At 38.1% G+C, this 471,961-nt stretch overlaps 11 protein-coding genes and 2 long non-coding RNA genes across 48 annotated transcripts; 8 read left to right on the forward strand and 5 right to left on the reverse strand.

Annotated features, from left to right (window-relative positions):
* Window positions 1-1,518: 1,518 nt before the first annotated feature.
* LOC129730090 (splicing factor 3B subunit 6) lies at window positions 1,519-2,204 on the forward strand. Its single transcript, XM_055689124.1, has 3 exons — window positions 1,519-1,724; window positions 1,784-1,902; window positions 1,961-2,204. The coding sequence occupies exons 1-3, from the start codon at window positions 1,695-1,697 to the stop codon at window positions 2,181-2,183; spliced, it is 372 nt and encodes a 123-aa protein (XP_055545099.1). The 5' UTR covers window positions 1,519-1,694; the 3' UTR covers window positions 2,184-2,204.
* A 22,877-nt stretch (window positions 2,205-25,081) lies between these two features.
* On the forward strand, window positions 25,082-46,728 carry LOC129727290 (protein NASP homolog). Of its 4 annotated transcripts, none has more exons than XM_055684981.1 (5): window positions 25,085-25,161; window positions 25,221-25,283; window positions 45,089-45,820; window positions 45,885-46,159; window positions 46,282-46,728. In XM_055684981.1, the coding sequence occupies exons 3-5, from the start codon at window positions 45,118-45,120 to the stop codon at window positions 46,534-46,536; spliced, it is 1,233 nt and encodes a 410-aa protein (XP_055540956.1). In that variant the 5' UTR covers window positions 25,085-25,161; window positions 25,221-25,283; window positions 45,089-45,117; the 3' UTR covers window positions 46,537-46,728. The 4 variants fall into 4 exon arrangements, with proteins under 4 accessions (XP_055540953.1, XP_055540956.1, XP_055540954.1 ...); XM_055684980.1 differs by lacking the exons at window positions 25,085-25,161; window positions 25,221-25,283 and adding exons at window positions 42,394-42,549; window positions 42,625-42,768; XM_055684978.1 differs by having other exon boundaries at window positions 25,082-25,283.
* LOC129727291 (uncharacterized) lies at window positions 29,863-42,330 on the reverse strand. Of its 4 annotated transcripts, XM_055684982.1 has the most exons (5): window positions 41,624-42,330; window positions 39,620-40,691; window positions 39,267-39,548; window positions 31,816-31,953; window positions 29,863-30,821 (listed from the first exon to the last, which is right to left on the reverse strand). In XM_055684982.1, the coding sequence occupies exons 2-5, from the start codon at window positions 39,960-39,962 to the stop codon at window positions 30,547-30,549; spliced, it is 1,038 nt and encodes a 345-aa protein (XP_055540957.1). In that variant the 5' UTR covers window positions 39,963-40,691; window positions 41,624-42,330; the 3' UTR covers window positions 29,863-30,546. The 4 variants fall into 4 exon arrangements, with proteins under 4 accessions (XP_055540957.1, XP_055540958.1, XP_055540960.1 ...); XM_055684983.1 differs by lacking the exon at window positions 41,624-42,330 and having other exon boundaries at window positions 39,300-39,548; window positions 39,620-40,575; XM_055684984.1 differs by lacking the exon at window positions 41,624-42,330 and having other exon boundaries at window positions 30,804-31,759; window positions 39,620-40,575.
* Window positions 46,729-51,997: 5,269 nt separating the features above from the next.
* LOC129732071 (uncharacterized) lies at window positions 51,998-75,670 on the reverse strand. The gene is made up of 3 exons (XR_008729158.1): window positions 75,585-75,670; window positions 52,527-52,838; window positions 51,998-52,256 (listed from the first exon to the last, which is right to left on the reverse strand). It is a non-coding gene; the product is annotated as an uncharacterized LOC129732071 (long non-coding RNA).
* Window positions 75,671-81,058: 5,388 nt separating this feature from the next.
* On the forward strand, window positions 81,059-366,943 carry LOC129732686 (serine proteinase stubble). Of its 5 annotated transcripts, XM_055693783.1 has the most exons (14): window positions 81,060-81,597; window positions 92,478-93,024; window positions 134,176-134,214; window positions 197,020-197,098; window positions 240,448-240,471; window positions 285,207-285,263; window positions 336,936-337,275; window positions 337,499-337,761; window positions 337,853-337,992; window positions 338,235-338,523; window positions 346,807-346,996; window positions 347,144-347,441; window positions 366,057-366,206; window positions 366,295-366,943. In XM_055693783.1, exons 6-14 carry the CDS (start codon window positions 285,251-285,253, stop codon window positions 366,427-366,429), a joined length of 1,818 nt encoding a protein of 605 aa, XP_055549758.1. In that variant the 5' UTR covers window positions 81,060-81,597; window positions 92,478-93,024; window positions 134,176-134,214; window positions 197,020-197,098; window positions 240,448-240,471; window positions 285,207-285,250; the 3' UTR covers window positions 366,430-366,943. The 5 variants fall into 5 exon arrangements, with proteins under 5 accessions (XP_055549760.1, XP_055549758.1, XP_055549759.1 ...); XM_055693785.1 differs by lacking the exon at window positions 285,207-285,263 and having other exon boundaries at window positions 81,059-81,597; XM_055693784.1 differs by lacking the exon at window positions 92,478-93,024.
* Window positions 249,944-252,413, forward strand: LOC129732689 (protein croquemort-like). The gene is made up of 5 exons (XM_055693804.1): window positions 249,944-250,616; window positions 250,675-250,980; window positions 251,039-251,880; window positions 251,945-252,035; window positions 252,099-252,413. The coding sequence occupies exons 1-5, from the start codon at window positions 250,485-250,487 to the stop codon at window positions 252,210-252,212; spliced, it is 1,485 nt and encodes a 494-aa protein (XP_055549779.1). The 5' UTR covers window positions 249,944-250,484; the 3' UTR covers window positions 252,213-252,413.
* On the forward strand, window positions 256,063-258,017 carry LOC129732690 (protein croquemort-like). Its single transcript, XM_055693805.1, has 5 exons — window positions 256,063-256,234; window positions 256,293-256,598; window positions 256,657-257,498; window positions 257,563-257,653; window positions 257,717-258,017. Exons 1-5 carry the CDS (start codon window positions 256,103-256,105, stop codon window positions 257,828-257,830), a joined length of 1,485 nt encoding a protein of 494 aa, XP_055549780.1. The 5' UTR covers window positions 256,063-256,102; the 3' UTR covers window positions 257,831-258,017.
* Window positions 305,595-326,796, reverse strand: LOC129732688 (UDP-glycosyltransferase UGT5-like). Of its 13 annotated transcripts, none has more exons than XM_055693794.1 (7): window positions 326,534-326,796; window positions 325,386-325,440; window positions 324,744-324,779; window positions 323,845-324,665; window positions 318,084-318,508; window positions 310,073-310,292; window positions 305,595-306,148 (listed from the first exon to the last, which is right to left on the reverse strand). In XM_055693794.1, the coding sequence occupies exons 4-7, from the start codon at window positions 324,471-324,473 to the stop codon at window positions 305,851-305,853; spliced, it is 1,572 nt and encodes a 523-aa protein (XP_055549769.1). In that variant the 5' UTR covers window positions 324,474-324,665; window positions 324,744-324,779; window positions 325,386-325,440; window positions 326,534-326,796; the 3' UTR covers window positions 305,595-305,850. The 13 variants fall into 13 exon arrangements, with proteins under 13 accessions (XP_055549769.1, XP_055549775.1, XP_055549772.1 ...); XM_055693800.1 differs by having other exon boundaries at window positions 323,845-324,662; window positions 324,744-324,825; XM_055693797.1 differs by having other exon boundaries at window positions 324,744-324,825.
* On the reverse strand, window positions 366,698-369,239 carry LOC129732691 (uncharacterized). Of its 3 annotated transcripts, XM_055693806.1 has the most exons (7): window positions 369,101-369,239; window positions 368,905-368,981; window positions 368,686-368,839; window positions 367,538-368,204; window positions 367,395-367,474; window positions 367,184-367,331; window positions 366,698-367,126 (listed from the first exon to the last, which is right to left on the reverse strand). In XM_055693806.1, the coding sequence occupies exons 4-7, from the start codon at window positions 367,755-367,757 to the stop codon at window positions 367,041-367,043; spliced, it is 534 nt and encodes a 177-aa protein (XP_055549781.1). In that variant the 5' UTR covers window positions 367,758-368,204; window positions 368,686-368,839; window positions 368,905-368,981; window positions 369,101-369,239; the 3' UTR covers window positions 366,698-367,040. The 3 variants fall into 3 exon arrangements, with proteins under 3 accessions (XP_055549781.1, XP_055549782.1, XP_055549783.1); XM_055693807.1 differs by having other exon boundaries at window positions 368,686-368,981; XM_055693808.1 differs by lacking the exon at window positions 368,905-368,981 and having other exon boundaries at window positions 369,101-369,128.
* Window positions 369,240-380,122: 10,883 nt separating this feature from the next.
* LOC129727084 (uncharacterized) lies at window positions 380,123-417,570 on the forward strand. Of its 11 annotated transcripts, none has more exons than XM_055684517.1 (8): window positions 380,123-380,783; window positions 397,475-398,227; window positions 408,149-408,648; window positions 409,096-409,791; window positions 411,826-411,956; window positions 413,309-413,526; window positions 413,700-413,817; window positions 413,904-417,570. In XM_055684517.1, the coding sequence occupies exons 2-8, from the start codon at window positions 397,725-397,727 to the stop codon at window positions 414,033-414,035; spliced, it is 2,298 nt and encodes a 765-aa protein (XP_055540492.1). In that variant the 5' UTR covers window positions 380,123-380,783; window positions 397,475-397,724; the 3' UTR covers window positions 414,036-417,570. The 11 variants fall into 11 exon arrangements, with proteins under 11 accessions (XP_055540492.1, XP_055540502.1, XP_055540493.1 ...); XM_055684527.1 differs by having other exon boundaries at window positions 408,149-408,609; XM_055684518.1 differs by having other exon boundaries at window positions 397,564-398,227.
* A 14,050-nt stretch (window positions 417,571-431,620) lies between these two features.
* LOC129727798 (MICOS complex subunit MIC27) lies at window positions 431,621-432,661 on the forward strand. 2 transcript variants are annotated; one of them, XM_055685981.1, is made up of 3 exons: window positions 431,621-431,772; window positions 431,833-432,165; window positions 432,222-432,661. In XM_055685981.1, coding segments are annotated over exons 1-3 (702 nt in total). In that variant the 5' UTR covers window positions 431,621-431,771; the 3' UTR covers window positions 432,590-432,661. The 2 variants fall into 2 exon arrangements, with proteins under 2 accessions (XP_055541956.1, XP_055541957.1); XM_055685982.1 differs by having other exon boundaries at window positions 431,649-431,720; window positions 431,794-432,165.
* A 3,963-nt stretch (window positions 432,662-436,624) lies between these two features.
* On the reverse strand, window positions 436,625-440,024 carry LOC129728865 (uncharacterized protein K02A2.6-like). Its single transcript, XM_055687331.1, has 2 exons — window positions 439,854-440,024; window positions 436,625-439,792 (listed from the first exon to the last, which is right to left on the reverse strand). Exons 1-2 carry the CDS (start codon window positions 440,022-440,024, stop codon window positions 436,625-436,627), a joined length of 3,339 nt encoding a protein of 1,112 aa, XP_055543306.1.
* A 2,192-nt stretch (window positions 440,025-442,216) lies between these two features.
* On the forward strand, window positions 442,217-442,838 carry LOC129731580 (uncharacterized). The gene is made up of 3 exons (XR_008729042.1): window positions 442,217-442,323; window positions 442,409-442,460; window positions 442,533-442,838. It is a non-coding gene; the product is annotated as an uncharacterized LOC129731580 (long non-coding RNA).
* The last annotated feature ends 29,123 nt before the right edge of the window (window positions 442,839-471,961 follow it).

Raw genomic sequence — 471,961 nt, forward strand, 5'->3', positions numbered from 1 at the left:
TAACGAACGAAATAGAGATGTCCATCTTCTTCTGTCTTGAGCAGCCGTTCTCCAGTCTCCCCGTACACCAGCAGATCGTGCATCTTCTTCCACCGCGCACATCCACCGCGTGCGAGGCCTACCACGGAGTCGACGGCCTCTTCCTGGTTCTCTACTGAAGATAGTTTTGGCAAATGGCTGGACACGTGTAACTTGAGACCCTAATGTGGCCATTCACCTCTGTCCAGCAACTCCATCCCAACCTCCACGTGGTGCCGACCGGAATACGAGTAACCTTAGCCGAAGTTCATGAAAATTCTACCGAAAACTTGTAAAACAGTTCGCTGAATTTATCAGCTGTTGATTTCTCGGCAATAAAATCTAAGTGTGTACACACTTAGATTTTATTGCCGAATACGGTAAAATAAATTACCGAGTATTCAACAGCTGAGATCTCGGTAAAAATCTCGGTAATACATCAAAACACCGAGATTCTGTAAAAGCAACAATCAAAAACCTGTCAACTTTAACGAGATTCTCGGTAATGTTCAATTGTCAAAGTATTACGAGAACTTCGGTAAAATTTACAAAGGTACGCATTTTGCGATATTTGTTCGTCAGATAACCCAGAATATGATTGAAACGATCAAATGAACAAATTAATTTATCAATTACTAAGTCAACTGACTCAACTTAACACAGCTTTGGTAAAAACTGGAGTGTTATATTGCTTCCAGGAAATAAAGTAACATCTATCACTTTTCAACTTCCATCCTACGAGCGAGTTGGTAACCTACAAAATTGATTGGAGAAAGAATAAATCGTTTTCTTCAAACATTCTTTGTAGCAAAAAAACGAGATCTGAGGAAAAATAGGGTATACTCACTTAATATTTTAGTTAATCTGAACTTTGCAGATTTCTCCATAATAATAATAGCCGCAAAACCTGCTCCTTTTCTTCCTACACCGAAACACGAAAAAAAAAACCGTTAGTGAAGCACTCGTTATTTTGACAGTTCATTTTTTCGGAATCTCGGTAACAGTTTTTTTTTGTTCAACGAAATCTCAGTTAAATGATGTCAGGGTTCCGAGATTCGGTATTTTAGTTCAATGAACTCGGAATTTTTCGGTTTCACGATTTTTTTCGGTAAAAAAATTTACGGTATTCCGGTAAACACTTACAGTTACCGATTTCTCAGTAATTTTCTTACTGAACAACGGTAAACTAAAATGTTTTCAGGTAGTTCGGTATTTTACTTTACCGAGAGAACATTACGCAGTTAAGTGTGTAATGAATTAATGATTGGTAGGAAAAATGTTGACGTTTATAGTCCCCTGGATAAGACAACATTGGAAACGGTACACGATACCTGACAATTACTCTCAAAACCGTATTTTAAAAAAAGTTCTGCTGGCTGAAAAATAAATTAAATTTTCAACAGATCGAATCAAATCGAAAAATAAACGATCTTTTAGATTTTTTGAAGGCGAAAGAATCGTTCTAAAAAATTGAGATTCGGGCTGGAAAAGATCGATCCTGTGCAGATCGATTTAAGATCGACCAATCCTAAATCTGTCACTAATTTGACAAAAAAGCTAAAGCAAAGTATTTCAATTTATCGGGGTCGGAAATATCAACAAAACAAACCGCGTTCAACAAATTATTGTTTTCAAGCAGTTTATATCACACATTCAATAAAAGACATCGCATCAGAATGGCATTGGCAATGCAAAAAAGAAATAACGTTCGTACATATTGGTAAGCATAATATCGTACAATGCCAATAATTTCATTTTGTTTTAGGTGCGGCTTCCTCCAGAAGTCAATCGTGTGCTGTATGTGCGAAATCTGCCCTATAAAATTACTTCCGATGAAATGTACGATATTTTTGGGAAATATGGTGCTATTCGCCAAATACGGGTGTAAGTGTAAGATTTATTATTAATTATAAAATTATTAATTGGTTTGAAATATTTATAGTGGCAATACTCCTGAGACTCGTGGAACTGCTTTCGTCGTTTACGAAGATATTTTCGATGCAAAAAATGCGTGTGATCACCTTTCTGGCTTTAATGTGTGTAATCGGTATCTAGTGGTTTTGTACTATCAGTCTACGAAAGCATTTAAGAGGTTAGACGTAGATAAAAAACAAGAAGAGTTAGATCAAATGAAGGCGAAATATAACATAAATTTTGATGAGTAGATTGTTCCATCATTTTGTCAATTTTGATTATTGTAAGGCAGAATTGATGTCCTGCACTGAACGCATCTGCAAGACTGGGTATATCCTTGAAGGTTATCTTCTAATCGTAAACTTGGTCTGATCTGCAGAATCGAAAAGTAGCTTGATGATTTTGACCCCATACGCGCAAACTAGGGTGCCAATGTAAATCGATTTTTCGAATTACGTTCAGTAGTAGCGCTCGAATGTTTCAATAACACTAGATCTCGAGGTTTCATGCATTTCTGAGACATTTGACGTAAATATAATTCAATATCGACAAATTCATGATCCACTAACTGTGCATTTTTTATCGATCAACAAGTTGAAACAAACCGCTTCCTGCATAAGCAATAAATATGAATGGATAATAATTAGGGATACCATCTGGTCAAAGTTAGAAATCAGGACACCTTTTCTCGGCACAAATTTGACTAAGCCATTCTATTCTTTGAAGTATGAGCAGATATAACACATAATATGTGATTTACCCTTTAAAATACAATATAACACTCTTTTATTTACTTAATATACACTCAGTTTTTATTTACGCGGAGATATGTACCTCGTGGAAAAACGCGTAATTCAAAAATCCTTCCATTTAAAAATCCGCGTGAAAAAACCGTTAATTCGAAAATCCGTGTGGAAAAATATCTATTAAAAAAATGAGTACATCTCCACTTTTATCAAACCACTTCGAATTGTTACGCATTAGTAGATGCTTTAAAAATTCAACACACGTAAACTGTTTCAACTTAAACTTAACAAATGCCAGATGCTTAATGGTAACAGTCAACGCGTTAACGGATCTTCTTATTACTATACTGAGTTTTAACCAATGGAAAAAAATCGATTGCAGTGAGCGTTGCGACATGGAATCGAAAACACTTATTAAGCAATTTTCAAAAATTCTGCTTATTAGCTTACAACAAAGTTAGATATCTTCTAAGTTAGTTAGAAAATCAGGACAAATGCTATAAAATAAAAAATAAATCAGGACGCCCAAATAGGACTCATAAATCAGGACGGATGGTATCCCTAATAATAATGCATATGGTAGAAATAAAAAATACAGTTGTGACCAGCGTTGCCAGGTCATTTTTTTTAAAATCTGGAAAAGGCAAAATAAAAATCTGGAAAAAATCTGGCAGTCATTTCGTGGAGTGAAAGGTTAATTTTTCGGATAAAAGTCTTGGGGTACGCAAAACTTAAGGTGACAAAATTGCAAAATTTCGCGCCAAAATTGAAGTGATGACCTTTTTGCGGAACAGAGAAAATAAAATCTGGATCATCCATGAAAAATCTGGATAATTGGACATCAAAGCTGTTTACCTGGATACATGTTCAAAAATCTGGATAATTCAGCTAAATCTGGATACCTGGCAACGCTGCGTGTAACCAAAGTTTGACTGAGCTGATATTTTTCATAGGGACTTTTCTCGATGAAGACGACACTTTTGAGCCTTACCGCCAAACGTTATTCGAACTTCGAAGGTCAACTTTTACCCATGCATCTCGTTGGCACTCTAGCGCATACTATACTGATCAGCGTTGCCAACCCCCCAGTTTTTCCTGGATATCTCCAGTTTTTTTTTGAAGATCGCCAGCGAAACAGCTGAAGGTTGAATATTTCCAGTTTTTTGAAAATTGTTTTATTTTTATTTAGTTTTCTGTTCATCACCACATTTTTTGAACTCATTTCCATTACATCTATGGTCTGTTCAGTATTTTGTGCATTCATGCCCCACGGTTGTAAGATTTTAATCGAAATCTACTCAATTTCAAGTACGCCAGTGACTATAATCTCCATCAGTAAAAAATTTTCTTTCAGCCTTTTTGGTTACATGCAATAATACGTTGCAGCATTTTTGAACCGAAAATCAAATAAATTTATGTAAAAGCTTTCAATTTATATATCCAGTTTTCTACAGTGTTTTATTTTGAATTCTTCCAGCTTTTTATAAAAAAAAAGTAGGAGGGTGGTATTCAAGACACGACCGCATGACGTTGACTACCGTATTCTTAAAAAAAAAAAATATTTCATTGAAGCAAATAGTAGAGGGAATTGCAACGCTTCTTTTACAAAACTTCTGTAACAAAATTTCGAGGCTCCAAAAGGTACCAGTTTCCGATTATTCTCGTCCAGAATTCCAGCCATTTTAGTATTTTGCAGTAGCCATTTATTACTAACAGCCACCAGCATAACGGGTGAAACCGGCACGAGATGACCGGTACTATTTTGTCTTTCCTCCTTTCAGCTGCTAACACCTAGAGCTGTCGTGAAATTAACATCAACATAAACATGCATTTTTGCAAGGTTTTTTTCCGCTAGCAACAGCAATTGTAAAACATAAAATTCAACTAACCGCTTCTATTATAAAACTGCGAGGCACCAAAAGGTGCCAGTTGCCGATTTCTTGTTTACTGGTTTCCGTCCAGAATTCCAGCCATTTTAGTATTTTGCAGTAGCCACCAGCATCACGGGTCAAACCGGCAAGAGATGACCGGTACTATTTTGTTTTTCCTCCTTCTAGCTGCTAACACCGAGCGTCCGTATGTATCCGGTACGGTTTAATAATGAAACTGATGGGTGAAATGTTCGAACGATACGTTTTATACCAAGGCTTCGTCAGATAATTAGAAAGAGGGAGGGGCTACATAGATGATGGAATGGTAGAGACAAATGTTTCTTGAAAGCTGCGCCGGCCGCTGTCATAATATTAACACCAACACAAACATGCATTTTTGCAAGGTTTTTTCCGCTAGCAGCAGCATTTGGTAAAACAGAAAATTCAATTTGCCGCTTCTGTAACAAAATTTAGAGGCACCAAAAGGTGCCAGTTGCCGATTACATTGTTGTTTTCTGGTTAATCTACTAAAAGCCACCAGCATTACGGGTGAAACCGGCACGAGATGACCGGTACTATTTTGTCTTTCCTCCTTTCAGCTGCTAACACCTAGCGCTGTCGTGAAATTAACATCAACATAAACATGCATTTTTGCAAGGTTTTTTTTCCGCTAGCAACAGCAATTGTAAAACATAAAATTCAACTAACCGCTTCTATTATAAAACTGCGAGGCACCAAAAGGTGCCAGTTGCCGATTTCTTGTTTACTGGTTTCCGTCCAGAATTCCAGCCATTTCAGTACTTTGCAGTAGCCACCAGCATCACGGGTCAAACCGGCACGAGATGACCGGTACTATTTTGTTTTTCCTCCTTTTAGCTGCTAACACCGAGCGTCCGTATGTATCCGGTACGGTTTAATAATGAAACTGATGGGGTGAAATGTTCGAACGATACGTTTTATACCAAGGCTTCGTCAGATAAATAGAAAGAGGGAGGAGCTACATAGATGATGGAATGGTAGAGACAAATGTTTCTTGAAAGCTGCGCCGGCCGCTGTCATAATATTAACACCAACACAAACATGCATTTTTGCAAGGTTTTTTCCGCTAGCAGCAGCATTTGGTAAAACAGAAAATTCAATTAGCCGCTTCTGTACCAAAATTTCGAGGCACCAAAAGGTGCCAGTTGCCGATTATAGTTTCCTGGTTAGTCCGTCCAGAATTCCAGCCATTTAAGTGTTTTGCAGTAGCCATTTACTACTAAAGCCACCAGCATTACGGGTGAAACCGGCACGAGATGACCGGTACTATTTTGTATTTCCTCCTTTCAGCTGCTATCACCTAGCGTCCGCATGTCACTGGTGCGGTTTTGGAATCAGAATGATGGGGCGCCGGCCGCTGTCGTAAAATTAACACCAACAAAAAGATGCATATTTGCAAGGTTTTTTCCGCTAGCAGCAGCATAAACATCGGAAACAGAAAGTGACAACAACAATAACAACAAAGTCAGATCGATTGTATCCGTTAGTGTCGACTGTGCTTGGGAAGAGAGGTAGTGATTGGCTGCGCGGTATGATTTGGACAATCGATATTAATTACCAATTTTTCAATAGTGTATCTCAAACAATAGTTTGTTTTTGTTACATAAATTTACCCGTAAAAGAATTTCTGATCGATTGATGCCAAAACCTCGAAAACCTGATTATAGATTACTGCAAAATAAGCGCTCAAAACCTGACCACTTTTCTCTGGTTTTCCCTGGTTGAATTACTAGATTTTCAAATTCAGGGGCCTAACTTCGATATAGACGTTAGTCAACGTCAAAAAGGTTGGCATCGCTGATACTGATCTTTGGTGCGCTCAATTTTGTAAACGTCTTTTGTTGTATAGACCATTTTACGAGACGTTTCTGAACTCAATTCATGAATAAAATTGATAGAAACACGTCTAGTTTGTAGCAACTATTAGAGTGAAGTGAAGTTTATTAAAAAATCAAATTCATAGCTTACTACTAACATTCCCCCTTAAGCATGAATTTTAGTAACTCCTAAAGCTTTCATGGCATCCAGAAACTTTTGTCCAGTAATCGGTTTTGTCAGAACATCAGCCTTCTGTTGCTTCGATTCTACGTGCAGCAGCTTAATAGTTTTTAACTCGACCTGTTCCCTTACAAAATGGTGTCGCAAGTCGATGTGTTTGCTGCGGGCTGAATGCTCAATTTCCTTTTCAGCTAGGCATATTGCACTGCGATTGTCGCAGTTTATTTGAACAGGTTGATGATCTCCGAATATTTCGCTCCGGAATCCTCGCCACCACAACGCTTCTTGTGCTGCAGCAGACATTGCCATATATTCTGCTTCAGTCGTAGAGAGCGCAACGGTTGGTTGTTTGCGACAGCTCCACGACACCGATCCACCAGCAAACTGGAATACATAACCAGTGATCGATCGTCTTGATTCGGGGTTGTTGCCCCAATCCGCATCGCTGAACCCTTCGAATTCTCTGTCATTTTGCTTCACGTAAACCAGTTTCATCAGCTTCGTTCCTTTCAGATAACGCAAGATTCTCTTTGCTGCCGTCCAGTGCGCTTCCCCCGGATTACTGCTGAAGCTACTCACGGAGTTTACAGCATAAGCGATGTCGGGACGAGTGCACTGTGCCAGGAACTGCAGGCCACCCACTAATTCACGGAACGGAACCAATGCCATACGCTGCTTCTCACATTCGTCCTTCGGGCTCATTTCCTTCGACAATCGTTGATTGCCGTCCACGGGCGTCGCCACTGGGTTGCAGTCAATCATTTTAAAACGTTTGAGTAGTTCATCAATGTAACGCTGTTGATCCAGCATTACTGCATCTTCAGCACGTGTGATCCGCATGCCCAAAATTTGTTCCGCTTCCCCAAGATCCTTCATGTGAAACTTCGCCATCAATTGTCTTTCCACGAATTCTACCCATCTCGGTTGGTTGGAGAACACCAGAAAATCGTCAACGTAAACAGCAACAATAACAATGCCATCATCACCGACTTTGTAGTACACGCACGGATCGAAACTCGAGCGTTTCAAGCCAATCCGCTGCAATTTCGCATCAAGCTTGGCATTCCAGACCCGACTGGCCTGCTTTAGACCGTAAAGCGCCTTTCGTAAACGACAAACCTTTTTGGAATCCTTTTTGTCCACAAAACCTTCGGGTTGTTCCATATAAATTTCCTCGTCTGTCAAGTTGCCCTGAAGAAAAGCCGTCACTGCATCCATTTGGTAGATGCTAAGGTTCATTCGTGCAGCTAGGGCCAGCAGATAACGAATACTGGCATATCTGACGACTGGAGAATACGTCTCATTGTAGTCGACACCCTTTATCTGACAGAAGCCCTTAATTACAAGCCGAGATTTATAGCGCTGCACCGATCCGTCGGCATTTGTCTTCAACTTGTAAACCCATTTGCATTTCAGCGCCTTTCGTCCCGGAGGAAGTTTAGTTAGCTCCCAGGTTTTGTTGCTCTTCAAGGACTCGAACTCTTCTACCATCGCTTTCTGCCACGACTGTCCGTCGCCGCAGCCTATTGCCTCTTTAAATGACTGGGGTTCGTCGATTTCCTGTGGGCACGGAATGTTTTGAGGAAGAATACTGCAAGTCATCTCATAATCGGTATACTTGCCTGGAAGTGTGCGCTCCCTGCCACTGCGCCTGACCACATTGTGTGGATCCTCTTTTTGCGGAGGGAGCGCTGGTGCTGGAGAAGACATCGTTACCACAGTATCGTTTGCGCTGCCATAGTCGGTTTCACATTCGGTATCACCATACGTGCTGTCGAGATCCGACTCGTCGTCGGTTTCGTGGTTGTTACTGTTTGGTGTATCGGACGGAGGATTAATCACTTTTTGATCGACTGGACCACAGCTCTCTAACTGTATCCAATCCTCAACCAACTCGGCTGATTCGTTCAGAATCGGTGTTTCTGCTACCTCACTCAGGAAAACGACATCTCGGCTTACAATAACCTTCTTGGTCCTTGGAACATAAACTCGAAATCCTTTCGCTTTAACCGTATATCCAACAAAAATCCCTGATTCGGATTTTACATCCCATTTCTGCCTTTTGACTTTAGGCACATGACACATTACCTTTGCGCCAAATACTCGCAGCTCAGAAAGATCTGGTTGCTTGCCACCGAATGCTTCTTCTGGAGTCACAGTTAACCCCTTCGTCGGAGATCGGTTGATCAAAAATACAGCAGTCGCAACAGCTTCCGCCCAAAAAGCTTTGTCCATCTTAGCATCGAATAGCAGGCATCGCGCTTTTTCAACCACGGTTCGATTCATTCGCTCAGCGAGACCGTTTTGCTCCGGGTTGTAAGGAACCGTCATTTCGTGATGAATTCCTGAACTTCGCAAAAACCGTTCCATTTCTTGGTTCACGTATTCTAAGCCGTTGTCCGTCCGTAGTCGCTTGATATGTTTTTCGGTTTGATTCTCAGCATAAGCTTTGAAATCCTCAAAACAATCCAGCACCTGCTTCTTTGATTTGAGGAAGTAGACAAACACCTTCCTACTAGCATCGTCGATGAACGTCAAAAAATATCTGCTTCCGCCTATCGATACGTTCTCCATCGGCCCACATAAATCCGAATGCACTAATTCAAGGATTTCACTTGCTCTAGTGCCCTTATTCTTAAATGGCTGACGATTCTGCTTCCCTTTTAGACATACAGTACACGTGGGAATGACTGCATCCCGGAATCGAATGCCACTAGCCATTTCACGTAGCTGCTTTAGGCTCTGTTGGTGCAGATGACCCATTCGCCGGTGCCAAAGAACCATGTCGTCTGCTTCCTTTGCCGCACACGAAACTTGCTGATTGGCCAAGCACAACTTGTAGAGGCCACCTTCCTCCCTGCCAACAGCGACTAGTTCGTTGAATTTCGATCGAACTTCACAAGCGCCCTTCATGAAGACTACACGATATCCACTGTTACAAATTTTGCTCACCGACATTAAATTGAGCGCTAAGTCTGGAATGCATAGGACATTAGCCATCATCAAATCGCACGAACAACCTTGCACATCTGCTACGAGGTTCACTGTTCCGGTTGCAACAACCAAAGATTCCGCATTGTTCGCTACGTTGATATGCTGCACTACCTCTTTGGCACAATTCAAAATGGCCTTGTTGTGGCACATGTGAGACGTTGCCCCCGAGTCAAAAATCCATTCCTCGTTCGCGCCAGACGACGCTTCACGGGCACTGAATGCAGCATGCTTGCCTGATGATTTCTTCTCCTTTTTGTCATTGGCTTCTCGCTTCTGACACTCCGACGCAAAATGCCCCAAACGCTCACATTTGAAGCACTTTATTGCGGCTTTCTCTTTCTGCTTTGTCTTAGGATGACTGTAGAATGCACCGTCACCGGAACTGGACTTTGTTACACTACTCATCTTCACGTCCTGGAGGATTTCAGCCTTAACTGCATCCGCGGTAATCTTGATCCCAGACGCCTCGAGGCCCATAATCATAGGCTCGTACATATCCGGTAGGCCCATCAGAAGAAGACTCGCCAACCACGTATCGTCGACCTTGAAGCCAACTTCAGAGAGCTTATGACTGGTCGACATCAGCTGACTTACGTACTCCTCCACAGAACTGCATTCTGACAGCCGGATACTGGTCAGTTTTCGCAACAAACCAATCCGTCTGGTCATCCCGTCATCCTGGAATGCGTTTTTCAAATTCTTCCGTGACACTTTTGCCGTTTCTGCACTTTGAACCAGACTGTAGTTTACTGGCTCGATGCTGAGACAGATGGTGGCAAGTGCTCGAAGGGAACTACCATCCGCCGGATCGTCTTCATCCCGTGTAACAGCGTCCCAAGTTCCTTCTCGAATCAGGAGCATCTTGGTTGCAAACGCCCACGAGGTGTAATTTTCCCGTCCACGAAGACGTTCCGTCGATGGTAACGTAATTCCACCCGCCGCAGGAAACCTGGAACCAGACCTTCCTCTGTCCTGTCCTCGATTAGCATTTCTGTTATTACCAACATCATCTTCAATTCCATTCAGCGACATTTTTGAAAATTATCTTGAGTTTCTTCAACTTCTCACAGCGAATAAGAAAAAATTTTTCGCTCTTGTTACTTCAGTTGCTACCCAGATATAGGTCACTATGGAGCTAGCGTTGCTATGCCCATAATCTGATAGAAACACGTCTAGTTTGTAGCAACTATTAGAGTGAAGTGAAGTTTATTAAAAAATCAATCCGTGACACCTGTCAGTTCGTAAAATGGTCTATTGGCCCTGACTAGAGATCCTCAGAGGGAGAGATAAGCGATGAAAAAAACCGCTGATTTGGCAACTAGGTTTCACATATCATAGGCGCCAGATCTCTTCTCAAAGCGCAATCACAGACAGACGTCCAAGTAACAATAACATTTATCAAAATTTCCGTGTAAATTTTCAAAGTAAACTGCGTTAAAAATCACTTGTACACTAGCACCGCCCGGTGACCTTATCGCTACAATACATTTTTTTTCGCTGGTGTACGAGGCCGGCGGTACTGGTAGCGCTATCTGGTTACGGATCGCTACTACAAAAAACTTTACACAAGTTTGGAACTCAGCTTGGACGTCTTTTTGCGGCGCAATGTTCACTAACTTTTTTATTCGGCTCGTATAACTGATGGTGACGGTGGAAGTCCTGGGGAAAAATAAAGTGCATCACAAAAACCGTGAAGGTGTTAAATTTTATGTTTATGTTTAATTTTATATACTTTCATCATTATTCTGTAGACCATACAAAGGGTTTGTGAACCACCAGTTAAAAATCACTGTGATGAAGCAACTTTGGAGCATTCTCAATTCATGTTTAAGCAATAAAACATGGAAAACGTGTAAAAATAAATATATTCTTTATTTAACCTTTTTGCAATACCTTTCAATGTGTTACCTTTCTTGTTCGTTTGGCTCGAATTTTGACATGTTCGTTTGGCTCACAACACTCTCTTCGCATATCTCTCCCTCTGAGTATTGCTAGCCCTGACCACTCTGTTGATATTGGTTTGGTTTTTACTTGCGAAAGTAGAGGAGAGGAATATTTTTGCTTTTGTTTTCACACATAAATTGACAATTGCATATGAAAACTCGCGTAGGCACCTTAAAAATCTCTTTTACTTGTGTCAGGGCCAATAGGATCTATGTCGAATACGGAGAATTAGGTGCGTTCTAAAGCACTCTTATGGTGCACAGTGCAACGTTCCATAGACAAAAATCAAAAGAGTGGATTTCTTATTGAATTAATTCTATACGCTGGTATGTTTCATACATGTTTGAGACATACTGTAATGATATTATTAACCTCCCAAGTTCACTCATACGATTATGGCACGCATCTACTGCGAAGTGGTTTCACCTTCAACTATTCAAGTGACACGTTATTTAAAAAAATCTTGGTTTTTAAATTAATATTTTAATATACTCTATATTTTGTCATGTTAAAACCAAAATGGCAACGGTAGAGGCATGTAACTACTACATTTCACATGTTACTATTGAGACATAACGTAGCGCATTTGGAAGTTAAAGGCTTCTTAGTCATGCTTATTTATGCTTAAAGAAAAAAGACACTTTCGATTTAAAATCGATTGTCAAAAAAAGTACCTCAACGTACCTCTCTGAATTTCACTTTTTCCTCTTATTTGGAATATCTTTCAAACTTTGGAAGTAATTGCCATTGCTCAAGTTTGCTCTTTCAACCGAAATTCGCGTTTTCGTTTGATACCTCTGGAACCAAGAGCAAGCAATTTGTCTTACATCTGCCCCTTATTTTTATGTATAACACGTAATTTATGTGCAAAACACATAAAAGATTCCTGGATTAACAATGTCTAGATGTTTTGCAACAGTAAACCGTAAATAAACACAATTAAAAGAGATTCTAATAGAAATAATCATAAAATCATCATCTAATATAAATAATCATAAAATCATGGCGTTTAGGTCACTTTTTCATCACCTAGAAATTATTTTAATATGCTTTTCAAGCCTTTTATCTCGAAATGGATAGTATTCTTGGAAAATTATCATTTTATGCTTCTGTACAAAAAAACGGCGTTTGAGACATTTTTGCGATGACGTTTTTGACATTCATCAATTGTACCAAAAGTAGCTCTCATCGGTACTAAACATTTTTTTTTATTCTCGCTTATTTTCCGTCGGTCTAGTTCCGCCACTGTTGTGGCCAATCACCGACGCCCAGGGAGGCGACTCCACACCCAGGACCCTAACTCACGACCCGTTTATTAACGGGCCGGCGCCAACGGCTTTACTTCCACATGCGATGGAAGGCGTGATCCCAGAGATTTTTCGCCTCAGAAAATCTCCCGGTGTCGGCTAGGATTGAATCTAGACCAGTTGGGTTGGTGTGAGTGGATGGTACTAAACATTTTTCGTGTCACAACAATTTAAAACAAAAATACTAGAATGGCTGTTTTGATTTTTGTCCCGCATTCCCATATACATTCAACGCACTGTGGCGTCATCCACAAATTGAATAAGGCATATTTTCGATTTTTTTTTTTAATTTTTAACTCTCCAAGTTTCAGAGATCTATATGAGTTTTTTTAGATTTGGGGCTGTCCACATACCACGTGGACAGCTTGAGGAGGGGGGGTTGTGTGATGTCCACGGTCCTTACAAAATTTTTATAATTTATATGAGCATTTGTCCACGGGAGGAGGGAGGGGGGACAAAATCGTTAAAAATCTGTCCACGTGGTATGTGAACAGCCCCTTTGTCTGATTTCATGTTTTCTCGTGATAATTTAAAGAGTTCAATTTTTTTCTCGATCGAAATTGACTAATTACGTCATTTCATTCCATGTACAAAAGTTTTTGAAGTACATTGATTGGAAATATGACATAAAATTTGAAAACAATACACGATTTTTTATTTGATCTCATCGGTTAGCAAATATTAGCAAATCATGATCTTTTTTAAAAGTTGTCCATTTAAAAATTTCTATTTTCTGAAATTTTGAAAGATGTTTCTCTTTTGTGATATCCCGCATAATCAATAACCGTAAACGGATGCCAATGATAATGTTTGATAATTACCCATACAGTCCAACCAAATCCGACCTAGTTGTTAAGCACAATTTATGGTTATTGTTACAGACGGTGTTATGAACAGATACGCGAAGAGTGAGGTCGAAAAATCCAAGTGAACCGTCAAATCGAGGCTCCAAGTGTGCAAAGTAAACAAACTCAGGAGTGTTACTTTTCGTACAGAATGTGTATTGTAATCAGTATAATTGTTGTGAACCACGTGCAATTATGGTTTGAACGGAAAATGTGTTTGTTATGCTTGTATTATGAGTGATGCATTGAAAATTAAAAAATGTATAAACAAGCTTCGAAACTCAATTATATATCCTTACAAAGTTTCGGAATTTCATTACACTTTCTAGTGCGTATGAAAAGTCATGCAAAAATAAATGTGGTTGCCAGAATTGTTTGGAATAGAATATTAGCAAAGGGTTGCCATATTACCGCTTACTCAATTTAGAGTAAAAACGGCCGAGCGTGTAGGTTTCATGTTTGAATCTAAAGCCTGTAGTACACTCTTTGTCTAATGGTCAAATATTTGACTTTCTGACATAATGGTCAAATTTATTTGGCATCATGGTTGTTGTTTGCCCGTGCTTGCCCCATGTTGAATTGGAATACAGGCTTAAAGCCTGTAGTACACTCTTTGACCGAGCGTCAAATATTTGTCACTTTTTGACAGATAAAAATTTGGTCAAAGATAATTATTTGTCACTCTCCAATTTTAACATGGGGCAAACACGGGCAAACAACAACCATGATGTCAAATAAATTTGACCATTATGTCAGAAGGTCAAATATTTGACCATTAGACAAAGAGTGTACCACAGGCTTAAGAGAAGAGTGGCCAAGATGGTACCCCGGTTTGCTCCAGGTTTTTTGCTCCAAACGTGATTGGCTGATTTTGACAGCACGCGTGTGTGACAATATTCAAAAGGGGTTCAGCTTGCCGTGTTGCTAAACAGCTGGTGTTTGACCCAATCATTGAGTAAGAGAAAGTGAGATATCGTGGACACAATTTTGTTTTGGTAGCGGCAAACAAAAGCAAAAACGAATTTGAATGAAGTGCCAAGCGTTTGGTTGTAAAAACTACTGTGGTTCCGGTCTGGGCATTAAATTTTATCGATTTCCCAAGGATGCAGAAGTCTATCGACAGTGGCCAAAAAATGCGTGGAATCTGAAAAAGATACTCCAAATTTGAAAATCGCACGCAATAGTCGAATATGCAGTGTAGGTATCTCTTTCCATTATCATGTTTATTTAGTTGTTTGAAATCAATCTTTTCATCACTAACAAACGACTTGATTTTGCAACACGATTTGAGTGTTTTGCCGAGTATTTTTCGTTGTGTTCTTTTATTTTTTCGATTTAAGTCCGGAAAAGTGAGAAAAACAAGAAAAAAAGTTTTACAGTAGAAGTATGATGATATAAATGTAGACGAAATTTGGTTGTATTGTTTTATATGTTGTTTGTAATTTAATTTTTATTGTTGTTTATTTTTTGTTAAATAAAAATATCAAATAAATAAATTTCTCTGGTTGCACTGGATTTGCGTAAGGCAGGCTAATAGCCAAGTATGATGACAGTTCTACAAGGTATGCTATTCACGTCGATGCATTAGTATTAGTGATCGTTATGAACTTTTTCCAATTTTGTATGGAATTTGAAATGATTTTGCATTTTAAACTAAACTTATAAAACATACTTTCCTGAAAAGTTATAGAAATGATGTTGAAACATGTTTTATTTGTGGGGAATACATAAACTTGCTGCGGTTTAGGTAAAATATGCTATTTTTCATCAATTTGCCGGTAACCTTTTTGCACTTTTCGTTTTTTTATTGTAGTCTAATAGCGCTCCTAAATTGAGTCGCTTATGCTTCATACAGTAACAAAAGTCATGAGCTATGACAATGACTGAGATTATGCTCCAACTATTAGAAATATAGCATTTTTATATATTTTATTTCGACATATTGTCGCAATTTTTCACACTAAATCTAAATTAATATCAATTTCTAGTGTGTTTCAACTGGAGATTCACTCTCCAATTAAAAAAATCAAATATAAAACAACACAAAACGAGAAATTTCCGAAAATGTTCCGAATTCCATACAAAAAACGAAAATTTTCATAACGAGATTTGTTTGTGTGCGTGGATAGATAAAAATGTGGCATACCTTGTATAACTGTCATCATACTTGGGGCTAATAGCGACTTTCTTTATTCCACCAGCTCACCTCGTTTTGACCTGGAAGCGCACTAACTGCTGTCAAAACCCTTCTTTATTCGCTCGATTTTGACCCAGTTTTGACCTTCCGTGCTGCCCGAAGCGCACTGTAAAATTTGTCAGCTTTAACCCACCACCGCACGTGCTAAGTTCGTAAACAATTATCTGGCATCTCTTTCTTACTTGCGTCTTGAATGGCGATGACGTTTTATTATTTCTCGGCAGTTTTGCCCGCACACAGTGGAATAAAGAAATTCGCTATAAATAATGTTCAACTGGATATATGCTTCATAGAAGAAGAGAAAGAAGCCACTTGGTCACTCTTCTCTTACACTGAGAGAAAAGCACTGAAGAATTTCGTAAGTTATAACTTACACATAAAACACGAGCAATAAATATAGCGATATGACTATTTACATATTAAAAAGTTAGCGATTAGCGAAAGTTCCGCCAATGTGGGTTTAGCGTTTAGCGGTTATCGAGCTAAATTTTCCGGTTAGCGACTTAGCGATTAGCGTCGCTAAATTTTCGGTTAGCGGTGCCCACCACTGACAGCCTGTAATATTGCTGGTTCAGACACAGCCACCCACCGGAAATATTTTGCCAGCTCCAATGGCGGTGAACTGCACTGTTTCAGCTGCTCTTTCTCGTGTGCTGGTGCTGAATTGATGATGTTCGCCCAGAGCAACCATGAGCTGTAGTGGCCCTCAATGTCTGAATGATTGGAACGCAATTCTTCTGCTAATGCTGCATCGTCACGTGTTGAATGTGCTCCGGATCTATCAGGATTTTGAGGAGAAATCAGTGTTCGTTGCAACTTTTGGTACTGCAAATTTGACTCAACATTTAGTGAGTACACGTAGATAAAAACATTTATATTTCGTCCTCGCCACGAGCGGAGCAATCTGGGTTTGATGCTTGTCACCGAGTAGAGCTTTTTCTTAGTTTGATCCTGCAGCATTAAAGCTGATCGATGTCTTCAAATCCAGATTGTTGCTCTTCACTCCAGGCAGGTGTTTCATCGATAAAGATTACCTTCCTATTGATCTGATATTTTGCCGTGTTCCAGATGCAGCGGAGAACACTTTCCACCGAATTTCCAGCGACATCTTCTGAAGTGATCTGTTTCGGGCGTAATTGACTTCGAAAGAATTTCCGACAAAAATCCGCTTTAAGCCAAAACAGACTTTTGGTCAAATAAGCAGCGAGAGACTCGTCGTCAGGAGTATTGTTAAGAGCTGATGCGTCCGGGATCATTTCGTTCATACCGAGGTTCATATCAATTTGGTTTTGGTTTAGATCGAATCGGCTACTTTCAAGCTCCAAAGGATCAGCCAAAAGGCTGAAATTTATTTTAAAGCGTATTACTTCTATCCGTGGTGTTTACACAGTTTAAAGTTTAATACTTACCTACTCATTGTGCAGAAAATGCTCAACAGCAAGATAGTTGCGAGAATTTTCAAAAATAATTTTGATAATTTTGAAACAGTAAACAATTTTTTTGTCTATGGAGCCGTGACGATCGGAAACAACAACAACAGCACGAAAAGGCAACATGATCAATGAGAACACCTCAATTTGTCTACTTTTATGAAACTTTTATTTGTTAATTTGCTCGTTTCTTAAGTTGTAATCTATATATATTTTAATGTATTGGTATACACGTATAAAATATATATTTATTATAAGCAATGTGAAACACACGAACATGACTTGAAATATTTCAATAAAATGGAGTAAGATGAGTATAACATTAAATGCGTAAATTTTTTAGCAAATCGGGTAATATTTTTTAAGCGTTTCAAGTAAGTCGCTATATATAGTCAAATGTCATTGGAATCGACTTGCGATCGCATTTTGATTTTAATCTCAAATGGCAATATTTGTAATATTTACGAGTAAAGAATAAGCACAGAGAACAGACATTCATGTTCATATAAAGAAATTTGAAAATCGTGTGTAAAAATTTGAATCAAAATACGTTAATACACTAACGACATCTGTCTTGTGGTGCCCCAGTTGCACTGTATAAATATTGCTGTATAGATATTTTATCGATATCAGCGCTTGGTTTGTAAGTGACAAAAGCGCCACATAGCGGGAGCATTACCACTTAGTGGTAAATGACGGTTGCAAGTTTTTACACATCTTTTGAAAAGAAGATGAACGTCTGTTCTCTGTGGAATAAGTAAGAACTAGTGTAAAACTTTTTTTTAACAAAACACGTTAACATACCCTAGTATTATGAATTTCATAGCAGCAATTATAAGCTTTATAACATTAAACTAATGATATTCATATCAATCTGTTTATGAAATTCATATTGGAAAGCTATGATTTTGATAAGTCTGTTCTTATAACATGCATACCTACGACCAATAAATTTTATAAGTTTGACTTATGAAAATCGTTAGCAGTCGAGAACAAAATTTCCCCTCCAATTCATAAGCCAAACTTATGACTTTTATAAGGAATCCTTGAAGCGCAAAATCATAAGAGGTTCTTATGGAACTCAATAGTTATTTTCTCTGCGTGTAGGTTCAAATAAATTAGGATTGGTCGGTCTTGAATCGAACTACAGAGAATCGATTTTTCCATCAGAATTCTTGATTATTAGATCGATTCTCTTGCTTTGAAAAAAGCTGAAAAGATCAATTATTTTTCGATTTGATTTTCTCGATTCGAGCCCCATAATATCATTATGAATTTAAATGATTATTTCATAAATGATAGATTATTCATTCTCACGAACACTGGTGTTAATACCTAAGGGGCCGTTCAATAATTACGGAAGCATATTTTTCCAATTTTACAACCCCCCTTCCCCCCCTTGTAAGACATCGTAAGATTTTTTGATACCCCCCTTCCCGCTAGTAAAATCTTACTATATATACTATATATAGATTTTTTTTAAAGTTTTATCCGAGGGGTAAACTGCCGTTCCAAGCATAGTTGTCCCAGCGTGCATAAGGTTTGTGTAGAACATGGGACAACTATGCTTGGAACGGCAGTAAAACAGTGAGTAAATTTGAGGTTTTGCGAGTTTTTCTGAGGAAACCTGAAAAATGAAGAGCAAATCTGAGTAACTCTTGTGTCTCTGAATATCCATCCTTAAACTTTTTTCCCATCGCAAATATACTCATGAATGTTGCTCGGTCCCATCGTTCATATATATTTCTTGCTTCAAAGTAATCAAAGATGTGAATCATCTGAGAATTTCGGAGTAATATTGAGTAAATTAGAGTTACTCCCAAGCATAAGAGTAACTCAGATAAAAGCTGTCTCGCCCCTCGGTTTTATCATCCTGAAGCAAGCACAATATTTCGTTTTCTCTTCTGTCTTCAATTCGAGTTAATCGTCCTTCCGTAATTTTCTTTTTATGAATTTAACCGTATACACTTTCATGAACATGGTTTTTTGAATAGCTACATTAACGATGTTTTTTTTACGTAAGATAATCAATCCACCCCCTCGCTTCCCTGTAAGATAGCGTAAGGAAATTGCACACCCCCCTCCACCCCTACAGCGCCGCAAAAAAGTGCTTTAAATGATTGATTCAACAGAGATCGATCATGCCGATCCCATTTTTCAGATGGATCGATCCTGGGACCGTCCAGTTCAATCGATCCTGAAAATCGATCTTTCTCTGGAGATCGCCCAATCCTAAAGTAAATCCAGGTTTTTACGCGCCATAATGGCGGACGCTATAATGCAAAGTTCGTAATAAATTACCCATCCTTTTAACAACTCTGCTTACGTCAGTTTGAAGTCTGCATATATTTTATCAAAAGAAAAGTATATCTGGCGACATTTGTGTTGTTAATTTTTCAGAAATCGCAAATCTGACGTAAGCAGAGAGGTTCGCATATTACGAACACGCATAATAGCGACCGCCATTATGGTGCGTAAAAAGCTGGATAATGCGTGTTCGTAACATACGAATCTCTCTGCTAGCGTCAGATTTGTGATTTCTGAAAAATTGGCAACACAAATGTATTATTTGAATGATCCCTAAAAAATTGCGAATACCTAATTTTGGGTAAAAATTTGTCTGGAGTTTTTGATATTGATATTGATTATTCGAGGTATTCAATTTTACCTAGATGATGACTTCCGTGCAGGTACTCAGAAGTGGGTGAATCATTTCTACCTAAAAGTACCTTCCCGCACATAAAGGCTGATTTGCGTCAAAAATACGCATATTTGGGTAGTTTTATTTCTCTGCGTAAGTAACAATTACACTATATATGAGTAATCTTTCATGCACGTATAATAGTATCTTGACTAGTGATGGGAAATATTGCCCAAAACGGACATCGATAACAATCGATAATTCCGGAGCTTTTATCGATATTATCGATAAGTATCGATAATTTGACAGCTAACGTTTGCAGTAAAAAAAAATTTCAGATAGCGATGAAAAAAAACTATTTCAATGGATGGAAGGTCATCATTTTAGCTTCCTTACAAAAAAAAATATTACGTCCTTGCGTGCAGCCAACCGGAACATTCGCCATGGCGGACAAAAACATGCGTGTAGCCATGTTTTTAAGCTCTTTCTTCGTTTTTTTATTAATTCCTCCTCCGTTTTCGCGACATATTGTTGGAATAGGTCTTGCGCTTCAAGTTTGTCCAGAAATTCTCGATGGGAAGCAGGTGGGGGACATTGGGCGGATTCGCCGACTTCGGTACCACATCGATATTCAGCCGCTCCATCTCCTCCAACGATCGCTTCGAGTAGTTGACCGACGTCAAATCTGGCCAGAACACCGTGTCTTCGCGCTTATGGTGTTTCTTGATGAACGTCGCAACTTCTGTCAGGCACTTCGTACTATAAATTTCCCCGTTCACGGCCAGCCCGGAGCGAAAGAAGAGCAACTTTAAAATCCCTTTCTCGCTGATTGTCAGTCACAGCCGCACCTTCTTTGGGAACTTGGTCTGTGAAATAAACTTTACCTCGGTGCTCACTTCCTTTGTGGGGGAGGTAAAATACGAAAAGCCCTGCTAGTCGTTGCCATCCAGGGTGAGATAGGTCTAGTCGTCCAATACCACTGCCGCGTTGCGATTCGCCGGGAAAATCGACTTGATCATCTTAGTCAACCGCTGTCGCTGCGTCATTGCCTGCAGCTCCAAGACCAGTGGACGGGACTGCCGCTTCCTGTATGTATGCCCATGTTCCCTAGATGCTTTTTCACTGTTTTAGAGCACACACCAACCTCTCGGCCAAGTGCACGCAGCGATTTAGCCACTTTTCCCTCGGTCTTCCTCTTCAACATCCTTTGAAGCTTCTTGTCGCTGTCCAATAGTGTCAAGATGTTGTAGATGCCAGAACCGGCATACACGGCGTCCACAAAGTGCCGCACGATGTCCGTTTTTGACGCGGCGGGGTACCGTTCTTTGAACGCGCACACTTCTGAACGGAGTAGCTTGACTTTTTTCGCCATCACAGTTAGAGTTTGACTGATAGAGCTGTCAATTTTTTTTTGCTAACTCATGGGTTACTATGATTGATGATGCATGAGTAGTTTCGTCAGTGCGATTGAAGGTGGACCCATGAAAAATCGGCAATTTTCGTCAATTTTTTTACCGCAAACGTTATTCGACAAATGCAATTTTGCTATATAAATTTGTTAAAAACAGAGACAGTGATGGCCCAAACAGAATGGATACGTTTGCGTTGCGTTGACGTCAATGTGACAGTAAATGTATGGGCTAACTGTCAAATTGCCGCAAACGCAACCGCAACGTATCCATTGTGTTAAGGCCTTGAAAGACAAATTTTACGATACTGCGAATGAAAATTCAAACAACCGGACGAGTTTAACAGCTTGTTTTGGAAAGTCTTCGGGTTTTACGCCGGGAGTGCTTTCCACGGAGTAGTTTCAAGCCGAAGTTCATTTTGAAGGTTGTATAATTAGGGAAATAATTGAAGCAGGCAAAATTCTGTCAATTTTTAAATGGCCAAAACTTCACGAAAAATGAATCAATTCTGACAAAACAGGTTTCATTTCACTGGAAAACTGTCCTAGTTTCCTACACTCAAAATAATTTTCACATTATTGTTACGTGTAATTTCCTGTACTTATTCATTTTCTGTCATTTTGCATGATTTATGTGACAAACATAACATCTACGTGAAAGTCACATGCATACTATATTTTATCACGTAGTATCTACGTGAACTTGGCAACGTCAAACAGAATGTCATAGAAGAAGTATCGCGTGAACTCTCTATGTGAAAATACACAGAAATCAAAATGGCGAAGCTGTTGTCTAACTCAGTCTCTGACAATAAAATAGAATTTCTCGACGGCTTGCCAATAAGTGAGCTTTCGAAAAACCGTACGAATTTGACATCGAGCCTTGAGCTTACAGGTTTCACACATATTTAGTTCGTAATTCGAGGAGTTTCCTATACATAAACAATTGCAGCTTTACAATAGTAATCGCCGGCAAACGTCGTAATACTTGTCCGTTTTTATGTCGTTTGATTTATTTACGAATCGGCGATTTTTCATGGCCGTGCGATTTATCAAGCAACATATTTCTATGATTTCTGAAAACTATTTGCCGTCTTTTAAGAATTTGGGAGACAGAATTTGGAAATTTTACGTTTTATCAAACGTAGTAGCTAGCAGATAATCGAATGCTTTCCATTTTACCGGTAGTTGAATTCTACGTGAAATTCACATAAAATGCATATGTCTGCTGTATAAGATTCATAGGATAAATCATCCCACCAGATCATGATGAACTCAGATGACAATCACGTAGAATCTACGTGAAAATGACAGTGGAAAATATTCACATAACTTTTCCGGTAATTATGACGTGAAAATTATTTTGAGTGTAGTATTACTTGAGAACTGGACGTGACCAAGGGTCACTGGAAATGTTTCGGATTTCTGGAGTGTGCGCCAAAGTGTACAGAGCGTTGCAAATCGAGCGAGAAGTAAAACCTTTCTTCTCCTTTCTGCTTGAGAACGAAACATATGTTACGCTTCTCGAGTCTTTTGCACACACGCTTTGGAGATACTTTTTCTTCTTCATGCATTCCTTGAGTAGCAGCAAGCACGCACCGACACGAACAAACTCTTTCGTATTGCTACTCAGCTACCGTAAAAGAGTACGCGAGTTCCTGCTAGTGAGTAGGAGTACTCGACTAAATTTGCTCGACTAGGAGTGCTTGAAAAACTGTGCTCGAAAACGAAAATGCTTTCTTCCCGGTTTAGCTTCATGCACCGACAGTGGGGTAACGTGTAGGGTATCGGACTGCTTCGGTAAGTTTTTTACAGCAGTCTAATGCAAAACCAGTCGAAGCGAACCGCTGCCGAAGTAGTCCGATACCCTATCATTGTTTTTCCCTATGCAACCATCGCAAAGCATCTTGAAACAATTGTCTTCGGCTAGTAGTTCTCGCGAGTTGGGGAATAGGTACACACGAGTACACACGAGGAGAGTAGACGGGAGTGTGTGCATATGATCTCGGGAGTGAATGCGAGCAAGAAAGAACGAGAAATAGCTTGAATAGAGAATTCTCTACTGTGTGAAAGCGGCATCACCGAGAACCTCACATGGGGTGTTGCATGCCGCTTACGAGCGAGACTAACAACACTGAGTGTACATTTTTGCAACGCGTAGAACTTTTTCTGACATTCTGTTTCACTTAGGTTTATATGTTGTCAATAAATCAGAATTTATTTCGGGTTCATTGGTAGCCAAAGATTGAAAATCCGCCAAGGAATCACCGAGGTATTTATCAAGTATGGGTGTTGATTTTGGCGGTTTTTTCCCTGTTGGGTACTAATTTTCTTTGAGCTTGCAGCACTCTAACAGAATTCAATCGAACATTGTGGGTGTGTAGGTCTTGTTAAACCAAGCAACTTTGCAAACTTGCGTTTGAAAATTTATCTGGATTAACATTTAAAAACGTCAGATTATTTTCACGCAGATTTTCTCTAAAAGGTTATTTAGGCAGATTTTCAAATTAACGTGGTTTTTTACGCGAATTTTTGAATTAAAGCAGTTTATCAAGCGGATTTCTGAATTAACATGTTTTTTCACGAGGCATGTATCCCCCGCGTAAGAAAACCCAACTGTATTTGAACCTTTTTAATGAATAAATATATTTTAGTAAAAATTATCTGAACTTTCCTTCAAAAATATAAAAAATTGAGTTGAAGATCCTACTCTGAAAAAAATATAATCATAAAAACAAAAAATAATTTTTATAAAATATCGGTGATCTCAGATTTTTTTAAATGAAGTATTTTAGATAGACAATTTAGTTGCCTAAAACGTTCTATGTGTTGCAAAAATGTACACTTTGACACACACTCTTGAAATCACAAATATTTTCGGTGTAGGTTGGTCACACCAAGTTCCCAAGTAATACTAATATATTACTGTTTTCTAGTGAAATGAAACCGGTTATCAAAAATGATTCATTTTTCGTAAAGTTCTGGTCATTTAAAATTCGAGAGAACTTTATTTATCTCAATTATTTTGTCTACCCCAGGATATTTTTTGGCGCAACAATTTCGTTGATTTGGATTTTTAGTGGAACTAAAAATTGTTTGTTGGGTAACAGATACTTTAAACTTGAACAGTTCCAAGTTAAACTAAACAATTACCAGAGAATTACGAATAGACTGCCGCTATGCATGTCCATCATATTATAAGAGTTGGCAAGCCAAAGAAAATGCATTTTATTACAATTTCGTATCATTGCTTTTTATGAGATGGTGCAAAAAGTTTGGATATTTTTTTAAAGTTCTCCAGTACTAAGTTGTCAAATTCATCTGTTCTTAGGAAACTAAAATCTATAAATACCTTATTAGTTACCATTATTTCCCAGAAACTCAGTGACACCCGGGGCTAAAGGTTCGCCCGCACCACCCCCAACAATGCTAAATCTTTTCGAATAGCAGCACCCAACAAATACCTAGCGGCAGAAGCAACTCCTGGGGTAGGTGAGGTCTCCTTCTTTTGGGTCTCCTCCAGTAACCAGCCGCACTGACTTGTGCTCACCCTTATAATATCGATAATTATCGCTAACGTCAAAAAATTAACGATAATATCGATGACCATCATGACCATCATTTACCGATATTATCGATAAGTATCGATAAGTTTCCCATCACTAATCTTGACATTCAACGTCAATTTCAAAGAAATGACAATTATTGGCGTTACGCCTCTTTTAGGAAGGCGCCATTTGTCATTTTTATTGTTGGTTCGCGGTGTCGGCGTCTTGTCTTGTTCTACAGGTTCTACAATAAAAGAATAGGTTGACGTTGGTTAATTGTTGTGCAAGTATAGTGCTTGTGTTAATTATATTGTTTTCAGAAATACTATTATTCCAGTGGGATATTGTGTATTTTCGTCTAGCTAAAAGTTCCGTTTCCTCGGGTAAGTTGTGTTTGTACCAGAAAATGCCGGCAGTAGAAAGTGCAATATGATAGTTAAATTTCTGTTTTATTATTTCAATGAACTGCTTTCGGAGTAAAATGTTTATAATTAAATAATTAAATAAATAGTTATAGTTAAGCATTATATGTTAACAAGAGTATACCAACCATAAATTTGAGCCAGGTGCATCACTAAATATTAATAGGAGACAGACTTTTTAGTAAATATTTGAAATAGATAATTGCGGTTTTCTGTGAGTTGCCGAATAATCATAGATTACTTTTAATTGAAGGTGAAAGTTGAAAAGTAATAAAGTATACCGTGCGGCGCCCTAATTTCGTGCGCTTCGTATCAAAATGTCAAAAAAATATCCAAGATGTTTTAAAGAGTACGTACCGTACTGGATCGAAAGCCGTACAGTATCGAAATCCGTACACCTTGATGTTTTTCTCCAGTTTTAAGCATTATAAAAGTGAAAATTTATATGATAGTTACATGTACATGTCCGTTGTGTTGTTGGCCTTTTGTTGAATTAAACTATGCGCCAGTAGTCCATGAAATAAAAATATTAAAAATGAAAAGTCAATCGTGTATCGGTTTCAGTTGTAATTTCGTTGTATCGTTAGAGAATTTACTAAGGAAACGTTCTTCAGATAAAAACGATTATCAAGTGGGATATAAGTGTTTTACTCTGTGAATCTTTTTAAAATTGATGGAAAAGGTAAGTCTTTGTCATTTTCGACCTGTATATTGTCTAATAAATAGTGTAAGTTGTAGTTATTCAACAAAAACTCTGCCGTACGGATTTTGATTCTTGTTATTTGCTTGAATTGAAATCCGTACAGCGTGTGTATCATGCATATATTGTTGAACTTTCTTCTTGTTTTCAGCATATTATGGAAGAAAACAAGTATAAATATACGGCAAACAATTTTAAACGAGCTGTGACTGAGGTGCGCAAGGGAAAGTCGTACCGGGAAGCTTCGAGAGGTTCCGGCGTTCCGGTTACTACGAAACGCTACGAAAATTGCACTATTTCAGCTGATATCAAAAATTAGAAAACCGTGTGAAACTTTAGGAGCCAGTTGATCCTCAAAATATACTTATTCGGTAATTTAAAGATAAATTATAAATAAAAGATGTTCATTTTTGTACTTCTTCATCTATAGGGAGTTTGATTTATTGTTGTATGGACTTTGATCCAGTCTATATCGCGTGTGTGCGGATTTCGATTCAAAAGTGTACGGGTTTTGATTCAGACAAAAAACTGTGTACGGATTTCGATTCAAAACATGTTCTATTTAAACATGATTTTTTCGAGTTTCGGAGTGATTTCAATCATTTTGCTGGAAAATAGTGATAAAATATAAATAGACCTATAACTAAACATGTCAGTTTAAAGCAATATGTGATTTCTTGATTTTATATTGACCGTCGAAGATTATCATGTGCTTAGGTGTACGGATTCCGATCCAGCACGGTATAAAGGTGATTTTCCGTTCAAATTGAAACATACTTTTTGAAACATCTTGTAGGTATTTGTTTTTTTCCCAATTTGATACAAAGTGCATGGAATCAAGAGTCGCACGGAATTAGGGCGCCGCACGGTATCAATATATATCAACGGTATCACTTTAGATTTTAAAAAAGAATTAATGTAATCAAGAACTCACCGGCACCACTAATCCTAAAAGATGACCATTTTAAAACTTGGTGGTTATTAGGGATGGGCGAACGGCTCACGAGCCGTTCATATGAACAAACGGCTCACGAAAAAGAACCACGGTTCTTTGAGCGCACCAAAACTGTTTGGTTCGCGCAAACCCTAAGTTTACCGAGACAACACGAACTGCCAACGTTCGTGAATCATTGTGAACCATGAGCCGTTCATATGAGTCGGTTCAGAACCGTGAGTGAGCGGTTCAGAGCCGCTCTTGCAAAAGAGCCGTTTCGCCCACCCCTAGTGGTTATGCTTTGAAGACTACACCATCTAATAAAGGTACTCTAACGTGCTTCCGCTTTTTATACGTGAAATACCTACTTGTGCGCAAAAATCGTGTAAATTCCGGAATGCGTGTAAAAAAATACGTGAATTAAATAATCCGCGTATAAAAATGCCCCAATTTTGAAATTCGTGTATATTTTGAAATCCACGCAAAATAATTCCACTTGTAAAAAGTTTTTAATAAGGTCTTCTAAATACTGCCTGTGGTCCCCGTGGCTCTGTGGTTAGCGATGTCGGTCGGCTAGCTCTCCCACACGGTTGTGATATCGGGTTCGATTCCCGATCGAGTCGAGGATCTTTTCGAGCTGGAAATTTTCTCGACTCAGCACTGGGGTACGGTGTATCGTTGTACTTATCCTACACATACAAAATGTGCCAAAAACAATATCGATAACGAATTCTCTCAACTAATCTAGTTGATCGAGACCGCTATTAGCCCCAAGGCTAAGCGTGCGATATTGTTAAATACTGCCGAAGAAGACTAAAGAATACTGTTAACCCTAGAGAGCTAGTATGTGTCATTCCTATCTTTTTTTTTAAATAGTGCGAATCCGTGCTCATTTGTTCTAAAACTAAATTTTGGTATTTGTTATTTATCGATGTGTTAACACCGTAATGACTACTTATTGAAAATTTGTAAACAAAAACTTGCATTTTCAGTAATTTGAATGTTCTGCGTCAATTTTACATCGAAATATCTTTCCAGAAATAATTCCATCCTCAAAGTAAGATGAAAAACAAAGATTAAAAAGAGCAAGGTAAAATCAGTAAATTTTCTGGAATTGGATTAGAAAAACAACGTAAGAGCCAACTTTTTGGGGAGTTCGCGTAAATAAATGTTTTTTTTCTTCTTCAGAAAATTACAGTAAAGTATTTTTTACACGATTCTACGTACCGTGCAAAGAAAAAAACCGTGTAACAAACGCGTTATTTGGAAAAACGACGTAAAAAACCGCGTTATTTGGAAAATCGTCGTAAAAACGTGTAAAATAAAACCGTGTAAAAAAGACTTTACTGTATAACTCAATTAGTTTTGACGTTGGATTAACGTGTATATCGAAGTTAGTATCTGTATCTAGTAACTCAACCATGAAAACAGTGGTCAGGGTTTTGAGCGTCTATACAACAGTAATTTCTCATCGGATTTTCGAGGTTTTGGCATCAACTGATTAAAAATTCTTTTACGGTTAGGTTTTTGTAACAAAAATAACCAGTTGGTTGAGATACACTATTGAAAAATTGGTAAATAACATGGGTTGTCTAAATCATACCGACATCATCAAAGGTATTGTCGTAAGAAGCAGGAATAACAGATTAACATCTATCGTCACATTAACTGGAAGTACTATACCCGGCAGCGCTGGAAATTTTAACTGTCATGAAAGGATTTCTAGTTGAAAATGAAATCTTCGAACTCCAATTTTCATCGAACAAGCTCAGATAAGAGGTTTTCAACTCCAATCAGTTGACAGTGATTGTTGGCTAGAAGCATTTCTGTGATTTCGCACACGCTGTGTTGCTTTAGCGATGTTTATGTAGATGCTTATTCAGTTCATCGATTTCATGCAATGAATTGGCTCAAATCAAATAATTTTGGTATTAAATCAGACATCTCATTTCTTTTAATGACCGGACTTTCATTGAAAAATTGACACCGGTGGCACTGAAGGTCGTTTCAACTTGAGACAGTAAAAATGCAGTTTTTGTCATTTTCGTTTGCACTGTCGAAAATTTGCAGCCCTGACCCGGCTTACGGCAGCTTACCGAGTTAGTTCAAAACATCAACGAACCTTTGTGTGATCGAATGAAATGTAAAATGTTTTTCTGAATTAAATAATTTTTTCCATCCATTCTTGCCCAAGGGAGGAAATCTCTTGTTTTCTCTGCAGATCCCGTGCCAAATTATCAATTTTTCAACGTAATTTATGCAATATTTTTCCGCCTTTCGCGTTCAATTCGCTGCTTTTGTCTGGCTTCAATCAATCTTGCTGATTTTTTTACTGCTGTATAAAACCATATGAATCAAAACGCTGTCAACAGCATCGTACCTCGGGACCAGTTGGGAGGTTAGGCTCTTTCGACATTCGACAACATCATAAAATGTTTTAATAAATAAAGTTTTTTTCATCTTTTCATACTTTCTATACAATATTTCAACATTAGGTTTGATTGTAATAAAATTTAATGGCAACCTAAGAGGTAACTAAATATTTTCACACATAGATAGCGCTATACAAACCCATTGCTTGTCAGTCCCCGTCTTAGGCAAATTCAATATTGAAATTGTGTGTACCTACTATTTTTATTTGCGCTGCTCTCGGTAAAAATGGTCTCAGCATCATAAATGTTTTATTACTAACCATTCTTCCAAGTGAATTAGAATAATTATGTTGAAATTTGAACTCCAATTACGAATAGCTATGCTTATTGAGACGGTTGTTTGCTCACGAACAATACCTGTGTTTACGCCGTGATTTCCGACCCAACCCATTTAGTGTTACCGTTTGTGTTAACCGTGATACTTGTATTTTTATTTGTAATCGATAAACTAAAATAAATGAAACAACAAAGCAGTTATTGTGACTTCTATTTATTTTTTATATGTATAAGGTGAATGCATATGTTTTTGTCGGTTTTTCAAGGCAAAGCATTAAGATTAATTTTTTCACTAATGATTTTGGTATGTTTATTTTTGCGATAGAAGTTGCTACTGTTGTTTTCGAAGGTTTGAAGTTTTTTATTCCTATTACAGCTTTTCCGTGCAATTGTTTGCATGACAAGCTGAATAATTGGTTTTAGATTTAGGTGGTCTTGAGTTTATTTTCAAGACAGGAAAGTAAAGTTTTGAATAAAAAAGTTTAGCAATAAAAGCATTGCAAAAAGTCGTACTTTATGTTTCATTGGTTGTTATTTGTTTTTCAATTTTAATGTATGTCACACGAAGATAGCATTCAAAAAGCTAAAATTTATGTAGAATGACAATAGCTGTCTCTAAAATATGCATGGAATAATGTGTGATTTTTAAACAGTTGACTCCCGTTTAAAAAAGTCTTTTGGTTTTGTTTTTCGCAAGCTAATCAAATCTGGAGCGATTCTTGTAGATGTGTATCTGCAACTAAGAACAAGTTGCTAGCTTTTTTGTGAGCACTAACGCTGGTAAAGCTAAACATTTGTGTTTCTAGAAAGAAGTAATTTAAAGTGCTCTGTATTTTATGTAACATTGTAAACGGAGACTTTATTAAATCGGATTTTAAATCATCAAATCATTGCCGAGAGTGGATTGAATCTCATTATCTTAGATAGTAATATCCACAGGAACGAAGTAAATGTACACAGTACTACACCTACCCATCCCAGGTCCAGGCTCCAAGCGGTTACGATAACTCGAGCATCTAACAATGGCTGAGCATATAGAAAGTCGGGCTTCACGGCAACTACTCCATCGATGGAGACACTGTAATCAATTTCTGATAGTGGACGTCCTTGCTGGCGTTTGAAGTGTATTATCATCAGTGTGAATAGTGCGAAAAGAGCTGAAAAAAATAATGAAGGGGAAATAAAAAAAAAAAAAACAAAATTATTTTTCGGTGGTCCCCGTGGCTCTGTGGTTAGCGATGTCGGCCGGCTAGCTCTCCCACACGGTTGTGATATCGAGTTCGATTCCCGATCGAGTCGAGGATCTTTTCGAGCTGGAATTTTTCTCGACTCAGCACTGGGGCACGGTGTATCGTTATACTTATCCTACACATACAAAATGTGTCAAAAACAATATCGATAACGAATTCTCTCAACTAATCTAGTTGATCGAGACCGCTACTAGCCCTAAGGCTAAGCGTGCGATATTGTTTTATTTTTCGGTTAGTAACAAGTTTAATTAAAGCTCTGTTGTTTTGTTATAAAGAGTAACGAAAGGATTAATCTCACTACTTTCATCAGTTTTGTTATATCGTTGTACGTTGTACGTTGTACGTTGTTAATATCGACAATTCCAATGACGAGAACAAAATCATGTTCAACTAGCTGTCTTACGAATATATAAGTTTATCTCAGAAAAATCAAGCAAAATTGTAGCCATTTTGTGGGTGCTGAAGAAAACCTGCAAAGCAGATTTTATTTTCGACTTGAAATTTTACTCGAATGTTCTCTTTATAGATTATTTATTTTTGAGTTTATCATTTAACAAGTTGGTGATACTTGTAAAAAAGCATTACGGATACGCAATGAAAAGCGCCAATGTACTTTAATACGTTTCGTGTTAGTCGGTCATGCTACTTTGCTTCATGTCTATCAATTATTCCTAAAGCATTTTCATGTCTCATATTGCTAAAGTTTTCTAGTCTCACTGGCATATGCCACACGCATCACTTGTCATTCAAAACTGTGCTTCTGTTACTTCGCATGTTTCCAGATCATACTAAACTTTACGGTAACATTAACGGATAGTATGTATATATGCGAGACTATTTGTAGACTGTTAAGGAAATGAATGAATTAGCCGTCCGTGCTGTGATTGCTATTTATACTTACCGGCCAACAGATACATCACGCCAGTGACTAACACTGCACTAATTTGCCGTTGACATACACCGAAGGCTCCAACTAGAGCAGCACTGCCTAGTATTATAAGGCACACCAGTGAGCAAGAGATCGATAGATTTTGCATTCCTTGAAGTTGCACAAAAACAACGAAAGTTAGATTTTATGCGGTAGAATTTTGATTTGTATTTTATAGCAAAAGAAATAATATCTATCGCATAGTGCAAGTTATAGTGCATAGAGCAAAGTTTTAGTGAGATGTGTGTGTGCATTTTTCTATTAGATTAAATTCACAATTTTTAAATTTTGTGAGATAAAACGAATTGGCGAAAAATAATCTTGAGCTTTTTTTTAAAGAAATTTTATCTTCTGAAAGTTTGATAATGAATGTTATATTTGCTATAACATATGACGGACAATTCATTGTGTAAAATTGATTTTGAAGTACACTAAGGTCGCTTTTCACGCGGTTTTTTTTTGCGCGGGTTTTTTTACGCGGTTTTTTTATGCGGATTCCGGAATTTACGCGTTTTTTTTTTTACGCGGATTCGAGAATTTACGCGGTTTTTTTATGCGGATTCCGGAATTTTCGCGGATTCCGGAATGTACGCGGTTTTTTACGCGGATTCCGGAATTTACGCGGTATTTTTTTTGCCCGGATTTCAGTTTCCCTTCACTCGGAATGCAAAATTAACGATATTTTTTTTTACGCGGATTCCGGAATTTACGCGGTTTTTTAACGCGGATTCCGGAATTTACGCTTTTTTTTACGCAGATTCCGGAATTTACGCGGTTTTTTTACGCGGATTCCGGAATTTACGCGGTTTTTTTTTACGCGGCACGTATCTCCCGCGTAAAAAGCGACTTTAGTGTATTCAAAACACATGCATTCGATAAAAAATGTGCACTTTACAAGCTTCTTCAATGACAAAAACTAGATCTAGACTACAATTAACCTTTTTTCAAAAATGGTTTAAATAAGACACTAAAATATAGTTTGTATATATGATTAATTAAACTAAGAATAATGATAAAATGAGAGTTGGTCTATTATTTTGAAACAATGATCGAATTATTTGTAAATCCACTGATTCTTGTGATCCGCCATATTCCCTAAAGTTTTGCTATCCAATAAAACTTAAATCGCTTGGAAAGATGAATGATACACTCCTTTTTGTAATCCCTCCAGTACCATAAGGTTTTGAGCGGTATTATTCTATATGTTCGCAAATACCATTTGTAACCGCAACAGCCAATAGTCTACGTTTTATTAGGCGTATATTTACCAAGGCAACCACCGAGTATAGAGGATATCTGTTGTTGCACCCACGCATATGCGTGTGCTACACGAGCGCAGCCACTAAATTTATGCTCCAGCGATTCAACTGTCGCTTACAGTGAAGACAGTTCTCACCGCCAGCCCGTTGGATGATTCGCATCAAATCTTGGACATCGCAAAAGTATTCAGCAGTTTTACTTTCTGATGAAGATTTAGGCTCCTCAGCGAAAGCAACCACAAAGCTTGGCAAATTGTGACACGAGCACGCCCCAATTTATTTTGACTATCGCTTGAATCGAATTAGTGAAATATACGCCGAGTATTATAATAGTCTCAGCGGTTTGTAGCCATGGAGCATTCAGTGGATTTTCATCAACAAGCCCGACGTTTATTGCGACAGTTTTTTGTCTGTTGAGTTTTGCTCCGGCTGCTCGTTCGAAGCGGTCGAAGAGTTCATGGATGGCTTCAATCGCATACATGCTGGTGACTACCACAGATATATCGTCTGCATAGGCCACCACGAGATCGGGGTCGACCTGTTGCTCCAGCTGGTTGAACATGGACATCGGGTCTCCCTGCAGAACCGAACGTTCGATGGCGAAACGTTGCGAAGGATGCCCGTTCACTAGCAGCTAGGGTTTGCAATATTCCCGTAAATAGATTTCCCGGGAAACGGGAATGAAAAATCTCATTTCCCGGGAATTCCCGGGAACCGGGAAAGGAAAAAATCCTTAGCAAAAATGAGATTTCAAATAAAGTTTATTAGTAAAAAGTTTCAAACAATCGATTACAATTAAATTATCAATTGAAGAACAAAATTTATTCAAGTTCACTCCAGAAATTCATGAACAATCGTCTATCAATCGCCTCAGTTCCGCTGACAATTTTTCGTTAGGCCCAAATAATGTAGTTCCCTGCTGTAAAACTTTGCTTAAGATCGCTGAATCACCGCTGGTGTCTGATTTCTAAAATACTTCTAAATCACCGATTCCAGCTCTTGCTACATTTCATTAGAAACTGAAGAGTCCAATACTTTTAGTTTGTTGAAGATAAAGCTGAGTGTTTGGCAGCCAGATTTTGGAACATTTGAATGCCTTCGTATTTAATGTGAAATGGCGGCCACGTCCCAAGTTACACTGACTGAGTTTTATTAATTTATTTATTTCTGGTCGAATTGATTTACGGGTTTCAATTTCTTTTATCAATTAACAGGTTTCAAAATTTTTTGTTATAAACAAAGAAAAAATCAAGCAACTATCCGCGTAGAAGTAAACTCACTAGCGAAAAAAAGTCATGAGACGAAGAAAATATTTCATAATTTATCGTTTACTGAATAAGACAGCATATATTTTTGACAAATAAATTAAGCAAATAATTTGATATTACACGGCAAGCAAATATTGATCGTCGTTTCAAGCAAATATTTGCTTCGTATAATGCACACTATGGAGCTGCTCTACACTTATACGACGTAAGTTTCGTGTTTTGATACGATATTTAATTTTATTGCAATATTGTATGGCAAATTTTTCGAGGAGCTCGGGAATCCCGGGATCCCGGGAATCAATATTCCTATTCCCGGGATCCGGGAATCCCGGGAAAAGGCAATTCCCGGGAAATCGTTCCCGGGATTGCAAACCCTACTAGCAGCCGAGAGAAAGATTTTTCGGCAAGACGTTCTAGCAGGCCGACGAAGGCTGGGTTTATTCCCAGCTGCAGCATGGTTTCGTAGAGGAAAGGATGAGACACCCGATCGAAGGCATGATCGAGATCATAGCTTATCAGCTTCCCTTTTTGCTTCGTCGCTTTTAGCTCTACAATGCGGTCTTTTAGAGAAAGAGTGGCTTCGAAGATTGAGTGTCCGTCGTTTGCAAACTTCAACACACGGTTAGTTTTTACCACGAGCTCGAGACGTGCTTTCAATATTCTCCCGAGAATTTTAAAGTCCGCGTTCAGAAGACTGATAGGACGATATCCTCGTGCAGTGTTCGCCGTTCCTCTCTTTCGGAGTAGCAGGATAACCCTGTTGGCAAAATCGGCTGGTATTTCCGAAGTTGGGGCCTCGTTCAAAACGAGGTTCAGCTCTCGATGGATGACATCAAATGTTAGTTGGTAGAATTCAACGGTAGCCCGTCGCTTCCCGCTGCTTTCCTTTTCGCCGATGTGCGTATAGCTATCTTAGCTGTTGTTACCTCTTGCCGGTCGTCTTCAGGGATAATTCTACCGCATTGGAAATAGGTCCGCGCTGCTTCGTTTTCGTTTGTCGCTGGGTATAGTTGCCTGAAATACCCAAGCAGGTGGTTTTCGATGGCTACGGAGGTGGTTTTTTTAAAGGGGGGGATTTGTTAGTAGCTTAAGTATTTATGATAAATATTAGTAAGTAATGAGTATGTGTGTCCAATCACAAATGGTAACTTCTCAACACTGTTTTTTGTAAGATTTGGACCACTGCGACCATTATTTTGATCTTTTGTGGTATCTCAACACTGTTAGAAATTGTTAATTTTAATTGTTAGGATTTGTTTGCTTTCGCAATTAGGACTTATCATTCGTAGGGATTTGAACCTACTTGTCAGAAAAGGGGAAGTAAACTTACAACTAATTTAACTGCTAACTTATTGGCTATAAAGAGAGCTTATCGTAGCAATTGAGGATTGCAACGACCAGTAAGTCTCTACGGAGGTGATTAAAGATTCGTTGTCTTCGCCAAGCAATTCGGTGATGGTGGTTGGTGGTCACGTTAACATGGAACAACATGGTGCATATGTATAAAACCAGAGTCATAGTTATACGCAAAAGGTTTTGAACGAAACTAATGTCTTTTCAATTGCTAATGATTCAATGACACTTTTAAATGACTGGATTCATGAAAGTGAATCGATCAGTGAATATTTTCATCAATTTATTAGAAAAATTATCGGTTGCTGGATGTACTACTCCAACGAAACATGTCTTCTGAAAAACATTACCATTACCAGTACACATCTCGACGCTATCAACAATGGTTAGTGCTAGGTAAGTTTAATGACTTGGCGCCGTCTAGTACATTGAAAATATTCTAGAGCATTAATTGCATTATGCTCAACACACATTCGTTATCCAGGTTTGTATCATAATCAAAAGTTACGCCAATTTCGCGCAATATTGAAGTGGTTCCGCACCATTTAACTTTTGCGTGCAGATATGTTGGCACACAACAAAAAACAAATATTAAATCACTTGTTAATTATGATATTCTGTAAAGCAATTCCTATTGACAAAGATTGAGAAGCAAAGATGAGTACATAGCACATTTATTGAACGTTCTATTTCCTCATTCATTCGACAGTTCAATTATTTTTTAAACTTGTTTTTTATTATATATTTGTGTGTGCAGCACACGTTTTATTTGTCACTTCATATGAAAACTACACGAAATTTGGGAAGCCCGGTTCCCTAGGTCCTAATGGGGTAAATGTGAGGATGCAATGAATGAAGTAGAGTTCTTTTATTGCAATAAAACCAGACTCAGCAGAACTTGCAACTCATGGCTCATACACAGCGTTGTTGGGGTAAGGACCTCACAATTCGCATTTACAATTCAATTCGCTGTTGAATTGGTCACGGTCTGCTTGAAGTAGATATCGATTGACACTGAAAAGTCGACTAACGCTAACAATTAGGATAGTACATTTACCAGAGCTGTGCAAAATCAAATTCCAGATCAAGGTTTATGAGAAATAGACCAAGTTCCAAAAACGTCTCGTTTACGAATGTTAGCTACAGTTGCATAACTTGCAGTGTTTGACTGCAATAGCTAGTTACAATTCACTAACAAAGCTTACAATTCACTAACAAAGCTCAAAAAAGCTAAAATCAACGTTGTGAATGTTCAGTGTGGAATTAACAGATTAAAATAGGTTGCTTTCAAAATATGTGAATAGAATAACGCATTAATCCAACAAAAGCAAAAAAAAAAAGAAAACAAAGCAGTAACTGTAATGACTTGTTTAAAAACAACAGGAACTGAAGCAAAGCCTTGGTGATACATTTCGCTATTGGAACTTTTGTTCATTATGTACAGACTTCGCGGCCGGAATTCGAACAAACGACAACTGGCTTGTTAGGCCAGCATCGTACAGGGGATAGATAAAATGATTTAGACATGCGAAATTTTGTCATTTTTGAAATGACATTAACTTTACGCAAAATGCATCAATTTTTTCGCAACAGGTTTCTTTTCGCTGGAGAAGTTTACTAAATCCCTAACATTTCTTGCAACTAGACGTAATAAACGGACAACGGAATTGTTCGGTTTTTCGGAGTGTTTTAAAATTTACATTTTTGCAATGCATGGAAATTTTTCTGACATCTTGTTTTATTGAGGTTCATATGTTGTCAATTAGCTAGTATTCATTCTGATTGTAGTGGTATGCAAAAATCGTAAATCTGTCAAGGAACTGGCGAGATATGAAATATTTAAGTATAAGTGTTGTTTCCAGCAGATTTTTTCCCTATTGGGTACATATTCCACTGCGACCAGTTAGTAGTTATGTGCGGTATCTATAGGTAAGACCCTGAATATTGTGAATGTACTGGTAAGAGCGGCAAACCTACTGAGTGGTAATGTGAAATCATGTACACTAAAGTCGCTTTTTACGCGGGGGATACGTGTCGCGTAAAAGGAAACCGCGTGAAAAAAAACAGCGTAAATTTCGGAATCCGCGGTAAAAAATCGCGTAATTTCTGGAATCCGCGTAAAAGAAACAGCGTAAATCCCGAAATTCGCCTAAAAATAGCCGCGTAAAAAACCCCGCGTGAAAAACGTGTAAAAAGCGACCTTAGTGTACGTGGCACCGTCTGGGTGATAAGTGGTCTGAAGCAGTGCGGCCGGCAAGGGTGCCTAAAATCAACTTAAATTTGTTCCCAGATATCTCTGTGCAAGCTGATTATTATCACTTGCGTATTAAGCCCAAGACGTGAAATAAATCAGACTTGGAGGACGATATTAGACTGAAAAACGCAGTATCGAATTGCAAAACCTGTATCTAAATTTCTTATGCTAGTGCTTCGCTAAGGGGGCCGCGGAGCTTTTTGTGTTTAGCGAAAGGGGCCGCGGAGCCAAAAAGTTTGAGAACCACTGGTCCTTTTTCTTCTAAATCAATACATCTAAATAATGACGAGAGATAGAGAAAGGTTGTCAATGGACAACTTGTAGAGAATTGTTTAAACTTTCATGTAAAAATAATAAAAAACTTAATGTAAAATTCTGCACTGAAAAAAAAATATTGAAAAATGTAAAGTAATTTACAAAAAACGATCATCTTAGATATTTTCTAAACACGTTCTTTCAATAGATTTTGGTGGCGAACCAGCCTGTGGCCGAAAGCCACCTTAATAAAGTAATAAAAAAAATCTTTTAATAGACAATTTAAAATTTATATTTAATTTAATTTAATTTATTTACAGACCAGTTTTTCTAACAAAAACTTTTTCGTGTGCTATGTACCCAACATGAAAAAAAAACCTGACAAAACAACACCCATATTTTAATAATTCATATCTCGATGTTTCCTTAACGAATTATCGAACATTGAGTACCAATGAACTCGGAATGAATACTAGTTTATTGGCTACATAAACACTCCGGAACATTTCCGGCGTCTGTTTATCACGTATAGTTTGTAGGTAATGCTAAAAAACTAGGAAACTTTTTCAGTAAAACGAAAACTATTGCGTCGAAATTAATCCATTTTTCCTAAAATTATGCTCATTTTAAAATTGACAATAATTGGCTGTCTCAATCATTTGTCTATCCCCTGTACTTCGAGACCAGCTAGGGGTTCATCGGGAACTAAAAAATTAAAATATCGAAAGGCGTCTTGAAGCAAAGTCTTCTACAATGATTATCAAAATGCCAAAGCATACTCGAAAATAAACAAAAAACTATAACGTTAAAAATACAAACACTATGTTACTCAGATACATAGTTTCTTTCAGAATTTTTATGTTGAAACATTGAAATTGTCTCATAATCTTGAAGCTTTGACACACTATAGTAAAGTTCTCGAGAGATTTACGGGCTTCAGAATCTGAAGCTTGTAGAAGTTAGCAACACCAGGGAAATAGGTTATACGAACAGAAACGGAAATGGGATAAAATGTTATAAAGCCATAATACCTACTTAAATGCGGATGTAGAGAGGGCTGGAACTCACTGTGTTGCCACTCGGCCCGGGTGTTTTCTTCGTTGGTCGGTGGGTTACCATCATCATTGCCGGCAAGATAATTAACGCACTGTTCGACCTGTGGAAACCCGTCTATCGACATTGAACGTATTTCTTGGGGTGTGAGATCGACACAAAGCGTCCAAATGCCGCCGTTCATTGGCACCAGAAACACATTGGCTCGACTGTCTACAGCTGGTTTGTTGAATTTGGTCCCGTATCGTCGAGGCAGCTCAGGTTCTGTAGCGAATGATAAAAATATCGATATATTTATATATGAAATACCTACAAACTGACAATAGCTTGTTTACCTCTGCCTTTCGTTTCCCATGATCTTCGGTGCACTTCAGACACTGAGAACTTGGCAGCCCGTCCATCCAAGTACCATTCTAGATCGATTGAAGATTTGTTGCTCAGTCGTTCTAGCTGGTCTCGATTCCAGGACACATGTTCCCAGTGATCGGTCATGATGGCTGCACATAGCATCGCTGTTGCGCTAGATGTCATTAGCAGAGTAAAGAAAAGGAAAAGAACTGGTGGAGGCATCAGACAGCATGTAGTGTTGGGCTGAGTTTGGTGTTGTGTGGTGGAAGTAATGGTAGCGCCGCCTTGCCCTGTAGTTGTGGTCATTGTCGTCGCCGTCATCCGTTGCATACTAGGCTTGTAGTGCGAATAATAATAGTTATCAATGCTTGGAGATATATCGTAACTGCTACCGACTAGATAATCTTCGTTTGAGTTATAGTTGATGTTATTATTGGTATCATTTGATGAACAATTTCCACTGTTTAGGGCGTCATAATCGTACTGGTAGTACTGGTGAGATTGTTGCCGTCGGTGACTTTGCGTCGTCGGTTGCAAGTGATATCGGTTGGAGTTGTTTCTATGTATTACCGGCCAACTGCGGGTTGTGGATTTGTTTTTAACGTAATCTGTAGATTGGGAATCCACGGTGGCTGCTGTATCGGGTTTTGTGGCTGGGTTAATGTTGACGCCGGGGTCCTTAATTGTTATATGATTTTCTATGTTGTGGTGATGGAAACTGTCACTGTTGTCGAGTGTGGATGTAGTTTCAAAAAGATTTGGTTTATTGTTTGCACTGTTATTTCCAGCTTCTGCACCCAGCTCGAACGCGACCGTGTTTCTGATATATGGTATTTGTGGGCAGGCGGGCAGGATATTCGGTAACGGCAGAGTGTATGTTGTGACGGTCGAAGCAGCTGGCAGAGAACGGGTAGTCACTTTTATTTTACAGCCACCCGATTTGGCTTTTTCGAGTCATAAATCCGTGTCACGTTTCTTCATTTTGTCAGTGGTGTTATCTATATTTATTTTCGACTTTGTTCTGTTAATCTTCGATCTTATTTTGTCGGTAATGCCTGGCTGAAATATGAGATAAATTCAAATATGTATACATAATATATGTCAAAAAGGTGGCGAGAGAAAACTAATTTTGAGTTTTTGATTTGGATAGAAATGGATTTTCATAATAGGAACTTTAAAGTCATTTTAGATCATTACTATTTTGAAAGAAAGCTTAAGTTTTTTTAATCAGAGTCACTCAATCATATTCCTCCGTTCCAACAAATCAACCAACGTTTTTTGAACCAAGATGACATAACGTCTTGGATGTAAAGCGTGTTTGGAAGTTACTTAGTTTATTTCAAATTGTAGTCTTTTGAGAAAACTTTCAAACAGAAAGGTACCATCTTTCATCAACAGGTTGGCGATGGCCTCTTCGATGGGAAACAGGGTGGCAATTCTTTTGTATTTTTTTGTGAAACTATTGATAAATTAAGAACTGTTACAGTTGAGCTGTTATTTTTTGATACTCAATAAACCAATAACGGTTTAACCAAAGTGTAATCACTATTATTCAGTGACTTTTTAGTTTTTTTGGTACATACACCGATAGTCTTAACGGTCGGAAGGAGTAAAACAACCCGCAAACGTTTCATAGTTTTGAATCATAAACTTGTTATTCAGAAAAATCTTTGTTATGAAAAATTATATCAATTGCAAAGACATTCAATAATTTGTCTACACGCTTGAAAGGTTATAGTGTTTAAAAAATGTTTATAAAAGATTTGTTTTGATGCAGATTGACTTTGTAGATTATTTTTTCTTTCAGGTACTTGAAAAGTTTTCTATGAAACAGTTGAATAAATAACGTGAGAATTGCTCATCTCCGCGACAATGGTACCAGGACGAAAATGATAAAATAATAAATTCATGTAGAAAATTTTCCGCTATTATTAATTATGTTTAGACAACCATACATAACACAGTTTTTATCTGATAAATTGTGGATTTACCTGTTATTGTAATGAGTCAGAGCCTTTGTGGTGTACTCTGCGGACTCCAAGGTTTTACCTTGCTCTCTGGTGGTATATCCTTTCGTAGAAATCGGACAATATTTGTGCAGTTTCTACAAGTGTAATCCGGTTTTCACCGCTGCACAATACTGTAGCGAACGAAAGCACTATGAACTACTTTCTCTGAACATCCTCAAATATTTTTTTTCAGTTTCGTAGAACACTTTTAGTAATAGTACATATCAAAATGTTTTTGGTGAGATATAGCGTATTGATTTCGTGTGATAAATGATGAAAACATCCAATAGTTTCCTTTTATCAAGGAAAAAAAATATTTACTTTGAACCTATTCTCGAAGGACACTAGCACACTTTTCCCGCAGTTCTCACGAAATGTCAGTTTCTTTAATTAAGCAAAATATGATCATGAACCAATAAAAACATTCAAAAGATAGACTATACCGAAGAAGATTTTGGAAAGAAAAGTAACCGTTTCGATGAACTATATTCGATTTTAATTTTTCAAAACTGTTTTCTTTTTTTTTCAATTTATGGTAACGAACGGACGGGATTAGATATAGGTCCTTTCGTGCCAAGCTCTCGCGGTACTGTAGTTCTTTCTGGGCGAACTACATCTGCTATAGACTTATCGCAGCAGTAAAATTCTTTGGGAAGAAATCGTTTTCGCCCAATGTTTACTATGCTTTAAGCACGCATACACCCCCAAATCGGAACTGGTGGTCCAAAGCGTGCGCACTGTCGGTTTAGGAACGGAAAATCAATACGGGATAAACTGTGTGCCAGTTGTTTTTTCTCCTTACAATGTTTACTGGCGTTTAAACGAGTTGTGTGAGTAAGTCTAGTACGGATTTGATGTGAGCTAGGAACAAGACATTTAGACACGTGATAGTATCCTTATTTTAAATCGTGAGTATAGTTTTTTGTTTTCGGCTGAAAATTGATGCAATTCGGTGCAATTACTATTCGCATACACTTTATCAGATGTCTGTTCTTTTCATGTCACCAAACTGAAGCTTTGTTTCGCGAACAAAGAAGTGCCAACTTGTATATAATAGACCTACCGGTGTATACTGTGTGTGTGCATATAAATAACAATTAGATTTCGTGGTGTGTACTTATGATAAGGTAAAATAAGCGAATACAGCGTAAAATAAATTTGTTTCTTGAAATCTTCTTATCTTAATGAGCAGTTTTGTTTATTTTTAAGTTGAGAACTGCATTTTTGTTCTAAAAAAATATCTCTGAGTTAGTGCTCACTGTCGAATATTGATTATATCGCAAATATTGAATTGGATGTTTGGATTGGATGTTTTTTTAAACATTATATTCTAACTAGCCTATTAGTGTATATTTTATTTCAGATGAGCAGTTCATAAAAAATATGTTGAAGCTATTTAATTCACAAAAGAATGTTTTATGAACAGTCATCGATGGTACTAGTGTTACAATCGTACAGTACTGGTATCATTCGAACGACGATTTTATTGAAAAATTTATTCAAATCGTTTTAAGTACATTTTTGAGTAACTTTTGAAAGTCGTAGGTACAAAAAGCGATATGAAAACGATGATAATTGTCTTTATAAAGCAGATTTTTTACCCACCGTTTCATAAATAACACTAATCGACAAAAGTTCTCCCAAAGCTCAAAACAGATGCACTAAAAAGATTATAGCTTTTAACCATTCCTGTGATTTTTGATGCCCATAGTGTATGCAGAAGTGCGTCAAAATGCCACAGAGTAATTGCTCGCCGGGTTCGTCGCTTCTACGTTGGCTTATGGGAAAACTCATTCGAGTCTCGGAAAAAGTCATCTTTGCTAGGGGCACCAAAATTCGTGAGAATGGTTAAAAGCTATAATCTTACATTTTTTCCTAGTTGTGTTGCATCTGTGTTAACCTCTGTAATTCACAAACAAAAATTCAATTCTTTCTGTAAAACCAATAATTTGCAGATTAAACTTTCACGCTATTACTTCGTAATCGTGGGAGGCGGTAAAGTTTTTCTGTATTTTTGTTGGTAGAAGGAAATGCTTGCTAACACAGGGAATTTATTCTCAAGAAGATTGATATTTTTATGGCGGATGGTTGAATCGCGTTTACTCTGAATCAAGTTTACTCTCATTGTGACCAGTTTTTAAGAGACTTCACGCGCGTAACCACTATGATTTTTTTAATACATCACCGAATAACGAACATTTTCATTGTAATTGCATTAGTTCTTGTATTTTTTTGCTATGGCATTTACTTCCTTGGCGTGTGGAAGCAATTGAGTTTAAGAACTCCTTCAAGTTTTTTCAACCATTATTGAACCATTATTGACCATTATTGAATTTAGAAGGATTTCCTTGACATTAGACACTAGATATACGAGGTAATAAGACCTCAGTGTTTGAATAAATTGGTTGCAAACAACGAACATCGAACTATATCCGAAAAATCGTATCAGATTACCTTAGCGTGGGTCCTTTCTCACTGCTCGATACCGGGCAATGAGAAAGCGGACTCTTTGGCTAAGATGGGCGCAACAAACGGTGGAATTTATGAAAGACCAATTGCTTTTAATGAATTTTTCTCATTTGTACGTCAGAATACGATCATCAGTTGGCAAAATGCTTGGACCAGAGGGGAACTGGGAAGGTGGTTACATTCCATAATCCCCAAGGTGTCGACGAACCCGTGGTTCAAGGGGTTGGATGTAGGTCGGGATTTCATTTGCGTGATGTCCCGGCTTATGTCCAATCACTATAGATTTGACGCGCATCTCCGTCGTGTTGGGCTCGGGGTAAGTGGTATCTGTGCCTGTGGTGAAGGTTATCACGACATAGAGCACGTTGTTTGGTCATGCCCTGTACACCGTGACGCCAGGTCTAAATTAATAGCTTCCCTGCAGGCCGAAAGTAGGCAGCCGGCTGTTCCTGTTCGTGATGTCTTGGCGAGCCGTGACCTATCCTACATGTCCCTTATATACGTTTTCCTGAAATCCATCCACGCCCCAGTTTAATCCTATTCCCTTCCGCCTACATCCAACCAAACGACAAGAACACGTTAAGACCCCGGATCCGGAAACAGCAACTAGACCCGCACGATACTCTCAGGTCCCGAGGGAGACAACCCAATATGCCAGTCCGTAATATCTTGGCCTAGCAGCGGAACGTGTGCTTACCTATGGCAATGAAAACCATCATACAGTAAACCAGTGCTTTTAATGCAAAATATTATAGCCTTAAGTTACATTTAGTTTCAGCTCGTAGTCGGCAGCGAGGATAAAAAATTTGCTTTTAGTTATTAAGATACTTTAGAAAGTAAGCTACCAGATATAATTGGCGCCGTTAAACATTAAATTGTATTTGTGCCGTGTCAAATAAATTATAGATGAACAAAAAAAAAAAAAAACGAACATCGAAAAATTTATATTTTCTACAAACATTTTTTTTCTTTTTTCAGTAAATTAAACTCATCCAACAGTAAACACCATGGCAGAAAAGTCGGAATCTCTGGTGACAAAAGAGGAAAAACTAACAGAAGCTAAGGAACTGTTTGGTCGTGGAAGCCGAAACTATTGTATGAAACAATATTCGGAAGCCGCCGATGATCTCAGTGCATGTTGCGCTATTTATTCAGAATTGTATGGGCCAACTGCCGAAGAGTGCGGTGATCCGTATCTGGTGTACGCCAAGTCGCTGATTGCATTATCTAAGGAAGAAAATAATCTCCTTGTTCCGGAAGAGGGCGCAGATGGAGAAGATGATGGTGAAGATGGTAACGAAGAAGGTGATGATGAAGGTGATGATGGGGAGGGTGATGGGGATGAAGCAGATGCTGATGCTGGTGATGAAAATACCGAAGGAGAAGTGAAATCTTCTGAAGAAAGTGCGGATAAGGCTAAAGAAAGTGACAAGAAAGCATTAGACCAGCAACCAAGTTCGTCAGCTCAAATCGAGCCACAACCGGGACCATCTTCATCTAACGGTACCGAACAAGCTGAGGAAACTGAAGAAGGAGATGACGAAAAAGGAGGAGGAAGTTTGGAAGTAGCATGGGAAATACTGGAGTTGGCAGTCAAAATATTCAGTGGACAGGGCGATAAATCTGCTAGTAATTTGTCGGAATGCTACCTTGAACTTGCTAATATATCTTTTGAAAATAGTAATTATTCTTTTGCTATCAATGATTACAGTAAGTTTCAATGACAATCATTAATATCATTTCACTAAAACATATTATATCTTCCTACATTCAGAAAAATCACTCGAAGTGTACGCGAAAATCACTGAGCCAGACAGTCGTCTAATCGCCGAAATTGATTACAAAATTGGGCTTTGTCACATGATGTTGAATGAGTTTCCGGACTCAGTACGATATTTCCAAGAGGCTTGTTCAGAACTTGGCAAGGTTATTGTTCAGGAGAAAGCTAAAGAACAGACTGACGAAACTAAGGAAACTATTAAAGATCTTGAGGAAACCACACAGGAAATCGTTGAAAGAATCCGAGAGGTAGAGGAAACTACCAAAACGGTAAGAGTTTTGAATTTTAAGTTATCTATTACATCCAATATATTAGCGAAATAATTATAATTTGGTGTTAGTATACCGACATTTGAAAAAAAAAATTGAAGTTTACTCATTTTCTATTTCAGTCGATTGAAGAATTGAAACGCGAACTATCAAAAATTATCGTGAAAAGCGGAACTACGAATGGAACAGATAGTGATGCCGGAGAATTTGCATCATCATCCTCAGTGAGTAATGGGACCGCTAAAACGGCCGAAAAACCTAAGGACATTTCCCACCTGATCAAGCGAAAGAAGCCTGATACTATTGAACCAGATGTCGGTGGATCCCCCGCAAAGAAAACTGCCGTTGAACCGGAACCTCGAAGTGATAGCAACTAAATTTTACACTGTTTTTTTTCTGTTTATGTTTTCGGTTACTTATTATCTATTCATTGCCTTTCTCGGGGTCTGTTTTCTGTCTCCAATTTTTTCACATTATTTCAATGTTTTCTGTCTCTTAATAGACAGCATATCGATTCTCGGAAATGTTCACGAACCAGAAAGTGAAAAATAAACCATAATTATCTTGTACATCGAAGTTTTATTTGAAATTACCAGAAGGTCGACACCGTCGCTTTTAACATTTATTTTGGCAATAAATTCTATTTAGGAACTTGATAGAATCAGGATTTGCCAATGACAGTTGTTCTTTTTTTTCTGTGTGGACTCATCACTGCGGCTAGAGATTAGATCTATTGAGCAATTCTCGCTGAAACCCGGTCGCTAGGTGCACAGGGTCTTTCGAATTTGATATAATTGCACATATTAGTTAGGAATAGAGAAGAAATGATTATGCCATTTTTGTTTGATTGAATTTGTTGACCCCTCGGTCACCAAGGGGTGAAATAATTTCTAGAAAAGTGGAACATTTAACAATTCTTGATGTTTTATTTGAGCTATATCTCTGAAATTCGTTCTGGAACCTACTACAAGTAGCACTTTTCTGTAAAGTGGAACGATAGGGCTTTCATTTGGAGCAATCAGAATTTCGGCCGCCATCTTGGATTATATCAGAAAAATGCAATTTTTACCATGTTCGCAACTACCGATTTTCGATCTGATACCAGTATTGGAAAGCCGAGAAAAAATGCTATAAGATACAAGAAAACTAGTTAACTTACCAATTGAACGAATTTTCCGAACGAAGATTCAAAATATCCAATGCATTCCGTGCAATCAACGTAGTAGTCATATGTAGAAACTTTTCCCTCCAGTGTTATTTTTTGAAAGGCGGCAAATTTCCGGATATTTTTGAGTTCAGTAATAAATTGCTGAACAAAACAAGTCCAGGTTAAGAATCAGTATCAATTAGTTCGGAAGAACTGTTCATTTGAAGAGTACGTAGACACTTCCAGTAGTTCATTGAAACAATGCTTAGCTCATTTTCTGTCCCTAAGGTTAATTAGCATAGGTAAAATGTAACTTATTAAGACTATATCGTATTTCACTTTTAAATCCACAAAATTACCAATCTTAAACCATTGTGTAAGCAGATTTTGCTGAAAGTTATAGGGTGACGATTCAAAATGAGAATCTCTCTATTATACATAGCAAATTGTCATTATTCATCCGATCTACTACTATGCCGAACGGGTTTAACATCACGAAACATTGATCCTCCTTTTTGGACCATAATTCTGTACGTCTTTCGTTGCTTCACCATATTGTTTTATGTACTAAGATAAATCTTTTCCCACTCGCAGCCTCACACATGCTGAAGCTAGAGAGGATACAATACCGTTGTTTGCGTATCGCTCTAGGCTGCATGCAATCGACACATACCATGTCTCTAGAGGTCATTGCGGGAGTACTACCACTCAAAGAGAGGCTATTCGAGTTGGCTCTTCGTTTCCTCATCAGATCGGAGATAGCAAACCCAATGATAATCGAGAACTATGAGAGGTGTTTGGAAGTTGTTCAGAAACCCTGTATGTCAGTATACCAGCGGTTCATGACCATGGAGATAAACCCTTCGGTTGTTGCTCCATCCCGTGAGATTTCAACATCGCTCAACAATTCTTCTGTTGTATTTGATTTGACGATGAAACTAGAAATCCATGGAATTCCCGAACACCTTAAACCAACAGTTGTGCCATTAATATTTTCGGCAAAATTCGGCCACCTCCCAGAACAGAACTCCTTTTTCACGGACGGATCTGTGATGGATGGACAATCCGGATATGGCGTTTTTAACACAGATCATCACATATCCCTCAAACTGGCACAGCCTTGCTCCATATATGTAGCTGAATTAGCTGCCATACACAATTCGCTGCGAATTATCGAGCTCAAGACACCAGGCAATTATTTCATCTTCTCGGACAGCCTCAGTTCTATCGAAGCTCTCCGATCGATTAAACCGGTCAAGCACCCGTCCTGTTTCCTTCCGGCAATTAGACGGATATTAGAAGTGCTGGTTGATCGGTCTTTCATTATCTGCTTTGTGTGGGCCCCCCTCATTGCTCAATCCCAGGCAATGAAGAAGCTGATTTATTAGCGAAAAGGGGTGCCATAGAAGGAGATATATTTGATAGACCGATCATCTATACCGAGTATTTTCACCTGCCTCGACAACTGGCCCTGACAAACTGGTAGGAAAAATGGGATAAAGACGATCTTGGGCGATGGATGCACTCGATTTCGCCCAAAGTGTCTTCAAAAGCTTGGTTCAAAGGGTTAGATTTAACTCGAGATTTCATTCGAGTTATTTCGCGCCTAATGTCCAATCACTATGTTGCAAACGCACACCTTTATCGAATAAACTTAGTCGATAGTAATCTGTGCGAATGTGGAGGGTACGAAGATATAGATCATATAGTCTTCGTATGCCCTAAGTACCACAGAGCAAGGACCAAGCTTATTGATTCTCTCCGAAAACAGAAAGTGACATTTACAATGCAAGTACGGGATGCGCTTGCTAGCCGCAACCCAGCGCTTGTAATACCTATTTATGACTTTTTAAGAGATATAAAGTATCGAATTTGATTATCTCCTTGCTTTTTCTTCTCATTTTTCCAACACAACCCCCATCAAAAAGTTTCACACTAATTCTGTTCCTTTTTTTTTCTTTTATTGATCTTTTTCGCTTCTTTCTGAGAGACATGATCCACCAAACATAGATATAAGTTTTGATTTCTAAAGATATAAGGAACCATCACACCTTAACGAATAGTATTAAGAATTGATATTTACTCATACAGAGAAGAACTTTATTTATTATTGTTATTGTTAGCCGTAGGTTTAAATGATATGTATTTTTAAATTGTATTTATGAAAGAGAAAAGATGAGAGGGTTTTTATGCCTGTTTGAGGAGGAGCAGTCGGGATACAGGCTCTACTCAAGCTGGCTTTTCCCTACTCCAAAAGATATTCGGCCCCGTTATGCTTTGCGGTTGGGCCTAAATAAATATTAGAGTTTAAAAAAAAAATCTTTTCCCACATATCAAAAAAGTACGTTCACACTGACGGAAAAGGATGTAAGTCCAAAAATAAATATAACGTTACCCACAACCCGTTTATGAAAAACGACTTTCACATGTACGCAGAATGAAACATTCATGCCGTAATCAATATTAAACAATATTCAATTTGCTCCGAAAATTAAAATAACCCACGAAAAAGAGCAGAAATAAATATTAATAAAAAAATTAATATCTAACATGCTCGTGTTGCATATATTATTCTCACTAATCTCAATGCAAATAGTATGGGCGTACTAGTTGCATAATTAACTGATTACGATATATATTGTTATAGTAGGTTTATAACATGCGCATCCATTTGGTCTCAGCATATGGCTACTACGTTGATTGCACGGAATGCATTGGATATTTTGAAACTTCGTTCGGAAAATTCGTTCAATTGGTATGTTAACACTGATGCTCACCTAATTTTTTCTTGTATCTTATAGCATTTTTTCTCAGCTTTCCAATGCTGGTATCAGATCGAAAATCGGTAGTTGCGAACATGGTCAAAATTGCATTTTTCTGATATAATCCAAGATGGCGGCCAATTTAAAGATGGCGGCCAAAGTTCTGATTGCTCCAAATGGAAGCCCTATCATTCCTCTTTACAGAAAAGTGCTACTTGTAGTAGGTTCCATAACGAATTTCAGAGATATAGCTCAAATAAAACATCAAGAATTGTTAAGTTTTCCACTTTTCTAGAAACTATTTCACCCCTTGGTGACCGAGGGGTCAACAAATTCAATCAAACAAAAATTGCATAATCATTTTTTCTCTATTCCTAACTAATATGTGCATTTATCACTATTGTAAGTGTTACGCTTATCATTCATATCCGTGCATGTGTGTAAGTTTTACCTCTCCGTTTCAAGCTTACTGCTCTACTATACAGAGCCTCTGTCCATCCTAACAATATCGCCTAAATACAGTTTCCTGGAGAGAATTTACATACGTTACTCACACCAGTTTTTATTATAATAGGGACTTTTGTTTGTTAGAAGCAGAGTCAACAGGGGTATTATAGAATTCAGATTAAAGGAAGGGTGCATGGTGGAGAGCCTAAGAATAAACCCATAAAAAATTCTTTGAAAAATCAAATGGCCTAATTCTACTAAGATTCGAACCCACCACCACCCGCATACAAAAGCGAAGTCTGTAACCTTTATTGTTGTTTACAGCCGTATCACATTCATACGAAAGTACAGAAGTCTTTTTTACGCGAATTTCCCGGAAAAGTCGTTATTATACGCGGCATGTTTCTAATGGTTGTTAATTTTAAAATCGTTTATTTAGAGTGTCCGATAAGTTTAATAAATCCAATTACTGAATATTCACTGATTGCGCCCAAATTTAATATCATTTAATACCAAAAAATCCGTCACCACGGTGACAAAGTACCTACCGTCACAGTTGTTAGAGATGCAGAGGTAAGCTCGGTCCCTGGCAACAACGATTGTACTCACTTCCTCCTCATCGACCGTAAGGACGTAGTCGGGGCCGTTATCGATCTTTGCAAAAAAGCAGAAGCTACTGAATTGTTGTATATTGAAAGTGGTGAATCAATCTCAAATATCTATCTGTATGTGGTTATTTGTGCACTTTCACTAGCTCAGACCAATCACGTAGGAGCAATAATGTGCGGTAGTCAAGCTCAAGCTCAAGCTCAAGCTGAATACTATTTATAATTTTGCTTTTACAGTTACACAATTAATTGCAAAACTGCGTAAATTTTCTATCTAATAACTAATAAGAATGTTACGTTGTTGATTATAATATGTGTGAAATTGATAAATTTTAATAATTAAATTTTTTAAATAACCAGTAGAGATTACCGCCTCAAAGAAATTATCGTCGTACTAATTTCAACAAACTTTTCAATCGAGGAGTGCTAAAAAGATTGACTTTTGACGGAACGATGTTGATCACTGTTTAGTGTTTACTAACGAGAACGGAGGGGTGTGGGAAATCCGAATGACCATGACATGTATATTTTATTTATGCTCGCATATGAACTGCAGATTCAATAGTGCCGCAGCAAATCCAATTTATTTTAATGATTTCCAATTTTAAAGATATATCTAGGCAAAGGATATGACATAGCGGTTGCGATCGATATGTGAACTTGAAAACAGTAATGCGAGCAATGCGTTGAAAGTTCGGATGGAGTTTTCGAACATAAGCTTGTTGGCAAGATGCACAATAACATTATTCCTGTGTGGTAGATATACTGAATGTATCAGAGAGCGAAACTGATCCATTTATGACTTCTGTGATGTTATCGGACAGAGCAATCAAGATTGATCAATATGAAACCTTAAGTTGAGTGAGATGGGAAATCCACGTGAGATGGTTTTTTAAATTTTTCTACGTTCAATGTTTTTACTTTACTTTTCCGAAACGATCCCAATAGTAGTGATGCATTCTCACATTTGTTTGAATATTTTATTCATAATTTTTTGTTGTGCGCTGTCGAAGGTTAGGTATATCTGCAAATACCGTTATTCACAAAGAAATCTGTGAACAATCACCAATTGAAACAAATCGACCTATGTTGCAGCCATTCAGGAGCCACTTCGGGTGCTGAAAAAAAAACGCCTGCAAAACATATGGAAACTGCTTAAAATAGGTTCGGGGTGATTGGAACAGTGTTCCTCGATTGGTAACATTAATTGATTATTGTTGAAGTTTGCTAACTTAGTTTTACAATCTGAAAACAAGTTTCAACAGAGAAAAAGATAGAGAACAGATTGATATACTTTTGCTTGAATTTCACCCAACACAGTTCGAGTATTTCGTTTCAATACACAGGCGGTTCCTAAAGCTGCTTAAAATATGTTTCCTACCCTAAGTCATTTCAGAACATACCTACATGATGATGGAAATATGTCCTTCAAATAGCATCAGTGGCTACATCACTACTGTGAAAACAATGCGGAATAGAATTGGTGCTCATCATCGTGGTTTCTCCGCTTAACATATTGAGCAAATTATATAATAATAGACTTTAACTTCCCCATGGTAATTGCATCATTTTTATTGTTTTGCAACGCATCGCTCATGAATTGTGGTTCGGCGGCCAATTTTAGGTACATTGGGATTGTTGGCGTTTTCCTAAGCCTAAGTATAAGGCTTTGACTGCTTGAGTGAATGTCACTTTCCATTATGTTTGGGCGTTCGCTGGAAAGGAAAACAGAATAACACATTGTACGTAGTGGTAGCACAGCAATACTTTACATACGTCTCTTATGATTAGATAATTTTGCAGCTCTTTGTCTTAGATCGCCCTCGATTGGATACTTAAATAATCAGTCATCGCAAAAGGACCCGAATATTAGTTTTTCGAATAAGGTTGGAAACCATTTATAATTGTTACATTATCACTATCATCAAACCAATCATTGGGTCGGTTTCTAAAACATCATGTATTTCATTTCGGGAGTTTTAACTAAATATCACCCCAAATTACTTTTCTAAAATCATATGATCTAAGATCATATGTTTTATATGTTACGAAATTACTGAACGATATTCTTTTGTATCTATATTTTTTTAAAATGAACAGATTTGGTTCAAATCCAAAGAATTAAATCAAGTGTAAATCTAGAAAACGGAATAGCATTTATAATTCAACTGGTAAAATTCATCATTCACAGTGTTTGGTTTCGCACAGTTACAAGAATAGGTGTGCAGACGCGGCTAATGTTTTGCACACCTCACAATGCTAATAGATAAATATGAAACATTTCTATCGTGTCTAGAACAATCACGCAACTTATACCCATCGTATAAAAGAAGCGTATTGTGGCCGATCAATCGCGATTTGCCGGTCTTGGTTAACTGTAAACTGTTCAGTATGAAAAGATGCGTTATTTTATATTAATTAGTAAATAGCACCAGCTTCATTTTGATGCATAGCAACTTTTAATCGGAAAATAATAAATCAGTCAAAAAAAAAAAAGGACTTATAGTTTTTCATGTACATCGTACAATGTGAACTAAACGGCAGTCATACAAATAGAATGATTTGTTTCGTAGCGAGACTACCCGTTGGACGTTTGCGGTGGTTTATTGAAATACAAATAGAACCATTCTATGCCAAATAACCTTTCGTCCAATGTCAATTTTTTTTTCATTTTAATGAAACTTAGCTTAGAAAACTGAGTATTTTTCACGAGTAAAGGAATTTTTTAGACTCAAGAAAGTCAGATTGTGAATCAATCAATGCACCGTTGAGGCAATATGCACCCCCTCCGATTTACAATGGAGAATCATTTTAATATTAAAATAATGAAATTATTATTTGAATCTATGTTTTCCATAGTCACCCTGTCATATGTATTATTATTTTTACATTCCTACGCATAAAGATCACTTTATAAATCAAATAGATATAGCAATCAGGTTTAATTCAAACATTTTTCGCTGTAAATTCGGAAGCACTGTACGCACTGCGCGAATCTTTCGGCCCTCCTTGTTCTCACACAGTAAACGACAACATGTATCAAACCTTCGACAATCGTTTATAGAAAGGCACATCTAACATATCTACAAAAATAGTATTACAGGCCTTGTTCGATTTTGGCAACACGACCAAATTTAATTTTTTTATGATGCCTACCGTACCGGACTGAAGAAAAAATTCAATAGTAAATTATATAACCAATCCGAAAAGTGTTGTGCGATGCCTACCGGACTGAAGCGAAAATTCAATTCAACGCTTGGATGGTTGCTGGTGGTAACACGTCCAAAGTTTTTTATGTTGCTAAAATAGAACCGTGCCAAGAACGAAACGTGCCAAAATCGAACGAGGTCTGTAGTTTGCTTGGGAGCACGCCGAACTGATGGTGTCTGGATTCTGTTTTGAGCTGCTGAGTAATAGAGTACATTTACATACAATTACGTTTAATGAAACTAGGGTAGGGAACATATTTTAAGCAGCTTCAGGAACCGTCTGTGTATTCAGACGAAATACTCGAAATGTGTTGGGTGAAACTCAAACAGTAGTTTATCAATCTGTTCGCTATCGTTTTCTCTATCAGATCTTAATTTCAGATTGTAAAACTAAGTTAGCAAACTTTGACAATCGTCAATCAAAGTTACGAATCGAGGGACACTATTCCAATCACCCCGAACCTATTTTAAGCAGTTTCCATCTGTTTTGCAGGCGTTTTTTTTTCAGCACCCGAAGTGGCTCCTGAATGGCTGCAATATAGGTCGATTTGTTTCAATTGCAATTATTCACAGATTCATTTGTGATCAACGGTATAACTTATATTCGTAAGGCAGGTGGACAATCAAAGTTTTCGTTTCCATCATTGAAATTGTCGATATTGATCAAAATGCAGGAGTTTGAGGCCTGTTTCCTTCGACTGATTAAAATAGGCGCTACTGCTTAAGCCGTTCCTTACCCTACATAGAAAAAAAGAGTATGGTTTGGTTTCACAAATATGCTGTCCCTCTTGGCTTTTCGCATTATTTTTTCTGCTGCACACCGTAAATTCATAGAGATGTATGATTAATAAAACAGAATTCATTTTTCGACAGAAAAAAGATCGGATGAGTCCAGATTCTTCACCAGCCTACCGATTACTCGCTTTTCCTGTGCTCCAACTATATCCCACCAGACGAGACACGTTGCGCTTATTAACACACATTTTAATTCGTTACCCACGATCTGTGAGCAAGCTCTCCCCAATGACAAGGTAGTCGTAACCAATTCAGTAAAAATTGTCTAAATTGTATTATATTTTTATTGTTAATCTTTATTTAGCTGGAACTTTGCCCAGTTGTTTCTATGGGCTAAACTAGACATGTCGTGTTGTGCTATTACCCTTTTTTGTCCTTTAGCCAGTGATGTATTAACTCTTTACCATATCAATTAGCATGCTAAACTTAGAAATTTAAATTTTTTTCTACGAAAATCACAAAATGTTAGCTAGATATTAATAGTTTACTAAACATAGCGAAATATAAAAAAAAAATCTTTCAACAAAAAAATTTCAAGTTTTTTTTTAACAGAAAATCTTTTTTACGCGGGAGGTAGGTAGCGCGTAAAAAATCTGTTGAAAAAACTGCGTGAATTCCGAAATCCGCGTAAAAACATCATTTGCTGAACATTTTTAATCATTTCTGCCAAATTCTTTCGGAAAAAAATTAATAGTAGTGTTATTTCCGTATGTGAATCGAGCTGAAAATCAAGGAAAAATATAAAAACGTTAGGCCAAATCAGTGAATATTCAGTAATTGGATTAAGTAACCTCATCGGACACTCCGAATGAATCTGATAATGAAAAACCATAAAAACACATCGCGTAGAAAACGACTTTTCTCAAATATCCGTGTAAATTCCGAAATCTGCGTAGAAAAAAAGCGTTAATTTCGAAATCCGCGCAAAGAAGACCATAGTGTTTGTTTCTTTGGAAGAACAAAATAATTGTTAATAACTTTGCCGGAGACACTATACCAATCAAACAAACCGTTTTGACTATAAAAATATTTTCATCATTCACAGGCACTCAGCTGAGGAAAAACTCCCAAAGTTAGATCACTTTAATTACGTAGACTTACTGATGTTGAAACATTAGAAGCTATGTCAAATAAAATTAATAACAATTTTCGACAAAAATCATTGCAATCCTCAATTGCTACGATAAGCTTTCTTTATAGCCAATAAGTTAGCAATTAAGTTAGTTGTAAGTTTACTTTTCTTTTTTGACAAGTGGGTTTAAATCCCTACGAATGATAAGTCCTGATTGCGCAAGCAGACAAATCTTAACAATTAAAATTACAATCTTTCTAACAGTGTGGAGAAGTCACCATTTGTGATTGGACACTTATTATATACTAATATTTATCATAAACACTCAAGCTACTAACAACCCCCCCTTATTTAAAAATAATCCTAACGTTAGATTTCCTGTTAGCACAAAAAACTTATGAATCGGAGTGCTTATTAACGTTAAAAATATTTTAGAGCCTAAACGGTTCGTTTGATTGGCATAGTGTCTTTGGCAAAGTTGTATATAATAATTTTGTTCTTCCAAAATATATATACATCACTGTATAAAAAAAATTGGATTTTTTTAATTTGAATCTAACAATTAACAAAAAAATTTAAATCTAACGAAAACTACATCGTAGGAAAAAGTAAGTTTTAAAAATATTTTTAATTCATTATTATATTTTTTCTTATTTTTTTACTCACGGTGTATCTTCTTTTCTGGGAGAATGAAACCTTTGGCTTTGGCGAAAAAACTGCAACAATCGAACGGTATCATGTTTTTTTCTTATTTTGGAAAATTTTACCTCCTTTTCATTTATCCATGATCAAACAGCAAATAATGCACAATGGTCGGAAAATTAAGATTTGCTGCCAAAATTATTTTTAAGTGAAAAATTGATGGTTTTCAACTGTAGATAGTTTTGTCATAAGAGAAAAGTGATGTAATGTAATTTAACTAATTGTTTTGTTGATAAGTCACTAAAAAATTCAAAACTTGCAAAAAATGGAAATTTTTCAATTAACTTTTTCTACAAAAACGCAAACTTTTTTCATAGATTTTCGAATGGTACGAATGGTAACTGTAATCATCCAAACCCCTTATTACATTTCCCCTTTACACAAACTATTAATGATTAAAACATACTACTAATAGTACAATATGACATCTTTAGCTCATAGCACCCCACATCTGTACAAATTTTCAACCAGATTAAAAATGGTCGATTAAAATGGTTGTTCGTTTTTTTTGTGAAATTTCATTGAAGTTTTATTTTAACTATTTTGTAGGTTTTCCGTTTAGCCTTTTGGTTAGTCTCGAGTTTCGATACTGTACCTAATGAGCCAATCTCGAGTTGGAAGAAACTGCTAGTGTCAATGGAATCGTAGTGCTAGCCGCGCAATTGTAAATAAGAAGTTCAAATTTTTAGATTTTGTCGGTAATGTACACATAGCTAATTATGTTTGATTCAAGCTCACTACTGATCGAAACAGGACCTTCGATAAGTTTCACTACAATATCTAAACTCAAAAATGCAAAATGGGTTTTTAATAATGATAATATTTTGAAAAGGATCAAAGTTCAATGAGTTTTACAATTGGGTATAAAAATAATCTGATACATAAAATAGATTCAAAAAAGATTTATTTATTCCGCATTCGTAACACGAATTTTTTCAGGCAATGCTAGTCAAATATTGTATGAGTCGTTTTTATTATTAGTGATTTGTATTCGTTTGAGTTAGATTTTGATTACTGGTTTCTGTGAATCTAATTTATCTATGTTATGTTTTCAACTTTTTCTGTAATTTTCCTCAACTGTAATTATTTTAGTTATGATTTGTTAGCACACACAATGTAGGTTATTTAATATTCATGCTACTGAACAATAAAAAAATGCTAATATTGTCCACATTACTGATCATTAGTGTACAAAATCATCCAATAAAATGCTGAACGATATACAATTACGTATCGTGCAAACGAAATCACTAGACGATGTAACGCAAAAATAAATTCTTGCGAGGATTACCTACATTTTTTCTATGTGTCTATGCGGTTCACTATGCGATCGGTCGGTATATCTGCAACGGTATATGAAGGATCAGCGGAACAATCAGAATGCACCGGCCTGAATAAAATCTCGTGTCCATAAAGTAATTCTGACAAGATGCGATTGCGGAATCCGACGCGTTTGCGCCACATACATTCTGCAACATACTCGGCGTGTGGATCCTTCTGCCTTTTCATAGCAAATCCAGAACACACATCATGCAGTAAGGTTTCAAATCGCGTCGCAAGTTCTTCAATATACCCTACCGTCTTACTTCATATGCTCATCATTCAGGAGTAATTAATCATTCTACCACAGCCTATGAAAGAGATAGCGATGCTCAATATGCTAACAATTAGCATATGTTTGTTTTCAAAATAACTGAAATTTGAGGCTAATACCTATCAAAGGTTAGCCCCTGTGGTAGAAGGAAATTCATAGGTTTGGTAGAAAATTCCTACTCCGGTAGTAGCAACTGAACATCCCGAACGCTCCATTTCTTTACAAAAATGCACCGGACAGACAGACTAGTCGAATGGTCGAACACATTAGCACGTGATGGTTTAAAATTCAAATTGTATATGTATACTCCAACGCGCAAACATTTTCCAGAATTTTGCAAATGATGAAGCCAAAGAAGAACGAAGAATCTAAGCTAGGAAAATCGAATAACTGGTTCTATCGTCTTCAGCTCATTCCATCAGTTTTTCCATTAGCACGTGTTCGCGTGGTTCGCGCCAAATAAACACGAACCACTCAGGTAGATCCCTGCAGCATGGTCTGCGCAGACTATAGACTGCTGGGTTTCAGTTATGCACGATCATAAGTTATCACGAAAGCCCATTCATTGGAAATTGGATTTTGTTGATTTTGTAAATTAAAATTCTATATGATTTAATTTACTACTCGTATATTAATCATTAGTTGTAAGCGATGCATTTATGCAATTTACCACCATCGGATACAAAGGAAATTGCGGAATGACTGATTTCGCTGTGGTAACAGTGTGCAATAACTGTTAAGAAAAGACTCATGACTGTTCCAGAGTGTAAAAGTGCAAACCGCATGACTAAGGTGCTACGAACCGATGTATTGACTATTTTTGATTGCAACAATCACGTAGTATTAAATGATATATTATTTCCGTCGCTCGAGAATAAGTGCCACAATAAACCACTTTAGTCCTCTATTTACAGTTTTTAATGGCCTCAACTCATTCAGCTCTTTTTCTTATCAGCTCAAAACCTTCATGAAGATGAAGGCTACCGGTATCAACATAAAGGTGAAATGTTAAACTAATTTATACAGCACAACACGTCCTCAAGTAGTGGTACCAATGTAAAATATGAACTATGAAGGAAAAAACTCTTTTTATTTGTATTTATCGCATGAGATAATATTTTTATTTTGCAAAGTATTTTTACTTGATGGTAGAGAGGTGTTAATGTTTGCTTGATTTGTAAGCAGTTTTCTTGCGCTCTCCGGAAATAAAAGTGTTAATATTGCATTAAGAAAGTTTTGTTGAATGATACCGAAAATGGTCAAGTGGTGGTTACTGTAGATGGATTTCGCGTCAGTTTTCAAGGCTGTCCGAGTGTATCAATTATTGTGGAAGGAGAGAAATTGGTTTATCAAAAAGTGTCATTAAATTCAACTTTTACGAGATTCATGTACGTGTCACAATTTTTGAATTTACTTGAAGTGAACTGGGTAAATTACATTTTTAGCTTAGTAAAGCGGGCGATGTATGTAGTTTCGCGGGAATGCGAAGATGAACGGGAATAGAAGGTGTGACTAGACTTAAGCAGGTATTACACGAAGCAAATATTTGCTATTTTTGGTACGGATTTTATTTTGTGCAAATAAAAATCGTACCAAAAATAGCAAATATTCGCTTCGTCTAATACCTGCTTTAGAAAAAAAAATTCTAAGTCTAGTCACACCTTCTATTCCCGTTCATCTACGCATTCCCGCGAAACTACATACATTGCCCGCTTTACTAAACTTAAAATGTATGTCAATTATGACAAAAAATGAAATTTGTTCGTAAAGTGGGTAAATTACGTTAAGCTTGGAGAACTAAGAAAAGTTTGATAATAACTGAAAAATATAATTTACAACGATTATTGGATTATACCATTGATGTGATACTGCATTCATGGATTTCATTGGCATGCAACAGTTTGGGCTTGAGCAATTATTGTGTTATTTCAATTCGTAAATGTGTTGATCAGATTAAATAGCCTTATGCAATGGTTATCCAACGATTACAGTAAAAAAACCTTGAAACAGATTTGACAGTTTTTTTTTAAATGTGTCATCAATACATATACAAACATAAAAAAAATGACTCAATTACTGGTAACCAAAATACAAGAAAAGCATATGATTATACGAAGGATGTGACATAGATGAGACTCATTGCAGCACCCTTACACGTTTTTTCGATGATCAATATAATAATATTTTTCGTTAACCCCGTCGCCGTGATATAGTAAAAACCTTACACTGGTAAACACCGGTTTTGCTCTTGCGCACTACTGCATCGTTTTAGGGCAATTTATAAGAGCATTGGAGCAGCTCTTTTTTGGCTTTTGTCGACCAGTGTTATCAGAGATTAGAGGACTAACATTGACCAAAATTTGCCAAAGTATCGATACCCGAGTATCGATTTGATTCGTATGTTGGTTCAGTAAATATCGCGTGAAAAGATGGCTTATTGAAACGTTTCATTTTTTATATCATTTCACCATGTTATTATGATTTCTTACGTGCCACTCGTGCGTATCTGCAAGTTTATCTGTGTGCAACATGGTTGATCAATTTATTGCCTTTTCTACTTTATGATAAAACTAATCTGGGTCCATAATGTAGGTACATGTGCAATTGAAAAAGAAATCATTTCGTTGTTGACTTCCAGTCAGGCTATGAACATAATTAAGTAATTTCCATTGATTTCGTAAATTTTTTTTTCGTAATAACTGCAATTACAAATCGATATAATCTTTGGGCGGGTTAAAAAGTAAAACTCTTCTTCCCTATAATCACGAATTAAAAATTGGATGCAGGGTGTATATTTTTGAAGAGAAACAGGTAGTAATAAGGCACAAAACGGGGACAAAAAGTCGCAGCACAACAAACGACAACAAAAGCCGCAAACAAATAATTTAATTCCCGCGGCAGTGAAAGTGGTGGCATGTGGACGGTTACGGCAGCATACATGGTTCGGCATGTCGTAGCGCGATTAATTCTGTACATGTTTCGAATTTTGCCAAAACATCTTATCAGTTGGCTGACCATCGGAAGAAAAGAAATTGTCGGATTACTACTTGCTCTCAACACACCGTCGTTCCACTGGACAAGCAACGAGATTTGGCTGTTGCTTTATATGATAAGCATATTTTTGTCGGATGTGGCCCTCGTCAATGTTGCATCGTGTCTACACTGACGGAACAGACCAGATCTTTAGGGTGAATGAGATATGACGCGTGTGAGATGTTCAGTAATAAGCAACGAGAAAATGGCAAACATGGCGAAGTAGCTGCTACGCGATTGAATAAAGAGTTTGACCGTTCCAAGATGATGATGATGATGATGGAGCAGCTCGAGGACCGCCATTGGCCATCATCTGACTTTGGTGTTGAGCAAGATGCGGAAAGAAAGCAGTTCACGCCATGTGACAAGTTTATGCGACCCTTAAGTAGAATAAAATATTTTCACCAGCGCCGACGACCGATTCCACTGGAGGAACACGTGATTTAGTAGACAGCTGCACCGGTTTCGGAGGAAGGGCACTTCCTTGCCCAGTGCGTGTTTTGGCTCGATCAGATCAATAAATTTTCTGCGCTGTTTTCTCTGATATTACCGGTAGGGTGGACAAGGGTGTGCTTATATATTTGGAAGTTCACAAAACTCGCCTTGATGAATCGTATCAAGGTATAGGTTTCAAAACAAATGTTTGCTGCTTGTGATTTAGAGATTTTATGATATTTTAAATTTAATTCAAACAATTGTTATTTAAATCTACTAAACAACGTGAAAAATAAATATTGCAAATAGATGAAAACAACAAAACTCTCAAAAATAATGGATCCCTTCTGAATTTAACCACACTTGTGCGAATTAATGATTTTTGCTTTATAATGGCCGCTGTAGGGAGAAATTTTGGTGTATAGATTGAATTAATAGAGTTGATAAAAACAGTGCAAATGTTAATCGATTATTACGTCTCGCTTGTTTATAAACATGCTACAAATCAAATGAAAAGGTTAACAGAACGAGTTGATTTATTATTCAGTGAAAGCGAATTTATACTGCTGTCAGCTTTTCTGTTCTTTTCAATATCGCAGAAATTTTGTCATGCCTGTAATTTAGCGTAAGGATGAATAACAATAACAAGAAGAAAATGATGATGATGAGCAAATCCAAGGAACATAGGACAATGATTTTAATAGAGTATTTCTGATTTGGCTGAAACTTTGCACAGATTCTCCTATAGACCATCTCACCGAATTTCTATAACCTCAGTTTTCTGACAGTTAGTGGTAACTTTGTTTATATCTTGGACTTTGTGCTTTTTTCTGCTGCACAGTAAAAAAATTTACATGTCTTTGAATGCACATAAATGGAGCATTGGAAACCATGTAATATTCCGTGTGGCATTATATTCCCATGCAATGTAATTGAATATATTGTTAATTTGCATGCATATTTAAAATCAAAGCTTTAAGTTTATATCACTTAACGTACAAATTTACATGGTTTAAAACGATTCTGTATTGTGCATTATTAGGGGTGTGAAATTATATATGTTTTTCACTTTATGTGCTAGAAACCGTTATTTTTTGGTACTGTGTGGAGCAATCGTGTGCGTAGTGGAAATGCTGTTCGATTAATAGTTGTTCTTAATGTATCTGTTATAATTGAGACCAAAACCGCATCGTCCGAAGGTAAACAAAGTTACCAGTAGCTGTCAAACACAGCTGCGTAACGTCACCGTGCGATGGTCTATAAGCTGAAGATGTTATTTTGTGCTATTTTTTTTGACTGAGAAAAGAATCTTTGGTTTCAAGGAGGATGTAGCGATAAAGATCATCTCTTCATCGACTTCAAAGCCGCTTATGACACAATTAATCGTGAAGAGCTATGGAGAGTTCTCGACTAAAACGGTTTCCCCGGGAAAGCTCACAGCAAAGCAAAGCCTTGGTGCTACATTCCGATTCGGAACTTGACCTTCTGTTTTAGTGTACAAGACAATTGCGGGGCTAGCGCTTCGATCCTACTGATACTAACAGTTCCCGAGACGAGACTCGAACCTACGATCACTGGATTGTTAGGCCAGTATCGTACCTCGAGACCATCTGGGAGATAACGGAAAGCTCACCAGACTGATAAAGGTTACGATGGAGAATGTGCAGTGTTGTGTGAGGATTTCGGGTGGTCTATCCGATCCATTCGGATCCCGCAAGGGACTTCGACAAGGTGATGGTCTTTCCTGCCTGCTGTTTAATATTGCGCTAGAAGGTGTTGTGAGACACGCGGGGCTCGATTTTCGTTAAATCCGGTCAGTTAATCTGCTTTGCGGATGACGTGGACACTGTCGGCAGAACATTTGAGGCGGTGGCGGATCAGTACACCAGATTAAAATGTGTAGCAGAGAAGATTGGACTAAAGATAAATTCGTCCAAAACGAAGTACATGCTAGCGGGTGGTGCTGAACGTGACAGGGCACGTCTAGATAGTGTTGTGATAATCGACAGTGATGAGTTTGAGGTAGTTGACGAGTTTGTGTACCTTGGCTCAATTGTAACTGAGAACGACGATACCAGCCGTGAGATTAGGAGGCGAATCATCAGCGGGAGTCGTGCCTACTATGGGCTCCACAAAAAATTACGGTCGAAACGTCTAGTTCCCGCGTAAAGTGCAACTTGCACAAAACGCTTATTAGACCGGTTGTTCTCTACGGGTATGAGACGTGGACAATGCTTGAAGAGGACCTGCGAGCGCTCGGAGTTTTCGAACGACAGGTGCTAAGAACCATCTTTGGCGGTGTACAGGAGAACGGAGAATGAACCATGAGCTCGCGCAACTCTACGGTGAACCCAGCTTCCAGAAAGTGGCCAAATCAGGACGGATACGTTGGGCAGGGCACGTGGCGAGAACAACGGACAATTCCTTGTGAAATTGGTTCTCACCTCGAAGCACAAAGAGCAAGATGGTTACACCAGGTGGAGCATGATCTGGCAAGTACGGAGTGCCCGCGGGATTGGAGGCGGGCAGCCATGGACCGATCAAGTTGGTGGAATTATGTTGTGCAGGCCATGTCTTAGGACGTACGGCCATTTAAGTAAGTGAGCGATGAAGATAGAAAATTAAAATAAACTGGAAAATATGATAGTAGAAAGTACGAAAAATATAGTTCAGCAGGTAGGTTAGTGCAATAAACATAGTTCAGCCCAACTGCTGAGTTTCTACTATCCAAGTTTCGAAAAGTCGTCAATGTTGAATGTTGTATAACATTTCGCAGCTTTCTAAGAAAAAAAGGTTCTCAAAAAGTGGGCTTTTTGCGATATTTAATTTATAATTATTTGTTGTGATTTTTATCATAGATTTTTTTTACAGTTTTACAGCTGTTTACGCATCATAATGGTGGACGCTATAATGGAAAATTCGTAATAAATTACCCACTCTTTCGACAGCCCTGTTCACGAAAATTTCGAGTCTTCATGTAGTTTATCAAGAAAAAAATATATCTGGCAACATTTAGGTTGACAATTCAGCAGAAATCCCAAAACTGACGTAAGCAGAGAGGTTCACATATTACGAACACGCATTATAGCGATCGCCACTATGGTGTTGTACTTTTTATTTTTTTAAATGACGATGATGATGCATCATCAGATTATAATTATAATTATTGTTTTACTTCAAATTGGAAAGCGAATTGCAAAAAATGTATTGTTGTTAACAAAACAAGCGCTCTTAGCAATTCTATAGAATTGCAAACTGTCACAATTTCTTCTTAATTAAATACGAACGAAAACTATAACACAGCTGGTATATGTTAATCATTCATTTTATTTTTGGCGCGCTCTCATTTTTGTAACGCAGCGTGCAGTAGCATTTAGTGTGGCTTCAAAATAACTGCGTGATGTACGGATTTTAGCCCGAGACACGTATTGGAAAAATCAACAAACAAAATAAATTGCGAATCGCTCAGAGATTTTGAAAGAAAAAGTTACAGCCAGCTGTATACCTAACTGAAATCGAAATCTCTCTTTCGTTTCGTGCTATTTAGACATTGAATAGAATTTCGAATACTTATGATGTTCCTTCGCTCAAAATGAAAATGGTTTTTTCTCATGAATTTGAAAGGTTTAACATCTTGGTTATTGTTTAATCTTGTTGTTACAAAGAAATGTTACTTAAAATATCGTACATGTTTTGTACATTAAAATACGAAAGTAAATTCCGATGCTGCGTTTTGAACTCCAAACATTCATTCAATTTTTCGAAAATCTTTTACGTTTCGGATAAAACCAACATTTTTACAACAAAACTTTATGTGCCTGCTATTGTTATTGTTATGCCTATATTTCACAATTAAACAATATTTGTTTTTAAATAAAAACAACCGTTGAAAAATCTTTCCAATAATATTCCACAAAGTTGAAGTAGTCATTGTGCAGCATGTCAAATCATCTTTGTCTGTTCATGACCCTGTGTGAAATGTAGCTCGACTCCTAAACAACATGTTATACCTTTAATTTCCGATGAATTGTTTTCTCAAATTCATAACTTGTTGATGTTTAGACATCTTCCTTGCTTACTTTGTTGCCCAACGGACCATTTACCGGTCTAAGGCCGAACGGGATGGAGATGTCCAGCGTCCTCTGTCTTAGGCAGCCGTTCTCCAGTCATTTCGTACACCAGTTGATCGTGAATCTTCTTCCACCGCGCACATCCACCGTGTGCGAGGCCTACTACAGAGTCGACGGCCTCTTCTTGGTTCTCTGCTGAATATAGTTTTGGCAGCTCTCTCGTCAGGCATTCTGACCACATGTCCAGCCTACTGAAGCCTGCCTCGCTGTATTACCTTCACTCTATCAGCATGTTTGTATACCTCATACAACTCGTGATTCATGCGTCTGCATCACACTCCATTTTCGCGTACCGCCAAGATCGCAGAACTTTACGCTCTAATACTCCGAGTACTCGTCGATCAGACTCGTTCAGGGTCCATGCCTCATGTCCGTAAAGGGCAACTGGGAGGATCAGCGTCCAATACAGCGCTAGTTTAGTGCGAGTATGCAAACTATGGGATCTTAGCTGGTTAGTCTGTAAGTAGTCTGTAATCGTAAGGTCGATAACGATGATATTAATGTCGTCCGCAAAACATTCTCTTAACATGGGGATACAGTCGCGTGCGACCCTTCTCCCCTGTCAGCATACGACCAAAGTTTCCACTGGTGGTTGGTTATCCGATCTCCGCTAAGGTTACTCGTATCGTGGTCGGCACCTTGTAGAGGTTGGGATAGGAGTTGCTAGACAGAGGTGGGAGACCACATTAGGGTCTCAAGTTACAAGTGTTTTGCCATTTGCCAACCGATGCACACTGTTTCCAAAGCTGCAAAAGCGTCATCGAAATTATTTTGACCCAAAAAACTTGATTTTAGAGCCACAGTGTCTTCAGTAAAGTGGCTCCATCAATTATTCTCCATGTTATAGAAGTTATAGTTTTGGGAGTAATCCTCTTAACAGTGAAAAGCGAGTTTTACTTTTTTCATTTTTGCATATAAATATTTATCGTGTTCAGCAAAGTTGTAGCACATTTCATAAGAAATAACTTTGTCAAAGACACCATACTTCTATCTGCCTTATAAATGGACTTATGTGAAGTTTTCTACAGATTGCCACCAAAAATCAGTTTTTTCAATATAACTTTTAGTGGTGATTTTCTACAATTTTTCAATATCCTACTAAACAAATAATGTCTGCGAAGAAAGTTTATTTTTATCTCACATATTTCTCTGGTTATTGACGATTATTATGTTAATACTTGTTCTAAACTACTAGCTTGTTTGTTGATGAAACTTTTAGATTGCGAGATCGCGTTCATTGTTTCGTTACTGAGCCTGTTACAAAGTTCAGTCCAATCTTTTCTAGCCTTTTAAAAAATCGGTATTTATTTGTACTTTTTCACAAAAATCTGTAAACTGTACACGTGCTAACGACGACCAGAAATGAAGTTTTAAAAACTTTTGTAAAATATGTAAAGTTAGTAAATGAAAATGAAAATGAAAGAATTGATGTGACTGCGCGACTTTTCCAGAAAAATTTGTACAATTAGCAATTAAATATACGTGCAATTTATAACGATGAGCGAGATGTTATTTACTTTTTTTTGTTAAGTTTTGTTTGGGACATTAGGTAAAGTATTAAAATTCGTAATTTGACCTAATGTTTGTTTTATACAAACTTCGCAGCTAACTGTGTTAACGTACAAGACAATTGTGGGGCTAGCACTACGATCCTACTGACACTAACAGTTTCTCTCGACCTGGGATTTCAACTCACAACGATTAACTTGTTAGGTCAATATCGAACCTCGAGGCCTACTGGCAGGCACTTTGAGGCAGGACACTCACGGTTGAATTTTTTTTAATAGGGGAGGGGAGTTACTGAAAGGTAAGTTTCAATGAGAATCACTGTTATGCAACCAGAAACATTTTTCTATTACGTTCGGGGCATAACGCTTTCCGTAGCTCGGGGCTAAAGGATTCTTTTTAAATAAATTTTTTGCCTACATTTCATCTCGTTTTCACACGCAAAAGTGCAAGCTTACATCAACCGATGTGTCCTCTCAAAACGCACATTGAATGCTCTGGCTTTGAACAACAAATGTGTCAAAAGGATAACGCAACAGTTGCGTAGTGAATACATTGACAGAGATCGAAAACAGAATATGTAGGGGAACTGCTCCATTATTCGTCTCATTAAGCCGATATTCACGAAGAATGCACGGATTAAACGCCAAATTTTCACGAAATCATTGAACAAATAAACTAAATATGCTTACGTGCTCTTATGGAATCGTTCAGCATTGTATATTAAGTAAAATTAGCTAGATTTATCCTGAATTTCGTAAAACAATCCATTTTTCACAACGCTTCCATATCCATCTCAAAACTTGAATCACTGCTCAATTATTCATCTCACGACGTCCCCATATTCATCACACTGTTAATCATGAAAGAAACACATTATCATGAATGAACGTAGCCGCAGCCCGTCGTAGTAGGTTACATAGATATTCGCTGCAGTTGTTTACGTGCAAAACTGGTAACCTAGGTAACCACAATAGTGCTGTAAATTTATGTCAATTATGTCGGAATAATTCAACATTTTCAGTATGATTTTTTCGTAATCACAGAAAGTGATTTGGCAACTTTTGATTTTATTCAACGCAGTGAAAACAGATGAAAAAACATACAGTTGAAATTAAGGGATTGTAGAAATTCATTTCATATATTTCTGCTAATTCAAGCTTGTTTTAGGAAATTTGAGGTGAACATTTCAAAGATTATAGTATTCTTAGCGAAGTGAGTGATTTGGTTAGTGATTAAAATAAAAAGTGGTCCGCTAGTGATGAGAAAAACTTTGTTTGGCTGCTGAACGACTCCCGTTGTATCCGTATAGAACAATGCGCGGATTTTGTTTTCTGAGGTAGGTGATTAAATTAAATGAGTTTTCGAGTGCAGATGCCCGACTATAATATCAAATTTGGTGCTTTTAAGTGAGTTTCTGAGGATTATACTTTATGATGAATCTAAAGTGAACTAAGAAGAATCCATTCCATGGATTAGCAGATTGGTTTAAGAAGAAAATATGCGTTTTTCCTGTTCTGAATTGTGTTTTCGAGTTGTATGAGATGAATATACGGGCTGAGATGAATAATGGAGCAGTTCCCCTATAATACACACAAAATCGTAGTGTTTCGGTAGATTTCGGCTTTATGCAAACGATCAGTTTTGAGGCGCTCAAAAAACCGCTGGTTACTTTCGCGAGTCGGTGCGTAACGAAGGCTCGTGCAACCCTAATCACCGTTAGCAAGCGAAACAGCCATTAGCGAGCCTCGTTGCAACAGAATTTAATGACGCTGGTGCCAGTTACGTGGAACCGAATGCATATGAATAAAACCAGAGCCGTCGTTAAATGTAAAATGTTTCAAACAAATCCAATGTCTTTTGATTTGTTTAAGATTCGATGATGTTTTTGAATGACCGGGGTCATGATAGTGAATCGATCAGTTCATATTTGCATTATGGTGTAATATCCACCAAATGCTAAAAAAAACAAGGCTTTTTTCATGTTTTTTGAAGGACATTTGAGATGTAAGATATATAAATAATATATCATTGGATTAAGTAACTCTTGCATAGTAGAAAAAAAATTATTGCTATTTTTTTTGCAAAATGGCGGCTGTGCAGCGATTGCCGTGAATCGCTTTTTAAAAGTTGTTCCACCGCGAGCAGTAGAAGTCGTGTCCAACTCCACCTATCACCAAAACAATTTTTTTTAATATCTACATAAGTGTCGCTAGTGAAGTTCACATGATATTTCTAGAATTTTTCCTGGCAAAGTGGCAACGGTTTGGAAGAAAAAATTCTTTTTCGACAAATAAAATCGACTTTAATTGTTTATAACTTTTGTTGTTAATCAATCGCTAAAATCGTGTGTACTTCACTAGGTAATCTAATGAAGAAGCTACAGTTATAATTTCAAGTCAATCGGATGTAAACTTTTTCAGTTCTACTGCTCGCCGATTTTGAAAACATGGTTTTGAGAAAAACGCGTTTAAAGTTTCAAAATGCTTAAAATCTTAAGAATCGCAATAATAAAGCCCCTAATATTTTTTTACTATCTGACAGCTATCCCTGCGCCGTAAAGTTGTCCTTCCTGGGCCTTATCTACCTCTTCTTCCTTTTTTATGTCTGATGTTAGGCTGCGCCTAGACTCTTTCGCGATATCGGACATGCGATGCTCAGCGACTTTGACGCGGTTGGCGTCCGATCCCACGCGAAACTCGTACATGTTCGGTCCAACGGTTAACCCAAAGGCATGATTATGTATTAGAGGACAGTTAAAGATATCGGCATCACCGCAGTTCGAACAAAACACAAGAATCTTGAAGCCTAGTCCACGTTTGCTCGACTGTGAAAACCACACACCACTATTACATTTTTTACACACTCTTAATTCGAAAAGGGTAGTAAATACAGCGAAATATGTATGAAACAGGAGCCGAAATCCGATCACGGTTCAAATCAGAAATTTTAAATTTTTTCGCCGAGGTTCTAACGTACTTCGAAGGCGGGTATCGGTTACAAATTTTGCTCCGGGTTGTTCTGGTACTTCTTTTTTTACTGCCTTTGTCGCCACTGTACATCTTGTCACTCATATTTAAGTACTTTTGAATATGACTTACAGTTAAAAAGTATAGAAAAACTCAAACAGAGAACGTACACAACGAGAACGGCTGACCGACTAAACAAAGGGTAATTGTGAGTAAACACGTGCTGTAGAGACGCAGTAGCGGTCGAAACTTGATGTAGCGACCTCTATACTTTAAATTTGAAACACGATATCGATCGTAGGTAACTTTTACTAACTTACAAAGCCGAGCTTCGCCAAATTAAACGAAAAATGTGATTTTGGAGCATAAAAGTAGTTCGGTAAAAATTGATTTAAACGAACTTTAGATCTGTACTTGGGCGATGTAGGTTTTGATTCAAGGATAGTTTCAGCATGATTTAGGCTAATTAAAAGTAACTGCAAAAAAAATTATTTTTGGTGGATATGACCCCTTAACTTAGTTTACCAAGTACCAAGATCATCAGTATTGATTACTGCTTGCACTGCTTTAACGATAGCAGCATTCTGAAAAATATTAACATTACCAGTACAAATCATCATGGCAATACTCCAAGTATAATGACAGTTCTACAAGGTATGCTATTCACGTCGATGCATTAGTATTAGTGAGCGTTATGAACTTTTTTAGATTTTGTATGAAATTTGAAATAATTATGAACTTTAAACTAAACTTATAAAACATACTTTCCTGAAAAGTTATAGAAATGATGTTGAAACATGTTTTATTTGTGAGAAATACATAAACATGCTGGGGTTTAGGTAAAATATGCTGTTTTTCATCATTTTGCCGGTAACCTTTTTGCACTTTGTGTTTTTTCTTGTACTCTAATAGCGCTTCTAAATAGAGATAGAGTCGCTTATGTTTCATACAGTAACAAAAGTCATGAGCTATGACAATGATTAAGATTATGCTCCAACTATTAGAAATATAGCATTTTTGTATATTTTATTTCGACATATTGTCGCAATTTTTCACACTAAATCTAAATTAATATCAATTTCTAGTGTGTTCAACTGGAGATTCACTCTCTAACCAAAAAAAAATCAAATATGAATTAACATAAAACGAGAAATTTCCAGAAATGTTCCGAATTCCATACAAAACGCGAAATTTTTCATAACGAGATTTGTTTGTGTGCGTGGATAGACAAAAATGTAGCATACCTTGTAGAACTGTCATCTATACTTGGGGCAATACTAGCACCGGTTAATACTTCAAAAGTGTTTTGATTTTTAGCCGTCCAATACATTGAACATTCGCTATAGCACCGAATGCATTATGAACTACACACATTCGTTGTACTAGTTTCAAAACAGTACAAAAGATGCTCTGAAAAGACGCAATATTGATGTGGTTACGCACAGTCCAACTTTTGCGTGCAGCATTGTCCGGAAGTCCAATCGGTGATTATGGACCGTAAAACAGCTACGATCGGTGCTAGAGGCAATCAGAAACGGTGTTTCCAAAAACCATGCCGCTCGAGTGTATGGAATTCCAAAGAAAACCATTTTGCCATTATTCATTAGATGGCAAAATGCCCCAATATTGTGGTGCATTCTGCCTCGTGAACTAGGTGCATTTTGCCTCACTTGCATGGTGATTCTTGTCCTTATTTTGCGGTGCATTTCACCCCAGCAAGGGTGCATTTTGCCTCGATTGACGACTTTTATAAATTATTGCACTCACTTAAAAAATATGTGTTATGCATTTTTTATAATGTTTTAGCATCAGATGCGAGTTTGAAGGAATAAATAAGGGTTTTTATGTTTTGATCAATTTATAACATTGGTTTTATCTCTCAGCTTTAACAAGAATATACTCTGCTTTCGTCAACTGATGCGTTTTACCCCAGGAACCCCTATTTGGAGTACAGATGGAATCGAGTGGTTGTTTAGAAACGTTTGTGTTTTTTTAACGTACTGTGATGATATTTTTTCTGGCCTACTTTTCATCTGTGTGGTGTTCTGGAAGAATCATAATGTTGCTCAAACATTCGTTGTGGTATATATTTTGATTGTTGGCCAAATCACTAAGCTTGAGCTATGATTTGACCAAAAGGAAAAAGTCCTTTTCTGTCCACTACTCTGGCTGGTCTTCCATTACCTTTCTGGCGGATTATAGTTGAGGTTTGCAGGAAACCATACACAATAGAAACCAGAAGATTTTCGCTTTTAAAATGGTTTACCATGAACTTTTTGTTGTCAACTTTGTTGTGCAGTTCATAGCGATCTGTACAATGCGCTTGCGGAAAGCTCCTTGTTTCGACGCCATTTGAACACAACTGGTCATGCATAAGCAAACAAAACAAAAAATAATGGCATAAAGAAGAAAGAGAGAGCTTTCATACGCATATTCTCATTTCTCTCTGAGCATGTTTGTTGTGGAGTAAGAGAGCCTAAAAAAAATCCAAATTTTTAGTTCTCACCCGTTAGACAGCTAATTTTTCGCCAACTTCAACTGTTTTAGCTTTATTACAAGTACTTAATTATTTCTTACCAATGACGTTTCTATTGAAAATCAATTTAAACGTTACGTCTTTTAGTAACATACGTTTGTGTGTGGGTAAATCATCCACTCAATGTTAGAACTAGATAATTCGAAATTTGTCGATTTTGAGTCAAGTATGCCATCATACTCTATAACATATCTGAAACTCGTTGTACCACGATAACAAAAAAAAAATATTATTCATCAATTACAAAACTAAATATCTCAACTTAGAACAAGTGTGTTTTGTGCTAAAACTAGGTTACTCGGCTCTTTGTTGACATGTTCGTTGCTATAACAGGATCTTTCAACAAAAAGCTCGAAATGCGAAGAAAGGATAACGAATCTTACTTGGTGGTCTTGACTGAACACATTTTGTTGGTTTTGTGCAGCACTGGTACAACTCAAAATTCATAGTCTCGAGAAAAACGCATCTGAAAATTAGCGTCGAAAATTTTTTAATTTCTCATTTTTTTTTCGTTAAACATGTTATTTTTGCTACTTTTATAGCGAAGTTTGGCGCCGGTCCGTTAATAAACGGGTCGTGAGTTAGGGTCCTGGGTGTGGAGTCGCCTCCCTGGGCGTCGGTGATTGGCCACAACAGTAGCGGAACTAGACCGACGGAAAATAAGCGAGAATAAAAAAAAAAAATGGCATATGGGTCATTCCATACGAAGTGACCACGAAAAAGCACAAACTTGGACACGACCATCCCAGACTTTGCTCAAAGTTGGGAGAATTATTCATCTACTGTCACTTTGGAAAAATCCGTTTCATCGTGTTCCTTGGAAAATTTCACATAAGAAACAACTATCATCCCGAGGGAATATGAGCCAATCTCGAGATATAACATTTTTACGAGAAAAGTTGAAAACTTCGTGATTATTTTTTTTTACAATTTATAGACGTAAGACACCCAGAAAATAGTGATAGGTGAATTTTGAATAAAATAAACCAAGAAATCCAGAAAAAATATTATTTTTGACCAGAAGTGTTGCCAGATAGATTACTTTTGTATTTTTAAACCAAATTTGCATTTCTCGGCAAATGCAGCTAATTTTATTTTAAATTCGATGGTTTCATCGTATGTCTTGGAAAATTTTACGTAAGAAACACTTATCATCCCGGGATAATATGAGCCAATCTCGAGATATGGCATTTTTACGAAAATAGTTCTGAATTCCGTAATTAATTTTTCGTAAAAATGTTATATCTCAAGATTGGCTCATATTACCACGGGGTGGTAAGTGCTTCTTACGTAAAATTTTCTGAGAAATACGATGAAACCATTAAATTTAAAATAAAATTAGCTGCATTGGCCGACAAATGCAAATTTAATTTTAAAATACAAAAATAATCTATCTGGCAACACTTCCGGACAAAAACAATTTTTTTCTGGATTCCTTGGTTTATTTTCTTCTAAACTCACCAATCACTATTTTTCGGGTGTCTTACGTCTATAAATTATAAAATAAAATAATTACGAAGTTTACAACTTTTCTCGTAAAAATGTTATATCTCGAGATTGGCTCATATTACCTCGGGATGATAGTTGTTTATTATGTGAAATTTTTCAAGGAATACGATGAAATTATCAAATTCAAAATCAAAATGGCTGCATTTGCCGAAAAATGTATATTTAGTTTTCAAATACAAAAATAATTTATCTGGCAAAACTTTCGGTCAAAATTTATACTTTTTCTGGATTCCTTGGTTTATTTTCTTCAAAAATCATCTATCAGTATTTTTCGAACATTTTACGTCTATGAATTGTAAGAAAAAAGAAAAAGAGATTTTTGACAAAAAGTGTGCGACTTTGCAATCAAGAGGGAGGTCCTAGAGAGCGGGGGGTATTCCAATCGACAAAAAATTGGGATTTTTCCAAAGAGACCGTAGATGAATAATTCCCCCAACTTTGAAAAAAATCTGTGATGGTCGTGTCCAAGTGGCATGTACACTTCGTATGGAATGACCCATATAACACTTCGTACCAAGAAGAAATTTGTCGCGGTGATTTCAACAAGAAATAGAACAGAAAAATATATTGACCTCAAGTTTCTCTTTGATTTAACCTCCAGCTCTCGAAGATTGTTTTAAAAACCGAATTAACAGTATAACTTTTATTGTTAACACGTGACCTGATTGTTTACACTAACACAAGAGCAACAGAGACTGTTTAGATAAATAAAACTAATAAAAATGCTTTAATTTTGAGTATTTTTTCCGGTTCCTTTCAGTGCCAGGTATTGAAAAAGGCTGCCAATTATGACCACAGTAATTGCAATTTTATACGGGTTTATAGTGTTATTGTAAAGGAATTAAAACACTTTCACATTTATTTTAAATTTCCTTCTTATTCTGAAATTCTGAAGCTTGTCAACAAGGTTTGATTTGTTACTACAAGTAATGTAGTATACTCATAAAGTGAAGTGTTGCGCAATGTATTACCCGTCGCTTGACTGCTTTATTCCAATAAAGTTGAATATATAAAATAAGCAAACTGCAAACTCGGAAACTTGACCATACTCAACGAATACACAAATGCGACTGTCTTGCATTGTCATTGAGGATGTTGAGTCACTTGACACCAAAAACGATTTCACAGGCTAGTTAATTATGCAACCGAATCGTTTGGTCAGCAGTGGTACGGGTGAATGGGCAAAATGAATCACTTTCGTTCGCGGATCTTCGATGATTAATATTCTGAAGGACACTTTCTTCAGCTTGGTTTCGTCGTGGTGGTCACTGGTTGTCTTCAAGTGGCGCAACAGTGATGAATAATTCAATTGATTGTTTACGTTCGGATGAATGTTTACAAATGATTGACTAGCAACTGTAGATCGTCCGGTTTTGAGATGAAATAGGTTCACAAAAATATTCTTAAACTGTTACCTTAATTACAAGTATTATATTTTTCATAATAACACATGAAATCGTTACAATTACTCATTACTTTATATTATGCTCTATTCTGCTTTATTATGTTCTTACTTTTGCATAACAATTGTGCTTGTTTGTGCGAAGCAACTTTGTGTTTTCTCTTAATTCAATTATTTTGAGCATAAAAGATGGTCCGCATTTACAATTTGGAACAATGCACTTACTTGGTAAAGTATATAATTTTTACGACATTTGCAACTACTTATTTCTTCTATGGTAATATACGAAGCTAAACACCTTGCACCAATGTTTAGTTCGGTTATGTTTCTAAATTGTTATGTCTAAAGATCTTCGAACTCGATACTGTGGCTACGAGTGTGATGTAAACCGTGAAACGAAGAAACATATATTATCGCGGAGATATTTTAGCGTAATTTTCCTGGTGAATTAGCAACAGCTATTTCGATTTCGTTTAAATTTTCTACGCACGTATAATGTAAAGCAAATAAGGGGATATTGATGCGCAGTGCCCATGTTTCCGGAATCTGTAGAGGCTGTGCTAGGCGGTAACATCAAATATTTTTTTTTTGCTGAAGCACTTAATGCACATAATGAACTATTTTGAAAAAAAAAAGTTACTCAACACGGCTATTTAAATGTTACCAAATTTGTACTTTCAAGCTACACAAAAACACAATGCTGTTCTGTTTCAAAACAGGTAACTGATAAAAAATACTTGTTTTAGTTTGTCGAATCATAAAGCCAGAATGATGGAAATTTGTCGCATTGCAGTCTGTGCCTTATACTACCGAAATGAAAAACTAGGGAGAAAAATTAATGAGAGAACTTTTTTTCAGGTTAATAAACCAAACGAGTAATCTGACGTTAATTTTCTCCAGTAGTTTAAATTCGATTACCACGGTTTTTTTTATTATATTGCGCGCTATTGGTATTATATTTGAAATGTTTTGAATATACTAATAAAAAAGACTCTTTAATAATAACTCAGTAATCATAATTTTAAATATTGCCAATGAGTTGTTGTGAGGGAAAAGGAAAATGTTCAAATTCGAAAAGTCAAAGCTGCATTCAAGAAATAAATATTCTCGTAAATCATGACCGAGGAGCCACATCATTCAATTTCAACCTAGCGGTCAACTCTCCATTAGGTGGGTAATTGAGAATAATAAAAAAATATTTTGTGAAAACGACTCTTGTGTTCATAGCAAATAAACACTACAGTATATGAAGGATGGTGAGGTAAGTGCCCCAAACAATAGTGAAATTTTAACGAACAGTAGTAATGAGTCTATAAACGTTTTGATTACCTGCGAGAAAGAAAGCGAGTTTGTCTGAGGTCATTATCGATTAAAAGTTACAGCGTTGGCTAATGAATATTGTTGGTTGGGGTACAGAGTGAAAACCCGTAAACTTTGGAAATTCTCCGAAATTTCTGGTGTAAAATACTGTTAGAATACTGTGCACAGTATTTAGGAACACTTCAGTAGTCTTTATTTGCATATAATAATTTGAATAAAACAATATACGCCGATTGTACAACAATACAAACGTGTTATTATGTTAAACTATGAATTAATTGAGTGACTGATATGAGTCTACTCACTGATTAAGTAAATACATACGTAATTGCGTAATATGTCAAAAACGTTCCATGGAAACTGCATCCGAACGTTCACCTTTCATCGATACGCAGAACTGGAAATGGAATCGTTTTCCATAAAACGACTTTAATGATGGGAAACAACGAACCCTTCAGTGGACGGCCACTAACCTGAACGACTGGAACAAACAAAGCAATTCACTCTCGATTTCAATTAGTGATGGCAATGGCAAGTGGCAATCTTGTTTGCAGTTCAGAATAACCAACTAAAGATTTTCAGCCTTTAAACGGTATCATCGCCATAAACCATCCAGTTTGAACGTGTCGATTACCGTTTTGACAAGCTTCACTACACTGATGTTTTCCACTTGATTTTAATGACATTTTTCCATTCGCTTTCTTCCAGCTTCAGGGCCCAACCAGAAGTGTTTTGCAAGATTGAAAAGAAAAGTGCAAGTATTAACTCATTATTGTTTTCAAATTAGTAATGTGATAGGGTAGTTCATTTGGAAAAAAAAACTTTCGCTTATGCGTACTGGTGGTTCCAACCACGTCTGAGTGTGCAAAATACTGTAGCTAAAACATGTATTTAAATACATCTCAATCAAAGCAGTAGCGGTTCAGGTGTATTGAAAAGAAAATTTCAGAGCCGCTCTTGAATCGACAACAACAAACAATTGTAATGTTTTGCTGCACTTAATTGGAAAATTAACAAAGCCATAGATCACTCTTGCGCAGCAAGCTAATCGGCAGTAGCAGCGGGACCAGCTAGTAACAATGGGAAAATTTGAAAACAAATCGGCGAAAGGGGAAATTAAAGTTAGCTAGTGGTCATTCGCCTATTTATCTCGATTGGAGAGGTTTAAAGTGGAACGCAGTGCTTGACATGGGTTGTATCAGATGTACAATGTTCTATTTATCTATTGGCTTTGGTTACACTTATCTGAAATAAATACACAATTAATTATATAAAAATATATAAGTGCAACGCGCATTTATTTCACAATGTCCCGACAATTGGTTGAATAAGTTTACTATTATTATTCAAGTGCTTCAAATCTACAGAGGTCAAGAAATTCTAAAAATAGTCATACATAAATATATGTGGAATATGAGGTTCTTCTGATTATTTTAACCATAGACTACAACGTCGTCTGAATTTAAAAAAAGAATATTATTTTACCATGGCTACTATCAATTGTTGGCCTCCGATAAGTGAAAATTCGACGGACAGATACTAAAAATGCACGTATTCCGTATGACTGAACAGAGTAAAACTAAATCCCAATTGAGTTGAACGCAACCGATAGTGGATACCCGAGCGAGCGAATGGAAAGTGAAAATTGGCAGTGGTTTTGATTATTTACCGAGAGCCCAGAAAACGGAAAGCATCTCCAACTTCGAACGCAATCTTAAGTAGCAATTGTGGTAGATACGGATGGAAGAATTCAGGTCCGAAAAAATGTCAATAAGTTTCTCCCAATGGTCTCTGAGAAAAGAGTAATTATTATTTTTCTACTCCATCAATACACTCATTTTGTAAAGCCGGTTTAACTCGCACGCACTCAGCCGGCAAAATATTTTTTTCTTTGAATGTTTATACACCAAAGAGTGGCAACGACAGAGGCCTAGCAAGCAAAATAGACATGTGCAGAACACCCTTGGAGTAACAAATATATGAATTACCTTTTAAAGTGTAATTGCTTTGAAACGGCGCGCCAGTTTTGGTTATATTGAAAAGAGTTTTATATTTAATAAAGTCGTTCTGCAATTTTTTTATTTAAGACTTTGCCGAAACCGCAATGTAATTCAAACACATCATTTTTAACCTTAATTTTAGTTTTCGTACTATTTTTTTATTTTAAATTTCTGCTTCTAGAGTGATTATTGTAAATATTGTATATTGAATATTGTAAAATCATATAAAAACACACAACTGTGCAAAGCTGCCGCCACATTTTGAACTATGGTAAAAGGAAAAAAAATGACTGATAAAACACAGACTTTCTAAAACCATTATTGTTGTTTTATTTTCAATTAGAAGATAATATATTTTTGCGCAATGAGATGATTTTTCCAATACCTCTTAGTTTTTAATCATTTTTGAATAATATTAAATTCGATCTTTACAAAATCATACAATAACCAATCTACACGAAACACATCAACATATATTCATACCCTATTTTTTGTTAGTCCATGCATATTGAATGATATAAATATTTATGATATTTATATATTCATAATCAAAATATTTAATAGTATATTTACTCTTCAACTCTTCAATTCACTAGAATACAATCTAGTAAAGATGTGTGCAAATTAATTATGTAAAAAATATTACCGCTTCTAATGCATAAAAAATATTTTTTTTTTCTGTCCAGCATAAGAAAACTATTAATTTCCACATTCCGTTACTGGATATATTGAAGAATAATAAAATATTCATATCGTCGTAATATGTAAAACACCAAGTATTCTAGATAAGTAAAACGTCAAAAAACGTCAGCAGTATGCAATAAAATTCTACCTGTGGCCACCCATTAAAATCAGTACTAGTCATAGACAGTGCAACAAACGCATCCGCCGCCTTCTGCTCTTCCTCCCTTTTTCTTCTTTTCCTAATGGAAAGCACAGTTCTTTGCGCAAGCTAAGATCAAGATCCAAATCAATTAGATACCGTTTCGAACACACATAGCTTTGCGCCGCCAATGGGAAAGTGGGAGAAAATTTTCCTTCTCATTATCAGCTTCGGTAGCGGCTGTTAGCTGCTAATGTTGTTGCGACTTGTCGAGTCGTAACAGAGTTTGGGTGGTATCTCCGACCAGAAGAACATCAACGGTAGAGAGAAAAATTCACGGCTGTACATCAAGTCGGAGACGAACTGATTTTTCTTATTCGATTACCGTGTTCAACACCCGAGGAGAGCTCATAGAAGAATGGTTTGGTCGATGATAGGAGCATAAAAAACTGCCACCCAATTTGGGCTCCCAACAATGGAAGGGGCAGTAGAAAATTCTCTCTATTCTCTTTTTTGAAAGCTCCTCTTTTAATTCTCTTCCGATCTTTATTCCATCGTTATTTGCTTATTAGCCTTTCATATTTCTTCTTCGCCGGTATGGATATCGTTATTATCTTTTTTTTCTCATTCATTCTTCGTCGAGTCGTTACTCCGGTTTAATTCAAGTTTTTCTTGTTCGAAGAGGGCAATCCTCTCTCATTCTCACTGTCGCGGCTACCTTTTACCTTGAAATCGTTAAGCCGCTGCCGTCGAGTGGCCGCCTCTAGTGCTCCGTAACAGCCGCCCAAATTGGCCGCTGTCGGGCTTTGAGCGGTCGTCTTGATATCGTGTTGCAAAATAAAACCCACTATAAGCTTGTTCCGCTCTTGGCTCGCCTGTCTGCTCACTGTTTGTTGCGATGAAGTTCGATAACGTTACCAACAGCTTGAACTCTCTGTCAGTGGTCTTTCGACTGCGAATCGGTGTAGTCACGTTGTAGATTCTTCTTGCTTATTTCGGGCGACACGATTGCGGTTTCTGCGCTGGATAGGTCGAGGATTCTTTCGGCATGCCGGTACTCTGAATAAGGACTAATGGGTTAAATAGGTGTTGTTTTTGCCACCGTGCTGTTAAACTTTCGTTTCGTCGGGTTGTTGGTGTATCGTGTTTGTTATCAAGTGTATTGGATTGTGATTTGTAAATCTTCCTCTGATAACAGCATTGTAAGGAGTAAACTCAGAGGGTCGATAGAACGATGTGATGCAAGTGAGATCTTCGTGGGATGAGTTAGTGCTAACAGAGGATGAACCAATAATTTGAGTGATTCGTTTTATTCATGGCTGACGGTTTCCCAAGATAAGTGATTTTTACACAGTTGTGCGATTCTGGTTTGGAATATGTATTATTGGAAGAAAGTGGATGGTGCTATTGAAATATTGGAACATAGCTGTTAAAAACTGGTAAGCCTTATTTTTGTTAGCTTAGTAATGGATGATAAAATCGTGCTGGTAAAATGTAGTTTCGCCTCAACTCGCGTTGCATTTAAAATGTAGAGTAATAAAAGGATAATTGATAATGAGAAGTCTTAACATACAGTACATCCCAATAGTTGGTTGGCAGCAATTTCGCTTCATATAGCTACTAATGTTTCAACACCAGCATGTCTCTGTAATTCTAGTGTTCCAAACAAAGGAGGACACTTCAAAATCGTTTTCAGCATTTTATTCTGAATCCTTAGCAGCGTTTACTTCCTTGTTAAACAATAGCCTGACCAGATCAAAATTAAGAATTTCTGTTGATGAGAGAATATAAACATCTCATATATTTAATGGACTTTGCTTGCATACATTACTTCATACTTCATACATTCATCATACTTCTAGCCAAGCACAAAAACCATCAAGGTAATAACTGAAAATTCTAACTAAAATACTAGGGCGCTACTCATGTTGCCGGTACCCATCTAAAATATTCAATTGAGGTTTATCATTTACTGAAATTCAACCCTACTTGGGAAGGGGATTCATCATATAACTTATTTAAAAAAAAAATTCTCGCTTGTTAACAACAACAACAACAGCAGCACAACAGCCTAAAAACAAGCTGGTTAAAAATAAATTGTAAATCGAAATCCTGTCAACGGGAGAATTTAACATCCTTAAGGTGAACTACGTACATGAAACTTTGATCAATTTTTTCACAACTGTTGCATGCCTGAAGTAGCAATTTGAGTGCTGTTTATTTAGTGGAAGCCGGATTTTTTACGATCAAAATACAGAAGTAAAAAGAACTCTAACCTCAAAATTGTATAGGAAAACGCCACAATCCCGTTTAACCTTAATATTTAATGCCCTTTGTTTGTAGATGTGCTTTTTGGAAATACGTTTCTATCGTTAATTAGTCCATGGTACATGACCATGTCAAACTATTTTAAACCCCATTCATCTTAACTACGTGATTATTTTTTGGTTTGAGAGAGGAAGCTCTAGACTTAATTGGAAATTTTGGTACTGCGAAACCTGAACCGTTTGGCCCTTTTTTGTAGGGATGCGAGGCGATAATTTAACGATCGATGTTTTTCAACTATAGTTCATGTATTGATATTTTTTGACTAGTTGAGTTAAGTGAATTGGATACAAGGAACATTTCAGGGGGTCCTGTCTGCTTTCATCCATGTTTTGGTCGAGCACTTTCATTCAATCACCACAACTTATTAATCACCTTTTATGACACGTTATTTGCACGAGTTGACAGCGGATGGATCACTCTAGCCTTCTGAACGAGGATCACGCTTGGGAGAGTTGCTAAAGCTGAACCATTGCCAAAGTGAAGGAATGCTCCGTAAGAGCAGTGAAGGCAGATAGGACCTTTTGAGGTGTTTATCTAGTATTATTTCTTTGATTTTTTGTATATTTTGTTCTAGCTTTTGAGTAACATTATATAGACAGTTTTCGATAATTTCAATTAGGTTTTAAGTCGAAGTAGCATGAAACCGCAATAATTGTGTTCTAATTATGATTACGGCGCTTTGATAACAAATTTGAGACTGTGTGTTGGTTCATATGTGCGTTTGCACTTTTTTGGATTCTTGTGGCTTTGGATGCATGGAGCTTTGCCGGTTTCTACAATTAATAGGTAGGCTTTGGTCGACAATACGAGTGCTCAAACAGTTAAACACATCAGCAGGCTTGACAACACTTGCGTTTTAAAATATTTCTTCAAACGCGATTCTAGATAATTAACAACCGAGTAGCGCGTAGTTTTCAGTTCAAATAACGACATCGAGCTCTTTTGTGATTGTTCGCAGTATGATAACGTAATTGTGAGGAATACGCGAAAGACATATACGAATTCATACTCTTTTCCCTAATGAGGCCGGTGTTTTATCCTTAAACTTTTTGAATGTCGCGAGTTGATAATTACGTATGTGATTAAGCTTGAAACCATCAATCGAATATTCCGTTTTACTTGTATATCTTATATGTACTACACTTCTGATTTGCCATAAATGTCATCAGATCATTAAAGGTGTCTGAATATTTCAATATGTATAAATCGAGCCATAGGTCCGTTATCCTCGCGTTAGCTTTTTTTTGCAGTGTTACATTATCAAATAGAATGAGTTCGGATCGCGTTATGATTTCCGTGAAAGACAATATGAACTCGTTCGCACGATACTTGTTATTATGAACCGGTGCTCGAATTCAGCGCATCGTTTACCAAAACGAACCCTGCTGCGAACCCTACCCCTTTTTTCCAACATCCCAGTGATTTCTCGTGGAAGTGCAGAGGTGTTCTCGGCTTCCAATAAAGCGAGTATCACGTCAACATATTCCTATACAAACTCCTCCTTTGACCTGCATTCGGATGCGGCCGGCGCTGGTATTGCCTGATATAAAGATTAAGGTCATCAGTTGTTACACATTGAGGGTGAATGTTAGTCCCAAGCATCATCCGTTGGTTCTCTGTGTAATTACAGCTGATCTGGCAATAACGGAGTAGCAACCGCGGGCGGTCAATCATGCTCATGCTCATGCTCATGAGAGAGGAAGCTCTAGACTTATGAGGGAAAATAGTCAATTGAGTTTTAGAAGTATTGAGAATTTTTTTTCAGTCGAACTTGTAGACAACCTGCAAAGTTCGATCAGGTCAATATTTTTTTTTCAATTTTAAATTTATTAAAACTAATTAAAATTATGGATACCGGTTTAAATACTCAATGTGACATCTTTAAAAAATGTTAAGAAACTGAAAGTATATTCTTATAAGTTGAAAAGATGAGATTATTAAAATACATTTTATATATTATATAAAAAAATATTTCAAAACTGTGTAAAATGTATATTTAAAAAAACTCACGATCAAAATACTGAAATAGCTGTAGCAGTTGAAATACCGTAGAATTTAGTTTTTTTTAAATTTTTCTGATCAGTCGGTAACAGTAATAGTGAGGGGAGTTGTATAGTCGCAAGGTTACAGAGTCCGTTTTGTCATCAAGGAAGAGTATCACATTACACACAAGCACTGATAAACAATAATAATAAGCATGCCATTTCTCAATAGCTAGTATTGCTAATAATAGAAGTGCGGGATACAGCAGACACCCGGGCATATCTCTACGTCGCAGTGAGGGAGTCCATACAGGAAAAAACACTAATAGTGACGTGATGAAATTATTTCTTCTGATTTATCTTTGAGTACTTTGAAGATATTTATATGAATAAACTCTCCTTGGAACAAACATGCTGAATGATAATCAAAAATGCGTTGGTTCATGGTGTTTCATGGAAACATCAATAAATATGTCGAGAATTGCAATTTGCATAGTTTCACTTTCATCGCCTTCCGGCGTTTTCATCGTCAAATTTAATGTATCAACAAAGTAGAAATTCGCTGTCAAATTACTTCAAGTTTTAGTGTAATTTACTCTCTAACCAGTGAATCACAGGATACAAAAATTGTTGAGATAGATGAATCAATTCAACTCACACACATTTCGTAAAAAGTTTTGTATAGATGAGGATTTTATTTTTTCGTTCAAGATTGTGCAGACCAGCGGAGAGGTTTTCCATGAATGGTGTTCCCAGTAAGTGCATCAATCGGCGAATGAAAAAGTTTTAACTGTACCAAGAACCGGGAATTTGCAAGTCGTTAGATTTTAGGATAATTTCTCTTATTTTTCCGCTTGAAGTTACCACTTTATTAAATTTTTTTCCACTTATCAGCCATAATTGCAGCTTGCAATTGTAAAGAAATCTACAATTTTATGAATGCCACGAAAGCCAACAACGGACTAAACTGTTTTAATGTCAATTCTACATGTCCTCTTAAAAACTTTATAGTCTCTCGATACTACCCTATATCTTGATATTTTTTTACGAACTTTTTGTATCAAATTGTGTTCTTAACTTGGTTTCGTTAATAGTTAAAATATCAAAATACCTATCAAAATTACTTACTTATTATTACAAATTAAAATTATAGCAAGTTTTGTGAGGTTTTTGGCAGAAAAAATGAGAATTAGTTAGAATGTACAATATTTTGTAAATTGAATAACAACTTTTGTTATTAATATGCTTTAAAAAACAGCCTCCCCAGTTGGTCTCGAGGTACGATGCTGGCCTAACAAGCCATTCGTCGTAAGTTCGAGTCTTGACTCGGGAGAGACTGTTAGTGTTAGTAGGATCGTAGCGCTAGCCCCGCAATTGTCCTGTACACTCAACGGTTGGCTGCGAAGTCTGTGTATAGTAAACAGAAGATCAAGTTCCGGATCGGAATGTAGCACCAGGGCTTTGCTTTTTTTATGCTTTAAAAAACACACTTTTGAACATTCAAGTGTATGGTAACGGAATTTGATATAATTCTGTACTTTTTATCATACTGACATATCAAGAATATTACAGGCTTTGTTATTTCTATCAATCTCAGATATATTTGTGCTACCCGTTTGTTATAATCGTTTGATCGGGTATCTTAAGACAAAGAAAATCCTTCGACACAAGTTTTAATGTAGTCGTAAGGAATAGTTTCCCATTTATAAACAGCGAATAATGCATTGAAGTTAAACATGAATCTTATGAGCCATCTGAAAAACTTTCCAAGGCGATTTTAATTTAAACTAAGGTCATTTTCTACGCGGGTTGCTTTCCTTTATAACTCAAAAACGTACAAGATATCGACCTCATTTCAATCACGTTTTCCGTTTTCTGCCAAAGGTAATCAAATATCCCTTTTTCAAAAAAAGAAAAAATTCACAATTTTTGGTTTCAATACTAAAATTTTATATGTTGAATTTTGGTCTTTAGATTGACTACTATCATATTCAAACAAGGTTTAAACTTTTTCTTTGTGTTATTTGCAGCTCTTTTTCTGCGTTGTCTTATACAAATTTGGTACGCGTAAGAAAAGACCTTAGTGTACTCCAATGCAATGTGTTGCTGTGTAAAAAGGTTTCGGTACGACTCTATCAAAACTTTCTTAAAATATGTTCACGGCTTTGAAGCATAGAAATTGTTATTTGGGAAAAAAAATCCAAAATAGAAAATATATCTCTGTGAAAATTTGATATTTTATGTAAAATTTCTTGAGAAATCTAAAAGATTCAAAATCAGTTAAGGGGTAATATCCACCAAATGCTAAAAAAACAAGACTTTTTTCATGATTTTTTTAAAGGACATTTGAGATGTAAGGTATATAAATAATATATCATTGGATTAAGCAACTCATGGAAAATAGAAAAAAATTATTATTGCTATTTAAAAAGTTCTTACGCGGCGAGCAGTAGAACTCGTGCCCAACGCCACCTATAACCAAAACAATTTTTTTTTCATTTTCTACATAAGTGTCGCTAGTGTAGTACACATGATTATATTTTTAGAATTTTTCTTCGCAAAATGGCAACGGTTTGAAAAAAAATTCTTTTTCGACAAAAAAATCGATTTTAATTGTTATAACTTTTGCTGTTGTTAATAAATCGCCAAAACCGTGTGTACTTCACTAGATAATCTAATGAAGAAGCTCAAGTTAAAATTTCAAGTCAATTGGATGTAAACTTTTTCAGTTCTACTGCTAGCCGATTTTGAAAACATGGTTTTGAGAAAAACGCGTTTGAAGTTTCAAAATGCTATAAATCTCAACAATCGCTATAATAAAGCCCCCAATATTTTTTTTTACCTTCAGTCAGCTATCCCTTCGCCGTAAAGTTGTCCTACCTGGGCTTTATTTTCCTCTTCTTCCTTTTTGTTATCTGATGTATGGCTGCGCCTAGTCTCTTTTGCGATATCAGACATGCGATGCTCAGTGACTTTGATGCGGTTGGCGTCCGATCCCACGCAAAACTCAAACTTTTCACTCATATTTAAGTACTTTTGAATATGACGAATTTTGAGTTTAGATCAGTACTTTGGCGATGTATATTTTGATTCTAGGATAGTTTCAGCATGATTTAAGCCAATAAAAAAAATTGACAAGAAAAAAGTTTTTTGGTGGATATTTCCCCTTAAACGGTTGAAAAGTTAAAGATTTTAAAAATTGTAGATTTTGAAAAATGTCGATTTTTTAAGCCACCCTATTTTAGGAAGTGTTTATCTAAGGGCCCAACAAAATAAGGTACCTTTTGCACAAATAGTGTGGGTGTAGATTTGCATGAAATTTAGAAATTGACTTTCAATTTCATGAACACTTCAACTTCTATCACATTGAATTTAGGACAATATGAATATTTGATATGTAAAATGCATCAGAGTATATTTGATAAGATATAAAAAAAACCTCGAAGATCCCAAATTTGAAAATCATCTGCCTGTTTACTTCAAAAATTGACCGAATTTACCGATGAACAGCACGACATTCAGCAAATATATTATATCTTTGTGATATAAAATTAGTGAAAAGTAAAGTTGAAAATCAGCTTTCTACCAATCGAAAGCTCATGTTTTGTACCACAGGTACAGGAGTTGTTTCATCATTTTCGAGTGTTTATTACCACTGAATGTATTTCACACACCGACATCTTGAACGACTCGTAAAAAATTACTTAACCCTCTAGTGCCCAATGCCGCCTTTTGGCGGGCTTCTGTCACACTTCTAAAAAGCTTCAATAAATACTTAAAAAGTGTTTATAATGATTCATGGTTATTTTATTGAAGCCCGTCTAGAAATTAACTCGGGCACTAGAGGGTTAAGCTTGTGGTATAATAATTTAAATAGCTTTGCAATACGCTTTGAAAATTGAATTGGAGATCCTGCATAATACTGAACATGAAAAAATATAGGGTTTTAGCCATTTCTGTGAATTTTGGCACCAAGATTTTTTCAGATACTTGAATGAGTTTTCTCGTAAACATAACGTTGAAGCGACGAACCCGTCAAGCAAATACTATGCGTCACTCTTACGTAAGTTGACGTGTTTTAGTAATGACTAGGGGCACCAAAATTCACAGGAATGATAAAATAATAAATCTTTCAAGGGCAGCTATTTCGAGCTTTGGGGCAGCATTTTTTGGCTTTTGCCGATCAGTGTAATCAACAATCACAAACTCACCATTATCTGTTTTTTGAATTATGACTAATTTGTGCAGGGTGTACGTATGATTATAAATATTTTCAGAGCCAGAATGGCTTGTTTGATCGATATGACATATTCGGCAAAGCTGTAGATAGTAATTTTGTCTTTCTGGAAAATGTGTATCGTAAAAAATTATACTAAAAAGCTCAGTTGTTAAAATTTTTATTCTGTTTTTTTTTTAAAAAAAATAACTGCAAAAAGGTTACTGAAAAGTGATGGCAGTCCAATCATGGAGAAAAAAAGGAACGAAAAAAGTTATTATTTACTAGCAAAAATTAAAACCAGAACCAGATTTGATTTGTATGACGTTTTCGGGCATCAAGTTAGGTTGCAAATTTCACTATAAGTGATAGATTTTAAGTTGAAACAGAAAAATATAAATATCAGTTTCACCCAGCACTATTTTAATCAGCTCTTATCAGTTGACAGTAATAATGCTAACGGGCAGCAATACTGTGATTTCGCTCACGCTGTGTTACTTTAGTGATGTTTATGTTGTGGAGGATGAAGATGCTTATACTTACTTCATCGACTTTATGGAATAGATTGGCTCAGATCAAATAATTTCGATATTAATTAAGACATATCATTCATTTCACTGACATTTTCATTGATAAGTGACACAGTGACACGGGTGACACTCAATATCAGTTTGAAGGGAGGGAGAATGAAATTGCTCTTGTATCATTTTCATTTTGCAGTTTTGAAATTTTGCAACTCTGAAAGGCACTCGGCTCAGTGAACTTGATTTCTTTGTTCTTCGTGCTGATGGGAAAACTTACTTGAGGATTTTTTTCTGAGCCGAGTGCCTATTGAAAATGAAACATATTTTGAGAGCTCAAATAGTTTGTTTGATCGGTATAGAGTCCTCGGTGAAGTTGTAGATAGTAATTTTGTCTTTCAAAATAAAAAAAATAAAAAAACACTAGGTATTAATATTTTTTTGTTATTGATTTTTTTTTCTAAGTTCTCTAAGTTCAAGCAACTATAAATATTAAGCTGCCATTGCGTAATTTTCGTAAAAAATCTCATATTAAAAAAGTTGGCTTTTTGGGATGCTTAGTTTATAATAATATTTTAATGGTTTTTCCTAAAAATATTTTTGTCTTGCGGTGTATATTTTTCGTGAAAGTACAAATTTACTGGCCACAACTTTACCAGAAACATCATACCAATAACACAAACCGTTTTGGTCTCAAACGTTTTTTTTAAGAAAATGCAATTTTTGCTTCTGTTTCTTTGAGATCGGACAACCATTAATGTTTAGGGCCTTTTGTAGTTAAAATAAAAAAAAAGAAAATTTTAAAATATATGAGCTTTTGAAGATAATCAAATTTTATTTGGTTTTTGATTTCTTTGTTGGAAACCATTTTTTCGCAAAACTAAAATTATTACCTGAAACTTTGCCGAAGATGTGACACTGACGTTCGAATCTTAGTAGAATCACACCGTTCGATGTCAGAGGGACTTTTTTATATAGAGTTTATATATAGGCTGTTGCTGATCATGGTTAATAATAAAAGTTGTTAGAGATGTAGAGGTAAACTCGGTGTCTGGCAACAGCGATTGTGTAAATTATTCTCAAATTAATAATCTTATGGTGGTTCTTTGTGCAGCTCAGCTCCATCACGGAGGAGCAACTACAAAATGCGCGGTCGTTGAAGCTCAAAATCGAGCAATTGTACTCCTACACGCAAAAGTTCAAGCTTTAATCATCCAATGTGTCCTGTCAAAACGCACATTCATTGCTCTGCAATTAGCACAACAAATGTATTGAATCCATAACGCAACAGTTGTGCAATGAATACATCGACAGAGATCGAAATCAGAATATGTATAATACACACAAAATCGTGGTGTTTCAGTAGACTTCGGTTTCGGGCGAACGACCAGTTTTGGAGCGCTCAAAAAACCGCTGGTTACTCTCGCGAGTCGGTGCGTATCAAAGGCTCCCTAGTCACCGTCAGCAACTGAAACAACCAATGGCAAGCCTTGTTGCAACAGAATTTACTGACACTGGTGCCAGTAACGAGGAACCGAATGCATACGAATAAAACCAGAGTCGTCGTTAAATGCAAAATGTTGCAAACAAACCCAATGTCTTTTTAATTGCTATTGATACGATGGTGTTATTGAATGACCGGATTCATGATAGTGGATCGATCAGTTATTATTTGTATTAATCTAGTCAGTACCAAAATCATCAGTATTGATTACTGGTTACACTGCTTTAACGATAGCAGCATTCTGAAAAATATTTCCAATACCAGTAGTACTGGTCCAGTACAAATTATCATGGCAATACTAGCACCGATTAATACTTCATGGTGTAATGCTTTTGAGCTGTCCAATGCATTGAACATTCGCTAGAGCACCAAATGCGTTATGAACAACACACATTCACCGTACTGGTTTCAGAACTACACAGGAGATGCTCTAACTTTACACAATATTGATGTGGTTCCGCACCATCCTACTTTTCAGAGCCGTAGCTACTCCGTTTTGCGTGTTAAGGCAGAGAAATTTTTCTGCCGTGTTTTTGTGAAGGAAATGATTTAAAAATAATACATTTAGCTCAAATATACAGAAGATAATTTGAAAAGTATGAATAGTTAAAGAATTCGCTTTATTCATATGAATTTGGAAAATTTCGTTAGGGGCAATGGAAACGCATGGAGGGGCTAAGCCCCCCTTGCCCATTAGGTAGCTACGGGTCTGCTACTTTTGCGTGTACTTTAAAACAACATTCTTCTATATAGAGTGTATTGAGGTGAAAAAGTGAAACCTAGTGGATGTTAAGTTTCGTGCGTATAAAGCATATATAAAGGAGTCAAGCAAAAACATGCTTTAAGGTCTTTCATTTATCTTTTAATCGAACTTTGTGTATTATTCACAAGATATTTCAGATATCATTATGTCACTCTGTCAATCAATGTATACTGTTCTTTTTGAAACTAAGACAACAAGCGTTATACTTCTTCTTCTTATTTTAGAGCCGAGGAGGCTTTCGCTATTATTTGTTTTTATGGACTATAAAAACTGACGCTACTAATAGTCTTCTCGCCGGCACTCGAACATAGGACGACTGGCTTGTTAGACCAGCATCGTACCTCGAAATCAGCTTGGATGTACTATATTGCTCAGATATATATTATTGTATTCCCACGACACAAAAAGTATAGAATAGTCGAATCTCAACATTTCAGTTGGTTAAAGAAACGAAAAATTATACATAAACACATTTAAAAGAATTATATCTATTATCATCAAGATCGTTTATCATATACCTACACAACATTGACCTTGGTAAAGAACATGATGAAGCTAGTCCCTTGAGACTGACTGCGCTTGGGGTCTGTTCTGATAATACGCTCAATAATACTACTTCGGATCTATTTTGACAGTGATCCATCATTCAGTTGACACATAACTAAACGAGCTGCACTGTTTCTTTCCCTTGTCCAGCTGAAACCCTTTGAAGCAGGCCGTCACAACACAAAACTCCGCACATGTTCTGATGCAGCTGGCCTTAGACGACTGCTTATGTAGGCTTGTTCGCCACACGACCTAACGGATCATCGCTATCGTCGAATGTTGATTTGTTTAGATTTGGTGCTCGCATAGTAAATAAATTAACATGATATTTCTAAATGCATTATTGATGACTCAAGGTGTGGATATCTTTTTATACTACAAATAGGAAAACACACATTTACTAGACATTTCTTTGTTGATAGTTGCGGTACTTATTCCCAAATTCATTTATCTTTTCAGCTTTTCTAAATCGGTCGATAGAACAAAATCAACCTCTTTGCAATCGAATCGTTTCCGGTTTTCTTTTTTCTTTTGTGTGCTGGTGTGAATGATTAATGTGGAAAACATTGACAATCTGGGTGGACAAGAAAAATTTGCCGGAATTTCATGTGGCCGGCAGAACAGCGAGAAATAAAAGAGAATCCATCCGACAACCGTAAAAATACCCGAACCGTGTGCTAAAAAGTGCGATTGAGAGCGTTATTCGACATTAACAGACCAGTGCAGCTGACCTAGAAGAGCAGTTTGCATAGATTGAGCGTAAATTTAACACGGTGGAAATTTGCTTACCGAGTGGTCTTTCGTCACCTACTGAGTCGTTGAAATTTCTCAGAGGGTAAAAGAAGCAGAAAACAGAGAGAACAGTAAAACGAAAACACCGCCCAGCATTGCACTATCGCGCACAGCATGGATCCGGCGGGTAGAGAACGGTTTCCTGTGAACCAAGAGTGTTGCATGTAGAATTGATCGATCCGAGGAAGAGCTAAACAACGGACAACTAATTAAGGTAAATATCTGTTGTTGCTTTTTTACTGTTTCATTCACCTTGGTTTCGGCTTATTCGGAATGGAGCCAGACCGAATATCGGTGGTTTTATTGCCTTTTGGCGGTCGTCGTTTATTGACTTTAGGAACCGATGAATCGCGCAGTGCGCTAATGCACGTATGTATGCTGGCGAGTTAAGATTCTAGACCCGGTTTTACTTTCATCTGATTAGAGTTCATTGTTCGAAGTAGTCTGGTGTCGCCTTTGACAGTGAGTAGTAAACGAGTAGAATTTTCACGAAAATTTCCCTCGATTTTGGTTGGATTTTACATCTCGCTGGGTTTGACAAGGAGAGTTGAGTTTACCTTTCGAAGCAGATCGCGATAAGTGCCTTTGCGTGCACATGTTTATGTTTCTATTTGATCTTTTTGGTACGCGAGCATGGTACATTGGCTCATTACGATTTATTTGAAGTGACTCTGGGTCACAGCAAAACTGTAATGTATCAGCATCCGCCAGTTGATTTCAATAATGACGTCAAATTACTTGAACTATTAGGTGGTAGTTCTGGGTTCCTTCAAAGAAGTCATGCGAGTGTGAAATAATCAAGCTTTCATCGGTAGTAAACCATGGGTAATGTCAATTTGAGTCACTTTTATTTGTGTGTTCGGACTCTACTGAATCCTGGTTCTATACCATTCCATGTTTGCAGATAAATTTAGCAAAGTACATTGACCCGCATCGTGATGACCGTTGTAATATGTTTATAAGTATGCTATACCATTGGACTCTGTAATGTTCTCAGAGTGAGTGGATTGGATTCGGGTTTTCGCCTTTGACTGATTCTAGATATTCGATGATTATCTGTTTTTAATTTTAAGGGAAGTCTAAAAGGTCACACCATTCACTAGGTGTATTGAAACAAGCTTTCTCGTAAATGCTATGGAATATTAGCTAACTACGCTGGTCTCCCTGGGTTTGCAGACATATTTTTTCAGTCTTTAGTTACCGTGAGAGGAATTTTCTTCCGAGTAAATGGTAGGTTATCAAGTGTTCCGCGCATCCTAATTAAAGCTGTTTGTCTGCGCATGGTCTGCTGATTACGGTATGTATTGTGTTAGGTTGTTAATTGATGCTGTTCAAGAGTGAGATTTTTTTTATATTGTTAGATGTGTACAAGCAGTATTGCTAAATGACATTCACTGCTATCCTATAGCAATCAAGAAACTGCCGACGAAATTTCGAATGCGGATTTGCACATAAGCTGCGTTTTTATTTTATTTGGACGTGTTTTACGGTGGTGTCGAATTTTGTGCTGTACCTTAATTAACAGTTACTTAGTTTACTGGAGTTTACGGAAATTACATAAGATCGATTCATCCTAAAAAGTGAACATATTTCGATTATTTCATGAAAGTGTGCGCATTGATTTGATCCATGTGATATCTTGAAATTATCAAAACTATGCTGCTATAACTGATATAAATATATTATCCGAATATCAATAGTTTTATGAAGATACACAACCCTTACACTATTTGAATGCTTTTGAAGTGTCATTTCTGTGACACCCACGCCATTGTTCTTTTCAAATAAATCGATACCAGCTAGTCATAGTAATAAAACAAATGGCAGTTTAATGATGCACGTGTTGCTTCCAATTTGAATCAATTCACCTTTTGATTTTTGATTGCTTCCTTTATGACCCTCTAATGTTATAGTAAAATACCAAAATAATAATAATAATAATAATAATAATGATAATAATAATACAGCATACGATATACATATTATGCACATCGATTCCAATGAACAGTTCTATTTGTATTGCCTGCACTGACTGAGTCCGTGCGCCATTCACGGTAATCCCACGCCATAGACGTTGGAGGTGCATGCCTGCATTGCTGACCATCGTCATCGTCGTAGTTTGTTAGCTCACTGGCTGGGAAATGTTAACCGTGTATAGATAATGTCCGTTGGTTCTGCGCGGTTCGTCCTCATTGCTATTCCTCGCAGGGGAACAAAAAATCGTGCTACATAACACGAGACCGAGGCCGGTTGGTATTGATACGTGTGTGGTACAATTTTGTGGAGACTGAACTTAAAGAGCTAATTTTTAGTTTATTTGTTTTCCCTTTTACGAGAAAGAAGATATGGGATCGAACATTGCCGGCATACAGAGAGATGGTAGACGGTGCGATGTGAGGTGTTTTAGTTGCTTTCTTTTAAGGCATTAAGCGGGAAGACCATCCAGTATTGCTTTACATATAGTAAGGGTTGCCACTAGATTTCATATAAATCCTGAGTAATACACATTGAAAGTCTGGCAATAAACCGGTTGTAATTTCGTGTGACAAAAGATTCATTCTTTTTCAAAAAAATCTATAGATATGTAACGATTCATGTGACAAACGAAGACTGGCTCATTGTCGAATATCTAGAAGGTTTTAAGGTTTGTCCGGCGCGTAATCAGAAATATGACAAAATCCAGATTTGTTTGTTCTGTTGGCAACCTTGCTTTCAATTGATCTGGCCAATCTACCAAGTTAAGGTATGCTTACTACGGACCATGAGATGGTCAGGGTCGAAAGATGGGTTCTTTGTTGACTTTGGTACGTCTACGAGTTGTCTACTATCGAAGGAGTTGGGTTGCGAATGTACGTCACTGATTTCCATAATTTATTTTGAACATGAATCGATTTAATGATCGGATAGTCTCTTTTGGAGTTCAATTTCGACGAAAATTACCGGTGGCGTTGAATCGAAAAGCTTATAATAATTCGTTAAGTTAACGCACCCCAAATGATACATTAAACTAAAGAAGGATCCATACCTCTATTTTCAAGTTATTTCGAATTTGACATTAATATTAGCTAGAATCCATATTGATCCACAAAGCACTTTTCCGACAGATACAGCACGCATATCATCTTTTTTTTCTAATGTGTTTATATCCAGCAATTTACTCCTGAATGTATATGGAAAAGCTCCATATGATCTGTCCGACTGAGGTTCGAAGTGCGTATCTGATTAACCTTCTCTCAGTCCAAAGCCTAGTATAAGGACTTCCAACAACTGCCGCCGTTTCAAGAGTAGAGCGTGTATGTGCATAGTACAATGCTCTCAAGCAGTACGGGTCACGGAACTAATTAGCAATTTTCATTATAAACACGAGGTTCTTGTTTGTTTGAAAATGGTACTGCTGTAATGAACGTCGAATGTGAGATTGGTATCCAGTAGAACACCAAGATCTTTTCAAACCGTTTATCGTTTAATATCCTGATCGTTAATGGAGTAGCTGTACTCGAATTTTGTCGGTTGTAACTGATCATGGAGCACTTGGCAACACTGATACTGAGCCGGTTACAAACACACCTTTTACCGAGAGATAGCGGTTTCCAAGATATGATTTCAATCACCGAACGAAAGTAGCGAAGCATCAAGATGCTTTAAGGCATGTACTCGAATAAAATGCACCATTTTCATTCGTGTGTAACTTTTTTGTCCGCGGGTAAAAATTGTTGAAAATCTGTGCTGGATATAATTAGTTTGGAGTGTATTATTTACATGTGTAAAATTTCATAACGATCGGTTCAGTGATTATTGAGATGTCATCGAAACAAGAAGTAAATCGGCAGAGAATTTTGCGCGCCGTCATGCAAAATCCGACTGCGATCATAAGATGGATCGGAAGACAACCGGGAATCACCCATACGACTGTGTCTCGGGTGGTAAATCGTTCAAGGAGTCCCAGACGACCGAGCGGCGAGCTGGAAATGGAAGAAAATCGAAGATTCGATTCGCAACGGGGATCTGAAGGCAACAAGTTCCGCCCGATTTGTTCAGCAAACCAAATCAGCGTGATTAACAAAACACGGCGGCCAAATCCCACCGAGGAAGCTGTATCGAGAGTGGTTAACGAAACCTATATGTGTGGTTATGGATGACGAAACCTGCATCAAGGCAGACGCAAGGGCTTGAGTTCTACGTTGCCAAATCACGGTTTGATGTTCCGGAATGATGTCGGGTTCGATTCCCGATCAGGTCGAGAATTTTTTCGAGCTTAATAAATTATCTCGACTCAGCACGAATACTGTTCGGCAGTGTGGATCCTTCATACCACAATGCACAGTGGTCCAATATGGCAAAAAGTGGAACTCAATTCCATAGCGCCTTTTACCTTCATCCTAGCTTAAAAGTGTCTTCGGAACAATTGCTGGTATAAATGACCCGCATAATCGCAAATTGTCAAAAAGTATGAAAAGTTTACTATACTTATAATAAAAAAATTAACTTTTTTGTGTTAAGAGATAGAAGAAAAGTTTGTTCAGCAAAGTTGTAGAAGATTCAAAAATATGAAACTTTCTTGATGAAATGAAAATCCTATCTTCTTTCGGTACAAATTTATAAAATATATTACATGGAACTTACTTAAAAGTTAGTTTTTTGTACTTAACTTTTGTTAGTTGCAATTTACACGAAAGTATTGTTCGGAGGAATTGTTAGGGCACACAAAACACACATTTTTGCTAAAAGTCATATATCTCCAGGACTTTTCCTTACAAAGTTATATCATATTTTAGATTTTTTTTCGATAACTTCAAGAATGTATAAGTTAAAAAGGAGCAAGTGGAATCATGATGTCAATACTTTTCTTTGAAGTTAGGCTGAAGTACTATAAACTCCATTATAGTACTAGGTCCATGTAATATACTTTATAACTTTGTACCGAAAGAAGATAAGTTTTCATTTGTTCAACAATGTTTCATATTTTTGAATCTTCTACAACTTTGCTGAACAAACTGTTCTTCTATCTCTTAACACAGAAAAGTAATTTTTTTTATTTTTAGTATAGTAAACTTTTCATACTTTTTGACAGTTTGCGATTATAAGGGTCATTCATACCAACAATTGTTCCGAAGACACTTTTTAGCTAGGATGAAGGTAAAACGCTCTATGGAATTGAGTTCCACTTTTTGCCTTATTGGACCACTGTGCAATGGTGTTTATAGAATCGAGGCAATTCAACGAAGATACGATAGTCGCGCAGCTCATCGGTCTCGACTTTTTGCAAGTAAGACGTGATCTTCCACGCGCTATGGTCATTGCCGACACCCACATGTGAACTGATTGTGCTGTACTTCTGGGTAATATCGACATAAACGTGACTTCCCGAATCGTTCGGAACAACCCTTTTCTGCGAGTTCCTTTTCGTCGCACAACTACGGGGCTATCGAACTATAGCGTGTTTTCAACAGTTTGTCACCGAATTTGACTATCTCCTTTTTCGCACCAGGATTAGTAGAATTTTTTTAAGTATATTAGGACACAATCATTAGGACCAGATAGAGTCTGTTGATTTTTTGATGTAAATAAGAAAGTGGACAAATACGCCAAAATAATACTTGTTCTATCAGGCCATATGTGAATACGATAAACTGAGTAAGTAAACCGTACATCACAACGGGTACCATCAACAGCGAAATTTACCGCTCCAAGCGCCTCCAGAAGCGTCTGTTGCCCTCCTTGCGGTCCCACGGAGGCGAGACATTATTTTGGAATAGATTCTTCCGGTGGAAAAATTTCGGGCCATAATAAAGGCCAAAGTTTGAAAATCGCCCAAGGTATTTAAGAACGAATTGGAGTTGGAGAAAGAATGGATGAAAGTGACCAAAAAGGTCGGCACCACCATTGCACAAATTGTAATGAGGGGTCTTAAGGGAAAGGTGCGAGCTTTCAGCGATGGACTGGAAATTGAAGAAAGCAATTATGCCGAAACATAATCAATACGTATTAGTTCATTCCCTGAAAGTTTCAAGAAAATCCGATTTTTTTTTAATTTTTGGTGAATACATTTGTTTGGTGCGTTTCACGGTCGAACGCTGCTTTGATGTCATTATACACCGTGTCAATTTGTGCTCATAAATATTGCAGACAAAAAGAATTGAACTCAACTAGATTTGTGCTAATTTGACGACCAGAACAAAAATCATGTAGATTCGTTGAAATTAGGGTGGTTTACCGGTAAAACAAAAACCTGTAAAACCGGTAAAACCGATATTTTTTTCAATACCGAAATACCGGTATTGGAGAGGCAAAAATACCGGTATTTTCGGTATTTTCTTTAAATTTAAAAAAATCACCAAAATAATTGTAAGGCTAATGAATGCCACCCACTTAGATAGGCATTACAAATCACATGACGATGTATATAATAAATACATTTAGACAGAAGCAACATTGAATATGAATTTACCCTCACCTATTTATCAATTTTTGTTATCTTTTTGCTTGTTCTGCATGGATTCAGACGATGTGTTCATGTGTATCGATAATATGTCACAAAACTTCATATTAATAAAGCAAAACATTTATTTTTTTAGTAGAACGGATAATCTCTTCACACTCTCATACTCACAGAGGCAACTCGTAGGTATTGAACCTACCAGTTTAACTACAAATTATAAAAATCAAACTAGGCAGCAGTAATCACAATCATGTCAGCGAAAATACATAAGTCATTATTCATTTTGTGCTATTTAAAAATAAAACTAAAAAAATAATAAATAATTATAAATTTGGATTGGGAATTTTTTTTTGTTGATACAAAGTGTTTACAGGATGAAATAATCAACCAATAAAGAATTCATCCTAAAAACTACTGTTTCTTGAGAAAATGAGATATTTGAATAGATGTAACATGGTCAATGCTTCGTCACCCATACCGCAGCGGGCTTTTATTAGCAACTAGCTGAATGTTCCCGGATTTGCTCGTGTTAAAATTTCTGCTTTTTCTATAGTTTCCTATATTTTTATATATTTTTGGCCAACCTCTCATTTCAAATATTTATTTCTATTTCAGTTACAAACTTGTGCATATGCCACATTTTTCGTTTCTCCATCAGGAGCTGAAGTTAATCAAATAATTCTAATAATATATAATGTTGACGAACTGCTCGAAGGGCATCGAACAGAATATAGAAGCATTTACCTTCGATTCCTTCGCAAATAGTAAATTCTTGTCTGATCATCATTTCTTTTTATTCCTTTTTTTTCTTCATTCATATACTCTTCTCAACAGTTTCAAATATTGTTTTTCTAAGAATTTTCAAGTTATTCTCTAATTTGAAACTAAGTTTTGCGATGTGAATGAAAATTGAAACATAAATCTGCATGTTATTTTTGTTGTTTTTGAGTTTCGAAATTATGTTCTTCGTAATTTTTTTTTTTCTTCATCTATAATTCATTTGACACGGCACAAATACAATTTAATGTTTAACGGCGCCAATTATATCTGGTAGCTTACTTTCTAAAGTATCTTAATAACTAAAAGCAAATTTTTTATCCTCGCTGCCGACTACGAGCTGAAACTAAATCTAACTTAAAGCTAGAATGTTTTGCATTAAAAGCACTGATTTGTTGTTTGATGGTTTTCCATCGCCATAGGTAAGCAGCATATTGAATATGTTCCGCTGCTGGGCCAAGATATTACGGACTGGCATATTGGGTTGTCTCCCTCGGGACCTGAGAGTATCGTGCGGGTCTAGTTGCTGTTTCCGGATCCGGGGTCTTAACGTGTTCTTGTCGTTTGGTTGGATGTAGGCGGAAGGGAATAGGATTAAACTGGGGCGTGGATGGATTTCAGGAAAACGTATATAAGGGACATGTAGGATAGGTCACGGCTCGCCAAGACATCACGAACAGGAACAGCCGGCTGCCTACTTTCGGCCTGCAGGGAAGCTATTAATTTAGACCTGGCGTCACGGTGTACAGGGCATGACCAAACCACATGCTCTATGTCGTGATAACCCTCACCACAGGCACAGATACCACTTTCCCCGAGCCCAACACGACGGAGATGCGCGTCAAATCTATAGTGATTGGACATAAGCCGGGACATCACGCAAATGAAATCCCGACCTACATCCAACCCCTTGAACCACGGGTTCGTCGATACTTTGGGGATTATGGAATGTAACCACCTTCCCAATTCCCCTCTGGTCCAAGCATTTTGCCAACTGATGATCGTATTCTGACGTACAAGCGCGAAAAATTCATTAAAAGCAATTGGTCTTTCATAAATATCACCGTTTGTTGCGCCCACCTTAGCCAAAGAGTCCGCTTTCTCATTGCCCGGTATCGAGCAGTGAGAAGGGACCCACGCTAAGGTAATCTGAAACGATTTTTCGGATAAAGCACTCAGATGTTCCCGTATTTACCCCAGGAAATACGGAGAGTGCTTAACATCTTTCATCGATCGGAGAGCCTCAATGGAACTGAGACTGTCCGTAAAGATGAAATAATGGTCCGTGGGCATTTTTTCGATAATCCCTAATGTTCTTCGTAATCATATCACTAGATTCATTCATTGAAGTTTTTCAAACACTGTTAAATTTTTCCAGTGTTGTATGTGGAACTTATACCACAAGAGATCAAAACAATGGTCGCAGAGGTCCAAATCTTACAAAAAAACTGGACCGTGATGAAGTATAGGTACTCATAAATGCAAAAACATAATTATGCAGCGACACGTCCATACATAGATGCAGATGCAACCTGAGACGCTAAGCAAAAAATAAATTTCAAATCCAAATTAGTGTAGGTAACGTCTTCGGCAGTTTTACTTCGGCAGGTTTTTCCATAAAACTGCGGCAGAAAACCGGCAGAAGAAAACCACTCGACACCCTATATCTTTGATTATTTTTCAGTTTTATTTTTAAATAGTACAGAGAGAATGACTTGCGTTTTTTCGCGGACAATCATCATTACTTCACCAAGATATGATTTTAAGAATTTTGTGGTTGGAAAAGTAGGTTCAAAGTCCACGAGTCACCACTGGTTTGTATTAATCTGAAAAACAAATAAAAATACCGGTTTTACCGGTTTTTATTTTTATGAATACCGAAATACCGGTTTTTCAAAAAGTCGGTAATACCGACCACCCTAGTTGAAATGTAATGTGTAACACTCCTGTGCAACGAGCCAAGATTTTAACTGCTTAAGAGCTCCTGCAAATTAATTTTGTGTGAAACAAGTTATGTTTATATCGCATACGTTTACAAGAACGTACTTCAGAGTAATTTGTATACCATGGATTGAAGCATTGCCGGTAGTGAAAACACCCGAAAACTGCTGAGTAAAAAGGTTACAGATGTCTTCAGTATTACTGAAAAATTGATCGCAAAGTGTCATTTGAGCAAAAAGTCCAGTTTCCTAGCGTTTTTCGTTATTGAATGACCAAAAACGTTTGGAATTTTGTTTGAGATCATGTTGCTTTTGCTTTACCGTATCTTGAGTAAAGATATTGATTATAAGTTCGGTATTGACGACTGGTTCCATCAAATTCTCGTTTAGTGAAGGCATCTCGAAAACGGGAGTACTTTTTCAGCGCAGTGGATCTCCTACGGTTGGATTCGACCAGGCTGGTTTCAGCTTTGGCCTGGGTCGAAGAACAAATTCACGAAAGAGTGACAAGAACCGGTGCTTGAAAAGTGTAACAGTCATATTTATATCATTTGTATCCAGAAACGAACAACAAAGGCCGGGTTGATTGTAGTCGCCAAACACTAAATACGTGAAAGTCCTGCGGTTCTAGTTTCTCAGGTACTTTAAATGTACAATCGATATGGCGCTCAACACTTTTCGAGGATGTAGAAAAATGTGGTGGTTTGTAAACAACGCCAAGATAAATATTTAGTTCCATTCACGTTAACCCAAAGTTGTTCAGTATCACTTTCTTGTTACTGATTCGGTTAAATTGTAACGTACGGCTATAAGTACACCTCCTCTCCTTGTTAACGGGATTACGGTCATTGTGGTAAACATTATACAGTAGGGCCTTTTTTACGCAGTTTTTTACGTGGGTTGCTTTCCCGCTACAAGATACCGACCTCATTTCAATCACGTTTTCCGTTTTGGGCCAAAAGTAATCATATATCCAGGAAGCTCCGTAGCCGCAAGGTTACAGAATCCGCTCTGATAAGCGGGTGGTCGTGGGTTCGAATCTAAGTAGAATCAAGCCCGCTAAAGGACTTTAGCAGGATCCCCAACACATACCCTTCCTTCCCTGTTGGCTCCCCTCCTAACAAAAAGAAGTCCCTATTGTAATAAAACTGGTCTGAGTAACGTATGAAAGTTTTCGCCAGGGAATTGTAATTGGGCGAAATTGTTGGATTGACAGAGGCTCAGTATAGTAGAGCAGTTAAAAAAAAAAACAAAAAAAAAAAATAAAAAAAAATAAAAAAAAAGTAAATATATGTGAGTAGTGTTGTAATTTTCTAACTTTCTAAGCCGAAATTCGAAATAGCTTCAAAACAGATATATGTAGGAAGTTAGTTATTATAAGCTTTTACAATGAAAATATTATTAAAATTTTTGAAAATTAACCTTCAACGAAAAATTTATCTTTCATTTATTGACCGTGGACTTTTTACCAAAAGTTTTGTTATCACTAAACCTGAAGTCAAAAAATAGTAGGAAATTTAACACTTTTATTTTGTATTTTCAAATTCAGTGCTTATTTATTTTTATGATTCCTAAACAATTTTTTTTACGGTGTAAATATTTTTTGTAAAGCTTATTGACTCCCCACAATTCAGCTTCTTGTACATCTGAAGGTTTCTGTGTCGCTTTAAAAAAAAAGGTTACTTTTGTGTCTGAAAAGTTCGTCCACCCGCAGAAAATACTCAGTGTGCTACATTAAATACGTGTGCAAAGTTCCATATGAACAAAAACTGGTCGAATAAAATTTTGCGTACTTTTAGATCACTCGGCATGGAAACGCAAGAGAAACGTAACGAATACGTTAAACTATTTAAAAATAATAACAGAGGCAGGACGCAAAGCACGGGTTTTATAGTATAATTCGTGATAGTTATTAAAAGTATTATCAATTTAACTTAAAGTAATTTTAATGTATTATGTAATTTGTCACTCAGTTGTTGTTGTTTTATATCCTTTTTTGCTTTACTTCATCTCAAACAATACCCTCCGCCCTTCTAGATCCATGTCTTGGCAACTTCACGGTTTACCTCGGGCATATAGTGAAACTCAATCTTTTAATCTTTTATCGAATATCTCAAATCAATCAAAACTATTGTCCTCAATGACATTGACTTTTCCTGACTTTTTGGTGCGACGCTTCGGCAAAAACTACTATAGTTTGATATTTATTTCGTAAAAAATATCATTTGGGATATATTTTAACAACAGTATAATTTTGGTAATAGTATCATACTAGTTTTATTTGTTCGTTCGAAGGGTGTGATTTGACCAGCTACTTTCAAAGGGTAAAAAATGCCCAGCAGTTCCCGACGCAACAAGATGTTAATTTATGTCATGAAATTACATAACAAGCAGCTTACAAACAACAATAAAAATGTCGTTTGACATCGTGTTCGTAGCAAGCTAACGCAAAGTTCAAAAAGCAGACCCGGGTGTCAATCCTAAAGTATCTGCAGAACCTGCTAATTATCATTATTGTCAATTAGCCCGTCCTGTATATTTAATTTAATTGTGTTTCAACAAGTGTATGCCTTTTAAGAAGTGTAATTGGTAGTGTATGTTCTTTATCATCGTTAACGCGGTGCCATCATTGTCAGCAACGCAGCGCGAACTCAAAGGGTATTTAAGCATCCGTTGCGCAATTCATACTCTCTTTATACAGCTTTGCGATTACATAAATGCATTCAACTTCATTCTTGCCGAAGAAGTACAAAAAACATTGTTTTCTTCGCAGTTTCTCAGTGCATAAGGGATGCGTGTTTCCAGCTGGCTGCAAACGAACCTGGTTTCTCCAACCAAACACGTTTCACGGATTGCACCTGACAATGGTAGGCCAAACTCTAGACGGAACTAGACGGAAACTCCATAGCTATTATAACAATTATACTGGATTACTTTATGGATTCTTCATTTTTTTTCTATGCTCAGCACTTCGTCGCAGTGTTATCCACACAATATTGTTATTCACGAAACTTTGTTTTATGAGCTCTCATTGTATAGTAAAATCAACCGTCCGAAATACAAAGATATTTTTCTTATCAGATTCCCAGACTTCTAACCAATTCGAATAATATATGTATACCATACCATCAACAATTTATTTCAAATTAAAATATCAGAATATCATAATGATCTGAGGTATCGCCGGTGTAGCAGAAGATTGCGATTGTGGTGAAAGATGTGACAGCTAAGACGGCATCGGTTTTTATCAAAAGCCCAGGGATTTTCGCTGGGGATAGACAAACTGACTGGCTGCCAAGGTGTAACGGGAGGAAAGGCTGAACACGCTCGATGCAGACATACCCCGAAGATAAGTGTGTTGTTTCCTCAAATCACAGAGCCATTATGCCATCAGGTAGCAACGTACTGCCTAGAATGAAACTACACCGCATAACTGCCTTGTTGACCTTAAATAGACGATAGAATAAATATGCGCATATTATTCAATTTATACCACATTCATCGCTTAAAGGATGGTGAGAGGAGGAGGAAGCCTGAGCAAATAAGATTATGGTGCTTAAGGAAATGCCACGCTACCAGCTGCTGCAGGTACAAGTCGGACAAGTTTCCATTTAGCGTTCGTCACTTGATCACACTGGCACCCAGTGGGAATGGTCATGGTCAGCACGCTATTATCAGCCATCGGGAATGGTGTAACAATAAACCATTTAACATCGCGAATAGACTCCCAGTAAAACTGTTGTGCGCAGATACGCAGGTTGAACCGCAAACATTTCAATAATGTTTTTGTGTAGAGAATGCTAACCTACCGGGCGATTTGCTCACGAAGAGTCCTATTTGCACTGCGTGCGTATAATGGATTTTGCGGGCAACGGAAAGCAATAAAATCGAGTACCATACTGGGAGTGAAATTACTTCTGGAAGGCTTGTGCCCAACCATATGGTTTAACTTCTTTCGTCTGGGCAATCAAATTACGTAACAGGTATTGATGCACGGGAGGAAAACAGATTATCTCGCTGTTGGCATCATCTGTTGACTCCGTAATTGTTTTATACTCAGTAACATTTCTTCACTGGTTGTACTTCCATGCAGTTGTATCTGTAGCTGGTTAGCAACGCGGACGATAAACATAATCATTCAATTTTTGTGATGTAGGAAGTTAGTCTCCATAGTCCACTGGTTACCTAATTTATTGAATGAAAAGTTTTTTTTAATTTACCCAACTGCGAATGTATTGCCTTGGGTATGTTCACTAGAATAAATATTATGACGGCTTTGAAGAAATTTCTGGTCGATAGAAGGCTCAAACAACTTTATTTTATTTTTCCTCACACTCTAAATAATCAGAGTGCAATCAAAAAAAATTGTAATCGCAAATACAAAGCGAGAAATAAAAGTTTTTTTTATTAGTTCAAAACAGAAATTTAAGTAAATTTAAAAACTTTCAACTAAAGCTTCAACAATTTTTTCATTTTTATGTAAAATTGATATCATTTAGATTTTTATGTGAAATTGATGTCATTTAGAAACTTTTGAATTCAAACAAAATTTGTATGGGACAACTTCCTTTTTTGCCTTCCTAGAAAGAAATTGCAATCACTGGCAAAACCAAAGGTAGAAAAGCGATCCAAATGGCTGAAAATCAAATACCACTCGACTCAGTTCGATGAACTGAGAATTTTCTGTATGTATGTATGTATGTGTTTGTGAAACTTTTTAGTCTCACTCACTTTTCTCACATATGATTGGATCAATCATACAATATTAGTGTCAAATGAAAGTTCTAGTTGCTCCATAGGTTGCTATTGAATTTCATTGTAATCGGACTTTTGGTTTAGGCATTTTGTATCAAAATGTACAAATCACGAAATTTTATTTTCTCAGAAACTACACAACCTATTTGAACAAAACTGGTGTCAAATGAACGGGTTGACTTGAAAACCCTCAAGTGATCTTTTTTAAGTAATTTATAGGAATTTTAACTGCCGAGGCAGTCATTCATCCCTGTAGTGATCATTAATTAATGATTCTACATGTGGTTCAGAAGTTATGAACTGAAATGTGTACCAAAGACTTTTAAACTCACTTTTTTTTCTCAGAGATGGCTGGATTGATTTTCACAAAACTAGTGTCCGTTTTTTACAAAATTAGTATCGAATGAAAGATCCAGTTGACCCACAGTTTTCTATTGAAATTAATTGTCATCGGACTGTTACTTTGTCTGATTTGTGTCAAATGTAAAAATTACGAAACTTTATTCTCTCTGAAACTACACAACCGTGCCGAACAAAATTGGTGTCGAATGAAACCCTTAACCAATAAAGATTACAATGATTGTACATGTGGTTCAAAAGTTATGAAAATAAATGTCCCCTGAAATCTCTTGACCTCAATCATTTTTCTCAAAGATGGTTCAACGTTCTTAGAGTCCACCCAGTATCGATATTTAAAGAACCAGAATGATGCATAGATGCCTAAAATCAATCAATTTTATGATGGCGACTTCCGGTTTCTGGAAAATAGTAAAAAATGGTCGAATACCACCCAATATGGTATGGGTATTTCCAGAACCAGGATGATGCAAAACAATATCGCACGCTAGCCTGGGGGCTAATGCGGTCTCGATCAACTAGATTAGTTGAGAGAATTCGTTATCGATATTGTTTTCGGCACATTTTGCATGTTGTAGGATAAGTACAACGATGCACCGTGCCCCAGTGCTGAGTCGAGAAAATTTCTAGCTTGAAAAGTTCCTCAACCTGATCGGAAATCGAACCCGATATCACAACCGTGTGGGAGAGCTAGCCGACCGACATCGCTAACCACAGAACCACGGGGACCAGGATGATGATGCCCAGACGTCGAAAATTTGCTCCACATGTCGTTTTGAAATCTAAGACGACGACTTCCGGGGTAAAAGAGCTGAGAAAGACCGAATACCACCAAATATGGATGTTTCCGTAATCGAGATGATGCACATAAGCTCAAAATTGAACCTAAACACCATCTTGAATTCTACGATGGCGACTTCCTAGAAACCTAGAGAACAACCGAAAATGATCGAACACTACCTTTACCTTACTTACCAGTCAGCTCCAGGCTGAAAGGTTGCTGTTCGAAGAAGTCTTCTTCATTCAATTCAGTCCATGGCTACAGCTTGCCGACCATGTCGTCTGCGGAGGCCCAAAAGGTCGCCTTCCACTTGATTGAGCAAACTTGATCGCTGCGCGTTCTGTCGCCTCGTTCCAGTCGGGTTGTTATCAAGAACCATTTTCACCGGGTTGTCGTCCGATATCCTAAGGAGATGCCCAACCCACCGTTTTTCCAGATTTTCGCTGTTTGAACGATGAGTGGTTCTCTCAGCAGCTGATGGCTCATCCACCTCCGCAATGAAACATCTTCCATCTGCACTCCACCATAGATGGTACGCAGCACCTTCCGTTCGAAGACTCCAAGGGTGCCTTGGTCCTCCACGAGCATGGTCCAGGCTTCGTGGCCGCAGAGTCAATTTCGTTCGACGGCGGATTTTATTCGAGCAGAGCGTCCTCAAGAGTCCAAAGTAGACAAGATTTCCTGTCATAAAGCGTCGACGAATCTCTGCTGGTGTAGTTGTCAGCAGTCATCAGTGAGCCCAGGTACACGAACTCGTCTACCACCTCGATTTCACCACCGCTAATATGAATTCGTGGTTGGAGGTTGAAATGAAACTGTCTTCTCTAAAACCTCTTCCTCCCATGTACTTAGTCTTCGAGCTGAGCAGACCTCTTTAATATGCCACTTGTGTCGATACCAGCCCTACATATTACACATTCCAAAGCGATGTTAAATAGCATAACGATAATCCATCACCTTGCCGTAACCCTCTTCGAGATTCGAAGGGACTCAAGAGTGAACACCACCCAGTATGGATATTTTCGAAACCTGAATTATGCTTATATGCCAGGAATTGACTCCACATGTTATTTCGAATTCTAAGATGGCAACTTCCGCTCTCTGGAAAACGCCCTTAAATGGCCGAATACCGCCCAATATCGGTATGTCTGATATTAGAATGATACACAGAAGCCATAATTCAACCCCAGACACCATCTCAAATTCTAAGATGGCGACTGGTTTCCGGAAAATTGTTCAAAATGGCCGAATACCACCCAATATGGATATTTCTCGAAGCAAATACATCTAGTTCATGAAAGATTTAAAGAATTGGGTAATGAACATGAACGCAGTTTTGACTAGAAGAAAAATCATCAAACAAAGAAATGGCACATACAGATACATTGAACATTGAAGACAATAAATGACATTATATACGATTTAAGGCGTTCAACAGTACTAGATAAAATTCGTTGACTCGCAGTATCGTAAAATGACTCTGAGGATAGAGAATAGGAGCAGTGATCGGAACGTTGGGGGTTCGAGGCTGAACACAGCCTTGTCAAATATAATAATAAAGATAAATGCCGCATCCAACCATAATAAATTAATACACATACCACTGTACTGTACTTAGGTACTCATGTACTTATTGAAAAAAAAAAATACAAATGAAATTGTTGCTACTCAATTTTATGTTTTTTAATATTTGGAAAATTTAGTTTGTATGTAATGCAATATTTATTCGCAGTTCATGTTACACGCTTCTGCGTTTTAGTTCGTAGAGCATCGTAGTAGAATCATAATACGGGTGACACGGAATTGTATGTGTGCCTAAAATATGGCAACAGAAAATTGTAATAAGCAGCAAACAGAGTTGGTAAGGTAATTGTTATAAAATTGTAAAAAATGAAATGAAAAGTTGTTTGTCTTTAACTGCTCGAACCATTTTGGTACGTATATTGCCTCCACTTTGGTACTTATAAGCTCATGTAGAACGTTATATACAACTTTATCAGATTGGGTGCTTATCGGCCTATTGTCGGCTAGGTGTTTTACATTCAAAGAGTTATTTTAGAAGTGTTAGATGAAAGTTTGTGACATAAACACATCGATACAAAATAGTCTATCGTAATATGTACTATGATTCAAAGAAGTAATGAAAAAGAGAAGTTTGTTTTCAACTTGTCGTTTGTGATCACTAACGAATACAACAATGTATTTAATATAATAAACAGCCTTATGTAGTTATACTTTAAACTTCCGGTCTGGCTTTGCACACAACTCTTTCTGATACCTAAATTTATACCTGACAACAAGATTGCGTAGAAGTATTGTTTGTCTTTTAATTGAGGAACAAACAGAAAAATCTTTTTCAAAAAATCTTTCAAGGTAGCATTCCCCTTTTGCAAAAATATTTCAATTGCCACACAGCTACTGGATTTCGCTGTTTCAGCACCCGATCACAGAAATTTTCTCGACTATATCAGATTTTTCAGTTCGCTTAATTTTCACTTTCCCAACTGAAGAGTGTTACGGTCAAAAATTGACCAAACTAAAATGTGTGTAAATCGGTGTGCATATGTGCATATTACTCCATGGCCTTTTTCCGTAATGGCAAGATGCCAAATCCGACCAAAACTGAACTGATGTTGCTTGAGGAAAGGCAACAGACGTTTTTCTAGCACTCCTGCACATAAATTTTCTTGTTGACGGAACCTTTAGCGATGAAAATGATGCTGTTTAAACCGCAGGGACAGATGGCCTGCCACACGAGATATTTCTTTGCAAACATCGACAGCTTAATGTGTTTGAAAATCTCTGCCACTTTTTTTCAGGAAGTTTTTTAAGTCCGCCTTAACGTAAGCTTCATCCTCCTGTATCACGCAATCAAACTTCGTCCGCATCTTCACGTACAACTTTCGCCATCGTTGACTGGCCGACTTGTTTTGCTTATCGTCACGATTTGGAGTCACCACTTTTCCGTAAGTCTGTAAGTTGTAACTTTTGTAAGTTTTGTAAGTGATTCACAGTTGTAGACGACACTCACAGCTTGCTTGCGACATCTCGGACGAAAAGATTGGGATTCCGCTTGAAAGCGCTGGCCACTTCACTTCCCCAACTACATAGACTGTCTACCTTAACGTCTTGACGCCTTAACGTGATCTTGAAGGAGAAGTACCAGTTGAGAATTTCGTTCGATTGATTTCATTCCTGCAATACTTGTGCCGATTAATATCGACAAAAGAGAAATTCACTAGAATATGTTTCCGAATATATTTCAGAATCATATGAACTATGATTGAGTGCACTTGGAGTTCTGGCAGAGAAACCCGAAGTTGTCGAGTATTTGAATTTCCTCTTTTAAAACGAAATTGGAAATCAACATACTGTTTGAATAAATGAGTAGATTGTAAGAATTACACTGGTCGACAAAAGCGAAAAAAGTGCTACCCTAAAACTCGAAATAGCTGCCTCAGAAAGATTGTAGCTTTTGAACCATTTTTGTGAATTTTGGTGCCCCTAGCCAACGCGTCAACTTACGTGAGAGTTGGCATAGTATTTGCTCGCCGGTTTCGTCGCTTCAACGTTGTTTTCGAGAAAACTCGTTTAAGTCTCTGAAAACATGTTAGTGGCTGAGGGCATCAAAATTCACAGGAATGGCTAAAAATCTATAATATTCTTTTGTTTTTTTTTTTAGTTTAAGCTTTAAGGCCACACCTGTGTTGACCAGTGTAATCATCACGAAGGAATAACCAATTATCCAACGGGTCATGCTAAGAAACCTGAACCAATTATAGTTATGCAGTGGGATAAAATTGAACAAGCAAAAACATTTTAAGCAAAATTCAAGGCGAAGATGTCCTCATTCCGATAAAACCAATGATTTTGAATGATTTACCTTTTGAGATTAAACCTATCTGACTCATCATGCATTTACAGACTATACACAAATCGTATGGTCAATCTTTGGAAGTATCAATTAAGAATTTTCATGCCTTCAAAGTTTAACATAAATTAGAAAAAGAGAAAAAAATGGGTGGGACGAAGTTTGCTGGGTCAGCTAGCAGCTAATAAAACTGTGTATCCATGACATTACTTAAATTTGTCTCCAGCAATGTCCAACGACAAAATAGTCTGAACCTGAGATAAAATGTGTCCAAACCGTTTTGTTTGCCGTTCTCAACATTTGTTTGTCCGTTTACTGAACTAGTTGATGATCTGCTGATGATTGGTGCCTCATGGTGAATGCAATTCGGACAATCGTTTGCTGAGGTAGGCATTGTGTGTTCCATCATCGATTTAATTGGCCTAGTAAAATCTTATCTGCCGAACCGTTCTTGGCTATGGAATTCCAAATTGTATAGTAGAGTGGCAACCTATTAACGGATCCGTTGCGGACTCCCGTTGTATCTGTTGTTTCCCTGTGCAATGCGTTTATATTTGACACCTTTTTGTGTGCTTCTAAAAAAGTTTAGATAATGTCTGCATGTAATTAATGTTGCTCATTAGATACAAATTATTATTGACAGTTATCTATTAGCTCCATTATGCAGATGAGTCTTTCTAAGAGCATCAAATTATTCCTAAAATTGATGCTTTTTATTTCCATTAAATGTTTTTGAAAGTTACGTTTTGATTGCTTCGATTTGATTTCACTCAGAACGAGTCGAATGTGTTCTAAATATTAATTTGTTATCTTCGTTTTGGGTGCAACTCTGCGCCCAGTTTTATGGTTTTGACGGGTGAAGAACAAATTTTACTCGATTATTTACGGGTCAAACAACATATTTTACTAGAGCAAAATCCCAAAAAGGGCCATATTTTACCATAAGCTTTCCGGGAAGTGGAAAATATTTGTTTTTTTTTCTTTAGCGTAAGTGCGTGCGAAGTTTCTTCGAATGGTGGTTGAGTTTGGTTCACGTTTTTGAACATGCCTTGGAAAACCTTGCGGTGGAAAAATACCTCTAGGTTGCTCATCAATATAGAGGTCTAACGTTGACGCACGGCAATGACCATTAATCATAAAAGTAGAAATACTGCTGTTTGTATTGATCTGCATGTTTACCGAAACAAATTGCCAACAGTACCTGGAAGGCAATAGTGATGTGCGGAGTTCACTCCACGATTGCCGTTGCTCCAGGGTACTTGACTTGTGCATTTAATGTTATTTTTTATTGACTGCGAAGTCAGACAGTTTTAGGTGATACATACTGTGGAAATGATGGCCGTAAATGAATTGAAAGCGCTACCCTTTTAACGTTGAACCTCTTCAACAACGTATATTCCCGTTAGCACTTCCTTATTGGAAAACCAAGGCTGTGTTCATAAGCAGATGTACTGCAAAATAGTTTCATTTGATATTGGAGCAACTTCGATATCTAGTTGATGCTCACACTCTAGTTTGGGTTTGCCCATTTTTTGGCTAATAGTAAGTTGTGTTTTTGTGAGCAATAAATTCGGGCTGGCTTTTAGTAAGCAGAGTGTTTTTAATAGCTTTTGAAACGATGTTATTCTATCCCAACCGAGTGCAATTCAGGCTTTTATATTACGAGCAAAAAGCTAAAATTATGTAAGATGTTCCCATTTTTCGCAGCTAAAAGATGCTCTATAGCCTTTTTAAGTTATTTGTGAATTGTTACTTTTCGCGCGGTTATACTAGAAGGTGTGTGAAATAAAATGAAAAGCAACGGATTGAAGGAAGCAAGCGAATACGTTCAGTTGCCGGGGTAATGCGTTTACATAATCAGACCAAATTTTGCTGTCATAATCTGCTCTAAAACGTTGTCGGAATTGAAATGGAAAGTGTTTCGCATAATGTTTTGATAGGTGTTCATAATTTCACCAAATAGAAAATGCTTGATTGCCATCGCAAATTGTTTATTATGCATGCATTTGCAATAGCAACCTTCGCAGTTTGAGCTTCAAACGTTAATCGAATTGCTTTCTTTTTGTCTGTTGCACCTGTAGATTTTTAGTAATCTACGAGGCTTTTGCCATGATGATCAAATTAAGAGGAACAATAGGTCATGCTTTTGCTTTTGATATTTTCATTGGAAGCCTCTCAACTTAATCAAACAGAGGAATTAGTTGATATTTCGGTTTTGCGACCATAAAAATTCCCGCGCTGTATCCGTTTATCAGTCTTAACCAATGATCCCAGATGCACTTGTCGACAAAAGCGGAAAAAATGTTGCTTCAAAGTTTCAAATAGTTGCCCAAAAAAGATTAAAGTTTTTTAACCATTTTTGTGAATTTAAGGGCCCCTAGTGCCTGCATAAGTGCGTCAAAATGCCGCACAGTAAGTGCTTGCCGGGTTCGTCGCTTCTACGTTGGCTTACGGTAAAACTCATATAAGTCTTTGAAAAAGTTCTCGTTGTTAGGGGCCACAAAATTGACGGAATGCTGGTAAAAGCTAAAACTTTTGATTTTTCCAATTTGAGCTCTAGGATAAAATTTGTGTTTACCAGTATAATCAATGACGTTTAAACACATGGAGCAACTAAGACAAGACAGGTTGGGAGAGATGAACCTATGCTTGTTTAGTTATATGGTTAACTGCTAGGAGGGAGAAACGAATACTACACTCATAACAGAGGACACGCACATGCGTCGTTTTTTGATAGCGTGTAACTATCTTCGTGCTGTAACGCATGCATGACTCATGAATACTGAATGTGCAAATTTGTCTGTAAATCACAAATTGTTCGAGTCTGTGTTTTTTTTTTCAATTTGCCGTTCTATGAAAGTTTCTTCCTAGTTTTGAGTATAGATATATATGTGCAGACTTCAGTTTTTTTTGGAACGAAGGTTTTTAGATAATATAATTGCCCCCCTTCCCCCCGTGGACAACTGCCCATGTAAATTTCAAAACTTTTGTATGAACCGTGAATATCATACCCCTAAAGCTGTCCAGATGGAATGTGGATGGCCCCCAAACGGATTCAATACAATACATTGTACTGGGTATGACATGTGGTGAGAATGCCTAAAGACTATGAATTATAAAAGAAGCCATTAAGTACTAAGCAGATCACAACTTTCAAGACTATGTGCTGTATACCAAAACCCTGCTTAGCAAGTATTAAATACAATTATACGGTAACAATCCATTTGCATTGTTACAGCCGAGTATTGGGAGTCGTGTACTAGATTCCGATATGTATCGATAATCTTTCTTGCGATAAAATACTTACCCTGCTACTTCGGACTAAAAAATGTCATCAGGGGTCTATTTTTGGCCTAAATGCATCATTTCAATTACGAAAATACCCGGAAGCCGTAAGTTATCATCTTGGATTTGAAAATGGTTTGTGGAGTCGATTTTCGGCCGCTGAGAATTTCAAAATGGCACCTGGGGACGATATTTTGATCTATGTGCATTATCTCGTTACAGAAATGCCATCTTGAATTTCAAAATGGTGTCTGGAGTCGATTTTCGGCCTCTGGGTATCATTTTGGTTCCAAGAATAACATGGTATTGATAATTTTCTGAACCTGGAAATATTTATATTGATTGGCATTGGCAAATAAAAATGATGATAGGAATTAATGATCTCTACTCTTCAATACTAAAAATTCAGTATCACCCACCACCCCTCCTCTTGCGCACGCTTGTGGAATAAAAAGACACTAATATTTTAAAAACATGTCAAATATGCGAAAACTCCTAGATACAAATTTTTAAAATGAGCTGCACGGTTCAAAAATATTAAACGTTGTTGTATCTTCCCCCTCCCTTTAGCTACGCTTTCAAGATACAGAACAAGCAATATTACGGGAATATCCCTCATATGCGAGAACCCACGTATACCAAATGATACGGTGATCGTGTTTGAAATAGTAGTTCACAAATACCAAATTCGCTATTGCTAACCTCCATCCTGGCCACGCTGATAAGAAAATAAAACTTAATTTTATTGAAGCAAATACGCTGCTATAGGACTTTTGTGTACCGAATTATATGATATCCGGTTGAGCGGTTTCAAAATGAATAAAGATTCCCCTCCTCTTATCTACGTTACTGGGATATTGCAAAGTGCTAAACAGGCTTGTAAACGGTCAAAACTTCATTTGATTTCGCTTCCTTAGCGTGCGTTCCCATCCCTGCTATGGCGGGGAAATCTGCAAACAGACACCTGAGAAGAGAACTCAGGGTGTGGGGATGAGACTAGGGGAGAGATGCTGGGGTAGTTACACTCCCCCAGGCACCTACTGGTCCCTGTCCCGACCCACTAAAACCTCTCCAGTCTCCAGCCCTGGTCTTCCCGGAACGACGGTTAAGTATTACGTCGGGGAGTGGCTTTTGTGCGTGATGCACCCTCTTTACTCTTATAATCTCCTAGCTAACTACCTGAAGACAATTAGCTACCACTGGCGTGTTGGTGGTTGACCCGCCACACACGTTGCAACTCCAGGACAATCTGAGAGGCGGCCGCACAGACTGCGTTCCAGATGTCCGGGTCATCGCACATCCTCCGGACTAGATTGTCCGGAGTAGTGCCAGGCCCGCTCACAGCCATCATGTCGCTCGTCGGTCTTACGAAACGGGGGCATACGAAGAAGACATGCTCAGAAGTCTCCTCATCCTCCACGCACTCGGGACACATGGGGGACCCCGCGTGTCCGAACCTGTGCAGATATTGCCTGAAACAACCATGGCCTGACAGGATTTGTGTCAGGTGGAAGTTCACTTCACCATGTCGTCTCCCGACCCAGCCGAATATCTCCGGTATGAGTCGGTGCGTCCATCTGCCCTTTGTGGAGTTGGACCATTCCCGCTGCCAGCAGAGCATCGAGAATGACCTTCTGGTACCTCATATGCCCCTTGTGTCACGTTGGTCGAAACACTCTCTGTCCTCCTCGATGGCGATGCTGATAGGCATCATGCCGGACAAGACACAGATTGCATCGTATGACTCCGTACGATACGCACTCGCAACTCTCAGGCACATGAGTCTGTAGGTACTTTCCAGTTTACCATGGTAACTGTTAGTACTTAGCGCTCTAGACCACACTGGCCCACCATACCTAAGTATGGACGAAACCACGCTGGCAAGAAGTCTTCGCTTGCTGCCATAAACCGCTGAGGTATTGGACATCATACGAGATAGTGCTGCAATAGCCGATGAGGCCCTCCTACAGGCATAGTCGACGTGACTCCCGAACGTGAGCTTGTCGTCCACCATAGCCCCCAAGAGCTTCAGGGATCGCTTCGAGGTGATGGCGCAGTCTCCGACTCTGACCACCGCCTGTTGCTCCGATTTACGGTTGTTCACAACCGTGACCTCCGTCTTATGATGCGCGAGCTCCAGTTTCCTGGAGCGCATTCAGTCCTCGACCTTGCGTATACAGTGCGCGGTCGTCAACTCGACCTCCTCGATAGACTCGCCCTAAACCTCCAGCGTTATGTCGTCTGCAAAGCCGACGATCACATCCCCTACAGGGAACTTAAGTTTCAACACTCCGTCATACATAACATTCCACAACACCGGACCCAGGATAGAACCTTGCGGAACTCCTGCGGTAATTGGGACTCACTTCTGACCCTCCTCCGTGTCGTAAACAAGTACTAGATTCAGGAAATAATTTTCCAGAATCTTGTACAGCGACACCGGTACATGGATGCTCCTGAGCGCGAGCGCTATGGAGTCCCAACTGGCACTATTGAACGCATTATTCGCGTCGAGCGTGACGATTGCGCAGTAGCGTATTCCCCTTCTCTTGCGCTGGATTGCTTCCTCCGCCGTCTTGATGACGGAAGAGATTGCATCCAGCGTGGACCTGCCCTTCCGGAAGCTGAACTGGTTACTTGCCAGACCGTGTACACCCTCCGTGTACCTCACCAGTCTGTTGAGGATGATCCTCTCAAGCACCTTGCCCGCTGTGTCCAGCAGGCAGATAGGCCTATATGCCGATGGGTCCCCTGGCGGTTTCCCAGCTTTCGGCAATAAGACCAGTCTCTGCCGCTTCCACCTGTCCGGAAAGAGACAGTCATCCAGGCACTTCTGCATGACTGCCCTGAACAGCCCGGGGGCCGTTTTTATCGCCAGTCTGATCGCCAGGTTAGGGATACCATCCGGTCCCGGTGCCTTGCTCACCTTTAGGAAATTGGAGATCACGATGAGTTGCTCATTCGTAACCCTTGCCTCTTCCCCTGCCTCGACACGGCTGTCGTCGCTGACGGATTGGATGCTCGGCAGGTTGGCCAACCATCCCTGGTCTATGTCTGAGATACTGGAACGTCGGACGTGAGACTCGACCGCCGGAGGCCAAGGACTTGGCTCGTGGCGCGGAAAGAGTCCCTCGATGATACGCTCCAGCGTCGTTGGTGATCGCCCTGCAGGCGCCAGCGCGCCTTTAGTCTTGGCCATTACGATCCTGTAGGCGTCACCCCACGGATTTGTATTGGCACTCGCACATAGCCTATCGAAGCAGGCCCTCTTGCTGGCCTTTATCGCACTCTTTAGCATCGATCTTGCCGAACTGAATGCTGCGCGGCGCTCTGTCCTCTCTTCTTCGTTTCGCGCACGCTGCGTCCTCCGTCTTGCACGAAGGCACGCACTGCGAAGGTCGGCTATCGCGTCCGTCCACCAGTAAACCGGTGGCTTCCCATTCCTAGGTTAGCGAGTCCTAGGCATGGTGGCGTCGCACGCCCGCGATAGCATAACAACTAGTTGGTCAGCAGTCGGGCGGAGCCAACTGCTATAGATATATGAGATATGTACTCATACAATAAAGATATAAGAGATGTACCAATTTGTCACACCGGAACATTCTCCCGAAAATCCTTTTGACTGGCCAAGACCTAAAATCGCTCAAGAAATGAAAAAGCAAGAAGCATTTCATTTTGTGGGGTAAGTACTCGGCAGGGTAAGTACTTATGGGATAAAAAACGAAGCACCCCCCTCTGGCGATAAACAGTCTGATGATGGAAAATGATTTATTTTTCCCACTAGTTAGGAGCATTTCATAGGTTTCAGCTGGTTGAGTTGAGATTATCCTTGTTTTCTCAAAGCAATAAAGTCAGAAAAGTTACCCGGGCCGAGTGTATAACGCTTTAAAATACACTTTGCTCTATCTCAGTAATGTAATAGCAATTAAAAACATTACATTCTGTAATAGTCAGTAGTATATCAGCAAACTTATATTCAAATCGGAGAGAATACGTACGAAAATGACAGTTTTGGGCTGCTCTTGTTATCTTAGTCGTTGTTTTTTTGCAAGATTACTTCAATTAGTGCCACACACGACGGACGCGTAAGCACCCGACCGATGCAAACAGACCATCACGTCAACCAATCACCTTATAGCCAGTAGCTAGTGGAAAACAGCACGCTAGTTACACGTAATCACACGCTTTCGCTCCTAAATCTCATACAAAATACCTTTATTAGACTTAATTCATTTATCACGTTTTGAGTGCGACTGACAGTTATAGTTTCTCCCGTTCGAAAAATATCTCTTATTTCCCTACCACAGAAACACAAATCTAAACAACGGCATTGAATAGTGAAGAAAGGCGTCCGATATCTTTCTTTTCGTGTGGTTGCTGCCAGCAAATATTGGCAATCAGCTGATAGTGTTGCGGCTGCCGTCGACGAGGATGATGATCATAATGATGAAAATGATTGTAATGCTAGTGGAGTCTACCTGTGCTATGGATGGCGATGTGCCACTCCCGCTCTCAGCAGAGGAAGTGAAAAGAATTCATTCACAAATAGCGATCCTATCGTTTCTATCTATCATCCTCCAGACACTGCATAGATGTTGCAGTAAAATCCGCAGATCTGCGAAGCATCGAGACGTTCATATTCAATTGAATACGTGAACCGTTTTATTTAACCACCGACAATAATCATTATTATCATCTACTGAGTTTCCTTCTTCACTTCAGACAATTTCAATGACTACGATTGCCACACTAGACTGCCCAAATTCATGCGATTGCTGGTGACAAAAAAAACATTAAGTATATTCTTCGAAAGATATAATTTTTTGTCATAGTATCGAACAGCCAGTCGGTCTTATTCGAAAGGTAGCGTATCCCAGTGTTCTACGAAAAACCTTGATAATTATGGTTTCTGCAATTTACTAATTAAATAAAACAGAAAAATTTGGCCATAAGTAACCCACCGTGCTATTTCTACTGTGGGTAAATGCAGCTGCATTCAGCTTGGCCACGTCGGACACCGTGCTAGTCTACCCGATTTCTTACTCCGTGCCATATCTGGGGAGAATCATTTAAATTCAATTGTTTCAGCTCACTGGTGTTACTGTTCGGTCTATCGCGCCGGGAAGCAGGTAGAGTTTTGTGGTAGTGAGGTGAGGAGACGAAAAAGCTGGCAGCAATTGAATCTGCATACCATTTCCAATAGTCTCAGTCTATGAAGACGATTGTAAGAGGGGTGGTGGGTTGGAGTGAACTATGGTATACATTAGCTATTGTATTTCAATTATGATTGCTCTAGAAAGATTTATAACCGCAGGGAGCCTATAACTTGCGCCATTACGAATGTAGCGCTTTCCATTTATGCACAATCAACTCTTTTTTTATTGCAGCAGGCGGCGGGGAGAATGTATTTTTAGTGAAATATAAGCCGATTCCACTGCGAACTACGGACTCCAGGACGACGAGACATGAGTTCGTGGCGGATCTTAATTGTGCACGTTCCATCCAGATGATGTGTGACGATTATATAACGGCCAATACGCCACCCGTCGGTGTTCAGTAGTAGTGACCGTTGGAAAAGCTGGGTGTGAACGTTGATGATAGAAGAATTTCTCAAATCGAGTTTGATCATATGTGCACTAGGTGTTGTATTTAAGGAGGGGTGACCAGACTGGCATATGTTTGGATATTTTTTAAATGCTGGATTCGGGGAGCTGCGTAGCCGCAAGGTTAAAGAGTCCGCTTTGTCAAGCGGATGGTCGTGGGTTCGAATCTTAGTAGAATCAGGCCATTCGATGTCAAAAAGGAGCATGGGTTTAATCTCAGACACCCCAGCACTTACCCTTCCTTTACGCTGAATTCTATAATACCTTTGCATGACCTATGTAACGATAGGTAACGTCCGATATAACCCCCCCTCCCCCCCAAAATTTCATAACGCTGAATATCCTGACCCCCATCCGAAATTTTCAATTTCAAGCAAACATCACAGTTACGTAACTGTCTGTACTACCCCCTCTCCCCCCTACGTAACCCCCCTAAGTAACGCAGACGCAACCTTCCTCCCTCCTTCATGCGTTACGTAATTTGTGTATGACGCCTAATATATAGTGATTGAAATTAGCAGTATTTTTTCTTATAACGTATTTAAACTACTCTATCAGATACATCGGATGAAATTTTTACGAGAACCACGGTGGCCGAAGCGATGAGATCCTCTAACCCCTTCAAATCTGCATGTGTAGATTGAATATCCTCAGTATTGCTACTATTGTTATTGAATTTTCAAGGCCAGTTGAATGCTGAACTCAAAATGGAGAGTCATACCTAAAATAGAGAAACGTGATAGGACGTACCCAAAATCATTCGGTTTTCTTCGGTTTTGATTATGAAAAGTGTGTGGAATGATTTAACTGATTCAACTTACATGCAAACATAATCGCTTTCCAAGTTTCAGTTTGCCTATCTGGAAAATCCACGTCAACTGAAAAGAAAAGAACAAAGAAGGAATCACTTCCGAGCTTGGAGGCTCGTCTATTATGGTAATGGCAACGAAAGGATGTCCACAAGGAGGAGTTCTTTCGCCACTTATGGGGTTTTTGGTGAAACTTAGAAACGACTGGTATCGAGGTTGTATGTTTTACAGACAACATAGTTATCTTGATAAGAGAGAAGTTTGACAACACATTTCGGAAGGAATGTATAGAGGAGGATATTAGCGTTGAGTCTATTAAAATTACCGTACGTTCACTAAAAAGAGGAAATTTATTTTGTAAAATCTCACATTTGGGAGAGTAACAATTCCATTCAGTGAACTGAATACTGAGAGCTCTTCTTTTTTTTTTTTTTTCTTCATATAACATTTATTTGACACGGCACAAATACAATTTAATGTTTAACGGCGCCAATTATATCTGATGACTTAAAAACTAAAGCAAATTTTTTATCCTCGCTGCCGACTACGAGCTGAAATTAAGTCTAACTTAAAACTAGCATGGGATTTCCAATCAGTGTTTTGTTGTTCAATGGTCGTCTGATAATCGTCGAATGGCATGTATGGATTCGTTCTGCTGAGCCACGATGTCGTGAGTTGGGACAGAGGCTCGTAGTCCTTGGGTCCTGGTTCTATTGTGCGGGGTCTGGTTGCTGGTTTTGTGCTTAAGGTTCAAACGTGTTCTTGTCGTTTTGTTGGGTGTAGACGGAGGGGAACGGGACTAGACTGGGGCATGGATGGATTTCAGGAAAACGTATATAAGGGACATGTAGGATAGGTCACGGCTCGCCAAGACATCACGAACAGGAACAGCCGGCTGTCTACCCTCGGCCTGCAGGGAAGCTATCAATTTAGACCTGGCGTCACGGTGTACAGGGCATGACCAAACCACATGCTCTATGTCGTGATAACCTTCACCACAGGCACAGATACCACTTTCCCCGAGCCCAACACGACGGAGGAGCGCGTCAAATCTATAGTGATTGGACATAAGCCGGGACATCACGCAAATGAAATCCCGACCTACATCCAACCCCTTGAACCACGGGTTCGTCGATACTTTGGGGATTATGGAATGTAACCACCTTCCCAATTCCCCTCTGGTCCAAGCATTTTGCCAACTGATGATCGTATTCTGACGTACAAGTGCGAAAAATTCATTAAAGGCAATTGGTCTTTCATAAATATCACCGTTTGTTGCGCCCACCTTAGCCAAAGAGTCCGCTTTCTCATTACCCGGTATCGAGCAGTGAGAAGGGACCCACGCTAAGGTAATCTGAGTAGATTTTTCGGATAAAGCACTCAGATGTTCCCGTATTTTCCCCAGGAAATACGGAGAGTGCTTAACATCTTTCATCGATCGGAGAGCCTCAATGGAACTGAGACTGTCCGTAAAGATGAAATAATGGTCCGTGGGCATTTTTTCGATAATCCCTAGGGTGTACTGAATTGCAGCTAATTCTGCGACGTAAACAGAAGCAGGATTATCGAGCTTATGGGAGACGGTTAAATTGTTATTGAAGATACCGAAGCCAGTGGACCCATCAAGAAGTGATCCGTCAGTGTAGTACATATTGTCGCAGTTGATGTTTCGATATTTATTGGAAAAAATTTTAGGGATCTGCTGCACGCGTAAATGATCCGGGATTCCACGAGTTTCTTCTATCATGGATGTATCGAAAAACACAGTAGAATCAGAAGTATTTGATAAGTCGACACGATTTGGAATATTCGAAGAAGGGTTAATATTTTGGGACATGTGATTGAAATACAATGTCATAAAACGGGTTTGAGAATTAAGTTCGATTAACCTTTCAAAATTTTCAATCACGGGACGGTTCAAGACCTCACATTTGATTAGAATACGAGAAGACAGGCTCCAGAAGCGGTTTTTCAATGGTAGTACTCCAGCTAAAACCTCCAAACTCATCGTATGGGTCGACTGCATGCATCCTAAGGCGATACGCAAACAACGATATTGTATTCGCTCCAGTTTGATCAAATGTGTGTTTGCTGCGGAGCGGAAGCAGAAACACCCGTATTCAATAACAGACAATATCGTTGTTTGGTAAAGCCTTATAAGGTCTCCTGGATGGGCTCCCCACCATTGTCCGGTTATTGTACGAAGAAAATTCACTCTTTGTTGACATTTTTTCATCAGATACCTCACGTGACAACCCCAGGTGCCTTTAGAGTCGAACCAGACACCAAGATATTTGTGTACCAAAACCTGAGAAATCGTTTTACCCATTAATTGTGTTTGAAGCTGAGCAGGTTCATGCTTCCTAGAAAAAACTACTATCTCAGTCTTCTCCGGAGAGAATTCGATACCTAGCTGTAAAGCCCAAGCAGACAAATTGTCCAAGGTATCTTGCAATGGTCCTTGCAAATCGGCAGCTTTGGCTCCTGTAACAGAGATTACACTGTCGTCTGCAAGTTGTCTTATCGTGCATGAATTTGCCAGACATTCGTCGATGTCATTTACATAAAAGTTGTAAAGAAGGGGGCTTAAACATGAGCCCTGGGGAAGACCCATGTAGCTAATGCGAAAAGTTGCCAAATCGCCATGCGTAAAATGCATGTGCTTTTCGGACAACAAATTGTGCAAAAAATTGTTCAAAATTGGAGAAAATCCTTGTCGGTGAAGTTTACCCGAAAGAATGTCAATAGAAACGGAGTCAAAAGCCCCCTTAATGTCCAAGAACGCAGACGCCATTTGTTCTTTACGAGCATACGCCAGCTGAATATCTGTTGAAAGCAACGCAAGACAATCATTCGTCCCTTTGGCACGGCGGAAGCCAAATTGAGTTTCTGATAGTAGACCATTTGATTCGACCCAGTGGTCTAAACGACGGAGTATCATTTTTTCCATCAATTTCCGGATACAGGATAGCATTGCAATCGGCCTATAAGAGTTGTGATTAGAAGCTGGTTTCCCTGGTTTTTGGATGGCGATCACCTTCACTTGCCTCCAATCCTGCGGTACAATGTTTTGCTCCAGGAACTTATTGAACAAGTTCAACAAGCGCCTCTTGGCATTGCCGGGTAGATTCTTCAACAAGTTGAATTTGATTCTATCTAATCCAGGCGCGTTATTGTTACAGGACAGGAGGGCAACTGAAAATTCTGCCATCGTAAAAGGTGATTCTATCGCGTCGTGGCCCGGAGACGCATCGCGAACAATGTTTTGCTCAGGAACAGAGTCCGGACATACTTTCCTGGCAAAATCAAATATCCACCTACTTGAAGACTCCTCGCTTTCGTTGACCGTTACGCGATTCCGCATTCTTCGGGCTGTGTTCCAAAGAGTGCTCATCGATGTCTCCCTCGACGTCTCGTTCACGAACCGACGCCAATATCCACGTTTCTTTGCTTTAGCCAAGCTTTTAAGCTTGGTATCAAGCTCCGAATACCGTAAATAGTCGCCAGGTATACCTCCCGTCTGGTAGGCCTTAAACGCGTCGGATCTTTGCGTGTAGACATCGGAGCACTCTTGGTCCCACCACGGAGTGGGAGGCCGTTCTTTGATCGTTACGCCGGGATATTTCTTCGTTTGGGCTTGCAACGCGGCGTCGAGAATCAAGCCCGCGAGGAGGTTGTATTCTTCAAGTGGTGAATGATGTTGAATCGACTCGACCGCTTTTGAAATCATTTCCTCGTATAACTTCCAATCGACATTTCGTGTGAGGTCATACGGAATGTCAATTGGTCGCATGCGAGTTGACCCGTTAGTAAATGAAATAAGAATAGGCAGATGGTCGCTACCGTGAGGATCGAGGATTACCTTCCATGTGCAATCCAACCGTAGCGACGTCGAACATAAGGATAGATCCAAAGCGCTTGGGCGCGCTGGAGGTTTCGGGATACGTGTCATTTCACCGTTGTTTAAAATAGTCATGTCGAAGTCATCGCAAAGGTTATAGATTAAAGAGGAGCGGTTATCATTGTATGGGGAACCCCAAGCCACGCCATGAGAGTTGAAGTCTCCCAAAATCAAACGTGGCGAGGGAAGAAGTTCTATTAAATCAAAGAGCAGCCGTTGCCCAACCTGTGCTCTGGGGGGAATATATATTGAGGCAATACAAAGCTCTTTACCTTGTATTGTCATTTGACATGCGACAACTTCGATGCCTGGAATCGAGGGGAGGTTAATACGATAGAAAGAATAGCACTTTTTAATCCCTAAAAGTACTCCTCCATATGGGGTGTCTCGATCAAGGCGAATAATATTAAAATCATGGAAGTTGAGATCAATATTTGAAGTAAGCCAAGTTTCACAAAGGGAAAATGCATCGCATTTGTTTTTATTTATCAAAACTTTAAACGAATCAATTTTTGGTAAAATACTTCTACAATTCCACTGTAAGACAGAGATAGAATCCTTCATATACGCAGTTGAATTAGGCATCGAAGGATACAATCGCTGCAAGGAGAGGCCATTGGGCAGTCAACTGCTTCAAAAATGATCTAACTGTTGGGAGGAATGCTGTAAGAAAAATTTTAATTGGATCGGGTACATTGAAAGTTTCAAAAATCCAGTCCACAATGTCAGAAAATTTCACTAATCCAGAGTTTGTTTCATCAACTGGGAGTGTAAAAGGAGCAACTGGGGTTTTAGATGTTCCTGGCAGTGCTGGGAACTCCTTCTGGGACTTTAAATTTGCCAGCCCAGGAGGAGTTTGCTTCGGTTTTTCCGCAGCACTGTTTGGTTTGTTTGTAACTTTCATTTCACTTTGAGAAATCTTAGGACCTTTTCTGGGAAGTTTAGGAGAGGAAATATTTTTCCTCTTTCTAGACTCCCCAGGATTGGCGTAAGACGCTCCCGCTGGTGAATCGTCAGAATCGGTTTCATCAGAGGACAACAGATCGAAGGGGTTCGAAGTAACGGGAGAAGTGGTAACGGTCTTCTTCAGCATGTCAGCGTAGGAACGCTTTGAACGCTCTTTGAGAGACCGTTTTATTTTATCCCTGCGCTGCATGTACACCGCACATGTCGAGAGCTCATGCAGATTTTCTCCGCAGTGAATACACTTTTCAGCGTTAACACTGCAAGAATCTTCCGCATGAGACTCCCCACACTTGCCACAACGTGCCTTATTGCAGCAGTAGGCGGCTGTATGGCCTAACTGCTTGCAATTCAGGCAGTTCATGACGCGGGGCACGTAGAGCCTCACAGGGAGACGAACCCGGTGGATCGAGACGTGGCTTGGTAGTGCAGACCCGGCGAACGTAACTCGAAACGAGTCTGACGGAGTGTATACTGTTTTGCCACCGATGATCGATGCTGACCGCAATTGCTTGCAGTCGAGCACCTTTACTTCGGGACACGTTTTGTTCTTAAAGCACCCTTTGGCACTTTGCAGTATACACTCGACGGACAGACTCGAATCGGTTATGACACCGTCGATCTCCACGTCTCGTGCGGGTATGTAAACGCGATACTCGCGTGTGAAGAGCTCAGAGCAAGCTATATCGTTGGCCTCTTTCAGGTTACCGACCACGACACGGAGCTTGTTAGGCCGGACCTTGGAAATTTCGGTCACGCCCTTGTACTCCTTCGTCAGGTCTTTAGAAATCTGCAAGAGGTTCAACTTTTTCGATTTCGGTCCTGCCTTTGGCCGAAAATAAACAGTATAGCTGCCCTGGGCTCCGTCTGGGTAAAGCCTGGGGCGAGGGGGGACTGAAGAATGAACAGGGGAGGGGGTAACAGAAGGGTCAGGGTCAGAGGGGTTCGGGGATGGTGGCGCGGGAGGCGAGGGATCTACATCCATTGCGCTAAGTCTAGCGCACTAGCGCTGACAAGAACACGTACCTTTTTATTTCTCCCTTCCAGTAAGGTTGGTTGTCCGATCGTTCGAAGTAGCAGCCGTTACAGCCAGCAGCACCAATACAGCAGCACCAAACAGCCACCAGCAGCGAGCCAGGTGTGAGATCACTCCACACAGCGATACAACTCGCTGACACTGATGGCTTCTTCTTTTTCCTCGTTTGTGTCTCGTCCACTGCTGTAGCACAATCCAGCCAGCAGCCAAATCGGCTTGCGCACCAGCTGGCAGTCACGATGCGAAACAGTTGCACAAAGGCACGACCTTGAACCCGGATTTATTTCACTCGACCAGGCAAACAATGCCAACACTTGTTCACACGTCTTTTGTTTTATACTCTATCGGACCGATCACCAAACACGTCCAGTACTGATGCGTGTTCGGCACAGAATGAGAGAGCTCTTCTTGATGCTAAGCTGACATGGAATGCATATCTTCATTATGCGAGTAACAAAACAAACAGCAACTACAAACGGAGAAGAGAGCTCTGAGGCTCGAAAGCACTAAAACTATTTTGTCAGCTGATTTTGTGAGACACCTGAGTTTATTGAACTACATTCACAGTAGCTCAGTTATGTGTACGAACGATAGTTGTTTGTGACATTTTTTTACAAGGTATATGAAGCCTCGTGTACAGACTAGGAAGTCGGACAGACGTGCAAATATTTTATTTATATTAAATTAAAAGTCATTTTCAATTGACAAATATCAGGTTATAGTGACGCTTTGACCCGTCGCTTTCAATTGAAAAGCTTTTGTATCATTCTAAAGTTCTTCGTGAGTCCCACAAAAATTACTCGGAAGCTCTTGCTTTTATTTTGACAACTGAAGGGCTAGAAACTGATACAAAAGCGTTTCAATTGAAAGAAAAGATTACACAGTGCAACAAAAATTGACTTTTTTTCTGCCTTGGTTTCTATATAAATTTTTTGTGTGTATTTTGATGCAAAACCTAATTTCCCCGAGTTTGATCATATTTCATCATATATTATAGGTTTTTTCGACGCCATTTTGTTTCAAAGCCAAATATCAAAATTCTTAAAGTTTGTCCACATCTAAGCATCTTCTTACTCATTTAAAAAAAAACAGGTTCTAAATCGGACAAAAACTGAGCTCAAAACGGTGATTCTACGAAACCGGGTTTGGCATGGTTTCAGTATATTTCACAAAGCAAAATAATATCGAGTATGTCTGAGCACATGAACCAATTTCGTAGAATCACCGGTTTGAGCTTAGTTTTTGTCCGATTTAAGATCTGTTTTTTTAAAGGTGGGTAAGAAGATGCTTAAAGGTGGACAAACTCTTAGAGTTTTGATATTTGGCTTTAAAACAAAATGGCGTCGAAAAAACATGAAAAATTTCCGATTTGTCAAAAATTCAAAATGGTGCCATTGTTGCCCCTTAAGTTAAAATATGTTCAAACTCGGAGAAATTTAGTTTTGCATCAAACTTCATCAAAAAATCATACATAGAAGCCAAGGCAAAAAAATTGTTGCACTGTGTTATCACCGTCACTCTCACATGACGATTCTCAATCGAAAATGACAATGAGCGCTAAGGGAGACACTTCGCGCAAATATATGGACGAGGGAAAAATAGACCAGGTTCACAATCCGAAGTGGTTACGCAGCGCCAGTGATCAAAAGCGAAAAAAAAATCCGAAATTTTGATCGGATTTTATTGGATGCCGTTGCCGTTCTAACTGCGGCTTGCGGTTTAAGAAAACTATCATCAAACGGTGCTAGTTTCAATTGAGACGCTGAAGGAAAGGAAAGAGTCTCTCTCTTCGTCACTCTCTCCGTCAATTGAAATTGTCATCAGTTTCATTTGAAAGGATCCGATGAACAACAGACGGTAAAGAGAGAAAGAAGTGATTCCATGACTGCAGCAGGAAGGAATCAAGTGGAAATAAAACTGTTCGAATCGAAGTGACAGCACGGAATAATCAATTTCATTGTTTTGTTTCGAAAATGTTGGGCCCTGGTTATCAATCCGATGATTTAAAATCGCTGCGGATTGGTAAAAAAAGTACAAATGTCTTCGATTCTTGTTGCTCGGTGCACGGTTGAAATTGAAGTGCTTGAGTTATATTAAATTTAGCCAGTCATCTCTTTCGCTGTACTAAATTCGTCGTTTCTTGATGATGATGATGATGATGGTCCCGCCACATACCCCTACAAAGTTTTGAGCTGGACGATTTATCTATAGATAATTAATGTGGTCACATTTTAATCAGTTATACAAAACAAAAAAAAACGAACTGATTTTACCTCCAGATATAAACTATTTCAAAAACTGTATACTTGATTCATAGAGCACATACAACTAGTACAGGGTTTTCATGACCTTCAGCCAGACCAACCACAACTATTTCATGATTTTCTCTAAGCATTCAAATAACAATTTTAATTTGCTAAAAGAAATCATTTATATCTGAAAACCGCGCGCGAGGCTCAAGCTTTCTTGTTTATTTTCTTATTAGGTATAATTATTTTTTACTTCAACTGATGTTGGTAGCCGGCGAGATAATGGTAGCAGTCCTATTTTGTATTTATTGTGTAGTGTAACATTAGCTTATGTGTATTTTAACAATTTTATTTATTATTAATATATTGTAGCAAGTATAAAATTTTTATGGTCAGGAAGTCATATTGCCAATACTCGAACAAGACTGGGATCATGACTTGAAAACGATTTCATCGGTTATAATCTGTCGAAGGTTTTTGGGAAACCTTCAGAACTTACTTAATTAAAGATGGACCATTTTCTTGCAATCAATGAACAAAATCCTCATAGGTCAGCAGTTTAAGAGTGTTCATAATTCTAACTTAAATTTTGTAAGTCCATCTGAAGATGAAGTCTCTCGTCGATATAATTAAATTTCTTGCCTGGAATTTTTACTTCTGAAGTAATTGGAATTAAACTAAATGTGATTCATTACCACTTTAACCGAGCATGTCCCTAAGAGCACAATGAAATTCTTAGCAAATGTTTTCAATGATTGTATCAAAATAGCATATTTTCCTAAATTATGGAAAATCTAAGAGCTTATATATTTTCTCTTCCTACTTGCAAAAGTGTAAAATTTCTTCCAATGCTTCTAACATTCAATTGATCATCTTTCCACATAAGCCAGAGCCCCCAAACCAAACAAACGGGATTATTTCAAATTGGTCTGACAAGGTCCGCCACTTGGAACTAATTTGCGATCAAAATCTTACTTTCAAAGAACACGCGCGAAGTGCATTAAATATATGAGATGTTTATTGGAAATGGTCGGGTTTCGGGTTTTCAAACCAGAAACCCGAACTCGACACGTACCCGTCGGGTTCGGGTTTGAAATTTTTTGAAAGTGCAGGATTCGGGTCGGGTACGGGTTTGAAAACTTTTGAATGTGTCTGGTTCGGGTTTGGTGTAAAAAAAAAATTCGGGTTCGGGTTCGAAAATGCCGGGTTTGGGTTTTAAAGCCCAAAACCCGACTATATCAAATAATCATATTGATAAGATAATGATGTCTAATATCATGCAAATGTAAAAATCAATACCAAATGTAAAAATCAATACCATTCGAGGCTCAAAGCTTCAGGGTAGCCTCAAATTGGTTAAAAAAATCGACCCCCAAAAAAAAATCTCGGGGTTAGGTCGGGTTTGGGTTCCACAAAAATAAAATTTTCGGGTTCAGGTTTGATCGAAAAAAAAAGTTTCGGGTTCGGGCCGGGTTCAAGCTTCAACCGAAAAGAAAATTCTAGTACGGGTTTGAAAAATGCCAAACCCGACCATCTCTAATGTTTATGTCCTATGTCCTCTCACTAACAAAAATTCCAAATATTGTTTAAAGAATATTCTTCACTGCTTCAAAAAATTCGAAATAAAATTCTCAGAAGGATTTTTGGTACACTGGAACTACCTAGTACATATTACTAGTATCGAAACATTAAAAGCTATGTCTATTAAAATTATTGCAGTTCTAAATTCTTATGATAAACTTTTTTTGGGAGATCAAATAAATCCTTGCAATTCCAATTACACTTCTCTAGTAGAGTTTTGATTAGCTTCCACATAACAAAATATGGCACAACTATAGCGAATTTTGGGAAAGTACCCTCTTTTAGTAACCAGGTGATCAAGAGTTATGTAGACACGTTTTCAGATAAATAGAAAACATAGTGTCCTGGTATCAGTTGATAAAATTTTAGCTTGAAACATACTGACTGAGTTTGGAAGCAGCTGTGACACTTTGATCTTATTTTGTTCTTAGTGAGTAAAACAATAAGTAATTTCCGCTGTTAGAAGATTGTGTTGACACAGTATCACCGGTCTTTGCATAACAGTAAGGTGAAGTAGAAATTCCATTCGGCAGGCTACAACCTAGCCTCAGCGTGCACATCATCGTAGCAAAGGAAACCCAACGTAATAGATATTCAATGATCAGGCAAAGATTACTGCACGACGTGTCCGAGCTAACGGTTTTCGTTAACTGGTTCCACGCGCAGCACTTGCAAACGAAGCAAAAACAAAATCTGCGCTGCCGGTGGCGTGGATAGTGTGGTGAATGGTGTGATGGTCGCGAGGTGACTGCGTCCTACGGAACTGCCCTGCATACGATGTAACCACCACTGACCGATAAAAACTATAATAGACGCAAATATACGAAAAACATGCTAGGCCGCGACGATTTACGATGAAGGTTCCCTAGCAGAGGAAGCGAGCGAACACATGGGTTGAGCTTGAACTTTCGCTTTCGTTCCCAGTGTACGAGTAATTGAAGTTTCCTCCGCGCGCCACATAAACTATATGAATAGAGCATGTACTACCACCGTCGTCGCGTCATCATTGTGCCGTCCGGTATCTTCGGCACAAAAGCAGGTCTTTGGAACAGCGACAACAGCCTCTTGGTATGTTTCTGACCTGTCTCTACGTAAATTGGGTAAGCAATGCGCCCTGGTGGTTCCCTGGAATAGGGAAGGTTTATATAATAAACTGTGTCTGTGGCTTATCTCGAGGCGAAGAGCACATGAAAGGCGCTTTGTACTGGAACAAACGAATAAGCGAACATTACCGGCTGCCCCGTACAGAAAATTTCCAATTCTTGACCATCTGTGTGCGCCGGTCTTAGACGGTATTGTTTTTCTAATTACAATGTTGGCATGTGGTCGGCTTCCGCAGCAGGGTTTCAAAGCAGAACTGGTCACTGGCTTCTACCTAGTTTACCTAGTTTCGCTCATATGCTGCCGGATTTTGTGGGACGTGCCGGTGAATTCTGCATTCTGCAAAGCGGCGATTCAATCCTATTCGTTTGCGGGATACGCCGCCAGTAATAGGTTGGAAAGCGGCGACCAGCAGATAAATAATGGCCAATTGGATAAACCTGTTTTGAAATCAATTGTATAATCGCCAGGTCGCTTATCCCAGTTTTATTTTCCCCGGGTTCGGATCGTTCGCTTTCTTGTCGGTAGGAAACCGCGACTAAAGGGGAGCCCAAGTGCGGTTCGGTAACTTGCCGTGTCGGAATCAATTATCGAACTGTGTGAGCCTTATAACTTAAGCATTATTTTTAATTTTGTCACGATTTGCTTCGCACAATTTGATCAGATGTGTGCACCACATGTGCCGATGACTTTTCATACTAACAGTATTTAATAATTAAAAAAAAAAAACCATTTTTCGTCAGCCATTAGTCGATTGCGTATCTGTTATGTGCCCCAATCTATAATAAAGTAGTTTTTTGTAGGTTTTGTTTGTAGTGTTATGTACTTATAATTACCGAGGAATTGTACATAAATAATTATGTTGAATATCTTTATAGGCGACATCCATAAATTACCTAACACAAATACCCAATATTTTGTCCTTCAGAGTTATTTTGTCCTTCAGAGTTTCAGAAAAACGTTAGACTATACGAATCATGAAATACTAGCTCCATATATTCGCCAATTATGATTACCGAAAACAAGTTATTCATCCTTTTTTACCCAGATAGTCTGTATTAAAGTCTTCATGAGTCCGGATTACCTCTTGGTTCTCAATGGTCAAAACCTCCTGTTAACGTTTGTTGATCGCTTTTTTTTAAGTTCCTCGACGCATTTTCACGGTCGTTCCTTTGTTTTTTTTCACATTATTGTAGTAAAGCCTCCCCAGCTGGTCTCGAGGTACGATGCTGGCCTAACAAGCCAGTCGTCGTAGGTTCGAGTCTTGACTCGGGAGAGACTGTTAGTGTCAGTAGGATCGAAGCGCTACACACGCCCATGCCTCTACTCTGCGTTGCTTAATATAAATGCTTGTTTTTGGATTAAAATGAAAGCCTACCCGGAAAGAAAGCAACGCTCCCCTGTGCAACAATTCGTAACGCTCGAGAATACGAGTGTAGTTGGTCGGAATTTGTATAGTATGAGTACAACAAAGTATGATACGATATTAGGCATAGATGGGTAAAACTTTTCAGTAGTTCATTTGGATAAAACACCGTCGAAACGCGGATTGTGGGCTCGAATGCCGTCCGGGTAAGATACATTTTTCCAAGTCTATATCACATTTTTCAGTTTGCTCATTTTCGTATTTATTTTTGTTTTGTTGATAATTGGTACTTTCGAGAAACCTCGTTCGGTAATCTCTATTTTTGAAAAGTGGGTAACCCAATAGATTCGGCAATTAGCATTTTTCTGAGGTTAAGACTCTTGCAGTCATAAACATAACCTATTCTCAATATTCGATTCCATTCTACTTAGACACTCAATAAGAAATTTATCTAGGGGTTCATGTATCGTTTAGTTTGCGAAAATGCATATGTTAATGTACACAACCTAACCGACTTGACTGAGGATTTGTTTTCTTTTTTTTTTTTTCAGATATGCTTCCAGAAGATAGAGTTGTTATTACACTAACAGGTAATTAATTTGAGATTTTTTAACATTTGCTCTAGTATATTTATTTGATGCATATTAAGCATATACCCAAATGTATAGTCAGGCTGTATAGGCTTGTATAGTCACATATTCATCATTGGTTTGTCATCATTCATCCTTTACTTGTCTCATGCATTAATCCAAGACGACATGGGATTAAAACGAATCGTCATTTGACAATGTAACTATTTGTCGTTATTTGACACCGTCGGCTTGGTTCGGCGTCTTTATTGAATGATACAAGATTAATTACCTGCGCAACTTTGGTCTCCATCATATATGGGAGCAAATATGTGCCACTTAGTCCATACTGATTCGCGGTGATGGCTTACAGGCCACAGTATAGACCTTGATTCGCGAAGTTTCACGTAGCAGCAACATAGTGCAGGCAAGTGTGGTAGGCTTTCACGTCACGTTTGATAATGACTCATAACTCAAATTCTTGCATCTGACAGTGGATGGTGTGTGTACCTGTGTAGAAGAAAGCATGATTGATTGGATTAATTTCTTCAAACGTCAACGTATCTTGCCATTCCTGTAGATGAACTCGTCGTTGACCATGTGTTGCTGCGGATGTTGATCCAAAAGGCTTTTCTTGGTTTTTTTTTGCGCAAATGCAGTGCTACGACGTGGCACTGCAATGTGATGTTGCAAATATTCCGCCCTAGAGTTGTGAAATCTATACACAGTATGCATGCGAATGAAAATGTCGTTTGAACTGAACGAAGATCGGGATGCTGTAAGAGCAAAAACCAGAGACAGAAATAGCGTTGAGTATCATTACGAGCGATATTTCACGGATCTTTTGCTACACGTTTGTGAACAAGTTAGGTCGGAAAGTAAACTACGGATCAATAAATTGTTTAGTTTGGAAAAAAAAAAATAAACCGAGAAAGTGTTCGCAGCGACATTTTCTGAGAAATCTTTAAAAGACGCCGCGACTTGGCAATAAAAAGTTTGAATATCATGCTGGTTGAAACATAATAGAGCTACAACTATCAATTTGTCAAATATTGTAAAATAAATTAACCGTTTCTATTCATTGCGCTAGGGTGTATATTTTCATGTTTATTATATAACAACTACAAAAATAAATCGGATAACTAGGTTAATAAACAAAATGAAAGTTTTCCCTCATGTTGCAATTCACCACAACTTGAACTATTATCCTCCTTGAGTTGTTTACGTTTCGAGTGTAAGTTTGTGTGAATCTTTCAACTAATAGTTTATAAAGGCACACTAAGTAAACCAGTTGGAAAAAATTCCAATTATGCGTGGAATGTTCCAGATATTATCCGCATCAAACGCGGGTTTGGCCAGCTAGTGGCGGAAGTTCGATGGTTACCGTGCAGTTGCAGTGAACTCTTCTGTAGGCAGGCGAAAACTAGTTCTGTGTTTAAATGCTATGAAATCGTTAAACAGCACAACGTCTCCGAAGCCATGGAAGAAAATAATGTTTGTGATAAAAACACTTTAATCCCATGCCATGGCGTGTTCTTCATGCCGCAGCGTTCAGGAACGGTGGTAAAGGTTTTTTGTTAATTATTTTCAGCGTTTCTCAGCGCTAAGAAATATCTCTGCTGTGCATACTGGTGAAAGGTGGCAAATGTGCAAAATTAGCCTTTCGAAAGGACGATGTTTCCAGTGCGTTGTTAAAAGCTTAAATTGCCGTACATCGGTTCGATGATTTTGTTTACTTACTTGATAATCGAAAATGACATCGTTGATGCTTCGTAGGTGGTCCGGAGTAAAGTTCGAGTAATCTGAAACGTTCTTACTGTTAGATCCCGACTTGTGGTTAAGCAGTCGACTGTTAATTTTTAATTTACCACTTACTGAATGCGCCTTTTGATTTGATGTGCACTTTCACAGAAGGTTTACCGGTGCGGCTATAAAACATGTGATGTTGATTCACTGAAAATATTGAGATCATGGTGGATCTCATAGCTTACGTTAGGAAAATGCAAGGTTGATTCTATCTTACGTACAAATGATCAGATGTCGAAAACATTGATGATGATGATGGTTCCACCTAATACCCCACCCTACATCAGTTTGAGCTGGTTGATTAATCTATGTAATCAGTTGGCAAACCAATTACGGATTAAAACAGACAGGTTATTTAAACAGGCATAAGTAACCCTTAAAAAGTATTCCAATTATTTGAAAATAAATAATGAACTTTCCAATAACATCATTATTTCAAGGCTCATCCAGAACGTTTTCAACCCGAAAATGGACTTGGTTAGGAATTGAACCTAACATTCAGGAGTGTTAATTGATCAGAATTGGTTCTGGATAACGATCCAGAACTACGAGAGCGATCGTATATGATAGGGTAACGACCTCAGAATTCGCCCACTTCATCCGAGTACCCAAAATTCGCCCACCTATTTTTTATTGTTCGCAATATAGCGTCAACTCTTAGAACCGTGTTTAAACATAAAAAAGAAATAGCTGAGATTGAAAATAAATTATTATTTGGCATAATTCAATAACAAACCCCGAAAACAATTAGTTGATTGGTGAGTGGGCGGATTGTGGGGTCAGGGCGAAGTGTGGGGTCCTTACCCTACCATAATTCACGATATCGATCGTAGAGATCCAAAGGCAAATACAAATTTTTTCATTTTTTTTTTCTCCCAACCCTTTTTCCTAAATCGTAAAAATAATAAATAAATATAATCAAAATACAACGAATACACTATTACAAACTAAAAAGCAACTTGGCAACCCGGGAAACTTGTTTCAATTTCCGGGGTTAAATCCTGATATACCAAATATCCAGATTATCTCTGTTAGTCTACTTGCGCGTGGCTCTTACATGTGTCGATTCTACTAATTTTGCTCTGTTACTTAACGTTATTAGTCACACACTTCAAATTTACTGCCAAGTCTTGGTAATTTATCGCTGAAAACGGCACCACTGAGGGCTCGGGTAAAAAAGATAGCTGTCACATTTTTTCGTAAATCTCGGTTCACTTAACCGAAATTTTGGGTTGAAACATACGAAACCTCGGTAGTGATAGCGCGGTAATATTTTGTGCCGGAACTTTAGTTGGGTTGAAGCGAGATTTACGAAAATTATGACAGATGAAAACGGCAACTGGGCTTGGTCACTATTTTGAGGTTGGTCACTGAAATGACCCTATTTACGACGCAATTTAACTGAAGTTACCTTTTCTTTCATTTAGTCACTATTTTCAATTGTTTTGAACGTAAAGTTAATGCTCACGAAATAACAAGTAGGATGCTCAGGTGGACCTCATCTAAGGAATAGTCGTACACGATAGTCAAACGGGACCGCGCTTTGGAGACTTGGATGATAAATGAAAGCGGGGAAGGAAGTGTCCCCGAATCGGAATCTTTTTTTATTTTCATTGTTCATATTAAAACTGATTTTATTCTGAAAAATTATGTATGAATGAATGATTGTAATGAATGATTTAATGTTTTAAAATATGTAAGTCCTATTGAAGGTGGAATGGATATGTGCTTCACGGTAGTTTATTGGAGATTGATTTTCTTTATGTTTTACGCAGTTAAAAATTATTTATTTTCATGTTAGAAATTTCATTATACTAGAATGTCAAGAATATGATTTTTACATCAAGTGTTAAAACCTTTATTTCGTTCACTCTTCTAATAATTATTTACTTATTTGGTCACTTTTTTCCGATTTTTATTACTAATTGGTTGCGTTTTGCATTAACTCAGACACTTAAATCACTATTTTTGACATCATTGACTAATTTAAGAGTTTTTTTTCAAGCTTCTTGTGGTTAAAAATGATATGTTATACTTTGTAAGCATTTGAAAACGGTTTTGGGAAACGGGAATCGGTTTCAGTCATCCGAAATCTGTTTATCAGTCCAACTTTTTCAATATAATATACATGGTTTGTAGGAATCGATTTCAATCATTCGAAATCTGTTTATCAGTCCAACTTTTTCAATCTAATGTACATGCTTTGTAGGTATCTGGTACTAAATCAGATTTCAGCGAAAAAATGCATGGATCATAGAAGTCTACCACTAAGAAAAACTCAGTGTGCTACCCTTCTGAGCAAACATCACTTTTATTCCTTAAAAAAGGCAGAATTTATCTTTTGGATCGCAATTTGTTTGATTGCGTACGGTTATCTTCACAACTATGACCATCAGTTTTCTGCTTATTCGTTTAATCTGCCAAATGTTGGCCATTGGTAAGTTTCTACATGTGTTCACAGTTTTTGAGCAGCGTTCGATCGGAAAACGTAGATCATATGGCAGAATGACGCCACTACGGAGAACGGATGGCCGAGGAAGAAGGAAACACTTACCATTTGTTCCGTGGGGCTGTTTGCTGCGATGATGAATCGTTTTCCCATGACCGATGTTGAATCAAAATGATACCTTGGTTGGAGTAACCAAAATTGGCCTTAGAACACTGAACTTTGGCAGACTTACCAAGAGGTTTCGACTTGTGTGCAGACAATTGAGCATGTGTTGATAGCTGTCGAAATTACTGTGCAAGAATGAAAACCGGGAGCATAAATGCTCATATAGACATTTCCAACTGTCGGGAAGATGGGCAAAGAAGTGGTAGCAAGGAGCCGCACCGGAAGGCACAGGTACACCGTCATAATAACAGTGCAGCCTTGCGGAGGGTAATTTTGCGGATCAGCGGTAAGAGAACATTTGATAGACAAATAAGCACGGCTTCAATTATAAATCTTGGCATTAGAGTACAAGTTTTTGCTTTAGTCTGAAAAAGAGCACAATCCTACTTGTGCAGGTGCGCCAGGCCTATAAGCGGCATTCTTGGTTTCTGTACTTTCTCTATCCTTTCTTGGGATCCGTAAGACAACTACTGATTCATTTTACAAATTATGAATAACTGAACAGAAACCATAAGGAAAGTACCGGTGTCACAGAATTGAAAGGCTCGTTTCCTTTCTGATTTTTCAGGGAGGTTTCGCAGCCTTCATCCATTTTGTCCCGCTCGGCACTTCACGAGTGATTATATTATTATTGGGGCTTTCTGTGTACATGCTGAATTGAATATTAGCTTGGGGGCCATCCACATACCACATGGACAGATTTTAAACGATTTTGATTAACAAAAGTTGGTTAGAAATTTTTAAAACATTTTTTCTCGATGAAATTTTTTTCGCAATATTGTACTCGCAACATAAACATGCCAAATTAGATTGCCTTTGATTACACAGTGTAACGAAAACTGACTTTTTTCTGCCTTGGCTTCTATATATAATTTTTTGTGTATTTTTATGCAAAACTAAATTTCCCGAGTTTGAACATATTTTAACTTAAAGGGCAACAATGGCGTCATTTTGAATTTTTGAGAAACCGGTAATTTTTGATGTTTTTTCGACACCATTTTGTTTTAAGACCAAATATCAAAATTCTAAGAGTTTGTCCACATATTAGTATCTTTTTACCTATCTTTTGAAAAAAAAAAAAACAGATCTTAAATCGGACAAAAACTGAGCTCAAAACGGTGATTCCACGAAACCGGTTTTGCCATAGTTTTAGTGTATTTCACAAAGCAAAATAATATCGATTATTTCTGAGCACGAATGGTAATTCGCTGATATCTTAAAGTGGTAGTCAAATTATACCTTATTTTGAGTAAAAAAGTCTCAGAAATCGAATGGTAGGTGTCTGATCTACGTAAAATGTCAGCAGATAAACCTATTTTTGTATTGTAGGGGAATTGGGGCAAAATCGACATTCAGCACCTTAGACGGTATCGATTAACTTACAATAAACTCAAATTACACTGAAATCACATAATCAATAGCCTAAGCTCACTTCTGATAGTTAAAATTATTGCTTGCTATATCTTCTCGTTTTACTTTTTTGTGTAAACAATACCAATATCATCCTTATAGTTGAATATCAGGGAGTATTCGAATATTTTTCTTCTTGAATTCGAAAATAGCGTTGAACGCCCGTTGTCATGTTCTGAACATAGTTCTCTTTCTAGAAATATTGACATCATTTAACCATTTTACTCAGTTATACAAAGCTTGACAGAAAGTAGAAATCGCGGAATTGATTTCAAAACAACGTTTCAATATTACGTCCAAGCCTTCTTCTGTATTCTAGTAACCTTTAAACTTTCCAGAAAATGTAATCCGCCATGTACGATTTAAAAATTTGCGCCGGACATGAATATTTGGATTCTGGACGTCATTTTGATATCGAAAATATACATATTGCAGAGCATATATTCGTTTTTCACAAAATTATGAAACCGGAAATCGCCATATTGAATTTAAAAAATGTCGTTGGACTTTTATTTCTGGTTTCTAAAGGTCATTCTGGTTCCGAAAATACCAATGTTTGGAGGTTTGTAAACGTTTTCTACAGTTGTATACAGCTTCCCAGAAACCAAAAGTCGGAATCTTTGTTTTAGAAAAACATCGGACATCATATTCCGGTTCCTAGACATCAACTTCTGGCCATGACTGACCGAGGGCATGAAAGTTATCGTATCTTTTCAAAAAGTTCCCATAGGGTACTAAAAGACCTGACTTTCTTATAAATTAAGACCCCCTCCCTCTTTGATAGCTGCCCCTTTCTCTTTTCGACATTATGTTCCGGTCTCTGGAAATCAATTTCCGATTTCCAGACTTGACCAAAGGCCTAAAAACTATCGTAGTCATTCTGAAAGTTCCCATAATGCATGAAAAACTTGATTTTCTGACCAATTAGGACCCCCTTCTCCTTTGAGGGTTGCTCCTTCCACTTCCCAATATTTCTATGATCACTTCCTCTGTACAAAAAACACGTATGCCAAGTTTGGTTGACATCGGTACAGTCATTCGAGAGTTATACATACATACATACAAAACTTTGTTTTAAATAAATAGCTGGATTTTAGAAGCTTTTATCTTATTTGATCGATGCTTTTAACCAAATTTTAATTCGGTAATAGTTGAGCTTCAGCATCTTTACCGAACATATTTTTTATCCAAAACGCTAGATTGGACTCTCCGTTATCAAATTATGTAAGAAATATGTCAAGAAATCGTTCCGAAAGCCGATTTTCGGCTGCAAACAGACGTCACTACATTTAATTAGTTAATTAATTCCATGGAAGTCGGTAACCCAAGTTTCAAAGTATCGTCAGACACCGATAACCGGTTCTTAAGAGTCATTTTTGCTCCGAAAATACCAACATTGGGGGGCTTGTGAGCATTTTCCACAGTTTTGAATGGCTTCCCAGAAACCGGAAGTCGCCATCTTGGATTGGAAATGACATCGAACATAATGTTTCGGTCTCTGGACATCAGCTTCCGGCCTCCAAATATGACCAAGAACCCAAAAATCATCAAATTTAAATGGGAGGTTTCCATTATGTATGAAAATTTATTACTTTTGAACCCCTCCTTCTTTAAGGGTGACCCCTCCCCCTATCCAATGTTTCTCTGACCACTTCCTTTGTACAAAAAACACGTATGCCAAGATTGGTTGAAATCGGTTCAGGCCTTTGAGAGTTATGTTGGAACATACATACTTACATACATACATACAAAACTTCTCTTTTATATAACTAGAAGAAGATCTATCTTCTTCTATCTTCTATCTTCTATACCTATAAAAACGCAGTCCGGTATGTCTGTCTGTCTGATCCATATAGGCTCGGAAACTACCGAACCGATCGACGTGAAAATTTGTATGTAGGGGTTTTAGGGGCCGAGAAAGGTTCCTATGATGGTTTGAGACCCCTCGCTCTTCTGGAAGTGAGGGGTCCCATACAAACGAAACACAAATTTCTGCACATCTCAAAAACTAAATAAGCAAATGGAACCAAATTTGGCATGGAGATGTTTTTAGGAGTAAAAAATATGTCATATTGGTTCGACACCCCTCCCTCTTCTGAAAGGGAGGGGTTCCATACAAATGAAACACAAATTTCTGCACATCTCGAGAACTAACCAAGTAAATAGAACCAAATTTGGTAGGTAGATGTTTTTGGGGGTAACAAATATATCCATAATGGTTTGGCACCCCTCCCTCTTCTACAAAGGAGGGGTCCCACACAAATGAAACACGAATTTCGCACAGCTCGAGAACCAATCAACCTAATACAACCAAATTTGGTATGTGAATGTTTTTAGAGGTAACAAATATGTCCATAATGGTTCGACTCCCCTCCCTCTTCTGTGAGGGAGGGGTTCCATACAAATGAACGACTTGTCCCCTAATGCCAAATCCAAGATGGCTACTTCCGGTTTCTGAAAAACAGCGGCAAATGGTCAAATACCACCCAATGTGGGTATTTCCGGAATTATTATGACGCACTGAAGCCACAAATCGACCTCAAACAACATTTTGAATTGTAAGATGGCGACTTCCGGTGTCTGGAAAACAGCCGAAAATGACCAAATAACACCCAATATGAGTGTTTCTTTAACCAGAATGACGCTCGGGGGCCAAATACTGTCCCCTAATGCTATTTTTGAAATCCAAGATGGCGACTTCCGGTTTCTGAAAAACTGCGGCAAATGACCAGATACCACCCAATATGGGTATTTCCGGAATTGTTATGATGCACTGAAGCCACAAATCGACCTATCGACCTCAGACAACATTTTGAATTGTAAGATGGCGACTTTCGGTGTTTGGAAATCAGCCGAAAATGACTAAATACCACCCAATATGAGTGTTTCTTAAACCAGGTTGACGCTCAGAGGCCAAAAATTGTCTCCAAATGCCATTTTGAAATCCAAGATGGCGACTTCCGGTTTCCGAAAAACAGCGGCAAACGACTAAATACCACCCAATAGGGATATTTCCGGGATTGTTATGATGCACTGAAGCCACAAATCGACCTCAGACAACATTTTGAATTGTAAGATGGCGACTTCCGGTGTCTGGAAAACAACCGAAAATGACCAAATACCACCCAATATGAATGTTTCTTTAACCAGGTTGACGCTCAGAGGCCAAAAATTGTCTCCAAATGCCATTTCATTTTGAAATTCAAGATGGTGACTTCCGGTTTCTGAAAAACAGCAGCAAATGAAATACCCAATATGGGTATTTTCGGGATTGTTATGATGCACTGAAGCCACAAATCGACCTCAGACAACATTTTGAATTGTAAGATGGCGACTTCCGGTGTCTGGAAAACAGCCAAAAATGACCAAATACCACCCAATATGAGTATCACCGGAACCAGAATGATGCAAGGAGCTACAAATTGACCTCAGACACCATTTTGAATTGTAAAATGGCAACTTCTGAGAAACAGCCGAAAATAACCGAATACTACTACATATGGATATTTCCGTAATCGAAATGATGTATAGAAGCCAAGCATTGACCCTGGACACCATTTTGAATTCGAAGATGACCACTTTCAGTTTCTGGAAAGCAACGAAAATAACTGAAATGCATTCAATATATTTCCGGAATAGAGGTGATGTACAAAATCCAAAAGTCGAGGATGTTGTCGTTCCGATAAAATCAATAATTTCAAACGATATAAACAAATCGCAAGGAATCAATGAATTTGAAATGTTTAAAATTATTAAACTAAACATTAAAATAGGCGGGTCGAAGTTTGCCGGGTCAGCTACAGTTGGGACTGTAGCAATTAAGCTGTGGGCTAGATTGGGTGTTTATGTCAATAACTTTCACTAATCATTGGCTGTTATCCAGAAACCAGAAATCGCCATCTTGGATTTGGCCTCTAGAGTCAATCTCCGACTTTTGGGTATAGTTTTGGTTTCAAAAACAATCAATAAATAGCACCCAAGTATTCGGCTGTATTTAAAGAATTAAATAATAGTCGGTTTAACAAATAAAGGTCGACAATATTCATATACTCCCCCCCCCCTCTTCATTTACCTTAACTACGCCTCTGAGATATAGCAAAGTCCGGCAATGGACTAGTTTTCGGAAGTCGTTAGAGGTGTCGTTAGGGTTTTGGTTCAATATTCCGGGAATATATGGAATCGGAACAGATTCGCATGTGCCTATGACCTACACGATTAATATGACCACTCGAGTTATTACAGGTACAGTACTGTGCAATTCATTACTTTGATTATTGCGGTCTTATATCCGGAACTCATCGGTAACATAACCTTTCTTTCAATGGTCTTTGGGCTTAACAAAAGACGAAATAGTTGAAAAATATATTTTAGAGACACCGTTCGTTTTTCGCATGTGTTCCAAAATCGAGCCGCGCCAAAATCGAACGAGGTTTTTTTTGAATATTTAGAATAGGTTATGTTTCTATTTAATTTTACTACAAAAATTTTGTTGTAGAATTAAATGGAAACATAACCTATTCTCAATATTCAATTCCATTCTACTAAGACGCTTAAAAAAGAAATTTGTTTGTTTTTTTTCGCAAACGGGAATGTTTTATTCTCCACAAAATCGATGTTTTGGATGCTAAAAATAGTATTTTTTTGGAGAAGCAAAACATTGTTCATTAAAAACATTGTTCCAGGAATTTGTTGTTCAAACTAGAATCGTTGGCTCGTACTGTTCTGATAGTTTAACTCAGACTTCGCAGCCAACTATTAACTGTACAGAACAATTGCGTGGATAGCACAAAGGTATGTAACTCCTTAACACAATTTTTGTCTGCAGCTTAAGTTTGACCATAATGATCTTATAAAACTAAAATGATTACTTTTCCGCAGGATAGAGTAGTCAGGTTTTTGAAAGAGCCGTAAAGATATCAGAAGGCTGTCACGCTTTCGAAAAGTACAATAAGTCAATAGACTGTCACGCATTTTTAAATTAACATTAAAACTAGCAGAACGATTCTGCGTTCTCGATGAGGCAAAGGAAAAGTGAGAAAATGCACAGTAGCTTCTGTAGAACCTAAGTTAGAGTGTATTCCATCAAATAACATCCCGTAGATTGCGAAGATGATGATAAACTGACGTGCCTCCTCCCTCCAATGGTTCGACGGAGGAGAGCAGTTTGAAGCTGGACGTAAAGGTAATTCTGCAAAGCAGTTTGAGAGTGGGTTGAATGGTCGGATTGTCGATTGTTGGTGCAAATTATGCAACTAGGTAAAGAAACATCGAGTGTTGAGGTAAACACTAGGCACAGTTTTAAAATGCAAAGATTGCAACCTTTACCCTACATCTCATCCGAATGTTGCTTAACAAGACACCGGTGGCAAGTGGAGATCATTTGTCTGCACTGTAAATTGAATCTTTGTTTTGTTTGCCATGAATATTTTGCCCGCAAACAGCTCCGTAGAAACATCCCAGAGGGTACGATTAACGAGAATGCACTGAGACTAAGCAAAAAAAAGTTTCTCGTGCACTGCGGTGGTAGATGTTCCTGCATATGATATTGGCAGTAGAGTTAGTTTACTGTATTTGTTCATTCGTATGATGATTGATACGTAAATTGAATGCTTTTACCGGCAGCACCAACACGCGACAACGTTTTTTTCTCGCCAGTCACATTCGATTCTTAAGGTTTGGATAATGCAACCGGGATGCTTCAGAAGTGAGCAGCTCGTCAACTAGGTAATCAATTTAAAACTCATGAATAATATCAGTGATCAGAAGGCAAACGTGTCAAATGCGTTGTATTTTGGCTTCTAATGCTGGCGAGGCGTACTGTACACATACTGATTCTCAAAGATGATGGGCTCGTTTTTCTCACGAAAAATTTTGAGAAACAACTTTTAATAATAATAGAAGGTCAAAAACAGAACTAACGCTACTTGATAAAACACACGCGACAAGTTTAAGATGAACACATCAAAGTTTGGAGATTACAAGACTCTGGATACCCGTAAATAGTCACCCATTGGTACACGAGGTATGATGCTGGTCTAACAAGTCAGTCATCATTTGTTCAAATCCCGCCTTGGCAGAGACTGTCATGGTCAGTAGAGTTGTAGTCCCGTAGCTATTCTGTACACATTCGAATAGTTTACTGTGAAGCTTGCGGGAAAATAACTGAATAGTATAAACCACCTCTTAATTTTGGGTTAGAAAAATATGAAGAATGCTTATTCGTTACAGAGACTGTAAGAGCAAATGATTAAAAATTCCTAAAAATTTAATCAGCGATTACTAATTCTTTTGATTCGAATGATGCTCGTGTATTTGACTCAGTAAACTGAATGTTTTTTTTTTTTTTTATTCAAGAGTAATTTAGCGAAAGGGCGTATGCTTCAGATCATTTGGCATGGAGTTGCTCGTCAACCACAAAGACGACAAGGTGCTCGCCGTTGGTGTCAATGTCATACCGAAATGAAGAGTTTCTATAGGCTCTGAAAGAGATCCTCCCATTCTGGCGTAACATGCACTCTGTTGTACTCATTTTCTCTATTGTTCGTGCATGGTACAGAGATTGTTAAAGTGCTCAGCGTTGTTGTCATTACCCAGTCAAACCTTTCCTAGCCGGTTTGACTCCTAACTTACTGAGTAGTGTCTGAAGTTTATAGTGAATTAGATATCTAAAGTTTATTGCTTGGATTTTCGGCTCATCAGTCTTTAAGCTGAACTAAACGAAGTACTGCTTCTTTTCCTTCAACGTTTCGACAATATATTTTGTCTTTATCAAGAAGTTAAAGCTTTTCGTTTTGTTTTCATTTGTAACTTACCTCAACAAAACGAAAAGCTTTAACTTCTTGATAAAGACAAAATATATTGTCGAAACGTTGAAGGAAAAGAAGCAGTACTTCGTTTAGTTCAGCTTCAAGACTGATGAGCCGAAAATCCAAGCAATAATAGATACACGTCACAGTCGATAGCGTTCACATTATCTAAAGTTTATTTACATACTTTGCAGCAACGTTTAACGATGTTTATTTTTTCAGAATAACAATTAATATTGAAAGTATGGTTCACTGAAAAAGAAATAATAATAAAAATTCAATGTCCTAGAAAGGATATTTCAGAAAATACTAAATCAGGATTTATCGTAAATCGATCAGCTCACGATCTCTGTCCGTCTGCCGTTTCAACAAGGCAACCACAGCACTACGTTTTTGTTCGAATCCATTTTTACGGACAGCACTCGATTACCGAAGTAACACATAAAATCACTGACAGCTGAGACACAATGTAAACAAAGCAACCAGGGGTCGTCCGAGGCAGTTTCGTGTGCGACAATGAGTGTTGAATAGATATAACATTTAAACTGCCGGACGATGATATGAACGGATTAGAATGCAGCGAAGAAATGATAAGAAGACCTAAACATAAAAATCTTATATTTTATTAGCTTCTACGCAATTAAAATGAAAAAGACATCAAATTCTACTTCTACCTAAAGTCGTGCAATTTTTCAATTGTTTACATTGCCAAGGCTGCTCCATGTTTAGGGTATTCATTATGCTGAACGGGGGCGTGAAACGTGGAAGCCCAAGGTGGTCACGCTAACGATGATTCGGTTCCATTCAGTTCTCGAGACGATCCTGCGTTTGTAACATTTTATAGAGTTACTGTAGAAACAACACACTAGAAATGAGGTCACTAACTGTGATGCACCAGCCATACCATATAGCACCTCAATGCATCATGGGTACCGCAATAGACGATTTGTGCGCGATTATTTTTATCCGGTGGGGATAATCTTTTCTTTTTAGCCCGATACTAACGGATTGCTATTGCTACTCGCAAGTGTGAAAAGTTCTGTTTCACGATGCGTTCTGATCAATTGCAGTTCATTAAATCATTATACATCAAACAGCTTCAACAGATGAACCGTTCCAGCTGCGACTGGTAGTCAGTCCACAGGAAGCAATGCATCAGCACAGTGCGTGAAGTATCGATAACATAAATTGTGCAAATGTTTTGCGGAATAGAAGTAAAAAAAACAAGGGGGAAGCATATCATGAGAATGCAACCGAACAGCGTTGCGTGATGTACGAGTGTAACGGTAATACGAAAGGAAAATCTTTTATTTATGTCTGTCGGCTCGTTGAGGAAGATGCAGTCAGCCAGCAGCACTATGAGCTTGAGGAGCATTACCTTTTCGCGCACAGCGAAAGTTATTCTCAGCGTAGCAGGACAAACAACAGGAATTGTTTCAGCTAAATTGTTTCCAAATAGCAACATTGTCTGTTAGGTATGCACAGTACATTAAACAGAATTAAATTTTCCAATATCACGAACCTAAAATCGAATTGTTAGAATCAAAATCAAACCAACTTTCAAACTGTTTTCTCTACACAGTGCATAGTGCAGCGACGCAATCGGTCTAGTTGCAACGTTGCACAGTGGGGAATCGCTGGCCATCAGCCAAAATAATTTTTTTTCGTTAGCTGGTTCATAATATTTTTCCTTTATTGATATATCATTCAAGTGTCTAAATCCAAAATTTGGGCGCAATACCATGAAATCTGAATTTTTTATGACTTTTCAAAGCTTGGCGAACTGACGTTTTCTGTCTTTTTTATGAGAAAAAGGACATTACTTTGAAACGCCCTGTAGCTTCAATGATAGCTTGGATTTTTTTGACGTCAAAGGAAAAGTTGTTCTAAATATTATGCAAAACTAATACTTTTCATCAGATATTGTAAAATTTGGTTATAGTAGGCCTGACACTTAAAAAAATTAAAAAAAAACGTGATTTTTTGTAGAAAAGTAGCTTGAAAGTTTAGTTGCCGCAGTTTGCCACGGTTGTGACTACATTCAAAATTTGGGTAAAAACGTAAGCTTTCAAATGCATACTGTCCGCTGTAGCGCAAAGCTGCGCGAATTGTCACTTTAGTGAAAAAAGCGATAGCAGATTTTTTAAGTTTTTATTTTTGAAGTTGAAATTTCATCCAGGATTAATTTTAATCATAACCATTATGCCCCATTAATGAAAATTTATGATATCGTACTCAATCCGTAAGGATAAAATGTAAATTTGGGCAAAAGTCACAAAATTCATCAATGAAAAGTTATAAAACAAGTGTTAAACAAGAAAACAGTAAACAAATCTTTATGAAATTTTAATTATGTCAAACTTTATCACTTTCTGCCAATTTAAAGCAATATTAAAAACATTCAGCCCTTTTCAATTTATGATCATGAAATTCGCTAAACTGATTGAAGTGTCAAATACTAGCAGCAAATTCATACCATCAAACTCCGGCTAACAATAGCCCGTTTGAAGATAGCTTTTGCTTCGCACTCGTTTGCATACCAAAGTAAAGCACACATTTTGCTTTATGAGAAAAAAACAAAGAACAGCCGTCGCCCTCCGCATCTTTTCGTATTCATTTAGGACGTTGAGTCATTCCAGTGTCTTGGTTTTCAAATTCATAAATCCGTTGAATTTTATTATGGAGCCTTCAACTTCAGCGGCACCATCTAATTCAATGTCTAGTTAGTTGTCAGTTCATGGTGTTATACATGTATTTCAATGTCCTTTTTCAACCATAGAAACCGGATTAGGAAGATAACATATATATGAAACATTGAAATATCGAAAATCACTAGAAGAAATGAAAATTGCAGGGAAAGACATTTTCCCTGCTGATAAGTATAATGAACTTCAAATTTTCTGGACACAACTCAACACAAGATTCAAGCGATCACTGCGGAAGATGATGATGGTGATGATGACTTTTCCAATTTGTAATTAGTTTGTATTACTTATGTTGTTTTAGGTTATTTAAAAAAATATATAGATTCAGGCAAAATTTGTTTAGTTAGAGGGGTCGTCCATAAATTACGTTTTTTTTCAATGGGGAGGATGCCCATGGTGGCACTACTTGTGGTCAAAGATCATATAATTCTATAAAACAGGAAAAAAGTGCCAAAAAATATTAAAAATTGGGTTTCGTGCTTTATGGACGGCCCCAAACAAAAAATGGATGCCAAATTCGTGTTCAGCGCCCCAAAATTATGTTAATACCAAGTTTTTGTCGCATTTATCGACACTTTTTGCTTGGCCAGCCTTTGTATGGAGTCGCCCCACTGTGCGTTGGTGAGTAAAATCTTCCCCATTCTGCGCCTTCCTAGCATTTCCGTATTGTGATAATATGTTTGTTTAGTCTGTGGTGCACCTATCTCGCATCGATGCCACTATTTTCCGTTATATTTCCCGCAGCCCCTTATGTGTGTATCGATCTAGTGGATGTCGACTTAGTGAACCATTTCATGAATCTAAAAGGCTAGCAAAAGCGACCTGTTGGTGTGAGGCTTTTACAACAAGTGGCATCGCTGCTACGTTAGAATTCTTTTGATTAATCTTTGAGATTCAATTTCGACATTGGTGGTATCTGGATTTGGGTCTTGGCGATTTGCTGTGGTCTGATATTGCGCTACTGAGTGAACGGGAATGGTAGCGAAAAACTGGCATACGATGAATCGGTTGAGGGATCTGACGGCCCTCAGTCGTGGAGTAGATCGGAATATGTGCAAAAAATTGCGCCGTTAGATGGTGAAGTAAAAAAAAACAACGCACGGCTACTGCTACAGTCTCCGGCAGATCTGGTCCAGTTGGAAATAATCAGATCAAAGGGAAATATATATGGAAATTATTTTAATATAACCACGATTAATTTTTCTGATCGGCATTTTGCGGTGGGTTTACGGTGTTTCGCGGTGTAGGGAGGGATTTTAAAAAGGTATACTAGATTTAACAACAATGAAGACAATAGTAATCTTCACAATATCTAAGGACCAATCTAATCCAATCAATTCAAAGTGGTCATAGTCATTTCGGTCATGAAAAAAAAACTAATTATTTCAGAACTATGACCTTAAGCGAAATGTAATGTTACTAAAACGAAGCCGATTTGAAGAACAAAATTTTTGTCGGGATTGTGTGTTTTAGACGAAACAAAATAAATATTATTATGTTTAGTCAGCAGTAGGAAGACGCCCAGGGGCGCAGCGAGCAAGGTGCGTAGACAAGGTGGAGCGAGATCTGGCGGAGAGTACACGGTGTCCCAGGAATTGGAGAGCAGCACACAATAACCGAGTGAATTGGAGAAACTTTGTTTATCAGTCTGTGTCATGACGGAATGCCAAACAAATAAATAATAATGTATCGTATTAATTGATATTTTTCGGTGAACAATTACAAAACATTTCTTACTTTGCGTGACGTTTCGGCCTACTGTTGCTTTTTAGCCATCTTCTGACGCCTGCAATTTTATTTAAAAGACAAACATTTCTTAAAAATACATAAAAAACACATAAAAACGTTTTGTCATAATTGTCGCTTTTTTCCTTCACAACTCACAATTCGATCGCCGCAGCTTTTCGTCACCTCTTTCAGCGCCGCACGATCAGGTATCACTGTCTGGCGGGTGTGCTGTGATGCTGTGTCGATCGTCGCATTTGTTTCCTCTCCACCGTCCGCTGTTTGTACCTTGCCGTAGCTTTACCACAAGCGCATTGTAGTTGGTGTTGAACGTTCCGCACTCACGCTGGAGGTTCACCGCGTTGCGTTCGCCAACCAACTTGATGTGGAATGTCTCTGCTGTGATTCTGCTTTCCTGGTCAACAATACGTTCTAGGATCGTCACTTTTTCGAAATCAAACACATGTCCGTCACCTAGCTGAAACGCAGCCAGGCTGAAACGCAACAGTAGGCCGAAACGTCACGCAAAGTAAGAAATGTTTTGTAATTGTTCACCGAAAAATATCAATTAATACGATACATATGAAGTAACGGTGATTATACCAACAAAAATAAATAATAATGTTTAGTCAGCATTTTCCTAAAACAAATATAATTTTTGTTAATTTAATTTGAGTCCCGAGCTAACTAATAAATTCAAGGTGTTTCGTAGTTTTCTAAAATATTATTTCTGTTTTCTGGGTTTTCTGAAAAAAAAAATGGACAAATAGGATGAAATTAACTAATAATATCTCACGCCTTTTTCTAAAATTATTGAAAATATAAATCCGCCCAATGCGCAAAAATATATGATACATGAACATAAAATGTTTACTGCGAAGCTTTCAAAAAATTATTGAACTTTATTTAACTTCATAAAACAATACACTTATCCCATAGGTCTGTTGAATTATGACTTGTATGCTTACTGTTTAAATTCAAATCAATATTTGATGCATAAAGGCCCCTCGTAACTGTTTTTTATAAACTAAACCATGCTTTGATTTATTTTTCAAGATGGGCGAATATTTGGGCACTGAAGGGTGACATGCTGTACGCTGAACAAAGGTGGCCATATTTTAATAACGACAGAATATATTTTTTAATAGCTAAAAATCTTTATGTATTTTGATAACCTTCCAGTTGGTCTCCAAGCACGATGCTGGCCTAACAAACTAGTTGTTGGGAATAAAAACTTCTCTGTAGCGATTTTGTGGAAATACGCTCAAAGCTAGAATATATTACGAAATAAAGGTTTCTTAATCTAGATGACATTTTTAAGGTTATATGAAATGGAACTAAAATTGTATAGTTTCCTCCCAATAATTCAGCTTTCGCTGGTACAATAAATTTTCGCGTTAACTGTTTGCGTATGGCAACGTATTTCTTGCTCCTAATCCTAACAATTGATAGAATATAATTCGAGTTTTATTTTAATAAAGATTTACCATACCGTTAGTTTGCTACCTATAACTAATCGTCACGTTTGCCAATGAGATGATGAGTCATCGTTTAACTGACATCTACTTATAATAAGTGACATAATATTTAATTAGAGGGCCTGTCAGTTGACCGTTTACGAGTTACGTCGGTTGGATGCAGGGGGTAGTCAAGTGGAGTTTCTTGGCGGATCGAACACTCCCCAGCCCGTAAACTCTCATCTTCCTGTTGTTCAGTAGCAGGATAAGATTTACCTTCCAATTCGAGAACCGCCAATTTTGCTACCGGCCGTCGAAATACACCTTTATTTGTTTTGACCATTACTTGGCGCACGCGACCATCTGATCCAGGAAAAATTTCCTCTATCCTACCTCGTACGCCGTTATCCCCATCACCATCGTCCATTACTATGACCAAATCTCCAACTTTTATAATTTTGTTTTCTTCGTGCCACTTGCTTCTAGTATTTAATGTTGGAAAGTACTCTCTACACCATCTGTTCCAAATTTCAGTCGCCAGGTTTTGGGACCGTTTATAACTGCTTCTCAGCTGCTCTGCATACGTTGCATAGATTATACGTTGTTCTAAACGGCTGGTGTTCTCCAGCTGAGTTTCCATGCAGAAAATGATTTGGGGTTATAGCCTCCAAATCGGCTGGCTCGGTACCGGAATATGTCAATGGTCGAGAATTTATGATATTTTCTGCTTCTGCTAGCGTCGTTACTAAAATTTCGTCATTGAATTTACGTCCATGGTTCAATGTCTTAAGGGCCTCCTTGACCGAGCGAACCATTCTCTCCCAAACGCCACCCATATGTGGGGCGGAAGGAGGGTTGAAGGACCACTTGGTTCTCGCGTCTGTAAAGACATCTGCACATTTCTCGTTTATGCTTTTGATCTGATCCTCAATACTCGCTCAGCGCCCTGAAAGTTGGTTCCATTGTCCGAAAATATTCCTACGGGAGAACCACGCTTTCCGACAAATCTGCGTATTGCCATTATACACGATTCTGTCGATGAAGTGTACGCAACTTCACAATGCACTGCCCGAACTACAAGGCACGTAAATAGCCCGATCCACCGTTTCTCCACGCGCCTACCTACTGACACCTCAATAGGACCAAAATAATCCAATCCCACATAGCTAAATGGTTTCACGTATGGTTGAAGACGTTGAATCGGTAGCGGTGTCATTCTCGGAATCTGAGGTTTGCTTCGATGCAGTTTGCACCACGCACAGTCTCGAACAACTTTCTGCACCGTTGCTCTTAAACGGAATATATAAAATTTCTGACGTATCTCATTCACGATTGTCTCTTTCGATCCATGACCATATCGTCTATGATAGTCTTCTATGAGCTTGATCGGATTGGTGATCTTTGGGTAATATTATTGGATAGCGGGCATCAAATTCGGCAAATACCGCGTTAGCCGTTCTTCCTTCCACTCTCAGAACATCAGATTCATCAAGTATCGGCGAATATTTGTATAACTCACTCGATTTCTCCAGATCAATATAAATCCCCTTGGTACATTCTTTGTTGCGTTTCAGGATTTTTACCTCGTCTGCAAATGCCTCTCCTTGGGCATACGCCACAACAGATTCTCTGCTTGCAGATATTCATTTTGCTGTATCGGAACTTGAACAGTTTCAAACGCACTCGGACGAGCCTTTGCCCAGTATACCGTATGTAGTGGGACACCCTGTATTAATCTCTTACAATTCGATATGAAGCGATACACGAGTGCAGCTGTACGTAGTAGGATTTTCCATTTTGAAAAGCGCTCAACTTTAATTAGCGGTTGTTGTGTTGTTATATGTACGAATAAATAACAAGCTCGTAACTTTTCTGCAGTATTCGATTTTAACGTTGGCTCGATTTTAACGTTGGTCGATTTTAACGTTGGCCAATCGTTCTTTGATTTCCGCAAAAACTCGGGTCCTTGGAACCAACGACTATTCATGTCTAATGTCGTTCCTTTGCCCCATTTCGTCATATCATCGGCCACGTTCAATTTTGTCGGAACCCATTTCAAACACTCAACACTTGACGTACTAATGATTTCGCCGATTCTATGAGCTACAAATGTTTGTATTTTCTCTGATCCGACCGTATCCACGAAAGCACAGTCGTAGAATCGGTTCATAAATATCGTTCCCCTATAGGCAATGAATGATTGGCGCATATTGTATTCAACAATCGAGCTCCTAGAACTGCAGCCCGTAATTCTAATTTAGGCACAGTAGCTTCTTTCAGTGGGGCGACCTTCGATTTCGACGTCACCAGAGTGCACGTAGATTTCCCATCCATTTCAAAGCGGAAATATGCCACACATCCGTAGGTGACCTCACTGGCATCTGTGAAAATGTGCAATTGCAGTGTTCGAATGTCTCTACTGGAACGGGTACCAAAATAGCAGCGAGGAATTTCTACCACTTCAATCATCGGTAGGGCTGCTTGAGTCCACCTTCTCCAGCTACTGAAAATTTCATCATTAACCGCCTGATCCGAATCTGTGCCACTTCTCCGAACGTCTTGCATAAGTATTTTACCATGCACAAGAAAAGGTGCAAGAAATCCCATCGGATCAAAAAAACTCATAGTGCATCTGAGGATGATGCGTTTAGTAGGCCGAGCGTTCTCCGTGAGGTACGGAATTAGCTCCGCACGTATTCCTGTGGAAAATGTGAACACGTCTTCCGTGGGCTTCCAAAGAATTCCCAAAACACGTTCTGCTTCTATCTTAACATTGCCACATATTGACTTCGATTTGGGGCGAGCATCTTCACCCAGTTGTTTAAGCACATCCACAGAGCTACTCACCCAGTTTCGAATTTTAAAACCTGCCAACGAGTGCACATGGCGAACTTCAGCCGCGCGTTGTACTGCTTCCTCCAACGAATCGGCGCTATCAAAATAGTCGTCTACATAGTGCCGTTTAATTATGGCTTCTGCTGCCTGTGGGTATTTCAGGGACTGCTGCTGGGCGTTCATATTTTTAACAAAATGCGCTGAGCAAGGCGAACACGCTGCTCCGAAAATGACGACATCCATCACATAGATTTCAGGAGACTCTTCTGGTCGCGTACGAAAAAGGAAACGTTGGGCTTGTTTATCTTCATCTCGTACTTTTATTTGATGGAACATTTCCATTATATCGCCCCCGAATCCAACACGTCCCTCGCGAAATCTGCTTATCACTGCTGGTAAGGACATCAGCATATCTGGCCCTTTCAATAACATATCGTTGAATGAAATGCCTCCAGCCTTTGCCGCAGCATCTAACGTTAGTCGAACCTTGTCCGGTTTTTTAGCGTTTACTACCACATTCAGTGGTAGGTACCACGTCCGTGAAGTAGGAGTTATTTCAATTTCTCTCTGAGTAGCTTTATGAGCATAACCCTTCTCGATATATTTGCACACTTGATCTGCTAGCTTGACTGAAAGTTCCGGGTTATTTTTCAGCCGTTTTTCCAACGAAAGCAGACGTCTCATCGCCATCGGGAAACTATTTGAGAACTTGACATCGTCATTTTTCCATAACAACCCTGTCTCAAATCTATCACCTACCCGTTTTGTCGTACGCTTCAACATTTCACGGGCACGCCGGTCTTCATCGGACTCAAACACGTACGGAGAATTTACACCAGTATCTTCCACTGCAAAGAAGTTTTGTAAGGTTTTATTTAGCTCTAGATCACATTGGTGTATGCCACAGAAAATATCTGTCTGTAAAGGTCTTGGACCGCAAATTGTCCACCCTAATGCACCACGCAATGCAACAGGCTCACCAGCCTTGCCTATTTTTAATTCAATCGGTGCTAGTAACTCCATACTGTCCAACCCTATTAAGATGGTTGGCTCTGCGTCGGTTTGATCGTCTATAGATAGACCAGACAGGTGTGGAAAGGAAGCGGTTAGCTCTCGCATCTGGTAACTTTGTCTTGGTAGATTTAGTCTCTCTATCGTTTGCACCTCATTCAGAAGATGCTTCCTAGTCCCACCTCTCGCTGAAATCGCTAAACTGACGCAGCCGTTTATTTTGCATCTAAATTTGTTACGACATAATGTGCATAAGCTCAACCGCTTCACTAGGTTAACCCGTTCATTCAGAGAAAGTTTGCTGAAATAATCACAATTCCTAGCGCGATGTCCCGACTTACGGCAGACTGCGCAAGGTTTATCGTCAGTTTTTGCTTTCGACAACGTATGAGTGGTAACTGCTTTCACCGACTCTTCATCATAGTGCGTATTCAGAAATCCCCTCTGTTTAGTAAACACCTTCTCTCGTCTAGAATCTGTTCCCTTCTTTTCACCAATCGGGATCAACTCACTAGCATCATCAACTAGTGATTCCATAAAATCACCATATTCGCAAGGTGACGTGAGATGCACTTCTTTTATACCGTACCCACTGCATTTGATAATCAGCGGGAATCTTTTCTACCATCTCCTGCAAAAGCACTGGATTGCTCAGATGGTCTAAAAAGTTTGCGGCTTCGATGTGATCGCATAGCTGTTGCGTCACTAACCCGAAATTTATCAAACTCTCCAAATGGTCCGATTTAGGAGAATCGGCTTTCTTCGCCTCGGAGATCAATTTCCGAATCAAAAGCTCTGGTCTGCCGAAAACTTTAGCTAAAGTGTCAATTATCTTCGGAACATTTTTTGGCAACAACAGTCTACTGCGCACTGCCTCGAGAGCAGGTCCCTTTAAACTCTCCTGTAGCCGTATCAAATTTTCTACATCAGAAAATCCACACGCGTCATTAGCGTTTTCGAAAGAACTAATAAAAAGCGGCCAATCGATAGGATCACCTGAAAATATTGGCAGCTTTCTTGGCCATACCTGCCGAGCGGCGATTTGATTTTGTGTCGGCCCCAGCCCGTGTGTAACTACATGATTTGAGTGCGTCGCGACGGTTCCATCGATAGATTGTTTGTTACTCGCAATAGAAAAGTGGGAATGAGGTTTAGAATCATGTGCAGCACTTGTTTCTTCGGGTTTTTCGATAACCGGAGAGAGATGTTGATTATGCAGTGCTGTTCCACCGATATGCCTTTCCGTACCCGGGGGCGGATGAGAACGGTTTTCGTTAGATGATCGATTATTCGAGACATTCGGGTGCCGTAGTGGTGTGCTTGTGAATGGTCTTTGGTTTTCGAAACCTGTTTTGCCATCGGGAACGAGACAGCTTCCAGGAATAACCTTAGGGACCGCGCCGAGACTATTCATGTTAGAAAGCTTCTCTCTTTTCGCTTTTAACAATTCTCGCTGTTGCTCGATCCATAATTGCGTTCTACTGGCTTTACTGACGGCGCTCTTCACACTGTCGGTATCCTCATGTATTCTTGTTGCAAAACCCATTCCTCATCTAGACGCAACAGTTCCAACTCAACTGTGGTACGTCGTAACGAAGTTGAGATCGATCCTCCAGACTTTACCGACGCTACTCGATTGGAGGCGGGCTTAATTATATTCGCGCACGAATCATAGAACCAGGCTCTGTTTGCAACAGAATCATCCACTCCTACGCATTGGTAATGGTACCAAATACTACACTTGTCGCAAGCAACCATTCCGCGGTCTACTGATGGGAATAACCCACATCTACCAGTGCGTCTTGAACTGTCCTACAGGTCAGACGTTTTTTCGGTTGCTTGTGGACTGGTCTTTGACTGCCTATAGCTTCAAAGTTTGTGTTTTGTCAGTGTGTCTTTTAAAGACTACCTGAAAGTTATTTCCCATCAGTCTTTCTCAAGACTTCCTACTTTTGAATTTAACATTTGTTTTAACTTTTTTCGTATCACCTGAAATGGCTGGACGGAAAAAGAAACCTCGCATCGCTGCGGGGAGGAAAAGAGAGGCATCTCTTTCTGACACTTCGAGTGTCTGTAGTGACAATCCTTTTGATATTTTGCCTGAGCAAGAAGCTGGTGAAATGGAAGTTGTTAATAATGAAACTATACAAAATATAAAATCTTTAAAAAAGGAGAAAGTTCCACCTATTGTGGTAACTATTTCTTCTGAATTTAATATATTCAAAAAGGAACTTTCAACGTTTGTTTCTGACGTTAAAGTTACCTATCAAATTGGCCGTAGAGGTGAATGCCGCTTATTAGCCGACTCAGTAAAGGGTCGTGATCGTCTTGTCCAGTATTTAACTGACAAGATGTACAAATTTTTTACATATGACACCAAGAACGCCAAGCCGTTCAAGGTTGTCTTGAAAGGTCTCACCAACGATCAAACCGTTGATGAGATCAAACTTACTTTAACAGAATTACTTGGCATAGCCCCTACCCAAGTAATTCTAATGAAACAAAAATCACGAGGCGAAAACAGTCAGAGAACTGGAATTTCCCTTGTTAATTATTTAATTCATTTTAACCGCAATGAGGTTAACAACTTAAAATTTTTTGAAAAAGCACATGCTTTGTATAATGTGCGTGTAAAGTGGGAAACTTATAGGAAGTATGGCGGAGGTGAAAAGCATATCACCCAATGCCGTACTTGCCAACGTTATGGCCATGGTTCCAAATTCTGTAACATGGACCAAAAATGTCTTAATTGTGGAGACTCTTCTCACAAAAAGGACACATGTCCTGTGAAAGAGAGTAAAAATTTTCGCTGTGCGAATTGTAACGGCAACCATATGTCAAATTTTTATCAATGCCCAGTCCGGTTAGCAATTGTTAAGGCAAGGCAAGGTAAACAAAATTCAATTTCTCAATTAAAACCAACTTCAAAACAAAATTCTCCAAGCGTACCAGTGACGCATAGTTTACCTACTCCTTTGCATACCCGTTTAACTTATGCACAGGTTACAGGTAGTTCGAACATTATACCGCCTAGTGTTGGTAGTTCGAAAATGACCGTTAATATGGGTAAGCAAAACACGCTAGAAAATAATTGTACACCTATCACTCCAGCTAATATTGCTACCGAAAATATTTTTTCTAATGTCAACTGCCTGGGGCCTATTACGGCAGGTAAACTTTCTTTTTTGCAACAGGCAATGTTCGATCTTATGAACGCCATGTTGCAGGCAAAATCAATGTTTGAAGCCATTCAAATAGGCACAAATTTTACTATTAAAATTGTTTCTAATTTAAAATTTAGCAATGATTTTAAATAAAACAATTAAAATATTAAATTGGAATGCTCGCTCATTGAAGGCCAATGAGAATGAGCTTTTTAATTTTTTAACAGTAAATAATGTGCATATTGCAATTATTACTGAAACATTTTTGAAACCTAACATAAAATTAAAATATGATCCCAATTACGTGGTTCATAGATATGATAGGATTCAGGGTTCCGGCGGTGGAGTTGCAATTGTTATTCATCGCCGAATCAAACATCGTGCTCTTCCCCATCTTGAGACGAAAGTTATTGAAACTTTGGGAATTGAAGTTCAAACTGAACTTGGTATTTTATTCATTGCCGCAGCATATTTACTATTTCAATGCATACGCGAGCTCAAAAATTATTTTAAAGGTGATTTACAAAAACTCACCAGAAATCGTTCGAAATTTTTCATAATCGGCGATTTTAACGCTAAACATCGTTCATGGAATAATTCTCAAAGTAATTCCAATGGAAAAATTTTATTCAATGATTGTTCTTCAGGATACTATTCTATTTTGTCTCCGAATAGTCCTACATGCTTTTCTTCTGTAAGAAACCCTTCAACAATTGATTTGGTGCTAACAGATCAAAGTCATGTGTGTAGTGATTTGATCACACATGCTGACTTTGATTCTGACCATCTTCCAATAACTTTTTCTTTATCACATGAATCAGTTTTAAACCCTATGAGCTCTGTTTTTAATTATAACAAGGCTAATTGGGAAAGATACAAAACTCATATTGAGAGAAATTTCAATAATGAGCTTGATTTGCAAAACGAAGTGAATATTGATTCCGCTTTGGAAGCATTAAAATGTGCAATTGTTGATGCCAGGAATTATTCTGTTCCAAAGGCTCAAGTGAAATTTGATTCATCAATAATTGACGAAAATCTTCAACTTCTAATTCGTTTGAAAAATGTCCGCAGACGTCAATATCAACGTTCTCGTGACCCTGTTTTTAAAACTATTTATAAAGATTTACAGAAAGAGATTAAACATAGATTTACTCTTCTGAGAAATCAAAATTTTGAGACTAAAGTTGAAAAATTGAAACCATATTCAAAACCATTTTGGAAGCTGTCGAAGATTCTTAAGAAACCTTCAAAGCCTATTCCAGTTTTAAAAGATGGTGAACGTTTTCTTGTATCCAATGAACAAAAGGCTCAAAGACTTGCTCAGCAGTTTGAGAGTGTTCATAACTCAAATTTGAATTTTGTGAGTCCAATTGAAAATGAAGTCACACGTCAATTTGATTTAATTTCTTCCCAGAATTTTTTACCTGCAGAAATAATTGAAACTAACTTGAATGAGATTAAATCAATTATTAAAAATTTCAAAAATATGAAAGCACCTGGTGACGATGGAATCTTTAATATACTAATCAAACATCTCCCTGAGAGCACAATGGAATTTTTAGTGAAAATTTTCAATTGCTGCTTCAAAATTGCATATTTTCCCAAATTATGGAAAAATGCAAAAATTACTCCAATTTTAAAGCCGGATAAGAATCCAGCTGAAGTTTCAAGTTACCGACCAATCAGTTTGCTTTCTTCAATAAGTAAACTGTTTGAGAGAATTATTCTTAACAGAATGATGTCACACATCAACGAAAATTCAATTTTTGCAAATGAACAGTTTGGATTTCGCCATGGGCATTCCACTACTCATCAATTGCTCAGAGTTACTAATATGATACGAGCTAACAAATCTGAAGGTTATTCCACTGGAGCTGCTCTTTTAGACATAGAAAAAGCATTCGACAGTGTTTGGCATAAAGGTTTGGTTGCGAAATTGCAAACTTTTAATTTTCCGATTTTCCTTATCAAAATTTTAAAAAATTATCTTACTGATCGAACTCTGCAGGTTGTCTATCAGAATTCAAAATCTGATAGATTTCCTGTCAGAGCAGGTGTACCTCAAGGTTCAGTCATGGGGTCAGTCCTGTACAACATATTCACTTCAGATCTTCCTGATTTGCCTCCAGGATGCACAAAGTCATTGTTCTGCGATGACACAAGCATTTCCGTAAAAGGAAAAAGCCTTCGTGTCATATGCAGTCGATTGCAGAAAAGTTTAGATATTTTTTCTTCCTACTTGCAAAAGTGGAAAATCTCTCCCAATGCTTCTAAAACTCAAATGATAATTTTTCCGCATAAGCCTAGGGCGTCTTTCCTCAAGCCAAACAATAATCACGTTGTCAAGATGAATGGGGTTATTTTAAGTTGGTCCGACAAGGTTAAGTACTTGGGACTAATTTATGATAAAAAACTTATTTTCAAAGAGCACATTGAGAGTATACAAGCCAAGTGCATCAAATATACGAGATGTTTATATCCTCTCATTAACAGGAATTCTAAACTTTGTTTAAAGAACAAACTTTTGATTTACAAACAAATTTTTAGACCAGCAATGCTTTATGCTGTACCGATCTGGTCAAGTTGCTGTTCAACAAGGAAGAAAACGCTCCAAAGAATTCAGAATAAAATTCTGAAAATGATTTTGAAGCGTCCTCCTTGGTTTGGTACACTCGAATTACATAGACTTACTGGTGTTGAACCATTAGAAGCTATGTCAAATAAAATTATTAACAATTTTCGACAAAAATCGTTGCAATCCTCAATTGCTACGATAAGCTCTCTTTATAGCCAATAAGTTAGCAATTAAGTTAGTTGTAAGTTTACTTCCCCTTTTCTGACAAGTAGGTTTAAATCCCTACGAATGATAAGTCCTAATTGCGAAAGCAAACAAATCCTAACAATTAAAATTTCAAATTTCTAACAGTGTTGAGAAGTCACCATTTGTGATTGGACACACATACTCATTATTTACTAATATTTATCATAAATACTTAAGCTACTAACAAATCCCCCCTTAAAAAAAAAAAAAAAAAACCCACATCTACCACATGTGCAAAATGTTTCATTATCATTCTCCGACGTTGCCATATCGTTGAGCGATAAAATTCTTTGAGATTGTTGGGAATAAAAACTTCTCTGCAGCGATTTTGTGGAAATACGCTCAAAGCTAGAATATATTAAGAAATAAAGGTTTCTTAATCTAGATGACATTTTTAAGGTTATATGAAATGGGACTTACAATTTTAGTTTCCTCCCAATAATTCAGCTTCCGCTGGTACAATAAATTTTCGCGATAACTGTTTGCGTATGGCAACGTATTTCTTGCTCCTAATCCTAACAATTGATAGAATATAATTCGAGTTTAATTTTAATAAAGATTTACTATACCGTTAGTTTGCTACCTATTACTAATCGTCACGTTTGCCAATGAGATGATGAGTCATCGTTTAACTGACATCTACTTAATAAGTGACATAATATTTAATTAGAGGGCCTGTCAGTTGACCGTTTACGAGTTACGTCGGTTGGATGCAGGGGGTAGTCAAGTGGAGTTTCTTGGCGGATCGAACACTAGTCGTCGTAGATTCGAATCTCGGCACGAAAGAAACTGTTAGCGTCAGCAGGATCGTAGTGCCAGCCCCGCAATTGTCCTGTAGATTAAACAGTTGGCTGCGAAGTCTGAGTATAATAATAAACTGAAGGTCAGGTTCCGGATCGGAATACAGCACCAAGGATTCGCTTTATCTTTCCTGAAATTCTTTTATTTGCTTTACGAGCTAATGACATTTTTTTTGTTTTACGTTTACATTTTATGTTCTTGTATAGCAGGCCGTAACTGTAATTTGTAATTTGAAGGGAATACGAAAAATGCAACGGTTTGAGTCCTGTCTGGAATGGGTATATTTTTTCTAATGCTGACAACTCAAATTTGGATTCTTGTCGAGGCTCTTTTAGTCAACAACAAACTCAGAGAGAAATGGGGGTATGTACAATAAGGTTTTACGCGGAAGATGCGTTCCAAACTATCTCAAAATATTCGAACATTTTTTGACTATGATAGTGGTCGATCCAAAGGCCGAAATAGAATGTTTCAAATTTTCAGTATTTATACCAAAAATTATGTTTTTTAAACGGATATAAGATTATTTTTGGCCAAAACTGGAAAACGAGATTGAAATGAGAATGATATCTTGTACCTATCGTTTTCGAGTAAAGCAGAAAAGCAAGCCACGTAAAAAAGGCCTTAGTTAGCGTATATGTAAGCTCTCTCTCTACTATTCATGTTTTTTTTGTTATGCATGCACAGTTCTGTTGAAAATGGCATCGAAACAAGGAGCCTTGTGCAAGTAAATTATACAGTTTTAACTGAGCTGTACAGAAATTTTGTCCAAAAGTTCACGACAAACCTATTCGAAAGCGAAAATCTTCCGGTTTCGACTATGCATAATTTTCTGAAACCTCTACAACATTTCGCCAGGTAGTGGAAGATCGGTCAAAGTAATGTACAAAAAAAGACTTCATTCTTCTTGTCTAAATCATGGTTCAAGTCCAGTGGCTTGACTTTCAATCAAGATGTGTACCAGAACGAACGTTTGAAGAAAATCTGGATTCCCTTTTTTCACAAACACCTTGTCGATAAAAGGTACATGATGAAGTATTGTTACATTATGGCAAAAACACAAACGTTTCAGAATAACCTCTCGACCTCTATACCCAATATTCGCAACCCAACGAATCTGCATCCGTATCATCCAATCGTAGATTTTTTGGGATCCCTTTGTAACGTCACTCATCATAGGTATGTACGTAAAAGAACAGGAATCTATAAGATATAATTAGCCCGCCCGCGAGTGCTCTAGAATTAAAGCGTAAGATTAGTACGGCTAATTTAAACAGTTCAGGGCCGAAGACAGCACAGCTCGAGGTCGACTTTCAACACTTGTGATGACTAGGCGAAGGCAACTCAGCCACAACTTCAACGTAATGACGAACGGTATCAATCGAAAACGATTGTGCCAATACTTCAAAAGTGTTATGATTTCGAGCCGTCCAACACATTGAACATACGCTAGTTTATGATAAATATTAGTAAATAATAAGTATGTGTGTCCAATCACAAATGGTGATTTCTCAACACTGTTAGAAAAACTGTAATTTTAATTGTTAAGAATTGTTTGCTTTCGCAGTTAGGACTTATCATTCGTAGGGATTTAAACCTACTTGTCAAGAAAGGGAATTAAACTTACAACTAACTTAATTGCGAACTTATTGGCTATAAAGAGAGCTTATCCCATTCATCTTGACAACGTGATTATTGTTTGGTTTGAGGAAAGAAGCCCGAGTCTTATAGGGAAAAATTATCATTTGAGTTTTACAAGCATTGGGAGAGATTTTCATTTTGCGAGTAGGAAAAAAAATCTTAACTTTTCTGCAATCGACTACATATAACACGAAGATTTTTTCCATTTACGGAAATGCTTGTGTCATGAACCTTTGGTTCATTGCATACAAAAAAACGTTCACCATCTTTTAAAACTGGAATAGGCTTTGAAGGTTTCTTAAGAATCTTCGACAGCTTCCAAGAGGGTTTTGAATATGGTTTCAATTTTTTACCTTTAGTCTCGAAATTTTGATTCCTCAGAAGAGTAAATCTGTGTTATTTATTATTAGAAGACTTAAGAGAGGTCTCCAGGGTCTACATGGAACGCCACGACTTTGATTCTGTTCTTTTTTATCGCATCACGAACATGCGAAGTAATGGAAGCGGGTCTTTAGAAACTCTGCACGGTCGGTGAAGGGCAACGAGCCAACCAAATTTATTATACAACGACCAGGCGTCCATCGAATCTTTTGCTCGGTGTTCATAAGGACGAAACCAAAATCCAGGTGCGCAGGTGATGGAATCCTCCGATGGCCAGACACGCCCATCCCGTCTTACTTCGCCCAGCAGCAACTGATGAAGGGAGGAGGAATTTCTCCCATTAACCTCACGTAACACGTCAACACTTCAAATAACAGAATTGTAACAATAAAATAGTAAGAGCATAAGGCATAGTTAATGGCCAGGGTGGCAGCGAAAATGGTCATGTCACCGACCTAAATTGTCCAAAAAAAATGCTTTGTGTAAAATTTCAGCTCAGTCGGACATGATTTAAGGGTGCCTCAAAGTGTTCAAAGTTTTGGTATTTTGACCCTCGAAAATCACCAATAAATAATCTAGTTTAAGATGCCTAATAAACATTAAAATGATTCACCAAACCACATGTAAATCATTTTAATGTTTATTAGGCATCTCAAACATAATTGTCTATTAGGAAAGTTGATGTTGTGGGTTAAAACACTGAAAGTGCTTTGAGGCACTCCTAAATCATGTCTGATTAAGCTGAAATATTGTACAGGTTATTATTTTGTGCAAATAAACAAAATGTACATGGTCGGTTTTTTAAATTCGATAATGATGTTTGTTTTATACATCGCATTGCCACCCTAATGTAAGCAAACGATAAAAAATAGGTCAGTTGTTATGATCACGCGCGCGATGTCGCGAGTGACCTAGGTGAGTTCACAGATCGATTGTATCAATTAGTAGTCTCTTTAGCTCTTCTAGTCACTGGAGCTTTCGCTCACATAGAACAAAATGGCCATAGAATGGCTTAAGAATCAACAGGATAGGAGATAGAAGTCAGGCTAGCGGTAAGTTAATTGTAATTAATAAAATAATCTATTTTTAGAGGTAATTCCGCACGGTCGGGTGACCGTGCGTGCGGGAGCTTCGCGTTTTCCTTTTCGGTATTTTATCACAAGTTCCCGCTAGGGGGTCCCGAACGTCCTATACCTTGGTGTACAAAAATAACTTGAGAGCAACAAACGGCAAACAGTTCATTTGTAGAATCAAGAGATGCATTCGGAAAGTCGACGTTAGGGCCGTACAACTCTTTGTTTCGGCATCATTGCAAAGCTTTGTAAGAAAGCCGGTTATGGACCTTTCTCAAATGTGTATTAATTTTTTTCGTTGATAATGAATGTATTTTAATGGAAAATAAATCGGTTTTTTTTTCTAAAGTAGATACATCTGTTTCTTTTGACTACAGCAAAAAAAATCCAAAATTTTTGTTGTCACCTGTTGCACTGCCTGCTCCTGTATTTATTTTAAAGCTGCTGTATAGTATAGTATACAGAGTTTTTGGTTTCTTGTTGGGAATATTTCAGGGGATTACAGAGAGCCACATTTGAAAAAAAAATCTTTTCTACGCATAGGTATGTCCTAACGTTATTCTACTCACAATTATTCAACTAGAAGTTTCCTGAATACTAGCAGTTTTATTGGATCTTGACGCTGACAGAATTTTCTACTAGATGCAGCTTTTATTTGTCACAATAAACGTGAAAAAATTACATTTTGGAAGTGAAAATGTTCAAAAGTAGTACAGTTTTAAACGTATTTTGATGTTTTTTCACAAAAAAACGTGGTGAATATTATTGTTTTATCAGCTCAAGTTGAACGTTTAAAACCGCTCTACGGTTCGTTTTTTGACACTTACTCTCTATCTACTTTGTTTTCGCGAAATCACGGTTAGCCACTTCGAAGAACAGTGTTCAAGAAATTTAAAAGTTAAATAACTCTGAGTATATTAATTTTAGGGCATATGGGTAGAAGAGTTTTTAATAATTTTATTACTCCAAATAGGGAACCAATCGCATTTCGTTTATATTTTCTGTTATCTTTTTTCATTCTTATTTTTTTTGATTTGAGTAATTTGCGTCTGCATTGTTTCAAAGGAAGCTTCCACTGCATTTTAGATAAAAAAAATGATGTTGTGTTAGACTGCTAAATCGGGCATTAACTCGACGCTGCTAAAGAAAATTTTTAATTGTTTTATTTATTCCATAGTGTAAGTTACGTGTCTGTCGATTGTTCGATACATTTTGTCGTTTGCAATGTGATAACAAAAAGGGTATAAAATTCGCGCACGAATAGCTTTTCCATATCTGGCACAAAATATGTCTGGCCTCTAAATTTGATTACTTTATCTATTGAATTTTTATAACGTGATATATTTGTGTAGGAATATACAGTAGCTCCGGCAAGGCCGGATTCAAGAGGGGCGAAATGGGTAAATGCCCCGGACCTCCCGACACAAGGGGCCCCCAAGTCCTGAGGCAGACGTGAAGACAGAGTGGTGACCTTTTTTTTTGCTCGTCACCTTCCAGCGAAGCGTTAAGTCATTTCAAAATTTAAAATTCTCTTACTCTATTTTTTTTTTAAGAATAGAGGGCCCCACGAAAATATATGCCCCGGGCCCCCCACCATCTAAATCCGGCCCTGGAGCTAGGCAAACATTTTTGCGAATTAAGGACTGAGATGTGTTCAGCTGAATATATGTGAAAACATTTTGCAGGTTAATCATCGATTTAATTTTTTTTTTTATTCTAATTGCATGTTTTGACTAGATAAATGATGTAAAACGAAATATAAATATGTTTTTTTTTAAATAAACTTTTGAGTCGGTGGTCCCCGTGGTTCTGTGGTTAGCGATGTCGGTCGGCTAGCTCTTCCACACGGTTGTGATATCGGGTTAGACTCCCGATCAGGTCGACGATCTTTTCGAGCTGAAAATTTCGACTCAGTACTGGGGCACGGTGTATCGTTATACTTATCCTACAACATGCGAAATGTGCCGAAAACAATATCGATAACGAATTCTGTTAACTAATCTAGTTGATCGAAACCGCATTAGCCCTCCAGGCCTGCGTGCGATATTGTTGTTATATTGAGCCGATAAGGATGAAATTTTGAAGGTTTTGATTTTAGGCATTACAGGTACGTAACACTCATCGACAAAATCGAAAAAAATCTTCATGAACTAATTACATTTTTTGTCCTTCGACGGACATTTAAAGTTATAAAGTAGGCAATGTATGTGATTTTTTCGAGGATGCGAATAATGAACAAGGGCTGAGGATGTTCCACACACACTGCCTTGTGGAAGTTATTTTTGTTATTCATGTCCCGTCTAGACAAGGGAAATTTTTTCTAAGTCTAAATCACATCCATTACATACATTGCCTACTTTATAACTTCAAGAAAAAAAGTTGCCCTAAGACCATAGCTGTTGCAACATTTTTGTGAATTTCGGCCCCATAGCAGATGTAGAAGTACGTCAAAAATTCGGGTTCGTCGCTTCTACGTTTGCTTACGGTAAATTTATGTAAGTCTCTGAAAAAGGTATCTTTGCTAGGTTCACCAGAAATCAAAAAGAATGGTTAAAAAGTTTTAACCTTTTTTTCCAGTTTGAGCTCTAAAGCATGACTTGTATTTACCAGTGTAATTGATACACTGTTATGGTATTATTTAGTTTTTTCAAATGCATATGTAACGCCTTCGTTTATTTTCGTATCAATTTTTGATTGATTACTGATTGCGCTTTTCATTATTGCTTTTTCACATTTTGCCTACAACTTCACATTTAATCCCAAACGATGTGCAATTTAGTCCTAAGCCTTAGGTGAAGAAAGGAACCGACAACTTTTCAAAAGTAACCGAGAAAATTACCCCGTAAGAAAACGAATTTTTACCGAAACGCTCTTTCATTTAAAATTTTGCGTGCCACCTGGCTGTTTCAGTACCTACTGTTTTCGTTTTTTTTTGTTTTTACGTTGATCGGTCATACCTCAAAGGGTACTGTATAATTACTCACTTGCTCCAATCATCATTTTTCGGCTCCAAGCAATTTCGGCCAAGGTATGCTCCTTGATGCTTTACATTTATTCAAATTTCAAAGTGCGGCTGGAAGTACACTGCTTTCTTTGTCCGCTGATTTGTCTGCCGACATATGCGGGTTGGTTGATTGACTGAATCAATTAGTAGCGCACAGGGAAACGACAGCTCATTGGCCAACTGGAGCAACTGCTGCAATTGACCTTTGGCGCACCCCTCGGGGGAAAATGATTGTTGAAACGTGATTTACAGATTATGCAGGCGGCGAACGATGAACGAATGGACTTTTACTTTTCGGCGTCGATCGATCTCCTGTTTCAACTATTCAGACTATGATGGCTATCACGGCCGGATACAATGATGATAGGGAGCGCAGATAGGAATTCGGGTGGACCTCCTCTGAGGAAGAGTGCGATTTTCGTTTGATTCTGTTCGCTCGCTTCAAACTTGAAGGAACTTGAGCTCTGACTGATTTCTTTGGTGGTATCGAAAATGAAAGTGAAATTTGCTGAAGCGGGCGTACTGTCTGTTTTGATAAAAATAGCTTTGATGGCGTGCCTTGTTTTAATTATATACTTTCCAAATTTTGCTCACTGAGTCACTTGCTTGCCGGTGGATGCCTTGGGCAAATTACACACATTCCAATGTTGATATAGACAGATACGAAGTGAAGATAAAGCTTGAACTTCTATCGTAAGTTTTTTCGAGCACTAGGAGCATCTAGTCGTTTTAAATATAGTCGTTTTAAAATATATAACATGAACAATGCAATCGAACTTGTGATAAATATTCGCTTTATGTACTGCTCCGTATAGCTTAAAACCAAATGCAAAAAAAATAAATTTGGGGGCCTGCGCGTGGAAAGTCATACCATCAAGCCATGAGGCCAGAGGAAATTGAAAATGGTACAGCAACAAAAAATATGGGTCATAATTATCCGAAACCAGTACATTAAATTATATCACACGTATTGATGTCTTTGACTAAACATAGCGCGGAATCCTCAATTTTCAAGATGGATTTGCTATATGAAACTGAGCAACAGTATTTTGAAATAATGATAAAATGAAAAGACCATCTTCAATTTGCATACAGGGACTCTGCATTATAGGCATACTCTTTAACTGGAAATGAGTTTTTGTTTTAATGAGGCTATTTATATCGTAAAATAGTGCGTTGAATGGGACTGGTTTATTCTAAATTTTGTATGAAGATATACACAAATCATAAACAGCACCACGTCTTCCTCACCTAGTTTTATTTACTAGAATATGTCAAAAACTTTTGAGCCAATCGATTTGTGAACTTGCGGGAAAATCGCGCTCTATAATAATTATTAAGAGTGTTTTCCAAAACACAAGTGTTTTGGAAAACACTCCTAATAATCATTATGAAGCAGCAGGTTAGGTTGGGATGATATTTTTCAAACCCGTATCCGACCACCTCTACGTATTAGGGCGGCCAAGTAGTATGCCCTCTTTGTCACGTCTTGTCAATGACCTCACAGGAGCACGTCAATTCACGGTAACGTCCCCCTCACATTTATATGCAATAAAAAATCCTTTTTTTAGAACATTGTAAAGCAATTCCATAAGAATGACTCAATTTTAATTTCTCTTTTCGAGTTGTCGTTTTTTATCTGGTTGAAATTTTTTACAATAGTTCTTGTGAAGTAAAGATGTCGTTTTGTTTTGTTAGATTTTTTTGAATCACGACTAATTTGTAAAAAGGGTTTATGTGAATAGGGTATTTATGGTTACAAACATTTTTAGAGAAAGAACGATTTATTTGATCGGTGTGACGTCTTTAGCAAAGTTGTATATAAATTATTATACACACTTAAAAAATTTCGCCGAATCTCGGCATTGTTTGTGCCGAGATTTGGACAGCCGAGTGCTCGGCAACCATCTCGGCTGAATCTCTTTTACCGAGAATCTTGGAAAACCAATATTTGACAGATGTCATTTTATGCCGAGAATCGCGGTACACAGTTGACTGTGTCTCGGCAAATCCAGCCGAAAAGCGGCAAACCAGTCTAACGACCTTTCGGTTATATAAGCTGAATGTTCGGCACAGTAAAGAGCCGTTTTTCAGTGGAATCCAATCGCAGAAAATAGTTTTGCTGTGAATCAGGTAGTTTTCTTTCAAAAGATAAATTATAAGCTCGATGAGTTTTAGTAAGTAAAGAAATTTATTCATACTAAATCTTGAATACTTATCTTTATCTTGCTCGCCAGTAGGGCATTGAGCTAAACATCTAATCTAAAATTACGTCTAATGCCTATCCCTAAAACAAATAAAATATTGTATTCACACGATTTGAAACTACACTTTTTAAGTTCCAGCCACTTCCCCCCAAACTGTACTACATTTTTTTCTGCTACCGGATTGTAAACACTTGTAATTGCACAAATTTCAGCCAAACTTGTATCCGATTCCTGTTTGCTCACCCGTAACACGCATAAATTTGCACTAAGAAAAATGGCGGCAGTAATGTTTTTGCTGACCTCGGCATCAACAATGTTTAACGATAAATTCGGCAAGAAATAGAGACGACATTCGTCAAGCTTAGTTTTTTGGACGAAGTCTCGGCAAAATGATCTGACAACTGTCGGCAACCGGCATTTTTTTGCTGAAATACCGGTTGAATCCAAAGTTGCCGAGTGAACTCGGATGTTTTTTTGCCGAGCTCGAGATCCAGTTTTAAGTGTGTATATTATTATATTGTCTTTCCGAAAGAAATATTCACTGTGAGAAAAAAAAACAAAAAAAGATAAACAATAAAGAACCAAGTCAAAAATTTTCAACTTTGCCGAAAGTACTATGTCAATCAAAAATAAAAATCAAAAATTTTAAAATAAGCTTGTTGAGATAATAAATTTTGAGCTCTATAATTAAATTATTATTTATTACTTTGCGAAGTTGTCACACCGATCAAACAAGCCGTTCTAGCTCTAAAAATATTTGTAATCATCAACACCTTATTCGTATGAACCCTTTTCTATTCATTCACAAACTAGTCGTAATGAAAAAATACAACTAGCACAAAATGGGATCTTTAGTCTAACGTTTGTGCAAATTTTCAGCCAGAACAAAAATGGTCTATTGAAATGGTAGTTTATTGTTTATGGAATTGCATTATAGTGTCTAGCTCTTATTTTTACCATCTACCTTTTCAATGATGATTACCACACCGCTTAAAACATTTATTGGCAACACTCCTGTCAGTATGACGAACATTTGATACATAGAGTTGAATTTTTTTTATATATAGTCGTATTAGATTATATAATTTTCCTTATACTCATTAAACTCGTTCATACGGCAATGATGAAACACTGAATAGGGCAAACAAAAGACATCAAATTAGTCATATTTTATTTAAGTCACGGAGCGGTGGTTCATCGGTATTATTTCTATTTTTGAATTATATACTTCCGTTTAGTGTCATGCAAAGTCAGGGTCGAATATAGATACGAACGAAAACGTTTTTCATTAACGTGTTTCATAGTATTTAAGCAAATTAAGACATAAAAATTTATGGTGTTACGATTAAATTGTTCATATTCATTGACTAACCGCTTTATTTATTACAATTCAATTTTCACTAGACACATTGTTTATCGATGTCTGAAATCACCCTTTGTTTATGACTGCTCGTGGACGGAAGCTTGGAAGCAAATAAATTATCATCATTAATGGTAGCCCCCTTTCTCTGCAGCCATCGTTCCAAATAAATCTTGTCTTATTCGATGCTGTGTTAAGGAGACCCGAACGTAGAGTACTTTTTACCTATCAGCTGTTGAGACAACCGCGATAAATAATCCACCACATCCGCTCTTGTGGGTACAGGTATTGGTTCGCTCTATTTATTCACTAGCACTGGAGATCAGAGCTCAATACTAGTTTTAATTACGAGGGTAATTAGTTATGTGTTACTCTAAAAGTGACAACTTTACTGCACACCAGCAGCACTGACAAGTGATAAATTTTATGCTTCGGGCATAAGTGGGTATCCAATTACTTTTCGAACGAAGCTCTACACATAGACGAATCAAGCACATGTGTAAAGCCATTTAATTCATGCAAATAAAAAATAAACAAATAAACAAATTTGGTAACAATTCTAAGTCGTGTATTCAACTGACCAACAATCTTCAGTTAATTCACTAGAAATCTAGAAAACTCAAGCGGAAGTGTATAACAAAAAACTGCACTTGAAAGATCATTACGTTGTAAATTAGCTGGTTCAAGTGTAGTCTAATTGAATCATACTACATATATTGTAATAATTGGATATGAGCGATCACGAACCATTTTTGTAGTTTGAACTGGCGTTGTTAGGGAAATATTCCAATCGATATAACGGATGATTTCAATCATTAGGAAATCTCTTTTCATTTAGCGTTGCTGAATGAAAAACACATGGGGTTATGGAAATATATGTTTCTATTAACTTTCCATTTTGACTCAAAATTACTCTAATACTTACTTGGGTTGAGTTGAAACATTGAACGACGTTGCTTCTGAGCTCTGAACCATTCTAACGCTTTTATCTGTCTATATAGTCGGATCCGTGAGGCTTTCCTTCTTCGGCACGTTTTCCGAGTAATTAGCGAAGAATAAATATTTATTCAAGCAGCTTATTGCTTGCGCATCCTTTTACGTGAGATTCGATATGTTCTGCTTGACCTATCCACTTACATACTCTGCAACACAAAAAAGAATGAAAGTGTTTACAACTGAGCCTTTATCTTCGCTAATAAAGTACAATCAGATACACCTCAATATTGAAACGTGAAGACTTACGCCGACCGCCGGAAGCCTTAGCTCGATTAGAATTCCTCTGGCCATGAACGAAGTGATGCAACAATGGAGATTGCGATCGAGAGCGAAAATAAAAGTGTGGCGAAATAGATGCTAGCTATTTTTGATTACATGGATGGATTTTAGACTATTTTGTAGACCTGCATTGTACTTTAAGATCATCTGGGATGTTTATAGGGATTAGCTGGGAGGAGTCATAATCCTGATGACTGGCGCATAGCGAAATGTTGTAATTTTAATGTTTTCTCTTTTTTGTAATCTTAAATTTGAAGCAAATTGAATTAAAAATGGGAAATAAAAAAATTTTCGCTTTTAAGATTCTCTGTTCTACTCACAGTTTTGATCTATTATAAATTCAATTTGAACGATTAGAAGTAAACAATTTAAGGTATTGTGTTTGATAAATACGCTCTTCACGAAAAATTATTCTTCGTAATTTTTCTTCTAAATATGTCGATGGCCTGTGTATATAAAAATGTGTTTCTATCGACACCTGCTCTGTGAAAGAATCGCGGTTGCTAACAGTCGTTTCTGGTATTGCAATATCATCAGCAACAAAAAGCAAGTGCAAAGCAACGGTTCTGGTGCGTTAAAAGGAAACCGCACTACTCAAAATGACTGCAATCAGCACGAACTGTGCATCAGCGGTTGCGACCAGTAACAGCGACAGTCAGCCGCCCCGGTTCCTGCCTGCATCGATAAATATGCGGTCCAGTGTCGATGGTCTTCAATATCTGCTCTATCGTAGGTGCCAGGTAGCCGCAAAAATTGTATCATAGGAGTATCTGTTCCCGACATCAGTGTCTGGTTTGCGGTACCGATCACGAGAGAGCCGGTTTAACGATCGTAAATTGTTTTGATGTTACGTGAATGTTAGTGAAGCGTAATTGCACGTGGGCAGAGTAGAATGGTGGTTATGCAGTTTGTGCTGGGTTTGGGCGCGCAGTTATAGTGAAGAGTTTTCCTATGGGATATCGTTCGGATGGTCTTCGTAATCGATGAGAGTGGCTTAAACAGAACCAACATTGTCTGATTCATGACGATAATGGTGAAACAACAGTATTCTTCATAAACGGTTGAAGCTTTTCAGATATAAACACTGGTAGCCTGAACATTCTCCTAATGGTGGTAACCGCTTTGTGCTTGTTTCATATAAATATTTATATACTATTATTAGATTAAATATAGAGTGTAAATTCTCTATTGGCAAGTCGTCATCATTCGTCAATAATTATTGGTGAATGTGGAGTCTACGTCTGTGGCTTCTGAACTTCATCAACAAACTAAGCTCCATTATATTACAACATCATAACAACATAACACATCAAACAAACAAAAAATCTTGATCGGATATTCGGATCAGAAATAGGAAAGCTAAGTATCTGTTAACTGATCATTCTCACTGAAATTTGTCGCTAATTTCAATTGAAAGGCTGAAGGAAACGAAAGAGTCATTAATTTCGTCAATTGAAATAGTCTTCACTTGAAATGAATCGATGAACACCAGAAGGGACCCATAAGCGAAACATGTTTGACAGCGTAAATGTTCATCGTGATTCGATGACAGTAACCAAAAACAAATGAAAATTTGTGGGAGGACGTATTACGAAAAAAAAACGAAACCTTCGAGCACTACCGTAGCTCGAAGGTCGAATTTTTCTCAAAGGTTCCGTTGGCGACAGCTCAAAAATTTTTAGGTTCCAAAAAGTTTTTTTTTTAATTTCTTTTCAGCTGAGCAGATTTTGACTTTCTGAAACATTTGGCATAAAACTAATCTATATAGATAATTTCATCATCTATTACTGCATTTTTCATCGGTCATAAAGTGAAACTTTGACCGCTTTTTAGACACGTGTTCCGCCCCGAAGCCCGATTGTGCTGAAATTTTGCTCGGGAACTTTTTTTGAGAAGACGACACTTTTGAGCCCTACCGCTAAACAAAATTCGAAAAGTCGATTTTCATTGGCATCCAAAAGCCAACAAATTAAGTTGGCCTAAACTTGATCCAAATCTTTTGGCTTTTTGTGCATTATTTCCGTGCGGTTTTTTATGCGGTTTTTAACAGTAACAGTTTTCAAATACCACGGAATAGTTTTACGCGGTTTGGAAGATTATTTTTAAGCGGTATTAAATAAACTCAGTAAGTAAATATAAAGAAGTATAAGTAAATAAGTGAAGTAAAGTAAAAAAGTAAGTTGATAAGTACAATTGAATTCCTCTAAAACGACATTTTTATAACGACAAATCTCGCTATAGCAACATTCTGAAAGGCCCCTTAGTTTAATACTAAAATTCTTCGTTTTATTGCGACATTTCGCTATTACGACCTTCCTCTATAACCCATTCATAATTGTATACCCATACGAGTCAAAGTCGTTGCGGATAATTTTCGATTGATGAACGAAAGCCAAAGCTATTTTTAAAATTTTTGCCTTGAATTTGCCTTGAATGATAATTTTTTGTTTACGCGATTCTTTCAAACTACACGATTTTTACGCGGATTTTTCCAACGCGGTACAATTAACCGCGTAAAACAAGACCCTAGTGTAATCTGTTGTTTATCTTCTAGCTGTTATGGACAACTCAGTAGCCAATAAAGTTCTGACAATGGTAGAAAACGCTACCGAGGTAACAACAGAAGGAGAGTTATGCTACACGTCATGCTAATGCAATGCAATGAAACAATGAAGAGAAATTCGTTTCTTAGCGTTCCAAAAACATTTGATTGTGCGTGCAGTAGGTAAAAGTTTTCTGTCACTCACCAAAACATTGCGGATAGTGGTAAGACTCAATTTTATCCACGTTACTACAAACTACACCTTGCCAGTCGGTCTCGAGGTACGATGCTGGCTAAACAAGTCAGTCGTCGTAGGTTCGAGTCTCGGCTCGAGAGAGACTGTTAGTGTTAGTAGGATCGTAGCGCTAGCCCCGCAATTGTCCTGTACACTAAACAATTGGCTACGAAGTCTGTGTCTAATAAACAGAAGGTCGAGTTCCGAATTGGAATGTACCACCAATACTTTGCTTTGCTTTACTACAAAAGTATATTATTTTTTCGCATGTATTGAAATTTGATTTAATCTACTTACTGCAAGATTCATGGTTTCAAATGGTGAGCTGGCAACTTGGAAGGAACGTCAAACTTAGCTCCGATCCGCACAAGTTCCTATCTCACGCCTCCACGAGTCATATGATATAATAGACTACCAGTTGAAACATGGACACAATGTTGTCATCCGACAATAGCTACGTGAGAAGGTGCGATGCGATCATTGACACGTTAACCATACTCCGGCGGCAGAAATGCTGCGTCAACCTGAGCGTCTGTTCACAAAGATGGTGCAGCTCAAAACAACGACTGATCTCCATGATCAACGTCCTGGTATCAGCGTGGTACTTTGAACAAAGCTGACACGATGGTCCCTCGGCGAGACGGGGGGTTGGAGAAGGCTCAACTAGCCGCCCTGCAAAACACCATTACGGATCGGAACAATCGGCACAGACCTAGGCGATGAAATAAGGACTTCGATTGGAAACTCTGTAGATCGTTAGGCTTTCACGACTGTGACAGGATTTTATATGATGAACTTAATCCGAAACTTTGAAATCGTAGCGCTGCAGGAACTTTGCTGGAAGGAACTGAAGGTATGGAAAAGCAGACATCGAGAGGCTACCTTTTATCAAAGCTGTGGCACCACCAACGAGCTGGGGACTGGTTTTAAAGTGCTGAGAAGGATGCACCAACGCGTGATCAGTGCCATCAGAGGGTGTGTAAGTTGATTAAAGGCCGGTTCTTCAATTACAGCATCATCAACATGCACTCCGCACATGCACATAGCAGTTCGCAACTGGACGTTAAAATCGTCATAGATGATATGAACGCTCAGAAGGGACGGAAGGCAACGTACAGACCGGTGATCGGGCCGAATAGCCTGCACGCCGCATCAAATGATTACGGCCAACGATTGGTGATCTTTGCGGCCTCCCGCGGTATAGTAGTCAGAAGTACCTCCTTATTCGCAAAGACATCTACAAAGCCGCCTGGAGATCCCCTTACCTACAAGTGGAGAACCAAATCGACCACGTTCTAATCGACGGTAAATTCTTCTCAGACGTCATCAACGTTTCCACCTACCTCAGTGTGAATAAAGATTCGGACCATTACCTCGTTGCAGTATGCATGCGTTCAAAATTTTCGTCGGTGCTAAATATGCGTCAAAGTCACCCACCGGGACCAAACATCGGGCAACTACGTACGCGCAGCAGCTGGAAGCAGCATTGCCGATGGAAGAGCAGCTTGGCCCAGCTACTCTTGAAGATGGCTGGAGCGACATTCGATCAGCCATAGGTAGTATTGCTGTGGTACAACGGCTCTGAATAGGAGAAACGACTGGTTTGACAACGAGTGCAAATAGTTAGTGGAAGAGAAGATTGCAGCACGAGCGAGAATGCTGCAATGCAACACTGGATGAGGGCGAACGAGGAGCGCTACCGACGCGCACGGAACAGGCCAAATTCGGAAGGAGAAGTGCCAGCAGGAAGATCGAGATCGCGAGGCGATGGGGGAACTGTATCGTGCAAATGACACACGAAAGCTTTACGAGAAGCTGAACAGTTCCCCCAAAGGCTAGGTGCCACAAACCGACATGTGTAGGAACATGGGCTGCAACCTTCTCACGAACAACTGTGAGGTGATGGAAAGGTGGAAGCAGTACTACGACGAGCACCTTAACGGCGATGTAGCTTATGTAGGCGACGACGAAGTGGTAGTATATCCCGGTGTACGCGCAGATGACGACAAAGTTTGAGCCCCTAACCTCCAGGAGATCATAGAGGAGATCGGCCAGCTGAAAACAACAAAGTAGCTGAAGCTGACTAACTCCGCAACGAGTTGTTAAAACACGGTGGCGGTACTGGCTAAGGTGCTACACTGGGTTATTGCCAACATTCGGGAGGAGGTAGTACCGTAGTAGTGGATGGAGGGTACAGTGTGCCCCATTTACAAAAAGGTGACAAATTGGATTGCTGCAACTACCGTGCAATCACGCTGCTGAACGCCACCTACAAGGTACTCTCTCAAATTCTGTGTCGTCGACTATCACCGTTTGCGAGGGAGTTTGTGGGGTAATACCAACCAGGATTTGTGGGTGCCCGCGCCACCATGAAATAAATATTCGCGGTAGGGCAGGTCCTACTGTGCCGTGAATATAATGTGCCCACACATCATTTAATAATCGATTTTAAATCGGAATACGACGCAATCGATCGAGATCAGCTACGACAGATTATGCACGGTTATGGTTTCCCGGATAAACTGACATGGTTGGTCAAGTCGACGATGGATAGAATGATGTGCGTAATTCGAGTTTCGAGAACACTCTCGAGTCCCTTCGAATCTCGAAGAGGGTTACGGTAAGGTGATGGAATATTGGTTTGCTATTCAACATCGCTTTGACAGGTGTGATACGTAGGGCTGGTATCGACACGAGTGGCACGATGTTTAGGAGGCCTGTTCAGCTCTTTGGCCTGGCCATAAACGCATCGAAGACTAAGTACATGAGAAGAAGACGTTCCAGAGAAGACAGTATCCATCTCCTATCACGAATTCATATTATCGGTGATGAATTCGAGACGGTAGACGAGTTCGTGTTCCAGTGCTCACTGATGACTGCTGACAACGACACCAGCAGAGAAATTCGTCGACGCCTTATGGCAGGAAATCGAGCCTACTTTGAACTTCGGAGGACGCTCCGCTCGAATAATGTACGCCGCCGCACGAAGGGTACCATCTACAAAGCACTGATCAGAACGGTAGTTCTCAACGGCCACGAAACTTGGACAATGCACGAGTAGGACTAACGCGCCCTTGGGGTTTTCGAGTGGAAGGTGCTGCGTACCATCTGTGGTGGAGTGCAGATGGAAGACGGATCATGACGGAGGCGGACAAACCGCGAGTTGCATCAGCTGCTGGGAGAACCACTCATCGTTTAAACGGCGAAAATCGGAAGACTACGGCGGGCTGCCATATCGTTATTTTTTTGTTTTTTTTTTTCATGTAGGTATTTATCAACTCAATAGAAATTATACAAAACACGGAACCATATGACTTCACAGTGCACGGCCGTCCGTACAGTTCTTAGTTCTCAAATTTGTTCCTCATTGTGTGCACCAGGTACATGCGACATGTATCGTAGCGAAATTTATCTTTTATTTATTTTTTTCTGAACAATAACAAAGCTAATAATCTCATCACCATCAAAATCACGTCATATCTTTCTCTTTCCGTAGATCTACGAAGGTTGATAGTAACACAGTCATAAGTCATGTTGAACGTCATTATTGTGGGTCGTGGTTAGTAGTTTTGTGCGCGCCCGCATATATCGCCTAGCTTTCGGTTTTGTTTTGTTTTCTTACAACTGAATGAATTTTGCTGCCACGGCACAAGTCACATCGGGTGAAAAGTGCATCATTTTCATTTCTTTCTTCCTTTTCCACAAACGGCGCCTATCGTCACTGGCGGAGAGTTGTTTTCTTCCATTAGCGAGCCCTCTTATTCATTAGTTTCCGAGAAATAGACGCGTGGCAGTTCGATAGCACACCTTCCGTCCAGCCGGCTAACTCAATTAAGGGAAGGGAAGTGATTTACATTCATCAGTGGTAAAATACATTTGTTAGAAAGCTGAAATTAACTTTCCATATAGAATTTCCGAAGGTGTATCCAGCGTTAATCCAAAGAGACATGTTGCCATATTAAAAGGGGGTAATTTTCTCACATTTACCAGCGGATGGAGCTGAAACCAATGTCGACCTAACACGGTGCAGGTAAAGTGGTGCACTGACTATGGCGTTTCCTTTTCTTTTAAATCACGAGATTCTCATAACCTGAGATAAATGCTAGCCTCTATCCTAGTCCGATATGTAATAAGTCCATACGATACGAAACAAAACCTTAAATGAAGCATGGTTTTAGTTACGCAGTTTATCTTGTCACGAGGAGCCCAACAGTCAATCACTTAGGCTAAGACAAGAAAAAAAAAATACGTTTCACAATGACTTGTCCAATAAATATGCTTCATAGTGAAAACTTTCGCGAACATTCAGCAATATTTGAAGGGAAGTTCATATGTTCTGAGTGTTTAGGTTCATATATGACATATGAGCGGAATGAAAAAAGCATTTTTTTCGTGACGAGTGTAATCCAATGAAGGGAGTTAAATACCTGTGCTATTTTGTATAAATGTGACCGTCACGTAATTTAAGTAGTTTCCCTTTTCATTGAGATGCGCATTGGTTGTGATAGGCACTCTGTCTGTTGAAAATGATCAAACTGCCAAACATGAAAAGTAGTTTGATTTTGTATCCTCTCTTTAAAAGGAACCGGAATGCCTACTAGTGTTCCACCGTAGAAAGTGAAACAGAGGCCATAAGTCCCGGTAAAAATCGGTAAATGGCATTAGTCTTTTCTTTATTCGGCTTCGCGGCAGCCACATTTGAATAAAATGTGTACTAACATATTCGTTGTCAGCGACGGTCGTTGATTGTCGGTTTGTGAGCTTTTGTGCATTGAAGCCAATAAGCGGATCCGCTGGCCATCCGTTGGCGATGCAAGTTGACCATAAATCAGCTATTCTATTAGTCGCCCTTCGTAAGTGCACGTACGTACGCGCATCGCGCAACTTGAGACGATGCATTTCCCGCTGGCGAGTGCCTACAGACTGCTACACTGTGATGCTGGCGTTGACTTTGGGTTCAAAAAGGAAACCGATATACGGTTGAAAAATGAAATATTTATGGAGCAGTAAAATTTATGTTAAAAGGTCCGTGCTTTGTTCTCTACAGTGTGCTTCAGCTGGTAAGGATGGCCTTATGGCTTACAGTCAATGCAATGGTTGGGTCTTTGGCTTCGGTTTCTGTGCCAATGGGCTCTTTTCCCTTTTTATATCGCTTTCTGGAAAACACGAATATCTGGGTCAGTACGAAATAGCCACAGGTACGATATGCGTAAATAATTGACACATTTTCGCATGGTCCTATCAGCGGGATAAGACATAATCCAGCATGAAGCCTGTATCTGATGGTTTGTTACCAGTCTCGTGTGATGTACTATTTTTTCTGTAAAGACTACTAGTCCCCCAAATCCACTTTTTTGCACATACGCCTGCAGGGGCGACTCGTGGCTTTCGACCCTAACTATTCTACTACAAATTCTGAAAGTCGCAATTTAAAGAAGTAATCACATCCATGTCCGCAAAAAAAACGCAAGTTATTCTCTTCGTTACTATTTAAAAGTGAAACTATAAACTAATAAAATGTAGATATAATTTATTTTGAAATTTATTATTTGCTTGGCGTCTCCGTGTGCAAGGCACAGCTTGCACCTATGGACGAGTCGCCCCTATACGCTTGTATGATATGCTACTTTATTTCTGGTAGCTTCTAACTAGACTTATAACACAGTGCAACAAATTTTTTGCCTTGGCTTCTATACATGATTTTTTGATGAAGTTGGATGCGAAAATAAATTTCCCCGAGTTTGAACATATTTCAACTTAAGGGGCAACAATTGCGCCATTTTGAATTTTTGAGAAATCGGAAATTTTCGATGTTTTTTCGACGCCATTTTGTTTGAAGACCAAATTTCAAAATTCTAAGAGTTTGACCACATATTAGCATCTTCTTACCAATCATTAAAAAACAGATCTTAAATCGGACAAAAACTGAGTTCAAAACGGTGATTCTACGAAAACGGTTTTGGAGGTCTGACCCACCCATGCTAGTGTTACCCCCCTGGGACCCCCCTAGGGGGTCTCCCATACAAAAATATCAAAAAATCACCACTTTTGGCACTTTATATGACAAAAATCAGTGAAATGGCTATTATTTTTTCAGACAAATGAAGTTTCTAGGAAAAAAAATGTTTTTTTTGTTTTTGGATTTTTGTTTTCTCTTTAAAAATTTATTCGATCAGAACATAGGAAAGAAACTAAAAAATTATTGTTCGAAGTCTTTTTTGGTTTCAACACTGGGCAATTTCGCACGGCTCTCTAATGTCGCCTCTATAACAGCCTCTACATTTTCCGATATTACTCGTTTGGAAACGCTAGCTAGCAGTTGAACGTGTTGTTCCGTTCCTTGTATATGTAATGGAATATGCGGATCAGTAAATGGTGAATCATCTTAATTTAAATATGCTATCAATGTTTCATACGGAATGATTCGCGTGAATGGTGGTTCAAATACGTTATTTTTATCAGTCAAATCGATCATTTTCGTGTAATCGAAGCAATGGAAGTTTATATCTGGTTTTTTATATTCTCTAAGTTCCGATGAGTCTTCAACATTGTCTCGATATCGTAAAATTTTCTTGATAGCAGAGTCGCGCACCTCTTTCCTATCATCAAACAACATTGATAGCCAGATATTTTCCGAATGTGCAAAATATGGATTATTTTTAATTACATGATTGACAACAGTGCGTAAATTTGGCTCCAGAAATTGTGCCCAAGTAATGTACTTGAAAAATAATACACTACCGTACACGATAGAACTGTAATACTTGATATTAAAATACATTGGCACATAAACCTTAATTATAAATTCAACCAGAATTCTTAAATTTTTAGGTGGTTTTTTCATTGTCACATATAATCGTAATAATCTAGCGGCCTTGGTAAGCCAGCGAGAATGTACAATTTTCCCTGGTTTTATGTTAGCCAGATCCACAGAAACCACGCCATTAGAAATTGCATGTGCCATGTCGTATAAGTACTGCGAATCGGTGGAATATTCGTGCTGTTCTGCAACAGGAGGCATATTTTCCAACGCAATTCTCTGAAAGTCGCTCACCACCTAAAAATATATAATAATTAAATAAATTTATTATGATTTCACCATTCAAAATGTTAGAAAATTATAATAAATGAGTGATAGTAATGACTTACCGGAAGAGCTTTAGAATTTTCAATTTGCTTGCTCAGTTTCCCGGTTGTTGATGTTGGTCCGGTGGTGGATGATTTATCCAAAACCCCAAACAAATGTTGAAACGGAAGTTCGTTGAAGTGTAGAAGGCAAACAAACCAATGCAATGGTCTTTTTAGCAGCAATTCGAATCTTCGTATAATTCCACCGTGTGTGCCAGTGTTTGTTGGCTCACCGTCAGTGCATATGCCAATCAATGCATCCAGAGATATGTTTTTATCGTTGAAAATTCATTCAATTTTGTTGTTTTGTATTCAGCACTTTCCTCTACCAGTCTTGCGTAACCAATCAATCGAGAATTCGGTTCTCTCAAAATAACAAGGTGAGGTTCTTTAACCATCCTACTATGATACTTACCATCAATTTTTTCTCTCGTATAAGTATCATCTTTTCTGCCGTCGAATGAAAACTCTATTAAACTGGAATCATCAAACTATTTGCGGAGCACTATTCGTCTGCATTTCTCTCTTTCTCTACGAACTTTCGATTTATCCATGATGAGAGGTTCGCCATGCTGATCTTTCATTTCAAAATCTTTGAGAAGACTGGTTACCAATGCTGATGCTACTCTATCAGACACACCAAATCTGTCACACATCAAGGCAAAGTTAAAACAATCGTATCTTTCTGTGTATTGTGAACTTGTGCTTCTATTCATAACATCTTCATCAACCGTCATCGGTACGTCTACGTATGTTGTATCATCGGGATCTTCGTATGTTGGCACTGTTGGCATTGATGACGATGTCCCTTGCTCTTCAATTTCCATCAGAAATGCATCAATTGTTAGTCTTCTCTGTTTATGTTGATCGTGCATAAACTCTTTGAGGCGTTCTGGAACTAAACCGCAGTTACATTGAGCTGCCGTCAAATCGCATTTACATGCTCCAATATAAAAAATTTCGTTCAGAGTACCGGTAAACACTAAAAGGTCTCTATTCGTCTTCTTAATTTCGGCTTGGTATTTGTCAACCAATCTATTCAATTTAACAGCAACATATTTTTTTGAAATTATTTCCATACCAAGTTTTTCCCAAATTCCAAGAATTGTTTATAAGAAAACTTTTTTTGTTCTGTTTTTGCACGTTCGCTTAAGTAAAAATAATATCTCAAGATATCCAGATCGGTTGGTAAATTAATATCATTCAAATAAGAAGACACACCAAAAACAGCAACATCATGCTTGGGTATATGACTCATTGGGTTTTCGATAGCTGATGATGTTGTTGCTATTTCATCTTGCGGGTTCATTGTAAACTAAAAAAAATATATTTTGACTTTAACAATTTTCACTTTCACTTTCAGGTTTTTATTTTAGGTGTTGACTCTTTGGCGGACGATGTAGAATGACTTATGTTGACGTTTCTATCCTATACGAAACCTACACTAGTTCTACACAGAGTGAATAGATAGAGTGACGCAGAGAGAAATTCAGTCAAAACAGCAACACGGTTTTTTTATGTATCCACCAAAATATTTTTCTGGCAGCCCCTTTTTGCTCAAGTTCCAGTTGACTTCAACGGAGTGTTGTTATTGTCAGAGTGAAAAGATAGTTATTGTATTTAAATTTAAAACAAGTTCGTTTGATAAAGTTTGATAGAGATAGATAAAATGAAGTGCGTTTTGAGTAATAACAAAAAACAGTAAGGAATGTGAGTTTTTTTCGGTTCTCGAAGAATCCGATTGTGAGGAAACAGTGGATGGATTTTTGTTGCCTCCCAGCAGACTATTTCATTGACGAAAACACCCGACTTTGCAGTGTTCGTTTGGTTTTTCTGGTTTCAGACTCTGCGTCACTCTATTTATTCACTCTGGTTCTACAGTTTGCGTGGGAACAGTGGAAACGGAGCGTCCGTGCGTGGTAGCCGTTGTGGTAGCATACCAGCGGTGCTCGCCTGACTGGTCGAAATAAAAATATTACATATGATGTAACAGAGTGATATACGATTTTATGTTCAAAAGGACGCCAACTGCAAACGCCATCTGCAATGAGAATGGCTCAGAAATATGTGTAATTGTGTATGTATGCGCTGAAGACTCAGGACCGAATCCCATGCGAAGCAGGAGAAAACAAAAATCCAAAAACAAAAATAAAAACTTTTTTTTCCTAGAAACTTCATTTGTGCGGAAAAATAATAGCCATTCCACTGATTTTTGTCATATAAAGTGCCAAAAATGGTGATTTTTTGATTTTTTTTGATATTTTTGTATGGGGGGTAACACTAGCATGGGTGGGTCGGCCCTCCAAAGTTAGTGGGGGTCGGTCATACATTTGAACTCGATTGGGGCACTCTAAATGGGTCAAAACAGGATTTTTTGAAATTTGACCTTTTGGGTACCTACACGTTAGTACAAGGGACATCAGAATTCATTTTAGAGGTATGGTTTCTTGAGCAAAGTATCTTATTTTGATCCCTAGAATCCGAAAATCATATGTGCCTAAGCGATTTTTTGATCCCCTACAAATCGAACCGCCCTAAATATATATATATATATATATATATATATATATATATATATATATATATATATATATATATATATATATATATATATATATATATATATATATATATATATATATATATATATATATATATATATATATATATATATATATATATATATAGAAACCAAGCCAGAAAAAATATCAACTTTTGTTGCACTTTATCAAGCAAACAGGTATCTGTATGAAGAGCGAACTAGCTGATCTTATTTTTTAAATACTATGCTCTACAGTATAACGCTTATTGCTTTTAAATACCATTGCATCAAATTAATCAACCTAGCGGTGTGTGTGCCACGTTTGTCTTTCAAAATCTTTTTTCTTGAATAGACAGCACAAAAAACCAATTGTCAAAAGAAGAAAAAAACATATGCGACAAATAACACACAGCGCAATTGCATCAAATATCACTTGTCTTTTTTTGAGCTTTCGACGACTCACGATTTATTGTAATGCGCATAGATGTGAAAATTAGTATCGATAAGGACTTAACTCTGAGCTAATTTTGTTTGCGTTTTGCATTTGCAACTTTAATACTTTTCTAATAATAGCAGATATTATACTGTCATTTTCGGGTCGATTTACATATGTTGAAAAATATTTCTAAAATGTTGTGGAACCGCTAGTTTGATCTCCATCAATTTTGACGTAGGACTACTTCTTTGTTTTCTATACTAGAGTACATTTTGCAAAATTGAAAATGAAACTGGCAAATGTTGCGTTACATTTCAAACGATCATAGCAAGCAAACGACTTAGTGCATCTTAGTCATCTATATGTCGGTGAATAGAAAAAATGTGTAACAATTGTTTGATATAATGTTTGACATTGTTGTTCCACTGCATAATTGTGAAAATAGGTGAAAAGTTCCAAGTTCACACGAGGATACACTTTCCTCGCTATTGCCTTGCTGTCCGAGCACGGAAAACAAGAACATGGACGAAATAAATTCCACTGCCTACATATCTTGACTCAGCCAAGTGTTTTGTTTCGTTTCTCATTTTCGAGTGTGCGTAGCTCCGCCTATGTTGCAGAAATCTACGCTCAACTCGATACAAAAGACTGCGTACTGCGGAACACCGCACCTTTATTCTCCATGCGGCAGCAAGAGGTACCATCGTATGCAGCAGGATGTTTTGCTGGCACAGCTACCGGAGGGCAAAACGGAGAGAAAATTCATTATGTGCGGCCAAGGGTGTGCACAGGCGTTTTGTAGCACGCATTTTTAGTTGGAAATTATGGAATCGTTTTTTTTCAGTACTATGAATGGTTGAAGATAAGAGCTACTACTACTACTAGTGTAACATTTTCATGTATTTCTCAATAATTTTTACAATAACGACCGGGCCACCAAAAGAAAACGGCAGTGTTGCCTATGAACAGTAGAGATTTTTTACCCGTACCCGACTCTTCGAGAATTTTCAAACAAGGACCCGACCCGAACCCGAAGTCTGGTATGTTCAAAATACCCGTACCCGACCCGAACCCGAAAAATATCTATTCCAACTACCCGTACCCCACTAGTACTCGAAAGAAAAAACGCCGAAATTGCCGGTACCAGACCCGTCATAAATTTTATTTTATTTTTTATTTTTTCAAAACACCTGGGTACCTTGCACAGTTTAATGCACTGATTGTCATATGTGGCCTAGAATCGAGTGTGCATGTGAACGAATGTTAATGAACCCAGAGTTCTTTCAGATGTTTCATATTATTTTTCCTTTATTACTATAACATTCAAGTGCATTAATCCAAAATTTGGGTTTTCAAACCTGTACCCGACCCGAGCCCGAAGCCTTGGATTTCAAATAACCCGTACCCGACCCGAACCCGTAAAATATTTATTGGCGTTACCCGAAACACGACCCGAACCCGTCGGGTACGGCTTTCGGGTAAAAATACATCCCACAGTGCACAGTGGTCTAAAGTCTAAGAATCGTGATTGTTTTAGGTTTGACCGTGGAAAATTGATTTTTTGTACTCTTCAGCAAAATTGTCACATAGAACAAGGCCTTCCTTTGGTATTTTCGGTTTTTCGATCAATCCACCAAACAGTTGGGTAGAAAACATATTTTTTGTAATTATCAATGTACCAAATTGCTGTCTTCAGCAAAGTTGTGGAAAATTCAAAATAAAAATAATTGCTGAATACTGCGATGTCCTATCTATACATTGGACATGACAAAATAGAGTTTTTTTTGTGGAAGACCCCTTCTTAAAATCAGTTTTTTGTCTATAACTTTTTTCTGTGATTATAAAACAAAAAATTTAACAAAGCCTTGAAGGAAGCTTAGTTGAATAAAATCTTAGAACATTTTGAATTGTTTTGACCATTACAGACTAAATTATAGACCAAAACCTGATTTGAAGGAGGAATGTTACACAAAAAAAACTCTATTTTGTCATGTCCAACATACACATAGTAAATCGCAATATTCAGCAATTGTTTTTATTTTGAAACCACAACTTCGCTGAAGGAAGCAATCTGGTCTATTGAAAATTAGACTTTTTTTGTTTTTTCTTAACTGTTAGGTGGATTGATCGAAAAACGTAAAACGCCAAAATTAAGGCCTTGTTCTAGGAAACAATTTTGCTGAAGACGTTGAGTACATAAAATCAATTTTTCACAGTCAAATCTAAAACGATCACGATGTCTCGAATTTGGTCCACTGTGCACTGTGAGATTTACAAATACATCAAATACAATTGTAAATGTCTTGAAATATAATACTCGGAATGTGTAGAAACTGTTTTGGAAGTAAGTTTTTCATAAAATGGTGGTGAAAAACGTGCTTTACATTAAGTATTTCGTCGTTAAGTATTTCGTCGTCATTACTCAAAAATGTACCGTATGATAATTTTGATATTTTGACCAGAGATTCAGGACGTCATAACGAATCGAATAGTGTACTCAGTTAATTTGGTGCATTTTTTTATAATAACGGTCTGTGGGAGCACCGTGCCTCATTTTAAGAATTTTCACTGCGGTATTGATTTCAATTGTTCCTTTGTGCCCAGTCGAGCATCGTTATTGGTCCAATATCGATAACGCAAATTAGCATATCTTTGAATCAGGGTAGTTTTCGCATCAAGAAACCACAAATTTTCTTTTGATGCTCATGACTATGACTCAGTAATATCGAAGGTGTTTTGTTTCGTTTCTCATTCTCGAGTCTGCGTCGCACCGCCTTACATTGCAAAAATCTACGCTTAACAAAAGATTGCGTGAAGAAAATTCAACTTCATTCTTGTTCTTAACACGATTGTAAGTGGAGCCCTTATAACTTTATCGTATATATCGTCAGTTGAATTCAATACTGGCACAGCACAAAATTTTGCAGTTTTGAGTTTTTACTATGTATTATGTTTTAGCTCACAAAGACCCGTTGCAAATTTCACAAAAACTCCAGAGTTATAAGTAGATGTGCCTGTATTGCACAAATCTAAAATATCCCTAAATGACGAAAAAATAAGATTACAACCCATCAATCTTGGTTATTATATCGCCAGTTGAATTGAATATTGGCATAACTCAAAATTCATAGTTTCGAGAAAAACGTGTTTGAAAATAAGCGTCAAAAATTTATTTCGGTTTCGTAATCTTGGAGAGTTTTTTGCATTGCTTAAGCTATGAAGCCCGATTACAATGAATTTCAATAACTATCTATTTAGCACAAAGATTGTTAGAATCGGTCGCGTCATCTCTAAGAAAAGTACATACATGTACAAAAAATGCTCAGTTCGTCGAACTGACACCAGTGATACAGTCACTCCATATTATTCGTCACTTTTTCGAAAAAAGTCTATTCTCACGAAACTGAAAAATTTTCATTAGCCGTGGTATTGTTGTAAACTCAATAATATTATACGGTGCACAATTGTGGGTCAGTCTATATTTCGATGTTTTTTGTCACTTTGCACAATAATTCATCAAGACTAAATAAAACAGCTATTTTTCAAGCTGCTACAACAATACTACCACTTTTGTGAATTTTGGCGATTTTATAGACTAAATGATCTTGAATGTCGAAGTTTTGTCTAAATGATCTTGACTGCCAAAACTGTGGCTGTAGTGGAACAATTTTATCGGAAGTACACATCAGAACACAGAAACAGACAGTGAAACATTCGTAGTTGGTTATACTAGTGGACAAAAGCGAAAAAGGCGGCCCTGAAGCTCAAAGTAGTTGCCTAACAACTTAGAAACATTAAAGCTTTTCAATCATTTCTGTGAAACTTGGTTCCTCTAGCCAGTATAGAAATGCGTAATGCGTCGCATAGTAATTGTTCACCGGGTTTGTCGCTTCAACGTTATTTTTACGTGAAAACTCATTCAAGTTTTTAAGGAAATGTTGATGGTCAGGGCACCAAAATTTATGGTTAAAAAGCAGTAATCTTTCATTTTTTCCAGTTTCAGATTTGTACACCTGTGTTGACCAGTGTTATGTTTCCTATTTATTACTCATGTTTGAACATTCAGGCAACACGTTGACTGACCAATCCACATTTAGATCTTCGGTTTTGCTACTGGTTGCTACACTTTTCTAGGAGAAAAGCAAAAAACCGATGAGTAAATTTTAAATTTGTTCACATTTGGCATTTGGGAACTTTTCACATGTGAAACATTAGTGTTTAGGTTCCAAACTTCATCACACATGAAATCTCACCACATCGAGTAGGTGCCTTTTTCAATGGAGGCGCGTGGCTACTGTAATGCTCGATGGAGACGCATTTGATTCGTCAAAGTTTGATATTGTGTGTAAAATGCTGAGCTGAGGAATTTATACAAATGTAAAACTCTGGGGTCTTCTGAGTTTTGAACCCTCAAAATTGGCAAAATACGATTTTTATCTTATTTTCAGCATGGTTATGCTATTCGAAGTATAGCTTCATATTACCTTTAATTTGACGACAAAAAATGGATCGAACGGTTCAAAAGTAACAATTTTTTAAAAACGAGAAGAATTAACCAATTTTAACGGTTTGTTTTCAGGTGCGCAGATCTGGGCATTATGCAAATTTAACTATGAATTGATATATCTTCGAAAATGTAATATTTGTGTCAAAAGATGTGAACCCTCAGAAATATTTAGAAATTCACTTCAGCGAGCGTTTTGTACTGTGTTATTCCTGAGATTGATTTTTATATCATTATTGAATAAAAAAAATATGCGTATGATGACAACATTTGAGCAAAAAGCCTTACTTCCTATACAGTATCCAGTGTTTAGGTAAATCAAAGTGGTACTCTTCCTTATCATTTATTTCAATATTTCCCAAATAATTCACTGGTATTTGCCAAAGAAACCCTCAATGACCAAGAGTGGAATTTCTATTGTTTCCTATGTGATATAAATCCGACAACTCTCTAAGATTGAAAGACAAAATTGATCCATGCATTTTATTAGGAAGGTGATATTATTTAATTTGCACAAGGTAAACAGCTACTTATATTTCAGGTAAATCTATTCATTGTGGCTCACGAGATGTAATTTATCAATTCTGCTCTCATCTTATTATTATTCAAAAGATTTCAATTCGGTTTTGTTGCACAAGTTCAAAAATTAGCTCTTAAATTAAACTTTTTGTATTTTTTGTAGTTAGAGAGTTTTTACGTAAATATTTTAACCCGTAAAGACCCGGGACGGAACTTGTTTTTTGAAAATGCTCGTTCTCAGCACTGGAACGGCCGCTTTGGGAAAACTTGGAATTTTATTCAAGGGGAATAGTTGCTCTAAGTTTTGGTAAAGGTGCCACCCCCCTGGACCCCTTCCCGTTTTCGTGTGACGCAAAAATGTCTGTGTTTTTTTCTAATTTTTTAAACAGATTGAGCAAACACTGGGAATTTTCATACGTATCAATTGCTCCATGTATCAAATCATGTCAGGTAGATGAAATATGGTATGTAAGAGTGAATTTTGGAGTTTCTAAATTATTTCAGTACAAAATCACAAAATTACGTATCTTCATAAAAATTCAAACAACAAAACCGTTTTTCAAATTTTGAGCTCTACATTTTTGCGGCAAGGTCTCCGCGATGAAATATTTATTTTAGGATGCAAACATTTTGAGAAAAACCAGTTTAAATTCACCAAAGTATGTGTTTTCATGGAAACCTGATTTTCCCAGTCTCCCACGGTAGGATTCAACATAGTTCTTCAATTTTCAAGCTATATATTTTTAGAGTAACGTCTTCCGAATCCATAGATGGTGAAAGATTTTTTGTAGCATGCACAGCTTTGGAGAAAATCAAGTTTTCATAAAAACTCGTACTTTAGTGAATTCAAACTCGTTTTTCAAAAAAAAAAAAAAACGTATTGATACGTATGAAAATTCCCAGTGTTTGCTCAATCTGTTTGAAAAATTAGAAAAAAAAAACACAGAGACATTTTTGCGTCTCACGAAAACGGGGAGGGGTCCAGAGGGGTGAAACCTTTACCAAAACTTAGAGCAACTATTCCCCTTGAATAAAATTCCAAGTTTGCCCAAATCGGCCGTTCCAGTGCTGAGAACGAGCATTTTCAAAAAACAAGTTCCGTCCCGGGTCTTTACGGGTTAATGTAATTGAGAGCATGAGATCTAGCAAAGCTTTTGCAGGCTTCGTCAGGTCCCTAAGTGAATTAATAACCTATCCATAGTTTTCCCGTTATCAACAGCAATTCGCGAAAAAAGTATAATAAGGCCATATGAAGTACTCCGAAAAACAAAACTGACCTCATCCTACAAATCGATAAAGCGACGTCGGTATAATAACTATAATCTAACGCTTATGGAACCAGCCTCTAATCCACAGCATCTTTTAAGGTCCCAATGTTACGAAACAGAAAACACATTTGCTCATTGGGTTAATTGAGAAATTTTCAACGCCATACGTGATTCAACAAAGGAATCAACATCGATTAACGGCAATAACTAATAATCATGCTACTGTTATCGGCTAACGTAGCATCTTTCTTCACACCTTGGTGCCGGTCAAACGTGTGTATACATACAAAGAGCCAACCTCAGTTCGAAGGAAGGCACGGCCAGATCAGGTTTCCCTGGGCAGCAACAAAAAACGATATAACAAAATTTTGATGCTTCTCGGTTGGCACTAATGAGTCCGGAGAAGATGAGGGCTCTTCTATGTTGGAACTGACCTGACTCGGTCAAAGCGGAACGCTGCATGGAAGATAGATCGCATCATTACGCCACTCAAGCCCGCCGGGTAATGCGCCGTTGCGGGATCATGAGTGTTGATATTAAAGTGTTTGGTTAAGTTTTCGGACAAATTTCGCAACACTATATTTCGGTAGATCATTCGTGCAAATCAAGCGGTGGAAGCGTAGATGGCAATCTAATCTTTTGTGCGGTAGTGGTAAGCTTATTAAGCTCCATCATGTTTCATCGTGTTTCGATTGACCATCAGATGCACATTGTGCGATTAATGTAATTTTTATAATATTCATTGTTAATTTTTTCAAAAGAACATATTGGCAAACATTTTTCTATAGAATTAAAGCTTTTTGAGTCTATGAAATATTTTCAACGTGGAACAATGTGTTGATCGAAATTTTTTTTCTTAAGAGTGCTCGTTTGAAATGTTCTCCAACATTCATCTTTTTATTATTGAAACTTAAGCGTCGATATTGTTTCGATCTTTAAAAAAATTGATTGTAGTTTTATGACCTGAATGCTGGATGCTGATACACTATCAATATATTAACAATTCAATTGCGCTGCCTTAGATAACATTTTTCCCATGAGTATGTGCGGTCGGTGTATTAAGTCATAAAATTCCTTTTTATGTGAAAATTGTGCCCTGGGGAAGAAATATGCCGCCCTCTTTTTACTGCCCTACTACACAAATGATAATAATTGCTGTTTTCTTAATACGAACAAATTGTATTATCAAAATTAAATTAGTACCCTTGAATGTTCCCCGTTATAGTTACTATTAGCCTAGAAATCGCCAATACAATTTTTACGTTGGCTCGCCTGGCGTTTAGCACCGAATCCACATTTCCTTCAGGACGCCCAAACCAGCAGCTAATCAGGTCTCACAAGAAACTGCCAAATCGATAAAACTCCCACTAAACTTCCTTCATATTACAACATTAGCTTTATACTGCACCTCATAATTAAGGCAAGTGTGGAAGCCAAAGTAAAGCGGTCATTCGAGCGTTCTTCAAACGAGTTGATCAAGTTCACACCTTCTCCTGGTTGGTTGAATGAGGTTTAAGAGGTGAGGAAGGATAGCAGCTTGCTGTGTTTTTGAAGCCGCTCTCAGGGAAGTTCTCACATTTCTTGCCTAGTAATTAGCATTGAAGTTGCTAGTAAGTGCTGTCACTGGCAAACAAGCAATACTCTTATGTTAAAGGGGGGGTACCTCGTCTGTTCACAATCTCCAAGATGCGGTATCCAACTTGCAAGGTGACGAAAGATCACCGATTATCGATCCTTATACGTGTACGATCGAGCTTCCCAATCTTTTACCGTTCTACCGTAATAACCGCATAATATGGTTTACCTCTTTTGCGCCCATCAACCATCATCATGTTAGTAGCTGGGTTCGTAAAGTTCGCCCAGGTGTTTTGCGCTGGTGGTGTGAGTATGTCGATCGCTCAGCGGGATCATCAGAGGGAACTCGCCGCCTTCGTGGAACTTGGTCAGCGAAAACCGCCGATGTTGGACCGAAAGCCCGCATGAAAGCGGACAAGGTGCGAAATCATCTTTTTTTCTTCATCATAGTTTTTCTTCTCTTTTTGTACTCTGTGTACGCTTTTCCACCGTTTTTTGTTTGCAGATTTACACCTTTTGATACAGTTATTTCAAGTGATGGTGCAGATTTGCCCCTATTTCTTCTTGTCCCCTACTGGTTTTTGACGTTATCCATGTTGTATAGTGGGATGATATTACTTTTTCCACAGTATTGTTCATCACATATTTATTTTGAAGTATATTGAATCGAGGGAAATGTGAGCTTGCCGAAGTATTTCCACAATGTGGACATGTTCTCGCCGTAAGTCTCTACTGTGATTGGCAACACGGTTTTTTGTTTGCTGTACAAACATGTGTTCTTTTTAAAATGACAGAAAATATTAACCAATTTGACCTTTGAGGGCAGGACGGCTCATTTAACAGTTGGTTTCAATAGATGAGTTGAACAGACGGGATCGGTTTTTCAAAGTTTTAATTGACTTCAAAACTTCGTTTGATTCAGAGTTACCAAATACCGGTACGTTACCCAAAAAATCGGTTTGCAGAATAGCTTTGCTGTATGATTCTCGTGAAGATCATGAATGAGGCTTTACGTTGTTCGAAGTATGTTGGTCAACAGGGTAAAGAAAATCTTGTGATTCAAGCATTGCATTGCGTGATGATGTTTTGCTGGATGGAGTTGATAATAGCAATTACAATTGAACTTTCGCTAACATTAACGCCATGTAATGTCTTTTCTCCATAGTCCTCACATACCAAATGAATTGAAGGCCTGAAAGATATATTGAATGTTTCATAATTAAAAGATTTCGCGCCCATTCGACCAAATATTGGCAGAAAACTCACAGAGTTCAATAAAAATTTGTGTGTATGAAGGCCTTACTACCCTAAGTAACTTTCCATTTCTCTGTACTAATAATCGAAAAGGCTGAAGTTTTTTTTTTATAAATCGATAATCTGAACAATTACAAGAGATAGAGAAAAGTGGTCAAAAGATAACTTTTGGAAAAGGGTTCGAACTTTTAGAGAAAATTATTGACGAAATTCAATTACTTAAACTAAAGAAAAATTCATTTAAAAAAGGTGATTTAAAAAAAACCAATCTCACGTTTTTTGCGCTACGATCCTACTGACACTAACAGTCTATCCCGAGCCTAGTCTCGAACCTACGACGACTGGCTTGTGAGGCCAGCATCGTACCTCAAGACCTGAGACTCAAGACCAGCTTAGAGATTACAATACAATAGTAAACATTATAAAATCACAACTTTTGGCCGTTAGGTATACACGTAACTAATTCTCCAATCGATCACTACAAAAATGAAAAAAAAACGCCATTAAAAACTGGCTCAGTATAAGCATTTGAAATTGGACGATTTTCGTGACACTCTCTTTGTTTTCGGTATTCGAATACATTGGTTTTGAAACATGCATCCCTATTCTAAAATGTTGCTGCAAAAAATGTTGTCAAAAATGGAAATGTTAACATAAGTTTTACATACACTAGTCGACTATGACCAATCGTTATTAATTTTATATTATTTCTCTTCTCTTCCAGAATCCATTTTTTGAAATGCAGTGAATCAATCAATCCAAACGAAAACTGCTGAATGGAGCCGAACTCTGGAGGTTACAGGGTGAGTTGCATGATTTAATGAACGCGCAACTAACAGTCTCGTTCAGCCCTCTGTGGCGTCCTTTATCGGATATTATAAGAATCGTTTGTGGTAACTCATTAATTCATTGACGAAAAAAGAAATACTTTTCACTTGTGTTTAGTAGTGCATTCGCGGGCATTAGGTTTGATTTTTAAAATTGCTTTTTCTACCATTTTCAAGTGGTGCGTACGTTTCAAAACACCCAACTTAGGATACGAGAGTTGGAAGAGTGCAAAACATATATTTACAATACGGCTAATCCATAAAAAAGAGATTGAATAAGCTCAAAATGCTCGAAGTTTAAAAAAGTACGCGGACTGAGGAGCGGTGTTTTTTTGTGTTTTTTTTTTGCTTTCTCTGTCTTTTTTAAAAGGAAGTACACGAGACTTCACTTCCTGCATTTGTATTGATGCAACGATCAGGTTTATTTCTTTCTCCCTTGTTCACACATAATCAGAATCTCAACCGTCAACCTCAAATGTCTAATTAGAAACACTTTCGATTCGTTCCCCATGAACCAATGAGTGTGTGTTTTAGATAGCTTGCAAAAAAAGCGAATGTTTGTGTTTTTCTCAAGCGCAGTTTACAGATTGTGATGTGACTTCAAGACGCATTTGAAGTTTTTGAAATCATCAACGTTTGCATATTGTATGATGGGGAAAAATGATGCTAGGCAGCTCTTGTCATATTTTTTCTCCGTATGCATACAACGAGCGAACTAATACAGGCACACCGGATGAATTGGAGATAGCGAAAACTATAAAGGCCTGAAACATGTTGAACGCCTACGCTAGCGATCGGGCGAGATTCTTGCCGTAGATTAATGAGCAGCTCTACTTACGGCTGTTGATTAACCTACGGCAAGAATCTAGCCCGATCGCTAGCGTTGGTGTTCAACATGTTTCAGGCCTAACAAGTGCAATACATGCGATGGTGTGATTTTTCATGACTGGAGATGGAAGGGGAGCATTTTTCGACAGAGAAAATTTTACATGTGGTATAAACGACCACTATTAGATAGTCGTATTCCCGTAACATGTAACATGCAAAATTCATGGCACCATGTGTTGTTACTTGATTGGGGCAGAACTTTATTGCATATTCAGTAACAGATTTGTTACCCAAAGAGCAATTTTGCGCTGTTGTTTTTAAAGTTATAAGGAAAAGTTTTGCGTGTATGAGAATCAATATTGCGAAAACTCTACGAAGTACCAGCGACACTTTCATTTTATATATTATGAATCTACTGCTATTTGTGTTACCCTGCGGTGTAACGTACCTTTGTTATATCAGCAGTGCACTGCCGTGATACAACATTATGACGTACATCCATTTTATACTTGTCACTTTTGTATTGAAATGGTGCATACGTCATTTTGTTTTCTTGATTTTATGCAACGTGCGAATAAGTAACAACTAAAAGAAAGATACCAAAATATGGGTCTTCAAATAACGAACAAATTGGCATAAGAACCCCATTTTTGAAAAAATGGTGCTTACGTCAGTCTGCGAGATTACGGCAGTACACTCCTATGTTTAGTTACTGTAATGAATTGGAGCGTAGCTATATTCTAAATAGGTAATTATTATTAATTTGCGATATAAAATACTAGCTAATACCCGGCTCGCGTCGTTGCGCCTGCTAGCTTACAATGTCGGCCACGAATTTCGAAAATGTGTCAAAACTCTAAAATAATAATAGCCATGTTGAATATATTCTACTTAAATTAGGGTTTTCCAAATGAAAGTACCAATTAACAGCCAAACACTAATAGATACGTTGCTGCATATATTAAAAATGACATAGATATCCCAGTTGGACCTCGCAGCTTGTAATCACAAAGCAACATAATTAAGCTCGCCACCTGTTGGCCGTGGGGTGAACTGAAGCATGTCGTATACTCCGTAAAACCCAGAACGCAGTGTAGAGAAAAGGTGGTAAAACTAACACCCCTTGTTATTAATCTAAGGTTGAAGAAAATATCAATAGGCAGAAAAAAAAGACATGATAGTTTGAGCGAACCCTTCATATTTATTTTAACAACACGTGCAAATAGGACCCAAGAGCCGAATGTAAACCAAACAATTTTAATGATCTTGCATCAAAAATAATTCGATGTTCATCTATTATTTATTTCGAGAAACCCTATACAAAATGTTCACCTGCCCGAAAAAATACCCTGTGCAAAATTTCAGCTCAACCGGACCTAAAATGGGGTGGCGCGAAGCGATTGAATTTTGGCCCTTAAAAATTTTGGGTGCATGAAATTTCGTTTTGCGAAATATTTTTGTTGGTGCCAGTTGGCTTAAAAATGCATGAACCGTCAATATCAGGTATCATCTAAAGAAAAAATTCACGATTTTGGTGATTTGTCGAATTTCACAAGGTCAAACTTCAATCGTTTTGCGCCATCCCGTTTTGAGTCGGGTAGGTGAACATTTTGTGAAGGTTTTTTAGATTTTCCAGTTACTTTTCCCTCTTATAAGTGATTGGCACCCTTGGGATGAATCCTGTTTTTATTATTCTGAAGTAAACTTTGAACGCATCATCTCCAAAGCTTAAAGTTGTGGGGTCCATATTCCGGATTCAGCAAGAGCCGTTATGTGGTAGGGGAAAAATTTAACTTAATTTTTCTCTTTATGTTAATGGTTATCGACAACATCAAGTTAAGCATTAATTTTTTCATATTAACTAAGAATTGGACCACTGAGATTCAACTATTAGGAGCTAATTTTTCTTTTCACATATCGAAGATAGAGTTAAACCGTAAGCTCTCGTGTACCAATTTTCACGATGATAGGTAACGTTTATGAACCTATGAAGATCAACTTTCCTCTTAGCCTAACCGATACCAAAGTATTAGGGTTACAAGACCGCTACTTCAATTTCAATTTTGATGCGGCATAATTTGTGGTTTGATTTTCAGTTTTACCTTGAGGTTGCCTCTGCACCAAACATGCTGCATTGAAATGATAATTTTTCGAAAACTAACCCAGATAGAGAATTGGTGTCAAAGAACGAACTACAGAGCGGTTTAAAGCGTTTAATTTAAGCTAAAGGAACAATAATGTTAACCAAGTTTTTTGTGAGAAAACATCAAAATACGTTTAAAATACTAGTACTACCGTCTGTCGGGATGCGATTGTGCCAAAACAGCATACGTTTTTGTTCTCAAGCTTGTAATGCACATATTTGAGCAATAAATTTGATCCAAAGCACGTAAGTGCATGCTTGAATGTTTAGTTAACAACTGCTACAAATATGGTCAAGTTATAATAAACTATAATTTTGCTAAAAATACATGAACATTGGCTCAATCTCATCCCTTCTATGGGGTGACATTGTGCCAAAAACAAAATGTTCTATGAGTAACACACATGAATGACATTATTAAATAGTGAATATAGGGTCGACCATAAACCACGTGGTCTATTAAGGGGCTCGAGTGGGTCGACCAGAAACTGTGTTTCATACTAATTACTAATCGTGATGTTTCGGTAGACTTCGGTTTCGGGCAAACGATCAGTTTTGGGGCGCTCAAAAAACCGCTGGGTTCTTTCGCGGGTCGGTGCGTACCAAAGGCTCGTGCTTCCCTAATCACCGTCAGTAACCGAAACAGCCAATAGCAAGCCTTGTTGCAACAGAATTTACTGACGCTAGTGCCAGTAACGTGGAACTGTATGCATATGAACAAAACCAGAGTCGTCGTTAAATGTAAAATGTTTTGAACAAACCCAACGTCTTTTTAATTTTTATTGGTTTGATGATGCTTTTGAATGACCGGTTTCATGATAGTGAATCGATCAGTTCATATTTACATTACCCTGTTCAGTACCAACATCATCAGTATTGATTACTGCTTGCACTGCTTTAACGATAGCTGAAGTCTGAAAAAGATTCCCTATACCAGTACAAATATTTAGACCAGCACTGGTTCGAATGTGCGAACGGCTCCCGTAAATGAACCACGGTTCTTTGAGCGCACTAAAACTGATGCCAAACGAAACCGAAATTTACCGAAACATCACAACCAGGCACCTTCATAAACCATGAATCGTTCATATGAGCCGATTTGGGTAATGTTGCGATGTTGAGTGAGCGGATCAGGCCCGTTCTTCAAAAAGAGCCTATTTACCTGTTCTATATTATGTCAGTCAATTACCAGAAAGCCAACCAACAATGAATTCCCGGAAAATATGTAGTATTAAACAGTCAGGGCAGTCCAGTTCCTTAACCAAAACAAAGAAAAACATTAGAAGCTATGTTAAAGAAAATTATTACCAATTTTCGACAAAAATCGTTGCAATCCTCAATATAGTCTTTATAGTCAATAAGTTAGGAATTAAGTTAGTTGTAAGTTTATCTCTTTTATTTGACAAGTAGGTTTAAATTTCTACATATGATAAGTCCTAATTGCGAAAGCAAAAAAATCCTAATAATTAGAATTTCAAATTTCTAACAGTGTTGAGAAGCCACCATTTGTGATTGGCCACTCAAACTCATTATTTACTAATATTAATCATAATATTTTATGTTTTTAATCTATGTCTCTTGATGATTCTTCGTATGCCTAGCAGGATGCTGCATAAAATAAGTGAGCAACGTTCTAAAAAGGTTTGTTTTCCAGTACATCTCTTCAGAATGAAAATCCGAACAACTTTTGAATTGGTCTACGATTTCGAAGTGCTGCACGAATCAAAAAATCCTTTTCCACAAAATGAAGATCCACTTTTATATAATTGGTAACACGACCAGTCGATTCGCTTAGTTGAGAAAAAGGCGTTGTCGAGAGAAGACCGTCGTAAATGGATTTTCAATTATTGTGAGCAAAATAAAAAAGAATCTAAAAGTCTTCACTTCCACTATTCTCAAGATCTTGGATATAAAAAAAAAACATTCATATACATTATTGTCAAACTCTTCGAGAATGGAAAAACCTTTAAAAGAAAATCTGGTTCCGGGTGAGATCAAGAGAGCAATGTTCGAGCGAAATTGAGGGCGGAAACGCCTGGTCGGTCGGCGGAATCATATCGTGAGCTGGGCAATAAATATCAGATTGATCCAAAAACGGTGAAAAAGTATCTGCATGAAATGGGTTTAAAACTTACACACCAAAATTTCTCTTTATAGTTCAGCAAAGTAAATTGCTGAAGGTTTATCAGCAAATCACTTGTTTACTGAATCACAGCATTTTTTTCAAAAGTTTACTGTAATTCAGTTCTACAATTTACTGAATTTCGTTCAGCAATTTTATTTTTGCTGTAAACCAGTATTTCATCGATAAATTTACTGAAAACCAGTAATCGATTCAGTGATTCGCGAAAATACAGCAAATCTATTTGCTGAACAGAAAACAGTAAATGAATGTTCGCTGGAATCCAGCGAAAGAATTGATATGTCAAAATATTTTACGTCAAGCTGTCATAAGTAAAACGCGCCAAATCGCTGTGCCGCTGGTACGGGATCATTGCTAAGCTCCTTATAGCGGATATGGGACCATAGCTAAGTCACTGTTGGGCTAGATGAACTCAAAGGTTGAAATGATAATCATACATCTCTAGTGCAACAGTAATTTGGAAATGATCCGATGGGCGGATGGAAGGTGCCTGAGGGAAACATGGTTCCCTTGAACTAACTGGTTAACCAGTAAATTTTTTTTTTTTTTTAATTAAGGGGGGATTTGTTAGTAGCTTAAGTATTTATGATAAATATTAGTAAATAATGAGTATGTGTGTCCAATCACAAATGGTGACTTCTCAACACTGTTAGAAATTTGTAATTTTAATTGTTAGGATTTGTTTGCTTTCGCAATTAGGACTTATCATTCGTAGGGATTTAAACCTACTTGTCAGAAAAGGGGAAGTAAACTTACAACTAACTTAATTGCTAACTTATTGGCTATAAAGAGAGCTTATCGTAGCAATTGAGGATTGCAACGATTTTTGTCGAAAATTGTTAATAATTTTATTTGACATAGCTTCTAATGGTTCAACACCAGTAAGTCTATGTAATTCGAGTGTACCAAACCAAGGAGGACGCTTCAAAATCATTTTCAGAATTTTATTCTGAATCCTTTGGAGCGTTTTCTTCCTTGTTGAACAGCAACTTGACCAGATCGGTACAGCATAAAGCATTGCTGGTCTAAAAATTTGTTTGTAAATCAAAAGTTTGTTCTTTAAACAAAGTTTAGAATTCCTGTTAATGAGAGGATATAAACATCTCGTATATTTGATGCACTTGGCTTGTATACTCTCAATGTGCTCTTTGAAAATAAGTTTTTTATCATAAATTAGTCCCAAGTACTTAACCTTGTCGGACCAACTTAAAATAACCCCATTCATCTTGACAACGTGATTATTGTTTGGCTTGAGGAAAGACGCCCTAGGCTTATGCGGAAAAATTATCATTTGAGTTTTAGAAGCATTGGGAGAGATTTTCCACTTTTGCAAGTAGGAAGAAAAAATATCTAAACTTTTCTGCAATCGACTGCATATGACACGAAGGCTTTTTCCTTTTACGGAAATGCTTGTGTCATCGCAGAACAATGACTTTGTGCATCCTGGAGGCAAATCAGGAAGATCTGAAGTGAATATGTTGTACAGGACTGGCCCCAAGACTGAACCTTGAGGTACACCTGCTCTGACAGGAAATCTATCAGATTTAGAATTCTGATAGACAACCTGCAGAGTTCGATCAGTAAGATAATTTTTTAAAATTTTGATAAGGAAAATCGGAAAATTAAAAGTTTGCAATTTCGCAATCAAACCTTTATGCCAAACACTGTCGAATGCTTTTTCTATGTCTAAAAGAGCAGCTCCAGTGGAATAACCTTCAGATTTGTTAGCTCGTATCATATTAGTAACTCTGAGCAATTGATGAGTTGTGGAATGCCCATGGCGAAATCCAAACTGTTCATTTGCAAAAATTGAATTTTCGTTGATGTGTGACATCATTCTGTTAAGAATAATTCTCTCAAACAGTTTACTTATTGAAGAAAGCAAACTGATTGGTCGGTAACTTGAAACTTCAGCTGGATTCTTATCCGGCTTTAAAATTGGAGTAATTTTTGCATTTTTCCATAATTTGGGAAAATATGCAATTTTGAAGCAGCAATTGAAAATTTTCACTAAAAATTCCATTGTGCTCTCAGGGAGATGTTTGATTAGTATATTAAAGATTCCATCGTCACCAGGTGCTTTCATATTTTTGAAATTTTTAATAATTGATTTAATCTCATTCAAGTTAGTTTCAATTATTTCTGCAGGTAAAAAATTCTGGGAAGAAATTAAATCAAATTGACGTGTGACTTCATTTTCAATTGGACTCACAAAATTCAAATTTGAGTTATGAACACTCTCAAACTGCTGAGCAAGTCTTTGAGCCTTTTGTTCATTGGATACAAGAAAACGTTCACCATCTTTTAAAACTGGAATAGGCTTTGAAGGTTTCTTAAGAATCTTCGACAGCTTCCAAAATGGTTTTGAATATGGTTTCAATTTTTCAACTTTAGTCTCAAAATTTTGATTTCTCAGAAGAGTAAATCTATGTTTAATCTCTTTTTGTAAATCTTTATAAATAGTTTTAAAAACAGGGTCACGAGAACGTTGATATTGACGTCTGCGGACATTTTTCAAACGAATTAGAAGTTGAAGATTTTCGTCAATTATTGATGAATCAAATTTCACTTGAGCCTTTGGAACAGAATAATTCCTGGCATCAACAATTGCACATTTTAATGCTTCCAAAGCGGAATCAATATTCACTTCGTTTTGCAAATCAAGCTCATTATTGAAATTTCTCTCAATATGAGTTTTGTATCTTTCCCAATTAGCCTTGTTATAATTAAAAACAGAGCTCATAGGGTTTAAAACTGATTCATGTGATAAAGAAAAAGTTATTGGAAGATGGTCAGAATCAAAGTCAGCATGTGTGATCAAATCACTACACACATGACTTTGATCTGTTAGCACCAAATCAATTGTTGAAGGGTTTCTTACAGAAGAAAAGCATGTAGGACTATTCGGAGACAAAATAGAATAGTATCCTGAAGAACAATCATTGAATAAAATTTTTCCATTGGAATTACTTTGAGAATTATTCCATGAACGATGTTTAGCGTTAAAATCGCCGATTATGAAAAATTTCGAACGATTTCTGGTGAGTTTTTGTAAATCACCTTTAAAATAATTTTTGAGCTCGCGTGTGCATTGAAATGGTAAATATGCTGCGGCAATAAATAAAATCCCAAGTTCAGTTTGAACTTCAATTCCCAAAGTTTCAATAACTTTCGTCTCAAGATGGGGAAGAGCACGATGTTTGATTCGGCGATGAATAACAATTGCAACTCCACCGCCGGAACCCTGAATCCTATCATATCTATGAACCACGTAATTGGGATCATATTTTAATTTTATGTTAGGTTTCAAAAATGTTTCAGTAATAATTGCAATATGCACATTATTTACTGTTAAAAAATTAAAAAGCTCATTCTCATTGGCCTTCATTGAGCGAGCATTCCAATTTAATATTTTAATTGTTTTATTTAAAATCATTGCTAAATTTTAAATTAGAAACAATTTTAATAGTAAAATTTGTGCCTATTTGAATGGCTTCAAACATTGATTTTGCCTGCAACATGGCGTTCATAAGATCGAACATTGCCTGTTGCAAAAAAGAAAGTTTACCTGCCGTAGTAGGCCCCAGGCAGTTGACATTAGAAAAAATATTTTCGGTAGCAATATTAGCTGGAGTGATAGGTGTACAATTATTATCTAGCGTGTTTTGCTTACCCATATTAACGGTCATTTTCGAACTACCAACACTAGGCGGTATAATGTTCGAACTACCTGTAACCTGTGCATAAGTTAAACGGGTATGCAAAGGAGTAGGTAAACTATGCGTCACTGGTACGCTTGGAGAATTTTGTTTTGAAGTTGGTTTTAATTGAGAAATTGAATTTTGTTTACCTTGCCTTGCCTTAACAATTGCTAACCGGACTGGGCATTGATAAAAATTTGACATATGGTTGCCGTTACAATTCGCACAGCGAAAATTTTTACTCTCTTTCACAGGACATGTGTCCTTTTTGTGAGAAGAGTCTCCACAATTAAGACATTTTTGGTCCATGTTACAGAATTTGGAACCATGGCCATAACGTTGGCAAGTACGGCATTGGGTGATATGCTTTTCACCTCCGCCATACTTCCTATAAATTTCCCACTTTACACGCACATTATACAAAGCATGTGCTTTTTCAAAAAATTTTAAGTTGTTAACCTCATTGCGGTTAAAATGAATTAAATAATTAACAAGGGAAATTCCAGTTCTCTGACTGTTTTCGCCTCGTGATTTTTGTTTCATTAGAATTACTTGGGTAGGGGCTATGCCAAGTAATTCTGTTAAAGTAAGTTTGATCTCATCAACGGTTTGATCGTTGGTGAGACCTTTCAAGACAACCTTGAACGGCTTGGCGTTCTTGGTGTCATATGTAAAAAATTTGTACATCTTGTCAGTTAAATACTGGACAAGACGATCACGACCCTTTACTGAGTCGGCTAATAAGCGGCATTCACCTCTACGGCCAATTTGATAGGTAACTTTAACGTCAGAAACAAACGTTGAAAGTTCCTTTTTGAATATATTAAATTCAGAAGAAATAGTTACCACAATAGGTGGAACTTTCTCCTTTTTTAAAGATTTTATATTTTGTATAGTTTCATTATTAACAACTTCCATTTCACCAGCTTCTTGCTCAGGCAAAATATCAAAAGGATTGTCACTACAGACACTCGAAGTATCAGAAAGAGATGCCTCTCTTTTCCTCCCCGCAGCGATGCGAGGTTTCTTTTTCCGTCCAGCCATTTCAGGTGGTACGAAAAAAGTTAAAACAAATGTTAAATTCAAAAGTAGGTAGTCTTGAGAAAGACTGATGGGAAATAACTTTCAGGTAGTCTTTAAAAGACACACTGACAAAACACAAACTTTGAAGCTATAGGCAGTCAAAGACCAGTCCACAAGCAACCGAAAAAACGTCTGACCTGTAGGACAGTTCAAGACGCACTGTGACCAGTAAATTGATTCATGCTTTGCTGAATGTACAGCAAATTGTCATAGCTGACAACCAGCAAGTTGTATTTTGTTTTACTGAACATGCAGCAAACGATCTGTCACTTTTATGCAATTGAGCATTACTGAATAATCAGCAAATTTCATTTTGCTGAACAGATTGCTGGAAACACAGCACACCAAAAATCAGCAAAATTTTGCTGGTTTCCAGCAATAAAAATTTGGTGTGTAGAATATAAGTACCATAAAAATGACAAAGTAGTGTTTTTGCCAGACCTTGCATTGTCACACTATGCTTATGCAACTTTAGCGGATTTGCAGCAATATCGGGTTTATTCCGGAGAGATACAATCCTCGAAATGGGCCACAGTGCAGTCTATTGAAACTTTCTGAGCAAATTTGAAGCGAATGGTCTACCATAAAGGTTACAAAGCAAAAACGTCGATTGTTTGATACAAAAATCAAGAAGAAGCTCGAAACAGTTGAAACATCCGGGATTCAGTAAGCTATAAACCAAGCACCCCAGAAGATCAGGAAATCAGCGCGATGTGGAGCAGAGTTTTTCCTATGTGGTTTGTTATAGACTTACATGAACAAACCTTATAGAAAAAACTCTGAATAAATAAACAAGTATAGAAAAATAGGTTGCGCAAAATTTTAATTTGGAATTGAAAGTTTGTTCGGATATTTTTCCTCTTACGTTAACGCAAATCTTACCTCTTGTAACAAATAGTAACGCTCAAGGATACCCTTCTCCCCCATATGGGCGTTACGTAATTTATGGATGCCGCCTAAGTGTAAACATGAAAAAGTTACTCTTGCAGAAAATTTTATTACAAGCTTCATGAGGTTCCAGAACAGTACTGTTAAAATATAAATATCTGTGACTGAACTGGAAAGAAGGAAGTTGAATGAAGAGAAATAACATCAACCATAAATCCAGTCATCACTCTCGCTACTAAAGGTCAACCAGACCTTGTCGATTTGCACAATTTAACTTCACGTCCGGGAAACACTATCACTTTCGTGCAGCAGCCACCTTCCAGCCATCGACGCCGGCCAATTCGGCTGTATCATTCATGGCTCAAGCTTGCCCGCCGGGCAGCCACTTAATGTCCATTCCGCCGAATCGAAAGGGAAATCTGGCGATATAAAAATGGCACGTCGTAAATAAACACAATCACATCACGGTGGTTAATCATAATCCCGTGACCCAACGGCCGGCATAATTCCAAAATACACTGAGGATTTCTTTCATGTCCACGAGATCAGCCTAACTTTTTTGTGCATGCGAAAGATCTTATCGAGACAGACACGAAGTGTTCACAAACACCCGCCATCCCGCGACTCCGCTCGAATGGGAAATCAAATTTGCTCTTGATTGAATTGGTTGTACCGAAAAAAAAGTTGCACGTTGGTTTTCAATCTGTCTCAAACGAATTGATCTCGGCCTACATTCAAACACACCGCGCCTGCAGCGAAGAAGGTAAACAGCTCGATACATTGCCGCTTACGCTTAGGCTGACACTGGAAAAACAAACCTTTTCTATTGCGATGGCTTCGATTGGCATGTGCAAACATTGCTTTTGGACATTGGTCCATCAGAGGCGAGATTAGGTGTGAAGGGTAGACGAATGATCCGCTGGCGCGTCATGCAAATATCAATTAAAATTTCGCTTTTACGGGCATGGTTGGTAGGTTAACAGAGGTTTTCTCGCTTCAAAATACGTAGAAGCGGTAGACCATGGACATTTATGTCCATCAGATAGCCGCGGCCGGTGCTCGTGCCAACGGCGATGCCAATGGCACAGGAAAGACTACCGTCGTTGGATCGACATACGTACATTGGCTTCGAATAGACAAAAAATCGCTCAAGTATTATGGAAAATATCGAGAAAAATCTCTTCTTTCACGCGTATCGAATATTGGTGGTTGTTTTGTCACGATGAATGCATCTGCAGCTGAACCAACTAAACAAACGAAATGGAAAGTCAGCATCATATTTAACGTTCATGTGAGAAATACTGTGCACTACAGTGTTGCTCACACCCATTTTATTTTCTCCAGTGAGAAGATTGCTAGCAGAGATCCCGAAAAGCATAAACATAAACAAAGCATAAATCAACTCAACACTGTGCCAGTCACTCCTCATGGGCTACTCATAAAGCGTGTTGATCTGCACTCCTATGCTGAATCTCTAATGCTTATGTTTATGAGTAGCTGGGCTGAACGAAGATGAATAATGAAGCGGCAGCAATTGATGCGGCACCCAGCGACGACGGCAAATGTTCAACATAAAGCGTATTCAACGCGAGAATACGCGACGAACTTCAACTAGGGCGGCAATGTTTGTCATGGATTTCTATGATGCGGTGATTTTCTTGGCAATATTTGAATGTGTGTGCGTGCTTGTTTGTTTTCGAATATGTTGAACAGCTCATAATAGATCCGAAGAGGTGGGAACGATTCCTATTTTTGTTCGGCACGGGCGCGGGTCCTGAGACTACATTGAAAGAAACTACAGCGGAAAAGGAATTAGTAATGATGATGATGCGATTAACAACAATGAATGACAATGATCAATAGACACTGATGACGTACCGCGCGTCGTCAATGACAGGGAGTCTGAACCGCGTAGGAAGTTGCAGTCGTTGGGGAACAGTGCGCTGACAGCAGTGGATTTAGCATAATAATGATTGAAAGTGAGTGTATCCATCATTTGCCGATTGCTGTGAGTGAAAGTGAATATCAATGGCCTTAAAGTTAGCTAAGCATGGTGAATTAGAGTGAAATGCTTCGTGATTGCAGATGATTACATATATAAGATGTTATGTTGTTACAATTACGTGATAGGATCATATTGGTTAGCTGTCTGAGCAATGGTAATCGTTTCATCATACCGGAAAACCGATTTTTGTGGATTTACAATAGGTAGGATATAATTGTTTATTTTGTTATTAAAATAAAATTTTAGTTTGAAAAATTTTTTGAAATTATTTCGTTGATCGTTTAAACAGTAGTTTCCGATATTGGTGGTCCCCGTGGTTCTGTGGTTAGCGATGTCGGTCGGCTAGCTCTCCCACACGGTTGTGATATCGGGTTCGATTCCCGATCAGGTCGAGGATCTTTTTGAGCTAGAAATTTTCTCGACTCAGCACTGGGTTACAGTGTATCGTTGTACTTATCCTACACATGCAAAATGTGCCAAAAACAATATCGATAACGAATTCTCTCAACTAATCTAGCTGATCAAGATCGCTATTAGCCCCAAGACTAAGCGTACGATATTGTTTTGTTTCTGTATATTGGTATCGCTTGTAAAACGTTGAAAATAATGTTTTGTTTAAATACTATCACTTATAATAGTATATAAATATAATAAGCTGAAGATACCAGGTGTGAATAAATTCTATCCCAACTTCAAGACCTGTCTACGAGGCAGATAATTTTTATTAGAAGTCTGTAAAATAACTATTACTAAATATTTTTTTGATTGAAACGAATCAAATTTTTTCGTGTTTGAACTGCATGCTTACCTATATCAAATAACTATTATTGATTAATATCCATGAATGAAAAAAAAAATCTTTTCCTATTAGTGCGATTTTGCTATTGCAGAAAGTATCACAGAGTGCAGCAAACAGTAATAACTAAATACTTATTTTTATACCTTTGTTCTTCTGTTTATCCCATTAAACACCAGACAACCCACTGACCAAGTCTCGCTTTCGCTTTCTGGTTTGAAGTTTCATTCCCACGAAAATCCAAGCAGGCAGCAGAACAAGTTCTCAGAATGGCTGTCCGGTGCATGTTCGTCTGTCTTGAGTTTAAGCAGAATTGTCCAGGTTAAAGTATGCTTCATTAACCTTTGAAGTGGTGTCAAGTCAAGCAACCATCGTGCGAGGCAATTACGATTTAATGCTCGAACTCTCTTTTAACGGGTGACATCATTATATTGCGAACGTGTTTGGCACAAAACAATACGGAATTTGTACATGGCATTTAGAGACAATTTTCAGAGAAAACTCCACGTGATGGGAGAATGGTCGCGGTTCAAGATGTAAGCAGAGTCGGGTGATACGATGTTATGTGGTTAGAAAGAAATTCGTTCTCCAGCTATCCTTTTATCTAAAAATGTACATTGCATCACTTATAAGGGATTAGGGCTATTTTTTTCATATCTGTAAATTTCTGCTGAATATTCTATACCTATAAAAATGCAGTCCAGTCTGTCTGTCTGTCTGTCTGATCCATATAGGCTCGGAAACTACCGAAGCGATCTACGTGAAAATTTGTATGTAGAGGTTTTAGGGGCCGAGAAAGGTTCCTGTGATGGTTTCAGACCCTCCCTCTTCTGGAAGGGAGGGGTCCCATACAAATGAAACACAAATTTCTGCACATCTCAAGAACTAACCAAGTAAATAGAACCAAATTTGGTAGCTGGATGTTTTTAGGGGTGATAAATATATCCATAATGGTTTGACACTCCTCCCTCTTTTACAAGGGAGGGGTCCCATAAAAATGAAACACGAATTTCGCACAGCTCGAGAACCAATCAACAAAATACAACCGAATTTGGTATGTGAATGTTTTTAGAGGCAACATGTCCATAACGATTCGACTCCCCTCCCTCTTCTGTGAGGGAGGGGTTCCAAACAAATGAAACTCAAATTTCGCACAGCTCGAGAACCAATCAAGCAAATATAACCAAATTTGGCAAGTGGATGTTTTTAGGTGTAACAAACATGTCCATAATGTTTCGACACCCTTCCTTCTTCTGGCATGTCTCCAAATACCATTTCTAAATCCAAGATGGCGACTTCCGGTTTCTGGGAAACAGCGGCAAATGACCAAATACCACCCAACATGGCTATTTCCGGAATTGTTATGATGCACTGAAGCCACAAATCGACCTCAGACAACATTTTGAATTGTAAGATGGCGACTTCCGGTGTCCGGAACAGTCCAAAGTGACTTAATACCACCCAATATGAGTATCTTCGGAACCAAAATGATGCAAGGAGCTAAAAATTGACATCAGACACCATTATGAATTGTAAGATGGCAACTTCTGGTTTCAAAAAAAAACGGCCAAAAATGGCCGATTTCCATGCAATATGAGTATCTTCGGAACCAGAATGATACACAGGAGCTAGAATCGACCACAGACACCATTTTGAATTCTAAGATGGTGACATCCGGTTTCTGAAAAAACAGCCGAAAATGACCAAATAACACCCAATATGGGTGTTTCTCAAGCCAGAATGACACTCAGGGGCTAGAGATTGTCTCCAACTGAAATCCAAGATGGCGACTCACGGTTTCTGATAAACAGCCTGAAGGGACCAAATACCACCCAATATGAGTATCACCGGATCCAGAATGATGCAAGGAGCTAAAAATTAACCTCAGACACCAGTTTGAATTGTAAAATGGCAATTTCTGGGAAACAGCCGAAAATAACCGAATACTACTACATATGGATATGTCCGTTATCGAAATGATGCAAAGAAGCCAAGCATTGACCCTGGACACCATTTTGAATTCGAAGATGACCACTTTCAGAAAACAACGAAAATAACTGAAATGCACCCAATATATTTCCGGAATAGAGGTGATGTACAAAAGCTAAAAGTTGAGGATGTTGCATTCCGATAAAACCAATCATTTCAAACGATATAAACAAATCGTAAGGAATCAATGAATTTGAAATGTTTAAAAAATATTAAATTGAACAGTAAAATAGGCAGGACGAAGTTTGCCGGGTCAGCTAGTATATCAATAAAAAAATAGATATCCCTCGTCAGAGTGTGTGTAGTCATTGTCAGTACATATTCAGTTTTTTTTCACTTTCTCATAAATTTCTGCTGGTCCTTCGTATATCCTTTGGTCATGCGAAGTTCGCGATTCATCATATCTCAATTGGTTTTGATCGAATAAAGTTCAGGGCAGTTTGGTGGGTTTTGCACAATGTACATTTCAAATCTAAATCTTTCATACCCTCTGGGCGAAACTTTGCGAAACAACAAGTTTCTTAATCGCATGTGCATGTGTTTTGTGCATTGTGATTGATTTTTATCCCGCTCTGAGGTCCAATGCCAATCGTTACTAACACCTTTGGAAATTCACTAAAACAGTCTTATTATGTATGTAGGATTTTTCATGAGAGGTATAAATAACAATATGAAGAGAAACTGAGCATTTGGTTAATTTCAGTCAAGTATGAAAAAAAGTTATCCAGGTTTGAAAGTGTCGCAATAAATACCATTGAATTATTGGAGTGCATTATTTTACTCATTTTTTCAATAGTATCCAACAAAAAGATACTGACTTTCATTATTTCTTTAAATTCTCGGCAATTTTTTTTTAACGTGATGAGTAGGGACAGTGGCAAATCGCGATTTCGCGGAAGCCGCGAAAATCCAGCATCGGCCGCGAAATTAGCAAAGATCCACGAAATGCCGCGAAATCCAGCAACATGGACAACACTAAAGATTAATGGGCACCTCGATGGCAACGGGAGGCCTTTTCCTACGCAACCAATAAGATGGAATAGTACTACTGCTCTCAACGAGATTTCGTTAGCCTGGGCTGAATTGTTTTCGGACGGTTCGGTTACTAGATCCTCTTCGAGCAAAGATTTTAGCGATTGGGGACCTGCATGATAGAATCCTGTAGTGTGCAAAATCGAAGTTGCAAAATGTATTTACCTACTTAGTTAGTTCAAGTAGCGACGACAGTGGGATTTGATATTATAATTACGGTAAGTATTCGAAACGCGGACGGTTTCTCGGACTTTTCCGGTTGGCAAATAAACATTTATCGATTCCCGGAAACTCGGTAGATGTGGAATGCAGTGTGAGTAAGAATATTTGAATAATACGTGCATGCCGACACCAAAATATGATTGAAGACAATTTGACACAGTAGTCCGTACTGCAAAGAAATCCTGAATCGTACGATTAAATTACTGTATATTAAATTAAATAAAACAGTTTTTATTGTTTTTACCAAAAAAGCACTATATTAAATATTTATTCATCAAAGAAAAAGTTATTGTGAAATCACCCCGAATTTTGATTATTATTTATTTTGCCACCCGCTAATTTTTAACTTTTTTGCCGCGAATTACCACTCTCTAGTGATGAGGTAGTAACAGCACTGTATGTGTGTCTCTACTGGATTACAAAGGGAACATTCATAAATGACGTAGCATTTGAGGGGGGGGGGGGTTTGCAGTTTTCTGACGAAATGTGACGAGGGGGAGGGTGGGGGTTCAAGCCAAGCTACGTAGCAAACATGAAACTAAGAAAAAAATTTGAATTTTTTCTAATTGTTCTTTTTTATCACTGTTTTGTCTGCTAAGGGTCATTTTTATTCCTTTCTTGTCTTTTCTTGTTCATTAATGACTCAAGGTATGTTTTGGATAACAAAATTTGCAAAAAAAAATTATAGGGGAGGGGGGAATAGAAGGGTAGTGTAACAACATTCAAACTGTTATTTATCGCTTAAAATAAATAGAAGAGTAGTTTAGTCAATAGTCGATTTGAAAACAACATTCAAACTGTTATTCATCGCTTGAAATAAATAGAAGGGTTCCAAATCAACCTTTCAAATTTCGGAGGTCTCAAAAGTTTCGTCTTCTCGAAAAAAGTATCCATGCCATATTTCAGCTCAATCGTGCCGTATCCTCATACATACAGGTCGGACTCGATTATCCGGAGTTTCGAAAATTATTTCACTCCAGATAACTGAATTCTCCAGATAATCAAGTCGACTTTTAATGTATATTTTTTTATTTTTTTTTATCGAAAACAATCAGTTTGTTAATAAAAAGAATATAGTAGGTACTCGGTGAATATTCCGACATAAAATATAAAAATTAATGACTGTATGCCGATGTTCGTCAAATAAGGAAAATAAAATCATGATGAGATGAATCAATCGTTTCACATTGAGTGAACTACGCAGCATATAGCGCAAAATACCGCATCAAATTTGGCATTTCTATATAGAATCGACCAAAAGACAAACGTCACAAATGTGAACAAAATCCGAAGAAAAAAGAAGCCCGGATAATCGAACCATTTTCTCCTTATAATCGAGCCCCGAATAATCGAGCTTCCGAATAATCGTGTCCGACCTATAGTCACAAAATTCCATTTTCACGCACGCTTGATACAACCTTTTGTTGCATAGTCTGATATAGTATATTTTTCCGATATTCTATCGCTGGGACGAAAAGCTGATGCTAGACACCTTGTTCACCAGAAAAGTAACAACGACGCACACTGTTTGCAAACCCGCAATAACGTGATCGAAATTATTTTTGCCCAAAAAAATAGATTTTGGAGCCGTAGTGTAGTCAGCATAGTGATTTTATTAATTATTCTCCATTTTAGAGAAGTTGAAATTTTGTGATCAATCTATCTGAAAGAGAAAAACGAAATTTATTTTTCTCATTTTTGCGCATAAAAATCCACTTTGCTGGTTAAAGTTATAACACCTTTTATAAGAAACAACGTTGTCGAAAACACCATAATTCTACCTGCCAATTTAAATAAACCATTGCGGATATTTTTAGAATGCACCTTGAAAATTTTTTTTCTATATACCTTTTTATAGTAATTTTATAGAATTTTTTAATGTTCATGTAAAACACACAAGTTCACCGAAGAAAGTTTACTATTGTCTCTTATATTTATTTATATATCAAAGAATTTCATTAACATGATGCACTAATGAACTAACAGGTACCCAAGTAACACACAAAACATGTTAGAAAATAAGTAACAACGAAAGTAGTCATATAAGTGTACTACAAGCGCAATTGAAAACTTGTGTTATTATATTGTGTTTGAAGTTGGTTTTCATCAGTAATACAACCGCATTTCGAAAACAAGCTCGTTTTTTCTGGTTTTGGAGATGTTTTTAATAACATGAGTTCAGGAATGACAATCACTATCACTTGGTCTTTTCGTAAGACATTACACAATCTAATAACAACACTACGTACCTGTAAAATGCTTTTCCTTAGTACAGTAGTCGTAGCATTTAACACCTAACTTAAAATTACTTGATCAAATTATTATTGAAATTATATGAACGATTACTATACTTATTCGGAGCGGTTTTGACGCGCCATCAAAAGATAAACAAAACCCTTGCAGTGTAACCAATATCACTTCAGATTTTTGTTATTGTATATCTAACAACGTTTTCTAGTTTTGTTAGATTTTATATTCAGATAACGTTGAAACTATGCGAAAACAATTTCAATATTCAAGCGAAAGAAACAACTCTTTTTGAATGGTTGAATATTATTTCTTGTCATCATTTTATAATCAATTAAAACTGCCACTGAAAAAAGAAATTGCCGATCTAGTTGCACTGCGCAGACATAACACATTTGCGCATGCGCTGGTTAACAGTTGTCATAGCAACAGATTTGCGTATTGCCGTATTAGTACTCGAGATATATTTTGCCACTTAATTATATCAAGTTGGCTTGCTTTCATGCAGAATCGGTACTTGTTCTACTAGCCTTCATGTTTTGCGCTTTTCTGGTGATATTGATGTCATGGAATAGGTAACGTCAACTATTCAATACCAACGTGTGTTACTTGGGTATCTACACAGAGAGAATTAAAGCGACAGCGAGAAACAAATGCCTGTATCTGGGTTGAATGCTGTTTGATTCATTGTAATTGTAATTGTAATTGTAATTGTTTATTGGACATAGGCTCTTAGCCCGTTACCCCTCTTAAATCTAGATACAATACATGTTTGCGTTTAAGTATATAGCTGATTTCTTAAGTATAATTTGAGTCTTCTTCGAATTACTTCTGGAGTCATATTTACAGAGATTACGTCCTGCAGTTCATTGAACTCGTTCATAAATCTGCTGGTGGGTTCGTGTTGTGTGTAGTTCCTCGTTCTCAATGGAGGATCAAAGACCCTCCGACGACGAAGAGAAACCGGGCTTTCGTTGAAATTAAGTCGGTCCAACAGGTAAGAGCTTTCAATCCGTCCACTGAGTATGTTGCAGAAAAACACAATATCTGCGATCTTATGCCTGCTACTGATTGTTTCAAAATCTACTAGACAGCAAAGGTTTTCGTATTCAGGTAGTTCGTCATTCCATCCAAGGTGTCTTAAAGCGAATTTCACGAATTTACGCTGAACTGATTCAAGTCGTTGTTTTTGCACTAGGTGGTGGACCTAGGTGGCTACCCTGTGAGACACCTGACTGAACACCAAAGGTACTGGATGTTTTGTTGAATATTTTGACGTATTGCATTCTGTTTTTAAGGTATGTCTTGATCCATGCCAACAACTTCCCATTAATATCAAAATGGGCTGCGGCTCGTAAAATGCTATCTATTCCAACCACATCAAAGGCCTTGCTCATGTCCGTATATACACAATCGACTTGATACCCTTTAGACATATAATCTGTGACCATAGAGGAGAATTCACAAAGATTCGTCACAACCGATTTTCCTTTCAAGAATCCGTGTTGTGCAGTTGAAACGCGCTCTCGGATTCGTTCGTAGAGATGTGAGTAGACTAATCGTTCGAATAACTTAGGAACCGCGGACTAAATCGCTACCCCCCTGTAGTTCTCCGCATGCGATCGAGAGCCTTTTATATGAATTGGGGTTATATGAGAGATCTTCCAAAGAGATGGAAAATGACCGGATGACAACGAGAAGCTGAAAAGAAAAGAAAGAGGTTCAACTAGTTCATCCTTGAATTCTTTAACCAACTTTGCTGGAAGTCTGTCCGGTCCAGCTGACTTACCAGAATCCAGCTCAGACAGCGCTTGTCTTATTTCTTCACGACGTAACTCCAGCAGATCGGTGTCAGGTTCAACTGGATTGTTCACTTCCTCGTTGTTGTCAATTCGATAAACATTTTTGAAATATTCAGCGAAAAGTTCGGCGGTTTCCTGTCCGTTGTGTGAAAATCAATTTCCATACCTCATCACTTCCGGTATTCCGTTGACTCTACGCCTGCTATTTACAAATTTCCAGAACGATTCAGGGTTTTCCTTCACTCCATTCTGTATTCCATCGATGTAAACTTGATAGGCTTCTCTGTGCAACACTTTGAAGATCCGAAGAAGTTCTTTGTAGGCTGCGACATTCTCTATGGTTCGGTTACGATGCATTCTTTTCAGAGCTCTCCGTTTGTCTTTAAGAACTTGAATAACTATCGGCGAAAACCATTTCGGGTACGGATTTTCCCCATTCGAGCGTTCCTTAGTCAAGGGGGCAAACCTTGCGAAAATAGTGAAGATAACAAAGTAAAACGACAAGACATTGAAGTCTAGGCAGTTGCTAATGATCGCTGAACATTCAAGTCCACAATTCAAGACATCGAAAGAGTTTAGAAATTCTAACATCGATGCCGCATACTGTTGATGACAATCTTTTTCACGTTTAAAATCGTCTTGAGAGATGAAAATAATACTCCACGTAACGTCCGTTAATGCTGCTTTCACGGACGCCGTGTCCAATAATTCAAGGTTCAGGTGCTTTTTGGACATCCCAACTTCCAGTTCGCGTAGCGCAGCAGTGTTTATTGTCAATTGCATTGCGTAGTGGTGAATCTCGTTCGCTATTACCGGATCAGTCACAACAATTTGACAAGACTCGGTATCGTCTATTGTGCCGTGTCAAATTAATGTTGTGTGAACAAAAAAAAAAAAGACTCGGTATCGGTGGTGAATACAAGATCCAAGTAGGTGCTGTTTGCGTTCGGCAAATCGCAAATTTGCATCAGTCCAGCTGACAGCAAACCATCAACAATGGCAGCTTCACTCTGAGAAGTAATTCGTAATACTTTAATATAGAAATAGTTTGGATTGCAGATATTTTCAGCTTTTGTAGATATCTGTTAGTATATTAATGTGATATCGGAGAATCATGGTTTTTGTTATATCAAACAACATTGTAGAACATTGAATAATGATAAATATCACCATAAAAAGATTTGTTGTAAAAATAAGTTTCAAGAGGATTCTATATGTAGAAAACTACATAAAAATCCATTTAAATAGGCAGACAGAAGTATGGTGTTTTAAATTTTAGGTGAAATAATCACACAATTTCAACTCCTATACCACGGAGAATAAATAATGGAACAACAGGCACTATGGCTTTAAAATCAATTTTTTTTTGATGTGTGGAAACAGTGTGCGATGGCCGCATGGTAGCAGATTTAGTAGACAATAGAAAAAAAATAGCGATAAAGTTTTTCTTACTTGGTAACTAGGGGAACTGCTCCATTATTCATCTCATTAAGCCGATATTCACGAAGAATGTACGGATTAAACAACAAATTTTCATGAAATCATTGAACAAATAAACGAAATACGGTTACGTGCTCTTATAGAACCGTTCAGTATTGTATATTTAGTAAACTTAGCTAGATTTATCCTGAATTTTGTGTAACAAACCATTTTGCACAACGCTCCCATATCCATCTCAAAACTTAAATCACTGCTCAATTATTCATCTCACGACGCCCCCATATTCATCACACTGCAGTGCACTGTTAATCATGATTGAATCACATTATCATGAATGAACGTAGCCGCAGCCCGTCGTAGTAGGTTACCTAGATATCCGCTGTAGTTGTTTACGTGCAAATATTGTAACCTAGGTAACCACAGCAGTGTTGTCCAATTATATCAATTATGTTGGAATAATTCAACATTTTCAGTATGATTTGTTCGTATTAACAGAAACCGATTTGGCAACTTTTGATTTTCTTCAAGGCAGTGAAAACAGATGAAAATACATACAGTTGAAATTTAGGAATTGTAGAAATTCATCTCATATATTTCTGCTAATTTAAGCTGTTTTTTGGAAATTTGAGGTGAACATTTCAAAGGTTAAAGTATTCTTAGTGTAGTGAGTGATTTTGTTGAGTGATTAAAATAAAAAATTGTCCGCTAGTGATAAGAAAAACTTTGGTTGGCTGCTGAACGAGTCCCGTTGTAGTCGTACCGAACAATGGGCGGATTTTGTTTTCTGAGGTAGGTGATTGAAATAAATGAGTTTTCGAGTGCAGATACCTGACTATTATATCAAATTTAGAGCTTTTAAGTGAGTTTTTGAGGATTCTACTTTACGAGAAATCTAAAGTGAACTGAGAAGAATCCATTCCATGGATTAGCAGATCGATTTAGTTGGAAAATATGCGTTTTTTTCTGTTTTCAATTGTGTTTTCATGTTGTATGTGATGAATATATGGGCTGAGATGAATAATGGAGCAGTTCCCCTATAGGTGATTAAAATAAATAAAAAACTAAAAAAGTTGTCAGAGATTTTATTCCCTCCGGGGTTTCAGTAGGTTAGGTTTAGTAGTTTTTTTAGCCTTAATTTATTTTTTAAATTGGACTTTTTGATAGTCAACGAGTTTTCGAGCTGTAAGAGTTTCCCAGAAAGTCGAATTTGAAAATGATAATATTTTGGAATAACAATAGTTTTAGAAGTTTAATGCATTTTAGGACATTCGGTTTAAAAAAAATCGGTTTCGACAATTTCATAAGCTTGTGAATTTTTTCATTGGCCAAAAAAGTGAAACCTTGACATTCCAAAGTCCGACTGGCTTGAGTTTTGCAAGGGGACTTTATTCGAAAAGACGAACCTTTAGGACCTACTGGGAAACGAAATATGAAGATATTTTTCATTCCAGTGGCTCCTTAGTTCAAATGTTTCTAAGTACCAGAAAGTCTTTAAAAACATTTATTTCATGATAACCAGTTCTCGACGTTCTGAGGCATTTGGTTCTAAGTTATTTCCAATATCGGAAATTTGAACTACCAGTACATTCTTTCATCGGCACGATTTCTCGAAGATCGATTGAGCTGAAATTTTGCATTGGAACTTTTTGCGACAAGACGAAACTTTTTACTCCCACCGCTAAACGAAATTCGAAAGTCAAATTTTTCCCAGACATCCCATTGGCACCCTAATTAACAGAGTCGCATCATATCTTTCTTAAAAGAATATGAAGTTGATTCTCGGCCTCTCGGTGTCATCCCGTTCCTGGTAATATCCACAACAATAACAACAATATCGCACGCTAGCCTGGAGGGCTAATAGCGGTCTCGATCAACTAAGATTAGTTGAAAGAATTCGTTATCGATATTGTTTTTGACACATTTTGCATGTTGTAGGATAACCGATACACCGATACACCGTGGCCCAGCTAAGTCGAGAAAATTTCCAGCTCGTAAATGGATCCTCGACCTGATCAGGCATCGAACCCGACATCACAACCGTGTGGGAGAGCCAGCCGACCGACATTGCTAACCACAGAACCACGGGAACCACGGGAAATTTCCACATTGGGTGATATTTGCAATTTTATGTTGATTTCCCGATACAGAAAGTCACCATCTTGGAATTTAAAGTGGCATCTGAAGTTGATTCCCGGTTTTTGAGCATCATTCTGATTCGAGAATGGCCCGTATTGCATAGTATTTGAAAATTTTGGGCTAAATTTCAAAATAGCGTCTTTGAAAAATCAACGATTGAATTTAAACCATGTTACGGTGGCGAACCAACCTGTGGCTGAAAGCCACCTAAATAATTAACAAAATAAGCGTTCGCCTCTTTGTATTCATAGATTTGGACTTGAAATAGACACGCACCAAAGTTTAATAGCTAGTTCTTCATTCTCTGTTTCCTTTCATGTTCGAAGTATCATCTTATTTATTGAAGAACTTTAGTTTTATGGTGCTAGATATGCTCAAATTTTTATACTGTACTGCCAAATATCACTCATTTCTACGTTACTCTTTCAATAAAACGATATCAAAAATATGATGCAATAACAAGTAAAACAATACAGCAAAAACTCCTCCTATCAAAAGAAAATTCTTGATTACAGGCTCACTGTCATGATCAATGATGCCATCCGTCTGTCGAAGCTGCGAACCGTGCTGAATAATTTAATTTATATGGTCGGCCATAGTCAAACCAGGTATAATCTGTTTTGTTTGCCTGAAACTCTTATCGGCACTTGATGTCTAGTTACAGAAGTGGATTGCTGCTCTCGTGTGTCTACTCAGACCTGTTCGACTGTTATCTAGTACACAATCGAACAATAATCCTTGAGACTGCTCTTCAGTACTCGACAATCTCGACGGTTCTTGAGTCGATAGATGGTCCCCAGCCGGCTGAGTGTTGCCACAATCCAGACGTGAACAAGGTGCATCGATAATTTAGAAATTCTCATAAACATCGTGATTCCATGCCATGATATCTTCTTGTTTTTTTTTCAATGACTTTTTTTATTTCTTTCTCTCCTTTTATCATCTCCCGATGGTAATTAAATTAACTTGTTTGGACTCTGACAGCTAGTTGAGGTGAAACTTACAGGCTATCGTGTAGTTTTTACTGGAAAACTGTCTCAGATATCATCGTCTTAATCGATTCGGTTTGCGAACTTTCTCACACATTCCAAGCTCACTATTTCTGTAAACTTTTTACCAATCGTTTTTTTTTACTACAGTAGCTGCTAGAACTCATGAGAACTGTGAACTAAGCGGTGAGGCTGTCTTTATGAGGTACTGAGAATCCTTCTAAACTACAATTTGCACTAATAAATTACACTGCGTGAACGGACACATTCCTGCATGCGATGGCGACAAAGTGGCCAGCGGTGGCTCGGCCAGGTGTCATCAATTTACCTTCCGTTTCATAGGTAATCGTTGCCAATGTCTTCGATTTGTTTCACTTAATTGATGCTTGAGCAGCCGTGCTCATAAAATTGTAGAACCTATGGGTCCTACGGACACATTTCAGCCCACATAGCTGCACAAGTTGCATTCTTGGTGGTGCAACTTTTGTCTGACGTGCTTTCCTTACAGCAGACTACCGTTGTTTGGGGTTATGCAATCCTGAATGGCATGAGTTGGCCTGAAAAATTCAATTCAAGCTCAAAGTTATGACTTGCGACAGTAGCATCGATGCTTACCTGACTGCACGGCCGATCAATAAAACACTTGTAGCATGGCTTCTTCAGCAGATTTTCTAATCTGAGGAAATAAATATCATTAGAACTGCCCACGGTTCAAGAAAGGTAGCATTTCGCACCAACAGATTATCAATACAATTTAAATCTATTCAACTTGACCACAGGTTATACCCGGGCTATACACTGAATGACACACTGATGATAGTGACTGTGGTCGGTAGTTACCTCCTTTAATTTGATCTAACCGAAACGTGTCTTCTTCGGTTGTGTTCTAGTAGAACAACCCATGATTATCATGGGCGTAATAAATTATCGATAAGTAATATGAACAGTTTACAGCCTGATCTTCATGTAGTGCCTCGATCTGACTCCACCTACACTGTCTGAGATTATGAATGGACCACAGTGCAGACAGAATTTCACTGGGCTTCTACACAGTATTCAAGCAGTGCTGCAATAATAATGTGATCAATTTTAAGAAAAGTACGTTGATCTGTTGGCCGAAGGGGATAATTGAGTTATCTGTTGTTCATGAGACTGGTTATTGGTCTGGGTAGCATCAGAAGTTGTTTGACCATCTCCACCGGTCCAGCTACTGAATAATAAATATACATGCCGAGCTGATTTGTTTCCATTAAGCAGACAATCGATATATCTGTACATGAGCTAAAATTGTTGCTACGTGAGCATTTACGTTTTGTGTCGACAGATAGCTCTTGGGGGTTTAATCGTGATGACTTTTTATGCGTGGGTTTTCAGATTGTGCGCTAAGATTTGAAAGGACAATTATTGGCAGGAATAAGTACTCTTTGTATGTGGAGTTGTTTTACAAATTAATGGACTAGTTCTTTAGAGGACTTTTTCGGCTGCAATGCAATCAAATTATCTTCAAACGTTTGTGAACACAGACGAATAAAAATTGTTCTAATATTTCCGTATTTTTTACATGTTTTTGCTTCTCTTGAATAAATAGATACTATACAGAAAAAAATTGATTTTAGATACAACAAGTTGAAAAAAATCATATCAGTTTAAATATATAAGTTTTTAGGATAGGCAAGAGAGAGTTAATTTTCCTATTGTTTATGCCATGCGACAAACAACAATTCTAATGTTGTTCTAGAATTGACCATAGAGTAAACTACGCTACGGCTTATTCAAATAGCACGTGCGTTGCACGGTAAGCGGTATCGCTGAAGAAAACAAGAAAATACTCAATTTTTTTACGTTGTTCTCTCCTTATATTATTTATTTTTTGCTCCTTCTTTGGGTAACTTTGATTATCTTAAACACAAAAAAAAAAATCAAATTTTCACGAGCCTTAATCAGAAAAAAAAAATGAAATTGGCAGAAGCTCAATTTTTAATAAATCTAGACGTCTGTTCATTTCGCATAATTTTTGCTTCAATTTCGCACAACGAATGTGTGAAATGCATAACGCAACTTTTTTCAATGAATACATTGACAAATAATAAAATCGAAATATAGCGTAGCGTAGCATAGCGTAAGCACGGTATACTTTGTAGATTGCAGACTGATGACTAAATTTAGTAAAGAAGGCAATGTATGTAATTTCACGATGATGCGAAAAATGAACAAGGACAGAAGGTGTGAATTAGACCCAGAAAAATTTATTCAAGTCTAACTCACACATTCTGTCTTTGTTCATTGTTTGCTTTATTATGAAATTGCATACATTGCCTAATTCACTAAACTTAAAACGTAAGTTATAAGACAAAAAATGTAATTAGTTCGTGAAGACTGACGACTGACGTGATGACTGTCACTTGAACTCAATGTTGGGGAGTAAGATTTAAACCAATCTAAGCTGAAGTAGGCCTGATAGTCATCAGTGCTGGCCACGTCCATCTTTACCGTAGCTTAGGGATATGAGAAAGGATATTGATGATGCGGTACCTACTTAATAGGAGACTACCGACTCAGCGACACTCCCGTAAGTTCTACGAAATTGTAGGGAATTAGAGAATTAGATGAGGTTCACATCGAAAAAGCGATTATTGAGTCCATTTAGCATCCATTTACCCAGGTTGCACCAATATTGAAATCAACATATATATCACATACACAGAAATCATGATGAGTTCCAGCTGCTTTGTTGTTTTTCAGCCGACCGATCTTCTCTTCAACTTTCTGGAGGTCATGAGCTGGAATTTTGTTGCAATCCGCGCGTACACCAAGATCTACTGCTACTCCGTCGTCGTTTCCTGTTATATCGCCATTAAACTGCTCGTGGAAATACTGTTTCCACTTTGCAATCACCTTACACTTACTTGTGAGAAGGTTGTGTTTCGGATCCTGGCACATTTCTGCTTGCGGTACGTAGCCTATGCTGGAACTGTTCAACTTTTCGTAAAACTTTCGTGTGTCATTTGCACGGTACAGCACCTTCTTTGCTTCTCGATCTCGATCTTCCTGCTGACGCTTCTTCTTTCGAAAAACCGAGTTTTTCCTGTTCCGTGCGCGTCGATAGCGCTCCACGTTCGCCCTTGGTCGGTGTTCCAGCATTCTAGTAGTTAGTAGTGCTACCTATAGCTGCTGCGCGTACCTTTGTGCAACTTCGGCGTAGTTGCTCGATGGTTGGTCGTGGCGGGCGACTTCGACGCATGTTGTGCACCGTCCATCGATTCCATCGATGGTCAATTTGGTTCTACATTTGTAAATTGGGTGATCTCCTGGTGGCTTTGTGTATGTTTTCGGGGAAAGAAACTTCTTCTGACTATTGCGGTATAGCTGCCAAATTCACATATCGTTGACCGTTATCATTTGATGCAGCGTGCGGGTTGTTCGACCCGATCACTGGTCTGTACATAATTGTCCCCGGCCTACCTGAGCATTCATATCTCCGATGACGATCTTAACGTCCCGTTGTAAACAACTATCATACACCTGCTCCAGCTGCTCATAGAACGCTTCTTTTCGGGTCTTCTTGGTGTGGGCAGTGTACGTTGATGATGCTATAGTTGTAGGACCGGCTCTTAATTCTCAACTTACTCATCTTTTCACTGATTGGCTACCACCCGATCACGCGTTGGCGCATCCTAGCCAGTACTATGAAGCCGGTCCCCAGCTTGTTAGTGGGGCCACAGTTTTTTAAAAAAGGTAGGAAGAACTGCCTACCAACGAATCGTACCGAAGCTTGGTGGGTAGTTTGTTGTACGTCGGGGTCAACACCCAGCCAAATATCTGCCTTAGCACATCACTGCTGGGGAGAAAGGTATCTAAACCAACTAATCGGGACTGGACAGAGGCGAAACGAGTGCTGAGATACCTCAAGGCAACCAAGGAGTTTTCACTGCATCTAGGTTCCAGAGACCAAGCTTTGGAGTGCTTTGTGGATGCAGATTGAGCTGGAGATGAAGGAGACCGAAAATCCAACTCCGGTTATCCAATCAAGTTTGGTGGCGGTCTGGTAAGTTGGGGCACCCACAAGCAAACCTGCGTTGCTCTCTCTTCAACAGAACCCGAGCTCGAGGCGCTGGCACAAAAATGCCAGGAGCTGCTATGGATGCGAAAACTTCTCAATTAATCAATCAATCGTGTATCAGAATGGTGTAATTTGATCGTCTGGAAAGGAGGTCCAAGCACATCGATACAGAACATGAGTTCCCTAGAGATCTTCGCCAACAACGGATTATCGACCTGCAATATTTACCAAGCACCGAGATGGAAGCCGATCTGATGACCAAACCTTGAAAGCGGTTGAAGCTGGAGAAGCATCGATATGCGACCGGTGTTCAAAGAGATCTGGAAGGCAATCGCTGATTTCGTTGAGGAGGAGTGTTTTATGCAAATTTCAATGGCATAATAACGAAGTAAGCAAATAACATATCGAATTCAATCACAGCAAACATTCGATATTAGAGAGATCAAATTATTCATTAGTCAGTAACCGTTAAACCAGTTGACTCAGTTCCACTATTGGTATTTCAATAGCCTCTCGATGTTCACTCGTGTCAGCTCTGTTCTGAGTCCTACAATAACACCAGGACGTTGATTATCTGCCCCTGACATTGAGATCAGACGCTGTTTTGCGCTGCATTGTCTTAATGAACTGATGCTTGGGTCGGCAAAGCATTTCCTCTACCGCAGAAAGATGATTTACGCGCCAATGATCGCGTCGCACCTTCTCACTTAGATATTTTCAGATGACAACATTGCTTAAGCAGCGCCAGCCAGTTGTGTCCGTGTTTTAGCTGACAGACCAGAGCTAAGTTTGACGCTGCACTCAGGTTGTCAACTCACCGTTTAAAGCCCTGGATATGAACAGTGAATTTCTCTCGACAAAATGAGCTAACTGGCCAAATGCACCCTCTCCAGCCTTTTTTTTATCACATAGAGTGGAGTTTTGTTACATGGAAAAAATGAAACTTGATAGCAGAAAGCCTGAACCAAGTTTTTTTTCATTTGGGGCCCCAAACAATTCCAAATTCATCGGAAGTATATCGTTTTTTTTGTCTCCGTTTGGTGCATTGCATTTCATATTTGTATGAAGTTACATATGGGAAAACCTACTTTTTGCATTTTCCATTTTGGAGAGCACAAAATAACCTAAACCATATATTTCATGATTCTAATGTAGGTTTTTTTGATGCCCAACAACTTTTCCGAAGACACTAAAGATCTAGGATGTCCTTAAAAAAAGCTACAGCTGTTCAAAGTTGAGTACCATGGAACGGGGTGAAATTGATCAACTTTTATGATATTTTCCAATTAACTAGCTTCATGTTAATTTTTCCCGAAATAGTATATATTGAAACAAGTACTGGTATGTGCTCTAGAAACCTCTATGGCTATTGATGAAATTTCTATCGTATACTCCATGAAATAATTCGAGAATTCCATAAGGCGTCGTACACGTATTTCAGTCTCCCTCCGCCTCTATGTAACGATAGGTAACGTTCGACATGACTCCCTCCCCTAAAATTACGTAACGTTCAGTCTGACTCCCCTCCGAAATTTTCAATTTCGAGCAAACATCACAGTTACGTAACTGTCTCTCCCCCCTACGTAACAATAAGTAACGCAGACTCAACCCTCCTCCCCCCCTTCGTGCGTTACGTAATTTTTGTACGACGCCTAAGGTACTATGAGATAAATCGGGAAGAAATTGATCACCCTTGAAATCCATACATTCCATTGGAAAAATGCTTTTTTCACAGCTAGTTTGGAAACGAAACTAGCGATATTTCGGGTTAAAACATATTCATTTTAGTTTATGAGCTGCAGTTTGCTTAATTTGCTCTTATTTTATCATCGTAAGATCGATTTCAATTCGGTTTGTTGAAAAAGCCTAAGAACTAGCTCTAAAATCAAAATCTTTGTGGTTCCCTGCGAACACTAAGTATTACTTTGATGGTATGGAAGGACCATTGTTAAAAATTATATTTTTTGAGCTTATATCAAACTTCACTCACTTCTCCAAATTTAACATTAACATTAATTAATCCTTAATTAAGTTTACTTTAAGTAAATTCAATACTTTTTTTTGTTATTTGGAAACTTGTTTGATTAAATTTGATTGAGTTTCGACTGAGTTAGAAGAGATTGTCCAAGATAGGTAAATTGGCACCGGGCACGAAAGGGTTAACTTTGACAGGTATGTGAATCTTTCAAAAGTTGCATTTTAGGACACGTAAACATTGCCTAGTGTTGTAAGATCAGTATCTTTTGAATAGTATTTTTCATCACGAATTTTCAGGTGATCAATTTCACCCCATTCCACGGTATATCGAATTGAATGCAGGAAATCGTTTGTTCTGCGAACATTACTAGAATACCGGCGTAAGTCAGATTACCATCAGAAGTAACCTCTGCAATATTGTAGCCTACGCCCAGAATATTAACCTACATATGTTTGCTTGATCCAGCTCAGTGTATAAATTCGAAGCAAACAAGTTACTTGCATCTGTAAAACCGATCACCTTGCTCCACCCTAACCTACACACAATTAGCAAAACTATGCAGTACAAAAACCTAATTTACTATAATACCAAAGAATAAAATGTTTATGAACTATTTTTCATCTGAAACAGTGAGCACTACTAGATAAAACAATCATTTTTGGAGAGTTGACACTAAACAAACAAATAAGTGAAGTAGCGAAAAACATAAATTTGTTATTTAATTTCTATATTTAATAATTTGCTGAATTGAATTAGGTAACTGCATTCAAAGTCAAGCTCACATTGGAAGCCGCATTTCTGCCTTGACCTACATTTCCAGACAAATTTGAATAAATAGTTCAACTGTTAAAAAATGTAGGTACACGCACCATAACTTTTGGAAACTGAGACTCTAACTGAGCAACCAAACAATCATATACATAATTGATCCATAGCTAAATTACCCAACGTCTGAGGGAGTTTCTCACGGCATATTTAGCCCTTAAGACACTCACGGAAGCACGCACATATCATTTAAGGCTTTGTTGTTGTTTTTTTTTCGGGAAAAATTATTGTAACGGTCTCGCGGCCACGGCCATAGAAACAGCACTGCGAATCATCCGAGAAAAAATGAAAAAATAAAAACACGCCTTCTCACGTGTCGAAAAAGCGATCGAAATTGAAAATTACGACGAAAGTAGCCGCCAAAAATCGCAACTGCAACCGCTTGGGTCAGTTCCGGCCGTAGATGGTAACTACGAACAGAATAGAAAGATTAATTGACGAATGTCCCGCTAGCCGGTTGGGCATCGACATTTCGTACTTTTCTTTTGGTGCAACAAGAGTGAAACTGGCTTTTATTTTATTTGTAATATTATATCATTATTTTAAAATATAATCTGTCCAACAATACCTTTTAAAAACTACGAAAAGTTAGTTTTTTATAGATCACTTGTTTATGATACTGTGTTAGTTGTTGCATGATAAAAATGACCCGCTTTATACAATAAAAATTAGAGCTGAAACACATATTTGGGTCTATCGTTAATTTTCAGCAAAATATGCTTGCTGTTCATAATCTATGTCAAATGATATGAAAATACACTGAATTTTAATCGACTATTTTAGATTCGTATGAAACTTTGCACACGTGTTTGGTTTAGCAAAGTAAATGTTTTTTACAGGTGAGGATTTTTTTAGATTTAAAATTAATCCTCACAAAGGGCGTATGTATTTTGACGTAGAATTATTTTCAATGTATAAAAATATATATCTATGAGTCAATGAGACAGAAAGATCCACATAAAAACTTGGCTTTTAGAATGACTGATGCTATCGAGAGAACTGTAATTGAATTCCATTATTAACTATATCTATTTAAAACCGCTTACCCATGTCACTCTGCGGAGCGCCTTGTTCCATGCGATCAGCAATAATTAAATCATTCCCATCCAATCATAGTTGTTAAGCGTTTTCACTCGTTGTGGTACGCAACCTAAGAGAAACTAGTTTTTCTTTGTGATAATGGCGATTAAATAATACCTGCACGTGGTGCGTTCTACCATACTTGATGTAAGTGAAGATCATCACCGGTTCGTTGATCGCAATGCATATCTTTGGTCTTGTCGCATATAAATCCTGTCTGGATGGCCAGCCAGCTCAAAGGGATTGACTTTAGTTGTGTTGGGTGTAACGTCAACCGGTATTAAGGGCTATTCCCACTGCTTCCGTTCAGGGACCGGGCCGGGACCGGGCTCGTCCGGGACTTTTCATGCACTCACACTGCCCCGTGCTTGAACCGTGCCCGCGCTGCGCTCTGGCTGAGAAATGTTGGTGTGTATATGTGAAAGAACGTCTTTCTCTTTTTTTCATACCGCTGCTCACTCCGCGCGAAATATGTCACTACAACATACACGCATCCACCCGAGTGCCTTCCGTGCACTCTTCGGCCAACACAAAGTATCGTCGGCAACGATAGTTTTTCTCTCGCACTGCGGCAGCACGACGGCAACTCAACGCTGCCCCGGTCTGGGCACGGCGCGTCGGTGTGAATGCGTTCATAAGAACGCACGCAATCAATCTCAAACGAGCCCGGACGACACGCGGAACAGCCACGGCCCGGTCCCGGCCCGGTCCCGGAACGGAACCAGTGGGAAGAGCCCTTTAATTAGGTATAGGGACGAACTGCATTCTCACATTTTCTGACAATTCGTCATACAATATTTACACATTTATTTGGTTGGGGCATGTAACTTGAAGTACATACTAATATTATTCTCTACACTATCCGCTCAACATTTTTAATCCACCTTCCTGGAAGACTACTGGTTGATGCTTTGTATTTCAAGAAACAAATATCATTCTTATATGTGTTCAATTTTATTTGTATTTATGTAATCCTAATTCATGGGTAATGCCGTTTGTTCGGTCGCTTATTCGGCTGGACAGACGGCCTAATATTCAACGAAACATGATGATAAGATGAGCAAAATTAAAACCCCAATTATTCTTCACTTAGAGTGAATTACCTTAGACAAGCTCAAGTTAAAACTATTATTCTGTAAACTGAAAACTCGGTACTTTCCACAAAAAACATTTTCCTAGCCCCCCCTAGCCCCTGCAACGCTAGTTAAAACTATTATAAATATGGATCAGGAGCAGTTTTGTTACAATTTTGGTTAGTTTTACCATTTAGCGAAGCAAAACAAGCAAAACTACTATTCCATTTTCTGAGTTTGACCTTTCTGTTTTATAGACACGGACTTTGTAGTCAACTTTTAGCATATGGGACAAAAGCGGAATTAGCATTGTGATCCTACTGACTATGACAGTCTTCCCTGAGCTGGGATTCGAACAAACGACTAGCATCGTATAACGGAGAGCACCTGTGAGGCTTAACAACTTGCATCGTAAATTTCCTTAGTACAGGAGTACTGTTCGGGTACACGTCAGAAAAAGAATCGTTTTTCATGATGCTTCCGTTATATGCATATAACATAACCAATTAATAATCAGGGACAGATGTTTCGAAATCACAGAATTTTTGGACATTTTTCCAATCGGAATTTTTTTTATACTACATAAATTCTTGAACTCAAATGTCTTCGAATAACCTCGTCGTTCTTTTTTAAAGTCTGTGCTATTATAAATTTCGAAATGGCCATAAAAACGCACGAATAAATTCGGTTCAACTGCCAACATGGAAGCAGACCAGATGTGAGGTTCAGAGGAAAGAGACGGCAGAAATGTTGCAGCCCAAAATGCTGGCATTGTGTTGCTTTTTTACCATCAGCCCAGTCCGTGCAATTGATTGTTTTTTGTTCCTTCGTGACCTCGTTTTGCAGTGCTTAAATTGAATTCCCAATAAATTTTAATATGTTGTACTTTATACACAGATTCTGTGGTTTCCAATGTCATTAGAGCTTGAGTCAGCTCCTGAGACTGCAAATTTTCTCGAACAACGTAACCCACAACGTGCAAAATGTACCGGAAAGCAGTATATAGAAGTTCTCTCAACTGAATAAACTGTCCGAAACCGCAGAATGCTTCTGGCCTAAGTACGTGATATTGGTTTGTTTGTAGTTCATCTAAATATACACAGTAAATTGCTTGTAAACAATCTTACTTGTAATAGTGGTAAAAATAATCATAAATATTAAGATACTGTTAGTGATTGATGGTAGGAATATTATTGCAAGTACACAGAAGAAGTGGAAGAAAACGAACACAGCAGAATAAATCGGGTTGACCGGTGATACGTACTGGTCAAATTATTACTACATGCAGCAATACATGTATGTATACACTTTACATTTCACGTCGACGGCCGTATGAATCTGTGCCACCAGTTCTGCGTGAATTTGAATACCTTTTCGCAATACCTTACTAGTTCTTCCATTCCTGTTCAGTGTCTGGAAAGAATGTTCCCAAACACTTCTTCGTGCTATCTTAACGATGTGAAAGGATGTACAAAGATGTGTACAGCTGTGAGTATGAACAAAAAGTAGTTCTTTACATTTAGAATTCATTCTGGTGCAAACCCTATAGCTTTTGTTGTTCTTGTTTTGCCCGCATTTTCCCATTGCGAATTGTGAAAGAAAATCTGGAAAACACTAGTCAGTCAGTATGCAATCTGCAGCAAGCGATATGTTTGACCTTGAATAAATCAGCGCAAAAGATAAAATAGCATTTTGGTATGATATGTTGGTACCCTAGTTAGAGTTTTAAATTGCAATTTCCTTTTCCAAAGAAAAACAAATTTAAACTAATTCGCATCATTTTCAATTTGTAGGTAACGCCACATTACGCAATAAAAAGGAACCTAATCTTACAGTTATTGGTTAAGCTTTCTTACGTCAAGTCCTCTGCGGGGTAATTTCACGCACTGTTGCTATGCATGTAGCAAATCGCTGCTGCAACAGCCATGGCATAAGAAGAAAAGTAGCTTATCGCTAAGGTGAAATCTTACAGTGCCTATGTTGCAACATCTAGTTTCTTTCATCTATGCCAATTCACTCGAAATGCTCGTGCAATTCAAGTTTACCGAAGACGCAATTAAACTTTGTGCAAGGTTAAAACAATTTGCATTTTCAATGAAACTCGAAGTAAAATAAATAGGAATTGCCGTATTTCTCCACATTAAGTTCATGTAGTTGTTTCGTCATCTGTTATTTACTTTTTGCTGTATTGTGCTCGATAATTGTGTTTAAAATTTACAGCCAGTTTTTCCTCGAAATGTTTACGTTCGTTTGAAAAAAATATTGATTTGAATTTTATTATTTCTAAAAATTTAAAAAAAGTTTTATACCATTTGTCCAAAGTTAAATGAAACTAGTTTGTAATATGTTTACAACAAAGTTTTTACTATTATATCAAAAACGTTCAATCATACATTATCAATTTACTCCGAAATTAATTTGGCTGATCTGTAGACACTTTTCTAAGAGATTGTCTAAGTTTGAGTGAAAATGTAGCATACCTTTGAATGTTTAGAATCAGTACCGAGAAGCAATTACTGTTAGTTAGATGGGTAATGCAGATTGAGAAGGACTTAACGATTTGTTGCGCACTCAATGCGGTACGACACCGTTGTCGGTCGCGATGCGCTAAGAATTCCATTTCGAACTCCATTTCCAGTCTAGTCCAACTGACTAAGCCTACTTCATTTCTGACGGGGATCATTGTTGCTGTTGCGCTGCTCTGTTAATGTCATCCTGGACGAAGTCTGCAGTAATTAGCGGAGATTCGATCAACTTCGCACTGGCTGATGGAAACGATGTGCGGTTGAGGCTTAGTTTGTATATTGGAATTCATCAACTCTTTTTGAACGAGAGAATGGTCCTGTGATGTTCTGCAACTATGTTATATATTGTGCATTTGTTCACTGCAGAATGCGGTCTCAATAAGGCAAGATGCCTGTATATGCATTAGAATTACATCTTAGGTTGAGGTTGAGGGTACTTTTTTTTTTTTGCGAGTGTCCACAGATGTGGAAACAAGTGCGGGCCGGTCGTGTTAGCAAAATGAGGTTAAGTAAAGTGTAGATGGAGGTTGACAAATTAGATTAAAGCGGATATTTAATACGTTTAGCTTTGCTTATATAGGATGACATTAACGGATTGAAGTATTGCTCTATTCTGTGCCCTTGGTTGGGTTTCGGAAAAATTAAAACTAGAAAGAAAAAGGAAAAAAGGATAGATCGGATCATTTGGTACGAAAAAATTTCAATCTATTATTAACGATCAATGTTAATTTTACAGAGTGTTTTGAAAGCCCTTGCTGCTTTAATATGCAATAATTATTAAAGCTAAAATTAAATGTCGCAGAGAACTTAATCATTTTTATTAATCAACCCATCACCTGACATTCAAACTTTAATTTAGGTTTAACAATTATACTTTAAATTTTGCACGATGAAACTATTCAGTATGGTTGAAAACAGATTGATCTTTAATATGCAATTCAGTTTATGTCAATTGTGCATATAGTTGATGAGTAATTCATTTTTCGAGGTAAAAACTGATTTCTCTCTGCCGGGATTGGGATAAGCGACTAAGGGAAAAATATAAAAAAAAATTAAAATATTTTTTACATTACTTTCGATTGCTCTAATCTAAAAAAATAACATTCCAGTCATATTATTAATTAAGCTTGGATGAAATATAATTGGCGCTGGATTCTAGTGAATAGCAAATATTAAAAAAAGTTCACTCACGCTGATACATGGATAAATTCGTGTTTTTCACATCATCACATTGATGTAAGCATTATCATTTCGGAGTAGATTAACGAAAAAGCGCCACTAGCCGGAATGATCTGAAAATATACTCACCTTACTCTACCAAACAGTCTTAAGCCGTGGTGTGGCCCTTGCTGCACGTAAGAGCCGTCTCCACTCTACTCGGTCCATGGCTGCAGTTTGCCAGCTTTGCAGTCTGCGTAGGGTCCGTAGACCGGCTTTCACCTGATCGATCCACCCTGTTTTCTGTGCACCTCTCCGTCACGTTTCTGACGGGTTGGTTTCAAGAACCTTCTTTATAGGGCTGTCGTCCGACATCCTTACGACATGTCCAGCCCACCGCAATCTACCAATATTAGCGGTGTGAATGATAGATGGCTTCCCAAGAAGCATCTGAACTTCATTAACTTTCTCCCTGTTCCGTTGTTTATTATTCGTCCACTGAAATAATAGACGGTCACCTTGGTGCGGCAACGAATTCTATTTGCTTGAAGCGTCCTCTGCCCAGTCAACATTTTCATACGCATATTTGTGTTTCATTTGAAATATCCGTACTCATATATACCAAACAAACTCGCGATTCTGAGCCTAAAATCGTGAATCAGTCAGGCTCCGGCATAATATAGGATTAAAAACTAACTTCTGCGGATGAAAATTAGCATTGGTTACAATTTGCATCAAATTAGCATTGTTTACAATGGTGCATCTGATATCTAGATTTTCAGCGTTACGTAAATTGTGTACGATGCTTAACTTGAAGCTTCAAAAAAGTTCTTCTTTCAACTCAGAATTGTTTGTTTAAAGAAACAATTTTTTTACATAAATTGACACCTCGTTCATAAACAAATAAAGGTTTTTGAGCTACAATGCATTAACCCTCTAGTGCCCAGTGCCGCCTCTAGACGGTCCTCAGTGAAACCTCTGAAAAGCTTCAATCAATACTTAAAAACCTAAATTAATCCACCTAGCGGTCAGACCCAGCCTTTCTCATTCAAACTTTTATTTGTAAAAATAGATTTACATGAACGCTTCAATCCAATAAATGTATATTCACTCTTTTGGTTCTAAAATATTGATGTTGTAATCTATACATATAAAAATGTAGTCCGGTCTGTCAGTCTGTTTGATCCATATAGGCTCGAAAACTACCGAACCAATCAACGTGAAAATTTGTATGTAGGGGTTTTTGGTCCCGATAAAGGTTCCTATGATAGTTTGAGACCCCTCCCTTTTCTGGAAAGGAGGGGTCCAATACAAATGAAACATACATTTCTGCACAACTCAAGAACAAACCAAGCAAATGAAACCGAATTTGGCATGTGAATGTTTTAAAGGGTAATAAATATGTCCATAATGGTTCGACGCCCCTCCCTCTTATGAAAGCACATGTGTCTGCACAAATTTCTGCACATATCGCGAACTAATCAACTAAATGGAACCATATTTGGCAGGTAAATGTTTCTAGTGGTAACAAATGATACACAGCTGCTGAAATCGACCACAGACCCCATTTTGGATTCTAGGTTGGCGACTTCCGGTTCCTGGGAAACAGCGGAAAATGATCGAATTACACCCAATATGGGTGTTTCTTCAACCAGAATGACGCTCAGAGGTCAGAAATTATTTTAAATACCATTTTGAAATCCAAGATGGCAACTTCCGGTTTGTGGAAAACAGCCTAAAATAACCAAATACCATCCAATATGAGTATCTCTGGATCCAGAATGATGCAATGAGCTAACAATTGACCTCAGGCACCATTTTGAATCGCTAAATGGCAACTTATAGGAAACAGTCAAAAATGACCATATAATACTCAACATGGATATTTCCGTAATCGAGATGATGCATAGAAAACAAACATTGACCCTTGACACCATTTTGAATTTAAAGACGACCACTTTTAGTTTCTGGAAAACAACCAAAATAACTAAATACCTCCCAATATTGGTATTTCCAGTGTCAGATTGATGCCAGAAAATCTGCTGAAAATGACCGAATACCACCCAATATGAATATATTCAGAATTAGGGCGCCAAAAGCCAAAAGTCGAAGATTTTGTCATTTCGATAAAACCTTTCATTTCAAACGATTTGTCTTTTGACTTTGATCATATCCTATGTGGCCGATTCGTCGTGCATTTGCAGACTTTAAACAAATCGCAAAGAATCAATGAATTTGGAACGTTCAATTAGTACAAAACCACATTTAAATTATGTTGAGATCACATATATCAATCAAAGCAGGTATAGTTTTAAATAGCCTTTGAATTTCTTTTCTTTCCATAACTTTTGAGCCACATATCAAATTGTTATGAAGTTTGTTATTTGTAAGTTTGAGAGATGACTTGTTCGTATGACACTAGTTATGTTCAAATTAGTCATGTAATCTTTGAAATAATAGACTTTCGTTGTTTAATTAACAATTTAATACATAACGATGGCTTAAGTTCAATTATAATCAAATGAAATGGGAACGTATAGAGCAGCCAAACTTTGAAACCACGTGTTCAACCATAATTTTATCAGTTAACCCTTAACTGGCCCGCTCATCTGATATTAATATTGATCAAATCGGTTGTGTAGTTTCTGAGATAATGAAGTTTCGTGATTTTCACATTTCGGTACTTTACAGACGAAGTTACAGTCCGATTACAGTGAAATTCAATAGGGTGTTACGAGTCAGCTAGACTTATTAGTTGACACTAATTTTGTAGAAATCGGGTCAGCCATCACTGAGAAAAGTGAGTGAGTTCAAGTAGTCTTCAAAACACGTTTCTTGTTATAACTTTTGAACCACAAGTTCAATTATTATTAAATTCAAAAGTTAAAGGTATTCTAGGTAGCCCGTTCATTTGAAATCAATTTTGTTTAAATCGGTTGTGTAGTTTTTGAGATAATGATGTTTCATGATTTTTACATTTTGAACCATAACCTCTAAACTAAAAATCCGATTACAATGAAATTTATTAGAGTCTTATGGGACAACTAGGCCTTTCATTTGCAATTAACTTCATGAAAATCGGTCCAGCCATCTCTGAGAAAAGTGAGTGAGAATAAAAATCTACACACACATACATACATACAGAGAATGCTCAGTTCGTCGAGCTGAGTCGAGTGATATATGCCATTCGGCCCTTTGGAGCACTTTTATACTTTCGGTTTTGCAAGTGATTGCTATACCTTTCTAGGAGAAAGGCAAAAATGTTTATAAAGTTTCATAGTACTTTTTTCGAAGTCCGTCTGAAAATTAACTTGGGCACTAGAGGGTTAAACAAAGTGTTTGCCAATTACACTCTTTTAATTAATTAAAATTAATCTGGAGTCGAAAAAAATTCATGGAGTGGAAAACACTCAGTTTACTATACCAAATATGTGTGTAAAATTTCATTTAAATTGGTAGCACTCGTATTTGGACGATAAGTCATTTAGCATGGGAATCACGAACACACCTAATAAGTGACACTTGTTAAGGTCAATCAAAATTGATACAAGAACAAGTATGAAACAGCTTTCACTATAAGTACCTGCTGTCGGGTTGGTCCGAAATCTTTTTCAAATAAAATTGATGCGAATCAGAAATTTTGAATTTACTCATGTTTTCAAACTCAGCTCGTTATAATTTCCTAATAGGTGAAACTTCGTCTGTTTGGGTGGCAGACTGTTATAAAAGTCATCCACTTGCTAAAATCATTTTATTGCTAGCGTACAATTCTACAGATGTTCGCATTTCGTTTAGATTCTCTTCCTTCTACGCATGTGTTGCAGCTTGTTAGTTGAGTTGGCGGTAAACAGAGAGGGAGTTAAAGCTACCTTTTCCTGTTGGATCGTATCTGGCACCGGTTGAGATAACACACTCATGCGATTCAAGTTGGATTAGATAATTAGCTCGATAGAAAAAAATGATGGTGTACGTCTTGGATAACGCGTGATTCTACCGGTTTCCAAAGATTTTTGCCTTTAGCTGGATGGCGCTTGACGATAGAACAGCGACGTTGGTGTACCGTTAGCTGCAAGGAAAATTGCTAGCTCTATATCTCTCTTTCTCACTCGCATGTTGATGATCGCGGGAGACTGATGCTGCCGGGAGCAGATTTCGTTTTCATCTTTGGTGCCGTGGAGATAAGTATCACAGGAAGAATACTAGTGAAATGAACGAGGCGGCTAGTGAAAGTAAAGGGTAGGACAAACGCTGTCGCCGGGAAGGCATTTGCACGGTTTACGGCTCGTGTTAGTGAGTAATTGTATAATTTACCTGTAAAGAGCTTAACGGGATTGGCTGTAGGACTATTTTTCAATGGCTAATGACTTTCTTTTGATAAAACAACAGAATGTTGGACATTTTTATCCCTTGCAACATCCAGCCGCCTTTGAAACATGTTCCGAGCATTCCGCTAACCTTAAAAGGCTTCCTTCATTAGACAGCCTTGGATCGTGCGAATGTGTGAAATGTAATTGCATTCATGTTAATGGATCAAGTAACGGCGGCGTTATGTGTTTTTAAATAATGATTAATTAGCGATTAAGCAATATTCATCAATCATTTACATCGAAAGCTAATGATCTGCGGGAATTAGTATGGGAGCATTAAAAAGCGGTTTTTATTGGCAGAAACCGTTTGCGATTGTCTAATGACTAATTGAAGTAAGTGCTGGTAATTTGTTTTGGGTAAGCATTTGTGTTTCAATGAGGATTGGATTTTGCTTTAATGTATATTCAACCTATTTTCCATTTGAAATTGAAGCTTGTTTGACATGCGAATGTTTACATCTATAGCTGATGTTATTTATGATACATTGATCTTTTAATAACGAATGTAATGAAAAAATTATGTAACTTGTTTCGATAGTATGGTAACTCATTCCGGCGAAGTTTCCCCCTTCAAAAATTACTTTTCGACTTCCGTTATATTATTAACATTATTACCTACACTTTGTTTGAAATGAAAGGCGGTCTTTTTAGAAGCATATTTCTTGTTTAATTATTAAAATTAAGTTGGATGCTCCGGTGGAAAATGAGTTAGTTCAGCAAGTAATCAACTCAAATAACACCTGTTTTTTGACAATAATTTAATGATTGTTCAATCGTTTTATGATAAGTATTTTCATTTTTATTTTTATTTACAGATTCACGTGCCTTCGTCCGTTCAGGTTAGTAAAGTGCTTAAAAGAATTATGTTGTTACGAGTGACGATTAGTGCATCGTTGCGTTGCGCTCACCATTGACGTATTATTATATGCATATTTATTTTCATTACTAAAACAAAGACCATTGCTGACTAACAATTTCTATTCATAGAGTGATCAAAGTCTCAACAGTGTAAAATTCTGATCTCGTAAGTTCCTACTTCAGCTGCTGTTTTTGTCTGTGGTCTGTCAATAGACTGCTATAAACAGCATCTGATTACAACGTAGCTTCAACCGGAGAATGTCATCGCTATAACACGGTGTTCATCATCATCTTGAATGGAAGATGAAAGATAAAAAGACCATAAACCAACAATGCTAACTGTGAGTACTACAACAACGTGATAAAGGCAGCTCAACGAAGCTGCCAGGTGAGCTGTGCAAGACGGAATCGGTCAATTCGGAAAGTGGAAATGTTCATATTGAGAGATGATTAAAAAAGAGCACTAAACGGCTACAAGTAGTTAACAAGTATCCTAGGTTCGGCATCTTATAGCAATAGCTTTAATTAAGAAGCTTTCTTTTCGCATATTTTGTACCTTGGATAAGACCTATTAATTTCTGGTCGGCGGACGGTGATCGTCAATTATGAATCTAAATCCGGTTCCATTCTATGAAAGTGAAATGTATGAATTGATGCAGTTTGCACTTTCTTTTAGAGTGGGACCAAAGATATGGATTTTTTTTTTAGGAAAAACGCAGAAGAATTTGGAATAACATGGGATATCAATGTGAGAAAAGATTAATATTTGTGTTTCACTTTTAACTAATGAGTTTTATCACAATTGGGTTTATGATTAGGAAGTCATGTGAAAAAAAAATTAACCACTGATTGGTAGAAACATATTTTTTACGATACATGGATTGATACAATTGGAGGGAGAGCTTGGTTTGTTGTTAATTACGAAGTTAATAGAAATGCCATTACGATGCAAACAAATCAATGATAACGCAACAGTTGCACAATGAATACATTGACAGAGATCGAAATTAGAATATGTATGATACACACAAAATCGCAGTTTTTCGGTAGACTTCGGTTGCGGGCAAACGATCAGTTTTGGGGCGCTCAAAAAACCGCTGTTTATTTCGTGAGTCGGTGCGTATCAAAGGCTCGTGCATCCCTAATCACCTTCAGCAACCGAAACAGCCAATGGCGAGCATTGTTTTTGAATGACTGGATTCATGATAGTGAATCGATCAGTTCATAATTGCATTAACCTAGTCAGTACCAAGATCATCAGTATTGATAACTGCTAGCACTGCTTTAACGCTAGCAGCATTCTGAGAAATATTACCAATACCAGTACAAATCATCATGGCAATACTAGCACCGGTTAATACTTCAAAAGTGTTTTGATTTTGAGCCGTCCAGTACATTGAACATTCGCTAGAGCACCAAATGCGTTATGAACAACACACATTCGTTGTACTGGCTCCGAAACAGTACAAAATATGCTCTAAAAAGACGCAATATTGATGTGGTTACGCACAGTCCAACTTTTGCGAGTATGTATTTATATGTGTAGGTATGCTTTCATATTTGAATTTTGTTCTCTATGTTAAAGTATTTTTGCGTATATATTATATGTAAATTATGTATATTGGGGAGACTTGATCTCTTCATGGTATCTCACAGACGAAATAAAACAAGTTGGTCAAATATTCCAGAGTAATGTACCATTTTATATAGAACAGATTTTTCCTGTTAGGAAAAATCGCCATAGAAAACGCAGGATATTAAATATACTAGATATTTGAAATATCGAATCTAGGCACCTCCAAAATATCTTTTACTAAATTAAAGATCAATTATAACCTCTTTTGATCAACCTTAAAACATGAAGTACATGAACATAACATTGATGGATATATAAACTAGAGGAATTGATAATGTTTGTACCGTTACATAAAAGAAAACTATTCAAAAGGATATTTCCTAAAATAGTTCTTTTGGGTAGACTCCCTCAAATTCGAAGAAACATGATCTCTTTATGCTGAAGGCAATAAATACAACAAAATATAAAAAGTTTATTACCGAGGCGCAACGATATCAGCACAATGGAAGTTCCTGAACCCACTTCCTCAGTTGACCATTTCCCGCCAGTGTTCATCAGTCGTCCCAGTCCTGCATGTGGGCTACAAGGACGGAACTTTCAAACTGCTATTTGCGGCAAGTATAGTTTTTTTTCGCAATTGAACAACTACTGATGTATTACGCGATTCCGACAACCGACTCATCACTTCAAGACGATTAACTTTCTCCCCGAAGCAATACTCAACGGCCATTCCTAGGAGTATTATGGCGGAAAACTGGAAGAAGTTTAGTGGGTCCACCTGAAATAAAAAAACGATCTACTTACTGACCTCCGCTACCATGAGCACTGGAAGAACAAAATAACATGCCGCTTCAACAGACACTCTAACGTTCACCAGGGGATGCATCGATCATGGATGCCCACAACCTCCCCGCCGCAGCCGAGTTATTCTAGCTAACGTTCACCAGCCCACCTGGCCGTCGCGCGGGTGCGAGGGCCGAGGGATGAGGCATTTAAAATCCTCAGTGGCAAGACAAGCGAGTATCGTCGCAAATTCACTTATAATTAAGCCTGTTTGGACGACATTCTACGGTGTTCTGTGGAAGATCCTAACCTACCCAGCGCAGTTGAGCCCTGCAGCCAGCGACAACACAGTCGTCTGCGTCCTGTTGATGGGCCGGGGAGGCAAGCACCATTGCGTCTGTACTGATTTGAGCTCCACTGTACATCCGACGACCAGCACCATATAGGACTTTCTGTGTTTAAACCGCAAGCACGACCTCGGCTTCACTCCTTGACTTAATGGGTACTGGTGGATAGCAAAGAGACGAGACTTTCTTCAGGCTCAGTTTTCACTGTGTACTACCAGAATGATAGAGGCTTACGCACAAAAACACACGACCTTCGTGTACGTCTGTGAGCTGCGACCATGACGCTGTGGTTTTGAAAGAAACCTGGTTTTGGCCAGATATTCAGGATTGCGAGTTCTCTACATCAATTATCCAGTTGGTCTCGAAGTTTATTTGTTTATTTGTTTATTTCTAAGTGCATCATCTGACATAAAGTCTTAATGAAAAAAGGATAATCATTAAAAGTAACTAGAGTTAGTTAATCTACGTTTAAAAATATGACTAGGCACACCAAATTCAAAAAGATGCTCGACACTCGTGAATGTTCTCACACAAAAGGCAACAGGTTCATAACAACCATAGTTCGTGCAATGGAATTGGTTCAAAAGCATCGAAGAGGGCCTCAGCATACGTTGAGATGCACGGAAATTCATCAACGACAGCAACTTCGGGGAATCCAATTCAGCGTTCAGAATCTTGGCAATGCATACAGCCTGTTGTATTTTGCGGCGGTGCTCTAGAGTGTCAAGTCCAAGCAGGCGATCACGCCAAGGTAGTTCTTTCAGGGCCAATCGGATGAAACGTCTCTGTATACGCTCGAGGCGCAGGTTCCATGAAAGCTGGTGCGGATTCCAAACCACACTTACGTTTTCTAGTAGGGGTCGTACAAGTGAGCAGTATAAAGCTTTCAGACAATGGGGATCCTTGAAGTCACGTCCAATTTTTGCGATGAATCCTAATTGCCGACTTGCTTTCGAAACAATTGCAGCACGGTGTCTATCGAAAGTCAGCTTTCTGTCAAGAATAACTCCAAGGTCGTTGACGTAATCTACTCTGCGCAGCACTTCTCCGTCGACAGCATAATCAAAAAGTATTGGTCGTTCAATGCGGTGAAAGGTTATCACTTCACATTTTGCAGTACTTAGAATTAGCGAGTTTTTATACTTATTTACACCACTAATTTAGTGTGCTACACAAAAAGGCTGTTTCGATAGATGGAAGTATGCAATTAAGTTGACTTCATCTACATTGAATTAGCTGAAGTATTCGACAATTAGACGTGTGTGCCTGTGACAAACTAGGAGTGTTAGGTCTCCCTGATTGGCTGGTTGAACGGATTCGTTGATACTGAACTAATCGATGCGCTTTAGTAAAGTTACATTCAACTTGTCCAAATTTCCTCGGACGTTCCACAAGGCAATGTCCTGGGGCCGCTGATCCTCGTATTATTCGTGAATGATTCGTGTCCTCGTAATTGTTTGTAGAATAATGTCCGATAAATGTAAATAAACAAAACGAGAAAATGAGAAATGAGATGACTTGAAAATACACAGGATCATCACTTTCATTCTAGACTGCTTGGCTCTCCAACGAATCAATGTCAAGAAATGTAAAATAATCACCTTCTCTCGTCGGAGCACCACCGTCAAGCACCGGTATACCGGAACGTGTCCCCTCCATCACCGACCTAGGGGCTTCGGTAGACTCCAAACTGAAGTTTTACATAGCATTAACATGTTCAAAAGCATATACTGGTCTTGGATACATTCGGCGATATGCCTGACATTTCACTGATATCTACGCTCTAAAGACTGTACTGCACTCTTGTCGGTAGCCTTTTCGTAAACGCTGCTTCCATTTGGGCTCCATTTTTTTTCGCTTGTTATCAAAACTTAACGGGTACTAAAACTGGGGACGGGACACGAGGCATATGGACGCTAGGCATATGGATGTTAGGCATAGTATGCTAGGGACGTGAGGCATAATGGATACGAGGCATACTGCCAAAAGGCATAACGGACACGAGGCCGAATGGTCACAAGGCCGTCGGAAGCGACGGCCTCTCGCACCCAAACGACTGATCTACTGGTTTGCTAGGTCTACTCAAACAGAGTTTTCTTCCCTTAGTTAAGTCCGAACGAGCGGTAGCGAGTAAGGACAGCATTCGCTCGAACAGCGAGTCGGCCGAAGGCCGCGAGTGTATTGCTTTCCAAATGACAGTTTGAAGCGAAATATATGTTATTAAATGCTGTGATGATGATGACGATGATAACGTATTCCGCATCACTTCCCCTTGGCCTTGTGTCCTTTCGACCTTGTATCCATTCGGCCTCGCGACCATTCGGCCTTTCGTCCATTCGGCCTCGCGTTTATTCGGCCTCGCGTCCATTCGGCCTCGCATCCATTCGGCCTCGCGTCCATTCGGCTTCGCGTCCATATGCCTCGTGTCCGTATCCCTGCCGTCCATTATGTCTAGCGTACTATGCCTCGCGTCCGTATGCCTTGCGTCTGTATGCCTAACGGGGTGTCATCACAAAAACTATTTAATAGTTTTGCACTATGCAATTTACCTTGGCAAGATCGTCTTGATGAAGATCGTCTTGATCTCCCAGAATATCTATGAAAATGAATTGATATCCAATTTAAACATCGCGGTTGACTAGGTCGATTATGACGACCTTTATGGTCGTAGCAGGGAAAACAAATATTTCACAGAACGAGAATTTTGGTAACAAATTTCTACGATTTGCAATGGTTGTTCGTTTATGAGTCTTTCCTCTACCGATTTGAAAAAAGGTCGTGAAAATCAGCGTTCAGCAACGCAATAAAAATAGTAGATATCTCATCAAAGCAAATGCTTTATGAGCAAGATCACGCCAAATCGCCTATGGTCGAATATCGACCATTTTTGATTTGAATGAAACTTCGCACACGTATTTGGCTTAGCAAACTGAGCATTTTTCACAGATTGAGAGATTTTTTACACCCATGAGTTACATTCTAAAAGGGCGTATGCCTTTTGGCATAGGTTTTATTCGAAGCATTGTAGCCCAGAAACCGTTGGTTGTATAGAAAAACTGTCTGAGAATGAGTTGTAGGGAATTGAAAATGCACCCTAAAAAAATACACATTGTACAAAAAAAAATTTGCCGAATGTTTTATAAAAAAATATGTTTGTCGTGCAACACTACCTACTTGTTTACTAATAATAACTGTTTGTAAAGTACGCTACCAATATCCTATAATATCTGTTTTCGTATATAAATACACCAAGCCCAAATGCTGTAAACCCTTTCCTGATCATCGGTGCTCATCAAGCTTACGCAAATTAAACGAAAACGTTATTGCAAAATTAAAAATATTGAACAGTCAAGCTCATTTTAATACGTCTTTATCAATTTGTGATTCGTGTAGTTATTGGAATGATAGTCAAGCCACCATTCATCCCTTCGTTGTTTACTATTCAGAATCTGGAACACTTAAGAATATCAGCTTCATCATAATATCGGAAGTACTCCATCATGATACTGTTGCGGTTCAGGTGTTCATTGCCAAATTAATGAGTTTTTTGAAAACAGCAATAGAGTTGAAAAAAGCGATATTAATGTCTGATGGAGCTGCCTCACAATATAAAAATAGAAAAAACTTTGCAACAAAATATAAAGTCGATGCAGAGTGGCATTTTTTAGCGACTTCTCATGGTAAAGGCCCATGCGATGCAATTGGTGGCATATTAAAACGAATGGTAGGAAATGCAAGTTTAGCTAAAGTACATGAACATCCCATTACAAGCGCAAAAGAATTGTATGATTGGTCTAATCAGAAAAGTGATAAAAATTAATCAAAAATATCATTTAGTTGGGTATCATATGAAGAATATGAACAAGGAGTAACAGAATGGAGCAATATTTTCAAAACATCTATAATAATAGCTGCCACACAAAAGTATTACTCTTTTGTTCCGATTTCAGAAAATAAGATACAAACAAAACTGTTTTCAGAAGATGACGAATCATTTACTTATGATGTATATAAAATATAAGGTGAAACTAGTTCTGTGAAGTATCTATGTCATAAAAAAAATATGTTCCCAAGATAATAAAACTCGAAAATAAATATTTGATTCTTATATATATTTATATCACTTAGAACATTTAACTCTTTTCTTGAGAACCGTTCGCCCAATCGTTTTGTTGTCAAAGAATGAATTGTATATTTTTGATCAAGCATTCCAATGAACGTATGGTTTTTTCTGGAGAACCATGGACAAATTAAGTATAACGAGTATTTTCCTAAATAATTATAATTTTTCGAGCTTACATTAAAAATAACTCGAAAACCAATGCCTTTATGATGTTTACTACCAAGAGCTTTTTGATTCAAAATGACTCTCTGCATCTTTTGAAATTATCAGAATACAAATATTTTGAAAAATGTTTGAATTAGAATTTTCATAAAAAAATTCATCTACCATAAATAAATTATTTTTCATTTCTCCATCCTGGACTTTTTTTAAAAGTTGCGTATTAACGTCAAGTTTCTTTGAAAAAAAAAATAAAAAAAAAATTAACTCTTTTATTTTAAATTTAAATTTAATGTTTATTTTTAATTTTTTTGGTCAAACAAATTTTTTTGTACAGTGGATATTTTTTTTATGATGCATTTTCGATTCGCTATAACTTATTCTCAGACAGTTTTTCTATACAACCAACGGTTTCTGGGCTACAATGCTTCGAATAAAACCTATGCCAAAAAGCATACGCCCTTTTAGAATGTAACTCATGGGTGTAAAAAATCTCTCCACCTGCGAAAAATGCTCAGTTTGCTAAGCCAAATACGAGTGCAAAGTTTCATTCAAATCAAAAATAGTCGATTAAATTTTCGCGTATTTCTAGGCGATTTGAAATGATTTTGCTCTTATGCTACAATTTTTCAGTCACAACGTGAACACAAACTTCGCAGCCATTTGCTAGTGTAGAACACATAAATTACGGGCTAGTTCTATGATACTACTCTAGCTCTAACTGACACAGTGAGCAGAGTGCAGAGTGGTCGGAAAAGACAATTTGGCAAACCTAATTTAATTGTGCTTGAATTTATGATGTTAGCCAAAAGAAGTTTTCAGAAAAATTGTTCACAATAATAATAAGAAAACTTTTTGATTATGGCCTACTTACATAGAAAAAACGTTTGGTACCGCAAAGATACTCGAGTAGTGTCTTCGACAAAGTTGTAGAGCTTTTCAAAACTAGCGAAGATCACAGTAAAAATTATATTTCTATGATGTCTATTTATTGAAATACAAAGCATTTTTTAAGCAAACTAAAATTTTCTAAAATTCTGAAGTTTTGCAGCTTAAAATGCCTAATCGGAGGAGGGAAACATACCGGGGTATAACATCAAAAACCTTTTTAAGCTTAGACCTTGTAATAAAAGCTTAAAACTTTGATAGAGGCCAATCCATAAATGAGTGAGAAGAATCACGTTTCAAGCTTGAATGTTTCTGGGGTTTCCATACAAAAAAGTACCAACTTCAAATAAATTTTAGGATGATAAGTCTCTGAAAAAAATGTTGGCTAGGGGCACCAAAATTCACAGTCGTAATAAATTTCATAACAATTTGATATGTGGTTCAAAAGTTATAAAAAGGAATGAAACCCAAAGACTGTTTAATACTAGCTGTTCGAAATTAAGAGTCATTTATATAATTTCACTATTTCTTTAGTACAAATATTACAACAAATTTCATATCTTATATTTAAATTATTACTTCAACTACAATATTAATATTCAAGAACCTTAAGAGTGGATATAGCTTTATTGGATCGTACTCGGCAATTTAAGGATGCTTTCCAGAGACCGGAAGTCGCAAATCCGGATTCCAAAATGAAGTATGGAGTTTTTTTTTCGGGATCTGAGTATCAATACTGAAAAACTCATATTGGGTAATATTTGTCCCTTTTAGACTGTTGTCTAGAAACCGGAAGCCAGCTGCTTTGAGGAATTTCATAATCACATATACCTAAGATAATTCAAAGAAATTTGTAAGGAACTTAGATCTGTTTTACCGTGCATGTTTGTTTATGAATGATAGCACAAGATTCTCTCAATCCTGCGAAAATATTGACATAACGTGAATACTTGGCTATTGTAACATGTAGGGAAGATTTGAATTGCAAATTGATTGAAGAAGAGGAACTAAATATGGATGGTCTTTCAAAAATCAGCAATGATGCTGCAGTTATTGACTCGGCTTTCTATATCGTCGATATACGACTCCCTCAACAGAATCGTTGGATGGTCTCTTATGTTTGAAGCATATTTATTCAAATGTTATTTGTATGTGTTTTTGTATGTTCGTCTGCGTATGAAAGTTAAGTTTTAAATGTTCGATATAGTTGTGCTGTTGGCTATCAATAATTTATTAACAAGATTGAAAAATAAATTCAACGGATAATTTTATCAAGGTGTAATTTTTTTTTTAATTAGAGTGTTCGTGTGAATCTTATTTAGCAAATAATAAGTTTGAATGAGAAAAGCTAGGTCTCACCGCTAGGTGGATTAATTCGTGTTTTATTGTAGCGCTCGAGAGGTTCCGTCACTGACACACAGAACAGCGATAAATGAAATATTACTGGTTCAATTCCATTTCATTCACGGTATCTGATAGCTATTTTACTGTGGGTTTCTCTTTCACACAATTAAAGGTCATGGCATAATAGCAATCATTAGATAACTAGAGATTTAACGAACTTTCGGCTTATCGCAGAGATTCGGTTTGTTCACCGCACGAAAAGTAAAGTTAATGATAACAGTTCGCTGTCGGAACATGATCTTTCTGTTTTTTTTAGACACAGAGGTTGCAGTCAAATATTAATTTACAGAAAATTCAGGACTAGCGCTACAAACCTACCGATACTAACAGTTTTATTCGAGCTGTAATTCGAACACACGACGACTGCCTTGTTCGACTAGCACCGTGCCTCTATATCAGCTTGAAAACTATACTTTTCGGCATATTCTAACGATATCAAAATCGAAAAATATGAAGAAGTATGTTTATCGTTTTGCTGTTACGATTGCATTTGGCATTGACAAATCTAATCCGAGCTCTTTTTAATTGCCAAAACGACGAGAGGTAGTAATCTGTAATGATTATTCAAGAGTTCACTAAGCACTGATAAGAATCGACACGATGAACTGACGTTGCAATCGATACCTTTATGAAGCCGTTCATGGCCAATTCGGCAACCATTCTAGAAATTAAAATCATTTCCAATTTGTACGGCCAAATGTGGAGTTCAATACGATGGGCTGCTGCTGCAACTGTTCAAATTTCGCTAAAAAGGTGTGGTCCTTTAGCGGTGTGCTCGTTATTTTTGGGTTAGCAGCGTTCTTCGGATTCGGACTGCCGGCGATTGTGGAAACTGTTGCTCGTAAAGTAAGTTTCTGTTGCAACTTTCCAAACGTGAACGAGTACGGATTAATTATTTTGGCAGGAGTTTATAATGGAACCGGGGACTCAAGTTTACGAGAATTGGCTGTCATCGGAGGTGCCTAAGTATTTGGATATATATTTCTGGGATTGGGTGAACCCCGATGATATAACAAATCGGAATATTCGCCCGAAGTTTGAAGAGAAAGGCCCTTATGTCTTTCTGGAAGACCATGAAAGACATGACATTGAATTCAACACGGATCACACAATTAGTTTTCGTCAAAAGCGTACCTGGACTTATATACCAGAACAATCTAGAGGAGATTTTTATAAGGATACCATAACCACTCCACAAACCATTCTTATGGTAAATTTACAAATTGTGGTTAAATTGTATTTATAAGGAGGTAATTTGACATTTTCAGACGTTGGGTAGAGCGCTCGAAACAGCGGATGCAACAATTGTTAAAACTATCGATACCATTATATTAAAAAACGATTTACTCGATGCTGGAATCACTTACAAAGATGTGCTAGTGCGTGATATCCTGTTTGACGGTGTTCATGATGAATTGCTTATTGCATTGCAAACTCTCGCTGCGCTTTTACCAGATCTAGGCTTTCAAGTACCACCATGGGAAGGATTCGCCTACTTTACGGGTAGAAACACCAGCGTGGAGTATGATGGCCTGTTTCGAATTGGTTCCGGAACAAATGACTGGACAGATTCTGGACTGCTGAAAACTTGGAACGGTTTAACGCGGGTTCCATTCTTCCGTGATTCGTGTGGAACGGTTCACGGTTCTACTGGTCAGGTAAATCCACCGTTGACCAGTGAACAGATCAGCAATCCAGAAGACTTTACTTTATTCATCACCGATGTTTGTAGTGCTTTCAATCTGAAGTTTAGTGAAGATATTGAATACGGTGGAGTAGATGGAAGAGTTTGGATTGGTGACAACCGTATTTTCGACAATGGGCATAATTTTCCTGAAACGAAATGTCAATGTACCGCACCAACAGAGCAATGTCCCACTTTAAAGAGCGGCGTACTTGATATATCTGATTGCAAATCAGGTGCTCCATTATTGGCAAGTTTTCCGCATTTTTATCTGGCCGATTCTAGTTATCAGGATGCTTTGGATGGGTTGGATGCTACTCGCGAAAAGCATGAATTCCAATACATAATGCATCCATTCTCCGGAATACCACTTGAGGTTAACGGTAGATTACAATATAATATACACATTAAAGATTATGGGTTAAAGTAAGTTGGCTACATATAATAACTAACCTGTACAGAGCTACATACGTGCATTATATTGTTTCAGTGTCACCGACGGTTTACCGGATATTCTGTTGCCAGTGTTTTGGGTTAATCAAAGAGTAGTGCTCACACAAGACAAAATTGACGATTTAAAAGTAAGCGTTGTTTTTAAATATCTATCAATTGTAATATTTTGTACGTGATGTTCTGTTTTACAGGTAATCGACACTGTTCGTTCAGTAGGAATCTATACGGGTTTTGCGCTGCTGGGTGTTGGCATTGTAGCCTTGGGAATAGCTCTGTATTATTCTATTTTTGTATGGAAGAAATAATCAGCGCAAACTATTATTTGGCAAATAAAGCCAAACAGAGCCTTTATTGGAAACTGATTTTGTTAAAAAGTACGCGATTTCCTGTTAAAATAGTTATTGTTTGCAGAGTGCACCGAACAGTTTAGACTGAGTTGGAAACGCTTTAAAACTTTTGTTGGTAATAAAAATGCACATTTGATTTTGGAGTGCAGCAAAATTTCACGGCTTGTTGTTTTTCCTTTTTCAAATTATTCAATCCCACGCGTCCCTGTAAACCTATGCTATTCTGTTCTGATGGAACTTTTTTCGCCATTATGTATAGAAACGGTGTTTCCCGTCCAGCTATGAACTTCTTCGATTGAGTTAAGCTTTTCTGATAAACGAACACGAACACGAAAACCAAATTTTCCAGGTTTACAAGTGCCGACAGCGTTTACTAATAATGGCTGTAAAGCATATTCTAAACATCGGAGAGTTTAATTATTTACTTTAAGTACTTCGAGAATTATCCATATGAATGACTATCGTTAATACATATCCACTAGTTGTCCAGGGTCTTTCATTTTCTGTCACCGAGGGTATAAACAGTTTTAAGAAAAGTTTAAATTTCATTAATTCTTTTTGCTTTATTTGTGCCATATCTCTGGAATTTATTATGAAAACTTCTACGACTAGCGCTTTGTTATAAAAAAGAGTGACATGGTTTACAGTTGGATTGGTAAAATTATTAGGGTGGCTGTATTGGATTCGCCACCTTGCATTATGTCAGAAAAATATTACTTTCTTATATATATTTATATCACTTAGAACATTTAACTCTTTTCTTGAGAACCGTTCGCCCAATCGTTTTGTTGTCAAAGAATGAATTGTATATTTTTGATCAAGCATTCCAATGAACGTATGGTTTTTGCTGGAGAACCATGGACAAATTAAGAATAACGAGTATTTTCCTAAATAATTATAACTTTTCGAGCTTAAATTAAAAATAACTCGAAAACCAATGCCTTTAGAATGTTCACTATCAAGAGCTTTTTGATTTAAAATGACTCTCTGCATCTTTTGAAATCATCAGAATACAAATATTTTGAAAAATGTTTGAATTAGAATTTTCATAAAAAAATTCATCTACCATAAAAAAAATATTTTTTATTTCTCCTTCCTGGATTTTTTTTTAAAAGTTGCGTATTAACGTCAAGTTTCTTTGAAGAAAAAAATAAAAAAAAATTCAACTCTTTTTTTTTAATTTAAATTTAATGTTTATTTTTAATTTTTTTTGGTCAAAAAAATTTTTTTTTGTACAGTGGATATTTTTTTATGATGCATTTTCGATTCGCTATAACTTATTCTCAGACAGTTTTTCTATACAACCAACGGTTTCTGGGCTACAATGCTTCGAATAAAACCTATGCCAAAAAGCATACGCCCTTTTAGAATGTAACTCATGGGTGTAAAAAATCTCTCCACCTGCGAAAAATGCTCAGTTTGCTAAGCCAAATACGTGTGCAAAGTTTCATTCAAATCAAAAATAGTCGATTAAATTTTCGCGTATTTCCAGGCGATTTGAAATGATTTTGCTCTTATGCTACAATGTTGCAGTCACAACGTGAACACAAACTTCGCAGCCATTTGCTAGTGTAGAACACATAAATTACGGGGCTAGTTCTATGATACTACTCTAACTCTAACTGACACAGTGAGCAGAGTGCAGAGCGGTCGGAAAAGACAATTTGGCAAACTTAATTTAATTGTGCTTGAATTTATGATGTCAGCCAAAAGAAGTTTCCAGAAAAATTGTTCACAATAATAATAAGAAAACTTTTTGATTATGGCCTACTTTTGATTATGGCCTACTTACATGGCTTGGGGCACCAAAATTCACAGTCGTAATAAATTTCATAACAATTTGATATGTGGTTCAAAAGTTATAAAAAGGAATGAAACCCAAAGACTGTTTAATACTAGCTGTTTGAAATTGAGAGTCATTTATATAATTTCACTATTTCTTTAGTACAAATATTACAACAAATTTCATATCTTATATTTAAATTATTACTTCAACTACAATATTAATATTCAAGAACCTTAAGAGTGGATATAGCTTTATTGGATCGTACTCGGCAATTTAAGGATGCTTTCCAGAGACCGGAAGTCGCAAATCCGGATTTCAAAATGAAGTATGGAGTTTTTTTTCGGGATCTGAGTATCAATACTGAAAAACTCATATTGGGTAATATTTGTCCCTTTTAGACTGTTGTCTAGAAACCGGAAGCCAGCTGCTTTGAAGAATTTCATGATCACATATACCTAAGATAATTCAAAGAAATTTGTAAGGAACGAAATTCAATTACGCACTATTTGAAAGTTACTGATTAAGGCGGAAAACAATTCAAATATTCATACGCAGTTTATTGTTACAGTGTCGTTTCGATTGGGGACCATCCAATAATGATGTCACGCATTTAGGAAGGGGGGTCGGTTTTGATTATTGTGACATTTTGTTACATGTGGGGAAGGGGGTTTACCATCACATGTCAACTCAAAAAAATGGCACATGGTGTGGTACAGCTGAGTACAACTCAGAACTATTTATGATACTTGCATTATTAATTATAGATAAAATAAATGGATTTTTTTTTACGTTAAAAGAATAATGTTTCTTAGATCTGTTTTACCGTGCATGTTTGTTTATGAATGATAGCACAAGATTCTCTCAATCCTGCGAAAATATTGACATAACGTGAATACTTGGCTATTGTAACATGTAGGGAAGATTTGAATTGCAAATTGATTGAAGAAGAGGAACTAAATATAGATGGTCTTTCAAAAATCAGCAATGATGCTGCAGTTATTGACTCGGCTATCTATATCGTCGATATATGCCTCCATCAACAGAATCGTTGGATGGTCTCTTATGTTTGAAGCATATTTATTCAAATGTTATTTGTATGTGTTTTTGTATGTTCGTCTGTGTATGCAAGTTAAGTTTTGAATGTTCGATATAGTTGTGCTGTTGGCTATCATTAATTTATTAACAAGATTGAAAAATAAATTCAACGGATAATTTTATCAAGGTGTAATTTTTTTTAATTAGAGTGTTCGTGTGAATCTTATTTAGCAAATAAAAAGTTTGAATGAGAAAGGCTAGGTCTCACCGCTAGGTGGATTAATTCGTGTTTTATTGTAGCGCTCGAGAGGTTCCGTCACTGACACACAGAACAGCGATAAATGAAATATTACTGGTTCAATTCCATTTCATTCACGGTATCTGATAGCTATTTTACTGTGGGTTTCTCTTTCACACAATTAAAGGTCATGGCATAATAGCAATCATTAGATAACTAGAGATTTAACGAACTTTCGGCTTATCGCAGAGATTCGGTTTGTTCACCGCACGAAAAGTAAAGTTAATGATAACAGTTCGCTGTCGGAACATGATCTTTCTGTTTTTTTTAGACACAGAGGTTGCAGTCAAATATTAATTTACAGAAAATTCAGGACTAGCGCTACAAACCTACCGATACTAACAGTTTTATTCGAGCTGTAATTCGAACACACGACGACTGCCTTGTTCGACTAGCACCGTGCCTCTATATCAGCTTGTAAACTATACTTTTCAGCATATTCTAATGATATCAAAATCGAAAAATATGAAGAAGTATGTTTATCGTTTTGCTGTTACGATTGCATTTGGCATTGACAAATCTAATCCGAGCTCTTTTTAATTGCCAAAACGACGAGAGGTAGTAATCTGTAATGATTATTCAAGAGTTCACTAAGCACTGATAAGAATCGACACGATGAACTGACGTTGCAATCGATACCTTTATGAAGCCGTTCATGGCCAATTCGGCAACCATTCTAGAAATGAAAATCATTTCCAATTTGTACGGCCAAATGTGGAGTTCAATACGATGGGCTGCTGCTGCAACTGTTCAAATTTCGCTAAAAAGGTGTGGTCCTTTAGCGGCGTGCTCGTTATTTTTGGGTTAGCAGCGTTTTTCGGATTCGGACTGCCGGCGATTGTGGAAACTGTTGCTCGTAAAGTAAGTTTCTGTTGCAACTTTCCAAACGTGAACGAGTACGGATTTATTATTTTGGCAGGAGTTTATAATGGAACCGGGGACTCAAGTTTACGAGAATTGGCTGTCATCGGAGGTGCCTAAGTATTTGGATATATATTTCTGGGATTGGGTGAACCCCGATGATATAACAAATCGGAATATTCGCCCGAAGTTTGAAGAGAAAGGCCCTTATGTCTTTCTGGAAGACCATGAAAGACATGACATTGAATTCAACACGGATCACACAATTAGTTTTCGTCAAAAGCGTACCTGGACTTATATACCAGAACAATCTAGAGGAGATTTTTATAAGGATACCATAACCACTCCACAAACCATTCTTATGGTAAATTTACAAATTGTGGTTAAATTGTATTTATAAGGAGGTAATTTGACATTTTCAGACGTTGGGTAGAGCGCTCGAAACAGCGGATGCAACAATTGTTAAAACTATCGATACCATTATATTAAAAAACGATTTACTCGATGCTGGAATCACTTACAAAGATGTGCTAGTGCGTGATATCCTGTTTGACGGTGTTCATGATGAATTGCTTATTGCATTGCAAACTCTCGCTGCGCTTTTACCAGATCTAGGCTTTCAAGTACCACCATGGGAAGGATTCGCCTACTTTACGGGTAGAAACACCAGCGTGGAATATGATGGCCTGTTTCGAATTGGTTCCGGAACAAATGACTGGACAGATTCTGGACTGCTGAAAACTTGGAACGGTTTAACGCGGGTTCCATTCTTCCGTGATTCGTGTGGAACGGTTCACGGTTCTACTGGTCAGGTAAATCCACCATTGACCAGTGAACAGATCAGCAATCCAGAAGACTTTACTTTATTCATCACCGATGTTTGTAGTGCTTTCAATCTGAAGTTTAGTGAAGATATTGAATACGGTGGAGTAGATGGAAGAGTTTGGATTGGTGACAACCGTATTTTCGACAATGGGCATAATTTTCCTGAAACGAAATGTCAATGTACCGCACCAACAGAGCAATGTCCCACTTTAAAGAGCGGCGTACTTGATATATCTGATTGCAAATCAGGTGCTCCATTATTGGCAAGTTTTCCGCATTTTTATCTGGCCGATTCTAGTTATCAGGATGCTTTGGATGGGTTGGATGCTACTCGCGAAAAGCATGAATTCCAATACATAATGCATCCATTCTCCGGAATACCACTTGAGGTTAACGGTAGATTACAATATAATATACACATTAAAGATTATGGGTTAAAGTAAGTTGGCTACATATAATAACTAACCTGTACAGAGTTACATACGTACATTATATTGTTTCAGTGTCACCGACGGTTTACCGGATATTCTGTTGCCAGTGTTTTGGGTTAATCAAAGAGTAGTGCTCACACAAGACAAAATTGACGATTTAAAAGTAAGCGTTGTTTTTAAATATCTATCAATTGTAATATTTTGTACGTGATGTTCTGTTTTACAGGTAATCGACACTGTTCGTTCAGTAGGAATCTATACGGGTTTTGCGCTGCTGGGTGTTGGCATTGTAGCCTTGGGAATAGCTCTGTATTATTCTATTTTTGTATGGAAGAAATAATCAGCGCAAACTATTATTTGGCAAATAAAGCCAAACAGAGCCTTTATTGGAAACTGATTTTGTTAAAAAGTACGCGATTTCCTGTTAAAATAGTTATTGTTTGCAGAGTGTACCGAACAGTTTAGACTAAGTTGGAAACGCTTTAAAACTTTTGTTGGTAATAAAAATGCACATTTGATTTTGGAGTGCAGCAAAATTTCACGGCTTGTTGTCTTTCCTTTTTCAAATTATTCAATCCCACGCGTCCCTGTAAACCTATGCTGTTCTGTTCTGATGGAACTTTTTTCGCCATTATGTATAGAAACGGTGTTTCCCGTCCAGCTATGAACTTCTTCGATTGAGTTAAGCTTTTCTGATAAACGAACACGAACACGAAAACCAAATTTTCCAGGTTTACAAGTGCCGACAGCGTTTACTAATAATGGCTGTAGAGCATATTCTAAACATCGGAGAGTTTAATTATTTACTTTAAGTACTTCGAGAATTATCCATATGAACGACTATCGTTAATACATATCCACTAGTTGTCCAGGGTCTTTCATTTTCTGTCACCGAGGGTATAAATAGTTTTAAGAAAAGTTTAAATTTCATTAATTCTTTTTGCTTTATTTGTGCCATATCTCTGGAATTTATTATGAAAACTTCTACGAATAGCGCTTTGTTATAAAAAAGAGTGACATGGTTTACAGTTGGATTGGTAAAATTATTAGGGTGGCTGTATTGGATTCGCCACCTTGCATTATACCAGAAAAATATGACTTTTAACCTCAAATAAGTGCATATTGGAACACTGAAAAAATGCCAGATGCAATAATGAAACTAGGTGAGTATTAGTGCAATGGTAAGACCAAGACAAAAAATTAACAATACAGATGTACAAGTCGTTATGAGATTACAAACAGTATCTCGTTTCACAAAAAGTATATTTGAAATTCAGATAGGTACAATCGTTGAACTGAACAATTTCTCAATAAGCAGATATGTTTATCATAATAGAACAAATAATAAAATCTAGGGAATGTTCTAACCCTACTATCATCATGTATCATAATCGATTAATGCTACAACTAGTACGCCTCTACTATTGTTGTCGAGCTCGATAAGAAGAATGAATACAGGATTTTTGATACTAATGCTGCTTGTAAGGTATTTTATTTAACTTTTTTACTGCTAAATCTTTGACCTTTGAAAGTTTGACCTTTGAAACGATAATTGCCAATTCGCAAATTTTTAAATAATTAATCAAATAATTAATTATTTGTTTATTTGTAGTTTAGTCACAGACAAACAGACGTATCACGAAATTTATTTTCATGGATCAAAATAACGGTCAATTGAAATGAGTTACAGTTATGCGGAATATTTCCGCCGCAGCGGTGGTGGCGCTGGTGTGCTTTTTCCTGTCGAAATCATGTCGAATTAGTTTTCGCAGTGTAACGGGTGACAACTGAAAATTTGGAGTTTTTTTCTACTGCTGTCAAAGAAAGGTGGATGAAATTAAAGATAAATTGATTTATTTCTCATTAAGATACACTTATTGTTAACTAACAAAAAATATTGAACATTTGTGAAAGGTCCGCTGCCGGTCTCCCGACGAAGCTTTCTTATGATGCCGAAACAACAGTGTTGTACGGCCTTCAAGTCAGCTTTTGGAATGCATCTCTTGATTCTAAAGATCAACTGTTCGCAATTCGTTGATCTCCAGTTATTTTTGTACCGAAGGAAGTCAAAATTCCAGAGAAATCTTCGGTTGGTCGATACTGAGGTTCATTCGTTGGGTTGCGTATTTTGGGTACAAATGGAGTCGAGTTGTGTTTTTTGACGTAATGTGATATTTTAGCTGGCTAAAACCCATACTTTTCATCTGTATGGTGTTTTGGAAGAATTGGAATCATAATTCTGTTGAAACATTCGTTCTGATATCCATTTTGATTGATAGCCAAACCGCTAGGTTTGAACCATGACTTTGACAAGAAGGAAAAAGTTCTTTTCTGTCCACTACTCTGGCCGGTGTTCCAACACCTTCCTGGCGGAATATAGTTGAGGTTTGCAGGAAACTATACACAACAGAAACCGGAAGATATTTACTTTCAAGAAGGTTTACCGTGAACTTTTTACCAAAACTGTTGTGCGGTTCATAGCGAACTATACAATACACTTGCGGAATGCTCCTTGTTTGGACGCCATTTTAAACCGAACTGAGCATGAACAAAACAAAAAATACTGGCAAAGAGGGGAGAGATAGAGCTTTCATATACATATTCTCATTTCTCTCTGAGCGTGTTTGTTGTGGATTTTTAGTTGTCACCCGTTAGCTACACTCGGACTACACTTTTAACCTCGTAAATTTTTTTGTCACTTTCTGAACTACACTTTTTCTGTCTCTGACTACATTTTTTCTGTCCCGGACTACACCCGAAAGAAGCAGAGTGTACTATTGGGAGTTACCAACACATTCACATGTATGTGTCAAAACTTGTTTGTTTTGGTTCTCGTTGCACGTGGTAAAGTGTCAGGTAAATTATTTCAGCACATTTGCGAGATGGAAATATGAAATGGAAACGAGACGAGACAACAAGACGATGGCGATAATGACCAAAACAAAACAAATTGATAGCTATTCCTATTATTACACATACCAATACAACTACACTAAAAAGGTGTTTTTTCAAGCTGCAGTTTTTAGATCGGTTTTCAAAATGCATCTATTAATTCAACCAATCACCTGTTTGCATTTTGTTCCTCTGCAGTTATAAGTGGTGCATTGAAAATTAAAAAATGTTTGTAATGATTTATTTATGTACTAATATCTATTCAGAATTAGTATTGTGTGTTCTGCCACAAATGGTGACATTTCAACACTATTATATATATATATATATATATATATATATATATGTATTTGTACGCTTTTTTATATTATTGAGTGTTATTAGCTTTCGCAGTTAAGCTAATGTATTTGTAGGAAAATTATTAAACCTACTTATCAAGGAAAAAAAAGGAATGAAACAAAACCCAAAATAAACTTAGAACTATCTTACTGACTATAAAGTGAGCTAATCGTTGCAATTGAGGATTGCAACGATTTTTGTCGGAATTTGTTGATAATTTGGCTTGACATATTTTCTAATGTTTCTACATTAGTGAGCCTAAGTAGCTCGTTCGTGCTAAACCAGGGAGGACGCTTCAAAATCATTTTCAAAAGTTTATTCTGAATCCTTTGAAGTGTCTTCTTCCTGGTTGTACAACAACTTGTCCAGATGGGAACTGCATATAACATTGCTGGCCTAAAAATTTGTTTGTAAATTAACAGTTTATTCTTGAGACAAAGTCTAGAATTCCTGTTGATAAGAGGATATAAACATTTGATATACTTATTGCACTTTGACTGGATATTTTCAATGTGCTCCTTGAAAGTAAGATTCTTATCATAAATTAGCCCTAAGTATCTAACTTGATCAGACCAATTTAAGACCACACCGTTCATCTTAATAACGTGGTTATGGGTGGGTTTGAGAAATGAAACTCTTGGCTTATGAGGAAAAATAATTAACTGTGTTTTAGAAGCATTAGGGGAAATCTTCCATTTCTGCAAGTATGAAGAAAATATATCTAAACTTTTTTGTAGCCGACTGCATATAACACGAAGGCTTTTTCCTTTTGCGGAGATGCTTGTATCGTCACAAAACAGAGATTTCTCACAACCTGGTGGTAAATCAGGAAGATCAGAAGTAAAAATGTTATATAAGATTGGGCCCAAGATACTCCCCTGAGGTACACCAGCTCTAACAGGCAATCTATTAGATTTACCATTTAGATAGTTAACCTGAAGAGTGCGGTCAGTTAAATAACTTTGTATCATTTTTGTAAGGTAAAGCGGAAAACTGAAATTTGACATTTTAGCTATTATACCTTTATGCCAAACACTGTCGAATGCCTTTTCTATTTCTGGAAGCGCAGCTCCAGTCGAATAGCCTTCAGATTTATTGGTTCGAATTATATTTGTTACTCTAAGTAACTGATGAGTAGTGGAATGCCCATGGCGAAAACCAAACTGCTCATTTGCAAAAATTGAGTTCTCATTAATATGTGTTATCATTCTATTGAGAATTATTCTTTCAAAAAGTTTGCTAATAGAGGAAAGTAAACTAATTGGATTCTTTTGGATTTTGGATTTTTTTTTAAAATTGGAGTAACTTTGGCATTTTTCCATTTCGTAGGAAAATGTGCTAGTGCAAAGCATCTGTTAAAAATTTTAACCAAGAAATTTAAAGAGTTTTCGGGAAGTCTTTTAATAAGGATATAGAAAATCCCATTATCTCCTGGTGCTTTCATGTTTTTTAATTTTTTGAGAATAGTTCGCACCTCATTCAAGTTTGTTTCCAATACCTCTTCAGAAAGAAATTCTTGGGTGGTGATCTGATCATACTTTTGGTTTACTTCATTTTCAATAGGACTTACTACGTTCAAATTGGAGTTATGAACGCTCTCAAACTGCTGAGCAAGTTTTTGAGATATTTGTTCATTCGTTAGAAAAATGCATACACCATCTTTAAGGACTGGAATGGGCTTCGAAGGTTTCTTAAGAACTTTCGAAAGTTTCCAGAAAGGTTTTGAATAAGGTTTTAGTTGTTCAACTTCTCTCATGAAATTCTCATTTCGCAAGAGAGTGAATCTATGTTTAATTTCCTTTTGTAATTTTTGAAAAATAATTTTCAAAGCAGGATCACGAGATCTTTGGTATTGACGTCTCCGTATGTTCTTCAAACGTATAAGAAGTTGAAGTTCACTATCAATAATTGGTGCATTAAATTTCACTCGAGCCTTAGGAACTGATAAATTCCGGGCATTGAGTATTAAGCTGCTAAAATTATCTGATGCTCTGTCAATGTCAGCACTATTTTGTAAAATAATATCATCATTCAAATTTTCTTCGATCGTAGAACGATATCTATCCCAATTAGTCTTGTGATAATTAAACACAGATCTAGTGGGATTTAAAATAGTTTCATGGGAAATAGAAAATGTTATGGGAAGATGATCAGAATCAAAGTCAGCATGAGTTAATAAATCACTGCATGAATGACTTTGATTTGTTAGTACCAAATCAATTGTAGATGGATTCCTAATAGAAGAATAACATGTAGGACCATTTGGAAATAAAACTGAATAAAATCCAGCCGAGCAATCATTAAACAATATTTTTCCATTGGAATTGCTTTGAGCATTATTCCAAGATCGATGTTTCGCATTAAAATCACCGATGATTAAAAATTTAGATTTATTTCTTGTGAGTTTTTGCAAATCTCCCTTGAAATAATTTTTTCGCTCACCAGTGCGTTGAAAAGGCAAATACACTGCGGCTATAAATAAAATGCCAATACTTGTTTCAATTTCAATTCCCAAACTCTCGATAACTTTGGTTTCAAGATGGGGTAAAACACGATGTTTTATTCGACGGTGGATAACTATTGCAACTCCACCACCGGCAACATCAAATCTATCAAACCTATGAACCATGTAATTTGGGTTCTTTTTTAGTTTAATATTTGGCTTAAAAGCGTTTCAGTCACAACTGCAATATGCACATCGTGGACTGTTAAAAAATTGAAAAATTCATCCTCTTTCGCTTTTAAAGAGCGAGCATTTCAATTTAGAAAATTTACAGCATTATTTAAAATCATTGCTGAATTTCAATTTCATAACAATATTAGTTGTAAATTTTATACCTTCTTGAACAGCCTCGTACATCGAGTTACAGTTCAACAAAACGGACATTAGCTGCAGCATGGATTGTTGTAGGTATTCAATCTTTTCTGGAGTTGAATATAAATCAATACTGGCTGACTTTTCAGCACCAAACACGAATGGTTTGTTACTGTTTGAATTTGAAATATTACCTGTAAGGACACTGGCATATGAACAGCCTGGTGTTGCCTGAACAGGATTTTTTTGTCTGAAATTTGTTATCTGAATTTAAATTATTACCTACAGACACACCTGCCAATGAAAGTGCTGGTGATGCCTGAACAGTATTGAAAGTCTTTTGTATACCCACATTGACAACAGGCTGCTTAGAATTCCTACGTTGTCTGGAAGCAATCATTTTTTACCTTACAGGACAATTAAAGAAATTAGATTTGTGATTTCCCCCACAATTTACACATTTGAAACTATCAGTGGTCTCTTTCACGGGGCAGATATCTTTCGTGTGACCAGTGTCATCACAAATCATACATGTTGCTGCCATATGGCAGTTTCGAGTTCCATGACCATAGGCTTGACAATTCCGACATTGAGTAAGATTATGGATTTCTCCATGTCTCTTGAAATTTTTCCACTTTATTCGCACGTTAAATAAAACACGTGCTTTTTCCAAACATTTCAAATTAATTACTTTGGTACGATCAAAATGTACTAAGTAATTTTCCTGGTGTTTGATTAATTTTGGCATTTGCCTTTCGTTTCATCAAAATTACTTGGTTGGGAGCAAAACCAAGTGATTCTGACAAACGTTCTTTAATTTCCTCAATAGTTTGGTCATTTGAAAGACCTTTCAAAACATCCTTAAACGGTCTCTCGTTTTTGGCATCAAAAGAATAAAATTTATACATCTTTTCAGTCAAATACTGTAAAAGATATATATGGCCATCAAGAGATTCGGCCAAAATACGAATTTCGCCTTGGCGGCCAATTTGAAAATTAACTTTAACATTCGACAGAAACGATGAAAGCTCTGATCGAAATGCTTTAAAATTTGCTACATATACCACAATAGGTGGAACTTTAACCTTCTTCATAACGGCTTTATGCTCAGTATGAGAAGTTTGAATTTCTTGATCCCCAACGGAAGAAAGAATATCATACCTGTTAGTCGAAATTTCAGTGTCACTTGGAGGAGATGCCTCACGTTTTCTTGAAGCCGCATCAAAGCGAGCTTTTTTATTTTTTCCAGGCATAACTGGAAAACTTCACTACACTTTCACTTCACTATAGAATGTAATTAGAAATATCTCAAACCAAATTTACTCACTAAACACTCGCTAACGTTAAAAACAAATTTATTACTTTGCGTTTCAACAGGTAGTCTTTCAAGAAGATTGCCTGTTGAATGCGACAAACAAAATTTCAATGTCTCTCGGTAGTCTAAGACTTAGCCTCGAGCTGTTGGTAAAATGCGACCGTACTGTAGGACAGTTCAAGTCGATCTGCTGGAACTTGTTAATAATTTTGTTTAACATATCTTCTTATGTTTCCAATTAATAAACCTTCGTTAGGGCTTCCATATTATTTTGAAAGTAAGATTCATTCTATAGATTTGATTTAATCAGAGTTAAAAAAGACAAAGCCATTCATTATGATAACGTAAGTTTTATTGGATTCGGTTTTTGAGGATATAGAGTTAATTCTGACTTTGACGCATTACGAGAAAGTCTTGGTGCTTCTTCAACAAGCACGATATGCTTGTGCCTTGTCAAATACATGTTGTTTGCATAAAAAAATACTACAGGCATAATATCGTCAGATATAAACGACATTCTTTCGAGTGTTGTTGTATATACAGTGAAACCTCCAAGAGTCGATATCGAAGGGACCATCGACTCAAGGAAATATCGACTCATTGAATAAATTTTCAAAGACTTCAATTATTCATACAATAGATTGCAAAGAGTTGTGTATACTATTTTTTGTTATTTTAAACTCAAGATATCATTTATTTATTTGGCAACAGGTGTTTAGAATCAATACATGTTGCTTCGCGAATCGATTATTTCCGATATAGCTGCGGATTAGTTTGATATTGATAAAGATTTTATTTTATGATATTGGTTGATCATTTAAAATCACAATTCTAAGAAAATATTTCAAAAATGACAATGATACGTCAAATATTATGTATTAAATAATGATATGTTTTATTGAAATACTGTATTCGGCAATGTTGTAGATAGTAAAGCTGCAGTTCTGGAGAAAAAATTTACCATATAAAAGTAACTTTTCCTTTGGTAGCAAGAGTTAAAAAACCTAAGAAATGAGGGTATTTTTATATATCCGTAAACTTTTTGAACTATAAATCTAGCATCTCTTGATATCATGTGTCAAAATTTGCATATAATAAAATAAGTTGAGGTCCTCTAATAAAATGTCTTTATTTGAGAGGTTTTAAGCTGGTTCGCCTCTACTTTCAAAAGATTTCTCGTCCGGACCAGTTTCAAGCTTCCGGTATCATTGCTGTAGAGTTTGTTTTTTCGTCGAGTTTCGCTAACTAAAGAGCAAGTCAGCACATTATTCCTTTTCCTATTCATCTCTAAGTTTTCTTCATCCTCAGCGCGAATTGAGATGTCATTTACTCTTTCACGTCAGGAGAACTTGGAATTTGAAAACAATATCGGCTTATAGAAACCAAACAACTAGCAAAGTTACCATGCGGGACCATCGAGCGGAGGAGGTATCGAGTAATAGAAATATCGACTACTGAGATTGACTTTGTATGGGAAATCGAAGGGACTGAAAATATCATCGAGTATAGGAAAATTTCGACATAGAACATCGACTCATAGACTGTATTTCAAAAATTGATTTCCAGGGGAGGCTGAATAAATGAAAATACGTACAGTCGCTGAGCAAACACATTGATTCTGTCTGCAGACTCTCTATATTTTGTAACAAAAAATCCCCTAATTACAGTCTTTAGTCCCACGTCACCATTTCATGCAACTCTGGGGCTGTATACCTTGTAGTATTGTTATTGGTGGCAGAATGGTACCGTACAGTTCCCATTCACCGCTCACTTTTCACTTGGAAGTTATTTTTTTCCATAAGAACACACACTTTTTGAAAAATATTTTCACCGATACTTCTGCGACGCTTTTCTCAAGGATTACGCTTTTCTCAAACATCGTCTGATCCGGAGCGGACGGCTGAATTATGAAATGCGGTGTCTCGCCAGCTACACCCAAGCCGGCCCCGTCGCGAGACTAGGCATCCGTAGCCCTAGTGGAGCAGCATGCTAGAATAAACATACTACGAACAATCAAGAATTGAAAACGAACCGGAACAACCGGCCGACGAAATAAAAACGACGATTAGAAGCTCGGTATATGTAACAGTAGATCGCTGGGGTGCCGACCGAATTCTGCTGGATCAGCTAGAACCCCGCCACTTCGACATCAATGCGCTCCAGTAGGATTGTAAGATTTCCATCGGGGACATGAACGCTTAGATCGGTAGGGAAGACATGAAAGCCGGTGATCGGCACGCACAGGCTGCACACCGTGACGAACTTCAACGGCCAGCGAAGCGTCAACTTCGCAGCTTCCCACAGATTGGCAGTCCGAAGTAGCTTCTTTCCCCAAAAGAACATCCACAAAACCACCTGGATATCACCTGACCAACGTACAACAAACCAATTTGACCTTGTTCTCATAGACGGCCCGTTCTTCTCAGAAATACAAATGTACGCACCGATTGCGGTACGAATATTAGCTCGGACATGACCACTTCGATCGAGTCCAGTGTCGCGAAGCATAAAGTTGACCGGCAGTCCTCTACGGAATCGATACAACGACGCTTCTGGTGGAGGGCCTATACGCTTTCGGAGTTTTCGAATGGAAGGTGCTGCGGACTATCTACGGTAGAATACAGACGGACGACGGATAATGGCAACAGTGCATGAACCATGAGCTGCACGAGCTGCTTGGAGAGAACCCCCAGGAGAGGTATGCAACCTGGCGAAAGTCAATTGCGGTGCGGTGGGCCGGTCACGTCGGAAGGATGCCGCACGACAATTCTGTGGAATCGTTTCCCTTCAGCAACCCTGCCGGCACCAGAACCAGACCAGATCGAAAAAGACTTGCGGGTGACTAGACGTCCGGGAAACTGGCGAAACACAGGCCAAAATCGAGCAGCATGGCAACAACTTCTTGATACAGCCTGAGCCACCACAACTCTCGTCTGATTGGTAAGGTAAGTGAGAGAGCTAGGTTTGAGAATCGATTCTGGGATCCTGGATGCTAGTTCTTCGCCAATCAATGATGACATCTTAATTTGTGTTGATTTTGATGCTCTGATAAGAAGTATGGAGTATATTTATATTGAATATAATCATTCTCTGGGAAATTCTAGGGGGGGCTTCGGCCCCCCGTAGTTGCGCCCATGTCACGAACCTAATTTCTTCTTTGATATTTTACCGTCCATCCAAAGAATAATAGTGCACCTGAAATTAATTTGCAACTGTATTAATAAGCAACTCAGTTGATTGTTCAGCTACTCCATCGCATAGAGATTTTCCGTTAGATATAGCGTGTAAATTCCAGGAGAATTTGCTCTTTTAAGCGTAATATTGGTAAAATTAAATGTATTTATCTGTATAAATACATACGGTTTTGGAATGTAAGAAATATTTATTTTTAACCGCATAAATAATCTAAAACAGGCGATATGATGATCGATGTGTTGTGAAACACGGGAGCCGAAGGCTTTAGTTTCGTGAAGGTACCGTAGCCGAGGTTTTAATGGCTCTGCTAAGCCTAATGCGAAGCGAAGCTTTTTCCAATATGCTCGTAATATTGATATTATTCTTCACGTGAGAACAGTGCATTCACGAAACCTCTAGTGTTTGCCGAAGTATGAAACACCGGAGTTTTTTTTTTCTTCACCTATAGTTTATTTGACACGGCACAAATACAATTCAATGTTTAACGGCGCCAATTATATCTGGTAGCTTACTTTCTAAAGTATCTTAATAACTAAAAGCAAATTTTTTATCCTCGCTGCCGACTACGAGCTGAAACTAAATCTAACTTAAAGCTAGAATATTTTGCATTAAAAGCACAGGTTTGCTGTTTGATGGTTTTCATTGCCATAGGTAAGCAGCATATTAAATTTGTTCCGCTGCTGGGCCAAGATATTACGGACTGGCATATTGGGTTGTTTCCATCGGGCCTTGAGAGTATCGTGCGGGTCTGATTGCTGTTTCGGATCCGGGGTCTTAACGTGTTCTTGTCGTTTGGTTGGATGTAGGCGGAAGGGGATAGGACTAAACTGGGGCGTGGATGGATTTCAGGAAAACGTATATAAGGGACATGTAGGATAGGTCACGGCTCGCCAAGACATCACGAACAGGAACAGCCGGCTGCCTACCTTCGGCCTGCAGGGAAGCTATTAATCTAGACCTGGCGTCACGGTGTACAGGGCATGACCAAACAACGTGCTCTATGTCGTGATAACCTTCACCACAGGCACAGATACCACTCTCCCCGAGCCCAACACGACGGAGATGCGCGTCAAATCTATAGTGATTGGACATAAGCCGGGACATCACGCAAATGAAATCCCGACCTACATCCAACCCCTTGAACCACGGGTTCGTCGATACCTTGGGGAATATGGAATGTAACCACCTTCCCAGTTCCCCCTTGGTCCAAGAATTTTGCCAACTGATGATCGTATTCTGACGTACAAATGCAAAAAATTCATTAAAGGCAATTGGTCTTTCATAAATATCACCGTTTGTTGCGCCCACCTTAGCCAAAGAGTCCGCTTTCTCATTACCCGGTATCGAGCAGTGAGAAGGGACCCACGCTAAGGTAATCTGAGTAGATTTTTCGGATAAAGCACTCAGATGCTCCCGTATTTTCCCCAGGAAATACGGAGAGTGCTTAACATCTTTCATCGATCGGAGAGCCTCAATGGAACTGAGACTGTCCGTAAAGATGAAATAATGGTCCGTGGGCATTTTTTCGATAATCCCTAGGGTGTACTGAATTGCAGCTAATTCTGCGACGTAAACAGAAGCAGGATTATCGAGCTTATGGGAAACGGTTAAATTGTTATTGAAGATACCGAAGCCAGTGGACCCATCAAGAAGTGATCCGTCAGTGTAGAACATATTGTTGCAGTTGATGTTTCGATATTTATTGGAAAAATTTTTAGGGATCTGCTGCACGCGTAAATGATCCGGGATTCCACGAGTTTCTTCTATCATGGATGTATCGAAAAACACAGTAGAATCAGAAGTATTTGATAAGTCGACACGATTTGGAATATTCGAAGAAGGGTTAATATTTTGGGACATGTGATTGAAATACAATGTCATAAAACGGGTTTGAGAATTAAGTTCGATTAACCTTTCAAAATTTTCAATCACGGGACGGTTCAAGACCTCACATTTGATTAGAATACGAGAAGACAGGCTCCAGAAGCGGTTTTTCAATGGTAGTACTCCAGCTAAGATCTCCAAACTCATCGTATGGGTCGATTGCATGCAACCCAAGGCGATACGCAAACAAAGATATTGTATTCGCTCCAGTTTGATCAAATGTGTGTTTGCTGCGGAGCGGAAGCAGAAACACCCGTACTCAATAACAGACAGTATCGTTGTTTGGTAAAGCCTTATAAGGTCTCCTGGGTGGGCTCCCCACCATTGTCCGGTTATTGTACGAAGAAAATTCACTCTTTGTTGACATTTTTTCATCAGATACCTCACGTGACAACCCCAGGTGCTTTAAGAGTCGAACCAGACACCAAGATATTTGTGTACCAAAACCTGAGAAATCGTTTTACCCATTAATTGTGTTTGAAGCTGAGCAGGTTCATACTTCCTAGAAAAAACTACTATCTCAGTCTTCTCCGGAGAGAATTCGATACCTAGCTGTAAAGCCCAAGCAGACAAATTGTCCAAGGTATCTTGCAATGGTCCTTGCAAATCGGCAGCTTTGGCTCCTGTAACAGAGATTACACTGTCGTCTGCAAGTTGTCTTATCGTGTATGAATTTGCCAGACATTCGTCGATGTCATTTACATAAAAGTTGTAAAGAAGGGGGCTTAAACATGAGCCCTGGGGAAGACCCATGTAGCTAATGCGAAAAGTTGCCAAATCGCCGTGCGTAAAATGCATGTGCTTTTCGGACAACAAATTGTGCAAAAAATTGTTCAAAATTGGAGAAAATCCTTGTCGGTGAAGTTTACCCGAAAGAATGTCAATAGAAACGGAATCAAAAGCCCCCTTACTGTCCAAGAACGCAGACGCCATTTGTTCTTTGCGAGCATACGCCAGCTGAATATCTGTTGAAAGCAACGCAAGACAATCATTCGTCCCTTTGGCACGGCGGAAGTCAAATTGAGTATCTGATAGTAGACCATTTGATTCGACCCAATGGTCTAAACGACGGATTATCATTTTTTCCATCAATTTCCGGATACAGGATAGCATTGCAATCGGCCTATAAGAGTTGTGATCAGAAGCTGGTTTCCCTGGTTTTTGGATGGCGATCACCTTCACTTGCCTCCAATCCTGCGGTACAATGTTTTGCTCCAGGAACTTATTGAACAAGTTCAACAAGCGCCTCTTGGCATTGCCGGGTAGATTCTTCAACAAGTTGAATTTGATTCTATCTAACCCAGGCGCGTTATTGTTACAGGACAGGAGGGCAACTGAAAATTCTGCCATCGTAAAAGGTGATTCTATCGCGTCGTGGCCCGGAGACGCTTCGCGAACAATGTTTTACTCAGGAACAGAGTCCGGACATACTTTCCTGGCAAAATCAAATATCCACTGACTTGAAGACTCCTCGCTTTCGTTGACCGTTACGCGATTCCGCATTCTTCGGGCTGTGTTCCAAAGAGTGCTCATCGATGTCTCCCTCGACGTCTCGTTCACGAACCGACGCCAATATCCGCGTTTTTTTGCTTTAGCCAGGCTTTTAAGCTTGGTATTAAGCTCCGAATACCGTATATAGTCGTCGGGTATACCTCCCTTCTGGTAGGCCTTAAACGCGTCGGATCTTTGCGTGTAGACATCGGAGCACTCTTGGTCCCACCACGGAGTGGGAGGCCGTTCTTTGATCGTTACGCCGGGATATTTCTTCGTTTGGGCTTGCAACGCGGCGTCGAGAATTAAACCCGCGAGGAGGTTGTATTCTTCAAGTGGTGGATGATGTTGAATCGACTCGACCGCTTTTGAAATCATTTCCTCGTATAACTTCCAATCGACATTCCGTGTGAGGTCATACGGAATGTCAATTGGTCGCATGCGAGTTGACCCGTTATTAATTGAAATAAGAATAGGCAAATGGTCGCTACCGTGAGGATCGAGGATTACCTTCCATGTGCAATCCAACCGTAGCGACGTCGAACATAAGGATAGATCCAAAGCGCTTGGGCGCGCTGGAGGTTTCGGGATACGTGTCATTTCACCGTTGTTTAAAATAGTCATGTCGAAGTCATCGCAAAGGTTATAGATTAAAGAGGAGCGGTTATCATTGTATGGGGAACCCCAAGCCACGCCATGAGAGTTGAAGTCTCCCAAAATCAAACGTGGCGAGGGAAGAAGTTCTATTAAATCAAAGAGCAACCGTTGCCCAACCTGTGCTCTGGGAGGAATATATATTGAGGCAATACAAAGCTCTTTACCTTGTATTGTCATTTGACATGCGACAACTTCGATGCCTGGAGTCGAGGGGAGGTTAATACGATAGAAAGAATAGCACTTTTTAATCCCTAAAAGTACTCCTCCATATGGGGTGTCTCGATCAAGGCGAATAATATTAAAATCATGGAAGTTGAGATCAACATTTGAAGTAAGCCAAGTTTCACAAAGGGAAAATGCATCGCATTTGTTTTTATTTATCAAAACTTTAAACGAATCAATTTTTGGTAAAATACTTCTACAATTCCACTGTAAGACAGAGATAGAATCCTTCATATACGCAGTTGAATTAGGCATCGAAGGATACAATCGCTGCAAGGAGGGGCCATTGGGCAGTCAACTGCTTCAAAAATTATCTAACTGTTGGGAGGAATGCTGTAAGAAAAATTTTAATTGGATCGGGTACATTGAAATTTTAAAAAATCCAGTCCACAATGTCAGAAAATTTCACTAATCCAGAGGTTGTTTCATCAACTGGGAGTGCAAAAGGAACAACTGGGGTTTTAGATGTTCCTGGCAGTGCTGGGAACTCCTTCTGGGACTTTAAATTTGCAAGCCCAGGAGGAGTTTGCTTCGGTTTTTCCGCAGCACTGTTTGGTTTGTTCGTACTTTTCATTACACTTTGGGAAATCTTAGGACCTTTACGGGGAAGTTTAGGAGAAGAAACATTTTTCCTCTTCCTAGACTCCCCAGGATTGGCATAAGATGTTCCCGCTAATGAATCGTCAGAATCGGTTTCATCAGAGGGCAACAGATCAAAGGGGTTCGATGTTATGGTAGAAGTGGTCACGGTCTTCTTCAGCATCTCAGCGTAAGAACGCTTTGAACGCTCCTTAAGTGACCGCTTGATTTTATCTCTGCGCTGCATGTACACCGGGCATGTGGAGAGCTCATGCTGGTTTTCCCCACAGTGAATACATTTTTCAGCATTAACACTGCAAGAATCTTCCGCATGAGTCTCCCCACACTTGCTACATCGTGCCTTATTGCAGCAGTAGGCGGCTGTGTGGCCTAACTGCTTGCAATTGGTGCAATTCATAACACGGGGTACATACAATCGCACAGGCAGACGAACCCGGTCGATCGAGACGTGGCTAGGGAGTGCAGATCCGGCAAACGTAACGCGAAACAAGTCTGACGGAGTGTAAACTTTTTTACCGCCGACGAGAGACATGGACCGCAATTGCTTACAATCCAAAATCTTCGCCTGTGTTTCGGTATTTTTGAAGCAACCGGTTGCGCTTTTTAGGATACACTCGACAGACAGACTCGAATCGGTTATGACACCGTCGATCTCCACGTCTCGTGCGGGTATGTAAACGCGATACTCGCGTGTGAAGAGCTCAGAGCAAGCGATAGCATTGGCCTGTGCCAGATCACTGACCACGACACGGAGCTTGTTAGGTCGGACCTTGGAAATTTCGGTCACGGCCTTGTACCCCTTCGTCAGGTCTTTAGAAATTTGCAGTATGTTTAATCGCTTTGAATTCACTCCTGCCTTTGGACGAAAATAAACAGTATAGCATAGGGGGACTGGAGGGACTGGGGGACTGGAGAATGAACAGGGGAGGGGGTAACAGAAGGGTCAGGGTCAGGGGGGTTCGGGGATGGTGGCACGGGAGGCGAGGGATCTATATCCATCGCGCTAAATGTAGCGCACTAGCGCACTTGCGCCGACAAGAACACGTACCTCTTTACTTCTTCCTTACAGCAGTGGTTGTCCGATCGTTCGAAGCTGCACCCAAAGCAGCCAGCAGCACCAGTACAGCAGCACCAATACAGCCACCAGCAGTGAGCCGGGTGTGAGATCACTCAGCACAGCGACACGGACTCGACTGTCAACTGATGGCCTTGAATAATACACTCTTTTGTTTGGCTATTCGTACACACGGACCGGATTGTAATAGAACGACCACTTTGCACGTCCGTTTCTGTCTGGTGTTCGACGCGGAATGAAGCACCGGAGTTGAAAATATAACACCGACACTGACACCGATGCTTCAGTCGTAGCTCTGCGTGCCGTCGATTTAACACTAACACTGAGCGGTAGTTGCAATACACGCCGTGTCGTGTTTCTAAGATAGTAATGGGCAATCTTTGGAAAAAAAATCGATTAATCAAAATCAGAAAAATCAATTCGCAAGGAGGTTGGGCCTGAAAAATCGATTTTACAAAAAGTCGATTTTTCCTTGGTATAAACTTTTAAAGCTTTTTCTTGGTTATATTTATGGAGATTTGTCTTGTTTGTGTTTCCTGGTTTATCAATCTTTTGTCGTTGTCGCTTATCCCATTGTTTCGGATGCACTAAAAGCAATCCAAACCTGTATGATTCATAAAAAAATCGGAACATCCGCAGCACATACTCAAATCAACAAAAATGGCGAGCGCGACACTATGCAGAATAGAATACAGCACGGCAAATACACGACCATTCAATTCAACTTTTTCAATATTTGAGTTAACGAGCACCCCGCTTCTCATAATTGAAAAATCCGCGCATAAGACATTTTACCTTAATCAAAAAATTGGTGCATATGCCATTTTTACCGAAATCGGAACAACAGTTATTCATAATAATTAACACCCACAACGATAGTAAACAAGGTCCCTATTTGTGTGAACAAAAAAAAAAAACGTCCCTCGGAAGCCAATTGTCAAAAAAGGCATTTGCAGAGGTAGCAAATCTGAAATAATGTTGGCTAATATCCAAAATGGCTCAATCGGAATTCGGGAGTATTTGGTCAAAATTTCACTTTTTTGACGCATGAAGTAAAGCACAGTTTGTAATAGTTTTTTTTTGTGCCAAATGTCTTATGCCTTGTTCACACTATAGCAGATATTAAGTGAAATCGCGTATCTTGAAATTAGAACCCATACACCTAGTTTTCACGTGAAATTTGGAGTATGAGGTTTGAAATCAAGATTGGCGATATTACTTGTAAATAATAGCACAGACTTACAGACAATCAAAGTATTGCGTAATGAACCTGTCTTCTATTTAAAAGCTGACAAAGGGAATAAAATTGTTATTTTGAACAAAAATGATTACGATCAACAAATGTTGGAGAATATTAATAATGACCCATACAGGCAACAGAGAGTCAACCCCATTGCCGACATGGTGAAAAATTTTGAAAAAACTATCAATGAATGCCAACCTAGTTTTGGTGACGCTTTGAAAAATCTTCGTGTTTCGAACCCTTCTCTTCCTAGAATAAAGGGTCTCCCTAAAATACATAAACCTGGTAATGAAATGGGAGAAATTGTTTCTGCGGTGGGGGCACCAACAGAAAAATTGGAAAAATGGTTAGTCAAAGAATTTCAATCAATGCCGAACAAATTTCCTAGTCGATCTGTTAAGAGCACAGGAGATTTTGTTGAAAATTTAAAATCATCGGGGGGCATCAAGGGGCAAGATAATGGTTTCTTTTGATGTCACAGCACTTTTTCCGAGTGTTCCAGTGAAAGAAGCTATAAATCTTTTGGAAGATTGCCTTCTCTCCCAACAATGTGACAACCCTTGGAAAACTAAAGTACGCAGTTGCTTGAAGTTAACTCGACTTTGCATGGAAGACCATTATTTTTCAATTCGTGGGAAATTTTACAAACAAACAAAAGGAGCACCGATGGGGAATCCCTTTCATCTTTCTTATGTGAGCTTTTTATGGCACATTTGGAAAATAAACTAAATGAAAAAGACTGCTTACTAGATCGTTGGTGGAGGTATGTTGATGATATTTTTTGTATTATATGGTACAACAGGGGGACTTGGAAAGTTTTTTGGGAATTTTGAATGGTATTCATAAAAATATCCAGTTCACTTTGGAAATTGAACAAAACAGCAGGCTTCCATTTTTAGATGTAGTCGTTGTTAAAACCTCCAACCACTTTGAATTTGAAATCTTGGGGAAACCCACACATACTAAGCGAGTAATACCTAACACTTCTAACCACTCCTCCCAGCATAAAATGGCTTCTTTCTACCATATGATCCACCGTATGGGATCTTTGCCTCTCAGTAATGAAGGCAGCGTTGCTAAACGAGCGAGAAGCAAAACATATCCACTCCTTTCTGATCGAGACTGAGATGTGTGCTACGCTTCTCCAGTCGTTCGCACACACACTTTCGAGAAACTCTTTATTATCCATGCATTTGCCAGAGCAGCAGCCAGCATACAGCCGCTCGCGAATTCTCTTTTGCTTTTTTACTCACGCCAAATACGCGAGTACTCGAATAAGAGTACTTGACTAGGAGTGCTTGAAAAAATGTGCCCGAAAACGAAAATGCTTCGTTCACCGACTCACGCATGCGGCTTGTCCATCGCTAAACTGATGCCAAGCAGTTTTGCATCGTGCACCGACGAGCGAAAGTGGGGTGATAAATCTATATAGAATCGCATGCTTGAACGTGTATGATATTCGACCACCTACTCGCAGTGATGCCACAATTTCAACTGTATTTCGAATCTCAGAAAATCACCTTGGTGGTATTTCAATCTGTATAAATATCTGCATATGTACTGGACATATCCCTTGAAATAAAAACACAATTATGCACACGTTTATGCGTAACATATAAATATAATGAAACCTCCAATACGCTCAACAGCATTTGAGTTCTTTTTCGATTTTCAACTATATCGAAAAGTTTGTTTCGCGATCCACGAAAATCAAAAAAAAAAAATCTGTATAGTTCTGTACTATTTCCAGAAAATCTGTAATCTGTATATACAGATATCTGTATAAAAAATACGCAAAAATCTGTATAAGTACTGAAAAATCTGTATATATGGCATCCCTGCCTACCCATCGAAATATTTTTTTCGCCATTCCGCTTTGTCGTACCTTGTCACTCCGTATCGTCATAATGCGTCTTGACGGTTGTGCTCGCGAGAAAGGGAGGTACACGCGAGTGGGAAAGTACGCGAGTGAGAGTGCGTGTCGGCCTATGAGAAAACTCGCAAGCATCAACGCTCGGTAGTGTGAAATGAAAAAAGGAAAAGAGAATGAGAAACAGTACGACAGGAGTATCTCTAGTGTGAGATTTCGGTAGCGGCGAGAACGCCACTTGGAGTATCGCATGCTTTTTGCGAGCGAGTTTAACAACGCTGAATGAAGGTAAGAAAAACGAAATGAAATATATTTTTGATATTGGTGAGCAGAATGGATATAATAGAAGAACCATACAAGCCATTTATGATAAAAAGAAACGAATCCAACATAGGAAATCTCACATAACACTCACACCAATAACAGAAGATCGGAAGAGGGTAGTGGTTGAATATGACGTCAATTTTACACGTCAACTTCGTGAAAAATTTAGAAAATTTGGTATCGATACTATCTACAGTAGTAGAAATAATCAAATTAAAACAAGGTTGGGGTCTACTAAAGACACTATTGACAAATTGCATAGGGCGGGTGTTTATAAAGTTGTATGTCCACATTGTGATAAGGTTTACATTGGCCAAACTAAAAGAAATTTAGACATCCGGTTTATGGAACATACTTCAGAACTTGTAAAAGCTAAACAAGACTCAGAAAAAGAAATAACTCAGCATTTCAGATCCAAAATAGCCGAACATATATTTCATGAAGATCACGCTATGTCTACCGACAACATAAGTCTAGTTCGATCAGTTACATCCCCTTGGAAATTAGATGTCACAGAAAGTTTAGAAATTTTCCAACAAAACCCAGCTACCCTTCTTAACAGAGATCAGGGTAATCATTTCTCTTGGCTTTTTAAATTTCTACCTAAAACTCCCCGACAAGGCATGGATCACCAGGCCGCACATTTCTCTACCTAACTCAAGTTGTTTACGTTCTCCGAGTTAAAATTTGCCCCATTCGTTTACCTACTTAGGTATGAAAATTTAGGGGCTTCGCTATTTTCTCCACAGTCCAAATAAGCACTGACGAAGGCATTAAGTAAGTATTGAAATACGTATATGCAAGTGATAAGTGAAAAGTGATAGAATTAAATAGTGAAAGTGGATAAAAAAGTGTAATGTGTAGATATTCATCATGTGAACGGGTTATTAGGAATGTATGATACGTCGAGGTCGGGTGTTATCCTGAAAAATCGAAATTTTGCTGACTGTTCGTGAGGGCGAAACTTTGAACACTACTTCTAAATAAAACTCGAAAAGTCAATTTCCCTTGCCATCCCAATGCACACCAATCAGTTAGTAATGATTGTATACAATATACGTCAAATTTCGAGAGCTTCGAGGTCTTGTGGCAATTAGGGACGTCAGGTGAGCGACGTGAGATTTTTGCATCGAATTTTGTTTTGACGTAGAACTACGTCTCTCAGCAAGTTCGGCTAAATACTCGGCTACATAGGGATGTAAAATGAAAATCTAAAACCGGAAAAAGTAAAAAATATAAGTCAGTAGGATCGTTTCGCTGGCTCCGAAATTGTCCTGTACACTAAACAGTCGGCTGCGAAGCCTGTGAAAAAAAAACAGAAGGTCAAGTTCCGAATCGGAATGTAGCACCAAGGCTTTGCTTTGCTAATTTGACCTACACAAGATCCCGTTTCAGCCGAAACTGCTCATATTAGTTCTAGACAGCGACAACAGCAGTCCTCACTTAGTAGAGCAGCAGCAGTTGCAGCGGGTATCAGCATCGATAGTCCGATATTGTGTTAAACAGCAAATTGTCCTCTTCAGGTTAAAATAAATACCGAATTGAAGCGTTCATATTTTCTTTTAAATTAATTTACACCTTCAAACGTTGGAACAGTTATAAATTTGACTTCATCTCATCTGCTTCGCCGCAGAAAACATAAAATAACGTTTTCGGAGGAGACGCATTAACCCATTTTCGGCGGGTGATGCCTTATGGCATCTAAACACAGTTTGTGTCAATTGTACATGTAGTTGCTGAGTAATAACAGTTTAAAGATCATTTTTCGAGGGAAAATCGGATTTCTCTCCGCCTGGAATGGGTTAACTGTTACCGAGTCTCGTGCGTTTGAAAGTTCGAAGTGGTTGCTCGAAGTCGGCCATTTTTGGCTCCAATACCGTTTGGCCTTAAACTCCTTTTTTGCACACAATTTAAAGCATATTCAATACAAGTAATGTAACAAACAACCTTATGTAGTTCTACGTCAACCTCACGGTCGTGGCTTAGCATACAACCCTTGTGTTTGTTTTGACGTAGAACTACGTTTTTCTTTAGCCTACCACATAGGGGTGCAAATACAAAAACTATTAACGAAAAGGGGACGAAAAATGTCCCTTTTTAAATGCTTATAAATCGGTTTGTTTTCAACCGATTTTCTTGATTCTTGCAGCAATTGATTGGAAAATTATACACGCATCCACCCAAATGTAGGAAAGTGTTGATTGATTATGCAAACTATTGTACTATTGAAAATTGTGAAGCCTTGTTGAAACGAAAATTGCGTCCTCTGATTGGTTGCTTGCTACCTTTCGTTGCCAGTGTGCGAGTATAAAAGGAAAAACAAGTATGCGCGATCAGTGATTTCGTCTTGTGAGCTAGACCGGTACGCGTCGGAGTATTGCTGTTTGCTGCTAGTGGAACGCTGGATGTTCCTGTTTAAATTAGTCAACGAACTCTAATCTTTAGATTGATTCATGGCGCTAACACTGGAGCTGGAGAAAAATAGTTTTGATAAAAGTGATGAGCTGTCGAAATGCTACCTGTAGTTAACCAATTTGCTGCAGTGAAGGTTTCAGCCGCGGCCCAGCACACAACTTTATCACGCAGTTCAGCAACAGTCTTTTTCAAGACTTTTTAAAAAATAAAAAGGAAAGTTAATTCAATTTTATTCAACAAAGGCTTTTTCGAGCCCAGTGAATGAATAGTAAATAATAACAGATTCGTTTTGCTTCGGAAACGGTGCGCTAGCTTGTTTTAACCGGCAGTATTACTGTTGTAATGACCGAAATCGAATTCTTCCGATGCTATTAGTGTTTTTAAATCGTTTTAGGGGGTTTAAACAAGCAGTGGCAAGCCGTAATAAATCAAATCAAAACTCAAAATAAGTTCATTTGTCCTGCCGCAAATGGCTTGAGATAATCGCTCATTGTGTGTGATATTTTCTAATGCGAGAACATAATGCAGTTATGAGAATGGAAGAATAAAATATACTGGGTTGGGTTTATTAGTTGCCAGTGTGCGAGTATAAAAGGAAAAAAAAAACGTACGCGCTATCAGTTATTTCGTCTTGTGAGCTAGGCCAGCACGCGTCGGAGTATTGCTGTTTGTTGCTAGTGGAAACTCTACTGGAACTCTAATCTTTTGATTGATTCATGGCGCTAACGCTGGAGCTGGAGAAAAATAGTTGTGATAAAAGTGATGAGCTGTCGGAAGGCTACCTGTAGTTAACAAATTTGCTGCAGTGAAGGTTTTAGCCGCGGCCTAGCACACAACTTTATCACGCAGTTCAGAAACAGTCTTTTTAAAGACTTTTGAAAAATTTATCAGGAAAGTTAACTCAATTTTATTCAACGAAGGCTTTTTCGAGCCCAGTGAATGAACAATAAATAATAACAAATTCGTTTTGCTTCGGAAACGGTGCCCTAACTTGTTTTAACCGACAGTTAAACTGTTGTGTTAGACCGCATTCAAACTCCGTGGCTATTAGTGTTTTAAAATCGTTTCAGGGGGTTTTGACGAGCAGTGGCAAGCCGTGATAAATCCAAACTTATAAAATAAGTTCATTTGTCCTGCCGCAAATGGCTTGAGATAATTGCTCAGTGCGTGATATTTTCTGATGCGAGGGTTGGGCTCATTAGTTGCCAGTGTGCGAGTATAAAAGGAAAAAAACTTACGCGCGATCAGTTATTTCGTCTTGTGAGCTAGACCGGTACGCGTCGGAACAAATTATGTGCTGAATCCAAGAAATTACAATCTGTCGCGGCCGTCTTCTTTACTGAATGCGAAAACAGCTTTTACAGATTTTGAACATCAAAATGCCTCTCTCAAGGCAAATAAACAAGTAATTGAAGGTTAATAATTTTTTGGCAATAACACAAGCATCCTGTGCTAGGTCCTTGCAATCAAATTCTGTCGCGATAAAAAAATTTACTTCATTTATTTACCCAATACCCCCACTGTTTAGGCAGCACAAAGGCTGCGATCAGCATAACTGATTTTGAACAACAAACTGCCCTGTTCTGTTAGAACGTCTTAACAGAGGTGATTAATTCGACTTTACAGGAATAAATTGAAGTCGATTCAATCAATCAACATGAACAGAATTACGTTTTCCAGCTGCTCAGTAGCAACATGATGCAACACGCAACAGCGAGCAAACGAAATCGCTTGCTTGATTACAAGCCGTAATACGATACGGGTTAAAATCGTTGCGTGCATGAGAGCACTATTGGTGTTGATTCGCTGGATACAAAAAACAAATGCGAATTGTGGAATACTTCGTCTCAAGAACATTAGAGAATTGTAAAACTAAACAGAAAGGCGTGGCTTATTTCGTAGCAACCTTCGGCTATAAAAGAGTGTTTCTGGTAAAACCAGCTACATTCATTAGTCGGAAGGTGAGCTGGCTAGATCGTCCACAACGTTGACAGCAGTAGCAGCAGATATCAGCACTCAGCAGTAACAGCGGATAGCCGCGGGTTGCGCCTGTGGCTGCATTTAAATGAAATAAATCACTTGCCTTGTGGTTGGTCACCATGTCTCAGGAGTAGCGCGGTTCTTCTCACTTCTCATCGTTTGTCGTCAGACTGCCGTTATTGCCCCACTACTGAGGCAGCATAAGAATTGCCATTAGCAAATTCAATTTTGAGCAGCAAAATGCCTTTCTCAAGGCAAAAACACTTTCAAGGGTAATAATTTTTGACACCTCACGCTAACAATCCGTGCTGGACACTATCAATTTAAATCTGTAGCGGCCGTCTAACTTACTGAATGTGAAACAGCTTTTACAGCTCGTGTTTTCAGTGTCTTTATTCCACCACTGTTGTGGCAACACAAAGCAAGTATTAGTAGACTTTATGACTCATTAATGAAACACTTACAACAATGCATTTGTCAATAGTGTGCGTAGTTCTACGTCAGTTATGCGGTCGTGTCTTGGATACAACCTCCTACTTTTTTACGAAGAATAGGTTGCTGCGACTAAAATTGTTTTTTGATTGCAAAAACAATGTTAACGATCCTATGATCAAAAATTGTAACTGTTTCCTTTTGTGGATAATACCTACTCATGAAAAAAATTGTCATGGACGTACACAATTGTTTGAACCAACAAAAACCTTTGAAATGCGTTTTTATCGGTTTAATGTCTTTTAATTTTGACCCATTCTTCAACTATGGTCATCCCGGCAAAAAAATTGACACATTTTTCAGATCAGATTACGTTGACAACAATAAATGCAATCACTACTTGTCTTCAATCTTTTGTGCACACATTCATTTTTCAGGCGGGAGAAAAATCGATCTTACCATCCAAAGGATTGATTCAGTAAAAGAACGCGCGCAAAAAAAAACCGATAAATCGATCCAAAAAGTTCGATTTTGCAAAAAAAGAGCGATCTTGCCCATTGCTATTCTAAGCAAAAGCGGCACCCGGGGATAACAGTTCGGTGTTTCAATTATAGTGAATTTTTGCATTGTAAACTTGGAACCATCGAATCCGACCATTATAAACATTTATATACGGGGTTTCGATTGTTTCTATGTTACTGATTTTATTCTTATCTCTGCGGTGTGATTGAGGTAGCAGCAATAAAACAATAAAAAGTTAATATAAAATCAGTAAATAATTGGGAATGCGGTTTTGGAAATAAAGCTAATAGTTTGAACAGACGAATAACAGAAACCATTTTAACATTTTTCCATTAAAACATCACATGGAACTCTTAAAAACGTGCAACTCTTGAAATTTGCCTTTTGTAAATTTTGTAAATTGCGTAAATTTCGTAAATTCCAAAATTTGCTAAAAAAAAATTTAACAAATCGGAGATCCACGTGGAAACAGACGACTAGAAAACAGCGTGGAAATTGGCTTTGGTGTGTTTCTAAACGAAATAATGATATATTTTCAGAAATTGCATGATTTTAATTATGTATGAACAAATTCTCTTATTAATAAAAAATGGACAACTTCTGACACTGCCAGGAAATTTTTCATTCATATACCAAATAGAATAACAGAGAAAGCAAAAAAAATCGTGGAAAATTGAATGTGAAATGCTAATCTTGACTCAGCGGAATATACCACGTATGCTGCTCAGGATATATAGCTATTTGAAGAACATCAAGGCTCCCCCAACAACAAATTATCGATTTTCTAATAAAATCATGCTAGTTCTAATCTAAGATTTTGTTCTAGCATACAGCCGGAAGTGAGGATAGAAAATTGCTCATAGTTTATAACATACTCTATGAAGTAAGACATTAGGTATAATTGGCTCCGTTAAACATGGATTTGTATTGTGCCGTGTCTTTGAACTTTCCATTTTGTCGCGTGTTTAAAAAAAGTCTCACTCGTGTGATGCTTTGTTGCCTACTATTCACCTAATTTGATGTAGCCCTACTCATAAGTGCCAAGTACCCGAAAAAAATAACATAAAAGAAACCTTAAAAGTTGCTGTAATTGTACATAGTTATACCATAGTTTAATTATGTTTTAATCGTAAAAACATCATTTTTACATTAAGTATCATTTTCTAGAACAATAAAAAACATTGTTTTTGTCTTTTTTACCATAAAAAAGGGGGTTGTTATGTATCTTAACAGCATTTTTCCAGGCACTTTTCCCATACATTGAGAAGTCATTGAGAATGTTTTTCATGGTAAAATTATTGTCGGTGGTAGATTTAATAACAAAAAACATTGTGAAAACCTGGTAATAACAAGAAACGTTCGCAAGCTTACAGTAAAAATACCATGTTTCTATTTTGGCAAGTTTGCTGCAGCAGTCTTATACAAAACCTGCCGAATAAAAAAACATTACCGAAGTAGTCCAATACTCTACCCACAAAACAATAATTAATAGCATGCTAAATCTATTGAATCCGTGAAAAATACTACAAAAAATCGTAACAAATATTATGTGATGTATACTAAAACATATAGTTCTTCGTTTTTTAGTTCTCTTTCTATAGCAAGTACTAAACTATTATGTTATATTAAAATAGCTAAAAATTGATCCCCGTCATTGATTCCATTTTTGTTTTTGAAGAAAACTACAAATAGGACTGACATAACCTGTAAGCTTGTTGGCTAGCTTTCGTCAGTTTCCTATGTCATCATAACTGGATAACCCGCCGCTGTCGTCGAAGCTTAAGTAGGTAACAGACCTACACTAGAAGTGATTGAAATGATAGACTTCTTCGTTCGTCTGCAATCTTTGAACCATTTCGCCCGCATAATATCACATAGATTATCTACTTGTACTTGACCTCAAATAGTACCGACGGGAAACGATCGTGCCACTGATTAGCGAGACCAGCATGTCGTACAAGCAGTTGATATCGCGAACTGTGTTATTGATCACTATGAGCCGTGACAGACTGAATGTAAAGGAATTCGCTAATTACATAACATTTGGCGGGAGCAGCTTCGTTACAGTGGCTCGTGCACATTGTGAAACCTAACGGCACCGGCACGCTGACTAGTTGACATCTCGCACAGCTTCATGGTAGACCGTGTCCCTGACAGCTAGAAACGAGACAGGGTCCCATTCCGGTTCGTCACCGTGAGCGATAGATGACAAGAGATCGCGATAAGGCAACCCACTTGTGTGCAGCATTTCGAGCCTCCCGAGTCCTACTCCGTCTCAGTAGCAAATCAGTGATTTGTTGTGATCAGATGTGCATGTAGTTTTTTAAAACATATTATCGTTCTTTTATGAAACTATGCTTGTGGGTTTTGCCACATAATTCTTTTGGATAAGAATAACTTCGCTCTCTTACTTATAACAAATTTTTATTTGATTACTATTTGCAGATCTGCTGATATGCTGATATTCATGTCGCTACAGCAGGACCCTGATGGTGGATTTAGGTAAGTGTATTAACAAAATATTTTTAACAGTCTTAATTTTTAAATAAGGCTGAATTTGAAAATCAGCCGAATTCGTTAGAATGATCACCACGAATGAGAACTAAAAAGTAATCTCACACAATGATTAATGACGTTTGAACCGGTAGCAAGCAATGTCAAATCAGCAGTGTGATAAACGGCAGAAGCTATCAGCAAGAACTCTTTCCCATTCGATCTCATCCTCGGGTTACACTCAAGAACAGTAAGGGGAGATTCATTCTGGACCTTTTTCAATCTAACACAGCGGGAAGTCCAATTTAGCCGCACAAATCGTTTCTCGCATTTCGGTTTGACGTGACTGGCGGCAGTGGCGCTTCATTCTGTATTCGTTCTACTTCTGACAAACGTGTCTTCAGGAACCATGTTTCAAACTTGATCGTGTGTTTGCCACTGGTCTCCTATTAGGCCACGAATAGTGTAAGCTGACGTTGGCGTTTTGCATTGATACCGTGCGGCTTTGAGTCATTGAAATATTATATCTGGGGCGTGATCTTTTTAAAAAGATTAATAATTTTTTGATGCGAGTTCATCGATCTTGATTAACTGAACATAATTGAAACTGACATATGATCGTCTAGTAGTCATCCATTTCTAAATGTTTTTTTTATGCATAGAGAGTTGAGGTATTCAATATACTATTTAGGTAAACACAGGTTTGCAAGGAAGATTATCGTATCAATCGATGATGATCGCCACAAATTTATCAAGGAAACCAAGGAACTTAAAGTACCGTATTACACAGCAATCAATGCCTGGCAATGAATCTTGTAAATCATTTTTCACTACTACACAAAAAGAAACGCCGGCACACGAAACTTTGATAACTTATTTCCATAGTAGAGTTTTGCCACCTGTGAACTGTAATAAGTTTCAAAATAATTGGGTTCATCATGAAAACTTCAAAAAAAGATTTTCGATTTTGAAACCAACTATTTCAAAAGATCGTAATCTATGAGGTCGCGAAATGATGACTCAAAGTTTGTATATAAATTCACTGTCGAATTTGGATCGAGAAATCTGAAACATACAGTCTTCAGGTGCCTGCTTACAGAAATGTGTGTATTTTTAATGGGTGTTTTTTTAATTGCTGTAAATATTTTACAACAAATTTTCGTAATAAATTTAATTTTGCGTTACAATTTATAAGTAATGAATTTCTGAAATAGCTTAAGGTGAGTTGGAAACAAATTTTAATCTATGTTTTACCGATAACATTGATGACTCAAACTTTTTTAAATTTTTGTTTTCGTTGAAATATTCAGAAAATTTAACAAGCAATTTTATTCGAAAATAATCGGTTGATATGCACACTAGAAACACTGTATTTTGCCGGAGTTCATATAGGAATATGTATCATGATGAAAGGAAAAGAGAGCTTCAACAATTTTGATATGTCCAACATGACAAGCAGCACAGGTTAAATAATGTGAAACAGTTAATAAAAATTTAATAGAAGGTGGATAGCTTGATATATCAAGGCAATTTTGTCCACTGATACTCATATTCATATCGACAGAAGAATTTTTACTAGAATAGTACTAGAACAAGTCAAGCTTAATCAATTTGAGTTTTGGCGCCACGATCGTTTTTTAGCATTACGGAATATTTTTGTGATGAAATGACTCAAGTAGTTATGGTTGATACTTTCGTATCCATTTGGTAGACTAGCGAAGGGTTGTTTTGTTCTCTAACACGCAAGCGTGGTTTTTAAGAAATCTCTATTTCTTAAGTGCATACTGATGTGATTTAGAGATGATGTGCTGCTCCGATAAAAAGGGTTCGAAACTATAAAATAAAATTACATGTAATACTATCTTAGGATTATGAGATAGATTTTTACGATAAAAAGTTAATCTGAAGAGAACTAAAAAATGCCTAGGATTTGTACTGTGAGGAATTTTATCGCGGTTTTCTACAGTTCCATCAAAGCCTACTTAGTCTTTCGTGGGATCTGTTGAACCTTTAACTAATATTGAAAAACATGGGCTCTTACTCAATTATTGGAAACATAATAGGGTAATCGCTCCATTATTCATCTCAACAGCTTGGTGCACCTATATTCATCTTATTTCTCTCATTTGTCCAATTTACCGTCAAATTTCAACAAATTTTTGAAAGTAAATCTATTTGCTTCTTGATTTGCTCAAGTGGCTGAAAATTTTACGTTGGAAATATGGTAAAATTTGACGATAAATTGATCAAAAAGGCGTGATGAGATGAATATAGGTACTGAGTTGAATATAGGAGCGGTTACCCTTTATATATTATGATGTTCAATCCTTGTAATTTACTGGTATATCAAACGAATCAATTATTTTGATGGTTCATCAGGCCTGAAATTGCGTTCACTGGTCGGATAACGGTAGTTCATGCTGGCAGAGCTGATATTGTCCGATTTCGTGCGAGACAAAACAACTCTTATCCTTATTTAAATAATGTTGAGCAATTTTACGCAACACACCCAACGTTTGATAAAATACCTTGAAGTTGGGTCTCGCCGAGATTTCGTTTAGTGATAAATCTCAAAAGTTTCGTCTTATGACTTATCTAAAGCTGAAATGTCATGAGAAAACGTCCATAAGGTACGAGAGAGAGAGCTATCTGGTAAAGTGTTGCCACCCATGTGAAAAAATTTGAAGATCTATACAAAAGAAAAGGGTTTCGAAAATATTTAATTATGTTCTGCGTAATCAATGGACGTGTTAAAATTTATTCAAGAAATTAAAATAGGAATTAAAAAATAAATAAGAAAAAAAATAAAATATATCGAAAAATAAAATAGGGGAACTGCTCCATTATTCATCTCATTAAGCCGATATTCACGAAGAATGCACGGATTAATCACCAAATTTACACGAAATCATTGTACAAATAAACTAAATATGCTTACGTGCTCTTATGGAATCGTTCAGCGTTGTATATTTAGTAAAATTAGCTAGATTTATCCTGAATTTTGTAAAACAAACCATTTTTCACAACGCTTCCATATCCATTATTCATCTCAAGACGCCCCCATATTCATCACACTGTTAACCATGAATGAAACACATTATTATGAATGAACGTAACCGCAGCCCGTCGTAGTAGGTTACCTAGATATCCGCTTCAGTTGTTTACGTGCAAACTTGGTAACCTAGGTAACACAGTGCTGTAGATTTATGTCAATTATGTCGGAATAATTCAACATTTTCAGCATGATTTTTCCGTATTACAAGAAACTGATTTGGCAACTTTTGATTTTCTTCAACGCAGTGAAAACAGATGAAAATACATACAGTTGAAATTTATCTCATATATTTCTGCTAATTCAAGCTTGTTTTAGTAAATTTGAGGTTAACATTTCGAAGACTAAAGTATTATTAGTGTAGTGAGTGATTTTGTTATGTGATTGAAATAAAAATTGGTCCGCTAGTGATGAAAAAAACTTTGGTTGGCTGCTAAACGAATCCCGTTGTAGTCGTATAGAAATAGAATACTAGAAAAAATCAGGGAGAAAAAGAGGGTTCCAGTAGATTAGGTTTAATTAAAATTTGTTTAATAAGAGCAATCTAGCAAAAGATCTGATTTCGGGTGGTCGCCATTTTCTCCTCACGAATCGAGATTAAAGTATTTCAAGTCCCTGGCAATGATGTAAAAGATTAACTTAGTCCTTACAATCGGACTTGCGGATGTTGTTGCTCAAAACGGTGCAGTTCTTTGACCGATAAAAAAGTATGAAAAAGTAGTTCCGATTGAAGCGCATTTTTTTTGTGTCTAAAAAAACTGTTCAAAAGATCGACTTTCCTGGATGTCATTACGTTTCACCACTTTGATGGTTGCTGGTGTCCTCACCAAACGCGGCCTTCTGGATCTCGCACGATCCTTGGCCGACCCTGTCTTCCGATACCGACGAATGGTGGAATAGTTGAAGTTCCGCTGTTAGACAATGTTGGAATAGTTTATTATCATTGAAAAACCATTATTTTTGACAATTTGAAAAATAAGCTCAAGTTTATGTTTAAATCAAAGTTTAATGTTTATTTTTACTTTATTTTTTCTGTGCAAAAAAAGAGTTAGAGTGCAAAAACAAAATCTTGTCACTCCTGTCGGAGCAGGAGAAACTAACTACAATGTTTTTAAAATCCTATTCGCACACTTCTTTGAGGGTCTTGAATGCTCACGGGTTCATTACGAGGAGTGCAACTAACAGTATGTTTCTTGGTCGACTTTTTGTTTGTTTTTGCATTCCTTGAAAAAAATATCAAATAACTGTATATTCTTCGTGCTTCGATCTGCAACAAAATTTTTCTTGCATGACATAGTTTCCATTACTCATAGACTGACATCGTTAAGTCGAAAAGTCTAGGAATTTGTTATGAAAAACTGTCATTTATACAAGCAAAAAATCCACAATTTGTTTGATGATGGGAAAATGGAGCGAACAGCTGGAAGAGCTATCGCTCGATTAATGGTAATAAATTTAATTTTTTCTCACACTACGGCATTCCTAATCTTCGCGAATCCCAATTCCTGATTTTCGATCCACCCATGCAGCATATCACTAAAACAGGTTGCATAAATCATTCAACCTCTGGTCAAGCCCACAAACCAGTTTCTAGTCCGTCATTAGGTTTCCGTCAACCCGAACACGAAGCTTGACTGATCTGAATCACAAACATATTTCAACCGTCTAATTAGCGAAACACCGTTCGTCAATCTGCGTGTGTGTTCTGCTGAACAACATTTCATTCATGAGTTTTAGAGATTTATCGACTTCCTGCGCGGAGCAGCATTACGTGAAACTGTTTCTCTCAAAGATGCTGATCAGGGTGGTGGCTCACGTCCTGAAACTAGATCAGACGAAGCCGTATCCAATATACATATTATCTACCAGCCTAGCATATGGACTGCTAGGGATTCAGGCACTTAGTAGTGGAGCGGTTAATTTATACAGCCTGATCGGTGGAACATCCACCTATTATAAATCTGAGATATATTCACAGCAATATGAGCAGTATGTCGCATCAATTAGGGCACACTAACAAATTTCTAAATTTCACATAGGAGTATACGAAGCTGGCTTATGATCTTATGATCAATTCATGTTAGGGACGATCCATTAATGATGTCACGCAAAATTTGGAAAAAATTAACTCCCCCTCCTCCCCGTTGTCACAAGTTGTCACAACTTCCTTTACCACCCCCCCCCCCCTTATTACGTCACATTTTTATATCCCCCTCCCCCTTCTTTGGTGATAATTGATTAAAAATCGAGAAATTTGTTAGGAATGTATTTTTTCTTAATAAGAACGATTTTACTGAAAGAAAACCAGAAACTAAAAGGAAAAGAAGCTTAAAAAAGATAACTAGAAAAGGCGTCCAAGGATGCTGCTGATGGAGTCGCATATCGACGACATTAACTGCAGCATCATTGCTGATTTTTAAAAAACCATCAATATTTAGTTCCTCTTCTTCAATCAATTCGCAATCCAAATCTTCTCCACATGTTACAATAACCAAGCATTTTTATTTACGTTTTGTCACAATTTTCGTATTGATTGGATTGAGAACATGCATGGTAAAACAGAATTAAAGAACATTATGCTCTTTTAGGGAGAAAAAAAATTGTCATTTGTTTTATCTAAAGCAAATCTTAAGCAAAAACGGGATCGTAGAACTATAAATGAATGATGCAAATATTATGAATGGTTCTGAGTTGATCTCTGTGATTAGGTATGTGACTTTTTTATTTATTTTTGTTAGTTGAAATGTGATGTCACACTCAAGCTAACCCCCCCTCCCCCATATGTCACAAAATGTCACAATAATTGAACCCCCCCCCCCCCCCCTAAACGCGTGACATCATTAATGAATGGTCCCTTACGCATGTAACATGTATTCTGTTGCTTTGATTCCAGGAATAAATTCAGTTACTCGGAAAGCTATACTCAATTTTAAATGTTTGCTCAAATTTCTAATTAATCATATAATGTCTCTTTCAATATTCGTTCATATAAAACTTTTCGATCTAGACAACGTTTTGAGTTGTTCACACTTTGTATTGTTTTAAATACCCTCTCAGTAATTTTGAATAATTTTGGATAATAATGCACTTTACGGTGAATTTAAAAAAAATATCATTTATTCTGATTATTATTATAGTCAGGTATTCTAGTTCATTTGGCAAAGTAGGATAATTTTATATTCTTTATTGAGCTTAAGAATAGTGATGGAATTGAAAATGCGAAATACGGCATGTCTGGTCACTTCACATTACATGTTACTTACCGCTTAGCAGTCAAAGTTGAATCATTTGTTTCATAAATAGATAAATACTTGATGCTCGCCCCTAAGTTAACCTGAGGTACGAAGCTTGTCTAGCAAACCAGTTGTCCTGATATTCTAAACTTGGCTGGAAGATCCGATAAAGTCAAAAGGATTGTAGCCCCAGCTCCGCAATATCCTGTATACTGTAAATGTTGGCCACGGTATCTGTGTTAGATGAAGAGAAGGACAAATTACATCTTGTTTTGTTTAGCTGTATACCATTTTCTCAAGCTAAAATCATAGCGCATTTCTATGCGATATGTTGCAGTGAAATGAATTGTCTATTTTACTTGTGGCCACATTCTCCGTTGCTTTCATTTTCATTCATCAGTTGTCTTGAAGTCTGTAAGTGGAATGTCAGAAACTGTCAACATGTCATCTCTGTACCATGACTTGATGTAATGCTCTTCAAGTGATTTCATCAAGACTTGCCAACACGTGCTCAGCTGGTTTCGAACGAGTTCCAACTGTTATACCTACGCTAGCAACCGGTGCATATCTAATCGTCATCAATTATAGATATGATTGCAGCTGACGAAAGCAACATCCTAATCCTTTAACATTGAACATTGAATGAAGTAATAATCGTAGCACAGTTGAAATGCGAAGCAGTTTTAGCAAACCAAATTCACACACAGAAATACATACATATCCTATTTTAAACATTACTCGAAAAAAGCTAATTTACCTTTTTTCATTGTATGCATAAATATGGAAGTGATCGAATGTTTACCCTTTTGTCCATCCGTTACAGAACACGATTTACACACATTTCTTATAAAAGACATCCAAAGCTTCGTTTGGTTGAAGTATGCCGCACGTGAACGCACACTTTTACTCTTCGTCTGGCGGAACCATAGTTGACTTCGGAGTTTCACTTGTAAAAATTGGTACGTCGAAACGGAAAGTGCTCGTTGAGCATGGATGCACACATCTACTATTTATCTCCCTGGAATCGAAACACAGCACCAGCATGCAGCGGTATTACCCCCAATGCTTCTCGTTGTATCAATGGATGCTGCTCTAGCAAATTGGGCTTCAACCTCAATGTCCGACATCGATTTAAACTAATTAATTAGTGTGCACCAATTTCGTGGTTTGACGATTATGAGTAGATGTGAGGTTAGAGCAATGTTCTTCTTTACCTTTTTATTGAAGGTGAGCTTGACACGTAACCTCGCAGAACAAAAGACAGAGAAATAAAAAAGTTAAATGGGAATACTAACAATCAAAGTACCGCGTGTTCGTTGATTTTATATAGCTTTCTTCCCCATTGATCGGCGCTTTCGTTATCGGAGAGGTGGTCAACTAGGCGTGAAAAATCTATAACGAAAGTGACTATAGGGCAGCAAAAGCAGATAAATGAATAATTACATTTAAAAAAAAAACAATTAAAATGAGAATCACGTGGCAATCCATAGCAAAACTTCAAATCTGCGCAAGAAATTTATTAGTCGTTCTTTATTGCGATGATACTGTATTAACCTCATTATGATTTATTACTGATTTTTATGGCCACCATGTTTCGCAGTTAACATATTGACTTAAAAGAATAATAAAGTTAAGTGATGCTCTCCGGTTATATTTTAAACGACTTGTTCAATTATAATCATCACCTCGAACACGATATTAAATTACAACACCTCTATTCTGTTATTGTAGATATCGCAATGATTGCTTAGTTGTGTATTATATTTAATAGATAGCCAACAATAAAGTTGTATACATTTGATGAACTTTTGTGTTTTGTTGTCTGCAGTAATTCGAGTTATAACCAATAATCTTAAAAATGGTTATGATACGGAAAAGTGACAATTTCAGAATTTTAATTTTATTTGTGACATAGAACTTGAAAACAAGTAATTCCAAGGTTTCTATGCATTTCATTGTCGTTCATACTTACCATCAAGAAGTTTCTCGGTTTGGGCTGTATTTCGCCTGTTCCCCAGGCGTCTCATCACCCGCAAGTCTCCATCGATCTGGTCGAGCCATCGTGTACGCTGCGCTCCTATATTTCTGTTGCCGGCAGGATTGCTGAAGAGAAGTGATTTCACAAGGTTGTCGTCCGGCATCTCGATTCCGTAGAGCAGCGGTTCTCAACCTTTTTTTTGTCCGCGTACCCCTTGGCGATATTTTTCATATCCATTGTACCCCCTGGCTTGGAATGTTATCGCAGAGTGGGAGAAAGTAGTGGTACATCATTTAATGGTAGTCTAGTTCTGGTTTCAAATTAAACTATGGTTTGATTGATTGATTGCTACAATCATGTTTTTAAGAGCAAGATTGGGCAACAAATCAAGTATAAAAAAATGCTCTGTCCGCCATAACTGATTTTTCTTTCGCGTACCACCTGAAGGCTTTCGAGCACCCCATAGAGGTACGCGTACCCCAGGTTGAGAAACGCTGCCGTACAGGACTACCGTACTGTACTTTGTATGTACTCCACCGTAGGTAGTCTACGGAATCGAAACAACACTTCTCACAGAGGACCTCAACGCTCTTGAAGTTTTCGAACGCATTTATTCGCAGTCTGATTCCTCCAGCATCGGCTTTCAGTCGGGCGTTAGGTTCCTCCGCCTTCATAAAGTTACGCGTTATGATGTCAAAGTCATCTGTGAATCCCAGAAGCTGAACAGACCATGTAAAATTCGTGCCACTCGTGTCGATGCCCGCCCTCCGGATCACAACCTCATGGGCGATGTTAAACAGTCAACAGGAAAGTCCATCACCTTATCTTGGCCTTCCGCGCGATTCAAAGGGGCTGGAAAGTATCCACGTAACACTGACGTAGCACATCACTTGCGCCATGGTGGCCTTGATCAGTTGAGTCAGTTTATCTGGAAAACCGTTGTCGTACATGATCTGCCATAGCTGTTCTCAATGGACTGTATCATAGGCCGCCGTGCAGTCGATGAAGATGTGATGTGTAGGCACGTTGTACTCGCGACATTTCTGTAAGATCTGTTGGATTGAGAAGATCTGATCCGTGATGGCAAGCCTGGTTAAAGGTGATAGTCGACGGAATAGGATCTGTGAGAATATTAGTTAGTTGCAACACTCCAGCTTACCGCTCTTCTTGTAGATGGGGCAGACGATTTCCTCCATCCACTTGTCTGGCAGTTCTTCCTCCTCCTAAATCCTGGAAATGACCCATTGCAGCGCTCCAGCCAGCGCCCCTCTCCCATGTTTAAAGAGCTCGCTCGGAAGTTGGTGGAGAATCGTGCTCATGTCGTTCCGTGTCCATTTGTAATTGGCCTTGTTCTGTCTCGTTGACCTGCCCAGGTATATCGCCCAGGTTCGATTCGTTTCACTTACTGCTGCCTGGCACTCTTCGTCATAACAGTCGTTTCTGCCACTCGCTGCTTCCACTCTTAGTGTCGCCGTTGCGGTCTCTCCAATAGTTGTCCTAATGCTGCACCTGCCTTCCTCGAGAGGCTGTTGCGCGTATTCCTCTGCAGTCTGGGGGTCCCGGATGTCAGAGATAATGTCTAAGAAGAACCGGTGGTCGATAAGAACATGGTCAAATTGGTTTGCTGTACGTTGGTCAGGCGATCTCCAGGTGGTTTTATGGATGTCCTTTCGGGGAAAGAAGGTACTTCGGATTGCTAGTCCGCAGGAAGCTGCGAAGTTGACGCCGTTGTCGTTCGTCACAGTGTGCAGGCTGTGCGGGCCGATTACCGGCTTGTATATGTCTTTACTACCGATCTGAGCGTTCATGTCTCCGATGACGATCTTGATGTGTCTACGCGAGCAGCTATCGTAGAGTTTCTCCAGCTGTGCGTAAAACGCTTCTTTCTCCAGGCAGTGTTCATTAGGGATAGTGTAGTTGTAGAATCGACCTTTTATTCTCAACAAACACAACCTGTCGCTGATCGCTCCGAATCACACTACTTGAGTCGCCCGTAACATGGAGAACAGATGCTCGGACAAGCTACCCTCCTACAAAGATGACTAGAACAAGATACCTGACTCTTGCAGAATTCATCGGACATGGTTGTCGCTGCGCGTGAGCAAAAGTCGAACTAATTCATACACTGTTAATGTGATGTATACTTAACGTCAAAATCAACTGACGACAAGGCCAAGACATGACTGCTGAAAGGTGAAACGATTTTTCCATTCCATGTGGACGACTGTGCGGTGGTGCCATCCGAAAAATGATAATGTGTACGAATGTTTAGTTCTCAAACATGAAACTTTCCGGAAGAATCAAGAATTATCGGCCCATCATTTAGAATTAAGCGTACCATCAGAACTTCCTGATAACCGCTATGAGCACGCTCTACAGTCAAATTTTCCACTCTTGCCGAGGTTAATAAAGCAAAAATCGGGTGCCTCGGTGAACCTGACCATATGCACAATGGTTCTGAAACCTGGCTTGCGACATATCAAACTTTAAGATTTGGTAGAATGGGATCTGAAAATAAATATAACCTCTCAATATAAACCCCCACTCTGATAGTCAATGTTACACTTTTCTGTCGTACTTTGAAGTGCAAAAAAATATGGCAATAGCATTAAGTGCAAAAAAAAACAATATCATTAATCTGCATGTTATCTTAAGTGTCCAGCTGACCAAACTGCTACACATTCTTTGTAATGGCGAACATCATAGTTTGTTTATTGCGTGCTGTGAAATTTTCAAACTAATTTACGTGTGAAATTGTGTGTATACAGTGGAAATTGTGATTCCAAAGTGTACCTATTAAGGATCTCAATCAGGATAAGTAGAAGTGCAGTAGTAACTACTACCTGTTTTGATATAAATTTGTTATTTCGTTCCGCCACTCACTGCGGTGTGAGCTGGTTTGTTTGGTGCTGTTTTTTTTTTCTATTGTCTCTGTTGCCTGTGCAACGCCGTACGTAGCGTCCACTGTGTAAGGCTGAAATGGAATGTGTAAAGTGTAAATGTATTGTCTTGATTAACGATCTCGTTTGCTGTTTTCGCTGCGGAGGGAGATTTCACTCTCGCTGCGGTGGAATAAGTGGACCCTCAGTGAAATTAATCAATGCAAGCGATAATGTTCTGTTTAAATGCAACGACTGTCTATCAGTTCAGAGTTGTGACGAGCAGAATGTTTCAGTTTTGGATGTTGATGCACTAAGACAGGAGATCAAACAGATTTCAAGTTTGGTTGCAGATATCCAAAACAACATTACTGCTCAGATAGGCAACGCGTTAAAGAGCGGGATGGAAGAAATGAGCTTAAATATAATCAGTACTCTAAAGCAAAAAGGCGATGATTTTGATAAATTTATTAGTGGAAAAATGGATATTATGACTAGTTCATTTTTAGAAAATAAACGTAGACAGGAGTTAGTTGAAATGGGCAATAATGTGTCGGATTCTGATAGTTTGAATCGGAATGTGGCAAAAAAGACTAAAAAACGTAAATTAAATGATGATGGTAATTGCGCGAATAACGAAACAGAAGTTTTAACTTTTGCGAGTGTAGTTCGTGGTAATATAAAAAAACGTAAGGCTGGTCCAGTCATTGTGATCAAGCCAAAAGAGTCCTCCCAGAGTAGTGAAGCTACAAGGGAATTTTTAAAGTCGAATTTAGATCCGAAGACCCACAAAATAAGTAACTTTAGAAACGGGAAAGATGGCTCAGTTATTGTTGAGTGTGCAACAAATGATAACATAGAGATCGTGAAAAGTGGTATTGAAAACAACCTTGGTGAAAGCTACACAGCTGTTGTACCCGTTCCCCCGGTGCCAAGATTAAAAGTAATGGGTATGAGTGATCAGTATTCTCCTGACGCCTTCATTGACCTTTTAAAGAGTCAAAACGAGGCGGTTTCTATCTAAGGTTATTAGTATGTACGAAAATCCACGTTTCAAATATAACAAGTTCAACGTGGTAATTGAAGTCGATAAAAAGTCGTATAATAGTTTGTTGACCGCGAAAAAAGTGAATGTTGGGTGGGATCGGTGCCACATCATTCCAGCGATTAACATTTTGAGATGCTTCAAATGTGGAGAATTTGGGCACAAGAGCACAGAATGTAAAATCGATGAAAAGTGCTCCTTGTGTAGCGGGCAACACAAGACATTTGAATGTTCTTCCACTGTATCGAAATGCATTAACTGTTTAAAATTTAATAAAGAACGCAAAATGAATTTGGACGTTAACCACGCAGCATCTAGCTCGGAATGCTCAGTTTACAAGAAATTGTATGAGCAAAAAAAAAGCAGCCTGCGTTTCGATAAATAGCAACCAAGTTCCAAGTGGAATGTGAATCAATTCGATATGATGTATTTGAATATTGCAGGGTTATCTATAAACTACGTTGCTTTGCGACAGATTGTAGAGGAAAAGCGTCCATTTTTGGTATTTTTATCAGAAACTCACATTGTAGATATTGATGCGTTCGACCAATACTCTATACCGGGATACAAAATAGCTGCTTGTTGCTCGCATTCCAGACACACTGGCGGTGTTGCTATTTATGCACAGGAATCAATTCGATTCAATCTTCGCCACAACGAAGCAATTGATGGAAACTGGTTCTTGGGCATTACGGTGGAAGGTGGCATGAAGATGGGTAATTATGGTGTTGTTTATCATTCTCCCAGTTCAAGTGACCAGCGTTTTATGGAGATTTTGGAAACTTGGTTCGAAGTTTTTGTGGATTGTAGTAAATTTAACCTTATTACCGGAGATTTTAACATGAATTGGCGCGATAACCTCAATTCAAATCATTTGAAGCGCTTAGCCGAATTTTGCAAATTGAAACAAATAATCAATGAGTATACCCGTATTTCCAGACATAGTAGGACTTTGATTGACCACGTTTATACTAATTTTGACTCCGTTTCTGCAATGGTGAGTCCCAATTTAAAAGTAACCGATCATGAAACGATTGTTATAAATAATTGTGGTACGGGAAGTAAAATAAATCAAGTGAAATTTAAGTGCTGGAAAAATTACTCGAAACAAAAGGTTTCGGAGCTTGTTGCAAGAAACTTGGACTTTTCCCTATTTCGTAGCCTTGATGATAAAGCAACTATTTTGAACAATGTTTTAAAAAACTGTACTAATCAGTTAGTCAAACAAAAGAATGTTGTGGTTAAGAACTCGAACAACTGGTACAATCTAAATCTTTTGCGCCTCAGGCGAAAAAGAGACAAATTGTACAAGAAGTTTTGTAGAACAACAAATGATAATGATTGGTACAATTATACAGTTGCTAGGAATATATATTCACAATCTCTGAACAAAACACGGAGCGAATATATACAGGGGAAAATTGATCAACATAAAAACAACAGCAAAGAGTTATGGAGAATACTGAAGTCATTACTGAAACCTTGCAATTTTAATCCGCGGTCCATAACTTTTGATGGCATTGAAGAACATTCTGAAGCCACAATTGCAAGTAAGTTCAATGATTATTTCATCGAAAGTGTTTCATTGATCAATAAATCAATTGAATTGGTTAATGAACCAAATGAAATAAAACGGCCGTATAATGTTAATTGTAGTTTTGAAAGCTTTCACCAACTTACACTAGAACAACTCAAAAACATATGTTTTTCTCTTCATAAAACGGCTGGAATTGATAACGTTAATGCTAGAGTTATTCAAGATTGTTTTCATGTTATTGGGCACGATCTACTTGGCCTTATAAACGAATCATTACAAACGGGGCACGTGCCACAAATTTGGAAGGAGTCGTTAGTGATTCCGATACAAAAAGTTGCTGGGACGATTAAAGCCGAAGAGTTTCGTCCTATCAATATGTTGCACACTTTAGAGAAAATCTTAGAACTTGCTGTAAAAGGCCAACTGTTACAATATTTGAACGCTAACGGTTTGCTGATACCAGAACAATCAGGATATCGGGAAGGCCATTCTTGTGAAACTGCATTGAATTTGGTGTTAGCAAAATGGAAAGAAAACATTGAGCGTAAGGATACTATTGTTGCGGTGTTTTTGGATCTTAAACGCGCTTTTAAAACGATTTCTAGGCCCTTATTGTTACAAACTATAAAGCGCTTTGGAATTACGAGTACTGCATACAAATGGTTTGAAAACTACTTGTGTGACAGAACTCAAAGGACTATTTTCAATGATTTTACCTCTGATCCCATAAGGAACACTCTTGGTGTACCTCAGGGAAGTGTATTAGGGCCTATTTTTACATTAATGATATGAGAAGAGTCTTACGTTTTTGTGACATAAATCTTTTTGCTGATGACACAGTATTGTTCATTGCAGCTAAAAATCTCGAAGAAGCCATATTGCATTTAAACAAAGATTTGCGATCGCTGAGCGGATGGTTGAAATTCAAACAGCTAAAATTGAATACCAACAAAACAAAATTCATGATTATTTCGCGAAACCGTGTAAATGAAAATGTCTCAGTTGAAATTGATGGTGAGACAATCGATCGCGTGAGTGAGATCAAATATCTTGGCGTGATTATTGATGACAAGCTAAAGTTCAATGTTCACATTGATAATGTCATCAAGAAAATTGCCAAGAAATATGGAATCCTCTGTCGTTTGAAAAAGGAGTTGAATACTTTCAGCAAGATTCATCTCTATAAATCAATCATCTCTCCTCATTTAGACTTTTGCACTTCCATTTTATTTTTGGCAAATGAAACACAAATATCGAGATTGCAGCGTTTGCAAAATAAAATAATGCGGTTGATTTTGAGATGCAATAGATACACTTCCTCGTCCTTGATGCTTGACGCTTTGCAATGGCTATCGGTGAAGCAACGAATTGTTTTTCTGACAATGGTGTTCATTTTTAAAGTAGCTAATGGATTGCTGCCCCGATATTTGTGTGATCGAATTGTTAGAGGAAGTGACATCCATAGATATAACACAAGAAATGCGGGAGAAATTAGAACACCACATTTTTTGACTAGTGCTTCACAAATTTCATTGTTCTTTAAAGGAATAAATGTATACAATTCGATGCCTAGACACATCAGACGTACGGCGACGCTATCAGAATTCAAGAGACTATGCATTTCACACGTCAAAGCTGAATTTTAAGCAGTTATTTAATTTTTTTTAATTTAGCTAAACTGTAATTGACGAAGTTCTTGTGACGGATGATCTCTGTGGACTCTGCTTATATAGCTTTTTAAAGGAATATGGTAGCACTGAAAAACTATTATGTTCGTCACGAGGGTGATGATGGATTTTGTAATTATTGATGTAGTATAAAATAAAAAAGAGTAGTCTACGAAGGTTTGAAAATCGCGCGCGATGATCAGATATGAAGGACTGAATTTAGAAATTTAATCATTTGAGATGGAGAATACCTTTATTATTTTATTTTGACATTATCAAGATACTCGTCAGAGTAATCGGAACGATTTTAGTTCTGTTGGTTGTTATTGGACATTGGTTTCCTAGCCGGTCTAGGATATTTTCGAGTTGGAAATATTTTCGACTTCCCTAGGTGGGGGCTCTCTTATAAATCACATCGAAGTTGACAGCTGGACTTGTGCTTTGCTTGCTGATCACGGCAGGATTGTATCGACTTTGTGGATGATTACACTGGATGTTGGCTTAACTCAGATGCAATTAATGTCTTTTGGCTGACAGTTGCAAATAAATTGATACCGACAACGCTTTGTCGATGAATTACTTGATTTTTGACGAATATTTTCTCTATTTGAATCGCTGCAAAGCATTGGATCAATTGTGAAGAAATTTATATCTGTGATGAAAACCAGTTCGTTTTGTTTGCTTATCTGGTTTAATTGTTTTATAATAATTATCTTGTAGATAAATCGTCTTTCTCAAACCTTTGTAGGGGTAAGAGGTGGGACCATCATCATACACCCTTTTGATACACAATCTTGAACAGCTCAACGATCGGACTATGCACGATAAATAGGTTTTACTCATAGACACAAGTTCACGAGAATTTAAGTCATCAGATGGCAGCAATAACCGTCGAAAATCGGTCGTGTTCAAAACGTATGAAAAATATGGCAGTTAGGTATCTTGTTCTAGTTATCTTTGCCTCCTAGGAGAACAGTTCCCTCTTCCCTGTCAGCATACGACCAAGTTCCCACCAGCTCACCGATCTTCCCTTGGTTGCTCGTATGCCGGTTTTGGCTGAATTTAAATCATTTTGGTGTCTTCCTCTAGTTAGAATTAGTTAATTAATTTAAACCAAGTTTAAGATCATTTTCTTTATTAATTATTCTAATTCTAAAGCACTTTTACTTAATTCGAAATACCTAGTTTGCTTCATTCGTTTTTTCAGAGGTTTCTTTGATATATTTTAGAACAAATTTTTATTTTCTTCTGTTTCTCAGGTACAAAACCTAAGAAGCATTTTCAGCCCTTTTTGTCTAAGTTTTGATAATAATTTTTTTGACTGTTTATGTTTAATTGAAATGTTTTAAACCATCTTTTCCATTGTTGGCTTTTTCTAGACATCAAAAACATTTTTTTCGGCCAATAAAGCAAAGCTTTAATCCCTTTGAGGCATGACTTACGGAAGACCGATAGCAAAGGCTAAATTAATTTTTTAGACCTTTGCCAGGGATTTGAAGAACAGAATTCTCCGTACGTGCGGAGAAAATGAAGGCTACCTGGGTTCAAGTCTGTTGCTAGATTGATTTTATTGAATGAATTCTACTGAAACCCCGATTTTACACCTGTCCTTTTCTTGTTTTTTGTTTCTTGGCTTTGAAAACTTTATCCCTTTTTTTGTTGCCTACTTATTTCGCTGCTATGCGGTCGTTGTTGGTTCTCTCATGAACAACAAGGTGTCTAGTGTCAGCACTTTATTTTGGCGAAGGAATATCGGGAAAATATACTTTTTCAGATTATGCAACAGAAACTTGCATCAAATTACTGTGTGAGGAAATAGAATTTTGTTACTGTACCCTGGGAAAAAGGCTGCTGCACGATTGAACTGGAATTTTGCATTGGGACTCTTTTCGAGGAGACAAAACTTTAAAGACCTACTGCTATACGAAACTACAAAAGTTGATTTGAATATTGTTCTCTAATTAATTGTTGACTGAACTACGCAACGGTTAATTTGAACAGCACGTGCGTTGCACGGTAAGTGGTATCGCTATGATAGCAGAAAAACTCTTAATATCCTGAGTTGTTCTCTCCGATTCTCTCTCTCAGTATTCTCTCGCACTCATTTCGCTACTGCAACGCAACCCGTATTGAGAGTGAGTGACATGAGCGCACCGAACCACTGTTTTTCTGATGCCGGTTCGAAATATGATGGTAATTGATTTAGGTTACTCCCTCTCTCTCAATCTGCCTCACATTTCAATACTCTCAAAATTCAATGTTTATTCATCAACCGGACGGAATTTCTGGCTACGCCACCGGTCAGTGACTAATGTTTTGATTCACATAATGTTCCGAAATATTCGCAATTTTACTGGAAACGGTTCATCTTACCCACCCTACCTACCATAGATGGGAGTTTAATCATTTAATTATTTGATATTGAAAGTCGCTCGAGTGTAATAAATCCTGTGCTATTATGTTGTTTCTCCTATTACTTATATCAATAGGTTTAGGAAGGTTTAAGTTTAAATCAGGTTAGTATTTGTTTTTCACATTTATATGACTGCAACCAGAACTGGTAGAAAGATATGCAATGGATGATGTTATTATATGTTACTAGCTGACCCGGCAAACTTCGTCCCGCCTATTTTGGTGTTTAATTGAATAATTTTAAACATTTCAAATTCATTCAAGGAATCAATAAATTTGATGATGTTTGACTTGATTTGTTAATATCGTTTGAAGCGATTGGTTTTATCGGAATGACAACATCCTCGACTTTTGGTTTTTGTACATCACCACTATTCCGGAAATATATTGAATGCATTTCAGTTATTTTCGTTGCTTTCCAGAAACTGAAAGTGGTCATCTTCGAATTCACAATGGTGTCCATGGTCAATGCTTGGCTTCTATACATCATTTCGATTACGGAAATATCCATAGGTAGTAGTATTCGGTTATTTTCGACTATTTCTCAGAAGTTGCCATTTTACAATTCAAACTGGTGTCTGAGGTCAATTATTACCTTCTTGCGTCATTCTGGAACCGGTGATACACATATTGGGTGGTATTTGGTCACTTCAGGCTATTTTTCAGAAACCGTAAGTCGCCATCTTATATTTTAAAATGGCATTTGGAGACAATTTCTGACCTCTGAGCATCATTCTGGTTAAAGAAACACTCATATCGGGTGGTATTTTGTCATTTTTGGCTGTTTCCAGACACCGGAAGTCGCCATCTTAGAATTCAAACTGTTGTCTGAGGTCGATTTATGGCTTCAGTGCATCATAACAATCCCGGAAATACCCATATTGGGTGGTGTTTGATCATTTGCCGCTGTTTTTAGAAACCGGAAGTCGCCATCTTGGATTTCAAAATGGCATTTGGAAACAATATCGGCCTCTGAGCGTCAATCTGGTTAAAGAAACACTCAAATTGGGTAGTATTTGGTCATTTTCGGATGTTTTCCAGACACCGGAAGTCGCCATCTTATAGTTCAAAATATTGTCTGAGGTTGATAGGTCGATTTGTGGCTTCAGTGCATCATAACAATTTCGGGAATACTCATATTGGGTGGTATTTGGTCATTTGCCGCTGTTTTTCGGAAACCGGAAGTCGCCATCTTGGATTTAAAAATGGCATATGGGAACAATTTCTGGCCTTCGTGCGTCAATCTGGTTAAATAAACGTTCATATTTGGTGGTATTTGGTCATTTTCGGCTGTTTTCCAGACACCGGAAGTCGCCATCTTACAATTCAAAATGTTGTCTGAGGTCTATAGGTCGATTTGTGGCTTCAGTGCATCATAAAAATTCCGGAAATACCCATATTGGGTAGTATCTGGTCATTTGCCGCTGTTTTTCGGAAACCGGAGGTCGCCATCTTAGATTTCAAAATGGCATTTGGAGACAATTTCTGGCCCCTGTGTGTCATTCTGGTTTAAGAAACACCCATAATGGGTGTTATTTGGTCATTTTCGGCTGTTTTCCAGACACCGGAAGTCGCCATCTTACAACTCGAAATGTTATCTGAGGTCGATTTGTGGCTTCAGTGCATCATAACAATTCCGGAAATACTCATATTGGGAGGTATTTGGTCATTTGCCGCTGTTTTTCAGAAACCGCAAGTCGCCATCTTAGATTTGGAAATGGTATTTGGAGACATGCCAGAAGAAGGTAGGGTGTCGAAACATTATGGACATGTTTGTTGCACCTAAAAGCATTCACTTGCCAAATTTTGTTATATTTGTTATCCCTAAAAACATTCACCTGCCAAATTTGGTTCCATTCAATTGGTTAGTTCTCGATATAGGCAGAAATTTGTGTTTCATTTGTATGGAACTCCTCCCTCACAGAAGAGGGAGGGGAGTCGAACCATTATGGACATATTTGTTGCCTCTAAAAAACTTCACATACCAAATTCGGTTGTATTTGGTTGATTGGTTCTCGAGCTGTGCGAAATTCGTGTTTCATTTGTATGGGACCTCTCACTTGTAGAAGAGGGAGAGGTGTCAAACCATTATGGATATATTTGTCACCCGTAGAAACATCCAGCTACCAAATTTGGTTCTATTTAGTTGGTTAGTTCTCGAGATGTGCAGAGATTTGTGTTTCATTTGTATGGAACCCCACCCTTTCAGAAGAGGGAGGGGTGTCGAACCAATATGGACATATTTGTTACTCCTAAAAACATCCAAATGCCAAATTTGGTTCCATTTGCTTGGTTAGTTTTTGAGATGTGCAGAAATTTGTGTTTCGTTTGTATGGGACCCCTCCCTTCCAGAAGAGGGAGAAGTCTCAAACCATTATAGGAACCTTTCTCGGCCCCTAAAACCCCTACACACAAATTTTCACGTCGATCGGTTCGGTAGTTTCCGAGCCTATATGGATCAGACAGGCAGACAGACAGACTGGACTGCATTTTTATAGGTATAGATTCAAAACTAATAAAAATAAAACAAATTCTAATTTGGCAATTATCATTAAATTATTGTATTATTTTCTCTCAACTCTAATATCACATTTTGTCGTATGCATATACTTAAAAGGTATTTGACTGTGTTAACATTAATAGTACGAATAAAGTCGCGTAATGATATCTAAACGAATTTGCATTTTTGGTGTCCTTATCTGTAATGTACAAACTGAGTAAACTTTATCCGTTTCCCGAAGGTAACAGCAGGGCAGTTACTCAGGAAAGTAGTCTTCAAATTTTTAGATGCACTCACATTAGCTTGCACTTTTTACTGCCACGCGTTACCATTTCGAATGGTAAGCTTTTAGAGTAACGTATGGCACGGGTTACTAAATAGCATATCGCCAAACCGGCCAGCGTAGCTAGGACAGCAACCGCTAGTGTGACATCTAGCATCAAGTACTGGAACCATGAGAGTTGCGGCGCTCGCAAGTGTCTGGTACCACCATGACGAACAACGTACTCAATCCACCAGGCTGCGCGGTCAAGCGAAGTCATTGGCTGGTCCGCTAGCATACGGTTGAGTTCGTCCACGTTAGATTGGTAACTGCAATGTAAATAGCTATTAATATAGGTATAGTAAGGTTTAGAGAAAAGTTATTGTAAATATTGCGAATTCATGAGCAGTTTTCTACATTTGTTGAATTGGTTTTTGGTCGCATATTCTAATTCACAGAAAATACACCTGAATATAATGTAAAAGAATTGTAGTTATATCACGGACAGGAGCACGAGGAAAATCAGTTTGGATTAAGAAAACATTAAGAGTAGATTTGATAATAAACAACCGGGTGTAACATTGATAGACACGACACTTTGGGACTGTCATGAGTCATGACACACCCCGTGATAATCTAGTGTTATGATGTTTGCACGCATAGGTTCACGTTACGTCACACCAAGCCATCATGACTTTAAAAATTTCTATGACGTTAGACTCAACCACGCGACACACTGATTGTATGTTTAGCAGCGCAATGCTAAGTAGCTTGGTAAATTTTCTTGTGTATAATTGGAAACGAGATAGATTTCGAACTAAATTCTGCTTTGAGCATTAAAATCATTTTACGAAAAAGGAAAAAAAATGCAATCAAAAAACAATATCGATTTAGTAATAATTATGTTCATTAAAAGCAATATTGCAATAGTGTTTCTGTCGAAAAAATCACAGGAGGGTTGTGTGCAAAGCCACGACCGTAAGGTTGAATTAGAATACTTTTACAAGAAAGATAACCCGGCTGCTTGCGTGTCAGTCATTCTTCCTAGCAAATAAATGTTGACCGCTCATTGGCAGTGGACGGTCCATCTAGTTCACCTTCCGACTAATGAATGTAGCTTAGTTCTGGGACTTTTAACCGGATATATTCGTGATCCGGTTATCCGAAGCTCGGATCACGGATGTGTAAACGAATACTATTCGGATGTCCGGATATCCGGATACGGATGATCGAATAGTCGGATATCCGGATATACTATCCGGATATCCGGATTTTTTTTCTAGCTTTTAGGCCCATTCGAATGAAATGTAACGCGAAAAATGGCTTTTTCCACAATCCCCCATCCCCTCGTAAGTATTTATTACATAATTCTCATTAAACTATGTTCGGATACAATATCCGGATATCCGGATATCCGACTATCCGAAAATCCGGATATCCTGTCGGATAATATCCGGATATCCGATTGATCCGGATTTTGGATATTTGTCCGATATCCGAGGTCGGATATCCGGATATTTTAATCCGGACAGTCCCAGCACTAATGTAGCTAGTTTTCCCAGAAACTCTTTTTTATAGCCGAAGCGTGCTACGTAATAGGCCACGCCTTTCAGTTCAATTTTACCATTTCCTAATGTTCTTTAGACGAATTATTCCACAATTCGCATTTGATTTTTGTACCCAGCGAATAAACACCGATGATGCTCTCACACACGCAACGGTTTTAACCCGTATCTTATTGCGGTTTGTAACATCAAGCGATTTCGTTTGCTCGCTGTTACGTGTTGCATCATGTTGCAGCTTGGCAGCTGGGAGACGACGAAATTCTGCTCATGCTGATTGATTGAATCGACTTTATATTAGCTCTGCATAGTCGAACTAACTGTCTTTGTGAATGCGTTCTAACAGGGCAGTTTGTTATTCAAAGTCGGTTATGCTGATCACAGCCTTTGCGCTGCCCCTACAGTGGGGGGTTAACCCAATAAAGTAAAAATTAGACAACTACAACAGAGTTTGATTGCATCCCGCACAGAATGTCTGCTTGTGTTGATGCCAGAAAATTATTAGCCTTCAATTACTTGTTTATTTGCCTTGAAAAAGGGTCAGAATTCGTGAAACGGATCACCGAAAATCGCGATGTCTAATTTTTTCAAATAAGTATTCAAAACTTCAAGAGTTTCATTCGGGAAGTTGATTTTCCAATTTTTATTTAATTTGAGTAAATTTACAAGTTGTTATTGTCATTTGTAATTTAGGTCAAAATTGTTTTGAAACAGACATAGCTTTAAAAATATTGCATAGAATTTGATGAAATTTGCACAGCAGATGCATCCTGAGTTTTAGTTTACGAAAATATTTTTTTTGAAGAAAAAAATATTTTTTCAATAGTAACTATTAAAAACAATATGTTGAAAATCTATGTTCTGGGGCACTGCAAAATCTGAAAAAAAACACGAGTATTTTTTACGAAATTTCGAAACTGCCCTGAAAAATTCGCGGTGGTGATATTTTTTGATCAAAAGATATGGGACTTCAAAGTTGGTGCCGCAACGCATTTTTCAAGCGCGAAATGCTCCTAAACCAAGTTTTCTTCAGTTCTCATACCAAAAAGTGCACCATAATGGCTAAAAGTAATAGCACGGGCGATCTTAACCCGCTGATGCGTTCTGTACGGCTGTCCCTTAACTAAATTTTGCATTATTTTTTTAGTAAAATGTGTAGGTAGGCTTGTGAGTTGAGAGGGGCATAAAATATACAGTCTACATCATTAAGTTGGGTAACAGACTAAGCATATTTTGACTCTTTTTTCGATTAAAAATCATTTCTATTAAACTAATTGTACAAACCTTACAGAATTTTTGCATATAACTGAAACTGGGATTGTCAATAGTAGTACTGCTCACTCGCTTCTCGCTTGAAAACGCGCTTGGCACCAACTTTGAAGGCCCATATCTTTTGATCAAAAAATATCACCACCGCGAAATTTTCAGGGCAGTTTCGAAATTTCGTCAAAAATACTTGTGATTTTTTTCAGATTTTTCAGTGCCCCAGAACATAGATTTTCAACATATTGTTTTTAATAGTTACTATTGAAAAAAAAATTCTCCAAAAAATTATTTTCGTAAACTACAACTTAGGATGCATCTGCTGTGAAAATTTCATCAAACTTGATGCAATATTTTTAAAGCTATGTTTGTTTAAAAACAATTTTGACCTAAATTTCAAATGACAATAACAACTTGTAAACTTACTCAAATTCAATAAAAATTGGAAAATTTACTTCCCGAGTAAAAATCTTGAAGTTTTGAATACTCATTTGAAAAAATTAGACATCGCGATTTTTAGTGATCCGTTTCACGAATTCTGACCCAAAAGGCATTTTGCGGTTCAAAATCGGTTGCTGATCGCAACCTATGAGCTGCTCTAACAATGCGGGAATTAAGATACACGGACAACATGCACTGCGGAAGTTATTTCACATTCAGTAAATTAGATGGGTGCGACAGATTTAAATTGCTAGTATCCAACACAGAATGCTTGCTTGCGTTGTCAAAAATTATTAACTTTCAATAACTTGTTTTTTTACCTTGAAAAAGGCATTTTGATTTTCAAAATTGGATTTCCTGATGGCAATCTTCCTGCTGCCCCAACTCCCCCCGTGTTGGGGCTGCCCCAACTCCCCCGTGTTGGGGCAATAATGGCAGTCTGGCGACACACGCTGAGAAGAACCGCGCTGCTCCTGAGACGTGGTGACCAACCACAGGGCTAGTGCTGCTGCTAAGGGTCGACGACTGCTGTTGTCGCTGTCTAGAACTATTATGAGCGGCTTCGGCTGAAACAGGCTCTTATATAGGCCAAATAGCATGTTTTCAATTGCAAGGTATATGATTCTGTCGGCCGTGCTTGGGAAGCAATCATGTAACGACCAATCAGAGGTCGAATTTTTCGTTTTAACAAGGCTTGACTATTTTCAATAGAACAATAGTGTGAATAACAAAATTACAATTATCTTATATTGGGAAGAATCTTAGAAGATTTTCCAATCTATTGCTGCAAGAAGGAAGGAAATCCATCGAATACTAACCGATTTATTAGCATTTGAAATTGGACATATTTTTCACTTTTTTCGGTTTTAGATTTTCATTTCACATCCCTATGTAGCCGAACTTCCTGAGAGAAGTATTCTACTTCAAAAATCAATTCATTTAAACTACTCTACCATTTCGACAAATCCATGATTCCAAAATACTTACACATCCAATAAAAAGGCGTCCTGCAACTTTTCAGTGATAGATGTCTGAGTTTCGAAGTCAATCAACGAGATGATGCCGATTTCGTATTTGGCTACTTGACGTAGATAATGCTCTAGCGAACTGGAATAGCTGATACCCAAAACCGGAACGCGATGGTGGATGGCATCCTCAATGTTCCGTTGGCCACCGCTAGTGATGAACAGTTTGACCTTCGGATGAGCTGTTGTTGGGAAAGAAACCACAAAATGGAAAAGAGAAAACGTTAGGATATTTAAATCAACAAACAACAACAAATTGTGCATCGTTTGCATATATTGAATGTGCAAATATATCTGCAATAGTGATTAGTGAAGGAATCCATTCACTACTTCCGTAAACATCGGCATAAACTATTTGGAAACAACGTGGGGAAGTGAGAGTAAAATGTATACCTTGTAGAACTATCGTTGATGGTTTCGAGTGCCTGTGATTGGACAACTTTGTCATTTCGAAGCAATCTTGAAAACGAAATTAAATCAATATTTCAAAAGAAACATAACAGTAGCTAACTGAGACTGACTTACACTCCCCTACATTGCATAAAATAGTTTGTTGTCACCCACGCGGGTTTACGCTGTAAACTGTTTTTCTTGGCGTTCGTTGCACATTTCATTAGTGTATTGTATCTTTTTCAATAGCGCACTTGTGCGCCGTCTTTTTTATGTATATGGCAACGAAATGTAAACAAACTGTGTGCCAACTAGATGAACACAGAACAATAACAAGATAGTAGCGACAAGCCCCCAGTTTAATCGCGGCAAACGCTATTAAGTGGCGCGTACAGATCAAAACAGGTTCCTCTTTTTACCCCGTTGTACGCGTCTCTAATCCCTAGGGGTAGTACTTTCTATGCTGAAACTGAGAAAAACATGTTTTTGCGTAACCTTATTATTGAAACCAATAAGATGCACACGTACGTCAAAACAATGTTTGCCTAAGTTTTGAATAATAACACTGCAGTGCCAGTACATCATTTAGCACGTATATGTATTATAAATTTTCATGCATTATTCAATTTAATTTTGACATAAGAAAAAAGATTAAAGATTTTATTATGTCTCTAGCTATGTTTTTGGATAGAAGAAACATTTTTATGGAAATGAACTGCTACGGTGATTGGACATCGCCCGCCTATGAGGAAGTCTTTGGTGTGGGTAAAAATTCCCAAGGTCGATTAAGCTTCAAAATCACGTTACTTTTGCTTACGTCGTCATTTGAATAAGCCGCGTACATATGATAGAGGGATCTACAAATAATAACAATAACAACAACAACAATGACGCTACCAGTTTCATTCACATTCGTTGTCCGTATACGCAAGCAAAAAAGGGTAAAAACAAAAACCGGCAAGGATTGCTTATTCGGCAGCCGAACAGATAAGTCGAGATTTCTGTTTGCTCTGCTTTTTACTGTAATAAATTCCCGCTTTATTTTAGCGTTCGCGACGCAGTGCAGTGTTGTGGTGGTGATACGCTGTAGGTGCTAACGAGTGCGCTACGATCAGCGTTTGTGGTAATTTCCCCCCTCTAGCAGCTGAGGAGTGTTGTAGTGGTGTTGCGCGTGTGCTGATACGTGTCGTGCCGGTCCGAGTGTGGATATTCCGTCTCGCAGCAGTGAAGGTCAACTCGATTGGTGGTGGATCCCCACAGGGGAAAAAGCAAGCGGTTTCGCTGCTTTGCTGTTGGAGCGACAGCGTAACCGGTGCTGGTTCACATCTACATATAAAAGATAAGTGTCAACCATTCTTTTCTCTGTTCCTTTCCTATATATATATACATACATATTTCGGTTTTGGATTCGCTTAGTCATTTTTTTCTTCTTATATATAGTCGCTTTCTTTACATTTAAGAATATAAGTATTCAACTGCATATATCTAATAGCTCTTAACGACAGATAGTTCACAGCCGCTCCATGGCGGCGGGTGGATTGTCTATCCCTCCGGACCTTTTAGCCAGTTCAGGGGGTGAAGAATCCGAAATGGATTTCTCTGACATCCCGAAAAACGATGTAGATGGCTTCTTTGACGTTATAAAAAAACGAAAAAGAGCGCGCAAAACTGTCTCGCCTGTGCCACCCACTAATGATGTAACAGTTCGGGTGAAGAAATATAAGGAAGACCAACCTGGACTTCGTTGGGTAGTTTTCTTCCGGCCCAGAAACAAACCCCTAAAGGTCGTTCAGATCTGTAAACTTCTGCGAAAAAGATATACCAGCTTGGTAGAGGTTTATAAAGTTAAAGCCGATAAACTGAAGGCCACATTTTCTGATCTTCAACATGCAAATGCAGTTGTTGAAGATCAAAATTTTACGATCGAGTACCGGGTGTATATTCCGGCTCGAGCAACTGAGATCGAGGGCGTCATAACGGAACCCGATCTCACAGAGAAAGAAGTTATGGAAGGAGCGGGTCGTTTCAAAAACCCAAACCTCCCAGAAATTAAAGTCTTAGAGTGCCGGAGAATGTACTCTAAGGACAACACGGGTAGCTACTCTCCGAACGACTCGTTTCGAGTCACCTTCGAAGGGAAAGTGCTCCCAGATTTCTTCGAGCTGTACAAGCTCAGACTACCGGTACGACTTTTTATCCCAAAAGTCATGTCGTGTACAAATTGTCTGCAGCTAGGGCACACGAAAACCTACTGCAGCAATAAAACCAAATGCTGCAAGTGTGGGGAAATCATGGAGAGTAACCATGCTTGTAGTGAACAGGAAGCAAAATGCTCCCTATGTGGTGGTAGCCCACACAAAGTCGAGACGTGCGAAAAATATAAGCTACGGTTTGACGCACTGAAAAAATCGACAAAACAACGTAGTAAGCAGTCTTTCGCACAGATGCTAAAGACTGCCCTACAGCAGGAAGAAAATCGTTACTCCAGTTTGGAGAACGATGATTCGAATGATGACGAGGAGGATTATCAACCACTCCCGTCAACCGGAGCTGTGCGAAAACGGCCAAGTGCATCTTCTCCTAAACTCCCCAGAAAGGAGCAGAAGAAGACGCCAACTGATACTCCGCAAGGTTCCGCTCCAAAGCAAAATGCTAAAGCGACTCCTCCTGGTTTCAGAGTTAACTACGATCAGGAGTCTCCTAAACTTCCAGGGAAACAATCTGTTACCACCCCTAAACTGTCAACGGAGTCTGAAATACCGTCTACTGATGGGCGTATTTCATTCAAAATGATCGTTGAATGGATATTCACCACTTTTGGTTTATCCGATGCTCTTAAAAGTATGATTTCGGCTTGGCTTCCAACAATTTGCATGTTGGGTAAGCAACTAAGCACCAAATGGCCCCTCCTCGCGTTCGTATCCTTCGATGTCTAAATCAGACAGCCGAAGTGACGAATCGACAACAAGGATCATACAATGGAACTGTAGAAGCTTGATCCCCAAATTAGATAAATTTAAACTCCTGCTTCACGATAGCAAATGCGATATTTTCGCGCTATCTGAAACATGGTTATCAACTGATACGACACTAGCCGTTCAAGACTTCAATATCATCCGTTTAGACCGAGGAAACTCTTATGGCGGAGTGCTCCTTGGTATAAAAAAATGCTACCCATTCTTCCGAATTCCTCTCCCAGCAATTGATGGCATAGAAATTGTTGCTTGCCATATAACAGTTGCTGGTGAGAGCCTTACGGTCGCATCAGTCTACATTCCACCTAGAGCTATTATAAACCGGTTGCAGCTAACACAAATAACGGAACTGCTGCCGACTCCACGCCTTATCCTGGGAGATTTCAATTCTCACGGTATAGCGTGGGGAGCACCTGGAGATGATAACCGGGCTATTCTTATTGAAAGCTTACTAGACGAGTTCGATATGACCCTATTGAACATACCTGGGTTAGCTACAAGAATAGCAAGGCCTCCAGTACGAGAGAGCACTTTAGATTTATCTATGTGTTCCTCCTCAATAGCTTTGGATTGTAAATGGGAGATTATTCAAGATCCCCATGGTAGTGATCATTTGCCAATAAGTATTTCGATTATGAGCAGACTCCAGTCTGTTACCACAGTCGAAGTAGAGTATGATCTCACCCGGAATATTGATTGGGAAAAATTCTCGAACATGATATCCCAGGAGCTCGAAACAACCGACGAGCTTTCTCCATCAGACGAATACAACTTCCTTGCGACATTAGTTTTAGATAGCGCGTTGCAATCTCAGACGAGGCCCGCCCCTGAGAACAAGTTGAAAATTCGTCCTAACAAACAATGGTGGGACAAAGAATGTACCGAGATGAAAAAAACTCTGAAAAGAGCATACCTAGCATTCAGGAATGATCATTCCATTCAACTTTTTGATCAGTTTAGAGAGCTGGAACTAGAACAGGCTAAACTGCACAAACTAAAAAAAAGATCATACTGGCAAAGTTTCATAAGCACGTTACCCAGAGATGCTTCTATGAGCTATCTCTGGAATACGGCTCGAAAAATGCGCAATAGGTCCGACAGTAATGAGGCAAATGAATACTCTGAACGTTGGATCTATGATTTCGCAAAAAAGGTATGCCCAGACGCTGTCCCATCACAGCAAAAATTCAGCGATACAACGGCTTTTGAAGAACCAGAATTTACCATGTTGGAGTTTTCAATTGCCCTCGCGTCTTGCAAGAACAAGGCTCCAGGACCGGACAGGATCAAATTTAATTTGATGAAAAACCTGCCGGACTCGGCCAAGATACGATTTCTTAAACTGTTTAATAAGCTTATCAGGAACAATATGATCCCGAAAGCTTGGAGACAGGTTAAGATTATCGCAATCAAAAAGCCAGATAAACCTGCCGCAGATCACCGCTCGTATAGGCCGATTGCGATGCTCTCATGCATACGCAAATTGCTTGAAAAAATGATCCTTCGTAGACTTGACAACTGGGCAGAGTCAACTAACCAACTATCAGAGACCCAGTTCGGCTTTCGTAGGGGCAAGGGCCCTAACGATTGCCTGGCATTGCTAGCCACAGAAGCGGAAATGGCTCTTGGTAGCAAACAACAAATGACCTCGGTTTTCCTGGATATCACAGGCGCATTTGATTCAGTTTCAATTGAAATTCTCTCCGAGAAACTGCATCAAAGAGGATTCTCCCCTATATTGACAAATTTTTTGGTCAACCTGCTGTCTGAAAAGCATTTACTTTTCAACCACGGTTCTTCAACAATAACACGAACAAGCTACATGGGTCTCCCCCAAGGCTCTTGTCTGAGTCCGCTGTTGTACAACTTCTACATCAGTGACATCGACACATGCTTGACGGACGGCTGCACGATGCGCCAGTTAGCTGACGACTGTGTAGTTTCAGCCACGGCGTCTCTAGCCGCAGACATGAAGAACAGCCTGCAAAACACGCTCGACAATCTGACCGGTTGGGCCAGTTGTCTTGGAATCGAGTTCTCGCTTGAAAAAACGGAGATGGTAGTCTTTTCAAAAAAGCGACCACCACCTCGTTTTGAGCTAGTTCTGTCCGGAAGACCCATCACTCAGTCACCTAGCTTCAAATATCTCGGAGTATGGTATGACTCTAAGTGCACATGGGAAAAACATGTCAATTACCTGAAGCAAAGATGCCAACCAAGGATCAATTTCCTTCGAATGGTAACAGGAACATCATGGGGAGCCCATCCAGAGGATTTGATACGACTCTATCAAACCACGATTCTGCCCGTAATAGAATACGGCAGCATATGCTTCAGAGGTGTCGCAGCTTCACACATGCTGAAACTCGAGAGGATACAATACCGTTGTTTGCGTATCGCTCTAGGCTGCATGCAGTCGACACATACCATGTCCCTAGAGGTCATAGCTGGAATACTACCTCTCAAAGAGAGGCTGTTTGAGTTGGCTTTTCGTTTCCTCATTAGATCGGAAATAGCAAATCCAATGCTTATTGCGAACTATGAGAAATGTTTGGAAGTTGTTCAGAAACCCTGTATGTCAGTATACCAGCGGTTCATGACCATGGAGATAAACCCTTCGGTTGTTGCTCCATCCCGTGAGATTTCAACATCGCTCAACAATTCTTCTGTTGTATTTGATTTGACGATGAAAAAAGAAATCCATGGAATTCCCGATCACCTCAAACCAACAGTTGTGCCATCAATATTTTCGGCAAAATTTGGCCACCTCCCAAAACAGAATTCCTTTTTCACGGACGGATCTGTGATGGATGGACAATCCGGATATGGCGTTTTCAACACAGATCATCGCATATCTCGCAAACTGGCACAGCCCTGCTCCATATACGTAGCTGAATTAGCTGCCATACACAATTCACTGCGAATTATCGAGCTCAAGACACCAGACAATTACTTCATCTTCTCGGACAGCCTCAGTTCTATCGAAGCTCTCCGATCGATTAAACCGGTCAAGCACCCGTCCTATTTCCTTCCGGAAATTAGACGGATATTAGAAGTGCTGGTTGATCGGTCTTTCATTATCTGCTTTGTGTGGGTCCCCTCTCATTGCTCAATCCCAGGCAATGAAGAAGCTGATTTATTAGCAAAAAGGGGTGCCATAGAAGGAGATATATTTGATAGACCGATCACCTATACCGAGTATTTTCATCTGCCCCGACAACTGGCTCTGGAAAACTGGCAGGAAAAGTGGGATAAAGACGACCTTGGGCGATGGATGCACTCGATCTCGCCCAAAGTGTCTACAAAAGCTTGGTTCAAAGGGTTAGATTTAACTCGTGATTTCATTCGAGTTATTTCGCGCCTAATGTCCAATCACTATGTTGCAAACGCACACCTCTATCGAATAAACTTAGTCGATAGTAATCTGTGCGAATGTGGAGGGTACGAAGATATTGACCACATAGTCTTCGTATGCCCTAAGTACCACAGAGCAAGGGCCAAGCTTATAGATTCTCTCCGGAAACAGAAAGAGACGTTTACAATGCAAGTACGGGATGTGCTTGCTAGCCGCAACCCCGCGCTTGTAATACCCATTTACGACTTTTTAAGAGATATCAAGTATCGAATTTGATTATCTCTATGCTTTCTCTCCTAATTTCTCCCAACACAACAATCATAAAAAGTTTCACACTAATTCTGTTTTTTTTTTTCTTCTTTCTTTCGTTCATTTTTTTATAGAAACATGAATCATCGCTTCTTTTTGAGAGACAGGATCCACCGATCTTAGATATAAGTTTTGATTTCAAAGAGATAAGGAACCATCACCCTCAACGAATAGTAGTAAGGATTAGTATTTAGTTATAAAGAGAAAAACTTTGATGTTAATGTTAGTCGTAGGCTTAAATGACATGTATTTTTAAATTGTATTTTTTAAAGAGAAAAGATGAGAGGGTTTTTATGCCTGTTTGAGGAGGAGCAGTCGGGATACAGGCTCTACTCAAGCTGGCTTTTCCCTACTCCAAAAGATATTCGGCCCCGTTATGCTTCGCGGTTGGGCCTAAATAAATATTAGAGTTTAAAAAAAAAAAAAAAAACCGGCAAGAAAACGTGTTTTCAAGGTCTTTGCTTCACACTTAGCTAGAGATATCGCGCGCTGTTTGCGATTGATATGTTGCTTGTGGTCTATTGATGGAGCAATTAGTTACAAATCAGCTAGCACGACAATTATCTTGAAATAGTATCACAACTTTTCAAGTACATAAACTGTACATAACACATAAACCTTTTTTCAGTTAATGTAAAAAAAAATAATGATAATAATAATAATAATGACCAACAATAATATGCTTAACAAAAACCCGTATAGTGAGCGATATGCTTTTATCGTTGTGCTTGAGATTATTAAGACATACATAGTACATAGTTGAAAGATACATTGTTACACTGAATGGATTTTGGACCTTCAACCGGCTGTTGTTACAATCATACGTGAGGTCGTGCTACGCAATAACGCAGACTTCCGTACGATTCGGCTTGCTCGTGGCGAGCCTCCGCTGTGACGCAACCAACGGTTCACTATATTGAAAAACACGTGTAAATTATGCTTACCGAGAATCTCCTCCTGTTGTAAATTGTACGACTGGTAGATTCTTGCCGTGGTGTTGATGAACTGACCACTATTCCAGTTGCAAACAACGGTTGCGTCCAGTTTCTCCAATGCTTTGATGATTTTATCCAATCTCCATTGATCGGCAGCGGGATCAAGGTTAACGTAAACGATTGGTTCATGTGAATGCTCTAGAAACTGGTTCAAATCGAACGATGTTCCATCTATCATATTTCGGCTCTGATGGATTCCACCGAGATAAATGGTGGTTGGACCCACTGGGCGCACATTACCAAGCGCTTGGTAGCAGTTAATCAACAGTAGATCAGCTTGTCGCTCGATCTCGAACAGATCCGGTACCTCTGACCCAAATATTGCGTTGGCAATCAGGTTCTGTTTGGGGATTTCCTCTGCGTAGTAATAGAAGCTGGAAGAACATGGAAATGGGATAACGATAAATAGCGTTCATGTAGGCGGTATTGCTTACAATTCGCTAATGTACATATGTATTTTTTATGTGTTTATCTTTCGTGGTTGTTGTGTGTATTTATCTTTTGAGGTCATCAGTGTTTGCTAGTCAGTTTTTCGTTGAGTTTATATCATCACCGAAAACAAAAATCAGTTCATTTCAGGTCATTAAATCTGTTTTGGTTGCTCTGGTTGTGAATCGGGTTTTTAGTTCTAGCTCTGTTTTATTCAGAAATTACGTCAAACTTTATATCACATGTAATTTTACATTTATCGGTAGAACTAACAACATTTATACCCATTTCTCGTGCAAACGCGATAATTAGGAAAATAATCACATAGATTTAATGTGAACATTTTTTGGATGTATGTAAAAAACCTCTAAGCTCCGTTCAACCTTTTCAAGATTAAAAGGAAATACGTGTAAACATATTGTATAAAATCTGATTTAAGAACATAATATAAACATTGAATATTGGCTTTAATTTATGTTTTCGACTTCACAGTGCGTCTTGAACTGTCCTACAGGTCAGACGTTTTTTCGGTTGCTTGTGGACTGGTCTTTGACTGCCTATAGCTTCAAAGTTTGTGTTTTGTCAGTGTGTCTTTTAAAGACTACCTGAAAGTTATTTCCCATCAGTCTTTCTCAAGACTACCTACTTTTGAATTTAACATTTGTTTTAACTTTTTTCGTACCACCTGAAATGGCTGGACGGAAAAAGAAACCTCGCATCGCTGCGGGGAGGAAAAGAGAGGCATCTCTTTCTGACACTTCGAGTGTCTGTAGTGACAATCCTTTTGATATTTTGCCTGAGCAAGAAGCTGGTGAAATGGAAGTTGTTAATAATGAAACTATACAAAATATAAAATCTTTAAAAAAGGAGAAAGTTCCACCTATTGTGGTAACTATTTCTTCTGAATTTAATATATTCAAAAAGGAACTTTCAACGTTTGTTTCTGACGTTAAAGTTACCTATCAAATTGGCCGTAGAGGTGAATGCCGCTTATTAGCCGACTCAGTAAAGGGTCGTGATCGTCTTGTTCAGTATTTAACTGACAAGATGTACAAATTTTTTACATATGACACCAAGAACGCCAAGCCGTTCAAGGTTGTCTTGAAAGGTCTCACCAACGATCAAACCGTTGATGAGATCAAACTTACTTTAACAGAATTACTTGGCATAGCCCCTACCCAAGTAATTCTAATGAAACAAAAATCACGAGGCGAAAACAGTCAGAGAACTGGAATTTCCCTTGTTAATTATTTAATTCATTTTAACCGCAATGAGGTTAACAACTTAAAATTTTTTGAAAAAGCACATGCTTTGTATAATGTGCGTGTAAAGTGGGAAATTTATAGGAAGTATGGCGGAGGTGAAAAGCATATCACCCAATGCCGTACTTGCCAACGTTATGGCCATGGTTCCAAATTCTGTAACATGGACCAAAAATGTCTTAATTGTGGAGACTCTTCTCACAAAAAGGACACATGTCCTGTGAAAGAGAGTAAAAATTTTCGCTGTGCGAATTGTAACGGCAACCATATGTCAAATTTTTATCAATGCCCAGTCCGGTTAGCAATTGTTAAGGCAAGGCAAGGTAAACAAAATTCAATTTCTCAATTAAAACCAACTTCAAAACAAAATTCTCCAAGCGTACCAGTGACGCATAGTTTACCTACTCCTTTGCATACCCGTTTAACTTATGCACAGGTTACAGGTAGTTCGAACATTATACCGCCTAGTGTTGGTAGTTCGAAAATGACCGTTAATATGGGTAAGCAAAACACGCTAGAAAATAATTGTACACCTATCACTCCAGCTAATATTGCTACCGAAAATATTTTTTCTAATGTCAACTGCCTGGGGCCTATTACGGCAGGTAAACTTTCTTTTTTGCAACAGGCAATGTTCGATCTTATGAACGCCATGTTGCAGGCAAAATCAATGTTTGAAGCCATTCAAATAGGCACAAATTTTACTATTAAAATTGTTTCTAATTTAAAATTTAGCAATGATTTTAAATAAAACAATTAAAATATTAAATTGGAATGCTCGCTCAATGAAGGCCAATGAGAATGAGCTTTTTAATTTTTTAACAGTAAATAATGTGCATATTGCAATTATTACTGAAACATTTTTGAAACCTAACATAAAATTAAAATATGATCCCAATTACGTGGTTCATAGATATGATAGGATTCAGGGTTCCGGCGGTGGAGTTGCAATTGTTATTCATCGCCGAATCAAACATCGTGCTCTTCCCCATCTTGAGACGAAAGTTATTGAAACTTTGGGAATTGAAGTTCAAACTGAACTTGGGATTTTATTTATTGCCGCAGCATATTTACCATTTCAATGCACACGCGAGCTCAAAAATTATTTTAAAGGTGATTTACAAAAACTCACCAGAAATCGTTCGAAATTTTTCATAATCGGCGATTTTAACGCTAAACATCGTTCATGGAATAATTCTCAAAGTAATTCCAATGGAAAAATTTTATTCAATGATTGTTCTTCAGGATACTATTCTATTTTGTCTCCGAATAGTCCTACATGCTTTTCTTCTGTAAGAAACCCTTCAACAATTGATTTGGTGCTAACAGATCAAAGTCATGTGTGTAGTGATTTGATCACACATGCTGACTTTGATTCTGACCATCTTCCAATAACTTTTTCTTTATCACATGAATCAGTTTTAAACCCTATGAGCTCTGTTTTTAATTATAACAAGGCTAATTGGGAAAGATACAAAACTCATATTGAGAGAAATTTCAATAATGAGCTTGATTTGCAAAACGAAGTGAATATTGATTCCGCTTTGGAAGCATTAAAATGTGCAATTGTTGATGCCAGGAATTATTCTGTTCCAAAGGCTCAAGTGAAATTTGATTCATCAATAATTGACGAAAATCTTCAACTTCTAATTCGTTTGAAAAATGTCCGCAGACGTCAATATCAACGTTCTCGTGACCCTGTTTTCAAAACTATTTATAAAGATTTACAAAAAGAGATTAAACATAGATTTACTCTTCTGAGAAATCAAAATTTTGAGACTAAAGTTGAAAAATTGAAACCATATTCAAAACCATTTTGGAAGCTGTCGAAGATTCTTAAGAAACCTTCAAAGCCTATTCCAGTTTTAAAAGATGGTGAACGTTTTCTTGTATCCAATGAACAAAAGGCTCAAAGACTTGCTCAGCAGTTTGAGAGTGTTCATAACTCAAATTTGAATTTTGTGAGTCCAATTGAAAATGAAGTCACACGTCAATTTGATTTAATTTCTTCCCAGAATTTTTTACCTGCAGAAATAATTGAAACTAACTTGAATGAGATTAAATCAATTATTAAAAATTTCAAAAATATGAAAGCACCTGGTGACGATGGAATCTTTAATATACTAATCAAACATCTCCCTGAGAGCACAATGGAATTTTTAGTGAAAATTTTCAATTGCTGCTTCAAAATTGCATATTTTCCCAAATTATGGAAAAATGCAAAAATTACTCCAATTTTAAAGCCGGATAAGAATCCAGCTGAAGTTTCAAGTTACCGACCAATCAGTTTGCTTTCTTCAATAAGTAAACTGTTTGAGAGAATTATTCTTAACAGATTGATGTCACACATCAACGAAAATTCAATTTTTGCAAATGAACAGTTTGGATTTCGCCATGGGCATTCCACAACTCATCAATTGCTCAGAGTTACTAATATGATACGAGCTAACAAATCTGAAGGTTATTCCACTGGAGCTGCTCTTTTAGACATAGAAAAAGCATTCGACAGTGTTTGGCATAAAGGTTTGATTGCGAAATTGCAAACTTTTAATTTTCCGATTTTCCTTATCAAAATTTTAAAAAATTATCTTACTGATCGAACTCTGCAGGTTGTCTATCAGAATTCAAAATCTGATAGATTTCCTGTCAGAGCAGGTGTACCTCAAGGTTCAGTCTTGGGGCCAGTCCTGTACAACATATTCACTTCAGATCTTCCTGATTTGCCTCCAGGATGCACAAAGTCATTGTTCTGCGATGACACAAGCATTTCCGTAAAAGGAAAAAGCCTTCGTGTCATATGCAGTCGATTGCAGAAAAGTTTAGATATTTTTTCTTCCTACTTGCAAAAGTGGAAAATCTCTCCCAATGCTTCTAAAACTCAAATGATAATTTTTCCGCATAAGCCTAGGGCGTCTTTCCTCAAGCCAAACAATAATCACGTTGTCAAGATGAATGGGGTTATTTTAAGTTGGTCCGACAAGGTTAAGTACTTGGGACTAATTTATGATAAAAAACTTATTTTCAAAGAGCACATTGAGAGTATACAAGCCAAGTGCATCAAATATACGAGATGTTTATATCCTCTCATTAACAGGAATTCTAAACTTTGTTTAAAGAACAAACTTTTGATTTACAAACAAATTTTTAGACCAGCAATGCTTTATGCTGTACCGATCTGGTCAAGTTGCTGTTCAACAAGGAAGAAAACGCTCCAAAGGATTCAGAATAAAATTCTGAAAATGATTTTGAAGCGTCCTCCTTGGTTTGGTACACTCGAATTACATAGACTTACTGGTGTTGAACCATTAGAAGCTATGTCAAATAAAATTATTAACAATTTTCGACAAAAATCGTTGCAATCCTCAATTGCTACGATAAGCTCTCTTTATAGCCAATAAGTTAGCAATTAAGTTAGTTGTAAGTTTACTTCCCCTTTTCTGACAAGTAGGTTTAAATCCCTACGAATGATAAGTCCTTATTGCGAAAGCAAACAAATCCTAACAATTAAAATTTCAAATTTCTAACAGTGTTGAGAAGTCACCATTTGTGATTGGACACACATACTCATTATTTACTAATATTTATCATAAATACTTAAGCTACTAACAAATCCCCCCTTTAAAAAAAAAAAAAAAAAAATATGTTTTCGACTTAAGCCCTTTCAAAGTGGATTGAAAATATTTTATTGACTCATCTAGTAATAAACAAGCAACAATTCAGACCAGTCAAAATACAAACACATGGATTTTAAAAGCCCTGCTTATCACCTTTGCACAACACCGTTTAGTGTATTGGCGAAAGGACTTATTAAATGGCTGATGGGTAAATATTACAAATAGTTACACAACCCTGTTAGATTATTTTCCATCGAGCCGCTTAATCCAAGAAAACTTAATATCAGATTCACGATAAAAAGACACATCATCACGGTGTTTAACTTTCTAGTACCCATGCTCACTTTTATGATCACCAGGAAAAGCATAAAAATATCTTACAATAACAGTTCAATGTACACTTACCGATACCAAATAGTGAAAAACACACTGGAAATTCGCTGCAGTAGGCTGAGATCTTCAGTAAACGGCATGAAGATGCTGGGATATCCAATTGGATGGTTCGGATTACCGAGAGCTTCGTGAGCATTGATGTATGCTCCACCGTTAGTAACTCCAACCAGCGGAGCACTGAAGTGATAGGCGAAGGCATTCATCAAGCTAACTCCGGACCATTCAACCATAACGACGTCAAAGTGGGCAGTACCAAGAATTAGTTCTTGCACCAGAGGATGTCGTAATTCCGCCTCGGATATTTTCCTCATAACATTGAACACGTTTCGCAGCATATCTCTGGCATCAAGGTTACCCTTGTTCAAGTCTTCTAGAATCGGCAAATCGTAGACGAAACCCAGATCGATTTGCTGAATTCGTTGTATCAGTGATCCTTTCCCGGCTTTTCGCAAGTCAATCGCGTCCGTTGTTAGTAGCGTAATATCGTGTCCCTTATCCGCTAGATGTTCAATCAATGGCCTATACATAAGCTGATGTTCTTTAAAAGGCACTGGGAAAATCGCTAAAATTTTGGCACTGTCTATACTGGCGATGGTCACTGCCAGGATAAAAATAGCTTTGGACAGTGAATTCGCGGCCATGTTAAAACAATTTACAAATGGTAGGTATGATATCACACAAAAAACGATTCTCTATTGATTGTTCACTTCACAACCGATTTTAAACAGATATGGCAATATTTGATCTTTCTCACTGTGACTGTAATTCTTTTCGATTGGTCTTGATTGTGAAAATTCGATTGCCAAAGTCAAATTGTGTTTATTGCTTTGCTTCTAACGAGATCACTTTCAGTAAGCAGCTGCTCGAGTCAGAAAATACTTCCGTGGGAGGATCGTTAGCTAGTAACCCACCGGGCGATGACGCGAGCAAATCAGTCTCACTTTATTCTGAATTGGAAATCACGTTCCCGCTGATTGGTGCCAAGCGTGTGTGCTGCTTTCGGTATTAAGGGCTATTCCCACTGCTTCCGTTCCGGGGCCGGGCCGGATCCGGGCCGTGTCCGTGTCCCGTCCGGGACTATAATGCATTCACACTGCGCCGTGTACGAACCGTGCCTGCGCTGCGCTCTGGCTGAGAAAACACAACACTTTTTTAACACAACACTTTTCCCGAACTATAATTCAACGTTTGACTGTGACGGCAATATGCATGAATGCAAATGCAAAGCAAAACCGAAAATATGTTACTACTACATACACGCATCTACCCGAATGCCTTCCGTGCACTCTCCCGGCAACACAAAGTATCGTCGGCAACGATAGTTTTTTTCTCGCACGGCGGCAGCACGACGGCAACTCAGCGCTGCTCCGGTCTGGGCACGTCGCGTCGGTGTGAATGCGTTCGTAAAAACGCATGCAATCAATCTCAAACGAGCCCGGATGACACACGGATCAGCCACGGCCCGGTCCCGGCCCGGTCCCGGATCGGAAGCAGTGGGAATAGCCCTTTATGCACCACTTGCTACGGTAAATGAAGATTCTACAGTTGCATACAAAGGCAGGCTATTTATTCGTTGACTGGCGGCATGGCACAAATGTCTGTCTGAACCTGTCAAGAGAGAAGAAAGATATTATCAACTTGATTATGGTTATTGAACTATTGTGAAGGATGATACTACGTGGTGTTCAGTGTTGGCTATGCATAGTTGATTTGTTAACTAGGTGCAAAAATTCAATTTGATGGTTGATTGATGAATGGCAGCTTTGGTGTTTTTCTACCATCCGTCATATGTGTCATAGATGCAACGTGAATCATATTTTAACTATTTCTATTTACATTCCTTCCAATATTTTTAAAAGCTGATACAAGAATAAATAAAGTAAAGTAAGTAAGAAGCCAGAAAAGCAATATACAATTAATTGATGTGCTTAAGTAAAAGAGAATTATCGATAAAATCATCAAATATAGAACAAAGGTTGGTTCAAACGAGTATCCCAGGATATTCAGAGCTATAATGTTATAAACTTCATTCGAGCTGTTATAGATAAACAACCAAATGATATATATCGGTGAATTTGGCAGAAAAGAGCAAAGTTCACATTGCAACAGCTAGCAATAAAACACCGTTCATTGTAAAAATACAAGAGACGCTGATAACGAATTTTCATTTCACTGAGTCAACGCCACAAAAAAAAAAAAACAAATGCCAACGAACCGGCTTAGCTGGTGTACTATACACAAGTAACATAAAGAGATGTTCCTGGAACTGTTTCTGCGCTGCTTCGTGCTTGAGGTTTGCGGTTACACGCAAGTGTTGTTTTTTTTTTTCATATATACAAGCTTGGCAGAGGAATTGATTCGATTTACATGTTTTTTGATAGTAAAAGTATACGCGAATAAATGACCAAGGAATTTTCATTTCTTAACACACACGCATAGAAGTAGTTTCCTTTAAAAGTTCATTAATGATTTTGCATTTGTTATAGTCTTATCCACGGGTGGTATCTTTCAACACAAAGCGCATTTTTTGTTGATCAGTTACAAGGTGAGAAGTCGTACAGCTGTCACAGACTCTGAGTCACATATTTTTAATCCTTTCGTTCTACGCTCTCTTTGTACTGGCACTGGTATAAACGTTGTCGACAAAGGGCATCCATTCTGTTAAATTATTCATATTTCCATATGGCCTCCTCTTCCGTACCTTATAAGATAAATGACCTCTCGAAGAAAAGGTTTCGACACTCCGAACAAGGCCTTGCGTCACGAGATTAATGCTCCTAGCACTTCACTACCTTCACACACGAAGGCACTTAAAGTTGGCACTTTTTCGCCACTGTATCGGCACAATCAGCTGTTGAACCGGTTTCCTTATAGTTACTAAGTGATCAACGTTTCTGGTTCACTTTTTTATTTACTTCTGCTAGCTGTTCACTGTTTGAGTTTATGTTGAGAACTGCCGCTTAGCGGCGATTGCCGATCGGTTATGAACTTGGCATTCACGTGGCGCTCACCGACGCCGTGCTCGCGTCGTTATTCAAACTGTGGCGTCGCCTTAGTACTCACGATGTGTTTGTCGATTCGCGAAAGAATCGTTCATCCCATGAATACGTTCGCTGACAGTGTTTTCTTTTACACAGATCACGCTCAAAACAGCTTCAAAATAAACTATTCGAAGAGAAGTGTTTTGTTATCGATTTGAAATTACATGCCTAGGTGTGTTTTCTCTGCTGTACTGTTATCGCTTCCGTGCGTCATTTTGAATTTAGGTCGATGAAAGGAAAAACTCCTGCGATGCACGAAGAATTGTAGTCATTGGCTACAGATAGGGCAGATTACCGATGTTGGTAACTTTTGTTTTGGAACGCTCTCAATATTAAAGAAATAAGAATATCATTTGTATCTGCACGTATACACACACGGTACATATCGTTGGTATCGTGCAGCACTGGCACAACTCAAAAAACTTAGTTTCGAGAAAAACGTGTTTGAAAATTTACGTCGAAAATTTATTTTCAATTTTCAAGAAAACTTTTAAGATTTCCAATCCTTATCTAACACTTTTGGGTCTATTATGCAAATATTTTGAACACGTTGTAAAAGTTAAAATTTTGTTTTTACTAACTTTATAGAGAAATTTCGTTTTGTGCAGCAAAGGCACTTCTCATCATAACTCTGGATTTTTTGAGAATTTTCAAACGGGATTTCGTGGGAAGAAACTTAACAATATCTTGCATCGTTTGCCATCGAAAACTTAAAAATGCAAAATTAAAAATTTTTGGGGGCTTAGCGTTCGCAATTTTAGGGGGGAGTCATATTGAACGTTACTTATCGTTATATAGAGGGGGAGGGGGTCTAAAATCTGAATTTTTAGCGTTACGTTATTTGCGTACAACGCCTAATGTGTCGCTTTTTTGGAAAATAACTTCTTCCCGCTTCAAAATAGTAATAGATGTGGCGGTGAAAGTGGGCATAAAGAGGGGGATGCTTTTTCTCCGAAATATAGAATGAACTAAAAGTTTTATAACAAAAATGAAAAAATCTACCTATCAAAAAAGTGCAAAGAAAAGACCATCCATTGATATGTACAGTCAGAACTAAGCTAAGCTTGACAAATGAAAAGACCACGTGGTTAAAGTCGGAGTAGGGGGGGAGGGTACGGGGGGTATAAAAAGTGATCGAAATATGATCACGTTATTTAGGAACGGCCCCTTTTTTAAACTGCTCTAGACCGTTGGTGTGGTCTATAAACATCGCTTTCCGGAGTTGTGCGGCTTCGGGCATCGTTTGGATGCCCTCGCATAACTTGATCCTGCAAATTCTTTTAGCCTTGCGTTGCACAGCGTTTTACTTGGTGAGTGACGCTCTGTTTTCATCCCAGTTCGAAGTGCTTTAGCGTCTGGCCTCACGGCGGAGGTTGTCGAGCGTTTCATTCCACCAGGGCCCGGCGCAACACACAAAAGGGATAGCTGGCCATGTAGGCATCAGTGATCCTGCATTCAAGATCACGTGCTGTAATATTCAAATCGTCGGGTGTGCGTATATCAATTGAGCAGTAAGACCGGGAGTTGACTAAGTGTTCCCTGAATGAGGACCCGCTAGTCTTCTTCGGGTTCCTGAATTTTTCGCTTTTCAAATGATTAGCTTGTTTCGTCAGAGACAGGCCAATTTTGACTTTCTCGGCAATGTTTGCGCTACAGAGAGTGAGATCGAGGACCTCGTCTCTTATGGCGTTAGTAAAATTGGGTCCCTATATTGCATATATTGACCTCGTTGGAAGTAAGATATTCAAGAAGATACACACCCCTGTTGTTGGCATCCGAGCTGCCCCAAATCGTGTAGTGAGCATTCGCATCGCATTCGATGATGAAAGGCCTATTGACTGCTTTGTAGTACTGCATGAGTGCCCAGACCACGGGAGGCGGAATATCGTCCAGGTCACCGGGAAAGTAAGCGGATGCGATGACCATGTTTTGTTTCCCGTTGGTAGTTGGGACTTCCGCTATTATGGTAATGACGTCACGTTGAATTAATTCTTTAATCGGAGTTTATGTGATTAGTGTGCTCTGAAGAATTGCAGTCCTACGTTTAGGCTGAGTGTTAAAGTAGATTAACCTACCTTTTGAGTTTGCGAGGCCAAGAACCTTTGTGTTGTTGACCGATTGTTCTCCCGAGCAGCCGAAAATATCAGGATTATAACAAATCTTGATATATTGTTACGCACTTTTTGGATCAACTTGTGTTCTAAACTTGGTCTCGTTAATAGTTAAAATATCAAAATTTCTATCAAAATTACATACTGATTATAACAAATTATAGCAAGCTTTGTAAGGTTTTTTGGCAGAAAAAGATCAGAATCAGTTAGAATGTACACTATTTTGTCAATTGAATAACAAATTCTGTTATAAATATGCTTTAGAAAAACACACTTTTGAGCATTGAGTGTGTGATAACAGAATTTGATGAAATTCTGTACTTTTTATCATTCTGGCATATCAAGAATATTGCAGGCTTTGTTATTTCTATCAAGTTCAGATATATTTGTGATACAGAAGTTTCCTTCCGTGTATTGGTCGTCGATCTGTAGTTTAGTAAGAAGCGCTGCTCGGTGATTCGGTCGGCGGATTGCTCATCGATCTCCAGAAAAAGTTTTCCCTGCTATCTTGCGGTTCCTTACGCGCCACTTCAGTGCAGATTCACCGCCGCCGCAAACACACAGTTTTGCTCCTTCCTAGGGAGTTAGGTCTGGGATGGTCTTCTGCAGCCACATAACCGTTTCGCTGTCGGCGCAAACCAAGTAAAGGTAGCCATGTTTTAAATGGCAACTCCCGGACTTAGGCGATGGGTGATGGCGATGTTAATAGCTTCAACCACTTCCCTGTAAGTAAATCCCAGTATGGTCTATATAGGGTGTGGAAGAAGTATACGTGAAATTGTGGTAGCGAGTCGAGAAATGTAAACAAAATCTGAGTGAGCCGTTGTGACGTCATACCACAAATTATTGTACTTTCACATGAAATTATTTCCGTTTTTATGTTCATGTTCATTTTACAAATAATTTTCATAAACAAAAATATTTCCGAAGAAACCGTGGAAGCGTACTGTTCTTGCAACGCTTTTTCAGTTTTTTTATTCGAGAATTACTTGATTTTGGCGAGGAAATATAACAAACGTAACAAACCGCAGTGCAGAATAACTTGAAATAATTGGTAATTTTGTTTCTAAAACGACCAAAAAAATGCAGTAGGTGAACTACATGTAGCGCTAATTGACGTTAGTAATTGATTGGTTTAATACTTATTATAATTAATACTTTCAGAATATTTAGTTTTAACGAAGGTTCATTACATTTAAACAAAGCTTTCAGATGTATCGAGGCGATGGAGGAACTGTACCGTGCGAATGACACACGAAAGTTCTACGAGAAGCTGATCTGTTCCCGCAAAGGCTATGTGCCACAAGCCGACATGTGCAGGGACTTGGGCGGCAACCTTCTCACGAACCAGTGTGAGGTGAATGACAGGTGGAAGCAGTAATACGATGAGCACTCAATGGCGATGTAGCAGAGGATGACGACGGAGTGGTAGTAGATCTCGGTGTAAGCACAGATGACGACAGAATCCCAGCCCCTGACCTCCAGGCGGTTAGAGAGGAGATCGGCCGGCTGAAAAACAATAAAGCCGCTGGAGCTGACCAACTCCCCAGCGAGCTGTTAAAACACGGTGGCGAATCACTGGCTAAGGCGCTACACTGGGTTATTGCCAAGATTTGGGAGGAGGAGGTAGTACCGGAGGAGTGGATGGAGGGTACAGAGTTCCCCATCTACAAAAAAGGCGACAAGTTGGATTGCTGCAACTACCGCGCAATCACGTTGCTGAACGCCGCCTACAGATACATTCTCAAATTCTGTGCCGTCGACTATCACCGTTTGCAAGGGAATTCGTGAGGTAATACCAAGCGGGATTTAGGGTGCCCGCGCCACCACGGACCAAATATTGGCGGTACGGCAGGTCCTACAGAAGTGCCGTGAGTATAACGTGCCCACTAGACTGGGACACGGTTACATGGAAAAAAGCGATGGTGATATTTTTCGGCTCCCATGCACTTTTCGTGTTCCTTATGTGTCCTATAACAACTGTGTAACTTTTCAGATCGATCGGTGAAACGCCCGATTTGCGCCCGATTTTTAAAGCTTCCATAAGATTTTATATGGGAAAAACCACTTTTTCAAAATTTTTCTATACAGATGTCCAGTTGGCTCCTAAAAATATATCAATACATGATATTTATAGAAAATTTTCCTGGAAAAAACTCTTCTGAAGACCGCAAGGCGCTACCTTGCTTGGGAAAAAATATATTCACCCCAGACTGATTGAATATCTGACGAACGGCTCACCATTGAATTTTACTAGCAATACTGCTGCAGCATGCTGCTGTTGCAAATTCAACCATGTGATGAGAAATGATATCGCTTAAATTTATCTTGGAGGCTTCCCCGAAGACACTATGAGCAAAAATCACACTTAGAAAATTCGCAAAATTATTTCCCATACTTAAGCAAGTTTGCAATAGCAGCATGCTGTAGCAGTGTTGCTGGAAAATTTCAATGGTGAGCCGTTCGCCAGACATTCAATCATTTTGGGGTGAATAGCTGTTTCTACAAGCATCGTAGCGCCTTACGGTCTTCAGAAGAGTTTTTCCCAGGAAAATTTCCTACAAATATCATGTATCCATATATTTCTAGGAGGCAACTGGAAATTTATAGAGAATAAGTTTTGAAAAAGTGGATTTTCCCATATAAAATCGTATGGAAACTTTAAAAATCGGGCGCAAATCGGGCGTTTCACCGATCGATCTGAAAAGTTATCCAGATGTTGTGGGACCCATAAGGAACACGAAAAGTGCATGGGAGCTAATATTTGTTTTGTGTTAAATCGGCATACGACACAATCGTTCGAGACCAGCTATGGCAGATTATGCACGATTACGGCTTTCCGGATAAACTGACACGGTTGGTCAAGTCGACGATGGATCGGGTGATGTGCGTAATTGGAGTTTCGGGGACACTTTCGAGTCCCATCGAATCTCGAAAGGGTTACGGCAAGGTGATGGATAATCGTGCTTGCTGTTCAACATCGCTTTGGAAGGTGTGATATGTAGCGCTGGTATCGACACGAGTGGCACGATTTTTAAAAGGTCTTTTCAGCTCTTTGGCTTCGCCGATGACATTGATATTGTAGCACGAACCCTTGAAAAGATGACGGAGACGTACATCAGACTGAAGGCTGAAGCCGGACGAATTGGACTGGCCATAAACGTATCGAAGACCAAGTACATGAGAGGAAGAGGTTCCAGAGAAGACAGTGTCAACCTCCCGCCACGAATTCATATTAGCGGTGATGAAATCGAGGTGATAGACGGGTTCGTGTACCTGGGCTTACTGGTGACTGCTGACAACGACACCAGCAGAGAAATTCGTCGACGCCTTATGGCAGGAAATCGTGCCTAATTTGGACTCCGGAGGACGCTCCGCTCGAATAAAATCCGCCGTCGCACGAAATTAACAAAACACTGATCAGACCGGTAGTCCTCTACGGCCACGAAGCCTGGATTATGCTCGTGGACCCCAACGCGCCCTTGGGGTTTTCGAACGAAAGGTGCTGCGTGCCATCTGTAGTGGAATGCAGATGGAAGATGGATCATGGCGGAGGCGGATGAACCACGAGTTGCATCAGCTGCTGGGAGAACCACTCATCGTTCAAACGGCGTAAATCGGGAGACTACGGTGGGCTGGGCATGTCGTTAGGATGTCGGACGACAACCCGGTGAAAATGGTTCTTGATAACAACCCGACTGGAACAAGGCGACGGGGCGCGCAGCGAGCAAGGTGGCTCGATCAAGTGGAAGACGACTTGCGGGGCCTCCGCAGACGACATGGCTGGCGAGCTGCAGCCATGGACCGAGTTGAATGGAGACGACTTCTTCGAACAGCAAGGGACACTTCGGCCTGGAGCTGACTGGTAAGTAAGCGTCAGAGTCTCGCTTAACGCAGTAAGGGCAGAGGTATAGTGGAGAGTGCCTTGGTAGTCCACTGGCTCTCTCTGTGGCTAGAACAGTTTGTTAACAACTTTATCATAAGAAAAAAAAAAATAGTATGCTAAGCTTCATTAAGCTGTACAGTCGCAATTTTCAAGTCACTATTTTGAATTATTTCAATATTCATATGTAAACCTTTTACTGCCACACACGAAGGACGCGTAGGATCAGTTCAAAAACATTTTTTTATAAGCGATTCGCAACTTGAATTTGACTGCATCGTGTAAAGCACGTTGCATGCTCTTTAATCTGCAAACAGCGCCGCGAGTTTGCAATGTTGTTCTTCATCAATCACATTACACTAAAGTCGCTTTTTACGCGGGGGATACGCGCAGATAACAGTATTATTTTCGCCTGTAAATCGGGCTGAAAATCAAGAAAATTAAATATATGGGGAGCTCCGCAGCCGCAAGGTTACAGAGTCCGCTTTGGCAAACGGGATGAGTTCGAATTTTAGTAGAATCAGGACATTTGGTTGTCAAAGGATTTTTAACATGGGTTTATTCTCAGGCTCTCCACCACATACCCTCCCTTCAAGCTGAGTTCTGCAGTACCCCTGTTGACTTTTCTCCTGATAAAGTATAATTGTTCTCTTCAGGGAATGGTAATTATGGCTGGAGGAACGAGGTTTCGATAAAACTCCTTCCTCCTGACAAAGCATAAGTTCTACTTATAATAAAACTGACCAGAGGTATAACATTAGAAGCCTCTTCAGGGAATTGTAATTGTGCTAGTTTTGGGCATGAAAACAAATTTTTTTCGGTAAGATCAAAAACAAAATGGTGGACTTTCCAACAACTTCGCATGGTGCTAACAACTCAAATGGCGTCACAATTTTGGCCTGCCTTTTTATCTGTAAGGGCTGGGCATTTGTATAAGAGCTTGACGTGCAGACCCCTAATATTTTCTCAGTCGGCATACAATCTGGCAGTTTCAGGGGCTGTGTCCTGTAAAATATTTTTCAAGAGAGAATCAATATTAACCCTCTAGTGCCTAGTGCCGCCTTTAGACGGTCATCAGTTGAACCTCTAAAAACCTTCAATCAATACTTTAAAAATGTGTATGAAAATTCATAGTGATTTTTTCGAAGTCCGTCTGAAAATTAATTTGGGCACTAGAGGGTTAAAGATTGCTAGATTCACATCTCTTCGTTAATCGAAGCTCTACGAAATACGTCATCCATTCATTTAACTTTACAAGAAACAAGCAACTGTGTGGTTTATTTGAATCTATTTTAAATATTTCAACCTGCACTTACTGTGGAGTGTCGAAAATAACTAAGAACAACGCACAGTTCATGAGTTAAAAAACAGTACCCAACGCTGGCTACTGCTTGGCTCTAAATGTTATAAATGAATCCACCTAAGCTTGCTTCCTCGTCTGTATATGTAGTGCATGTTACATGACATACATTTGTGGAATCAATTATGTTATCAGCTAGCACGTGGCTCAACATGCATAGTGCACGAGACTTTGTTGGCTGCATGTAGCAGAATTATTTATGTACAGTGGACGAAGGAGGCCCATAATAACGTAACAAGTTAGTTATTGAACCAAACGCTGATACAGATAGTTGTAGACAATAACGGCCTCCATTTCCTGTACTCGTGTTTAGCTCCGTTTAGTTCGTTCAACTCATGTCATTTGAAACATACCGAAACTCGAACTATTAGTTTTCTTTTGTCCTAAACACGCTATCCAATGTCTTATAATATTTAATAGGTATATCATTCTAATGGGTGCTCTAGGTCATAGTACAAAACTTGATGTGATTATTAAATAAAAACAATCGGTGTGGGTAAATCAGTCATGAGACACAGTTGAGAATTGAATGTAGGTTTTAACCGCTTCCGGCTCATAATTTTTTTTGCAAAGCATAACTGTTCGAAGTATTTATAAATATACAATACTTGCGTTTAGATCCACCGTAGACTGAACTCATATTTTCCTTGAATTTTCATGTTACAGTCGTCTTTGAATTTGGAAGTATAATAGATATATACCTTTTTACGGTTGGTGGGTACTGTGGGTAACTCATTCCCGGATGGTTATCACGTGTAACATAGTAACACAACTGGACAGCTAAGCTAAACTTTGGATTCTTTTCAACCTTTCTACAACAAATTTCAAACCCTATACCTAATTGTGAACAACGGAAACAGAAAAAATCGATCTACCAATTGACACACAGTTTACACTAAACAAGAAGTAGGACATGAATTGATATTTTGAGGTAAATCCTGATTTCTTTATGTGCGGATTAGCTTACCAAAAATATGGGATATCAGTAATACAATTTTCGTAGAATAATTGACGTCATTGTTTCCAGAAAATATGTAAAAATGGATTGCGAATGAAAAACAACATTAGATAAAAAAATTTCCAACTTTCTCAATGACTAGAAACCCTATATTGATATAATTTAACATCATACAAACGAATAACAAAAACATATAGAAATAACAAAGCCTGTAATATTTTGGATATACCAGGACAACCGTACGTAAGTGCCAATTCGTTTTGAATTCTGTTACCAAACATTCGAACGTTTGAAAAGGTTTCTAGTTTTGAAAATGATTTCTTGTTTTTTGAAACAGGGTAATTACTTTAAGAATATTGAATTCAAATATGTATGTTATTTCATGCAGTGTAAAAAAAAATTTTTTTTTAATTTAATTTTGTAGGGATTTAACCGCAGGTGGTCATTCGTCCCAAGTAAAATACTAAGCTACTATAAGCGTTATCCATCGATAGTTTTCTAGGTAAAATCTAAGACAAGACGCGACAGCTGGCTTCTTATTTTTCTTTTCGTAACGGCCGTCATCCCTGTCGAAATTTTTTTGAACGTTCCATACCGTTGATGTCAGAATGATTATTTTTAACAACTTCTGCAGGTCAATGAAAATAAAACAAATTAGAATTGCAATATATAGGCGAATAATACTCAATTCTTATTTATTATTTTATGTTCAATAAAGCATACTTCTATTATCAAATTTTTTCTTCCTAAGTTTCTTGGTACCCAAATTTTTTATTTCTAAGTTTCTTGGACTTCAACCGAAATAGTAATAAACGATTAATCAATGCATTTTAAAAGTTATAACAGTGAAATACATTACTCGGTAATATCATGTACCTTGCATACTTTTACATCATTATTTATGAACAATTATAATAGCTAAATTATGACTCTCCAGCATCACTGCTTTACAGTGAAAAGTAACCTCGTTGTATTTTCTACGTGACGATTGCGATATCGAATTCAGCCAATCAGCAGCCGGTTCAAATTGGTTGAATGTAACGGTGACCAGCTGTCACGTCTTGTCTTAGGGTAGAATATTTTAAATATTTCGAAGTTCTTTTTTCTAATCATAACATTTTATAACGCCTCTATAATTTTTTTTTTTGTAATGCCTCCTTTAATTTTATAATAAGCGAATAAATCGATCAGTTGAGTGTGTTAGACATACAACATATCCTGATGTTTTGTTACGAACTGTTTTGTATCAACTTGTGTTCTAAACTTAGCCTCGTTGATAGCTATACATGCATTTTGGGAAAGGTTCATTCTGATATACTTAGCTGATCTAGAAAAACAATGCAAAGTGAATGAATAACTAAATGAACTCTTTAATCTTGCAATTATGTAGACATTTTCGATTGTCGACAGTGTGATTCTCAAATGAACTGAGGGCGACTTCAGCAGTTCATGAATGACTCTTACCGGTTATTTGTAAACAACAGCTGACGAATGAGTGACGATTATCTCTTGGGAAACTTTACAACGATGATTAAGAATGCGTTGTAAACAGGGCTTATTTTTCTTTAAATAGAAAAGAAAAGAGGAAGCTGGGTATAGAGTTTCTATAAATAGGTATCTCCAGACATGCCACCCGAGAATAACTCTGAAGTGAAACGAGTTCGTTGAACATTTTAAATTTGATTTCAAAATACCGTTATCAATTTCTAATTTATAAAATATCTATTTGATTGTATTTTATTTTTTTCAGGTATAACGAGAAGCTCCACCACAATGTGGAGTCGATGGAAAGTATCGATTCTACTGGTCATGATATACTGGACAGCAAAAGCGACACCCGCGTCTAGTCAGCACTTAAAAATAACCCCTAAGCCCTGTACAGTAAACGGAATAGACGGCACCTGTATGTTTGTGTGGGAATGCATCAAATCCGAAGGTCAGCACGTGGGAGTCTGCGTGGACTCATTCATGTTTGGGTCATGCTGCTCACATAATCTGACCGACAATGTGATACCGCAAAACTACCATCAGACTGTAACCTATCGTCCAAAGCCAGCTGGTAGCAATAAGCATAAACCTCAAAAACCTAGGTATTGTATGAGCGAATATGTTATTTCTGTTACTTATTATATGTAGGTATATGTAAATAACTGTAACTAATGTTTTAACGCACATGATGTTCCCCCGACAGCTACGCCGCCAAACATACTAATATCATAACCTTCCCGATCGTTTTCTTTTTGTTTCTTTTATGTGCTTACATCCTACGTATTCCCGACAAAATCCGATTTTATTAACGAAATGAAAACATAGTACTTTCGTTAGTAGCAGTGGCTACACTACCATATACCGACCGGGTAATGGCGGTACACTAGTGATACGACCATCACATAATCATCACCATATGCATCATCAGTACCACAAGCCTTCTTCCAGCAGCAGTTTGAGTACCAGTAGCACGAGCAGTCAATTATTTAGTCAAACGCCAACAGAGGGCACTGTAAATAAACACTCTACCTTATCGACGCTTTCACAACAGTCAGACCTAGCGATGGCAGCAAGCAGTATGTCGACTGGTTCGTATCTTCGCTGTGCTTTACAAGTCATCCCCAGCTCGAACTATGGGCTAGGTACCGAGCGATACTTATGCATTTTGGTTTCTCGTAGGAATATTCACCACTCATTGGCAGGCAACCACCGAACCGAATTTCATCACAAAAACAAGACCTCCGAAGCCTAGCAAACCATCGAAAAAACCGATTCTGTCTTCGAATATTCAAAGCACTGCATTAAAACCAAAACCATCGGTAGGTTGTTTCGTAAAAAAAATGCTACTGTAATAAGCTTTATATAAGACAGTTATAACGAGCGAATATAACATATGAACATTTAACATTGATTCCACAGGTTTTATGTTCCATAAATAATGTTTCGGAGGATCCTAAAAATTCTTAAAATTATTCGATATTTGAAATGAAGAAAATGGAGTTTATTTTGAATCAGAACACAATACCAATCTTAACTGCATACTGACCCTCTGCTTTTCCAGGCAAAGCCGACCAAACCAGCTACCACTACCGTTAAAACTACTTCCACAACTAGTATTATTAGCACAACCACGCAACGGAGGCCCTCCACTACGGAAACTCCAGTGACAACAACGTCATACGAGACGGCGCTGGTTTCGACCAGTACCGAAACTGTTGGCACCAACACGAGCCTAGCGGCGGTGTCATTATCGACTGTGATTGGCGACGGCGTTGAGACTTTCTCGTCGTCACCCGATATGTATACGGTGGCTCCCGGACGGTACACGTTATCGGCCGCAAGGAACTATGGTGAGTGAGCAACGGACAAACGTAAACTACTTATATGAAGCAAAATGAACATTTTTGGAGATAACAAGCTTAAAGGACATACTTTAGCAAACACAATTTATTATAGGCAATTTAGATCGCTACTCTATTTAAGGTGTTCCTTAATGTACATTTTTAAATATTGTCCGTAACAATGTTTATTTTTTTTTTTAAATTGGGATATCAGCTGGAAGAAAAACTAAGCTTATCGAGTTTATGAAGATTTTATGAAGAACAATAGTGGCTTTAAATTGTGTATATTTTAACACCGATCACCTCAAAGAGGTTATATTTTTAATTCAACTGATGTTTCTTTCGGTTGCTTATATTTCATGTGAATATTAAACATTATGAGCATTTGATGTGTTCATTTTCTAACCCTCTAGTGCCCAAGTTAATTTTCAGACGGACTTCGAAAAAATCACTTTGAAACTTTATAAACATTTTTTAAGTATTGATTGAATCTTTTTAGAGGTTTAACTGAAAACCGTCTAAAGGCGGCACTGGGCACTAGAAGGTTAAGTTAGAGCAAGCGCACCAATGGTTATATTTATGTTCCTAAAGCTAGTTTGGCAACCCCCACCTAGGGATACCATCCGTCCTGATTAAGCAGGACATGTCCTGATTTTGCGACCCGTTTGGAGCGTCCTGCTTTTTTTTTCATATTTCGGCATTTGTCCTGATTTTTCTGAATGATGCCGGAATGTTCAGAAATGCTGAAGATTGTTCAGTACTTTTACTTTGACTCCGGAACGAAACGGACTCATTTCGAACCATTTTTTTCTTTTGTTGAATTTTGTAAAGAGAAATTGTCTAGTCGTTGCAATCTGACTTTTGGGTTCTAAAGCTATCTAGCTTTGTACGCACCATAATGGCGGTCGCTATAATGCGTTTTTGTAATATGCGAACCTCTCTGCTTACGCCAGTTTTGGGATTTCTGAGGAAGTGGCAACACAAATGTTGCCAGATTTATTTCTCTTTTGATAAAATATGTGAAGACTTCAAATTGAAGTGAGTAGAGTTGTCAAAAGGGAGGGTGATTTTTTACAAACTTTGCATTACGCGTCCGCCATTATGGCGCGTAAAATGCTGAATACCAGTTTTTATATAGGGGGATTAGGGGCATAATGGGCACACGGGGCGAAATGGGCACCTCTTTAAAATTAAAATCTCATGTTAACTTTAACTAATTCGATAGGGGCGAAATGGTCACCTTTAGGTGAGGTAAAATGAGCACATCTTGTCACATAAACTTACCTGAAATTCATCTAGGTAGACTTGTGAGTATGTCTGTTTCCATAGTCAGTGTTTGTTTACAGTGATGGTGCGAACATATATTAGAAAATCTTTGAGACCGAATCGGTCAGAAAAAGGGACTGCAGGCAGAAAAAGGGACTGTAGGCATTCACGAAACAAGCCGCCAAGTATCACGGCATCTCGCGGCAAACGTTGGCCCATTAGTTGTACTTCTACACAGTTTTAGGATATATTCTATATGCCCCAGTGAGGTGCTCGATGTGCCCCAAACATTGGCTGATTGCTGGTTTTGAATGCATGAATCTAATTTGTGTTTTTCACCTTTATACGATAAACTTTTCAATTTGTGAATAGTGTACCTTCAATTATAGATAGTTAATTCAAGTTTTGCACTGAAGACAGCTTAAAATTTTAGTAGTTTCCATGCTTAAATCAGCAACCAAGTTAGGGTGCTCATTATGCCCCTATTCCCCCTATCATTTGAAAAAGCCGCTTTTTCTGAGCAAAACGTGATTTTTAGAAAATGTTTATCGTTTTCCTTCGATTTTAAAATGAAGAATAAAAATTGCTCGAAATGTCTTGAATGACATTTCGCACATGTACGGTATATGAGAGAACTGTCATTTATGGTATTTCGAGCAGTTTGTTATTCTTCATTCAAAAATCGAAGAACAACGATAAACATTTTTTAAAAATCAAGTTTTTCTCAGAAAATTGCACTCGTTCAACTGATATATAAAAATCAGAAAACCGTGTGAAACATCAGCACATAATTTTGAACAGTTTACGTGTGCTGCATTTTTAGGTATCTACTAACGCCTAATGAATCAAAGTTGCAAAATTGGTCCGAGAAATACTTTAAATAAATAAATGAGTGTTTTGGTGTATTTTGAAGTGCAAATCTCAAATTACTTGTTTTATTTATTGATGCCTCAAAAAAAGAATACATTAAATGTGTACTGGAAGAAGTTGTCCTGATTTTTAACCCCGATCAAATGGTAACCCTACCCCCACCGTAACGCGGCTACCGCACTGGGCACTGTTGGCTTCAAAAATAACACCCCTCGTCTCTGGTAGCAGCGAGTTAATAAATTTGGCAACGCAATAGCAACGAGCCAAATCGTTGCTATTTGATCGAATGTCGAACTGTTGTTTTTATTAGGGATGGGAAATATCGACTAAAATGGCTATCGATAATTATCGATAAATTCCCTGATACCATCGATAACTATCGATAATTATCGATAGTTTGACAGCTAGAACTAGATGAAGAAAAACAACAAAATGTTGCTCCCGTTGTGGACAGGAACAGTATTTAAAAGTTTATTCGCACACATAATTCGCACTTAGGCGAAATCTAGTCGTTGTCCGTATAAGGTAGAGTGAGCGAAAATGAGTATCCCTCAATTTTCTAACAATTTTAAAGAGGATTTCATGTGAAAGCAAACAATCATCGAATTCTCTTTAAAGGCCAAAGTCTAGGCCAATATATTTTTCAGTTCTGGCATCATTGTGGAGTATAAATGCCAATGCGAGGAAAATATCAATAACTATCGATAACGCGGAAAGCTTAACGATTCTATCGATAGCCAGCAACTATCGATACTATCGATAATTATTTATAGGTTTCCCATTCCTAGTTTTTATTCTCATCGGCGCTCGATAGTGAACGCTCGTAATAATTTTGTCAAAATGATTAGTGTTATAATGGAAATAAAGGAATTGGTAATCTCTAATAGCAACGACCAGTGCGAAAGTCGGTTCTATTCAAAATAACAACGGCCAGCGTTGTGAAAACAACAGCGTAAACAGAGACTAACCGGTGCACTTGCTCCAAAGTGGCTGTTACACAAAGCAAATATTTGCTTTCCTCTAGCCATAAAAAACCTAAAACACAACAACAACAACAACAACAACAACAACAACAAATATTAGCTTGAAATGATGGACAATATTTAGTTGCCCATCTAATAACAATATATTTGCTTCGATTAATAAAAAAATATGTTTACTGATGTATTTGCAGACAAAAAATTCAGTAAAGCTTGCTTCGTCTAATGTCGTTATTTGCTAGTGAATCTGCTATTGAGCGAACATTTGCTTGCATTTATTCTTTGTTCCGACGAACTTTCGGCAAATATATCAATTTACCATAAACCAGCAAGCGTTGACATTTCATTTGCTAAAGTTCTTGATAATTTTGCCGAAAACCTGTAGAATACTTCGCCGAATTTATCGGCTGTTGAGTTCTCGGCTATCAAATCTAAGTGTGAACGAAGCCGAAGTTTACCGAAACATCACAATCAGGTAACTTCGCAAAGAAATCACGTCGAACCATGAGTTGTTTATATGAGAGTAAGATCGCACCAAATGACCTATGGTCGAATGTCGACCATTTTTGATTTAAATGAAACTTTGCACACGTATTTGGCTTAGCAAACTGAGCATTTTTCACAGATGGAGAGATTTTTTACACCCATGAGTTACATTCTAAAAGGGCGTATGCCTCTTGGTATAGGTTTTATTCGAAGCATTGTAGCCCAGAAACCGTTGGTTGTATAGGAAAACTGTCTGAGAATGAGATGTAGGGTATTAAAAATCCACCATAAAAAAATATACACTGTACAAAAAAATTTTTTCGACCAAAAAAAATTAAAAATAAACATTAAATTTTAATTTAAAAAAAAAGAGTTGTTTTTTTCTATTTTTTTTTAAGAAACTTGACGTTAACACGCAACTTTTAAAAAAAAGTCCAGGATGGAGAAATGAAAAATAATTTTTTTATGGTAGATTAATTTTTTTATAAAAATTCTAATTTAAACATTTTTTGAAATATTTGTATTCTGATGATTTTAAAAGATGCAGAGAGTCATTTTGAATCAAAAAGCTCTTGGTAGTGAATATTCTAAAGGCATTGGTTTTCGAGTTGTTTTGAATTTGAGCTCGAAAAATTATTAATATTTCGTAAAATACACGTTTTTCTTAATTTGTCCGTGGTTCTCCATCAAAAACCATTCGTTCATTGGAATGCTTGATCATAAATATACAATTCATTCTTTGACAACAAAACGATTGGATAAATAACTTAAGCGCTAAACCTTAGCCTACCTACACGTTCCCCCTTGCCGAATGTTCTATAAAATAATATGTTTGTCGTGCAACACTTCCTACTTGTTTACTAATAATAACTGTTTGTAAAGTACGCAACCAATAACTACTGGGTTACCTATAATATCTGTTTTCGTATATAAATACGAATGCACTTCTTCAGAAGTGTTTGTAACAGTTTGCATTTTGTGAAGATGAATAAAGTGAAAATGGAATACACCAAGCCCAAGTGCTGTAAACCCTTTCCTGATCATCGGTGCTCATCAAGCTTACGCAAATCAAACGAAAACGTTATTGCAAAATTAAAAATATTGAACAGTCAAGCTCATTTAAATAGGTCTTTATTAATTTGTGATTCGTGTAGTTATTAGGAATAATAGTCAAGCCACCATTCATCCCTTTGTTGTTTACTATTCAAAATCTGGAACACTTAAGAATATCAGCTTCATCATAATATCGGAAGTACTCCATCATGATACTGTTGCGGTTCAGGTGTTCATTGCCAAATTAATGAGTTTTTTGAAAACAACAATACAGTTGAAAAAAGCGATATTAATGTCTGATGGAGCTGCCTCACAATATAAAAACAGAAGAAACTTTGCAAGTCTTTGCAAGTTCAAAACAAAATATAACGTCGATGCAGAGTGGCATTTTTTTGCGACTTCTCATGGTAAAGGAACATGCGATGCAATTGGTGGCATATTAAAACGAATGGCAAGAAATGCAAGTTTAGCTAAAGAACATGAACATCCCATTACAAGCGCAAAAGAATTGTATGATTGGTCTAATCAGAAAAGTAATAAAATTCATCAAAAATGTCATTTAGTTGGGTATCATATGAAGAATATGAACAAGGAGTAACAGAATGGAGCAATATTTAAAAAAAATCGATAATAATAGCTGCCACACAAAAGTATTACCCTTTTGTTCCGATTTCAGAAAATAAGATACAAACGAAGCTGTTTCCAAAAGATGACGAGTCATTTACTTATGATGTATATAAAATATAAGGTGAAACTAGTTTTGTAAAGTATCTATGTCATAAAAAATATGTTCCTAAAATAATAAAACTCGAAAATAAATATTTGATTCTTATGTATATTTATATCACTTAGAACATTTAACTCTTTTCTTGAGAACCGTTCGCCCAACCGTTTCGTTGTCAAAGAATGAATTGTATATTTTTGATCAAGCATTCCAATGAACGTATGGTTTTTGCTGGAGAACCATTGACAAATTAAGAAAAACGTGTATTTTCCTAAATAATTATAATTTTTGAGCTTTAATCAGAAATAACTCGAAAACCGATGCCTTTAGAATGTTTACTACCAAGAGCTTTTTGATTCAAAATGACTCTCTGCATCTTTTAAAATCATCAGAATACAAATATTTTGAAAAATGTTTAAATTAGAATTTTCATAAAAAAATTAATCTACCATAAATTTTTTTTTTTCATATCTCCATCCTGGACTTCTTTTAAAAGTTGCGTGTTAACGTCAAGTTTCTTAAAAAAAAATAAACAAAAAATTCAACTCTTTTTTTTAAATTGAAATTTAATGTTTATTTTGAATTATTTTTGGTCAAAAAAAATTTTTTTTGTACAGTGTATATTTTTGTATGGTGCATTTTTGATTCGCTACAACCACAGACAGACGTCCAAGCAAGAACAACATTGATCAAAATTTCCGTGTAAATTTTCAAAGTAAATTGCGTTATAAATCACTTGTACACTAGCGCCGCCTGGTGACCTTATCGCTACAATACATTTTTTTCGCTGGTGTACGAGGCTGGCGGTACCTGGTTACGGATTGCTACTACAAAAAACTTTACACAAGTTTGGAACTCAGCTTGGACATCTGTCTGCGCTACAACTTATTCTCAGACAGTTTTTCTGTACAACCAACGGTTTCTGGGCTACAATGCTTCGATTAAACCTATGCCAAAAGGCATACGCCCTTTTAGAATGTAACTCATGGGTGTAAAAAATCACTCCACCTGTGAAAAATGCTCAGTTTTGCTAAGCCAAATACGTGTGCAAAGTTTCATTCAAATCAAAAATGGTCGATTAAATATTCGCGTATTTCCAGGCGATTTGAAATGATTTTGCTCATGAGTCGATTTGCTGTGTTGAATGAGCGGTTCAGAGCAGCTCTTCGAAAAGAGCCGGTTTGTCCCAATGAGGTGAGGAAGAAGAAGACGCTTGTCTGTATTAGTAGCGAAAAATGGGAAAAACCACGTGCTTTTGGGCTGTGACGTAGATCTCCAAAAACAAGAAAATGTCATTTGGAATTGTATTCCGTATTGTTTTTTGGCACAGGAAGGCTTTTTCAGCCGTAAACTGTCTTAGCTTGTGGAAAAAATTCTGAAAAAATCTACTGAACATTTATTTTTAAGACATTATTTTTGAACTTCGACGTCATCAATGTTGACAAAAAAGGACCTTTTAAACCTGAGACTCAAACAAGCTTCGTACCTTTCGTTCGCCTCGTGTAATAGCACAACGAATATATTTACTAAAATTGGCAAAAAGATTTTGCTGTTGTTCAAGCAAAATCGCTATAGTGTAATAGCATAACAAATATTTTTGTCCGAAGAAAAATATTGGGCAAAAAAGTTTCGTATGAAATATACCAAATATTTGCTTCGTCTAATGTCCGCTTATCAAGCCAGTCATCATTATTATAGTCACTGTATATACTACTAGTCTGGCGGAATGGATTCTGGAACCAATTTAAACTGTTATAACTGGAACCAGTCTTATAGATTCTTCATTGACTAATTCCCGTTATAACAGTTTAAATTGATAGCTATAGTCATTATAGTGTTTCAAAAGCAGGAAGTTTCCTACAGATATTCAAAGTTTAACCACGTTGTCACCATATGGTATATAATTTTTACTGGCGAAATCAAGATGCTTCTTAATCGCAATCGGTCTATATCTTCTGCTCTTCAAAGTCTTGCTCCATTCGATTCGTTTTAAATCATATTCCTCTTGGTACACGAACGGATTCAATACCCAGATAACTACGTTATATGTGCTTTGTATAAGGGGAAATCGAAGTTTATCAAACCATAAACTTTTGTGGAGTCCGTAGCACGCACAGCTTCCAGCAACGTTAAGTTTATGATTTTTTCTTTTAGTCCAACTTCACTATCCCATATTCCTTTTCATATCCGAGGTGTTTAAATCCGTTTACTACCTCGCTTGTGATTACTTGCTGAAGACGACAGGTAACGTAAAAAGCAAATAAAAAAAAACCTCGTAGGCTGCGTTTAGGATTGTGATAATCCAACCTTAGCGCCTGTAGTATGTTTAGTAGTAGGGTGTCCTCTCATTCGATTTATGTATAAACGAGTTGAAGGTTTGAATTGAACTGTGTTCGCTCTTAGCGATCTGTTTATTGCATTCGGTTAGTGAACGTCAGCACGATATCGCTCTTGATATAAACGAGGGTGGGTCATTCGTAAGAGAGTCTTTTCATCAGTCGGAGGTGATTTTTCTTAAATTTTGAACTAGAATTACATCTTACGGCGACATTCTGAGAGAGGGTGTAAAATGAATATCTAAACATCGAGAGCGTCACGAAGATCATCCGATTTCGAATGCTCAAAACCCAGTCAGTTTTCAACAGATTTTTCGAGTAGAAAATCAGTTACGCGTCCAACAAAATGCGGAAAATGGTGTTTTTGTGATGCTTATTATTGTACTTTAAAAAAATTCAGAGCTTTTTTCTGCTGGAACATTGTATCAATGGAAATTATACCACTTCATACAACAGCATACATTTACATTTTCCTTCAACATAATTCAAAATTGTCCAATCCAAAATTTTCCCCTTTAATTTTCTCCAACAAACATTCACATACCATATTATTTCCATTCTTTATTTATCTCACCAGAGTGCGGAGTGCAAACGATGGGACGACCGGAAACGCGTATTGTGGGTGGAAAGAACGCCCCTTTCGGCCGGTGGCCCTGGCAGGTATCGGTGCGGAGGACGTCTTTCTTCGGGTTTTCCAGCACGCATCGATGCGGTGGAGCTGTGATCAACGACAACTGGATTGTCACTGCGGGCCATTGTGTAGATGAGTAAATGAGTTCATCTTTTAGTCGTATCTTAACTTCCTTCGCACATAGACTTGATCCGATATCATACCATAGATCCATTTAAAAAATGATTGAACATTGCTGGTAACGTGTGCTTCTATCTTTTTTTTATTTTAATTTTCTATTTAGTTTGCTAACATCGCAAATACGAATACGGGTAGGGGAGTATGACTTTTCTCACGTACAGGAGCAATTGCCGTACACCGAACGTGCAGTCGCCAAAAAGGTCGTACATCCCAAATATAATTTCTTCACGTATGAATTTGACTTGGCGCTGGTGAAGTTGGAGCAGCCGTTGATTTTTGCTCCACACATTAGTCCGATTTGTTTGCCGGGTACGGATGATCTGCTAATCGGAGAGAACGCCACCGTTACCGGCTGGGGACGCCTTAGCGAGGGCGGAACGTTACCATCGGTGCTGCAAGAGGTAAGTCGAAAGGGTGGCTGCGCCCGGCAGCAAAAGTTTTCGAATTACTTCTCAAACTGAGTTACGCTAAATAATTGAAGCTGTTGTGCAAACAACTTTCTCTTTAGGTTTCCCTCTTCTACGCTATAATTCCTGGCTTGTTCGAATTGAGGCGTTCTACTCGTTCGAGCATCATCATCGTTTGGGTACTTAATGCTTGCACCATTACGCGCAGGAAGAATCGAGAATTTAATGCCGAATTTTGTTTGCTCCGTTAGCAGTAGTGTTGAATTTTCAATTAGGACTAGGAACTACTGGGTTTCCACATTCATGAACCTCAATGTACGGAGTTCAACAAAAATGTTTTTTTTTGTTTGTAAAGGGGAAATGCTTTTTTTTGGTTTCATGATTCATGAGAGTTGATTTTTTTTTCAAAACTATGCTACAGAGTTCAAATTTGACTAGGTACTTATTTTGTTTACTTTATTGATTTTTTTGTTTTAGTTCTTCTGTACAACACAGTCTTTCAACATTGAATACATTTCAAAACGTAATTCATGATTAACGCTATGTGTCTTGCAACCACGATGTGACATAATCGGTATCTAAGAGGTTTGTACTGCCAGATACTTTATAGTAATCCAACTAAATATCATCTTCCATTCTCCCATACACAAACACACACACACACACTGAGACGCATTTGTTTTGTTTTCCTACGTTGAAAAACGATGAATCAGTTTGCTAAAAGTTTTCCGTTTATACAATAATAGTTGCCCTCAGAAGGTGGAGAATCTCTGGTGAAGTTTGTGCACACTCAGAAAATTGAATTTGCCACCCAAGATTACCCCATACTGAGTAGCAAACAGACACATACCCGCAAACAGCACGTAAAACGTGCTTCAGACACCAAACGGGTAGCAAAAAGGACTGATTCCGATTTCCCCACGGCAAACTGTAACATCGGAGCTCATGGCTGCTGCAGTCTGTTCAAATTGCTTTTTATTTGTTTGCTCTGTCCCTATTCCGCTGCACTCATCGCCTGCTTCCGTCGCTTCAATTGTGTTTGCGCGTTTTAGGACCAGGCCAGTGAACGTCTTCTCGTTGTGACCACAATTTACTTTCTCGTGTACGAAGCTGGAGATGGAGGAAGCAAAACTCTTGACACTTGCCACGAGTCCTGTTACCCATCGTCAGTTTGCCGGGTTTGCGGTCAACAATAGTCGCGAAATACAAGCACGTAAAAAGTTGAACCCTGCGGGAATATGTACTAGGGTAATCAGACCTGCTTTAGGAAGTAATTGGGGGTCATCCAAATACCACGTGGACAGATTTTTAACGATTGTAACTTATTTATTTGGGAGGTGAGGTGACATAAATGAAAATAAAATTTGTAACGGCCTAATTGGAAAATATCCTCGAAACGTCGGAATATTTAAACGTACTTAAATAATATGTTGAACCGCCATATCTACATTTTAGCCCACTTTTATATCTAGAAGCACATGTTGAAATATTTTGGATTAATCATATTTTAGATCATCATCGATCTTTTTAGAGTAGAAATAGTGGATTTGACGAGACCATCCTTCTGCCATGAAGCTTTCGCAATATTGGGCATTGGAAAATGAAAAGAATCGGGCTTGCATCAGCTTCACAGGCATTTGCAGCGAGGTTCAAATCATTAAATGTAACAAATTAAGAAAGAATGACTTGTATACTGCTACAAGTTACAAACAAAGGTAAACAAAGAGCTGTCAAAACTTGGCATGGCCAAAATATTGTATGTTCGTTTTCGACAGAGACCAGCTTATTTTGGCCATGCCTTAAACTACTATTTTAACTTTTCTCCACTTGTTATAGTATAAAACTGCTTTTATGGTCTCTATTGATGAAACTATTATAATAAATTGTTTCAAAGGCATACATATTTGTTACAATAGCTTTCGGAAGTTGAATTGAGTATTACCACTTCCTCTTGACTTTGAGTTGACTCAGCCATGATTAAAATAATGCTACCTAAAGTCAATACTTTGCCCAAAATTATAGCGTAGTATGCTTTTAAGGTGCATACTTGAATGGTGTAAATATTGTTTTCTAATATTCATTGAATTTATCAAATAAAATGCGTAAAATGTTCACGGGTGGGCCAAAATATCTCCGTTACCCTATACATAGCAACATTTTTGTCGTACCATGCTTGGCAACTGGAAAGGAACAAATACCTTCAGCCCTATGCAATCCTCACCTCTTCGTACTTAGCATTATTGCTGCATGCTACAAGCAAGATAAATCATTGCAATAAGTTTGCAATGAAATGGTCAACATTATCATCTTTATTAAATACATGACAAGCAATAAAGTCAAACTTACTCTGTTATGCTAGCAATTGCTATTCCTATTTTGTTCACATATTCGGAACTCTTTTGAATATGAACATTTTGGATAATGCGATTTATAATGCGAACATTCTGGATAATGCGGAATTTTGAAAGTATGTTGTAGTTGTAAATTTTGACCGGAATTGTTACCGATTGCTTGAATATCATGAAAAAAAACAGATTGTTTTTATTTATTTGGAATTTTCAAGTTCTAAGCTTCGCAAAAAAGGTTACCAAAAATAAATTCATCAATAAAAAAACATTATCCGGTACGCTGAATTTGTCGTCTCCATGGCGAAGAATATTAAACTGATGCCTGAACGCTTGTCTATCTGCTAGCAAGTGTGATATACTTATTGGCTGATTAAGTTACGAAAATGATAGGAAATGCTGCTGAGATAACAACAGAACGAGAACCTTCTCCTCATATGCAAATGGTCATCTTCAATGACGCGAGAGAATAGAAAGTTTTAAATTTTTAAATCAGTTTTTTCTCGAAAATAGAGAAGAGAGAAAAGAAAGACATTCATGTTCATATAAAAAATTGAAAATACGTTAAAACACTAACGATATCTATCTTGTGGTGAGTTATACTGCATAAATGTTGGCATATCGACATTATATCGATATCAGTTTGGTTTGTCAGTGACGTGAGAGCCATGTAGTGGGAGCATTACCACTTACGTATAAAGTGACGGTTCCAAGTTTTTACAGTTTATCCTTTGGGAATGATATGAACGTCTGTTCTTCATGCTATGACAATAACAGTTTCTAACAGTGAATAACACCCCGTTTCTTGATAACAATCTCACGATTACTGTAGTACTCAGAAGTGGAAACCTCATTTTTTTACTTCAATTGAAAATTATTAGTCTTCCTTCTAAGAACGGTTGGTTTTAGTTTTCGCCAAGGGCGTGTCTGCATAACGGTGCTTCCCACACAGACGGGAGATCCAAATATCTCTGATCTACAATCACTGATTTCCGCTAAGAAAGGCTACAAGATGTTTGACATTGAGTTTTTATCACCAGAGGATGTTAAAATTGATAATCTATCTTCCATGATAAAACCAAATCATTTGAACAGTTTATAATGGTATTATGAGTTATAATTTATAACAAAATTTCTCTGCAGCAGCCTGCAGGAAACTTGGTTGTTAAACTTTGATCGCCGATTACTCGAAATAATGTTTCTGGCGCTTGGTTAGGTCTGGTCGTACGCCGACCATTTGTGCATGGTAGCTTTTATACGTGCTCCCTCTGGCTCTACGCAACGTGCCTATCGAGAGAATTTCTTCAATGAAACACTTCCATATTACCTGCGACATCGCACCACACATGTTGTTTTGGTCGGCGATTACAATTGTGCGTGCTTCGAACGTGTGATTCGAGTAGCCCAAATACGAGTCACGCACTCAAAGCAGCTATTCAACAAATGCAGCTCCATGATATATGGGAGAAACTGTGTCCGCGCGATCCAGGTTTCACGTACGTCTGTCGGAACGCACGCTCGCGCGTTGATCGAATTTACGTTAGCACTGGTCTACGCGATCGACTCTCCCAGCTGGTCTCGAGGTACGATGCTGGCCTATCAAGCCAGCCGTCGTAGGTTCGAGTCTCGGCTCGGAAGAGACTGTTAGTGTCAGTAGGATCGTAGCGCTAGCCCCTCAATTGTCCTTTACACTTACCACTTGGCTGCGAAGTCTTTGTATAATAAACAGAAGGTCGAGTTCCGATACGGAATGTAGCACCAAGGCTTTGCTTTGCTTTGGTCTACGCGATCATCTACGGACAGCACATGCTCACGTCTGCTCATTCACCGATCATAAAGCATTGATGCTCCGACTATGTCTCCCTCATCTCGGACAAGAAACGTTACGGAATTCCAACACAAGTGGCAATATTGGACCCCAATCTTTGGGTACGAAAGTGACCCCTTTTACTCCGTACCACTTCAGGACATAATTTGAATAGTGGCACGAAGCTGGATCCGACTAGACGATCGTAGGGCCCTCGTGTTGTTTCAACAGAGGAAGCGGATGCTTCGGTAGACACTCCTTGATGTAGGTAACCCCGTTTACAGTCCAGGTAGTCATTTCTAGGCAAACTTTGAAAGTTTCAGCTTGTCTTCAGCTTGGCTATCGAACTTGTGCTAGGCGGTGGAGAACAGTGGCCCTAAAAGCTGCTGGAAGTTCACCTTGACGTAAGTCTCATCATCCATGATGAAACAATGAAGCTTCGTTAGCATCTGGGTGATAGTTCCGACCCCGTAACTTTCCCACCGTTCGTCACGATTTGGAGCCTTCTGCGCTTTGTACGTGTACAGTCCCTGCCGGTTATTGGCTCTCTGAAAGAAACACTTGGGCTGATTAATCGTTTTGGTCACATTCCTGGTCCTGATCACTAATAGAACATCCATTTAAAACCACATTTCTCCTTCCGTTCTATGCCAAGAGCTTCGTAGTAGCGATTGCGAGTTGTTTTCCGATGTCCCGATGAGAGAGTTGAGGATTCTCCAGGTGCTTTGCAAAATCAATTCGCGACATTGCTTTTCGAATGACGCCATTTTTCCGATCTTCGAAAAACTGATAACCAGGGATGTCATGTAGAAAACCTCATGTAGCTTTCGACGAGTTTTCTAAGTAGAATATCTCTGGTAGAATACCTAACCAAAACAGAGTATTCTACGAAAACCTGCAAAAAGATTTTTGTGGTGAATCACATGAAGAATAAACGAGATTTAAGTTTAAAAATATTAGTTATTTTTATTTGTGATGATTATTTTGTGTAAATTGAGAACGAATTTGACATTTCGTTGCTTTTAATCTCCATCGATTAAATTTGTTTTTGATGTGTTTCATAAGTTTTCGGATTAGAAATACCTCCCGTTTTCAAAATATTCTAGGGCTTTCTAGCCAGTACAAACAACAAACCCAGGTATGTTTAATTTTATCTTCGAAACTTTAAATAAATTTGTAAATCAAATAAAGTAGCAATTCAGAACCCAAAAAATGAGTAATTGCTTGACTCAAAACTGAGACATACTGTACCCAAAAAGTGAGTAACAATCACTCAATTTTTAAAAACGCTTTGTTTCTCAATTCTGCGTATTTACGGAGTTACTCAGTTTATGAGTTGTTCCACTTTTTGCGAAAATTCGTCAAATTTTACATATTTTAGAGTTATTTTTCGCGAGGCTGTAAAGAATTCTTCCTGCAACCGTTAAGAGTTGTATGGAATTTTTGGTGGGCTTGTTTTAAATATGCCAGGGGAACCATGAACCATTGAGATGTTGGGTACGCTCTAAATATATGAGATTTGCCAGCGATAGCATAGTTCTGTAGAAATCAGGCCTTAGATGCGCCTTTTCTGTTGCACTGATTTTGTATGTGACGTATATTATGCGATTTTGCTTTCATTAGCATTTGGAACAAATATGTTGTTGAACCGTGAATTACGATTGAAATTATTGAGTGAAAATTTTGTTTGCTTATTTGAGTTTCTTTATCATTGCTAGTTTCGCCATAATAACGAAAAAGTCCGGAAAAACACTTTCTTTTTTTTTTGTTATAGTAATTCTCCCGTTACTTAAATACACCTAAACAGCGCAGCGAATGGCATTTTATGAGCCATACTGTGAATATAATGTTCTCTACGTAGATTACTTACGAGTCCCGAAAAATCACGTAGAATACCATCCCCGCTAATAACTGACAAAATAAACACAGTACAAATGATTTAATACTACTTCTACTTAAATTTTCAGCATAAAATACTAAATGGGTAATTTTTTACAGCGTTTTTTTCATGATGCAATTTGATGTGGGACACCCTTTACCACTTGCTTGCAACATAGCTATCTCAATTTGATAGTAGTATAGCAACCATCATTTAAAGTGATACAGCAAAACAGGAAAGAAAACTGACGACTATCATTTTGTTTGATTCAGAAAATCTGCACTCGTGGTCTGGGCTTACTGTTACCAGACGCCACCAGTATGTTAATGTGTCAACTAAACCATGGAAACGTGATGGCATCTTGCTCTGGATGATTGGAGTGATTGGTGGGAGGATACATGGCTTGGAATACATAAACAAGCATGATACAGCTCGGTTCATGTCAGCAAGCATAAAGCATGTGATCTCACGAGGCTCAAAACAATACCAGCAAGAGTGGAAGTTTGACTGCGGGAATATTTCTCCAAAACCATACCTAACCTAAACAGCATTGTAAAACATCAGCTTCCGGGAACCAAATTGAGACAAAATGATTCTCCTCCTTCTTTGTCGTTATCTCGGATAGTGAGGCAGTTGTGCAAAAAGTTTGGTTACATGTTACAATACTATAAAATCTGTTCTTTATAGCATTATCGAGATTTTGGTAACTAGCGTATTGATTTGTTTTGCATTCATTTTCCTGTCCGATTTCTGATTATCAAACCTATCAAAACTAACCATTGCATTGATCCACTGTGCCTGCAGACAGCCGAAGAATGGGACGAAGCAATGTTGAAAATTATCATGAGAGCCAAGGGTATGACACGGGGAGAAGATATGAATGTATGCTTATGATGAAGCGTAAACTTTCCACAAGCATTTGAATGTGACGTGTAAGTTTTTCAAAGGATATCAAAATACGTTGTCAGTTTGGGCGCCTTCCGGGCTTTGGGAACAAAATAAAGCAGGTCACATATGCAAACGATATCTGCGGAACAGCATATCAAACTTCATTGCGCCACTTATTTGAACCTGACACCAACTGATGATAGAAATACACACACGTACTAACACACCAACACAATCAGTCAGTGATCTCACCGAAACAAACAGTTCAACCGGCAACGGAACTTCGTTCTCCTCTGCAGCCGTCTACTCTGCATGCAGCTCAGAGTTCAAGAAAATGAAATGAAATTCCAAACGAATAAAACTCGCAAGCCATCATCTTCGTCATATGAATAACAAAGTTTGCTCCTCCTATCGGAACAGCGATGAGAAAGTGCGAGTGTGGCGCGTTTTGTCATCGGTAAAAGGAAGACTGCCAGCGATGAAAGCTATGGTAAAATTCTTTAGAAAATTCCTGGCAGCATTTGTTGGGATGGGAAGGCAGAGTACATTAATGGGAGCAGGGTAGACCAATTCCCCGCATACCTACCGGGGTACTATTGAGGAACTAAGCGGGACAAAGATTGAATTATTGCTGAGGTGAATTATGATAGCTTTTTTGCGGTTTAAGTCCCACAACACATTCAATCAATCAAATAGCTTTTTTTCTGACGACTGTTGACTATTTTAGAATTTGATCTCGACTTTGCAGTTTCAGTTAATAATCTCAACGGTTATTTTCTGCAGATCCGACGTTTAGATCGTTGGTTGCGGCCTTTTTCAAAATAATTCTTAAACGAATTAGTTTATTGGATAACATTCCTATTCCATTATTAATTTATTTACAAATTTACCAACAGGCAGATATTGCCATTGTTGTCATTAGTACAGCAATACATTAAACTGCGAAGCAATGAAACAAATTTAGATCGAAAGACGCGAGCTGATAGCTGAAAACCGAACACCAATGAAACACGGAACGGAATGTGCAGCAATGATGACCTCCATAACACTCTTGAGAGTGCGCTTATATTGATCTGACGGGGTATATTGAAGTGTGTCGATATGAAACAAGTGACATTTGAAGTTATAGTAAAACCTTTGGTGAAAATTCCAGGATGGGGGAATGGGGAAAAAAAATTCAATACTAAGTTTTAGAGCATGTTTTTCATTTCAAAGTTATTTAACGTATTTGTATTTCTTTTATTCTTCTTCTGAAATTGTTCAACGTATTCTAAATTCGATGTCTCAATATGATAAGCTGATTCGAATGTGCATAGACGAGAATACATTTGAAATTTTCAAAATGAAAACTTAAGAATCAACAGGCGTCAACTTTGCAAAAATATAGTCACGTACTTTCTCTTCAAGTTGTGGTGACTCGGAAAAGGTCACGATTCGTTAGTTTCGGCTGCGGTCTTCGAAAAGCAGGAACCGAGTGATTCATTCGAATGGAGGATAAAATGGTGCGGTCAGATGGCAAAGAGTAAAGGAACAATGATGTCATAATACCAATACCGCAAAGGGAAAATAGATGGAGAGTGTGCCGGTACAAATTGCGCACATTTTTCTGCATTTTTCAGTTCTTCTACTTTTTCACCGCTCGGAGCAGCCAGCTATTTTGTTCCTTGGTAAGTCCTTAACGTTTCTGCACCATGAAAGAATAAGGTGACTTTATTTTCCGACTGCAAAAGGAACATTCTTGAAGTGCTTGTCAACGAACAAATTCCAGAGCTATATTCTTTTTGTAAGCTTCTTTCAATCAGTGGATGTTTGCTACAGAAACAGAGTAGATGATTGTCTGTTTTTTTTTTTTCACGAATGGAACAAAAACCAGCATTTCAACTTTCAGGTCGAAGAACCACAGTCGCTACGAGAAAATAGTTTCGAACTGAATTCGAGCTAAATTGGACATCTTATTTCAAAAGAGATAAACTCCGTCAAAGCAATAAATCTCTTTTATTTGTTGGAAAGTCTGTCTTCGTAGAACGCAATTGTTCCATATGCTTTCGTTTCGGAAGATAAGACACCGAGTTTCCTATCCTATGTTGAGCATATTTAATTTAATCTCATTATTGATCTCACTTTTTCCTGTTGTTATCGCGAGTATTGATCTCTCTTCTAAAATAAGATTGGATGTAGCTACCGAGAACATTAATTGATACTGTGTTGGAAAGAGAAGTGGAAGACTGGTTTTACTGTGAATGCAAAGCATATTGATTGTTCAGTGACAACCAAAGAAAGGAAAGGAAAATACTGTTAACCCTGCGTGAGTGAGGTCAGCTATACCCGTCAAGTTTTCAAATGCAAAATATTTTGTTACACCAGCAATGAGGTGGGTAGCTTCTTCGACGTTCAATTCTTAATGCTATGATCGAGTAATTAGCATTATTCCTCATTTTGAATAACTTGTGATTATTAAACTTGCCGAGTATAACACGACCTTACTCAAGTCGGGTTAAATCTGTAAATAAATTTCGACGACTTTTCTCAAATTGTTTCCGTTCTAACGATGTTGCAAGACGGCACTTTTGTCCAGAAAACATTCCAGTGTTCAGTTCAAAGTCCAGGCATTTTGTATTTGTATTTCTATTATAGTATTTGCCTTACACTTTTATTTATGAAGGTGTTAACTAAAGGAGTTTTCCATAAGAGCTCTACAAAAGTAAACCGATAGGGGCAGTAAACGATGCCAATTTTTTCGCGCTGTCTTGACATTTCTCTTCAGTAAGGTTTACCATTTCATAATGGAATGATACATGATCCAACAACGAGTCGAGATTATTAAAATTTACTACCGAAATTCGAAGTCAGAGGTCTCGTCTTTAAGAGCACTACGTCCTATTTCTAGTCGTCATAATCGTCCTGCCAATTCAACCTTTAAGCGTTTAGTGAAAAAATTAGCGTTTACTTCGAGACTTCAAACGCTGTTTCACTCAAGGGGATGGCATCATGCTATCTCTTTTTAATGTGAGAGTGAAGAGTTATTCTATAAGATTTGACAGCGACAGCATAGTCCTAATTACACTACGCGTGCTGAGTACAGTCCCTATATTTGTGGTTGTTTGTGATTGTAACTATCGACGTTGTTCCTCAGGAGGAGGGGGTAGGGGAGATTACCATAAGAGTCAACCATCCTTTCTCGGCAGTCATCAAGACTAAATTTCTTTATAGGTGACTACTGAGAGTTAAACTTGCCTTACCAAACAGCCCCAAGCCGTGGTGTGGCTTTTGCTGTACATAAGACTCGTCTCTATTCCACTCGGTCCATGGCTCCAGTTCGCCAGCTCTGTAGTCTGTATAGGGTCCGCTGTGCACCTCTCCGTCTCGTTCCTGACGGATTGGTCTCAGGAACCATCTTTACCGGGCTGTCGTTCGACATCCTTACGACATGCCCAGCCCACCGCAACCTATCCATCTTAGCCGTATGGACGATAGATGGCTCCCCAAGGAGCTTCTTCAGTTCGTGGATCATTCGCATTTCACGTTCCGTTCTCCATCTACAGTCCATCGAAGATGGTACGCAACATCTTCCGCTCGAAGACTGCCAGGGCGCGTTAGCCCTCCACAAGCATAGTCCATGTCTCATGCCCGTAGAGGACTACCGGTCTGATTAGCGTCTTGTAGATGGTTAACTTGGTACGGCGACGAATTCTACTTGATCGGAGCATTCCTTCCTTTCATGTACTTCGTCTTCGATACATTGATGACCAGTCCAATCTATTGGGCTTCGGCCTTTAGTCCGATGAACGTATCCGCCATCTTCACAAAGGTCTGAACCACAATGTCGATATGGTCTGCGAAGCCAAACAGTTGACCCAACTTTTGGAATATCGTGCCACTCGTGTTAATCCCCGCTATTCTAATGACACCTGCCAGAGCAATGTTAAACATAGACACGAGAGACCATCACCTTGCCTTGAACCTCTTCGGGTTTCGAAGGGGCTCGAGAGTGCCCCAGATATTCGAACTACACACATCACTCGATCCATCGTCGCTTTGACCAACCGCGTTAGTTTGTTCAAAACTCCGTATTCGTGCGTAATTTATCAAAGCTGGACTCGATCGATTGTATCTTATGCCGATTTGAAATCGATGACTATATGATGTGTGGGCACGTTGTATTCGCGGCATTTCTACATAACCAGCCGAACCGCAAATGTTTTATCCGTGGTGGCGCGGGCACCCACGAATATCGCCTCGTCCCCACGAACTGCTTCGCAAATGGTGATAGTCGACGGTAGAGTATTTGGGAGAGTTTCTTGTAGACGGTGTTCAGTAGAGTGATTGCAGAATGATTGGTAATTGCAGCACTCCAGCTTATCCCCATTCTTGTGTGTCCTTCATCCACTCTTTCGGTACTCGTTCTTCCTGCCAAATCTTGACAATGACCCAGTGCACACCTCCAACCAGCGTTTCTCCACCGTATTTCAACAGATTGTTTTTCAGCCGGCGAATCTCCTCCTCCACCTCCAGGAAATCGGGAGCAGGTATCCTGTTGTCTTCTGCTCGTGCACCGAGATCAGTTGCCATACCGTCCTGCTCTACTGCATCGCCGTTCAGATGCTCATCAAAGTGCTGCTTCCACCTTTCGATCACCTCACACTCGTCCGTAAGGAGGTTGTTGTCCAAGCTCCTGCATATATCGGCTTGCGGCACGTAGCCTTTACGAAAGCTGTTCAGCTTCTCGTAGAACTTTCGAGTGTCGTTAGCTTGGCACAGCTCTTTCATCGCTACGCAATCCCGGTCCTCTTACTAGCGCTTCTTCCTTCGGAGAACTGAGTTTTGGCTGTTCCGGCTGTTCTCGTATGGTGTTGCAGCATTCTCGCTCGTGCTGCGTTCTTCTCCTCGACTAACTGTTTACATTCGCCGTCAAACCTGTCTTTTCTATGACCCGGAGCCCTTGTACCTAGTAGCGCTACAGTAGTGCTACCTATGGCGGATCGGCTGTTACTCCAGCCATCTTCAAGAGTAGCTGCGCCAAGCTGCTCTTCCGTGGGTAATGCTGCCTCCATCTGCTGCGCGTATTCCTGTGCAACCTCTGCATCTCGCAGTGCCTAATACTTGGTCGCGGATTTCGACATCGGCGGGTGTTATACACCGTCGATAGTTTTGAGCGCATGCACACAGCTACTAGGTAGTGGCCCGAATCTATATTCGCACTGCGGTAAGTGCGAGCGTTGATAACGTCGGAGAAGAACCTGCCGTCGATTAGAACGTGGTCGATTTGGTTTTCTGTCTGTTGGTCGGGTGATCTCCAAGTAGATTTGTGGATATCTTTGCGGGGGAAGAAGTTACTTCGGACTACCATACCACGGAAGGCTGCAAAGTTTACGCACCGATGGTCGTTATCATTGGGCACGGCGTGCAGGCTATCGGGCCCGATTACCGGTCTGTACATTGTCTCCCGTCCTACCTTAGCATTCATGTTTCACGTCCGTCGCGGGTAGCTGTCTTAGCCCTGCTCCAGCTGCGCGTAGAACGCTTCCTTCTCGTCATCGGGTCTTCCTTCGAGTGAGCAGTGTACGTTGATGATGTTGTAGTCGAAGAACCGACCCTTCATCCTCAACCTACACATTCTTGCGTTGATCGGCTGCCATCCCATCCCTTGTTGGCTTATCTTGCCCAGTACTATGCAGCCGGTTCGCAGCTTGCCGGTGGTGTCACAGTTCTTGTAGAAAGTAGCTGCCCGGTTATCTCTTACTTTGTTTGTAACAAATGCTTTTCCGGGGCGACTCGTTGAGCCTTACCTGTCTCGTCGGGGGACCTTTGTCAGCTTTGTTCAGAGTCACACGCTGACACCAAGACGTTGATCAGCCGCTTCTAACATGAAGATTAGACGTTGTTTTGAGCCGCACCATCTTGGTGAACAGACGCTCGGGTAGGCAATGCGTTTCCTCTACTGCCGGAGTATGGTTTACGCGCCAATGATCGCGTTGTACCATTTCACTTAGCTATTTTCGGATGACAACATTGCCCCAACCAGTTGTGTCCATGTTTGAACCAGCAGTCTAGTGTAATCATGTGACTCGTGGAGGTGTGAGATAGGAACTTGTGAGGGCCAGAATTATGTTTGACGCTCCTTCCAGGTTGTCCAGGCTGTTCGCGGTTGAGATATGTCGGCTGTGTTGGGGAAGAAACTGGTTGCTCAGTATGATTTAGACAATCCAATAGTGAACCTCTATCGATTGATTGTTTTTTGTCATATAAATTTTACCGTAAAACAATTCTTGATCGGTTGGTGCCAAAATCACTTCAAGCTGATAATGACTGATATATAAAGCGCTCGCACGCTGACCACTTCTCGCAAGGTTGAATTACTAGATTTTTGAATTCAGGAGCTCAACTTCCAGATAGACGTTAGTACAACGTCAAAATTGAGATTTATTTGTGTATAAATTGAGCTGCAGAAAATATGCTATTCGTGTTCTATAACTTCAATTTCGAAATAACGGTCGAAAGGCCAACCTAAAATGAAGAGATCAAATGAAAAAATTCCAAAGTCACTCCAATATTAAACATGAAAAAAAAAAACCAGCTGAAGCATCCAATATCTGCCAATTAATATACTTCTCTTCTTGATTGAGAATAATTTTTAATTAACAGATTGATAACACATTTTCATGAGAATCGAATTCTTGCAAATGAGCAGTTAGGTTTTTGCCAGGGGCATTCGACTACTCATCAGTCACTTAAAGTAACTAGTATGATTAGAACTAAAGCTGCTCTTCTAGACATAGAAAGGGCATTCGACAGTGTTTGGCATAAAGCTTTAATAGCTAGCCCATTTGCGTTTTCCTCTTTACATCACAAAAATTATACAAAGTAGTTACTTGACTGACCGCACTCTTCAGGTTTACTATTTAAATGGTAAATCTGAATCCTCAAGGAAGTATTCTTGGGCCCAGTCTTAAATAATATTTTCAATTCTGATCTTCCTGATCTACCTGCCACCAGGATATGAGAAATCTCTGTTTTGTGACGATACAAGTATTTCCGTAAAAGAAAAAAGCCTTCGTGTCATATGCAGCAGGCTGCAAAAAAGTCTAGAAATATTTTCTTCATATTCGCAAAAATGGAACCATTAAATATTTTTCCTTATAAACCAAGAGTTTCTTTTCTCAAACCCACTAATAATCATGTTGTTAAGATGAATGGTGCAATCTTAAATTGGTCTGATCGAGTTAAATACTTAGGACTAATTTATGATAAAAATCTTACTTTCAAGGAACACATTGAGAATATCCAAACAGAGTGCAATTAATATATATTGTATAATGCTTAGGCTTACTAATGTGGAGACTTTAGAAAATATGTCAAACTAAATTATCAATAAGTTCCGACAAAAATTGTTTCAATCTTCAATTCCAAAGCTCACTTTATAGACAGTAAGGTAGGTGTAAGTTTAGTTTTAAGTTTTATTTCAATTCGTTTTTTTTTGCTTGACAAGTAGGTTTACAATTTGCCTACAATTGTATGCTGTTAACTGCGATACCAGCTACAATTAATTAATATAATACATTTTGAAATATATGTAATTGAGTTGATATGTCACTTTTGAAGGCTGAACACAATGTAAATTCTGAATTAAGACATATTCGAAAAAAATAATTCATTACAAATCATCCCTCCTATTAAAAAAAAATTAAGAGATCAAACAGACCGAAACGTTCGACATGTGATATACAACCTTTAGTTTTTGGGTTTAAATTTTAGTCATGTATGTCAAATGCAAAACAAAAAAAAAGCTAATCATTGTTTTTACTTTGTGTAAAATATTGTACAACTCAGGGTTTTCCAATTACAAATTGAAACAGCTTTATATTCCAAGCTTGTACGAAGATAGCAAAAATCTACAATCTAGGTACAATAACAAAAATCTTCAACACTCTCTGCCCAAACAGACAGATTAAAGCAAACGTAATCTTTTTGGGAAGTATCCTTCCGCAAACTGGATAGACGCAGAATGTCGATAGAATGACGGAATTAATTTGTTCAGCAGAAATTCAATTTTCCACCTAATCGGGCGGCCGTAATCCGTCACGCAACGTTAGGCCAGAACGGTTTGGAAAGAATTTCTCTTTCCTAGCCTTCATCTCAAACGGAATTTACCATTCACTTTGTAGATATACAAATTACCCAGCTTGAAAATAGCAGAAAAACAATGTTCTGGCCTACGGGTAGCACGTAGTTCAACAGAAGACACAAAAAGAACAGCTCTGGGATTTCGTTTGTATTTAAATATTTGAATATAAATGTTAGCAAGCAGGAAGCGAGGTTTGTTCTGAGATATTTCTTACAGGATAATGAAATAAGCCTTTATAAAGCTACAACGAAAAGTTGCGTAATTATTTTCTGCTGTAGCTGGTTACCCGATCAAACGATTATAACAAACGGGTAATACAAATATATCTGAACTTGATAGAAATAACAAAGCCTGTAATATTCTTGATATGCCAGAATGATAAAAAGTACAGAATTATATCGAATCTGTTATTATACACTTGAATGATTAAAAGCGTGTTTTTCAAAGCATGCTTATAACAAAATTTGTTATTCAATTCACAAAATATTCTAACTAACTCTGATCTTTTTCTGCCAAAAACCTTACAAAACTTGCTATAATTTGTAATAATCAGTAAGTTATTTTGATAGGAATTTTGATATTTTAACTATTAACGAGACCAAGTTTAGAACGCAAGTTGATATAAAAAGTGCGTAACAAAATATCAAGACTTGTTATAATCCTGATATTTTTGACTGATCGTGTAGGGGACAACTAAACCTAACCTTGGATAATTGGGTGAACATGTACGTTTAATCGATCAGTGGAAAGTGTTGATTAATGGAATGATTATCGATTAATTGCTAGAATTGTGTAAGAATGTGACTCCAGGATTGAATGCAACGTATGCAGTACTATCATGGCAAGTTTTTCCTATTTGGTATGTTATCTTCCTTGCCAGTACTTTTGCGCAATTTCTCCACCGGTTATTAAAATTTATGATCTAAACAAGATCAGAGCAGTCTTCGAAGTCATGCGTTTCCCATAATATAAATTAATGGCCCTAGGTTTTGCGTAAACCCGTAAGTCGTCTGAATCATCTCAGAACATTTGCTTTGTTGTGGTACGAACGAACCATGGTGTGTCTGGACAATATTTACTCTTATATATTTTAAAATCGTGCCAAAAGCAGATATGGATGTTTTGGCATCATTTCAATGTAATAAATACCATCCGAGGTAAGCTATCTTTGGTGAAAAACCTAAATTAATCCACCTAGCGGTCAGACCCAGCCTTTCTCATTCAATTTTTTATTTGTACAAATAGATTTACATGAACGCTTCAATCCAATAAATGTATATTCACTCTTTAGGTTCTAAATATTGATGTTGTAATCTTTACATATAAAAATGCAGTCAAGTCTGTCTGTCTGTCTGATCCATATAGGCCCGAAAACTACCGAACCGATCGACGTGAAAATTTGTATGTAGGGGTTTTTGGTGCCGATTAAGGTTCCTATGATAGTTTGAGACCCCTTCCTCTTCTGGTAGGGAGGGGTCCCATACAAATGAAACATAAATTTCTGCACAACTCAAGAACAAACCAAGCAAATGAAACCGAATTTGGAATGTGGCTGTTTTAAGGGGTAACTAATATGTCCATAATAGTTGGATGAAACACAAATTTGTGCACATCTCGAGAACTAATCAACCAGATGGAACAAAATTTGGCAGGTAAATGTTTTTAGTGGTAACAAATATGTACATAACGGTTTGAAATCCGACTCTCTCTTCTATAAGGAAGGGATCCTATGAAAATGAAACACAAATTTCGCACAGCTCAAGAACCAATCAAGAAAATACAACCAAATTTGGTATGTGAATGTTTTTAGAGGTAACAAATATGTCCATAATGGTTTGACTCCCCTTCCTCTTCTGGAAGTACATGGTTCTTCACAAATTTTTGCACATCTCGCGAACTAATCAACTAAATGGAACCATATTGGCAGGTGAATGTTTTTAGTGGTAACAAATATGTTCCATAATCGACCGCAGACAACATTTTGGATTGTAAGATGGCAGCTTCCGGTTTCTGGAAAACAGCCGAAAATGGCCAATTTCCACCCAATATAATAATATCCGCATCTAGAATAATACACAGGAGCTAAAATCGACCACAGATAGCATTTTAAATTCTAAGATGGCGACTTCCGGTTTCTGAAAACAGCAGAAAATGACCAAATACCACCCAATATGAGTTTTTCTTTAACCAGTATGCCGTTCAAAATCCAGAAATTGTCTCCAAATGCCTTTATGAAATCCAAAATGGCGACTTCCGGTGTTGAAAAAACAGCGGCAAATGACCAAATACCACCCAATATGGGTAGGGGTTCCTGGGGTAAAACGCACCAGTTAACGAAAGCAGAGTATATTCTTGTTAAAGCTGAGAGATAAAACCAATGTTATATACTGATCAATATATAAAAACCCTTATTTATTCGTTAAAACTCGCATCTGATGCTAAAACATTATAGAAAATGCATAATACACATTTTTTAAGAGAGTGTAATATATTTATAAAATTCGTCAATCGGGGCAAAATGCACTCTTCCTGGGGTAAAATGCACTGCAACAAAGGGGCAAGAAGCACCATGCGAATGAGGTAAAATGCACCCCGTCTACGGGGCAGAACGCACTACAATATTGGGGCAGTACGACTCATTTTGTCATCTAATAAATAAAGGCAAAAAGGTTTTCTATGGAATTCCATACACTCGAGCGACATGGTTTTGGGAAACACCGTTTTCGATTGCCTTTAGCACCGATCGTAGCTGTTCAACGATCCATGACCGCCGATTGGACTTCTGGACAATGCTGGAAACGAGATCAAATGTAAACAAAAGAATTGTTTACAAAGAGTCCTTTTGCCCCGAGCTAAGGGAAGCGTTATGCCCCGAACGTAACAAAAAAAATGTTTCTGGCTGCATAACGGTAATTCTCATTGAAACTTATCGATATTTCATCAGAAATATGTTGCTCGACGTATATTCGATGCAATAACACTTTTCGTTGGTGGAAAACATCAATGTAAGAGCTAAAAACACTTAATTCAGCTGAGAAAAAAAAATAGACCGTATGCAACGAAAACGTTTTTTATGTATTTATTCACATTTTCTGACATTTTAGTGCTGCCAAATTGACAGGGTGACTATAGAAAATCAAAATTCCTTTTTAGATTTGATCACTTTGTCCTCTGCATAAGTAGCTAATACAAAAATAATGGCAAACATGTGTGAAAAAGAACATTTCCTCTGCATAGCTATTCACAATCAAACATAGATGATTTAATTGTTTGTAATTGGTCGGGTTATTGAGGCATTTATTTACGATTAGCGTTAATCGCACAATCGTCAATAGCAAAAAAGGCAACACAAATTGACGAATTCTTCTTTTTTATGCTAATAAATTATCAAACTGCTTTTTGTTGCATGCTAATCGGTAGCCCAATTTAATTGGAAAGGTAAAGTCAAGAGTGTTTTGTTTCTCCTTTCTGCTAAATTATTTGCTGTTCATGGTATTATCTAGCTTGCAGGTTTTCCGTTTGATTCGACTCCGTTATTGGATTTCTCGTTTTGTTTGTCTGTTTCCAGGTGTCTGTGCCGATAGTAAGCAACGACCGGTGCAAAACTATGTTTCTCAGGGCGGGCCGGCATGAGTTTATTCCAGATATTTTTTTGTGCGCTGGCCACGAAACTGGCGGCCAAGATTCCTGTCAGGGAGATTCAGGCGGTCCACTGCAGGTAAGTGGCGTCAATTTGGCGCGTGCTCTTTGCAGTAATTGGATGCTGAACAGGTTCCGAATAATTTGTCTTGCTTTCATTGTATCAGGTCAAGGGGAAAGACGGCCACTACTTCCTAGCCGGGATCATTTCGTGGGGCATTGGATGTGCTGAGGCAAACCTTCCTGGGGTTTGCACAAGGATATCTAAGTTTGTTCCGTGGATTTTGGACACAGTTTTGTGATAGAAATAATATAAGAATGAGGAATCGCATGGATGATATGGCGTGAAAGCGAAGCGGTGAAAAAGTGTTCAATCAGTAAACGAAAAAGACTTGATTTTTTATTTAGCACAATGTATGAATTGATCAGTTGAAGTTGATACGAGCGTAATAGTGCGTTTACATATAATTCTTATGTACATAATCGTAAGAATGTTCAAATTTCGATATTTGCTTAGTTGATATCAGTTGTAATTATTCAGGAATTTCTCATTGAATACTGTTTGTTAAAACCAGAATAGCAGAATATAATCGTAGCAATTAAAAATGAGAAAGTCACTATTGATAATAATCGATGTAAAACTTGTGTTAATACAATTACCTAGAGAATAAGCGCTTCTCTTGTTAATACTTTTGTAATAAAGAAAATCGGTCAATTACTTTCTATATAGAACAGTGTATATACTAACCAATTTCGTAAGCAATAGTTATGGAATATTGTTAACACATCCGTTGTTAAATTGTATTTATAAATATGTCAAATAAATATGTCATTATAACGTCTTTCCAAAGATTTAAACCGATTGTTAGAGCTTCAGCGGTTTAAGTGGTTTCCGCTACATGTCCGAAAGTGATCATACATATCGCTGAATTATTCTTCTACTATTATCCAGAGCTGCGTATACGCCCAGCAAAATCCATATTGCAACAATCAGTTTAGCTAAACATATCCAAAACTTATATTTTGATAAAAACTTATACCTTTTCATAATCTTACCACAAGAAAACACTAGGATCCAGAAAATCCAGGAGCTTCTCTTTCCTTCGCTATCTATTAGCGTAAATATTTTGGAAAAAACTGTCACAAAGAAAATTTCCTCCAGCACTGCGTAAATCAGAAATACTTTCACCAATGTTAAATTTTCCTAGAACACACACCAAAACATTAAATATTAAACGAAAAATCTTCGGAATATTTGGTCCAATACTTTGAAAATTCCTACGATTAGCAGCATTCCCGGAACCATTTTGATCAGAGTCGTAATTACATGATATGGCGCGAAGTCATCTAAGAAATTGAAACATGAAAATAAACTTTGTTGCAAGTTAGACCAGCAAGTTGTGCTCTCACCTAAATGACCGTAGAATTCGCAGACTTTTTCAACTAACTCTTTATCAAACTGAACTCGGCTTTCCGGTGCTATTTGGGTGCATTGAAGATTCATCAATTTCAGTAGCTCAATTGTTTCCATCGTGTAGTAAAATGTGGTGATTATCCACATAAAACCAAGAAAATACCCGAATACCTTATAGCAATCCTTGGTGCACATTTTAGGACCACAGACTTGCATTTGGATGTGTGATAGTTCTTCCTGTTTTTGTACTCGTTTTGTTTATGTCACAAATTGACATTGCTAGCTAAATTATAAAAACAGAGTTAGCGCTGACTTTGCCATTGTAGAGTTGTTCAATAGTTAAATTTAATTTTATTGTCTCGCAAACTTTTTGATTTTTTAGTTGAATTTTATGAATTACTTGCTTGAAAATAAATTCTTAAATCTACTTATTCAACATGGTTGTTACATTTTGTAGTGGTACACTACTTGACTTTTATATAACTGGTAGCTGGTCGGTGCAGGCAAATTATGCGAAATTAGCAATGTTTTGTTTTCTTTCAGTTTGATTCATTTTCATGAGATTGGCACTTTCACGTTTCACCACTTCTTGTATATTATAAGATTTTTTACAAATGGCATCGTAGACTCCTGAAACTATCCAAATTTGCATTCCGAAGTAAACTGTAAGAGATGGGAACATTTTCAGAATAAATTCAACTATTATTCAATACTTTTTGTGTCTTATACAAATTTGAAAATAATCCCGAATAAAGCTGGACAGCAAAATGACAACATGATATGATGCCTAGTTATCAAGTAAACTAAATCTTATAACTCGATTTCCTATATTTAGATAACAGAAGAAAACTAAATGATTTTAAAAATGCCAAGATTTGTTATTCAGATGCCCTGATAGCTGTTATCTTACTTTACTCGGGATGATTTTACGTTGGGACCAGTACTAAAATTAAAATCTTCGAATAAAACATATTGATATGATATATAATATTCATAATGCTAAATTGGAAAGAATCATTCTATAAAGTAGGTATCTAAATTTTGTTCCATATATCGTTCACATTGTCAGAATCACCTATATTCAACAGATTGTTGATTGCCCATTTCATAAAATTATTTTATCTAATGAAATAAGAAAACTTACCAATAACTAATACAAGCACAAATCCCCACAAAAACATAAGCACAAAACTTTGTGTTTCGTAGAACGAGTAAAATATTGCGAGCCAGCATGCCAGTAGGAACGTAATATTTATGAGTAGAAACATCCGAAATGCTTTTATCAGTAGTCTTTTATCCTGTGGAACAATGCAAACGGAAAATCACTACCAGCACTGTGCTGTGAGACAATACTCGCAGTTACCAATGCAACACCGACCACCAGAAGTAGCGACATCAGGCATCCAAAAGCCAGCATAAAAACCAGCAGTGCGTAGGTAACTAGCGAATACGAAGAACATGAATAAAACAGAAATATAACACCTCATCGAAAACTGTTTCGAGAATTGTCTGCTCGTTCCGTGTTTAACTGTCAACGTATCCATTTTAACAAAACTTACTCTTGTTGCAGATTTCGCCGGAAATACGACTACTTTCATCCGGAACCAGATTCACGCTGCAGTTATCGCGCATAATTTTCTCGCTCACTTTGTCTGCCTCCACGGCTATACTAATGGCACAGAAAAAGTTACAGCATGCACAAAAGTAGCAAAGAAATTTGAATGTAGTTCCCGAGCACATGATCCGTTGATGTTTTCTGTTCGTCTGAATCCGGCGGAAACTGATCAAGTAACAAAGTTATTCGGTTGTATCGTACGAAAGAGATGTTTTTTTCGGTTTTCTCATTCTAGTAACAGTTTTCAATGAAACACACATTTAGTATCAACAAACGTATGATTTACTGGCCATTTCAGAACGTCGGATATTGTTCTATGAGATGCTGAGTGAGCCGCTTTCTTTTAAACTTTTATACAAACGATTCGATTCCTTATGCCAAAACCAATAAATCACGCGTAATGATTATATTACAAAAGAAATATGAGTGATGGAAACGCTGTAACATATTGTGTAGCTAGATTTATTTCGTTTTGATCTGGTATGCGGCAGCATTGACGATTTGGTTCACATCAATCATTCATACAGTTATATATCGTTATAATTAAGTGGGTTTTATTTTGAGATTTTTGTAAGAATCAGAGATGGAATTGCTTGACGAATAAAATAATCAATTTAAATTTTCATTTGAATAGATTATGGAAAATTTCAGATTGTACGACGATGACTGAAATAACTTCTTTAACACCTTCCTCTAACTGGTCTCGAGGTCCGATGTCAGTCGTGTTGTGTTCAAATCCCGGCTCGGGCGAGATTGTTAGTATCTATAGAATCGCAGCGCTAGCCTCGCAATTGTCATATATATAAATAGCAAAGCCTCGGCTTTGATTTGGAACTCGACCTACTGTTTTAATATACACAGACTTCGCAGTCAACTATTAATTTCGATTTTATTTAAGCAATTAACCCGCCAGCTTGTTTCGGCTTACACCAAAAATCACAAAAGTTTCATGCAAAGCCACGACCGCAAGGTTGACGTAGAACTACATTACATAAGTTGTTTGTTACATTACTTGTATTGAATATGTTTGAGATTTTGTGCAAAAGAGGAATTGAAGTGCTACCGAATTTTAGTTTGCACATTCGTAACTGAACAAGAATGAAACAAACGCAAAAAAACGAGAATATATTTAATCTTCAATAATTTGTTTGTTGTCCTCAAAAGAACAATTGTTCAATTTTATATCGGATATAATGCTGATCGCATCTCTGTACTATTTCCGACAGTGTTATTCTTCTGAACAAAATGAGCCAACTTTTCATAAGAGGAAGTACCGGCTAATGTATCTACTGCTGATGCAGCTTTTTACTAAAAGAAGTGCCGCCGCACCAGCTGGCCTTGCCAATATAGATGCTGATACCTGCTGCAACTGCTGCTGCTGCTAAATGAGACCTGTTTTTCTACATTTGGGAGGATTTTCGAAAGATTTTCCAATCGATTGCTGCAAGAACGAAGGAAATCCTTCGAAAACTAACCGATTTATTAGCATTAGTGAAACCATTTGAAAAATTTAACTCGGTTCTGGACTAGCAGCAAAGAACAAAGCCATCTGTGTTGCATTGTCTTCCAGCGCGCGGCAAAATGCCAAGCGCCGGGACGTTCTGTGGTGATGGAGCAGACGCTAATGCCGTTGCTGGAAGCGTTAATCCTGAATTGATTTCGCTCACAGTGTCTATATGCCTTGTATGTTGCAATCCCGTAACAGATACGGATGACTGTTTAGAATGTTTTGGTCGATGTAAACAACAAGTGCATACTAATTGCTTGAACGTGCCCAAACACGAGATTGAGGTGCTACAGAAGAATAAAAATGCGGTGTACGTTTGCGATGTGTGTTTTACGTTACACGGGTATGACGACAGGGCAAAAGTCGCAGAAACCATGAATGAAGTGGCATCAAATCTTAAGAACTTACAGTGCTTGATCGATTTTGCTGAAAATTTTGAGTCGAAAATGAAAAAAATAATTAAAGAAGAGTGCTCAAAAATTCTGACCGGAAAGTTGAAGTCTGATTTTAATGCCAGCGATGCGTCAAAATCGGGGCGAGTTCTGCGTTCCTCGAAAAAACGAAAAATGATGGACCAGACGGGAGATAACGTTGTTGAGATTGTTGCTGATGTGGAGGTAGCGAATGAAACACCCAAATCTAGTTTGTCTACCTTATTCTCGGATGTCGTTAAACACAATTCCAAGAAGACCCAATTTGGGGCCGCAGGCGGGTCTAACAGGAGAAATAAAATTGAAACAGTGGATATAAGAAAGCCCAACCCAAAGATAGTGATAGCAGCAAAAAATAAAGATGATATATCGAATATTAGCAAGGTGATGAGAGAGAAGGTCGACCGGCGATCATTGAATGTACAAGATGTGAGAACACGGCAAGATGGGGCTTTAGTGATAGAACTGCTAAACGAGAAATCCGTGAACGATTTGAAGGAAAGAGTGTCAAAGTGCATGGGCGATCTTTACGAAATAGAGACACCTGAGGTCCCAAAACCCACAATAAAAATGCTAGGCATGAGTGATAAAGTTAGTGAAGTAGAGCTCAAAGAAGCACTCGTCCAAGATAACCCCATAATGTTTGATTTGAGCCATTTTAAACTGCGAAAATGCTATCCTATGTCCAAAGATAACGATAAATGCCATATTTGAAGTGGACGCAGTGACATACCGCAAAGTTTTAGAACAAGGAAAATTGTTATGTAACTGGGATAGCTGCCGTGTGTTCGATGGTCTGGACTTGCTAAGGTGTTATAAATGCTGCGGTTTTAATCACAAAGGTTCAGATTGTAAAGAAAAAGAAGAAACTTGTCCGCGGTGCGCTGGTGCCCACTCTATGAGAAAATGTGATGCCACTGTACTGAAATGCGCGAACTGTGCTAAACTTAAGAATGTAGATGGATCCATTGAGCACGCAGCATGGAGTGAAGAATGTCCAGTGTATCAGAATCAGATGAACAGAAAACGAAAAACTATTGACTACAGTGTATAGCAATCAAAAGAATACATCATGGGAATCAATCTGCCAGCAACTAACCAAAAGAACGACGAAGAAATCCCAACGACGCCGGAAGATACCGAACCGAGACGCACTGTAGAAAGCATTTTGGAAGCCTCCGATCTACTCAACTCAGTCCTGCCTCCTGCAGCCAGCGTTCATCACAGTTGTCTCGGTCCTGAGGCTGATGTTAGAGAGGAGGTCTTCCATCGTGCTTGCATGGGCAAGTATATTAATATTAAGAGTTTATCTCTGTGTGACGATTTTTCCTGCAATCAGGTTGCGACACGCTACAGTCTTCAAAGCCAATCCGACTCCGCCCCATGCTATATGGTACAGACTACTGGTAGAACTTCGCTCGATTCAGATATACTTCATGGCACGCTCAAAGTAGCTCCGACCGAACGCGTGACACCTATCAGGATATACTACCAGAATGTTAGAGGTCTACGAACGAAAATCGACGACTTTTTTATTGCTGTTTCTGACTGCGAGTACGACGTCATCATTCTGACGGAGACCTGGTTGAAAGACGATATCAATTCTATGCAGTTGTTCAACCAGAGCTACTGTGTATATAGGAAGGATCGCATTCCTGAAGTGACTGGTAGAACGCGTGGAGGAGGCGTTCTCATAGCTGTTAAGAACTCACTTAATTCCACTCTCTGCACGGTTCGTATCGACGACAGCCTAGAGCATCTTTGGGTTAAGGTTGACTGCATTGAACGAATGGTTTGCTTAGGCGTGATTTACGTTCCCCCGGACTTATCTAGAAACCGCTCTGTCATAGAGAGACTCAACAGTTCGATTTCTTCCGTGGCAGAATCTTTAAATGTGTGCGAAACTCACATGATATTCGGTGACTTCAATCTTTCGGACTTGTGCTGGCGTGCCGCTACTGGTGGGTACGCCCAAATTGTACCCAGTGAATCAGCCTCCGTTAGTAACATTTTTATGGACAATATGTCGCTGATCCATATGAAACAACTCAACTTAAGGACCAATAATCTGAATCTGATCTGATACTAGACCTAATATTTGTGGATGAAGAGGCTGTACCGATGTGTCAACTTTCAGATCCTCCTGAAGCGCTTATTCCCGTTGATGTTCTGCATCCTCCAATCCTGACACACCTGCATTGTACGGCTCCCATACGCTTCAGTGAAACCCCTGACGATCAATTCCTTGATTTCGTCCGCATCAACTTTGAGGGCCATAGAGAAGCTCTTTTGTCTGTCGATTGGTCACCAGTTTACAATGCTTCCGACGTAAACGAGGCGGTTTAATTTTTTAACGCAACGCTCACGCAGCTTTTTCCAAGATTCGTACCAGTTCGTCGCCCAAAAATGTCACCTCCGTGGACTAATAGACGTCTCCGTTATTTGAAACAACAACGCTCTAGAACTTTGAGGCTCTACTCAAACAACCGAAATTCCGCCACCAAACAGAGATTCATTGAAGCGAGCACCAAATATAAATTTTACAACAGAAATGCAAAAAACCTTGAAAACTCAGCCAAAACAGTTTTGGGCTTTCGTTAATGAAAAGCGGAAGGAACATGGTCTGCCTTCAAGCATGTTTTTGGGCTGCGAAACCGCGAGCTCCACTCAAGCAATATGTAATCTGTTTGCGAAACGTTTTGCTAGTATATTTGACGATGCAGTATGCAGCAATCAACAAGTTGAGAGCGCGCTTGCCAATGTCCCTACTGGTATGGTTTCCATGTACTGCCGTGATTTCAATAACACAGACATTCTAGCAGCTGTTAAAAAATTGAAGTCTTCGAAAACGCCTGGACCGGATGGAATTCCTTCGACAGTTTTGATAAAATGCGCCGTTGAACTGTGTGCGCCATTGAAAGCCATATTCAACCTGTCCTTATCACAAGCCCTATTTCCAGAATGTTGGAAGAAGTCGATTATGTTTCCAGTTCTAAAAAAAGGTAATAAAAGCGACGTATCTAACTATCGTGGAGTTACCTCACTATGTGCTGGTTCAAAGCTGTTCGAGATACTTATGAACGCAAAACTCTTCCGGGCAGCAGAGTCATATATTTCGCATGAGCAACATGGAATCTTCCCTGGCAGATCCATTGTAACTAACCTAACTCAATTCACATCACTGTGTCTCACTTCCATGCCACAAGGGTATCAAATTGATACAGTTTATATCGACTTGAAAGTGGCCTTCGACAGAGTTAACCACCGTATCCTGCTTGCTAAGTTGGATCGGCTTGGTGTGTCCTCGAACGTTGTTCACTGGTTCGAGTCGTATTTAAGCAATCGCCGATTATCTGTTGAACTGGGTTCCGTGGAGTCAGCAGGATTCGTTAACCGATCAGGTGTTCCGCAAGGCAGCAACTTGGGGCCACTACTATTCGCCATTTTTTTCAACGACGTCTGTCTAACACTGCCAAAAGACTGTAAATTACTGTATGCCGATGATTTGAAAATGTATTACCTAATCAAAACTCCTGCCGACTGTGAACATCTGCAAAGTGTAATTAACAGTTTTTACGACTGGTGTCAACACAACATGATGGTTATCAGTGTATCGAAATGTTCATTGATTACTTTTGTGAGGAAAAAACATCCTATTCAGTGGAACTATTGTATAGGCGATGAAACCATTACCAGAGTTAACGTAGTGCAAGATCTTGGGATTATGCTTGATGCAGAGTTGAACTTCCGGGAACACTACAGTTATATAATTAACAAAGCTAGGCGGAATCTTGGGTTCATTCTCCGGATAACAACCGAATTTCGTGATCTTTACTGCCTGCGCTCCATGTACTATAGCCTAGTGCGGTCTGTTCTGGAAACAGCTGCCGTCGTGTGGAGCCCTTTTCGCAGCATCTGGATAACTAGAAACGAAAAAGTCCAGTCGAAGTTCATAAAATTCGCTCTACGACTACTTCCTTGGAGAAATCCAGATGCGCTACCTCCGTACGAAGCCCGGTGCAGACTTTTAGTAATGGACACTCTCGAAAAGCGACGCAATGTGCAAAAAGCGGTTTTCGTCGGAAAGATCCTGCTAGGAGAGATCAACGCGCCCTGGATTCTCAATAAAATGGATGTGAACGTGCTGCCACGTCCACTGCGTCAACGAAGCTTTTTGAGGCTCCAACAACATAGGACGGACTACTCACAAAACGAGCCTATTCGAACTATGTGCGCTCTATTCAATAGATATTATTATTTGTTCGACTTCCATGTTTCCTCTACTGTTTTTCGTGATCGTGTTACAAACTTTTATGTGCAGATATAGTTCTAGTCATTAGTTTTTAAGTGTTCATTTAGACTGTTTGTCCGATGTATGTAAACAAATCAATTAATAAATAAATAAATAAATAAATTCGAAATCGGACATATTTTTCATCTTTTCCGGTTTAAGATATTCATTCTACATCTCTATGTAGCAGAACTTCCTGAGAGATGTTGTTCTACGTCAAAAGAAATCAAAATTACCTACTTTACTTCACTTTTATAGCGACAGATCGTTGAGATCCTATGCCGAATCCAGAATATGTCTCCGCAAAACTCGGTCTTGGGCTGCTCCTCTCCATTTCCCCTTACACCCGCTGCTCTGGCATCCTCATCGACAGCACACAACCAGCGCGTGCGAGGTCTGCCTTGAAGTCGTCGGCCTCTATCCATTGCCTTTGCCATTATCCGCCATCCGTGCTACGTGCCCAGCCTACTGTAACCTGCAGTGATTCATCACCTTGACAATATCAGCATGTTTATATACTTCGTACAGCTCGTGATTCATGCGCCTGCGCCACACTCTATTTTCTAGTTTGCCTCCGAGTATTGATCGCAGGATTCTACGCTCGAAGACCCCAAGCTCTCGTCGATCGGCCTTCTTCCACGTCCACGACTCATGTCCGTAGAGCGCCACCGGGAGTATCAGAGTCCTATAGAGCGCAAATTTCGTACGGATCTGTACGCTACGGGACTCAAGCTGGCTACGCAATCCGTAATAAGCCCTATTCGCTGCCGCAATCCCTTTCATCACCTCGCGGCTCACCTCGATGTCACATGTCACGAGAGTACCAAGATAAATAAGTTCGTCGACCACTTCGAAAATATCCCCATCCATCTCCAGCGCAGCACCAGCACACGCAGAACTACCACGCTCTTTGCATGCCACCATGTACACTAAGGTCGCTTTTTATGCGGATTCCAGAATTTACGCGGTTTTTTTTTACCCTGATTCCGGAATTTACGCGGATTCCGGAATTTACGCGGTATTTTTTTTACGCGGATTTCGGTTTCTCTTCACTCGGATTGCAGAATTAACGTGGGCTTTTTTACGTGGCACGTCTCCTTCGCGTAAAAAGCGACATTAGTGTACTTCGCTTTGGCAGTGTTAATGGTGAGTCCAATTCTCGCAGCTTCCCTTTCGAGAGTCGTAAAGGCCTCCTCAACTGCTCAACAACGGTTAACACCAGTTATATCAATGTCGTCCGCGAAGCCTAGTAGCATGTGAGACTTTGTGATGATGGTGCCGCTCTGCATACCTGCTCTTCGTATTGCACCTTCTAAAGCTATGCTGAACGGCAAGTTCGAGAGCTCGTCACCTTGCTTCAGACCATCTATCGTCGCAAACGCGTCCGAAAATTCGCCCGCTGTCCTGGCGCATGATGTGAAACCGTTAAGCGTCGCACGTAACCGTTTAATTAGTTTTGTTGGAACCAGGTTCTAGCATTATTTACCACAACTCGTTTATTTACCACAACGGTTAACACCATGACCAAGATGTGTCACCACACCAAGATGTGTCTGCCAGTTGTGTTCTCGAAACTTGTCGAGGATCTGTTTCAAGATAAACATCAGGACCGTCGTAGATCGTCCCACTCGGAAACTGCATTGGTATTCTCCAACAAAAGATTCCTGCAACGGCCTCAGTCACTGGAACAGGATACGGGAGAGAATTTTGCTAGCGGGATTGAGGAAGGTTATGCCTCTATAGTTACTACAGTCGAGTCTATGTCCCTTCTTATAAATAGGGCACATGAGTCCTTCCAACCAGTCCATAAGTAGTTGTTCCTCAGACCATACCCTGAGGATAATCTGGTGAATTGCACTACACAGCTGCTCGCTCCCGACTTTGGAAAGTTCGGCCGGTAAGCCGTCATTTGCAGCGGTTTTGTGGTTTTTTAGCTCTTTGCAAGCATTCTTCACTTTTTCCAATGTTGATGGGTCCACAGTTTGCCAGTCCTCCCCAATTTCTATACTGTTCCCCTCGACGACTCTCCCACCTTCCTCACCGTTCAACACCACTTTAAAATGTTGATTCCAACGCATGGCCACATGCGATTTTAGCGGTAATCAGGTTCCCCTCTCTGTCATTACACATGGCAGGTACTGGCATGATCCGATTCCTGATTCCGTTGATCGTTCTATAGAAGCTCCTCGCCTCGTGCCTGGTGAAGCAATTTTCCGCCTCCGCAGGACGCAATCGTTGTGCTCACGGTTCTTACAGCGGTGAAGCCTCTTTTCGGCAGCTCTTGCAGCCCAGTATTCCTCCCACATGTGACGTGTCACACGATTAGCTGCTACTAACGTGTTGGCGTAGGCTCGGTTTTTCTCTTCCGTCACCTCGAGACACTCAGCATTGAACCACTACGCGTGGTTCCCGTTGTCATGCCTATCACTTCTCGCACTGTTTCGCTGACCGCATCAAAGATATGCTTCCACTGCTCGTTCAGGTCCACTCCAGTTGGTTAATTGATCCGTCTATCAACTTTCTGAGTACACTCTGCAGCAACTCCTTCCGCTGATAACCTCTGGATGCCCAGACGTATCTTCCTCGCCGATCTCGATTTAAATACGTTGGAAAACCGGGCCGCAACATCTACCGCACATCTAGGGCTTCTGAAAAGTGCCGGCCGTCGATCAGCATGTGGTCGATCAGGGAGCTGGTCTCTCCATTGGGGTGTCTCCAAGTGTGCTCACGAATGTTCAGACGTGCAAAACAGGTACTATCTGGCCATTCCCCTGGCCGCGGTGAAGTTCACTAACCTCAAGCCGTTGTCGTTGGTGGTAGAGTGAAGGTTTTCCCTATCAATAACGGGACGAAAGAACTCCTCTCGTCCGACTTATGCGTTCGTATCTCCGATGACGATCTTTATATCGTGTTGTGGGCACTCCATACGTTTTTCAATGAGCTCATAGAACTCCTCCTTCACGTCATCGGTTCTATCGTTTGTCGGCGCGTACACGTTGGTAAGGCTGTAATTGAAAAATCCACCCTTGATCCTCAATACGCCTAGACGGTCATTAATAGGCCTTCACCTAATGACACGCTTCATTTGGTTTCCAAGTAGCACAAAACTGACGCCCCGTTCGCTCTGTCGCTGTTACTGTAGTAGATGTAGTACTTGAAAGTAGTGCCCGCGGTCGGATCAACCGCCCGGAATTCACGATTTCTGGTTTTAGGCCAACGCACCTTTTGTATGGCTGCTACCTTCACTTTTGCCTTCCATAGCTCTCTGGCCAAAATGCGCGTGCTGGTTCGAGCAGAGTCCTAACATTTCAAGAGCCAAGTTTCCAATCGTTGTCTTTTTTCGTTTGCCTGAGTCTATACCGATTGTTCCGATTCGTATCATTCTCTGGATTGTTCGTAGTATGTTTTTTTCAGCATGCTGCCTTACTAGGGCTGCGATACCTAGTCTCGCAACGGGGCTGCCGTCTTGGGTGTAGCTGGCGATTTAGTGCATTCCATAGTTCAGCCGTCCGCTCCGGATCAGTCACTGTTTGAGTCGCCCCTAATCTGGGAAGACGCTCAGGCAAGCTGCTCTCCAAGGAGAACCAAAGAAAAGCAATCTTAACAATTGAGAGAACAAATTATTGATGAACGTGATAAGATTTACCTAATGAGGGACAAGAATCCGAATTTGAAAGCACTTTATGAAACGATTATATGCGTTACCAAGTGGAATGAATACCACTGATTGCTTCCAAAACCGCTTCCAATGTAGTCTTATTCAAACTTCAGCAACACATGTTTCATACATAACCTACTTGGTGTAGGATTGAATCCATCTAACTTAGTCAACACATTTACTCGACCGCTAACGTTTTAATGAACTAAAACGCTAGTGGATATGACCATCCCAACAAAGGACATGAAAGGCAGAAAACGTGCTTCCTTTTACCGGATACTAGTACATTTCCGTTTGTTCCGTTGCGGCATAGTTCTAAAGTACTGCGATCATGAATGGAGAATCATTTCCTATTCCAATTGAAATTAATTGAAAACTGTACATTGTAAACCTACCCAGTTACCATCGACTGCATGATGACCATAAATTTTACTTATCAGTAGGAGTAAAGCTAAAAATTTTAACATATCATTTTAGCGGACATCAATAAAACCAGCTCATTAAGTGCCAATGACATTTTGTGACCATAAATTGGCTTTTGCTCTGTAGTACCGTGTGATAAAGACATCTCACTCTTCTGACCTGCGTCAGCACTTTTTCCTGCTTGTTTCGCATGTGGTCGTTATCAGAAGAAGCAGTAGGTGGAAACGGTTCCTGAAAACGCTTTATCGCAGGATGAAAAATATATCAAATCATGAGTGCACGGATGGCATAACAACAAGAATCATACTGCAGACCATAACATCGAAAAAGCGCATGTTCGTAGACAAGAGAGAACTCCTGTGCAGAATCCGTTACATAGAAGGGGAATCAGTCTATGCTTATCACTGAAACGATATGGGACAAATCCCGATTCACTGTGCAAGTCTCAAAATGCATCAGGGATAGTCGGTTGAACCACGTGAACCTGGCTGTTCGGCTCTTTGTTTATCAACGTTGATATTCAGAAGAAATTGAGAGAAACATCGTAGTTCTAAATTTTCTCTGTTTTTGTCTAGGATACGTTTACTCTTGCTCGTGAGCTTCCTCTCATAAGCGGTCACATCACAGTGCAATTCGAAATAAAATATCCTGGCACTTCCTTGCCAAGCGTTAGTTCACCGTGAGAATTCGAAGCGATAGCTGGTGAGCTCTGGTGTGCTTACCAGTACCAAACAGTTTGATAAAGTGTTTTGCCTTAAAGTCGCACAGATTTGCACCACAGAAAAGAAAGTGGAGAAAGAAAAGTGTTGTACTTGCTCGCTTATGTTTCCCGTCTTCTGGGGGTTTGTTTCTTTCCGGAAGCGTTGAAGTGCACAAGGATACCTCTTGACTTCAGTAGGTGAATACGGGGACGATGGTTGTGAGAGCGGGAGAATAGCTTTGTGTTGCGACCGTATTGGAATAAATTGCTTGATGTGTTAAATCGAATTTGTAAAGATAAGCTGAGTGTCATTGATTGGCTGGACAGCCAATTACCGCTGGTTTGTGTAGTGAATATCAATGCTGGAATACTTGGACGACATCAATTTCTGTGATTTCTGTAATGTATAATAATCAAATACAAGCGTGCCATAAAATGTGTAAAGACTATTAATGAGACTAATTTGAGCATATGTGATAGTTTTTGTGCTAGGGAAGAAACTTGAGGGCGAATAAAAAATTGGTGAAGTAGAACTTGTGGCTCCCATAAACAACAACGATAACAGCAGATAACATTGAACGGGTTTACAGAAAATATGCAAAATAGTCAGATATTTTGTAGGTATCATATATATTACCAATTTGCTCTGATTCGTCACGTTTGATCAGAGGAATACGATTATAACTAGAGAAATAATAATATAAGTAATCAGAATTGGCATTAACATGTGAATTGGAAAAAGATTGTTTCTTGTGTTTGATGTTCTAAAATTGGACTGCTCGGACGCGAGACAAAGCAGCACCACGAAAGCTTTGATGATGGGGGCGCGTGGTATGTGATTGACTAATCTTTTATGGGCGATAGTAGAGCGCACTGGCGCTAATCTTATATGTATCTTTAATTAAATTTTGATATGTTTACAAAACACACTTCTATTACTAATGCAAAATTTTTATTGTTGATTCAGATTTTTTTGGTATAAGACTGAAATATCTATAACAGTTGGTTTGGTGTTAATGTTTTATATGAAACAAAATAAAAGTTGATTCATTAGTTTATTAGTTTATTAGATATCAAGCAATAAAAATATAAATTTATATTCGATTTTTTTCGGAGTTTGATAAGACTATTGAAGTTCAATGATGTTTTTGAAATACTTTGAAAATTTATTTTACAGTACAGTCAGGTTTTTTTATACGCGGATTTTTTACGAGGTTTTTTTTACGCGGATTTTTGAATTAACGCGGTTTTTTTACGCGATAGCGCGCTAATTCAAAAATTTTTTCGCGAATTTCCGAATTAACGTGGGTTTGGAACCAGAAACGTTTATGTGTTTATCTAGTAAAAGACTTAGTCCAAAAAATACTCTCCGCCCACCGAAAGATCCGGAATGACCGTCAAAGAGGACAATTTTAAATACTGGTTCTAGAGCGTCTCGGGTTTTTTCTAAAGCCCTTCTTGCTGGACTACTTTACGCGGATTTTTTAAAAAACGTGGTTTTTTTACGCGGATTTTTTAATTAACGCGGTTTTTTTACGCGGATTTTTGAATTAGCGCGGTTTTTTTACGCGGATTTTTGAATTAACGCGGTTTTTTTACGCGGTTTTTTACGAGGTACGTATCCCCCGCGTAAAAAAAAACCTGACTGTATAACTATAATTTTTAAAATGTTAGAAAAGATTTCTTGCTATGATCTCTATTTTTGTTAGTGCAACAGTTTTCCAGGGTCAAAATCTATTGGTGATTGAAAACAAGAGGAAAAAGAATGGTTATTCAATCACGTAATTACATAGTAGTTACATACATTTTATTTAAATAGCGAAGTAGTATAGTATCGTAAGATATTCACTTGACATGTCAGCTGTGCAACATATTTATAAGTAAGATAATTATTTATTTTTCAAGACGCGTCTGTATTTATACGTTCAGGTGCGAAATTCTAAATTGATACGATAAATCTATTGTCGCTTGTCAAACTGTTATTTCTAGGATTAGGTTCTTAATATTTGACTATCGCATCATTTTGTTTTTTTGCCACCGCTAGTATTTCACTAATTTCACATACAATAACCATTGTAGAGGAATAAGAATTGTTTCCATAATCGCAATACAAAATAACCGTCGAATTTGATATGTTCATTGTACAGTGATATTTTACCTTGAATCTATTTCACTGCTGTGAAATAATAATGGTAATTAATATATCACAAATATTTCTTAATTGTATCTACCCCACATCAAATTGATTGCTATCCTATATGTGGTTGAACTCCCGTTTGACATCTTTCTTATCAAAAGACAACACTTAATGTAATTTAATAAATTGCAATTCTAATAAATTTGTTCATTTTTTCAAAATTCACGCAAACCTATTTTGTTTAATTTTGGCTAATCAAATTAGTTTCTATCGTTAATCGAATACATTTGATGAGTTCGACAAATACACTAATTCATAAGTTTTTACAGCTCACATAATGCTACTGTTATTTAAAAAGTAAACACGACGTACGATGCAATGTGGCTGTTATTGTGTCGTAGTTAAATGCACAACCCTTCTTATATCTGTGCATTGAACTGAAGCAATGAAAGTTGCATCGAACCATACGCCACGTGTACTCTAGCATTCCCTACATAGATAACCAGGGCGATAGGAAAAACTTTTCAAATGCAAGATAATGAGACACTCTCTGCATCCTATTTCTCGACAGTCAGGTGCAACGACAGAGCAAGTGAAGCAAAACTTCACACTAACAAGCAACCTGTGACTTTTTTCACCATCGCATCGTCTGTTGTTGCGTATTCTGTCTGAGAAACTCAAGATCCCAAACAGTGACCGGTTGTGGTGAATACAATTTAAAAATACTTCACGATGACAAAAATATGCCTTTTTTGTATTGACTTCGCACTATTAACAACCAGTTGAAATCATTATTTTCATCGGGACAATTTTTATTCAAATCATAACACTTCATTCGGGAGCCCATAGTGGTCATCACTGGCGCAGGAAACCGCATGTTGCTGATTTCACTAGCTGTTCGCTTTGCTGAGACGAGTAGAAAAACCCAGGTATCTTTTTAGATGTTATTGCTTTTAAAAACAAGGTTAACCTCTGCTCAGCCAGCTAAAACTCATATAATGCTCCTAACTAGTGGAAATTAACCATTTTTCATCATCAGACTGTTTATAGCACGGGGGTCGAATGGGGAGGATTGAGTTTTTTTTTACCCCAGAATCGATCGGCAGGTCCGTCAAAATATTGAAAAATCTATCTTTTTTAGCTTCTGGGAACAACAGAAGCCCTGTGTGTAAGTGTAGTGATCAGGAGTGTGACCTAACAGTCTGCATAAATTTCTCGTTGGCTTTTTTAGGAATTTCATTGTAGACTCTATGTAGAACGAGCTTTTGTCTATCAGCTGTGATTGCTCTGTGATAAAAACATGCACTGATTCATGTTGCAATCTGTTGAAACCAAATCGCTATATTGCAATTCGTATGATTCGAAAATGTTGAAGTGAAATAAACTGTTGACATGACAGACACAACAAGGAATAATGATAAATACCTTGGCCGTCTTAGAATGCGTGGAGATTGATGCTTTTATTTTTTGTGTATAGAGAGAAAATATAGACAAACGAGTCCCATCATTTATTTCCAAGCCTGGGATTCATGCAAAAGTTCTAATAACTCGTAGAAATATACAATGTTCCACCTCATGAACATACAGTTGAATAAAACATACTTTTCGTTAAATCAAAGTTATTTTACCATAAATTCAAAATTAGAACTGCATTTGCGATTTTCTCAGTTGTGAGCATTTCCATATGGGACTTTTATATGCTTTTATGGGCAGTAAATGACATAAAACTGAGGAATATTACGACATTTGGCTACGACACTCACTGTTAGCTGCAACTGTTTGTGTTCAGGTAACTCCTCGACCTTTGAACTAAGTCTGTGTAAAATCCATAAGCTCAAGACTCGAAGTCAAATTCTTCTGGTTTTTCAAAAGCTCACTTATTGGCAAGCCATCGGGAAACTCGATTTTATGTTCAGAGACTGAATCAGACAATATCTTCGCCATTTTGATTTCTATATATTTTCGCACAGAAAGTTCACGCGGTACTTTTTCTAATGACATTCGGTTTGACGTTGCCATGTTCACGTAAATACTACGTGATAAAACATAGTACGCATGTGATTTTCACGTAGATGTTATGTATTTCACATAAATCATGCAAAATGTCAGAAAATGAATAAGTACAGGCAGGGCCGGATTTACGATTGTGGGGGCCCGGGGCCCAGTTATAGTGCGGGGCCCCAAAATAAAACAAAACCATTTTTTTATCTTACGGGGTAAAAACATTTATTTGCTATTGAAAAATTACCAAAAATTTGTTAGAATTTTTTCTTAAGCCCTATTTAGAGTTCCAAGCGAGGTGAAAATCTCATGCAAAACGTTCATTTTTTCACGCTCGTGAAAAATGCAACCTGCAAAAATTTCACTTCGCTTGGAACTGTAAACAAGTTCGATCCAGCGAAATCGAAGGTTGTGGATCTCATCTTTTTCACTTGGGTTTATTTTTTTTCCCGGATGCAAACGCTAGTGAAAAAAGCAGCAGCAAGCGAAAACTTGCGTGCGTTTCTATTCTGTCAGTTGCAGCCAATTTTCACTTCGCTCGGAGTGTAAACTCGTGAGTTTCGCTTCACTTAAACTGTAAACTGCAGACTGGTGAAATACCTGCGTGTTCCACAAACGGGTTTTCACGACAGATTTCGCAAGCGAAAATTTACGCTTTTTCACTTGTCAAATGTTTCACTTCGCTTGGAACTGTAAACTATACTTTACGATTTTTTTGCAGAAAACTTATTGATTAAATAAACAACATTCAACTCCTTCAGTATACTCGTACTCGAAACTTAATAATGCTAAGTTTGACTGTCTTTCATTATTCACAGTGGTACGCACTGTGCGGTATTTTTAATAAGTTTCATCTTCGATTTTTTTTCTTGATACCTAAAAAAAACTACCGCAATTTGAAAAAATTGCGAACCACAGGCAAAAATTTGCACACAATTTGAGAAAGACTGCGCAAATATAAGACGACTCTGACAATAATAGAAACTAGGAAAAAACTACGCACATCTGCAGGTCAATAAAATCTGCACACGAACTCAGAAAATCTGCATTTTGCAAAGCACATTTGGTATCCCTGATTCGGACAAGTTAGCAAAAGCAATGCATTAAAAAACTCGTGGGTTATTTTCTTTCTCTGCTTTACTTCCCATGTGCGTTGGTTCGATTCAAATGGTGTGTTAATGTGTGTCATTCCAAGAGAATCCAAGGTGAACTCTTATGGCTGTAGTTGTGATATTGGCGCTCGCGAAAAAATAAAACTGAAGGAAAGTGTCAGATTGAAATGTTCTGTTCAAATTTTCTTACTGTAAATCAAACTTTTGATTGAATCTCATTTTTTAAAAAAGAAAAAATCTTTTTCTTGATTTGTGGGGGCCCCAAAAATGTGGAGGCCCGGGCCCCCTGGGCCCCCCCATAAATCCGGCTCTGAGTACAGGAAATTTCACGTAACAATAATGCGTCAACAATATTTTTAGTGTACTAAAATATACAGTGCCTATAGTTGTAAATGGCTACGGGGCACCAGTGATAAACACCAAAAAAATCTCCGACGTATTGATCGGAACTTACGTGACGTATTTATTGGATGCCATTACCGTTCCAACTGTGCCTTGCGGTGAAGAAAACTATCATCAAATGACATGATTCGGTGCTAATTTCGAATGACACACTCAAGGAAAAGAATGTGTCATAATATGTGTCACTTTTTCCGTCAATTGGGGCCTAAAGCTTTACACTTTTTTTTAATTTTCAAGTATCGGGTTAAAAAGTGTAATTTTCTGAGTAAAACAAGAGTTTTTAAAAATGTTTATGTAATTTGTGTTCATCATGAGCTAGTGCTCTTCTGAATCTCATTTAGTATGCATTTCATGTGAGTGAAAAATTCATCTACTGTTGAAGTAAAAGGCATTTGACACGTTTATGCAACGTATAATTTGCAATTAACTCTCCCGATCGGTCTCAAGGTATGATGCTGGTCTAACAAGCCAATTGTCGTAGGTTCGAGTCTCGGCTCGGGAGAGACTGTTAGTGTCAGTCGGATCGTAGTGCTAGCTTCACAATTGTCCTGTACACTACACAGTTGGCTGCGAAGTAAATGGAAGGTCAAGTTTTTAATCGGAATGTAGCACCAAGGTTTTGTTTTGCTTTGCTTTAATAATTTCCAATTATTACTCTAATTTATATGAGATAGGAAATGGTTTTCAGAAATTATCGGAGTATATTGTGTAATAAATCGCTCGGGAATGCAAATTTGTTCATTCTTAAATAAATAAAACGTCATAAAAACTGATAAGTGTTGCGACATTTGATGGCGATAGTTACTGTTCGCTCACTAGCATAGCGTGGCAGAGACGGAGGGGCGGTCCGCCCCGGGTGTCACTCTCTAGGGGGTGATACCCATGAGGAAAATTTTCATACGTGTCACCTTCAAAAGGGTGACATCCGTGAGATTGATTATCAATTAGGTGGAGGTTGAGCTGCAATTCTCAAAAATTGTATAAAGTTTTCGAAAATGAGTAGATTTAGTTCAATTGAAAACGAGCGTGCTAACTCTCACATTTTTATATAACAAGAAGATTTCACTGCAACCTGGTGGGGGTAACACCCAAGGGCAAAGGGGTAACACCCAAATTTTCCGCCCTGGGTGTCACCCGGTCACGCTACGCCACTCTGTCCGCTGCAGATGTTTGTGCTCAGGTAGCAGCTCCATCTCTGAACTGAAGCTGTAAGCTCAAGGCTTGATATTATTAGGATTTTCCGAAATTTCATTTATTGACAAGCCATTGAGTAATTCTGCTTAATCTTTTGACACTGAATCCGACAACAGCTTCGCTATTTTGATTTCTGGATATTTCCGCACAAAGAATTCACGCGATACATTCTGTTTGGCGTTGTCAAGTTCACGTAGATGGTGATGATGATGATGATGATGGTCCCGCCACATACCCCTACAAAGGTTTGAGCTGGACGATTTATCTATAGATAATTAATATAGTCACATTTAAATCAGTTATACAAAAAAAAAAAAACGAACTGATTTTACCTCCAGATATAAACTTTTTCAAAAACTGTTAACTTGATTCAAATCGGTAAAAATGTGAAAAGCTATAGAGCTACACAAAACCAGCACAGGGTTTTCATGACCTTCAGCCAGACTAACCACAACTACTTCATGATTTTTCTCTAAGCATTATTAAAGAATCCATTTATATCTGAATTCCGCGCGCGAGGCTCAAACTTATGCAGTCACTTTTTATTATTTTTTAAAGCTACAACAATATAAAGGAAAAAATCCATCATCACCACCGTGACGAACACAGTAGTTTTTGTTAATTCATTACATATTAAAAAAGATCTAATATAAAATATGAATAAAATTTTACAACACAATCAGATCCGTTCGTAAAAACTTCGTCAGTTACATGCTTCAATAAAACAATAAATAAATAGATAGGTTCCAAAAATAAATAGTTCGTCCAAATTAAATCCGTTGTTTAAACTTCGTCAGATACACTCTCGTCATTTTATAAAAGTTTTAATTTTCGTTCTGTACAACAGAAACTTTCACGTGTGAAATACATTGTCTCTTGAACTCCGCAAGCGTTGGTGCACGTTTAACATGTTTTGGCATCGAATTGAAAAAATTTATACCTTTATAAAACAATGAATTTTGTGAAGCTCTTGTTAGAAAGAAAGGTGTTCTTATTTCATCCGCGTTTCTAGTGTTATATCTATGAAAATCTCTTCCTCTTTCAATTCGATCACACAAATATTGAGGTAGCAAACCATTAATTATTTTAAAAATGAACACCATAGACAAATAAACAATTCGTTGCTTCACGGATAACCATTGCAAAGCGTCCAACATAAAAGCAGAGGAAGTTAATCTTTCACAATTTAAAATCAAACGCATTATTCTATTCTGCAAACGCTGTAACCTCAATAATTGTGTGTTATTGGCCAAAAACAAAAAGGTGGGGCAAAAATCCAAATGTGGAGAGATGATTGACTAGCTGTGTTTTACTACTAATCGTTAATTCGTTTTTCAAACGGCATAGAATTCCATACTTTTTGGCAATTTTCTTGATGACATTGTCAATGTGAGCGTTGAACTTTAGGTTGTCATCAATAATCATGCCAAGATATTTAATCTCCCGAACGCGACCAATTGCCTCATCATCAATCAAAACAGAGACATCGTCATTTACAACGGTGCGCGAGAAAATCATATATTTAGTTTTATCTATATTTAATTTCAATTGCTTATACTTCAACCATCTGGTACGTGATAAACCATGATATACATGTAATTTTCACGTAGATGTTATATCTGTCACATAAATCATGCAGAATGTCAGAAAATGAGTATAGGAACTTTCACGGAACAATAACGTGCAAAATATTTTGAGTGCAATATTATGTTATGATGGAGGTTGTTAAACTTCTAGTTCAATATATATTTCCATTGAATCAAAACTAGTGCAATAGACATTTTCATTCAACTAGTTTTAATTTGATGGAAACATTCATTGAACCTATGAAGTCACTGGGACCGAATGGCATTCTACGAATCTTCCTGAAACAATCGGACGGAGTCATCATGTCCGAACTCATCAACCTTTTTCAAGCCAGCTTAACCCTGGGACACATTCCGGTCGGCTGGCGAGACGTTAAGGTGGTGTTTATACCAAACTCGGGTAAAAGAGGTAAGACATTGTCAAAGGTTTTCAGGACTATAAGTCTGAAATCAATGCTTTTCAAGTTGATGGAGAGAATTGCGGATAACTACATCTGCAGCGAGTTTCTGAACGATTTGCCCTTGCATAAACATAAATATGGTTTGACAACCTCCTCTATATGTCAAATATATTCGCCTTTGCCGCTCGTGGAAACCTGGATAACAAATAGGGAACCTAGAGGTATTTCTGTGTCTTCGAAACCCGTTAACACACTTTTCATGAAAAAGATTTGTGGCCGGAAAGTGGAAAAAGTTGGTTTTTTTTGTTAAATTTTTTAAAGTAAAAGACCTCATGACTATTTAATTGTTGATATGTTTCGTATTTGTGTTGGACACCTTAGAATTTCCCAGATAATTCATCTAAGTTATCTATAAGAGAGCTTTGATTGTTTAAATATGTATTCAATAGGAACAAAATATTAAAACGCTGACAGCACATTTACGTTTAAAAACTACGAGGATAGAACTCCATTAAAGATTACCTCTTATCTGCTCCTGATTTTATTTTGTTGCCTACAGGATTGAGATTAAAGGGTTGCAGAGATTTGTGAAACTTTGGTAGGTTGTTTAAAAGCCTGTGAGTTTTTTTCCATGTTGTTTTTTGATTGCCAAGAACTATTATCGATGTGGTAAACAGTAATTCATAGAAAATATTCTTTTCTACATTTTCAATAACTATCCCATGCTGCAAAAATGTTTCCGTTTCGAATATTTTAAAAAATATTGAAAATTTACGGAAAATTAATAAACCTAACTGGTATTCCTGATGGTTCCTGAGCTATAGGTTTTCGAAGTAGTTGATATTGAAGTAAATCAAAAAATAGAAAAGAAAGTATGAAATACTGAGAATGTTTTGAGATAGCAAAAAAAAAATCGAATGCATGGGATTGTTGTTATTTGTTTTTAACATAGCGACTATTTTTTTTTCTTCATCTATAATTTATTTGACACGGCACAATTACAATTTAATGTTTAACGGCGCCAATTATATCTGGTAGCTTACTTTCTAAAGTATCTTAATAACTAAAAGCAAATTTTTTATCCTCGCTGCTGACTACGGGCTGAAACTAAATCTAAATTAAAGCTAAAATGTTTTGCATTAAAAGCACTGATTTGTTGTTTGATGGTTTTCCATCGCCATAGGTAAGCAGCATATTGAATATGTTCCGCTGCTGGGCCAAGATATTACGGACTGGCATATTGGGTTGTCTCCCTCGGGACCTGAGAGTATCGTGCGGGTCTAGTTGCTGTTTCCGGATCCGGGGTCTTAACGTGTTCTTGTCGTTTGGTTGGATGTAGGCGGAAGGGAATAGGATTAAACTGGGGCGTGGATGGATCTCAGGAAAACGTATATAAGGGACATGTAGGATAGGTCACGGTTCGCCAAGACATCACGAACAGGAACAGCCGGCTGCCTACTTTCGGCCTGCTTCCCTGCTATTAATTTAGACCTGGCGTCACGGTGTACAGGGCATGACCAAACCACTTGCTCTATGTCGTGATAACCCTCACCACAGGCACAGATACCACTTTCCCTGAGCCCAACACGACGGAGATGCGCGTCAAATCTATAGTGATTGGACATAAGCCGGGACATCACGCAAATGAAATCCCGACCTACATCCAACCCCTTGAACCACGGGTTCGTCGACACCTTGGGGAATATGGAATGTAACCACCTTCCCAGTTCCCCTCTGGTCCAAGAATTTTGCCAACTGATGATCGTATTCTGACGTACAAGTGCGAAAAATTCATTAAAGGCAATTGGTAATAAATATCACCGTTTGTTGCGCCCACCTTAGCCAAAAAGTCCGCTTTCTCATTGCCCGGTATCGAGCAGTGAGAAGGGACCCACGCTAAGGTAATCTGAGTAGATTTTTCGGATAAAGCACTCAGATGTTCCCGTATTTTCCCCAGGAAATACGGAGAGTGCTTAATATCTTTCATCGATCGGAGAGCCTCAATGGAACTGAGACTGTCCGTAAAGATGAAATAATGGTCCTTGGGCATTTTTTCGATAATCCCTAGGGTGTACTGAATTACAGCTAATTCTGCGACGTAAACAGAAGCAGGATTGTCGAGTTTATGGGAGACGGTTAAATTGTTATTGAAAATACCGAAGCCAATGGACCCATCAAGAAGTGATCCGTCAGTGTAGAACATATTGTTGCAGTTGATGTTTCGATATTCATTGGAAAAATTTTTGGGGATCTGCTGCACGCGTAAATGATCCGGGATTCCACGAGTTTCTTCTATCATGGTTGTATCGAAAAACACGGTAGAATCAGAAGTATTTGATAAGTCGACACGATTTGGGATATTCGGAGAAGGGTTAATATTTTGGGACATGTGATGGAAATACAATGTCATAAAACGGGTTTGAGAATTAAGTTCGATTAACCTTTCAAAATTTTCAATCACGGGACGGTTCAAGACCTCACATTTGATAAGAATACGAGAAGACAGGCTCCAGAAGCGGTTTTCAATGGTAGTACTCCATCTAAGACCTCCAAACTCATCGTATGGGTCGACTGCATGCAACCTAAGGCGATACGCAAACAACGATATTGTATTCGCTCCAGTTTGATCAGATGTGTGTTTGCTGCGGAGCGGAAGCAGAAACACCCGTATTCAATAACAGACAATATCGTTGTTTGATAAAGCCTTATAAGGTCTCCTGGATGGGATCCCCACCATTGTCCGGTTATTGTACGAAGAAAATTCACTCTTTTTTTTTATTCTCGCTTATTTTCCGTCGGTCTTGTTCCTTCACTGTTGTGGCCAATCACCGACGCCCCGGGAGGCGACTCCACACCCAGGACCCTAACTCACGACCCGTTTACTAACGGACCGGCGCCAACGGCTTTACTTCCTCATGCGATGAAAGGCGTGATCCCAGAGATTTTTCGCCTCAGAAAATCTCCCGATGTCGGCTAGGATTGAATCTAGACCAGTTGGGTTGGTTGTGAGTGGATCACGCCACCTCACAACCATCGACACCTATGTCGGCGGTGGGATTCGAACCCAGGCGTCGAGCGTGGTTGGCGGAGACGTTACCAACCACACTAGGCCCCCGCTCAAATTCACTCTTTGTTGACATTTTTTCATCAGATACCTCACGTGACAACCCCAGGTGCCTTTAGAGTCGAACCAGATACCAAGATATTTGTGTACCAAAACCTGAGAAATCGTTTTACCCATTAATTGTGTTTGAAGCTGAGCAGGTTCATGCTTCCTAGAAAAAACTACTATCTCAGTCTTCTCCGGAGAGAATTCGATACCTAGCTGTAAAGCCCAAGCAGACAAATTGTCCAAAGTATCTTGCAATGGTCCTTGCAAATCGGCAGCTTTGGCTCCTGTAACAGAGATTACACTGTCGTCTGCAAGTTGTCTTATCGTGCAGGAATTTGCCAGACATTCGTCGATGTCATTTACATAAAAGTTGTAAAGAAGGGGGCTTAAATATGAGCCCTGGGGAAGACCCATGTAGCTAATGCGAAAAGTTGCCAAATCGCCGTGCGTAAAATGCATGTGCTTTTCGGACAACAAATTGTTTAAAATTGGAGAAAATCCTTGTCGGTGAAGTTTACCCGAAAGAATGTCAATAGAAACGGAATCAAAAGCCCCCTTAATGTCCAAGAACGCAGACGCCATTTGTTCTTTGCGAGCATACGCCAGCTGAATATCTGTTGAAAGCAGCGCAAGACAATCATTCGTCCCTTTGGCACGGCGGAAGCCAAATTGAGTATCCGATAGTAGGCCATTTCATTCGACCCAATGGTCTAAACGACGGAGTATAATTTTTTCCATCAATTTCCGGATACAGGATAGCATTGCAATCGGCCTATAAGATTTGTGATCAGAAGCTGGTTTCCCTGGTTTTTGGATGGCCATCACCTTCACTTGCCTCCAATCCTGCGGTACAATGTTTTGCTCCAGGAACTTATTGAACAAGTTCAACAAGCGCCTCTTGGCATTGCCGGGTAGATTATTCAACAAGTTGAATTTGATTCTATCTAACTCAGGCGCGTTATTGTTACAGGACAGGAGGGCAACTGAAAATTCTGCCATCGTAAAAGGTGATTCTATCGCGTCGTGGCCCGGAGACGCATCGCGAACAATATTTTGCTCAGGAACAGAGTCCGGACATACTTTCCTGGCAGAATCAAATATCCACCTACTTGAAGACTCCTCGCTTTCGTTGACCGTTACGCGATTCCGCATTCTTCGGGCTGTGTTCCAAAGAGTGCTCATCGATGTCTCAATACCGTAAATAGTCGCCAGGTATACCTCCCTTCTGGTAGGCCAAAAACGCGTCGGATCTTTGCGTGTAGACATCGGAGCACTCTTGGTCCCACCACAGAGTGGGAGGCCGTTCTTTAATCGTTACGCCGGGATATTTCTTCGTTTGGGCTTGCAACGCGGCGTCGAGAATCAAGCCCGCGAGGAGGATGTATTCTTCAAGTGGTGGATGATGTTGAATCGAATCGACCGCTTTTGAAATCATTTCCTCGTATAGCTTCCAATCGACATTCCGTGTGAGGTCATACGGAATGTCAACTGGTCGCATGCGAGTTGACCCGTTATTAATTGAAATAAGAATAGGCAAATGGTCGCAACCGTGAGGATCGAGGATTACCTTCCATGTGCAATCCAACCGTAGCGACGTCGAACATAAGGATAGATCCAAAGCGCTTGGGCGCGCTGGAGGTTTCGGGATACGTGTCATTTCGCCGTTGTTTAAAATAGTCATGTCGAAGTCATCGCAAAGGTTATAGATTAAAGAGGAGCGGTTATCATTGTAAGGGGAACCCCAAGCCACGCCATGAGAGTTGAAGTCTCCCAAAATCAAACGTGGCGAGGGAAGAAGTTCTAATAAATCAAAGAGCAGCCGTTGCCCAACCTGTGCTCTGGGAGGAATATATATTGAGGCAATACAAAGCTCTTTACCTTGTATTGTCATTTGACATGCGACAACTTCGATGCCTGGAATCGAGGGGAGGTTAATACGATAGAAAGAATAGCACTTTTTAATCCCTCAAAGTACTCCTCCATATGGGGTGTCTCGATCAAGGCGAATAATATTAAAATCATGGAAGTTGAGATCAATATTTGAAGTAAGCCAAGTTTCACAAAGGGAAAATGCATCGCATTTGTTTTTATTTATCAAAACTTTAAACGAATCAATTTTTGGTAAAATACTTCTACAATTCCACTGTAAGACAGAGATAGAATCCTTCATATACGCAGTTGAATTAGGCATCGAAGGATACAATCGCTGCAAGGAGGGGCCATTGGGCAGTCAACTGCTTCAAAAATGATCTAACTGTTGGAAGGAATGCTGTTAGAAAAATTTTAATTGGATCGGGTACATTGAAAGTTTCAAAAATCCAGTCCACAATGTCGGAAAATTTCACTAATCCAGAGTTTGTTTCATCAACTGGGAGTGCAAAAGGAACAACTGGGGTTTTTGATGTTCCTGGCAATGCTGGGAACTCCTTCTGGGACTTTAAATTTGCAAGCCCAGGAGGAGTTTGCTTCGGTTTTTCCGCAGCACTGTTTGGTTTGTTTGTAACTTTCATTTCACTTTGAGAAATCTTAGGACCTTTTCTGGGAAGTTTAGGAGAGGAAATATTTTTCCTCTTTCTAGACTCCCCAGGATTGGCGTAAGAGGTTTCATCAGAGGACAACAGATCAAAAGGGTTTGATGTAATGGGAGAAGTGGTAACGGTCTTCTTCAGCATCTCAGCGTAAGAACGCTTCGGACGCTCTTTGAGAGACCTCTTTATTTTATCCCTGCGCTGCATGTACACCGCACATGTCGAGAGCTCATGCTGACTCTCCCCACAGTGAATGCATTTTTCAGCATTTTTACTGCAGGAATCATCCGCATGATTCTCCCCACACTTGCCACAACGTGCCTTATTGCAGCAGTAGGCGGCGGTGTGGTCTAACTGCTTACAATTCAGGCAGTTCATGACGCGAGGCACATATAATCGCACAGGGAGACGAACCCGGTGGATCGAGACGTGGCTTGGTAGCGCTGACCCGGTGAACGTAACTCGAAACGAGTCTGACGGAGTGTATACTGTTTTGCCACCGATGATCGATGCTGACCGCAATTGCTTGCAGTCGAGCACCTTTACATCGGGACAGGTTTTGTTCTTAAAGCACCCTTTGGCACTTTTCAGTATACACTCGACGGACAGACTCGAATCGGTTATGACACCGTCGATCTCCACGACTCGTGTGGGTATGTAAACGCGATACTCGCGTGTGAAGAGCTCAGAGCAAGCTATATCGTTGGCCTCTTTCAGGTTACTGACCATGACACGGAGCTTGTTAGGCCGGACCTTGGAAATTTCGGTCACGCCCTTGTACTCCTTCGTCAGGTCTTTAGAAATCTGCAAGAGGTTCAACTGTTTCGATTTCGGTCCCGCCTTTGGCCGAAAATAGACAGTATAGCTGCCCTGGGCTCCGTCTGGGTAAAGCCTGGGGCGAGGGGGGACTGAAGAATGAACAGGGGAGGGGGTAACAGAAGAGTCATGGTCAGCGGGGTTCGGGGATGGTGGCGCGGGAGGCGAGGGATCTACATCCATCCCGCTAAGTCTAGCGCACTAGCGCCGACAAGAGCACGTACCTTTTTACTTCTCCCTTCCAGTAAGGTTGGTTGTCCGATCGTTCGAAGTTGCAGCCGTTACAGCCAGCAGCACCAATACAGCAGCACCAAACAGTCACCAGCAGCGAGCCAGGTGTGAGATCACTCCACACAGCGATACAACTCAACTGTCAACTGATAGCTTCTCTTTTTCCTTTTTTTGTGTCTCGTCCACTGCTGTAGCACAATTCAGCCAGCAGCCAAATCGGCTTACGCCCCAGCTGGCAGTCACGATGCGAAACAGTTGCACAAAGGCGCGACCTTGAACCCGGATTTATTTCACTCGACCTGGCAAACAATGCCAATACTTGTTCACACGTCTTTTGTTTTATATTCTATCGGAGCGATCACCAAACACGTCCGATACTGATGCGTGTTCGGCACAGAATGAACATAGCGACTTATAAACTTAAACAACTTTATCATTGTTAATTCTAATATGCGTACAAAACTCAATTATGCAAATGAATTTCACCTGAAAAGAAAACAAGTTATCACATTTGTGTTTCCTATTAATACTCCTCTAATTTATTCAACGATTTTACATCCCATTTCTCTTTCACGCAACCCAAGTCTTCATCCGTTCCATTTTCCCTTACCCCCAACAATGATGTAGCTATGTCATAATTCAAAACAACAACAAAAAACCCATGCCTGTTCCTCGTTCCTGTTTCCGGTTCCGCTGCGGAAACCACACAGCAGCACTTGCGGACTATCTTTTGATGGAAAAATTTCACATTCCCGTGCTGTTTTTGTGTTTCTGACTCAGTAGCTCTTCCCTGATGCTGGTTGGTATGTGCTCGTTTACGCGTGTTGTTTTCCATACTGCCAGTATAAAAAACGAGAGCCGACGTTCGAAATTATACAGCCCGTAGTTACATATCTCTATTCGGCGCTGACCTTCTGCGGCAAACTGGTGTGATACATATCGCATGAGACGAACTGGTCTACAGCAAACAAGTGGAATGAATAAGCATCCCTATCTTTGCGTTGGTTGACATGATGGAATGCTATGGATTGATACCTCGTAAGCATTCGATTGAATTGCTTTAATATTGTTGGTGCTGGATGCATGCCTTCCTCAGTCACATAATGTTTCTACATTGCTCTATATTTCTGAACATAAACATTAAACATTCGGCATGTTGGTTGGTTTTTATAACCAAAACATTTTTTTGAATAACCTTTGGATTCAGTCTGGTCATAAAATATAACCAGATTCAGGTGTGAACGTGTGAGATATGATTTAGGTTTGTTAGCGCAAAGCAATCATTATGAAACTTATTTTCAAAGGGTTAGATAGGGGAGAATCTGTCAGTGCTTTGATAATCCCTGCTCGGGACAATCCTATTAGATTCAATGTCTCTCGATTGGAAAGTCGGAATTGACGGTGGTTGATATATACATATTTAGAAGATACGTTCCTTTATCTCTCCCAAACAATGATGTCATGAACAATGATTCAATTGACAAAAATTAATTTTAGTCACATAATTATTAGGAACACTTTTGAGTGTGCGAGAGTATAGATATTATTACTATTAAACTAACCTATAGAAAAAACAATTCAGACTTGTTAAAGATTAGTCAACCTTGAAGTTAAACCTAAGGACATTCGAATTAATCTATTGATTTCTGTTCTTTATCTCATATTTTTTCATTTTTCTCCTAATCATCAAACTTGAAGCAATAAAAAACTTTCAAATACCTATAAAAACCTTCAAACCGAGAAAACCGAGTGAGTTGGTCAAACATTTAACATTAAACATTTCCATAGAAAACTACTGCGATCTTTGTATGGGAAGCACGCAATCTGCATTTACGTTAACAGGAAAGAAATAACAATTTGGGTCACTTCTTTCATAGTTCAAATCCTGGTTGAAATCATCGGCAGGTTCACTTGGATTAAACTGAATGTGTAAAACTGAAGAAAAACAAGTGGAATCCATTGCGTTTGACGGTAGTGAAGGACCCTCTCACTGCCGGCGCGAACTGGAAAAACGACCGAAGCGGCTAAGAAATAGAAAATGATTGGCGCGAAGCTGTTTCCGCTTTTGATTTATACTTTGTCGGTAGTCTCGCTGTTGGGAGGTCCCCTCGTTTTTGCTGTAGCGACTGTCGATGATTTTATCGTGTTTAATAGTGCTTGTTATGACGACGACGATTACGTGAATGATGATCGTAATTTGAGTTTGCCAGATCTGGTCGCAGCCAGTGATGTAATAATAAAAGCGTTCGCCGGAGATGGCAATTACCTGCGTCCTGAGCTGGTGGCTTCCGGTGGTGATGGTGCAGAAAATGGAAGCAAATTCGATGGTAAAAGTAGGCGTGAAAATGGGAAGAATGAAGCTGCTTCTTCGAGCGCAAACAGTTCCAACCGAAGACCGGAGTCCGGATATGAGAAACACGGTAGTGCGGTTGGCAAGGATGATTTCGTTGTGCGGTTGGAGCCTTCCGTAGTCTACAAGGGAAATGAGATCTTCCAGAAGTTAAAGTTGATCAACTGGCAGCATTACATTATTATAAAAAGGTGAGTGACTGGTTAAGTATTATCACTACATCCAAGTGTATTTTTTAAAATTTTCAACCAAAAACCGAACTATTGTTTATTTTGTTTCATTTAATCAAAAATTATGGTTGTTACATATGACGTCAATCTTTAGTTTTTGCGTGTTTAAAAAAATTTAACTTTCAAACTTCCATGTCTAAAATAAGCTATAAAAAAGTTTTATAAAATATTAGGAATTTCTTTTCAATTCACAGAAAGTTAAATCAAGTAACAATAAATTTAAAACTATCTTACATACAATAATTTACAAAATTGCATGCAGACTAAATTCAATGTGCATGCCTTGGGAAGTACTAAAGGATCAAACTAACTTGTTCAGATTGCCGAATGTTTTTATCAGCACATATTTGAACCTTTTCATGCGAGCACCATCGAATAGGCAACCATCGATCCCATAGCCCAGTGCTATTACTCAGCAAAACTTTCCGCTTCGAAGAACACGAAAGGATGCTCTGCGGATCGGCAGTATCAATGTTTCATTCTAGCGAAACTTCCCCGTTCATTTCTAGCACAATTGATATTCAATTAATGCCTCGCGCTAATTTTGGAAACAGGAAATATAGTTTGCCTCTCTCAGTGTAGCAAACTCTTGATAGTTTGAAACAGAACGATACATATGTGGCTTACAGTGCATCTCTGCGATAATTTAGTAATTGAAACGCGAGAGCTTCCACCGCATCTGACAGTAAATGACAACGTATAAATTTTCACGCGGTAGGTTCCAGTTGCTCCATCTAGTGTGCGAAAAGGTGCTTCGATGAAGGTTTCTGGCTACCAGCAATGACCGTTTCTGCTATAGTAATCAAGAACATTGAAATGATTATGTAGCATGAATTGGATTTTCATGCTAGGTACTAGACGCATATAATTAGTAGAAGCATTGCTGGGTTTATAATTTCCCAGTTGGAATCGAGACACGATGCTTGTTTGATAAGCAAGTCAGCGTATGTTCGACCCAATCTGACTTTACCACCGAGAATTGAGAATACATCGACTAGAACCATGGCTCAAAAATTAGCAGAAAATATAGCAGATTCCGTTGTCAAGATATCATAGTTCTTACATCTTGTTAATATCAAATTAAAGAGTATATTTTGCAAATTTTAGAAAAGTATTTTCATGCTCGAAATAAGAATTTTATTAATGTAAATGCATTTCAGTTTATCAAAAAAAACGTTGCCAGTTTTCACTGAAAGAAAAATGCATATGCACATATATTTTATGAAATTAATTTTTGAAGAGTATTCCATTTTGATATTCTTTGATAATTGGTCCAACTCAGTAGCGTCGTCTGAGCTGAGGAAGGTGGTGGGTGCGAACCACACACGATTACACGCTTTGAAGGGTCCAGAGTAAACCAAAATGATTATTTTTAGTATAGGTTTTAATAAAGTGAATTTCTTTTAATCGTACAGCTCATCAAATGTACTGAAGTTTTGTAATTTTGAACAAAATTTAATTTTCAACTCATTTTTGTTTCGTTTGTTTTTCTTCAATTACCAACCGTCTAACTAACTCGGAAATAATTTGAATAAGTATGAAAAACAGTTAAAATAAAAATGTTTTCTTGTGTGCCAATAAGCAAATTAGATTATTTAATAATAATCGTAGAGAAAAAATAAGTCGCTAACACTTATGACAACGTAGTTGAATTGCAACATTACTATAGGTTTTGATTTTGTATGAAATATGTATGTATGTATGTATGAAGTCGTTCGTTTTTCACCTTATTTTTTTTTTTTTGCAAAATTTAGTAGATTAGAAAATATTTTTTTTTACTTGTACTCTCATTGCTCTACTTTTGTGCTGTGTAGCAGTGTTTTCAAGAATATGTTTTCCAAAATTCAAGCAAAATGGGTTTACATCCGAGAATGAAATAAAATAAAAGGAATGTGTTGGTTTGGTTTAGAGATTGCAATGGTTTGGAGTTATTGAAAATTACTGTTTATATACGTGAAGGATACAACCTAACGGAGAGAAGATATGGCGACATTTTTTATGATAGTGGAAGAGTACCAGTTATGGCATGAACCAGCTATGTCCTATGGAGTTTAAATGGAGTATTGCCATAGCTGGTACTATCAATTTATTTAACTATCTTATTAATTTTGTGTGGACAATGGGGTGGGCAAAAGTGATCGATTTTCCAGAACCAAGTTTTTTGGTTCCTTTTGGGGCCCCAAACAACCCTAAACTTACCTGAAGTCGATTGGTTTTGCTTGGCGCATTGCATTTCAAATTTGTATAAACATTTATATGGAAAAACCTACTTTTTTGCATTTACCTTTCTAGAGAGCTCAATAATGCTCCAATAATGCACTGCATTATGTTAAAGTATAGTATTTTAGATGCCTCACAACTTTGCAGAGGACACTGAAGAGCTAGAATGTCCCTAAGAAAAGCTATAGCTGTTCAAAGTTGAGTATGTCGATTTAAATGCAGAAAATCTTGTTTTCTGCCAACATTACCAATGTACCGGCGTCAGTAGGATTCTCATCAAAAGTAACCTGTCATTACAAGTTTGTACACTCAGCTGGATCAAGCAAACAAATTTAGGTCAATATTCTAGGCGTAGGAAGAATCTACAACGTGTTTCAGAGGTTACTTCTGATGGACATCTGACTGACGCCGGTACACTGGCAGTGTTGGCAGAAAAAAAGATTTGCAACATAAATTTCGACATACTCAACTTTGAACAGCTCTAGTATTTTTTTGGGACTCCCTAGCTCTTTAGTGTCTTCGGCCAAGTTGTTAGGCATGAAAAAACCTACCATTTGAAGTTATGAAACCTATGGTTTGAACCATTTTGAACTCTTTAGAATGGAAAATGCATAAAAGTTGTTTTTTTTCATACAAATCTCCATATAAATTTGAAATGCAATGCGCCAAGCGGAGACAAAACCAATCGACTTCCGATATATTGAGAATTGTTTGGGGCCCCAAATAGAACAAATAAACTTGGTTCTGGTTTTCTGCTATAAAGTTTCATTTTTTCCATATAACGACTCCCCACCCTAGTGGACAATCACAAATGGTCGATTCTAAATAGGATTCGTTTACTTCGCCAAACTTATGAGTACTTATGATTGCTTAAAACTATTTCCAATTTTAATGTATTATTTGAAATGTGATTTTCGATTTGGCACACATGCTCTTGTAGGTTAGAGATGTTGTGTTGTGCCGTTGTTGTGTCTATTTGATCACCATTTTCAATGTTCCTCAGGCAATAAGACGTAAACTGAACAAGATTCGTGTCAATAGAACGCCCGGGAAAGAATCCGTGTTGATCCGGCGATATGAATGCCAATTACAAAGTATCGGTGTTGGTGGCTTGGTGCACCCCAGTCCCTCCCCTCACACTTTCCCTCTCACCGCACCGCACCACTGCTGCTGCTCAGACGACATGATATTCTTCTGTTGCTATCCGTTCTTCCCCTAACGACCGGCGTATGGAGAAACAAAGACAACGAGCGAATCGCTTCTCAGAGCTGATGAAGTCTAGTCATGTGTATGTTTTCTCCCAGAAACCCATGCACCATATCATCATTTCATTATGGGTTGAGAGGATTCAAGTTAAGTCGGGCTCTTTAACACTTCATGATGTGTACAAATCGGTCTCTGGGCATCATCCCGATTCCGGTTATATGCATATTCGATGGTATTCGGTCAATTTTGATTTTTTTCCAGATACCGGAACTTGCCTCTTTGGAACCCAAAATGGTGTCGGGGGCAGTGTTATGAAAATGACTGCAAGACAATGACAGCAAATTTTTAACTGATCCGGCTCCTATGTATTGCACAGCTCTCTCTGTTCTCCACACGTTCGGTAAACAGTCCGACAGCACACATGCAACTCCATACGGGCTGTTAGTTTTCATCTCCTTTTGTCTGTTGGTTATCCCAAGCTGTCGTAAATGACAGCCTATAATCTTCCGACATCCTTCAGCACGAATCCGAGCGGGATATCAGGTGATTATGATACACGACAGTAAGGCCGATGAAAGAAAAAAAAGAGAGATGGTGCGAAGCACGTTTTTTCTTACGTGGGGAATAATACCAACAATGAAAACGGTTTTCTTTGTATTCAATATGCCACCGGCCGGTGAAAAAGGAGAAACGAAAAAATGCGAGTCGATGACAGCCACAGCCGATCAGCAGACTGTCACACTGAGCAAACTAGGCTGTCATGTCCGAAAGAACAAAATACATGCGCAAGAATGAGCTGTCGTACGCAACACAAGACAGTTTCTTTGCCTAGTGTAAGCTGTAGCTGTATGTGAGCTCTCATGAACAGCTCATGCATGAGGCTGTTAGATTGAAAAGAGAAAAAAGTCGTCAGTATAGTGTCGCTCTCCAGTCATTCTCCTAAGCTTGGTCGGGGGTCGTTTAGGTCTCTAGATATCATCCAGATTCTGAAAATACCCATTTTGGATGGTGTGTGATGTTGTATTATTTATTTGTTTCTATGACCACTAGAAGCCTCGGTGCAATCTGCTCCGGAACGAACATGTTGAAGGCATATTACTATAACACCCACAACCATAAAAATGGCCTGTGGAAGTAACTTTTGTAATTCCTTAGTTTCGGAACATATTCCCGACAAACCAAATGCTAGTTGTTCCTGCATTTGGCATGGATCGTCATCGAGCAATTTCTTCAATTGAGCGGCTGCAAAGGTTTTTGGCCCTTTTTCACGCGGACAGTCGTCATTCGAAATAATAGTCTTTAAAGCGATTGAACCAACCATCGCACGTTGTTTCAATATGATCAGCATTTCCGTAAACTTTTTTAACTCCTGATGCACTTCAGCCGTCGTATTCTTTAAATGAAATGAGAATAGTATCATTCCTCACAAATGCCGATTATTTAGTACATAATCAGACAATTTCACACAACTAAAAGTATATGATGCCACAATAAGAACACTACCGTGTCGAAACGGTTTGTTAACCAAATGTCTTAGATTGATTCATCCAGTTTAGGTATGTAAAAATCGACCAGCACTTGCTGCCTACGCCATCTATTGACAAATGGCGAGATCTAAGATGCGCAGTTAAATATACCGAGGTCTTGAGGGTCATGACAGGCAGAATGTCCAGTTAAAAAAATGGATGTTTGGAATATTCATCGAAATGCAAAATGATTCTAGAATTTCACAGAGATACGATGTGAGGTGAGCTACCTACAAAGAGGTAGCTTTAGCAGTGTTAGGAAAGGACGTGCAAGCTCGGACTCTCACCCCAGAGGTGACTCTGTAGCTTTTATTTTGTTAGGGAATTATGTCCATTGATTTGAACTTTTGCAATACTACTCTACTACTCTCTAGCTTAAAAACCTGGATGAAATCACCGAAGGGTGCGACATTGCACCAGTTTTCGAAAAGGAGTGTGGAGTGGTGGCCAAGAAGGTAATTCGTTTCCGGAAAGGCCCTTTTTGGGACACATGTTGCCATCATAGAGCTTCCATCAGCTGAGGGAAGCAAAGCCCTGAAAAATGCCAAGCTGAAGGTCGGCTGATGTGATCTATGTCCGCTGTACATTTTCTAATATGTTTTCTTCTGGTGCTTCGAGAGGATAAACAACCGCAGGCGTGAAGGTGACGCAAGGTGCTTGAGAAAATAATCTTCAACAGACTTGTGAGATCCACCGCGTGTGAAACTGGTCTGTCAAGTAACCAATTCGGCTTCCGTAAAGGTAGGCCCACGGTAAATACTATTATCTTCATCGCCAAGCACTCCAGCTTTAAAAAAAGGCATTCGATATATATTGTGATATGTCTTACGAAGCTATATGCACCCTGGCTGGCATGATGCCTATAAACATCATCATCAAAGAAGTTACGTAGCCGCAAGGTTACAGAGTCCGCTTTGACAAGCGAGTGGGGATACGTTTGAATCTTAGCAGAACCAAGTCATTCGGTGGCAAAAGGACTTTAAGTAGGGGTAAACAGAGTAAGACCGCCCTGCGGGGTAAGACCGCCCACCGTAGTTTTACTACCAAGTTATAAAATAATTGAAAAATTTCTTTAACGTGTCTATTACAGTATAACTACATAACATTTTGCACGTTTTTCTGTTTTGATAGTGCACGAACGGTCGCAGAAATAACCAAAAACAACCTTTCAGCTGGCAACCAGCCAATGCGCTATTGTTTTGCGGCAACGGGACTTAGGGTTTTCAGTCTAAAAATCTATTGTTTTGTTCGTGAATACACGTTTAATCGCTTGCCTGAATCTATCTTCTTTCGGAAATATCGAAGGCCGTGAGTAATCTTGTAATTTTGACTACTTTTTCGGTCAAATATGAAAATGTTCCACTGGGGGTGAAGTCGCCCACTATACAAGGGGTAAAACCGCCACGAATCCAACTGCTTGTTGTTTTACTTCAAGACCCAAATGCCTCGACACTACAAAGGGAATATTTACAGGATCAGTAAAGCAATTTCAAGCCACATAAGACATCGATGTTAATCGACCATTTTCGATTTGGTTTAAGCTTTTCTGGTTATATTATTTTAACAAGACTTATTTTTGAAAAAAGTAAACCTGTGTGAAAATGGTGTTAATGAACCAAAATAATTTTAGAGCCAGGACGGTGTGTTTGATAGGTATGACGTCTCCGGCAGAATTGAAAATAGTAGTTTTTTACTTTCGAAAAAGGTTCACACTCTAAAAAAATTTAAAGAAAAATTATAGAAATAGAATTAAAAATATATTTTTTTTTCAATTTTTTTTGAAAAAAACATGTTTTTGCCTGTAAAATCTACAAAAGGTAAGCTAAAATTTTATGGTTGTTGGATCATGGAATAATAGAAATATTAATAGCTCAATTTTTGTGAAGAATTTTTTTTGGCGGTTTATTTGGTGTATAAAGTCGTTGGTAATTTTGTTCTTCAAAAAAAAAAACATAGAAAATTGAAAATATAAATAAAAGAAATAATAATTATTAGTATTTTTCTATACATAATAAGTCTTCAAAAGAATCATACAAATAGGTTTAATGAGTTTTAATTTTTAGCTTAAAGATAGGTATATTATGAATTCAATATCTTGAAAAACCCCAATTCTGAAAAATCTATTTATTTTGAAAACCAAAAAAGTTACCCTACATTGATTCGAACTTGAAAAATCAGAAAACAAAATAAGTTAAAACTTAGAAAACATTTTTTTTTCAGATTTTTCACAGTGTATATTTTATTAAAAAAAAAAAATTCCATCTACAACTTTGTCAGAGACACTATACCGATAGAATCAACCGTTTCGGCCCTGAAAAAATTGTTTATCCTCAAAAAATGGTGGGCGATCTTACCCCGCTGGTGGGCGGGCTTACCCCGCATGGAAAAGATCTGCACATTTTCAATGAATTTTTAAAATTTGAAAAAAGCTGGAAAATAAACAAAAATATTTCAGTTCTTATTTTTTAAATGCGGGTATTGAATAGAAGAACCTCTTAGCGAAGAAAAAATGAAATTGCAGCCGCAACTTTTTTTTCTATAAACAGAATTGCTTAAGGGGGCGGTCTTACCCCGCTTACCCCTATGGGTTTATTCTCAGGCTCTTCCACACAAACAAAACTTCCCTCCAGACTTAATAACCACTGGTCTAAAGCTTCGATCATATTATAGACTATAGCACGTTATACGCTGTTAGAGTGTTAGCTTGCAGGAGGATAGGATAAGGTCGATAAGGAAGGCAGTAGGTTTCTGAAGGAGAAGACAAAAAGCACTATAACACGGAGCAGGTTACTTCTCAATAAGTAGCACTTCAAAAGGGTAAAAAAAACAAAAATGTGCGAACAGCAAAAACGTCCGGACAATGTCACAAAAGATAAAAAAAACTACAAAAAACAGTGGGGTCCATACAAACTAAAAAAATCATCCAAAAAGGTGTAGAGTGCTTCGACCAACGTGATACAAGAGGTATACGTAACACCAGAAGGTCAACTTCGATGGCCAGGTGGCAGCAGGGTTTGTCCAATTCTACCAAACGTAGATGGTCTCATCGACTCATCCCAGCGATAATCTGTGTGGTCCAAGGGAGAAAAAGAAGTTCAACCAGAGGTTTAAACGTAGTTGCGCATCTAATAAAAAAAAATCTAAATCATTCAATTTACTCGGATGCATTCTTAGAAAGTTGGACACTGTAAAGCAATTATTATTTTGTCAGGTGTTAAAAAACGAGGGTGAAAATAACATAGAGCTATTGATTTTGACGAAACTTTGTCTATATTTTTTTATGAAGACACATAATTCTTTAACTGGTAATTGGACCACTTTGACCAAAGTGTTATGTTATATGGAGCGTATATGCTTCAAAAGATGTAAAATTCGAAAAATGGTATCTCAAATACTTTGATTTCTGCTAAAACGTTATTCATGGAAGAAAAGCAGAATATTTATTTCTATACTTGCAAAAATACGCTTTGAAAAAAAAATTACCATATTTTTCAAATAATTCGTTTACTTATTTATTGTTAAAATTATTCTATTTATTGTTGAATTGAATCTGCGAATAAAATTGTTTAATATTCAGTCATGTAAAATTTCAACATTTAAAACTTGTCGCAGAATAGAGACAAAATAGTTTCAATTATCTTGGAAGAACAAACTTTTAAAATTCGTATTTTTTAAATGTAATTCGAATGTCAGTAACGATTTCTGGTGTAATTAAAGTGTAATAACGATTCTGGTGTAAAAGTGAATGCATCACTGTAGAGACTTTTCGAAAAATTATGTCATTATCTTAATTTTTTTATACTAGATCTACCCTATCGATATATTTTCTTGTTGAACCACCCGGACCTTCAAAAATAGAATCTATTTTTAAACATACACTGACAAATACTGATACTGATGTTTTCAACGATTTCGAAATGGAATACCGTAAAGAATAACCGTGCTAAGATGGAAACTTGTTCATAATATTAATGACAAATATTTCATAACCACACACAAAATAATATTACTGCTTTTTAATATTTTAAGCTATGCTGTTGAGCCTTGAGGGAGGATAGGGATAGAGCCTCGAATTCTTTAAATGGAAAAAGAAACATCTTCCAGAACCATAAGTATTCATGCACGGATTTTGGCATTGTAATAGAAATGGGAAAAGCAACAATGGCTCAATTTGTGACGATTCTGTTTGACTTCGATTCAATGGCCACAATTTATTATATGGTATTCCCCCCAACAACTGGTTGAAATTTAATCGTCCGCATCGATTCCACTAGTTATCCTTCTGTTTGCACTTTACATCGAATCGATCAACGCCCTCTCTGAATAGGACAACGACGAACAGACGCAATTGTCGATAAAAGCGGGAGGGAGATGGGTGAGTAAACGAAAACGATTTTGGAACAATACTCCTCACTGTCAGAGTCACGCGGTATCGAGTGGGTGGAGAGAGTGCACCACTCAATAATAAATTTAATCAAATTTGTCTCTCGCACTGGTTCGTATTAAGTTTAATGAAATAAAACTAGAAACGTAATCAGGTATCACTCAGATTTAAGCATACTTGAAAAAAGAAGTGAAAGTGTATATAAAACAATACATTCAACTTGACACAGAAACAAAATGTTGAAAATAATATTTTATTAGTATTTGATATTTTCCTAAAATTTGATTTTGATACTGCATGAAATTATAAAAAAAATTTTAGAAAATCATTTTTACGCGTATACATCCAATTATCGTACTTCTTACGATGGCGAATGCAAAGCAATATTTATTTTGATATTTGTTCGTTATTCTACACCATTGAAATTTGTATCTCAAAAGTTTTAACATTTCTATTAAAAAGGAATGTGACATGAACGGCTATGTGCAACTTGTTTGATATCGATTTTAACTATTCACATTTATAATTTTTCTGTACTGTTTTCAGTATCGCCAATAAGCGAATGAGACTGAGCTCGCGTACATCGGCGCCGAATGAAAATCGGAACGAGTTGCCGAGCTTGGCAAGTTCCACAGCAAGCCAGAACAATAAGTATAGAAGTTGTACACATAAACCTAAGTGCAATAGGAGTAGCAACATAAATAATAATATACAAGTGCGGAAGCTTGAGATTCGTAGCACCGGCACTGGCGGAACGACGCTAGACAATAATGATAGCAGTAAGAGCACCAACAACGACACCAGTTACCAACATCACAGCAATGAGAATAATGCGGAAAATATCACCCGACAGCAGTTCTCAGTTTCCAGCATATTCAGCGAGGTGCTGCCAACCCAGTTAATCATCTTTGGAACGCTGGATGATAGAAACAATCTGCAAGTAGATCTCTTCAGTGGTTTGCAGCTGTGGCACCCAACACTGGAAAGTTCTTTGTGGCGGTCACTGGGTATGCACACAGTATTATCGCCTTATACTGCATGTTTAGGTAAAACTATATGCTAATTCGATCATCCCATACAAGTCAATAAATACTTCACACCCCTCAAACCACATGCTTTATTGGCAAGACAGTGAAAAATAAACTTTCAAACAGCGTCCCCCTTTAAAATGTGTTATATTTAATATTCAGCATCGCATTTCCCATCAGATTCTGTTTAGTAAATTAAAATAACGTTTATAAAATATACACAACACATCTTTTGTACAATCACCGTTTATGTTTTCTCACTGTGCGTGCCGGAAATGAAAGTGAAACAGTTTCTTTAGAAAATTTGATTCGATCTTCGGAGCCATTGAACCCCACTAGCAGCACCAGACCAGTTTATTCCAAGTATTCTTACATATTACAATACCTCGAAGCGGTGCATGCGATTTTGCCACTACCACAGTTCCGATCATTTTTTGTTTTTCTTTGTTTTCCCACTCCCTTCAGGCTGGAGCGTTTGGGGCGAATATACGCCGTGCAGTGTGTCCTGTGGCAAAGGTGTACAACAGCGATTTCGGCATTGTTTGAGGAGACTGGAGCCGGGAAACACAACGCCTAGCGGAGACGAAGCGTTGCCATCGGCGCAAGCAACACGGCTGCAGCGCAAGCCGTATGTAAACATTGAGCATCCCGAGAAGGATGGTTTAATGAATAATGAAAATGTAAATCCCTCGTCATCATTTAAATCTCCGTTGTTGAAATCGCCTACGGTGCCAGAGGTGGGTGACAAAGCGATGGAAAGGAAACTCAGTAAATCCGTGATGCCATTCGATGGTAGCAACCTGCAGCTAGAGCAGGGCTACAGGAACGATGAACTCACAGAGGAGGAGGGTACTTCAACGTCAACGACAGATCTTCACTCTGCAATTGAGAGGCGTTTTAATGAAAGTACTAATGCAAATAGCGGTGAAAGGAACATTCAGAATCCTACTGCTGCCTTCTCCAGTAGACAAAATCGAGGTATTTTTCTACAACGAACAAATCAACACAATGAATCCCGCGTTCCCGGGGACTTCCAACCGTTTGGCTTTCTACCGGCCCCAAGCATAAACGGCGAAAGCCGCATTAGTACCGCAGCCACAGATTCCGACTGCGAGGGATATAATATCGAACAAAGGAATTGCAACATGTTTGAGTGCACAGGTGAGGTTTAATGCACTTCTTTAGGCTCAAGACCGCGCTCTACAGTGCGTTTGCTTTTATTTGTAAAGAACTAGGAGACTATTTGTTTGGTGCTTCCTAATGACTGTCATGGACAGACGCATATGGGAGGTGATGTTTTGTGCTCCAACTCGAACAATCATTGTTCTACTATGTCGGATTCAACTTGGAAATATTTCGACTTACATATTAGGTTCCTAAAATCTGTGCAATATTTTTCTTGAACTGATCGGTTGGGATTGTCAATAACGATAGGGTCAGCACCGCATGGTTCACGTAACACGTTTAGGTTTAATCCCTTCCGGCACCTGTCAGCGGTTAAAAATTCCAACAAAAAATCTGTGAGTCGTATTGAGTTTCATTGCATTAAAATAAAGCCAATGACGCCCCCCATACCGGTAAAGAGAAGAAGCTGACTAATAGCGAGTTTCCTTATTCCACTGAATCAGTGCCAACAAAGATAACCTGAACAAGATATCTCACTTCCATATTTTCCATACATTTTGAACACGACCGTCTTCCGACGGTTAGTGCTGCCATCTGATGACTTAAATTGTCATAAAATTGTCACTATGAGCAAAACCGATTTATCGTGCATAGTCCATCATCGATTGTTGAGCTGTTCAAGATTGTATATGAAAAAGGTGTAGCAGTTTGGTCAGCTCGACGCTTAAGGTGAAACGGGACGTGGTCGCGATCAACTCGAATTTTGCAATCTAATTTTCTCTTGATTTATGAAGACTACGTACATGAAACTTTTATTAATTGTTTTCACAACTGTTGCATGCCTGGAGTATCAATATAAGTGCTGTTTATTTAGTGGAAGCCGATTTTTTTGCGCTCAAACTACCAAAGAAAAAAAAAACTCTAACCTCAAAATTGTATAGAAAAAGACCACAATCCCGTTTCACCTTAAGATAACATGAAGATTAATGATATTGTCATTTTTGCGCTTTATGCTATTGTCATATTTTTTGCACTTCAAAGTACGAAAAGAAAAGTGTGAAATTGACTGTCAGAGTGGGGGTTTATATTGAGGAGTTATATTTATTTTCAGGTCCCATTCTACTGAAACTTGAAGTTTGATATGTCGCAAGCCAGGTTTCAGAACCATTGGGCATATAGTCAGGTTCACTGGGGCACCAGATTTTTGCTATATATCCCTCGGCAAGAGTGAAAAACTTGACTGTAGAGCGTGCTCATAGCGGTTATCAGGAACTTCTGATGGTACGCTTAATTTTAAATGACGTGCCGATAATTCTTGATTCTTCCGGAAAGCTTCATGTTTGAAAACTAAACATTCGTACACATTATTATCATTTTTCGGATGGCAGCACCGTACAATCGTCCACATGGATACCGAAAAAAATGTTTCACCTTTCAGCAGTTATGTCTTAGCCTTGTCGTCAGTTGATTTTGACGTTTAGTATACATCATATAAACAGTGTATGAATTAGTTCGACTTTTGCTCACGCGCAGCGACAATCATGTCCGATGAATTCTGTAAGAGTCAGGTATCTTGTTCTAGTCATCTTTGGTGCCAACCTACCCAGGAATAAAGAAAAGCTTAACTATGCAAGTAAGAAAGAAATGCCAGATAGTTGCTTACGAATTAAACCCATGCGTTGTAGTGCTAAAACTGTGCTTCGGAGGAGATACCAGGTCTATACTGGGTCAAAGCCAAACGAATAAAGAAGGGTAGTAAGGTTGCAACTGGGGTTGGCACTGGGGATAAAGAAATTCGATATTAGATTTGCTCGTTGAGTCGTTTGACATTTGCTTCATTTCCAATTTGTTGTCAAACGCGGTGCGAACTAGTTTCGGAAAAGTTCTTGCATTAAAAGTTGCTAAAAATATGAATTGTTTTCAATAATATGTCAGCATGTTGATTTGATGGGTTATCAATTTTTTTCCATAGAAAAATACCCCAAAATCGCTTAAGCATAAGAATGTCACGTATAAAAACTACCCTCAGCCAATGTTTAAGAACATTTTAAATTACTGGTATTCTTCCAGGTGCAATCGATTTACTCTCGGCCACCATCAACCAACGGTCTGCGGTCGGAGAGCTTTGGGAGAATCGGTTAAATTTCCAGTTCAATCAAATTGATCAAAATTTTACGCTGTTTCTAAACTTGCGATCTAGGGTGAGTATAACTTTATTAACTTATGGAGTGCTGATCATTTATTATTTAGACCCACCATGCGATATATTCACACTCGTATATTCGATTTATGTTATCATTATCGTTATCCATTATACCGAGGGAGCTGCATAGCTGCAAGACTATCTTTATATATTTTTTAAAACATGGAAAGCTCCAACATTCTCTAGAATATTGTATTTTGAAAAAAAAAAAAACATCATACAAAAAAGTTAGAAGCCAAAAACCAAATTTACGTACATTGTCATACAAAACTTTATATTTTTCAAAACCCATAGTTGTACAAAGAGGAAAAATATTTCAAACGAAGTCGTTTGTAAGAAGATTATCTACAACTTTGCTGAAGACAACTTTCAGATTAATGCACAAATAAAAAAGTTGCAATTTTTTTTTTTTCGTAGATAGCAGCCAGTGTGACTGCGTTACCCATTTCCGACCGAGGCCACACAATTATGTAGGTAAAAAATGACAGATAACAAAACCTAAATCGAAGCAATTCCTATATAAAAACACTTGCTTGCTCCGGTTTTTCATTTTTCGTAGCAGCTGCCATATCATGTTGTTAACAATAAAACAATGAAAAAGACGCTCAAAAAACGAGAGAGAAGAAGATTAGTCACCTTCTACCTATACGCACTTATATGGGCCCGGTCGGAAAGGGTTACACAGTACCATAATGTGCACAATTGCAATACAAATGATTTGTACGGAGGCAGTATGGCCCTAAAGTAAGCCTTTAGATGCTACAGAATTAAGTTCACGACATTGCTATTTTAAGCCACTGTGCGTCGCAGAAAGTAAATTTTTGGTATTATTTATTTATTTATTTATTTAGTTATTTTTTAACCAGGGCTTAACCACGTGTTGGTCATTGGCCTCGAGATTTTTTTTGTGTGGTTTTGTTTTCTATTAAAGAGCCTTTAACATGATGTCTTGAAGGAAAAAAGTCTGGTACTGGTAACAGTACCATCGTGAAAGTGCATTCGACCAATTTGTATGAAATTATAGGCAATCGTAACGATTTGCATGGTTTCAATAGCGCAACATGAAAAACTAGTAAAATGGGCTTAAATAAATCAATTAATAAAAAAGAAATCGTTTTTAAAATGTATCAAAAATTAATTTTAATTCAAAACAATGAACAGTTGTTATTGACAAAAATTCAAAAATAAAATGTTTTGATAGTCTATTATTTAGTCTATTTTAAAGCGGACATAGTTCGTAGATATGTATAACTGTGCAATCCAACTTATCACACATCATTATTGTTGTTGAGCTTTCACCAGAATAAATGTTTTACAAAGAGGTCATTTGCTATATACTTTTATTTCCAGAAACCTCATCGTTCAGAATCGCATGCGGGTGGCTATTTAGCTAACAACAATATCCTATCGGTTCGTTCGCAATTGGATGCTAGCTCAAGTTTGTCGATTAATTTCGTAAACGATGGTCATGGTGGCTTGAAAATAATTCAGGAAAAGTTTGGCCTTTCGGAGATGCTTCCGGTGAAACGAAATTTATTGGACGGCAAATGGCACTGGATAGCGTTTAGGTATGTAACTTTAGTTTGCCTTATATTGTGTATACATGTTATGCTACCCTTATTCCCAAGTCTGATCCAAACACTGATCTATAGTTTCGATGTTCGCTTGCCTAAACCTAATAATTCAGTGCTTAATGGTCTATTGCTGGAGCCTTTTCATAATTGCTAATTTATGATTGCAGTGGAAGAAACGGCAGCTACATAACCGTGTTCATCGATTGTCTGTGGGCTAACTCGTTCGTCCTCTCGAGGGGAGCTTTTGAACTGCCGCAGTATCCTGTGATTGAAGCTGGACGTGATGTTAGTGAATGCAATTTATCCCTATTGTTACGATCGCTTCATAACACATGCACTGTTTCTTTCTCTCATATATCGTGAACTTTCAGATTGAACTCCAACAGTTAACGCTTGTCCCTGGAGACCAACATCGACTGCAGTGCGCAAAAGAGACCATCCCCATAACGGACACGGAAAATCGACAAGTTACCAATTATTTCGAAGGAATAAATTATCACTGAATCAGCAGGTGGCACGCAAAAGCTGGAGTATTATCGACTTTTAAATGGAGATATCTTTTTACGGCATTAATTTTGAAGCCTTATTCATTGCCATGGAAGATAGAAAACGTTAGCTGAAAACAATTGTATTGATAATCACGGATTTGAATTTCGTTAAGACTAGAGATTTAAACCTAAATTAGTTGTCAACCATGCCAGTTTTTCGGGTTTTGGGTGAATCGCGTAATCTGCAATTATTTCACCTAATATCGTCAAGCTAAAAAAAAATTTTATTCTCCGTTATTTGGTGAAACATATTTTCTACTCACATTTTAGCTGTTTCGCTGTAAATTTGGAACTTTAAAAACTTTGAAGTAACCTGCTATATTGCCCGAAAAGCTATTGTTTTAGTACCTAACGATTTTAATTAACTTACTTACGGGACACGCGCATTTTTGTTTGCAACTGTTACCTCTGAAATAGCTTTTGCTCAGAGAGTCTTTGAAGTGGCTCAAAAAGGAGTGTTTGGACGATATGTTATTGAAATTTATTCGAAATAAATTAATACATAACACTCATGACATTTTACTGAACAATCCTATTACTACAGTATAGGTAGCCTCCAAGATGTTTGGTTTAGTTTTTAAAAATATTGAAAAATAACTGACAAACATCAAAAATGAAAAGTGAAGTTAGCGTCGTTTGCACAGATGCACGTTGAGGTATAGATAATTAAGTCCGGCCCGCGGCATTGATGATGATTATAAGTAATAACCTAAACACGTCGCTGCGGACGATTTTAGCGGTACTCGATTTTTTATAGTAGAATTAAATGGAAATACTGTCTGTTCTTAATATTTTACTCCATTCTACTAAGACACTCAATAAGAAGTTAATTTGTTTTTTTTTTAATACATAGCATGATTTCGAAACAATCTACAGTTTCTCAATCAGAAAAAAAATCTTACTAGGGAGTTATTATAAATCTTACGATGCCTTTTTATGGGGAAGGGGGGTTGAAAATTCCAAAAAAAGCTCTTACGAAATTTGTGGATGACCCTTAAGAATAATTTAGATAAATTTGATGTTCAAAATTGTATAATGGCCAACGTTATCTTAACGACGAAGAATGTTAAAAAAATTGCAAAATGCATCCACTTCCTCTCCCAGATGGTCTCGAGGTACGATGCTGGCCTAACAAGCCAGTCGTCGTAGGTTCGAGTCTCGTCTCGGGAGAGACTGTTAGTGTCAGTAGGATCGTAGCACTAGCCCCGCAATTGTCATGTACACTAAATAGTCGGCTGCGAAGTCTGTGTATAAATAAACAGAAGGTCAAGTTCCGATTCGGAATGTAGCACCAAGGCTTTGCTTTTTTGCATCCACTTCACGTTTGGAATCATTGAGTAATGGCGAAGGCGAATATACAAAAACTCAGAAAATTGCACGAGAGTATACCTGCAGCCATTGCAGTCAACATTAGAACAAACAGGATTATAAGCTCACAGCATAGAAAATGGGTAGTATGTTTCTCTTTTTGTTGACATTTTTTTCTGCCCACTTCAAGTGCAAATTATCGCGGCAATTTTCTGTTTGATTTTCAAATATAATAAAATATTAGATAGAAAACGTCTCGACTGATTTTTGAATTAGAAAGATCAAATGTTTTTATGCCTTTATTTTGAACAATCCTGGGAATCTCGTTGAGTTGAGTACCGAGAACCGATTACAAACGATGGAAAAGCTAATGAAATTAAAGGAGGGCTAATTTCATAATCCATATTCATTTGGTGTCAGGTGGAAAAACTCAATATTTTAACGTGTAATCCTCATACACCTTCAACCTATTGATTGATAGAGAGAACTTGATAGAGAAAAGTACAGAAGAGAATTTCAATCGAAGCGGCATTTCAAGGAATAGAACAAATAGACAGGCTTATGCTATTTAAAATTCCATTTGTCACGTATTTTATATTGGATACAGGTGAAGGTGAACCAAGAAACACGCTATTTCTGTAACGAGAAAAAAGTTCAACAAATCCTATCTACATACATAGAGGTCATTAAAAACATGATCTATTGAGCCTGCAGGATTCAGATAGATGCTTATCGCTGCTGTAAAAATCTAAGTCAGAACAATAAATTGCCATTGCTGTATATGGAGCGCTTACTTCACAAAATGTATGCATAGTTTTCTCATCATCATCGTTAGGATTTAAACAAAGTTCTAGTCAGTCAAAAAAAAAACTCTTGATTGTTGTTGATGCTATGCTTGCTTACGCGTGCAATGCAAATATAAAGCGCGCCTGGTCAACAATAACGAAACTAGTCGAACGTACGTGACGAGGATCAACTTGTTTGAGGCTTTTATATTGCAGTATATCATGCAAAAAAGGTTTAACCCAAAACGCACTTTTTACTTAGTCACAGAAATTGTTCTTTTTTTTATATTTACAACGATATGTGCTGATTGCAGTAGTTTACACAAATATGGGAAAACGGCCAAAAAAATATACTCGAAAATAACAACAAGAAATTAAACCGTCCTATGTGACTGACTCAAATGACTTATTACACTCTCTGATATCAGTCTATCATTCTACTGCATCCAGTGATCATGGATAAATATAGATAAGTGACTGGTTATATTGCATGTACTTTGATTTCTGCAAACGTCTGATAAACGCCAGAAAATTAACAAGTAAACCAAAAAATAAGTGAAATTAACACAACCTGAAACAATAACTAACGAGCAGGAATTTCAAATCGAATTAAATTCGAAATAATGAGTAAAAACCCAACAATGGAAATGTCTCAGATGTTATCAAACACATCTATATGCCGGTACCGGCATAACTGTCCCATACTGATTTCGGTCACTTTTGAGTTATCATCGGGAATCGACTTAACTGTTATCATATTTTCTGTAAAAAAATTAAAATTGATACTTTTGTATGGAAAAGCATGGAAAAAATATTAAGTTGTTTTTGTCCCATATTGGAAATACCCGCATTACAGTCCCACTGCATAGTGGTGCAAAGTGCAAACATATAATTTTGCTCCAGATTAGTGTATATAGGATTATTTCAGGCATATAGAAGTATGTCATTTAATTAACTAGACTAACTCTTTTTTTTTCAAGTTATATAACGTAAAACCAATTCCATCCATGGTTTTTTGTTCTCAACGATAAACTTGTGCTGCCATGAAACAGTTATGGTCGTTGGTTCTGGATGTAATTGCTGGAAATCCGAAAATTCACGGATAATAATCAATCGCCGTTTTCTCAACATGTTGTTTTTCATTATGGGACAGTTATGCGGGTACCGGCAGTATATATGTACCACAAAAACATTTACATACAAACAGATACACGCGTACACGTGGCAATAGGAACAGTTAAAAAACAATATTGTTTATATCGGTGCTACATGCTTTATTAATATTTTCAGGTTGAAGATTATTAAACTTAAATCAATAAAGAGAAAAAACACTATCACGTAACATTGAGGGATACTCTATGGAATTATCAGAATATAATTACCATTGGTTTAAGAAATGCTTTTCTTATTTATCCGAATGTTTCACTATCAAAAATATATATAATCGATTATTTCATCCCAATAGAAAATCATTGTAACCAGAAATGTCAAGCTTTGCTATTCTTCAGATTCCTTGCCCTTTTTGCATTGCTCCTAGAAAGGTATAGCAATCACTGAAAAAAGGGCTAAAGGTAGGGGAACTGCTCCATTAGGGGAAAGTAGGTAAAGACGGACACCCTAAGGTTTAATCTAAATAATTACTTAGGTATTGCTATTTAGATCGCAGTAGTCATACAAATTGAAACTTAAAGTCATTTGTTTTCATAATCATTTTTGGTATTAGTGAACTTCCTCCAAGTTTCACGTGTTTTGGGTCTTCAAAAATAAGACTACAAATTGTTGTTTTTTGACATGGTTGGGAAAGACGGACACTTGGGGTGAGTAAGATGGACACTACGAAGGTAAAGGTGGACACTCACAAAAAAGATGTAGTACGTTAAGTATTCTTTTGATTTATGTGTTAAGTGATGGCCATACATTACTCTACGTGATTAGAGTCCATCTATACATCACGTGAACAGTTTGAGAGGATGGGTTTCGATGAAGGCGAAAATTCTCCGCCTATATGGCCTGTTCTAACTACTAAGTGATTAATATCTGCTGGTTTCTCTCGCAGGTGTACTTTGTGAACATCTGTAGTACACAACAGATGCTACATGTGAAAATTCTTGGAAAATCCGTGTGTCTATCTTTCCCTACCTTAGTGTATCCGTCTTGCCCGACCTGGTTGTAAATTTTTCAATCGATCGTAGTTCTTCATCGGAACATCGAAAATCTGCTGGATTTTCACTAGAAAACCGAGGAAAGACTAATTAATCACTTAACTATTGTGAACAAATGTAAACACGTAAGTTTCACGAGTTTTTCACTATTTTCCGTGGAATAAAAATTACATCAAATTGCGCTTTCACGAAAATATTCTTTGTTTTACTTACAAATTTGACAGTTTGCTTGCTGAAAACCGATAATGCAACTCAAAAGCATTAACACACTATAAAGAAGGTATTCGCATCACTCAACTATCATAATACATTCTAGTTTGTGAAATATTAAAAGTGTCCATCTTACCCGCAGTGTCCGTCTTTACCTACTTTCCCCTATTCATCTCAGCCCGTATATTCATCTTATTCAACATGAAAACACAATTGAAAACAGGAAAAAACGCATATTTTCTTATTAAACCAATCTGCAAATCCATGGAATGGATTCTTCTTGGTTCCTTTTAGATTCCTCATAAAGTATAATCCTCAAAAACTTACTTAAAAGCACTAAATTTGATATTATAGTCGGACATCTGCACTCGAAAACTTGAACCCGAACGAACCTCAGAAAACAAAATCCGCGCATCGTTCTATACGGCTACAACGGGACTCGTTCAGCAGCCAACCAAAGTTTTTTTCATCACTAGCGGACCACTTTTTATTTTAATCACTAAACAATACACTAAGAATACTTTAATCTTTTAAATGTTCACCTCAAATTTCCTAAAACAAGCTTGATTTAGCAGAAATATATGAGATGAATTTCTACAATTCTTAGATTTCAACTGTATGTATTTTCATCTGTTTTCACTGCGTTGAAGAAAATCAAAAGTTGCCAAATCACTTTCTGTTATTACGAAAAAATCATACTGAAAATGTTGAATTATTCCGACATAATTGACATGAATCTACAGCACTGTTGTGGTTACCTAGGTTACCAGTTTCGCACGTAAACAACTGCAGCGGATATCTAGGTAACTACTACGACGGGCTGCGGCTACGTTCATTCATTATAATGTGATTCATTCATGACCGTGTGATGAATATGAGAGCATCGTTAGATGAATAATTGAGCAGTAATTCAAGTTTTGAGATGGATATGGAAGCGTTGTGAAAAATGGTTTGTTTGGCAAAATTCAGGATAAATCTAGCTAATTTTACTAATTATACAATGCTAAACGATTCCATAAGAGTACGTAAGCATATTTAGCTTATTTGTTCAATGATTTCGTGAAAATTTGGTGTTTAATCCGGGCATTCTTCGTGAATATCGGCTTAATGAGATGAATAATGGAGCAGTTTCCCTATAAAAGTGTTCAAAAGGGCCGAATGTTTCATATCACTCGACTCAGTTCGACGCGCTCTCCCAATCTCACTGCAGTTTCTCAGAGATGACTGGACCGATTTTTATGAAATTAATTGCAAATGAAAGGTCCAGTCTTCCCATAAGATCTTATTGAATTTTATTGTAATCGAATTTTTAGTTTAGAGGTTATGTTTAAAAATGTAAAAATCACGAAACATCATTATCTCAGAAACTACACAACCGATTTTAACAAAATTGGTTTTAAATGAACGAGCTACCTGAAAAACTCTTAATTTTTGAATTTTATGGAGATTGCATATATGGTTCAAAAGTTATTAACAGAAACCTGCTCTGCAGACTCTTTTTATCTCACTCATGTTTCCCTCATGAGATGTCTGAAACGATTTTCATAAAATCACTGGTATATGGAAGGTCTAGTTGTCCCATAAGACCCAATTGTTTTTTTTTTTTGTAATCGGACTATCACTTTGTCTGTTATGTTTAAAAATGTGAAATCCAGCTATGAAAAAAAAACATTCCGACGACTATTTAAACTCACTCACTTTTTTCAGAGATGGCTGAACCGATTTTCACAAAATTAGCTGCCTCTTAATACCCTATTGAATTTCATTTTAATCAGACTGCAACTTTGTCTGTAATGTATACAAATGTGAAAATCACGAAACTTCGTAATCTCAGAAACTACATAACCGCTTTGAACAATGTTGATATCAAATGAACGGGCTAGTTTAGGGTCAACTGATGAATTTAATAATGATTGCACACTTGGTTGAAAAGTTGTAAAAAGAAACGTGTTCTGATGACTTTTCAAATTCACTCGTTTCCCCAAAGATGACTGAACTAATTTGAACAATCTTATTGTCAAATGAAAGGTTTGGCTGCCCTATAGTTTGCCATTTCATTTGATTATAAAATCGGACTTTTATTTCAACCGCTATGTATTAAATTTAAGAAACAACGACAGTCTATTATCTCAAAGTTTATACGACTTACTTGATCATAACTACGGGCTGTCTCTCAAACTTGCGAGTAACAAGTTTTATAAAAAAATGATACGTGGTTCAAAAGTTATGGAAAGAAATGATTGATCGATCGATTGATCGATCAATATATGTGGCAGCAACATAATTCAAACTTGGTATTGTACTATTTGAACGTTCCCGGTATTGCTCGTGAAAATCACTAAGCTTCAATATCACAGAACCTACACAACCGATTTGAGTAATACGAGCGGTAGCGAGTAAGGACAGCATGCGCCCCGTACAATCGAATTGGCCGAAGGCCACGAGTGTGTTGCATTATTTTTTTTCAATTTCTTATTTAAATTTCCTTTATTTCTATGAATCAATTAGGGAACGAACGTCCATTAATTACGCAGAAAAAAATAACTATTTCCGAAGCCTTCTTCTTTTGTATAGATCCTCAAAAACTTTCGCATGGGCTTTGTCAGATAGCTTTTCCTCCTCAAGCATTACCTTTTAATGGACGTTTCCTTACAACATTTCAGCTTTATATAAGTCATATTTAAATTAAAGAAAAAATCCTGCTATAAATAATCGAATTTAAAATGATATGTAATCGAGTCTGTATGTAATCGAGACCGACCTATAAATGAGTACAATGACGTTTTGATTATACCACGATCAAAAAAATCGCGTCTTATATTTATTTATTTATTTAATTTATTTATTTAACTGACAAATGTCGGATTTAATGTTGTGCGTTCAAAATCATAAAAGTGAGGTATTATTAAGTCTATATATCTGAAACATTTTTATCTCATGTTATTTTTTTTTAAATTTTTTTTACTATTACCACAGTTGTTGCAGTTATCGGTCTTGCAGTTAAAAAGCGTTGCAGTTGAAAGTCTTGCAGTTATCGAACGGCGACTGTACATGTCATGCTTATCGTATTGATCTTTGCATGAACGTGTTAATTTATTATCATATGTGTGTAATGTTATGTTTTATATGTTCAGCAAAGTTGTGCCAAACTAAAAATTTGTGTTATTTTTTTCTGAAAATTGATATTTACGTGTAAATCTATTCAACAAAAAATAAATTCAAATGAGAAAGGCTGGGTCTCACCGCTAGGTGCATAAATTCGGATTTTATTCAAATCATCATCAATTTTAAATGATTTTTCGGCCTTTCGAATGATTCGGCTTTTTGTGACTCGGCCGTTTGTTATTTCGACCGTTTGAAATTCGGCCGTTTGTGATTCGGCTGTTTGTGTTTCGGCCGTTTGAAGGTAAACCTGTGGGGGCCCGAAGGCCATGCCTCCACCCCCGCCCTCCCCCCTTCCCCTAAATCCGGATATGGGTACAAAAATGGGTAAGCACACACTCAATCGAATAATAAAAGTTCGGTAATTTTTATTACAATTTCGATCGGTACACACTCAATCAGATAATAAATGTTCGGTAATTATTATTACAATTTCGATCGGTAAGTTTGAGAAAATACAGAGTAGTTTGTAAAGTTGATATAACTTTATATATTTTCTGTATTTAGTAAATAATTTTACTGAATACTGCTATACTTTCTGCTGAACTTTTCGGTAAATTCAACTTTTACCGAATATTGGCAAGACACTACCGGACCAACTATAGAGCTGTCAAATTTTCTCTATTCGTTGTTCTCCTTCTGGTTGTCAAGTCACATTCTCGGTTCCGTTGGAACATTCAAGTTCCTACCAAAATAAATGGAGGACGTTTTCCAACAACTTCAGCAAGAAGATGATCGCATATAACAAATTTTTCGTAAGTATATGATGATAAAATTTGTAAATGTTTTAGGTATCAAACCATCACATTATGTGCTTCTACTTCCGAGCATATGTTGCATGCTACGTAAATAGTTTACACCGCCATGTTAATGGACACATCCGGAAGATCCTCGGCTTTGAAACTATGAGCACAACTGGCATGAAGTTCATGCACAGTCCACGGCAGTAAAAAACATTTAATTGATTTTCACCCGTACAAATTCGGTGCGGCGAACGTCGATTTTGATTTTTTTTTTAGTTTTCAATAGCTAAAATTTTTATTAATATTTGAATAAAAATATTAATATAAATTTACGTTACATCATACTTCTGGTTTTCTTAAATAATTAAAAGTGAACAAATAATAAACATCACAGATCTTTCGGTACTGTCTTACACAACTTACAGATTTGATCGGTGGTTTTGGCAACTAACCGCATTCGCTGTTTTCACAAATTAGGTCGGTAATAATGACAAAAAGCAACAGCAATTCAATTACTGATCGGTCGGTAGTAGTTTATATTACCGAACGTTATACCGAGCGCTCAGCTGTTGGAAAGCCGGTGAATTAAAAAAATAAGATTATTTAGTCCCTAGATAAGTAATGTCGCTAGTGTGCCCATTGTATTCGAGGCAAATCATGTTGCACAAAAGATCCCAAGCACTAGAGTCGATTTGTCGCGATTCGACTTAAAAACTGCTTTGAGAATCATGATCTAGTAGACCTACCTAGTGATGTCCGATTACTTCTCGATTAATCGAGTTAATCGATTATTTGCGGAAATATTCGATTAATTTTTAATCGGTTAACCGACTTTTCGATTATTGAATAATCGAATAGTTGACCCCGATTATTGTTCGATTATAGATTAACTTTGTCCAAAAATGAGGAAATTGGTGATGCCAGAAGCATCAAGATACAAAAACATCAACCATATGGTTGGATTACCCGGGGAGTTACGGTAGTATTTGCATGGCGATTTGGCACCAAGAAATTCTGACCCAATTATAGTATGGAACCGAATTCAAGGACAGATTCCAACACTTTATAAAATACCGATGAAATACATGCCAGTTCTAGGAACATCCGTTCCTTCAGAAGTCTATTCAGCAAAGCCGGTCAAACGATTACAAAGCTGCTAAATCTCGGCTCCCAAGACCCCAACTAGAAATGTTCCTAATCTAACAGTCGATAGGAGAGGATGCATGGTTCTACTGACGGCACCTACTCACGTCAGTGTCATTGTCATTCGAATGTTAAGCATTTTTGAAATAAATGTTTCTTTTCTCGCTTTTTAAACGTTAGCAAGTAAATTTATATGGTGGTTCCTATTTATTGATTGGTTTGCCTAATGTTTATGATATAGGATTCGATCACTTGAATCTAGTGTAAAGTTTTTCGTACAGCAGAATCACTTGCAAACGAATGCACAATTGCAAAACTGAAGAATTAAATGAATCGGAAAAACACTTTCTCGAAGATTCATAAAGAATTAGGCTTATTGAATTATTAAATATATTAAATAATGTGACTTCAAACCAAATAGCCAATAAGTGTCTTGAAGAAAGTTTTAATATGTTGTAAAATTGTACAATATTTTTTGCTGCAAAAAAGTAAAGTTAAGGTGATACACTGTTTAACACAGAATTTGCAGTAGAGATTCGATCATAGGCTTGTTCGATGAACCAACTTCGTACATCGAAATCAAGAGGTAGGTCACAGAATATTTCTAGAGCTTTCTGCCAGATTTGTCAGTAAAACCTTGAATCAAGTTTATTGGTAACTGACTGTTGGTCAGCACTAACATTTTATTTTTGAACGTAGGGCTCACGCAATCAAATAATCGATTATCTCGATTAATCGAATATCTCGTGTCAGTTAATCGAGTCCGATTAGCGGGAGCGGACAAAATAATCGATTAACAATTAATCGATTAGTTGAAAAAATCGGACGTCACTAGTTATGGGCAAAAACTGCCAAAAGAAAAAGCAGACTACACTGAACCAAATTACTCGCACATAAATGTGTTATCATTGCTTGACTTTAGCTTTTAACGACTGTACACGGTTAAATGAAGCTACCTAATTATGAGTACGAAAACTACCAATTTTTGAGTTCGCCTGAGCGAACTGCGATTTTGAGTAACTTTGATTAAGTGAAATTTGTAGAAAAAACTCATATGATGGATCAATACAGCATACCTATATTTGAATGAAATGTTTTGAATTTTCGCTGCTCGAGAGGTTATTGTTTACCTAATTTTGGATGAAAATTTTTAACCTGCCAGTGCTGTCAAGAAAGAAACAGTTGTGAAATCAACAGTGTTTTTTTCTGCGAGTGCTTAAAATTCGGGTTTCTAGTGCAAGAAGGTTTGGAGCTAAGACAAGACGTGACAGCTGGTCACCGTTACATTCAACCAATTTGAACCGGCTGCTGATTGGCTGAATTCGATAACGCAATCGTCACGTAGAAAATACAACGAGGTTACTTTTCACTGTAAAGCAGTGATGCTGGAGAGTCATATTTTAGCTATTATAATTGTTCATAAATAATGATGCAAAAGTATGCAAGGTACATGATATTACCGAGTAATGTATTTCACTGTTATAACTTAAAAAATGCATTGATTAATCGTTTATAACTATTTCGGTTGAAGTCCAAGAAACTTAGAAAGAAAAAAATTGGGTACCAAGAAACTTAGGAAGAAAAAATTTGATAATAGAAGTATGCTTTTTTGAACATAAAATAATAAATAAGAATTGAGTATTATTCGCCTATATATTGCAATTTTAATTTGTTTTATTTTCATTGACCTGCAGAAGTTGTTAAAAATAATCATTCTGGCATCAACGGTATGGAACGTTCAAAAAAATTTCGACGGGGATGACGGCCGTTACGAAAAGAAAAATAAGAAGCCAGCTGTCGCGTCTTGTCTTAGGTTTGGAGTAGTATTTTGTTTGCTTTGAAATATTCAAAATGAATTAAATATCCTCATCGATTAGCGAAAGGTAAGGTTTGTGATTTTCAAATGCGAAATTCTCCATACCCAACAAACAATTTTGTTGAATTATAGTTTGTAAGCTGCTATTCGGTGGATTTCGACTGAACTAAAGCTTAATAAGCTGTTATACAACAAAATTGTTTGCTGGGTAGTCTAATAAAAATCCTGTTTCTTGTAGACTTCCTTCCGAAAGCAAAACCACCCGCACAGAAAGTGGTATTGCCTGCGGGGACACTGAACCGGAGAATGAACTATTGGTGTGCGCCAGAATGGCACGGGCCAGATTTTGGTTTTCCGGAAATTTACAGCGTTGAAGGTCCCACCAGGAAAACGAACGGACACACCTCAAGATCGATTGTGTGATAAGCAACTTTCGGTTGTTGGAGGGAATATAAACAATGTTATAAACATTATCTTTAGTGTTTTGAGTTTTATTTGTATTAAAAAACCAAAATTTTCAATTTTTGTTGCAGGAATTCTCAATGCTTATAGTGAATAATTTGAGCTTAATTTTGGGTAGTTTTATCGATCGTTGAGTAATTTTTACCCAATTTGTAGTTCATACTTGATTACTTACTTTTGGGTACTCAATACTATAGGATTGAGTAAAAAGAACTTTATTTTAGGTTGAAATTACTTATTTTTGTAGAAATATGTCATTAGAAGCTACTTAGTTTAGGGTGAAGTTAACTCACTGATATGTTAAAACTACCCACTTTGCATTACCAATGATCTGTAAAACAAACTAGTTGTGGGTTAAATTGACGAACTTAATCGTTGAAACTACCTATTTTTGTTGATAATCAAGAACTTAAACATCCCAAAATGCGTTTAAACAAGTCATTTTTGTATCTGTTTTATCTTATATGTTACCAATTTTTAGGTATATTTCGTTATCCAATTATAGGTATGATCATACAACTCAGAAGTAGGTACAGCCTCTCTACTCAAATTTTGAGTTTGTGCGCTTTAAGAGGATTTTAAGTGATATCTATTTACGTATAGGCAGTGGTGGGCACCATTCCGCTAATTCGCTAATTAGCGACGCTAAAATTCAGTTAGCGATTTAGCAATTTCGCTAATTTTTGAGCTGGTTAGCGAAACTGTTAGCGTCGCTAAATTTTGGCCTTCGAAACGCTAATCGCTAATTCGCTAAATTTTGTAGAGAAGCGACAATAGAAATATTTAAAAAAACTGTGAATTGCTGATGGCGTACGTAAATTGCTTCGAAAGATGAACATACTTTAATGCGAAAGTTACTTTTGTCAGTTTTTTACCCTAGAATGGAGTTCCAGTTATCGTACAAGCCACAGGAGCATTTTAAAGAACAAGCACAAGGTCTAGATTGAATTTTCGGCACACCAAGAACTTTGGTGAATTGCAATGCGCTTGAAATTATGACAACTTTGGTTCTACTTCTTCGATTCAGATAATAATTGAATTTTTGTGAAAACATTCCTAAGAGTATCTATTTTCAATGCAAGCTAACTAACTTTTGTTATTCTTGTTTTAACAAAATCAAATATTAATATCGTTTCGTGAACCTCTTAATGTAAATAGCTTTAAAAAGTAATTGTTTTCGTTTGTTTAACCAAAAAAGATCAAAGTGGTCCAAATCTTACAAAACACGAGCAATAAATATAGCGATATGACTATTTACATATTAAAAAGTTAGCGATTAGCGAAAGTTCCGCTAATGTGGGTTTAGCGTTTAGCGTTTAGCGATTATCGAGCTAAATTTTCCGGTTAGCGACTTAGCGATTAGCGTCGCTAAATTTTCGATTAGCGGTGCCCATCACTGCGTATAGGTTTTTCATGGTAAGCGTGTATATCATTTTAGAACTGAATATCACCCTTTGCTTGCGCAGTTCAAACAAATAAGGGCAACACTAAACAGTTAAAATGGTTGTTATTAACTATGGCAAAGATTATGGATGAGCACATCGAAAGTGAAACGGTGTGAACCTGAATCGTAAAACAGTTTATGTTTGTATATGATTTCCCTAACCCATTCCCGACGGAGAGTATTCAGATTTTACCTCGCAAAATGACTCTTATTACTCAGCAACTACGCGTACAATTAACACAAACTGGGTTGCGTGTTGTAAGTTGATCTGTTCTCAAACCGTATTTAGTAGTTTAATCGTTCAAAATATCAAGTTTAATTGTTAAGTTGTAATCCAAGTTCAGATGTTAGGTGATGCCATACGGATGCCATACCAGCCGGGAATGAGTTGATGGGGCTGACATGAATGATTTTCTTTCACATATGCGCTTGAATTCATATTGTAAATTATCGACAACTATCACTGAAAATATAAATGCAAAATTTTTCATTGATGATATTTTTTACAAGTGTGCATAGCGAATCATATTATTCAATGTGAATTATTAGTGCATCGAGTATTTCATATGACTTTTTTAATTTCACCCGTCTGATACTTCTGAATAATAAATTCTCTAATAAGGACTCGACGATTCCGTTTAGTGTAACGACGTTTGACGTTACGTTCCCAAGCAGATCAACCAGTGATACCAAATGTGCAGATTTGTCTGCGAAACGCAGATTTTTGGAGTCCGTTAGCAGATATTCATTGATTTGCAGATATTTGCAGTTTTTTCACGTTTCTGCAGATTTTTGTCAGAATCTCCTTATATTTGGCAGATTTTCTTGAAATGTGTGCAGATTTTTACAGACTTTTGCCTGCGCGAGCGAAATTTTTTCGGATCACGGATAGATTTTTTTCAGATTTCGAGCACATTTTTCCGGTTTTTCGAGCAGTTGCAGACATTTTTCAAAAACATCTGGCATCTCTGAGATCAACTGTATACATAACCTGTAAAAATTCAGCGACGCCAGCGACATTACTTATCTAGGGACTATATAATCTTATTCAAAAAACGAATTCGGTGATTAAATGTAAGTGTATAAGAAAAATAGCCGCGCTGGGCAAGGTATCAAAACTCACTTGAATATTAGCGCTACGTTAAGGGTGTCCTAATACCACAGAGAACAGACATTCATGCTCATTTAAAGAAATTTGAAAATCGTGTGTAAAAATTTGAATCAAAATACGTTAATACACTAACGACATCTGTCTTGTGGTGCCCCAGTTGCACTGCATAAATATTGCTGTATCGATATTTTATCGGTAAATTACCAGTCCACTTAAGCACTGAGGAAGACTGTGGTGCTTATTACGGGAGTCACTTCACGGTGAAATCAGAGTGAAGTGAATGAAGTCCTATTACGGGACTCACGTAAGTGAGAAAAACTTCGCAAGGTGACATCTGCCGTGAAATCTGGGTTATTATGAGTGCCATATGAGTGAAGTGGAAACGGAAAAAGCGACGTTTTGCGTGGAATTATTTCACGACCGTTTTGAACGGTGAAATGATTTCACGAAGATAGGGAAGTTTTAAAAATCGATTGATTTGTAATCTTGTGATAATATATATGGGATTTCCTTTCCAGTAACAAGGCTAATCTTTTTTTTTCCTTGAAAAAAAATCGACTTTCTGGGACTTACAAATTTTTGAGCTGCGACCGGTGGAACGTAAGGGAAAAATTTACCTTCGAAATTCGTTTAGTGGTAGGGCTCAAAAGTTTCCTCTTGTCGAAAAATGTTCTCATACAAAATTTCAGCTCAATCGACTTTCCGGGACTTAAAATTTTTGAGCTGGAAAACTCGCTCATTTCACTTGTCCTATTCTCAATTTCACTTCACTGTCAATCTCACTCCACGGAGGTGATTTTTGTCACCTCACTTGAGGTGGAATCGGGAATAGGTCTCAAAAAGTGAAATGAGCGTGAAAGTGAAATATATTTCACCGTGAAGTGACTCCCGTAATAAGCACCTGTAGGTCACAGTCGAAATATATATTTGCGCGGACTGAATTTTTATATTTATTTCCAAAAAATTTTCTAGTAGAGTATAACGGAAACCGATAACTATTTCTTTGATTTCTCAATCACTCTGCTAAGACGCTCGGTATAGATTTTCTAAATTTGACAATGGCATCCAAGCCAAATGTGCCAAATAGGTTTTTAAAGTTAAAAAAGAGCATTGCGGGTATCCACAAATCTATTTCCTTTCTTAAAAATTGTTTGAAATATCATGTCACTCCCACGAGTCATAGAGTAAAAGTTAAAAGTCATATAGCCCCCTCCATTATGAAACATATGGAACGGGAGTGTTTGAAAGTTGTGAACTATCCACAGAACAAACTGGTGAAGTACGCCTTTTTTTTTCAAAAATTACTAAGACACTGACACGTCATGAAAATTCGTCTGATATAAAGACAGTTGAGGAATTACGTAAAAAACCTGTTTTCTATTTAAAAGCAGATAAGGGGAACAAAACCGTCATCATGGACAAGTCTGACTATGATGAACAAATAACCCAAAAAATTGATAAAGGTCCATATTGGCAACTGCGGCTTAATCCTCTTGCTGATATGGTAAAACGAGTCGAAAATACAATGAAAGAATGCAAACCCGTTTTGGGTAATGCGTTACAAAATCTGCGTGTTTCAAATCCAGTTCTTCCAAGAATAAAGGGTCTCCCCAAAATTCACAAACCTGGAAATGAAATGAGGTAAATTATCTCAGCGGTAGGGGCTCCCACAGAAAAATTGGCTAAATGGCTGGTAAAAGAATTTCAAGCCATGCCCAAGAAATTTCCAAGTCGATCAGTAAAGAGCACCGGAGATTTCGTTGAAAATTTAAGATCCTCAGGTAACATCCAATCTGATGAGATAATGGTTTCATTTGACGTTACGGCCTTATTTCCAAGCGTTCCAGTGAATGAAACCTTTAACCTTTTAGAGGCTTCTTTCCCAATATTCTGATAATACTTGGAAAAAGAAAGTTGACCCCTTCCAGCATAAAATGGCATCCTTCCATCATATGATCCACCGTATGGAAACTTTACCTCTAAGTGAAATAACCAAGCAAAAGGAACTGGAATATATTTTCGAAATTGCTAAACTTAATGGCTACAATGAAAGTATCATTCAAGCCATTGTTGATAAAAAGAAGCGTGCTCAAATTCGGAAATCTTTTACAACACTCACCCCAATAACAGAAGATCTGAAAAGGGTAGCCGTTGAATATGACGTTAACTTGACACGCCCACTTCGTTCAAAATTTAGGAAATTTAAGATGGATATTGTCTACACTAGTAGAAATACCCAACTCAAAACAAAATTGGGGTCTACCAAAGACCCTATTGATACCCTGAACAAAGCTGGAATTTATAAAATTGCATGCAGTCACTGTGACATGGTTTACATTGGACAAACTAAACGTAACCTAGGGATACGTTTCAATGAACATTTCGCAGAAGTGACAAAAGCAAGTAAAGTTTCAAAAAATGCCCCACCACACCTTTTCAAATCAAAAGTGGCTGAACATAATTTTAACGAGGAACATCCACTAACTTCGGATAACATTCACCTTCTCCGCCCGTTAATAATTTATGGAAATTAGACGTAGCTGAAAGTTTAGAAATTTATAAACAACACTCGTGCACGCTTCTCAACAAAGACGCAGGTAATCACCCCTCATGGCTATTCAATCTGCTTCCCAAAAACCTCAGACATGGTACGGTAAACAATCGACCGCATAATTCCCTACCTAACTCCAATTAAGAGTGCTAAATTTTCATTTTTACCTACTAAAAATAAAAAACAGAATTTACGCTTTGCTCTTTACCAGTCCACATAAGCACTGAGGAAGACTGTACGTCACAGTCGAAATATATATTTGCGCGGACTGAATTTTTATATTTATTTCCAAAAAAATTTCTAGTAGAGTATAACGGAAACCGATAACTATTTCTTTGATTTCTCAATCACTCTGCTAAGACGCTCGGTATAGATTTTCTAAATTTGATCGATATCAGTGCTTAGTTTGTAAGTGACAAGAGCGCCACATAGCGGGAGCATTACGTCTGTTCTCTGTGCTAATATAGAAAAATCCCACCTGTATATACCTTATTGTACGGGTCTATCACACAGTGTAAAACCAAACCCTTCAACCTTTAAAAAGTATCTCTGCTACTTTATAGTATTGTTCCTCTTCAGCAAATTAAAGCATGCGATGCCATCTGTTAGCTATTTGTTTGCATCTGAGATATCATTTGCTCTTTAAATTGTTTCAAAGTATTTCTCACAGATGGCAAGCAGATATCGATAGCAGCTGATCGGTCTGTCATCGTGCAGTGTGCAGTCATAACAAAATCCATTCTGTGAGTTGATTTTCGGCTCGAATAATTCAAAATTACATAATTTTCGCTCAAAGTAAGTAATTTCTCGTTTTAGTTAGCTGTTAGATTATAATTATATTTCCTGTTATATTAGTGATGATCAGGAGCACTTGCTTTAATACGGCTCCAGTTATGCTTGGAGCCTTAGTTGTTAAAAGCGAGGCTAAAGAAACTGCAGGATCAAATACGGATGCTAAATCGAAGCAAACATGCAAGCCTTCCGAGCTACCACTGTACCGACCAGTAAATCAAAAAATTGCTTGTGAGTGCGAGGGCCATAAAAAGGAAACTGTTTCTAAGCCTGTACAAGCAATTGAAGACGGAATTCGTGCTGTTCGAATCCAAGTATTTGAAGTTTCTAAGGTTGTAACAAATCAAAAGAAACAGGTTGCGGAGTGGTACGAACAGGGGAAGAAACAGACGAAATGTAAGTTATTTGATTGTTGCTAATGTTGGTCATACATGTTTTGATAATTATTTCAGTTATTCGTGATTATCTCAATCAGGAAGATAACACTCTGCCTCGAGTCGGTGCTATCGCTATCGGTGGCCTATCCGGTCTTATATTTGGACTTCGTGGAGGATTTTTCCGAAGGCTCCTGTATACATCAATTGGCGGTGCTGGTGTAGCGTCCATATGCTATCCACAGGAAGCGGAAATGTATGCACAACATGGCTTAGTGGAAGCCAAGAAGTATGCTACTATTGGTTACAATTTTGTGTACGGCGTAAAACCGGGAGATCAACAACTAGAACTACCAACTATTCCAACGAGTCTTGGTGAGCTAAAAGACAGCATGTCCGAGTTGGCAAAGTCTGCTTATGGTGCTGTCTTTCCTGAGAAGAAATAAACGGATGTGATTAATTGTTGCTAAATTGTGCTCAGCCCAGAAATAAAATGCGTAGCTGTGAATTCTTGGAAATGTTTATGTAAACTTAATATTACAGACAAACAGACGTGCCTCGCGAACTAAAATCCTGAAAAATATTTGTCCCTATAAGGCAATCCACGGGTGACGTTTCTTTTCTTGTACGTTATTGTTGCTATTTTTCTAGCTGCAAAACCAAAACACGACCAAAACCAAAATCTTTTAATGTCGGCAATAACATCAAAAGTGATTTTTTATTGTTGTAGGATTGGCACTCGCGATACTAGAGCTACCGAACGGTTAACATTTGTTTTTCACGCTTCTGGATCCGGATTGCTTCCAAGTTGAGACCGATCGAACATACATAAAGCTGTCATAAGTTGAAAACAGACTGAAATCAGCTGATCGCAACTGTCTCGTTGATTACCTTATTCAAAACGTTACACTCATGCGCCACCATGTGAGCTTATTGCCTACTAACTTGTTTTCGTAAAACGGTTTTTGTCTTTGCTAATGGGTGTGCACGCTTGCTTAAATCAACACAAGCGGCATTGCTGATGGTTTCTGTCTTTGATAATGAAAAGGCACGCTTGCTTATAGCGACCTAGTGGCATTATTGCCCATTAAGCGAAATTTTAAAATTAGCGTTATTTTTCTGGTCGATGAAATCGTCATCGAGGGGCACGTCTGTTTGCCCGTTGTATAGTTGTATAGTTCTGTTTTCGAAGTAAGGTTTCCTGTTGTCGCGTTCCTTTAAGCAACTGGCGTCAAGCTAGGTACCAAAAACCGGTTCGCAGTTATACGAGGCGGAAATAAAACTGAAAGAACGCAAAACTACCGCAGCGACATCTGTTCAAGACTAGATGAACCACAACCGGTTCAGGTACCAAAAACCGTTTTAGGTAGCAAGAACCGTTCTAGGTACCAAAAAACGTATAAGCACAGATAACAGACATCCAAGCTAATTTCGCTACATGTGTAAAAAGATGCAACGGTGTTTTAGCATGTCGCAATATGCAGTATGGTGGCGCTAAGAACACTTAGTAGTCAATGATTTGATAGAATCGATAGTTTTTCAGCTCTTATCGATATTATTGGAATTTTGAGCAAACGGTGATTTGTCATTATCGACATTTTTATTCAATACCAGTTTATATTTGCGATAAATTTGTTTGTTTTAGTGTTGATTTGAAAAAAAACATGAACCTTACAAAATCAGTGTTATATCGTTGCAAAAACAGGGACTGCATAAACTGTGAAAATTTTAATACGTCTGGCAGCTTTGACTGTAATCCAGCGCTGCCATCACTAAAGTGGTTAAAGTCGCAAGTTGCAGAAAAATGTCGTTAGCATTCCAAACAAGTATGAATTTGAAATCTTACACGCGATTTCTGGAGTTGTTTGTTCTAGGTTGGATGTCTGTTATCTGTGGTATAAGTAATAAAATAACATCTTTCAAGAAGAGAATAAGTATTTTAACTATATTAAAACATTCCGAAAGCTTCGATAGTTGAAAAACCAAGTTGTTTGGTGGCGGATGAAAAACATGAAAAACGCATAAACCACTAATTTGTTGCTTATAATTAACCGCATCACCTTGTGCATTCCCGATCCGGTGTTAGTTAAGAAAAGTGAAAATTCCATTGATGACACTATGCGCAATACGTTCCATATGTCTTGCCCCATCACCATGTGCAATCTTAAGTTTGGCCTTGGGGTTGCCCCACAACCCGAGTTGTGGAACTTTTAAGCTGAACATATCTAACCAGTACACAGACTTGGCAGAGTTACTGGAAGTTACTGGAGTGGAAAATACCATTGATGGCACTGTGTCCAAATTGTTACATATACCTAACCATGTGCAATCTCGTCCTTAACGAATGGGGATGAGCTGAGTTATGGAACTTTTCAGCTACATATATCTTACCGGTACACATACTCGGCAGTTATTTAAAAAAAAAGTTATATGAAAAGTGAAAAATACCATTGATGACTATATCCAATTTGTTACATATACCCAATAGGGTGGGGAATCGTTATATGGAAAAAACGAAACTTGATAGCAGAAAGCCAGAACCAAGTTTTTTTTGTTCTATTTGGGGCCCCAAACAACCCTAAATTTATCGGAAGTCGATTGGTTTAGTCTCCGCTTGGCGCATTGCATTTCAAATTTATTTGGAGATTTGTATGGAAAAACCAACGTTTTTGCATTTCCATTCTAAAGAGCTCAAAGTGGCTCAAATCATAGGTTTCATGACTTCAAATGGTAGTTTTTTTTGATGCCCAACATTTTGGCCGAAGACATCAAAGAGCTAGGGTGTCTAAAAAAAATACTGGAGCTGTTCAAAGTTGAGTATGTCGAAATTTATGTTGCAAATCATTTTTTCTGCCAACACTGCCAGTGTACCGGCGTTAGTCAGATTTCCATCAGAAGTTACCTCTGAAACACGTTGTAGATTATACCTACGCCTAGAATATTGACCTGAATTCGTTTGTTTGATCCAGCTGTGTGTATAAACTCGTTACGACAAGTTATTTCTGATGGTAATCCTACTGACGCCGGTACATTGGTAATGTTGGCAGAAAACAAGATTTTTTGCATTTAAATCGACATACTCAACTTTGAACAGCTATAGCTCTTCTTAGGGTCATCCTAGCTCTTCAGTGCCTTCTGCAAAGTTGTTAGGCATATAAAATACTATACTTTTACATAATGTAGTGCATTATTAGATCATTATTGAGCTCTCTAGAAAGGTAAATGCAAAAAAGTAGGTTCTCCCATATAAATTTTCATACAAATTTGAATAGCAATGCGCCAAGCGGAGACAAAACCAATCGACTTGCGATAAGTTTAGGATTGTTTGGGGCCCCAAAAGGAACCAAAAAAACTTTTCAGCTACAGTAACTATTCGGTAACTGGGCACGCTTTAACCAGCGTTGCAAATCAAGCACACACGCTTCTTCTTCACGCATTCCCCTAAGTAGCAGCAAGCACACACCGACACGAACAAACTCTTTCGTATTGCTACTCAGCTACCGTAAAACAGTACGCGAGTTCCTGCTAGTGAGTAGGAGTACTCGACTAAAATTGCTTGACTAGGAGGAGCGCTTGAAAAACTGTGCTCGAAAACGAAAATGCTTTCTTCCCGGATGCAACGACAGCCGACAGTGGGGCAGCGTGTAGGGTATCGGTCTGCTTCGGTAAGTTTTTTACAGCAGTCTAATGCAAAACCAGCCAAAGCGAACCGCTGCCGAAATAGTTCGATACCCTATCATTTTTTGTCCTTCTGCAACTATCGCAAAGCATCTTGGAACAATTGTCTTCGGCTGGTCGTTCTCGCGAGTTGGGGAGTAGGTACACACGAGTACACGCGAGGAGAGTAGACGGGAGGGAGTGCATATGATCTCGGGAGTAAATGCGAGCAAGAAAGAAAGCGAGGAAGAACGAGAAATAGCTTGAATGGAGAATTCTCTACTGTGTGAAAGCGGCATCACCGGGAACCTCACATGAGGTGTTGCATGCCGCTTACGAGCGAGACTAACAACACTGGCTTCAACTGGGCTTCTTTTTAACTGGGCGCTCGCTAACTGGGAGGATTTCCAGTTAAAAGCACAACAAACGTCAAATATCAAAACGAACGGGAAGCATGTGGATTGGGAACGAAAACTGAAAAATTAAAGTTTTTCTAATGGAGCATATTTAAAATACAAAAACAATAATATAGCTGATAAATGTACTCGCTGTATAAAACCAAAGTTCAAAAGCTTTATGTTACGAGTCTGATTAATAAGACGAGTGGTTGTAATACCAAAAGCTTATATTTACATCTAATAAAAGAATAACTTCGCGATGGGTTTGCGAGGAACACTTAGTCGACCGGCTTGCTTCATATGATTCGCTCTTCTCCTGCTCGATGACAATGTTGCCAGTCATTCCGATGACACACTAGTATCTAGTGACAGGTAGTAGATGTCTCGAATGCCTGTTCATCAGGTCGCATCCCAACACCTCCCCGTTTAGTATAGGTGATACGGTCTATAACGCCCGGGAAGCTTCCGGGTTCTTGTTGAACGTCGCTCCTCAGAAACCTCTCTGTTTATTGCGGTAGGGACATCGGCTCCATTAGCAAACACTTCTTGTAGTAGCTCACGTTGTATCTCGTTCAATGGCACGTCCTCCAAAGTGAGTTCCACTTGATCTTCGAGTGAATTTATACCACAGGCATTTAACGAAAGATCTAAGGGTACCGAAGTATCAGACACGGTGTCATTGCTTAAGCTGTTCCCATGTCGTTTTCGTAACTGGTTGTTGTGTGATCTTAAAAGCTGCTGACGTTCAGGAATCCATACGTTATAGATGACGGCACCAATTCGTTCTACTATTTCACCTGCCACCCAGCTCCAATTTGTACCTTGATACACTTTGGCGAACACCTTGTCTTTCACATCAAAGCTTTTTGGTTTTGCTCCGTGTTTTAGATTATACTGCTGATCTTGAATGGAGTCCGGGCATTTGCTGAAACTGCTTGGTGGCCGGATAAGTTCAAGTGAAGTGCGAAGCCGTCTACCCAAAATTACTTCACCGGGAGATTTAGAATCTGGAGCACTACGGCGAGGAGTAGAACGGTAACAGAGAAGAAATGTGTCAATGGCTTCCTGCAATTCTTCCCCTCCTGCCTGGATTTTTTTCACTGCGCGTTTAAATGTGTCGACGAATCTCTCCGCCTGTCCATTGCTTCGCGGATGATAGGGTGCTGTCTTGAGATGTATGATACCGTTTACTTCACAAAACCGTTCGAGCTGATCGCTGGTAAACTGTGTACCGTTATCCGATACCATAACTTCCGGCATGCCAAACCTGGCGAAAATACTTCTAAGTATAGCCAAAGTTGCTGACGTGGTAATCCGCTTAGTTGCCACTACCTCTGGCCATTTTGATAGTGCATCCACCAGAACCAAGAAATACATATCGTTCACAGGGCCTGCATAGTCTATATGTACCCTTTGCCACGGTTTCTCTGGAATTGGCCACGACTCGAGGGATGTTTTTGTATCTGACTTTGCTACCATGGCGCACTCATTACAACTACGTACCATCTCATTAATATGGTCGTCGATGTTTGGCCAATAAACAAAATTGCGTGCCAACGAACGGGTACGTTCGACGCCTGGATGACCTTTATGAAGTTGTTCAAGTACACGTTTCTGCAATTTTTTTGGTATCACAATTCTCTCTGCATACAATAAACACTTCTGAGCTAAACTAAGCGCATCTCGCCGAGAAAAAAACTGCTGAATCTCGGGACTGCCTACGATTTCGCTCTTGCTTTGGGGCCAACCATTTTTTATGTAAGTTTTCACTTTCTGCAGAGTATCATCCTTCGCGGTCTCTTCGGCTATCATTCTATAAGTGACAGGCAAGAAACCGACGAACTCGCTAACAATGCTACAGATGATTGACTCAAGCTCTATTGACGCGATAACATACTCTTCGTCGGGTTTAATATGCGAATTAATCAGACGAGATAAGATATCGGCGTGTCCGAAATGATCCGTGGCTGTATACTCGATGCTGAAATCGTATAATAGCATAGTTAGCGCCCACCTCTGTAAACGGTTGGCAGTGTAAGCAGGAATACCTTGTTTTGATCCAAATATAGCTAATAACGGTTTGTGATCTGTTTGTAAAACGTAATGACGACCATAAACCTTCCTATGGAACTTGGTCACAGCAAATATAAGTGCCAATGCTTCTTTTTCAATTTGGCTATATTTCGATTCAGCCGGAGTGAGGCTTCTGGATGCATGGTATATAGCCTTCTCCGAACCGTCCGGGAAACGATGTGCTATGCGGGCACCAATGCCCACATTGGACGCATCAGCTGAAACGACTATATTCAATCGTGGATTGTAGTGCGTCAATAACAATGAACTCTGTAGAACCTCCTTGAAACGATCGAACGAACGTTGGCATTTATCGGACCAACTGAAGCTGGTACCCTTTTTTAGAAGTTCATCCAAAGGTTGCCGAAGATTCCTCATTTCCCTTATGTATTTCCCGTAATAATTCACAGCTCCTAAATAGGACCTAAGCGTAGGGACATCGTGTGGTGCAGGCATGCTGATGATGGCGGCGATTTTCTCTGGATCTGGACGAATACCCTCGCGATCCATTAATTGACCCAGATATTTCACCTGACTCATGAAAAAACTACACTTTTCAATTCTAACGGTAAATCCGTACTCTTGCAGACGTCCTAATACTTGCTGCAAATTAAGTTTCAGTTCTGCTCTCGTTCTGCCTCCCACTAGGATATCATCAAGATACGGACAGGCGTATTCAATTCCACTGAGTATGGCATCCATGATTTGTTGAAATTCGCCCGGCGCTGTACGAATGCCGGGTGAAAGACGATTGAAACGGTAGAGTCCTTTGTGTGTATTGATGACAAGCAATTTTCGGCTTTCATCGTCTACCTCTACCTGAAGGTATGCATCGGACAGATCGATATGCCCAAAGATTGTGCAATTTGCCATGCGTGCGAAAATGTCTTCAGAAAGTTGTAGTGGATGACTATTTGGCTTCAAAGCATTATTGAGACCCGTTGAAAAGTCTGCACAGATTCGCACTGAGCGATTCGGTCTTCGAACCACGACGATTGGAGCCGCCCAATCGGCATACGTAATCGGTGTGATTATACCCAAGCCTTCAAGTCTGCGAAGTTCCTCTTTCACTAACGCTTCTACACTATAGGCCACTGGGCGCTTCGGCTTGAACACAAGCTGTGTATCTGGTTTGAGTGTAAGATGCACCTGCGTTTTCTTACAGAGGCCCATAGTGTTACTAAAAACATTTGGAAAACGAGCCTTCAAATCGGCAACATCATCATCGAAATCACTACTATGTACCAAACTACAGATTGATGATAATGGTACATCCCACAGACCGAATTTATCCATTGCATCGGAACCCAACACGTTAAGGTTGAGGTTAGTACCACACATGTAAATTTTGCACGTTTTAACTATGCCACCGATGCTGATAGTAGCCGAAAACATATCCGAAATGTTCAGCTTGCCACCGGAAGCCGTTTTAGCTACGCAGTCTGCCGGATTTGTTGCTGGACATCCCACTTTTTTCCAGTTTTCACGAGAGATAATGGTTATATCTGATCCCGAATCTAACTGGAAATTTTATTGGAACTCCGTTGATGTTTACCTTTGTGTACCGCCGACTTTGCTTTACGTTACCGACGAAAACACTCTTACATGAATGCTGCTGCTTCTTGATGTTGAATGTGGATGATTTCTGCCGATTCTTCGCAGTAAAACAGGCACAATAGCCTTCGCGATGACCAATTTTACCGCAGTCACGACATTTGTGATCCTTGAACTGACACTGGCTCGAGAAATGCATACTACCACAGGACCAACAGGGTGTTTTTGGAGCGCTGTCCTGTCTTTCGCCAGATCTGCCCTTGAATTTTTGCTTAGGGTCGATCCGAACTGCATTTGTTGAAAGTGATGTGACTTTAACCCGCACACGAATATCAAGCACTTAAATTGCTCCTTCTTGAGTTCCTGCAATTAAAAGTCCACACATGCTCGGTTCACTTTACAGGAATAGCTGATAAAATCCTCTCGGTCGTCCTTCGTCGTTTGCAAGCACTGATAACGACGATTGAACGTTGACACCGGTGTGCCGAAAATGGATTTAAGCTTCGCAACTGTCTCAGCAAAATTAAAATCCTTTGACAGTTTTGGTTGGATGAAGGATGTGTACCTGTCATGTGCAGCGGGATTTAATTTCCGCAGTAACAGACGAACCTTGGCGCTGTCGTTTAATTTCGCCGCATCCTTCTCAAACACATCCGCATATCGGGAGAACCAAGCATCGAAAGAACTTCCTTGTTCCAGATGATGTGATGTTACTCGCAAGTGAATCGAGTACCAGCTCGTTCCTCGTCGAGTACTGAACAGCCACCTGAATGCTGTTCAACTGTTGCGATAATCTGGTCATCAATTCATGTTGGTTGGATAAAATTTGCCTGAGCCATTGTTCGCCAGTGGACGGCGTTGATGCTGATTGCGCCATTTTGTTTCCTGCTCACAACGCTTGCAACTAATTGCAATGATTTTCGCGAAATAAAACACTTAGCGAGCCGTTTTACCTCGTCGCCAATTTGTTACGAGTCTAATTAATAAGACGAGTGGTTGTAATATTAAAAGCTTATATTTACATCTAATAAAAGAATAACTTCGCGATGGGTTTGCGAGGAACACTTAGTCGACCGGCTTGCTTCATATGATTCGCTCTTCTCCTGCTCGATGACAATGTTGCCAGTCATTCCGATGACACACTAGTATCTAGTGACAGGTAGTAGATGTCTCGAATGCCTGTTCATCAGGTCGCATCCCAACACTTTATTTGAGAGATAAGTTTGTAGTTGTGGCTTCCCTATTTGGTGATCAACTTGAGAACGAAAGCCTTTTATGAAATTGTCGCGAAGCAGCGTTATCCATCGAATCCATCGGGGAACCCTCGGCGTCGAGATGATATCCCAGTTGGCGAGCTGATTTCACTAACTGGGAAGTGCACGTCGCTCAGTTAGCGAACAGTTACTGTACATATATCTTACCGGTACACACACTCGGTAGAGTTATTAAACCAAAGTTATATGAAAAGTGGAAAATACCATTGATGGCACTATGTCCAAATTGTTACATATGCCTAACCCCATCACCATGTGCAATCTCGTCCTTAACCGGTGGGGATGAGCCGAGTTATGGAACTTTTCAGCTACATATATCTTACCGGAACACACGCTCGGCAGACTCCAAGACACGACCGCATAGTTGACGTAGGACTACAACACTGTCATCTCAAATTCTCTGTTTCATTTGAGCTCGTTTCACTTTTGGCATGGTTCGATTTTGGCAACAGACAATAAATAATAACAAAAAGAATTACCGTAAAACGGGGTAACATTGATCATTTTTTTTCACTTTTTCGTGAGTATATATAAATTTTACAACTGAAATTACAGGTTTCATATTTTTGAAACCAGTGCTGGCATCTTTAGAACTTGAGAAGTTAGTTTTCAAAGCTCTTCGAAAACCCTAAACATTAAAAACATTTATTTTTCGTCGTTGTTTCAATTTTCCTTATTTGGGGTAACTTTGATCAGTTTCAATTTTGAATAGTTTTGAAACCTTTTCGAACTAAAAATGTTAGATAATGCTTTGATAACAATCGTTGTAAAATTTTTGTGTTCAGAAAACGTATGTTGATCTTATATGCAAGGCCTTTTCAACAACGGAAGTATCATTGGGCCAGCTCTAGCCTCTTACGTTCTATGCTCTAGCCAAGACAACATCCTGGCGATTTTGTGCTAGTTCGCAACACGTTAACCCAACACGCCTTACTGTGCGTCGACAGCGGCAATGTAGACTTGGCTTGACTGCACACAAATGAATATCGAATATCGCGCAGATTTTCTTAAAAGGTGTGCAGATTTTTGCAGACTTCTGCCCGCGCGACATTTTTCAAAAACATCTGGCATCTCTGATCGATCCAAAAACCGAAGTATCGTCTCAAAAGTATCGATATTTTTGACACTTTGGTTTGAACGTCACCCAACTGTAAAATTTTATTTGCAAAACATTACCTAAAAGCCCCCGATAAAGACACGATTCCAAAACAGAAACAATCCGACGTAAGTATTTTTCAACATACATTTTTATATTTATTTTAAATTTACATTCATTTATAATATTTTAATTTTTATTATTTATTTACAGATTTGTAAGCGCTGTTTCAAACGTAATAGACCGCATCTCTTTATGAGCGAAGGTGCGAAGTAAAGTTAGATTAAATATAAGTTTTTTTTTTGAATTCATATTTAATTTTTTTTTCTTTTTTCAGTTTTGCGCGGAGTGCGGGGCAAAGTTGAAAAACGAACGTTTGTATGCCCAACCTCGGGGTCCCCCGGTTGGGTATACGGATGTTCAGCCCAGCCCCAGGCCACCGACCGTCTGGACACTTCGACGAGCAGCTCCAGCTGGTGCATACGCAATACGCAGCGACAGGTTGCGCAAACGCAGCTGGAGTTGCTGACGAAACTGATGGAGGCTAAGGCCAAGCCTTCGCCGGAAGCAGAAAAGAAACCCCAAGAAGCAAATTAATTTAATTAATAAATCTACTGTATAAAAATAAAATTCCGTAACGCTTGATCTTTTTGATGTTATTCGCTCCGTCTCTGAGGTGTACAAGTACAGTCACCGCCATCATTTCAAATCGTTCTAAATCAAAAAAATGAGCGGTGACATGTGGGTTTTTGACGTGGGACTTTTTGAAAAGTTCGAAACAACCTCTTTTCTTGTACATTTTCTAAATCTGCTGTTAGAACGTAATAAAAACTGATGTCTTGAAAGAAAACATGCAACATGATAAAAGCAACAGTACCGTACAGAGTATGTGTATCACAGAGCCGCAGGTCTCTCGTCTATGATTGCAGCGGTACAATTCTATTGGTACATTTCAGCGGTACACTTCTATTCGTACATTTCTATACGCAATCGAGGAACTGCATTGCTGCTGCAGATGGTGATTAAAAGTTTATCTCACAAATATGATTACCATGAATTACTCGACAAGAATTGTACATTTTAGCAACGGTTAGAAGTAATAAGTTATTTTTATTTTATTTCAGTTTCGATATCAACTAAATATTCGTGACTGTATAACATCGGAAGAGTTAATTCCTAAACAATAAATGTACAAATTTATAGAGGAGTAAACGCCTGCGAATGCTCTCGAAGTTTTTTGTCCATTGGCTTAGGTTTATTTAAAATCTTTTTTAAAATTTGACCATTGTTTGATGATTTTTGTTTTCACTTATAATCTGACGAATAATATACGTATATTAGCTGTCCTCGTAATACAGTGAATGTAATTTTTGGTAAAAGAACAAAACTTGGCGAGCAAAAGAACAAAAATAATTGTTTTAACTTTAACTGATTGCTACGATCTTCTTACGTTTGCCTATTAGTAAACTTATGTAAGGACTTCCATATTATTTTGAAAGTAAGATCCATGCAATAAATTTGATTCAATCGGAGTTGAATAACACAAAATCATTCATTGTGATAACGTAAGTATTATGGATTTGGTTTTTGAAGAAATAAAGTTAATTCTGATTTAGACACATTGCGAGAAATTCTTGGTGAAGAAGCAATAACAACGATATGCTTGTGCTTTGTCGAAAAAATTTTGTTTGCACAACAAAATACTACAGGCACAACATCGCCAAATTTAAACGAAATACTTTCGAGTGTTGTTAAATATATTTATAACAACGGATTTTTAGGAAAGGCTGAGAATAAAAATACGTGAGTCACTGAGCAAACAAATTAATTCTGCTTGCGGGATTTGTAACTTTTATAACAAAATTAATTACAGTGTTTAGTCCCACGTTGTAGTATTTTACATGAAAATGTTTGTTGATGTTCAGGAAAGAGGAAAAATAAAAAGTATCTGATTACTAAAACTTGAGATATTATTCACAAAAATACGTCGAACATGTAAAATTTTGCCTTTTTTACCGAGTTTGCCTCTAAATCAAGATTCTAAGCGATGACATGTCATATGTTTCATTAATATGTTTGAAAATGCTCAGGAAAGATATTTGAGGAAAAGTAATAAGTATCTGATTATTAGAACTTGAGATAATATTCACAAAACTACGTAAAACATGTAAAATTATGACTTTTTATACTCAATTCGTCTCAATATCAAAATTCAAAACAATGACACACTTTGGTGATGTATGGTGAACATGGTAGTTTGTGTATTACTAGTGTCTATATAAAAACGCTTTTTTGTGTGAAATCAAGTGCTTTAGGTGATCTAGTGCTAGTGATCCGACGGCCAAATTGGAAATATAAACGGTTCGGCCCAAGAAGACGGCGGGAAATATGATGCTATGAGTAGTGAGCTGACGGAGATCAAGAGTGTATTGTTATCTTTGTAGCAGTCGCTCACAGATACTCAAAGCGGAATCAAAACCCAGATAAACAGCGCGATTGCTAATGGAATTGAAAATATTTTAAAATCGATCAGCAACTCTCTTCGTGAGAGTATGGCAAACATTGAAGCCAATGTTGCCAAAAAGCTGAATGATTTAAAAATGAATTTAATTGGTAATAATAATGATCGGGATAAACATGCTGAAATGAGCAGAAAAAGGTCTACAACTGAGAGAACGATTCACTCTGAGTCGGACTCTATTCCCAAGTGGGCACCTATGGTTACACATCATTGGGTAAAGAATAGGTATATAATAATAGGTATATAATAATCTGAAGTGTTCGAAGTTTGAATCAAAACGGTATATACATTTCAAACTTCTTCCCAAGGTGCGGAGAGAAGCTTATCAGCATTTTTTTATTTTTCCTAATAAATTATTTGAAAGAAAAAAAAAAATATACAAGCAAACAATATTGAGAAGCTAGACATGAGAATTAATCCTGCGTGCTGACCTTACTGAACTCCGTTTTTAATCGCCGTATTACTGAGAAGCTTCTCTCCGCCCCTTGAGAAGATGTTTGAAATGGATATATATATATATATATATATATATATATATATATATATATATATATATATATATATATATATATATATATATATATATATATATATATATATATATATATATATATATATATATTGCCCTGTACCTGTAGCGTCTCAACGGAAGTCAAACCTCTTCCGGTTTGTCGTTTATACGTTAACATTCCGAAATCTCAGACCATGAGAAAAATTGCTCATAATTTAAAGTGACCAGACGTCCCTCGTTTCGCGGAACAGTTTACAATTATCAAAAGTGTCCCGCACGCTTTTGAAATATCCCGCGGTTTCAACAAAATAAAACTAACGGATGTTACATTTTTGTCACTGGGATAACGTTCCTCTCTGACAAGCATCAATCTACTCATTATTGTGGCTCTATACGTCTATCTGCGCCAAATAAAAGGTGTGTATGGTACGGTAACCAGCGGTATTCGGTAGCTTCGAATATTTTTATTGTTCAGTTAGGTTTTTTACACGGTTGCTTTCTTCAAAAACTCAAAAATGGTACAAGATACCGACTTCATTCCAATCACGTTTTCCGTTTCAGGACAAAGATTTTAAAAAAATCACAATTTTTGGTTCAAATACTGAAAATTTGTAATATAGCATTTTGGTCTTTAGACTGACCACCACCATATTTAACCCTTTCCCGCTCATGGTGACTCTAGAGCACCAAGAATTATAATCATCATATCTTGACATAAAATAGTTTGTTGTGCTTACGATTGTTCCATAAACTTTTATATGCTGCCTCAGAGCATCACTGGGCATTTTATTCAAAATACTACAGTTGACAGTAATTTTAGTTAGTCTACAAAGTGTTCAGCTTGAATTTTCTCGTGAAGCTATAAATTTTAATAACAAACCTTGTGAGCGGGAGAGGGTTAATCAAAGTTCGCATGTTTTGGGGAGGTTTTCTTCGTTATTTTTTTAAATCAATTTAGTCATTTTTTACGCCGTTGATTTTCCTAGACAACTTCGTTGAGTCAATGGAGTTGTAAAAAAAAAATCAAGTTTTTTTTAAAACATGCAGGCCAACGGAAAAGAAATAAAATAAAAAAAAAAGATTTACAATACATGAGTTTTAAAAAATGTTCAACGAGAAACATTAATGTACAGTTGGCAATTCACGTTTGCGTTAAAAAAATGGACAAAATTTAACGATTTTTCATGGGTTTATTTTTACATGCACTGACGAAACTACGCATACAACATCAATCATATTAATCCATGAGTCAGCAGAAAAAAATTTGACAGCTCTTTCAGTCGAGCTCTAACCGTGATGACGAACACAGTGAAGCTACTTCCTCCAGAAGTGTGCGCGTCAAAAGAACGGTACCCCGTCGCGTCGAAAAAGGACATCGTGCGGCTGCTCCTGGGCACTGGAAACGCCCGTTCCGGCATTTGCAACATGTTGGTACTATTGGATAATAATCAGAGCATTGAAAGGAAGCCCGGTTCCGGACGGCCGACGACCCTGAGCGACAAGAAGCTCCAAAGGATGCTGAAGAGGAAGACCGAGGGAAAAGTGGTTACATCGCTGCGTGCGCTTGGCCAGGAGATATGTGCCACCGGCTAAACAGTGAAAAAGTACCTAGCGAACATGGACATACATGCCAGGAAGTAGTAGTCCCGTTCACTAGTCTCGGAGCTGCAGGCAATGACGCAGCGGCAGCGCCTGAATAAGATGGTCAAGTCGATTTTCCTGGCAAATCACGACGTAGCGGTGGTGATAAACGACGAGACCTGTCTCACCCTGGATGGCAACGACTAGCAGGGCACTTCGTATTTTACTTCCCCCACGAAGGAAATGAGCACCGAGTTGAAGTTTATTTCACACACCAAGTTCCCAAGTGCGATATGACAACGACGATCACTTCCATCAATTACAAAAAAAAGTTCCCCAAGAAGGTGCTGCTGTGGCTGACAATCAGCGAGAAAAGGATGTCAAAGTTGCTCTCCTTTCACTTCAGACTGGCCGTGGATGGGGAAATTTATAGTACGAAGTGCCTGCCGGAAGTAACGCCGTTTATCAAGAAATACCAAAAGGCCGAAGACGTGGTGTTTTGGCTGGATCTGGCTGAATTTCGATGTGGTACCCAAGTTGACGGACCCGCCCAACGTCCCCAAGTTGCGTCCCATCGAAAATTTCTGGCCAAGCCTGAAGCTTAAGATCTACTCCAACAACTTTGTCGCGAAAACTGAGGAGGAATTGGTAAATGTAACGACGAAAGAATTATCAAACTCAATTACCTGTCTTAGTTAATTTTTAATCACCATCCGAAAAAAGTCCATTCTAACGCATACGTTTTTAGGTATTTCACTCAACACGTTAAGCAAATAGTGTTAGTGACGTTATACTTTTGCGGTGCTAAATTTTTGTCTCGCACTGGCCAATAGAGATTATAAGCAATAAAGATAAGAAATTTGTACTCTGTCCCTTAAAGAAATAAAAATCCTGCCTGAAATAAAATTACAGTTGTCACTGGCGAAAACTTACATTTTTCCTTAGGAAATTAGACGGTTTCCTATATTTAACACATACGAAAAGCTGTTAAGAAAAGCATTTAGAAAAAAATTGCAGCTTCTCTCAATAATTTTTCAAGAGGTTTTCTGAGAGAAGGAAGCAACTGTAGATATAATTTCCATTTTCTAGAGTTTCGTATTGGACAAATCAGTGTAGTGCATTTATAATTTTGAAGCATTTTCAAGCAACTGGTGCTGTAACAGACGAAGTTCTTGCAATCTTTTTTTTTTAAATATTGAGCAGCTGACTGCTGTTTCTTGGTTTTGAGTGCGTTTCTGAAAAAAGGTAATTTAAGAAACATGACAGTTGGCACGCAGCTGGAGTTGCTGACGAAACTGATGGAGGCTAAGGCCAAGCCTTCGCCGGAAGCAGAAAAGAAACCCCAAGAAGCAAATTAATTTAATTAATAAATCTACTGTATAAAAATAAAATTCCGTAACGCTTGATCTTTTTGATGTTATTCGCTCCGTCTCTGAGGTGTACAAGTACAGTCACCGCCATCATTTCAAATCGTTCTAAATCAAAAAAATGAGCGGTGACATGTGGGTTTTTGACGTGGGACTTTTTGAAAAGTTCGAAACAACCTCTTTTCTTGTACATTTTCTAAATCTGCTGTTAGAACGTAATAAAAACTGATGTCTTGAAAGAAAACATGCAACATGATAAAAGCAACAGTACCGTACAGAGTATGTGTATCACAGAGCCGCAGGTCTCTCGTCTATGATTGCAGCGGTACAATTCTATTGGTACATTTCAGCGGTACACTTCTATTCGTACATTTCTATACGCAATCGAGGAACTGCATTGCTGCTGCAGATGGTGATTAAAAGTTTATCTCACAAATATGATTACCATGAATTACTCGACAAGAATTGTACATTTTAGCAACGGTTAGAAGTAATAAGTTATTTTTATTTTATTTCAGTTTCGATATCAACTAAATATTCGTGACTGTATAACATCGGAAGAGTTAATTCCTAAACAATAAATGTACAAATTTATAGAGGAGTAAACGCCTGCGAATGCTCTCGAAGTTTTTTGTCCATTGGCTTAGGTTTATTTAAAATCTTTTTTAAAATTTGACCATTGTTTGATGATTTTTGTTTTCACTTATAATCTGACGAATAATATACGTATATTAGCTGTCCTCGTAATACAGTGAATGTAATTTTTGGTAAAAGAACAAAACTTGGCGAGCAAAAGAACAAAAATAATTGTTTTAACTTTAACTGATTGCTACGATCTTCTTACGTTTGCCTATTAGTAAACTTATGTAAGGACTTCCATATTATTTTGAAAGTAAGATCCATGCAATAAATTTGATTCAATCGGAGTTGAATAACACAAAATCATTCATTGTGATAACGTAAGTATTATGGATTTGGTTTTTGAAGAAATAAAGTTAATTCTGATTTAGACACATTGCGAGAAATTCTTGGTGAAGAAGCAATAACAACGATATGCTTGTGCTTTGTCGAAAAAATTTTGTTTGCACAACAAAATACTACAGGCACAACATCGCCAAATTTAAACGAAATACTTTCGAGTGTTGTTAAATATATTTATAACAACGGATTTTTAGGAAAGGCTGAGAATAAAAATACGTGAGTCACTGAGCAAACAAATTAATTCTGCTTGCGGGATTTGTAACTTTTATAACAAAATTAATTACAGTGTTTAGTCCCACGTTGTAGTATTTTACATGAAAATGTTTGTTGATGTTCAGGAAAGAGGAAAAATAAAAAGTATCTGATTACTAAAACTTGAGATATTATTCACAAAAATACGTCGAACATGTAAAATTTTGCCTTTTTTACCGAGTTTGCCTCTAAATCAAGATTCTAAGCGATGACATGTCATATGTTTCATTAATATGTTTGAAAATGCTCAGGAAAGATATTTGAGGAAAAGTAATAAGTATCTGATTATTAGAACTTGAGATAATATTCACAAAACTACGTAAAACATGTAAAATTATGACTTTTTATACTCAATTCGTCTCAATATCAAAATTCAAAACAATGACACACTTTGGTGATGTATGGTGAACATGGTAGTTTGTGTATTACTAGTGTCTATATAAAAACGCTTTTTTGTGTGAAATCAAGTGCTTTAGGTGATCTAGTGCTAGTGATCCGACGGCCAAATTGGAAATATAAACGGTTCGGCCCAAGAAGACGGCGGGAAATATGATGCTATGAGTAGTGAGCTGACGGAGATCAAGAGTGTATTGTTATCTTTGTAGCAGTCGCTCACAGATACTCAAAGCGGAATCAAAACCCAGATAAACAGCGCGATTGCTAATGGAATTGAAAATATTTTAAAATCGATCAGCAACTCTCTTCGTGAGAGTATGGCAAACATTGAAGCCAATGTTGCCAAAAAGCTGAATGATTTAAAAATGAATTTAATTGGTAATAATAATGATCGGGATAAACATGCTGAAATGAGCAGAAAAAGGTCTACAACTGAGAGAACGATTCACTCTGAGTCGGACTCTATTCCCAAGTGGGCACCTATGGTTACACATCATTGGGTAAAGAATAGGTATATAATAATAGGTATATAATAATCTGAAGTGTTCGAAGTTTGAATCAAAACGGTATATACATTTCAAACTTCTTCCCAAGGTGCGGAGAGAAGCTTATCAGCATTTTTTTATTTTTCCTAATAAATTATTTGAAAGAAAAAAAAAAATATACAAGCAAACAATATTGAGAAGCTAGACATGAGAATTAATCCTGCGTGCTGACCTTACTGAACTCCGTTTTTAATCGCCGTATTACTGAGAAGCTTCTCTCCGCCCCTTGAGAAGATGTTTGAAATGGATATATATATATATATATATATATATATATATATATATATATATATATATATATATATATATATATATATATATATATATATATATATATATATATATATATATATATATATATATATATATATATATATATATATTGCCCTGTACCTGTAGCGTCTCAACGGAAGTCAAACCTCTTCCGGTTTGTCGTTTATACGTTAACATTCCGAAATCTCAGACCATGAGAAAAATTGCTCATAATTTAAAGTGACCAGACGTCCCTCGTTTCGCGGAACAGTTTACAATTATCAAAAGTGTCCCGCACGCTTTTGAAATATCCCGCGGTTTCAACAAAATAAAACTAACGGATGTTACATTTTTGTCACTGGGATAACGTTCCTCTCTGACAAGCATCAATCTACTCATTATTGTGGCTCTATACGTCTATCTGCGCCAAATAAAAGGTGTGTATGGTACGGTAACCAGCGGTATTCGGTAGCTTCGAATATTTTTATTGTTCAGTTAGGTTTTTTACACGGTTGCTTTCTTCAAAAACTCAAAAATGGTACAAGATACCGACTTCATTCCAATCACGTTTTCCGTTTCAGGACAAAGATTTTAAAAAAATCACAATTTTTGGTTCAAATACTGAAAATTTGTAATATAGCATTTTGGTCTTTAGACTGACCACCACCATATTTAACCCTTTCCCGCTCATGGTGACTCTAGAGCACCAAGAATTATAATCATCATATCTTGACATAAAATAGTTTGTTGTGCTTACGATTGTTCCATAAACTTTTATATGCTGCCTCAGAGCATCACTGGGCATTTTATTCAAAATACTACAGTTGACAGTAATTTTAGTTAGTCTACAAAGTGTTCAGCTTGAATTTTCTCGTGAAGCTATAAATTTTAATAACAAACCTTGTGAGCGGGAGAGGGTTAATCAAAGTTCGCATGTTTTGGGGAGGTTTTCTTCGTTATTTTTTTAAATCAATTTAGTCATTTTTTACGCCGTTGATTTTCCTAGACAACTTCGTTGAGTCAATGGAGTTGTAAAAAAAAAATCAAGTTTTTTTTAAAACATGCAGGCCAACGGAAAAGAAATAAAATAAAAAAAAAAGATTTACAATACATGAGTTTTAAAAAATGTTCAACGAGAAACATTAATGTACAGTTGGCAATTCACGTTTGCGTTAAAAAAATGGACAAAATTTAACGATTTTTCATGGGTTTATTTTTACATGCACTGACGAAACTACGCATACAACATCAATCATATTAATCCATGAGTCAGCAGAAAAAAATTTGACAGCTCTTTCAGTCGAGCTCTAACCGTGATGACGAACACAGTGAAGCTACTTCCTCCAGAAGTGTGCGCGTCAAAAGAACGGTACCCCGTCGCGTCGAAAAAGGACATCGTGCGGCTGCTCCTGGGCACTGGAAACGCCCGTTCCGGCATTTGCAACATGTTGGTACTATTGGATAATAATCAGAGCATTGAAAGGAAGCCCGGTTCCGGACGGCCGACGACCCTGAGCGACAAGAAGCTCCAAAGGATGCTGAAGAGGAAGACCGAGGGAAAAGTGGTTACATCGCTGCGTGCGCTTGGCCAGGAGATATGTGCCACCGGCTAAACAGTGAAAAAGTACCTAGCGAACATGGACATACATGCCAGGAAGTAGTAGTCCCGTTCACTAGTCTCGGAGCTGCAGGCAATGACGCAGCGGCAGCGCCTGAATAAGATGGTCAAGTCGATTTTCCTGGCAAATCACGACGTAGCGGTGGTGATAAACGACGAGACCTGTCTCACCCTGGATGGCAACGACTAGCAGGGCACTTCGTATTTTACTTCCCCCACGAAGGAAATGAGCACCGAGTTGAAGTTTATTTCACACACCAAGTTCCCAAGTGCGATATGACAACGACGATCACTTCCATCAATTACAAAAAAAAGTTCCCCAAGAAGGTGCTGCTGTGGCTGACAATCAGCGAGAAAAGGATGTCAAAGTTGCTCTCCTTTCACTTCAGACTGGCCGTGGATGGGGAAATTTATAGTACGAAGTGCCTGCCGGAAGTAACGCCGTTTATCAAGAAATACCAAAAGGCCGAAGACGTGGTGTTTTGGCTGGATCTGGCTGAATTTCGATGTGGTACCCAAGTTGACGGACCCGCCCAACGTCCCCAAGTTGCGTCCCATCGAAAATTTCTGGCCAAGCCTGAAGCTTAAGATCTACTCCAACAACTTTGTCGCGAAAACTGAGGAGGAATTGGTAAATGTAACGACGAAAGAATTATCAAACTCAATTACCTGTCTTAGTTAATTTTTAATCACCATCCGAAAAAAGTCCATTCTAACGCATACGTTTTTAGGTATTTCACTCAACACGTTAAGCAAATAGTGTTAGTGACGTTATACTTTTGCGGTGCTAAATTTTTGTCTCGCACTGGCCAATAGAGATTATAAGCAATAAAGATAAGAAATTTGTACTCTGTCCCTTAAAGAAATAAAAATCCTGCCTGAAATAAAATTACAGTTGTCACTGGCGAAAACTTACATTTTTCCTTAGGAAATTAGACGGTTTCCTATATTTAACACATACGAAAAGCTGTTAAGAAAAGCATTTAGAAAAAAATTGCAGCTTCTCTCAATAATTTTTCAAGAGGTTTTCTGAGAGAAGGAAGCAACTGTAGATATAATTTCCATTTTCTAGAGTTTCGTATTGGACAAATCAGTGTAGTGCATTTATAATTTTGAAGCATTTTCAAGCAACTGGTGCTGTAACAGACGAAGTTCTTGCAATCTTTTTTTTTTAAATATTGAGCAGCTGACTGCTGTTTCTTGGTTTTGAGTGCGTTTCTGAAAAAAGGTAATTTAAGAAACATGACAGTTGGCATTTCACTTTTTAATCATTTTAAACCACTCTAAACTTGATATGGAATCAAACATGCGTAGTTACGGATGTATTTTTGCTTGCAGAGAAAGGGGGGTAAAATATGCATTTTAAAGTTTGCCACTCAACCTAGCTTTTTGAAAAATAATCATGTTTGGATATGTAGTCTTCCGTATAAAGTTATCTGACGCATTGAAACGGTGAATTGACATTCCTAGCAATGGTCAAGACTCTAGAGAGCGTTACCAGTGGCGTCGTGTGAAGCTTTCGCACCCGGTTATACTGTGCGTTAAAAATACAATTTTCAAATCAATAACGAATATATCAGAAATTTATTTTTTGTGGCTACCTTAGTCGACGCCACTGAGCATTTTTCCGATGATTCTTGTAAAACACTGTAGTTTATTAAACCCACTGCAGTCATTATCGCTATTCGCGGGATATGACAAATGTTACCGTCGTAGTAGCAATCGTTCGTCCAAAGAGCGCATGCTCTCACCAACGATCGATAATTTCTTCTATGGAAATATTTTAGTTCCCATTTCTGTGTAGAATCTTGTGGTGATAACACTGTGTTTTCTCTTGCCTATGTTCAACAGTTGTTAAATTTCATTAATGTGTTATATTTTATAGTTGCATCGATGTACTCGAAGGAAAGTATTCGTTGGTTGATTAAAGTTTACATAAAACCTTGAATAACATAAATGCAAATAACATTTTTTTTCCAGATATTGACCACAACTGAACCTAATATTTTTTAACTTTATTTAATGGTATTCTTCCGTGTGTTGAATTGAGTGTGAGAGTTCTATGAGTGGAAAATTATTGATTTTTATTTCGAATGACCTTGTCAGTACTACGCGATATCTAATCATAATTTTCTCTGTGCACTTTCAAATTACAAAAAAAAAACAGCAAAGTTCCTTTGCCTGCTGGCTACCACTGCAGAAGCGGATCCATATGGATGAGACTGGCTGGACTATACTGCGCATCCTGTCACAGCGAAATAATGACGAGATTGCGAAGGAGTTCGTAAAACTCAAATCAGAGGCGCGACAGGAAATCGCGGCTCAGGGTTAGCAAAGTTAAACATACGTGTTGAGGGGACCGAATCGTTGAAAATGAATTGTATTATTACTAAATCATTATTACACTGCTATTATTACAATATTATCATTATTAAAATTATCGTTTTATCTAATTGTAGTTATTTTTTGTACATAATCAACGATATCTATTAAAATTTGTTAAAAAAATGCCGTCGCTCTTTTTATTCATGCATCAATAAAGTTTGCTCACTAGTGGCTGATGACATTTGAATACTATTTGCGATTATAAGTTCATTTTACATACAATGAAAATTGGATTTTTCACTAATTTTAGAACGCAATAATTTAAAGAAACTTACTCGGATATCTCTTTACTGATTCGAGTAGACTTATTTTATCTTCCCTTAATAATCCATCATTGATAAACATGTTCTATAGTTTTTCACTATTTTGTAGAGAAAACTCCTTATGCATTTTAAAAAACAAAGATCAATTCGAAGATATGTTGGTGAAATATATTTTGAACTATACAACTAAAAAATCACAAGGGTTGTATGTAAAGCCATGACCGCAAGGTTGACTTAGAACTACATAAGGTTGTTTGTTGCATTACTTGTATTGAATATGCTTAAAATTTTGTGCAAAAGAGGCGGTGCTACCGAATTTTAGTCTGCACATACATCACTGAACAGGAATGAGACAAACACTGTACAGCGCAAACTGGTTTCAACAGCCAAAGTGCTTGCAGATTAAAATAACATTGTACTACTTCTAATTCCTGCGCAAAACGAGAAAATATTAAATTTTCAATAATTTGTTTGTTGTAACTACGAAACTGTTGACTGTTGTTCAACATTATATGCTGTTGTTATACATTATATGCGATATTAATATCGCATATAATGTTGATCGCATCAGTGTGCTATCCCGACAGAGGAGATTTAGAAGAGGACATGTTTTTCACTTTTTCCGGTTTTGGATTTTCAATTTACATCCCTATGTATCCGAGCTTCATGAGAGACGTAGTTCTACTTCAAAAAGGATAATATTTTTAGATTAATTTCAGCAACCACATGGAATCATTAAAGTGTGCATAGATTCATTACGATGATACTGAAATGTAATTGTTATTCAAGTATTTGCTTGAAAAATCTTATTTTCAAGAAGCAAATTGAAAGTATGCAAGCAAAGTGCACTAGATATTATACGAGCTGATTAAAATCTCGCATTAACAAAAATAACCTAAGCACCTTCATTGAAAATGCCTGCTGCAACTCTTAAGTGAAAGCGCTTGGTTACTGTAATGCTGGAGACGCATCTGATATACTGAAGATCAGTGGTGGGTACCATTCCGCTAATTCGCTAATTCGCTAGTTAGCGACGCTAAAATTCAGTTAGCGACTTAGCGATTTCGTTAATTTTTGAGCTGGTTAGCGAAACTGTTAGCGTCGCTAAAATTTTGGCCTTCAAAACGCTAATCGCTAATTCGCTAAATTTGGTAGAGAAGCGACAATAGAAATATTTGAAAAACTGTGAATTGCTGATGGCGTACGTAAATTGATTCGAAAGATGAACATACTTTACTGCGAAAGTTACTATTGTCAGTTTTTTACCCTAGAATGGAGTTCCAGTTATCGTACAAGCCACAGGAGCATTTTGAAGAACAAGCACAAGGTCTAGATTAAATTTTCAGCACACCAAGAACTTTGGTAAATTGCAATGCGCTTGAAATCATGACAACTTTGGTTCTACTTTTTCGATTCAGATAATAATTGAATTTTTATGAAAACATTCCTAAGAGTATCTATTTTCAATGCAAGCTAAATAACTTTTGTTATTCTTGTTTTTACAAAATCAAATATGAATACCGTTTCGTGCACCTCTTATTGTAAATACTAAGGTTTAAAAAGTAATTGTTTTCGTTTGTTTAACCAAAAAAGATCAAAGTGGTCCAAATCTTACAAAACACGAGCAATAAATATAGCGATATGACTATTTACATATTAAAAAGTTAGCGATTAGCGAAAGTTCCGCTAATGTGGGTTTAGCGTTTAGCGATTATCGAGCTAAATTTTCCGGTTAGCGGCTTAGCGATTAGCGTCGCTAAATTTTCGATTAGCGGTGCCCACCACTGCTGAAGATACCTCCGTCAAATTAGATATTTTGTGTAGAACGAGCTGAGGAATCCAAAAATATGTAAAACGATAGGGTCTTCAAGTGCTCAAACCCTCTTAAACGCCAAAATACAGCCAAGTGTTTTTATTTGAAAAGCTCACTAATTACCTCAAATTGGCAAAAAACTGAAAATCGGTTAAACGGTTTAAAAGTAATTTTTTTTTTGAAAAGTTGGTATTTTGTATCACTTAATGTAAGAAAGTGACACCCTTATGGCCAAACAAAAAATACGCTATATGCTATAGTGATTTTGAGATTTATTGGAGCAAAAAAACGGATTTTTTTATTCTCGCTCATTTTCCGTCGGTCTAGTTCCGCCCTTGTTGTTGTGCCAATCACCGACGGCCGGGAGGCGACTCCACCCAGGACCCTAACTTACGACCCGTCGATTAACGTACCGACGCCAACAGCTTTACTTCCTCATGCGATGGAAGGCGTGATCTCAGAGATTTTTCGCCTCAGAAAATCTCCCGGTGTAGGCTAGGATTGAATCACGCCACCCCACAACCATCGACACCTATGTCGGCGTTGGGATTCGAACCCAGGCGTTTGTTGTAGCGTTGTTGGCGGAGACATTACCAACCACGCTAGGCCCCCGCCTAAAAAGAAACGGATTGAACTTTTTCGCATTCAATTTCTCAGTGGTTGCGCTAATTAACGAAGCTATTTTTTTAGTTGGCGGTTTAGCGAATTCGCTAATATTTGGGAAAATGGCCAGCTTGTAAATAGTAAATGGGCAATAAATTTAGCTTTATAGCAATCTACATAAAAATGGGTTAGTGATTCGGAAAAGTTCCGCTGGGTACGTTCGAATAATTGTTAATAAACCACAAACGTTGATATCGGCCCATGATGTTAATAGAGGTATTTTTAAACTATTGTCTTCAACCTCAATGAACATTCCGCGTCGAACACTCGACAGAAACGGACGTGCAAAGTGGTCGTTCCATTACAATCCGGTCCGTGTGTACTAATAGCCAAACGAAAGAGTATATAATTCGCGCTCAAGGCCAAATTCAAGGCTGGCTCGCTACATTGGCTGTATTGGTGCAAAATTACCGGCTGCAGTTTTGATCTGTGCACAGTGAATAGATATTTCGTGTGCAAGGCCAACAGTTGACAGTTGAGTTGTGTCGCTGTGTAGAGTGATCTCACACCCGGCTCGCTGCTGGTGGCTGTATTGGTGCACTGTACTGGTGCTGCTGGCTGTAACGGGTGCAGCTTCGATCGATTTGACAACCACTGCTGGAAGGAAAAAGTAAAGAGGTACGTGTTCTTATTGGCGCTAGTGCGCTAGATTTAGCGCGATGGATATAGATCCCTCGCCTCCCGTGCCATCATCCCCGAACCCCCCTGACCCTGACCCTTCTGTTACCCTCTCCCCTGTTCATTCTCCAGTCCCCCCTCGCCCCAGGCTTTACCCGGACGGATCTCATCAGGGCAGCTACACTGTTTATTTCCGCCCAAAAGGCAGGAGTGTATGCAAAGCGGTTAAACATACTACAAATTTCTGAAGACCTGACGAAGGGGTACAAGGCCGTGACCGAAATTTCCAAGGTCCGACCTAACAAGCTCCGTGTCGTGGTCGGTGATCTGGCACAGGCCAATGCTATCGCTTGCTCTAAGCTCTTCACACACGAGTATCGCGTTTACATACCCACACGAGACGTGGAGATCGACGGTGTCATAACCGATTCGAGTCTGTCCGTCGAGTGTATATTGGAAAGTGCTAAAGTGTGCTTCAAGAACAACACATTTATTTATTTATTTATTTATTTATTTATTGAAATAAATCCATCCGACTAGCAGTCTTAATGAATAAGTGAGTGTATGGCTGGGAAAAGCCACCTTGAAGGTCACTGGTAGGCGACTATCAAGGCGGCATAAAAACCCAGCATCTTTTTGAAACAAAAACATATACAGAGATATTACAAAAATTCGATACAGATAACATAGATAAAGTCAAAACAAACAATGCACATTAATTAACTATACTAGAAATTAAAATTTACATTTTGACAATTATAAACCAGGGCCATCAGACGAACAGGTTCATGCTGGCCATAATTCGTGCGGTGTGCGTTGGTCTGCAGTAATCGCTGATGACGTTGTGGACGAAGAGGGCATTGCAGCTGAAGCATTGTCAAGATAGCGGGGCAGTCATTGCAACCAGTGAGGATTTTGTGCACTGTTCTGGCCAGTATGTCCTTATGACGTTCTTCAAGGGGTTTTATCCCCACCAGCAGGCAAAGGTTTTCGTATGGCGGCAAACACATGTCCGGATGTGAAGGTGCTCGACTGCAAGCAACTGCGGTCAGTATCGATCATCGGTGGCAAAAAAGTATACACTCCGTCAGACTCGTTTCGAGTTACGTTCGCCGGGTCAGCACTACCAAGCCACGTCTCGATCCACTGGGTTCGTCTCTCTGTGCGGTTATATGTGCCTCGCGTCATGAACTGCCTGAATTGTAAGCAGTAAGGTCACACCACCGCTTACTGCTGCAATAAGGCACGTTGTGGCAAGTGTGGGGAGAATCATGCGGATGATTCCTGCAGTAAAAATGCTGAAAAATGCATACACTGTGGGGAGAGTCAGCATGAGCTCTCGACATGTGCGGTGTACATGCAGCGCAGGGACAAAATAAAGAGGTCTCTCAAAGAGCGTTCGAAGCGTTCTTACGCTGAGATGCTGAAGAAGACCGTTACCACATCTCCCATCACATCAAACCCTTTTGATCTGTTGTCCTCTGATGAAACCGATTCTGACGATTCACCAGCGGGAACATCTTACGCCAATCCTGGGGAGTCTAGAAAGAGGAAAAATATTTCCTCTCCCAAACTTCCCAGAAAAGGTCCTAAGATTTCTCAAAGTGAAATGAATGGTACAAACAAACCTAAAAATGATGCGGAAAAACCGAAGCAAACTCCTCCTGGGCTTGCAAATTTAAAGTCCCATAAGGAGTTCCCAGCACTGCCGGTTGTTCTTTTTGCACATCCAGATGATGAAACAAACTCTGGATTAGTGAAATTTTCTGACATTGTGGACTGGATTTTTGAAACTTTCAATGTACCCGATCCAATTAAAATTTTCCTTACAGCATTCCTCCCAACAGTTAGATCATTTTTGAAGCAGTTGACTGCCCAATGGCCCCTCCTTGCAGCGATTTTATCCTTCGATGCCTAATTCAACTGCGTATATGAAGGATTCTATCTCTGTCTTAGAGTGGAATTGTAGAAGTATTTTACCAAAAATTGATTCGTTTGAAGTTTTGATAAATAAAAACAAATGCGATGCATATTCCCTTTGTGAAACCTGGCTTACTTCAAATATTGATCTCAACTTCCATGATTTTAATATTATTCGCCTTGATCGAGACACCCCATATGAAGGAGTACTTTTAGGGTTTAAAAAGTGCTATTCTTTCTATCGTATCAACCTCCCCTCGATTCCAGGCATCGAAGTTGTCGCATGTCAAATGACAATACAAGATAAAGAGCTTTGTATTGCCTCAATATATATATATATTCCTCCCAGAGCACAGGTTGGGCAACGGCTGCTCTTTGATTTAATAGAACTTCTTCCCTCGCCACGTTTGATTTTGGGAGACTTCAACTCTCATTGTGTGGCTTGGGGTTCCCCTTACAATGATAACCGTTTCTCTTTGATCGATAACCTTTGCGATGACTTCGACATGACTATTTCAAACAACGGTGAAATGACACGTGTCCCGAAACCTCCAGCGCGCCCAAGCGCTTTGGATCTATCCTTATGTTCGACGTCGCTACGGTTGGATTGCACATGGGAGGTAATCCTCGATTCTCGCGGTAGCGACCATTTGCCTATTCTTATTTCAATTGCTAATGGGTCAGCTCGCATGCGACCAGTTGACATTCCGTATGACCTCACACGAGGAAAGTATGAAGTTATACGAGGAAATGATTTCAAAAGCGGTCGAGTCGATTCAACATCATCCACCACTTGAAGAATACAACCTCCTCGCGGGCTTGATTCTCGACGCCGCGTTGCAAGCCCAAACGAAGAAATATCCCGGGGTAACGATCAAAGAACGGCCTCCCACTCCGTGGTGGGACAAAGAGTGCTCCGATGTCTACACGCGAAGATGCGACGCGTTTTTGGCCTTCCTGAAGGAAGGTATACCTGGCGACTATATACGGTATTCGGAGCTTGATACCAAGCTTAAAAGCTTGGCTAAAGCAAAGAAACGCGGATATTGGCGTCGGTTCGTAAACGAGACGTCGAAGGAGACATCGATGAGCACTCTTTGGAACACAGCCAGAATGCGAAATCGCGTAACGGTCAACGAAAGCGAGGAGTCTTCAAGTCGGTGGATATTTGATTTTGCCAGGAAAGTATGTCCGGACTCTGTTCCTGAGCAAAATATTGTTCGTGATTCGTCTCCGGGCCACGACGCGATAGAATCACCTTTTACGATGGCAGAATGTTCAGTTGCCCTCCCTGTCCTGTAACAATAACGCGCTTGGTTTAGATAGAATCAAATTCAACTTGTTGAAGAATCTACCCGGCAATGCCGAGAGGCGCTTGTTAAACTTGTTCAATGAGTTCCTGGAGCAAAACATTGTACCGCAGGATTGGAGGCAAGTGAAGTTGATCGCCATCTAAAAACCAGGGCAGCCAGCTTCTGATCACAACCCTTATAGGCCGATTGCAATGCTATCCTGTATCCGGAAATTGATGGAAAAAATGATACTCCGTCGTTTAGACCATTAGGTCGAATCGAATGGTCTACTATCAGATACTCAATTTGGCTTCCGCCATGCCAAAGGGACGAATGATTGTCTTGAGTTGCTTTCAACAGGTATTCAGCTGGCGTATGCTCGCAAAGAACAAATGGCGTCTGTGTTCTTGAACGTTAAGGGGCTTTTGATTCCGTTTCTATTGACATTCTTTCGGATAAACTTCACCGACAAGGATATTCTCCAATTTTGAACAATTTTTTGCACAATTTGTTGTCCGAAAAGCATATGCATTTTTCGCACGGCGATTTGGCAACTTTTCGCATTAGCTACATGGGTTTTCCCCAGGGCTCATGTTTAAGCCCCCTTCTTTACAACTTTTATGTAAATGACATCGACGAATGTCTGGCAAATTCATGCACGATAAGACAACTTGCAGACGACAGTGTAATCTCTGTTACAGGAGCCAAAGCTGCCGATTTGCAAGGGCCATCGCAAGATACCTTGGACAATTTGTCTGCTTGGGCTTTACAGCTAGGTATCGAGTTCTCTCCGGAGAAGACTGAGATAGTAGTTTTTTTCCAGGAAGCTTGAACCTGCTCAGTTTCAAACACAATTAATGGGTAAAACGATTTCTCAGGTTTGGGTACACAAATATCTTGGTATCTGGTTCGACTCTTGAGGCACCTGGGGTTGTCACGTGAGGTATCTGATGAAAAAATATCAACAAAGAGTGAATTTTCTTCGTACAATAACCGGACAATTGTGGGGAGCCCATCCGTGAGGCCTTATAAGACTTTACCAAACAACGATATTGTCTGTTATTGGGTACGGGTGTTTCTGCTTCCGCTCCGCAGCAAACACACATTTGATCAAATTGGAGCGAATACAATATTGTTGTTTGCGTATCATCTTGGGTTGCATGCAATCGACCCATACGATGAGTGTGGAGGTTTTAGCTGGAGTACTACCATTGAAAAACCGCTTCTGGAGCCTGTCTTCTCGTATTCTTATTAAATGTGAGGTCTTAAACCGTCCTAACATCTATGATAGAAGAAACTCGTGGAATTCCGGATCATTTACGCGTGCAGCAGATCCCCAAATTTTTTTCCAATAAATTTCGAAATATCAATTGCGACAATATGTTCTACACTGACGGATAACTTCTTGATGGGTCCACTGGCTTCGATATTTTCAATAACAATTTAACCGTCTCCCATAAGCTCGATAATCCTGCTTCTGTTTACGTCGCAGAATTGGCTGCAATTCAGTACACCCTAGGGATTATCGAAAAAATGCCCACGGACCAGTATTTCATCTTTACGGACAGTCTCAGTTCTATTGAGGCTCTCCGATCGATGAAAGATGTTAAGCACTCTCCGTATTTCTTGGGGAAAATCCGGGAACATTTGTGCGCTTTATCCGAAAAATCGTATCAGATTACCTTAGCGTGGGTCCCTTCCCACTGCTTGATACCGGGCAATGAGAAAGCGGACTCTTCTGCTTGGTACTGCTTGATACCGGGCGCAACAAACGGTGGAATTTATGAAAGACCAATTGCTTTAAATGAATTTTTCACACTTGTACGTCAGAATACGATCATCAGTTGGCAAAATTCATGGACTAAAGGGGAACTGGGAAGGTGGTTACATTCCATAATTCCCAAGGTATCGACGGACCCGTGGTTCAAGGGGTTGGATGTAGGTCGAGATTTCATTTGCGTGATGTCTCGGCTTATGTCCAATCACTATAGATTTGACGCGCATCTCCATCGTGTTTGGCTCTGGGAAAGTGGTATCTGTGCCTGTGGTGAAGGTTATCACGACATAGAGCACGTCGTTTGGTCATGCCCTGTACACCGTGACGCCAGGTCTAAATTAATAGTTTCCCTTCAGGCCGAGGGTAGACAGCCGGCTGTTCCTGTTCGTGATGTCTTGGCGAGCCGTGACCTATCCTACAAGTCCCTAATATACGTTTTCCTGAAATCCATCCACGCCCCAGTTTAGTTCTATCCCCTTCAGCCTACATCCAACCGAACGATAAGAACACGTTGAGACCCCGGAGCCGAAAACAGCAATCAGACCCGCACGATACTCTCAAGGTCCGAGGGAGACAACCCAATATGCCAGTCCGTAATATCTTGGCCCAGCAGCGGAACAAATTTAATATGCTGCTTACCTATGGCAATGGAAAACCATCAAACAACAAACCAGTGCTTTTAATGCGAAACATTCTAGCTTTAAGTTAGATTTAGTTTCAGCTCGTAGTCGGCAGCGAGGGCAAAAAATTTGCTTTTAGCTATTAAGATACTTCAGAAAGTAAGCTACCAGATATAATTGGCGCCGTTAAACATTAAATTGTATTTGTGTCGTGTCAAATAAATTATAGTTGAAGAAAATAAAACCTCAATGAAGAACTGAAAATTAGTTCAGAAATCTTGTAATAACTTTTACTTGTCGATTCTAGCAAATAGTTTACCGATGAGAAAAACATATTAAATTGATTAACTCAGCTTTTTAGTTACGGATTTGCGCTGTTAGGATTTTGTCTACGGTGTACTGCTTTCTAACTGAAGTTATGCAATCAGCTTAGACTCGGGATAAATGTAAGATTCATATCTGTTTTGTTTATATGCGTTGCTGTTCGAATGGTAATCGGACTGACTCTATTGGCACACACCATGCGAGTAATTATTGTACTCTCGAGAATGGAATGAAGATTCTTAAACAAGTTCTAACGCAATTCTTCAATCGCATCGCGGGTGTTACGATGGTTTATATTCTTAGGTACCTACACTGTATTAAATAATATATATTTGGAATGCATTGAATTTGTGTGATTTTTTGGATGAAACTCTGAAGAATTGAAAAACAAAATATTTCAGTTCCACGCTAATCATTACAGTGTTCACTCAGACGTGTGCCCTGGAGCATCGAATTTAAAAGAGGGACATTCCAAAGCGTAAATTCTTTAATGATGGTTGTCATCCTTTTGTATCTCACACTGCTAGACCATTTTTCCGTCGCACCAGTAATGTAGCATGGTGAAATAAATTAAAAAAGGATCTGACGCCGTCTATCCTGAATGCACCATAGGTATTCTATATATTCAATAGATACAGAGAGTGCGGCTGGAGACACTTAGAAAGCTTCCTTCGACTTTCGCAAAGAAAAGCTCCTTCTCTTAAGCAAAGAAAATAACTAGACTGCAAATAAGCAAGACAGTGGCTCATTTAAAAGCTAAATAATTTATTATCCTTGCTTATTTCCGCTTGGCAAGCTGCTCAAGAGATGTTTCCTTGCATTATCAGTAGTTACGTGCATTCATTCTACCAAGGTAACTTGCGTTGTTGACACGGAACATACAAGCTGATTTGGCGACCTTCTCGTTACATCCACATAAGCACTGAGGAATATAATAAAATAAGTAGTAATCGAAACACGAATATGCAGAGGAGTAAAATATCATTTACTTTTGAAGGTAACACGAACAAAGTTCGATCATTCCTATCAAGAACTTCAGTCAATAGAGCTAATCCATATACGTTGAAAAATACTCATAATCCAAGCAACAAGTCCTGCTGCATCAAAACTGTTATTTCTCGAAAACTAGAGCAGAAAGAGTTAGTATCAAAGAACGAACTGTGAAGCGGTTTAAAACGTTCAATTTCTAGTGCCCAGTGCCGCCTTTAGACGGTCTTCAGTTTAACCTCTAAAAAGCTTCAATCAATACTTAAAAAATGTTTATAGAGCTTCATAGTGATTTGTTCGAAGTCCGTCTGTAAATTACCTTAGGCAGGTTAAGCCAAAAAACAAAAATAATAATGTTATTCACCTTTTTTGTGAGAAACCATTAACGTTTGAAATTGTACTACTCGACCATTTTTGGAAAGAAACTGTCATTTTTTACGTTTATGTGAGCATGTAAAGGCTGAATTCAGTTGGAAATTTTTAAAGGTTTCATATAAAGTCGAAAGAATTGCACATTAAATTTATATTAAAAGTTAGAACCGCTTTAAGGAAGAGCATTCAAAAAACTCAAAACTTGAAAAACATTGAGTAGATTAACGTCAGGGGAATTTTTATGCATAGAAGAGTATGTTCATCTAATATGGCACTCTATCAGCCTCTGAAATACTCCCAACAAGGAACCAATCACTCGTATACTGCAATTCCATACCAAAAAAAGTCCATCCGATTTAGTTTTGCTTTTTTAACTGAAAATTGCTTTTTTTTTCACAACATTTTTTTGACGCGGCACAATACTGAAAATTGCTATATTTATTTTTAGCGAGAAATTTTAGTCTCTTGTTTTTGTTTGGCCCTTTCAGGAAATCGATTTTTTTAAATTATCAATTTCTGAAATTGGTGCCATTTAACTGGTTTTGAATCCTTTCACATCAAACTAAAGGTAACACTAGTCAACAAAAGCGAAAAAAAGTTGCCCCAAAGCTGAAAAAAAGTCGCTCTGTGAAGATTGTAGCTTTTGCCACTAGTGAATGCAGAATTGCGTCAGAAGGTGGCAGAAAAAATTTACCATTGAAAAGAAATAAAATATTTTTGATTCAAAATTACTAAATAAACACTAAATTTTGATAAAATTTGATTGGAATTAATTTGTTTTTATTTTTTTAGGAAACTTGAAATTATAACAAAACTTTCGATAAAAAGTCCAGAATTGAAAAATGAAAAACAAAATTTTTTGTTGAAGATTTGGTTTATAGAAAAAATTAATTTCAAGATTTTTCGAAAATTTCGTACTAAAACAATTTTAAAAGATTTGAATGATCATTTTGATCCAAAAATCTCTTGATTAATGCATTAACTTTCGAGCAGTTTTGAGTTCAACTTAGAAATACTTCAAATTATACAGCCCTAGGGTTGTATGGAATGGTGACTTGGGACTAAACAATGGAATTAGAGGGATTTTTGTTACAAAAGTTACAGATCCCGCAGGCAGAATCAATTCGTTTACACAGTGACACACGTATTTTTATTCTCAGTCTTTCCTCAAAATCTATTTTCAGAAATATATGTAACAACACTCAAAAAAATTTCGTTTACATTAGACGATATTGTGCCTGTAGTATTTTGTTGTGCAAACAACATTTTTTGACAAGGTACAAACATATCGTTGTTGTTGCTTCTTCACTAAGAATTTCTCGTAATGCGTCTAAATCAGAACTAACTCTATTTCCTCAAAAACCTGCGGCTCTTTGCTACACATACACTGTACGGTACTGTTGCTTTTATCATGTTGCATGTTTTTTTTTTTCAAGACATCAGTTTTTGTACGTTCTAACAGCTGATTTAGAAATTGTTCAAGAAAAAGGATTGTTTCAAACTTTCCAAAAAACCTTTTACCTTCAAGACATCAAATTAGTATGAGTTAACGAAAGCAAGAATAATTTGACCGATTGGGACGGGAAGATTCTGTCAATTTTTCTTTTGAATAAAGTGAATATCAGAGGGAATGGTTGGTGTCTATTGTTGTTGTCGGTGCTAGGAATGCTCGCATGTGTTTGGTCCTTGTTCGCGTAAATTTGTTCTTGAAACTTTTTATCAATTTTCAGCGCTGAGCAACAAAATAATAGTAATAACTAGCGTATTAGAAAAATGTCCAACATTTTATCTATCCAACAACATATTGGTTATTGCTATCCTTCATGTGGTTATACTGTTATTATTGTTTGAAATCTGACTCAACATTTGCCAGTTTCTTTTCCTTTTTTACACAATGAATTCTAAAACTCCAAAAAATGGATTATTTAAGATAATAAGCCTTTTTTCTAATTTTTTCGCGGCGTAATCAAAATAACTCACAACTCCATGCATTTGTAATGTTGATAATCAAAAGATTTTTGGTTTAAGATAACGATCTGAACCTTTCAAAATTATTAGAGTGCTAAAATTTTGAAAAATGTTGAAATTCATGTCACCTATAGTTACCAAGAAAGAAAAACTTCATCACTACTCTTTTTTTGCTGTCTATTTATTTCATTGTTTTTTTGCTCTCTATTTATATCATTGCTCTTTTGCTCTCTATTTATTTCATTGCCATGTGGCCTGTTGTTGTTTCTCCGATGGGAAAAGAGATGTCTAGTAACAGCATTTTATTCTGGCGAAATTCTAGAAAATATACTATTTCAAACTATGCAACCGAAGGCTGCATCGAATGTCTAGAAAAGAGGATGCTGTAGGATTGGAATGGAATTTTTCATGAGAATTTTATCTGAGAAGACGAACCCTTTGAGTCCCACTGCTAAACGAAATTCGAAAAGCCGATTTACATTGGCACCCTACTGTTTATGTCATGCGATAAACAACAATTTCGTCGTCTATCCGGCTGTGCGGCAATCGTCGATTTTTGAGAGTTTTTAATTTTTTATAGTCAAAGTTTTTAATAATCTTTGAATAAAATTTTTTTTTTTATCAAAACAATGTTACATCATGTTTCTGGTTTTATTAAATAATCAAAAGTGAACAAATAACAAACATCACAGATCTTTCGGTACTGTCTTACACAACTTACAGATTTGATCGGTGGTTTTGGCAACTAATTGCATTCGCCGTTTTCACAAATTAGCAACAGCAATTTGATTACTGATCGATCAGTAGTGGTTTATATTACCGAACGTTTTACCGAGCGCTCAGCTGTTGAAAAGTCGGTGAAAAAAAAACGAATTCGGTGATTTAATGTAAGTGTGTACCGATTGTTTCGTATCATTCGCTGGATTGTTTATAGTAAATTTATTTCAACATGCTGCCTTACTAAGGCTGCGATGCCTAGTCCCGCGATGTGGCTGCCATCTCCGGTGTAGCTGGTGGAACACTGCATTTCATAGTTCAGCCGTCTGCTCCGGGTCAGTCGCTGTTTGAGCCTCCTCTAACCTGGGAACCAGACGCTCAGGAAAGCTGCTCTCCAAGAAGAACAGCTCCTCCTTCCCTGTCAGCATACAACCAAGTTCCCACTGGTTCACCGATCGAATCTCAGTCTGGACCACGTGGAGGTAAGGATAGAAGCTGCTGGACATTAAGCTCTATTTTATGCCAACTAGTACAGATTGTACTGCTGCTACGCATTGCCGAATCATTTACCAAAATATTAACCTTCGTGAAAATTGGATATTTCATGTAAAAGAAAGAGAAATCCAAAAAATACTCGTCTGGGTTTCCTGGGTCTCAAATCTTGCAAAACGGCAAACTAAGTTTTATATCATACTTTTCCGTATTTATTGTTAATCAAAATACGTTTTATTTTGTTTCTTGAAAGTGACTTTTTTCTGTGTGGACTCATCACTGCGACCAGAGATTAGATCTATTGTGATCTATTGTGCACAGGTGTTTTCTGTAGCCCGCACTTTTTATTATTGGTAGTATCACTATTGAAGTAAGTGATACGCTTATCATTCATATCCGTGCGTGTGTGTAAGTTTTACCTTTCCGTTTTAAGCTTACTGCTCTACTATACCGAGCCTCTGTCCATCCTAATAATATCGCATGGTTACAATTCCATGGAGACATGTTTCATACGTTACTCACACCAGTTTTATTTTGATAGGGATTTATTTTTGTCAGAAGGAGAGTCAACAGGGCTACTGTAGAATTCAGATTGAAGTAAGGGTTCGTGGAGGGGAGCTTGAGAATAAACTCATGCTAAAGTTTTTCGACAACCAAATAACCTGATTCTACTAAGATCCGAACCCACGACTACCCTCTTACCTAAGCGGACTCTTTAACCTTGCCTCTACGGAGTTCCCTCGAAAGCTATAATTATTTTAAACTGATAATTTTGGAAAAATAAAATTTTATAGACACCCTGTTTCAATTTTTTTTTATTTTCGTTATTTTTGTTATTTCTTTGCTGCTAATAATAACAAATTGGGAGAAATTATTTTAAAATTCCTGAATTGTAGTCCTGTTTACAAAACTATTAAATGAGGTTTCGAACGAAAAAAAATCAACTGGTCCGTAATTTGCTTTTTTCTATTTTATATGCATGCATTTTATATTCTGTATTTGATTCCGTTTTATGTACTATCAAGCAACGTGCAGTGTGAGTAATTTTAATATATTAGTGATTAAGCTCGTGGATTATAGTTATATAAAAGAAAAAGAGGTTTCATAAAGCAACTCGTATGCAAAGCATAATGTTGTTGGGTCGATTTTGCTGTCTGCCTGATTTCGGACTTCCTCTTGGCTTATGCGAGACTGAAAAACAGCCATCGGGTTACCCTGATTTTTTTTCCATGGGTACCCCTTCTTCAGCTCCAAGAAACAGTTGGTTCGTAGTGCAAAGGCAGTGCCAGCAGTAGCCATTCTGTCTTGGCTGCGTCGTGTCTGGATTGAGTCCGATTGCTTTGCGGCCGCCTTACGAATCGCCATCCCCTGTCAACGCGCATATTGAAATGAGAAAGTAGGGTGTGCGGTTCCGGGTGGTAGCCACAATACAAATTCGGAGAGTACGACTCTTTGTATGAGAATTTGGTGTGGTACTTGCCCTGAGCCCACATAGAGCAAAATCGATAATGCGCATGACTCCAGGCCTCCCGTCGTCGATGTCGGTGGCACGAATATTCTTGTCTTCACTCTCGCCAAGAGTAGCTTCGGTCAAGTGCTCACTTATTCTTTGTTACTCATTTTCCAAATGCTTCTGGAGCACACGTGTATGTTTACGTCAAAAGTGTGAAAGTCATTTCACGATTCTATAACCCGACAAGTTGGAGCTGTTGGGAGAATTTGTTTATAGGTTTTGTAGTTCTATAATAAACTATAAAAAATGAACTAATAACAGTTTGAGGATCTTTTTTTCATGTAAGAGCTGATTTCTCTCCGCCTGGTTAGAGTTAACGTCACTGAGACTCCAGGATAGATGTTGTGGATAACATGTGTTTGAACAAAAACTGACATGTAAATTATTGAATTGAAACTCCATGTTATATCAGTAATTAAGATGTCGTATTGTTGTTAATTCAGTCGAACCAGAATCTCGAAGTTGGAGCAGCGGTACAAAACTATAACTTATCAGTTCAAAATGTAGTATCGAATAATCGAAACTTCAGAAACAAATTAGTTCTGTCCATCCATACAATTTTGTTTGATTTGTTCCTAAATTTTGTAAACATCGATTGTAATTGTAAAATACGAACGAAAAGTTTTCGAAAAGTTTCTACCGGGATGGTGCCAGAACAGTGACTTTATTCAACAGATCAATATGTTTGTTGAGCTTTTGAAAATCGCTTTAAAATATTTCAAATGGCATTTTAAATCCCCCATTTAAAAAAGCAATAACGCGACTAATACCTTATAATGTTGTCGGGATTTCAAAGTTTAAAATAGAGATAAGTAGTGCAAACAATATTTGTTTTACAAATTGCATAGACGTGGATGGAAATGATTTGTAACAAAAATCGATTAATTTATAATAATGAAGAAGCTTTGCCTCATTAACTATACGAGTGATAGTCTTAACAAAACGAATGTGTGGTGAAGTGAAAAAGTTTTCCACTTCATCTAAACTCAGATTACCTAATAATATATGAATGTGAGAAAATAGGTCAATTGAAACAATCACTCACTTCATCTGTAGCCTTGCGGTGACTAAGATCAGCGGGTTTCGCTATTACAGGCTGCAGAAAATAAACGTGGTTGTAAGACTTCGAATACCAATTCAAACAATGTGTCTGGTGCTTGGTTCGATTCGGTTGCACCCTTACCTTACATACTCATTTATTTTTGCTGAAAACCAGCAAAATTTTGCTGGATTTTGCCGAGCTGTAAGACCAGCAATTCATCCAGCGAAATAAATTTTGCTGTTTATTCAGCAAAGTAAAATTTCATTCAACTGTCAGCATCTTACTGTAACTTCAGCAAACTTGAGTTTAACTACTGAATAATCAGCAATGTAATTTTGCTGTACATTCAGCAAAGCGAAGTATATTCTGCTGGTTAACCAGTTAGAGTAAAGCAACCATGTTGCCCTCAACCGCCACCATTTATCCACCCACAGCCACAGCATCATAACCAAATTACTGTTGAACTATACATGTGTATTTATCATATTTACTTTTACGTTTAATCTAGCTGAGCATTAATTTAGCTATGGTCCCGTACCGGCTCTTAGTAACTTAGCTGTGATCCCGTATGAGCTTCGCAGCAGTTTGGCGGATTTTACTAATGACAGCTTGACGTGAACATTTTTGACACATTGATTTGCTCGCTGATCTCCAGCAAACATTCACTTGTGTTCAGCGAATAGTTTTGCTGTATTTTCGTGAATCATTGAATCGACTACTGGTTTTCAGTAAATTAATCAATTCAATACTGGTTTACAAAACTTTACCTTTGGAACTAAATTACAGCAACACTTTGGAAAAAAATGCTGTGATTCAGCAAACAAATGGTTTGCTGATATGATTTCAGCAAAGTATTTTGCTGTACTTTGAAGAGGAATTTTGGTGTGTATCTAATGAATTGAATGACAATTTGTTTCTCTGAAAAAATCACAATTGGCACGAAATCCGTCTATGTAGGCATTCTACACGAAAGAAA

Source organism: Wyeomyia smithii, chromosome 3 (assembly GCF_029784165.1).
Source record: "Wyeomyia smithii strain HCP4-BCI-WySm-NY-G18 chromosome 3, ASM2978416v1, whole genome shotgun sequence".
In the NCBI taxonomy this organism is placed as follows: domain Eukaryota; kingdom Metazoa; phylum Arthropoda; class Insecta; order Diptera; family Culicidae; genus Wyeomyia; species Wyeomyia smithii.

Bases quoted from the DNA above. Each gene is read 5' to 3' on its own strand.
- LOC129730090 (XM_055689124.1), top strand. From the start codon at position 1,695: ATGGCATTGGCAATGCAAAAAAGAAATAAC. The intron at 1,725-1,783 runs GTTCGTACATAT...ATTTTGTTTTAG, and splicing joins CAATGCAAAAAAGAAATAAC to GTGCGGCTTCCTCCAGAAGT. The intron at 1,903-1,960 runs GTAAGTGTAAGA...AAATATTTATAG, and splicing joins GCTATTCGCCAAATACGGGT to TGGCAATACTCCTGAGACTC.
- LOC129727291 (XM_055684982.1), bottom strand. From the start codon at position 39,962: ATGCAACGGATGACGGCGACGACAATGACCACAACTACAGGGCAAGGC. The intron at 39,549-39,619 runs GTAAACAAGCTA...CATTCGCTACAG, and splicing joins ATGGGAAACGAAAGGCAGAG to AACCTGAGCTGCCTCGACGA. The intron at 31,954-39,266 runs GTAGGTATTATG...TGCAACTTCAAG, and splicing joins CTCTCTACATCCGCATTTAA to GAATGCAAAATCTATCGATC.
- LOC129727290 (XM_055684978.1), top strand. From the start codon at position 45,118: ATGGCAGAAAAGTCGGAATCTCTGGTGACAAAAGAGGAAAAACTAACA. The intron at 45,821-45,884 runs GTAAGTTTCAAT...TCCTACATTCAG, and splicing joins TTTTGCTATCAATGATTACA to AAAAATCACTCGAAGTGTAC. The intron at 46,160-46,281 runs GTAAGAGTTTTG...TTTCTATTTCAG, and splicing joins TAGAGGAAACTACCAAAACG to TCGATTGAAGAATTGAAACG.
- LOC129732689 (XM_055693804.1), top strand. From the start codon at position 250,485: ATGGGCTGCTGCTGCAACTGTTCAAATTTCGCTAAAAAGGTGTGGTCC. The intron at 250,617-250,674 runs GTAAGTTTCTGT...TTATTTTGGCAG, and splicing joins TGGAAACTGTTGCTCGTAAA to GAGTTTATAATGGAACCGGG. The intron at 250,981-251,038 runs GTAAATTTACAA...TGACATTTTCAG, and splicing joins CTCCACAAACCATTCTTATG to ACGTTGGGTAGAGCGCTCGA.
- LOC129732690 (XM_055693805.1), top strand. From the start codon at position 256,103: ATGGGCTGCTGCTGCAACTGTTCAAATTTCGCTAAAAAGGTGTGGTCC. The intron at 256,235-256,292 runs GTAAGTTTCTGT...TTATTTTGGCAG, and splicing joins TGGAAACTGTTGCTCGTAAA to GAGTTTATAATGGAACCGGG. The intron at 257,654-257,716 runs GTAAGCGTTGTT...TCTGTTTTACAG, and splicing joins ACAAAATTGACGATTTAAAA to GTAATCGACACTGTTCGTTC.
- LOC129732686 (XM_055693783.1), top strand. The intron at 337,276-337,498 runs GTATTGTATGAG...ATGAAAACATAG, and splicing joins CATAAACCTCAAAAACCTAG to TACTTTCGTTAGTAGCAGTG. The intron at 338,524-346,806 runs GTGAGTGAGCAA...TTATCTCACCAG, and splicing joins ATCGGCCGCAAGGAACTATG to AGTGCGGAGTGCAAACGATG.
- LOC129732688 (XM_055693799.1), bottom strand. From the start codon at position 324,473: ATGGCCGCGAATTCACTGTCCAAAGCTATTTTTATCCTGGCAGTGACC. The intron at 318,509-323,844 runs GTAAGTGTACAT...ATGTTCTTCCAG, and splicing joins TTTTTCACTATTTGGTATCG to CTTCTATTACTACGCAGAGG. The intron at 310,293-318,083 runs GTAAGCATAATT...TCCCAACAACAG, and splicing joins ACAACAGGAGGAGATTCTCG to CTCATCCGAAGGTCAAACTG.
- LOC129732691 (XM_055693806.1), bottom strand. From the start codon at position 367,757: ATGCAAGTCTGTGGTCCTAAAATGTGCACCAAGGATTGCTATAAGGTA. The intron at 367,475-367,537 runs GTGAGAGCACAA...TCAATTTCTTAG, and splicing joins CGAATTCTACGGTCATTTAG to ATGACTTCGCGCCATATCAT. The intron at 367,332-367,394 runs GTATTGGACCAA...TGTGTGTTCTAG, and splicing joins TAATCGTAGGAATTTTCAAA to GAAAATTTAACATTGGTGAA.
- LOC129727084 (XM_055684517.1), top strand. From the start codon at position 397,725: ATGATTGGCGCGAAGCTGTTTCCGCTTTTGATTTATACTTTGTCGGTA. The intron at 411,957-413,308 runs GTGAGTATAACT...TTTTATTTCCAG, and splicing joins TTCTAAACTTGCGATCTAGG to AAACCTCATCGTTCAGAATC. The intron at 413,527-413,699 runs GTATGTAACTTT...TTATGATTGCAG, and splicing joins TGGCACTGGATAGCGTTTAG to TGGAAGAAACGGCAGCTACA.
- LOC129727798 (XM_055685981.1), top strand. The intron at 432,166-432,221 runs GTAAGTTATTTG...TAATTATTTCAG, and splicing joins GGGGAAGAAACAGACGAAAT to TTATTCGTGATTATCTCAAT.
- LOC129728865 (XM_055687331.1), bottom strand. From the start codon at position 440,024: ATGCATTTCTCGAGCCAGTGTCAGTTCAAGGATCACAAATGTCGTGAC. The intron at 439,793-439,853 runs GTAAAGCAAAGT...TAAAATTTCCAG, and splicing joins AGAGTGTTTTCGTCGGTAAC to TTAGATTCGGGATCAGATAT.